The sequence below is a fragment of the Lathamus discolor genome, chromosome 2 (assembly GCF_037157495.1).
Source record: "Lathamus discolor isolate bLatDis1 chromosome 2, bLatDis1.hap1, whole genome shotgun sequence".
In the NCBI taxonomy this organism is placed as follows: Eukaryota; Metazoa; Chordata; class Aves; order Psittaciformes; family Psittacidae; genus Lathamus; species Lathamus discolor.
The window spans coordinates 59,855,311-60,399,504 of NC_088885.1; the positions used below are offsets into that span (position 1 = coordinate 59,855,311).

General features: G+C 47.3%; 13 protein-coding genes, 5 long non-coding RNA genes and 1 pseudogene across 36 annotated transcripts; 5 read left to right on the plus strand and 14 right to left on the minus strand.

Annotated features, from left to right (window-relative positions):
• Window positions 1-557: 557 nt before the first annotated feature.
• Window positions 558-7,891, plus strand: LOC136008206 (uncharacterized). The gene is made up of 3 exons (XR_010610017.1): window positions 558-900; window positions 1,008-1,483; window positions 4,591-7,891. It is a non-coding gene; the product is annotated as an uncharacterized LOC136008206 (long non-coding RNA).
• On the minus strand, window positions 558-64,931 carry SCAP (SREBF chaperone). 3 transcript variants are annotated; one of them, XM_065667022.1, is made up of 24 exons: window positions 64,725-64,931; window positions 58,139-58,284; window positions 45,679-45,895; window positions 36,203-36,332; window positions 34,253-34,410; window positions 28,696-28,916; window positions 27,046-27,151; window positions 24,798-24,970; window positions 23,975-24,101; window positions 18,881-18,993; window positions 17,418-17,512; window positions 11,936-12,034; window positions 10,882-11,100; window positions 9,213-9,646; window positions 8,323-8,517; window positions 7,205-7,406; window positions 6,246-6,361; window positions 5,568-6,138; window positions 4,617-4,702; window positions 3,832-3,914; window positions 2,647-2,813; window positions 2,018-2,098; window positions 1,058-1,264; window positions 558-857 (listed from the first exon to the last, which is right to left on the minus strand). In XM_065667022.1, exons 3-24 carry the CDS (start codon window positions 45,798-45,800, stop codon window positions 612-614), a joined length of 3,951 nt encoding a protein of 1,316 aa, XP_065523094.1. In that variant the 5' UTR covers window positions 45,801-45,895; window positions 58,139-58,284; window positions 64,725-64,931; the 3' UTR covers window positions 558-611. The 3 variants fall into 3 exon arrangements, with proteins under 3 accessions (XP_065523094.1, XP_065523093.1, XP_065523095.1); XM_065667021.1 differs by lacking the exon at window positions 58,139-58,284; XM_065667023.1 differs by lacking the exons at window positions 58,139-58,284; window positions 64,725-64,931 and adding an exon at window positions 45,994-46,078.
• A 2,304-nt stretch (window positions 64,932-67,235) lies between these two features.
• On the minus strand, window positions 67,236-88,180 carry ELP6 (elongator acetyltransferase complex subunit 6). Of its 2 annotated transcripts, XM_065667087.1 has the most exons (7): window positions 88,051-88,180; window positions 82,952-83,030; window positions 80,495-80,565; window positions 72,098-72,228; window positions 70,542-70,734; window positions 69,032-69,178; window positions 67,236-68,343 (listed from the first exon to the last, which is right to left on the minus strand). In XM_065667087.1, exons 1-7 carry the CDS (start codon window positions 88,102-88,104, stop codon window positions 68,215-68,217), a joined length of 804 nt encoding a protein of 267 aa, XP_065523159.1. In that variant the 5' UTR covers window positions 88,105-88,180; the 3' UTR covers window positions 67,236-68,214. The 2 variants fall into 2 exon arrangements, with proteins under 2 accessions (XP_065523159.1, XP_065523161.1); XM_065667089.1 differs by lacking the exons at window positions 80,495-80,565; window positions 82,952-83,030; window positions 88,051-88,180 and adding an exon at window positions 79,888-80,067.
• A 10,894-nt stretch (window positions 88,181-99,074) lies between these two features.
• On the minus strand, window positions 99,075-106,840 carry CSPG5 (chondroitin sulfate proteoglycan 5). Of its 2 annotated transcripts, none has more exons than XM_065667068.1 (5): window positions 106,716-106,840; window positions 103,822-105,070; window positions 102,547-102,735; window positions 101,696-101,768; window positions 99,075-99,623 (listed from the first exon to the last, which is right to left on the minus strand). In XM_065667068.1, exons 1-5 carry the CDS (start codon window positions 106,777-106,779, stop codon window positions 99,456-99,458), a joined length of 1,743 nt encoding a protein of 580 aa, XP_065523140.1. In that variant the 5' UTR covers window positions 106,780-106,840; the 3' UTR covers window positions 99,075-99,455. The 2 variants fall into 2 exon arrangements, with proteins under 2 accessions (XP_065523140.1, XP_065523141.1); XM_065667069.1 differs by lacking the exon at window positions 99,075-99,623 and adding an exon at window positions 99,642-101,152.
• Window positions 106,841-114,560: 7,720 nt separating this feature from the next.
• Window positions 114,561-201,554, minus strand: SMARCC1 (SWI/SNF related, matrix associated, actin dependent regulator of chromatin subfamily c member 1). The gene is made up of 28 exons (XM_065667029.1): window positions 201,220-201,554; window positions 193,364-193,483; window positions 187,929-188,014; window positions 184,230-184,311; window positions 183,124-183,216; window positions 180,027-180,096; window positions 178,725-178,794; window positions 177,114-177,189; window positions 174,981-175,106; window positions 174,169-174,287; window positions 172,815-172,939; window positions 171,955-172,014; window positions 171,230-171,267; window positions 169,997-170,118; window positions 169,194-169,265; window positions 165,024-165,137; window positions 164,120-164,273; window positions 163,682-163,795; window positions 160,976-161,035; window positions 156,537-156,795; window positions 155,699-155,860; window positions 145,371-145,426; window positions 143,457-143,571; window positions 142,424-142,578; window positions 136,761-136,895; window positions 132,150-132,408; window positions 118,208-118,384; window positions 114,561-116,586 (listed from the first exon to the last, which is right to left on the minus strand). Exons 1-28 carry the CDS (start codon window positions 201,481-201,483, stop codon window positions 116,501-116,503), a joined length of 3,369 nt encoding a protein of 1,122 aa, XP_065523101.1. The 5' UTR covers window positions 201,484-201,554; the 3' UTR covers window positions 114,561-116,500.
• Window positions 201,555-202,717: 1,163 nt separating this feature from the next.
• Window positions 202,718-211,230, minus strand: LOC136008203 (uncharacterized). The gene is made up of 4 exons (XR_010610014.1): window positions 211,031-211,230; window positions 207,677-207,818; window positions 205,330-205,524; window positions 202,718-203,421 (listed from the first exon to the last, which is right to left on the minus strand). It is a non-coding gene; the product is annotated as an uncharacterized LOC136008203 (long non-coding RNA).
• Window positions 211,231-217,409: 6,179 nt separating this feature from the next.
• Window positions 217,410-251,984, plus strand: DHX30 (DExH-box helicase 30). 4 transcript variants are annotated; one of them, XM_065667025.1, is made up of 20 exons: window positions 217,410-217,472; window positions 221,848-221,898; window positions 233,040-233,170; window positions 235,459-235,569; window positions 237,732-238,087; window positions 238,873-238,999; window positions 239,705-239,854; window positions 240,598-240,750; window positions 242,313-243,134; window positions 244,303-244,381; window positions 245,782-245,886; window positions 246,968-247,143; window positions 248,062-248,268; window positions 248,650-248,731; window positions 249,231-249,424; window positions 249,507-249,666; window positions 249,970-250,127; window positions 250,604-250,707; window positions 250,809-250,948; window positions 251,658-251,984. In XM_065667025.1, exons 2-20 carry the CDS (start codon window positions 221,868-221,870, stop codon window positions 251,891-251,893), a joined length of 3,522 nt encoding a protein of 1,173 aa, XP_065523097.1. In that variant the 5' UTR covers window positions 217,410-217,472; window positions 221,848-221,867; the 3' UTR covers window positions 251,894-251,984. The 4 variants fall into 4 exon arrangements, with proteins under 4 accessions (XP_065523097.1, XP_065523098.1, XP_065523099.1 ...); XM_065667026.1 differs by having other exon boundaries at window positions 217,424-217,529; XM_065667027.1 differs by lacking the exons at window positions 217,410-217,472; window positions 221,848-221,898 and adding an exon at window positions 225,750-225,979.
• LOC136008205 (uncharacterized) lies at window positions 219,140-225,990 on the minus strand. Its single transcript, XR_010610016.1, has 3 exons — window positions 223,466-225,990; window positions 221,561-221,683; window positions 219,140-220,822 (listed from the first exon to the last, which is right to left on the minus strand). It is a non-coding gene; the product is annotated as an uncharacterized LOC136008205 (long non-coding RNA).
• Window positions 251,985-257,459: 5,475 nt separating the features above from the next.
• Window positions 257,460-421,665, minus strand: MAP4 (microtubule associated protein 4). Of its 7 annotated transcripts, none has more exons than XM_065667016.1 (22): window positions 421,514-421,660; window positions 389,228-389,281; window positions 367,223-367,479; window positions 357,706-357,768; window positions 324,183-324,314; window positions 319,639-319,749; window positions 318,432-318,560; window positions 317,835-317,909; window positions 316,179-316,307; window positions 313,985-314,641; window positions 312,597-312,740; window positions 311,261-311,413; window positions 280,364-280,464; window positions 279,237-279,449; window positions 277,633-277,810; window positions 273,909-273,968; window positions 273,430-273,749; window positions 271,023-271,151; window positions 269,170-269,262; window positions 263,840-263,921; window positions 262,187-262,299; window positions 257,460-259,419 (listed from the first exon to the last, which is right to left on the minus strand). In XM_065667016.1, the coding sequence occupies exons 3-22, from the start codon at window positions 367,458-367,460 to the stop codon at window positions 259,210-259,212; spliced, it is 3,330 nt and encodes a 1,109-aa protein (XP_065523088.1). In that variant the 5' UTR covers window positions 367,461-367,479; window positions 389,228-389,281; window positions 421,514-421,660; the 3' UTR covers window positions 257,460-259,209. The 7 variants fall into 7 exon arrangements, with proteins under 7 accessions (XP_065523088.1, XP_065523086.1, XP_065523089.1 ...); XM_065667014.1 differs by having other exon boundaries at window positions 316,167-316,307; XM_065667017.1 differs by lacking the exon at window positions 319,639-319,749 and having other exon boundaries at window positions 316,167-316,307; window positions 421,514-421,661.
• A 23,119-nt stretch (window positions 421,666-444,784) lies between these two features.
• CDC25A (cell division cycle 25A) lies at window positions 444,785-460,099 on the minus strand. 2 transcript variants are annotated; one of them, XM_065667074.1, is made up of 16 exons: window positions 459,848-460,099; window positions 457,208-457,293; window positions 455,160-455,214; window positions 454,397-454,432; window positions 454,219-454,255; window positions 453,729-453,830; window positions 452,800-452,916; window positions 451,844-451,918; window positions 451,113-451,187; window positions 450,300-450,452; window positions 449,879-449,971; window positions 449,573-449,635; window positions 449,350-449,448; window positions 448,946-449,076; window positions 448,495-448,606; window positions 444,785-447,160 (listed from the first exon to the last, which is right to left on the minus strand). In XM_065667074.1, the coding sequence occupies exons 1-16, from the start codon at window positions 459,997-459,999 to the stop codon at window positions 447,020-447,022; spliced, it is 1,527 nt and encodes a 508-aa protein (XP_065523146.1). In that variant the 5' UTR covers window positions 460,000-460,099; the 3' UTR covers window positions 444,785-447,019. The 2 variants fall into 2 exon arrangements, with proteins under 2 accessions (XP_065523146.1, XP_065523145.1); XM_065667073.1 differs by having other exon boundaries at window positions 444,787-447,160; window positions 451,844-451,978; window positions 459,848-460,098.
• A 1,897-nt stretch (window positions 460,100-461,996) lies between these two features.
• LOC136008193 (zinc finger protein RFP-like) lies at window positions 461,997-466,976 on the minus strand. Of its 2 annotated transcripts, XM_065667076.1 has the most exons (7): window positions 466,553-466,976; window positions 465,251-465,337; window positions 464,681-464,911; window positions 464,330-464,352; window positions 463,898-464,013; window positions 463,573-463,605; window positions 461,997-462,532 (listed from the first exon to the last, which is right to left on the minus strand). In XM_065667076.1, exons 1-7 carry the CDS (start codon window positions 466,955-466,957, stop codon window positions 462,021-462,023), a joined length of 1,407 nt encoding a protein of 468 aa, XP_065523148.1. In that variant the 5' UTR covers window positions 466,958-466,976; the 3' UTR covers window positions 461,997-462,020. The 2 variants fall into 2 exon arrangements, with proteins under 2 accessions (XP_065523148.1, XP_065523149.1); XM_065667077.1 differs by lacking the exon at window positions 464,681-464,911.
• A 3,370-nt stretch (window positions 466,977-470,346) lies between these two features.
• LOC136009031 (uncharacterized) lies at window positions 470,347-492,984 on the minus strand. Its single transcript, XM_065669120.1, has 14 exons — window positions 492,776-492,984; window positions 492,182-492,580; window positions 490,750-490,876; window positions 488,974-489,087; window positions 488,606-488,725; window positions 485,650-486,550; window positions 480,951-481,164; window positions 479,555-480,181; window positions 478,373-478,765; window positions 477,018-477,144; window positions 476,116-476,229; window positions 474,930-475,184; window positions 471,225-472,963; window positions 470,347-471,009 (listed from the first exon to the last, which is right to left on the minus strand). Exons 1-13 carry the CDS (start codon window positions 492,797-492,799, stop codon window positions 471,867-471,869), a joined length of 4,512 nt encoding a protein of 1,503 aa, XP_065525192.1. The 5' UTR covers window positions 492,800-492,984; the 3' UTR covers window positions 470,347-471,009; window positions 471,225-471,866.
• LOC136008202 (uncharacterized) lies at window positions 480,873-482,748 on the plus strand. Of its 2 annotated transcripts, none has more exons than XR_010610013.1 (2): window positions 480,873-481,276; window positions 482,239-482,748. It is a non-coding gene; the product is annotated as an uncharacterized LOC136008202 (long non-coding RNA). The 2 variants fall into 2 exon arrangements; XR_010610012.1 differs by having other exon boundaries at window positions 482,242-482,748.
• A 173-nt stretch (window positions 492,985-493,157) lies between the features above and the next one.
• LOC136008180 (tigger transposable element-derived protein 3-like) lies at window positions 493,158-496,255 on the plus strand. Its single transcript, XM_065667040.1, has 4 exons — window positions 493,158-493,284; window positions 493,453-493,574; window positions 493,826-493,954; window positions 494,075-496,255. Exons 2-4 carry the CDS (start codon window positions 493,541-493,543, stop codon window positions 495,910-495,912), a joined length of 2,001 nt encoding a protein of 666 aa, XP_065523112.1. The 5' UTR covers window positions 493,158-493,284; window positions 493,453-493,540; the 3' UTR covers window positions 495,913-496,255.
• A 1,322-nt stretch (window positions 496,256-497,577) lies between these two features.
• LOC136008188 (uncharacterized) lies at window positions 497,578-503,827 on the plus strand. 2 transcript variants are annotated; one of them, XM_065667066.1, is made up of 4 exons: window positions 497,578-497,774; window positions 499,372-500,006; window positions 501,552-501,755; window positions 502,278-503,827. In XM_065667066.1, exons 2-4 carry the CDS (start codon window positions 499,469-499,471, stop codon window positions 503,303-503,305), a joined length of 1,770 nt encoding a protein of 589 aa, XP_065523138.1. In that variant the 5' UTR covers window positions 497,578-497,774; window positions 499,372-499,468; the 3' UTR covers window positions 503,306-503,827. The 2 variants fall into 2 exon arrangements, with proteins under 2 accessions (XP_065523138.1, XP_065523139.1); XM_065667067.1 differs by having other exon boundaries at window positions 499,608-500,006.
• Window positions 503,828-505,774: 1,947 nt separating this feature from the next.
• On the minus strand, window positions 505,775-510,135 carry LOC136008184 (zinc finger protein 282-like). The gene is made up of 7 exons (XM_065667053.1): window positions 509,876-510,135; window positions 508,502-508,903; window positions 508,285-508,411; window positions 507,894-508,007; window positions 507,224-507,334; window positions 506,969-507,088; window positions 505,775-506,871 (listed from the first exon to the last, which is right to left on the minus strand). Exons 1-7 carry the CDS (start codon window positions 510,101-510,103, stop codon window positions 506,141-506,143), a joined length of 1,833 nt encoding a protein of 610 aa, XP_065523125.1. The 5' UTR covers window positions 510,104-510,135; the 3' UTR covers window positions 505,775-506,140.
• Window positions 510,136-523,891: 13,756 nt separating this feature from the next.
• On the minus strand, window positions 523,892-524,880 carry LOC136008204 (uncharacterized). The gene is made up of 2 exons (XR_010610015.1): window positions 524,491-524,880; window positions 523,892-524,110 (listed from the first exon to the last, which is right to left on the minus strand). It is a non-coding gene; the product is annotated as an uncharacterized LOC136008204 (long non-coding RNA).
• A 622-nt stretch (window positions 524,881-525,502) lies between these two features.
• LOC136008183 (zinc finger protein 282-like) lies at window positions 525,503-533,075 on the minus strand. 2 transcript variants are annotated; one of them, XM_065667052.1, is made up of 6 exons: window positions 532,655-533,075; window positions 532,397-532,504; window positions 531,469-531,564; window positions 530,437-530,547; window positions 530,160-530,270; window positions 525,503-527,644 (listed from the first exon to the last, which is right to left on the minus strand). In XM_065667052.1, exons 1-6 carry the CDS (start codon window positions 533,034-533,036, stop codon window positions 526,599-526,601), a joined length of 1,854 nt encoding a protein of 617 aa, XP_065523124.1. In that variant the 5' UTR covers window positions 533,037-533,075; the 3' UTR covers window positions 525,503-526,598. The 2 variants fall into 2 exon arrangements, with proteins under 2 accessions (XP_065523124.1, XP_065523123.1); XM_065667051.1 differs by having other exon boundaries at window positions 530,437-530,550.
• Window positions 533,076-539,694: 6,619 nt separating this feature from the next.
• Window positions 539,695-543,924, minus strand: LOC136009032 (zinc finger protein 419-like; annotated as a pseudogene).
• Window positions 543,925-544,194: the final 270 nt, after the last annotated feature.

A 544,194-nucleotide genomic window follows, 5' to 3' on the forward strand; every position in this document is an offset into this window, starting at 1 on the left:
GGCACTCTCCTGCCGTAATAAATAAATATGTACAGCGTATAAATAAATAGGGCAGGGGCAGGCTGGGGCCTCTAAGGCACGTGGAGGCCGAGCCAAGTGCCCAGGCGAGGTCAGACCCAGGACCCGCTGCTGCTGGGCTTGGTGCTGGGGCTCACCCCTAGCCCAGGCTGTTCTCTGTGTGGGGCTGGCTGGGAACACTGCCCTGCTCCTGCCCCACTGCATGAAGGGCTGGGAACAGCTGGACCCTGCTGCAATGGACCCAACTCAGCACAGCTGCCACAAGGCAACAGGTACTGAGGCGCCCCAGCACCCACCACTGTTGCTCGGTCTCCCCAACCAGTGGAGCCACCCCACTGCTTCTCATCCCCATTCTGAGCGGGGTGCCAGAGTACGCCCAAACCCCTCTGTGGCCCCAGGACTGTTGCGCATCTGCAGAGCCCACATGGAAGATGCTGGAGCGGGGCAAAGAGGCCCTGCAGGCCATGCGGTGGGTGACAGAGCGGTTTACAAGGTGAGGTGGCAACAGAGGCAGGGGCAGTGCGATGGAGCTCGTGTCCCTGTCCCCTCAGCTGCGCACCTCTCCCCTCCAGCCGGGCTCCGGCCTATCCTCCTCAGTCCAGCTTCTCCAGTACTGAGGGCACATAGACCAGGCTGAGCTCGCTCCCAAAGTTGCAGACGATGGCGGCGTTCTCCAGCACCAGGATCTGCCGCGCCGGCTGCGACTCGTTGCTCTTCCCCAGGTAGACGGTCTGCAGCAGGTCACCATAGCCGATGTCCCAGAAGGAGACGCAGCCCTGGCCACCAGTCACCAGCAGGTTGTCGGAGATGACGCCCAGGCTGGCACCACAGCCCATCTCCTGCACGGAACGAGAGCACATCAGTGCACTGAGCCCACTGCAGGTACCCAACAGGGCAGGAATTCCCCTGCGAGGGCAGGCAGCAGTCTGTGGCCAGCCTATGCCATCGCTGGCAAGAGGCTGTGGAGCCACCAGGGGTTCTGGTTCCAGGGGGTCCATGCAAGTGCAGGAGCACCTTTAACCTTTCCCTGGCCACCAACCTGCTGGATTGAATAGAGCTTGATCCCCGAGCTGCGGTCCCAGATGCTGATGACATCGTCCAAGCCGCTGCTGATGACGCAGGACGTCGTGCAGGTGAGGGACGTGACGTCCCCTCGGTGGGCATACATGTGGCTGACCTTGCTCCCTGTCAGCACGTCCCACAGGCAGATGGCACCGTCCTGGCCCCCACTCGCCAGCACCATGGTCTGCAAGGAGACAGCAGAGCTGGGTCAGGAAGCTCAGAGGAAGACAGTGACCTCTGCAGCGCGGCCCAGGGCGTCACTGTGCCACAGACACAGGAAGGGGCTGAGCACACAGGCCAGTTCTGTATAGAAGCACTTGCTAAGCACCAGCATGGGTACAGCGGAAACAGGGCTTTCCTGCTCCAAAGACAGCAGGGAGGCAAAACCGTGTCCAGGGAACAGGTGAGCTGTGTGGGAATCAATCCCAGAACTGTTTGGTTGGAGAGACCTTAAAGCCCATCCAATTCCAACCCCCTGCCATGGGCAAGGACACCTTCCACTAGACCAGGTTGCTCCAAGCCCCTGTGTCCAACCTGGCCTTGAGCACTGCCAGGGATGGGGCAGCCACAGCTTCTCTGGGCACCCTGTGCCAGGGCCTCACCACCCTCACAGGGAAGAACTTCTGCCTCAGATCCCATCTCAGTCTCCCCTCTGTCAGTTTAAATCCATTCCCCCTTGTCCTGTCCCTACCTGCCCTTGTCAAAAGCCCCTCTCCAGCTTTCTTGTGGCCCTTTAGGCACTGGAATCTACTCTAAGGTCTCTCTGGAGCCTTCTCTTCTCCAGGCTTGTAAGTCACAAGGTGAGCATGCAGTCACAGTGGTCAGCAACGCCTCTGCATCCTTGGAGAAGCACACATCAGCTTCCCCAGATGCAAATCAGGAGAGGGGTTCCTCTGACTGAAGCAGTGGCAGATGTAGAGGCTGTTCTGCACCTTACCTGGTCGATGTACACGGCTGTGATGGCTCCCGAGTGACCCTGCAGTGTGAACAAACAGCACGAGTCCTCCAGCCGAAACACCTGCAGAGTGGAGGAGGCAGAGGTTAAGTGTCCATAGGGCAGCCATGTCCTAGGGCCACACTGCTAATGAAGCAGCTGATCCCACTTTATCCTCCTTACTGCTGTCCCCCTCTCTCAGCAGAGTTGGAGCCTGTCAGCAGTTTGGGACAGTGAGGAAGGGGCAGGGAGCAATGAGGCAATGCCTGTTGGGAAGTGACATGCATGGCTGAAGGGGACAGCTGCTGCTGGAAGGGCTGAGAAGACAGGGGGTACCCCAGAACCCACCCCTAAGGCAAGATAATCTCTTGCTCTGCTTGGGCAGGCAGCTCACACAGGGCTCTGTCCTTCCACCCCCTCCGAGGGTATCCAGGCAGACAAACACCACGGGAGCTTCAGGAATGCATTAGATTAGATTGGGCTCCAACCACCCCACCCCAACTGCTCACCTACCTCTTGCACACACACATCAGCTCCGGCCCCTGCCCACACAGGAGAAGAGCTCATGTCCAGCAGTGGCAATGGGATGGAAAAGCACGCGCACGCCTCCGCTTAACAGGGCAAAGCCTTACCCTCAGAGTGTGGTCCTGGCTCCCAGTGACCAGCCGCCCCGCTGCAGCCTTCAGCGCCGTGATCGGCTTCTGGTGGGCACAGGACACGGTGTGGGTGAGCTGACACAGGATGATGTCGCTGCTGCTGAACACCGGTGAGGACGGGATGCTGCTCCTGCTTGGGGCTCCTGTGGTGAGACACGCAGGAAGTCCTTGCTGCAGCTGGTGCAGCCTTATGCTCCAGGAGTAAGAGCCCCCAGGCTGGACACAGCTTTGAGCAACCTGGTCTAGGGGAAGGTGCCCATGCCCATGGCACAGACTTGGAACCGGCTGAGCTTTGATGTCCCTTCCAACCAAAACTATTCCAGGATTCTCTTCTATGATGACTGGAATTTAAACCTGGTTCTCCGCCAAGAAGCCGCACACTCAGCGCTCTGGCTGGCACCAACAGGAGCTACAGCTGCCCAGTGCTCAGGAAAAACTGAAGTGGGGGTCTCCAACAGGGTCCTCAGCAGCAGAACTCAGCTCTGAAGAGCAGCGGCCCCTACACTATCAGTCTCTCAAGACTGAGGTCCCTGAAGCCCCAGGGCTCTGCAATTCCCTGGTCACAGGCAGAACATAGACTGGACACAAGGCTCTCCACACTCCACAGGCAGTCCTTTCCTGCAGAGCCTGCTCTACTTCCACTTCTACAGCCTGCAGGGCCCAGGACATCCCTCCAGGAATGCAGCCATTCTCCCAGGGTTTCTCTGCCCTCCAGCACCAAAGCAGCCACTACATTGCAAACCAGTTACACCAAGTTTTGTGTGTGGTGCTTTTGTGGGGGGGGCTACATGGTGTACAGGATGTGGGAGGTGAAGGCGACAGGGCAAATACACCTCGCTGAAGGAGAGGTGAGGAATGGGAGAGGAAAGAGGTACAGGTCAGAGCTGACCCTGGAACGCATGTCTCAGCCTCCAGAGCTGTGCACTGGAGCAAACCCACACTTGAGGCACCCTCCCTATATAGGGAAGTCCCAAAGTATCCCCGCAATCTCCACAGCATCTGGCTCATCATCCTGCAGCAGCATAGGGAATTTTGGAGCAGGGCGTTCTTATGAAAGCTGAAGTTGGTGTGAGGTGAGGAAGAGTGAGGTACCAGGAGCAAGGGGAGAGGAAGAGGCTCGGAGAGCTCACACGTGCACAGCACGCTCGGGTGCTCGCTTACCTCGGAACTGCAGGTGGTTCAAGGATGTGTGTGTGTCTAGCGAGAAGAAATCTAAAGAGCCATTCAACCGGGCAGCGACAATCCTGAGGGAGAAACGCAGGCAAGTGAGGAGAGACCCTTCCCTGCTCCGACAGTGAAAGGAGCCTGGAGACCAGACACCGAGGCAGAGCACCAACCTTGCAGACCTCCCCCGTGAGGATTCCCTTCCTGACTGCAAGGAAGAGGGCTTGGAAATGATATTAAGCTCAGACTCCAGAATGGCACCGCCTCTTGATTAACAGCGCACAGAAACAAGTGACCCAAAGGTTCAGCACCCAGCCCTGAATTATTCTGCACATTCAGCTATGACGATGACCGAGTATCTGTATGGAGAAGTGACTGCTGGAACAGAGCTGGACCCAGGAAAGTGTGCTCCACCAGGCCCAGCTAGAAAGGCTGATGCACGGAAAGGAAGGGACTTCTTCCATGAGGGTGGTGAGGCCCTGCACAGGGTGCCCAGAGAAGCTGTGGCTGCCCCATCCCTGGCAGTGTTCAAGGCCAGGTTGGATGGGGCTTGGAGCAACCTGGTCTAGTGGAAGGTGTCCCTGCCTGTGGCACGGGGAGCTGGAACTGGATGAGCTTTAAGGTCCCTTCCAACCCAAACCAGCCTGGGATCCTGACCTCCCAGCTGAGCCTCTGCCAGCTGGAGCTGTTGGACCTCTTGTGCCAGGAGGCTCAGAGCCAGGGTCCTGCCTTACACCATGCGTTCTCCTCTTGCAGGAGAAGACTGAGCACACCACAATTACCTGTTGTTCAGGAAGACGAGTGCTGTGATGCCGGATTGACCTTCATCATTACTGCTGCGGAGGGTGCCCTCGATAGCATCCCAGACCTGGAAGGAGAGGGGGTTACTGCTGCAAGCCTGGCCAGGAGAGCATCGTACACCAAGGAGGTGCAATCCACATAACAGACACACACACCCCCCCAGCTACCTTAACTGTCTGATTTTAATGAAGGAGCCTGCACCCAGCTCCCTCTTGGCACTAGTAATCACAACACGGGGCTCCCACATCAGGAGGGATGTACAATCACACCATCCTCCTCTTCCTTCGGGTGCTACTTCCACTAAATTGTAACTAATACTTCAAAACCTGCACACCTTTCTTACCGGGGTCACCACAAATGCTACTAAACACATGCCCTGGGGCAGCACGGGCTCCGGCTGCATGCCCCATCTCCACAACACCCTTCCCTACTGCTGCTGAATCCCACATCTTCCCTGTTCTGAGCATGAAGCAGTCTTGTGATGTGGGCTAGAGACAAGATTCGGCAGCACAATTCAGTCAGTCTTGAGGGGGCTGCTCGGGAGAAGGCAGCTGAGCTCAAAAGGACAAAGAAACACAATAGAGCGGCCTGTCTGTGTCTTTGGTGGGAAGGACTAGAGCCAGGTTAAAAACCATTGACAGATTTATGTCAAAATGTATTTGTTTAAAACAGCCCAAAACTCGGCATTTATTCTGATGGGAAAATTCTAACCTGGTTTCCAAAAATGAAATGAAGATTGAGCTAATTCTGGAAGTTTCTCATTGGAGGAGATTTGAATTTCTGATCAAAATTTGCTTCAAAACCTGTATCATTCCTACGGAATTCTTATTCATTTTACCTTATATCACGACTGACCAGCCACGTCGCTTACAGACATGGCAAGCTTTAGAGCTCTCTAGAGCACCACCGCTGCAGCAAGCCTTGCTCCTCACCTCCAGCTTCCCGTTACTCCGGCCGGCCACAATCAGATTCCCTTGCAGGTCCAGGCTCCAGACAGAGCTCTCCAAGTCTCCTCCCCAGGAAGGAAGCGGTGAAGCTTTGTCAAATCCCGTAAAAGACTCATCCCCCAGGCTCCTCCTGCGGGCGCTGCAGCCTCCCTCCTCGCTCCCGCAGCCCAGGGAGCGGGCTCTGCTGCTGCCCGGGCAGAATCCAGCCTGTCCGTGCGGGGCTGAGAGGCCCGTGAAGCTCATGGAATTGGAGGAGCCGTGCTCTTCATACGCTTTACCCACCAGGCTGCTGAAGTCGTACCCGGTCTCCTTCTGGCGACTGCCCACCGAGCGGAGCCGTGTCTCGGACTCGGCCACCTTCACCTGCTCGGAGAAGTTGGTGTCGATGAGAGACGTGAGGTCCGGCTGGTCACAGAACAGTGGTGGCTGCGGAGGGCTGAGCACCCTTTTGAGCTGGTGACTGTTCTCAAAAGAGTCGTCCAGACCATTCTTGCCATCGGGACTGTGATCCCAGCTTTCCTGGTAGTCAAAGATGCCGCTGCTGTCTCGTCGCAACCTAAAACACAGTATTACGCATCCAGCCCTCCTGCCTCTGCTGCTGGAGAGGGCTGGTTTCTCACACAGGGGTTTGCATCAGCTGCTGAGCAGCGTGACCCCACTCACCTTGGTTTGGGAATAACAGTGAGGCAGTCACCAGTCTGAGCATCCCACACACGGATCTGGCCCACCAGGCAGCAGCTGACGAGCAGCATCCCGTCACTAGCCAGACATTCAATGTCCTGGGAAGGAAGAGCAAGCACAGGTGAGGCCGTTGCACCACTGAGGCCTCCGGATCCTGCCAACCACCTTCCATGTGGCTGAGGAATTATACAGATGATAAATTATGTCTAAACTCCGTGGCTGGCTGAGAAACTTAAGGATAGGCTGAGAACATGAGTAGATCTTCGCCCCGCGTCTAGATGTGCTCTAGACTGCTGCAAATCAAACAGATTTTGTCTGTCTCCCCTTTCCCTGACAAAGTACAGCCCAAAGAGACAGGAGAATCAGGAAAGGGGTGCAGCTTCTCTGGAAAACACCATACAGCACTTCAAACTCTATCTGACCAGATGTCTGAATTCTTTGTTTCATCTCTGAGTAGAAAAAACCATCTTTCCCCTCAAGAAAACAGAGTGAACTGAGCAGCAGCACACTCCCCTGCAAGCCCATGGACGGATGCTTTTAACAATGGAGACAATATTTAACAGCTCAAACCTACGCACTAACTTCTGGGAGGCAGGAAGAAAGGATCCAATAGACATTAAATATCGGGAAACTAGAGCTAGCCCAGCTGACGAGAGCCAAAAGAAAAGGTAGTAACAGCAATTGCAAAAGGCTCGGGCCAAGCCCCAGGAAGAAATGGAGAAGTGCTGCAGGAAACTTCGTGCTACAATATCCTGAAATACATAGGCAGCATCTGGCTTGGTGTCAGCCTCCCCTGCTGTGCTGCGCTAAGGCTGCAAAGCTGCTGTGTCCTTTGTGGGGTCTGCTGTTTAAATAATAACCCAAGAGAAGAGAAGACGCGTGGCACAAGTCAGTAAAATGCCTTTCTAGTGAGGACCACTCCGGTCCTTACATGGACCTACCATGAGGTGACCCCTGAGCACCAAGGGGACAATCTCTGTCTCGGGCGGGGAGTAGCCGTAATCGTCACAGGGCAGGTCCCCCCTCTTCCTCCGGCTGTGCGAGATCCCGTTCTGCCCGTAGTTCTTGGGGCAGAACACCTTGTACAGGCAGAAGAGCAGGAGCACCAGGATAATGCCCGAGGCCAGACCCAGAGCAGCCACCCTGGCGGGAGAGACAAAGGGACACAAAGAGAAGGTAGAGAAAAGATCCAATTACTGTTCCACAGAGAGACTTTGAAAAATACCATGAAAGTATCACACATGCTCCTGGGTCCATAGTGACTTGTGGAAAATGAAGGAGTTTTTTTAATGGCAAAACAACCATTTCCACAAGATTTCAGATTTCTCAAGAAGAAAAGTACACAGCAATAAGACTTTAAGAAGACGGGGATCAGGGTAATACACAGCCAGATCGCCAATGTGGACAGCATGCTGTGAGTCTGTCCTCCCAGTAGGAAAGGAAGATCCTTGGGCTGGCATGAGGTTCTACAGGGCCAAGTGCAAGGTCCTGCACATGGGTTGGGGCAAGCCCAAGCGAAAACACAGGATGGAGGACTCTATTGAGAGCAGCCCTGAGGAGAAGGACTTAGGGGTGTTGGTCCATGAGAAGCTCCCTATGACCCAGCAGTGTGCGCTTGCAGCCCAGAAACCAGCTGTGTCCTGGGCTGCATCACCAGCAGCGTGACCAGCAAGTCGAGGGAGGGGATTCTCCCCCTCTGCTCTGCTCTGGTGAGACCCCCCTCTGCAGCCCTGCATCCAGCTCTGGGGTAACTACATAAGAGGGGCTTTTGACAAGGGCCTGTAGGAACAGGACAAGGGGGAATGGCTTTAACCTGACAGAGGGGAGACTGAGATGGGATCTGAGGCAGAAGTTCTTCCCTGTGAGGGTGGTGAGGCCCTGGCACAGGGTGCCCAGAGAAGCTGTGGCTGCCCCATCCCTGGCAGCATTCAAGGCCAGGTTGGATGGGGCTTGGAGCAACCTGGTCTAGTGGAAGGTGCCCCTGCCTGTGGCAGGGGGTTGGAACTGGATGAGCTTTAAGGTCCCTTCCAACCCGGGGTTCTAGGATTCTGTGACTTACTTGTAAAGAGTGACATCCTGGTGCCCTTGCAGCTTGGATGAGGCTTGGTCAGGCTGAGCTTGAGCATCCAGCTTTCCACTGCTTGAAGACAAGAAGGGGTGGTAGCGGTTTGCCTCCTGGGGATGCCGCACTTCTAAGGCCTCTTGTGGGTTCAGATACAGCGTGACAGGGATTGCTGGAAGGATGCTGATGTACCTGAAGGAACAGAAAGATGAGAACAGCTTAGGAACAACAAACACAAAACCCCACAAATATCGTAATAGGTAACATAGATCATCCCCTCGGCAGCAGCGAAGGTCTCGGCATGCACTCTCAGAGCAGCGGTTTTAGGTATTCTAAACTGAAGACCTCCTTCAACATCTTTTTCTCTGAAGATATTTCCTAGGTCTTAACTCCATGGGAGAGGTTAAGAGCCACCAGCAGAAATGAACTACTGATGAGATCAAATGTATCACAGAGACTGAAGTAGCGATATAGCCATCTGGTCCAGTTTCCTGTAGGTCAGAAGATCTCACCAGAAGTTTGCTCAGCTCAGACGTCTCTGTTCCTCACATGCATCACCCCCATCTTTCACAGGTGACTACCTATTGTTTCACAAAATTCTAACCGTCACCTCCAGGGTAAAGGAAGACAACAGGCAGGTTGAACCGCTACCACCTCTTCTTATCTTCAGTACACCCGAGGGCACAGAGAGAAACACAACCCTTAGACAGACAGCCCTGGAGAGTTTGGTCCCTCTGCACCACACAGGAGGGCCTTTACACTTCTGGAGTAAGTCACATGGAACACAAATTATCTAACTCGGAAGGATAAAGGACAGATGAAAGAAAAATGCTTGGGATCAAGTCCACAATTCAAAGTGCCGCGGCGCTCGATGCCAGCCCACTTGCCTTTTGGCCAGAGTGATGTTGTAGTAGCTGAAGAGGGATGGCCAGTGTCTGAAGGAAAGCTTCCTCCAAATCTCTTCATCCTCAGCTCCCCAGGTAACCTCTGCTTCAGCTCCAAGCTCCGTCTGTCCATTCCCTTTGCCCTCTGGTCCTTGGGCCCAAGTGTGCTGGTTTGTCTCCAGCCTACTCAGGGACTCCAGCCCTGACTTCTGCTCACGCTGCTGTGTCTGGTTTTCCAACAGCTGTATTGGGTCCGATGGGAAGACTGAGAGATCAATCTTGGGGTCCCCAGCAGGTAGGACCCCTCCAGGAACAGGCATTGGAGGCAGACCTGCCTCACCCAAAGGACTTTGTTCGGTGACCTGTGACGTGAGGTAGGTGCGTAGACCAGCAGGATCCGTGTAAACCAGGATTCCAATCCAGATCACTGTCCCAGCCTACAGACGATGAGCAGAGACAAGCCCATTAGTTCACGGCCCTCACGCTCCACCTCCAGGCACCTCACCAGTTCTCTGAGCTGATCAACAGCTGATTCCAGCCCAGGGTACATCCTGCACTTAAAGAGTCTTACTCTCAGCAGACACTTACCCTCTAAGAGGATTGGTGATTGCACAAGGAGTAACGGGTTTGAGCAGGGGAAGTTCAGGTTAGATATAAGGAAGAAGTTCTTCCCTGTGAGGGTGGTGAGGCACTGGAATGGGTTGCCCAAAGAAGCAGTAAATGCTCCATCCTTAGCAATGGTCAAGGCCAGGTTGGACAGAGCCTTGGGCGACATCATCTAGTGTAAGCTATCCCTGCCTATGGCAGGGGGTTGGAACTGGATGAGCTTTAGGTCCTTTCCAACCCAAACAACTCTGTGATTCTATGACTGGGAGAGGTTGCGCAGCACACACAAAACTGAGCATTACTTTCCCATGAGCCATCCAACTCAACCTGATGGCAGGAACCCCACTTGTCCCACAAAAATGAACAGCAGGGAGGAGACTCCTCACTGGTGCTGGGACCAGCACCTCTGCCACCCTCAAACTGGGCTGGAAAAGCTTAATTCAGGTTCTGGGTCATGAACTCCACCAGACCTACTGCAGCAGCCTTGCTTCACAAACTGATGTGCTAGTTGAACTTAAACTGCCAGCAGTGTTAGCTGACAGTAACAGACTAGACTGGCTTGTGGAGCTGAGGAGTACACAAATTCTTCCACTTCCATTATAGACATTCAGAACAGGGATGGAGGGGGCAAGCAGGGGCAGTAACTGGTGTAACCACTGCAGTTACACCTGCACAAGGAAAAGCCTCGGCCTATCACGTAGCAAAATACCTCCATGTCTTTAGTCCACATTACCTGCAGGAACTAAAACCATGATTTCTGCTCTGTAGAAGTCTTCCCTCTCTGCTCATAAGGTTCTTACAAACCTGCTTATATAAAAGCAGATTTTTGTCTCAAAGCAAGTATCAGAAAATTACCCTCTACCATCATGCAAACAGCAGAGCCCTGGAGCTGATGCGTGCACAGTGATGTGCACCTCTTGAATTGGATTTACCACAGGGCAGCATAAGTCTTGCAGTGGAACAAGGACGCATGAGAATGTTGGTCTTTCTTCCCCCCCCCAAAGCCTATTTGGTTCAGATTAGTGTGCAGAAAGGGACACCAGCTAACGAACCCCACACTGCTTACCATGATGAGCCTCTGGGCCAGTCGGGTCCTGGCGAAGAAGTAAATGACGCGCAGCCTCTTTGGCAGGCGCAGGTTCCTGAAGGAGGAGGGCTGCAGGGTGATGGTGTGGGGGGTGGCAGGCCGCAGCGCCGGCTGCCGCTCGTAGCGCTGAGAGCGGCTGACAGGCTTCGCTGGGGGCAGGCAGGCTTCTGCTGGCAACCGCTTGTTCAGGTCAGCGAGCTGCAGAGAGAAGAGCAAACGTGGGAGAGCCGCAGCAAGGAGATCCCTTATGTGTGCACAAGCCTACGTCTGACACAGGGACCACACTTTCTCCCTCAGGACAATCTGTGCGAGCTTCTCTCCAGCACATAATGTCTTCTTCAAGCAGGCATGGTCATCTGCCACCATGTCTGCTTCCAGACCACTTCACTGAATCACAGAATCCCAGAATGGTTTGGGTTCGAAGGGATCATAAAGCCCGTCCAGTTCCAACTGCAGGGACACCTTCCATTAGACCAGGTTGCTCCAAGCCCTGTCCAACCTGGCCTTGAACACTGCCAGGGATGGGGCAGCCACAGCTTCCCATTTGTCCTATCCCTACCCTCTAAGGTGTCCCTGGAGCCTTCTCTTCTCCAGGCTGAACAAGCCCAGCTCTCTCAGCCTGTCTCCAGAGCAGAGCTGCTCCAGCCCTTTGGGCATTTTTGTGCCCTCCTCTGGACTCACTCCAACAGCTCCAGCTCCTTCTTATGTTGGAGCCCCAGAGCTGGATGTAGGGCTGCAGGGAGGGTCTTACACGAGCAGAGGTGGAGAATCCCCTCCCTCATCTGCTGGTCACACTGCTTGGTTTTTCTACCTCAAATCTGCACTGTTTATTTACCTGAGGGTATCTTGTTCCCTCAGGTGTCTTGCCCCAAATCCCCGTACACATCCAACCAGCAAGTACTGCCCCAGAACTTTTACAGCTTGGTCTTCTCTGTTTAGTGTGAAAAATCACAGGTTGTGCTTCCTTTATCCTTCTCCAACAGCAGAGAAGGAAAACCCAAGGCAACCCCCCATGTTCTTGGCCCTTCCTTACCTCCATACGGCGAATGTCAATGGACAGCACAGTAGTGAAGAAAAACATCTGCAGAAAGAAGTCAGAAACCAGGCCAACCACAGCAAAGAGGCAGAATTCCTGCAGACGGGATGGTGACAACAATAAGTATTCCAAGTTCAGAAAAAGGGAAACTCGGCAAACTCTTGCCCGGAGTGCAGGCCTGGGCGCATTTTACTGACAAATTCTATAATCCATAACTTGTAATAGCTGAGAGTTTCATGCTAGGAAAGTCTGTGTGAAAACTCAAGAGTGTATTTACTCAGATTCACATTTGCTGTTCTTTGTAGCCATAAAACATCACAGCACGATAAGAAAAGCCAGCAGAGGATGTTTTCCCAGTTCACAAACCCATGGCAGGGCTGCAGCCAGAGCTCTCGGCCTCCAGCAGGGAGTTTCCTGCCTTTTACCAATAAACCTCTGCCCTGATTTAAAACTCCTCTGCGAACACAGGCTGCCCAGGAAACCGGATCAATCTCTCTCCAACCATAGACAGACCACGGAAGTCACTGTACACCTGCCTACTTGTTTGTAGCCATTCTCCAGGGCCCCAACTAAAAAAGTTCTGCTTAAATCCCACTTTTGGCTAATGTCTGTTTGATGGGCAAATTTCGCCCCTGGAAAAGAAGTCCCATACCCACCCTCGGAGTTCTCTAAATAACAAATAGACGGGAAAAAGCCGGTCCTTCATAAACCTCCTGTAATGCTCCGCTTTCCCCAGCAGGTGTCACTGCAGAAACAATGACAGACTCCTAGAATCCTGGAATGGTTTGGGTTGGAAGGGACATTCAAAGCTCATCCAGTTCCAACCCCCTGCCATGGGCAGGGACACCTTCCACTAGATCAGGTCGCTCCAAGCCCCTGTGTCCAACCTGGCCTTGAACACTGCCAGGGATGGGGCAGCCACAGCTTCTCTGGGCAACCTGTGCCAGGGCCTCACCACCCTCACAGGGAAGAACTTCTGCCTCAGATCCCATCTCAATCTCCCCTCTGTCAGTTTAAAGCCATTCCCCCTTGTCCTGTCCCTACCTGCCCTTGTCAAAAGCCCCTCTCTAGCTTTCTTGTTGGCCCCTTTAGGCACTGGAAGCTGCTCTGAGGTCTCCCCAGAGCCTTCTCTTCTCCAGGCTGAACAAGCCCAGCTCTCTCAGCCTGTCCCCACAGCAGAGGTGCTCCAGCCCCTGGAGCATCTCTGTGGCCTCCTCTGCATTCACTCCAATAGCTACACATCCCTCTTATGTTCGTGGTCATGGTGAGCTTCTCATGAACCAACACTGCCAAGTCCTTCTCCTCAGGGCTGCTCTCAACCCAGTCTCCCCCAGCCAGTATTTGTGCTTGGAATTGTCCTGATCCAGGTGTAGTACCTTGCACTTGGCCTTGTAGAACTTCATGAGGTTTGCACTGTCCCACCTCCCAAACTAAGGATTAAAAGATGCTGCCCAGCAGCAGAAATGCAGTGAGCTCCCAGGTCCCTCTGTAAAACAAATCCACGCTCTTACCCTAATCCCTGTTAGTGCCAAGGGCCATCCCCCCTCCCCACTACACTCATAACTTCAGAGCAACTTAGAATTAAAGTATTTTGAGAAGCATCTTGTTTCCCTTGAAGGTACAAATTCCTGTCAGGACCCAAAAAAGACCTCATAAAAACGGGGAGGTAAGAGCTGAACATAAGCAGGAGTAAAAATGCTTGGGCTAAACAAAAGACTAAAGAATCTGGCCCCCACTTGCAGGACAGAGCTGGCAGACACCTGCTGCTGTTCACTGCCTGCGCTGGTGCCCCGAGGGTGGCATTCACACTGCCTGCAGACCAAGCCAGGCCACATCCAGCTAAGGGGAAGGAGAGAAGCTGCAGAGATCGATTTCTTCTGTTCTCCTGCTTCATCTGTCCATCCCAGCATCTTCCTGGAGGCCAACATCAGTCCAGTGAAATGAAAAGGGTGGCGTGACAGGCTACCTAAAACCTTCAAACAAACCTTGAAGCCTCCCCATCCTGTCCAAACTGTTCTTGAAACATAAGCAATCAACAGATACATCTGACACAGGGTTTTGAAAGCACAAGGCTGAAAACTCAACCCAGATTTCTCTCTGAGAGAAAACCAGAAGGAAAGCAACATCCATCTGGATTTCACCCAGACCTTGGCAAACACAGGCTCCCCCAGCGGCAGGCTCTGCATGGAGTGAGATTAATTCTGTTAATGCTTCCACTTACTCCACACAGAATTCGGCACCTGAAGCTGCTAGCCCTGTAAATCTACAATCTTCGTACACTTGAATAACGCAAACTCTATGGCAAACCCCAAAGTTATTTCAGCGGGTGCAGAATTGACTGTTGGTGTGTGAACTTCAGAAGAAGGTAGCAAACAAGAGATGGAAAGCACAGGGTGAGGGCCTTCAACAGTGACACAGTGCTAGGAGAAGAGGGGTCTCTGCACATATGCAATGCAGGGCAAGAGCATTTCATTGCTGCTCACAGTTACGAAGGAAGGTGTCCCTTCCCCTGGCAGGGGGTTGGAACTGGATGAGCTTTAAGGTTTCTTCCAACCCAGACCATGCTGTGATTCTATGAATTAAGTGGATGCACAATTCTCACCTGAAGCCAAACTATTTTAGGACAAGGACAGTGATGGCAAACATAGAAAATTCCTTTCTGCTAAATGAGTTGCAATGCAGTAACTGAGGAAAAGAAGACCCATTACAGTCCTTGGGGCAGGCGAGAGCCTTCAGCAGAGAAGTGCCTCCCTCTTTTGTCATTCCCAATACCAGAGAGCACCTGCACGACCCCAGCACCTCATAGCCTGGAGCAAAGGTCCCTGCCAGATTTACGCAGCCTGGCTCTCTTCCTGCCAGATTTCCTTGGACTCTGCAACGTGACTACAACACGTTATCTGTACAGTGTCCTTCACTCTCAAGGACCAAGATAAGGGGCTTGTACCAGCCTTCAGCAGAGCAGCTGTCAGTCTTTTAACAGAGAGCATCCCTGCTGGATTCTTCCTCTGGAGAAAGCAAGCATCCAAGGAAACACAGGATCATGGGGACAGCAGAGACTGGGTGAGCGAAGGGTAGATTTAGATTAGACACTAGGCAGAAGTTCTTCCCTGTGAGGGTGGTGAGGCCCTGGCACAGGGTGCCCAGAGAAGCTGTGGCTGCCCCATCCCTGGCAGTGTTCAAGGCCAGGTTGGATGTGGCTTGGAGCAACCTGGTCTAGTGGGGGTTGGAACTGGATAAGCTTTAAGGTCCCTTCAATCCAAACCCTGTGACTCTATTCTATGTCATCACATGTGTCAAAACACTGTAACAGGCAGGAGTACTTTAACAGAGATAACACAGGGGTGGGGGCACTGTGTCACTGCTTCCCATAGTTCTACTGACCCCATCACTTGACTCTGCCCTGTCCCTTTGATCACAACTCCTCTATCTCCTGTCGCCAGTGCACCGCGCAAGCTCCTCCGCAGCAGAGAGCAACATGAGATGTGACCTGTCCCGGCAGTGTCCCTATGGCAGGGCTGCTGGCACTACACTCGCTCCACAGATACCGTCAGGTTTCACTTTCTGAGGTCAAACAGCACAGCCATGAAACAAGAGGCCAAAAGATGCTGATACAGCACATGAATGAGCCCAATTTAGACCCAAAGGATGGATCGTGTCAGTGTCTGAGCTGAGCAGTCTCTGCAGTCAGCTTCAAATACAAACAAAATCTGGCCACAATAGATGGCCAGCAGTAGCCTGGGGATTTCCACTTAAGCTGCTCTTTTGCTGTCCTCTTGGGATACTGAAAGAGCAGCTCAGGAACTGCCAAGTTCAACTTGGAATGCTCCAGTCCAACCCGAATGTTTAATCCTCTTAGATTATCCTAGGCTTTAATCTGCAGGCTCTACTGGGGAGTCCCTGATGTTAAAGCAAGGATACACACAACTCACCCCACTCATGAAGGCCACCTACAAGGTGGCCAGTGACAACCTAGTGAGGGCCCAGAGTAGCCTCCAGCTTACGCAGACATTGGGTGCTCCTGCCTTTGCTTGCTGACTGCACCTGCTAGGAATTTCCAGAGGGAACAAGCTGACAGCTCCCTGAAGTCTGGATGCAGAGGTGCTACAGCATTAGTGATGAGGATTTGTCTAGGCAGCACTGCTGTTCAGGTGCCTCACCAGGAGCAAGCCCTGTGTGGTCAAGGATCAGAAATTCAATGGCATCAGGCTCCTGCTACAACTCCACAAGCACAGTCCTAAAAAGGGAGCTGTGCAGCAGACAAAGCAACACACTGCGAGGCAGAAGACCCGGATGTTATTTTCAGTGCAACACAGACCCAATGACATGACCCCTGACAGATCATTCTACATTGAGGTTTCAGTTTACCCACCCATGAAACAGAGACGGTGGTATCGGTGATTGCAAAACCCCATAGATCTGTCAGTCTGGCAAAGCAGATATTTTGCAGTAGGGTTTTGGTTTTTCCTTACATCCACTTCCAAGGTGCAGCTCATGTGTCTGGGTCACGAGCAACTGGAGCATATCAGAGTGTTGGCGTGCGATCACTAGTGACTGTTGAGCCAAGCAGCTGTTGAGCAGAGCGAGTGGCTTGGGAGACAGGAATGTGTGTGTTCCTGAGCTACAGAGATGGAGGAGTAGGCAAACAGACGGACAAGGGGCTCCAGGCCAACTGCCAGAGGGACTGTGGGCAACTGAAAGACTCAGTTGTGCACATGTATATGTGCGCACGTGTGTGTGTGTAAGGCAACCATGGAGAGAAGGATCCAGGGCCAGCTACTGGATGAACTGAATGTGTAAGCCCAGCTACTGGAAGGATGCAAGGGCAGCTGCTGGACAAAAGGCTGGCTCCCAAAGAAAGCCAAGGGGAGCCACATTGTATAGATGCATGGATTTCCCACTAACAACCTCTTGATCCAATGAGGCAGAGAGGGAAGCAGAATATTGCACAGTGTGCTCCTGCAGCACCTTCAAGCCTCAGTCACAGAATCACAGAATGGTTTGGGTTAGAAGGGACATTCAAAGCTCATCCAGTTCCAACCCCCTGCCATGCCCTTCCACCAGACCAGGTTGCTCCAAGCCCCTGTGTCCAACCTGGCCTTGAGCACTGCCAGGGATGGGGCAGCCACAGCTTCTCTGGGCACCCTGTGCCAGGGCCTCACCACCCTCACAGGGAAGAACTTCTGCCTCAGATCCTATCTCAGTCTCCCCTCTGCCAGTTTAAATCCATTCCCTCTTGTCCTGTCCCTACCTGCCCTTGTCAAAAGCCCCTCTCCAGTCTCTTGTGGGCCCCTTTAGGCACTGCAGCTGCTTTGAGGTCTCCCCAGAGCCTTCTCCTCTCCAGGCTGAACAAGCCCAGCTCTCTCAGCCTGTCTCCACAGCAGAGGTGCTCCAGCCCTCAGAGCATCTTTGTGGCCTCCTCTGGACTCACTTCAACAGCTCCACAAAACAATGCAAACTGAGACCAATCAACCACTCTCACCTGGATGGCGGGGACAAGGGTGAAATACCCGATCAAGATGATCCCAAGCTCTGTGGCCATGTTCTTCATAATTGACCAGCTCTCATTGCTCAAACCTGGAGAAAGAACACCAAAGACAGGTAAAAGGAGGCTGTTCACCAATTGACAGACACAAGCATAGCAAAAAGGAACCGAATTTCCTTTCTTCAAAATTAGGTATCTACAGACAATAGGCAAAAAGGCACTTTCAGACTAAAACTCCCCTGATCTATTTTGAATATTGAAGTCAAAGAACTGGATTGCAGACTCACAATATCTTTATTATTGGGATTATTTTGTCCCCACTATACAAAACAGATGTGAACAGGCTGGAGAGGGTCCAGAGAAGAGCCACAAAGATGATCCAAGGACTGAGAAGCTATGCTTTTTCAGCATAAAAAAAGGCTGAGAGAGCTGAGTTCAGCCTACAGAAAAGAAGGCTCAGGGGAGACCTTATCACCATGTTCCAGTATTTAAAGGGTGGCCACGAAGAACACGGAGACTCCCTTTTTACAGGGGAGTTCCATGGAAAAGACAAGGGGTGGTGGGCACAAGTTACACCTGGGGAGATTCCAGCTGACACAAGAGGAAACTTTTTCACACTGAGAACAATCAGCCACTGGAATAATCTCCCCAGGGAAGTGGTGACTTCCCAGGGCCGGACACAGCCAAAATTCAGCTAGACAGGCTGCTGGGCCATGCCTTGCCTAGAAAGGTTGGACCAAGGTGATCCCTGAGGTCCCTTCCAACCTGGGATTGTAGGATTCTGTGATTAGCATTAACTAAAGGGAGCTCAGGATGACTCTCAGCTCACAAAACTCTCCTGATTTAAGCAGTTAGAGGGTTCTGCACAGGGCAGTACAGGGATTCAGAAGTATAAAGGACTGAGGTTCTGAGTCCTGTTTTTGGTCTAGGATACAAACCATTTGTGGTTTTAGAACTAGGCAGAGTTTTCTGGGCATCCCTCTAGAATCAATCTTCCCTCATGTTTAGAATCATCTTTTAAGTCTGCAAAGTCTATTCAGCCATGGTTTGAGCACACTCAAATCCCTATGCAGGTACAGAGTGTATACATATTAGGGAAGATAGATTTGTCACAGACTCAGCAGAACTTCTTATGACCTGTGGACTGCCCTTAACAATATTCATGTCACAAGAGGTCAAGGTGCCAAATATCTCTACCAGGAGATACAGCTCTCCCTTATTAATGCTTTTTAAACTTGCTCAGCCAATGCTTCAGTCAACAGTCTTTAAAATCAGTGCCCACAAGGTTTCTATTAGTGCTTGGACTTAACAGTACAAAAGATTAATAAATACAATCGACATTCAACACACACAGTCCTTGTTTCCTTCATAAATGAGAATTAAGACCATTCCCCATCTCCCAGTCCTTGGTTATCCAAATTTTCTCTCTCTTTAACAGTTTTCCAGACCCGGCTGCATACCTTGGGCAATGCGTAGCTTCACTTCCAGGTCAACAGGCGTAGAGACAACCGACTTAGTGAGCACCAACACATTCTCTAGGCCAATCACTACAACCAGGTATGGAAATATCTCTCTAGAGGGAACAGAACCAGAACTGAGAATGAGATCCTGGGTTGAAAAGACAGGAAGAATGCAAGTTAAGCAGCAAACACACATCCCAAAGCCAAGGTCAGGAAACGCTATCCAGTGCTCTTAGCCAAATCCCTTCAGACAAAGTATTACTCTGTGATGAGGTAACAGTTCTGTATTTCATCTGCTTTGGACAGACATTAATGTTTTTGCAAAGATGCATCATTTGGTGGAAAATGGCCATTGTAGACCACCACTAAATTAGTCTTCAATGCTCCCCAGGGTTGGGACAGTGCCCTCGGAAAGTCTCTCCAGCACTGAGTAGGAAGAGGTGCAAATCAAAAAGAAGGGACTTGGAACACCACCGCAACAGGCTCAGTGACAGTTAGTCAGCAGGAGAGCGTGACAATGGGAGGGTAAGGAGCATGGCCCACTGCTGACACTGAAAATCCTCCTAAATCAACAGCTAAGCATTACATTAGATGCCACTTCAGAAGTGAAGAGCTTGGGCAGTGCCTGGTGCAGGTACCCAGCGGGCAAAAGCTTCCATCCCTTGCCGCTGCTCTAAGTAATTGCCTCAGGCAACGAAGGAGACACATGAAGACACACTTCTCTGTTGGGAGGAGAATGTGCATGGAGCTCTGTTCCCCAGTACACCGGGTAGCTCAGAAGCCACAACACTGAGAACAACATGAAACCTGCATATGCTTTGTAAAAAAATAAATCCTGACAGGGATAGTTTCTACCCAAGAGTCAAGAAAGCACACTGAAATGGATTTGCCCTTCATGAATATATGCACATACAAAAGTGACCTTACCCAAGGTCACCACCATGAATTCACTCAACTCTTCTTCTCACCCCTAAACTTTTTTCTCTCTTTTGAACTACTGGCAGTCCGCATCAGTAAGAAGCAGCTGTTCTGTGCCAGAACACGGTAGACAGTAAATCTCTCCACTTCCCTCCAGCTAAACTTAAGCAAAACTAAAGCTTCCATTGTGGAGGGTACTGGATTTGTGCTGTGCTGGTATGTATGGATCCAACAGGAGACTGTGCATGCATGCACTCACACCCCTTGGCACATCGCTAACAGCCAAGACAGGTAAACGATAGGGTTCCAGAAGAACACCTCCTGCTTTGTGGCATTACCCGCTGTAACCCCAAGGGCCACCTTGCCACATGCTGGTTTTGATCGCCTATGGCCATCTGACACGAGCTTCAACAACATTTGCACACATACTGCTGCCAGCAGCCTGTGCCCTACAAGCTCAGCTGGGGAAAAACATCTGTCTGGAACCGCTTCTGCTAACGCAGCTACTTCATGCCAGTTGATTCCTTGAACAAACAGCAAGCTGAAACAGCAAGACTGCCACTGAAAGCAAGATTACAGGGAAAAAAAAACCCAACAAAACAAACAACGCAAAAAACAAAATCCAAAGAAAAGAAAGCTGGAGAGGAGCTTTTGCCAAGGGCCTGTAGGGACAGGACAAGGGGGAATGGCTTTAAACTGACAGAGGGGAGATTTAGATGAGTTGTAAGGAAGAAGCTCCTGGCATGCTCCTTCCTGGAAAGAGAAGTGGTGGAGGGAGGGTGGAGGCACATTTTAATTGATTTAAGCTGCCAGAGGGGAGACTGAGATGGGATCTGAGGCAGAAGTTCTTCCCTGTGAGGGTGGTGAGGCCCTGGCACAGGGTGCCCAGAGAAGCTGTGGCTGCCCCATCCCTGGCAGTGTTCAAGGCCAGGCTGGACGAGGCTTGGAGCAACCTGGTCTGGTGGAAGATGTCCCTGCCTGTGGCACGGGGTTGGAACTGGATGGGCTTTTAAGGTCCCTTCCAACCCAAACTATTCAAGGTTTCTCCAGGTATTATAACCAAATTTTAGCTCTAACAATTGTACAACACATTGGCTCCTTCACCTCCTGTCCAAAGCTGCACAGGCCATGAATTTCCATAGTGAGTGAAAAAAATACAAATCTATATACGCCTCTCATGGGCAACTTCCTGTTAATGCCAAAGAATCCAAAATTCAGCAAGTACGACTCAGTTCTTGCCTTTATCTACAGCATCCTCAGTTCATAACCTGTGTCACTCCTCCAAGCAGTACTGTAAGACAGGAGACAGACTTAAGAAAAGCTCTTTGTAATCCTGAGGGATAGAAATCTCTAAGTAAAAGAGAATACAACACACATGAGGGAGAGCTCTGCTGCCTGTCACAGCACAGCACGTCCTGCAGAACATGTTAACTGCAAGGGTGTGCTCTCATGGAGTCCTTGCACAGTCCTGTCCTTATGCAAGACAGGCAGGGGGAATAACAGCATTCCCAGGTAAGCTGTGGTAGCCTTCAGGAGGCAGAACAAACACAGAAAAGAAAGCTTGGAATTCTCTCATTAATTATGTCCTACTTAATCTGTAGCTTCTACTGCAGAAGATAATTAACTAACAGTCCCAGCTTAGGAGTTTCAATAGTCCTTGAAGAGTCAGCAGCTTTCATGTGAAATGACCAGCAGAGCGAATGGAAGCAATGAGACATGAGCTCTTCTTGAAGAACAATGCAACAGCTCAGGACAAACACGAGCCGTTCACGCCCTGCAACTCCAAAACCTCGTTCGTTCCCACTTGGAGGCAGATGGCAAGAGATCCTCATTATATTTTCTGCCATGCATTGCCAAGCACTGAGAAAGAGCTTACAAGAGGAAGAGCAAGAGCAAGGGCAGATGCCGTATTGTGTCTATCTACAGAAACTTACTGATTTAATGCCAGAAGGTGCTACATCATAGCATGATCCAGCATCCCAGAGAGCCAACAGAAACACTACTGCTGACTTATAAAAAAACAGATTTTCTATGACTCCATATACACTTGTGAACAGAGGCAATCTTTGATTTATCCAAAACGTGGAGAATTTAAGAACTGATCATATCAGCCTCTCATCTAAAATGCAGATTTTCACATTTGAGCAGGTTTATGCCTTTTTTACAGGCAACAAGGAGTAGTTCATCATTTCAGACTGTGACTCCTCTGACCGAGCTGAGATGCCAACTTGTGGGTTAGCAGTTTGTGCTCCAGATTCATTAGAGACTCTCCCAATCCACCAGTGCACAGGAACCCCACTTCCAGTGAACCCCAGGCATTCTCCTCAGCCTTACTGCTTACTCTTCCTTAAACCCTGCACAGATCATGTCACCTATTTCTGCTTTTCTGTAAAATAAGACTAATGCCTACCTCAACCACAATAATTATAAATTCATTATAAAAGTTGATTGACAATGACTAAGGTCCAGTTTATGTATCACATCTGTAGCAAGCAAACTCTGATCTCTAAGAAACAAGCTTTATTTTAACACCTTAGAAAAACCAGCAATGGAAAAAAGCTTATCATAAATACAAATCCCTTGAAAAACAAGCACACCCACACCTGGAAGGCTGTGCTGTAAACAAAACAGATCCAAAATGCCGAAAGCCAGATCAAAGTTGAACCAGGCTCTGTACCCTATGCTGGCCAAACTCCAGCACGCTGTCACAGGAGTGTGACGCACCAGGGACACTCCGTCTTCCATCAAGAATCAGGTTAACTAGAGAGAAAGTGCTCTGCAGGCACTGGGCAATCAGGAAAAGGTCACTCACAAGGGAAAAAGCAAACCATCAGACCCCATCAGCATGGAACCCAAGGGTCTTCTGTGTAAATAAACATGATTTATAAAGTACTGCAAGAATTAAGCAAAGAAATTTTGCTGGAAAATTATTTTTCTTTTTTTTTTTTTAGAAATAAGGACCGAATTAACTCTTGCTATCCTGTAGGATGGATAACTTAGTTTAGCCCTGCTGTATGACAGCAGTAAGGGTGACAGTAAACACAGGTCTAGATCATCACTTTACTCATTCTCTTGGAACAGCTCCCATGTATCTACATCCAAATATCGCCTTTTTTCTTGTATTAAAATTATAAACTCCCAGTGGATCGCCTCTGGTTTATTTGTAGAGCTCACAGAACAACGGAGTCTTGATCCCTAATTAAGGTTCCAAGGCACAACAGCGGTGAAACCAGAAACAACTATGTCATTTTCTGAAGTCAATTATTCATCACACTTTTTAGGCTTCTAGGAGAGGAATTCCTCCATCTAGGACCAGCTTCTGGTAAACTCTTCCCAGCACTCTCTCTGGGGGGAGAGACTCACCCCTCAGCGGTCAGACTTTTCAGTGTTCCTGCACCATACAGCTGCAAGGACAGCGATGGCAAGAAAAATGAGGGATATTTCCTTAACTACTTATGAAAGGGATCTGAAAACCAGAAGATTCCGAATAGAACTTTAATGAGGAATAAACAGTGTAGAACTTGGGTGGGTGAGGTGCCAGTTAGGAGCTTTCTCAAGGGTTTTCAGTTTGACACAAATATAACACATGGGAGTAACCACATCAGAAGTCCCAGATGCCAGCTCTAATATGCACAGGAGCCCATTAAAAGAAGAGCAGACAGCTATCAGTGTTGGATGTGAAGTCACTCAGGCAGCCTCCCAGACACAAATACCACAGGTCAGCTCTGCCATCCTTAAAGATTTGCTGAGTATAACGTAATGAACCTTCCTCACCCAGAAGAAAGATAACAAGCCCTTCTGAATGGCACAGCAAGTCACTACAGGAGGAAGGTATGCGAGAGCCTACTTAGCTGCCAGGAAAACAAGTTATAAATAAAGTGTTGTCCCAACAATTCCTTCTGCTTTAGGCAGAAAAAGCCAACTGGTAGGCAATAAGGCATCCCCAGGGAGACTGGGACCCAGTCAGGTCTATTTGCTGGCCAGCAGAGAAACACATGGTCCTTCAGCCCTGGAAAGCATCTGATAATAATTTTGCATAGGAGTGTGTAAAAGAATATCACATAAGCTTATTTTTAAAATACCAGATTTTAGAGATGAAGCACTTAACAGCTGTTTGCAAATTATTTCACCTCCATCTACCCTTCCTCAGGAAGAGGTCTGGTGCTGGAAACATACCCTCCATTAAGCGTAGGTGTCAAACCAAACAGTGTGCAGAGCCCAACGGACATGAGCAGAGAGCTGAGCACTGTCACCACCGCTGCCAGTGCCAGACCCCACTTCGATTTCACCATGTCAATTTTCCCTGAAATAAAGAACGCAAAGTCTTGGTTACCAAGTAAAAGAAGATAACTTATAAACACAAGAAGGGATCCTCATCCTGACTTATTTCATCAGGTAGCTCGATACCCTGAACCCAGAAATAATAGTAGTTCAGCCTCAATATCTGAAATGCAGCTCCCAGGCCCCCCCAGTATGTAAGAGGTACTGTAACAAGGGAAGGACAGAAGATAATGCACGGCTTGTGGCTCAAATTAGCTCCAGTACAACACTGTTGAGGCATAAAAAAGGCACTAACCACTATATGTGGCTTGTTAAAGTCTAAAACCATCACCTCAAAACACGTATTTGATCTGTCTGACAATGAATTAGTCTCTAAACTGGAAAAATGTCATTCCTACGGGATTTAAAGTTGCCTAAAACAGAAAGCTCCTCAGAAGCCATCACAAGGAATATCACCACACTGCTAAGAGAGACAGATTAGCAGAAATCAGATAAACAGGACTATCAATTCTTTCCATGACAGTTCAGGGTACAATTTCAACACCACCTTTCCTGCTGAAACAGGAGGGAACTGCAGGGCACAGACAGGAGTCTCTCTTATCTGCAGGCAGGGAAAGGGCACCGCACCACTGATGCCACACATAAATTCAGCTGGCAGGTGTGGAGGTGGGCTCATTAGCTCGCTCTGCCCTCAGGTCTCTCCACCCCACAAACCTACGTGTGGAGAAGTAGATGTATGCGAAGAGTATAATGTAGGTGGTGACGAGGGGTATCAGCTCAGCGATGCCAATCTCTTCCTTGAAGTGGACGTGAACGATGTTCTCCTCTCGCAGCGTGCAGTTAGGGCTGGGATGCAGCAGCTTGAGACGAGAGCGGAGGCTGCTGAGGAACCTGAGATGGAAAGCGAGCAGGAGGATGTCAATTACACTGTACCCAACAACCGGCACATCATTCCATGAAGAAACTCAGTGGGTATAGATCAAATAGGAAGAAGCTCCACAGATTCACAGGCTACCAAAGCATGGCTCTCTCTAGGCCTAACTCCTAAAGTCTGTTCCTCTGAGGCACAAACCACATGTGCCACATCTGTACTGTGGCAACCTCACCGACCTTGATTGCTATGAAACAGGTAGCTGAGAAGACTCAGCTGGATTCTGGGAACAACAACAGGGATCACCAGCAGAGGTAAAGATGTCATTGCCCCATTCAGCATTTGTCAGGGCACCCCTGGAATACTGTGTTCAGTTTTGGTCCCCACTATACAAAAAAGATGCGGACAGGTCTCAGGGGAGACCTTGTCACCATGTTCCAGTGTTTAAAGAGTGGCCACAAAGAACATGGAGACTCCTTTTTTACAGGGAGTTAGTCACATACAAAAGATGAGGGCCAACGGGCTCCAGTTACTCCTGTAGAGATTCCAACCGGATGCAAGAGGAAAATTTCTCACACTGAGAACAATCAGCCACTGGAATAATCTCCCCAGGGAAGTGGTGACTCCCCAACACTGGATACTGTTAAAATTTGGCTGGACAAGGTGCTGGGCCATGTAGGGTAAGCCATGCTTTCCCTAGAAGGGTTGGACCAGGTGATCCTTGAGGTCCCTTCCAACCTGGGATTCTAGGATTCGATAAAAACTGTTTAAAGCAAGGGCTCATCATCCAAAATCTTGGCCTTGGGGAACAGAACACACTGTAGTCTCTAGCATCCCCTGAATTTTATGTAATTATAGCTGATGAAAGGTGCTACATGACAGTCCTTGAGGCTGCAGGGCTCTTGCATGGGCAGCAGAAGAGCAAGTTTCAACTACAGTGCTGTCAATTCTATTCTAGGCATCCCTTGGGGAATGCTGTGCAGCACTGAGCAGAGTCCTCGGATGCACTCAATCCAAGCCAGCTTTGCCAGCGTTGCCAAAGGGGTTTCACAGGTGGTACCAGTTCAGTTAGCACTTACTGGAAAGCAAACGACTTGTAGCAGGAACTGGGTCAAAACAGACCTAATGGGCCTTGGCTGCAGCAGTGGCAGCTCTGTATGCAGATGAAGCCACCATGGGAGGAACTCCCACTGGCACCTTTGGGCATTATATAGACTTGTTTTTTAGAAGAGAAACTGAGAATGATAGTATTTCATTTCCCTAAAACACTTCCTGTGTTTTAGGGAAAACACAAGCCCAGAAAGCCAACCATATCCTGGGCTGCATCAAGAGGATCGTGACCAGCAGGTCGAAAGAGGTGATCCTGCCCCTCTACTCTGCTCTCGTGAGACCTCACCTGGAGTATTGTGTGCAGTTCTGGTGTCCTCAACATAAAAAGGACATGGAACTGTTGGAACAAGTCCAGAGGAGGGCCACGAGGATGATCAGGGGACTGGAGCACCTCCCGTATGAAGACAGGCTGAGAAAGTTGGGGCTGTTCAGCCTGGAGAAGAGAAGGCTGCGTGGAGACCTCATAGCAGCCTTCCAGTATCTGAAGGGGGCCTATAGGGATGCTGGGGAGGGACTCTTCAATAGGGACTGTAGCAATAGGACAAGGGATAATGGGTTTAAACGGGGGAAGTTTAGATTGGATATAAGGAAGAAGTTCTTTCCTGTTAGGGTGGTGAGGCACTGGAATGGGTTGCCCAGGGAGGTTGTGAGTGCTCCATCCCTGGCAGTGTTCAAGGCCAGGTTGGACGAAGCCTTGGGTGGGATGGTTTAGTGTGAGGTGTCCCTGCCCATGGCAGGGGGCGTGGAACTAGATGATCTTAAGGTCGTTTCCAACCCTAACTATTCTATGATTCTAAGTTTTCTGCCAAAACCAGTGCCCTGTTTTCCTACAGCAACGTTCAGAAGATCCTAAAATACCCTAACCCACAAAAAACCAGAGATTAAAGGAAAACATATCAATAAACAGAGCTGAGCAAACAGCAAATTAGCCAAGAACTGAACAAGGGATCCCTAACATAGAAATAGCACAGCCAAAGCCCCTTACCTGGAATCATATCGCTGGAGACCCAGGGTGACAGTGTATGATACCACTCTCTTCCTATTGTAGAGGTTCACCCCACTGTACTTCCCAGGGAGTCCAAACAACAGGTCTGCAAACACAGAGTATGAATGGAACATTAGGATAACAGCAAAATTGACAGGCTGAGTGGAAGATGTCCCTGACAAGACAAGAGGCAACAGGCACAAATTAAACCACAGGCATTCCCTTCAAGCACAAGAAAAGTCTTCCTGTGGCAAAGTTGTCTGTCTTCAGCTTCTGCCTGACAGGGCGGTCTGTAGCAGACAAGTTCTGCCCTCTAATCCTGACCCATAAGCTCTCAACTAGCTCATCACTTATTCCTAAGCAAAGCTCCATGTGTTACCGCTGCTCACTCGCAAAAGGACAGTCCTCACCCTCCCAGCCTCTCCTTCCTGAGGAGTCTGTATCCACCCACAGCAGCGCTCCAGTATTGCCCTGGAAGTGCACAAGGCCGGGTTGGACAGGGCTTGGAGCAACTTGGTCTAGTGAAAAGTGTCCTTGCCTGTGGCAGGGGATTGAAACTGGATGAGCTTCAAGGTCCCTTCCAACCCAAACCATTCTGTGATTTTATGACTGTGAGCCACTTCACGCCATCTCTGAGCTGGATGAGCTACATGGACCTCCAGTTCCTCCTGCTTGCTCCTCAAACTCTGTGTGCTACTGGAAAGACATGTCAAGAGACCACCCAATTTGCCTTTCCACAGTGGAGACAGGCATTTCCTTTTAAGATGCAGCCAAAGGAAACCTTGGACACTTGGTTTTGTGCATGTCAGATGTGAACCAAAGGTTCCTGGCAGACCTTGCATTGCAAAAGGCTATTTAATGTCTCTTCTGCTGATCTTGTACACTAAAATGCAGACCTTAAAAAACAGGGATAATGATGAACACTGCCACCGTTCTCAGGAATTCCCAGGATATTGTGGAGCTCTATCTCATTTGCGCATGAGCTCTCAGAGAGGCTCCCTGCGCCTCCAAGCCCCAGCGTGCACACACTCTGCATGCTCAAAATATAACCTTTAAAACAAACCTACTTTAGAGTTACAAACCCCTTTTTCAGACACGTCATATTATAGGCTTCCTGACATCTACAAAGTTCCTTTAGAAGCAAACGAACAGCGTTTCCTCCGGCCTTATGGAAGCACTAAAGTGTATGATCCCAGCCACGGTTTACTTAATTAAGAGAGAAAAATACTTTTATGATACTTGGCCTAAATGCAAACAACTATCAGTGAGCACACAAGAGGCAGCAGGATGAATGTTCCTTTATCTCTAACAATGAGGCAGTCCTGACAGACCATAGTATGAGGGACAAAGGTAGGCTGGAGCACACAGAGTAAGAGGAACAAAAAGACTTGTACAAGTTACCTGCTATTTTTACACCTACAGAAAGGAGTCTGACTGAGACTGTATTGCACAAATATAGGGCTGAGTTCAAACACAGATATAAAATGAGAGATGACATACATTTCATTGCTTCATTTCAGATGCAGTGAGTAACAAAATGCCACCATATTTCGTAATACTGGCAATCAAGATGTTGGAGATACCAAGGACAAAACAGCAATGAAAGCTGTAAACATTTCCCAACAGCTTCTTTGCACTTCAGCATCTCACCTTTGAGAGTAGCTGATGTTTGTAATGTCTTTGGTTCATGCTGGTGGATGGTTTTGATGATATCTGGGTCAGCATTGAATCGCTCACGGTCGTTCTGCCAGAAGTTCCCTGGAGACAGTAATAGACAGCCATGTTCGGGGAGCAGATTCCGTAGCTTCTTGAGGCCAGGCAGAAGGTCTGTTACCTGAAGGCAAACTTCCTCCAAGCTTTTGACACCAGAACTGAAACACAAACAAAAGTCAGACACTGCCGTGTGTGTTGCAACTCTAACAAACAAAAGGCAAATCTGCCAAAGTGAACTCAAGGACCACACAGCTCCAAGGACCCACACCACCACGCTACTGCTCTTGCTCTTCATATCCAAGGATCAAGAGCCTCAGTTCACAGATGAAGATCTCACTGTAACAGGTGTACAGACTCCAAAAACCCATTATCTGGGACCCCCAACATGTGAAGCTGTTGGAGTGAGTCCAGAGGAGGCCACAAAGATGCTCCAAGGGCTGGAGCACCTCTGCTGTGGAGACAGGCTGAGAGAGCTGGGCTTGTTCAGCCTGGAGAGGAGAAGGCTCTGGGGAGACCTCAAAGCAGCTGCAGTGCCTAAAGGGGCCCACAAGAGACTGAAGAGGGGCTTTTGACAAGGGCAGGTAGGGACAGGACAAGGGGGAATGGCTTTAAACTGACAGAGGGGAGGCTGAGATGGGATCTGAGGCAGAAGTTCTTCCCTGTGAGGGTGGTGAGGCCCTGGCACAGGGTGCCCAGAGAAGCTGTGGCTGCCCCATCCCTGGCAGTGTTCAAGGCCAGGTTGGACACAGGGGCTTGGAGCAACCTGGTCTGGTAGAAGGTGTCCCTGCCCGTGGCAGGGGGGTGGAACTGAATGAGCTTTAAGGTCCCTTCCAACCTAAACTATTCTGGGATTCTAAGATTCTGGTATTATCAGTTCTCTGCACACCGTCAGGCCATACAGCTTTCCCACTTCAGCCGTAATAGGTTCCACATTTATGATACCTCCAGTCTACAGAGAAACTATCCCCCTGGAATTCTTCTTCAAAGACCCTTAACTCCTCTGCATGCTTCTTTCCATATATTCAATGGGATATTTTACAGAAATCTTTATTAACCCTGCTCAGGTGGGTTAAGGTGTACAGAGGCCTCTAAAATGTACAAAGGATTCAATATCTGCAACTGTGCAAAATGTGTTCAGAATTTCTCTCTTGTATGGAAAAGAAAATGCCTTACAGGTTCAGAATTTAATAGACGTGTAACTGGTAGGAAATGGAACTTGTGTTTGTTCCCAAGACTCATTTAAGACAATTACTTAATCCTTATCAACTAGTAATTAACACAAGACTCAATTTGGGCTTACAATAGGATCTGACAAAAAGGATCTGGTGACAAAACCTGTCAGCACGCCATTTGGCTAGACAAGGAAGAGCTGCCAGTCCGAAAGGGAACACTTCCCTCAACACGGCACAGGCAGCTGGTGGGATTTGCACAGGAAGTGTGTATTAAACAGAGATGAATTAAAGACACAAGAGACCAGTCTTCCCCAGCTCCAGCCCTGCAGATTACACAGAAGGTGGCTCCTGAAGCAAAGTGATTTATGGTGCTACTGTAAAATGCCTTCTCTAGAGAAGGGTCTTTTTTCTGTAATGACTACAAAAAGCAAACATAGAAACCAGACAGTGATGATTTCTGTTATTCCTTTGTGAAAACTCCCTTCAGAATCTCTATCCTGTCACTGTATGGCAAGATACTTTGAAAAGTCCCAGCTGTCAAAAGAAAATACTAGAATATATGCTCAAAAACACTGTGTTTATAGGAGCAGAAGATTTCTGAAAAATAATTTCAAGGAACTGATGCAGTGATGCCTCCGATAATAGCTCCAGGAAGAGTAAGACATCTATTGTTTTTTATGTCAACTTTAGCAAACTCTGAAACCTAACAGTGATCACAGAATCCCAGAATGGTTTGGGTTGGAAGGGACCTTAAAGCTCATCCAGTTCCAATCCCCTGCCATGGGCAGGGACACCTTCCACTAGACCAGGTCGCTCCAAGCCCCATCCAACCTGGCCTTGAACAGTGCCAGGGATGGGGCAGCCACAGCTTCTCTGGGCAACCTGTGCCAGGGCCTCAGCACCCTCACAGGGAAGAACTTCTGCCTCAGGTCCCATCTCAATCTCCCCTCTGTCAGTTTAAAGCCATTCCCCTTTGTCCTGTCCCTACCTGCCCTTGTCAAAAGCCCCTCTCCAACTTTCTTGTTGGCCCCTTTAGGCACTGGAAGCTGCTTTGAGGTCTCCCTAGAGCCTTTTCTTCTCCAGGCTGAACAAGCCCAGCGCTCTCAGCCTGTCTCCATAGCAGAGGTGCTCCAGCCCTTGGAACATATTTGTAGCCTCCTTTGGACTTACTCCATCAGCTCCACATTCTTCTCATGTTGGGTGCCCCAGAGCTGGATGCAGGACTGCAGGTGGTAACAGTTTATACCACAGATAAGCCTGTTTACACTCGTATTTGTGAAGCTAATGCACACAGCCAGTGTCCCTGCCAGTACACTGCTAATGCAGAGTGATACCAAAGAACATGACCTTGGAGCAAACTACAAATTTCATGTCGCTTTTGACATTCCTTCAAATGATGAGTGCTCCAAGCTTCAGCAAGCTTACAGCTGATGACAATATAATTACCTTGCGTTTCCTATTCTTGTCAATAATCTTCAGCTCCTTCTGTACTTTAGTACAAAAGAATGCCTTTTTAACATTAAGAAAATCAGCTGCACTTAACTCTGATATTGACAAAAGCTCCTGACCACAAGGCACTTGATAGCACTTTTTGAGATGATTTCAGAATTTATATTGAAGTTAGATGTTTCCTGTAATATCTGAGTCCGTCACCAAAATGGGAGCTTTTTCCCAAGGTTTCGGTCTAAGTGCTCAAGTCTCTTTCTTCTGGTGGCCATGGAAGTTTAATTTTGCTTCCATAATGCATCAGCATTTATCAAGGGCAGCACCAAGGAGAGATAACGACAAGACAACACGTGTCCTGGGAGCAAGCTGCTTCTACCTTGACAATTAGTAATTGGCAACTATATACAGATCACTATCTACAGTGACACATGTGATAAAGGAAGAGATGAGGCGGAAAGACAGGAAGAATGTCAGCACCAAGGCTGTGTGAGCTGGTGGGGAAGAGCTCCATGTCTGGCATTGTAAATGACATTCCTAAAAAATGAGCACACAGAGAGCAGGTATGTAGCTTGCAAGGGCAGGTTTAAAGGAAAAAGGACAAATCATCACATAGAGCAGTGAAGTGGCCACTCTGAAAAATAAGCACTGAAGGATGCTGCCAAGGAAGTATGAAGAAGCAGTAAATCTTCCCTACCTGTGTGAGTTTAGGGACAAAGAATGAAGAAAGCTCGGGGCTGAAAAGCTGGAAGATGATCAGACTCTAATCTCCCTATTTGTCACCACACTTGGCCTGTTCTTAGCACCATCACTCTCACTGAATGACTGACAAGTAGGAAAGCCCTTCTGCCTTTAGAATTAAACCCAGACAGACACTTCACCATAGATGAAGGCTTAGAACTCAAAGGAAAACTATTAAACCAACCAAACAAAAAAAAACCAGAGGCAATTTAATGTGTAGAAAATGCTTCTTGGATTATCAAGAGAGAACATGCCAAACTCATCTGAGCTCTTCTAGAAATGCCTCCCTTGTTGCTTGGGGAAAGCACAGCAGCTCTCATCTACCTGAGCCCAAAGAAAGCTTTTGTTGCAGCACCGCACAGAAAATGCTTTATTTTACAAGAAGACACAAAAATTAGCACAAAAATGGTGATGCAGTAAAGAACCAGGCTAACAGGAAACTGGTGATGGAGCTGCTGAAAGGGGAACCAGCAGTACTGAGGAAAACAACATGGAATTTCACACAGGCAGTTCAGAGAACCAGGATTATTACATGTTTTTCTCAATAATCTTGGAAGAAGACACAGGGACATCTGCCAGGAACACAAAATAAAGAAACCCTGTTGATACAGAAAGAGACTAAAATACCTGAAATGGATCATGTAAGGGCTGGAATAAACTTAATCCCATTTCTATTAACAATACAAAGTGCACCTGGGGACTAAAAAGAGCTTCTGCTCTAACCTTCCAGCTCATTAGCTGGAAATGACGAGAGGGACATGGAGATGTTAATCACTTTATAATGTGTAAAAGTGATGTGACCGGCCATGAAAAAAGGACCTGCAGTCTTGTATTTCAGGAAAAGCTTTTCCATGGAAAATAAGACACAAATGAGACTTCTCAGAGAATAGCATGTACAATTCTAACTCCCACAACCAGGAATGGTACGTTAAAAACAGTGCCAAAAGGAGCAACCAGTGTGACACCCTGCATACAGAGACAGCCTACTGGAGTAAGCACAGAGTCTCGTATGTTTAGCTTAACAAATGAGGCTTTGGGGTGGGGGGTATGGGTTCTCTCTGTAAATATCTGAAATAGAGGAAAGCTATTGCTGTACAAAGACTGTGTCAGGACAAAATAAAGCATGTTTAAACTGGTCTTAAATAGAGCCAAAGTGAAAAGTAAGGAGAATGTCCCCGACCATGTGGAAATCTAGAATCCTAGAATGGTTTGGTCATTTTAGGAAGGGACCTTAAAGCTCTTCCAGTTCCATCCCCTCACCATGGGCAGGGGCACCTTCCACCAGACCAGGTTGCTCCAAGCCCCTTTGTCCAACCTGGCCTTGAACACTGCCAGGGATGGGGCAGCCACAGCTTCTCTGGGCACCCTGTGCCAGGGCCTCACCACCCTCACAGGGAAGAACTTCTGCCTCAGATCCCATCTCAGTCTCCCCTCTGTCAGGTTAAAGCCATTCCCCCTTGTCCTGTCCCTACCCACCCTTGTCAAAAGCCCCTCTCCAGGTTTCTTGTTGGCCCCTTTAGGCACTGGAAGCTGCTCTAAGGTCTCCCCAGAGCCTTCTCTTCTCCAGGCTGAACAAGCCCAGCTCTCTCAGCCTGTCTCTATAGCAGAGGTGCTCTAGCTTACGAAGAAGAATTCACAAAATGAGGAAGAGTTTCACAATAGACATAGTAGGGTTAAATGAACTTCCCTTAATAGGAAATTTGCATGCTTACAGAGGGAAAACACGATGCTACTATCTTTTGTAACATGTATAGCCTTGGCAGCCCCCTTCAGACCTCTCTGCCAAAACTCCAACTGGACGGTTCCTGACAATTACCAGTGACTAGAGGACAGGCACGCTCTCCATCACAAAAGCTGAACACAGGACAAGGGAGAATGTCTTTAAGGTGAAAGAGGGGAGATTTAAGGTCCCTTCCAACCCAAACCATTCTAGGATTCTATGACTACGACAAACTGCCCTACATGCAGCATTAATACAATGTCACCTATTTGCAGTGACCTCCCATTTTCTTTTAATTTTGGGAATCTTACAAATGCAAAGCTAATAATCAGAACTACGAGGCAGTAATTGAGAAGGTGGGTGTGTAAGCCAGTGGGTCAGTCTGCCTTCTACACAGCCCATAATGAACAGTAATTACCTGTCTCTCAGGGCATGGTTTCTAATCTCCTCCACTAGCTGGAAGACACGGGAGAGGGGTGAACGAAATACGTCCACAGCAAGGAAGTTCTTCTGCCATGGGGACACGGTAGCTTTCACAAAGATCTGCTGGATGTAGGCCACCGGAGCACCGACATACTGTGGGGAAAACCAGAGGGAGAATGAAAACATACGGTGAGTGGGAAGCTGCTTAGCAGAATTAGACCGCAGCTTGGCAACCTTTCAGGAAGGGGTTTGCCAGACTGTATTTTCCTTTCCCAAATTAGAGGTGAAACATGACAGTAGGAACCTAGCAAGAACAAAAGGAGTCTGTTTCTCAAAAAGGCAAAATGCCACTGGCCATTTTGGCACTGGTCTATTGCGCTTCTTTGTGAGCAGAAGCTCCCAGCTCCTGCTGAATTTGGTACTGGAATGAAAGGCAGGAGCCGGGACTCACTGCCTCTCACAGATGCTTCTCACAACGCTGTGGTTCCCCCAACCTGTGGTGACTCGGCCATGTGCCATTTAAATCCTCCCGGTGTCTGCGCCCAGGCTGCTGACCCAGCTCTGGGGACTGCAGTGCTGACATGCTGTGGCAGACAGAGCTTTTGTGTTCTGTTAGCTGAACTAAGCAACAAAGCAGAATTATAGAACCATAGGGAAGATTTAATCAGCCAGCAGCAGCCTGAGTTAACAGCACAGTGCAAAAAGCTCTCAGAGGTACCAGCAAGTGCAGAAGGCAGCAAATTATTTCAATCACAGTGAGAAGAGCACACATGGAGAGATTCGAGAGCTGAAGGCATCAGAAGCATTAAACCAAAAGTTAACTTCTACTTCAGAGAGACACCAGAATGAGAAATAAAAATGCAGGTTACCAAGGATGATTTCTGAATCATTTCCTGGTTTCCTGGACCAGGTTACCAGCTTTCTTGGAAAGCGTCAGGATTCCAGTTTGCTCATACAAAAGTTAGCTCTTGATCCTTAACATAAGCATGTAAGTCTCACTTACCTGAATGATATGCATCGGTCAATCAGAAACAAAACCAAACCCCACCTTTAGGTTACACTCAGTTCACCAGGTTCTTCAAGCATCCCTACACTCCCTAGACCACAGTGTAGCAGTTAGCTCCACAGACAGAGCCTTTGGCTGCCTAAATTCAATTCAAATGAAAAGCTCTTGACTGGCCTGAAGAAAACAGCCTGTGTCCTGGAGGTGAAGCCTAGGCTACCTACCCTACCAGGAAAAAAAAAGGTGATGGATGCAGTATTTTTAAAGCCAAAGTAGAGGAAACTGCAAGAGCTGAGGAGCTGGACGGTCTGTTTTCCACCTCCAGGCCAGACAGACATTCCCAATCTGACAGATAGGTAGTCAGAGATCTTTGAAGGAGAAGCCGGTTGACAGCCAAAACCCAGATCCCTTCAGAGAGAGCCTGACAACACCAAACCCACCACTGTAATTACTGGTAGCACCTCCACAAACAGTCACAGCAGTAAACGCCGACCAAATCCTACTCTTGCCCTTTGGAGGAGGAGGCTATGGGTGGGGATGGGAAGCGGGGTCAGCAGGAGGTTTGTCCTGCTGCTCTAGGGAAACTGTGTGCCTTTATAAGATGTTAGGAAATTGGCACCTGTTATCCCAAACCCCATTATTAAGCTTATTTAAAACCTAATAATGCTTTTTAAAATGTGCTACTTGCCTCAGATAACGTTATCCTTGAAAAATGGACTCTTAAAGAGCATTTCAGAGCTTTTAACTCTTCAATTTTTCCATTTTTCTGATACAGCACCACTGATACAAAACAAATACAGCCTAAACTGAGCAGTTACACAAAGCAACACATCACCAGAAGTATTTTCCATCGATACAGTAAAGTGCAGTTAACTCAGGAGGGATATTCCATCATTTCATTGACTCCACACACATCCCCAAGCCCCTCAGTGCAGGACTCACCCAGTCGGGACGCTCACTGAGGTCCCCTTGCTGCAGACCTGCGTCTGGAGAGGGCGCAGAGTAATCCTTCACGGGGGTGCTGTACTCCACAGGTCCTGTTCCAGGCAGTGGCAGCTTCAGCAGTGGGTAACTATGGTTAAGATGCAAGCAAGAAACATTGTGGTGTTTGGTTTTGTTTTTTTTTTAATGAGGCTTTTAGACAGAAGAGCTCAAAAAAATGAGCCTACTCCAGCAGAAGCCAACCTCTGCAGGACAGCAGACACAGCTGCAATACAAGAGGGCTTTACAAGAGGAACTCTTTGATGTGTTTCCTCAACACAAGAGAGAATTGATCTTTCGCCACTGGAAAGAGACAACTAAAAGTCTTTGGAGAAAAAGAACTGAAGTTGTTACAGGACCTCATCTGGAAGTTAGCAGTGCCAAGAACATTCAGCACAGCCATGTCTTTACTATTCCATAGCCCACAAGAAAATGAGACTTCCATCGCATTTCATCAGGAAACATGGCTGCTTTCCTGACTCAAACCCTATACTAATAATCAATTTTTCCTCCTTAACATTTAAACTATTTCCAGTATTTGTCATTAGCTTCATTGGTGCACTTTGAATAGTAGCAATGAGACACCAAAGCAACTACAAAGCATTTATCTTCTTGCTCCTTTACTACTACAATCTTCAGGCGATGGTAGCAGCTACCCACAACAAAGACTACAAACTATTTGAAAGTTGAGAAACTGAGGTTTCAGGGAGTGTAGAACAGTGTTTTCAGCTCCAGAGGCTCTCAAAACTATAGGTGGTTAAAACTGTGTTAAGGATTGAACTGGTGGAAAAAGCAAGACTGCTGTTACAGAGATAGAGACCAACAAGCTGGAACTGTCAGCACCAGAATGAAGCAGAGAATGTAACTCCTTTGTGCTGTCTGATGCATGGCAATCTATCCAGCGTTAAATTTCTGACATATCTTCCTGTTTATAGCTGAGCTTTTCTTGCAATATTGCCAGAATAAACATAAAGGCCTTGGAATTGTTTTCATGCAATACTCTGCGCATTTTGTTAGGGATTAGCTTGGATCACCAAAGGCCATGGAAGGTACAAGCTACAGCTGAAACCAAGCCTTCAGACTAAATAACAAATGGCTGGAAAAGAACAATGAAATCGGAAGCAAAGCTTGTTGGGTTTGCTATTTTATTAGTCTGACAAAAATACACCACCTAATTATAACCATTTCATTGTGCAGTGGGAGGGAAGAGAAAAAGGAGCAATAAAATCTGGTCATAATACATCTGAGAAGAAAATGCCCAACAGAAGCCACAACCTGGAGGTTTCTCTCACAGCAGTAGTTTTAGTCCTGCAAACAACACAGAGCATCTGCTTGTCAAAAATGACCTGCTGAAATCAAAAGCCTGGGGGAGGCTCAGCAATCAGCCTGCATCTGACTGAGACTGAGACATAAATTAAAGTAGTAACAGCGAGTGCATGTGACAAACAAACCAAAATGAATGGAAGAGGTGACTGAGGAAGAAGATTTTTTTCCACTAAATGATTTTGATGTTCATGACTGTGTCCATAAATCTAAGGGAAAACCGCAGAACCCCGGAATGGTTTGGGCTGGGAGGAAACGTAAAGCTCATCCAGTTCCAGCCCCTGCCACGGGCAGGGACACCTTCCACTAGACCACGCTGCTCCAAGCCCCAGCCAGCCTGGCCTTGAACACTGCCAGGGATGGGGCAGCCACAGCTTCTCTGGGCAACCTGTGCCAGGGCCTCAATACCTTCAGGCTGCGGGGCGGCAGCTAATGGGAAGGCTAGCCAAGAGTTCAGTATTTGTTTTTTCTGTTGTTAAAAGAGTTTCATTTTCTGTAGAAGGGAAGAAGCTAACTCCCATCCTGCAGCACAAACCACCTCTCGAAATACTGGACACAGCAACTCACAGCTTCTGAATGGCTCTTTCTGAATGACCAAGGGGTTTAATTCTTGTTTTGCTGGGTTTAATTACATTAGGATTTTCAAACTTGTCCAAAAAATCTGGAAGTACATGCAAATGCAGTGGGGGAAGGAGTAAATGGCGTTTCTTGGAAGACTCAAGGGCAATAAAATGAGAGGAAGAACAAAAGGCAAATTTCTGATGGAAAGAAAAACTATAAAATCGAGAGCTGTCAGTGCGTTGCTGAGGACTACATCCTGCTGCAGCCGCTGGCAAACCGGGGCAACCACGACTCCCATATTCCACCATCCTCTTCAGGCACGTGGTCAGGGTACATCTCTTGACAGCTAAATGAACTTCAATGTTTACCTGCAGTTTGATTAAATTGTGACTATGGAACAGGACTTATGCTGTAGTAAAGGATGTGTATTCTCCCTCCAACACATCTTTTTAGTCCATTCCCACAGCAGGCAAAGAAGAGTGTGACACAAACCAGCATCAGATTTTCTCTACTCAGCCTAAAGTTTTCTGCAGGTCACACTGATGGGCTCCTTCAGCTTCCTCTACTCTTCCAGTCTGCTCAGCCAACAAAAGCTATGTTGACAAAGAATATGGAATTATTTCCATTTACCCATAAGTTTAAAAGTCCTAATTCTAATACTCACCTTAGCTAAATACAGTGATAAGAGTTTTCAGTCATGGCTCTACTCTCACAGGTTATTACCTTCAGCAAGAGCAAGAGCTTTTGGTTTTGGTGATAATGTCTTCAAATTTCAAATGAGGGGAGATTGAGATGGGATCTGAGGCAGAAGTTCTTCCCTGTGAGGGTGGTGAGGCCCTGGCACAGGGTGCCCAGAGAAGCTGTGGCTGCCCCATCCCTGGCAGTGTTCAAGGCCAGGCTGGACGGGGCTTGGAGCAACCTGGTCTAGTGGAAGGTGTCCCTGCCCGTGGCAGGGGATTGGAACTGGATGGGCTTTAAGGTCCTTTCCAACCCAAACCATTGTAGGGTTCTATTCTATGAGACTAGAGCAGCTGTGTGGCATTAGAAAACACTGATGTACACCCATCATGAACAGGGCTGCCTAGCAGATTGTCCAGCACAGAAAATAAAGTTACAGCTTTTTTTATAATCCCTATTTCTAGCAACTACTATTACAGAAAAGGCCCCAGATGAAATCCATGTTTCAAAGATCTAAATAAAAGGTTAAAACAGACCCTGTTGTCCTTACACACTTAATGTTTGGCTCCTATATTCCCTATTGCAACACGATCTAGGTAGCGCAGATTGCTCATGGTGTGGTTTTGCAGCAAAGCTCAGGAATGAGACCTACTGTTGGGACTCTTTTCAAAAGCTCCCTCACCTTGAGCCAACTACAACATATATTTATGCCCCCACAAGGGAAGAAGGGACATATATTTACTTATATCACAGCGATATTTGAATATTCATGTTGATGAAAGGTTTTGAGAATGCCTGATGGAAGAACACCCAAAGGACGTGGATTACACTTGTCATTTCAGTAAGATGCTAAAACATTAGTTCTTGATTTTTTTAATCTCATACAGGCATGTGACAACGCCTCATCTTGTCAGTGATACCCGAGACAGACTGACAGCAGGGATAAAAAAAGGACAGAGCGAGAAAGAACCATCCAGTGACAGAGCAAAATTCACCAGACCAACTGCTTCAGCCATCACTGTTAGAGCATTTTTCAGGTAAAGAGATACCGTAAAGCACGAAACCAGAGCTGCTGTGAGCTGTCAGAAGCACCCTGGCTTCCCACAGACACCAAACTCTGCAAGGAATGCGAGATGCAACAAGCCTAGATAGCTTCTATGTGCGCTTCCCACCAAAGGCAAGAACTGCCTTTGAGTTCAGGGAAGTGACTTCTTCAAGGTGCCCTCCAGCCCGAACCAACCTATCATTTCTAGCACTCTGGTTTGGTTCTCTTCTCATCCCTCTTTGTTAGGAGATTTTTTTTGACAGTGAGGAAACGAGATGAACACCAGTATGGAGAGCACAGAGAAAAGAGGGAAGAAAAGCAGGATCTAAAACAGATGACAGGAAAGCTCCAAAGAGGTTTTGGTTTTGAGAAAGGTTCTTTTCAGATGCTCACATAACCACGTACCCTGAAACCCTTCTGCAAATCCAAAATAATGGGAAAACAGACCATCTACAGGTTGGTATTGCTGAATTCAAGCAAGAGTGTCTTTTAGTTACCAAGCATGAGGCAGGTTCAAGCAAAAAATGTTCATCCAACTACTTTACATATTTTCAAGACAGCTTAGAGGGCCAAGATGGAGAACTGCCAGGTCAGCCCGAGGCAGCTGGCAACTCAACAGAGCTGCAAACCCTACAATTGCATATTCCTCCTCCTCAGAATCAAAGCAGAGATCACCGCCATGCCAGAATACTCTTCAGCTGGTGAATATGTTGGAGAGAGCTGCCAGGTCTTAAGTAACAGGGAAGGTGGTGATATATTGCCTTAAAATAGCTACCACCTCCATTTTGCACACTGCAGAACAAGCTTTTAGCCTGTTTCCAGCCTAAACTACGGCAACAACGGAACAACCTGAAAACCCATTGCTCATGAGAGATAGGAAATTTGATAAAGGGTCTAGCCAGAGGGTAGGGAAGGCCAGATATTCAGCAGCAACAGTTCCCTTTCAGCCTTGATAAGTGCATAAGCAAAACCCATTTCTGAATAAATGTTTGCTTTGCCCTGTTTCCAACTAACAGGAGCCTCAAAAACCTGCACTGCAAAAGTAAGGATTCCCCTCGCCCTGTGCTGCCTGCTTCCCTTTTTCTTTGAAGCAGAAGAGAGGTCTCGTTACACAGAACTTGCTTCTAGTTTCATCACACGGTCCCACAGGAAACTCTGTGGATTGGGAACGCGAAGCGTCTGACAGCAACTGGCTCCTCTGGTTATCACACAAGATGGTATGAACCTGTAAGACACTGAAATGTTCTTTTAGAAAGAAGTATGTGTGTGCACACACACAATGTGTGGGCTCTGGCTCCAGTCAGTTCCATGATCCTTTAGGAGCAGAACCTAGTGCTTCAGTCAACTAATGAACACCTGCAAAGGCTCACCCTGCTTCGTTCTCCTAAACCTGCTTCACAGAGCCAACTTAATTTAAAGTCTAACTTCAACTAAAAACTGCTCTTCAGAACTACAGAGGAATCCCAAATTTACCCTGATTACCAGGTTTATAGGTGTCATCTGTTCTTCGCTGAGCTGGGGAGGAGGAACTACTCTTGTGTCAGATTATCTTAAGTGGCACTCTCACTCTACTAGGGAAGAAAAATCCAGATCTTAATGTAGACCCATTTAAGTGGGGTGATGAAAATGAATGTCACTTAACCAAGGGATATATAGTAAAGCAAGAAGTAACATGCCCAGTAATAGGTTGTTCAGCAGAAAACCCTCCCTCTGAAGTGGGGACTGACTTGGATTTTCAGACTTGGAATAAGACTACAGAGTAAGAATGAGTCATAGGAATTTTTGCTTTGAATATTAATTAACAGACATGCAATGTCCTCTCTATAAGTGACATAAAGAACAAAGTCTACACAAAACGCTTCCAAGGTTGAAGAGAGAATGCATTCACACAACCTGTAGCAGACAGCGTGTCGTGAGTGTGCGACCTGATCCTTGACACCTGACCTTTCAGAACAGAAGGAGCACCTGCATGTTGATTGTTGTCACATTGACTGAGAACTAGGACTGATGTTGGACAGATCATGGCCCACGTGGTTTATTTCAACTCTTGAAAAGTTACCTGAACACAGAGACAGACACCTCACACTTTTACTGAGGTGGAGGTGAGGAAAATGAAAACAACTGAGTTTACGTCTTCTGCAGCAGAATTTTACAAGCTCGGCTTGATGCTGGGTGGATGCAGGTGCAGGAGGCAATGACTGTTTTACCTCTCCCTTTGAAGAAGTCAGGATGCAAGATCTATTGCTTACTTGAACAATACAACATCTTTATTAGCCATGCTTAAGGATGAAAAATACAGAATGCTTCCTTTTTGCTCTATTACCTTCTCCTTTTGTCCATTCTCTCCTTCCAGGACAGGGACTAAGCTCCTCAGCAATACTGTGATGTCATTAGCTCCTTCTCTGTTGATCCACTGGATCACTTGTGTATCTTCTTGTTATAAAGACCTGTAGTTCCTACTACTTAATTGTTCCACTCTTGTTTCAGGCTAATCAGCACTATCATGCAAACAGTGCTGAAGGTCTCTAACCAATCCTGTTGGACAGAAGCATTGCCTAAATGAGCTTCGACATTGAAGCAGGGCCTAGATTTTTTTTTTTCCTTCTTCTTTCTTCAAATTTTAGCATGCTTCTCACTCATTTTCGCAGTGAATGGTTGAGATGAATCAGTAAGATCTGTCCTCAGAAACTGGAATGCTTCTGAAGAGCACAAATTAAATCCCAGCAGTAAATCAGTGCCAAACACCATTACTCAGATTCCCCACGATGTGACCGCAGGGACAAATGCAGATGTGACCCTTTGTGGCCATCAGTGAGTTCCTCACTCCAGCCAAGAGAAAGCTTCCCCAGGAGGTGGCTATGCAACAGCTCCCCAAGTTCCTTCTGAGCAAGTCTCCTCATCACATACAGTAAAATTGCACAGGTTTTGTGGGGGCAGGGTGCCAAGGCCAATGGAAAGACAATGATTACTTTTTCAATCAGGAAAAATGGTATGAAATAACAGGAATACAGAAGAAACAAACAGTCATCTTGATGACTGCCGGTTATCTGTGGGGTGGGGCAGGAAACTTCAAAACCATATGAGCAATTACTAGGGAAAACTAATTTGTTGCTAATACATTAACTCTCCCTAGGTTGAAATCCTGAAGCTATGTCACCTGGAGGGCATTTCATAGTATCACAGGATGGTTTGGGTTGGAAGGGACCTTAAAGACCATCCCACTGCTGATGATGCAGCCCAGGACATGGTTGGTTCCTGGGCTGCAAGTGCACACTGGGGCATGGGTTGCTTCTCACGGACCAATACCCCCAAGTCCTTCTCCTCAAGGCTGTTCTCAAACCAGTCTCTCCCAGCCTGTGTTTGTGCTTGGGATTGCCCTGACGCAGGTGCAGCACTTAGCACTTAGCCTTGTAGAACTCCATGAGGTCCGCACTGTCGCACCTCTTCCTGTCCAGGTCGCTCTGGATCCCACCCCTTCCCTTCAGCATGTCAATCACACCACACAGGTCAGTGTTGTCAGCAAACTTGCTGGGGGTGCTCGATCCCACTGTCCATGTCACCCACAAAGATGCTGAACAGCTCCAGTCCCAACACCGACCCCTGAGCAACACCCCTAATCACTGGTCTCTACCAGCATAAGCAGAATCTCACGTTTCAGCTTGTGCCTATTGTCACTGTGTATCCACCCTCTTTACACCCTCTCTTCACGTATTTATACATGGTGATAAGTTTCCCTGCACTTTCTCTTTCTTAGGCTGAACAGAGCTCTCTCAGCCTTTCCTCACAGGAGAGATGCTCCAGCCCCTTCATCACCTTCACGGCCCTCTGCTGGACTTCTCACCTAATACCATGCCCTTTTAACAGGAAGCCCAGCACTGGACCCAGCACTCCAGGTGGGGCCTTACTGGTAGTGTGTGGAAGGGAAGGATCTTGACCTTCTGCAACCTCCCTAATGCAGCCCAGGACACTCTGGACCGCCTCTTCCCCCCATACATACAGCTGGCTTGTGTTCCACTTGGTGTCCACCAGGACTTCTGGGCATGTCCTGCAAAGCTGCTTTCCAGAGCACTGACCTCCAGGCTGCACAGACCTCTTAGATAAGTAAGAGGTTATTCTTCCTTCTACATTTCCTTGCGTAAAGTTTCTTGAGGTTCCTCTCTGCTCCTGCAGGCATCTGGTGTATCAGCCACTGTACCCAGTTTTCCACTTCCTAGTTCATGATATACGAAGTCTGTATCATCTGCAAACTTGATGAGGGTGCAGTCCGCCCCATCACCCCGGTTAACCATGAAGAAGTCAGATCACAAGCTCAAACTAAGAGACTTGAAGACCTCAACCCAAAACTAAACTTCCAGTAAATATCTTGGAGCATCCTGTACACCACTATCCTGTCAGAGTTCAGCTTTATCACACTGAAATGCTCCAGTGTAGAAGGTACTGCACTCTGGAAGTTTTGCCCCAGTTAGTAATGCCACTTCTCAAAGCAGAATTAACACCAGCTCATACAGAGCATCTCAGAACTGGAACTCAAACAGCCCCAAAAATCACTTCTAAAGAGGGAGCACTTTAACCACACTTCATTTTTTTTTCCAGCGGTAGGCTGCTCTCAAAAGGTGCCAGAGAATCACAGAATCATTTGGGTTGGAAAAGACCCTTAAGCTCCCTTAAGAGTCCAACCATTAACCCAGCAGAGCTAAAGCCTCCACTAAATGCTCCTATCTACCACACCTACAGGTCTTTTAAACCCCTCCAGGGACAGTGAGTCCACCACTTCCCTGGGCAGCCTGTTCCAGTGCTTGACAATCTTTTTGGGAAATAAACTGTCACAGTATTTTTGAAACCTGGTCTCTCCTCAGGCCATTATTTGCCTTTCTAATGAGTTACTGAAACTCATTAAAGAAAACGTTAAGAGTAATCACTTTACCCCTGATGGAGTTTTGGACGAATTTCTGCAGCCTAAAGGTAACCAATTACTGAAGAATGCTCAAATACTTCCACAAATACACCATTACCAGCAGGTAATCTGCCAGAAACAACCTGGGTTGAAGCCCCAGGTACTCAGTGGAAATGCCTCAATTCATAGATAATCTTTTAACTGTAAATGTGGATGAAGTCTGTCCTATCCTCAGCAGTGCTCAAAGAAAAATTTACACCTGTATCTGTACAAACACAGAGTGAGCTTTTATAAAAGCAAAGGAGATCACCACATAGGGTTTATTTTGAACAAAGATACTTGGAATTAAAAACCTGAAAACGGAACCTGTATATTCACGTGTCTATCCACAAATCTGAGCACAAGTTTTCTCAACTCCAGCAGCAATATCGCCTCATTGGAGACAATTAGGGGGCCCTTGCAACTTGTATCCAAATTAAGAGTCCATAAGGAGAGCAGTGAGCTTACAAGAAACACACAGCACACACATGCGAAGGCAAGGGCTGAAAAAGAAGAGTACCAGCTGAAGGGAGAACAGAACAGGCAAGTACGGAGAGAAAGATCAACTTTCCTCCTCCCCATTCTCAATTCATGGGTTTGGAGTCCACCACCAGGTGTTTGGGGACTCCTTTTATTTATTGCTTTCCTTCACATATTCTACTAGTTTCTGCTATTTACTTATAAAACCACATGAAGATATTTCATCCCTGTCTTTTCTTTTGTTCCACTGAAAGAAATGACAAAAAATCTATCGTTTAAAAAACAATAGTAAAAACATATGGAAGAGCTCCTGGGACAGCTCACTGGACAGGGAAACCCAAGCACGTTCATGGCATTGCTACGAAAACCCCACAAAGCAGCAGCCCCCTGTGGCAACAAGTCCTTTACATGACTTACCAGCAGGCCAGAATACAGAGACCGGTAAAGAGGATGATGAGGATGGGGTAGGAAGCACACAACAGCCCGTGGTTGTAGAACGCCCGCGATATCCTCTCACGCAGTTTTTCAGTCAGGGTCATCCTCAATTGTCGTCACCTAGCTGCCATCCCGGGATGCATCAGGGGGATGGGCAATTCCAGCATGTGCAACGCTTCAGCCAAGGCACTGCGTCCAGCTGGAAATCGGAAAGAAAGCAAGCTCATGAGAAAAACAGAGAAATAAAAGGGAAATAAACATTAGCGACTGGCTTTAGACAGATTTCCAGCACTATACCTGCTCAGAAGAGGAGGGCGAAACAGACACCACACACCAAGAATGTGTTATGAGCCTACAGGCAATTTGATCAGATGCTTGGGTTTTGCCTAAGGAAAGAAAGGGCCAAAAACGCAAATGGAGAGCGAACGGCAACTGAACAGACGTCAGGCACCGGCCGTGAGCAGCTGCTGGTCAGAGAGGACATGCAGGAATGGAGCTAGGAACCAAACCGTCTGAGAGGAAGGAAGAAAAGGAGCTTAGCAGGAAGAGAATTAAGCAGTACTCCTAGGAGATGCCAAAATGCCAATTAGAAAGGAAGGATTGAGGCTAGCTGTCAGCAACGTGGTCTTAGGGGAAGTCCTTTTGGACACAGGCTGAAGCACTTTCAGAGCTTTATTAGCAACACGCCAGTTACAAGAGACCAGAGCAGGCTTTACAGCTAAGGCAACCCAGAGAGAGTTATTTTTGCACGGGGAATGAGGGAGGGAACTGTAAGTAGCCAAAGAACATTACACAGTAAAATAAACTAATGCAGACGCTCCTTGTCAAGCCAGACTCTGACTTGACTGTAAGATTTATGTCTAGTCATTCACCGCGAGCAAACAGAATCACAGATGTCAGAAGTGGTCAGCTTCAGCTTGCAATTTGATTTATAAAGTAGAAAAATGCAATAGAAAGAGCCCTAAGAAAAGGTTAAGATAATACATTACAATAAACCACCACGCAAATTCCTAGGAAAGATGGAGAAGAAACCTAACCTCCGACCTTTTCCTTCTTTTTTTATCTTTCTAAATCTCAGGCTAAAAGCAAAGTTGGTTCCCAGCAGTGTTCTGAGATGTGAAAGGGTTTAATGCAAGACTGAGTTTTTCATACAGTTCAAAGCTATGATTATCCATGGTTTTTATACTTTTATCTGCAAGGGAATAAAGACATTTTTCCTGGCTTCTCCGGAAAAAGACTGGGACAATAAGAGACCCAAAGCATATCAAATAGTTCATTTTGTCCACAGGAAATCACCATTTATGATTGCATCAGAAAACTGAATACAAGACCTAAACAGAGATGACCTATGAAAAACAGGTGGGCATCTGACATTTAACAACCCACCTTCACCTTCACCATCTTGAATACAGAGAACATTAGAGAGGAAGGTCCAACAGGTTCACACAGACAAGAAACCCATTAAGGGGTTTTATACATATCTGGCTTAGGAATTCTGTAAGCCTGAAATGTTTAGGAGCTGGAGGAGGCATCATAGGTGCTGGTTTGTTTTCTATTCTTTTCTAAGCAGCCACTTTCAGCTATGTGGGAGCATACAATGGACAACAAGCTCTAAGTACAGCCACCATGCTTTAAATTCCAGATTCAATTACGTTTAATACCCACAGACTGCTTTACAATGATGTACCTATCACCCCTTCTCTCCCCCATAATACAACTAGGAATAATCAGGTTACTAGCAACAGAAGCACCAGTCTCTTATCCTAACGACCACGAATGGAAAACCTGGATAAATATTTTGGCTCATACCTTTTAGCAAGGCGCTACATCTTTGCACAACAATCAACATCACTTTCTTAGTCATAGGCAATTTCCGTTTGCCTGCAGTCCAGCACCAGCATGAACATTCCAGGATTTTGGGAGAGGGGAGGGATGAGATGTGCTCCTGCTGTCTGAACACCTTGCAACGCAGGGGGTAAGGCTGCCAAGCTGGACAGAATACTGTACATCGCATTCATGTGGAATAGGCGGGATTTTTCTTATAGTCACACAGAGAACCTAAAACCACAGAACCCTAGAATGGTTTGAGTTGGAAGGGACATTAAAGCTCATCCAGTTCCAACCCCCTGCCACGGGCAGGGACACCTTCCACTGGACCAGGTTGCTCCAAGCCCTGTCCAACCTGGCCTTGAACACTGCCAGGGATGGGGCAGCCACAGCTTCTCTGGGCACCCTGTGCCAGGGCCTCACCACCCTCACAGGGAAGAACTTCTTCCTCTGATCTGATCTAGATCTTCTGTGACATAAACATGTTGTGCCTGGCTCTTTGACAAGCTTTACATTCTAATAGCAATTCTGGTTATTAGCACTGCACTGGGAACCGTTTCTACTAATTGCAATGAGGAAAACTGCATTTTTTCGCTTCACCTGTTGTGAAACATCAGCATTCATTAAGAAGAAAACATTAAGCATTCCAAAGCTAATATTTGCTTATTAGCTTTTTGGGAGTTGCATATTAAATTCCGAAATCTTTATTAGCTTTATGCTACACCAGCGCTCATGAAAGTTAAAAGCAGGAACCATTCCAATTCAAAATAGTTTTTACAAACAAAGATTAGCTAATGCAAAATAAACCCTCTGATTTTAGGAGAAATGTTAAAGAAGAACCCAGTCAGGAGTATTCTTTTCCTTTTGCATGACTGCAAATCCAAGACAAAGTCTGACTGGGAACAAGAGGACATCAGGACTTAACCTTGCAACACAATACCTTGCATTTCAGGTACGAAAGACAGATACTCATTGAAGTTCAGAGACAGATCACAGGAAACAAAAGAAAACAAGGGCTAAAAGAAACAGGTTTGGCTTTTAAAATCTCTTAAATTTCAAACTAAGTCACATATTAAGCAATTGCTCAGGTTCTGTAGTCATTCCTTCCATTCACACAAGCAGAAAACATTATCATTGCCAGGATTACACTAATTCAGTTCCACACGAGTATGAGTTCCGGATTGGGAAGAGCACCCTGCACTGAAGTTATTCCTCCACTTCTCCAGAAACATTTCAGCGCAGCCTTGCAAACATTTCATGTCAGATGCAACACAATGCTAAGGCCACCAACTTGTCCCAAACTGGAAATCTAATGCTGCAGGCAGAAAACATAATTTCGATTATAACAAATTCAAGAAATCTAAGTTCAACAGGAAAAGGGTAAGGTCTTGCACCTGGGTAAACACAATCCGAATGTGCAACACAAGCTAGGATCTGCCTAGGATCTGTCCGGCTGGGGAGCAGCACTGTAGAAAGGGATCCTGAGGGACACAAGCTCAATAGGAGTGAACAGTGGGCAGCTGCGGCAAAGAAAGCCAACAGGATGGTGGGTAACATCAATAAGGGCATCACCAGCAGAGACAAAGATGTCCTTGTCCAGCTCAGCGCTTGTCAGGGCACCCCTGGAATGCTGTGTTCCAGCTTTGGTCCCTGCTATACCAAAAAGATGCGGACAAGCCGAAGACAGTACGGAGAAGAGCCACAAAGATGACCCAAGGACTGGGAAACTGTGAGGAAAGGCTGAGAGAGCTGGGCTTGTTTGGTCAACAGAAAAGAAGGCTCAGGGGAGAGCTTATCATCATGTTCCAGTATTTAAAGGGTAGCCACGAAGAACAGGGAGACTCCCTTTTTACAGAGAGTCACATGGAAAAGACATGGGGTGAAGGGCACAAATTATTCCCAGGGAGATTTCAGTTGGACATAAGAGGAAAATTTTTCACACTGAGAACAATCAGCCACTAGAATAATCCCTATAGGATAGTGGTGACTCCCCCAGTGTTGGACACTGTTAAGACTGGCCCAGCACCCTGTCCAGCCCATCGAGTCTGGTTCATGCTTTGCCTAGAATTGCTGGACCAGGTGATTCTTGAGGTCCTTTCCAACCTGGAATTCTAGGATCCTATGACTAAAACTTGATTATTTTTGCCTGATGCCCCATTACACACCACAGTTCTGTACTTTTTTGGGTGTACTGCACCCTCTGCCATGCCACTTGCAGATGAGTTTCTCAAGTAGGCCAAAACTTCTCTCATACAGAATTCTGCAGCTACAGAACAAGGGCTTTTACCCCCTCACCAAGAGAAAGCACAGTCATTTATTTACCATTCACTCACAACACAAGACAGGCAGAGAGAATATTAAATGCCCACAACAATTCTACAACCCCAAGGCTACAACCCTTGCCCTGATCAGAAAGTGGGTTATGTTATACACCACTGCATATACTCCACGCTGACTGCTGCCATAAGACAAAGCCACTTTTGAAGAGAACTGATGCACCAGCATCAGTATATAACAGCACCCCATCATACCACCTACTCCCTGCCACAACTTCAGCATGTACCAGCACAGCGGCTCTTCATCCAAACCCCTTATAAAAACCATGCCTGGCTCATTGTAACGTCCACCTAGCTGAAAGTAAGTCACGCATTCTATATCCCACCTGTTCAAGAGCTGAGCTTCCTACTCCAAAGCTTTTCTGCAGTGTGGAGCTTGTGGCAGCCAGCTCTGCCCCAGGTAACACAGCTGCACTGAAGCTGAAACCCTGAGAACCTCACAGCTATTGCAGCGCAGCAGAGGTTGGCAGGGACCTCTGGAGATCGTGATGGTGATCCAGGGCAGGCTGACCAGGGCCAGTCAGGTTTCAAGTATCTCCACTGATAGGAGACCACAGCCTCTCTGCAACTGGCTCCAGTGCTTGAGCAGCTGCCAGGGTGTCCCCCACAGGTCAGTCCCCTGGCACACTGCATAAAGCCTCCACACAGGAACACTTGCGCTGCCACTTCCCACACACAGCAGTGTTCATTAAGCACACATCTAATCAGTCTTACCATGACGATTTTGGTAGCCCAGGCTATGGTTTCACAAGCCTCACTAAGGTTTGAGAACGATAGTGGCAAGATCTGTATGTACGTTCAGCAACTCTCTCATCCCCACCCGCAGCAGCACGCGAGATCTGCAGCATCCAGACACAGAAGCAGAACAGGCTCTTACATTTCCTGTACTCGCTGAGTATATGACCAAGACAGTCCAAAACAAGGTCGTATTAAACTGTGCTTCAAATGCAAGAAAGAGAAGGCTATTTCATAGGATTATGGATGCTGTAACCATTATACTTTCTTGGAAAACTCCTCCTGTTGCTGTAGAGTTTGCTGGCTCTACTGCAAATTCCTACAAAAATACCCCAAAAAAAACAAGACCGACCAGCAAAGGAAGAAAAGTAGCATTTCTTCTTGCAGGAAAACCAAACCCAAATTTACAGACGCTGAACAATACTGATTTTCCAAGATAATAGCTTTTATCTTGCTTAACAATAGCTACATGTCCCAAATTCTTTACATTTCTGCCTGAAAGCATTTTACAGCCTTCACAGAAAGGCTCCCTTTACCACTCGAGTGCAGGAAAATGTGGCTAATAGCAGCAGCAGCTCAGAGAACACAAGCCCACTGTAAGCTTAGAGGAAAAATACCAAAGGTATGACAACTTTACTCTTTATAATAAACAATAACCTGGTTTTTAAAGTATATTCAACATCTCGGTTTTCCATAAAACATTCCTGAATCAGGCCTTTGCAGCAGGTGCCATAAAAACACATGACTGAGCTTATGAAGAGTGAAGGGGGAATTATTAGAAGAAAAAAATAATCACTGTTTTGTACTAATTTTTCTTGCACTTCCATATATAATTTGCTCCATCTTGCTGCCTACAGCAAAGTCCTGTAGCCAAACTTTTAACATGGATCTTAACCCAGCATTTTCCATTTAAAAGACCAATCTTGGTTAAGCAGAAACAGACCCAACATGGTCCTTCTGTCCCCGCAAGCCCCTGCCACCAGCCACAGCATCCCCATTGGGATGTGACATTGCAGGGGCACAAACTGCCTGTGATGTACCTGTTCTTCTTGAGGGGACCAGTGCATCACAACACTGTAACAGCCCCAGATCCAGCACAGAATTTCGGAAGCCTTCCTGCCAAATCAGTGTGTCTGGGGAAAGGACAGAGGAGGAATGGAAGGCAAAGAAAGAGCTTATTAAAAATTGGGGTTGATAAGTCCCACCCTGCTGTTGCCAACAGAGCAGATCAATCTGTCTGCTGTTCACACAGCACCTGAGGGCAAGGTGGGCAATAGGGTCCATCAGCAATAATTCACCCTCCCAATGCTGCAGCCGTTTGCCACATATCCATCAAACCAACACAGGCTCCCTGGAGACAGCAGAATAACAACCTTCTGCCCTCAGCTTTCATGCCTATGTGCCATCTCCCCTACATGGCAGCACTTCCACGGCCTTCAGGGGTATATTCACACACACACACGTGGCTACAGGTATTTTACGCATTCCTGGGCTATATCCAGAACGCACAAAGTAGAAAATCAAGAGTGATCACTAATACCGAGTCTACTGTCTGATTTACAGTCTCCACTTGACCTCCAAACATCTCCCTGACCTCTTTCCAGTCCTCACTCCAGTGATTTCATGACAATGCCAGAAGTTCAGCACCACAAACACCCCCCAAAGCCATGCGAAACCGGAGTTTCCCTACAGAAGCAGCAAGCAGCCAGTTGTTGGATCAGTCTTGTGCCAGGAAAAAAAACAGTGAAGATATTTCCTTGCCCTTTATTGGGCTGTAGAGGTGTTCACAGCCTCCAGATGTTAGAAACTATCACCACTGCAAACCCCTCAGTAAAACAATGGGTGTCAGGTGCGGCAGGAGCTCTCTCATCCCAGCATCAGCAAAAGGGAAGGAAAAGGAGTAGGAAAAGAGGAACAGACCCTGGGAACCCAGTTCTCTCACTCTTCAGCAAGGATGGGTTCTCCTCCAATGAGGAGCAGGGATGAAGTGGTGTTCTGAAGACTTCAGAGGTGGGAAAACAAGAAATACGCTCAAGCCACTAACCTCTTCATAGAAATGCCACACAATCAGCTCTAACATCAAGTTCCTATTCTCCAGTTGCATTCCCGTGGGAAGAATAACGTGCTTTGTACTGTGAAAGGACACAGGGGTCACAGGGGAACAGAATACTTCCTATGGGAAAGTCATGACCAGCGCACAAACCTCCTGCAGCCTGGTGTCCAGAAGGGGTTAATCCTAACACTGTTCTTTGGAAAACAAGGCTCCAGAACAGGCTGAATGTTCTCAGTTGAGTATTCTTCATAAAAGGGTGCTTTTCATCTTCAAAAGGTAGAAGCTCTTCAATAAATTAAATTTCAGGCTGCATTCTCTCCATCCCAGCTCTAAGGCCAAAGCAGTATTTAAAGTCTGGACTGAGTTTTTGAGCGAGATTTCAATACACAAAACGCAAATCTAGCCTGGGATACCCAAACAGACACATCCTCAGCTCAAGCCTCACCTTTCTCTGGTCAGAAACAAGCTAGTTTTGATAGAGCCGAACCTCGAAGTTCTCAATAGTATAATCTAATAGTACAACGTCACATTGCCAGGATCAAAGATCCCCAAAATCCCCTTCCCTTCTGTTATCTTCTCAAAGCTCTCTGCACCGGTCTAAGATTTGGACTGTGTGCTCTAAACTTGCCTGGCAACTCAGTTCCCCTCAGTCAACCCCAAAAAACAAACAAACCACCAAACCCAGATAAAATCATGCAGCCAGGAACTCGAGAGGTTTAAATATTAAGGAGTTACACACATCTAGGTTAAAAACCTACACAAATCAACAGGAGCCATTCACTCCATTTTCATCTTTTTGCCAATTTTCCTCTCCCTACTATATCCGTTTATGTTTTGAGAGTTTGAAAACCCAGAAGTTATCTGAAATAGATCCCATTTTACAAGTGGTATTGTTGGCCCCTTTAGGCACTGGAAGCTGCTCTAAGGTGTCCCCAGAGCCTTCTCTTCCCCAGGCTGAACAAGCCCAGCTCTCTCAGCCTGTCTCCATAGCAGAGGTGCTCCAGCTCTCAGAACATCTTTGTGGCCTCCTCTGGACTCACTCCAACAGCTCCATGGTTCTTCTTATCCCAAAGCTGGATGCAGGACTGCAGGTGGGGTCTCACCAGGGCAGAGCAGAGGGGGAGAACCCCCTCCCTCGACCTGCTGGTCATGCTGCTGGTGATGCAGCCCAGGACACGGCTGGTTTCTGGGCTGCAAGCGCACACTGCTGGGTCATGGGGAGCTTCTCATCAACCAACCCCCCCAGGTCCTTCTCCTCAGGGCTGCTCTCAACCCAGTCTCCACCCAACCTTCCACCAGTGCTCGAACCAAGCTACTGCTGTGGACGAAATGACAGAATGTTCCACATGAAGAACCATAAAATACAGAAGTTTGGGATATGTACCCAAAATAGAAAGTATCTAAATTTAGGAAAAAAAAAGCCCACAGCTTCGAAGTTCACTCTTCTTTCTGCCTCCAGCCACAGGAAGCTTACTCACTTATTAAGTATACTGACAGCCTATCAAACACAAGAACACATTTCCCCATCTCTCCTTCCGGACCACAGAGCTCTTGCCCAACCTTGTTCTTGTTAACAACGATGTGTTCTCCACTTACAATTCACTACACAGCAAGAAACATGCTCATACAAGGCAATTTCTCCCTCAAAATACAGGTTTAGACTGTTCCGGCATAATATACACCAATTTCAGAAATATTATTAGTATATAACTCACACAGGGCAAGCATGGAGACACACAATAGAAAGCCTGCAAAATCAGTTAGGATGAGGGTTAATCTAGAGATGGGGGATATGCACCACAGAGAGAATGCCTAAATTAAATTCACAGTGTTGGCATTAAGCTTCCAAGCAGATTCTGAACGAAAGACTTACTCTCTCTAGACTCATTTCTCCCCAGTCTGCAAAAGGAAAGTAAATTATACTGATTCCATTAAAAAATACTGTGAAATATAAAACTAAGAATCACAATTCAAAACCTGCTATTGTAAATATGAGGAAGATACACGTCAAACACCTTCATCACAGTGTCAGTGGAAGGTGCTTTTCTAATGAGCAGCACACCAAGCAGCATGTCAGGTCTCAGCCAGGCCAAGTCTCGAAGCCCCCTCAGAAAGCAGCTGCTTTATGTGCCAGTGGACCAGTCAGAGAACTTCTAGCTAAGGTGGATGTTTTTCCACAATAACAATCTATCCGTTTCAGCTGCAACTTGCTTTTTAAAGTGCAACCACAATGTCATATTTTTGCCAGGCCTTTGGCAACAGAGTACTACTAACCTCCTACTCTAATGAGACAAGGCATGTAAAGAGACAAATCACACTGTAGGGTTTGGCTTTTAATGTAATTCTTGGATTTTTTACTATAGAAAATAGACATTTGTTTAGAGAAACAGTCCACAGTTCTAACACTTTAATTAAAACGACTTAAAGGGTGATCGGGGAACTGGAGCACCTCCCGTATGAAGACAGGCTGAGAAGGTTGGCGCTGTTCAGCCTGGAGAAGACTGCACAGAGACCTCATAGCAGCCTTCCGGCATCTGAAGGGGGCCAATAGGGATGTCAGAGAGGGACTCATCAGGGACTGTAGCGACAGAAAAAGGGGTAGTGGGTGTAAACTTTAACAGGGGAAGTTCAGGTTAGATATAAGGAAGAAGCTCTTTACTGAGGGTGGTGAGGCACTGGAACAGGCTGCCCAAAGAAGAGGTAGATGCTCCATCCCTGGCAGTGTTCAAGACCAGGTCAGACAGAGCCTTGGCGACACAGCCTATTGTGAAGTGTCCTTGCCCGTGGCAGGGGTTTGGAACTAGATGATCATAAGGTCCTTTCCAACCCAAACCACTGCATGATTCTATGATTCTACCAGGAGTTTTGGAAAGGATAACCTCTCCAGGGCCATGCAATACACAAACTTCAAACAACAGTAGTTAGAACGTCTTTTGAGAAACTTTTTTAAATGCCTCATAAACCTTCTCCCCCATTTACTGGCAAAGACTGTGCCAAGCTCTAAAATGTCAATTCCTCCATTTTATTAAAATAAAAAATCAAGTTCAGGACTTGCCATCCATCACATCTTACACTGAACTTCTCCATCAGTAAGATCAACACAAATTCATTATTATTCGGTCAACTAAAAGGTTTTTGAATGTTCTTTTTGTGCTATGGTTAGTTCTGTAGCTTGTACCACTCACCCAAGCTCGAAGCAGGGGTGGTGGCTTTAGTACATTTCTCCATCCTCACAGCAGGGCCAGGATTCGGTGTGATTCCTTACAAGGTTCAACAGGAATAAAAAAGAGCAAAGATTTGAGCTCTCATCCGTTCAGACAGCATTAGGTCCGATTTCCTTCATGCGTGGCACCACCTCAATGGGATCAGACCCAAACAGTACTGGAATTAACTCTGTATTTAGAACTCCCAATGAGTAAAGCACAGAGAAGCAGGTTTGGACGGCGGCTCTGCTTTTACAAGAAAATCTCATTTGACAGCTAAAGTTGTATCTTTCCACAGATAACAGAGCCTCAAATAAAAACCCACTGCTCTGTATAACAGCAAAGGTGAAAAACAAAAAGGAGTGTGGGGGGGAAACCTACATTAAAAAAGCACGTTCAAAAAAACCAGAAGGGGAATAAGAAGAGGGAGACGTCTGAGGTGACAGAGGCCACTGAGAGGAAGCTCAGAACAAATGCCTGTCACCTATCAGAAATAAAAATCAGCAAAGAGCTGAAGACCTGCCCAAATGACGCAAATAAGAGGTTCTTGCACACTGTGCATGAGACCATTGCACAGCAGGTCTAAAAGGAGTCTGAGGAGCTGCTGGGATGGGGCATTAAGAACGAATAAATGGTAACTCAGAACCATGAGCAGCAAGTCCTGCAGAGAGGTTGTAGGGCCAGCAGATGACCAGGACAGATCTGAATAGAGGGAGAACACAAAGAGAACAGAAAACCATCGAAGAAGAGAAGGAAGGTGTCAGCTTCACAAATCTGTTAGCTTGACTTCCCCAGGGGAATAAACAAGCACACAGATCAGATATGATCCAGGAAGTCTGCCTAGACTACTAGAAATGTGCTCCAGAAAACTTCTTACAGGGGACTTCATAACACAAGTGTGAGTCTTTTAATCAGACAGTCCCACAGGGAACGGTGCCGTTTGACATATTCACAACTTCCCTGGAAAAAAGGTGCAATGTTGATAGAAGTAACACTTTCAGTTGCCTCTTTCATAATGGCAAAGATCAGGCGGGCTGAAGAGTTAGCAGAAATAATTCCTCACCAAACGACCAGGTGGCAAAAATGCCAGATTAACTTCAATGCCTATGAATGGTATGAGATGCATATGGGAAAAATAATGTTAGGTACACAGGAATGCATTCTCAACTGGCTCATGAACAAGACCTTGGGGTCCTAATTAATTCTCTGAAAATGTGAACTCAATGCAGTCAGAAAAAGCAAACTGTGTATCACGAATTGTTCAGGATGGAATGGGGAACAAATAGAGATCATTACATTGGTACACAGATCAGTGCTATGCACGGTCTAAGTGCTGTACGCAGTTCTGGTTATTCTTCCTCCTCATTCAAAAAGGACAGGCAAAAGAATTAGAAAAGGCACCGAGAAATTCAACAAGGATGATCAAAGATACAGAGAAGCTTCCACAAAATAAAAAAGCAGGGGAAGACTTTTTGCTCTGGAAGAGATTTCAGCGGCAAATGGATACAACAGATGTCTCTAACAGAGGTGATCGGAGGAAGCTGAACAAGGAAGGGCTGCCTCTTTTAGGCAAGAATAATTCAGCATCAGACAAACCAATAAAGCAGCAGCTCAAAATGAGCACTCAGTTAATCTGAGGAAAGCTCTACCCCAGGTCACTGTCCATGCCACACAGGTTAAAGACGCAACAGACAAACTTTTGGCTTGAGAAGCCCCTCAGCCACAAGCCACTTCTCCTGAACTGGCTGCCAAGATCCAATATACTTGTCTTGTTTGCACACTCTTGCCCTGCGCTGAATACTGTCCACACTCAGAAACCAGATACTGACCTAAAGAGGCCACCAGGCTGACCCACAGCTGTTCTTATGCAGTGCATCTCACGTGATTCCTCTTGGAAGAATGTGCTTCTTTTTGTTTATCCATGTAGCTGCTTTATGACAAACGGCTAGGGAATCGCTTTCTCCTAAGAATACCAAAAGACTGATGCAACACCCACGAACAATTACGTATCGGGGCTTTCCCATCACATCCAGCTACCGCAAATCCACCTTTCACTTCCATGGGCACTGAGGAATTCCATCAACTTTTCACTCCCTAGCTCTTCAGGAAGTTCCTGACTCCAGCATACAAACAGTAACCAGCAAAGAGCATCGCTGACCTTTTTCTAGGATACACCTTGTCTCTGTGGTGGACACCTTAAACCCGTACTGTAAAATTTCCTAAGCATGGAGAAAATCCATGTCCATAACAGCAATACGAACTCCAAGTGTTAATTATAGGTTATTTACCTTCTTGTATGTCTCAAGCGTCATCGCTGTAATATGAAGTAGCTGTGCCTACACCTGTACTTCCTCCTGAATACGATGTCAACTGCCTGGCTCGTTCGGTAACCATCACTGCAGACTACTTATCACTGCAGCAATTCCTGCAAAATCTGCAAGAGGAACACACACACACAGCTCAGGGGGCACAAACCTGCAACATGCTCCTCTTTCTACTATGGCTACTGTTTCTACTAATGTCCTTTTCTACACCTCTCTGCAAGACCGAGTTTCACATCTGGGCCCATGCCTCTGGTCTGTGATACAAAATATGTACAATGCTTGAGGATGATCTACATGGACTTGTGCAAAGCATTTGACACTGTAACACACAATATCCTTGTCTATAAACTCCAGAGGCGTGGATTTGACAGATGGACCACCTGGGGATAAGAAATCGGCTGTCATATAGCATATACGTAGTCATTTCCTGCTTTGGACCATTTACCACTTTATGTCTATTCTACCACTTCAGTCAGGAATGAAAACCTGGAACCCTCACCGTAACCCTTTCAGTCCAGCCTGCTGTTTTAACAAGAGCTCTACTGGTACTTGGAACATGCTCATTGAGCCATGCCTGTATCCATCATGCCGTGGCACCTCCTCAGCTCTTTTGGATTTTTTTTTAAAACTCCCCTTCTTGAGAATCTTACTAGGACAAAAATCAAAACCTCACTGACTTCAAGACACACGGAAGCTTTCGCTTCCCAGACAGGAACAGAGCTGACATCTTCTCCTAGAAAGAAACTTACTTTGCCAAGGAAGTACCTGTGGCAAGCCAGCGCTGGCTGGTACATGTTCCCTATAATCTTGCAGATGCTTATAAATCAGCTGGTTACTTGCTGCAGGATTTTGAGGTGTCCGCTACTCCCCGTTCTCTTCTTCCCACCCTTTCACCTACAGAAACCACTCTTCTCCAGTCTTTCAAAACATCACCTATTTTCCATCTCTAAAGAGACGCCTACTAAAGCTTTTAAGGGGCTTTTTTTAGGCTGTACTTTAAGTACACAGACAAAAATATCTCACTTAAATGATTGCTGCAAACCTGCTCTTCATTTTTTCTAGTCTGTCATTAGCATTTAGTTGCTCAAGAGCTGACTGCGGTCTTCAGTGATGGTCAAAAGGTATTGAACACTTCAGTTTCAGTGACACACAGAATCAGAGAATGGTTTGAGTTGGAAGAGACCTTAAAGCCCACCCAGTTCCAACCCCCTGCCATGGGCAGGGACACCTTCCACTAGACCAGGTTGCTCCAAGCCCCATCCAACCTGGCCTTGAACACTGCCAGGGATGGGGCAGCCACAGCTTCTCTGGGCAACCTGTGCCATGGCCTCACCACCCTCACAGGGAAGAACTTCTGCCACAGATCCCATCTCAGTCTCCCCTCTGTCAGGTTAAAGCCATTCCCCCTTGTCCTGTCCCTACCTGCCCTTGTCAAAAGCCCCTCTCCAGCTTTCCTGTCAGCCCCTTTAGGCACTGGAAGCTGCTCTAAGGTGTCCCCGGAGCCTTTTCTTCTCCAGGCTGAACAAGCCCAGCTCTCTCAGCCTGTCTCCATAGCAGAGGTGGCCCAGCCCTTGGAGCATCTTCGTGGCCTCCTCTGGACTCACTCCTACAGCCCCACATCCTTCTTTCATTGGGTGCTCCAGAGCTGGATGCAGGACTGCAAGTGGGACTCACTCTTTTTTTTCTCCTCAACAGTTCTACAGCTGAAATTACTCATTTACCTCATCAACCAGGTATCTGAACTGAGCACGACTTCTTTTCTGATTCTTTATAGCTAAGGCTCCTTTCCCTGCAAAGGATACATTTCATGATTCGAAACTCTCCTTTGGGCCAGAAATAGGAATTAGTGGTTAATAATCAGTATTTAAAAGAAAAGCCTATTTAATTTAGGCCCATACATCCTGACTGTATGGTTTTCACTTTTATTTCTCAAATAGATGGTCTCATCTGTATATCTGAATAACACCTTCTATGGCACCTATTTTTTAAGAGATTGTGCCACCATAAATGCTTAACATCCACACTTCATGCAACAGGAAAGTTAAAGCAGGCAATAACATTTTCAGATGTGTTTAGAACATGCAAACATACTCTTCAAAAGGACATGTGGCTCATTTATCAGCCACACCACCACTGCTGATGGTCAGGCAGCCACTGCAACCCTGGGTGCGACCATTGTAGCAGGTTTCTAAAACCCTTCCCAGCTAAACTACATCTATGTAAACACTTCTAGCAAGCTCCTGCATTTTCCACGTACTGCTCCACCTCCCCATGCAAAGGCGCAGTTCCTCCACTGTGCAGATACCGGCTGTGGCTCCGATTTCAGCAGAGGAAGGGCAGAAAAACTTTTACAGGTACCCTCCTTCTGTTGAAATCTACATTGCCAGAAGGGGCTTGAACCACCTATGTTCATTGCATCCTTTGCATCACTACTAATTCACCACCATTTTCATTGGTTTGGCCATCGCTGTTGGTGCCACAGTAGTATTTTTGGTTTACCAAGATCACAGCCTACGCTGGGTCAATTTGCCTCCTTGAAGAAAATTTCCCCTTAAAAAGCCTCAGAAATCACTTTGGGGTAAGTGGCTCTGTCACATTAAAAACACTCTGCTGCAACAAAGACTGGAAGGACTTTCCTGACTAACCTGAGTTCGAGCAAACCAAGTTAATGTGTTAAGCCCTATTGTTTTCCTGAAAAATATGTTGTGGAAACATATAAACCAAAAGTCTTCCATTTCTGAAGGACTTTGTTGGTGTGGTACCAGTTGGGTATAGTCTGACAGCTGTCAAGCAAAGGGTTTTGAAACTTCTGGGTTTTGGCAGATAAAGAGAAATCTACCTTTGGCTTTCTGGGAAAACACACTTCCTTTTCCACACAGACCCCCTTCTACAACTCCTAGACATTAAAGCTTCAGTGCTGTTTCTGCTTGGAAACCTTGATGCTGAGAAGTTTTGGCTGTGTTAGTCACCTGCTTAACAGGGATACTCTCACAGGCAGGATGCTCGCAGTGACAGAGATAAGGAGATGACGAACACAGCTCTGACCACCTAGTCCATGAAATAGAAAGCAAAAATTAGAGACGTACATTTCAGCACGTATTTCCATGCACTGCCCCCTCAAAAATAAAAGCACCAAACCTTTAATCAGAAAAGTTTCCATCATAAAAGAGTCTGCGCTTTGAGATCTTTCAGGCTTGTAAAGGCACAAGGGAACACCAGCACCTGTAAGGTGACTCGCTTGCCCGGGATTGATTTTCAGCAGGTTCTAGGTTACAGAAGCAACATTTGGCAAGGCTGAATTAGCAAACTCACAGGACTCCCCATATCCCAGAAGGAAGCTTTTGTCATCTCTAGCATCACACAGAACTAAATATTTTTCTTTCTAATACTCACCAGTTAAAAACTCGGGATCAGCAAATCACTAAGCTCTTTCTTCTCAATGAAACAATCCCAAAACTACCCTGTTAGAAAACGAGTCTGAAAGTCTGACTCGGACATTGTCTTTTGAAAACAAACCAACTATTATCTCCATGGCATCTTTATCACAATGGCCCATACAAGATTAATTCATTTTTTTACCAAAGCAATGCAACCCTTCTCCCCTCCTTGTTCACCACCACGCTCTCACCGAGCTGAAACTCGCTCTTTTACTGGCAGGAGCCTTAGAACTTTATTCACCTCCCAAGGAAACCCAGTTATGCAGAAAAGACCCCAGCTATTCTGAAACACCAGGGCTGTGTCCTCACCTAAGGACACAAAAGATTCACTTGAAGGCAACCACCTTTAAGCCCCCATTCCTCCACCTTCTTCTTGGTACTTTGGTTGTGAACAGTAACAGCTTACAGACATTGAAACAGAAGGCTGCACTGCCACAGAACTGCCCAGCAGAAGTTCCTTCAGACCCTTCCTTCTCACCCTTTAATGCACCATATAAGCTTTGAATGAATCATAACAACTAAGGAATGCTTGTAAAGCTCAGGCTACTTCTACGTCCAATCTCATTTTATACTCAGGACTAAGTTCCTCACACCATGGGCCACTAGCTTCTCCTTGCTCATGCAGCACCACACCACCAGAGAATTGTGCTGCTCATCGCCAGGGCTCCATGCTGCCACAGCACGCTGGAGAAAGCCTTTTGTAATATGTGAGACAGCCGGCTGCAGCTTCCTGGAAAGCCAAAGCCAGGTCTGTCAGTTCCACGAGCACAGCATACAATGTCAGTCACAGTGAGAACAGAAAGGATTCCCAGGTCACAAGATCATAGAATCCTTGAATGGTTTGGGTTGGAAGGGGCCTTAAAGCTCAACTGGTTCCACCCCCCTGCCATGGGCAGGGACACCTTCCACTAGACCAGGTTGCTCCAAGCCCCTGTGTCCAACCTGGCCTTGAACACTGCCAGGGATGGGGCAGCCACAGCTTCTCTGGGCACCCTGTGCCAGGGCCTCACCACCCTCACAAAAGAACTTCCTCACATCTCATCTAAATCTCCCCTCTGCCAGTATAAAACCATTCCCCCTTGTCCTGTCCCTACACGCTCTTATGAAAGATCCAGTGAAACTGCTGTACTGCTTCCCCCTCCACTCGTTACCTATTGCGTTCCACTATACACAGGTAAAACTGTATGTGTGTCAAACCGTACTGACTCTATTTTTTAAGTTCTGCTCATCAGAGAGCAGAAAACAAAACAGAACTTTTCCACACATAATAATATGAACTCTGACAACTGCCAGGCCTAGCAACCCCCTGCATGAAAGGAGCACTGAAGATCTCAACAGCTGAATGCAGGGAACACTTGACAAATTCATACATCTCTGAGATTTTGACACTTAAAAAACTATTTTAGTGCTCCCAAGACGAAACCACATTCCTCTTTGCTCTATACTGGCATCATACTTAGACCAATAAATGGCACTGCAGCGAGTTAAGCTTTGAAACTGGAAATGCCGAGAGGAACTGTTCTGGTGGAAGGACTCGGGGGCCAACAGCACAGCTCTCAGTGTGTCACACGTTCAGTGAAAATCCCAGGGTGGTTTCCTTCCTCCTGAATTCGAGCCAGGTAATCTCCCTTCTGCATTACACAACAGCTCGTGTAATCCTATATTTATCCCACTAGCACATTGTCATAACAGTTCTGGGCTTCACAAAGAGTGAGATCATGCCTCATCTTTGCCCTTTTCATGAAAGGAAGCTTAATTTGCCTTTCAACAACCCCGGGAAAATAAGCGGACGTTGCACTGAGGAAATTTTGGCGCTAGGCAGCAGCTCTTCCCTCGGGATTCTCCCAAACAAACCTGCAGCCGCACCACTTCGGGAGTCAAACAGCTCCCTGCTCAATAGGTCAGAAAATAATCTTGAGATGCTCACTTGGTCTCGTGCAAGGAAGCTGACACCTAAATACCAACCCAGCTCCACAGAGCAGGGTGATGAGCAGAGCGACAGGTACTTGCAGCACCTCGCTGTCACTGCACTGAGAAGTCACCGCAAAACCAAAGCGGCAGAACAGTCCTGGTTCTAAAGAGGTCGGTCACAACCTACCAGTGCTCCACACAAACCTGGCACAGTATTTTCCTCCACGCTTCAGGCATCTCCTTCCCATACTCAAGTCATTTTTCTCCCTTCTTTTCTATGAAGAGCGTTCTCCTGATTCTGCACCAGGTGATTCATTCTTTCCTTCGTTCACCTCCTTCACTGCTCCGGTCCCATCCCACCAGCCCCACCAAAACTTTCTACATCCCTTTCAGCCACACTGCCTCCCACTTTCCCCCCCTTTCCCTGCTCTCCTCCAGCCCACCAGTACCTCAGCCTTCCTACGTAGCAAACACTCTACCTTGACCCCGATTCCTCCGGAAGCCCCCGCCAGGCAGAGCACCCAACCCCAACCTCCCTTCCCTTCCCACCACCCCCACTTGCTTCTTCCCCCCCTCAGGCGCCAAGCGCGGAAGGGAATCACTTCACCTGCGTATCTGGGGACGGCACCTTCACCTTTGCTAACGACAGAAGTCGGTATGTGCTCTTCCTGCCAGCACCCTCACCCATTATGGCTGTTAGAAACACGTTTATAGAACAAAACGCAACCGCAAAGAAGAAATTCACCACCCTCCACAGCCAAATCCAGCCGGCACCTGAAGCACCACGGGAGGGAGGGGGATAGGGACGCAGCGCACCCACCAGCCCCCTCTGCGCACCCCGAATTCCACACACAAAACACCCACGACGGGAGGGGAGCCCCCATTCCCGCCTGAGGGGCCTCCCCTTGGGCTTCCCGCCGGGGAGAGGCCTGAAGGCCGCGGTTACCTAAGGAGAAAGGTGGGGGGGGGGGGATGCGGGCCACCGTTAACGGCCGTTAAAGGGGAGAGAGGGATGGGCAATGGCGGGGATGGGGAAAGACGCGGCGGCGGCGCGCGCGCGCGCTCCCCCCCTCACCCACGCGCGCGCTGCCCGAGGGGAAGGCGCGCGCCCGGGCCCGGCGGGAGCCGAGCGGAGCGCGGCGGGCAGGGGGGGGTATTCCGGTGTCCATCGGGGACCGATGGCGCTCGCCGGTGCCGCTCACCTCATCGGTGGTTCCTCCTCACCTCCGACCTTTGACCTCCTCGCGGTTTGCTCAATCCGTTTTGTTGGTTCTTTGCTTTTTATTTTTCTTTTTTCCCCCTTTTGTTTTCTTTCTAATTTACCCCGGGTTTCGCTTTATTTTAAACCCCTTCTTCCTAACCCTAAACCTTTCGGCTCGGCCGATCGCTCCCGGTCCGGTTCTCCCACCCCCTCCCGCCCTCCCCCCGATGCCGCCGCCGGGCCCTACGCGCGAACGCACGGGCCGAACGCAAGCCACGCCCCCCGCCTCCTCTAGCCACGCCTCCCCCCTAGCCACGCCCCCCGACAGGCAGCCGTCTCCTCTAGCGCTTTGGACACGCCCCCTTCTGACGTCTGGCCGCGCCCCCCGCTGGGCTGGCGCGCCAGCGGCCACGTGGGAGGGCAGAAGCGGAGCGACGGCAGCGGGAGCCCGTGGAGCGGGGATGGAGGGAAGAGGGGACAGACCGGGAGCCGGGGGAACGGCGTCCTGGTGCACAGGGAGGATCGTGGGAGAGGGGCTGACCGGGAACCGGCTGACAAGGAGTAAAGAGGAGAGCGTGGACCCGTACACCGGGCAATGGCGGGGCTGGGCACGGGGGCATGCGTAGGAGCCCTGAGGCACAGGGTGGATCTAGCGACTGAAAGGAAGGATTGGGTACCAGGAGAGCCGGGGCATCGCGGGTAGAGTGGACCTGGAGGGAGGACGTTGTACTGGGAGCCCTGTGGCTCGGTGCAGGGGACGGAGGGGACTCCAGCACCTGGAGCTGTGTGGAACAGGAATGGGCCAGACACTGTGAGCACATGGCTTGGGGTGGGTCAGAGGGCTGCTGCCCTGGAAGGAGAGCAAAAGCAGCAGGATAAGGGAAAGGTGGTACCCAAAGGCCAGATGATCTTTTCTTTTTGCCCTAGGAATGCCCACGCTGCTCCTGCCAGCTCAGCCCTGGCATGGTGTGGATACCACACAGTGCTGCACCAGGTGCCCATAGGGCCAGGGCTTTCCCCGTGGCACCAGAGCAGTCACTGGCTTCTTTTCCCCAGGTGTGGAGGAAGCCATGGGCAGGCCGAGATCTGCAGCAAAGGACCCGGCAGCTCCAGTGCTGGTAAAGCCAGAGAGGGACAGAGGATGGCAGCCAAGCTGCCACTGCCCCACAGCCAGCCAGGCCCATGCCAGTGCTGCCAGCACTGCCATCACCCCTCAGCACAGCTCCTGGCTGCCAAACATCACTTCTGAAATCCTGGGGGAAGTCCTGTGAGGAAAGAGGCGATGCCAGAGAAGAGAGTGGCACTGAGAAGACAGGTTGTAGCTGGAAACCACAGTGAGAAGCAGGAAAGGAGCAGAAATGGAACAGGGGAAAGGCAGCCCCTGCATGTTTGTCTCCAGGGGCTGAGCAAGCACCCTCCACAAACCCAGCTTTTACAAGGCCTGTCTTGCAGCTGTCAGGCTCCAGTGCTTTCCAACAGTCTCTGCTGCTGGCAGCCCTGCCTGGTATCATCGCATCAATCCCCCTCCCAAGGGCCTGCATCCCATGCCACCAGTCCCAGCCTTGGTAGGCCTTTCCCAGCTTTGCTGCCTTGACAAGGCCCTGGCTGCTCCCACCAAGGCTGAGGGAAAGAAGACCAGAGAGCTTGGTCCAAGTCCCACCTGCTCTATCGGTCGGAATGGAGCATTACACAACCTCTGGCTGGCAAACAAAGAGCTGCGGGGAGCGGCGGCCCCAAGCACACAGATGTTGGCTGACCCTGCCAAGGCCACCCTGTTCTGCCATCAATCGCATCTCTTCCCACAGCTTCAGCTTCAGAGCAAGGTCTTGGTTGGGTCATGGCCTCACCGCATGGTTCAGCAAAGCTTGGAGCAGGGATGGTTTGGGATCTCTCCAAGGGGAAGCTAATCATACAGGTATTGCTTCAATTACACACCATTATATGCCCATTACAGGTGCATTTTAAGTAGCTGTAGTGCCTGCAGCTCCCATCCCCGAAGTTGTCCCATCCTTCCTTTGCAGATGGTGACCATGCATTGTCCCCCTGGCTCTGCCACCATGTTGAGCTGGCAACGCCAATGCTGGGCTCTGCTGCTCCCACAGCGGGCAGCCAAGAAACACATTTTATCCAGCAAGGCACAGCAGGCACCAGCTTGAGGGTTGGTGTGACTCGGGAGGAGGCCAAACCACCAGCTTGCTTCTGCCAGGGCAGGGTGTGGGGCTTTGAACCCACTGGCAGCAGTATCGTGGCCAGGCCAGGCACCATCAGCAGGTGGTGGAAAACAGCAGGAACATGCCCCACATACAGAGTTGTTACCCAGGCTCTGCAGCTGCAAAGGACCTGGTAGGTCACCCTCATGGATCACCAGCATGCAGGATATTATCTTCCATTACAACCAGAGCACCTACAAGGAGACCTCCAGGTCTGAGCTCTGCTCCAGGGATCCAAATCTATCTCTCTGCCAAAGGGCCTGTGGGTAGCACTTCCCATACAGAGATCTATGGTTACTTGATGACTGTACCCTTTATCTAAGTGTTTATTAGCCCCCAATAATGCTTCACTACAGGCAGGTCATAGAACTGCTAGTCATGATTTGTGCCATGGAAGCGGTGGCTGAGACAGAGACTCACGTACAAGTGTCCATCCATCACCTAAAGCCATGGATGAGCTTGGGAAGCTGCATGATAAGCTGACACACACAGAATCACAGAATGGTTTGGGCTGGAAGGGACCTTAAAGCTCATCCAGTTCCAACCCCCTGCCACAGGCAGGGACACCTTCCACTAGACCAGGTTGCTCCAAGCTCTGTCGAACCTGGCCTTGAACACTGCCAGGGATGGGACACCATGGCATGGGGGTTTCACGTGAAAAGAGGAAAGTAACTTAACAAAGCAAGGGATCAACCAAGCAAGGTCTGGGTCTCACCGCAGCAAGGTGAGGGGCTGTACACACAGCTATTGATTTTTTCAGTCAATGCTGTGGAAGCTGCGAGTTGAGCAAGTCTCTCTCCTGTGCCAGAGCTCGGAGCAAGGTAAGAATTGCAACACATTCCCAGCCCATCCCTGTCTCCACCCTCTCTGTGTCATCTCATTAAACGCCAGCTGGAGGGTGGGGTGATCCCTCCAAGCAGCGGTGCCTGGCACTGCCATGCCATAACACACCGGAAAAGGTGAGGCACGCCCAGCCCAAGGGGCATCCCTCCTGCTTGTATTTACATGCTGTAAGGGCCATTCTGGCAAGTCTGTGCACTTTTCTTGGCCTACATATGTTGGGAACAGGGTGGGAGGACAAAGGGATTGCAGCAAGCTCTGGGCAGGCTAATCCCCTCGTTGGCATGCAGTTCAACACACGTTTAAGCTTCCCTCCTGGGTCAGTTTGCTGCGCTGCTCCTGGAAGGTGCTGGTGGAGCAGCCGGGCTGGTTTGGTGGCATGCGCTGGCCTCCCCAGCCTTGCTCCGCATTGCTTTTGCAGCACTGTGCTGTATCACAGCATCACAGGACTGCAGCTGACAGCCCTCTAGCAAAAAAGGTGACGTTCTTGTCCTGGATCTTGTACTGGTAGACCTGGACAACATCCTGCTCCCCCGTCAGCTCCAAGGACAGTCTCCTAGTTATTTTAATCTGCAAAGAGAAAGGAATAGGAATATCATCCCTTTGGCTACCCCACTCACAGCATCCTCACCCCTCAATGCCTCTTGCTGGCCTGCAGGGAAGGGAGATCAGAAGGATTACTGATTAAAAACCTGTCACACCTGCCTGTAACCAGTCCCTTTGCTAGCAGCTGACTAGAGACAATGGAGTAACAAGGCCCCTGTGACCCAGCTGCCCTCCCAGCCCAGAAGCAATCACTACAGGCCAGGCTGAGATCCACTGACATGATAGCCTTGTGTCTAGTTGGAACTGGATGAGCTTTAAGGTCCCTTCCAACCCAACCCGTTCTGTGATTCTATGACAGTTTGAGGCAGCTTCCCAGGAAATGGGTATTTTTCTTTGCCATCACCTTGGGGTGGGATACAGCCTGCACTGCAGTTGCCATATAAACTCCTTCCAGCCTCCAGAGATGGGGGCGTCCCCAGGTGGCAGGATGCCCCTGACTATCCCTGTGGAAGCAGTCACAGCCAAAAGAGCCCAGCTGCTCCAGCAGATCCTAGTCACTGCAACAAGGCTGCTTGTTAGTCCTTAACCATGCTGCAGCATGGACTGTCTCCCGTGAGGCAGAAAGAACATGTCTCACCCACCCTTGGGCCTGCAGGCAGTGTTTTATGTGACATTACCATGTGCCACCTCTCCATGCTCTCCAATGCATTACCTGCCCGTGAACATCCTTGCAGAAGCCGGTCACCAGCCCCTCTACCCACAGGATCAGGTCACTGTGATGACACAGGGAGTTCACAACTAGTTCGTTTTCCTCATCTTCGGAATCCTCATTGCTGTGAACCAGCACCACAATGTTGCCCTGGAATGAGAGCACCAGGCAGAGATGAGCCCCTGGCTGATTCCTAATCCCTAATCAGGGTAAGGAAGAGGAGACAGCAACGAGAGCTTGTGAAATGCTGTGTAAAGCTACTTAGACATCCCCAGCACAGCAGCTGGTTCTGAGCTAAGTCCACAGAGAATATAAACAGCAGATACATATATAAAACTCTGAAACAGGTTGCTATCCCTATACTGTGTGTGTATATATAGATAACATACAGCCTAAAAATATATCAAACCTTTGTTACGAGATAGCTGACTAGTCAAACCAGTCCATCAGGCCACACTAATGGCAACTGAATGAATTCAGAACAGCTACACAGAGACATGGCTGAACGGATGCAGCCAGAGCTGTAATGCTCAAAGCTTCACAGCTCTCACAAGAAGCAAAATGCTCCCCCAAAGCACCACCAACTCTATTAAAAATACATCCCAAGAGTCTCTGCCTCAGCCCATGCAGGTCACCAAAGACTTAAAATAACATGAAATTCCCAGTCAATTAAAATGTACTTTGAAGCTTCAGAACTTTCTTAGACAGAAACAGAAATGTGTTAGTGTGATTTATCATCTTTTTTAGCTGTTTTGGAGGTAAATATTCTCAGCAAGCAGAACATCCCTTGTCAGCATTTACAGCACAAACACCCTGGCACCATATGAAGTGCAGGATAACAAAACCTGACACCATCTACTTTATTTCTCACTCAAGCAGAGAGAGAAGTGGCCAGGGTGGGGGATGCTGTAACGTAAATAGCAACGGATGGATGTGACTGTAAAGATTTTTGGCTGCAATGCTCTCTGAAGTTAGCACATAGCTCAGGAGAGCTTTGTAGAAGTGCTGCATTGTCATCTGCCCTTAGAAACCAGCCAGTGCAACACACAGCAACAGCGAAGACTGGTGGAAGCAGATACTCAGGTGCCTTCTGAGTGGACCTTCATTTCTGTCCCTTGGGAGACTCATCAGCCTCTCGCTACCTTTGTAACCCATTTCCTTCCCTGCTCTCCCACATGCGTACAAACACAGATGTGAGCAGAGATCTCTAGAGAGTCAGGAGCTATAAGAAACACTATTTTGCACCTCGAATCCCTGCTCACGTATCAGGCACAGCTCTTCTCTAGGCAGCATCTCCTGGGAAACCAGTTACAAAGGACCCTACACAGGTACTTCAGGGGCTAACAGCTCCCTGCGAGTGGCCCTAGAGCAATAATTGGAATTTCTTGGATGGCCAAAGCCTTTCAAAACCTCATCATGGACAGGTGGAGAAAGAAAAAAAAAGCCAAGCTGTGCTCCAGAGGCTCTTCTGTATGCACAGCATACAGGACACTGCACGCAGAGGGAGCAGTACCTTCAGCTGGGAGCACACCACAACTCTGCAGCAGTGGATAAAGTCCAGCACCGCCACCGGTGTGGCACCCAGGCTGAGCAGGACACTGAGGTCGTCCACCAGCAGCACAGGGCCCTTCCAGGAGTCACTGCTGGCAGGAGTCAGGGACACCTGGATGAAGTCAAACAAGGCTTTGAGGTCGGAAGTGCTCTTGCTGGAAGAGAAGAAGGAGGTTTCAAAGGGTGTGGCCCACACACGCATTGCATGTCCCCCTCAACCACTGGAACCAACATCTTCCCTCACAGGGAAGAACTTCCTAAAACCTCATCTGAATCTCCCCTCTGACAGTTTAAAGCCATTCCCCTTTGTCCTGTCCCTACCCACCCTTGTCAAAAGCCCCTCTCCAGCTTTCTTGTCGGCCCCTTTAGACAATGGAAGCTGCTCTAAGGTCTCCCCTAGAGAGAGGAGCCTTCTCTTCTCCAGGCTGGACAGGCCGAGCTCTCAGCCTGTCTCCACAGCAGAGGTGCTCCAGCCCTTGGAGCATCTTTGTGTCTTCCTCTAGACTTGCTCCAACAGCTCCACGTCCTTATGTCAGGGCCCCAGAGCTGGATGCAGGACTGAAGGGGGGGTCTCCCCAGAGCAGAGCAGAGAGGGAAAATCCCCTCCCTTGACCTGCTGGTCACACTGCTGGCGGTGCAGCCCAGGACATGGTTGGTTTCTGGCCTGCAAGTGCACACTGCCGGGTCATGGGGAGCTTCTCATCAGCCAACACCCCGAAGTCCTCCCCAGGACTACTCCCAGTCCCTTCATCACCCAGCCTCTATTGATATCGGGGGCTGCCCTGACCCATGTGCAGGACCTTGCACTTGGCCTTGTTGAACACTAAGAGGTTCCCATGGGCTCATTTCTCAAGCTTGTCCTGCGCTTGATCCTGCCACACTCCAGCAAGTCTCACTCTCCCAGACCCAAAGGGCTACATGGTCCCACAGTACAGGGGCCTGCAGGGTTTCAGTGCCTGCCCTCACTCTTACTAAAAGATCATCCACCCGAACCCGAGTCTGAGACAGCAGAGAGCCAGAAGCATCCATGGACACATCAAGTACATGGAAGTCCTTGCTCCGAGGCTGCTATTTGCCAGTTTAACAGCCCTCAGTGGATATTTTTCTATCAAATCATCAGGGGCATGGAGAAAGTGAAGTGGGTGGAGAAAGCGAAGTGGAAATAAAAATGAAAGCCAGCATGATTAAAGCAGCACTGTTCTTTTGGATGAGAACGTAACTCAACACAATTTAAAAGGAATAAAGCTTCTTGGAGTTTTATTTGACACAAACCTGTTTAGTGCTGAAATAGATTTTCTTTAGACCTAAAACATGCTCGGCAATGGGGATGGGGATTGAAATCGCTCTAAAATGCTGGAGAAGGGGGACAGAATCCCTCTTTGAGCAGCAGACAGAGGCAAGGCGGGGCAAGCACAGCAATGTGCATGGTGATGGCATTTCCCTTGAGTGTGCAGCTACCAAGTCCTTGGGCCTCAGAGGGAAGCCCAAAGGGAGTCTGGTCCAACTGGTCAGGTTTACCTTATAAACTGAAGAGGACTGGGCTGTCCCGACTGCTCCTCCTGCTCTCCAAACCAGAGGTCAAGGCAGGACTTGAGGCCTTCCAAGAAGACAAGCTGTCCACGTTCTTTGGCAGCTGTCAGACTGACTCCCTCGAGAGAGGAAAACATTATGTTGCAGAGAAAACAGCTTTGAAGAAATGGTGTAAACAGAACCAAGCGATTGACAGCCAATTTTTATCAGACCTTATCTAAATGTGCTAATAAAGTCAATGCTTCAGTGAGTCCTGTGCAGGGGATGACACAGGCAGTGTTGTTACTTACACACACAGTGGTGTACACATTTGTTCTCCTGTATTTCACCAGGAGATTAACAAAACAGCAACACTGAGATTTGGAGTTCAAGCATCCTGGAAGTGCTACAGGCTGCCCCAAGAACCCTGCTATGAGCAATTTCTTTGCCCTCCCTTCTTGGAGGGTGAAAGCCTTCGGTTTTCAGTATCTCCAAACCATTGCTGTGGCAATAACACTCCCTGGCACAACACAAGCACCTGAGCAAGGCACAGCTCGGATCTAGAGAATGCTGTGGGCCAGGCACCCCAACACTTGCACAACACCCAGGAGAAAGCAGCACGGCTGGGGCTCCTACGAGAGGCAGCCTCAGCCCTGACTTCACTTGGGAGAAGGAGGAGAGACTGTGGCAAACTGCCTGGGGCCATGTGGTGGTGTGCTTCTTCCACCCCTACAACCCGATCTTTATTTCCTGTAGCTCTGCTCAAGTGATAACCACCAGTGCTGGTGGTAATGGATGGTGTGATGGTGGCATCTGACTCAAAGTGGATTCAGGGATACAGATAACAGCATGATAGCCAACATGCTGTGCAACGTGCCCCTCTAACCACTGGTCAAGGGCTGACTCGAGCCAAGTTTGCAAAACAACTAACTTCTGTAGCTGGGATGCAAACATGACTATGAGTCAATTATCTTGCTCTGTAACTAGTAGGCAGCCCAGGGCCCATGGAGCTCTCCTACACAGCACCAGGCTGCATGCCACGGTCTCCCCTGGAATAGGTTACTCCTTGAGGTTGAAAGATTCTTTGCCACAACAGATTCTCGGTAAGTGATTAACAACATATTACACATTGAAATCTTACATGATGTAAAAGATTGTGCATATATAATCCTCTAGACATAAACCACTGACCAAGACTGAGATGAAGTCTGAGCACCTAGACTCCTTTCTGAGAAGTTTAGAAAGCAAGAGGGACACTTCTGACCCTCATGACTCAATGGGAGGGTCTCCATGTAGTAAACACTCAAATGTTCCTTGACACTGAATCTTGTGAAATCACTGCTGTATTTCATAGAATCAGAGTGGTTTGGGTTGGAGGGGACCTTAAAATTCATCCAGTTCCAACCCCCTGCCACGGGCAGGGACACCTTCCACTAGACCAGGTTGCTCCAAGCCCCTGTGTCCAACCTGGCCTTGAACACTGCCAGGGATGGGGCAGCCACAGCTTCTCTGGGCAACCTGTGCCAGGGCCTCACCACCCTCACAGGGAAGAACTTCTTCCTAATATCTAAATCTCATTTCTGTCAGCTTAGTATTTATTATTAAACTTTGTCAAATCACTGTTTTATACCAATAAATATATTGATAGTTCTTTCTTATGAGTGAAGCCTGTTGCTCCATCCACAACAGGTGGTGACTCAAACTCAAGCTGAGATTTCCTCCTTTCAGCCCTGCTTGATCATGAGACTGACCTTGAGAGCCACGTGCTGGGCACATCCAGCTCCAATAGAGAAAGCCCTGGCAGAGCTGCAGCAGACACACTGAAGACCCCAACTAGAGACCTAGGTCATGAACTCCTCTCTCACCCTTCTTTCTTTCATCAGCAAAGGCTACTTTTGGCAACTATTGTATAGCTCCTCAGCTTACCAGTAACCCTGTCAGTCCACCTTTCAGGGGAAAATCTAGTACCTATTACTGACAAGATCATACAAAGTTATCTCATGTGCACTATCTTAGAACCTCAGCCAAACTGTGCATTTCCCAGCAGGAAGAAGTGCAAATGTGCTTGGCTTTCTGGTGTGGGTTGCTTCCCACATTTCACAACAGGACTGTTGTTTCTTAAAATGGAACCAAGGAGCATTAATGCCAAGATTCACAGCGTCTCGGCAGCCTGTAAATAGGGCTGTTGCGCAACGCAGCAGGTAGGTGGACAAGATGGCGAGATAGACGGTTTAAAGACAGTTCAGGAAGGTTTAGCTCGATGCAGTATTGCTTGACAGGCAGAACTGGTGAACAGGGAACCAGAAACAAGGATCCTGAGAAAGCAATTCCTATATCCCCTGAGAGAAGATTTCCCTCTGGGATGCTGTGAGGTTCTGAAACCTCTGAAGAGGGTGGCTGAGAGGGACTGGCCAGGAACAGAAGTCCAAGGGCAGGAGTTCTTGCCTTAAGCCAGGACTGGCTTCTGCCTGAATGCTGAAGGAGCACACACCAGCAGGAACTTCTTAAGCACCACAGAAAATACAGATATTTGCTTATTTTCTAAGCAATTGTGCTGGGAGCCTCAGGACATTTAAGCCCAGAGTCTGAGTTGTCCAGCAAGAGGAAGGTTCAAAGCAGCAACTCCCCCATGATGTTAAAGCACTGAACAGAAAGAGCTGTGCTTGGCACTGTCCCAACACCTTCTTTTGAAAAGACCCTGGAAGTTTTCCAAGCATTTCCCAGTCCTCATGACACTCCTGAGAGCCACTGGGCTCTCTTTGCTCCCACACAAGAGGGAAAGGCAGGAAAGCGATGTGTCCACTTCTGCCTACTGCTTTCTACTTCCATATTTCACCTGCTTGATCTTCCCGTTACTCCAACATGAATATGTAAGTGCCAACATTTTAAAACCCTCTTCTTCTCTTTATATATATATATATACACACATATACATATAAAATTATTGTAAAGCCACACTTTAAACATCTGATCAGTGAGACAATCCCTACAAAGGGTGCTCAGCTGCTTTGTCAGGGCATTTCCACATGAGGACCTCCAGAGAGAAGGTCTGGGTGCATAAGGAAGAGAGCCTTTACAGCAAGATTAACCCACAGCTCCTGCAAGGCTTATCAGCTGCCACATGTTCAGCACTCATGAAAGAAAAGAGATTTCCCCTGCTTTCCTTCCCAGCTGAAACTCAAGGGGGAGAGATCCTTTCATCAGAGCTGGTGCCAGAAAACACTGTCTACAGCAATCAGAAAACAATGGATCAGAGGCAACATCTTCCACTGCGGCCAGGGGATACTCTGACAAGCATCCTCAACTAGCAAAGGCTGTCTGACATGTGTCCACCTCAGATACAGTTTTTAAATCAGCCCGGAGCTTGCCCTTCTTTTTCCTGGTCTTCCACACATGCTTCTGGGAGGAAAGTGATCCCACCTGCCATGCAAATTAGGGAAGGAGAGCCTCAGGCATGGCACCAGCCAGCACTTCTGGACATATCCCTTTTGTTTTCAAGCATCTTCTCAATGAACAGCATTAACCAGCAAGTGTTGCAGCAAACCCTTGCCTCATCGAATCCCAATTGTCTCCTCTCTTTTCCTCTTCTCCCAGGCAAGCCAGGAGCAGTAATTCCTAGGAATGAGACTCTGGGGGAGTGGAGGACTCTTCACTCTCTCTGCCATACATCCCACCAGCCCCAAGCCCAGCAGAGGCAGATGTGGGCTGCAGGCAGAGGGATTTAGCTTTTGCAGGTGATATTTGCTCACTAAAAGCATGCCAGGAAGCAGGGCAGGAACGGAGAGCTAAGGGAAGCCTCTTGGGCAACTGCAAGCACACACGATGGAAAAATTTCCAGCTAAGGACAGAAGAATCTTTATGCAGCAGGCCAGGAGCAAGGAACAGCAGGCAAATACCTGACGTGCCATAAGGTAGGGCTGGGCAGCATCACAATCTCACAAACCTCATCCCCTCGTGAATTTTTGGAGTCCACAGCCTTGAAACGCTTTGCAACAGCAGTGACTAAACTCACTATTAATGTCAGTAAGTCAGAAACTGATTTTAACTTTGCTTCAGCCATTTCTTCTGGCACACACAAACTCTCTGTGCTTCCGATCAGCAAGAAAATTGTTGATGACAGAGGGAAGGGCTACAGCATGAGAGGAAGGCAGCCAAGGGCAGCGTGCTCGTACATAAGACCAGGAATTTGATCTCTTCAGTGTCATGTCACGATGTTCCTGAGTGGACTCAGCAAGTACAGTCTCATTTTCCAAGTGGGGAACGAGGTCCCAGAGAGACAGCATCGGATGGAGACCTGGACGCGCCCCACTGTAGTCATCTTCTACAGCAAACTTCTGCTTGTCTCACAGCTAGTAACCTCTGGAAGCAGCACAGGAAGCAGCAGCACAGCTTGAAGACACTGGAAAAAGCACTCAAAATGGCCAACAGCCACCTTCCTGACTGCCATAGACACTACACGCATTCCTGCTGCAGAGCCACCGTGCTGTAGAACATCCAAACAGCATGCATTAAGCAGCCCTGAAAGCTTTCATCATCCCACAGCACCACGCTCCATTATGGCTGGGAGCACACAAACGTTATCTCTGGCAATCTGTCATTTACCCATCAAGCCCAGAAATGCTTCTGAAACAGCAGCTCAGCGTGACTGGAGCTGCGAGCACCATGACGGAGCACAACTGTTCTCATCCATCTGGGATGCTGCCAGCCGGGCAGCACGGTGGCCCTCCAGCCTGCCAGCAGTGACATCCCTTCGAAACAGAACCACTGCTCACCATGGGCCAATTCATTCGGGAAAGCAAAATACCTGGAAGAGAGAACTAGTAATGGGGCATGTGAGGCAGTGGTCATTAGCTCCAACAGCAAACACAGCCGGGGTACAAAGTGTGACCATCTGTGACCAGGCAACTGACCAAGGTCCCTTTGCTAGTACAACTACCTGCAGGGGCAAGCAGAGATGACCAGGTGATGTGTGACCTCAGTGCTAGGGCAGGAGAGAGGGCAACAGGCAAGAGGGAGACCAAATGGGGACAAGTATGTTTTTCTTCAAAACAAAATACTGTACAAATGAGGGTGGGAACACCAACCTGGCAAGCCACCCTCGTGCAATTAGTCTTCCTGCCACTGTGGCCCAGCGTATTCTCTACAAGGACACAGCAAATAACATTAACTGTCCCTCAAAATTAAATGCAGATGCTCATGAAAAGAGCAGGATTTGCAAAAAAGGAAATCTGTGAAGCCAGTATTACAAAGGCAGTGCAGGCACAAAAATCCAGGGAAGCTATTTCCTGCAAGTAAAAATACACCACTGCATTTAGCTAAAACATAAGGAGGTGGTTCTGGACTGGTAAGACCTGGCAACACTGTGGGGAAGAGCATGTAAGGCAAGCATTACTTCAACTGGGTGTAAGTACTTAGTATATTTATATATACACCAGGTACTACAGGACCAGATCTACCAAACATCACTGTAAAGATCACAGAATATGACCCTGGTTCCAGGACCCTTCCTCCCAGGCGTGGGACCATCCAAGTCCCAGCAGAAACAAGAGCATTGCTAAGGTGTGAAACTCTTCCAACTGCAGTCTTTTGGAAGTGCATAATCTCCTGCCAAGAATGATTATGCATGGGAGATTTAACCTAGGAATCATAGAATCACAGCATAGTTTGGTTGTAAGGGACACTCAACGTTCATCCAGTTCCAACCCCCTGCCACAGGCAGGGACACCTTCCACCAGACCAGGTTGCTCCAAGCTCTCTCCAACCTGGCCTTGAACACTGCCAGGGATGGGGCAGCCACAGCTTCTCTGGGCACCCTGTGCCAGGGCCTCACCACCCTCACAGGGAAGAACTTCTGCCTCAGATCTCATCTACATCTCCCCTCTGTCAGTTTAAATCCATTCCCCCTTGTCCTGTCCCTACCTGCCCTTGTCAAAAGCCCATCTCCAGCTTTCTTGTGGGCCCCTTTAGGTACTGGAAGCTGCTCCAAGGTCTCCTCAAAGCTCCCCTTGGGCCAGGTTCTTTGGAGGAACTACAGCCTGGTCTACTGCAACTCTCCAGGCCAACACAGAGAGCCAAGCAACTTGTCTTGAGCTTGTCATGGAGGAAGAAGAAGTGGGAAGACAGCGGATGGTAATTTGATGGGGCATGCAGCTCACCTAACTGCAGCATGACTCAGCTCAGGGTGCTGCCTGGAATGGGGTTTGCTGCAGCCATGTAGATGACATCCCTGCTGGTCTCCAGTAGAGATCTACAGCAGCAAATTCTTAAGCAAGTTTAAAGAGTGACATGATCCTGGTAAAAACCACCTTTACTGAGCCTGATGTGTTCATTTAGGCAAAAAAAGGATTAAAGCAAAGACCTTAGGAAAACTCAGACAGATATAAATAACTGATGTTACGACCTCCAACTCCTCAGAGCTCAGGAAGAATTCACAACAGACCACATGGGCACCTGTGAAGTTCTCATGTAAGACTGACTCAGACTTGAAACCAACAGGACAGGGACATCTCACCACAGTGGCAAATTTAATCACCTCTCTGCACTCCCCTGGGCAATCTGTATTGTTCTTATCACCTCCCTTCATGTCAGTAACCTTTCTGCTGAAGCAGCAGCCAGCAAATAATTTCGATTTGCATTGCACATGTGCTGCAGCTAATCCTCACATTCTCTCTCTTCTCAGACTCTTCCACAAGGGAGATGACAACAGCACCTATTAAAAGCACACACACAAGCTGTGCACCAGGGAATTTCATCACATTAGGAAACACACCAACAAACACGATTCTGCTTTTAGAGCAGGCAAGGATCTCATACTTAACAGCTGAATCTCCTGCCTACACTGGTGGCTTTGTCCCATTTCCTGTCCCTCTTAAGTTCCCCTCAAGATTTTCTCCTCTCTGCAACACAAAGGGCAGAACTATTCAGTGCTCGAAGAGGCTGGTTTGCTCAGCAGTGGGGAATCTGCTCCACTGGGCAATCACATGTTGAGTATCTGCTGTGAGTTAAAGCTCCACGTGGAAATGCTTTGTTTGCTCAGCCTTCCAATATTTAAAGAGCCCACAAGAAAGCTGGAGAGGGGCTTTTGACAAGGGCAGGCAGGGATGGGACAAGGGGGAATGGATTTAACCTGACAGAGGGGAGATTGAGATGGGATCTGAGGACAAAGTTCTTCCCTGTGAGGGTGGTGAGGCCCTGGCACAGGGTGCCCAGAGAAGCTGTGGCTGCCCCATCCCTGGCAGTGTTCAAGGCCAGGCTGGAGAGAGCTTGGAGCAACCTGGTCTAATGGAAGGTGTCCCAGCCCATGGTAGGGGGTTGGAACTGGGTGAGTTTTGAATGTCCCTTCCAACCCAAACCATTCTAGGATTCTATATGATTCTGTTATTTTATTTAACTTAGGTCTGAGCTCTCAGACCACTGATCTTTTACAGGGTAAAAGCTGAGTAGCAGATAAAATGCAATTGCTTAGCAAGCACCAAAACTCAACCCCCATTTACAGTGAGAAATAAACTGTTATTGCAACACCTGGTTCTTCAGCACCTGTAAGTCTTTACAAGCAGCAGCATTGCTGGGATTTCCAGCAGAATGAGAGGGAGGACTAATTCAAGACCCGTCCCTTCAGACATGGAAGGTCACCTGGACTTCCCAACCAGAGTATTTCACATCTGGGCACTACAGAAAAAGCTGAGAACTGCAGTTTAAAGACAGAGCTCAGGTTGACTTGCTGACATTGGGAATAACAGTGCCTACTTCATTTCCCTGTTTCCTCGTTTCATGATACACATAATCCTTGCCTGACTCACCAAGTGAAGGAAATCCATTCGAACACACTCAGCATTTGTGGCTCCTCAGATGGCTCAAACTGATGGCTTGGCCCACAGGCACTAAGAGGCATACAGGTGTTCTTCTGAATCTACAGGGGATTCATCTCAACGCACTTCATCACAATGTAACCACAGGACAGAGAATAAAATCACCTCAGGAGCTCCCATGCCGTACAGCTGGTGCGTCCTGCAGGCACACAGAGAGGCCCATAGGACACAGACACCATGGCATTGTTCTCCCCAGAGCACTAATGAAACTACATCTACTAGTCTGGGCCTGCCTGGAGAATACTGATCTCCAGAAAACATTTCTAAGCACAAAGAAAGCAAGGAGCCGTTCAGCTTTCTGCCCTCTCTGGGGCAGAGGCCAGTGGGGCCCTTGCAGTGACTCTTATAGCTTTTGCCCTATGCCACATCCCTTCTCCAGTGAGAAGTGCTCTCCTACTGCAGGAGCACCACTCCTCACATCCCCATCAAGATCTGGAAACATTTGCTCACATGCAATTCCCATTCCCTGTTCTCATTTATTTCCATCCAACAGAAACTCCCTGGACCTGTAATTATTAACCTACGCAAAGAGACTTACCAGCTTCTGTGCTATGATGTTATAGTGACTGAAGGACTGCAGCAGCGCCACAAAGCAAACCTTACAGCCAGCTGGGAGGGAAGACAAAAAGACACGTTATCATTTCAAATTTGCAAGCTGCCATTATCAACGAACATAATCCACAGCAGCCAAGCTACTGATCTGTCTGGAAAGTCCTTGAAGTGAGAAAGGTCACTTGCTCATGGCTGCGCTTTCAATTTTCACCTTTCTATAGGATTTCCACATTAGGGAAAATGTTCCTTCCTTTTCCTTTTAAACTTAACAAGAAAAAATTACATAGAAAAGTAGGAGGCCCCTTTTCTGTCTCATGCCATCTTGCCCAGGGATCTCCCGGCTCTGTTTGCTGGTATTACTGCAAAAAGGCCAAAGGCCAACCGTGACATGAACTACTGAAACCAGTGATGTGCCAAAAATCCCCATTTTGGCTCTCAGAGAGCAAGTGACCTTGACTGGAAAAACACACAGAACAAGCAAATTTGACACTTAAACATGATTTTGGAAAACCTAGAATGTGACAACCTGATATTATGGTTTGTGTATGAACAAAATCATTAGTTGTTTCCCCTGCCAGAAAGCAGGACATAGATTTCAGGTGGAACAAGCAGCAGAGCAGCAAAGGGATGTGAAGAGACCCTGAGGCAGTGCCTTGGCAGGGCTGTCCCTTTGAGGCATGGATGTGATGGATGTACCACTCAGGGAATAAGGAATTGGCTGGGTGGTTGAGTCAAAGAGTTGCAGTCAACAGCTCAATGCCCAAGTGCAGGCAAGTGACAAGGGGCATTGCTCAGGGGACTGTTGTTTAACATCTTTGTCAGCGACACGAACAGTGGGACTGAGCATCCTCACCAAGCTTCCACTGACACCAAGTTGTGTGGTGCAGTCGACACACTGGGGGGAAGGGATGGTATCTAGAGGGACCTGGACAGGAAGACGTGGGACAGTGTGAACATCATGAAGTTCAACACAGGCAACTGCAAGGTCGTGCACATGGGTCAGGGCAATCCCAAGCACAAATACAAGCTGGGGGAGACTGGATTGAAAACAGCCCTGAGGAGACGGACTTGGGGGTGTTGGGTGACAAGAAGCTCACCATGCCCCAGCAGTGTGCACTCATAGCCCGGAAACCAGCCATGTCCTGGGCTGCATCACCAGCAGCGTGACCAGCAGGTCGAGGGAGGGGATTCTCCACCTCTACTCCACTCTGCTGAAATCCACCCCGCAGCCCTATGTCCAGCTCTGGGGCCCCAGCGTAAGAAGGACATGGAGCTGTTGGAGAGAGTCCAGAGGAGGCCACAGGAACACACCGAGGGCTGGAGCACTTCTGCTATGGAAACAGGCTGAGAGAGCTGGGCTTGTTCAGCCTGGAGAAGAGAAGGCTCTGGGGAGACACCTTAGAGCAGCTTCCAGTGCCTAAAGGGGCCCAACAAGAAAGCTGGAGAGGGGCTTTTGACAAGGGCAGGTAGGGATAGGACAACGTGGAACGGCTTTAACCTGACAGAGGGGAGATTTAGATCGGATGTGAGGCAGAAGTTCTTCCTTGTGAGGGTGGCGAGGCCCTGGCACAGGCTGCCCCGAGAAGCTGTGGCTGCCCCATTCCTGGCAGCGTTCAAGGTCAGGTTGGATGTGGCTTGGAGCAACCTGGTCTAGTGGAAGGTGTCCCTGCCTGTGGCAGGGGGTGGAATTCGAGGAGCTTTAAGGTCCTTTCCAACCCAAACCAATCTAGAATTTGATGATTTTGAACTGTTCACACTATCAGTAACCTGCTCTCCACGGGTCTTCCTGCAGTTCACACTGTTCCATTAAGTAAAACAAATTTTTTTTAATGCAATGAAGCTATAGCTGAGGATGTGGCAGTTACAGGGGGCAGGATGTTCTCTGCGTAGCACTCTGAGCTATGTTTCAAGTCTATAAGTACCAAATTTGCTGGGCTTGCTGCTTTGCCAGAAGAAAGCTGGAAAAGTCCGTGAGTCCAGCACCCACTCTGCAGGGGCTGGTAGGTTACTCACAGGTGAAACTGTTAGCAGAAAAGCAATTAGGCAACTTGCCAGGCTCTTTGTTTCTTTACTCACTACCAGCTTATCTATTTGTTAGTTGTCCCTGATAGCTTTAATTAATTAATAAAACACCCAGCTAGTGAAGCAATTGCCGTCAGCTCCTACTGTCAAATGCCCCTGTGATTTGCAACATTCACTGCACTATTGATCAAACAAGGTACATAGACATGATGGGATGTAACCAAAGACACAGAACAAGTCTCAAGAACAAGTTGGGACTGGGATTCATAAATCCTGATTCCAAAGCTTTGCACTAATCTGAGGATGTCTCATGCTCTGCAGAACCACCCTCTGCTCACATAGAAACACTTCACACTGAAGGAACCTCCAAGGAGATGGCAAAGGCAAACCTTTGCCTTGGAGAGTCCTGCTGCTGACATACCTCTGAGGTAGAAGGAGAGGAAATGGTGCACCAGGAAGCTGCCATCTGTTCTGGTGTCTCGCAGCAGTGTGAATTTACCCTGAAAAAGAAACAGCAAAATAACTTAACAGGAACACCAGGCACAAACTGCTCCTGGTTCCATCTTGGTAGACAAGATGTCTGCTCAGGCATGGGAACACTCTGCAGGTACTAGTCAGAGAAAGAAGAGGACAAGCAGCACTACAGCTACCCAGCCATTTACAAAGGGATGCCAGCGCTTCCTCCAGACACAGCCCACAGGAAAGCATCAGAAGCTGTTGAATTCAATGCTTTCCAAAAGACGTGCCCACGAGCTGAAAGCCCTTGTGCTAGACTGAGACCACTGTGCTCTGTGCCCACCAAGAACCACCTCCTCACATGGAAACACACAGCTGGTGCAGAGTACACCAAGTATTCATGCACCTGGTGCTGGACACCATCATCACGAATGGCTGGGAACCATTTCCACCTCTTTCTGCTCCAAGTGGCATAGATGGCAGTCGGACAACAGCCACCCAGTGTTCCCTGTCCATTCTCCTACTGCCATGGGCAGTATCACCTGAGAGCTTAAAATGGCAGCCCTGCTACAGCTGCAGCTTCTCTTGTCCCCAAACCACCCTCCCTGTCCCCTGTTCCAGGGTTACCTCAAACATGCCACGTTCAGAGCAGAAAGCTGTATCCTCAGAATATGTGTACTGGAGCAGAGCTCTCTGCACAAAGTATATACCTTGTTTTGATCACACAGGAAATTAATTCAGTTCATCAGTGCATGCTTGTTATCAGTACCAGCCTCATCAAGGCATTTGTTTCCATTAAAACCTTAGTCAAGATATTTCTTTAATCAATACAAATCATAGAAGGGCTGCTTTTAATCACAAAGAACTTATCAATGCACTTTTCTTTCCAATCTATTAGAAGAAAAGGAAAAGCCTTTTACAGCAACAAGCAATATACCCATAGGCAATTCACAAGCCATCTATCAGTTAACTCCCCACTGCCCAAAACCAAAAGCAGTGTTAATGGAACAGAAAATATTGAACACGGCTGCAGAGAATGCAAACGAGAAGCCAGGGTAGAGAACTGCTGCTCTGCCTTAGCCAGAGAGCTCTTTCCCACCCAAAGAAAGGGGTTAGGCTCTGTGGCCATTACAGTAACAAGAGGCACCACTCCAGGGAGCAGCAAACTGAGATGTACCTTCCTTGGCTAAGCCTGGAGTTCAAAGCTCTGGTTTCAAACAGCACAAGCTCAAATGTTCAGAGGTTTATCTACTGCACGACTTCATCCTCTTTCAACATCCCTCTTCCCCACAACGGCTCCCTGCAAGAGCAGACCCTGAGTCCCCTCCTTCACCTGCTAACTCTCCAAAGGCTCTCCTCTGCAGAACACAGCAGGATGTTATCATTCAGAGCATACATTATTTTGCTTTACAAACCTTCCAGTTGCAAACCCTTAAATCCTGTCAACGCTCACTTTGCTGTCACACTGCAGGTGCTCAGGTAGCACTCAAACCTCTTCTGCCACTTAAGATGCCTGTTAAACAGGTGAGGAAGTGTCCAAACCAAATATCTCCAAAGGCAGCAGCTGAACCAAAGTACAGCTGGTAGAAGGAAGGAGGGAAGAAAGAAGAGAGGAAGGGAGGCAACAGATCCAGGAAACTCCTGCATCCTGCTTGTGTGATGGCACATCTCCCCCCCACCCACCCCAATCCTCTTGGCTGATCTATGATTTCAGGAATTCCCATAAGCCTCGGCCTTTGTGTAATGAGTTCGGTAGTGAAGCGTCACTTGACCATACCAGGGACTTCTGTTCTCTGGCCAAGATGGGAGCTGACAGCAGGGATAATCATAGAACCCCAGAATACTTTGGGCTGAAAGGGAGCTTAAAGCTTACCCTGTTCCAAACCCCTGCCATGAGCAGGGACACCTTCCACTAGACCAGGTTGCTCCAAGCCTCATCCAACCTGGCCTTGAACACTGCCAGGGATGGGGCAGCCCCTTACTTGTTGGCCCCTTTAGGCACTGGAAGCTGCCCTAAGGTCTCCCCAGAGCCTTCTCTTCTCCAGGCTGAACAAGCCCAGCTCTCTCAGCCTGTCCCCATAGCAGAGGTGCTCCAGCCTTTAGAGCATTTCCATGGCCTCCTCTGGACTCACTCCAACAGCTCCACATCCTTCTCACGGTGGGAGCTGGATGCAGAACTGCAGGGTGGTTCTCACGAGAGTCCCCTGACAGCCTTAGAATACTCCTTCCCTTGATCATAGCCCAAGTGGAACAGTACCACTGTCACCAGAGTTTTGTTTCTAGTAACTACCAACTTGGGTTGCATCCAGGATAGAAATCTGATAACGACTAAAGCCAATTATCTTGTGAACCTATAAAGAGTGATCTTAAATGAGACCCTATGAGCTCTCCCAGCTCACAGTGGGCAGCAACCAGCATCTCCCTCTGAAGAGCATGCCTCTCAGAAGTCACAAAAGCTCAAGTCTGCCATAATCAGAGGCCTGTCAGCAAAAGACAGGATCTGGACTGACATTCCTCCACTCCTTGAGACTCAGCCCTCACCCACTGAGATATGCTGAGACATCAAACGTATTTCACTGACTCTCAAGAGAAATTTTTAACAGCTACTTTTATGTCGTTAGGTATGTGTATACATATTGTTATAGCAATGGCAGTAAATTCTGTTGTCAAACTTTGTAAGATCCACCTCAGAACTGGAAGGTATTGCTAAACGGAAACTGTGTAAGAATTCCCTCTGTGATGAAGCTTGTAAACCTTTAGATGTAAACTGCTGATCAAGTCTAAGACTAAGACTAGATCCAGATGCACTTCTGCGCTTTCAGGAGTTGAGAAAGCAAAGGGGTCTGTTTTAAAACTTGTGACTCAACATGAGGGTCTTCCCTACCTTTTGTGCCTTTGGTGTCTGTATCAGCCATTTTTAGTTGGATTTTGCCTTGATTTTTTTCTTTATACGCTTCATCCATGTAATAAGTAAGAGTGAACCTCACAATCAAATTCTGTTAAGTCCTGCCTTTATAAATCTTATTAAATCTGCTCTTGCTGATACCTTTGACGGCCATTCTTTGAGCAACCCAAACCCACTAATTTCTCCACAGCTTGTGGCCACAGACCTGCTCCAAAGCCTTTAGCAACTCCAGACACAGGCCACAAATACAGGAATCAGGGATCTATCACCCATGTTGACTCAAGGAGGAAGGCATGCAAAGCCAGCAGGAATCTGCGAGGATTTCCAAAGTCCATGCAGCTCTTGCACACATCCCCACAGACCAGGTCGATCAAACTGTTTAGCAGCTGGCTGGAAGCAACCAGATTCATGGGGGTCCAGGTGGTGGGCAGCCTCCCCTGGCTGCAGGGAAAAGGAATGTTGCTGAGGAGCTGGTAAGCCCTGGCCCCACCACCAGGACCTTGGTTGTTGGCAAGGAAAAGACCGACAGCCCCCAATTTTCCACCATGAATGCTCACTGCAATTCTCTTCCCCCTTCCTCGTGTCCTTCTCAAGCCCAGAAAGACACTGCTGAGGATGAAGCACTTGCAAAGGCAAAGCCTTCTTGTAGCCCCTTCATCCACTTGCCCCAGCCCGCTCCCTCTTGCTGTCAGGCTCTTTCCACCTGCAGGCTACACAGCAGAAGCTGCAGCTACTTGTTGGAAACTGCCAAAAGTCCTTGGCAGGGCAGTAGCGGGTGTCACCAGCATGCAGCAGTGACATGTCAGATACACCCACACAGGCGGCAGCTTCATCCACCAGCCAGCCCCGCAGCGAAGGCATTTGTCAGCACTTTGAACATGTCATAAGCCAACTGTGAAGATGCAGAAACCAGGACAGTGGAGATGGGAAGAAGAGATTCACAAAGGGCTGATGTTTTTTAAGCACAGCAGGATGCTGATTCCCAGCACGCCATGGCCAGATCACAGAATTACAGAATCACAGAATGGTTTGGGTTGGAAGGGACCTTAAAGCTCATCCAGTTCCATCGCCCCTACCATGTGCAGGGACACCTTCCACTAGACCAGGTTGCTCCAAGCCCCATCCAACCTGGCCTTGAACACTGCCAGGGATGGGGCAGCCACAGTTTCTCTGGGCAACCTGTGCCAGGGCCTCACCACCCTCACAGGGAAGAACTTCTGCCTCACATCTGATCTAAATCTCCGCTCTGTCACATTAAAGCCATTCCCCCTTGTCCTGTCCCTACCCGCCCTTGTCAAAAGCCCCTCTCCAGCTTTCACATGGACCCTTTTAGGCACTGGAAGCTCCTCTAAGGTCTCCCCGGAGCCTTCTCTTCTCCAGGCTGAACAAGGCCAGCTTTTCCAGCCTGTCTCCATAGAAATGCTCCAGCCCTCTGAGCACCAAAAACACCCCACCAATGTTTTCCAGCTGAGGGGAACACTGCCCTACTCCCACCATAAACCTTATAGGGAAATACAGGGGTAAACTCAGACATAAATTATCATCCCAAACCTGCTTTCACTGTGCTAATACGTATCAGGAAAAAGAGTGATGTACAACACACTTGTATTTTAGTAACTTTTTACCTAAGTGCCTCACAGCTCTCACGCAGGGCAAAGGCATTTAGTTATAGCGTGATTCTATTACCACAAAACCTACATGGGTGAACTGAATTAACGGAGGGGCCTGAAGGCAGAGGAACCTCCAGAGCACACCACAGGGCCCGGAGGAGCGCTGGGTACCAATTTTCATCCCCGCTTCTGCTGTTATCCACCACACGGCAGCGGCCACGCTCAGACACAGCAACGGGCTGCGGGTCCGGGTCCAGGCCCCGGCCCCTCCGCAGCGGCGGATACCGGAGATTCAGCCCTGAGGAGCATCGGGGAAACAAGGCAGAGCGAAGAGGAAGGCCCAGCGCCCGTTAACGACGCCCTGGAAGCCCAGGCAACGACGACCACACCGCACCCCCGCCACAGCCTCACGATGTCCCGCCTCTCCCGGCATGCACCGCGCGGCTCCTGGACTGCAGCTCCCAGCAGTCCCCGCGCGGGCCCGCACGGCCGCCACTGCCGACCCGCTCCTTCCTTCCTCCCTTGCCTCCTCATGCCGCTCCCTCTCACCGTCTCCGGTCGCTGCGGGGAGGCGCCCAGCAGCTCGTTCAGCTCCGCAAACATGGCGGGCGGGCCGCCACGGCGGGGACACGGAGTCTTCCGGCAACGGGGACGAGGGGAGGGCTTGCAGCCCCGCGCATGCGCTGAGCGGAGGCGAACGGCGCCGCCTGCTGGAGGGGCGGGGGCTTCCTCAGCGCGGCTGCTGATCTGAGGCGCCCGGGGGAGTGCTCCCTTGTGCCGCAGGGATCCGGCGGGGCGGCTCCAGCGCCTGCCGCTGCTTTGGGGTCATCCTGCCGCAGGGCTTGGCCTCCCCCGTGGCTGAGCTCCGTGAGCATCCTGTCAGCCTGGCCAGGGTGCCTGGGCTGCAGCAGGACCCTCCATCCCGGCCGCTAATGAAGGTGCTACATGGGGCTGGATCCCAGCACTGACCACCAGTGTCCGGGCTCTAGCTGGACTTGCTGCCTCTCATCCCCGGCCCAGAGGTGTCCCCCTTTGCCCTTCTGCCAGCTGCACACTGGGTTTATATCGTAGAATCCCAGAGTGGTTTGAGTCGGCAGGAACCTTAAAGCTCATCCACTTCCAACCCCCTGCCGTGGGCAGGGACACCTTCCACCAGACCAGGTTGCTCCAAGCCCCTGTGTCCAACCTGGCCTTGAACACTGCCAGGGATGGGGCAGCCACAGCTTCTCTGGGCACCCTGTGCCAGGGCCTCACCACCCTCACAGGGAAGAACTTCTGCCTCAGATCCCATCTCAGTCTTCCCTCTGGCACTTCAAAGCCATTCCCCCTTGTCCTGTCCCTACCTGCCCTTGTCAAAAGCCCCTCTCCAGCTTTCTTGTGGGCCCCTTTAGGCACTGGAAACTGCCCTGAGGTCTCCCTGGAGCCTTCTCCTCTCCAGGCTGAACAAACCCAGCTCTCTCAGCCTGTCTCCACAGCAGAGGTTCAGACATATTATATGGCAGATATAAGATGCCACGGGGCAATGGGATAATTCAGAGGGGTCCATTACTCTCTTAACGTTTCCTATTACATTATTAGCACATTTGAGTGCTACTGGACATTAATTTGGCTCTCTCAAAGAGCAAGCCACAGCAGTTCCCAGCTAGCAGCTGCATTGTAGCAGCAAATTTAACCACAAAAATCCACATTACTTAGCATTGCTTTTTGTCCCTCATAACCACATTTGCATTTTTTGTCACTTCCCATTTCACTGCACCACCTAAGCATTTGTAACCTTTGATTCTCATAATGTAGACAAGTACTGGCAGGCGGAGGGGAAATGTGCTGGTGCGCTGGCTGTCCCAGGGGGCTGGAGGGAGGATGCACCAGCCTGGCACTGTCTTGTCCGCTGCAAGCATTAGGGGGCATCAAACGATGCTAATAAATGGCGAGCACGGAGCAAGAGAGAGGAGTTGCCTGTAGGCTCTTCAGAACCACGAATTATCACTGCTGAAGGTTTAGGTGGGTTTAAGAGGGCGAATCAATTGGGAAAGGTGAGAAGGTCGTGGCAGAGAGATCTCCTGAGGGGAGGAGGAGGAGATAACCTCCTATCAGTAACCACTGACTTGGGAAGTCCCTGAGCTACAAAGTACTGGGACCTTGGAGAAGAACTTTGGGAACAGAACTGCTTCCCTTAGCCTTGTTCTTCCCTCTCACTCTGGTTAGGATAACTGTTGTACAAAAGGCGGTGGGCTGTATGAATATTTCGTTGAGCCATTGCAGCTGTTCTTCCCTCTTTATTTCCAGTGTTTGTATGTGTACGGTCTGTAAAATCTGCTATCCTGTCCTCCATCCTTTCTTCAGATGATTTGGGAATATGCTGTCTCAGCCAGGTCCCAGTGCAGTCCCTGGGATATCCCATCTGTAATTTCTCTTCCTCAAGAAGCCCTTTGCTTCCTGTCTTTTAACCAGTTATTTAGCTGTGAAAGGACTTCCTCTCTTACCCTTTGATGGCTTCATTTCTGTAAAAGCTTTAGCTGGAAGCTTTTTTAAAAGTCCAAATCACTTTGCTTTTGTTTTCCTACCCTTTCACAGAGCTGGGAACCTGGGTCTGGTCTCAGGGAGTCCAGTAACCAGCTGAGTCCCCGCTCTGTGTTGGTGCAGCCAGAGCCTTAATTCCTGTGCCACCCTTTGAAATAGTCTGGCTCCTGGCCTTCTAGTTCCCATGGTTTGTCTGCAGAGCCCCATTCTGCAGCACAGATGCCAGCAAAGGGAGCTCACAGTCAGAGAAGAGCCTGGAGATGTTCCTACCTGTGAACTCCCCATCAGGCTGCATCTGTGTGCTAGCAAATGTGCCATTTTAAGGCCACCTTTTGTCTGCACTGTCACATTTCTCCCTCTATAGCGCTTTTCTTCTAGTTCCTTCAGGAACCGCAGAGCCCTAAACGCCTTGTAAATGAAAAGTGAAATCCTCTCTTTTTCTCTTTGCAGTGGGAAGGGGACCAAAACCACATGCAAAGTACAGCTGCATCTCTCAAAACACCTCTTGTCCTTCTTAATATATTCCTTCTCGCATTTCATGACTTGTTACTGCGCGAAGGCAGTGAGAATTTTGCCCCTAGAACAGTTGCCCCTTCCCTCCCATCTGCTTCATGCTTATTTGCAGTATTTACGATGCAGCAAACCTTGTAAGTATTGCGTAGTGGAGCCATATGGCATCCATAAGTAACAATGCTACTTACAATTAAGCTCCAATGCTATGTCATACCAGTGGATAAAAAGCCATTCATGACCAAGAGTAGGAAAAAAACCCCAGCTGAATCAATCAGAACAATTAATCTTGCAGTATTTGAGGTAATTCCCAAAAGCACCACAGGGAAAGTTAACTAAAAGCACTTGGCTTCTCGATGGGGGTGCATGGAAAATGATTTTTAAGAAGAAGGCACTTTGATTTACCTCCTTTGATTATCCCTTTCTGGTGACAGAGATGCCTGCGTTACTTGTTGCTGAGCTTTCCAGGATATTCCCATCTCTTTGGATTTTAATGCACAAATCAAATTACACCACGGCAAAAGGAGCATACCAAAGCGGGAGGGTTTTCTTGTCTTCCCATAACGCCGTTGTTGCCAATAGAATGCTAACTGCTTTAGTAATGCTTTGAGTCATAAAAGATCATTAGTGCTTTGAGGCCAGAGAAGGTTAATAGGAGAGCAGATGTTGGGCCGAGTCAATGGCTGGGTAAGAAAAGAAACAGGCAAGTTGTCCCTTTAACTCAGCTTGTGTTCGGGGGATAAATTCAGCCCACTCAATGCTGTGGCCTTGACACAGCAAAAAGCAGCTGGAAGGAATAATGGATGAGCTCAACCAGGTGCTGGAGTTCTGTAAAGAAATGCATGAGACAGGCTTTGAAAAGAATTCCTAAGCCACCGGGTCTCTCCCTGTGACAGTCAGTGGGAGAGGGAGCCCAGAGTGCGGCAGAGCTGTTCTCTGGAGATGGCTCCTGCTATTGTCACCGTTACTTGGATGCGTCACCCTGTTACTCGGACATGTCACCCTGCCATAGTGTCACTCCTCACCCCTCTGCCATTAACAGTGCTCTTTTCTAGAGGAAAACTAGGGGGGAAATGGTTTATTTTGGTTGCGCTAGCAATGCAGACATCTGACTTATTTTTGTTTGCCTATGCTTTGCAGATGAGCAGCAAACACCAAAGGGGTTATGGTGAGCTCCTAAATTCAACCATCACTTCTTGTGTTTGTGTTTGGCCCCACTCCTCACACTTTTGGAAGCCATCAGATCTCTCCTGTGCCTGCTGGACTTGGAGGTCAGGTATTATACCGGATGTGGGGTCAGGTATTAAACCAGCCATGGGGGTCAGGTATTATACCAGCCAGCACATCTCACCATCTTCCTTGGGGACCAGCTCAGAAACGCAGAGGCTAAAATAGCCCAGTAGCAACCAGGGAGAGAAAAGTGCTGGCTTCCATGTTCCCGTCTCCTTTAGTCTGGCAGCAGTTGGGGAAAGTGCTGCTGGTGAAACAGAATCCCATAGGTATTTACAAAGCCTCTACTCTGTGATTCCCTGAGGCCGCAGATCATAGAATCATAGAATAGTTTCGCTTGGGCTGTAGGGACAAAGCACCAGGGAGGAGACAGGGAAAATAAATATGAATTTTGATGCCTGAGGACATGGTAAAACAGTTGGGACACCTGAGTTGCCTTTAAAAGACACCTACAGAAGAAAAATGCAGACCAGCATCAGTGCGTTTTGCATTCTCCTTACCCTGGTTGCAGGAAGTCAGATACACTGTTCAGGGTAGAGTTAGTCTCACATCTGGGTATTTGTTGTCCTGCAAGATTTTATGGGGTATTGATACAACTGGGAAGGAAGAAATATAAGCTAAATAGAGAAAATAGATAGAAAGGGCTATGACTTTTATTCTTGCCCTTTTAAAATGCTATATTTTGCCTGTTTGTATCTGTATATACATATATATCCCCTTGTGTGTGTAGCAACTGTTAAAAACATAGAACACTATTACAAATTACCACTCTGTCAGCCCCAGTGAACAGAAGACAAAGCTCATAAACGTGTTCTGCAGAGGCAGAGGCAGCAGCTCTGGCAGAGGGATGGAAGAGCAGGCCTGACATTTCTGATGAGAAAAGGAGCAGAAGCATCGCAGGATCACTGAGCATAAGACTGGAGGGACCTGGAGAGGTCGTGTAGATAGAGCAACACCTGCCGCCAGGCAGAATCAGCTCGACTGAAACCCTTCTTGACAGCTGTTTGTCCAACCTGTTCTTAGAAACCCTCAGCGACAATGACTCTGCATCCTCTCTTGGCATTTCTTTCCGGCACCTCATTACCCCCACTTTATACACTTGCTGCTAATGTCGAACGTAAGCATACTTCGCCGCATTTAACCATGCTTTGTTTGCTGATTGTCTGTGGCTGTGAAGAGTAATTTACTGCATTCAGAAAGCAAGTTAAAAAAAAGAGGAGGATTTTTGATTCAGTTCTCAGGTCACCTTTAAAATTCCCTTTACCGTTTTGAAGCAAAATGCCTGCTGGCTCTCCGTGAGGGGTCTCCAGGCCTTTTCCAGCAGAGACTGAAAAATCCCTGGGAAACATGCTGAAACCGGCAGGGATCTGGCAGCAAAGTCATCTCAGCAGGGAACTGTTGGGATCCTGAGGATGATTGCAAGCAAAATGGGATCAAGGCAGGCAGAAAAAACGCTGTCCTCCTCTCCCAGATGCAAGGTGTTGGGCTCACTAAAGACACCACTATCTGCCAGACCCTCTGCCCTTTCAATCCACCATCACCTCATCCTTCACACTTCTTACTTGTGCCTCATTTTGCCCCGTCCTCTTTTTCTTCTTGCCTCTCTGATAAGCCCTTTGCAATTCTTCCTTTCATCCTTCCAACTCTCACTCAGCGCTCTCCAACAGCTCCTTTTTCCCTGCCCTCTCCTATATCTCACATACAACATCCTTTCAACACCCTGAGGATGATACAGACAGCTTCAGAGATCCACTTCTCCCCACATCTGTATCCTTGGCCTGAGTCACCATGCAGAAGATAGAGCCCTAAAGCTATGCAAGAATTTCCATATCTTCTCCCAAATCCTTCCTGAAATCTCCTCTTTTCCAGCATCTGCAGAAAACCCCGACAAGTTTGGCTCATCTTGTGCTAAGCCCCACTGTCTGCCATGCCAGCCAGTATTGTCTCACTGTTTCTTTGTACTCATCTACCCAACAGATTGTCTCCATCTGCTGTCTCTTGCCTTGCAGTTAAATCCTGAGCACTCTAAAGCAAGAACCGTATTTTCATGCTGCCTTTTTGTAGCACCCAGCAAAGGGCGAGCTTCATTCAGGACCAAGACTCCTAGGTGCTTGTGCAGAACAACTTCTAATCCATTTAATACATGCAAATTGTATACGTAGATCTAAGCAATATTCCTGAATCAATAATATTGAGGCATGACAGAAGCAAAAAGTGGAGTGTAAAGTGTGTGGCAGAGAGAGAAGCCAGACTTGGCCTACCCTTCTGCCCCACCTCTGTCCCTGCAAAGAAGTGGTACACTGGAAGACACAGAATGGCAGAAACCAGAGCTGAGTGGGGTGAAGGGGATCAGCACTCCCAGTGCCTTACCGTGTGGGAATCAGCAGTTCTTGTCAGCCTGAGATGGATCTGATCTGCTCTTGGTGACCTCTGCAAGGAGAGCTGCCCATCCTCCCCTGCAGTTTGTCCTGTGGTTCTTTCTCATCACAGGTAGGGAATACTTCCTGATGTCTCTCCAAACTATCTTTTCTGGCAAATGAAGTTCATCCTTTGATATTCACCCTATTTTGGGGGCGTCTTCTGGCATTCCGCCACAGACCTTGGTTCTTCCCAGGCTTTTTGAAGAAGCCCTTTACACCCTTTGAGACTGTTTTCATGGCTCCCTTAGTCATCAGTTCTCTACACTGCTTACCCCACAGAGGCTGTCTTTTCTGGATCTCTCATCTTCTTGCCTCCCCTGCACCTTCCCCCGTGGGCTGCGTCTTTCCTGAAGTGGCATGCCCCAAACTGGAGCTGGGCTTCTAAAACCTTATCCATCCCTTGTGCTACCTAATAGGCCTGGGGTGGCTTTAACTGGTTTTCTAAGTACCATAGGATGAAGTTCAGAAAACACCTCCCCAGTCTGGGAAGGCTATTTATTGCAGTTAACGCTCTCCCAGTGGAGAGCACAAAATCTTACTCATTGTGGTAGGCAGCTGCTTGCAGTTGATATTTTTAAAGACTGGCTTCAGAAGAAAAATAAACAGTGAAACCCTTGAGTTCTCAGCCTCTGTCAGCAGGCATCCTTCTTCTGCACCAACACTCCCTTGCTCATTCTCCTCCTGTAGTCTTTTCTTCCTCCACTTGAAGAATGATGCTCACTATTTCCATCTCCATTTGTGCTTTGGCCTCTCTGATGTTTCCCCACATGCTTATGCTACTCTTACAACTGTCCTTAGTAATTTGACCTAGTTCCCACTTCCTATAAATGTTATTTTTTTTCTCTCGAGCCTGAGGTCAGTGAGGAGCTTGTGACGGAGCCAAGCTGGTTCCTACTACATTTCCTACTGGGTTGGCTTGTATGTGTGTTGTTTGCACCATTGCTTTGAAGAACCGCCGGTTTCCTCGGCTCCTTTCACCTTTAAACGTGCCTCCCATGAGATCTTACTTACCCATTCCCCAAGTGCCTCAGGGTCCTTTCTTTTTATTTCCCTTTTCTTCCACATCCCTTCATGAGGCTTGTGAGCTCAGTCACCCCACACTCAGTCTTGGCCAATTTGCCTCCTGCCTTTAAGTTTCAATTCAGTCTCCAGTCGATGGCTGTGCCCAACTCTCTTCCTCTCTCAGCAGAACCAGTTAACCCAATGTCTGTGCTGGCCAGCACGGCACAAAGCAGTGACAAACGGGCTGCCATGGCTAAAGCCATCCCCAGCGCTTCTCCAGTGTCAGCAAACACAAGCCCAGCTGTTCTTTCCCACACTGAGCATTTCACAGTTTATGAAGCTAAGAGGATTTTGCTTTTCTCTTCTCTTTAAATCCAACGCAAGGTCAGTTTAATACTGGATTCGCTCCCTGTTACAATGAGAATGAGAATAATGGAGTAATTACTATTTCCCATCACAAAATACTCATGATGCTTTCTAGCTATGCAAACACCAGGTAAAAGCTCCTGCAAGCCAGGAGGCAGCCCAGCTGCTTGGTGTGTGTAAACCCAAGCCAGCAAAGAGATGGTGCTGGAGAGGACACGGGCACAGAGACCCCACCTCACCAGCTCCAGGTATGAGACAACCCCCAGCTCCCGCTCCCAGGGAAAGCTCCCAGCAGCTCAGGGAAGGACAGGCAAACCCACAGGTTTGGGAACGGGAAGGACGGATCCCAAAGCAGCAGCATCCTGCACCAGGGGTGTTGAGACCACTTGGGGGGCGCACAGTCTGCCAGGACCACAGAGCTGCCGTTCCGACCCCTTCTCCCTCCTTCTCTCTGCCGGCCAGGGCTCGACCGGTGAACTGGGACCCCAGCTATTTTGTTCCAGGCAGCCGGAGCTCATCAAGAGGAAGAAAGGCGCCTTGTCTCGGGGTTGTGGCTCTAATCCTGTTATGTGTCTGCAAGAGAAAAGAGGACGACAGAGCAAGGAGGACAGAGCCGGTGCGGCCGCCAATTCCCGTCCCTTTGCACCCCGCGTCCTGTGCCAGCCCTTGCCCAGCCACAAAAGGCCGCCTCCCGTCCCTGCAAACTAACCAAGCATTTAAATTTAATAGCTGTCTGCAGCCCACCGTTTCACAGTGATTAGGCCTTTGATTAAAATACCATGTGTTGCTTTCCTGGCTGGGAAGCAAATTCCTCCACAGGGCCCATGAAATCAGCTCTGGTGACCAGCACATGGCACACAGTGGATGCACTTTGCTGTCCCTTCTGCTGTCCCTGTGTCAGATGACATGCTGACAGGGAACTTGGCCCCTCTGGGAATTACCCCAATGCACCCGCGTGTGCAAACCATGCTCCTCCTTCCCTTAGTGCTCTGGCAAAGCTGGAGCAGGAGGAGAGCCTGAGGGCTGGGAGCATGCTGTCACCCAGGGGGGAAACAGAGGCACAGCGAGGAATGCTGGCCCCAGGGCGAGAAGGGGCTCTGGGGCTCATGGGCAGCTGGAGTGAGATGGGGAACAGAAGCTGTGTCTTCATGCAGGAAGCAGGAGCGCACCGGGTAGGTGAGTAGGCTCCAAAGCAAGGGGAACAGCAAGGAGGGGAATTATGGGGGTCAGACTGCTACCCTGTAGCAGAGGGACAGGGGGAATAAACACCCTCTGCACTTTTAATGTGTGTGTTTTGACCAGGAGCATCCTTAGACCTGCTTAAATCCTTGTGACCGGATTTTGCCCTTGATCCGCATCAGTCCCTGTAGCCTGTATGGGTGAGTAGCTGCAGATGAGAGTGCTGAGGGTAATGCCCCTCTCCTTGATTCCTTGGTTCCACCTGTTCCTGCTCTTAAACAAGGGGTTATCCCTGAGGAGTTACCACGGCAGCTTTGTGGAGAGGCTGTCCCCTACTGCCCACTACACCTCAGCCATGTGCTGGGCTCGTCTGGAAGGATTAAAAATCAGTGTCCAAGGAAAGGAGCCCTCAGTTGCCACTTTGCTTATCTGGGACACTCCCAAGGTGGGCACCTCTGTGCTGAGCCAGGGCAGATCCTGGATGGATGGGCTGTGCTGGGCTGGATGAGCTGTGCCTCACCTCCAAGCAGAAGAAAGAGCATGGCAGGGATGGCTGCTCCATCCCTCCATATCATCCAAAGGGGTGATCCCATCTCCAGGCAGGAGACCTGCCTGCTTCTGGACAGCAAAACAGGGATGAGGTTTCTCTCTCTGATCAAGAGAGCAGCATTATGCTGACTGCTTCTTCCCTGCAAAGAAGATTTTCTTCTCTCCCCAGACAGCATCCTGCTGAACCCACAATCGCCATGAGGAAGGATCCCAGCAAGGAGGAGAGGGTTTCCAGAGCCCAACATGCAGCCACACGTTTGCCGGTTGGTCTCACTCCTTGGCTGCTGTTTCCCTGTATTTGGTTCTACCAACTCCCTCCAAGGGCAGCTGGAGAAGCAAGGGGGCCTCCCCTATCCCCACAGTGCGCCTTCTCTCCTCTTCCCCACAGGTATTCCTCACCCACAACCTGATGTCATTCCCAATGCCCTCCATATCCCCTTCCTTACACATGGCCGTAACCATTTCTTCTTCCCCCATTCTCGATACACAAGCACAGGTCCTCTCCCTCCTGTCACAGCAACCCTCATCCCACTCCAGCTCCCTTCCCATCCCTCCCAGGCCCACAGGAAGCTCAGCCTCTGCCTGTACCAGGACTCCCTGCTTTTCCGTGAGGCTTTCTTGGGCATCAGCATCTCCCCTCCACTCAGCAGAGCTCCTGCTCCCCAGCGCATCACTCTCCGCTCAGGCTTGGCTCCAGCCATCTTTTTGCTGCTGCGTCTGTGCTGCCCAGGTGCTTTATCCATGGATTTACCTGTCATACAGCTCCATGCTGGAAGGAGAATGGCAAAAAGCAAAGCCCCAGCGGTGCTGGTCAGCCACGTGCTCCACTTTGCGTGACCCCCAGGATCATTCGCTGCCTCCCACCCCCACCCCTCAGTGTTGAATGTCCCTGAATGAGCTGAAAATTAATCATTTAGCAGCCCAAAGAAAGCATCTAAACCACGCTGAGCTGCGGCTTTAGCTCCTACCTGCCCCAGGGAGATCCTTGGCTGCATCCCTATGGTGTGGCACGCTTAATATTGTATGTTGATTAATTGCTTCATTTCCTCTCTCCCGAGGAGCTGTGGGTTTTGGCTTGTGGTTGAATCCGTCTCCGGAAGAAATTGGCTCTTGTGGAGGCTGAGACAGAGCCGCAGCCAGAAGGGAGGGCAGTGGGAGTGCTGGGGTGCCCTGGGCAGAGACCCCCCTCCATGCTCAGTCCCAGGGCAGGGTGAAGGCAATGGGGGCAAGGGGCTGCTTCTCATATACACCAGCAGAAGCAAGGCCAACGTTGCCAAAGCTGCTGGGCCAGCAGTGCTGGTTTCTTCTCTGAGCAGATGGAACCAGAAGCCGGGGAGGTGACAACCTTGGGGTGTTTTGGCTGCAGAGCCCAAAATCCCACTGACATCCTGGGCTGCTCCACTGCAAGGAGGCGACTGTGAGGATGGTGCCAGTGACAGCTTCACCCCGTGTGCACCCATCCCATGATTGGGATGGGGATGGAGCAGCCCCTGTGAGCAGGGAGCAGCCCAGGCACCTCTGTCAAACATCCCAGGGGGTCCCCGAGCATGTCTGGGATGGCAGCAACAGCAGGGATCCTGCTCTGGTGGGATGCATTGCACCCCTAGCCCACCAAAGCTGGGAAGGTCAAGGAGGGGGGGACCAGGCACCCGCCATTCCCCCAGGGTGATGCTCAGATGGGAGCCTTGGGAAGCAGGGGGTGAGGAGATGTGGTCTCTGTGGCAGGAGATCATTGGCAAGAGGCTTAACTTTAAAAAAAAAAAAATGGTTTATTTCAAGATCTTCCTTTCCCCCCCCCCTTTTTTTTTCTTTTTTGTCGTTGTTTTTACTTGTATTTCAAAAAAAGTGGGGCAAAGTACAAAAAAAGTCAGTTGCAGGACAGCAAAGGTTTAGAAATCACAGCGCTGAACTAACCCAAGCGAGATACACGGAGCACGAACCAAACACCCCCACGACGCGGCCAAAGGCCATGTGCAGCCTTTGGCTTTGTTATGATTATTATTATTATTATTATTAATTAATTTCTGTTTTCCTCTGTACAAAACACATCAAAGCATGCCACGGAGCGGGAAAATGACACCAGACGGGAGATACCAGACAGGGAGGAGGCAGGAGGCGTGTACAGCAGGGGACGGGAGGGCTGGCTCCCGCTCTCGCCTTCTCCTTCTCCTGCCCTGCTCACGTCAGGTTGTTCTGCAGGCAGTTGAGCTCGCTGCTGTCCTGCTCCCCTTTGCCGCTGCTGCCGTCGTGCTTGGGCGACGTCGAGTTGTGGATGTTAAAGGGCTCCTCGTCCTTCAGGCAGGACTTCAGGGAGTCCTGCAGCTTGTGGGGAGCACTGGGGTCGTCCTGCCAGGAGAGATGGGGGGGGTCAGGAGATCATGACATGGAGGGCACTGCTGCAATGGAGGGTGTCTGGCAATGAGAACTGGATGAAGGCACTGATGTCGCCACTGGCATCCCAGCCGGGGCTTTGTTTCCTTGTAGGCAGCCCCTGGCAGCAGGCAGGGCTGCCCAAAGGTGACTCAAAATGTGCCCCCATGCAATGCGTATCTCAGCACATGGGGAGCATAGAGCTCACAGCATGGGGGGAGAGGGTCGTAGAATGATAGAATCAGACTGGTTTGGGTTGGAAAGGACCTTAAAGCCCATCCAGTTCCAGCCCCCTGCCATGGGCAGGGACACCTTCCACTAGACCAGATTGCTCCAAGCCCCATCCAACCTGGCTTTGAACACCCGTGACTCGCTGCCAATCCCCACCACAGGTTCCCCACCATGGGGTGCCTCCAGCACCCAAAGCCACTCAAGAGCCATGCTGGCCACAAGAGCCATCCTACCCATCACCTTTCCAGCCACCCCCACCACCCAGATTCTCTTCCCATTTCAAGCCTAGCTCATCTCATCATCCCCAGAATCAGTAAGTCCCTGAGCAAGCGGTGCTTGGCAGGAGGCCCAAGGGGTTGGATTTATTGCAGTTAATGTACAGCTGGCCCCACCATGCCACTGGCCAGATCCACCTCTTCCTGATGGACACCTCTTCCCCATGTCCCCGCACAGCTGCCAGAAGCATCTTCCCCCACGGCTGGGCTGTGCCCAGAGTTTGTCCAACATCCATGGGGAGAGCCACACCGCTGGCACCGGGGCCATACTCCAGCTGTGTTGGGTAATGTCTGTTCCTGGACAGTCCTGGCACCACCATCGGTGTCAGTGGGGTGGGATGAGCTATGGCATGGTGGGCTGTGAGGACAGGATGAGCCATGGTGGTGAGGCACCTGCTGGCATTGTAGTGGTTACGGTGCTTCCAGTGCTGCTTTGCACGTGGTGGATGGATGGAGAAACCCAAGGGCCAGTATCATGCAGCCATGGTGTTATGAGGAAGGAAACCTCCACCTTCTATGCAGTGATGCTATGAGAGGTGCTCAGTCAGTCCGAGGCTTGTGCCATTGGCGCCAGGACAAATCCCATGGGATGAGCACTAAGCTCCATTGCCCAGCAGAGGGATTGCACTGCGTGTCCCCAAAAACCTCTTTCCCAGGGGGTTGACCCCGCTGTCCCCTCCACATCCTCAGTATGCTGCATCCCAGGTACATGTGCCACTGCAGGACCAAGCCCTCCACATCCTGGAGGGGACAAGGGATGGGGCAGAGCCCAGTGAGACGTTGTGGAGCGGTACTGAATTCATCCCAAGGTTCATCCTCTCTGCAGCAGGGAGTGAGCCAGCTCCAGGAGCCTCCTGCCAGGATGGCCAGTGGCAGACGCTATGGCTGCTAAAGGCAGTCGAAAGACAGGGAGAACTGGCGGTGGGTGGGCTAAGGCAAAGGCTAGAGGGACCTACGCTCCTCCTCCGGCTCCCGCTCGGCAAAGCCCTTCGCTTCTCTCTGTTCCAATTCGAAAGACAGGAGGTTGGAAGGGCAGCCCCGGGGGATGCCGGCAGCTGCATCCTGACCAAGCCAGCAGCATTCCGGAGCGTTCCATCCTCCAGCATCACCCACCGCTGCTGGCTGTCATCTGCCAGCCCTGCCCCGGCGATGGCACAGCCAGGGAGCATGGTCTGACAGAGCCATATCGCACTGGCTGTCCCCTCCCTGAAAATGCCGGCACAGCCACCCCCCCCCCACAGAGCCAAAGCCACCAGGAACTTGGAGGGAAGGGAATGGGGCAGGGGGACAGTGGGATGACAGCGACCCCCAGCCTGGCTTGGGGCCGGTTTGGGTATTAGGGGCAGGATGTGGCACTGCAGGACCTGAAAGTGAAGGGATGGAGTGGTGGCCATGGCAGGACGGGGACAGGAGGGTGCAGAGGGATCCGGTGGTGATGGCGTCACCCAGGAAGTGCCAGGACCATGGATGGAGGGGGCAGACAAGACATTACTGGACAGATGGACAAGGGTAGGAGGGGACGGTGCCAAAAAGCCTCCTTACGTTTGGGTGGGAGCCCTCGGCGATGGTGGAGAGGGAGAAGTTGTCGTTGTGCAGCTCGGACGGGGTGCGGTATCTGCCGTGGGGAGAGGAGAGCACAATGGTGAGACCGGCGATGCCACTAAGCCCCCCCCACCCCGTGCCCCTGTGCCTCGGGGTGAGCGTGGTGTTGGGGGAGATAAATGCTGCCAGCGCTGGAAGTCTGCGGGCTAAATGTCCCCAGGGATGGAGTTTTGGGCCTAAACGCCCCCCAGCTCTGGGAAGGTGCAGGCAGGTGTAGGCAGGGGAGCAGCGAGGGCAGCCAGGGCAGGCAGGAGCCACGTGGTCCCAGGGCCTGAGCGGGAGACCCATGGGCTGGCAGGGAGCTTTGCTGCTAATTACACTTGGCTCCTCCAAACACTAATCAACGGCTCATTAGGGAGCCAGGCGGGCAGGGCCTTCTCCTCCCCGGCTCCAGCAGGGAGGTGGGTGGGGAATGACCCAAACCTCCCCCCATGCCAGCCCCGTCCCCAGGGACGCAGTGGGGAGCATCTCCAGTGGTCCCCGGGCAGTGTGGTGAGCCCAGCTGGCGGCCCCAGCTCCCAGTGAAGCAGATTAACCGGTGCCAGTCAGGAGCAGCTTTAAAGGATTAACCACGGAGCAGGAGCCACAAGCCATGTCCCCGCAGGGCAGCTTCCAGCCTTCCCACCCACTGTCACCTTGTCTCCGTCAGCACAGGGGGTCCCACAGACACGGGGATGGGACCGCATCCAGGCAGGATGCTGAGCCCATGGAAACCGTTGCAGTTATCGGGGTGCCACCGTCAGTGGTTTGGGACAGTTCTAGGGGGGCCAGGCTGTCCCTATGGCACTCACTTGGTCTTGCGCAGTTTGCTGTTCTCCGTCTTGAGCAGGTAGAGCTTCTTGGCGAAGAAGACGGTGAGCATGAAGAGCAGCAGCACCACGAGGGCGGCCGAGCCCACGGCCACGCACATCACTTGGAAATCGGTGACGATGGCCTCGCAGCGCGTACCCTTGTGCCACGTGTAGTCCTGTGTGTTGCACCTGCAAGGGGAGGCAGTTAGGGGACCCCCACCCCAAAATGTGGGTCCCAAACGGTGGGGCACACCAGCACCTGTAATGGGGGAGATTACGGGCGTCTCATGGGGGGTGAGATTAACAGGTCCCTGAGGAGCGTGACCCCTTGGGGTCTGCGCAGGGCGATGCTCGTGTCCCACACCCGCGTTTCCCAGCCGCACTCAGCCCCGGCAGCTGCCCAATGGGGGCAGTTGGGGACAGCCGTGTCCCCCCATGCAGGCGGGCTCGGTGCCAGGCACACGACACGTGCTGAGCCGCGCGGCACAGCCGGCATCGGCCCTCCCCGGGTGCAATCTGCCGGGGACGATTAGCGCGGCAGCCCCGGAGCCTGCATGGCCCTGACCTAATTCCTGCCCGGCCGCCACTCGGGAGGCAGGGAAAACCCCTCTGTGTCCCAGGGGGGATGGGGCTGCAGGGGCAGAGGGACCCGGATGGGGTGTATAGGAACAGAGCCTGGGAACAGGGTGCAGGGGGATGGAGAGAGTGGGAATGGGTGCATGGAAATGGAGACTTTGGGGATGGGATATATGGGGATGGAGAGGCCAAGCATGGGGTGCTGGGGGATGGAGAGCCTATAGATCAGTTGCATGGGGGATTGAGAGCTCAGGGGTGGGGTATGGGCGGTGCAAAGCCCAGGGATGGGATGTGCGAGGATGGAGAGCAAAGGATGAGGTACAGGGGATGGGGAGCCCGGCGATGGGCTGCACTGGTGAATGGAGAGACTGAGAATGGGGCGCATGGGGGACAGAGAGCACAGGGATGGGATGCTTGGAGCTGGAGAGCCCAGGGATGGGATATACAGGAATGGAGAGCCAAGGATGGGATGCAAATGGATGGAGAACCAAAGATGGGGTGCAGGGGGCTGGAAAGCCAAGGGTAGGATACAGGGAATGGGGAGCCCAGGGGTGGGCTGCACTGGGGGATAGAGAGACTGAGGATGGGGTGCACAGGGGACAGAGAACTCAGGCATGGAGCGCGTGGAGTTGGAGAACCCAGGAATGGGATGTACGGGATGGAGAACGCACACAGACCCCCAGGGTCCCGGTCCCTTACCGGCAGAAGGCCCCGTGGCTCTCCACCAGGTAGCACTGGCCGCCGTTGTGGCAGTAGCTGGGGACGAGGTCGCAAACGGAGCGGCAGGAGCTGTTGTGCCGCACGTAACCGCTCCGGCACTCGGTGCCGTTCTCTGGCTGGCCCCGCTCCCCAGGCCGTGGCCACGCCGTGGGGCTGCCCCCCGCGACACCGGAGGGCTGTGGTGGGGCCATGTCGCGGCGGCCGGTGGGTCGGGGGTCCCGTGGCACCGGCTGGGCCCCGGGCACGGCTGAGGCGGGCGGCCGGTATCCATTCTCGTCCTCCAGCCCCCCATCTTCCTCCTCGTCCTCTTCCTCCTCATCCTCCTCCAGCTCATCCTCCTCGTCCCCGTCGGCATAGAAGGAGGTGGTGGGGTAGAAATCGGCTTCGTCGAAGGGGGTGAAGTCGTCATAGAGCTCATGCAGGGCCCACGGCGTGGCTGCCCCGTCCTGCTCCCGCTGCCGTGCCGAGCCGGCCGCCCCCCGGCCGCCCGCGGGGAAGCCCCCGAGTCCCTCGCCCCCTTCGAACAGGTCGTAGTAGTCGACGTCGATGATCTCCGAGGCCGTCCGGTCGGCGGGCGGCTCGGCCGGGCGCGGGGTGGCGGTGACGGGCTCCGGCAGCCAGGTCAGATCCGTCCGGCCGCGACCCCCCTGCGCCGGGGCCGGGCTGGAGGCGGCCGCCCGGATCTCCGGGGGACGCCCCGAGTCCCCCGTGGCTGCCGGCGCGGGGCTGGGCTCACCGGGCACCGGCGTCCGCGGCGCGGCCGAGCCCGCGGCCACCAGCAGCAGGTCGGACTCGGCCGAGCCGGTGGCGAGCTGCGGGCCGGGGGGGCTCGGCGGGGCGGCCGTGAGACCCCCGAGCCCCGCGGGGCCGCGCAGGGAGGCCTGCGTGGGCCTCTCGCCGCTCCCCGGCTCCTCGGGGCTGCCGAGCGCCACCGCGGCCCCGTCCCCGGGCCAGGTGACGGCGGCCTGGCCGTCCTCCGCCGGGCCGGTCCTGGGGGGCAAGGCGCTGGCGTCACCCTCGGCCGCGCACCCCGCGCACCCCTCCGGCACCGCCGCCGCGTCCGTGGTGGCTGCTGCGCCCAGCCCGGGGGGCTCCAGCTGGGGCCCCGCCGCGGCCCCCCCGGCGCTGGAGCTGTTGCTGGGCCCCCCCAGGGGGGCTCCGCTCATCGGGCCCCACCGCGAGCCTCGCCCCTCGGCCTCGCTGGCGTTCTGGGGGGGCCACTCAGATGCTGCAGGGGGACAAGGAGAGGAAGGGGCATCAGAGGTGCCCCCCACACCCCTGGCGGGGCTCTTGTGGCCCCCCCTGCTCGACCTCAGCCCCCCCAGCACCACCACAAGGCATCTTTTGGGGACGGGGGGGGGTCACCCAAGTCTGCTACAGCCTCTCCTGGGGACCAAAGGGACAAACCCTGCAGAAGCCCCCAGCTCCGCGGGTCCCCCCGTACCCATGGCAGTCCCATTCATCACCCCCAAAGTCTGTGACATCTCCCACCATGACACAGCCCCCCCCCCCCCCCCGCCCCAAGCCAAGCTGCCCCCGGTCCAGACCCCCCAGCTGCCCTGCAAGGGGATCCAGCCCCTCCTCTACTTCCTGCATGTGCACATGCACAGCCCATGCACATCGTGGGATCCAGCCCCCCCACAATGGGATCCTGCCCCCTGCAACAGGATCTTGCTCCCCCTGCAATGCAATCCAGCCCCCTACAAGGGATCCAGCCGTCCTTTGGCTCCTGTAAGTGCACCCCATACATACAAAAGGGAATCCAGGTCCCTGCAATGGGATCCACCCCTCCATCCCCCGATACTCCCAAATAAATCCACCCTTCATCTGGTTCCTGCATAGGCACCCACTACACACAATGGGATCTATCCACCCCTAAACGAGATCCAGCCTCTGCAACAGGATCTAGCCCCCCCCCCCCTCCCCCCCGCAATGGAATCCAGCCCCCTCACAAGGGGTCCAGCCCTCTCTGGTTCCTGCACATGCATCCCACCTATACAGCAAGGTCCAGCTCCCCCCGCTTCCCCTAATGGGATCAAGCCCCTGCAAAGGGATCCAGCCCCTCCTGCAAAGGGAACCATCCCTCCTCTGGTTCCTGCAAGTACATCCCATACCCACAGCCGGATCCAGCCCCTTCAAGGGGATCCGGCCCCTGCAGCAGGATCAATCCAACTGCAAGGGGATCCAGCCTCCCTAGAGAGGGATCCAGCTCCCCCCTATCCCCGCAATGGAATCTAGTCCCCTGAGAAGGGGATCCAGCCCTCTCTGCTTCCTGCAAGTGCACTCCATAAATCACAAGGGGATCCAACCCCTGCAAGGGGAGCCAGTCCCTCCTCTGGCTCCTGCGGATGCACCCCATACATCCAAGGGGATCCAGCCCCTCCAACAGAATCAAGCCCGCCGCTACAAGAGGACCCGGCCCCATTACCGGGAGACCCAGCCCTCCCGAAAGGTACCCAGCCCCCGGCAAGGGGATCCAGCCCTTCCCTGGCTCCTGCAGATGCACCCCATACATCCAAGGGGATTCAGCCCCTCCAGCAGGATCAACCCCCCCCCCCCCCCAGGTGGATCCAGCCCCTTACAACGGGATCCAGCCCCTGCCCAGAGGACAGAGCCCCGGCGAGGGGTCCCCCCCTTCCCTGCACAGGAATGCAGCCCCCGCCCGGGACCGCGGACCCCCCCCGGCCCCTGGGATCCGCCCCCCCGCCCTCCTACAGGTGACAAGCCCCTCGGGGTCAGACCCGACCCCCCCCGGTCCCCGGTGCAGGATCCGGCCCCATCCCGGGGCGCAGCCCCCCCCCCCCGTGCCCCCTCCCATCCCCATCCCCATCCCCATCCCCATCCCCATCCCCATGCCCATGCCCGGTACGTACCGAGGGCGCCGATCGCCAGCAGCAGGGCCAGGGCCCGGGCGGTGCGGGGCCGGGCGGGGGCCATGGCGGCATGGAGGGACCCGCGGCTCCGCCACCGGGGCCGGCACCGGCAGCGGCTCCGCCCGCGCCCCGCGCCCCGCTCCGCGCCTCCCGCCGCTCCGCGCCGAGCAGAGCCGGGGGGGGGCCGGGGGGAGGCGGGAGAGGGCGGGCGGGAGCCGCCGGCTCCGCCCGCGGCACCGGGGACGCCGCCGGCAGCACCGGGACGAGGCAGCGGAACCTTCCCGGCGTGCCGGGGGCAGCAGCCCTGCACCCCCGCAACGGGAGCCCCGACCTGAGCCCCCCCAGAACTGCTCCTGCACGGCGGGGGGCGCATCCCTGCACCGGGACCCCCCTGCACCGGGATCCCTCGCTGACCCCCCCCCAAACTGCCCCTGCATCAGGATCCAGCCCCCCAGCACCAGGATTCCTTCCTGACGTCCCCAGCGCCCAAGTGCTCTCTATGGGGGCGTCCCTCCCCCAGCACTGGGACACCTCCCCAGCATTCCCAGCCAGCCCAGGGCTGCTCCCCCCGTACCCCCACCTGCACCAGGATCCCGTGTTGACCCCCCCCCCCCCCCGATTTGCTGCTGCATGGGGGGAAGTCCTGCACCAGCACCGGGACACCCCCATCAGCACCAGCTCTTCTCACTGAGCTCCCATAACACTGCTCGTGCATGGGGGTACCCCTGCACTGTGCCATCCCCCCGAATTCCCCCTCAGCAACAGGGTCCCCCATTAGCACACACACATTCCACTTCCCAAACGCCTCTCCTTGCTCCCAGCCAGCACTGGGTTCTCTCCCTGCCACCCCCCCCCCCCCAAAACTGCTTCTGTATGGGGGGGGGGCACCCCTGCACCAGCACATCCCCTCCAGCATCCCCAGGTGATGCAAGGGAACCCCCACCTGCAACCCCGACCCCGTCCTCACGCACAGCCCCGGCAGGTTGGGCTCGGGAACCCCAGCAGCAGCAAGGTGAGGGCACAGCACCAAAATCCGGGGTGAAGCTTCACTGCACGGGAGTTGGGTGCAGGGGCAGGGTCCCCTCCCCAGGCAAAGACCCCAAAATGGGGTCAGACCCCCCTTGTCCCCAAGTGGGCACCCCACAGCCGCGGTGCCGCTTCCCAGCACCAAGCTGATCCAGATGCCAGTGGCGCATCCAGCGCCCATGACCCCTCCATGTGGGCACCACGCTGGGCTGAAGGTGCAGGGCGGCGTGAGGGCACGGGGTGCAGGCAGGGGGTACGGGCAGGGCGCTGCTCCCGGCCGCGGCCCGGCGCGGTGCCGGAGGGCTGAGCCCGCACAGCGGCCGGAGGGAGCAGGCAGAGAAGAAGCCGCGCAAACGTGACCAGCCTAAAAATGGGGCCCGGGAGAGCCCAGAGGGGCGTCGGGCAGGCAGCGGGCAGAGCAGGGTGGACAAGCACACAGTGGAGAGCCAGGCATGGGCACGGCTGGGGCTGCACCCGTGGGACCTCCCGGACCCCCCACTCATGGGGGGCACCCTGAGCTGCACGGGGTGGGGGGGTCGGCCTGGACCCGTGCCCTGGAGAGTGGCTGCGCCACTGCTGTCCCCTGCACCGTTCGCCCCGTCCGCACCTCATCCCCACGGGGCAGGGGGGAGCTCCCGGTGGGAAGAGGCTTTCCAAGGTCACACGCGTCCTCCTCCACCCGCAGCACAGGAATGTGCCAGCCATGGCTGCTCCTGCATCCCGCGGCACAGAAGGATGCTCGAGGCAGGGCCGGGCCTTTGGGGAGCAGGGGGTGCTCCTGGGGGACCCCATTTCAGTACTTCCCAGCCTCTGTGTGAGACCCACATCAGATCAGCTGTGACCCCCTCCGCCCCCCATCCACTGTGCACCCCAGCCCACACAGAGGGGCAGCCATAGACGGGGTGCTGCAAGGGCTGGGGGTGCTGAGCTGTGGGGGGCCGGGGTCCCCTCTCCCCCAGCATCAGCAGCCGCGCCTGGCCAAGCTCCCTGTGCTGGGAACAAGTGCTGCTCTGTCCCCTCTCAAAGGGGGATTGAAGGGGCTGCACCTGCTTAATATTCCCCGTGCTTCCGCCCCTGGATGCGTTTCCAAGGGGACCGGCCGAGGGGCCGCCGGGATGGATGGGGGGCCACAGCCGTGACAGCCGGCAAAAAGGGTCAGGAAGAGGCATCGGGGTCCCATGCACTGCCCAGGGATGGGGGTCTTCCCACTGTGTCTGATCCATCACAGCAAGAGGCCAAGGGTGCGATCCTGGGAATGGGATGGTGCTGAGGAAGCCACATGGGGCAGGGAGATGGAGCCCGGGCAGGGCAGCAGCGCCCGTCCTGCACCCAAACCCTTCCCCATGAAGGGTGCCAGCACGCAGCAGCGATGGCTCAAGGTGTTTATGCTCAAGTGCTTCTCAAGCCCATGGAAGCTTCCAGTGCCCACGGTAATTCCTGTGGGCAGGAAGCTTGTGGGGCTGGCAGAAGCCCTGAGACCATCTGGGCCAAGCCCAGCTCAAGCCTGGAGCAGGTTGCCCAGGACCACGTCTGTTTGGGTCTTGGACATCTCCATAACTGGAGGCTCCACCAGCCCGCGGGGCAGCCCATGCTGGTGTCCCATCATCCCAGTGTGCTGAGCGCCGCAGGGAGGAGGGACCTTGCCCTGGATCCCATGGGTGGTAAGGGGGTGTTGGCACCCCCAGCCTCTGTTGGAGGCTGTTTCCCCCCAGCTCTGGAGGATGGAGCCCAGCACATTTCCATGCAGACCGCATTCACATGAGAAGAGCCTCCCGCTGGTGCAGGCTCCGCACCCATCCGTGGCTCTGGATTAAGCCCCATCAGTAAACCAAGGTGGGCAAGGGGGGACCAGGGGTCTTGCCACCCTCTGTGGGCAGAGCTCGGCTGCAGCAGCAGAGAGGGGAGGACCAGGGTGGATGCCGTGCTCCAGGCAGGGACGTGCAGGATGACACCATCCATCCAGCCGGTATCGTCCAGCTGGGGGGCGAATTTTGGAGCCTCCTGCACGCCCAGGACATGCAGTGGGTGGTGTGGCAGAGCCTTAATGCATCAGGCTCCATCACTGTGCTTAAAGTCAGGAGCAGACAAGGCAGCAGAGCGCAGCACGGGATCCAGAGCCATCTCGTGATCCTGCTTTCACCATGTTTCCTACAAACCTGCCTCGGATTTGTCTTTGGCAGAGGCAGGAACAGCACCAGAGGCTTGGGTGAGGGGCTGCGGGACAGAGACAGCAGCGACCGTGCTCGCTTCAGTCTTACACGGGAAACTGAGCAGCAGCTCCCTCCTCACGGGCTGCTGCCGCCAAGCGCGTACTTTCCTGGGGGAGGCACTGAAAACATTGAAGGAGAATTAAGAGATTATGAAACGCAGCCGCACGGACGGTCTGACTGGGGCACTGCAGCCTGAGCCCTGTCCCTCTGTCTGTCCTGGCAGCTGGTCTCACTCCAAATCCCTTCTCTGCCCAGCAAAGCGCTGCTCATGGAGTCGTGTGCTACATCGCGGTCCCCAAAAACCCATTGGAGGGGCTTTGCTCCCCCCCCAGCCCGGCTCTGCTTCACGCTGCCCGCACCATGGGGAGCACTCGGCTCAGCCCCGCATCCCAGCGCGTCCTGATGGGCAGCTCCCGGAGTGCACTGGCAGACGTGGGCCAGCCACACACCAGCACATTCCTCTAGTGCAGGGATCTGCTCCGGCACCCAGCTGGGTGCAGGTGACAGGTCTGATTACGGTCAGGGACCCCATGGGGACACAGAGGCAGGCTGGAGGAGGCACAGACTGAGCTCCTTTGCATCGGCTGAGCAGGGGGAATCAGCTTTGTCCCATATGTCAATGTGACCAGAACAATGCAGGACAACAGCGGTCAATGGTGGGGACAGGATAGGCTGGGGCCAGCACTTCTCCATCAGCTTTTCTTTTCCCCCATTATCTCTCCTCAGGCTGACATCCTCCATCCTCATCCAGGTATGGGAGACATTCAAACCACCCTTTTCCCGATTTTCCTGAAAGTAACCAGTATTGGAAAGGCGCGAAGAAATCACAACTTCAGGAAATGTTGAACTGAACAGACAGGACTGAGGTTGGTGGTTTCTGCCGCAGCTCAGGCACTGCTTGCCCTGGACACACGAGCTCTTCCCTCTCCCTAAGCATCCTCCATGGGCCTGAGCCCAAGGTCAATGTCAGCCCAGGCAGGCGGGGTTGTAGTGGGACAGCTTTGCCCTTGCTGGGGGCTGGCACCTCCCAGGACACAGCTCCAAGGTGACAAGCGCTGATGCGACACCGAGAGCTGGAGGAAGCCGCCGGCTGTTGCAGCTGCGAGACTTAAACCCAACCTGCAGCCTCCCCTGCGCTCCTGCAGGCCCCGCTCCCCCGCTGCCTTCAGCCTGAAGCAGGGAACAAACTCACCCACCACACATCAGTCACACCCCAAACTGCTCCCCGCACCGCGCTGATCTGGAAATTGGTCTCATTCAGAGGCCTCAGAAGAGGAGCTATGTTTAGGATTGCACGAGCAGCTTGGGGAAGGATGCTGGCAGCACCAGGTAAAGACACACGTGGATCCACCGCCTCTGCGGGCCCTGCGGTGCTGCAGCTGGTATCATCGACAGATAAACTCCTGGAGCTGCACAGGGAGCTGGTGTGTTTGGTTCGAGGGATTCTGTGTCAAGGAGGCAGAGCCAGATCGGATGAGCAGCCACAGCTGGAAGGGCAGAGCCCCCCGCTCATTCTTTCCCTGCAGCAGGCATTTCCAGGCCACGCTCCTCTACAGCTGCAGAGAGAGAAGGTGGGAGAGCTTTAATGAGGAACGGAAAACCAGAAAGGCTGCTGGGTTTGATGGACGATCTTAAAGCTCACCCAGTTCCAACCCCCTGCCACAAGTAGGGACACCTTCCACCAGACCAGGTTGCTCCAAGCCCCGTCCAACCTGGCCTTGAACACTGCCAGGGATGGGGCAGCCACAGCTTCTCTGGGCAACCTGTGCCAGGGCCTCACCACCCTCACAGGGAAGAACTTCTTCCTAATGTCTCATGTCAATCTCCCCTCTGTCAGTTTAAAGCCATTCCCCCTTGTCCTGTCCCTACTTGCCCTTGTCAAAAGCCCCTCTCCAGCTTTCTTGTTGGCCCCTTTAGGCACTGGAAGCTGCTCTAAGGTGTCCCTGGAGCCTTCTCTTCTCCAGGCTGAACAAGCCCAGCTCTCTCAGCCTGTCTCCATAGCAGAGGTGCTCCAGCCCTTGGAGCATCTCTGTGGCCTCCTCTGCACTTGCTCCAACAGCTCCATGTGCCTTCTATGTTGGGTTTGCAGAAATCAGCTCTGCTGAGCATCCTCCAAGGACAGAGCTGCCTTTCCCCAGGCCCCAGTGCTAGGACAGAGCAAGGCATTTCCACAGACTGGATCCTGCAGGGATATGGTAGCTCTTCCAACATGTACCAGCACTCAGGGAGGAGATGCTCCTCAAGAGTTCCCAGCGGGACCTGGGCTGCCCCTTGTGCTGTGGAAGTTGCTGGTCCAGGTTTTTGCCTGCTGGATGACCTGGCACTGGAGCCCTGCTCTTCCCCATGGCACTCAGTCACCTCAGACCTGGGGGAAGCTACCTTGGTGTTGGTGACCATCAACACTGACAATCCAAACCTGGCGCTAGAAACCTGGGAGGATGCTAGGAAGGCTGCTGGTTTTGATGGAGACTGGGTTGGGGTTATTACACTTTAACTTGGAAGGGCAAAAATGAGGAATTTGGGGGAAAAAAAAAAAATCCGGATAATCACCCCTGGGTTTCCCATTGCAGCCTCCAGGCAACGGCTCCCAGGGATGCTGGGAAGGGTCCCCTAGCAGTGGAGGGCAGGTTCCGATGAAATTCCCACACGGACAGCACATGCGGGCAGGCAGGAGGCAGCGCAAAGAGCAACACTGTTCCGAGAGCCAGGCAGGGCACCAGCTCCAGCACACCCAAGCCGTTGGCAGGTCACCCACTGCCACCGATTGTCTGGGGCACATCGGTTCCTGCCAGGATTTGGGGGGGGGATTAGCCCATGGGATGGGTGGTGTGTCTGGCACTACCCATTGGGGTTACCCACTTGTTGCTATAAAACCTGTGGAGCCTGAAAAGGGGTTTCCAGCCCTGCCAAATCCTCCGTTTTAAAAGTTTCCGGTGAGAAAGGCACAGGAATTGAACTAAATGCGTTGGAGGCCAATGCACACTTGCACACCAAAACTCTTTAGGTGCCCTAAGGTGCATTTTTGGCTTTAAATAAGCTCAGGGGAAAAAAACCCAAACAGCTTATTAGGAACCACACGGTGGAGCTGGTATGGCTGGTCAGGACACAGCCACAACAGGGAGTTTCAGGATATTATCAGGAAGCTGAGCCAAGTGCAGGCAGGGGGTGCGAATGCCTGTTGCCGTTCCTGGTCCACTGCCCTATTGCTTCTTGTGCCAACGAGGCAACAGCGCTAAGAAAAGAAACCTGCATGTCCCATCCCTGTCTCTGGCACTATGGGGTTATTTGGATGAAGATATAACCTCCTCCTAGCAGTGTGTAGTAACAGGAGGCACAGCTAGTATTTTGAGGACAGCAGAAAGGTTTGGCACCGAGATGAGGTTCTATGCACCCCCAAACCATCTTGGCCTCAAAGACACTACCGCAGTGTTGGAGTGGACACTGTGCCAGTTTCAAGAGCTACAGGTTAGGGCCCAGTCCTAAATGTGCCTTCAAGCTTTACTGTGCTCCCATCATAAAGCTGTCAATGGGAATTTGCTCTCTCCAATCCATCACTGCTCCACACCCCAGCAGGTAAGTGACCCCAGCCCATCAGTACTGCTCCCACCCCATCACCAGGACCAGCTGGGGGGATCTAACATCCATACAGCAAGTGTGGGGCCAAACTGCATCCAGACCACCACTCGGTCAAGGTAACAGCCCAGCCTCAGCCATCTTTGGTGACTGCAAAGCTTTAAAGGCCCATCAATAGAAAAAGAAAGCGTTCAGCAACTGATGCTATGATTTACCATTTCTTTGTGCTCCTCAGGAAAAAGGGTACGCAAAAAGGGTTCCCCAGCTGCAGATGGGGCTTTCATTGGGTGTCCTGGACCTGGAGACACATCTCCACCCCTGTGCTTATCCTTCTCCAGCTTCAGGGAATTAGGGACTGTGGGCATTACATGTGGGATGCTTGAGAAGGAGTACCATTAGCACACATCCTCAGAGGAAAAGACTTATGTGAAGTAGCAACAGCATTTAGGATATAATCCTGATTGGATTCCTGGTTTCAGTTTAACCAAAAAGGGCAAACTACCCTGGCAGCTTCTGGACCCCTGCAGGAGAAGACAAAAGATCTGAACAAGCATTTGAATTAAACAATTAACAGCAAAGCTGGTACGGGAATAGAGGAACAGTGGGATCCTGCTCGGTCAGCGTGCCCAGCCCTCCTCTATTAAAATCTGCCTCTTCAGAGCTCTTCTTTCAAGTGTGTGATTCAACTGGGAACAAGAGCCTGAGCGACTGTCCACAGCACAACAGTGGGGAAAGCAGGAATCAAACAGAAGTAATCCCATCAGGCCTCGAATGCCGTTTTACCTCGTCCACATTCATTAAGCTTTTTAAATCTGAAATACCATTTTCCAAAGCGGGGGATCGCCGAGCGCATTGCCTTTGCTTGCCTGCACTGCTTTGGTGTCTCCCACCTCGCAGAGTAACAAGATCAGGCTTTGCATTTACTCCATTGTAGTCAAAATGCAGCCCCCAAAGAAACCCGTATCATATTAACAACTCTCAGCTCATCCACAACACACACAGAGGGAAAGGAGACTCCAGACAAAGTGGCGCAAGCTTTGTACAAAAACCGCGTTGTTTTTTGATTTATTTCACAAAATTGGGAGGCTGTGTTGCAGGAATAAAACCGGCCCTGTACATAGGATCAGATGAAAAAGTCAGCACATGTATTATTTATATAGAAACACAACAGTGTCAAGGATTCAGGTACTCTGTAGGATCATCACTAGTACAGTAAAAAATAGTCTCCATCTGGATCCTTTATATTTGAAGTTGATCACGCTAAAAACAACCTGAGGTTATTCTAAACTGGACTACGGTTTGAACCAGAAAATCCCATGCTAACCCCAAAGACCCTGGAGGGAAAGGTAACGCTGGGGCTGAATTTCCTTTGTGGGAGGTGGAAGGCAGGCAGGCCCTGACTGTTCTCTGCTAGGCACTGTGGATTCTTAAGAGGTTGACAGTGGAAAGCGTCATTCCTATGTGCTGGAAGTAACAAGGCTGCGGATGATCATCTGAGCATGCAGCCCAGAACTGGTTAATCTGCACTCATGCGCTCATAGGACCTGGGAAGTTCAGCCATTAGCACTGATGAGTCGATCACCTGAGTGCTCTTCAAAGGAAATCCTTTTGTTTTTAATGGTATAGGTGGTTCTGCAGGTTTCGGATTTATTTGAGAGCTCTCTCTCCGGTCAATCCTCAGGCCACCACCTTGCACCTGGTTGCTGAAAGCCACCCTTTAAGCAAGCAAGCAGATGCCAGACTTTCTGCAAGGAAACTTGGCAAATGCTCTTATACCAGGAAAAGAGCAGAGAACCCAAACCACAATGGGTGAAAGATTTTCTGCAGTCACTAACGATGAGCAAACAGGCAGCTCTTGGCAGCCTGAAGGTCTCTGTGTGATGGTCTCAATGAGTGCTCCTAGATTTGCCTGCTGAAGCTGTACCCTCACATCTCAACCCCCCCAGACAATGGAAGCTCAGTGAGTGGAAGGTAATGCGTGAGCTGTCCTGGAGACATGACCCACGGTCGCTGACTCTGCCCACCTCGGCTGTCCACAGGAGGTAGTTCTGGCATTTGCATCCCAGCCATCCCAACCCAATCCCAAATGCTAGCACTTCTTCGCTATCTACTTTTTTTTTTTGTTTTGTTCATTTTATAAAGTAAAAAGTATATGCTCCAAAAAGAGGGACTAAAAATCATGGGTTTATTCCTCAGTTGGCTACTGTACCAAACTACTCAAGAGGTTCAACTACCACCTTCAAAGGCAAAAGAAAGGTAAAAACTGGAGCAAGAAAACTCCTACCATTGAGTGGTTTTATTCCAATTGATTCACTCCTGGCTTCATTTGCACTGGATCAATATTTTCTTTAATAAGTTAGCGAGGCAGCCCCAGGACTCAGCTACTGTCTTTAATGTTGAGATATCTGTCATGAACACAGTGGCATTCCTGCAGCTTCTGTGCTACAGCGTGCCCTTATTTTCCTTCTCTGTTCGAAACACTGGTTTGGCATCCAACCTTGATGCTTTGCTCTACCTGGAGAACTCAAAACATTAGATCACAGGTGGAGTGGGCACATGCTACATCCTAAAAGCTCAGCTAACGCCTCCACTGTGCAAGCTTGGGTCTTTTTTACCCTCCCCAGGAGGACCCAAAGTTCAAAACACCAAGATGAAAGAAACCAGAGTCGAGCACACCCTGAAACGCAAGCAGACCAAAGCATAAAGGACTTCCCACCAGCAACATGGAGGCACTACTGGCGTCTTTGATCTAAAGCTTTCCCAAAGCAATGCGGAGTATTGCCAGGTAACGAGTAGTCTTAGTGGTGGGCAGATGCTGTGTATAATGTACTTGTATCTGTGTATGTATATGCACGCATACACAACCGGGGCAGGCCAACAGGAGGTGAAAACCTCCCAGGGGAACAGGAGGTAACTGAGGAATTCATTTTTGGTCACCACTATGTTGCTGTAGAAGTTCCTTCTTCCTTGACTGCTTTAGGGAGCGGCTGAGGCTGGCGGGGCTGCTGCTGGAGGTGGAGTCACTCCTTCTGCTGGTGGAGGTGGCTGTGCTGGAGGGGGATCTGTGGAAAAACAGCAGAGAAACAGTGAGCAGGACACCAAGAAGGGCTGAACATGGAAAAGGAACCCAATGCCAATGTCCAGGTGTCTATGTGCCACAGAAGATGTGGCTGTCGGAGGAAAAAGCAACAACGACTGTCCCCAGAAATGGCCATGACTGCAGCTTCCCAAAGAAGCTTCACTGCAAGTTTTATTGCACTTTTCAACCACTAAGCACTGTGTGGACTCTGTGAAAGAGGGAAAAAAGATTCCCATATTTTACAGAAAAGATGACAGCTCAGTAGCTGGCAAAGTTCACATCAAGCAACCTTCAGCTGGAATTAGCGTTTCTCATCTCCCACCTCTGTGCTAGAACCTTTAGATTATGGCTCTTTTCTTTAAAGATAGATGGAACAATAGACTTTATATAAACAGAGCCTGCACTTAAGCTCTGAGCAGCGTATGTAGGTTAAAGTAGAGGAATCCACAGATGCAGCAAGTAGGAGGAAAGAAATGAAGGATACAAAAGGCCAGCTTTCATGCACAGAGAGGAGATGTTAATGGAACATGACTGACTTGTTCAGTAGGGGAGGGGAAAAAAGAAATTAAGATAAGGGAAGAGAGCAAGCAGGAATGTAACCTGACGTAAGATATTCCCAGCGGTAGAGGCTCAGAAAAAAGGGAGGAAAACTAAGTAAAGCTACAGCACCAAAAGAATAAGGAGCAATGTCTGAACAAAAATAGCATCAGAGGGGAGTATCTCATGCTTATGCTGGTTAACACCAATGAGTCAGTACTCCTCAGCAACTCCCTTCAGCTGAGGCTAAAACGGGATGGCTTTTCCCAATTATTTTTTGGCAGAGGCACTACAAGCCATCACAACTTTTGCCTGTTTGGTGACAGCTGTGTGCTGAGGAACATTTCTGGGGTTAAGGCTGCTGTGCTGAAGCAGACCAGCAGCTTGTCCCAGGCTGCAGCTAATACAGACAAATATATTGACGAATTCATAGCAGAGCATCCTACACTAGCCACACCAGCTTCTCTTCTGCTTGCTGGCTTTGGCCAAATTCTCACACTCATTTAAGTAACACCCACACAGGAGCTACTGCTTTTTTTGGCTGGCGTAAGTCACCTTTGGTTTTGGAGGTGTGGGTATTTATATTGGGAATGTTCCTTACACAATATACCTTTTGCTTCTTCCTAATTAGGACTTCCTCCTTCTAATATCACAATGCCAAGTTTTCAGCAAGGCATTGTTGAACTGAATTGTATTCTCGCCTCCACTACGTAAGGATTTAGATATTGTTAATTCCTGAACCTCTACTGTGCACTCTTCCAGAGCAAGTCAGGAGCAATTTTTGATGATGACCACAGAGCCTTACTGTCATTATAAATAGAATAAGGGATGCTATAAATAAAATAAAGGACAATGAAATATGTTTGAATACCTAGAGGGGAGACAAGCACTTAAAGCTTCAAGCACACCTCTGGCACTAGTCTTTGGCTTCCAACATGCACAGATCCTATTATTCCTGCACCAGATAAAGGGGTTTCAACTGCAGTGAGTTTTCCAGCAACAAGGCGAGGGACAGAAAAAGCCACACCAGGTATATTCAAAATGTTTTCTGCTGGACATCCACTTACACATGCCATTCGGAGCTGCTAGAGGAACACGAGGTCCAATTAGATTTCCTGTCATCGGTGACATGCCAGGTGGGGGGGGACCACCGCCAGCTGGATGGATGTTGGCTGCCACACTTGGCATCATCCGGCCTGGCATGGGTTGTCCGGGTATCATTGAACCGGGCCCTGGAATCTGACCTGCAAGAGCAGTGAAGAGACACAATGTGAGACTCACGGAAGTGACTGGAGGAGAAAAACAGGGTCTAGTTATTCTCTGAGAAGTGAGGAAAAAGTCTTCTGTATGACAGCCAACTCCATACATGCTCCAAACACCTTTTTGTCCTCCCCCAAATCAACACCCTCCCTTTGGGAAGAGCCCCTTCGGGACCTTGTAATCTCAAACATCAAGAAGCAAGTGGGAGGTAACATACCCCAGAATTTTAAGTAAACCCCTGCTAAAAAGGCATTTGATAACAACCTAAAGAGGGAGTGGAAACAAATTACACCAGAATAACGAAGCATCAATTTAAGAGCATGTGATGAAACAGAGCAGCCACAAAGTTTAATAGATTAATTTAATGGGGGAACTGAAATCATACAGTTAGAAGTTTCAGTGTAGAGAAATTTCTGCTGTTAAAAACCCGATTTTAATGCAAGAGAGGGCTCCAGTAAGTCTTTCTTATGTATCAGCTCTGTAAGAGACCTTTTATGTTTCAGCTGCACAAAGCAACTGTTAGCATCATCCAGTTTTAGACACCTCCAACTTGCTTATTAACTGCTTTAAAACCTCACTTTAAGAGATTATTTTGCATAATCCAATTACATTTACTTTTACACACTTACATGAAGGTACAGTACTTTAATTAGAAAAGCAGCTATTAGGCATGGATTGTAAAGACTTCTTTCAGGAGAGCTCATTCCACCCCAAACCTCAGGTGGTTATGTGAAGTAAAATATGGTGACAGAACCCACAACAACAAAAAAAAAAAAAGGCTCTGAACATACATAAAAAGCATAGCAGCCACACCAGTGGTTAAAGCCAAGGAAGTCAGACCTCTGGATTTGTGTCCAAGTCAATACTTCAGCACAAACACTATTTATTAACTCTAAAGCTCAGCTTCGGAACAAGAGCTTTGAATAATATTTTATCAGTATCCGTTACTTCCATTTTATAAGATATGAGGAAACTGCACCAGCTCATAAGCTATTGCCTGGAATGGGTTGGTTAGATATTTTAGCCAGCATCCTCCAGTCAGAGGCAGGACCACACAGGCCCACAAGCAACTTAACACAGCCACAGCAGACAGAAGACAAAGCAAAGTCTTCACTTTGTCTAAGAGGAAATGGTGGGCTATACCTGAATGGTTGGGAATTTGTGATCTAGAAGAGTAATAATCTGCACTTTAACCCCAGTGATCAAAAGCAAACCCTGCTCCTTCAGAGCTGTCACTGTGTAATGCCTGTACAGAAACCTCTGCCCAAGGGCCATGACTCAGGCTCTCACAGAGGTGAGGTTCACCAGCCTTCACAAATCCTTCTCTATCCCCATCAAAAAGCTAGAGGGACCACTGAAGAACAGTCCAACCATGTAGGAATACCTACTGAATGACAGCTCCATGTGCCTTCTTACACTGGTGGCCTTACAGCTGGATGCAGTACTCTGGGTATAAGGCAGTACTTGCTTCTGAAATGAGTGCCACAACACAGTGCAAAAGAATCCAACACACCACAGCCTGCTGGCTTCATACAGTCCTGGCAGTTACTGAAGAATCTTAAATTCACAGGAATTGTGAAGCAGTGAACCATGAAAACAGTATTGGAGCTCCAGGTTATACAAGCAAGAGGTCCGTGTGCCAACCTGATGCTGCCTGATTACAGGAGCAAGACCAGCATACCGGCAAGCAGCAGATACAAAGCTCTAGAGAAACCACTGGATTTCTCAAACATTGACAAAGGAAAGGAAAAGTTAACCCTGGACACATTCCATCACTGACCAGTGGCCTGCAGCACACATCATGGCATTTCCATCACTACATATTAGAGTGGCAGCAGCAGCAGCCACCCAGAAAAGCTGCATACATCTAAGCTTTTAATCCTCTTTTGTCACCACTATCAACAAAGTATTTTCTGCTTTGGTGATGGGGAATAGGTGGTTTTGAAGAAGCTCCTTGGAATCCTTGCACCTCCAGTCAACAGCTGAAAGGTGGGACATACCCTAAAATTATGTGGCATGCCTTTGTCGGTAAGTCAAGGTGACTAAAGACCAGTATTTAAGAGCTCCAGTAACTGGTTTTTCCTTTCCAGACAAGTTGCGCTGGATGTTCCTCAATGTTACCCATTTGCCATACCATCTTCAGCAGCAGCACTCTAAGAAGACTGAAGTGTTATCTCTGTCACTCGTACTACTCCCCCTTCACTGAAAAAGGCTGTCTTCTTGATGATCTCCTCATAGGTATTGTAGGGCTGCTGGTAGGTCCTCTCCACGGGGAAACTGCTCAGACCCTCAGAGCATCTTTAGTGGCCATCTGAACTCGGTCCAGTCTGATCAATGCCTTTCTTGTACTGCAGGACTCAGTCCTCCAGATGCTGTCTAACAACTAGTGAGCAGGGTGAGGGATAATCACATCCCTCAGGCTGTTGCCTGTGCTCCTGTTTGGACAGACTGAAACGCTGCCAGTCTCTGCCAGCTCACACTCTGCTTGCTGCCCGTCAGGATCCACAGGACCTTTTCTGAAGAGCTGCTGCTTGGGGTTAGTCCTCCCAGGTAGACTTCGCTTTTGTCCCTGCTGAATCTCACAAGGCTTCTGTCAGCCCATTCCTCCAGCCTGCCTCAGCCCTCCTGACTGGCAGCCCTGCCCTCAAGCGTATCAACGGATAATATGCAGATAACTGAAGATTTAAGCAGATGCGGCATGAATTTGCTGCTGCTGGCATCTGTGCATCTGTTTTGGTACAGCTCACTGCGAGATGAGGACTGGGCAGAAAGGCCATGGCAGGCAACATGAGAACACTGTCACTGAAAGTAACGGCCAGGCATGGGCTGAGACTTAAAGACATAGCAATCTATTAGTATTAGGAGTGGGTCAAGAGCTACAGGACCAGCACTGTTAAGAAACAAAATGCTGGTGGGTTTTCAAACAGCCCCTAACTGAGTATTTGCAGGCTCTTTGTAATGAGCTCTGTGCTAGTGCTGAGCTTCCAACATAAACATGGCAGGTAGACAAGCAAGCAGCTCTTCTCCATGCCACAAGGCTGCCTGTGTGCTGAAACAAGCCCAGTGGTACATATGGTCTCAGCCTGAAGATCAGCTCTGAAGCACAGCCTGTCAGAGGATGCAGCTGTACAATGGCAGCTGGTAAAGCTCCAGAATTTGGGATTTTCCCCTGATTTACAGGAGACAGCTGGAGGAACGCAGGACATGCCCGATGTTACATGATGACCTGTGGCACTACAGTCACAACATATGAAACAGCAGCTTGAATTTTGGTAGCTGGAAGTTAAGGATGAAATACTAAAACAAACGTGAAAAAACATCCTGTCTCACCAACAATCTCAATCTGCAAAGAAGAAAAGGGGGATGACATGGCCAGGTCGGTAACTGATACCCTGTTCTCTTCCCTTACGAAACATCGTGGCAACAACAACTCAAAGTAGTCACTTTCCAGGAAAAATTTATATTCTGCTCCATGCACCTGAGAAGTCCTCCAAGAGCAGCTTAAACATGCAGAAGCTGCTTTTGCAAATCTAGTCTCTTCTAGTCCACAACAGAACAGGCTGGTTTTGTTTCACAGGCAAGCAGAGAATTTGAGGATCTGCCTCACTGTACTGACATATTCCTGCATATTCCTGGTCAGCCTGAAGTCTTCTAGTGGACTCAAAATATTATTTAACAGAGAAGTGGACTCAGTGTAGGGATGCAGAGACACAACTGATGCCCACCAGGGTACCTGGGAGAAAGTCTGCATAGGGGAAGAGATGACAGCTTATACCTCTAATGATCTTAGACATGCCATGGGAAAAGCAAATGGGAAGCCTTCAGTTTTTTCAAATACAGAATTAAAGGTGACCACCACAATTCCTAATGCTACAGATTTAAAATCCTGCTTTCACTGAATTTAAACTGTGGAACTTGCCAACACAAACTGCAGAGGGTATGTCCATTAGTGGCTCTGAACACAATAGTTAGAATCATAGAATAGTTAGGGTTGGAAAGGACCTTAAGATCATCAAGTTCCAACCTCCCTGCCATGGGCAGGGATACCTCACATGGAACCATGTCACCCAAGGCTCTATCCAACCAGGCCTTGAACACTGCCAGGGATGGGGCAGCCACAGCTTCTCTGGGCAACCTGTGCCAGGGCCTCGCCACCCTCAGAGTAAAGAACTTCTTTATATCCAATCTAACCCATTCCCCCTTGTCCTATCACTACAGTCCCTATTGAAGAGTCCCTCCCCAGCACCCTTGTAGGCCCCCTTCGGATACTGGAAGGCTGCTATGAGGTCTCTGCGCAGCCTTCTCTTCTCCAGGCTGAACAGCCCCAACTTTCTCAGCCTGTCTTCATACGGGAGGTGCTCCAGTCCCCTGATCATCCTTGTGGCCCTCCTCTGGACTTGTTCCAGCAGCTCCCTGTCCTTTTTATGTTGAGGACACCAGAACTGCACACAATGCTCCAAGTGAGGTCTCACAAGAGCAGAGTAGAGGGGAAGGATCACCTCCTTCGACCTGCTGGTCACGCTCCTTTTGATGCAGCCCAGGATACGGTTGGCTTTCTGGGCTGCGAGCGCACACTGCAGCCGGCTCATGTTCATTTTCTCATCGACCAGCACCCCCCCCAAGTCCTTCTCCGCAGGGCCACTCTGAATCTCTTCTCTGCCCAGCCTGCAGCTGTGCCCGGGATTGCTCCAGCCGAGGTGCAGGACCTTGCACTTGTCATGGTTAAACTTCATGAGGTTGGCATCAGCCCACCTCACAAGCGTGTCAAGGTCCCTCTGGCTGGCATCCCTTCCCTCCAGCATATCAACCGAACCACGCAGCTTGGTGTCATCGGCAAACTTGCTGAGGGCGCACTCAATCCCACTGTCCATGTCACCAGCAAAGATGCTGAACAAGACCAGTCCCAACACCGATCCCTGAGGGACACCACTCGTTACTGGTCTCCAGCTGGACATTGAGCCATTGACCACAACTCTTTGTGTGCAGACATCCAGCCAGTTCTCTATCCTCCAAGTGGTCCACCTATCAAACTGATGTCTCTCCAATTTAGAGACAAGGATGTTGTGCTGGGACAGTGTTGAACACTTTGCACAAGTCCAGGTAGACGACATCAACTGCTCTACCCCTGTCCATCAGTTATAAGCAACCCCTAAGCACCAGTGTCAAAATGCTTGAGGAACATGACTGTGGAAGGCTTGATTTGCATTTACCCTGTTTCTTAACAGTTTACAGGAAGCATCTGCAATCTATCTGGTCAAAGGCAGTGATGTGAACCTCTGGGCTGACCCAGGATATGCATACGCTTGAAACCTGCTTGTGAAAAGTCAAGGTTGCTGGAGAACAGAGCAACAGATATGGTGTACCAAGCTTCAGCATTAGAAACTTGTGTCCATATCTAGCTTAGCTCACACAGCAAGATGAGCACTGCTTCCTCATATGTCCTCATCCTCACACTCCTCCTACGTTTTGATTCCAGTATTTACTCTGAAAGGGTACTGCAAAAGAAGAGCAGCCACTTGATACATCAAGACAACATTAGTATGCTCTTAAGAACTCTGCTTTGAGTAGGTCTTTTATTTTTCATTAACTCCTATATTTTTTAACCCCCCAAAAAAGAAATGATCACAGCTACAAGCATGCAGAAGCAAAGGTAGACAAGCAGAAGCAGACACTGGGCAACTCAAACTGCTGGGGGCAGAAAGGTGACAAGGGCTGAATCACACCAAAACAAGAAACTGGACATAAAACACTACCCAAAGACATTGAGGGCTTTGTAGCAAAAAGAGCTGATATTCACAGCTATGAAGGATGTTGTTCACTGGCAAAATTAAGGTTGATTGGGGAATAAAACCGTAAAAACTGGAACAACACAGCTGTGTTTCAGCAGACCAGAAAGCTGGAAACTGTCAAATTCCCAGTCTGGAAGCTGCCGCTTGACAGGAGCCTCAACCTCTCAGTAATTTGGCCATCCTCTAACACCACATGCCTACAAGATTCTCTCTACGCTAATGAAGCAATTCATATTAAAAAAGCTCTTCTGCAACACCCGAAGCTGGATCAGCTTTACTGCACACTGCGTGGCTTCACAGGAGGTCTTAAGAGCTTTAACATTGGGAAGTATTTCTTCAGCGAGAGAGAGGCTGTCAAACCCACAGTAACGTGCAGATCCAATAACCATGTTCCATATTCAAATCAACTACAGCCAAGTTAAAGTCACCATTAAAAAAGAAAACAACTTAAAGATTGTTTCTTCATAAATTCAAAGTGTGTCATGACTCCAAATCTCATAATGATGCTTGTTGTGAAGCATCCTGCTACCCAGACCAAGGAGCCTCTAGAGCTTTTCTTCTCTCTTAAATCTTGGGGGATTTAAAAATAAGCAGCACTGCCATTTTTCTGAAGATGCCCATAAGCTGAGCAGCTCCTCTGTGTTTGAGAGCAGGGTTGGCTGCCCACTTTTTGCCTTCCTGGCATGGTCTGCCACAATTTTATCTACAGATTAGCTTGGAAAGGAACAATCCTATCACAAACCAGAACTCCAAAACGCTGAAGTTGAGCAGTAATCAAGCAATACCCAACTAAATGGATTAACCAAGGGGAAGTACTGCCACCTCTACAGCAAAAATGAAGCCCTATTTCTATAGAGATAGTAGTTTTTCATTTTACAAGAGATACCGCTTCAAGACAGCAGCTCGAGCATAAAATGTGGAAGTGTGACCTACATAAGGGGTGAGCTTAAAAACGGGAGACACAGGAAGAGATAAAGGCAAAAGGTTCAATAGAATGAGATTTAGCAGACTAAAAAAAAAAAAAATCCTTTACACGTTAGATTGTAGACATTCCCTAATGCATGCTCTGAAGCATTCCACTATTAGCAAATGCCAATTGCAGATTCACATTACAGGGAAACAGATGAGGAATGGTTTTTAAAAGATCTCCAAGGTATTTATCTCTATTAAATAAGCCTCTACCTCTATTAAATCAGCTACTTGAGGGGTACTGGAGTGGTAAACAGTTTTAGTGTTTTTGTTTCACTGTAGCAGCCAATGGAGCATGTTGCAGAAAGCTTGGAGCCTATTAAATCTTCCTGCACACCTCTCCTTATTTACCCTTCAAAGAGGAAATCTGCAAACACAGCCAGTGCTGCATGAAGGGAGTCTCTCCTTTGGCCGCCAACATTTTGGAGAGGAGCAAAGACTTCCTCTGATCTCTGTAAGGGACACGTCCCATTGCAATTTTGCTCTCCTACTACTGAATGAATTGTTTCACAGTCCTGATACAGGAACAAGCAGAGAATGACTCCAGGGAATGCCAGCTAGCTTCCTGCAGTGCCGTGGAGCTGCTCTGCAGTGATGTGCTCCTTCCCACTGGGAACGGTTTTCAGACGACCCGGAAATCTGTATTTCTAACCAACCTCCCAGACACATCCCTTCTGTCGGCACGTCCTCTCCACACACACACACTGCAGCAGAGAATCCCATAGCCAAGAACTGTGAATAATTAACCACAATAACTCATTTAGCATTGCATCTCGGGGGAGAGGCAGAATTTCCACTTCACTTGCATATTGCATTTCTGTCACTCCCCTCTGGCGTGATTCACCGACGATGGAGGCATCGGTGTGCTCAAGTCAGATACCTCTGAATGCAGAGGCGCACCGTGCTGGGCTTGCAGGGCCCTGACATCCACAACACCTCCCAGCCAAGGGCTCACTGTTATTTTCCTACGACAAAGCACATATGATGGAAGATACTTTGTCAAGAAGCTGCTCAGTGTGCCACAGCAGCAAGGACATCCGTTCTGCAGGGCAGTACTGGTAGCCTTCAAATATTAACACATCTTCAATAATACATTTTGTAAGGAGTTAAGAGCCGTTCAAACTTACTAGAGGAGCTCTGCAGATGTTAAGACGACCGCACAGTGCAAGTCACTAAAATATTATCCATCATCCTCAGTGGAACTGCTGTACTGTGGTTGACTCTTATTTAGTATTCCAGCCCATGACACCTATTGCCTGGCCAGGTTTTTGTACTGTGAAGAACATGCCAGAGAGCACCCAATGTGACCTTCAAGTTTCTGTATTACCAACCACTGTAACCCCTTAGCAACCCTCACAATTACACACATATTACAGCACTGTGGATGAACACTGCAACCCATTTACTACCCATATGACTTTGTTTTCCTTTTATCTGACTACTCCCTGCATGTCTCCTGCCAGCAAGCTCATTACGTACAATGGATAAACAGCAAGCACTGACAGTCCACGGAAAATATTTGCCAAGAGAAAGTGAACTCAAAATCCTTATCTGTACCAAAAAATCCTGGAATTGCGATCGGTCCAACAGGAAACAGCATCCAGCAGCTCAATTTAAAACCACATTCTTTTGAATATTTCAACCACTGACAGAAAATTTATGCACAATATATTGGGGGAAGAGGTTATTAAAGTTACTCATCCAGCTGTACTGGAAAGTGTATCCTTTCTTCCTTGCACCATTTCTGCTTTGGGTCCAGAATTATTTACTAGCTGAAAATCCCCTCTGAAGGCAAGAGTGAATTAATGACAGCTATTAATACACATCTACCTCTCTTCCTCCAAGAATTTAAAGAAGTTTCTCATATTACCACGAGTATCGTTAGCACAAGGCACTTATTTCAGAGATAACGAGAACAGTGCACACAAGAAATCAATAATGTGCTTCATACGATATAACCAGCAGCAAGACAGGTAACACAGGAAGAAATCACGGATTTTATTTTCTGTTATAATTACAAGGTTTAGCCTTTCACAATGGAACTGGAATCCAATTTTATTTCTCTACTTTGAAAGTCTGCATTCCAGGGGAAACGAGAGAACAAAGTAAGCTCAGTCAAAATGAAGGTGAAATAAAAATTGTGGGAAAGGAGAGATGTGGGAAAATAATGGGACTTACTGAAATCAGTGCCCATGCCTGAGAACTGCAACACACTTCTGGTCATTGAGTTGACCAGAATCTTATCACCCCCAGGTGCCAAAGGATGAGCTTAATGCAGACAGATCACAGGCTTGCACTGGAGAAGCAAGCACTGAGTTGAACTGTATGTCACAGCAAACTGATAACAGAGCCCTGTTTCTAGTTTTCAAATCCCAAACCTTAACCATCATACCACATTGCTTATTATGGCTAGCAAAAAGATAGTAAACCAGAAAGAAAAGCCTTATGAGGAGCAGCAAAAGCTTCCAAGAAGCCCCTCTGGCTGTGTGTTGTACACTGACTGCATAACTTTATTGCTTTATGTGGAATCCACCAACAGCTCTCCTCTCTGGAGGAGCTCTCCTGGCTAGTACTGGTTTCTCTCTCATCAAACCTGGCAACAGGCGCTGGCCTCTGGACTGATTTTGGCTCTTCAGTATGTCCCCGTGAATTCCACGGTCCATTAATGAAAACCGGCTCACTGCAAAGACTGACCCTCAACTGGAGATGTTCTCCAGCTGCATCCAGAGACTGACATCTAAGCTAAAGAACATTTCTCTGGAAAAAGCTTCACTGTTAACTGTAGTTAAGAGATTTAGTTTCACTGCTTCTGCTTCTGAATCCAAAAAAGCGGTAAGCAGTATTTTTTCCCCTTCCATTTATAAGTGCTTTTTCATGTCCTTTCATCGCTTTTGTTTCCTATCATCTCTTCAGTTTTCATTAATCACCTTAAAGACATCCGACATAGCATTTTGTTCACGGCCTACTGAACCAACATTTACACTTTTAGTCACTATTAAAGTCAGAAACCTGTTTGAAAACATCAGTGAGAACCAAGGTAAAGTCTGGAGTTAAAACCATGCAGCTGAACAGGAAATTGTGCAGGGTATTTCCATCTCCAGCTTACCCTTGGGGCTGTGCTTTGGAAGGCTGCCCACTGGCACTTCTCAGTTACTACTAAGCTGTTTGGGGATTTGTCTCAAATGTAACTGAATGGGTCAGTTCTTCCTGCAGAGCTGTTAGACAAACCAGCAGGCAGCAACTTGTCTAAGCCTCCAGTAACATCTTTATACCTGAAAGAAGAGTTATGCCACGGTATTCATAGAATCATTTCAGTCAGAAAAGACCTTTAACATCATCAAGTCCAACTGTAATCTAACACTGCTAAGTCCACCACTAAACCATGCCTCTAAGTGCCATCTCAGTGTACTCTGAATAGGGAAACAGGGTAGGATCAAAATAAGTCTCCAGAATCATTGAGGAATAGTCTCTTCATTATCAAGAGCTCTTGAAATTTGCCACCTTAGGGACAGCAGGTTGTTAGTGGAAAGAAGCTGAGAGATCAGGTAAGGAAACTGCACCTTCTTACAAAAACACATCAACCTGTACACCAATAGTTCTGAAGCTGGAGCTTCATCTATAGGACTAAGAGCAGCAAAAAAAGAGTTTTCAGTTTCCATCTTTAAGTGTACCTCAGCCCTCCCTTGCAGGGTGAAATTCATCTCCTCACACACTCCAAATTCTGGCATCTCCACAAAGACTCCAAGAGACTCAAGGGCAGGCACGCAGTAGGGAAACGTGCAGAAGTTCACCAGTTTGTTTCAAAGGATCCCAAATTAGCAACTGAGCAGCAAAAACTGTACGTAAAAAATGTACGTACACATCTGTCACAAAAGGACTGGACTCCTAACGCTCCAAAACATTGAAGTCCAATAAACACATAACAATTGCTCCAAAAATGTGAAAGTAAGGAAAATACACAGAATACAACAGAAGTTCTGTCGCATTTATCACAGATTCAACATCACGGATGTGGTAAGGGATTATTTTTTAATGTATATAATACAGAGGGTGGTGGGTGCGCATGTGTTTTGTACACAAAATGCAACTGCTGCCTGCTTCAGTATGTCAGTAAGATTTCTGGAGGCTTCAGAATGCAACAGAGGTATTTCCAGCAGAGATTCGCCCTGTGATGATGTACTGATTTGTCAAGGGAAGTCAAACTCTGGGCATCTTAAAGCTACCTAAATGGAAAATCAGGTCAATTTGTGAATCACTAATCTCCGGGGACCAAAGAATCCTGAAGTTACCATTTACACATCCCCCCTCCCCAGGACTGACTCAGAGTTTAAGTGTTGAACTCACTTGAGGAAACAGTAAACCTTTCTGTTTTCTCTCCTTGCCCTCAAGTTATACAAAACCCCACTGTGAAGCTGAAGAACTCTGGCACTTGTGGACTTCCCAAGCATTTCTGACAAACTTTCACTGAAGAGCCTATTTTGCTTTCTAGGCAAGATCAGTTGGAGTATGGTAGAAGCAGCAGAGGAGTATGCATTCAAACTCCAAAAGGCCTTCTGAATTCTCACCTTCATGAAAGTATCAAACCAGCAAACTGCCAGACTAGGTAGAAGGCAAGATCCTAGTCCTGTACCTGCATAGCATGAGAGCATCAGATGCTTCACTGCCACAGAAGCCTAAATGCTGCGCCTCATCCATCAGTCTGATGCCCTCTAACAGGAAGGGTGGTGATGGAAAAGTCAATCTATTGATTGACTTTAATAAAATTTGAAAGCAAGATGTACTGACTAATTACCACAGTACCACACTGCCCACCATACACACTGAAAGGGATCACTGGGGATAGAGGGCCTGAATGATTATGATGGGGCTGAAGTAATAAGGTGTTATGTGAATCAAAGATGTGAATATATTAGAAATTTTTATTAGTCCCCTAGTAAATACAACAATGCATTTAATCTTCTTTCATTCTCAGTCTCAATAGCAGCTTCTAAGTATGAGCTAGTCTAATGATATGCAATGATTCCCCCCTTTAATCTGTTATCAATTTGCCATATCTCCATTTCACAGAACATGCCTTCATTCTACTGTTAAGTGAATAGACCCAAGTTGTCAATACAGCACAGACAGATTGAGCTACAACATTATTTGGAGCTCAAAAAAAAAAAAAAAAAAAAAAGACCATATTTTATCATGCTCCCAATTCAATTTCAGCAAAAACAGCTCCCAAAGCAATGTCAGCATTTTCCGTCCGCAAGTGCACAACAAAGCCAGGAACTTGCTGGTCCCTTGGAAAGATACATTTGATTAAACATCTAGATCCCCAGCCGATTACCTGCCTGTCCAATTTGCATTAGTTGGCATCTGTTGATTGAATAAAGTTTTATTACTGTGGAGATACACATAGTTGGATTAGATACCTCATATTTTCAGGGTCATCTGTAAATCTTGCTAGTTTACTACGCACTTTCACTCTTTTCCAAGCCATACCTTAACACCAGCCTTTTCCCAAAATGAAAACTGAAGTTCCTGAATGCTTTCTGTTTCCTGCTTTTGATTATAATACCCCAAATTTTCAGCTTCTTCAGCAGCAGCCTATGCAAAAATCTTCCAAAATATTTTTGACTCATAACTGATCAGATTTGCCTTTGGAGTAGTTTTTGGTCAAGCAGCTGAAAATTGATAAAAGCTCTTCTCCTTCATTGTGCTCCAGAGGGACACTCAGGTTACAAGCCAGGTGGTGCTATTCTATTTTATACTACCAATTCAACAAGATTTAACAAGTATAGTAAAGCACCAATTCTAACTCCTATAAACACGTTCTGAGCAAAACCACAATATTTGGTGGTCCAACCTCCTTTTAATAGTAAAATGCTTTAAAAGTGAGACTCCAAATACTATTAAGCTACTTGGTTACTTAACAGTAGGGTTGTTGGTTTTGTCATTAAGCACAAACAGTTATTTAAAATAGGTATTTTTTATGCACAGTGGATGGATGCTCCTCATTCTGATGAGAAGCACAGCCGCACTGCCACCTAATTTCTCTATCCTGTGGGATTAGGAATATCTCCATCTTTGGAGATATCTAAGCCTCAAGAGGAAAAGTCCCTTGCAATCTGATTCAGCTGACTTGGCTCTGAGCAGGAGGCAAGACTGAAGACTTTCAAGTGACCCCTCTGACCAACATGGTCCAGTGACTCTCACCTGGCATCAAACAAAAGGGTAGGAAGCAGAAAGCAAAACCTCAGATAGGGCAGAGAAATACACTAGGATCAGGTGTCCTGACAAAGGAAACTGCTAAAGGAGCTTCCTGCTTCCTCCTCTTGTTCTGGCCCTTTCCCCACCACCTATTTTTTTTTTTATTTTTACACAGTTAGGTGTGTCAATGAACTGGAAAATCTGAGGGAATGACTATTTTTGAAGGAGCATCTCTGTTCAGCTCATTTGGCATAAAAAAAGTCTAAGAGGATAGAAACAAGTATTTTTTTATATTCAAAAGCAACGCTTAGGGGCAGCTCCATGTTTTTACTTTAGAGCTTGACTACCTCCAGGGATGGAGACTCCAAAGCCTTGCTGGGGAACATGCTCCAGGGTTTGACAACCCTCAGAGGAAATAATATTTTCCTGTGTCTGTATAGAATTTAATGTGGTTTGTGTCCACTGCTCTCTTGCCCTGTCACTGGGTGCTACTGTGAAGAGCCTGGTGCTTTCTTTCATTCCCTCTTTTTGGGTGTTCATACCCATTGATAAGATACCTCCTCCCCAAGCCCCCTCTGCACATCTATGAGGACAAAAGCTGTAAAATGAAGCTGTGGTACAAAGACTCCTAGTAAACTGTGTTTCTTTTCTGGTTTATAAGCAGTGCCATTATAAAACAGTATGTAACACAGTCCATCTATTACACCTTGTGCAATTTTACCCAGCAGTACCTCTTCCTCTGATTTTACTCTACCATGAATGGTGATCAAAGTAAGGGGGATTTTCTCCTTCTTACCTGGCTGTGGTGGGTGAGGTGGTGGCATTTGGTGGTGCATCATAGGGTATGGTGGGGGCTGCTGATGAGGCAGTAAGCCTGGATGTGCTGGTGCCCCAAGGGGGTTCATCCCAGGCCCACTAGAGTGCTGGTGAGGCTGCTGTGGGTTTTGACTGTGCTGCTGCTCCATTTGCTGACGAGCCCTTAATTCAGCGTATTTCAGCTGTTCCATGTGAAAATTCTGGCGTTCTGTTAGCAACTGTTGTCTCTGCTGCTCTAACTATATCAAAAATAGGAGGAAAAAGGCAAAGCAAAGTTAGGAACTATACATTTAGACTATGTTTCTTCTAATCAAACGCCCATCCTACTGATACCCAACTGTCTGATTTGCAGCAAGTTTTGGTAAAGGGTTCAGGCCATTTTCCCAGCTGGAACAGGTGAACTCACCTTGCTTTGTCCTACAGAATCTCTCAGCAATACAACACACTACTCAGTGAATACTGAGCAGAGCATTCAGCTTTAAAACAATTCTAGAAGAAATTAAACATTTTCTGTCTTCTGCACATGTTGGTACAAGGGTGAACAGGAAACTAAGGAGATTTTCCAGGGCAAGACCAAAGCAGAATATGCGTGCAAAAGCACAAGCTCAGTGGCTATAGGGAGGATCCTACTCCGTGCCTTTACTTTAAATGTAGGACTTGGGCATCGTGATAGCCAGGCAGCAATGATTTGCACTATTGAGTATTATGTAAAAATGCTCATGCAATTCAGGCCAATTAACATAAAACAGGCTAATTTGATTATGAAGCCACATAGACAGTAAGCAAGCCCAAAATGAAAAGACAAAAAAAGCTACAGAAAATATAAATGCCCAATAGCAAGAAATATGTCTGATCACTGTCCTGGTTGAGGAAATGTGTGTCACCTGACTTATTTAAGAAATCATAACGCATCTCTACATCTAGTACTCTTAAGCAAGTGGACACATGGATTTGCGTGACTGGTTTACAAATATTTAATGAGTATTTTAAGGTATACTACAAAATTTATCTCAAAAGCAGGTTGCCAAGGAGACTTCCACCTAGCAGAAGTTCTCCAAAAATCCCAAGGCTCCATCAATACTTTGTGTTAGCAGTCTGACTGCTGACAAAGCACGGATGAAAACAGAATACTACAGAGCACACATTCACCAGGAGAACCAGATGGGGACAGAGCCTAATGAATAATACATGCTCCTTGTTGGGGGCTGGTTTTCTGCATGTGGGAACTACAATGTGATTATTCATGCTGCCGTGACTCTTTTTTTCCTTGACCAATCTGATACGTTAGAGGGAAGAACTTGATAAAACAAAGAGGCACGTACACCAATGGTGTAATCGTTCATGTGTGGAAACAGACTCTGTAGGTGGCAGGCAGTTCAGGGAAAAATTACTGCAAATGACCTGAAACAAGGGCTTAGGCAAGAAGTAGGGCTACACCATGCTTTTTATACCCCTTTTGTACTCCTGCTTTGCTCTCTTCATGGTACCCGACCCTGCTACAGTTGACAAAAAAAAAACTTTACAAAGTATCTCCAAACAGCAGCCAGGGCCTGCAAATACACCTTGTACTTGGGAAAGCCAGTGAAAAGTTCTCTTCCACACATTCCCTCCTCCCAGAATGAGAAAAGACAGCTGGACAGAGGAAAAAGACACAAGTTGTAACACTAGTTGGTCTTAAAAGTGGTGCAGAACCCCAAATACCTGGTTCTGTATCAGATTCTTGCATTTAATAGGGCTCTGGGGACACATCATTGTGGCCTTAAGGCTGCCAACAAGAAAACCGAAGGGCTTTTGACAAGGGCAACTAGGAATACGACAAGGTGAAATGGCTTTAACCTAAGAGAGGAGATTTAGATCAGATGTGAGGCAGAAGTTCTTCCCTGTGAGGGTGGTGAGGCCCTGGCACAGGGTGCCCAGAGAAGCTGTGGCTGCCCCATCCCTGGCAGTGTTCAAGGCCAGGTTGGACGGAGCTTGAAGCAACCTGGTCTAGTGGAAGGTGTCCCTGTCTGTGGCAGGGGTTTGGAACTGGATGAGCTTTAAGGTCCCTTCCAACCCAAAGTATCCCATGATTCTATGATTTGCTGTAGTCATTTCAGAAGCAGGTTTACAGACACAACCTACAGTCATATCCCCAGGTTAGCATTAAGAGAACTGGTAGTAATTTGTGGCAGTAACACATTTTCTTGTGGGCTATGTATCAGTAATTTGCTCTGCTTTTCAACTCTCAAAACTCAAGTTATACCTGTAGCAATGTCAGGCAAGAGTGATGCTAGGCACCTTAACGGAGATCAGCATCTATCAGCTTGCCACACAATCCCCCTACATGATGTGATTCAGGAAATCAGTCAAAATTTTAGGTATGCAAGTCATGAATACTACACTCTTGAACATCCTCAAATTCGCAAGAGCATGTTTCTGCACTGTTGTGGAGTGATTCACAATTAGGAGGACTATTACAAGCATCTGATATATATTTATACAGTAACTATTATTGTACCCCAATTTATTCTTCAGCAAGCAACACCACCACCCCCACCCCCCACCCCCACCAGAAACAATAAAGAAAGCATTCAAGTGCTATTATAAATTCTGGGTCAACAAGGATCTTACCAACAAGATCCCTGGATACACACAGAGTTTGCAGCACTTAAACACTGAAGTAAATGTGTTTTGTGTAAAATCTAACACCCTCCAGTCTGCAGCAGTTCTTTCAACGCTTACAATCGCCTTACCTTCACTATGAATAAAAAAGCCAGTGCAGCAAAATACAGACATACACATAGTGTACAATGGCACCAAGGATATTTTTTGCTTTAATTATTCCACTGAATATTCGCAATGACAGGTGAAAGGACTAAATTTAACTACCCGAAAGGCAAGGGAAAAATTGGTACGCACATTTTTAAAAAGGAAAATGTCATATCCCTCAAAATGGAAAAAGACCCCAACCTGTCACTAATAGAATGTATCCCCCAAAGAAAGAAATCCACAGAGAACCTTTTCAAAATAGTTAGGTTGATTTCTTGAGCTGCCAGTCAGTGTCAGAGGCAAACACCACACTGACACGGTTGAGGATGCTGAGCTGTCTAGAAATTCCTGCTGACATTCTGCTACAACAAAAAACTAGTTTGTCAAACTCCATCAATGTGATTAAGGGGAAGTTCAGGTTAGACATTAGGAAAAAGTTCTTCACTGAGGGTGGTCAGTCACTGGACGAGGCTCCCCAGGCAAGTGGTTACAGTACCAAGCCTTTCAGAGGTCAAGGAGCATCTGGACAACGCTCTTAGTCATACAATTTAGTTTTAGGCAGTCCTGTGAGGAGCAGGGAGGTAGGCTCGATGATGCTAGTGGGTTCCTTCAACCTCAAGATATTTTGTGATTCTATTAATAACTGTGTGAGGGTGTAAACTGCATTAAATTCACATGGTAGGGCAAATGGGAAAATCCCTAGAATTATGAGTCAGTATCTGTAACACATCTAGAGTAATTGCCTATTGACAAAATGAAGAAGCTATACAACAGAAAAAAAGCAAATAATGGCCACTAGCTGATAAAACCTGAAGTTCTGAGTCATCTTCACAGTAGCGGGAGAGAAACTTTCTCTGGAAGCCTGTCACATTATATACAAAAGAACACCTTGTAACTGATGTGCAACCCAGGCACTGATAGGCACAGCCATCATCCCTGACATGTTATACCCTGATTTTAGAGATACCCAAGTCTCTAGCAAAGTGTCATTAATAGTGCTACAATATAAATACAGCCCTGCTTGGGATGCACCATATACATGCTTCTCAGTGTCACCACCTTCTTCAGCTGGCTAGACCTCAACCAAGACTTGCGTCCTGGCTTACAGCCTCACTAGACTGAAGACAAAAACCAACTTTATTGTTTAGCTTGCCCAGCTGCTCCTCCTCAGTTGCACTTTATCATTACATTTGTCAATTCAGTTTTGTTCTGGGGAGACCTTAGAACAGCTTCCAGAACCTAAAGTGTCTGACAAGAAAGCTGAAGAGGGGCTTTTGACAAGTGCAGGTAGGGACAGGACAAGGTGGAATGGCTTTAAACTCATATAAGGGAGATTGAGATGGGACCTGAGGAAGTTCTTCCCTGTGAGGGTGGTGAGGCCCTGGCACAGGGTGCCCAGAGAAGCTGTGGCTGCCCCATCCCTGGCAGTGTTCAAGCCCAGGCTGGATAGAGCTTGAAGCAACCTGGTCTAGCGGAAGCTGTCACTGCCCGTGGCAGAGGGCTGGAACTGGGGAAGCTTTAAGCTCTCTTCCAACCCAAACCACTCTATGGTATCATTCATGTGATAAGGCCTACATAAAGGCTCAGGATGAATTCCACGCTCATGCTTAGATGACAAGAGTAAGAATTATGAAGCAGATCTGGGATACCACCAGTTCCCTGCTTATGGTAAAGAGAAGACATTGGATAAAGGAAAGCCTTCGAATGCTACTGTGTACTAATAATGAATTCTACCTGAATAAGACCTGCATGGAGGTGAGGAACAGCTGAAGTTGCTAGTTTTCCTGCTGTTAGCATACATAAATCTTTGTAGTGACTGAATTATTCTAGAATCCCTGCTTACCGCCTCCTTCTCTCTGTCCATAATAGTTTCCAGCTCCTCAAAATGGCGAAGTTTTATTTCCAGCTTCTTCATCTGTGTTTCCACCAAAAGGGCGACCAGGGACTTGATCTTTCTTTCTTCCACTGCTGCTAGGTGCTGAGGATAAAACACAGGGTTTTTATTTTGTAAACATGTGTAAAGCAAGTGCTTTAAAGTGAACAACTCAGTCAGCTATGCCTACATCTAGCTTTAGCCATTCTTCTCCACTTCTGGACAGAAAATACAACAGATTATCAATCTTATGCTTGGAACCAGAAACCCTTGGAAGACTGTTTAGCCTTTAATCAAATAAACAGATGTCAAGTTTTAATACAAGAGGTACTGTGGATGCTCAGTACTCGTGAGCAACCCAGCTTTGCCTCGAACCCTTCCGAGTGCAGAGCAGTGGAAATGCAAATGAGGGGGCCACAGCCCATTCTACTGAGTCAGCTGCAGGTCATCCAAAAAGCTTTCACCAAAACACACACAAGAGGCTTTTACCTGGAACAACCCACAGCAACAGTGAGATGATTTTTGCATGCCTTTGCCATTCAAATATTCTTTTTGCTCAAGTAAATGAGAAACTGTGTATCCAGTTGAGCATATTCCCATTATATGCAGCACCACATCACTAAACCATAAGCTTTCTCAGCACAGTAGTTCCACCTTGGGTGAGTAAGAGCTTGCAGAGAAATCTCTACACAGATATTAGAAGGAACTGTTTAAAAACACAAAAATAATCTCCAGTTTCCTTTTATAACCAGGTTGCAGAGTATTCCTATCGCAGAGGAAAGCTGAAGGCAAAGCTGTATTTAAACTGCAAAAGCAAACTGCAGAAAAAGGCAAAGAGATTCTTTACAAGGCTTTAGCTTTACCCCACTTACATATACACACTTCTACATAAATGATACAGAATATATAGATGTGTGTATACATGTGATACATGAGACAGCCTACAAGTGTTTCACACTCTCCAAGTGTGAAAGGCGTGTTAAGGACACCTTCTACCAGCTTTTGTTAGAAGCCTGCTGTTCAAAATCAAAATATGCTCAACACACCCATTGTGCATACTGCTTGGGAGTTTCTGTATGAATAATCAGGGGATGTTTCCCAAACAGTGTTCAAGCAAAGCCTTTCTGACACATCCAAAGGGCGAGTGGGAAGGAGGGTTGGCTTTTGAGAAGGGGAAGGTGAGAGCTGAGGGATGGAAGGAAAAAAAGAAAAAGCTGGATCTTACCCAGCTCAGGCTGCAAACAGCAACTTGTATCTAGCAAGCTGTGCCTCAAGCTTTGGCTCAGAACTGGCAGAAAGACTGAGCTGGAGAATAGAAACATTATAAAACTTCCTGGTGTTCCTAATTATAATTTCTTAAAAATGTATGATACTCTTTCCATCATTAGTAAGTTGTGTCATTTGGCAGCATTCTATCATTCTGTGATTCGCCTCTGGTAACCCACCAGCAATAAAATAAGTCTTCAGTAGATCTACATAACACACATTTGACATTCTAAGCTTGATTTTGCCATCAATTAATACCACTCGGTAGATGAAACTCATTTGCAAAAAAAGTTGGACAGAAGTATGTTTGTTGACATACACAACCTTCTGGCAGTCATTCTGCTTTGCTCGAGGCACACAATTTTAATAATGAAATCATATTATCATAAAATCAAGCAAGGCATGTGATTAGGAAAGAGACAGGTCTCAAAATACACATTAGAAATCATCACTGACATTTTCTCTAGAGAGACAAAGATTTCTCTCTTAGCCTGGCATTAACCAGTGCTTTCACATGGACAAAGAACATAAATATTTTTGAGTTAGTCATGACAAGACTAAAGTAACTGCAATTTAAATTGCCTGATAAACACATTGCTGCATCCACCTTAAGTCATAAACAAACAAAAAGGCAGCTGGTATGTGACATTATGCTGCAAGACAGCAATTCTGAATGACCTGAGTATCACTGAGCCAGCCATTGGACCAGCCCCAGCTGAGAGCAGATAATGACACTTTGGTTTACAACTTCAGCACAGGAGCCCTAAACACAAGTGTAGCCATGAGTGGCTCTGTGCCTGGGTTTGTTCCTGTTGCCACAATACTGACTCCAGTTCCACTGCTGGGAAGTTATATTTCTGGGTGAACACTGACCAACTTCAGAGGAATTGCCCCAAGAAGCTGTGGCTGCCCCATCCCTTGCAGTGTTCAAAGACGAGGTTGGATGGGATTTGGAGCAACCTGGTCTAGAGGAAGGTGTCTCCACCTCTGTCTCTGAAGGTCTCATGTAAGTTGGAGCTGGGTGAGCTTTAAGGTCCCTTTCAATCATTATATGACACGGTTCTACAATGACTAGCTACTGACCAAACACACACACACATTAGAGGCACTTTCACAGAACCTAGCCCATTCCCTGATCATCTTAAACCCAGCTTTTGCTGTGAAATTAGCTAATCAAAGCAAGAGTATGAGTGTGACAACTGGTATGGACAACTGTAAAACTGGACCACCTCTGGAAAACTGATAGCATCCATCTAACTGGAATTCTCCACTGAATTCTCATCCACACGCAACAGTTTAGCTGCAACTGCAACAGGCAGAGAGAAAGAATATCACACTTTCTTCATTCCCTTTTCCTATGTTGTGAAAAGAGACTAGCTGCTTCACCGAGCTCTTGTTTTGTGAGGCCAAAAGGGGTAAGACTGTCTTTCACACATGAAATAGAAGAAACAAAGGTGGCAGATAACAAAAACTTTCTAAATTAAGGCACATAATAGGAAAAAATAAGCCGTGTCATGCATACTTCCAAGCATGAGATGAATAAAGTCCTACAGTGAGTTTCCAGAGCAGCAGCAAGAAGGAACCAATTAAAGAGAACTTGATTTGCCTATAAACAGAAGACAGGATGTAGCTGCTTGCAAAAAGAAACACAATTTGAGCAACAGGGTCCCTTCTATACCTTAATCGTACTTTTCTAAATTCCTATAACACATGAAAAAAAGTGGTCGATAACCAAAGGCTTTTCAATTCAGCAGGCAAAGGAAGGTACTTCAGTGGTTGGTGGTTGAAGTGAATCAATCTAGGAATAAAGCTTAACAGCAAAGTTTACCACCCAGGGAAAAAAACTTCTGAACAATCGCAGGAGGTTTTGCATCACTGGCAGTTTTGATATGTGTCTTCTAGAAAAGATGCTTTCAATCACAGCTACCTCAAAACAGGAATTCAGGGAAGTCACGAGGTCAGGTGTTATGCAGGAGGTCAAATTATGACAGATCAAGAGCTCCAGCAGAAGCTCTGTATCTCATTCACAACTGGACAAAAGCTAACAGGAATCTGCAGTAGAGATGACATTTCCTGTAAGGTGCTACCTACATATGGAAAGGAAAAAAATGCCTTACAGTGGTTTAGGAATCTGAGAAGAAAATGAAGAAAGGGGACTTTAATTCTAATATTGCTTGTACAGAAGCCATAACCTACAAAAATAAATTTAAAACTGTCCTTGTATTTTATATGTAGTAACAGAGTCTCACCCTTAAATGTACCACTTCTCAAGCAGCACATCTCTTTGGTGAAACCACTTATCCCAAAGGAAAAAACAACACTTGGAGTGTCTACCTTGAACCCCTGTTTCTTCTGAGAAGCCAACTGCAATATTCCTCCAGTATAAAAATTGTAAGGAAAATAGCTTCGTAAAACAGCTCTTCACATGACCAGGTCTGGAGTTTATGATGAAGAATTAAATTACTTTCTCAGACAAGATACAGCTCACTGAAAGCTTTAATACTGTCTTGGCTTTTTAAGTGGAAAGAGAGATCCCTGTTGAACTTGAATGCTACTCTGAAGTGTGAACATCCTAATTATATTATTTCCTATAAAGCTAAAATTCTTCTAGAATATTATTGCTATAATGAAAACCATCATTAGCCAAGTCACTTCTTTCTCTAGCACTTATTATCAGAAAGGAAGGAAAGTAGATCATCTTCATTTGGAGCAAGTAGCCTTCCATAAAACAGAGATTAAATCTCATGCCTCCTTATATACACATATAACCCGGCATATAACATGCAGAGTTTTTTAGAATTTGGCTGAAAATACCTGTAACAAATCTGAAAAGGGACTTTTGACAAAGGCAGGTAATGACAGGAGAAGAGAGAATGGCTTTAAACTGACAGAAGGCAGATTTAGATGAGATCTGAGGCAGAAGTTCTTCCCTGTGAGGGTGGTGAGGCCCTGGCACAGGCTGCCCAGAGAAGCTGTGGCTGCCCTATCCCTGGCAGTGTTCAAGGCCAGGTTGGATGGGGCTTGGAGCAGCCTGGTCTAGTGGAAGATGTCCCTGCCTATGGCAGAGGGCTGGAACTGGATGAGCTTGAAGGTCCCTTCCAACCAAAACCACTCTGTGATTCTATGATTCCAAGTCTGATGAACTGAAAGCATGTTACTCTCAGTAAGAGAGCTTGGTGCTAGAAGCACTGTAGGTTCAGACACCAACAGGTGAAGTGATGAACAAGGGAGCCAGTTTGGACTCCACACTCCACCAAAATAATGAGCCTGAAATTTACGTGCAAAGCGGGGTTCTACAGAAAGGGTGCCTAGCTCTGACATTATGCAATGCTGAATTTATGTAACTTGAGATTTTAGAACCTGGCTCGTAAGGTAGTAACTAAAAATACCCTCAAATCTCATGATGACAACACCTATCATCACACTATCCTCAATACGTATCATGCAGCTGGGAAAAAAACCCCCAAACTAACATCGTAAGAGTCAAAGATCACACTGGAAAAGTCAGTATGACACATACAACACCTCGTTATGTCCACCATTATGTCCTGGAAATCCATCAGGAAATAACCACCATCAATGCTTTGCTTCTGGTACCTATAAAGTAGGTGCTATGGAACATGGCACTGAATTCAAGAGCAATTAATAAAACCAAACTTCAGCTTGAATAAAAAAAAAAAAAAGAAAGAAAAAAAAAGAAAGAAAAAAGGGAAAATGCAGATTTTGAAAAGGGTATTCAGAAAGAACATGAAAGACAACATGCAATTAGCCATAATACGGTAAAGAAAAGCTATTAGGGCACCAATTCAAACCACATCTTATTACAACACTACAGACAAACAAACAGAAGTTTAGTGACAGAAGGACAAGAACATGCTTTTAACACACAGCTCTTCTGAACAACAACAAAATCATTAAGTTGTCTGTCAAAAAAATTGCAGCAGTAGAATCAATCACATTGCTTTTACAGACAAGGAATCCAAGCACAGAAGGTTTGTGTGAAGCCCACAGAGCAGCAGTGGCACAGCAGAAAAAGTGCAGGTTTTATCACCCAGGACTACACCCTCAACATTACAGCCAGATCTATCAAACAGAGAAAAGTCTTTCAAAATATGACAAATACACCTTGGGGCTATTTCTTAGCTATGTTCATCGATTTCGCAATCATAAAAGTAGCTGCCTGAATTAAACTGTACAGTATTTTACTTTGGAATTCAGGCAGAAGAAACTGAAGAAGGCACTTGTGCTCCTTCAAGGTATTAGAGGTTAGAATGAGAAATCACACAAATCTGGAACAAAGGACCATTTTAAGAAGAGTTCTAGCATGAGCTGGAAGCCAAGCCAATGGATACTTGTATAAAACAAACCTTTGCTTTGGTGGCAGCTGAGGCAAGTGCAGCAGCTGCAGCTGTAGCTACATTTCCTTCCGAGATTTCATGTTCCACTTTCTTCTTCCCAGCCTCGCTTTCTTTGTCTTTGCTTGCATCAACGTTCTCCTTGTTCTCTTCTGCCTCCTTCTCTTCTGAAAGAGATTTCCCAACAAGTCCCTTACGTGCATTCTCCCCTTGTTAACAGTATCGAGTCAGGACAGAAACTGCACTATGTGCACTTTCATGAGTCAAATTAATTATCCACACACTGTCATATTCCTACGTTATAGTACTGCTACTCGCCCAAATGCTGACAGAGGAACAGCTCTAGTCTAAGAGGATCCAATCCAGCAAATAGGAAAAATTAAAATACTTATTATTTCCATTCTGTCAATTCATCTCCTGCCATCAGCTTACTCTCATCAGAGCATTTCAGCTGCATTTCCAACCCAATTCCAGATTCCATCAAATCCAAATGCTTCTTGCTCTACCTGGTGCTAAAATACTGAATGCAAGTTCAAGGAAAAAACAATATATTCATGAGGTACCAAGGAAACAAGTTAAAAATAAGTAAGAATCATCTCTTATGTAGAAAAAAACCCCCAGTACTCAGCCCGTCAAAATAAAGGCTCTGTATCCCTTTACAGGAAAACTGAGCTAACACATTAACATTTAAGCACAGAAATAAGCAGTCCCATTTCTTTGCATCAAAAATGATCAAATGGTATGCAGTAGTCAAAAGAAAGTAATTTATATGACCTACACTCTCTTTGCTACTGCAATTTCTTCACCCAGTCACTACACACAGCGGAAAAAAGCTCATCTGAGGTCTCAAATGAGTTCAGGCAAGAATTTAGTGCCCAAGCTTAAGCAGTGAAATTAAACTAGAATATTTACTACTGAACTATGAAGCAGCCTGATGCGCAAGAGGAAATATTTCAGCCACAGTTGAGTTTATAGTCTATTCCAACTGCTTTAAAGGAAGGCCATTAAAGCTAACACAGCTTCGGGAACAGCTGGGAACCATTACCTGGCTTAGTGTCTGCAGTCACTTCACTATCTTGCTCTTTTTCTGTATTCCTCTCATTTTCTCCTTCTTGTACTTTATCACCTTCCTCAACTTCATTTTCTGCTTTGTTTTCAACCTAAATGGGATGAAAGATTGTTTGAAGAATGAGAGCTATAGAAGACATTCACTGTTAACTTTGTTTATAGCTTTCAAATTTATTTGTTATCATAAAGGAAGAGATTAAATTTTAAAGGTTGTCTGCTACTTCAGCCAATTTTGACAATCGTAACTGAAATAAGAATAAACAAAGTAGCTGCTACACTGGACAAAGTCTATCAGGTTCAGTAACCTCAGCCAGCCTGGGCTCATCTGAAAGTACAAGAAATACTGAACTAAGATGACAGGTAAGAACATGTTCTGCCCCCTGTGCTGCCCCTATTTATTCCAGCAGTTTGTGCACAAGAGCTACATCCTTTCCAGTGTCTGCTCTGTTCATAACTTATACAGTATTAACCTATCCACACTGCTCCAAACTCTGTACAACTCATGGCCACTACAGCCTCCTATGGCAATAAATGCTGCAGCAAAATTACATGTCACAGGAAGGTGCTTCTGCCTAGGAATCAGTGGCAGCAAGCAAGGAGCAGCTTCATGCTTAATACTGCAAGCATCATTTTTCCCTTGGAGATACTCCAGACTGACTTGAACGCTTCTCATTTAGCCTGCTCTACAGAATAATTAATCTTGTTAAGCTGTGACCAAGCCTTATATGCTTACATCTACCTAAGTGTACCTGGCTATTCAGTGGACAGGCAGAAAAAAAACTACCTGAAAACAGAACAAGAAATAACATCCCACCTACACTCAGCAGTTGTTAGGCAAGTTTTATCTCATCTGATGAAGCAGGCAACACAGAAGCATCACCTGTTGCTGCAGACTCAGTAAACACTCACCACCACTTATTTAGCAGGGTGATGTTCTAATTCCAGGGTATTAGCTTAACTCCAGGTCTGAAAAAATCACAGCCAGCGCCATTATTGTACACTAGATGAAAAGAGATAACTGTGCCTGTAGACATGGGGTTATGAAAAAGCCCAAGCAACTGCATTCTCATAGGCATTACCAACAGCTTGGATTTAATTTCTAAGTATGTGGGTTTTATGGGCAGGATGCATCATACCTAACAGCAAGAGTACACAATACACACATGTATAAAGAAGAGCTAGCCCAGACTTCTTGGATTGAGGAGTTTCACTGACAAGCTCAGCAACTGACACCTTTGTGAGACAGATCTCACCCTCCCACATCCACTAAGCTGCACGTGGTCACACAGACAGAGCAGGTATGTAACTTGCACTATCATGGGAAAGGCGAGATGCAGCTGGGGCAATAGTTTCATTAAGTTTCTCTGTTCAGCTCTGTACACTATACTCAGAAATGGCTGCCAAATATTGCAAGTAACCCATGCTCACACATTTCCTGGAAAGCCCTGATCTTGCCAGAATTGAAAGCTGCATTCTTTGGGAATGCAATCTGTCACACAACAAGTTTTCCTAGGGCAAAACTTTGAAGTGACACTTTAGACCATTACAAATCAGAAACCAGTGTCCTCTTGCAGCTTAAGTCTCCAATTCATTTGGTGTCACCCAGTTTTCATTTCCTCCTGATCCAACATTTGCTCCTCAAGACTAGAAAACACCACACCAGTATCTCACTGCTGTCTGCCCAGCAAAAGAAATGTCTCTGTATGGTTTGAAACTAAATGACTCCTAAGAAAATGAAGCACTATGGAGACTAAAATTGTTCCCTGTGGACACATACACCGACCAGCACACTGCTGTCTGCCTTCCTTATCACACATTTCAGAATGTAGTAATTTAGGTTCCTAAGTGTTCAAAGTATCTTTTCAGAACCCGCATACTAAGCCAAGCTTACCTTCTCAGGCTGTTGCCCATCTGTCTCCGTTTCCATCTTTTCTTCTTCAGCTCCATCTGAGAAAACAAACAGTAAAGTATTTAGAATTGCCATAATATTCATTGATCATATTCAACATTTATCTCAGGGTTAACTAAAATTTTGTGTTCTCTACTAACAGTAGTTTAAAGAAAGTTTAAAGAAAGTTTAAAGAAAGGCACAACACTAAGCTCCTGGACGACTAAAAGCTCATTACACTAATTTTAGGTTACAAGTCAAATTTACTTGAAAATTGAACTGTTTTTCCTTTTCAGTCCAACAAGCAGGACAAGACATTAAATTATCTATGCCCTGCTGAAACCCCCAGTTTGCCCATGTAGAGAGAAACAATCAAATATACACATTTTAGCCACACAAAGGACAGTTCAGTGCACAGTTCTGCAGTATACATATCACGCAGCAATTTCCATTGCTAAGTCATAGTATTATAAAGTGTTTTTCCCAATACAGCCAATTTGATTCGGTAGATGGTTGACAGTTACGTGATTAAACTCAATTACAGTGCTGCCAGACTTGTAATTCCTCCTTAGCACAAGATCCCCTGAGCTGCTTTTGATGAAAGGTCTATCTCCAGAGGCATTGTCATGCACTGCAGGTCAACTGATGATTTAAATTCTATTTTGCAGGTGGTGCAAATATAATTCTCTAGTGCAGACTTCAAAATAATTATTCAAGACCAGAGTAACATTAAGCACTAGCAAATTTGTTAAAGCACCAACACTATTCTTAAAACACCAAAGATCTCGTTATTTCTGGCCCCAAACAAGATAGCTGGAAAGGGGCTTTTGACAAGGGCCTGTAGGGATAGAACAAGAGGGAATGGCTTTAAACTGGCAGAAGGGAGATTTAGATTAGAAATTAGGGAGAAATTCTTCCCTGTGAGGGTGGTGAGGCCCTGGCACAGGATGCCCAGAGAAGCTGTGGCTGCCCCATCCCTGGCAGTGTTCAAGGCCAGGTTGGACGAGGCTTGGAGCAACCTGGTCTAGTGGAAGGTGTCCCTGCCCGTGGCAGGGGGTTGGAACTGGATGAGCTTTAAGGTCTCTTCTTAAACTCATTTTGTGTGTTCAAGGAAAGGAACAGTTACTTTCAGCACTGGTTTGAGGTGAAACCCTGCACAATGAAACCTCATTTCACACCCTTCCTACCTGCAGCTCTGCATAAACATGATGACCAGCTGGTTCGCAGTCCTGTATGGCTCTTTGAGCTGTTCCTCCAAACACATTTCTCCCCAGAGCTCCCTGAAATTGTATCCAAGCCCTCAGAAATACACGCAAAGCAAGTATTTTGTGTCTGAACTGAACAGTGAATCTTAAATCAAAGAAACTGGCCCCAAAACGTGTCATGCTACGGTAGATATTCCTGGACAGTGCTCCCACTTGGACCTTGATTGTTCATTCCCTTGCTTCTTTCTCAGCGGTAATGATAATAACTGTGAGGTTTTACTGAATAATGTATCAGTGAAGTGATCAAAGTTAAACCCTAACACTTTCTTCACCCTTTCACTAGAAAAAGCTGTATTGCAGCTCCTCTAGAGCCCAACTGCAACTGCCTAGTTAGGTGCTAAACAAGATATGAATCACATCTGAGCACAAGAGGTAGTTGCTGGTTAGATATAAAGCAATAAAAGCACATAAATTACCAGTTGAAAGCTCTGAATTTCCTCTGTATCCAAAAATACAGCCATCCAAACAAATGAGACACAGACTGAGGCTGAACAAACATCTCCTGACAATGTCATCACAGGATAGCCTGCTCCACTCCCAGCTTTTTTAAAAGGAAAAAAAGAGTGCTGAGCTGCATCCTCCAGTGCTAATGCTGAAGAAGGTAATAGCATTGGTAAGCTCTTACTTCTCCCCAGTGGCTTCAGGTACTGCTGACGGATGTTGTAAGATGTGCAAGGCTTTCCGTAAATCACTGAATCCCAGGTGGGAAGAGACCTCAAGTATCATCTGGTCCAACCCTTTCTAGGCAAAGCATGACCTAGGCTACATGGCCCAGCAGCATGTACAGCTTAGTCTTAAGTGTCCAACATTGCAAAATCCACCGTTTCCCTGGTGAGATTATTCTAATGGCTGACTGGATTGGGATCTCTGTGCAGTAACCAGTTCCTGGACTGCTTCAGGAGATGGAGCCTCTGCTTACACCATCACCTGAATTTTCATAGGGATCACACAAGACAGCCTCTGCCAAGACTGGCTCTAAGCCAAAGCTCCCATACTGGAGCCATGAAGTACTTCCTTGTGAAAAAAAGAGAAATGTGCCAAGCACATGCTCAGGAGCAGACCTTCACTGAGAGCAGGGTCAGCTCACCTACACCACTGCAGCCCCCAGTTCCAAACTGGTCAAAAATCTCCATCTAGACCAAAGCAGTCTTCGGGTTACTCCCCAGAGGTCAAAACAGAAAAGCACACGTCATTTGGGAAATAGTCATAAGAAGCTGCAAGTATGTAATAAGAGCTGTTTGGATGCTTGGCAGGTCCTCTCACTGCCACAGATGTGCGGGTCTGTACAGCCTCTTATGCTTTCATATTTAGAACCCAAACCAATTTTGCCAACGCCCAAATCCTGACCTTGTCCACAGACACCTTTAGAGTGCCCTATGGCCAGACATGAAAAAACCTTAGCTTCAATACACAATTGTGTGCTTCCTGCTATTGCTCATGTTGCTAGTTCTTTTGACTGACTAGACGGAGCTCTTCAAGCTTGTAGCCTCCTATTTACTGTCTGGCATTCAAACAGCTATTACAGAGATATCTGGAGGATTCTGCCAAAACACAGTCAGGTGCCCTTGTGCTACAGATAGCTAGTCAGCTGCTTCTCAAAAAAGCAATCATCCTATCTGACTTCATCTACAATAGACAACCGGATAACAGCTTAACTGGCATACAGGGCAGACCAAAATGAAGACCGAAAAAGTAGTAAAAATTAAAAAAAAAAAAAAAAAAAGAAAGCCACTGGTACCACGTACTGGATGCATGCACCTTGTAAGAGAAGTGAGCATTTTAACAGCAGTTAGCATATTCTTGTGCTTAGGACACGTCTCGTTCTTAGCCCTTGGCTCATGAAGATATTCCTTTATAAAGCATTCATTTAAAGTGTTACTGCTAATGACAGCAGGCCTCTTAAGAGCATGACAATAAGCATACTGATGTAAAATACCATGAAGGTTGCTGAACAACATACTACTACTTCCTGATATTTTACATATGGATTGTCTAAAAGTCCAAGAAATTACAATTTATTTCAGCACCCAGCTGTTCTGCAAGAACAGACAAGAGGGAAGCATCAGCACAATCTTGTACTCCTCAACCAGGATCTCAGTTTCTGTTCTGGGAGAAAATAAATTCTGGTATATTTTAATATATGGGGGCATTAAAGAGGAGCTTATTTAGACCAAGGACTCCAGCACATGCTGCCATGCTCATATAAAACTGCTGGTGAAAAGCCCTGATCCATTTCTAAGCTTCTGAAGACATTAGCTGGTGTTGGGTGCTCATTTCCAGTAATCCTAATTTTCCCAGTAATTTCTATGTGCTACACTGAAGAAAAACAGGTGTAGGAAGTGTTTTGCTTTAATATCAACAGTTCTGTAGAGAAGTTTTTACAGAAGCCCCTTCCATATATAAGAAAACCACACTAACGTGCCTGATTGAAAGACAATGGTTTTCCTCTTGGCTTATTTGAAGATAAACTTACTTATCTGAAATATCTGCCACCATAATTCAATTTATGGAGACTGGGGACATACCTCCTCAGAAGCTTTATCTCAGAGTTAGGATTTAGTGACCTAATAATGTCACAGGGAAAATCCAGATCAGATTTTGTCAGACAGCTATTTCGAGCCTAGAAACAGAGTTCCAAACTGAGCTTCAGTGTCATCCTTCCTAGTAAATGAAAGAATGGTTTACAAAGAAGTTTCTTGCTAAAGGAAAGCATAAAGAAGCTGAGACAAAGTACAGAACATTCCAAGTGTGCTTGGACTGGTAAAGTGGAAGATCATGAGCTCAACTGTGAAAATAGTGCACAAAATATATGTTTTCATTCTGGTGTGGCTTAGCCCAAACACCAAGAACTTCAGGACTTCTAGTATTGGGGTAACAGTGTAATTGAAAGAAAGAAGTCTGTAATTTTGTATAAATACCACAAAACTTAATGACAGGGAGAAGCGGAGCAACTCCAAGTTCTGCTTCATATAAAACTCCGAAACTCCAGTGCAACAGGCCAGAGAAGCTCTAGTCTGCGGACAATTTTAAGTCAAAACAGGGTGGCCTCTGTCTCTTAAAAACTAATGACTTGATAATTTGTTCACCCTTCCAGAAGATGAGAACCTGGAGCTCAAGTTCTCCAGTCTAGAATCAGGCTGAGCAGAGATTCAAGTCTCAGCATCCCATATCAGGCATGAGCACCTTGACCACCAGGCTACTACCTCATCTGCTGAAGGCTCCTAGTCCAAAGGAGCTCCCACAGCAACCTGCAGCTTCCCATTTATCCTCTGAAGGAGAGGGAAAAAAATCCCTAGAAGGTTCTTGCCACACAGTTACACATGATTTGCTCAGGAATGTGAAACTTCACAGGTGACAATACTCCTTGCTAGATTCTGAATCACACTGAGAAAGTTTTAAGTCACACCTACAAATGCCATACAATAAAGTCCTGTAAAGTCCTGTAAGACACACACTCCTCTGTTCTACTCAGACACTCTGTTTGTTCTTGTGTCTTTCAGGTAAGACTGAACTGAACTGCCTTTCTATTCTAAGCTCAGTTTCTAATATGGTGGGTTTTGTTTTCCATTTACAACACATTTCAATGTTACCCATCTTAAAGGTGAAGTTTTTAAGAAAAGCAGCGTCCAGCAACCCTTGAGTTGCTGCCACAGCTGAAGGCATGAGCGCAGGATGGGTTTATGTAGGTTTACAATGCACTACACATCAAGCATTATCATAGATGCCAAGTGTTTGCTATTAATTCTCTGGAAGTATTGGGACAAGTTTTCTTAAATATTCCTTTTTTATTCTGCAGAATCATGGAATGGGTTCGGGTTAGAAGGGACCTTAAAGTTCATTCAGTTCCAATCCCCCTGCCATGAGCAGGGACACCTTCCACTAGACCAGGTTGCTCCAAGCCCTGTGTCCAACCTGGACTTGAACACTGCCAGGGATGAGGCAGCCACAGCTTCTCGAGGCAAATTTGTAGAGCAATTCGTAGACCAATGTAAGAGCTGTTAGGAGGCTACTGCTGCGGAGAAGGTTTCAAGGCAAACAGGACATCACAGAAAGACTGCTTCCCAACCACCCTTTAGAGAAAATTTTCGCAAAGAAAAGAAGCACACAGAGCATCTCACAGTAAGAACTGCCCCTGGACTGCCCCTTGTGTCATAATACATTGACGGACACTCTGCAAAACAAAGTGTTCTTTCATATTACATAGGGACACATTCAGCTACAGAGAGAGTTAGAAGGTATGTATGTGTGACATTAAGACTATTGCAAACATCCTGATTTAACTTAGCTTTTCTAGTCCTGGCTGTAATAATAAATGTTATTTTAAAATTAGGATGACAACTTTAGGCAGGTTGTAGTCAATGGATTTTGAAAACTGTTTGCTTGTATTAGCCACTAAGCCCTTATTTGCAGTGACAGCGCTACAGCTCTGCAGTCCCCACTGGCATTCTGTACTTGCATACATCAAGAGGAATGCAATGAAATGCTACATGTGTAAGGAAGGAAAATTATCAATAATTAGTTTGGGTTAAATAAGTTTACCTGGGTTGAAACAGGTTTTTGCTTCTAAATTAGAGGCTACTGAAAGTACCTCAAAACAATTAAGAGCCCTTTAAAAATTAATCTCAAATTCAGAATACACATGAAAGAAAAAAATACACATGAAAGAAAAAAACCCAAACAAAACATTTCTGACTTTCTGCATGAGATGACAGAAATGACTCCTGCCTTTCAGCTAGGTACAAATACAACTGCACTGATTTTCCTGTATGATCTAATGAGATCAATGAAAACACATAACAGCCAATGCAAAGAAGAATTGATCAGTTGGAGCTTTATGTCCCTGTTACAAAAGGGGAAGACTTCATTTCAATGAGAAAGACTCTTTAATCCCTTTTACATGGCACCAACAATGCTCTTTAACCTTATTCTGCAGGTTTGGTATTGTACCTTGCAGGATGTAGTGAATCAAATTAACAATGCTTCTTAAATCTGCAAGAGGCAGATGGTTGTGAGACACCACAAGACATCTTTCAAGAGAGAGAAACCACTTGCAGACAAAGAAACATTGCCCCTCCATGCCCTTCTTCCAATCTGAAACTGCAAATATTTTCTGTTTCTATGGAAGCTTGTTCTGTTTTGCATCATCTTCAAGAACATGTTTTTCAATACATGAAGAACTTAGAACTGACTTCTGATGAAGCCCAGTGACTTTACAGAGAAGCTAAGCTGACTTTAGGTCAACAAGAAAAAACCATACAATATTTCTATGGTAAGAATTTAGTGCTTTACCAGCAAACAGACACCTGCAGCACAAGCAGATATGTAACCTCCACTCTTGTCAGAGGAACAATAAGCAAAATCCCACATATAAATGCACAGAATTACTAGCACAACCTTCAGCTCAGCAAACAGTTTAAAGATGCCTGCAGGACATCCTAATCACCTTTGTTTTCACGAAGGCAATACACACTACCTGTCAGAAGTCAGACTTGAATATCAATATTTAAGAGGAAATACCATATAGCTACAGAAAAATCCTGGGTCTAAATGATAATTATACTATTATTTAAACTTTATTTTACATTTTCCACATTAAGCCAGGACTCCACAGCCACTGGAGCTTCCTCCATTTCTGCTTTACACAGCTACATACAGTAACCAGGTGGACATACACAGAGATGGCTGGAGAGCTGACAGAAAGCTACCACAGCTTTTGTGCGAGCTGCACGAGTCCGTCACAAGAAGACATTGACAGGCTCAATCCTCCAGTGGCGCAGAACTAGCTCACAGGCACCTGGATATGTGCAAAGTGAATCAGGTACTCCGAGTCAATGCAAGCATTGCTAAAACAAATTATTTCAGAGTTAAAGCACACCCTGGAGACCACAAGAGAAATCACTCTGCCAAAAATGAAAGAAAAGAACTTCTCATGTGTATTTACACTTCTGTGTAGCTTTGTGGTACGTGTATTTGAGAATGCTACAAAACCATCTATAACCTGTTAAATTTAATCATGTCTAAGTCGCTTACAGTTGTACTGGTCCCAGTAAGTCAGACCACCATTCCCTCAGTGTTCACTGTCACAGATGAGCTACACCTTGAAGCACTCACATTTGTGTCAGCCGAGACACTTCCAGTGAAATACTTGTTAGAGTAAATCTAAAATGTGCAAGTTACTGCCTCCAACACAGGCACTTCAGAGATTGCCTTGTGCCTCACTCAGTGCACATATTTGCAATCAGTGTAGTTAATCACCTTTGGAAAACCATTACGAAAGCACACATCCTCAGTGAAGACTTAATTTGAAATGCCTAAGTACCACAGATGTACTGAGTATTTCTTTTCTCTGGAGCTTAATTGCTAGCCCAAGAGCTGGGATCCCTTCTTTGGTCTCTTCCAGCCATTTTTACTAAAACTGATGCAGAGTAGCTTCCTCTATCATACTCCATGATCTACAGTGGGACACTACCTTAGAAAGCAAAAAATAGTGTCTACCATGCTTACCACAGCATCTGAACCACTTGAGTCTTCTGATAACTCTACTGAAGCATTCCTATATTCATTTAAAAGGAAACATCATTAGATATTAGGAAAAAATTCTTCTCTATGAGTGTGGTGAGGCTCTGGCACAGGTTGCCCAGAGAAGCTGAGGCTGCCCCATCCCTGGCAGTGTTCAAAGGCCAGGTTGGAAAAGGCTTGGAGCAACCTGGTCTAATGGAAGGCGTCCCTGCCTGTGGCAGGGGGCTTGGAACTGGATGAGCTTGAAGGTCCCTTCCAACCCAAACCAGCTTGTGATCCTACGATCATCAGCTTTTAGAAAAAACTAACAATGAAGAGTTAAAGTTAAAAAAGAGATTCTTGGATATTAATTTTAAGTTCCTGCAATCTGTTCCAGTCATATTTTCCCCTTTTGCATTCCATATTGCCCATAAACCACCAATTTTAAGAGTTTTTAAATTATTAAGGAGCCTAATAAAACAGTTAATTTGCATGATTTTATTTCTAAAATGTAACAACTGATGAACTTTAATTATAGTATGGAACCCTAAGTCTCCATAGTGACATTTAATGCAAAACCACAGCTCCACTTGAACAGTAGCACCACACAACATTGTACTTCAATGCATTAAGCACACCTCTGCCAGTGCAAGCTATGGGTTCCCCTGTGCCCTCCAGTGCAAAGCTGTTTTGGAGTTGGAAGGCACCACAGATTGTCAAGTGACCCAGTTCACTCTTACTGAGAGGCTCCCCCAGGGAGAACCATCTGCTCTTGTCCTAATTTATTCCATTAGTCACAGCCCAATACAAATCGCATTAGCTATAACAGGACAGTATTACTTATAGAACTCACCATATAGCTCACTCAGAAATAATCATGTTATGGTCATCTGCTCTCCAACTCCCCATATTAAATGGCAACCACTTCAAAATCCCTATTTGCAACTTGGGAGCCAATTCTCCTAGAAGACTCCTACAGACTAGTAATGGTAAACTTCCATGGTTGTGCTGCAGGATTAACAATTAAGACTCCAAGTAGTATTACACATTACAGGAGTCCGTAACATACTAAGGTGATGTCTGTACTTGGAGAATATGGAAAAGGGAATAACACCTAGATTTGTTTTATAGCAGACTTGAAAATAAACCCTTTCAACTGAGCTTTGATGCTTGCTGTCAGTTTTGCACAATGGTGTGTGTTGGGTGCTGTGGAACAGGGAGAAGCAGATATTCCAGGTGCCAGTGTTCCATTTTCAGCCTTTATTTCTCATCTTCCCAAAGCCCCAAGCTGGCTTACATCAAGTCTGTCCCACCAAGTGCAGAAGTGAAAAAGGTGACAGAAGGATTAAGTGGTCTGTTAACTTCTTCTCTATTTAAAAAATACCTTGAGGAGTTACTCAGTACTTTTAAATTTAGAAGTGTAGTTTTACAATGGACACTTAGCACCATAAATGCTCTACCTGCATCTTCACCTGTATGACTAGCAGTTGATAACAGCAAACACACCCAGGTCTTTCACAATCCTACTGCACAATTTGGTGCCTGGCTCATGTCTCTAGAGGGGGTGACAGCAGGTCAACTATGAGAAGCACAAGCACAGCCCAAGTCAAAACTTCCTGTCAGTTTAGTCACCGAATTCACTAAAACGGTGATACACTGAACAAAACAGCAGCCAGCAATGCTAGAAAGAAAACAAAGATCTGCTGACAAGATGGCAGATCTGCACCAAATTGAAGAGATTAAAGTCTCTGGGAAAGTCAGCAGGTACAGAGCAAACTGTCATGTCTACCCATTTTACTGTTAAAGGAGATCCAAAAGAGAGCTATATAGAAAGGGTTTCATTTTATAGGGAGCTGCCACAGAACATGCTTTTACTTTCCATAGTAATGAGTAAATAGTTTGGACCTATCAAGGTTTCAGATAAGAGACTTCATACTAGAATATCTGACAAATACTACAGAATATAGCTCAGCTGAAACCAAGCTCTTAAACAAGACTTTTCTAGTACAGCAGTATAATATACAACTAGAAACAAGAACTATAGCATTATCATATACCAGTTGACCATTAAATAAAAAGCTCCTCTTCTGCTACCATTACCATTAGCAACATACTCAGAGTACAAGACTTGGGTGAAAATCTATTACCAAAAGCATGATATAACATTACAGATTCAGCTGCAGCACAAAGAGCCGATAAAACTCAAGTTTTGTCATAACTGCAGTGATAGAAAGGCAGCACCCTCCAACTACTCTAATACCCATAGAATTAGCATGAAGTGTTCTGCTCCGGCATTTTTGCTCACTCAATTCTGTGCTTCCACAGCAATAGCCTTTCCATGGAGCGAAAGCAAGAAACCAAATCCCTGAAACTAAGGCTAGTCCTGAATTCATTAATTCAGTGTCAAAGAGTTACTAATCCTGCAGCAAGCAGAACCTGTCACACTCTCCTTACCCACGATGATTTCCATCTCCTATTGGAGGTGAACTTGTGGTTTATTACAAGTCAGAAGAAAATCCCTAAGGAACCTCATGTGGAGAAATTTCTGCATTTTGATGGACAGCCTACCGATTTTCTCTGGCTCATCTGGACCTGTTCCGGCAATGCAGCTGCTCTCTAGACCGTATGTTGGATCCACCTTCCCAGAGGCTCTTGCTGCTTCCTGTACTTTCTTTACGTGCGCTTCAACAAGCTCCAGTGGTACCTCCTCTCTGACACGAGAAAATTCCTCTGGTAAGAGAAAAAAAAAAAACCCCAAAAAGAAATAATGTGAGGGTTTTATGGCAAATTATAAGTTATGATTTTCCCTGATCAATGTGCAGGTACATCTCATGACAGAGGGAATTCTCAAATATGTAAGTTCCTTCTTTTCACAACAGGTCATTAATTTACTCTCGCAAATGCCATAGGAAGGGGTTTCTTCCCAATTACATAAAATTGTGTTTTACATGGAAAAATAAGGAAAAAAGTGAAAGGAACTATCTCAACAAGTGTGTTTGAGTACATATAACATATATATACATATATATACATATAACTACGGCAGATAATTTCACACAAATACAAAAGGAAAAAAAAAGTTTAGCTTTGTGCATCTACCCACAGCTAAACTAATGACAGTGGTCACAGTAACACAACTACTTGGTGGTGCTTGCAAACACTATCAAGAGTCAATAAGCACAAAAGCCATCTTTAGACTTTCAGTGGCCTTTAAGAGCTATTCTAGCTGGTCTATAAATTGGCAGTTTCAGTAATAACAGAACACAAAACTGGGTATCAGTAGAGCTCTTTTCTACATATGTGTAAACTCATCCAGAACAAACTCTAGAAGAAGCTGATTTTAAAAGCAGACTGAGAGCAAAGTTGAAGAGAAAAGGTAAAAACAATTGCTGGGGCAAATGCATACCTAATGCAGCCTTTGCTGCAGCCGATGCCACCCGAGGATCCACCACCGATGCCAGAAAAGCAACGGTGCTCATCACTGGATTGCCAGACTGGCTGAAGGGGACGGGCTGGTACGCCAGCGGGCCCAGAGATGCGTCAGAGTTCTCCAAATAAGGGTCTTCAATTGGAAGTCTCAGAAAATGGAGAATGCACTCATCTTGGGTACGGCTCCCCACATGCTCCGAGACTTTGTTCCAGTCATCTTTGTACATCTCCAGAGCCTGCAAAAGACAAAAATCATTGTATATACAGTAACTACTCTGGGGGAAAAACCCTTCTTTCTGCAAAAAAGTATTTCCAATACTAGTTATTTTGGTGATGGAATAATAAATTGGGATCAGACAACTATTAAAAATTATTATTTCTTGTAGCAAAATTATTCTTCATAAGAAGTATGAACATCTGACTGAGACACTGATTACATTTAAGCTGTCGGGATCATCACATGGGTTTCATGCTGTTATTATATCAAAAAGAATAGTCAGAAGATTTGGGATTTACTAATACTTGCATAGTTAGTGCTTCCCCATTTTGCTTCAACACGAAAAGCTTTCAAGAGAAGTAAGTTTGCTTATCCTACTAAATCTCACCAATTCTTTCAATTTCCGTAACTACTCCCCCTGTTCTTGTGTTCTCTCATTTATGCCTTGGCACACTGAGCTCTCTGGGGCAGGAACAGGGTTTATTTCACTCATGTATACTAGCTATGATGGTGAAATCCAGTTTTTAGATCCAACAGATGTTATAAAAGAGCATCAAACCAATATTCCAGGAAAAAAGAGGAAAAGATACTCTATATCATGAAGCCAGAAGAGATCAGTTCTCCAGCAACTGTTAACCAGTCTGATTTTTGTTATGCATTCAGGTTAATGAGTCATTATTATGTAGATAAGGCACGTGATAAAACAAGAACTTCCCAATTAAATCAAGGATTTTGTAATCCAGTATTTCAATCATTTTAGAAGTTACTTAAGATCTTCACAAAATAATTCACTAACAGTGAGCTACTGAAGTCCCTGCACTAGTTTTTGAAAAACTAACCCATTAGTATTGTAAAAAACCAAAGTGGCAGCCTAGAAGAATATTATCCCTTAAGAAGTGTTTTGTTTTTTTTCTCCTGAAAACTGTTTAAGTTATTTAAGCACTTGGATAGCATAAAGTAAGTGTTTAAGTATCCTGAACTGTTAACTTCTACATTACTGAGATGATTCATGGTCCAGTCACCTAGAAAAAGTAAAAAGCCATTTAAGACCTAGGCCAAATGTGTCAAACTTAAAAATGAAAATGGGATCTGCAACTTACAGGCATAACAGAAATCTTCTGAAAATATTTAATACCAGAGGCCTGAGCAAAGGTGGCAAACACCTCTCTGTTTGAGCTGCAGATCCCATTTTCATTTTTAATATATTTTGCTGAGAAGTCATGCTGGTTTTTATTTACCCTGGACTTACCCTACAACAAACAAAGGCAACTGCTTTGCTTCATGGCAAGTGAGCAGGCATTTTAGCAACAACTGGTGGAAGGAGAACAGTCTGAAGTAGATATTATTAGACTGCATGAGGGATCCCTATGGTACACCCTCACTGACTTGCTGGCCATAAGACAGGCCAGGCTGCCTTGGACCTTAAGGCACCTGTCTGCGGGTATAATGTATTTCAGGAGATACAGACATCCTCCTCCTCCTTATCTAACTACTTATGATAACTGAAATTCCCCAACCAATATCCATTTAAGCATGAACATTAAGAACAAATGAAGCTAATGGCTTTTCAATACTTGAAATCTTTCTCACAAGGCTGACAACTACCAGAAATATCAACCTTCATGGTAAAATGCATGACTCTCCACACGCACAACCTTTCATAGCATAAAGGCAGAATCCAGAGCTGGAATGTATTTGTCAGACATCATGCGGAGAGTACATCCCAATTCATCATTTTGGAAATGAACCAAGGACAGATGATATTGGACAGCCTGGTCCACATCACAGTAGTCTCTAACTGCCCGTGAACCATTCTTCTTACCTCTGCCTGATCTTGCCCAAGTGTTTAAAGAAATGAGAAACTGTTTAGTTCACTAGGTCATATTCATGGGGAAATATTTAGTTAGTTCAACTTTCACTTTCCCTAATTTCGGCTCTGTGCTGTAAGCTGTGTGTCACTGCCTATCCATTTTTAATCACACTAGTGAATTAGATCAGCTCTGCTTTTCGTGGCCATGCAGGGCTTTCTGCTCATTCTCCTTCACTGCTTGTTATTTTTCTGCTAGACAACCTAGCTTCCACAATAGTTGTCCTTACTATAAATAGCTGAAAATACACTTAACTATGCAAGAATAGCACTCTGTGGAGAGACAGACAAGCGGTGAGGCAGGAAAGATGAATCTGGGAGGGAAACAGTATTTCCTCCCCCAATTTATTCAGTCAACAGGCAGAAGGACAGTAATTATTTTAGATAAGACTTATTTTTCAGAACATCACTGCATATATAGTTGCCTAAATCTACCCTGAGGATTTAATTGGACTGAGCTGGCTTGTTACAGCTGAATTACTTATGCTTGAACTGATATACTCTTTACTGATTTATTCATAGGTTAAATCTACAAAGAAAGAAGAAAAAAACACCCTTATTAATTCAAGCATATTAAATAAGTTGTAGTCTCAAGACTGTTTTTTTGTTTGGGTTTGGTGGTTTTTTTAAGGTATCTGGATTATTTAATTAGGCTACCATTTGCTATGTATGATCATAAGCTATAAATGAATTTTAAATAATGTTACTAGTAAGCAAAGCAGCCAACCTATCAAAACATTAGTCTTGCTTCTCCATACAAGAATGCCATGAAAGACAATTTAGCTTTTTGTTACAAACAAACTTTTTTCCACATGGGAATAGAAAAGTACGAGCTAAACAGCGCATACCAAGCTAACATAAAAAAACCCACCAAAACTCTATTTAGGCTGTTCGATGAACACACTTCTGTGAGCTGTGAAGGCTGAATCAAAGACTGCTGTGCTGAGGCACTTTGGCTAGCTCAGGGAAGAAGCTACTCAACACAAGTTCAACGCTGTCAAGCACCATCAAGATCCATTGTCCACGCTTTTCCTTATAAAATTAACTTTTCAATAGGTTTACCAACACGTGTAAAGACAAAAAAAGTCAGCACAATCACGCAATTGCAGTCTGCTTTAAGCTCTCTCTTCACATAAAAATAAACCAGCAAAAATAAATGCCAAACTGTAATTCTTAGACCAGAACCCTGAATTACATAAAAGGGTAAAAATCAACCACCCACAGTCTACATCAAGAAAAATGTTTCTTTAGACGAAAGCTAGGTAATAATAATTTTTTTACGGGAAATGGCAGCACATTAATTATTTCAGGCCAGAGATTCTCCTTCTGATGAAGCACTATGAGAAAAAATGCTGCCCTGATGTCAGTGTGGAAGACTGAACAAACTTACGTAGTGCACCTCTGGGACTCCAAGAGACCTGACAATTATCATGTGGCTCAAGAGCATCAGATTAAGGAATCTATGGATGAAAACCTGATCAAGTGTGTTAGCAATTCTCTGAGCTCATTTTTACAGTACCTCATTTAAGTCATCTCATGTGTATTTCTTGTAGACTTCCCAAAAAAGCTGATAGACTACATCAAGTGCAGCTCTGTGGCGAAAAGAATGAGTAGACGCGTGGGACTAAAGAACTACCAAATAAAGAGCTTCCCTTCTTTGTGGCAGAAGACAGAAAACAGCCTCAACTGTTTCTTAACTATTTAAACTTTAAAAATTAGTTCTTTCCCTCCCTTGCGCACTGTGGCATAGCCATGAACCTATAAAGATTATCAGAATTTCAAAGTATTTATCTTAGTGGCAGGTAAACCATTACCTGAGGGGCATTCAAGCTGTTAGTAACTTCTGTTTACTGAAAAGACCTCTCTGCACTGCAAGATCTGTTCCTGAGTTTATGCAAATGTTCTTAAATACTGAATTTCTTCCTTGTAGGTACAAGTTAAAATTTAAACCTTAAAGTATATGAAGCCCCTCTATTACAAAGATGTTACTGCCAACCCTTTTTGGTAACAACATTCTTGTAACTGTGATGGTCAAAGAGATGATTCTGAGGGAGACCTATAACTTTTTACCAGTTTAAAAACATAACCACAATGAGACAGGCAGCACTGCCTTCTACAAACAGATACTCGACCGCTTTGCTCCTCCAGCTACAACAGTTGAGTCCCAAGAGATTGCTTCCTACTATAAACTCGCCAACCCTGTAAAAGCATGCAGCTGTCATCTAACTCCGCCTCAAAAAAATGGTTAATCTATATGTAGGTTTTTAAAGTGTGCAATGATATTCTGCATGTTTTGGTTTCCCAGACTTTGGTTTTGCCCTCATGAACTTACTTCTAATAGCAGCAATGTCTCTTGTTCTGTCCATTCTCTTCCAGCACTTGCACCTTTACTCTATAAAAGACAGGAGGGGGAAAAAAGAAGTGAAATACAGGTCTTTAACGCACAGAACTTTTTTGAAGAAAACATTAAGAGGGAGAATAAACTGTTATTTAATCCAGTCAAACATGTACCTTTCACAGCCTTCCTACTACAGCTAATCATGTTATCTTGTACAGTGGTTCAATTCACATGATGTACTTATGTAGCTACAGCACGCAGGTGAGTACATTTCTGCAGTCTCTGTGGAGGCTGGGGTCCACAGATTCCACCTTCCCAACACATCTAGTAGAACTTGCAACTCCTCTTTTATTCCAAGCTAAAGCAAAGGGATCTGGTATCCTTTTCTCCTGGCTGTCTTTGCTTGCATAAACAGCAAAGAGGATTTTCCTAAATAATAAAGCCCCTTAGAAGTGGTGATGGCATTCTGGTCAGCTTGATTTTTGCCAGTAAAATTAAGCAAAGAACAGAGCAGTTTACACAAAGCATCCTTCAGTTCAAAGGACAGCAGCAGATAGGCACAACAGAGTATCTAACCCCCACCCAAGCTGCCATACAGCTGAAGGATGCTGCTGTCCCATGAGGAGATGTTATTACTTGATTCAGGCACAGCAGGGATTCTACCAGATTAAAGGGCACCTTGCCCAGTGGAATAATGTTTCTGTCAGAGTCACTTTAGCCCACATCAGCTTCCAACACACACATATTTGACTGTGTAAGGTATGTGCTGGTCCCAAAAGTTGTTCATTTATCTAGTAGTTCATCAGTAATTCAGTAAAAGAAAAAAAAACAACCAATAAATCTTTACATGTGAGATGAGCTATGTGAAAAGACAGTAATTACAAGATACTCTGCATATTCAGCAATCACTGGCTCCAAGGGTTGCTGTTTCCAAATCCATACCTTGTGAGATTTCCTAAAAGTTAACAAACTCTTTGTGAAAACTTCCCCTTCTGTGATTCCAGATACCATGATCCATTCCATGTCAAATAAGGACAAAAGCACCTTCTCAGCTACTTATGAAAGACCATTATCTAGATTTGATGTCTCTGTGCAGGACCACAGCAAAAGAAATATTTAGGAGAGGTAAATCTATCCTATCTCAAGATGCATTTCACAAACAAATCACTACCCCAAACAGAACATTAATCAAACTGAGTCATCCAGCAGCTGATCAGTTCTCTTTGAGAATGTATGAAGAGCCAAAAAAGCAACTGCCAGACACAAAGCAAAAAGGGAAATCAACTTCTGCAAACAAGTCTGTTCAAGTTCATTGGTACAGTTGTTCGTAAATAGAACCAGAGTCTAGAACCAGCAGAAGATTTATGAATTTTTACATGAATATTTATACCTTCATAAACTAAGCAAAAAAGTCAATCCATAAACGTAATGATGGAATTAGGGTTTATAAAAAATGCTTATCTCTAGAACTACTGTGTGTTGGTTCCGTTTGGTTTTTTGTGGATTTTTTTTTTTTTTTTTTGTTTTTTTAATAGTTCTCTCTCAGGTGATAAAGTAGAAATAGTATAAACGACAGTGTACAAAGTAATCTTGTGGGTTTCAATAATACTCTCTCGGGAAAATGAACCAATTACACAGAATTAGCCTCCCGGGCTCACACACTCTTAGGTGTGAGCCCAAGAGAAGCACTAATCAGCAGAACTTTACAGACTACCAAATGGAAGGTGACGCTGAAGTAGTAACATGGTATTCCTGCAATACCTCCAAGCACTATCAGGTATCAAACACAGGTATCCGGTAGCAGGAGACAGGCAAGAGGTTATAGAATTACCAAGGTCACTCAATGGTATCTCAAAACTTTATCTAATACAATACATTGCCATGACAGTGCTAAAATACACCCTTTGTAGTGATTTTGTGACACCTTTGGTAATCAAGCAACTGTCTAGTTTGCTCAGTCTGGAAAACCCTTCTCAGACACGGCAAACAGGATAAAAACTCCAATGGAAAAAATCTCTGTTTCTGTACTGAATCAATGGATAGCCTGGAGAAGAGAAGGCTGCGTGGGGACCTAATAGCAGCCTTCCGGTATCTGAAGGGGGCCTATAGGGATGATGGGGAGGGACTCTTCGTCAGGGACTGTAGTGACAGGACAAGGGGTAACGGGTTAAAACTTAAACAGGGGAAGTTTAGATTGGATATAAGGAGGAAGTTCTTTCCTGTTAGGGTGGTGAGACACTGGAATCGGTTGCCCAGGGAGGTTGTGAGTGCTCAATCCCTGGTGGTGTTCAAGGCCAGGTTGGATGAAGCCTTGTGTGGGATGGTTTAGTGTGAGGTGTCCCTGCCCATGGCAGGGGGGTTGGAACTAGATGATCTTGAGGTCCTTTCCAACCCTAACTATTCTATGATTCTATGATAGTTTGAAGCTGAACCATTCAGGTGTAATATGAAGTAACATAACAAGCTCAGCATCTGAAGACTGACAGTATTTACCAGTCTGGGGTAGGTATGTGTCTTTCTTTCTGTAACATCAGATACCAAATACAATCACGTATCTTAGTGTCCTACGCTGAGATGGAAATAAAATCTAAACCAGGAATCTATGAGTAACGTAAGTCATCTCAATGTCATCTAGTAAAGGACACTTGAGGAAGAAATCTTAATAGCAGGAGACAGGGAAAAAAATCCCAACATACTTGCCTTTGCTAAAGTCTTTTTTGAGTATATGTCTGTGCGAAGCCCAAAGTTCTGCAGATCAGTTGGTTTCTCCTTGTTTTTCTCTGGAAAACTCAACATCTGCTGAGCAGCTGGAACCTGTGAACAAACATTAAAACAGAGAGATGAGGGGCAAGAATCAAAAGTTATTCAAGGTTTTCAGACAAGCATTAAATAGAAGATGGACTGAACAAGGCAGTCAAACATAAATCTACAGAGATGATTTTACATAGATAGTATCACTTGCATACAATGCTAGCAGAGCTTAGAGATTCAAACTACCTGAAACTCTTAACCTAGCCGGACAAAAGAAAAAAAAAAGGAACATGTCACCAAATCATGCACAAGTTATTCTGCCAAGATATTAAATGACACTGGCTAGAGCAAAGGTAAACACACATTAGTGCAACCTGCAGGGCTCACCTGTGGAGTGCGGATATGGAGAGGCATGAGTCCAGAGGGTGTATCAGCTAGCACATTGAAGTGAGGAGTAGGAGGAGGGCCCATTGCCATGGGACGGCTTTCTGGATCCACTTGGTAGTTAATGAGACCCCACTGCTCCAGAAAAGCATGTACTCTATGAAACAATGTGACAAATTAAGATCTTAAGAACTGAAGCCTTGGATTTGCTTGACACCATAGAAAGAAGACAGCAAATGGGGGAGTTTAGGTTTCCGGATCAAACACAGATCCAGAATCTTCTACAGTCCTTCACTAATCACAAATAGCAATACAAACCACACAGCATAAGCTTTGTGCAGACTTGACTGCATTTCAGCATGTTGCATAAATCAAACCATGGTATTTTTGGTTACAGATAACAGAAAATTAATTAAGTGTAGACAAAGAAAGCTAGGGCTGCATGCATGGAACCATTTGCAGGCAATGTACAGATTGTATGGGCTGCACAAGCATTGACCCGTTTCCCTTGTTTGTCCTTAACTGTTCGTCACTGAACTGATGTTTAGGAAATTGCAGATTTCTAGGGCTCTGCTGCGCCTCACAGCTTAAAACTGACAAAACTGAGTTGCAAGCATTGAATTTCTGAAAAAAATCCACATATTTACTGGACAGCAGAACCTAACTCATCACAAATTAAGATCAAAAAATCTGCAGGCACATTTTAGCAAGCAGACAATATTATAAATAAAAAGATGAGTATAAAATAGTCATCTGGTTGCCATAAAAGTGGGGAAACTGCTAATCAACAGTATGATGGCTATTGCCCACATTTCTGCTGTCATACTGGAGCACTTTCATTTTTAATGCAGCTCCTACTTCTTTTTATTAAAGCAAAGGCAGTAGCTGAGAGGGCCACGGCTTTTACCTCATGACGGCACACACATCTCCAGTCAGATTCCTTCTGCAGGCAGTGCTGGTCAAGTACTCTTGAGGGTTTAAGCGATAGGTGTCAATCATGAAGTTGCGGTAAGCCAGGTATCTGGAAGACAATTGATAAGTAGTTCATGTACGCTGAAGTCTAGAAGTTTAAGATATATATTTTAGGATTCACCTTCTCCAAACACCTTTCTTACTGACAAGCAAACACCAGTAAGTAATTTTTATTAATGAAATTTAAGAATCAATATCAAAAGCAAAAGCTAAATAGAATTTATTTTTATATACGGAATATGACCCATCTCTTCCAGACTGTTTCATTCTGGATTTTATCAGTGTTTGGACTAGCAGTATGTTGAAGCACGCTTAAATTGCAAATGACACAAATAGCACAGCTGTAGCTCGATCACTAACCAAATACTTGTGCAACAGACCACTGGCTGCAGAAAAAAAACCAATGGGGTCTGATCTTCACATGGAAACAGGCTAAATAATCCTTATCAATCCCCTCCAAGAGCCTGGAAGGAAAAAGAGCTGAACATAAAACCAGAAGTAGTACACCAAATGGAATGCTACTCTTTCTACAAGTGGAGTTTTTAAGCCATAAAAAGATCAGTACGGAAAAGTTACAGAATAGCAAATTGGAGAAGACAAGATCTACGAAAAGCAGGAGGCAAGAATCCAGGAATCATCACTGCACTCCTAACCCACTGAGGTGGAACAGTTGAAGCAGAAATGACCTTCATGACACTCCGGTATTTCAGAACACGGGCAAACATGTATTGGGGTTCAGCACATTGCCTGCACTGCAGACATTGCTTCACAGGCTTTTTCAGTAAATTTCTGGAATTTACCCAAATGCAAGTTGTTCAGAACAAAACAAACTACCATAAAATTGCCAGACCTGTTCTTCCAATGAAACAAAACCAACCTGTCAAATACAAGCAAGTATCCTTTGCAAAGATGTGTTCAAAATGGCCTATTATAAGCAGATTTCTGCCTTTGGAAAATTCAAGATATGGATGTCTCATTATGTGGCGTGCAAAAGCAGCTGGTAACCAAAAAATATAAGGCTTACAGAGATGGACACCAGTGCTTTTCAAAGGCAAGACATGCTGCTGCACGTACACATTCCTGACAAAACTCCACATCTTCATTTTGATAAAATTACATATAAAACTTGATAGAAATAAGCTATGTGACAGGTGCTGGGCTGCTCCACCTTGAATGTCTGGTGGGCAAGAAACAAAAAGAGCTGCTTCCATGGACCAATATGCAGGAACATTTTCCAATGCTTCTGTACAGGACTAGGTTACCACCTGCTGGACCAAGAACAGGTACTTTAAAGTGGTCTTGGCTGCAGAAATTAGTTTAATATTAATTAGTTAAGGTCACATTACTAGGTGAAGAGAAAAGCCTAAGACAGAAACATCCCTGAAGTTTAGCCTGAAGGGAATCTGTTTTCAATAATGACATGACCCATCAGCTAAAACATGTCAAGAGCGAGAAAGATAAGTCAACTAGTATTTAGTTAAAGCCCCTCTTAAGACAGAAACCACCCTCCAGACACTACAGTCAGAAGAATGACCCTGTGTGCACTTTAGAAACAGTATTTTCATTGGCCTGAGAACTAAGCTGGAGGCAAAACATTTCCATTCAGAAGGATACTTCTATTTTACTTGAAAAGAAAACACCAAGCCATAAGCACATGCTACTCCTATAATCCCTAAATGACAAAAATACAAATCTAGGTTAACATCAGGATTGGGAGGAGTCTCTAATTTGCTTCACTCATAGCCAATAACAAGTAGCAGCTTATGGATGACCTATAGGAGACCTGATGTTATGATGTCAGCTGAAAAAAAAGAAGCATGGGATTACATGCGATGACCACATCAGTGGCAAGCATGACAGGAATATAAGGATTCTTTTGGAATTCAATCTGTTTGCAGTCTTAGACACTGAGTCCTAGAACCCCAAAACAAAAATATGATTAGTTAGTGTCAAATAAATTTTGATTCAACCAAATTTTAGAAACATAACTCTGCAAATCAGACTTCCGGAGAAACTGCAAATGACTATGGGCTGAAAATCATTCAGGGTGACAGAGACCCTCAGGAGGCCTCTAAGCCAATCTCCTACTCAAACCATGGTCAGCTCTGCATTTTCATAGAATCAGAGTGGTTTGGGCTGGAATGGACTTAAAGCTCATCCAGTTCCAACCCCCTGCCATGGGCAGGGACACCTTCCACTAGACCAGGTTGCTCCAAGCCCCATCCAACCTGGCCTTGAACACTGCCAGGGACGGGGCAGCCACAGCTTCTCTGGGCAACCTGTGCCAGGGCCTCACCAGCCTCACAGGGAAAAACTTCTTCCTCAGATCACACCTAAATCTCTCCTCTGTCAATGTGAAGCCATTCCCCCTTGTCCTACGCATGAAGGCCCTTGTCCAAAGTTTATATCCAGATCTCTTGTCAGCCTGTTTAGGCACTGGAAGCTGCTCTACAGTGTCCACAGAGCCTTCTCTTCTCCAGTCTGAACAAGCCCAGCTCTCTCAGCCTGTCTCCACAGCAGAGGCGCTCCAGCCCTTGGAGCAACTTTGTGGCCTCTTCTGGACTCATTCCAACAGCTCCACATCCTTCTCAGGTTGCAGGCCCCAGAATATCTTCGTGATCAGGTTGCTTAGAGCTCTGAGACCAACTTTTGACCAGGTTGCTTAGGGGTTTCTTCAGAAAGGCCTGAAAGATGCCAATGAAGAGCACTCCCAACTTCCCAAGGCCCCATCCCAGCGCTTCATCATCTTCAGAGTTAAAAATTTTCCTTACATCTAGATATAACTTGCTGTGTTTCAGTTTCACTTATTTTTATTCTGCCACACACATAATGAGCCTGGCTCCATCCTCTCAGTAACCTCCCTGAGCACTGGGCTGCTACTATAAAAATCTCCCCCAATCTTTCTCTTCTCCAGACTGAAAAAACTTAGTTTTTAATTTCTACCTCAGCATTAGATCAGAATCCTCACAAAATAAGTCATGCCTGAAAAGAGGAGATGCAAGCACAAGAACGCTCTAAGATCTGCCCTGTTCATCTGCTGAAGAGGATGGTTTGCAGGATGGTTTACTACCATTATTAGTTTGAAGTAGAAAGAGAAAAAAAAACCCAAACCATCAGTTTGCAAACTCAGCGGTTCATTTTGTTACACTGCTAAAACCATGTGATGCATGAAAAAACCTGCAATACCTCAAGACAATAATCATCTTCCCTTATTATTTAATTTAAACAGCTTCAGGGAAGTTGTTTAAGCTGTTTAAACAGCTGTGTGTGTATAATTTTTGAATTAAGAACATTTAAGTTCTGCAGTAGATACCAGATCCCACAAGATGGAATAGGTACAAGCTGGACCTAAATTCAATTGAGAGCTCCATCTGCATTTAATAGGAATGTCAAGAATTAAAGTGTCACTAGAGGGTTTGAAACAGCTATATAAGAAAAAAAACATACTACTTCTAGCAATGTACAACTCTAGCTCTCAGATTTAAGTCCGATTACCTAGTATTTGAGAACACAGTTACATCTCAGGCCTGTGAAGATTAGTTTTCCAAACCTCACTTGCGCTTTCAGCATTACCCATCAGTTGCTCAGAGAACCGTGAAATCAATACAGATAACTGTGCAAAATCCATTCCAGTCTGACACAGCATCCTACAACAAACTCTGTGATCAATGCTTACACACAAACCTCCAAGTCTCAAAAATACAGCATGGCGTAAGAAACAGAGAAAAGTACAGATGACTGTTAAGCTTCTGTAGCATCATGAAATTTTTGAGATTTCTTCGGAAGATGATCATGCCTTGTACCACATGAAGTTCATGAATTTGCTCCAGTATTACTTGGGAGAAACTCGTTTTATTTTTCCTGGATAACCACTATTAATTATTACTTTGATATTTAAACTTCAACCTCTTGTAGTCTGATAATGCACATACATTATCAAACTACAAGAAGAAGAGGTGGTACAGGTGCTCTTTCCTTCTTTTATGCTCCTACTAATATAAGCTTAACACATGCACAGCTGAAGTGACTGCAGGACTCCTGGAACTGGAAGCTGCTTTAGCTTGCTACACTCTTACAAACACACATATTCACGTGTTCTACTTACATTTCTGGAGTCTTAGACTTGTTTTTTCCATTGAAGAATTCAGGAAGAGCACGACGTTCAATCACATGAATACTGTAACAGAAATACACAATTCAGAATTGCATGTAATGTATACAAACAATTCGGATTCAAATACAAAATAATCTTTGAGTACTCTGCACACCTTCAAAACACTATTTGAAGAGAGAACACTTATACAAAGGATTATTTTTAATTTTTTTTAAGAAACTCTAGTATTCTAGCATAACCCTTTGAAATTTACCTATTTTATTAAAGAAGCAAAGCTGCATTAAAAAAAGCTTCCAACTACCTTGTCTTGTCCACTGTTGCCACCAGAGAGATGATTTAAGGTTGCCTTCTACAAGAATACATACACCTAATGCAACATGAAGTTTATTCTACTTCTTCAGATGTACTTCAGTAGTCTCTCAGCTGTGTTTCAGACTGATTTAGCTCTTGGGAGCACCATTTGCTACTACAAATGCACAGATCAAAGAGTTTTTAACCAATCATTATTTACCAGTCACTCCCAAAAGGCACTTGCACACACTACAGAAGAGTGATCTCATGACAAAACACCATCCCTGTCATAATTTTCACAGTAGGGATGTTATTACTGTCAATTTTCTCAGTAGGGGTGTACCTTCACTTTATAAGAGAAGGAATTGAAGCACAGAGCCCACATATACCTACCTCACTTTAAAGTAAATCTCAATTAGCTCAAGCTATGCAAAGTTGCCTTTCCTGATCTACACCAGCTCCACAGCTCTAAGTCTTCACCCAGTTCCCAAATACTTTCTTACCAGTTGTAGTCAAACCAAGATGCATAGCTTGGAATAATGATGTGGTTGGTTTGTTCAGTAACATTATCTTCACCTGGATCAATTGACCGACTTTGATCACCTTTGTTAGGATCTTCATCTTCCTGTATCATGGAGAAAATACAATGGTCAGTAGGTTGCCAGAGACATATCTATAAACTCTCAGTCAGAACAAAATTAGCCTGAAACAAGTGCTTTCCAATCCTGTGCAGAATAAACCTCTCCTAGTGCAGTTTCTGGTCAGTGCAGAAAATCTCAGGGACCAAAGAAAGTGTAATCTATGTCATCATAAAAATAATAAATCTTAACAAAATATTACAGAAAGCATAAGGCCAGGATGAAGTTTTTTACAGAGCCAGCTCTCAAATATGAAGAGCATACTTTGCAGTACAGTGAGATCACACTTTGCATCCTGTTTATAAAGTTAAGCATGCTCTATAGGAGAAGACGCTGCATTTCAATAATGTAATATACTGCAATCACATGGAACGCGGGTTGAATACTTTGTAAGCTGCCATCCTGGGTCTTGCTGCCACCTCCAGTTACTGACACTGCACCAATTTTTAATATTCTCTAAGTTGGGCTGTATTTTTGGTCACTTTTTCCCCATTAACTTTCTCACTCCTCAAAAAAGCATTAAAGGAAATCACATTCATTACTTCAAGTTTTACTGGCAGACACTTGTTAGCAATAATAGTTTCACGTCTGAAAAACTGCACCTCATTACACTAAGATATTGCTTGAATAAACTCACTTTGAGCAATCTTAAAGCCAGTCTTGCATATCTCTCCCTTCTGAAGAGGAGATACTAAATTCAACTTGTGACTCTGCATGTCCCTGCATTTGCTTCCACTCACGGAGTGAGAACACTCACAGGTTCGCTCACACAGGGCTTTAAAGACACCAGTGAGCAAGGACAAGGTGGAATGGCTTTGAACTGACACAGGGAAAATTTAGATGAAATCTTAGGAAGAAGTTCTTCCCTGTGAGGGTGGTGAGGCCCTGGCACAGGTTGCCCAGAGAAGCTGTGGCTGCCCCATCCCTGGCAGTGTTTAAGGACAGGTTGGATGTGACTTGGAGCAACCTGGTCTAGTGGAAGGTGTCCTGTGCATGGTAGGGGCAATGGAACTGGATGGTCTTTAAAAGTCTCTTCTAACCCAAGCTGTTCTATGATTTCAGTTTCTATCAAACTCAGTAAGAAACAGCAGCTGTTACCTTTCCTCCAGTTGCCACTGTCTCCTCATCCTGTTCATCTGAAAGGCAGAAGCATTGAGAATTACACTAATAAAAAGAGCTGACTGCTCACAAGCCTTTCTAGCAATGCAGTTGCTTAATTCGAAAGAGTATTTCATTTGGTTTGGAAGGGAAGTGAGGAGGAAAGCAAAGTAGACCATACATCATTAAGGCAATCTCATCCTTATGCAGGCACTCAACTATCCAAGACAAGGGAACAGATAAGAATAAAGAGGAACGATAATTAGAATTTTTCCACAGTTAGGAATCCATACCTAATTACCGCCTTCCCCAGTGACCTAGACATAACCTTGTTTAATAGCATATGGGACACTAGTTCATGCCTCTTCTGTCAAAGGCTTAGCAAAACTCAGGGAACCTGTGATTCACCTCGATTCCCAGTAAGAAAAATTCTGCCAGGAAAGAGCTTATGTGTCATATTAAGAAAGGTGCCTACAAGTGAATAGCCTTGCAAGTGAAAGAATAAATGTTTCAACTTGAAATACATATGAACAGCCTTGCAAGTGAAAGAATAAACATTTCAACTTGAAATACATAGGAAAAACTGAATTAATTCAGTAAAATAGTAGAATTAGAGACTTGTTTAAAATTGAGAGATGTAAAATATTTCCTCTGTTGGTCTGCAAGCAAGACTTTACTATGAAACCTAGGGAATGGGGTGTTGGAGGGTGGTGCGTTTGTTTTACCAAGGTCTGCTACTGTTCCTCCTTTCACAGGCGTGTTTTCACTGTCTTTCTTTGGGTTCACTACAAAAGCAAGATTAAAACTCTGATGAATAACCACACAAGATAAAATTACCAAAGTCTAGCAAGCTTTTACTATCCTATCAATTAACAGTTTTGCTGGTCATGTCTTTGCAGTTCAAAAGAGTTCATCTGTGCAGGTTGAGTACAACAGAGCATTTGTTTGATTTTCTGGAATTTCATATCTGAACACAAAACAGCTTCTATTCACGCATTTAGCGGACCAAGTACTGTACTTTCCCCATTTTGTACAACAATTCTCACATGCAAGTCCAAACCAGTTAAAAAAAACACAGATAGTGTGACACCCAAAACAGTTTGGTGCCAAGGACTTGGTAAAAGGAATTATTTTTCAGATTTATCTTTACTTAAGAGGTATTGCACAGATCAGCACTTTTCTGAAAAGGATTAATAACTGAATGCATTTGGCACATTGCTAGAGTTTCCACTCATTTAATGTGCTGCTTATCTGGAGTGTCTGCCATACAAATATTTTCCTCCAGAAAGTTCCACCCCACAAAACAAACTCTGTAAAAGTGTGTGAAAGCCATCCTAAAATTAGTGAAGCTAACTGTTTAAGCTGATTTTTGTAGATGTATTTCCAAAACCAAAAAGAAGGTGAATCTGCTATCCTTCTCCGATATCACATTCAGTTCCCTGACTACATAAAATTAGATAGGCACAGATCACCTGGCCCTACGGCCACAAGTATTTCAAAGATTTGACAAAACATGCATGTATTTTTCAGTGCAGTTTAAGCAATTGTCTTAACATTCAAAGAATCCAGTGTATGCATATTTTACCATTTTTGGGAAGTACCACTTCTTCTATATTAGGTACTGGTGTGGGATCCTCCATGTCCTTTGTAAGATCTTCTTGCTCATCTTCTTCTTTCTGCCCTCTCCGTTTTCCGTATAAGGCTGCTTGTCTAGAAGAGATCAAACAAATTCTTTTCCAACTACAACTGTCAGATATTCTCACCTTGATATTATTCTTCAGATATCAGGATTAAAGGACTGGGTCAAAACACTTAGGAAACCATGAACACTGTAGGAGTGGTGCTGGCGGAGCTGATGAAAGATACTCTCTGTATATTAACAAAATGAAGTAAGTTTTGGTTTTGGGTTTTTCGTGGGTTTTTTTTTCCAAAAAAAAAAAGAAAAAAGAAAAAAAGGCAAAAAAAAGAACTTATTTTCTATTGTTTCAAGACCAGAGACCACCACTGTATATAAATCTTGATTCCATCCCAGCAATTCACTTACATTTATTCTTTTAAAAGTTGCAATAAGGGCATCTGCTGCACAGAAGAGGTGACAGACCATTTCAAGGTGCACTGCCTTGTTTGATGAAAGAGGCTGGCTTGTAAGATCAAGTCTGTTTACCAAAAAAGCCATTTCGGAACAAAAGCAGAATCACCCAAACCTCTGCTTGCAGAATCTAACTCAGGCTTTACATTTGGAACAAAAAAGTAATTCAGATTATCAAGTCATTTTTTCTCCACATCAAATGATAAATTTCCAGTTTTGTCTTATTAGAGCCTGACAAGTCTGTTAAACAAGACCTGAATACTTAGCTCAAAAGTGCTCCCATCCATAACCACACATAAACCTTCATAAATAAGCTTTTATTTGGATATAATAATGACTGTTTTTTTGGTTAATAGATCAAACTAGCATTGGAAAACACCCTACACTGCAAGACACAAATGCTACTCTGTTAAAGTTGCATTTGAGAAGTGGACTTCAAAATACTTCCTAGGCAGATAAAATTCCTCAATTAAATGCAGTATCTTATGGAGCTGTATTTCAAGAACCACACGTGTAATGCATGATTGCACTAACAGAACTAGTTTGAGTTATTTTAGAAGCAGCTGAGCAACTTTTCATTTTGTAAATTCTGCTCTTGATGCAAAAATGAACCCTGTCAGTGACAGAGATAAAACAACTTGCACTATATTCTCCTCCACCTGCAGGCAATATATTTCTACAGAAGCGTAAAGAAAATACATATACTGCACAAGCAGTATCACTCAAGTCTATTGTAGAAATAATTATTCCACTGTAATCTAAGGAGAGCCAAATGAAAGGGGACAGAGATCCCTGTGTAGCACATTTTATCAAGAAAAATTTCACCAAGTTACAGGACTTGGACACTCACCCTTTCTTCCCTGTCTTTTTTCTCGATTCCACAGGAGTGGGGGGTGGAGAAGGAGAATGCTTTCTCTTCCTTGTACTTGCTGCTGCTTTCCTGTCTCTCCTCTCCGGACTACGGACAGGCTGTTAGAGAAGTGAAGTAGTTAGGTGATCCCAAATACTACAGTTATGGATATGCTGTAGGCTGCACTCTTCCTTAGTATGTGCTATAACAAAGAAGCTAAAAGCAGTAATATCACAACGCATGCTACATTCTGCTCCAGAATACTTCCAATTGTCAACGTGAAAACCCCTTCATTTTCTACAGCCATCCCCCAGAAGATGCAATCAATGGCTTTGTACTTAAGAAGTATGATTTTAAAGCAAAGCAAGATACAAAAGCGTATGCGCAACTTGTTCAATATATTTCACTCAACAGGAGAGATTTCCCAGTGAGTAGCCTGAAGTGAAGGTTGAATGAATATGTTTTCAGAGTCCTAACTAGCTTCCTGCACTGGGAGGGATACAAAAATTAGTTTCAGTAAGTATAGAGAATTTGGAAATCAAATATGAACAGCTGCTGCTTAACACACTCCTGGCTTCGTTTATGAGAAAGCACGGAGCAAGTCCTATCTCTTACCATTCTAAGGAAGGGTGGTGGGGGTTAAAGTGCACACTTAGATTTCTGAATCAAGGAACTACATCAGAAGAAAGTTAAACTAGATTATATTATCACACACAACTTAAACTGTTCAGCTAGCTTAACTTCAGCAACTTCAAGTCCCAAAATTTTGACTTATGCAGAGACAGTTGTCCATTAAGCAGAGAACCACCTACCTCTTCATTTTTCATGGAGATTCTCTGTCGAAAACTCACTGATTTCCTGTTCTCATCTACTTCATAATCCTCTTCATTCATCCATTCATTAAATACATCTGTGTCCAAAATCCACTTGGCATGAACCTAAAGAACAGAACAGAAGAACATATCAGTGTTGTGTTTCTGCCACATGCTCATGTCGAGGCCCAGACAGGAGAGCAAGCTCCTTGAAGTCCACCCCTCAAAGTCCAGGCACGGATGCTGAGCGCCAGCACCATGCTGGTCCAGTGGGAGCAGCCAGAGGAGCCAAATGGACAGATCCGAGGGTACCGTGTTTACTATACCACTGACCCGCATCTGCCTTTGAGCGGAAACACAACAACATATCAATATGCCAATGTGTTTCGAAAAAGTAAGTCCGAGACTGACCTCACTGGATTAATACTTGCAGCCTTGTTATCAAGGTCTGAACAACCAAGCATTTTGCAATGCTTTTACACATAACACATGACCATTTCATGAGGCAATACAAAAAAGAATGAACATGACTGTAACGATGCTGAATGCAATGTCTGCCCCTCAGTCATTTTTAAGCCTTCTGAAGTGTGAGGTCAGTTATTACAGCTACGACAACAGCTCTGCATTAAAAGCATACTTTGCATGTTGAAAATTAACATAAAATCTTCTAAATATACAGATCACCACAGCAGATACAGCACAAAGACCAAAATAATTAGGAAGAGTTGGCAATATCTTGGAAAGAAAAGACTGACAATCTTAACTTAAAAATATCCATCTTCAAATAAAGTTCTAGTTTACATAGCTGAAAATAAACTCTTGAGCTTTGGAATTATAATCCATCATTTATAGAAGCTGTTGTATCTTACCATGTATAGTAAGATTTATACACAAAAACCATGAGTTCCAGTTATTTACAGGTAACAACTTGAAGTCATGTTTGAGCAGACAAATTATTGTCTGACCAAAGCTGCTCTAACTCTGCTGTTCAGATCAACAGCATACATAAAGACCAACATCACGTGAAATGTACACAGGATTAAGTCCAATAATAGACAATAAAGTAGTAGTTACTACTGATTGACTCTAAGTGCTCTTTATTCTTCTCTTGCAATGAAATAAATCAGAAAGGCAAATCATTCCTCTACAATGAAAACTGATTAGAGAACCTAAATAAGGCCTTTGATGCTGGTTTGATTGCTCACATATTCAACAGATTGATAAGCACTGACTTTTTGCAGCATTAAATCAGTTAAGCACAGAGTTCCCATTAAATTGAACCTTTCCATAAAAAAAGGAGAGATATGACCCTCAGGGATTCATAGAATCACAAAGTGGTTTGGGTTGGAAGGGACCTTAAACATCACCCAGTTCCAACCCCCTGCCACGGGCAGGGACACCTTCCACCAGACCAGATTGCTCCAAGCCCCGTCCAGCCTGGCCTTGAACACTGCCAGGGATGGGGCAGCCACAGCTTCTCTGGGCATCCTGGGTCAGGGCCTCACCACCCTCACAGGGAAGAACTTCTGCCTCAGATCTCATCTTAATCTCCCCTCTGTCAGTTTAAAGCCATTCCCCCTTGTCCTGTCCCTACCTGCTCTCGTCAAAAGCCCCTCTCCAGATTTCCTGTTGGCCCCTTCACGCACTGGAAGCTGCTCTGAGGTCTCCCCAGAGCCTTCTCTTCTTCAGGCTGAACAACCCCAGCTCTCTCAGTCTGTCCCCATAGGAGAAGTGTGGTATTCTCCCCACTTCCTCTCCTTAAACATTATATAAGGCCATGATGTTTTCTAACAAGCTGTCAGATTTCATCCCAGAAATGGCAACATTTTGGCAGTAAAGGAAGGACTTTAATGTAAAACACCTCAAGCCAGGCCAAAATGGTAATTTTGGCACTATCAGGGATGCATCAATCTGTCCTTTTCACTCACAATTTTTTTTTTCAGCAGCATTCCTCCCCAAAGAAATGTTTTAGACATTTTCATTTAGGCTCTAGACATATCCTTCTGCTTTTCTATATATATGGAAATACAGCCATTGTTACTCAGCAGTACATTAAAACATCTATCTAGCAGCACCTGAGCATGAGCTGTACCAATACAGTAACTCTGGGAAACTGTTTTACGTGAGACTTACCTTCCATGGCTTTTCAGGAATTGGAGGATCCTCGATTTCAGCATCTATTTCATTGGCATGAACCCAAGTGTCATAGCTAATGAGAGGAGGCAAGTGAAAATAAAATTGGTCCCTTGGGCTGTTCATCCAGAGAGATCACCAGCAGGAATATTTATTCAGCCATTATGGGATGTGCACATTTTTAGCTTTCAGATTTTAAAAGCCATCTCCAGCTTAGAATTGCAAATCTAGATCCAGGGGTATAAATGCAGTTTCTGAGTCACCTGTCAAACCCTGACATTAAGTTAATTAACTTGTTTCTGTTCTTATGAGTTTTAAGCAGGAGCTACTGGATTCCTAGAAGAAATAAGTATGCATCTTCTCCTTCAATCCTACCACTGTAAAAACAATTTATTATTTACATTCACTTTTCCACAGGCTATTCCCTCAAAAACCTCTTTATAAATACTAAGAAACTACACTGAGAAGCAGCAAAAGCCGTAATATTTTATAATCTACACTAGGCATGCACTGAGCAACTGGGATACATCATATGCAAGAAAAGATGTGTATGTAGCATTCCTCATCTTCATAATGAGATTTGCAATTACATATATACCGAGTCAACACAGACTTAACTACTGATATTATACGAACAGAAATATTTAAAGGTTTTTCATGTGTATGAAGAAAGAAGTTTAAGTGTGACTGTTCGCACTCTTCCACCGAAATATGCATACGGCTCCTGAGAATTCTGTGCATGGACAGCAGGGCAGATTTTAGTACCCTGGAAAAGTTATTTAAATAGAAGTCAATGCTGGGTTATCAATCAGATGAGGTTTTCCATAACCCGAACTCAGAAACCAGTTATTACAAATACATTTAAGTTACTAACTGTACATACACTACCTTTTAACATCAACTAGCACCACAAGACAGCTTTCTCAAATACATGCTTTCAACAGTCACTTGTACTGGAGTAAAGGCAACCTAAGGAGTGAAACCTCCCCGTCCAAGAAAGGTTAACTAGGCAAGATTAGTTAACTCTTTTGGCTTTAAGTCTTACTAACTTCAAGGAAAGGCTCACTCTACCCTTTAAAAGTCCGGTTCAATTTGCAACCTTAGCAATGGCTCTGCAGGAAAATACTCTCTTTTCCTAACCTACACCATCTGCCAGTATCACAAATGGGTTTTAAGCCAACAGCTAGTCTTTTCAAGCTTTGGACATTGAAATAAATGGTAGCGAGACTAAATTACTGCATCATTATACTCTATAAGACAACCACTGCTTGTCTCAGAGGTGATGTAGAAGCATTCAGAATCAAAACAAGAGGAATGCAGTACTGTATATTTGTTCAAATTTTTAGATGAGCCAGCCTGAGATGGGTCTGAGCCTGGCATGCTCTGCAGATCAAGGAAAGATCAAAGTTGAAGTCCACACAGCTTGACATTCCCCATGTGGATTCACTACCATTAACCATAGAGCACTGCATTCGGCAGGTAAGGCTCAGTAAGCTAAAGGAGCAGCTTGCTTGAGGACACAGATTTTACTATTTGCAAGTTTTAATCAAGACTTTTCCTTCAACAAAAACTTAAGTAGAATTCAGGGTCTGCCTGCTTCCCCCACTTTACCTGTCTGGAAAAAAGCCCCAGTGTACCAGCACCTGCTTGTCCTTTTTCATCACAGGTCTCAACCATTCATCTGCAAAGGGGAAAGAGATGCAGCATCAGATTCAGATTGTAAAGCACATTACACACTATTTTGCTTTCCCATAGCCAGTAATAATAAAGTTATTGTAATCATTTCTGATAGAAGTCTACTGTAGAACAATTACAACGGCCTGGCCTGAACTAATACACTTGCCTGCATTACCTTTACCATGTCTAAACATGCATGCGCTCTGCATGCATGACAGATGTTGCATTAGTAATTTGGATGCTAACTTTGAGGCGTATGTTACATTAGTAATTTTAATGCTAAGAATTGTTGCAACACATACAGCGATGAGGCAGATACAGTTCCCCCAGGCACCTGTGTCAGGGCCTCACTACCCTCACTTGGAAGAGTTTCCTCCTCATATCTCATCTAAATCTGCCCTCTGTTAGTTAAGCCATTCCCCCTTGTCCTATCCCTACCTGCATTTGTAAAATCTAATCGTTCTTACAGAGAAGTGAACACTTCCATCTAGTGGCCATAAGATGCCAGAAAAAGCGGATTTATGTCGGTGAAGCACAGACTCAACAGCAACGATCCGCTAGAAAATTAAATGTATTTCAGATAGAAAAAATAAAGATCAGTTTGTTATTTGCTGAAAGACACAGCTGTTAACTTGCTTTTGAAGAACCTATGTACGTCATATAGAAGGACACTGCATTATAAAAAAAGCCTACAATCTTCCTTTATCAGGTCTAAGTGTTACTGTATTAATTCTCACTTACTTTAGCATCTACCCTTCTCATACCTAGCTGATTCCTAATCGTGTTCCACTCAATATTCTGACCCACACTTACGCATTGGGGGCTACCATAGAAGCAATAAAATAAGAAATAATAGAAATGTTAAACTCCCTACTTTCACTGTGCTTCCTTTTAATTTTAATCTAAGTTATTTTCTTTTTAAGTTCTTTCAGACCCTTAGCTTTGCTCTCCATCAGCCTGCAAGTTAACATCTCAATTTCCAATGCAATCACTGAAGAGCAGTCAGTGTTACACACCTTAATCTGAAGAAGTTGCATCCATTAAAAATATAACTCTTACAACCAGTAATTAGACATAGGAGAGAGTAATGTTATTTGGAGTTGTTAATCCTAGAAATATCTCCCAAGTGGCTCTAAGGAGCAGGCTAGAAACATACCGTGTGCAAAAGTTCTTGTAACTGCTAACAAAATTTAGTCACAAGGCTAATTCCACTTAAAAATTAGAAAGCAAGTTTACCATCATCCATTGAGGTAGGACTTGGATAAACATGGTGGGTAGCCTTCGATTTCTCTTCGGTTACTGTTCCCTGTGGGAAAGGGGGAAAAGAAGCTGCATTAGAAACTTTAAACAAATTACCTCAAACTTCTTGGCTGCTTCTTTTTACTCACATCCCATGCAGCCCAGAAGTACTCACAGCTAACTTCAATGCAACTACAGAGAATATCACCTCTAAAAAAAATGACAGAAAAAGGCAGTTACTCTGAGACTGCCACCAAACTGCTGTCACCTCTTGCTCTTTCTTAAATCCTTCCTCCCCCTAGCTCCATCTGCCCCAGTTCTCATTGTAAATTGTTTGAATATCAGTTCATACAAACTTACTGGTAAATATTCTGTAAAAAAGCATCTGCAACTTTTTTCCACTAAGTACACATTTTGGTTCAAAACAATTTGTAAATATGACAGTGTACATGAAGTACATGAAAAACTTAACTAGGAACGGCTGCCTTGAATAGAACATCCCTAGGATCTGAGAAAGGCTGTATGTCAAGAGACAGACTAAACACCCGTTCTTTATAAAAAGCCTCCTAAACCATAGAACAAAGAGAATAAATCAGAGATATACTAACATGATACCACTGATTGTCAAATACTCAAACACAAGAATGTTTTTTCTTCTTGCTGTCATTTTCTTGATATATGAGAAGCAACAGAAGTACTTCTCATGAGTATGTTAATGCCACAACAACAGTGTGCATAAAGTAATTTCTCTACATATGGATGCAGGCCATAATTATATTCCCATTGGACCTACATCACCATGCAAAAAAAGATTTCTGCTATACAGTATCTGTTAAATAACTAAACAGTGTGGCCAGTCATGAAAACCTTGACCTTCCCTGACAAGGAGAGCTAAGGATTCTCCTGCATGCTGCAGAGACACCTCCAGACTCTGTACATAAAGAGTCATTCCCAAGGACAGCAGAAATTCACAGTCTGCCAGCTTTCTGCAGAGGAACTACGTTTTGGAACAGTTTATGTGAAAATGTTATTCAAAATTTACATCCCACAAATACTTGACAGATTTATTTAAAGGACTGGAGAGCCCATGGGATAGGTTACAGCCAACAATATGCGAACAATTTATTCAGCAGACATCACATAAGGAGGAAAATAAAAAAAAACCAAAAAAACCCCATGAAGATGCACTGCATTACAGTAGCAGTATTTGGAGACTACCTCAGTATCAGGGGCTAAAGGGCAAGAGTTCCCACACCAACAAAAGTTCATAGAACCAGGTAAAAGGAGAGGAGGTGCTCCGAGCAACAGGAAGAAGGCTATAAAGTAAGAATTTAGAAGTGTTCAAAGGCAAAGGAATGAGTGAAGAACCACCTCCAAAGTGTTTTAGCAACAGTAATGGAAATTCTCCTTTCATCCCCCATGAGCTAAAGATGCTCTAATCTGAGCTTTGTGAATCAGATCAGTAAGTTTCACCTATTTCCTACAGAGCTTTTAAAAACCCAGTACATAATAGATGAAGTCTCTTAGATGCTATCTTGACTGAAAACAAAGGGAGGGATAGCTTTGCACTAAAACAGCTTTCTGAAAGATGTAAGGATAAGATTTATTCCCTGTCTCTGCTAAAGTGAATGTGACTAGAAGCTAAAGACATAACAGGATGTCTTTAGTGACAAAACGCTTTTCTTGAGGCCCACAGATATAAAGGCTATATCTCACTCATTACCTGCTTTCAAGTTCCTAATTTTTTTGCTCTGGCTTTTCTCAAAAGAATCCTTAACACTTAATCAGTAAAAGAAAATCAGAAACAGTAGCAGCACCTTCAGCAGCAGAGAGAACAAATACCTCACTTAGATCTCTTTTTATGAGCCCAGAGATCACACCAGCACTGTGCTGGGACAAGAGATGCAAGTCTCTGCACAGGCTGCAGTCAGAGCAGTGAAGACTTGGAAATAACAGGGAGGGAGCTACAAGTATGAGGCATAGGGTACAAAAAAAGATAACAGCAGGGTAAAAACCCCATAGTAATAATCAAAATACTGAGCAAGCACAGGTAGCAACACAAATATAAGATGAAAATTCAGAAGTAGGGCAAACGAAGAAAGCCCAAAGCCTAAAATTAGGGATAATTTCTGTTTGCAATTCTTCACAACCCTTTAGAGACAAAACCATCTGCTTTAAAAGTTCCTTAAGTAACTTGTGGATACAGTATGCTTTAAGTTCACTATAGAATTTCTTCATGAAAGGAAAACAATCCTTAATTCCTAATTTAAGCAATAGCAAACATCCTGATTCAGCTGAATAATTAACTTGTGAAAAATTATGCAACTGAAATTGAGACGACTGTTCATAATCACAACACAGGAAAAACATTTAATCTGGAAAAGAAAGTTTACTTTGGCTACAGCTGCTAATTGCCATAGCACAAAAGGCTATCGGAGCATCTCAAGTTCACATTCCAGGATATTTCTCTCAAGACAAGTGAAGACTGTTTACATTTTCAGCAAATGAAACTGTTCATCTTATTCAGCTCATCATTTAGTTTAATAAACTACAATGGCAAGATGTTGACACTCTTGGAAATATGCTGACTCCCTAACAAGGAAGAGACTGCTGCTGCTCGTGCTCTTTTCAGCACAAGCAAGGAAAAAAAAGTAAAATAAAGTGAAAAAGGTAGCCATCATGTTAAGATCAAAGCTTCCTTATATTGTCCCCACAGACCCAGAACAGATGTATTGCACACTACCTTCTTTGGCCTCAGGTTTGGACAAACAGCAAGCTTCTGCTTTGTATAAGCAGACACTGAACATTAAATCAGTTCAGGCCTGCAGCCAACTCAGAGATGCTGTAAGTACTTTTCACTTCAATAGCAATTTCAGATTTACTTTAAGACCAGAGTTAGGATTCAGTCTCCTTGTGTGGATAACTACTACTTGGATTTTACAAACTGTGAACTTTTCGTCTTAAGTGATTTGCTGCTGCTGCTCTGTGCTGTCAGACAGATTCCAGATCTAACTGATATGTTGAGGTTAGGCAAACACATTTTGTCTTGCAACTGCCAAAATACGTTCTTTAAGATACATTATTTAACAGTTACCTGGTGACGTTTGACAATATCCTTCAATTTATTAGCCAACTTCAATTCTATATCTGGAATGAGGTAGATGGTTGGTCTGCTCAGACAGTTGTTCTAGTAGAGAGAATAGGAAGTCAAATAAGAAGTTAGTTGGCCACCTGTGACAAGTAAAAAAATTCCTATTAAGATCACCAGAACTTGAAAGAGCTCAAAAGGAACATGGCATACTAACCAGAGCTCCAGAAACCCTTCTGATAGCACTCTTTCCTTTTCCTCCTTGCCAAAGTCCTATCCTGATTTCTTTCCAGTCTCCACAGATCTGCTTTTAGCTCTAACAAAGACATCACTGCAGACAAACGGAATGTGACCCAATATAGCTCTTCTCATGTTCCTGCTTTTATAACATTTTTAATGGAAACGATGTCTTTGATTTCAAATAATTTCTGACAGGCTCTGGCAGACTTCACTTGAGTGGGAATTTAAGTCCCTTGTGTGTCAACTTTCAAATCTGAATCTGCCCTCTATCACCAAAATGCAGATTCATCCATTTCTACAATATCAACAGGTATATGTTCATTTCATTTTGAATTTTAACATGTACTCTATTAGGTATTGAAACCACCATACAATGGCGATAGTTTTGTCATAAGATTGTTTCTTTTTGCTGTCCTTCCTCCCATTTCTATTTCTAATAAGCACCTGCAAATTACATCTTGATATTATACACTAAGCAAGTGACACCATCTAAAATGTACCCTAACCTGAAAAAAGTCACCTGTATAAAGCTGAATCTCAAGAAAGTCAACAACTGAATGGGTATGTACAGAATAGTTACTCAGTCCTATGGGTGCTGCTTTCATAGGAAGCCAGAGACACTCAGGATGCTTTCTCCTACCTTACAAAGAGGTGGTTCTCACCCAGTACACATCTGAAGAACATTAATGAAAACATTCTGAAGTTTTCAAGTGATAACATGGAATTGTGACTAAAATGGGTGGGAGAGGGAGGGAAGAGTATAACATTCCTACAGAAATACAGGGTGAAACTCTTCAGTGGGTCACAACTGAGGCACATAGAAACTATAGAATCCCTTCCCAGGAGAGCAGTTTTATGTATGAGTTTCTTGCCTGCACTAGTGTTTTCTCAATGTTCATAAACATCTCCACGTTTCGATCCATTCGGGATGGATTCTGCAGGTCAAACCTCCTCCTGTTAAGGAAAATTATTCAAAAATATTAAATTCAACTCTTCTCCACTCAGTAGTCAAGAATCTTTCACGTTCCATATAAAAAACGAGTGTATCATGGTAGCTATGTAAGAACACTTAAAGCACAATCACAAATATTTTTGCTTCACTTGGCAGCCCCCACAAGCAAGAAAAATCACAATGAACCAAATCAACAAAATGCAACTGATTTGTGAAATGTATAGGAAAAATGAAGGTTGACATTGTCCAACAAAACCCTGTAGCAGGGTCGTGCATTCCACTACAGTCACAAAGGATAATTAAACAAAGATAATCAAATGCTCACAATGGATTTCAACAACTAGATGAGAAAATTCATGAACAAGCTCTCACGTTTCTCTTCCTTCTAGTTGCACCCATCCACCAGTCCCAGATTCTAATCCAGGAAAAACACAGCAATTTGTCTGCCTGGTATTTTCTAAACTACTTATCTATTTGAAAACAAGCCACCCCACACCCAACACACAGGTAGCTAATAATCCATGTAAACACTTCATCATCTTCTTTATTTGACCCTGGTATTTTAAAGTTTGCTGTTTCATTGACAAAGTAATCAAAATTCTTGAAATAACAATGCAGATTTAAGTGTCTATCAGAAATGGGGGAGATAACACAAGATCTGAGACTTTCTACTGGGAAGAAGCACAAAACCCCCCCCAAAACATTCTGCTGTATGCACCTGAACCATACACATGTTCAGAAATCATGGGATGAACCAACTCAAAACTATTTGGGACAATAACAGCACTAACGCCAGTCCCTTGCCAAGCTCAGCACATGCAGGTGTCTGTCTCAGCACTATCACACAGGCCAGGGCACTGTAGGAGCCTCTGAAACAGATTTGTGCCTGGCCCTTAAGAATTCAGCCTTTTCCAAAGCGTGATATGTTTAAAAAAATCAGATTGTTGACTCTCAGATGTAAAAATTGTCTGGTGCACTTCTGTACCTCTCAAGTTTTGGAAAAAGTTGTTCCTAGAGTCTGAAAATGCTCTTAACTGGAGTGTGGAGCTGGTGTTCAGCAGTGGCAATACCAGCAGAAGGGATTTCAGCATATAGTAAATAGTCAGTACACTTGACAGAGTGAAAAAGCCACGCACATAATTACCATGCAGTGACTGATACGCTTTTAGTTAACACCCCAACTTAAAAATAGAAGAATTTATTCCAGTGCCCATATCTACTGAGTTTCTTTTAAACACATACTTGTTTCCAGTAACACATCAAATCAATTTTTAAAGTTTGAAAATATGCAGTGAAGGTAAACCAAAGCAAGACTAAATTTTTATCGCAAAACCCATTACCACACAAGGATGGCATCACACCGTTGTAACACTTCTCAGTTAAAGACACTTCAGGTGGGACCACCATGTTTTTATTCACTTGAGGGTCTAGCATTTTCACAAAGAAGCTGCCCACACAGGTGGCACTGTGTAAGTATGCTGCCATGTTGGGCGGCACTAGAAATAGTCATTATTAGTGAATAACAGTTTCTATGCCAAAAAACAACATCACAGGCTCTTCCCTTCACACTAAGGACACAACAGACAACTTGAAGATAATACCCTGGTATCTTTAATTTTAAATTAAAGTTATGACCTCTTTAAATAGAGTTGCGCATGCTAAAAAGTTTACATTGACTTCTAGAAGTAGGGCCAGTCATCAAGAAGTCAGGCAGGTCCCCGCACAGCACAATTTAATGTGGTATTTTACACATGTAACAGATCGGATTTTAAGAGCCAAGATCAAGTCACTTTTCCAGAATTCAGCTACTGACAGCTTCATAGTCTGTATTCAAGACATATGCTCATCAAAGGTAATGGTTTCAAGGAAGGAATATAAATGCTCAATAAACACAAACTAACCTAGACACTTAATAAAAACTTCAGTCCCTATGAAACGAAGACACTTAAGGCATGGAAGTCTGACCAAAATTCTTACATTTGGTTGCCTAAAATCTGCATTATGTATTCAGTTAATGCTACATATGTCCCCAAATTCCTGCCTGCTTTTGAGACCCATAATTTAAGAGAAGCACACAAATACACTAAGAAATCTCACTTTTTTTAGTTGCCCATTTAGATAAAATAGTAGCACTAATTCTTCCTATCCTTAGTTTAACTGATACCCTGTGACAGGTTTTAGCAAACAACTACTTGAATTGCGGTGATAGACAAGGTATGTCCAGCTGCACTGGGTAAGTGCATTTTTCAGACATACCTATTATGACGAGGAAAGGTACTTCTCCTATAAGACAGATCATTCACAAACAGGTTAAGCAAGAGCGACAATGCATACCATTAAAAAAAAAAAATCATATTTCAGGCAAAACACCACATATTATTTGGTTGAGTCAGTGAAAGATACATTCCAAGCTCTAAGTCTGATCTTCAGAGTTAAATTCAAGTATCACTTCCCTCTACATCCCACATGCACAAACACAAGACACTACCCACACTAGTTTCAAGGAATTGGCAAGAGAGTGAGAAGAGAGGAGGCAATCATATATGAGTTTTGCTGACAAATTTCAACAACTGAAAACTAAATCTGTTGGAAAGAAAAAAAGTTTAAATATTCATAAAGTAGGAGCCATTTAACTCCTTTATCTTAAGGCAAAGAGGCAGCAAGACATGCCTGAAAGATATGCCACACAGAGCACATGACAAACCTGCATCACGTGTTAAGTGTTTGCAATACTGGAGTAAGAAAAGCCCTGAGAGCAGCTTACTCATACCCGCTTCCTGGTATATCCACCTCAGAACCCATTTAGCTGAGAAGAGTATAAACAGCTCCTAAAAACAACCAACCACTTCATTTTTGCTTTTTAATTTGTTCTTGTAACAGAAACAGAGTCGATTCCAGGAATGCTGTTTACAGGTCTGCACAGCCTCAGATCAGAAACTATTTAAATTTATGTACAAGAACAATCTCCACTTACTTTTATTTATCGACTTTTCATCCTCACAGTTTTTCCAGTGTTCTCAAATACAATAATTTATGCTACTGCTGTCTTGGAAAGAGGATTATAACTTAGAAACACACAGGTCAAAACACTACTGGGATGCCACATGGAATAGTTTTAATGCTGGTGTCAATCACTATGTGGGCAGCGCCTCTAACAACTCATACTCCTCATGTAATGAGGTTGATAAGCAATGGAAAACTTACGATTTATTAGTGTCTATGCAGTGCTTCATGTTTTCCTATTATAACTAAACTCTACATTCAATCCAGAAACAAAGACTTACGTCTTACAGATGGGAAACAGTGATTCTATGATACTGGTTAACTTGGCGAGTCATACAGCAAGTAACCGGCCAAGAAAAAAGCCTGAAGCTTATAATTAACTCCCAACCTACAGGCTCAAGACCTTAAATTTGGACAACTTATCTTTAAATTTAGAAGTGTGTGTGGGTGTCTCAAAAAAACTATCAGCAAAACAAGAAAAACAATTTCCTCTTCCCATCTCCAACTCCCTTGCCTACCCAATTCTCCAGAAAGTATTAAACTTTAAGTAGTTTGCATAGGCATTTCATGGGCTTAATTCATGCAAAAGGTGTATAAATCAAAACTAAAAACTTACCAGCCCTGTTCATTCTTATATTTGTAAGCAGCACCAAGAATGTGGCATAATGTTCCTCCAGCTTTGAAATCCATGAAGCACTTTGCCTAGAATCCAACAGGAAAATGAAAACAGTGACATTGACTTTTAAGTAATTATTTTAAACAAATACATACTTGTTACCCGAGTTTTAGGCATCTAACTTATCAAACACATAGTTTTAATTTTTATATTAATCCCTTCTGGAATTTTACATTCTCCTTTAAGAATGTTTTGAGAAGATTAAATCCATTTGGTTTAAGTAGAATTCTTCATGTTTGCAAGCAGAAGCTGACCTATCCGAAAGCTCCAAGTCCTTCCTTATGCAAGGAGCTTGCACAAAATTCCTTGTATAGCTGTAAAACAGAAATCCAAACTACGCTTTGAACATACATTTCACAGTCAATTAAACCTAAAATCAGAGGTACCAGTTAAGAAGCTCCTCATGTGTATTAAGTAAACCAAACCAAATCATTAGTAATGAACATCTAAAACCCAGTTCCACAGTCACTACGGCTCCTAAAGCTCTCCCTTCCTATCCCTCCTCCTCTACCACAACAAAAAGCTGTTTGTGAAGATCTGAGAAGGTCACCATGCAGATCTGCCCTAAAAGACTAAATCCAACTAACTTCTTCACTACCAATTTTAGCAGAGTACAGCCGAGTCATGTACTCATAAACATGTTCTCTGAATTCAAGAACTGCAATTCAGACAGGAGCACGAGGAGACTGAAAACCTCTACCAAGTCCCACCAAGTCCTTTCTCTAAAAGTTTACTAAAGAAGCAGGACTGTTTCCTACACAGAAAGAAACAGTTCTCTGATAAATTTTAATTTAGAATTATCTCTGCTGTTTTACAATATTTGGTCAGGATGTTTGTATGTGCTCAGGAAAAGTAAGGTGCTGTCAGAGTCATCTTCAAAACTGATGACAACCAGGCAGCTCAGCTGAAGCCAGGACCAGAGAAAGGAAACACCAAGATCTATTTCAATAATTTGCAGAGTACTGACACGTATGAGGTTCATCTTATCAGGCTTGGAACAGGAAGAAAAGTGTGCAACAGCATTGATAAACTAACCATGGATAAAGAAAGCAACACATGATGTGATAACAGAACAAATGAAAACTCAGTTTCTGTCCTCCAGGCCTTCTCTTTACAGTAACAGACTGTTACCCACTATGGCTGGTAAGTCAGTTTGACTAAACCACAAAAAAGTGGTTTCTTTCATTTGTTTTTTAAGTTCGTGCAAGATGCAAAAATTCCTTTACACGCATGCACTTGAGTCAGACTACTCTGGAACCCTTCTTTCTATTGACAACAGCACCAAGCTGCTTTTGGCAATTTTTATATAGGATCAGGAGGACTTTAAATATACCACAAAGATGCTCCAAGAGCTGAGCACCTCTGATATGGAGACAGGCTGAGAGAGCTGGGCTTGTTCAATCTGAGCAGAGAAGGCTCTGGGGAGATCTTAGAGCAGCTTCCAGGGCAGGGGGTTTGGAACTAGATGGGTCCTCAAGATCCCTTCCAACACAGACCATTCTAGGATTCTACGAAGTCTGTACCCCCTGGCATCAACAAGGAAGGACCCACCTACAGAAACATACACATATCCCAGCCCCACCAGAAGCATACAATGGCCATGTCAAGGGGCGCTCTTGGGGCTGAGCTCCTCTGATGTTGCTCCATCCAGGGCAAGATGCCCAACTATTTACTGGAATAGCAAATTAAACCTATCTTTCCATATGCATACTAAGCATACAGACCAAGATTGGTCTACATTGCATTTCTCAGTAAAAATAAACTTGTACAACTCACAAAACAGAACTTGGGGAGGTGTTTAATGACCGTCTGCAGTTACCAGCAGCTTTCTGTAGGCTGCTTTCTTCTGGAACTAGAGAAAGCACAATGTTGGAGACGCTGCACAGGCAAGAGCCTTCCTGTTTCTGATCTTGCTTCTTACTTTTTAGACCAGAACAGGTAATTTTCCTTAAAGAAAGTACTTCATATTACACCTCAGGAGTATTTCCTAACACAGAATAAACATCAAATTACAGTCTTTGCACTGCTGACAAGCATTTTAAACTCGATCTGCAGGCAGGCAGCTAAAATGCTAGCACAGGATCTAAACGAAACATTGCCTTCCTTGGCTAATGGAAAGCAAAGCAGTTCTGTGTGATATCAAATCCACCAGTGTCCAAGAACAACATAAAAAAGATCCTTCATAAGCATTCAACCAGAACAGAACTGCTCCTGGTCCACCATCTGCTTAGAGCCCTGCTGTGCACTGAAAATAATAAAGAGAGCTCAAAGCTGCCATACGAGTACTTGCCAGTTTATGGGCTGCATGCATTTCAGAGCTGTTCTTAGGAAACTGAAGTCCTCTATGGATGGAGAAGTCTCTGATCAGAAGCTTTATCTAAACAAAAACGTTTTAACACGCTGAATGATTTTACTGCCATAAGACTTGGCTCTGACAATACAAGCTTTGGTTTACAAGCACATAAGCAAATGCTAGCTGCTCTAAAAAGAAAACCAAAATCTCAACATGAACCCAGAAGGCCCACTGACAGCACTAGTATGCAAGTCGCTGTTACTTATCTCCAGCTGTCCAGCATACAGGTGGTCATCCAGAACTGACCTTTCCTTTTTTGCTGACATGCCAGACATTTCACACAACTGAATGAAATGACCACAGCAAAGCCCTTCTATATTTTGGCAAACAGCCGCATGTACCCAACATGCCCTACTGCAAAAGTTCAGGGCTTGCTGCTGTAGCATCATCGCCTTTATACAGCTGCCCATCAGCAGCCCACATTAAATCTTTCAGTGACAAGGCCTCACCTCTCTGCATTCCGATGACAATTCTGGCAGGTCCCGCAGCCTGGCACATGGCTCAGTGGTCCCTGGCATCCCTGGCAGCACAAGAAACTGAAGCCACTCTGGCAAGTCAGGATCATATGACCGTACCCAGCAAGTTCAGCCAAAACTTAACCATGAAAACCAAGATACACATCTCTTAGACGTAAGTCACTTTTTCAAAGTGTCAGCAGACACTAGCAAGACCCTCTCATTAAACTGTAGTCGTTGCTACTTGCATAAAAGGAAATTGCTTTTAACAACTAGACAAAAACTGCTTCATGGAAGAGTTGCAGCTGTCAATAAATCAGATTCCCTTCACATTTGTGCCCAAAACTATAGAGCCGAAGAACAATTTTACAATTTGCTGTTGTAAGAGTTAGTACCTTACTATAACCTTTATCTGAAACATGCAAAAACTGCCTTTAAGATTACCCAACTTTTTATTTTTTGAGCCTCATTAAGGTTAGACAATATGTATTTAAATGCAATAATGAGAAGACACGCATGGAAGTTAAGCATGTCTTGATGCAAATGAACAGTCCTTCATTTAATCCATATCTATTAATAAACCCTGTGCTGTATGGACTCCTTGCCAAGAGCAGGAGCTTAAAACACAGAATTAACAACCCTCCCTCAAATGCAAGGTCCATTGCATCCACTCAAGGCACCGAGTAAAATGTTTGAACTTTTGTTCAAGAGGTTATTTAACCTTTTGTAGCTTCATTCAGTTTCTTTTCTGTGGAAGCCTGCAATAGCTTATCAATTACTTTTGCAGGTTAACAATGTCACTTAAAGACATCCCTTCGCCCTACCTCTCTTACCCAGTCAGACAAAATCCTGTACAACTGAAGCATGCAGCATGTCTTCAAAGTGATATGGTGAATAACAGAGCCTCCTTCGCAGCCTGAACCAGCACCCTGAATTACATGTCTAAAAAAATGAACGCTAACCTCGTCTTGAGAGTACATACTGCATGTTCTCCCAAAAACAATACAAAGAAAGACATCCTGATGAGTTGTCTTGTCAGACGTAATTGAGAAGAGTTCCAACTGCTGTAAACTTAAACTGAGCAAATTTAATCAGATTAGACCTTCAAAACAGCAAGAATAGTTAAACACAGGAACAACACATTTACAATGTCACTGAAATCTTTATGACCCATTTTTACGATAAGATAAATTGATTTAACACTTGAGAGCACTCAAATGGTTTATCGACTTGTTGAACACAGGTAGTTTTATGGTCTACATTGCCATATCAAAACAAAGCACCACAATGTTTACCTCTGTCCCTAAACCTTTTCATTACCCCTGAGGTATCCAATAAGCAGAACAGAAGAGATGGTGAGCTACATTTTAACAGCATCCCATGGTGCTTCTGTGAGTGTTCCTAAGCACAGAGTCCTAAGTTTCACCTTAGTGACCTAGGTGACTTTACCCCATTAGTTTGAAAACCCTCTCCTGAAGAACACAAACATGAATTCACACTCCTCACCGTAATCAGATAAGCAAAACATCTGGGGGGAAAAACACAACACAAAAACCACACCATAAAACAATAAAATACACTATTCTGTAAGTGATGGACCAAAGAAGATACAAGTATTTTCAACAGGTTTCAGAACAACTTCTATTTATTATATTGTTATCAGTTATAGGTATTTCCAACTTAGTATGTACATCTAAACAGAACCCTAGATTGCACCTTAGATTCCCAGTAAGCATTCTGTGGCCAAAAACAAGCAAAGACCATCCTGCTCATGTCCACAACGCTTACATGCACATTTATGACAGTTATCTTGGACCACAAAACCCACCCTGAATCAGCCAGCTGGGTGCTTCACACCATGGTGCAGTCCCTGCCCTTCACAACTGAAATCCCTTTGTTACTTTGCCCTTACCATTTGCTGCATCCCTCTTCCCTTTATCAGTTGTTTATGCTTCACGCTCAAGTGGCCAAAATTATTCTGGTGGTTGGCATAGTTCCAAGCACAATGGGACTGATCTTTGACCAGCATCACTGGGGTAGCGCTGCTAATGATGCGCCAAGTTTGAACTTTAAATAAGCAACCTGTACAAATGTTTCTGCATACCAATGTCCTGAGTGACTAGAAAACTGTCCCAGACTAATTAGGTAACAATGTGCTACTAGAGAATACCATAAAGCCATTTCTCTGTGTTTCAGTTTGAAGTTTAGTCAACAGAAATGCCCAACAGAAACTTGTTCGCTTTGGGAAGCACATATTATTCAGTAAGTCTATGATGCATCAGTCCAAACAGATTTTACTTAAAATTTACAAGCTTACATTTAGTACAAATTAAAACATTTCCACAGTATTCAGGAAATCATTTCCAAACGTAAGGAAAATCAGCTAGTTTAAGCTGAAAATCTGTTTTTAAGGAGCATGATATTTCATCCCTTCCGGAGGATGCATCAACCAAAGCCTCAGACAAAGCACCAATCTCCCCATCACCTGGAAGCAAGCAGCAGCCCCAATACAGGAGGAAGAACAAAATATGCTATGGTAACAGCAGTGGGTTAACCCAAATACTCACAGGAAGCTTTGTGAAGGCAGGATTGGTGACATGTTTTCCAAAGGCATCTTCCTGGAATTGCAGCAGCTGCACCACCAGCCCAGCCAGTGTTTTATTGGTAGGAGCATCTGCTTGAACATACTGAAAGACAAAAAATCCCACACTTACTTAGGATAAAGGATAATAAAACATGAAGACTGGTTTACTAATTCTCCAGACTTTAACAGTTGCACAGCACAGTTTGAAGATTTAAGGATCACTGCATGGCTGGGAAGTGGGTGTGCATACACAGAAGGAGTAGCAAACACATTTTTCTAGCTTTAGCCTTAAAATATAGCACATACCTGTAAATCATCATCAGCTCACCACAGCCAGAGCTGTTATACAGGTAGAGATTAACTACTTCAATCTGATTTGTAGTTCCTAATAAAGAAACAGGCTAACTCTGGCCCACACATATACAAAGCTTTCAACAGCAACTTTACAAGCTCTTTCCGTAATCAACTACTACATTAATCCTTAAAGCATCCATTTGGTACTATATAGCATGTCACGTACAAAGAAAAAAACCGCTCTGGATAACTACATTGGCAATGCTTTGTGACAACTTAAGCTCCTCCCAAGGCTGCACTTCTAACAAAACACACACACACACACACATATATGTAATGGGAAATCACAGCATGGAATATAAAAAAAAAAAAATCATTCCATGGCTGCTGAGTTTTCATTACTCTTAATATAACTGTATTCACTTACTGGCTGTAATCTCCTCACCATGCCAGCAGAGTTCCAGGAGCAGAAGAAACATTACTTGTTCACCTAGAATACGGAACAGTATCAGCTACCCCAGTAGTTTACCTCGCTAACACTCTGAGCCACAAAACTTTGGCTTTTCCCTCAAATCAGATTCTTCTAAAGCCCCTTAATTTTTTTCTTTTTTGAGAGGCAGAACCCTCAAAAGTTTAAAGCAGTGGTCTTAAGAAGCAGGCAGATCTAACTAAGCTTTCCAAAGCACCACCTCCACAGCCAAACGTATTAAACTTTTCCATTAGAATCTGATGACATCTGACCATCTCAACATGTAAGTTCCTTCAGCACTTGTTAAAGAGACAAATAGTAGAGAAATTAAATCTCTGCAACTCACAGGATAAGAATACCTTTAAGGCTCTTCAGGTATCCTGCCCTGTGCACAAAACCTAACGCAGAAATATCAGCCTATAAAGAACAAAAGGTTTACTTTCCAAAACTGCATTTTTATTTCAGCACTTTCCCCTCTCCTAGGGAGGAAAAGCAGGCAATTGTGGCAATTTCATCCAATTAATAACTCCTATCAATTCTCACCAGCTACCATAGAGGTGTGAAGGAGCAGTAACAGTCTTTATTCCTATTAGAACTTAGTTAAGACAAAGACTTTTGTTCCTAGGCATTTAAAAACCCTCTAGACCCTCAGACTCCTCCCAGCTAGCATCTACTCTCTCTGTAACTTTTGGACTAGAAGCTCTGGATGCTGCAGCTGAATTCATCAGAGCAGTTTAGGCCATCTTTTGTTGGAATTACCAATTTTAGACAGGATTGGCAAAATGGAGCATGTGACTCGCTCAGATGCTCCCATTAATCCACCAGCTTCCCTAAAAAATCCCTCCCAGCCTCCGCATTAACTCACCAGGTGCTGCAGCTCAGCAGGAAGGTGCCATTCTCTGCCTTTGTTACCAGGGCTAAAATTCTCCACCAGGGAGGCACAGAATCATACTTAAATCCTACTGCTAACTTTGCCAGAACCCTTTTTATCATTGTCCTAAGGGTTGCTAAACTAAGAAGGATGATTACCAATGTGCACATGCTGCTGTGTATTTTTGTATCTGTTAATACAAGATTTCTCATGTTGTTTTTTTGTATAGCTTAAAAGTAAGTGGCTATCACACCCAGGATGTGCACACAAATAGTGAATCTCCCTTCATTTTGCACATTCAACATCTGCATCACCACTACCTTATGCAAGTCTGAATAAAACTTTGAGCTTTTAAGCTCAGTTATGCCAATTAGAATGCACTCAAAACTAAATAAAAAGGAGAAGACAAAACAGTTCTCTGGCAAAATACAGATTTAGGTTTCACACAAATGTGAAAACAAAAGCATAGCAGACCAAGTGGCAGACTTCATATTAAATAATCCTATTTCTATTAACGAGACAGCTTTGGTCTTGAACACATTCACATGCCATACCTATTACACATGCTCCAAAAGCAAAACCACTGGTTCCCACTTAAGCCCAGCTACTTAAGACTGTCTAGTCACCTCACTGTAATGCTTTCTCTAAATACGTATCTGGAAAGGTGTCATGTTTTCCAGTAAAACAGTACACTGCAGCAGTAAACCTTTAGGTTTGCATGGGAGGCACACTCCACAAGATTAAAAAAAATAAATAAAAAAAAAATGAAAATTGCTTTTGCATATCTTCTCTGAAGCTACAGCCTTCATTTCAGCAACAATGAATAGAGGAAAACCCCTCATAATCGTTGTAACTCATCTAATGGAGGAAAAGCTATGTATTGCCACATTTGCCTTTACTTGTACACGTTAAAAGCCTTAAAGCTTTTCCCACTAAATTTGACACAATATCCTAAATTAATAAAGTACCAGAAACATGCATAAAATACAACAACAAGCACTGATGGCTCTCGCTAACAGCAAAACAGAAGTATAAAGCAATTCTGTACTTATGGTCATCATGTAGAACGAAACAAAAACTCCATTACCAATCCAAAACCTTGGAATTTCATTAATCCACCTCTCAGCCCACACAGTGTACTTAAACCCACAGCTTCTTCAGGGCACAGAGAACCCACAGCTTCTTCAGGGCACAGAGAACAGAACTGCTTTCAGCACAACCTTCTAGCTACAGTTCTCTCAGCTCCCAGCTTCAGGATCCAATAAACCATGGCAAGGCAATGCATAACAAAGCTAACCAGAAGGACCCTACTCTTCACACAAAGCCAGCAGAAGCAGAAAATGAAAATCAGTGAGGAAATAGTCAAGGTTTAGGGTTTTCTAGTATGGTTTCTTTGTCACTTGTGAACAAACACCACTTGCCCTAAATACCTGGTGACTTTGAACACCCAGACTGCAACCTCAGTTAAAAGTGAAAGAATTCAGAAGAGGTGCTATTCTTCTATTGACTTAATTTTTGACTTCTTTTCCTCCCAAGTGTTTTCCTCTGGGATAAAACCCCAACCATCTACATGAGAATATACCTTGGAAAGTGTATTCTTAGACTTGAAATTTTTCAAGCACTTATTCCTGTGTCTGCTGACCCTGTTTTAACCTCTTGCAGTAGACACCACCAACTAGGAGCTATCGGAAAGGAAGAAAACATGAGGAACCCCTGATTCTATTTTGCACTGCCACTACCTTGCAAGTTTTTTTTTTTTTACATGAAACTCACCACTTTGCCTGAGCTTCCCCCTAAAGGAAAAAAACACTTTCAAAAGGAAAACACCAAAGACTCCTCTCAATCACTTCTGCACACTAATGAGACATCATACAAATGGATCTTTAAAGCAGCAAAATTGGCGAGATCATTTTATTGACAAGCAGTGGCTATCAGAGGACTGAAGTCACAACATACCCACAAGTATTCAACTAGTCTCCACAGCAGACAAGCAGAGGATGATTCTGCAGCAAATGAAGGTTTTTCAACAGCAAAATCCAAAGGACAGAAAAAATGCCCTGTTCCTAGACACACAGCTTTGGCATTATTTGTTCAAGAGCTGAAACACCAAAGCTCCACTGATACAGCAAAGGTTTTTCTAACATTTCCACATCAATTAGATACACAACACCTCCCACATATCTCTAAGCAGAAAACATGTAGGGCCAGAATTCTTTTGCTGTAACTCAAATCATTCAAGAACAAGGTGTAACACACAGCAGAGGCAATTACTTCCCTTCACCAGCAAGGCTTGTCATCACAGCTGCACTGGAAAGCCTTTGTCACAGACCTGAGGAATGGATTCACATGCCCCGCTTTGGTGTGGTGACTGACCTCAAATAACCACATCACAGCTCTGCATTATACCTCTGATGCACAAAATCCTTTCCTTCCCCCAAAACAAGTAACATTTCAGGTTGGATTGCTAAATAACAGGGAGAAGAAAACCAACATTAAAATTCTTTGATTTAGGTTATAACCCTTGTTCCCTTTTTTAAAGGCAAGAACACAAAAGAGCTGCAGGCACAAAGAAAATCCTCCCTCAGATTAAATCCAAGTCAGTCATTGAAAAAATACTTGATAAGGTTGCTACCAACATGAGAAGTCAGGGGCAGCTGAAAGATAACTACAGATCCTCTCAATTCAGCTCCTGGCTGGCAGCGAACAAGCAGGTGGTCTCCAAACAGACATCTTCGGTTGTAATGACTGCCATTTCATAACAGCTGCCAAGAAGCAGCTCGTCCCTCCTCCCTGTCAGGCTGAGGCTTATTAACAGACAGGCATAAAGGGATCCCACACCACTGCCTGTTGTTATGGCCCTGTGGTAAAACAGACATAGTCCACCAGCATCAGTCCAAAGCCACGCAATAGCACCACGCTCCATTAATTCAGGAAGAAAACTTAATATTTTACATTAGCTACTACTGAAAGCGGGTCCCAGCTACTCAACAAACTACCCAGACCTCCAAGCAATGATACCTCCTCATAGACTGTATGGTTTAGTGTCTAGATGGACAGCCTGTGTTGCTGTCTCCTCAAGAAAACAAACCAAAACACCATCCTCCCTGGTCCCCAGAAGATGAGTTTTCCATCCTCCTTTTTCAGAGGGTACAGCTTTCAGAGCCACTGAGCAGCTGAAGCTCCCACAAGCCAGCATATTGACCAGGACATGATAAATACACTGGGAACAGTCTGTAAGGCATAGAGCTGGACAGAAGGTTAGTTTCTGCATCCTTTATAATACATAAGAAAAACCAAACAACCCCTCAAAAAACAAATGACCCCTCAAACTATCTTAGGAAGCTACTTTAAATACAAGAAATAACTCTGATTTATGACAAGCTATTTTAATACAAGCAATTTATTGCTTAATATCAAGAGAACTACCTAAATAATATGTATTATTAGAGATCACTGAGTATTAATACAATAAAAAGTGAGCCCATCAGTTTACTTTCAAACTCTATATTTCTACTTGTAGTGAACACCTTGATGTCACCAGGTTTAGTCTACCCAAATGCAATGAAAGCCTGTCAAATATAATGGAGACCTTAGAGCAGCCTTTCAGTACCTAAAACAGCTGACAAGAAAGCTGGAGAAGGGTTTTCAACAAGGGCCTGTACAGACAGGAAGAGGGGGAATGGCTTTAAGCTGACAGAGGGGAGATCTAGATGAGATCTGAGGCAGAAGTTCTTCCCTGTGAGGGTGGTGAGGCCCTGGCACAGGGTGCCCAGAGAAGCTGTGGCTGCCCCATCCCTGGCAGTGTTCAAAGCCAGGCTGGATGGGGCTTGGAGCAGCCTGGTCTACTGGAAGGTGACCCTGCCTGTGGCAGGGGGTTGGAACTGGATGAACTTTAAAGTCTATTCCAACCCAAACCATTCTACGATTCTCTGAATCCTCCAGGCCTTGAAAACCACAGCACACACCCATTTCCAACTCTCAGGAAGAAGGGCTCAAACACCCGTACCGCAGCCCGATGCAAAGGAGGAAGTATGGGACCTCCTGTGACCCTCCGTACAGAGAAATAAAACAAACTGACTTCCATACATCACACACACACACAAATGTAGGGAGCACGAAGAAGTTACAAATAAGCTTTTTTTCCCCATCTGTGAGAGTTTTCCAATATCCACTGCAAGTCTCACATGCTACTATTCAAACCTCTTACTTTTTTAGTTATGCTTTTAGAGACATGGAGACCTCTCAGATATTGGAAGACTTGATCTTGAGAAAAGGATAAGATCTGTAGTTGCAAATCTCCAACTCTCTCCTCACCCATTGCAATTTCTGGACCCTCGATCAGGCTTGCCACTACTCTCGGGATTCTCTCTGACTGGTCCCTAATGTCTGCAGAGCTGGACATAACACCTACGGCTGACTGCTTCCTCACTGGCAAGATATGTGTCTTTTTTTAAGAGCACAAACCAGCCAAAGTCAGCTACAATTACCAGGTACCTTTCTGAAAAGTCATGCACCTATAGCAAGATGAATCAGATGCCAGATGAACTAGAGTCCATTTGCCGTACATCAAAAAGAAGCTAACATTTCCATTTGGAGTAGTATCAGCTTGTCTCCCGAAACAAAAAATAATTTTCCTTTTTTAAGCATTTTACACAGCAGTATCTTGAAATTCATCAGCCTAGTAAAGATTTCTCCTTAGCCCAACTGTCATTACCTCCCAGAGTCTCAGAATTAAATAGAACCATTTAATCTTTATAACCAGTAATACAGTGTAAACCAATCATAATAATGGAGTTTTTTCTTTGGTATACAAAATGAAAGTTCCCACCCCTGAACTACAGATAAAAGGCCCTGCCAGGCCAGTAAGGCAAGAACCAGCTTGTCTAGATAGTTTTCATTCGTAACAGCAAGAGACAATAACCGTTAAAGTCTTTAATAAATGACTTGCTCTTCTGCAACACAGTAGTTGCCAGTTCAAACTTATTTCAAAAGTTTATTGAGTTCTTGCTGGTGTTCAGTTACAAAAATGGAATGAAAGAACACGCCTCCTAGGTAGTCTAGAAACAGCAGAGAAGCACAACGAAACCAAAGTCAAATGAAATGTGTATTTTCAGGTTACTATTCCTTTATCAACATAAGTAGCATAAAAGCTGCTCGCTCAAACGACAGCAATACAGCTGTATGTGGCTGCGCTGGAACAAGCAAAGTGGAAGGACCGGTAAAACACATCCCTGAGCCTATTCCGGTTTTTAACCCAGCTCAGGTACCAGTTCTGGAGCACAGCCACACAACTAACCCGATCAACAGCACCCACAGAGCCACGAGCAAGCCTCTCTGCGGATGACTGACACTAGAGCGGCCAAAGAACAGAGGACAGACTGCTAATCTCGGGCAAGTAGAGAGGCTAAGGCGCCTTTAGTTGTCCAGTATCTCCCCCTGACGTGGCTCTGCCCCAGCTAATCCTCATCCTAGAATGGCTACAAAGCTGTCTAGGCAGAGAGATCTTTCTTCTGGAATATTCACCTCGGTATTTTTTCAAGGTTTAGCTCCTGAAACTTAAAAACCCATTACACAGGGAAAACACTTGAAAAGAAAGCGAAGAAACAGAGCGCACAGCCAACCAAATGAAAGAGGAAGAGGACTACATGGGCGATACACAGTCAGTAGTGACACTACCACGAAGTGAACTCGCTGTAAGTATAGCCAACACGCGTGGAGCTCTTAACACCACCAGATGCAGCGAAACGCGGTTCTCAACAGCACGAACGGCTTTTTTTCCTTTATTTCCCCCCCCACTTTGTTAAACCCACCGACACTTCAGGGGTGCGGTTTAAGTGAAATCGTGTAAAATCCTGGCGCGCCAAGCGGGGACTTGCCCGCACAAGAAAGTTACCGTTGCCACTCGCCTCTGCGTAAACACGGACGCAGAGCACTGGCCTCGGCTCGCCTGTGCCCACCACAGGCTGCCCCGGAGCCGCCGCCCGGGCCCGGACACCCCGCACTAGCACGGTCCCGGACCCTCCCGACCGCGCTGCAGGGCAAGGCGCGGCGGCGAGGCCGCGGCTGACAAAGGCCAGCGGCGGTACCGGGCCTCCCCCCACCCAGTCCCGCGGGACGGGACGGCTGAACCGCCGGTTTCCCCCCGCGGGGGGAACCCCCCGCGCTCCCCGACCGGTCAAATCCCCTCCCTTGCCCCGGGCCGCACCTTCTTGTAGTGCTTCCCCAGCCAGACGCGGACCGAGTCGAGCTGGGACACGGTCTCCGGGCTCTCCCAGAACTTCCCCGTGGGGCCTCCGTCCTTCCGCCGCGCCACCGACAGCGCCGCCATCGCGGGGCCTCCGCTCACCGCCACAGCGGCCGCTGCCCCGGGCCCTGTCCCTCCGCCCGCCGCTACCGCCGCTGCCATTGTTACCCTCGCCGAGCGCCGCCACTGCGGCCCTGCACCTCCCACCCGCCTCACGCCGCGCATGCGTTGGGCGCCGTTCGCTCCGCCCCTTCAGGCATGCTCGGGTACCCGCTCCCCCGCCCGCTGCCGACAAGCGGACGCCGCGGGCCGGTGCGGTGCGCTCCGGTTCCCCCGTTCCCTCACGGTACACCCCCCACAACCCGCGGCGGCGCCGGGAATACGCGCCTCGCCACCCTCAGCTCCTGCGCCCCGCCGCCCCTCCCCCACGCGGCACCGCCGCCATCTTGGCGCATGCGCGGCCTGTCGCGCTAAGCCGGGGGGTAAACGCGCTCCCACCTCTTGCGCATGCGCAGGCGCGAGCCTAAGGCGCTCCCTCCGGCGCTGCTCGCTCCTCCTCCTATCGGCTTCGGCGCATGCGCGCTGGATGCTGGGCGTGAGCCCGAGCTCCCGCTAGGGCCCCGAAAACACATGGTCAGCGCCATTGGTACCGGCGGAGGCGGGCTCCCGGTGTGCAGAGAATCCAAAAAAGGGCCGTCAGTGCCCTAGACGGGGACTAGACACCCTCTCACCCTGGCTGCTCACCTTGTGATTTTTCAAATCCTCCACCTTACTGTTTTCACAAGCAGCGCACTGATGAGTGTTCGGGTGCGTGTTACCTCTGCGTCTTCGTCTTCCTCCGTGGTTCAGCCTTCACTACCTGTGTGACAGGACCAGGCTGAGGCAGGCAGGGCACTCATGGTGGTTCTGGGCTGTGGAGACTGCAGGTCTCATAGAATCCCAGGTTGGAAGGGACTTCAAGGGTCATCTGATCCAACTCTTCTAGGCAAAGCATGACACAGACTCGATGGCCCAGCACCCTGTCCAGCCCAGTCTTAACAGTGTCCAATGCTGGGGAGTCACCACTTCCCTGGGGAGATTATTCCCGTGGCTTATGGTTCTCATGGTGAAAATTTCTCTTGTGTCAAAACAAAATCTCCCCAGGAGTAACTTGTGCCAACCACCCCCCATCTTTTCCATGGGACTCCTTGTAAAAAAGGAGTCTCCATCTTCTTTGTAGCTACCCTTTAAATACTAATACAAGATCTGATCTGATCTAGACCTTTTTAATGACACACATTATGCAGGTGGAAAGGAGTTGGATATATAGGGTAGTAAACCAAATTTCTCACATGTGATACTCATGTATCATCAAGGATATTCAGAAGCAGCCCAACCTGTGGCAATGCAGGATGCAGATGATAGGCTAAGAGGAGGCAACAGGGGCACAGATGGAGACAACTCACTGGAATACACAGACTTATATTTTAAAACACTTTATTTTTGAAACTGTAACAATAAAATCTGCACCCAGTCTTCACTGTTGGGTACACTGTAGTTTTCTTCCTTATTTCATAATTCACATATAGGCCAATGGGATGAGTCATTATGAAGCAATTTTTTCCCCAAATTTCCTTTTTTAAAAACATTGAGCTTTGACCGAGTCTCTGCTAATGCTTTATTTGCAAATCCAACCATTCCAAAATGCAAAAATAAAAAAAAGGCAAAAAAAAATCTGCCTGAAACTATTCACTGTCATGTAAGTGACTCAGTCCCACCTACTAGAAATAATCTCAAATTCTGGGTCAATACCGGTTTAGAATGATTTAAGCTATGACAAAGAATAATTTCTCCCACTGCAAATCCTTAGGCAGCCAAAGTCTCAGCAAGCACACAAGATGAACTACCAAGCAGTGGGAAGCTCAACGCAGCTTACATTTGTGACAATATAACCTCACCTCTTTTGCTTCATGAGGCATTTCCAGGGAACATCTGGTACCTCCACTGCCAGAAAGCACCACTGTGGTCCTGTTGTGTTAACAGAGGGACTACAAACCATTGCAAGTCTTGGCTGCACAGGCCAGCAGAAGACTGCATGCACAGGTTGTTAAGGCAGTTAAATCCAGGAATTGAGGATGCTGGTTGAGGCTGCTGGGTCCATCAGCTGTTTGCTTGGTTGAGCACCTAAAGCAAAGTAGTATTTGGAGCAGTCAGTTACATAAAACAAGAAATCCAAATAAAAATAAAATCACTGGACAATGAAAAACTTAAGCTTTATCCGCTTTCTGCAATGGGATAAGATAATGTTGCCCAACTCGTGCTTTAATTAGAGCCCTTTCTCTCCTATCATGTCTTTGAAGATCTTCATGGCTTCTTGGGCAATTACAGTCCATTTCACTCATCCCGAGACTGAAGAGAGCAAGAGTAAAACCTTGCTATAAGAAACAAGACAAAACCAAGACCAAGCTACTAGAGACAAAACTGCTCCAGCTGGAACTACCTGGAGGTATGCCCACATTTCTCCACAGCTGGACTGTGCTGTTATGGCCTTCTTCCAGAAGAAAGGATTATTAATAGCGTGACATGTCAGTCCTTTTCTCCACTCTCCTGATCATTTACTTGTTAAAACAGACAATTTCACCTCTGACAGAGGCAGGGATCTCAAAAATTCAAACCTCTCAAAAACAAGAGCAGACACAGACACAGCCCTGCTGAGGGAGTGGCAGAGAATTCAGCTTTTACCCATGCAAACAGAACACATGCACTGCTTCACACAGAACTGGCACTGGGTAGAAAGGTACAGGAGGCACAGCAAATGAACTGAAAACAGTCTCTGTAGCAATATGTTCTATCAAATTTACTAAGCCAGAGTAAAAATGTTTGTAAAGACTATCAAGTACTACAGTTAACAAAGCTCTCAACAGAAGAGCCTGAGCTTACTATGAACCTATTTTTTAACAGGACTCTGACATGCTGTGCTACTATTCTCCTGAACCCAGACGATTGTGCCACCCTGTTGGTGATGCAGCCCAGGATAGTGTTGGCTTGATTCAAACTGTTTGGTGAGCAATCCACCACCAGCAGCTTTTGGCCTTTTTGACCAGTATTGTCTTAGGTTTCCCTTTTTCTCACTTGCCTGTTCTAAGTGCAAGCTGCAACCACAATAGCCCACATGTCTTTATTCAAAGATTTTTCTCTGCACTGTTGCTGGGAGACCCAGTGCCTCTTCCCCGATAAATCAGGTTCTATACTATCAGTCAGACTAGAAGAGGGAGCATTAATAATGCTTTTACCTACAGCCTCAGCAGACTTAAATCATACAGGCTTTGCACTCTGGTGAAAGAAAAGATCAGTCTGGGAAATGTAACACCACTTTAATCTTTTTGTTTTAAAACTGCAGCTTGTTAAATTACCTGCTACTTGGAAATCAGTATTTGAGGAAAAGGCTCCAAATAACCAAGATACAAGCAGGGTAACTACCATATGTTAACTGATGGATGTTACCACACGTGTTCTTTGTCAAAATTGATATATTAAACCTCTTTTAATCACCAAGTGGCTGACAGCTAAGTACTCCAAGGAGCACCGATCTCATCAGGCTTGGCAGCTCAGCTTTCAAATAACCACAACCCTGCTGCACTGAATCCCACACCAGCTTGGCAGGTCTTAACCCCCAAGAAGTTACGTACTATTGTGGGTTGGGATTACTTTTTTTGTGGAGGGGAGGAAGTGGGTTATTTTCCCTGGAAAATTCCAAGAAAATCAACCCCAAAAGGTAAGTGACAGAAGGTTGTGCACGCTGAAGTCTGAGTTACACAGTGGTTTTGTGAGGTACACACTCAAAAACCTCCCAGTTGCCTGTTTTTTAAGAATGGAAATCTAGAATCCTTTTCTAAACCACAGTTAAGTAGAGAACTCACGACTTTTGTGACACATCTGGGAATATCTTGTAAAATTCTACATGAACTTTAGAAAGTGCTCAGAAAGCACTGTACTAAAAGCCAAGTCCAACATTACCCTAAAAATAAGCCCACACATTCTAAATAAAAACACAGCCTAGTTCAGGAACCACATGGCAAAGCTTTCACTTACCTTCCTGCTGATACGAGACACAGAGGTAGCTTGGACATGCTTGCACTTCTTGCACCTGCAAACTGTGGATTCTCGCAGCAATGCAGGTTCTGTCCCACACAGCAACACGGTCGCCCAATGGGTTTATGTTTGCCAAATCCCTCTTCAACATTCACATGGATCAGAGAACTTCTGCTGAAGGAGCCTGTATTCAAACTACAACCAAACAAAAAACAACTCTCAGAGCAAAAATAGCAAGTTGTGATTCTGAGTTTAGGGTGGCTGCAAAACCCAAAGACTCCTTTAAAGTTTATGCCAGCAGCTAGCTCTCACCAGATTTGTCCTCATAGTGTTTTAAGTCTTTGCTACATCCTCGCGCAAGGAGCATGTAGGTTTCTCAGTATTTAATTCTCCACAGAAATGGACACTGAAGGGTCTTAACAGCTACATTTTTGTCAATTAAGACGAGAAAGCCTGGAAGCCAATGTGCATGTTGTAGCCACTAATAACACATGTTCTTTCTCCAACAAAGAGTTCAATTTATCATCTGATAATAACTAAGTCATTTAATTCCCATAAAAAAAGATAGTTGTTAAAACTGAAAAACATCAGCAGACATTCTTTCACTGAATCACCGAATCACAGAATGGTTTGGGTTAGAAGGGACCTTATAGCTCATACAGTTCCAGCCCCTGCCACAGGCAGGGGCACCTTCCACTGGACCAGGTTGCTCCAAGCCCTGTCCAACCTGGCCTTGAACACTGCCAGGGATGGGGCAGCCACAACTTCTCTGGGCAACCTGCTCCAGTGTGTCACCACCATCACAGGGAAGAACTTTGTCCTAATATCTCATCTAAATCTACCCTCTTTCAGCTTATATCCATTTTGATAGCGGGGACAGAGAGCCAGCCACTGCAGCTCAGTTTCTGCTGCTCAAGGCCACAAATCCTCTTCATCCTTACCAGCATATGCCTCATGGCACACAGAGCATGCTGCACAGCCTGTTTCTCTTGACAATCTCTATACTCCTAATAGTATGGCCTAATAGTTTCTCACAATGTCTCTTCAGTAAAAGAGATTGGTAGAAAGGAGCTGTAAAGTTCGCATTCCTTACAGGAAAATCCAATGTTATTCACTGTGTGAATAACATCATTAATTCGCTGTATGAATAACATCATGAATAACATATATATGAATAACTACATATGAATGACTATATATAGTCTGTGCTATATAGCACCTGTGGTATAATTATGCACATACTTGTGAATGGAAGAAAATTGTATGCAGAACAATTAACTTATTTCATGCATTTGCATTCATGTCTGTATAAACATCATAACTGCTTGAGTACCGTAATAGTGAATTAAAGATAATTATAAGCTAATTTGGTTAAACAAATACGGAAATACAGCTAAGACAAATTCCAGTTACTTAGAAAAGATTCAAAGCATCTGAAAAGTTAGCATTCTCCTTCACCTTGTTATGCTACATGAGAGACTACTGTTAGGAAAGCCTTAGGCCCTTCAAAACTATTACAGTAGAATCAAAGAGCAATTTAGACTGGAAAGTAAACCTGGAGGACACCTAGTCTAAGCCCCCTCCCCCAAAGCAGGTTTGATTGACCCTCTCACTGCCAATCATAGATGATAAATTAAGGCTTTCCTCACCTGAGCTCCTGCAGGAGCACCTACAAAGGTGTACAAGGAGTAAAGCTATATAGGCGCTGCTCTTTGTCAGAAACATATTACACTTCAGATGAATAATAAGTTTTAAATTTATCCAAAAAGTCATCCAACTTATTTGATTTATAAAAACCGATGCAAAAGACAAATGCCATTATCCAGACAGAATAGACACACGTGCAGTAAGGACGATAAGTAAAACAGTTTTCCTTCCAGAGGAAGGGCAGGAGGAAGGATGACACTCAAGCTGAAGAAAACTCCTTACCTTCTGCTTTTTTTCCCCCTGAAGTCCAGGGGAAAAAGTTTTGCAGTTTACACTGAAAGCCCAACCAGTTAAAATTATTTCGAATTGGAACATGAGAGTTGTTTCAAACATTCATAAACACTTTGAAAGTATTAACTCCAGTGTTTCCAGGGAATTCTGCAGTGAAGTGAGAGACTTTTACAAGAAGAAACCCCAAAACACATTTCACATTTTGGACATGGAAAGCTTTTACTTTTTTACAGGAAATCTAGTAATGTAGAAATAAACATCATTCTAATAAATAAGTTTTCATTTGACCCATTTTCCACGATAACCCTTTTTCTACAGAGAAAGTACCATTCCCCTAAAGAAGAAAACCCCAAACAGTTAATAGCTTGCGAAGAACCTCCCAAGACAGAAAACAGATGGCTAAAATTACCTTGGCAGCACAATGCTTCTTGTAGATATCCATCTGCTGTCTTATTTGATATTCCAAATCAGAGATTTGAGCCTGCAAACACGTCCAACAGCAAATGATGGCTACTCTCTCCATCACCGACTGGCACTCTGCATGATGACATCTGGAAAGCAAGAGTTTGCTTGTGCTTATTGTTTAACACTAAAAACAATCTGTCAGAGATTTGGGAACAATTTCACTATTCAAAAGTGATTAAGAGTTTGTGGTGGATACAGGACAAATGAGTTGTTTCCCCTTGCAAAATCTACAGATATCGAGCCTTAATTTGCAACTCTGTGCCTAGGAGAGAGTGGTCAATCCAATTCTTGAACTATGTAACACAATATATTGAAAGGGATCAGGTATCATTTTGACTATCACAAATGCAGGAGCCCAGATCTTTCTAGATAAGCACAGAAAGAACTTCTCTCCTCTGCAAATCCAGGGGGTGAATAATAACACCACCAAAAGAACAACGTCACCATAAAAACTACTTAAAGGAACAGACTCCTAGCTTGGGCTGCTGACCACAGAGCAGGACTAGTCTGTATTTGTGAAACTCCTCACAACTACTTGGCTAACAAGTTCTTAAAAACCTCTACTGACAGAACTCCCATCTGCCCTTCAGGAACAACATCCTCATCTCTAAACTACAGGGACATGGATTTGATGGCTGAACCACTTGGTGGATAAGGAATTGGCTGGAGAGTAGCACTCAGAGTTCCAGTCAACAGGTCAATGTCCCAGTGCAGACCAGTGAGCGGTGTCTCTCAGGTGTCAAGTGTTGGGACCAGTGTTGTTCAACATCTTTGTGGTCAATAAAGGATTGAGCAGTGCAACAAACTCAGTACACAAATGAAATCTTTATATATACCTTACTGAACCTCTCAAATCCAGGCAAGTCCCCAGAACACCCAAACAAATACAGTATGACATAATTAGAGTTTTAAACCCCAGATTTCCTCACTGTCAGTGCTTTTCAGATTCTAGTTGTACAGAAAAATAAGAAAATTTGGAATACAAAGGGTTTATGAGTAACAACAGCAGATTATTAGTAACAAATTCTCTTGGGAAGAGTCATAAAACAAATTAGATCAGATACCAAGCATTCTGAAAGAAATTCAAAACAACCTGTGGGAGCATTCATATGACTAATTAGCTAAATTCATAACACATTTACTATTATCATTATGCAGTTGTCACAAACAAGCATATTAGTATCTTTAAAATGTCACAGCTTTCCACAGCCTGGATAATAATTGCTATACTTTAGCATCAAAACCATTACAGTTTGGGTAACTGTCAAACACATTTTTCTTTCTTTCCCTAGAGAAAAAGTAGCAACCACAGAGGTATTAAAAGAACTCACATGGAAATTCAGTTTGATTCAACCAACATAGGAAGGAAGTGACATAGTACAGAGCTGCTATTTAACACGAGAATCAATTTTCCAGTGCATTAACAGACAGCAAATTTCTAGGGTACTACATGAGAAGAAAAAAATAACACCCTGACAAATACATAAATAAAGTTGCTTAGTTATCTCATACTTTTAAATTAAGGTAGCAAGTTTCTTCATTTTATGCACATACAGTTCTGGAGAGCGTTTGAAGAGCAGCCATAGAATCATAGAATAGTTAGGGTTGGAAAGGACCTCAAGATCATCTAGTTCCAACCCCCCTGCCATGGGCAGGGGCACCTCACACTAAACCATCCCACACAAGGCTTCATCCAACCTGGCCTTGAACACTGCCAAGGATGGAGCACTCACAACCTCCCTGGGCAACTGATTCCAGTGTCTCACCACCCTAACAGGAAAGAATTTCCTCCTTATATCCAATCTAAACTTCCCCTGTTTAAGTTTTAACCCGTTACCCCTTGTCCTGTCACTACAGTCCCTGATGAAGAGTCCCTCCCCAGCATCCCCGTAGGCCCCCTTCAGATACTGGAAGGCTGCTATGAGGTCCCCACGCAGCCTTCTCTTCTCCAGGCTGAACAGCCCCAACTTTCTCAGCCTGTCTTCATACAGGAGGTGCTCCAGTCCCCTGAGCATCCTCGTGGCCCTCCTCTGGACTTGTTCCAGCAGTTCCATGTCCTTTTATGGAAAACATAATGAAGCAGTAGCCCTTTGGAGAGTAATTCCTGTAAGGATTCCATTCTAGGACAACTAGCACCAAGTTGGTTATCTCCTTTCTATAAACATTACCTCAAACCAGCCCTATTCTGCCTTTATTTTTCAAACTGGGGCCAAACTTTATCCTCTCCCTCCCAGTTACATTGAACAGTCTAACAAATAAAATTGTTTCTTCCTTCAAACCTAACCTCCCTCATATCTTTAAACCAAACTGAATACAACAGCAGCATGCATTACAAGATAAACTGTGAACATCTGATAAATATTTCAAAATATTTAGCCTAAAATGGTTTGGGTTGGAAGGGACCTTAAACACAGGCAGTGACACCTTCCACTAGATCAGGATGCTCCAAGCCCCATCCAACCTGGCCTTGAACACTGCCAGGGATGGGGCAGCCACAGCTTCTCTGGGCAAGCTGTGCCAGGGCCTCACCACCCTCACAGGGAAGAACTTCTTCCTCACATCCCATCTCAATCTCCCCTCTGTCAGGTTAAAGCCATTCCCCCTTGTCCTGTCCCTACCTGCCCTTGTCAAAAGCCCCTCTCCAGCTTTCTTGTCAGTCCCTTTATGCACTGGAAGCTGCTCCAAGTATTTTTTATTTCTGACTTAATGCAGGCAAAACCAACACTAAAGAGGAGGCACCACTGAAACACCTAAAGTAAAGAATATTTGGTGTACAAGTTTTTAAAGGGGGGGGTGCGTGTGAAGAAAAGTAAAAGCTCGTGAGGAAGACAACAAAATGAACGCAAGATGAAATCTCCCATCCCTGCTGCCTTCGGACCGACCCTACCGCTCTGCCCCACTCTCCAGCCGCCTCCCCACCGCCCCGCTCTCCTCCGGGAGAAAACCGGAGATACGAGGCTGCAGCCACGGTTGATTCGCAGCCGCTGCTACCCCGGCTTCTCCCACCTCCCCCGATCCCTTCCTCTAGAGAAGGATGCTACGGCTCCGTTCCCTCTCGGAGACACAGGGGGCACTTTCGGGTTTAAGGAACGAAGGAGGAAACCCCAGAAAAAGGTTTTCTCACTGTTTTACCACAAAAAAAAAAGCCGATACTCATAGGCACTTAGAAAAGCAATGCTTTAGACTTGCATAACCCTAAAGCGCATGTTTGAATAGCCAGACTTCTCCATCAACCCCACAAACGCCACAGTTAAACACCCAAGAGGCGCTGGGAAGCGCCGCGGCAGGCTGTACTCACTGTGAGGCCGCTCCCCTCCGCCGCCCGCCCTGCTCTCCACGCCGGAACTGCCAGCACTACTGCTGCCGGGCCTCCTGCAGCGGCCTCCGCCGATTCCACAGCGCGACCTGGCGGGCCTCATAGCTGCCGCCGCGCAGGAAAACAAAGCTGCGCCCCAGGCCGGGTACAGAAGCCTCCAGCAACCGACCGGCACGCCGCACCTCAGCCGGACGCCAGGGCGGAGGAGAACATCACCCCCTAAATCCCCTCCTCCCGCCGCCCATTGGCTGCTGGAGCCCGCCCTCTCTGCGCCAACCAACCAGAAATGGTAAACAGTGCCGGCACGTGCTGGAGGAGGAGGAACAGGCTGGGGAGCCAATCATAACTGTCAGCCCTCCCACCGCCTTCCCTGCCGCGTCTATATAAGGCCTCGGAGGTGGCCCTACCTCAACGCTGAGGGATGCGGCGGGACGTGGTCGGTAGTTTGTCTCGAAGCGGTACGGTTGCCGCTGCACCGGTCGCGTCCCTTGAATGCTGTAAGCATCAGTTTGCCAGAAGTGATTCCTCGGCCCGGGCAGGGTGAAACAAAGAACACATCCATCCAGTCTAATGGCCTGCCTCCTCTGCAGAATCCTCGCTCCACCCTCGACCCATTTTAAATGGTAATCCAATTATAAAAGCGTCTTGGTGATTGATTCAGGCCAAGTAATGAAAAGTCAACATTCAGCCAGCTTCCTGAGGGCTTTCTATCCTGTCTGGACATGAAGGAAGAAGGCGTCCATGCCTGCAGCAGTGGGAGGAACCAGCTCTCCACAGCAGGTAGTTTGCAAGCGTCTCCTGAGCAGAATTCTCAGTTTTGGTCATTCAGAATAGTGGGCAAAATTGGGAAATAACTCAATAATAGTAAAAAGCTATAACTATAATCCCTGATCACAGCGGGCCTCTGGCCATTGAGTCAGGGAAAGCCTCCTTTGGCAGAGGCTATGTGACAACCAGCCACAACCAAAGTCAACACCTCGGATACATCGTGGTTTACTGTATCTAGTCTCTTTTAGCCAACATCTTCCTGTGTCATCTTTTTCTAGTTTTCTATAGAATAACACTGTGAGGTAGGATACTTAGCTAAGCAGGGTTAGCATGACAGTACCAGGAGAGGAGTATTGTATAGGCAATAACACCTGAAAACCACACAGAGAAGTTGCCGGGAGCTCCCAAAGCACACAGACCACTAGCAGAAACATTAAGGCTGAAGAAACAATGCTTCTGAACATGCTCGTCAAAAAGTGGGATGTTTAAAGAAGCTTTTGAAATTTAAGAAGTTATTTGAAGTTTTATTGAAAATAGCCATTGTACCCTATAATGTTATATTGGGGGATTCTGTTAGCGTGATATGTAGCAGATTGAGAACATAGTTTCTAAAAATGTTAATACCAGATTTAATATTTCTGCCCAAGTGGCAAGCTAAAAGCAACACTTCTGAATTTAATGTTGATAACTGTTTCATTTGGCCACACAAAACCTCTTCCCAAAGGTTTACGGTACAAGTGCAGTCAGACAGATAGTGGTGTTGTTGGTTGTATTTTCAGGCCAGTGTAATCCTGAAGAAAACCGTATCCTTTATAACAATTAAGACCACAAAAAGGTGCCTGAGACAAGGCAAAACATGGAAAAAGAAGAAAAAGAGCATTTAAGAAGGTAAAGAGGGAGGGTTTTTTTTCCCCAAAATCTTTAATGAGCCAGTCCTCTTCCAATGAATTAAGATTTTTATAATATTAGTGTTTAATTGGGAAGAGATTATAAAGTTACTTCATACAGCGAGACATCACTGGGTGTTTTATAACTATTTCATAGTGGGGGCTAGGAGGAAATACACACATTTTCTTGACCAGCACAGAACTTGGCACATGTAACTTGTTTTACTATTCCAAAATTATCTCCATCCTGTCATCTCTCATCATGAGAGCCATAAGGAGATACCAGAAATGAAAACTTGGCGTTTCATATAAAAAAATTAAAACATGATGTATTATCTGCTGACAATTCAGTCTGACAACTACCTTTAGAGGCATTTTTATATTTTTTTAGCAGCTTGACTGCACAATTTTCTTTCACAATTCTTGGACTTAATTCAAAAAGCAATTTATCAGTTTGCTCCAATATCTCTTTTTGTGACATTTAATATGTTATCAAGATTATCAGCAGCTTTAAAAGGTATAGCAGAAAATTTTAACATCATCCTTCACAACAGAGAGGATCAGGAGATGATCTTTCTTGGTAGTTCTGTTGATTACAATTAGTGTATGAGGCCAGACAGATGTTCCTTTCTTGGGTTTGTGATTCTTCTATTTTCCTTTTCTTTTCAACCAGTTTCCTGTTTCTCGTGTCTTTAATGTTTCATTGTTGTTCTTTTTAACAATGTCAGTGATTGGCTCATCAAATTCCATCTCAGAAATTAAATTTTTCTTATACATTGCTGTTGGTCTTTGTTTAGTGGTTTCAGTAGAATCTAACTTTTCCTGAGTTATTAAATATAATTGTCTGAGTCAAAGGAGCTCTTGAGGTAGGCTGTTTAACTAGATCAATTTTCTTGCTTCTCTGACTGTTTTTTTGGTAGTTATGCCCACTTTCTCAACAATGTGGTTTCTGTAAGTCATAGAATCATAGAATCCTGGAATGGTTTGGATTGGAAAGGACCTTAAAGACCATCCTAAGAAAGCTTCAAATAAAATGGGAATACTTTTTCTCAGTGCTACACTGTTTTTCAGTATCTTCCAGGTACTGGGACAGAAAGAGCAGCAATCAGCCTGAGCACTTCTGACAATGAGCTTCTAAAAAAGAGACATTAACATAATATTAGGCTCTTTGTCTTTCAGACTACAAGTATGACTACAGGCAGAACAGTCTGAGCAAGCCTGCAAGGAAGTCTAACATAGTGGGATCATAAAGGTATTAGATCTTAAAAGGTCTAAAAAGAATATCAGCCACTCAATTAATTGAATTAATATAATAAATGGGTTGTAATAAAAGACAGTAAATGAAAATCAAATCAAAAAGGATATTCTGTCAGCATTATAAGGCTTCATTGCTTGTACTAGTTGAAAAATGAAACAGTTTTCAGCCTCAAAAACCAGAATATTTTGTGTGTGTGTGTACTTGCATGTGTCTGTTTTCATATAGAATTTCTGTGATTTGTTAGGAACATCATTTAGGAAAGAGATCCAACCAGACATGTCTCTATTGTCATTTAAGCACAGGGATGTCTTTTTCCTAAAGCAGCACTGTCCCCTACGTGGTGCTGACCCTTTGGCACCTCTTCTGAGAACTTTTAAAGCTCCTGCATAGCTTCAAATATATATATATATATATATATATTAATGCAGAGATACTGAGTTCTCCTGTGGAAACAAAGAGTAAAATCAGCCCTTTCCCACATGCACTGGTATAGGCTCAAGCTGCCCAAACAAGCTTATCCAGCAGGTTTCCTGGTTTTTGCACTCCTTGCTGTCAGTCGTACAGCTGATGGCGAAAGGATATGGGCAGAAGAGAGGTTAATGCAGGAGTGACACTTTAGGGGATAAAGGCAGGCAAAACACATGGATTTTTAGGTGTCCAGATGAACTACGCCGAGTGGTGAATGGGGTAGGAATGCAGTGAAGAGCTGTACTGGTTGTACAGCAATTTGGTTACTAGAGGGCAACGCACAGGAGACTCTTTCCTGTTAGTTTTGCTGGACGGGGTACTTTAAGTTGTGGGGTTTGGGTTGGTTTCTTTTTTCAGAACAGAAATAGATTAATAGATAAAGCTTGGGAACATAAAAAGAAAATTCAAACTGCTGCTCATAGTTTTTATCTTAAGTTTACAGTTACAAGGAGGTTAAAAATATAGTTAAAACCTGTAAAAATACCATTGAAATAACTGTAAAATCTGTAAATACTGTAAACAAATGTAAATACCGTAAACAACTGTAAATACCATAAAACCCCCGTTAAATACAGTTACAACTGTATTTAGATCTAAACGCAGCCTTTGTGGCATCTCTTGGGTTACTTGGAAAAGAGAGCACAAAATAATACCACTAAAGATATTATCATCAGTAGGAAGCAAATAAGGAACTATAATTAAATGATCTTGGTTTAGATGGCTTGGCATATTCTCTACAAAGTCATTGTATTAAAGCAATTTTCCATTCTAAACCCCCAGAGATTAATTGTTTTGCTCATTACTTAACAGAAAGATGCCCTTGGAATAATTCCGAAGGCTTTTTAAGCTAAGCTGGTAATAATGGCAGAAGTTACCCCCTTAACAATTTCTTTTATTATCCTTGTTCTTATCTGTACACACTGCAGAGGGCGGAAGATCATCCACTAACATTTCAGCCTTCATAGTCCACAGAAATAACTTGACTTCAAATTTCATCTTCTGACTAAAGATGCAGTAGCTGGAAACCCCAAAGCATCAGCTAGAGACATGAATTTCTTTGATTCTTCGCTACTTTGTCCTGTCCCATATGCATTCTGTCTTACTTTGGCTTTTTCTTCTGCAAGCAGGCAGACAAATTAGGGAGAAATTCCAGTTTGACGCACTCTTGCCCTGAGCTGACTTCTTTTCCATCACGTTTTGGCTTGTGTCCTTTGTACCATCTGACATGAAGACAGCTGTGGCCTGCAGCCCACAGTGAGAAATGGTGAAATTCAGTAAGGTTAAATCATCCCAGGCATCTCAGCACTTCCCTGGGAAACAAGAAACTGTGGCTGCCTCATCCCTGGCAGTGTTCAAGGCCAGGTTGGATGGAGCTTGGAGCAACTTGGTCTAGTGGAAGGTGCCCCTGCCTGTGGCAGGGGCTGGAACTGGATGAGCTTTAAGGTCCCTTCCAATCCAAATCATTCTGGGATTCTATGGAAAAAAGCTTTTATGTAGCAAGAATGTTTTCAAAAATAATTTTAATCTCACCAAGTCAGAGCTTTTATTGGGATTAGTACTTGGGAAAGTTTATTTTATAAATACATGGATGATTAAAAAACTCACAGTGACTAGAAAGGGACAGAAAACACAAGTGAAGAACTTTGTGTGCAAATCAGCTGTTGGGTGGTAGTTGCTAAAACTTGCATCAAAACCACATTGAGTTTAGCGTTCAGTTGCCACACAGAACTTAAGACATTAACATTTTTAGCCTATCTTTTCCCCCATTTGCCTTGCTGTCTGTGTTCACATTGATGGTGAATCCATACTATGATGGCAAATCAGCACACCCAGACCATAGCTATTTTTCCCTCATAAATTAAGCTCCCACATTGCTGACCATTAACTATGCTCACAACTGCACCCACGCAACTTCAGCACTTTGCAGAAAGCAATGACACCTTTTACTCATGGCTGTGGGGAACCCAAGTGGAGGAACCAGGCCTTGCACACTCCTCCCGTTTCAGCTTCTGATGGCAGGGAAAAGCTGAGGAAATCCTGTAAGACTTCCATGCTGTTTTATGGGTCGCCACTTATATCTTTGGGCACTGTCTGGCGTGTTTAATTAGGTGATTATTACAACCTGGGGCTTAATAGCACAGGGCACAAAGGCTGCTTCTCTCTGCTTACACTAGGTTTACTCCAGCGAGCAGCAGTGATGAGCCTTGTCCTGCTCTGGAGAAAGAACTAGCCCAGTCCAGTTTCAGCCCATAGTAAGCCTGCTTTAGGACAACGAGCTCCTGCACCTGGGGCATTCAGCAGATCTAACTAACCAGTGAGTGTTTAAGAATCAGGAGTAAGTTTCTACCTATAGATACATACAGTGAGTCAATTCCGTATTTACATGGTCGTTAAAGTTGGTGGCTGCTTAATATGTCGATGTATTAATGATGCACGTGGCTTCACCATTAAGCTCGATGGCTCACTGGTGCCAGCAGCTCCTGCTGCGGAGCTCACTCCACCTCTGACAGTGCCCCAGCGCCGCTCCCGCCCGCTCTCCCTCCGGGGAGGGCCAGACTCACGCGAGGGGCCCGGTCCTGCTGCCCCACGGACACCCTCGTCTCCCCGAAAGCCTCCAGCTCCGGGAAGTCAAGTGGGGGCCGGCACCGGCCGTCCCTCCCGTCGCGGCCGCGGACCGCCAGTGTCGCGCTGAAGCAGAGGAGGCGCCACGAACGGCCGCGGCCAGAGGCGGTGAGGCTGGAGGGAGCGCAGAGGCGACGGCAGCGACCGGGAGCCGCCGAGGGGGCCGGGCCGGGCCGGGCCGGGGGTTACGGCAGCCACAGAGACCTAGAAGGCCGCACCGCCCATTGGCGGCAGCCGTTGCCCTGGGGACGGGAGAGGCCCCGCCCCGCGTCCGCCTCGCACGAGTTGGAGGGGGGTTTCACATCCGGGGAGGAAAAGCCGGCGGTGGGAGCGGGCGGCGCCCCGGAAGCGGATCGCGGGGCTCTTGGGAGTTGTAGTCCGAGTGCCGGCCGACCGGCGCCAGAGAGTTGGTTGTGAGGAGGTCGGTATCGGGGAGCGGGACCGGCGCTCCTCCGCCCGGGGGGACTCGGGTCGCTCGGTGCGTGGCGGAATCGCGGCTCGGAACGCGCGGTCGAGGCCCGGGAGGGACCGCGGCCTGAGGAAGGGCGGCGGGAGGAAGGGGAAGAAGGGGGAGGATGGCTCTGAGTCGGAGCCCGGGCGGGAGGCGGCGGCGAGGGAACCGGCAGGGCTGAGGCGATGGGCCGGGGGACAGCAGCGGGGCCCAGCGGCGCGGAGCCACGGGGCGCGGTGGGGGGGGCGGCGGCCGAGCCCGGGCGCGGTGCCCGCCCAGGAGGATGGGAGCCTCGGCCTGAGGGGAGCCCCGGCCCGCTGGAAGGGGCCGGGCGGGGGCCTGGGCCTGCGCGGCCGGGAGGCGCGGCGCTTGGCCGGGCGGGGCGGCCGGGGATGCTCCGCCGGTGCGGCACCGGACGTGTGCGGGGCGGGGGTGCAGGCTGTTGCCTGGTGCCGCCGCGGGGAGCCGCGGAGCGCATCCGACCGGCCGAGCTCTCGGGCGCCTCTCCTCTCGGGGCTTGGGCGAGCGGCCGGCGGGGACAGCTCCGGCTGGAGGGGAAGCGGAGCCCCTCTTCGGGAAACGGCCTGGGGAGCTCGGCTCATAGGCTTTCCCCTGATTTCTTCGTGAGCGCCACGGAGGAGTCTTCACACCACTTACAGAGCTGTTCTTCGGCATGACTCGCAGCCCTTTTCTCTCCCCTTACCGTCCTGTAACATGCTTTTTTGTCACTAGTGGCACCATTTTTCCCCCTGTGGTCATTTAAACCATCACTCTGGGTCACCTGTTTAGACCACAGCACTTGGTCTTGGGAGTAGTGGGTGCCTAAGAGCATCTAAATGCCCAGTCCTACCTCTAGCACTTAATTATTCCTTCTTCCAATTCGTTAGTAATGAAAGTCTTACAGAACCTAGATAGGTAACGAGAGGTTTCTTGCATTGCTTCTTCAGTCCAAAAAGCTGAAAGTCAAGCTTTCGCCTTGTATGACCCCCAGGATAGGTGATCCTTGGGGTGAAGGATATGTAAGAAAGACAACACAGTTTCTCCTTTGTTCTCATGACAGAGTACTCAGAGCTATGCTTTTTTTGTACATTGCTGGAATAACCACAGTAGGCAATGACCAAAAATTCTGTGATACTGCATCTTGATGTATTTTTCTTGGGGGTGTGTTTTCTCTTCATACACACTTGTAGCTGTTTTCAGATGGATCAAGGAAATCCAGCAAAGACCTAGTTCCCAGGCCTCTGAGATTTTATCTAATAGTTTCCAGGGCTCTATTCACTGGGTTCAACTCTTTGCCTTTGCAGTATGAGCATTAAATCTAATGCTAACAAACTTTTTGTGTCTCTTTTGCCATCTGGGATCCTAGTATGGTGCCAAGTGCAAGGCAAGAAGGGCTCTGCAGTTTGATGGCATCATCTTACATGGTTGATTCTTTTTCCAGATGAACTGTTGCCTTGTCTGTAAGAATTATCATGGTCTACTTCTTCATAAATCCCATATCCCATGAGGTCCCACATCTCTCTCCTGTCATCAGAGCCTGACAAAATAGGTTTTCAGTCTTCCAGTGTGTCCCCTGTACAATGATGCTCATGCATCCTCTTCGTTTCTATGAATGGTGAAACCACGACAAGCTGCCATAGTTGGACACCTTTTATTTTTTGGTATCAGGATCTTGAGCAACAAAACCCCTGGGATTTCCACCAGGCTTCTGGCTGTGCTAAAAACTGGTTCTCAGTTTGGGATCCTCTGTGTTCAGATCCATGGGATCTGGGCCTGAGTAATCTGTTGATGGTAGAGCAGGGGCTGATCTCTTAATGACCTGTATCTTAAACTGAAGCTTGTCTGTCCAAACTCTTCTCTCTGTGCTTTGAACATGTTCTTACTGGATGCTCCAGCTTGAAGTACTCAAATTCCTCCCTGTGATCTATAAGGGATCCCTCACCAGTGGGATTCATGGGCCTACCATGAATCGTATCATCTCTTTGTGCCTCTGTTCTCTTCCCTGTGCTGTCCCTGTTCACCCCCACACCTGAATCTTTTAGCTCAGGACTGCTACTGGTTGCATGGTGAGGGTCCTGTCTGCACAGGGCATCTACAGGCACAATTATGAATAACAGTTTTGTTGGTGTCTTGCTGGTCATTGGGGGTCTTGGCTGTTAATCTTGTACACTCATCCGTGAAGGGTTTTCAATTATTTTTTTCTTGGTCTTGAGCCGAAAAGACCGTTTTCTTCAACTTCACCTTGCAGTTATTTTTGGAAGTGCCCTTCTGTCCATCCCAGTGCAGGTGAGATCTTCTTTGTGCTTTCCCACTGATTCACACTCTGTAGGTGAGGTGTGCAGTTTATCTGCCTGAAGGGTATGTTGCCCCTGGAAGCTGTTGTAAACTTCCCTGCATTCTCTGCAATACACTGAGTCTGGCTGCAAGCAGCTTCCCCATTTTTTGTCATTCTTAAAAATCTGGGAGGAAGATGTGGCCGATACTTCCATGACTTAGATTTAAGAATCTGTTGCAACTTTCACAGAATCCCAGAGTGGTTTGGGTTGAAAGGGAACTTAAAGCTGATCCATTTCTAACCCCCTGCCACAGGCAGGGACACCTTCCACTAGACCAGATTGCTTTAAGCCCTATCCAACCTGGCCTTGAGCACTGCCAGGGATGGGGCAGCCACAGCTTCTCTGGGCAACCTGTGCCAGGGCCTCACAACTCTCACAGGGAAGAATCTTCGTAAGATCTTCCTAACATGTCATCTAAGTCTCCCTTCTCTCAGCTTAAAGTCATTCCCCCTTGTCCTAACTTCAGAGTGCTCAAGAATTTACTGTTTTGTGTTGTGGTAATATTGGACTTATATAATTTGTCCGAAATACTGTTGGCTTTAAGATGGTTTGTACCTAGACTATGATGATGAAGGGAGCACCACACTGCTATGTGATCTGCTCCCTGTGCTTTCAATTTGCATTCCTCTCATGACTTTGCTGCATGGTTGAATGCTTCAGCCTTAAGAATCTTGCTTGACTACCACAAAAGAGTATTCTAACTTTGTTCAGTGCAGTGAGTTAGTTATATGAAGGATGTTTGTCTACTATGGCATGTATGGTTTATAATTTTTAAACAAGCCAAATAACTGTGGTTTTGGTTATTCAGTCATTGGAAAATACAAAGTGTAGATTTGTCAGCCACAGCAGGTTTGTTTTCATGGGCCTGTGGGGAGGTGACTTGCTGAACAAGGTGTCATGTCCAGAGTTCTCTTCTGAGAGTGCTGTTATTTTAGGCCTTGTTTGCCGTTGTTGAAGTAAACAGTAATCTTGCCCTTGATTTCACTGAAAGTGAATGATTTGAAAGCATAATTGCAGGATATTAATTGTGTGCACAGGAATAGCCATTATGGATAGTTAGTGCTAACTTTGTGTAAATGAGGACCCTCACCTGTCTGATCCAAGTTGCTTAGAAAATCCTTCTTACTCTCTTACAAGAATGCCTAAAATGGATTTAATATTTGGCATGACAGATGAAAGACCCCAAATCAGAATTGATTTTTTTTTTGAGTGAAAGCTATCTAAAAAAGAAATTAAAATAGGAAGTTTGACATAATTTCAGCAAAGAACATTATTAAAAGTACATATCTCCTCCTCCTGTTTTTATTTAAAAAGGGGCAGTAATCATAGAATCACAGACTGGTTTGGGTTGGAAGGGACCTTAAAGATCATCCAGTTCCAAGCCCCTGCCATGGGCAAGGACACCTTCCACTAGATCGGGTTGCTCCAAGCCCCATCCAACCTGGCCTTGAACACTGCCAGGGATGGGGCAGCCACAGCTTTTCTGGGCATCCTGTGCCAGGTCCTCACCACACTCACAGGGAAGAACTTCTTCCTCAGATCTCATCTCTGTCTCCTCTCTGTCAATTTAAAGCTGTTCCCCCTTGTCCTGTCCCTACCTGCCCTTGTCAAAAGCCCCTCTCCAGCTTTCTTGTCAGCCCCTTTAGGTATTGGAAGGCTGCTATAATGGCAGTGGACTACCTACTTCTGTCATTTTGACTTGGGAAGGTTTTAAAAACTTACCTCCAAATCAGTACCGCTACAGATGGAAAGCACTTCCAAAACCAAGATACCAGTAGCTGAGAAGATCCTTCCTCCCTCTGGGTGCAGAGCAGCCACTTCCAACGGGATAGCAAAGTATGTACCCTGTCAGGTGAAACAGGATATAAACACTAAGGTGAAACCTGTTGAGGGCAGTCAGCTTTGTGCTAAAGACAGGTACTTTCAAGAAGCACTATGCACCTGAAACATCTGAAAAGAAATACAAATTCTAATTCCCTATTTCTTCTTGCTACCTCTTGCTTCTCTAGGAATCACCCTTTTCACTGTGATGGAGATGTTCTCGCTGAATTCCCTGAAAGGTAAGGACCAGAGACAACCTTCAATTCAACTCTTGTTTATTTTTTCTTTGTTTGGAGCTTTAATACTATAGCAGATTGCTGAAAAGAATTCATTTGTAAGAATTACACTGGATAAATGAGAGGTTTGTCCTACAAATGGCTTTGTCAGACTTCCAACTCAAGGCATTAGAACCAAACAGGGAAGTTAAGGTGACAGTACTTAAAACTAGCGATAGCTGTGATGCCTAGGATGTTGATTGTTATGTCTAAGTCACTTTGTTTCTGAGGGGAGACTGACAGTGTAAAACCAGGGTGGTGGTTGTCACTGACATAACCACAATTTTGCCTTGGTTAATGTAGCACTGGAGTTAAGTGTGGCAGGAGTTAAGTGTTGCAGATGAGCTCTGTTACTGAGTACCAGAGTATTTTAGGACAGAATTGGGGGGGGGGGAGGAGAACTGTTGTGTTACCTAGTGGCTGACAATGTAGACTTGTTTGCTATTTAGCTTAAAGTAAAGGCTTTTTTCTTCCCCTTTCAATTTTACCCTCCTAAAGACACCTGCATCTCTTTGTACCAGTTCAATAAGTGCTTTCTCTTTGATGTCTGCATACTTAAAATATCTGTCAACTGTTATGCCCTTTTTTCCCATGTCATTGCTTTGCCAACCTCTTTCTTTCCATCCTATGTCGCCTTAAGAAACCCCTCCAGTCACTGCCTGGTTTTCTTTTATCATTCTTTCCCAAACTCTGTTACTTGGCCTTAAAATAAGGGACATAGAATGGAATAAAATATCCCAGCTATGGCTGAACTGGTGGTAGATCACTGCTTCCCGTTGCAGGGAAGTAATGCTTTTGCGTTAGCCTTTGGGAACACAACAGTGTATCAGCCACTCTTGTAACGCTGCCATGGCAGTGAGTCACCCGTATTGTGGGTTCCGTATTTAAAAGACAAATTCCCAGAAAGCTTTGTATGTCCAGGGTGTTAATTATGTACAAAGTAATTTTAGATGGGGAATGAATAAAACCCCTCTCATCTTGTCAAATAGTGACCTGGGTTGGAGTGTGAAGGAGAGAAAAGGAAAACTCTCTGTGCGGGCTAGTGGTTTGTCATGGCCAGACTGGGGCTGGGACTCTCGGTGCTCTAACACTTGTACTCTGGGGGAAAAGGAAGTCTGGAATGTACTGTGGCTTGTTAACAGGCTTCTGTGTACTGCTGCTACTTCTGTAGAGGCTTGGCTAGAGAAGATGAATTAACCCCAGCTCATCAAGTGAGCCTGAGCTGGCAAAGCTGGGGAAGGTGGCTTGAAGAGATTATTTATATGCTGTTTCACGCTCATTTATGCAAAATAAAGATATTTGGATTATGTGGAGTCTGCGACTTCTGGATTTTTTTAATAAATTGAGTCAGCTATTTTTTCTGTGCCTGTAAGATAATTTTTATATTTTTAACAGTGACAAACCACTAGCCCTGCTCACAACTTGCTTTCTGTGTCCCAGCACACTGGATGCCTTTCAGCATCCTCTCCCAGATTTCTCATTCCCACTGACTGTGCTTCCAAGATTTTCCCCAGACATGTACTTCTCTTACCTGTTTCCTTTTGTTTTGGTTTTAATCATCGTGGTCTCCAACCATAGTTTTCATCTCCTTAGGGCTCTTGTTACCTTTTGTGTTTCTTCTCTGATGTTCACAACTTGAACCAGCTTAGTAGCTGTGATTATTATCTTTCTTCTTCACTGCTGGATAGCGTCTTGCCTCATCTAGATCTTGGGAAAACACTAAATAAACCAGCAGCTCTGACAAGTTAAGTTGTTTCGTGGTAGATATATCTACCCAGAAGGATGTATTAATGTTCACTAATACTATTTCCAGCCACCCTTTCCTTCTAGTCCTTCTTGAAGCTTTTGTTTCCAAACCAACTGAAGTTTATTTCTGAAAGTAAGAGTTGGTGCTGTGTGCTATCAAAAGATTTGCGTATAATTCATTTCTTCAAATTGGGTGGCTTGTCTAACAAGATTGGTTTCCTTTTTAGAACTAGTGCTCTTAAAATTTGTAATCTTTATAACTGTAGTGCCAGAATAACTTTCATGTCTTTTAAAAAAGATGTGTCTTCTGGTGCTGCTTCAAGATCTGGGGTTTTGTTTGCTTGTGGTTAAATTTAGCTAAAAATAATTACACAGATAATCCCTACCTAATTCACAGGGGCTCTCGAGTGTATTGGAAAAATGTGGATTTGGTGTTGTAAGATTGTTTTATTTTGAGTGTTCATGTGTGCTCCTTCAAAGTTGCTTTTTATACAGGGTTTTATTTGATAACTTGCCACTTCTTGAACCTCTTCTTGTGGAATACAGGGTTTGTAGAACTCAGCCGGTAAATTGCTATTTAATCCCTTTGTGGCGTCTTGAAGATTTTTCTTTCTGACTGAAAAACAGTCAAATACCCCTCCAAACAACACAAAAATCCCCTTTTTTCATCACAGCGCTTAAACATCCATTCAGTTTTGGTTTACACACAGAATATTCACCAAGTAACAAGGTATTTGACATAAAGCTGATATCTTGGTTTAAAGACACATGCAGCTGGTAGGCCCAGGTGTATTTTGCAGCAAGAGGTAATAAAATTTGTACCTAAATCACTTAGAAAAGTAATTTAGACTTTAAAAGTTAATAATAATAAAAAATCCTGTAGTGTCTAAGTTTCATCCAGCGCTACAGCCTGGAGAATTTCATGCCTGGGATACAAAGTAATTTGGATAGAACCAAGTAGCAGAGCAGTTGGCTTCAAGTAGGGAGAAATGTGAGAAGGGACAGTGCTGCCTGCTGCCTGATTGACTTTTTAGTGTTAATCTGACACATTATTAAACAATGGGTTGCAGCAATCTTTAGCAACATACACTTGAACACGAACTACCTTGTCTGCCCACGTGTGCATTAGGGTGCAGGTGGGGTGCATGTAGAGCTTAAGATATGAAAAGATGTCTTAACCCGAAACAACCTGCAAGTTCCAGAACAATTCCTGAATTTCCTTTTCTTGCATCCACTTGTATAAAAACGATCAGAAAGATCACTTGACCTGTAAATGAGTAAGGATTGCAATAAACATGGGCAGGAGTGGAGCCGAGGGCAACCAAACACTGTTGAGAGTATAGCAAAAATTGCATGTGTGGGTTTTTTCCCCTTCTAATTAGAGAAGGTTAGTAAAGATTCCAAAATAAAATCCGGGTTTGGAGGACTGGGCAAGTGGATTGTGTTTGCGGCATCTTCACAGGTTGCTCAGCTCTTGGAGCAAACGACTTGTCTTCTTGTGGCAATGTTTCTCTGAGCGTTTGTGAAGACATCCTATTTCCGGGGAGGGGAAGGGGAGGGTTTGTGATCCCTGCGAAACATCCACAAAAACCCTTTCAGGCGACTCGCATAGCATTTGATGGATCCTTCATGTGTGAGCACACGTTTTGACTTGCTGTGTTGTTTCCACCTGACGAGCACATGTCAGGAGGACGGACAGCTCAAGGCAGGGCTAGTGGAGCTCAATAGTGCAAGTGCAGTTGAGTTTTTAGAAGTGGAAGAAGACGTCTTTTTGCCGGTTTCAAGCCTCAGCACGCAGTGCAGCACTCCACCCGTAACTCCTGCTGCTCTTGGCCTCCGTGTGTTCCGCAGGAACACGAAAGAGGGCTCTTTTTCTCGTCCTTTTCCGTTCCTCGGCTTTGTGGAGGCAGCTCCCGGGTGGCGCGAGGGTACGCTGCCCGGGGACCCTCCACCCGAGGGCTTATCACCCTCCGCGTACAATTCACGGGGTGCAGGAAGCTCGCCGGCGCGAGGTCCTCCCCGCCGCCGGGGGTCGCTGCGGGGCGGCTGCACCTCCCCGCCGGGGCGCCCTGCCTGAGGCCTACGCCGGACACCCTCAAGATGGCGGCGCTGGGGTTGCTGCTGCAGGCGGCGGCAGCCTGCGGCTCGGCGGGGCCGCTGCGCCTCTGCCACTGCTACCGGGCTGCGCCGGGGGCGCGCGGGCTCCGCACGCGGCTGCCGGCGCCCGAGAGTTCCAGGGAGGTCAAGCAGGAGGAAGAGGCGGGCGCCGAGGAGGAGGTGGACGCCGCCATGGTGAAGGGTGAGCCGGGGGCGAGGCGGGGCTGGGGGGGGGGGGGAGAGAGGGAGGAACAGGCGGCGCCCCCGGTGTGCGCGGCCCGGCGCTCGGGGAAGCCAAGTCGCGCCGGCCCCGCACGCAGCGGAAGGGAGGAGCGAGCCCCGCTGCCCCGGTGCTGGGAGGAGGGAGCGTGAACGCGCCGTACGTCCCTCCCCCGCTCCCGCGCCTGCAGCCGGGCCGCGCCGCCCGCCGGCCTCCTCCCGCTCCGGGCGGCTGGGCCGGGCCGCATCGGGCCGCCGGCACACACCACACCCCCTTCGCTGCTGCCTGGGAGGGGCAACCGGGGCCGCGTCGCGGGCGGGCGGCCATCGCGGGAGAGCGGCGCGGCCTTGAGCGACCCTGCCCCGGGGAAAGGGCTCCTCGCCGGGATGCGCGGCAAGGGAGAGGAGCCGGCGAGTTGCGGCGGTGTCTGCACGCACGGCTGCGCTGCTGCCGCCGCAGGTAACGGCCCGGCCGCGGGCGGGGGGGGCACCCCTGCGGGGGCAGCGCGGGGAGCTTCGTCGGGCAGCGAGGGCCGCGGCCTTTGTGGCAGCTGCGCGGGTCCGCGGCGCTCTTTGTTGGTAGGAGAGTTGGGTTTCTCCAAAGAAAAGAAAAGGGGTGCGGAGCCCTTCGGCTCAAGGTCGCCGGTTTGAAGCCGGGCCGAGTCAGCCTTGGCCTAACGTCGTCGCTGCTTCTGATCGCCCGCTGTGGCTTGACGCGAGGGAAAAATCAGAAATGGTTCTTTGGCTTGAAATCCTGATGGTTTGAGCACGCCCATCGAGCATCCGCCAGGAAAACTGCTCTGCCATCTCTGTGCAGCAAGTTCCGTTAGGTCAGAGCTGGAGCACGCTGCGGGTGGCTCGGAGCGTTGCTTTTATCTGCGTTGCGTGTACAAAGGGCTTCGGTCTGGCCTTCCACCAGGTAGGCTTGTCGCCTAAGTGGAATGAAACGCTGATCGAGATACGGACAGCTCTTGCGAGCACCGGTCCTGGTATTTGCAGCATCCATAAACCCGGCCACCGATGATGTCTCTGTGTAAAGCTTGGAAGATTTATTTTCTCTTTTGAATGTCAGTCCTTCAGCCTACAGCAGAGCTGGGTGTGAGAGGGCATGGGCTTCAGGTGTTTGAAGGGTAAACATTTTCCTGCACTTCAGAAGGAATTGTTACATTTTTTTTAAAGAGTATTTGAAAATATGTTTTGCTGTTGTTTGACAGTTGTAAAAAAACAAGATTACAAAGGGTGAAGAATGCTTCTAGTTTAGACAGACGTGTAGTTTTGTGCTGGAGGTTACTGCATCCAGGCTGTGACTTGAACTACTACATTTTCCCTTTTAAAGTCACTGTTTTGGTTTGAGTTTTATTTCTTAGACTGTGATCTTGCATTTTGGAAATTTGGTTTCTTACGTAAAGACTTCGCCCCATCCTTCTGTGTTCTCTGCTTCTTTTCCACCATCCAGCATGTTTTTTTCGGTTAAAATATTTTCTGTCTGTAGGTTCTGAACTCTTTGGGTCTCAGTTCCATTTTCCTTTCAGAAGCTCTGTTGAGTTTTATCTTGTAGTTTGGAGACAGATAGTCTTTAATTCTTGCATTCAAGCTGTTCAACAGAGCAAGTTAACTGACTTATGAAGTAAAAGCTAAACCACCCCAAATTATTGTGTAATGAGCTGGTTCAGGTGTTCTCTGAGAAAAGCAGTAAACCGATTTATTTATTTGTTTTTTTTCTTCCTGCTTTTGTACTTCATTGCACAATGCTTTTTCTAACATGTTTTTTCAGGGAGTACTTAGGTGCTTTTATCTTTGGGCTTTGGTTCTCTCATTATTCCAGTCTATGTGGTGGTTTGACCATGGGAGGCTCTTCTGGTGAGAGGTTGGTGATATTAGAAGATTCGTTTCAGATGAGCAAATGAAAAGTCCTGACATAATCTGCCCTGCATATAGCTGCTACTTGAACACATACAGATCGTTAAAGTTACTTTAAAAATCTACTTCTGAGGGCACGCTCTTAGCCTTCAGCTCGTAAGTTGATGTCTTGTTAGCTCTCCTCATTTGACTGCTTTTGTTATTAGCCTTGGAGGCAAACACAGAAAAATCGACTCAGAACTGAGGCCAACTTAAAAATGCTGGGGTTATGTTTGGATTAGTGTCTAAGGCTTTGCTATGTTGTCCTTGATGGTAGGGTTTTGGAGCAGGCTCTGTGATGCAGAGAGCTTGTCTGCCAGCTCAGCCAGGTCTGTGGCACTTCTTGCTTGTTACTGAGACTTATGTGATCTTGACCTCTGTTTTGCTCTAGGAAAGATTAATTCAGTTTGCTGTCTCAGTTGCAGAAGCACTGAGGTTGGACTGGAGCTCTGGGTGCTGTATGGTCTGATTCGTGTCTTGGAGAGAGTTGATCAGGGCTGAGTCCTCAGTGAATGGAGGTTGGCCATTGGTCTAACCATGGATGGAGGTTGGCCATCAGTCATTCTCGTTCTCTGATGAGCTCACTTGCTTTTGAAGGAGCCTTGTCAATTTTACTAAGTTAGAAGTTTGTTCTTGTTTAGGCAACAACTGCATGCAGATTTTATTGCTGTGTAGCTTGAAAAGAGCCTCGGTCAGGATCCTAGATGATGGTTTAAAAGAGCGCCCCCCCCCCCCCCCCCCCCGAGAAGCAATAGTATTTTGGTGTACTCCAAGCTAAACTGCCAGGTGGAGCCTTCTCTCTCCCTTCTAAGACATGTCTAGGCTAATTCCTTATGAAGTGGATATTATGGGCCCACAGGGCTTTCTTATTCCCTGTGAATTTTTGATGTGTTAGGAGCATTCTTCACTGACTTGAATTTATTACTGCGGGGGCTTGTATCTCAATGACTGGTGTGTTTAATAGTTTGTCCTTGCTGCTTGTTTGTTGTTTCTCCAGGGAAGACAGTTTGAGGGAAGACAGAAACTGTTTAAATCCATCTAGTGCTCCTCTGGTTTCATTGAGCAAGACTCTAGGCCATTTTATGTGCTGTTGTTGCACCTAGCAAGTGTCTTTACTGTTTGTTGGATCTTAACTTTACTTTTTGTCAGCTCTGTTGGGGTTAATAGCTACAGTTGGGAGTTTCTGTCAGTGGTGCTTGGAATTACCCCGAACTTTCACAACCAAGTTAAGCCAAAGTTAAGCTTTGAGGAACTTCAACGAGTTAATTGTCTTCTTTGATAACCCCATTCTGAGTTGTCTGCTATCCAAGACAGGCTTTTAATATTCCTTCATGATGTTGGAGCTGTGGTTTGGACATCATATGTGGTTCTGGCTTGATAGGAATTGGGTATAAAAATCAACTCTGTTTTGTTTTGGGAGTATTAGGTTCTCCTCCTCGACTCTGCAGGGCTGTGACTACCACTAAAATGATTTCTACCCAAATACCCATTCTCAACAGTGAGAGAACTAAGACACTCTTTGGGGGAAGATGCCAAGAAATCCAATCTGGCAGGGAGGGAAACATTCTGCAAATCCAGTTCTGCAATTTCAGATTGCTCTTTAAAAACTATGAGTGAGGCATGGCTTCATGCAAGATAAAATCCTTTTAGCTCTCAAATTGGGGATAAGAATGGGCTGAGAGTAATCCATCAAGCCTTGAGTCGCTGTTGATACGTCAGATGGTACTGCTGAATATGGCATTGTCAGCTGTGAAGACATTGTGTCTCTGCTGGTAATTCAGAGTCTGCTCTGCAAGCCAGAACTAGGCTTTGTTTCTTAGAGATCCTATTCCTTGCTCTAGAATGGATTAAATATTTAGTCTTCACTGAGGAGTCATCTCAGAATGTGAGAAATTGGCTCTGTTGTTAGGTAATTGCATTTTGGGTTTTGGAGGGAGTTTAAAAACAATGTGCTTATACCTCTGCCTGTTACTTATCATAGAATTTCTCAGGTTATTGTTTTTGAAAGAGGAAGCAGCCAGAGGCCAAATAATACTGGCTGGTGTCAGAGGGCTTTGTGTGTTGCTTTTTTTTATTTTTAATTTCTCATTTATGAAGTGAATTTAATAGTGCATTTGGGAATTGTGTTACTACTCCTCCCTCCATGCATCCCAGCAATGTGGAAAGGAATAGAACTGCAGACTGCCAAAGCCTTAGTCACTTTTCCAGTTCTCCTGAGCAGGTCAAAGTCTGAATATAGTGGTGCTTGCTGTGTGAGTAGGTAGGAATACTACATTTGCTGTGTAATTACAGAAAATTGGCTTGTAGTTCTTCGTTAGGCTGAGACCATTTTCATGCTCTCCTGGCTGATACATAGAAGGTAATTCATGGACAAATAGCATTCAGAAATCAGACTACTTCCTGCCTATTCCCCTGTAATTGTCCAAGGATTTTGCCCACCTATGTGTGACAAACAGCAGCCAGTGGGTTGTTTGTATTATTCTTTGTAATGGGAGATACCATGGCTGAGCATCATGCAGAGGAGAGTGGCAGAAAGCCCATTGTGTGTCGCAGAGTCTTTTCAATATCAATACAGTTGAAGGAGATTGAGCAGGCAGCAGGTTTAATCTGTTCATTTTGATGCTGCCCCCTAAATACCAGCTTGTCCTCTATGTACTGGGTTGAAAAGTAATGCCAGCTTGAGGCGGTTCCAGCTGGGAGTGAGAATTAGCCAATTGTCAAATTACAATGCGACCTGTCTTCAAATGATACCCAGCTCCTGACAATGTTATCGCACGCCAAGGAGGTTGTATTTCAGCATCTCCCTGTATATGTTAAGGAACCCAAACTCCAGTATCTGGTCCATTTGGCTTCTGAAAGTGGTTTCTCTGAGATTCAGGTAATTTGGAGGAAGAAGCTTCAAAACTGGGTGTCACCAGTAATTACTTTTTTCCTGAGCTCTGGATCAGCATGCTGGGTTGGGTTTTTTTGGGGTTTGTTTTTGTTTGTTTTTTTGGTGTGGTTTTTTTTTTTTCTTGAGAGGATGATATGATCAGCAGTGTGCTTTTTTTTTTTTTTTTTCCTTTCCGTTACCCAGCACAGTCAGGCAAGGTTTGGGCCTGCAGCGGTACAGCATAACTCCTCTGCTTTCCCTGAAACACCTGTGATTTCTCATTTGGTCAGCTTTTGGGTGAGCCCTCATAATACGTACTTGTAACTGCAGTTTGCCTTCGCTGAGCAGCCTCTTGGTGTCTGTTCCACATGCGTGTGTTACTGAGACCCTCTTTAAGTTCTTGCTTTCTTCTCCAGAGCTGGTTATTGTGTATCTTCATTACAGCAACTCCACAGTCAGAGTTTTTGGCAAAACAGGATGGCAGATCTTGGTGATGCTCTCATGAGTGTGACTCTTGGGTCATTATTCCTTGGAGTTTGTATCTTAATCTGAAATTCCAGATTACGGTGGTACCAGTGATAATATGTTGTTGATTTATGATTTAGCTTCCCATAGAGAATTAGAAGCTTGTGAAAAGTAGTGCTCAAACCCATTGGTGGTCTGCAAGATCAGTGAAGTTCTACCTGCCTGGGGAGCATGCATTTTGCATGCATGAACATAGGATGAGAGGGGCTTGGCTGTGGTTGCTGCTGCTGGAATGGAGATCCCATTCCTCTTCCCTGTTCTCTTGCACTGCTTTTGGGTACCTGCAGGACTGTGCAGTTGGCTGATTTACTTGTGAGCCCGGTAAAGACCTGAGTAATTATTTTTTCTGGTTTAGCTTTCTGTCAGATCAGGGCTGCAAATGATCTCCCAGTATGATGGGGTTTGTGCCAGAGCTGGAGCAGTGGTAGTGCCAGAGCCTGGGAGAAGCAGTATCTACCCCTCACAGCAGCAGCGAGCTGTTGGACCTGCCCGTTTGTGTAGCGTAACTACCTCTGGAATTGTTATCACATTAAACTTAATCTGATCTTGCTTGGGCTGCTGCTCAAATAAAGGCTCTTCCCTATGGTGCTGAGTGCAACAGGAATGCATGTGAGGGCTGTGTTAGAGCAGCTTCCTCACCAGCTAAAGCTGCTGGTGTTGGCACCAGGGAAGAGGCTGGAACATGAGGTGGGCGAGACATTGCTCTGTCTGGGGGCAGTCTGATTATTATTGTTACTGTTGTTTTCAAATGGGTGATTTGAACTGATCCACTAATATCTGCTTCCTGCAAGTGCCATAGTCTCATCCATCAGGGCAGGGGACCTGCGCTGGCCAGTCCTACCTGCCATCGATACCTGCTGCCTCTGGCGCTGCTCCTCAGCTTCTTCTTTGGGCTAGTTTATCTCCAAAGACCATTGGCAAACTTCTTTCAGGGGTTCTCTGAGCCGTGAGTGCAAAATCGCATTCCCAGCCTCTAACCAAGCCATCCCAGTCAGTTCAGGGAGAAGCCTCCAAGCGTTACACTTTCATGTTACACTCTAGATCCAGTCACTAGTAGAGCTTGTGTGTTATCACGACCCTTGATTTAACCCTGAGGTGATACACGTGGTTCAGGAGGGGGATGCACTTACCAAGTCTGATCAAAATAGTTATTGCTCAGTTTGTTTTCAGTACCAAAGAACAGACACAGAGCTGCTTTTGCCTCCATAAGTGAGGAGACTGCACCAACTCTATGCTTTAATCTGGGCTTTGAATTCTGTGCTAGGATATTTGTATTCAGATTCAATATATAGTCTGTTGGTTTTTTCCTGTTGATACTATGTTCTTTCTTGCAGAAAAAGTCTTTCCAGACTGTTAGGTGATTGTTAGTGCTGCTGAATTGTGGAGTGAGTCTGTCAGTGCTGCAGTTCTAAGTAGAGGATATCAATACTTTTGAAAGAGAATGGGGAGAAACAGCCTTGCATTTAGAGAAAAGAATGGCACGTATGGTATTGCTGCCCATTTTGGATTTGCAGTGTCTGTCATCTTCCATTTGGAGCTCAGGAAACTTTGCACTCCTGTGTGCTGTTTTGCTGATGCCTGGAGATGTACGTGAACCACTTAATACCTCTGCTTACTTTTCTGTCTGTAACCTCAGAGACATGAATGCTCACAGAGCTGCAGAGAAGCAGGTGTCAGAACATGTCTTTGAACAGGACTGCACAAGAATTCTAAGACATTTAGTTCCTCTGTTGTTTTTTTCTTTTAGATTCCAGAGACTTATTAAAAGAATTTCCACAGCCTAAAAACTTGCTCAACAGCGTGATTGGACGAGCCCTGGGCATTTCTCATGCAAGGGACAAGCTGGTGTACATCCACACCAATGGGCCAAGAAAAAAGGTAATCCTGTTGTGCTGGGATGGGCGGTGGGTAGGTGTGTGGCACATGGGGTGGGAAGTGAGCCAAGAAAGCTGCTAGTCCAAGAAGTAACTGTAGTAGAGAAAATTACAGAAGTGTTTTAATTCCAGTTACGTGATCTTTCAAATAAGAGATGTTCTCATGTCTTCCTGTTTCTCTTTATTTTCACATACTTTAACAGGTATATAAATGTAGGTGCTGTCCTCCTTTTGTGTATGTAAAGATGGATTTTTTTCCTTTTAAATAGCTTGCTAGAACCAGCTTTTCTCAGCAGAGGTACGTATTCTGCACTCAGATGTGTATCCGACTACCTTAGAAAATAAAAATTTAAGTGCTATACTTTAGCCCTTAGTAGGCCTGGATTTTATTGTAGACTCTAATAAAAAAATGCCTAAGCCTACAATATTAAGTTGCAATCAGCAAAGAAGAATTTGTTTGCAGTGAAGGGAGGCTTCTAATCCTACTTAAGGGCAAAATGAAATACAGACTCCTTTTTCTTTTTTGTGAAATGAAGCAGAGGAGTTCCAAGCAGTTCGCCAAGTGGTTTGAGCTCTTACTGGGATGTGAGAGGCCCAGATCCAAAACTGCTATAAACTTCTGCTATAAACGGAGCAGAAGTTCTTAACCGATGGGTGCTCTCTATTCAAGGCCTTGCCTTCTTTTATCATACCAGCTCTCCTTCTATTGCTGAGAGCACTTTCCAGATGAAGTTTAACTGTAACATACATTCCAGGAAAAGATTCAGTTCTGATGGATAAACATTTTCCAATAGCATTCTGTCTGAAATTTCCCAGACAGTTTTTATTACCACATCCTTTTTAAGCATCCGTGCATTTTATGCAATACGTAAGTAATAATTACTTTAGAGTTCCTTTTTTATTTGTGGGTTGTTTTTTCTTGCTTCTTCCTTGAGCAGTAATGCAGTTTCCTAACTTAAACTTTAGAATAACATAACCAATGCTTCATCATTTTAGTTTGTGTAATCAGTTCACGTTCTTGTTAGTGCTTAATAGATTAACGTTGAGGATAACTTCAGATTAAAAACAAAAACAACAACTAAAAAAGGAGCTCTTATGAAAAATGAGGATCACAAAAAAACCTCCAAACATAACCAAAACCCAACAACCCAGAAAGTGTCTGGGAATGGAAGGATGGGTGAGACAACCTGGAAAAGTCTCAGTTGGAAGCGAACAAGGTTTTTTTCATGAGCACCAAGTAACTTGGCCTTCATGAGACAATTTTTTTTCTCATCAGAGCTGTGCCTTTTCATGCCTAGCCCCTAGGCAAAGGTACGCAGCAATTTCCTACAGCAAGATGAGATTCAGATGGCTGGCAGGCAGCCAGCCAGCTGTAGACTGTTGAAAAGTCAGGAGCCTTTTTGCTAGCCTTATAGGTGGGGTTTTCCCAGCAGACTGAAATGCCACCTTTCATCTTCGCTGTAGAAACAGGAGAGAATTCCTTAGGCATTTCCCTCCTTTGAGCCTTGCAGAAACTCAGCTACAGCATCTGCAGGGCCAGGAGCAGAACGAGTTCCTGATCTGGAGTGTTGTTTTTTTTTTTTTTTTTTTTAAAGGACAGGGTTCAACTCTCAGCATTCTTTGCCTCTGCAGGTTTTTCAGCTGCTCTCATCCACCTGCACTGGTGTAAGAGGAGCTCTGGTGGTACTGTTAGTTCTCTTAATAGCTTGTGTTGGGCAGCATGTACTGAAGGCTGGGTTCCCATGTGCCCAATGAGTATGGTAGCCTGTGTAGCTGTGGTACAGTGTGCTGCTGGTTAAAATTAGAATAAGGAAGCAGTTAGGAAGATTTGCTTGCCAGTACAATTGGAAATGTGTTGGAGGGTGAATGGTGCTTCTCAGGCATGGTCTGGTATGCTGCACTATACATAAGAACAGTTAACTGAATCTGAATTGTTCTTGTAATGAGCTGTTGGCATTTGATTCCTCTGAGCTGCCACATTGCAGCCTGTGAAACTCCGGCCTGGAGTGTGTGGCACTGTGCTGGCAGTCAGCCTGGCTTCTGGGTCTGGCCCAGCCCTGTAGCTTCTGTGTGACTGTGAGCAACTCCTGTCCCTTTTTCAGGCTTTTCTTTCTACAAGACTGGAATGGAGCTTCCCATAAAAGTGACCAAACAAGTGGTTTGTTTGAGATTTTTCATTTGTAGTTCTCTTATTTGCCCAGAGTTCAGAGATGCTTGAAGTAGGTATGCTCCTGATGGAGGAGAGGAATTATTCTCTACTGTCTCACTTTGCTGCTTATATTTGCTTTTCAGAAAGTCACTCTGCATATAAAGTGGCCTAAGAATGTGGAAGTGGAAGGCTATGGGACCAAGAAGATCGATGCTGAGAGGCAGGCAGCAGCTGCAGCATGTCAGCTCTTCAAGGTGAGCTTATGCTCCTCTTTGTCTTGAGCAAACAGGCCTTTGAGTGTGCAGGCCTCGTCCATTTTGGCAATGTAATTTCTGACTTTTCTCTCTTTTTACCTGTTCCCTTTCTTAATTGGCATGTCTGTTAATCAGGGGTAGAGGGTGAAGTCTAGAGCTCTCTGAATCCATTTGAGCTTAAAAGCCCACTTGCTTCAGCCAGGTATGAACTCACTAAATTGAGTTCTGACCTTTGTTCGTTATGTCCTAGACCATAATCAGCTTTTATCTTAGTCTCAGCATCTGTGGCTGGTAGAGCTTCCCTCAGGTATATTTGCTGTTACTGTTCACTAACTTACACTTGTGTCAAGCTATCAGTATGTGTTTGCAAGTGCAGTACTTGGAGGCTGTTGTTTCTTCTTTATGTAAGCCATAGTGTGGTGATCACATTCTGTTTTACGATTACTCTTTTAAAGTTATAATAATCTGCTGCTGTTTTATGGCTGGAAACAGTCGATATTTGTGCACTGCCAGTATCAGGCAATTACAGTAGTTATAAATGTCACGTTGAAGATAGTGTTACATAGCTGAGAATAAGATGCAGTTTTGTCTTCAGCTCTGCCACTGACTGTTGTCTCTAACCTCAAGAAAGTTGGCTTTGGAGTTTCCCATTCATGTATGTAGTAAGAACAGTGATATTTTCCCACTAAGGAGCTTAGAAAAGATGCTACAGATGCTCTAACAATACAAGAGCTTTTTGATTTGCTTGTAAATCAAGAAAGCTACAATAAGAAATAACTAGCCTTCAGAAGTTAAGAATTGCAGCATGAAACTTTCTTCAGTTGGCCCCTGTTTCTAGGCTGGTTTCTTTAATTCTGTGATTAGCAAAAGCTGTTTCACTGACTGACTTCATTCCACCTGAAGCATGGTTGATGCTCATTCACTGGAAATATATTCTTGTTTCAGCCTCACTAGTCAGTGCACAACAAAAACATTGTTCCCTAATTTCTTTGAGAGCCTGCAGGTTTTCAAGGGAAAAAAATTCTTACCTACGCTTACACTACGTTTTTCCCCAGATTTTGAAAATGGGTAAACCATACTTCAGTGTAGAAGTTTAAAACCTCAGCACTCTGAAGCCACAGATCCAGCATACAGAGCTTTAACTTTGGTGCTTTGCCAGCTAAACCTGTAACCTAACAGAAGATGCTCATGATGGGAAGCTACAGAAATAGCTACAAATGCTTTAAATAAATAGTCATCAGTTCAAGATAAGTGGTAGTATCTAACTGGTGCAGAGAGTGTCTGAATGTAGTGGCTTAGAGTACAGCAGCTGGCAAAGTGAATTCTTGCTGTCTGAGGCACTCCTACAGCATGAAATAAGGCAGTCTTCTGCGATACATGGGCATTGAAAGGCCTAAAGATGTAACTTCTAATTTATTGCAGTGGTCTGGTAAAACATGGCACATGTTGCACTTTAGGTATGCTTGGAGCTTCATGTAAGGTTCAGTCCTAAATGCAGGTGGTAGGCCAGCAGTGATTAGGAACTATTCTGTTTCAAAAGCCACTAGGTTAGGGAGGTTGTACTACTGCTTATACAAATAACTGTTCCTGTGAAATGAAAGGAGATGAACCATTCCCTGAATTCCCATCTTGTGTTATTCCAGGTTATGCTTGTTTAGACTAGGCTTTCCAAAGAGATATGCATTTAATCCTCCAAGGTAGGTTTCAAAACTTCAGTATGCTAAATATAGTTGATAGTAAAATATTGATAAATCTTGGCCCACCCTTTCTAACAAGCCATGAGATGCTAAGCAGTTATGCCCTGGGAAGTGAAGTTAGTGAACAGATTCCCTTTCTTAAGAAATAATGGTACAAGAAAAGCTTTAAGTTTCTGGAAGTCCTTTTTCTTTCTCTCTTTTTCTTTCTCTCTTTTTCTGTGGGATATTAAGAAGTTGCTTCTGCATTTCTCTCCTTTACCAGATGTGTTTTGGTTTCCTGCAGTTCATAGAATCACATAGTAGTTTGGGTTGGAGTGGACTTTAAAGACGATCCAGTTCCAACTGCCCTGCCACAGGCAGGGACATCATCCGCTAGAGCAGCCTGCTCCAAGCGCCGTGCAGACTGGCCTTGAACACTTCTATCTCTTTACTGCAACTAACAATGAATGCATTTCTCTGTTGCAGGGCTGGGGTTTGCTGGGGCCCAGAAATGAGCTCTTTGATGCTGCAAAATACCGTCTCCTTGCTGACCAGCTTGGCTGTCCGGATGAGAGGTGGTGCTCAGAGGGAAAGTGGCGCTCCAAGTCTGGACCATCTCTTGCTGACTTGTCAACCTGCTGGCGACGGATGGAGCCAGATGATGCCATCCAGCCCATGGAACAGGGCAGGATGCCTAAAGCAATGAGAAGAGAGGAGCTGGAGGAAGGGGAGCTAGAGGAAGGGGAACTGGAGGAAGGAGAGCTGGAAGAAGAAGCAATTGATGTTTCTGATTATCTGCCTATGGCGCATCCGGATGCTCGAACCCCAGGCAGAGATGCAAGGTATGTCTGCACTGGTAGCTACAAAACCAAGGCAGTAAATGGGAGACTTTGGTGGCTTGTACACCTGTGCAGTTCAACATAGTTGAGCTGCGGCTTCCCACGTTGCTGGTGAGCCCTGTAGAGGGGCTGAACACTGGCTACTGCACCATTCCTATGGGAGCAGTAGCCAGGCAGCCTGGTTTCATGCCTGACTGTCCTCATGAGGGGATGCGTAGGCTTCTTCTCTGGGGTCTTTCCCTCTGGATAGATTGCTGCCTACTTATTACCTACCTGCCTGACACTTTTGGGTCTAAAATGATTTCTGTTCTTAGAAATTTTGCACTTAGACCTTTTTTGACCACCCTGGTTTTGAGGGCAATATTGAACCTGCTCCTTTTCATCACCATAGTTGCTTGCTTGACTTCATATTTATGAGCACAAATCTTGGATTTTTAATAGTCAACGGGAGTAAAATCTCTAAGGACCTGATGGTAGAGGTTGGTTTTAGGGATGCTCTTTGTATTCAGAGTTATTAATTAAATCTGTTAAAAGCTGTTGGTGTTGTGAGGTTTGAAGTGTTAGTCTAAAGGTTTAATTGCTTTTTGGTAGGTGGCATTGCTGATCTGGGTGATTGTTACATGACTGACAGATTTCAGTAGCAAGATACAGCTTGACTTTCCAGATGATCAAGAATTATCTGTGCCTTTAACTACTTAGTTTCAGGACCTCAGTAGGAGACATAAAGTGAGGTAGGTCTGAGCACGGAGCAGATATTTGTATATCAACTATTCCCATGTTCCATCTAGCCGAGGAGGCAGTTCCATTGAAATGACAGATGACAACACTGCCATCCGTGCCCTGACGCAGTTCCCACTTCCCAAAAATCTCCTGGCCCAAGTGATTCAGATTGCAACCTCTTCTTCCACAGTCAAGGTAAGGTGCTGTTTGACTCGTGCCAGGGATGAAGCTCGAAGACTCCAACTGGAGTCACTTTGGATGCTTTGGGGGGGCAGTTGGGAACTAGGGTGAGAATGGAAATTAAGAATAGGTTTAGAAAAATCAGCCTGAAGAGCAAGGAAAAGACTTAGCGGTGAGAATTGAGGGAATATTTTAATAGAAACATGAGGAATGTTGTTACTTGAGGCCAGGGCAATAGAGGAGCAGCTGTCTGAATTAAGGGGAATATTTTTGAAGGCAGTAGGTTTGCATTTCCTTATATATCTGCAACAAACACAAGTTCGGTTACTTGGAGCAATGTGTAATTTCTGTGCTGGTGGAATCTTTCCATAACTCAATTCTTGCCAGTATCCAGTGATCCTCCTCCTTGGTATGTGTCACCCACCTCCTTTCCAGACCTTATGTGCTTAGCAAACAGTAGCTGTGCTCCACCCCACAGGCTTTCAGTGATGTTCTCCACACAGCTGCCTGCTCTCACTTTTGTGTAGCCAGTGCCTTCTGAGCTGAGGGGGTTCATCTGGGTAGTAAACCTGTTCTACTGAACTGTTTAAAAGAAAATCGAAGCAAACAAACAAAAAACCCCAGCAAATTAAGCTCTGCCCAAAAGCATTGAGGTGTATTTGGAAATGCCTGCCTAGTTATGTACCTCCCCACGTCCGTTGTTTTTGATGTGTCTCTTAGGAATACATGCAGTTCCGTACAGTAGGCACCAAGACCAAGATCTGCAAGCTCACGCTCCGCTGGCCCTGTCCCATGACTTTTGCTGCCAAAGGCCGTCGCAAGGTGGAGGCAGAAAACAAAGCAGCAGCACTGGCCTGCCAGAAGCTGAAGGTAAGTGCATATAGCTCCTACATTCTGTATCAACTGGTCTGAGTAGAGGCTCCTTGCACCTGACTTCCATTTTTGAGCAGAGTGATGCCTGAAACTTTCTAATCCTTGACTTCTTGTTTAATAAACATGGATTTCCAAATCTTAGGATTCAGGGCGTGCTGCTGTGGTACCCATTCAGTGTCTGACCTCTGAAGGCTGTTACGCTTGTTTTGAGCCCTCAGCAAATACTGATACGTAGGGATCACCTGGAAGCGTTAGCTTGTTCTCTTTGCTACCTTGCTGCTGTTTACTGAGTCAGATGTATCTTCTCATTCTTGTAGGTGAACTAATCCAAACATTTTGCAGCAGACCCTAGAGTCAGCAGAAGGGACATCCAAGAATGGTGTAGGACTTACTGTTGACTTGGTACAACGTATCAGTACCATAGCAAGAGAGCTACCAGCCCTTGCAAGAGGGTTTTGTCAGATAGAGTTGTGACTCCTGTTTCTTTGGTGGGTCTGTTTAAGACCTTTGTTTGAGCATTGTGTTGGGAGCAGGTTGGCTCCAGTGTGTCTTTTTCACTGGTGAGTTAGGGTGAGATCATGTTTTGTTTCTTGCTATGGCTAAAGCAGGAAGAGATGGATTTGGGATATAGGGTAAGGAGTGAGTTTAATCAAACATGTAGGACCCACATGCTCTATATACCAACACTTTATATGCAGCAGTCTTGTACCTGACAGCATTGTTTGCCTCCTCCTCTGCAGAGCCTTGGCTTGGTGGACAAGAACAACAACCCCCTCAGCCATGCTATGTACAACATGACTTCACTGCGGGAGCTTGGTGAGAACCAGCGGAAACCCTGCCACATCAAAGTCCCTGAGGCAACCCTGCGTAAGATTGAGAACTATCTGAATCATGTAAGGCCTGCTCAGCTGTCTGAGAATTACCTTTGGCTTATCCTGTTTAACTTCAGGAATTACATGTGATTGAAAGCTTCGTGTTAGAATGTTGAGGGAATTCATGGCTTGATAGATTGCCACAAACCCTGATCAGTCTTTGCTGACCTTTGGGGAAGGAAGGCCCATTCTGGACAGTGGGCCTTCTCTATATGCATCTGTGGTGTTTGTGTGCATTATTTTGCTTTTGGGTTGTTACAGAGTGCACTTCTGGTCTCCTTTGTAAGCTTATGAATGCTGCCTTGTGCAGGCATTGGTTCCATTAAACTCTTTTGTTGTTGTGCCCTGTAGCTTTACAAGGACCGGGTATTAGTACTAGGACATTCCCCTTAGCAGCGTCTCTCACAATGTTGTATGTTAGTGGTGGGTGCAGGTCCCCAGGCAGCTGGTGGAGCTTCCACCCAGGAGATCCCTCTTCCTGGTGGACAGGTGATGCACAGACACCCATGGGAGCTGAAGCAGTGCCAAGAAAATGTTCCTAGGTAGCATTCACTGTCAAAGCAGGAGTTAGCACTAAGGTAAGATGATGTTGATCATAGCTCAGTGCAAACGTGTGGAGCTTATTGAAGTTGTGGAAAATAATGCCTGCACTTGGAAGTTGGCAAGTCACTGATGTGGTACGCTTGGGCTTGAACAGTAAAGATCTCGGGTGATCTTTACAATATCTTTAGAGAGGCCATAAAGCAAACAAGCAGTAGTGAATATCCTTTGTAGGCCATTCACTAAAGGCCATTCACTAAAAGCCAGGACTGAGGAAGACAGCAGCTGCTTCTGAATAACCTGCTGTAAGTGACTGAACTAAGGGTGAAAAATGTTGGAAAACCAGCAGCATCTTGAAGGAACTTGGTCTGCCTACCATGCTTTCATGAACGTGAGCTGTCACACTGTGCGTGAAAGGGAGGGCTCTGTGACTCTGAATGAGGCTGAATCCAGAAGTACTGATTTGTAGCTGAACTTTTAATTCTGCAAACATCTGGGCCAATGCTTTGATTTGTGTTCTTGACAATTTGTGACCTGTTGTTGGTTCTTTTAGTTCTTCCTGTGGGATGTGGGACTTCTGTTTTTTCTTCTGCCAAGATAGAATATTTCTGGCTTAGCTGAATGCTTATGTTTTGTGCGAGTTACATGTCTGGGCTTCCTGAGGGGGGGAAGGGTGGTGGTGTAACTTGATAGTTTCCAAAGGCTGTCTTTGAGGGGCCATTGAGTCACTTGTGTGCAGTGTAGCCACTGCCTTAGAAAGCTTAAGTTACTGTTTTGTGCTTGTCAGCATTAATACCCCTCTTAAAATAGGGGATGCAATGAGGAAAATGCAGAGAGCTGCCCAAGATAATTCTCATTTTAAATAACCTCAGTTCAGAATGTAAGTGGTTGAGTCACCTAAAATCTGACAAAACTTTGGCAAAACTTCATGGTGACTGCAAAGCCAGTCAGGCTGAATCTGTTCCAGGCACTTCTTCCTTCCGGTCCTTCTTGGGACCAGTACTAATCTTTTTGTCCCTGACAACTTTCTCTGTCTCTCCCAGTATCCAGTGGACATCAGGGAATCTAGGCCCCGGATTGCAGATGACATGATGAATCTGAGCAAGGAATCTGGTGCCATAAGTGATGCAATCACAGGGAAGACATATATACCTATGTTGGAAGCAGAAGAAGTACGCCTTAGCCAGAATCTCCTGGCTCTCTGGAAAAGGAGAGGATCCTCGTGGCAGGAGAGCCACCCACTGCCAGTAGATCCTCACAAGGACACCATCCTATCAGCCATTGAGCAGAACCCTGTCGTGGTAATAGCAGGAGATACAGGCTGTGGTAAAACCACCAGGATCCCTCAGCTCCTGCTGGAACACTACATCCTGGAGGGACGTGGTGCCCGCTGCAACGTAGTGATCACCCAGCCAAGGAGGATCAGCGCCATATCAGTTGCCCAGCGTGTGGCACAAGAGTTGGGTCCCAACATGAGGAAGAACGTGGGCTACCAGGTGCGACTGGAGAGCAAGCCACCTGCCAGGGGAGGAGCCCTCCTCTTCTGCACCGTGGGCATCCTGCTGCGGAAGCTGCAGGGGAACCCCAGCCTGGAGGGTGTCAGCCACGTTGTGGTCGATGAGGTCCACGAGCGAGATGTCAACACTGATTTCCTGCTCATCTTGCTCAAGGGCATCCAGAAGCTTAACCCTGACTTGCGCCTGGTCTTAATGAGTGCCACAGGAGACAATCAACGTTTCTCACATTATTTTGGGGATTGCCCTGTGGTCAAGGTGCCGGGTTTCATGTACCCAGTGAAGGAATACTATCTGGAGGAGATCTTGGCCAAGCTGGGCCGGCACCGACACCGGCACTATGAGATCAAGGTGGGTGAGTGGGTTAAGCTGTTTCCCTTGGGTGAGGCACTGACTTCTGGCATGTCATCAGGGGAGGGTTTGGGCTTGGAACTGCTCCCTCTTCCCTGCAGTTGTTGGACAGTGTTTGTTGAGCTTTAATTCCACCTCAACGCTCATGAGGTAAAGTCAGCTTAGTAGAATCCCAGAGTATTTTGATTAAATTATGGATAAAGATGACTTCAGATTTGGGCCTAAGTTACTTTTGTCCCTCTTTAATGAGAAGGTTGTTTATATTTGAGTAAGCTAACAGCTCATTGTACTTCCCTATGTATATACATAGATGCAGATTTGAATGTTTGCATACTCTGTGCAAGCCTGGTCCAAGACTTCCCAGCAGTCTGTTACCTAAGTGCTCACCGACCTGTGTGACCGAATTCCCTGACTGCAGCTAATCTTATTGTGCCTCTGGAAAATGCCCTCCAGACACATACTCTTTGCTGTGGGTAATTTCACTTCAGTTGTGGGTTGTGGAGTTACAGAATCATTGAGGTTGTCAGTGCCCTCTAGACATTAGCTGGTCCAGCCTGCTGGACTAGAAGCTTGTCAGCCCATTTCTGCAGCCTGTAGCAGTCCCTCCCTGTGGCTGAGCAGCCATCTGGTAGATCAGCCACTTCTCCCAGTTTTGTCTCAGCAGCAAACTTGCCCAGGGTGTCCCGGTGCCTTCAGGGCAATCTTTCTGTTGCGGATGGGTTTTTTTACCTGTGCTCTTTAAGCTGGCCTAATAGGTGTGTTCCAAATTACTGAGGGATTTAAAAACTGCTACTCTGTGCCCGGTGGCTTTGAAGTCCCAGGTGCATATGGCACAGTTCTGTCCCCCAGAATTTCATGTTAATTTTTGTTACTTGTTAGGTATTGTTCAGTAGAGGTACACAAATCTTGGTTAGCTTCCAAGTCTGGAGAAGGAAAAGACTGTATATTCTCACTGCGCAGCAGAGGAAACTGGCAGCAGTTGTGACCAGAGCAGGTTCCAGATGGAGCCAAAACAAGGCTCCTGAGGTTCCTGGCTCCTAGTCTTGGGCAAACTGTCCAAGTACAGGCATTTGTTCTCTCCAGAAGATGCTCTGGGAAGCTGTGTGCCTTTCTGCTCTCTGCTAGATTGCTGCTTATTTATCTGCATGTGTCATCCTGTTCTATCCAGCAATCGGATGATGAATGTGTCCTTGATCTTGATCTCATCACTGACCTCGTACTCCAGATTGATGCCCATGGAGAGCCAGGTAGGTTCTGTCTTGCCTGTGTGCCCTTTCCTTTTGCAGTGGCGGAGAGTACCTTGCAGAGCTCAGACTGTTCACAGAGAGAACGTGATGCTGAGCTGACTTCTGCAAGGCCACCTGGAATTCCTGTTTAACTGAGTAGTCTCAAGCAGTGTGTCATGAGCTGGTTCTGAATCTGGCTAAGACATTATATGAGTCTTCAGTGCTGCAGTGTTAGGGTCCCAGGATGCAGCTGTTCTGGCAGGATGGGGGAAGAAGGGCAAGACTTGTCTGTGCTCCAGCATTTGCAACCTTGTGCTGTGCAATTTAGTTATTTTTCTGTATTGGAGGCCCATCCCTGTTAAATACTTCGCCTGGGAGGTTTTTGTGAAGAAGGCAGGACTCTCAGATGACTTCTAAGAGTTTTAAGTATTTCAAAGGCAGTAGGTATTGCCTCTCAAACTGCCTGTGGCTTTGATTTTTTTCTGCCTACAAAACCTTGTCCTAATGAGCTCACAGAAGTAGATACTGCATAGCAAGTCTGAAGTCTAGACAAATGTTTCCCTGGGTCTCATTTTGTATAATGTCTGAATCTGTCATCACATAATCAACTAGGTTGGAAAAGATCTTTTAAGGTTATAAAGTCCAACCGTTACCCCAGGACTGCCAAGTCCCCCACTAAACCACGTCACTGAGGGCTTCATCTGCATGCTTTTTGAGCATTTCCAGAGGCAGTGATTCGAGCACTGCCCTGGGCAGCTTGTTCCAGTGCCTGATTACCCTTTTGGTCAAGAAATTTTTTCCCAATATCCAGTCTAAACCTCCCCTGGTGCAGCTTGAGGCCATTACCTTTTGTCCTGTCAGTTCTTACTTGAGGGAAGAGACCAACCCTCACTTCGCTACAACCTCAGGTAGTTATAGAGAGCAGTGAGGTCCCCCTTGAGCCTTCTCTTCTCCAGGCTAAACAACCCCAGTTTCCTCAGCCTTTCCTCATAAGCCTTGTGCTCCAGACCCTTCACTGGCTTCATTGCTCTTCTCTGGATCTGCTCCAGCACCTCAGTGTCTCTGTTGTCGTGAGGGGCACAGAACTAAGCACAGTATTCAAGGTGTGGCCTCACCAGTGCTGAGTACAAGGGGACTGTTACTTCTCTAGTCCTGCTGGCCATACTACTTCTGATACAGGTCAGGATGCTGTCATTCGTTCATGCTGCGGATAATGCAGGTTTCCTTAGAGATCTGCTGGTAAGGGGGCATTACAGACCAAGGCCTTTCTTTTCTTTGCGTTTCTTGGGCTAAAGGTTGCTGTGGACTTGGGCAAATAGTGGGTGTCTCTTTCGTGCAGCAGAAGCTGTTTCTGTGTCTGCAGCTGGGGAAGAGCACTTGGATTTCTAGGTCGCTTTTCCTTAACTCTTGCTCTGTTTCAGGTGGGATCCTCTGCTTCCTCCCTGGCTGGCAGGAAATCAAAGGAGTGCAGCAGCGCCTGCTTGAGATGCTTGGGTCTCAGAACAGCCGGTACCTTGTCTTGCCAGGTGAGATTGCAGGGCCAGACCTTTCCTCCCCAGCATTCAGGAGAATGGATAGGCCAGTTGACTTGATGAGCCCCTTCAGATGTTGAACTCTGTTGCAGAGCGATCTTGTATGCTCTGATGTATGTACCTGTTGTGTAATTGTGCATGCCAAGCACAAGTAACTGCTCCTAGCAGAGGCCATCCAAACCTGTATGTGATCAAAGAAACCAGATTCCTGTTTGCCTCCAGCAATTCAGAATAAGGCAAGGAGGAAACTGCCAAATTCTGTCTTGCTGTAGCTGCATGCTGAGCCTACAAAGATCATCAAGACCTGTTCTGTGGGATGGAGATGTACTCTGTAGGTTAGTGAATTCATTATCTTGGGAGGAAAATTTTAAACCAAAAGGCAACATTACTCTGCAAGGCTATAAGAATTTGCGGGTTGGTTTCTTTGGGTTTTGTGTTTCCTCTTCAATGTCAAATGAAGCCAGCCAGGAGCACAACTTTGAGCAGCTCAGTTGCCAGTAAATGCAGGTGTTCTTTAGTGAAAACTCGTGTGTTCTTGTGTTTCCTCGCTGTTCCCTGTGGCTGCTAGGAATTTCTCCTCATCACTGATCTCTAATAGGGCAAATGTGTGATGTAGAATAGTTACAGGCCCTTGCTGCTAACCATTCTTGACCAAGTGAAACCAAATGGTTATAGGACACCCCACTCCCTTGCCCTTGGGTCTTTTGAAAAGGGGTAGCTGCAGGAGGGGAGTGTGGGAGGGAGTGGTCCTTCTGCTTGGGGCCCAGGGATGTTCAGGTGGTGCTCTTGGCGTCTCTTGGATGGGAGGTGACTGGGGCTCCTGCTGATGTTGAGCCATAGTTTGAAGCAGCTGAAATGGAGCTTTTCCAAATGACGTGTGCCAGGTTTTTCCTGGGGTCTGGCTGGCAGGAAACTGCTGACAATGAGCATTTACAAGTGGTGTCCCCATTTCTATCCCACATTTCTAGAAGTGGGAGGTAGTGGTACAAGAAGGCAGAGATTCTCAGCCCTTGTACCTTGGCCTTGTACTGCAAAGCAGCACAGCAGAGCAAGACTGACTAGTTTTATTTCCTAGTGCACTCCAACATCCCCATGATGGACCAGCAAAACATCTTCCAGAGGCCTCCGCCTGGTGTCAGGAAGATTGTCTTGGCTACCAACATCGCCGAGACCTCCATCACCATCAATGACATTGTCCATGTGGTGGACAGTGGCACACACAAGGAGGAACGCTATGATCTAAAGACCAAGGTACCACTGCTTTCTTGCTTCTGGAATGTACTGGAGCTAGTGGCTGTTTTCAGAGCAACATTTGAGATGCCATTAATGGGATGATAGAGCCACTTCCCATTAGGAACCTGAAGCACTGGTGGTGTGTCCCTGTTTGGGGACAGAGTGTTTGACTCATCGCTCAGAGAACATTTTGCCTTTACTAAGCTCCCTGCCAGGCTCCCCATTGACTTCTGCTGAGCAGGCAAAAGTCTGTTGTCTTCAAAGAAATCGAAGGCAAATCCTGCAGCCATCCAGTCTCTCTGTTTCACTGTAGCTTTTCCATTTGCTTTCTGCCTTTTTCTATGATTTCATTATAAACCTCTCTAGCCAAAGCAGGGCAGCTCTGACCTATTCAGGCACTGCTCTTGTTTGAAGCTGTCTTGACATGCCTTAGCTTGTTAGTCAGTGTTAAGAGGGGGGAGTATGCTGCTCTCAGGCCGTGTTTCTGGTGGTGCTGGGTCCTGCATTCTGGCTCTACACTGCTGCCCTTCCCCTCCCCATGCTAGAATGTGTTGTGACATAGCTGGGTGGCAGTTCACACCTTCAACACCAGTTCTAGTTTAAACCCAACCCTCTTATATTTGCCCACTTTTGATCCAGTTCATTGCAGCCCCTGCAGTGCCTGTGCTGCGGGCAGCAGGACTGGTGTGCAGTGACCATGCTTTGCAGGGTATGTCTCAGTTTGAGGAACCCCTGGTGAGTTCTGTGGTGTGATGTGGAGCCAAGGCAGGTGTCCAGTAGATGGCATCAGGGTCTCGTCCATGCACTGCGCAGTTAAGGCCTTCACATTGCTGCCTGCTAGAGGGTCTGCTAGAGGCCTGCAGGCTGGATGGAAAGCTGCATTTAAAGAAGACAGAGAGCTATGAGAGCATTCATGCCTAATGCCTCTTCCCCTAGGTGTCCTGCCTGGAAACAGTGTGGGTGTCCAAGTCAAATGTGGTGCAGAGGCGAGGGCGTGCTGGTCGCTGTCAGTCAGGATTTGCCTATCACCTCTTCCCACGCAGCCGCCTGGACAAGATGCCAACTTACCAGGTTCCAGAGATCCTGCGCACCCCACTGGAGAACCTGGTGGTTCAGGCCAAGATCCACATGCCAGAGAAAACAGTAAGCACAGTACCTGCCTGCAGGACTGCAGCCGAGTGAACCAGCAGTCTGCCTGGTGCCAGTTTGAGACATGATTTGACCACAGACATGAGCAGGAAAACCCCGCGATGCTGATGACTTTAGTTCTTGCTTTCCTAAATGCTCTCAGTGGTGTCTAGGGAAGTTACAACCAGGAAATGTAGAGACGACTTAGATTACAGAGTATGTCTAAAAGACTGCAAGAAATGAGGGCTGAGCTCATATCCCTGTAGGCACACAAAGAGGGAACCGTTGCAGTCTGGGGCCCTGGGGCAGGCCAGTGGGCTCCTGAGGGCTCTCCCATGCTCCTGTGTGGGAAACAAGCCCTTTTTTTTCTTTTCCCTTCCCCCTGCTGTGTTGCAGGCCGTTGAATTTCTCTCCAAAGCTCTGGACAGCCCTGACATCAAAGCTGTGGATGAAGCAGTGATCTTGCTGCAGGAGATCGGTGAGCTAAGGCTGTGTCCTGGTGTGGGTGTGATGAAAACGTGTTTGCTGTCTAAATATGGGAAGTGGGAGCTGGCACAGGATCCTGTGGGACAGACTGGGCAGGACTGTCCCTATCTAGGGATGGCAGCTGATAGAGACTTCCCAAACCACACATGTTGTGGTGCTATCTTATTTCCCACGCTGCTCTGCTCCAGAAGTGGTGAGAACTTCCCAAGGTTTAAAAATAGAAAAGAGGGGAATGACAGGGAAGGAAGGAAGGTTGTGATCCAGAGTTCATAGCTTGGCTCTTGTTGATTGTCATCTGGCCTCAGGTCAGTTAGACCTGGGAGGTTCTGGGTGCTTACTGCTGTCGCTTATGCCGTATCCCTCTCCTGGAGGTTATGACAGATCTTCCAAGCCCACTAGATGGGTTCTCCTGGCTCCCCCAGGCCACTGAGCAGCACTTTTGTCCCCACTTGGAGCTGAGGGATAAGCCGTCATGGATGGCTCTATTGCAGGAGTGCTGGACCAGCGAGAAGCCCTCACCACCTTGGGCAAGCGCCTTGCCCAGATCTCCACAGATCCTCGGCTGGCAAAGGCCATTGTCTTGGCATCCATCTACCGTTGCCTCCACCCCCTGCTCGTCATCGTTTCCTGCCTCACCCGGGACCCCTTCAGCAGCAGCCTGCAAAACCGCGCAGAGGTGGACAAGGTGAGGAGCTCCTCCTAGAGGAAGGTGGGAAGTGGGCAGGGAAGGGGCTGCTGCTTGGCTGACGCACATTTCTGTCTCCCAGGCCAAGGCTGTTCTGAGCCGGGAGAGTGGCAGTGATCACCTCGCGTTTGTCAGGGCCGTGGCGGGCTGGGAGGAGGTGCTGAGGCGTAGAGACAGTCGTGCCAGGGATAACTACCTCCAGGACTACTACCTGTATGGCCCCAGCCTTCGCTTCATCAATGGTGAGTCTCGGAGGCCTGCATCTCCCTTCTGTCCCCTGTAAAGGCTGAAGCATTGGTGAAGAACATGATGCAGAAATGGGGTAGACAGGGCGGGAGGCTGCTGGAACGGGTGCAGGTTCTGACTTTGGCACATGGGAGCGCAGATGTGACCCTGTGTGCCAGCGCGGCCACGGGCAGGACATGTCTCCTGTCTGAGGCTGAGCTTCTGAGGCCAGAGCTGGTGCTGCCCTGCTGAGGTTCTTTCATTCAGTGGGGTGAAAGACAGGGTGAGTCTCATTCCTTGGGGCTGTCTCCTCCCTGTAGGCCTTGTCAAGCAGTTCTCTGAGAACCTCTATGAAGCCTTCCTGGTGTCGTCCCCATCTGATTGTACCATGCCATCCTCTGTATGTAACCAGTACAGTGAAGAGGAAGAACTTGTCAAGGGAGTCCTCATGGCTGGGCTCTACCCCAACCTCATCCAGGTACTACCTCCCCACTCTGCTCTCACTCTCCTGTGCTTACTGGTCACTGCAGGCAGCATGGGGAAGCATGAGGATGCCAGAGGTTCTTGCGGTCTCTTGGAAACATATCCCAGGCACACTGCCTGCTTGTGCTTCTGCTGCTGCTCCAGTGCTGTCCCTGGACCACTCCTCATGAGGAGTGGCTACCCTAGTTTGCACAGACCTGGGCTTGGCCTCCTGCAGCTTGTCCTGGGAGCTGTTGAGATGGCATCTTCCTCCTCCTGTTTGCTGCCCCCCTTGCCTGGCATTTGGTCATTGCCAGTTCTGGTCACCCCCATATGTATACTTTGCTAACACAGCAGAGCTTCTGAAAGTAGAGGAACATACTTGCCCATACACACATGCTTGGAGACACAGTAGTGTGGGAAGCCAGTCTGGCCGCTGATGCGTGGTGCCTGCTGGTTCTGCAGGTAACGGAGATGCTCTTCTCATTCCAGGTGAGACAAGGCAAAGTGACTCGTCAGGGGAAATTCAAACCCAACAGTTACGCCTACCGGACAAAGGCTGGCACCGTTCTGCTCCACAAGTCAACAATCAACAGGTGGGTGATTGGGCTGTGCCTGTGACCATGGAGAGCCACTCCACCCAGCATCTGTGCCAGAACCAGAGTCCCACACCTGACGAAGCTGTTCCCCTGTGCAGGGAGGCATCCAAGCTGTACAGCCGCTGGCTAACGTACTTCATGGCGGTGAAGTCCAACGGTGGGGTGTTTGTGCGGGACTCCTCCCAGGTCCATCCGCTGGCCGTGCTGCTCATGACTGACACAGATATCCATGTCCGAGGTGAGTGCTGGGGCAGCCACGGGGCTGGTGCATCCACCTGCACGTCTTGCACCACTGCATGGTCCTCATGCCGTGCCTGACCCCCAGGCACCCCACTCCTGCAGCTGTGCCACAGCCGAAGGGGATGCAAGGTGGCCACCCCTCAGCTACTTCCCTTGGCCAACCATCTTCCCCTGCTTTCTAAGTCTCTTGCTTTGTACGAGGTATTGTGTAGTGGGGCCACAGAGGTGACAATTTGCAAGCTGTTCTCAGCTGTAGCTCCCCAGGGTGCCAAGGAAACCAAACCGTAGGCAGGCTGAACAAGCAGGCTTGTGCCTGAAGGTTCATCCGTGGGGAATGAGGAGTGGAGCTGGCCTGCAGCCATAGCTGGTGTGTGGGGAGGAGTAAGCCCTTCTCCCCGTGGATGTGTAGCTTTAGCCTGTGGGGTTTTGGCAGTGCTGCAGTGGGTCTGTGGCCCTCAGGCTCAGATGGGCTGTGCAGTCAGTTGCCTCCTGAAGCAGTGGGAGGATCCCAGTCTGAGGGTGTAGCGTGCTGCTTGGCTCTTGTGTGACCTGGTTGGCCCGGTTGAGTCCCCGGACTCTGGGATGAAGCCAATGGGGGAGGACCTGCACTGCTCTGGTCATGGTGGTGGAGAGGGCCAAGCATCCAGCACAAGCTGAACATGTCCACGCCATTCATGCTTCTGACCTGCTGTCTTCTTCCCACTAAGATGATGGCTGGCGAGCAACAGTCTCCCTGACAGACAGTGATCTCCTGGTGCTGGAGGGAGACTCCTACACCATCCGCCTGCTGCGTGATTTCCGTGTGTCGCTCTCCAAGATGGTGGAGACGTGTCTGTGCTATGAGATGGCAGCCATCCCTGGGGACCTGCACCACCAGCACAGCCAGCTGCTCGACATCCTGGTGGATCTGCTCAAAGGCCCTCCCGGCAGCTTTGGTGCTTAGGCAGATCTGGAGGATTGTGTGGGGACTTGTAATTTGTATAAAGATGTTCACAAATGTTTATTTAAATAAAGTTCTATTTATCCCTTGTGAAGTCATCTCTCTCCATCCTAGAAGATTAATGTTGTCTGAATCTCCTGCTGTCGGCTCTGTGCATGGTCAACGCATAGGAAGAGCCAGCGCCGTACCGTCTGGAATGGACTGGGAGCGCCAGCGGACCCTGACGCGAGCTGCACGGACACCCACCTCCTCCACCCTGCACTGCGTCAGTCCCTGACCTGGGAAGCGAAGACACAGCAGCTGCGGCCATCCTCTGCCCCATCCCCACGGGGCCGGGCCGCGGTGGCTCCGGTGCCACAGCTGCTTCCGCCTCAGGAGACAGTGTCTTGGCTGGCAGCTGTGCCTGGGACTAGCACCAGAGCCAGGCAGAGCGTGGACCCAGCAGCTACGGTGCAGCGTGGAGATTGCCATCGTTTTCACTGTCCCCAGGGGACGTCGGAGGAGAGGATGCCCTGATGGCACGGGACGGACGTGACATTCCACGTGGTACCTCGGAGCCTTGCAGCAGGGCCCTGCCACCCCACAGCAGTCGTGGCGTTACGAGTGTGAGATGTGACCTGTCGTTCCTGACCTGCCTGTACTCTCTGTCCTCTTGCGTTGTTTTTATGTTCTTTATTTTAATTTCTTGTTCTCCCTATGTCCAGGAGGCCGGATCCCTGTAACTTGTGCGACACAGGACGCCATGGTAGATGCCTGTGAGCGCTCTCTCCTGCAGGAAGCCAGGAGCAAAGGCACAAAATCCTTTTGTTTTCTGTGAACAGGGACCATACTTCCATGGAAGGAGGACTGTGACAGGCGCAGCATTAAGTAAGAAAGGTGGAGTTTAATCCCAGTTTGCCTTGGATTCCCTGTCAGCTGAAGACGGTGACCTACCTCACAGGGCTGTTGTGAGGCTTCGTGCTTGTTCGTAACGCATGTGGCAGAGGGACGTGTACTTCACACTCGCAGGGCCGGTGCTGTGGTGTAGCGAGGGGGAAGCGGGGCAGGGGATGGCTGTGGCTCTCCCCAGCAGCTGAGCACAAAGGCCTGAGGTCATTTGTTTTTATTCCCCATTTCTTACGCTCTTTGTATTGGAAATAAAGGCCACCAAGGGCAGCGCTCTGCTGGGAAAGGGAAGCGGCAGGAATCCCGCCGCAGAGTGCGGGTGCGAAGCTGTTTCTACGCATGGGAAGGGCGGGGAAGGGCCTCCAGCCTGGCAGCTGCTTCCCTTTGGGGATCTACATTGGGTTCTCCCAGTTGTTCTCTATTAGGATTTAATTTACTTGTCATGGGTTTCAGCCCTTGGAGTAGTGACTGGTGCAGGACCCCGTGGCTCTGGGGTGAAGAGCAGCAGGGGTCCTGCAGCCTGAGTTTGTGCAGAACTTCTCATCTTCATTTCACTTGCTTGAGGTTGTCACTATTATTTGACCAGTGTTTGTTTCTTTTGGCCTGTGTAATGGGCGCTATGGGTTTCCCTTCCAGCAGGTTTAAAAATAAAAAGACAAAAAAAGACACAAAAAAAAAAAAGGGAAAAAAAAAAAAAAAGAAGACCAAGCTATTGTCTAAATGGTTCAGAACTAGTGTGATATTGGGATACTTCAGTGGCTGTTATGTGATACTGGATCTTTTTACAACATAGATTAAAGACAATAAAAAGGGATAGAGTAGTAACCGCCTCTGTCCTCTTCTTTCTTCCTGTTGAGGTCTCGGCTCTGCTGCTGGGGGATGTCCTGGTGCTGCCGGGGAAAGCCCCTCAGGAGCCTGAGGTGGAGGAGCCCAGAGGGGCCTAGGCTGTTCCTGAGCCTGTCCTGGTGCTGCTGGTGCCCCGGGATCCACAGCAGCCGCAGCCGGCAGGGCTGCGGAGCTTGCAGCTCAGAGCTGGGGCGGTGCTGGGTGCAGGGACATTGAAGCCTCGTGGGCAGCGAGGGCCCTTGGGGCAAACCCCTGTTCAAGCCAGCGCTGTTTGCACAGGCCCTCAGCCTGGCTAGAAAACCCTCATTTAAAAGAGGGCACGGAGGCTCTGGCTGAGAGAGGACAGTGGCCCCTGGGCCCCTCTCCTTTCATCGGCTGTGCCCATGCCCTTGTGCTTGCCCTGGAGCTGGGCTTGGCCACCGCTCAAAGAGGAACCAGGTGGGACGGGGAGAAGGAAGAAACCCCCGGGTCCTGCCGATGAGAACGGGGTGCACCTCCGAGCGCCGGCTGGAGGAGCAAAGCGGAGCCGGGGGGAATCTCCCAGTGGCTGAAAGCATCAGCGCCAACCCCCTTCCTTCACCCCTTGCTCTATGGCTTCCTGTGCCAGAAGGCAGCCCCTGACTGTGCCCCCAGCCCCTGCCCGGCCTTCCCAACCCGCACACAAAGTCACGCCCGAGCTGAGAGGGAACATCTAGAAGCTTTATTTCAACCCTTTACAATAGTAAGAATCACAACATCAAGTCAGGAAATGTTGCTAAGGAGACGACAGCCATACTGCCCCTCGCGGGAGGGTGAAAGAGAAAGGCAGAAGCAAACCAGTCTGAATTAACCCCATGGCAGGAGGGGCTCTGCCCCGGCCCCCTCCCCAGCTCCCAGAGCTGTTGGCTCCGGCCTCACACCACGCACGGGCCTCCCCTCAGCACAAGGGTGCACTCACCGCCCCGAGGAGATGGCGCCGCTGCAGAATCATCCTGACACAGAACAGTTCAGAACACATCACATTTAGGGCACACTTTACACACCGCTCACCCCTCACTACAGCCCGGTGAGGTAAAAGGAGTATCAATCATCCCCGCCTTGCCCAGGGGGAAACTGAGGCAGACACCTTCCCAAGACCCCAGAGGGAGCCAGGAGCCAGGATCAGTCCCAAACCCTTGTCTCCAGCCCTACTGTCCTCTCAGTCCACCCAGCCCTCCCCACAATCATTGCCCCCCCTCTACTACATCGTTACTCGTTATGGGGTAATCAAAGCTGCAGGCAATGCTCAGTGCTGGCGTGGGACGCGTACAGCGGGTGCAAGACCAGAGTCTAGTGCCTGATCTCCAGGCACCGGCTGGTGGCCAGCAAGACTCGGGAGGGAGGGCCGGAAGGCAAACGCGTTCTGGAGCTGCATTTCAGGGGCAGAGGAGGAAGGAGAGCTGGAGCACACCGCTGCTCCTGCTGCCACTGCTGCTGCCTCGCATCGCGGCTTTCCGCCCGCTCGCAGCCTGCCCTGGCCCAGGAGGGCTTTTGGTGCCATTTCCCCCATCCCCGCCTCGGCCTTTTGCAGAGCCAGCACTGAACAGCTTAGGGTGGACTCAGCCATTCCCCCCATCCACAACACGCGGGGAGGACACAGGAGCCCCAAGGCTGTCACCGACATCACGCTCCTGCCACGCTCCAAGAGAACTGGAGCTTCTGCCTGAACACAAACAGAAGAGGGGCCTAGAGCCCCGCTCACACCCCGACGCTACGCGGGCGCCAGTGGCGAGGCTCAGCACAGAGAACTACATTCAGTCTGCGGTCAGGGTGCTGACCCAGGGGGGCTCCTGCTCCTGTGGCCTCAAGCACACGAACTTGGCTACCTGAATGTACTTTAACAGTGTAAAAAGCCCCAGAGTAACCGTGGAGACACTGGGCACCTGCAACCAGGATGGCCACGGTGATGGCTCCTGCCTGCCCAAGCTGGAGAGAAGCTCATACCCAGCCCTTCCTGCTGCCTTCTCTTCACTTCAGCAGCTCAGCCGCTACCAAGCCAACGCTCTCCCTGACCCTAAGCTTAGCAAAGGGCTCAAGCGCCGCCCGCAGTGCCCCAACCAGCAGGGCCCTGACCCAGCTCACCAAAGCCCCCAGGCTGCGGGGCCATGCCAGCGCCACCCCTCTCTCCTCCTCCTGCCTCTCCCCCAGAGCATCAGGCCAAGTGCAGCTGCAGGGAAAGCAGGAGCCGCAGAGGCAGCTCAGGACAGCAACGTGTACATCCAAGTTGATCTAATTCAGACCACAGCTCCTTTTATCCACGAGAATTTCCTCCCTCTATCCCTAGATTAAGCCAACATCAAATTCCGCTCCTTCCCTGGCTCTGCCCAGCCAGCAGCTTCCCTGCAATCCTCAGTTAAAGTCTCAGCACAAACCAGCTCACTGCCACCTCTCCCACATCAGGCAACTAAAGCTGTTTTCCCCACACGTGGATCTCTTCCCGGCCTAGCAGTATGTACAGCCGTTTCCTTAAAATGCAAGAACCCCCCCAATAAACCGGTGCGAAACCTGAAGACGCTCTCCTAGAAAAACCACAGCCAAGGAGTGGATCTGGATTTGTTCGTCAGCTACACACAGGCACAACAAGTGTTAGAGAAAGTGGCACAGAAGCACAGGGCAGCCGCTTGGTGCTCGGCTGAACCGTGTCAGAGTCTGGGAAGGGTTGTGCATGTCCAGAGACGGGCCTGAAGGCATTGTCCGGGACTGAGGAGCAGGCAAGACAGCAGCTAAAAGCGATGCAGGGGAGAAGGTGGCGCGGCTGTCCCTCTGCAGCGGGCTCGGGGTTTGCCTTTTTTGCTTTTGCCATCTCGGAAGATAACGGGTAACATCGCCACTTGCCTTCCTCCTGCCACCCCTGAGCTCCGACCAGGACCTGGCTGCCTCCCTGCGCCCGGGCATCCCCACAAGAGGAACGCGACATCTCGGCTTCGACCTCCTGGAACCACCACTGCTGCCAGACTGCGCCATCCCTGCCTCAAGCCACTCAAGCGGTCCCTGGCCACTGCCACCTCCTCTGCCCAGCCGGTGAGCCTGGCGTCAGCTTCACCTGCTGCCAGCCTGCGTTTGCTGCCCGCAAGCAGGGAAGCGTGGCTCCAGGCACACTTTTGCCAGCACCGGACCCTCTCGACAGGCACCAGGACCCTCTGGCCGGCGCCTGCCCTAGCCCCGATGGATCGGCATTATTGCTTGGGGAAGCACAGCCCCTGCCGAGGGAGGGGATTGGTCTTCGCCTCAGTCCCTCTCCTCCAAACTTCCCCTCAATTCAAGTGTTGGAAAAAACCAATACAAAACCAAACCCAAGACTGACAAGATCAAGCTGGTGTTTAGAATTTAGCAGTAAGAAGGAAGCATCAGCAAAGGGCAGTGATATATAACCGGAGGGCAGCATGCAGGTGAACGGGTGGGCGGAGGCAGCAGCACCTCCATGGGGCTGGCTGGAGGGTTTCAAAGCGTCCCGACACAGCTCTGCTCTCTTGAGGAATGAGGTTTCCAGCCTCAGCCCCTGCCCCAGCTCCAGCCCTTCTCACTGAAGAGCCGGGCCTGCAACAGGGGCCAGGTTAGTGCTGGCCGAGGCCACACGCCACAACACGCCACAACACAAGGGCAGGGAGAGAGCAGCTCGGCAGCTTTCCCCGGTTTGGGATTAAAGGGATGTGGGATGGAGGGGAGGAGTGCAGTGGGGAGGAAGAGGAGGAGGAAGAGGAAGGGAAGCACTGGGAGTTTTCCAGGGTATATATAACCGCCCCTTTGAGGTGCAAATCTGCATCGCTTATTTAAATTTGTATTCAGAGGAAAAAAAGCACTTACGAAACTAGCAGACGACTTTGATGCAAACTAGTACATTTTAATGCCATTTTATTAGAAATCATGCAAACTTTAATATAAAAAATACAAGTGCAATAAGAATCTTTGTGTGTAAATACAGATTCCGGGTTATCGTGTCGTTGTCGGCTTCCCACAGAAATATTCCCCCAAGCACGAGAAGCTGCCGGCTTCCCTCTGTCTCCTCCTTGGACAGCCCCCCCCTTAGCACACGCCTGGTTCAGTTCACTTTGATCCCAGTGTTTTGTTATTCCGCCTTTTTTTCTGGTTGCTGCTTTTTCTTTTTTTTTTGCTTTAAATTAATTTGTCCACCCAAGAACGCTCCTTTTTTTTTTTTCTTTTTTTTTCTCTTTTTTTTTCTTCTTGGGTTTAATTTATTTACATTTCTTTAGTGTCATTTGCAACATGAAACGAGGAGCTCACACCTCCACGAGTAGGTCAATCTCCTTAGTCCTAGTCAGAGCTGCAACTCCCTGGCACTAAAACCTGCCTCCCCTGCCCCAGCGAGGGGCTCTGCTCCCTCCCAGCCCCCTTGCACACCCCGGGGTGCATCATCCCAGGGGAAAGGGGGCCTTTCCCTTCTTCCCCACCTCGGCCTCGCCCCGGACAGCCGGACAACACGGTCACCCACCCATCGGCCTCTGCTACCACACCACACGTGCACACCACAGACCTGCTTCGGCCTCGGAACCCCGGGCCTGCGTTAACCTGCAACGCCACCGCGAAAGCAGCCTCCTGCCTCTCCTCTGACCTTAGGCCCTAGCCAAAAAAAGCTCAGTCCCAGGGCTGTGGCTGAGAACGTGAATAAATAAACCGTCTTCACGCTGCTAACACGTCCTGGGCCTAACAAGAGGTTTTACCAGCATCAAGCCAACACGTCTCGTTGCAGTCAACACAGGCTGCATCTGATCTGTTACAGCAAATTCTCTGTTAACACGTTCTCAAGCCTTTCAGTTCAGACATGGCTTAATCCCATGAGTTTGCTCCATCGTTTTAAAATATTAAAAGAAAAAAAAAAAAACCCAAAAAACAAAAAAACAAACCCAAAACAACCAACAACAAAATTGTTACAATTGCTGGATATGTCAATAAGAAGCCAGCACTGCAGCAGCGGTTAATGTCTCTACTCTCCTACGGTTAGGAAAACAAGGAAAGAGAAAAGGAAACTTAGCAGGGTTTTGTAGCACAATAAATCATCAACACTTCGTCACAAAGAATAAAAGGTTAAAGTCAACAGTTAAAACAGCCTAAACGCGTGTGTATCATATATATCATCATCATCAAACAGGATCAGCAGAAACTGAAGCGGCAGGGAGGGAAAGGTGGGTTCTTGTCTTGTTTAAAAATAAAGACAGAAAGAAAGGTCACAGCTTATCCCTGTTAACTCTGGCCTAGCTTCAGCCACCAGCAGCACAGGCACGCTCCTACCCAGCCACCAAGACACAGCCTGGAGGTCAACCAGATGCCCGTTCCTGCCACACAACACTAACACTCGCTCCAGCATCCCCCTAAAAGCAAAAGGGACGAGGCATAGAGAGGGGAGGAAGCCCCTTCCAGCCAAGAAAGGACCACTGGAGCCCGACATGCTTGGGCAGGGGCAAGCCTCCAGGATGCTTAGAAGAGTCATTGTGGCTGAAAGGGACGCTAGCCCTGCTAAACGCTGTCCCCTTCCCACCTAAAGCCAGGGGCAGGGTTAAGAGAGCCAAGCTGTGTTACTCTGGGGAGAGGGCAGGGGACGGGGCTGGGAGGGGTCACAAGCCTTGCTGAGAAAGCACTGCAAGGGGAGCTGGCTGTTGCAGCGGTGACAAGGAGGCGACTGAGCCCAGGCTCTCGCTGACGGATGTGCTACGCCAGGGGGAAGTGCTGCTGGAAAGGTTGGGGGGTTTGGAGACGACGATTTCCGCTCCGTGGTCTGTTCGAGCCTTGGCCTTCTCACGGAACGTCAGCTTGTGAGATTCAATCTGCAGTGACACAAGGGCAGGTGAGAAGGGGAAGGGCAAGGAGAAGGAAAGAGGAGGAAAGAGGGGGACAGGAGGGGAATGGAAGACGATACCATAATGTCATCATTAGATGCCTGGAAAATAAAAGGCAATTTTCTGAATTAAAAAAAAGGCAGATCAACCCTACAGACATCGATACAAACAGTTCAAGGTTCAGCTTTACAGCGGTGTGACCAGTGCCCGGCGGGGGCGGCTGCTCTGCCCTGCTGCAGTGCTCTCCCCATCCCACCCGGCAGCGTGTGTAGAGAGAAGGCGCAGGCACTTACTTGTTTCTTGTATCTGAGTCTCGAAGCTCTGAATTTCCCTTTGGTCACCACCACTGAGGGCAGTGGGCACTGCCGGCCCTACGCCATTCTCCCGCATCTCACTGCCTGCCTGGGCCGCTGTCACCTCTCCGTTCTGAGGGGCTGGCGGGAGCTGCTCTGGCTCCACGCTCCCCTCAGCCTACAATGAAACAACGGGGTGGGGAGGACGACAGGGACGAGTCAATAGAAGATGGGGGTGTGGGAAGCGGGGGAGATGTGCGGGTTCCCGGAGCCCCCTCCACCCTCCCCAGTTGCCAAGGCACACGCAGGGATGGAGGGGGAGTGGGGGTTTGTTTGGAAGCGGGAAGCAGCCCCTCCGCTCCCCGGGAAGCCACCATCCTGACCAGCTTTGCAGCTCCTCACAGCATTTTGCTCCTTGCCAGCTCATCCAAGCATGGCCACCGTGTCCCTGACCACAGGGGCCAGAGCAAGGCACCCTTCTCCCCAAACACACGCCTGTAATGCCCTGGTGACAGAGCACAACCATGGCAAATGCAGACCAAGGCACACTGACAGGACTAAAGCAGAATGCTACAGGGTCAAAAGCAAGCAGGTGGTTTGGGCGCACTGCAGTGGAGCAGCCTCCATTATTTGGGGACATATTGGGCGACCCAAGAATACATAGTGTATCCCAAAACTGGAAGACCAAAGTGTTTGCACAAAGGACATCATCTTCACTCGATGCTGGACTATGAACTGGGAGCAGAGTCTTTAGAGAAGATCCTGTCCTGCTCTGTTCTCCCAGAGCTGGTCATCCCATCCGGAGTCACCAACTTCTAAGCCTTGGAAAAGAGCTAAATCCTACTGCCATTAGAGAAGAGACTACTACGTTGGTGGGAGCCTCCTGAGAGTAATGCAGACTTGCTTGGAAAGACACCACCAACACTGCAGGGCATGGCAAGCAGAGAATATATTATGTTGGCCCAGCCCCATTCCAGGAAGGAGCAACCCACCCAGACAGGGCATCCCCTCGCTGCCATGATCAGTACAGAGAAGTACAGGAGGAGGTGGCACCCTCCAGCCCAAAGGAGCTCTGCTCCGATCCCATGCTCTTGTCCCATAAAGCCTTATTCACAGGGAATAAGGCTGCTGCACTCTCCTTAGACTAAATCAGGCCCTCTCCCTGCATACCAGATAGTAATGCCATGGACTGATTCTGGGCCTGCTTTACTCAACAAGCAGCAAAACCATCCCACCCTCCTTCTGAGGTTCCTTCTGATTCTGTGTGGATTGGACACTTCAGTGAACTGGAACAGGCATTGTGACAGAAAGCTCCCTATCTCTGTCAACAAAGCAGCAGCTTCTCTAGTCCCTTTCAGCTTTTCACTGAGCCCCATTTGCCAGGTTGAAGTTTACATAAAGGACTGGAGATAGGAGAGTCCTGATGCGCCCTCAGCAAATGTTCTGGCAGTCACCTCTTGCCTTGTTTTAACGGAGATGATTAAACGCGTCCTAAATAGACTTGCGAATTCTGCTGCATGATCTGCTCTTTAGGACAGGGATTATTTCTTTCAAATTCACACAGCATTTAACACAATAGCTCAAGATGGCTGAACTCTGAACCCTTCCACAACACAAATGTGCTCAAACGAAACAATGCTGGGGCAACAGAGGGAACTCAGTGCTTAGGAGGGCATCCTTCTCCTCCCTCTGCCTATCCTGCTGGGAGCAAAGACTAAGCCAAATTTTAACAGTTCTGGTGCTGTTCACCAGACTGTTTTCTCCACTTCCAGAGCTGCCAGCCAATTCAGAAGCAGCAGTGCTTCATATAAACCCCCCAGCGTTAGTGACTACCTAAAGAGAATCCCCAGCATTGCTCTGATCATCATGTGGTGTGATAGGCCAAGCCCACACATCCATCAGTCGGTCAGCCAAGCGGGGTAATTTCCCTCCCCTAAGCACAGATGTTGCGTTACTGTAATGAGACCTACAATTTGTGCAGCCAAGGCTGGGGGCAGTGGATGTTCTCCTGGGGAGAAGCACTGAATCACAGCAACGAAAGCACAACAATCCTTTCGTATCCTTGCGCAAAAGGTCTTTGGGCTGAAAACTGCCCCCAAAGCTGCAAGCTGCTGTCTCCTCAGCTTTACTGGGGGTAAAAAAACAGGGAAAGCATCACAAGCAGCTTCTCTGATGGGCTTACAGCTTACAGAGTGATCCCTGCTTTCAGATTCTCAGGAGAAGGATGCAGATGGGCGGTAAGAAGCTCTCTGAGTAACACCCTGCAGGGAGCCCACTCAGGTAGGCCACTGAGGTGGTTCATAGCTCTCTCCTTTTCAGCTCATACTTACTCCTCGGGTTCCCAACAGAGGCCACAGAAATAAGTGGATGGTTATAAAAGGCTGGGGGTAGAGAAGCTACAGGACAAGAACCACCACCAAATTTAAACCCTACCCTGACATGCGAGAGCTCACTGCACCCACCTTCACAGTTCCTCCTGCTGGCAAGTGTCCTACGTTGTCCAAAGAACCCACTTTGGCTTGGGCCTTCTCCTTGAAGTTCAGCTTCTGGTTCTCAATTTTGACATCTCCTCCCCCTAGAACAAGATTGTGCAGGAGTGAGTTTGTTAATGCCTCTAGAGAAGTCCCACCTGAGATCCGTCCCCTTCCCAGCGCCCCACCAAGGAACGGCTGGGTGGTTCCATGTACTTTGGAGAGCCCTGAAGTTGCCCTCAGGTAAGGAACACCACACATCCAGACAGGCTGGGAGACAGCCTCAGGTCAACTGTCTCACTAGATCTGACTGCCCCAGCAGGGGTGTGAAATGCCACTTCCACTGGATCCCACACTGGGGATTCCAACAACTAATACCCGCTGCCCACTCCTATCTGTCCCCCTTGCCAAGGTCCCTTCCAGCCCAAACCAGTCTGTGATTCTGTGGATGGACACTTCAGGTTCATCAGAACATGAAGGTCAGGAAAACACCTGCAGATTTCCAGCAAGATTTTTCTAGATTTAGAATACTGCAGTTCCCACGAACAAATCAGACTGTAAGAGCAGTCAGCATTGCAGCAGGTTTCCCAAAAACCACGAAGTATTGCTAAGCACAGATTTGCTTCCCAGTAACATCATCAAATACTCAGTCCTCAGCACTTTGGAAGCTTGGCACGGCCAATGATAGAAGCCAACTGATTCGGTCTAACAAAATCAGTTAAAATATCTGACAGCAGATGGGTGGATTAGTCTGCTTTAATCAGCCCTGGACAAGAGCAGTTATTGTTGTGCAGAGCCTGTTATTACAAAGCCTTGAATAAACAGAGGTCATGTTTGTGGCACCATGTTCTCAAAGCCTTAGCACGTTTGAAGGCAGTGAACCGTGGTGCTCAATGTGTAAGGCTGAACTGCTTTCAACCTAACAGGCTGGCAGAAGGGGTGCAGGAAACTCCTAGGAGCAGACAAGCACAAGCTTGTAGCATTTGTTTCCAGCGCTGCTCAGTGCACGTTGTCCCTCGTGAATGGACATTTGACTGCCAGGAGTTCTCCTGTGCAGGTAACTGTCCTCAGACACAGACAAATGAGCAAAAATCAGTGAACTGACCATACTTTAGGATGCTACAAAGCTACAGTTCCAACAATCTGCCTATAGGCACAGTACCTTGATCTTGAGACTTGCCTGTGCTCCAGCTGAGTGGTGGGCTGGTCATCGTGGGGTTAGGAAACCCGAGATTCACGGGAATTCACACAGAGTAACTGCTGTGTTCCCAGCGGGGAAGAAGTAATTCCTGCACATTCATCCCATAATACATCATGAAAGAGCCCAAAGTGTTTCATGTAAGGCTGGAGCTGCTACTGAACTGAAGGCTAAAAAGACCCTACTATCTGCTTTGAAGAACTGGAGGGGAGTTACTTTATCCTTCCATAGCACACCTATGTTCAGAGAGCCCCAAAGCCCTCTGTAAACAGATGAAGGTTTTGGGCATTCTCCACTGATGAAACCACTAGGAATTACTAAAGCCTTCTAAAAGTACTCCTGAGAGCAACAACCCCTTCAACTGTTTCAGTCACAGTCCAGGACTATATTGAAGTGACATGTGATATCTACAGACAAATAGTGAAGAAATGGTAAATTTTTTTTACCTGGCTTATGCTTGATATTTGCTTTAGAGCCACACTTTGAGGACACTTTGGAAAGGTCAACTTTCTTGTTCTGGATCTGCACCTAAAGGGAAAACAAAAAGAAACAACTCAACACAGAGAAGCATTTCCCAGGAATCTGGAAGCCAAAGGGCCACCTCAAACACCAGGTCACGCTTAGGGAACCTGCACCCCTTTTCTACTGCATCATTGACTTCTCAGCCCCTGTGTGCCAAACACTACAGTCAGCTTTAGCATTATTTAAAGGCCTGCACCAGCCAGAAGTGCTTAATGTGAGCTAACAAAAATTAAGACCAGAAAAAACTCACAGATGGACAGTAACTAGAAACGGGAGCCTTGAGTTCATGGCACATTCATGGAATATAAAAGCACTTGGGCCGAAAAAGCCGATCCCATTGCCATGTCCCCCAGACTGTTTCTCCCCAGCACTGGCTCTGCTCCTGAAGACACAGGCCATTGCCAGGGTTCAGCCACCAGGACAGATGTCATCTTCCAGTTCACTCAGCCATGCTCTTCCTGTAGGGCCAGAGACATGCCACCAATTCCAACTTTCACTCTCTACCATCTTTAACATGCAGATGACCCATGTCTCATTGTCAGGCTGTCTGCAGCCTCCTCACAGCAGTCTTTCCTCCCTGCTGAGAACAGGACCCAGGAAGGAGCATCATGCCCAGATGGAACACAAGCCACTCAAAGAAGCTCTCTTTCTCAAAGCCAAAACACCAGGAGCGGGGAAAGCTATTCCCCAGTATTATTACCTTTAACCTCACTCTACCGGTGACTCGATACTGGCACGCAAAGCCTTCAATGAGAAAAACCCAAACAATGTACGGTGATGCAGAAATCATGGGTCTCATGAAATCGTGAGACAGGACTCAGTAAATGACCTTCTGCCAAGTCAATGAGCCAAATATTCTAGTGTGGTGTTTGTGGACATCAGTTTGAACTTCGGGAGAGGTGTACTCTCTGTGGCAAGACAAAGGTGGAGTCAAAATGTCACAGGTTTGATGTCTTTTTTGCCCCCCCCCCCCCCCCCAATTCATCTCTGACACCTGGACCACATGCATTGTACAGAGCCACACTTCTGACATCTTTAACATTCCTCCTGCAGCTCCAGATGGATGAAAACCTCCTCTATTCCACAGTGAACTTCTTGCCTGACTACCTGGAGAGCTTTCATTTCATACAAACATAGGATAATTACACCTGAAGGAACTTCTGGTCATCAGGTCTGCCTAGCTGACACTGTAACCCCTAGCTGGAGGGGTTTGGTAGTAATGTTAAGAGGTTCACCTCTCCCAGTGGTGTCAGCAACCACTAGCTGGCATCTCTGCACACAGAAAGTTCTGCTATAGATCATCTTGCAGAGAAAATGGAAACCTTTCTTTCTGAATGTGACAAGAATTCATTCACTTACCTGCTACTCTAAAAGCTCATTGAGAATTACCATGATAATTTGCAATACATCTTTCACAGGAAGCATGAATCCTCTGAGTACTTATGAAGAGGGATGAGTCAAAACCCTGATGTCTTGTTTGCTCAGAATCGGTAGAACAGCATAGTTCAGCCTCCTGCTGTTCCATGTTCGTGTACCCTGACTCAGTGACACCAGACACTCCAAAAGGTGAGATCACAGCTACAAAACTTGATTTTCCTGGGGCTGCTAGTAAAGTTACTACAGCTTTTATAATAAGTACTTGGAACTGCAATAAAACTATATTTATTTCACAGAATGCATTTTAATATAACAACGTTTGCTATCAGCTAGGGTAGCCATACCCACTTATGACTCCTCAGGATTTCACCTGGAGATCCAAACAATTATACCTACATGCAAATGTATTTCTTGTAAGACTGCTAACAGTAGTTGTTCTGGGTTTAAAAGCTTGGGCTTGCATTTGTAGAGCTAAATACTCAGACTCTGGTGCCAGAAATAAACTTTAGGTCTGAAAGCCTCATACAGAGGTTCAGATGGGAAGTGTGATCCTCATCTCCCTCTAGATTTTCTGTCTCTGACCATTTCCCAACCCATTTAAGCAGGTCAAGCAAAAGGGCAGAGAAACATACATATGTTCCAAACCACCTTTTTATATCTTCTACAACATATGTTACCTGTGCTTTGTAAAATCTACCTCTTTACTGTTGCTCTCTTTAAAAAGAGGTGGGGAAATACTAAAGCAAAAAGCTTTTACCCAGGAAACCTAACAATATGTCAAGATATTTCTGGCAAATATAATGTGAGTAGGAACAGTATCTACTGCTTCTGAACAAGTCCTTTTGGGTATCTTGAAGGGGAGAAGAAATTACCTCTGTGGATATTAGGCAAAATGGGTACCCAAACAGAGTGTACCACCTAGGAAACCACTTCACTGCAGTAGGATGTCCATCACTTCTATCAGAACAACCCTGAAGCTGAATCATAATTTGCTACTAACCACAGCTCTTGTCCACAGGATTCCTAAAATCTTTAACTGAAGCCACAGACTAGGACAATGGATTTTCCAGACACCCCATCAGCAGTGTGTTTCAGGAATTAAACACTGGGAAGTATTCCATCAGAAGTGATCACTGTAATTATTTGAACAAGAAAACATCTTGAAAGAAGACACTAATATTATGGTGCCTCAAAAGGAGCAAGCAGATATAAAAATGAAGCAAGTGCTTTTATAGGAAGCCAGACTGGTCACTGTGTCTTGTCTACTCACACTGGTGCTGCCTGTTTTGGGCTTGGGGATGTTGGAAGGCTGAGAACTGTCTGAAGCTGTTTTGGGGGCATTTGGAACTAGGAAATAATAAGCACTTTATTCCCAAAGCATAAAGGTTAAGTAGTTGAGCAAAGAGAAAAACTACAGTGGTAAAAGGAGAGTGTGGAAGAAGAGAAAATGAAAGCAGGCACACTTGTCCCCTAGAGTTGGCAATGTCCCCAGAGCAGGACAGTAAAGAGGAAAGGATGGGTTTGGTGATTCACTGGAAGGAAGAATAGTTCACATGTGTAGTTCATCAAGCAAGAAAAACATCCCCACATTGAAATCATATCTTTGTTGGACTAAAAAAAAAAAAAGGAAAAATATGTGTGAGTTGTGTCCACTAAAAGGCTATAAAAGGTAAGAGTGGCAAAATTAAAGCAGCTTGTAAAATACAGCTCTTTTGAGTGCACGAGCAGTGAGGTTACAACAGCTCTTTAACAGTAGAGCCAAAAGGACTTCTGCCACAAACCACATATTATGTACGAACAGTCTGTGTTCAAAACCTGGGTGACAAACCCAGATGAAATCTGCAGTAGGAACAGAAAGATACATAGCTAAAAAAGTATTATGAGGGCACCTGATTGATGTGATGGCCTCAACATCAGTTTATCTTTCTATGGCACAGAGAATTCTCCTGCATGAGCATTTGTATGGGAAGGTCTATACACACATGTATGCATTCCTGTAAGTGTTGGGTAAGTCCTGGAAACACCAAATAAGAATGGCAAATCCCACCACTGTAAGAATCCACAAACTGGAAGGGAAAGAGGGCATCAGGGATACATGCTCAGCAACTCTCAGGGGGAAGTTATGATTAGTTAAATAAACACTTCATGTGCGACTTCAACATCTGCCTTTTACCACCTTGGAAACCAGCCAGCAGGGAACGAGTTTGGCAAGAACCCAGATTTGGTTGCCTCTTGCAAAGATTTATGGAAGATTCGGTCATGTAAAGGTTCAGTCAGCTAGACAAATACACGGGTATTTCATAGGGCAAGTGGCCATTTGCAGCACAGGCAGGTTCTATGTAGCTTTTATATCTGTTGAACCAGACATCAAACAGAACACGCTAAGTCACAACAGTGTCTGGCCCCAGAAATTGAGTATTTGCAGGCAGTTTCATTGATGCTGGCTCTCAGTCACTGGGCACAGAGAAAGCCACACAGGTAATACTGAGTTCTGTTTTGGTCCCCGCTATACAACAAAGATGCGGACAGACTGGAGAGGGTCCAGAGAAGAGCCACAAAGATCCAAGGACTAGAAAACTATGAGAGCAAATGCTGAGAGAACTGGGCTTGTTCAACTTACAGAAAAGGCAGGTAAGGGGAGACCTTATCACTATGCCCCAGTATTTAAAGGGTAGATACAAAGATGACAGAGACTCACTCCCTTTTTACAAGGAGTTACATGGAAAAGAGGAGCGATGGGCACAAGTTACTCACACGGAAACTCCTAGAAGACACTAGAGGAAAATGTTTCACAATGAGAACAATCAGCTGGAATAATCTGCCCAGGGAAGTGGTGGATTCCTCAGTGTTGGAAACTGTTAAGATTTGGCTGGACAGGGTGTTGGGCCATTTAGTCTGGGTCATGCTTTGCCTAGAAAGACTGCACCAGATGATCTTTTGAGGTCCTTCCAACCTGTATTTTCATGATTCTATGAGATGCGATAGCTGAACCTCACTCCACAGGAACTTGGCATATTTAAACATCAATGGAAGAAGCTTCCTTGGGCTTAAGTACTTCATTGTCTTTTTGAAACCATCCAATCTTTGTACTTCTGCAGACTACCCCCAGTACAAACAGCCTAGCATAGATTTGTTAAGGTAGTACAGATTTGCTCACAAGGAAACAAGTCTGCCAAACTATGTCGTATTTTCAAAAGCTATAATATCTACATATTTCACCTGGTTAGTTTTGCTAGACACTTTCAAAATATAATACCCTTGACCAAGTACAGAGACATTACACCATTGGCCTTCTATTTTAAGAAGCACAACCCTGCTGCCAGAGATACGGTAGCCTTTAGGTTTAGCAGTTAACTGTAGCTCAAAGATTAAATCCTTGAGTCTTCTCTTCCTTTTTTTCCCCAAAGTGTCCCTTCTTGTAAAACACAAAGTGAAATCAATCTGACTCAGGCCCCATTAGCCAGTGAAGAGTAACAGGCACTTCTAGGCCACAGTGGATTTCATCTGAAAAACCAGACATCTGAAACAGGTCAGAGGACTGATGAGGTGCCTCCGTCAACTGCAGAGGGAACCCACAGCAAGCTAACTCCGGGGGTCAATGGTGTGTAGTCCTACATTTGGTGATGAATAACACATAAAACATGAGATATAGGTCAGGTATATGTGTAGTACTAAGAAACAAAACACACACATTCACCCTAGCATCCCACCGGGAAAAAATAATAAAGAATTCTCCAGCCTACATTATTTCCAGAAGCCCTGAAACTCTGCTACGCCTTTCTGAGTGAAACAAGAGCGCTCTTAAGACTGACATAAAAAAACATAGTACAAGAGAAGGAGTTAGTAGAAAGACAACTTGCCCAGAGCCCATACTTACATTCCCACCTCCAGGGACATGCTTAATATTGTCCTTGGAACCACACTTGGACTGAACATGGCTGTAGTTCGCTTTTTTGGAGACTATCTGGACCTGGAATGTTACAGAATGGAAAACAACACAAGGGAAGAGGACTGGTTAGAGTTGTCATATGGCAGGCTGGAGTGGATGCCCTAACATGGTGGATAAACAAAGAATTGTGTTAAACTCAATCCAGCTTTAGTATTAGGTGTGAAAGCAACTGAGAAGGAGAGTGAGGAAAACAAGTGAACGAAACAAGAGGCTGCACAGACAGTGTTAGTGCGAGAGCTTAAGCGCTACTGTGAAGATCACTTCTCCATATGCCCTATGGGTTAGCATCTCCAGGTAGAAGCCTGCCTGCCTGCCAGAAGGGCTGGGTTTGTCTCTGCCTTCCTTGAAGCTTCCCAGGAGCCTTCTGGTGAGAGCTCTCTCAGAGGACGGAGAGCCAGCTCAGCTACTTCCTTCCTCCATGGCTCCACCTCCAACACCACTAGGAACTGCTCTGAGTCTGCACTTTACTTTCACTGGGCTGGACTGTCTCCAGTCCTGGGTAATGTCTTTCAAACCCTCTGGGCGGTAGATGAGAAACTATTCTTCTGACGAAGGTTGTCAAACCTTCACTTAAATTTTATCAGATGAGTCTTATGTTAATTGCTTCTCCTTTAAATCAAAATTATTCTGACTGTTTCAAAGTACAAAAGCAGAATGCTAAGTGAGCTTTTACTCACAAAGGTACTAACTGAGTTAGAGTAAGAGGCCCATGTTTACAAAGGTTAGTTACAACACGTGTTTAGTCTGGGCGTTATTTAACACAGCACAGAACGTGGCAGAAGCTGTATCCTGCTTCTAAGAAGAGGTGATAAATTTGAAGCACAAAAGGAATCACCAGAACATTCTCACTTCAGGAGGTTTCAAAAAGCTCCTTAGCCAGTTCAGAAAGACTGGATTCAGTGCAACAGCAGCTCTGAAAACGTACTCATGCCGTGGAAGTAGATAGTGGTTTCCTGACTTCTCTAGAGGTACAAGTCCCATCCATTCATCAACAGGCTCTGACTGATAATATCTGAATTAAACAAGCACTGCAGGCACTCCCCTCTCATTCCTCATTCTCTCATGCTGAAAGACCATGTCACACCAGCTTCAGAGTAACCCATCAGATGGTGGCCACCTAATGCATGGAGTTAAGGTGTCTTGATACAACTGGGTTGGGAATATTGCAGGAAAAATACTAAGCCCTTGTATGTCTGCAATCTTAGAACAGGCAGTGTTGAACTAAAGCTCGCTCTTCCTAGTTACAAACTAGTGCTGTGTACGAAGAACTGGTCTTAAAGGAAACCTCCGACTCAAAATTCTTCCCTGTGAGGGTGGTGAGGCCCTGGCACAGGGTGCCCAGAAAAGCTGTGGCTGCCCCATCCCTGGCAGTGTTCAGGGCCAGGTTGGAAGGGTCTTGCAGCAACCTGGTCTAGTGGAAGGTGGCCCTGACAAGGCAGGGGGTTGGAACTGGATGGGCTTTAAGGCCCCTTCCAACCCAAACCACTCTGATTCTATGATTCTATGAAAGTTAAGCCTATCTGCCTAAAAGTGAGAACAGAGGACACTGCTCTGAAAACATTTACAAACAGCAGGCATGGAAAAGATACCTCTGACAGTGATCTCTAAATGTGTTTAACTGAGAACATTGTAGAGTTTACAAGAAAAAACTGGAAGAGTGCCTGTGCAAGGAACAGTGACACTGACAGAAGAAAGCAGAAGAGTTGAAGAGAAGGGAAAGTGACTCAAAATGGAAATGTTGTCCTTCATCTCCCACAGAGAAAAGTCTGAAATAAACTCACTTTCCCATTGGGCTGTTTTGGGGCACCCTCTTTTGATACGGTTGTTTTAGTAGTAGCCATTTTAGAGACCACATTGGGTTCAAACTTTCGTGCAGCAGCGGCTGATTCTGGCCTTTTCTCTATTTTCCCCTAGATGGAGACAAATGGATGATTTCAACCAGCAAAAGCAAAACTGTGGGCAGGAGAGTACAGGAACACAAGCTATCCATATAAACTCAGTGGAGCAGATGACCCAGGAGAACTTCTTACATGCTGTGATTCTCAGGCAAAGTATAATCCTGTGCCCAAGAACAATAAACTAAGGGGGTGGAAGGGAGGCAACATCACTCAGACACAGAATGAAACAGGCACCATGGGGTCACAAAGCAATAATTAAGCTCTCCATTTCTCAAAAAGCTTGTAGATGCCCTTCCTTGGCATCTCATTTCCCCAGTGGTCACACTGGCAGGTCTTCAAGTGACCCCAGTCCATTATATTCTGCCAAAAAATTACAACAAATCCTTTAGTAACTCAACAGCAGTGCAGGACAGCTCCTTCATAAGGGAGGATGTTGTACAGATCTGAGAGGCAAACACACACCACTGGCTGATGTTCTTTGCCTTCGAGGTCTGAGAGCTCAGCTGGGTACAGATACACTGTGCTTCCTTTTCTGATTTCGCACCCCCACACTGATTTGACTCGGGTGTTGAGATCAATTTCTGATACAGTTTTTAACTAATCAAATGCCAGTGGACCTACTAATCCAGCTAAGCAGAAAACTGAATGAAACCATCCAGGGTTTAGAAAAATTCAACAACTACCTGAGAATATCCATTCTTCTACTCATCTAGATCCACATAAGTGCAGCAGAACCTGCATTTCTTTGGGGGGGGGGGGGGGCAGTATAAATTCTGTATTTCACTAGTCTACCAACAAAAGAACAGGAAACAAAACACCCTAGCACTTCTATGACATTTTCAGCTTCTAAAACCATCTCAGCATAAATAAGACTACAAAAAGGACCATTTTCTTAAAAGTACAATTGTTAGGATTTAACAATTCCATTAAAACACTTAGAAAATAAAGTGTAGCACAATTGAATGTAAAAATAAATTCCCTTGAACTGCCACAATAACCCTGTAAGCTAAGAAGCTCTGCAATCCTCAGAGCCACTAGCACAGTTGAAAATAACAAAATGATCTTCTCTATTCTTTTTGAGCAGATGGCAGTAGGCTTTCTTAACTTCTGTTTGCTTTCAAGCTACACTATACAGTACAGGAAAGGGTCTCCCTCCTGCCTTTCAGCAGGGTTTTTTTTGTCATTTATAGAAACTCCATTTTGAAGAGTGGAAGTTTCTGTCCTCTAAATGCCTAGGCTCTGAGGACTGTACTATGATACTCTTTAACTCCAAAGAATAAATCCATGCTATATTGATGCTGTCTGTGACATATACCACCACAGCCCAAGGATGCCCTTGACTTTAATGTGCCTGAGAGGAGATTAAGGCTCCCAGCATGAGCCATGCTCTCTTGGCATCAGACTGAAGTTATTCATTATCACAGACCTGCAGCAGAGATAAGTGGGCAAATCTGTTCCACTCTGTGGAAATTAAAGCCCTCTGACTACAGGCAAGCTGCTAACATATTTGGTCAGGCAAAAATGACTGTATCTGTCATACAATATCCAATAAAGGTTTTATGATTATGCATATCCACAAAATAATTTAAACCCTCAGAAGGGAGATACTGGTATATCCCTAAACCTTTACCATTTACATGGTAGATGTTCACAGTGAAAGTGTAATGTAAGACCCTTACTGACTGAGAGCCTCAAGTACAATGTACATGCTTCTCCCTATAGATCATTCAACACCCCCCTCTTCTTTTCCTGCAGCCACCAGAGGTTATCCAAAAAGCCACATAGAGAGACCCATTTCATTCCAGCTTCAGGCCTGACAAGTTGAACAGCTCCCCTGCTCCTAGACCTGGAAAAGGTGCTGTGGAACTTGCTCCTGAATCCAGATTTCCTGCATTGTAGTGCATTAATCCACCTTGTGTACCATTCAGCAGATTCAAATCTTCTGTTCAGGCAAGGTTTTGGAAGATAGACAAGATTTTGAGCTGTCAATACCAGCTAGTTCCTATGTCAGGAAGTACAACAGAAAAACAGAACCACAGAATTTTGAATTCCTGTACGTATGCCAGTAAACACCATGAAGGCTCTTAATTAAAGCGGATTCCTTCTGTACGCTACTATCACTGCTTTGTTAATGCCTTGTGCATAAACCAAGAACCCAAAGAGGAGCTCTGCAGAGCATAAATGAGAAGAGCAGTGAGGATACAGCCACCAAAATTAGCAAAGAGCACCCCTAATGCTAAAGAGCTACTGTTCCAATGCACATGTTGTTACCAACTTTGAAGAAACTCACCTTTCCTCCACCAGGCTGATGCTTTATGTTATCTGTTGATCCAATTTTGGAACGCACATTTTTCAGATCTGGAGCAGAAGCACTGCTGGTCGGGCGAGGTGGCTTGGAAATGCTGCTGGGTTTAGCTGGAACCTTAGCAGTTGGTTTTTTAGCATCTGCTGTTGTGGTAGAGGTTGTGGTGGGTTTGGTTGCAGCAGGCTTAGGTTTGGGACGACTGGTGGCTACTCCTGGTAAAGCAGGTGCACTGGAGGAGGTGGTAGAAGTGGTGGTGCTGCTTTTTACTGCATTTCCAGTAGCACTCTTAGGGCGGCTCAAGTCTGCTGCAATGATCACAGCCATAGTTGGAGGGAAGGGGGAAAACAATAGGTCAGAGGCCATTTATATAAACTTCCTCAGAGTCCTAAAGATGTACAGTGGCCTGCTTAACCAACACAGCCCCTAACAGGAGGATTTGATTTAGATGGAAACTGAATAGTTACCTGATGGCGACTTTGCAGTGGTCTTCTTGGCATCTGCAGGCTTTGCATCAGTCTTGATGGCTGCCCAACACAGAACACACTCGTCAGTATTTCAGGGGGGAAGCCATTTTGCACAGATGAGACACCTGGGGTCACACAGCTTCCCCTGAGGTTAGGGTCTCTCTGCATCTCCTCACAGACCAATGGTCCTCTCTACTCACAGGCCCCATTTCAAACATAATGCTTGGAAGAAAGAATTAACTGCTTTCTTCAAACATCTGGCTGAGGTCCTCCTTTTAACAGCAAATCCCACTCACGCTTTCCAGTAAAAAGATCTATTTATCTAAAGAATCATCACTCAATGATGCCACACACCTGGGGTATGGCTTGCACTTCACAGAATCCTAGGATCCCAGGTTGGAAGGGACCTCAAGGATGATCTAGTCCAACCTTTCTTGGCAAAACATGGCCCAAGACTAGATGGCCCAACACCCTGCCCAGCCAAACAATAAAAGGGGATTTTGCTAATAATAATTTTTTTAAAATATTTTTTTAGAATAACTTGCTGAAGCAGACAGCAGTAAGACTATTTTAATCTCACTGCACTTCCATTTCTTTAAAAAACCAACCAAACAAGAAACCAACCCCCAAAACACAGCTCCTTTGTTTACCAAAAAGCAAAAGCAGAACCCCAGTTGTCCTTCTATAACCTTGGTCTCATTGCTAGATCAGTTCTAACCCATGCCAATTTTTCTTGCACAGAAGTTACTGCACATATTTTGGTCCCTATTATAATTGTGTAAGACCAAAAATCAATCACTAAACTAAACTACGCCTTTGGGCAAACTGCAGTGATCATGACCTGATTACATTTCACATAGGTAGAGGACAGTGGAAACCAGGAACACATCTGTATTTCTCAGAGCAGAAGAAAACTATACACAGAATTGATCAAGACAAAAAACGCACACTGAAAAACATAACTAGAACCTTATTTTAAGGAGATCTTTGATAATTAAGTTGTAGCTTTTTACTATTAGTAATGAACAACTCTGGCTAAGATCTGTTTCATTTCAATAGCCAAGGAAACGCAACGTTAAAAGCAAACGATAAATGGAAAAATCTGAGTTACAAATTATGAAACCCTCTGTCTTCTAATATTTAATTTTCATTAACAGTCTTAGATTTTTAGATAAATCCAAGTAGCTGTCAGGATACTTTACGGAATACCAATATAGAATAGAGCAAGCAAAAGAGGCAGATAACTACAGGCCAAGTTAGTGTGGATGACTCCATTCTGACTTTGCTAAAAGCATTCAATTAAACACCACAGATAAGATACTAGCTAATGAGATGAAACACATTTGGATAATTTAATAAGGCCTGGAGGATAGATACATAATTAATACCAAACACTTCAAAAAAGGTCCTGTCAAACCAACCTAATCTCATTCCTTGAGACCGCAGTTTTAATTGGGAAAACTGTACGGCTGGAACAGACTTTGTTTCATGTAAAGGCAAGAGGACAAGTATATTACTTTAATATAGAGATGTCATTGCTACTCGTGTCAGTGGGGAGCCAAATACTGGAACATTTTTGTCTGTGTTATTAGCATGTGAGGTTGAAAACCTGGAGAATGATAAAGCTACTGGGAAAATGGTTAAAGACTTTGATCTTCTGATCTGAAAGACAGAGAGTTGGTCCTGTACAAACATAAAAGTAATTTTCACAAGGAGAGGAGGAAACTAAAAATAAATAAATATTTTTACTTTAACAATAATAAATAAAAAAAAAAAATCAAGCCTTACATAGTCCACGACACTCATTCATTAGAGAGTGACTGACATTTAATACCTAAAAAAGTGAAACCATATTATTTCAAAACAATCACTACACATGTATTTGTAAATAGTGCGAATGACTAAACATTTGAGCACACCATGACAAAGCGAGTATCTTTTGACACGTGAAAAGCAAGAGCAGATGGCCTTCTGAGGTCCCATCTTTAGCCAGAAACATAAAATCTGGCTTAATGCAATGTCATGAGAAACTGAACTGTGCTCTGAAGAGATCCAGGTCTCCATCACTTCCATCTACACATCTAGCTGAAGCTGTGTATGCTCCACCTAAACTGAACCGTGTTGCGATTCCCCTTTAGGCACCCCAACACTGTTCACCCTCTGTCACACCACTGCTTTCTCCTCATCCAAAATAAGGCTCCCTTCTTTCACCATTCATGACTCCTCTGTGTTTCCAGATTCAGACAAAGCAGCTTTAGCTCCTGACAGAGTTTCTCCAGCTGACCTCATCTCTCCCTCGCCCACCCAGTTCTCACTGTACTTTGGCAACATCCCACCACCCTCGCTGGTGCAGAAGCTTCTTCATCTGTACATCTTGCCACTTGGAACACCCTTCCTGCCTCTCTGCATCATTGACTCCATCTCTTTTCAAATGTCATCAGAAAATGCTTCTTTGTTTGCGCCTCAATTTTGGAAGGAAAATTAACCAAACTCATTAAAACATATTAAGCATTCTGGGCTACAGTTTGCCTAAAAGACCACACAATGTATTTTACAAGGATGTCCACAGGATCAGTGAAGATCCATGGCTTTTGGAAGGTACCACACTTCCTCTACACTTGATTAATTATATCTTCCCTTAGAGCACAATGTATGGAATGTACATCTAGCCTGATATATTCCAACATAGTTAAAACATTACTATTCTTTTGGGAAAGATGGATTATGAATTCATGCTTTGGGACTCATAGAACAAAACAGCAATACATATTACTAGTTTTACATGTTTATTAGCAGATTTTGCCAATGAGGTCTAGTCATTAGAAAAGATTTGAGACGATTTACTATATTTTAATCTGACATTAAATCTGTCAAGCTTCAGTGAAAACTACATTTTCAAAATGCTTATATGCTGCTGATGTTTCACATTGACTGTATTAAACTCATGGGAAGTTCCCTCTTTTGGGGTGGGATACAGTTTTCTGATAAAGCTGATTGCGATTTCAGCCCCAAATTCTTTGTGTACTAGTAAAAAACCTCCACTTCTGTTTAACCTTATTTGTTCTTCAGATGCACTAGCTTGAGCACTTCAAGTTCTCTTCTGGAGATTTGCTTTCCCCGTTTTAAATTGGTTTTAGTGCTTATTCTAACTGTTACTATAACAAAATTTAGAGGTAATAGCATCCTTTTTCTTTAATCAATCCCATTCAGTAATTGTATTAACCCTGAATCACACAGAGCTGGTCCAAGTTGTCCTTGAAGGTCATTCAGATTTGTTTTTGGAGGAGGCCATGAAGAGGAAAAAAATATCTGACCTATGGTCTCTGTGCCTTGGCACAGGATCTTGTTTTGTGTTGTATTAAAAGGATTGATGTTTCAGCTATCACTGAGTTTCAGGTCAACTCCTGACCGACAGGTAGGCCAGGCTACACACCTCAGAAGCACCGGTTAACAGAAGCTATGGCTTCTGATAAATAGCTACATGTCAAGGTTGGGTTTTTTTCCTTTTTCCTCCTTTTGAACCTGAAGATCACAAGCTTATTTACTAGAGGACTAATTTTAATAAACTGATGAGGCCATGGAATGGCCTAACAGGAAAAAGCAGTCATCACCCTGGAATACGCGAGAAAGACATCATAGAGGGAACTAACAGTGCTACTCAAACAGAAAACTGCAGCTGGTTAGAAAGAAAGATCCCTTGAAGAAAAACCAAGACCATACTTACATGTTGGCCTCTTCGGTGGAGAAGTAGCATTATTTTTCACAGCAGCAGTTGCAGCAACTGGTGATGCTGCCGTTGTCTTAGGAGCAACAGGGCTGCTCCTAACAGTAGTTTTCGAAGTGGCAGTTGTCGAAGGCTTTGAAAGTGAGGTCCGCTTATCTGTGGTCTTCGCATCTGCAACCTGAAAACAAACAGGCTACATTAAAGGCAGTATTTCACTGACAGTCTCTTCAAAGTGTTTGCTAACAAAAAGCCTGAAATAAATTGAAATTGTTTAAATTCTTCAATGCATAAGCTAGACGCCACTGGAACAGTAAAATGCAGATTAAAAAATATAATTCAGGCATGCAGAAGTGACTATACTCAGTGCAGGTCACAGAGCACAAACCCTGCTGAGTGTCAGTATTCCCATAATTTCAGAATTAATGTCTGGAGGCCATTTACAGATGTGAGCAAGGTTCTGTTTTCTGAACAAAATGGAAAAGATCAGTCCACTAGCGATACTTTTGAGAGAGATTTCTTTCTTTCGTGAGTAGAAATGCTTCCTAAGCGAAGGAGGCATTCACTAAAACACTGTGAATGTACAAATTAAGTGTCTGTGGTTCATTCCTCAGTTGGAAAACTCTTTCATGTCTGTCCCTGGAAAGTCACCTGTTTGTAAACTGACTGATCTTTAATAAAATACTGAGTTAATGTACAAAACCAAATGAGATGAGATTTTGACTTCATCAAAAAGGGATTCAAAATCCTGCAAAAACTTAAACAAAATTAAAGACACTGATTCACAGAAAAAGTGCCTATTTATGCCTGTGCTTTCATACTCTTTTTGTTATTTTCACCTATTTAGTTTTAAAAGACACTCAAACGCAGTTATTTAAGCTTCAATGTCTAGCAGAAATGCTAGAGCATGTAAACATCAACTGAAAACTTCTGAAACATTTTAACATTCCCTTTCAAATGGAATTCTTTTTCTTTACAATATCACGCATTAATGTGGGGAATATTCAAGGGACATTTCCTGCTCTGAACATTACATGTTAAAGAGTAAGCTTCATTAGCTTTAAGATGCAACACTAAGAACTGTCCACAAATCCGCTCTTATTGGAGAATTACAAATCTCCTATATTTCCTAAGCACGTAAGTGTATTATCAGTTATCTTTGTACAGTTTTTATAATGACCAGACATCATAAAGAGACAGTAAGTGGGAAATACTGAAATGCTCAAACTGATTTTTTTTCCCTTCAATAATAATACCGAAGCTCTCCATTCAGTTTTCCCATGCTCTCGTCTGGATTTAAGAGTTATCCTATCTTTGTAGTGCATCTGTATTTAAAAAACCCTCCTCCTTTAGTAACGGGTAGAAATCACAAAATCAGAGTAGATTGGGTTGGAAGGGATCTTAAAGCTCAATTAAATGCTTGGGACCCTATGCCATAAGTGAGTTAATGGAAGCTGATACTAGTAACAGTGAGGCTTTCATAACACCATGAATCACATTCCTGATCTTATCCTCCAATTATGTTTTGACTCTTTGGTAAGATAGCTGGTAATTTAACATGTAAATAAGTTCTCGGAGCTCCCACACAAAAGCAAGTAGTTTCTTACCTTTGGTTTAGTCTCTTTTGGAGCTAGGGTGGAGGGACGTGTAGTGCTGGTGGCTGGGCGTTTAGTAGTAGTGGCTGAAGTAGGACCTGCAGTAGGGCTCGTGGGTTTTTTGTTTAGGCCAGGCGCGGCAGAGGGTGGCCGCTTGGGGCTGGTAGCAGACAGGGGCCTGGCTTTCGTTGCTGCAGGCTTTGTAGATGACGTGGATATGGCAGGCTTTATGTTTTATCAAAAAAGCAAAATCCAGTATAAAGACAAACAAAAAATACAACAAAAAAATAGCGCATTGTAAACCAAAACACTGAGCTGCAAGAACATAAAAAAGAAATTTTAAATGAAACAACAACAACAAAAAGTTTAGCTTTCTGTTTTCTGAGCGTAACAAAGACCAAATGAAGCAGCAGAAGAGGCTGCCTTCAGGGACCGGGGACGCTTTGCCATTCAATTCAAAGCGAACAGGATTTATTTCAGCAACATCTAAAGCAACAGAAGGAATCACTGGTAAAGCTGGGATTAGTAATCGGTTGTTCTGGCATCTAGTCCTACGTGCAATACACAGGACACTGCTTTCCAATTACATGCACACAGGGATTGCAAGCTCTAAATCCTCATCTGATCAACTCTAGTGGTCAAACATCCGTTGCCTTTGAGGGGACCCAGAACCCTTTCCCCCTACCAGCCCTCTAAGAATTTGGAATTAGATTTTGCTGAATGCTGCAAGCAAGTGTTACTCATGTTTCGTAAACAGCCCTAAAATAAGAGAACATCAGATCCTGAGCAGCATCTCTGCATGCTAATTGTAATGCAAATAAACGTGTTGTAAACAACTAGGAGAGTACCAGTGTAGCAGAAGTGTTGCCATACGTGTTCACTACTTCTACACCGCCGATACCAACCAAAGCATTAATTTAAACAAATCTTACCACACATTTACTAAATCCCCTCTCAGTCACATTTACTACAGGCTGAGTTGTTTGCAACTTCGTAACTGGATGTCTTTGTTCCAGGAAAACAGTTCGCAAATGGCAGCTCAGAAAACAGAACTCGTGTTGCCAGAGTTTAAGAAGCAGAAAAGCCAGCAAAAATAAAAGCCATGGAAACAAAGATGTTGAATGTGAAACAACACCTACCTTTGTCTTCTTCTCAGGGCTGGGAGGAAGCTCTTTGTTGGGAGGTGCTGTGATGTCGTTCCCTGTCACAGCTTCAACTGGTTTGCTCTCTTCTAGTTTTGCTGGGGATGGGGAAAAGCAAAGGAAGGGAGACTTTGTAAGTTTGAGCCTTTTTCTTTTTTTTACCATGTGTTGGTTTTTTTTTTTTTAGTTTACTGTTATTCAAGACAGTAGCAGGAGGAGACAGACCTGAGACAGGCACACGTTGGCTGTTTCTGGAAAATTTTCCCCAAACCAGAATACCTACAGGAAGAAAGATTTTCCCTATAACAGGTTAGGTTCATCCACATACCATTAGCATCCAATTTCTCATATTCCAGTGAGAAAAGACAGCAGATGAAGCAAAACTCTGGATTCATTAAAATAGCAAATTTTCCCAGCTTTCAAGTTATTAAAATAAATTGTTGGAAAATTAATGGTGAAGTTCTGAACTCCTCCAGGTTTTACACTATGTCTTATTCTGATGTAGGGCACTGTTTTCAAGCTCTCCCTACTGTTACGACCTTTTCTTCTTGTCCTTTCTTCTGTCCCTGTGTTGCAGCTCTCCATGAGCAGAGGGAATTACCCAGCAGCCAGAGGGAGTCTGACTGCTAACAGGAAAGGTCACACAGGAAAGGACCACAAGTGTGGATCATACTGACCCTTGTTAGTGTGGAAACCATTGTGTTATGCTGCTGTATGCGGTGTTTCAGAGAGCAAAGCTGAGATTCAGGCACAAGGTTTGTCAGGTTTTCACAGTGATTGCTCGTTTTTGTCACTGCCACCAGAGGTTGTCATGCTGAATGGGGACAGGGAACATACACACTGGATTGGGAGCAGCCCTGAGGAGAAGGACTTGGGGGTGCTGGTCCAGAAGAAGCTCCCCATAACCCAGCAGTGTGCGCTTGCAGCCCAGAAACCAACCATGTCCTGGGCTGCACCACCAGTGGCATGACCAGCAGGTTGAGGGAGGGCATTCTCCCTTTCTACTCTGCTCTTATGAAACCGCCCCTGCAACCCCAACATAAGTACATGGAGCTGTTGGAACGAGGCCAGAGGAGGCCATCAAGATGTGATTCTCCTAACAGTAGCAGAGTAGCCACAAAGGCTTCCTCAGCTCCTTTTATAAAAACATTGTCCAGCCACAAGCAGAAGGATAACTACTGCCTTCCAAAGCAATCATACAACAAAACATTAATTCAGTAGCAGCTTCTCCAAGTTTTCTCCTTAAGTCTTATAAACCCTGCAGTAGAACTGCCACACTGCTTTGTGCCATGATGGGCAAGAGACAATTTCCCTATAAACAGCTTTTAAAACACTAATTCTCAGCGGTGTTGCTGTACACAGCTGCACTGCTACGAGTTGCCTCCTGCAGCAATTCCAGTGGCATCTGAATTTTATGATGGATATGGCGCAAATAATCCATCACAAATCTATCCCTTGTCATCTTGGGATTAAAATAAAGCGTTATCTGTGTCGGTTGTTTCTTTTTATAACAACACAACAGATTATAATGCCGCGGTGCACAGTAAGGGCCCATGAGACAATAGTGTAACAATTCCAACAGTAAAAAGGTTGTTCTCCACGTCTTTTGAAAATTACTATTTATATTCCACATTTTCTTGCTTGTCAGCCTTGAAGGGAGCATCTCGGAGGGCAGTTCAATTCTGGTACAAATGCCCAATTGAAACAAGCAGAATAAAATAAAATCATGCCCTCTGCCTGTCCCAGCAATGATCAACAGCAGGATGGTTTTCTTCTTGTTATTTCTTTTTCTGACTCCAGGACAAGTTTAGAATCCTTTTTTCCCATTGCAATAACCTCTTCCTAACGATTTAGCTTCCAAGTCACATTAAGTGTTTGGCAACATAGGGTTTAATAACCTGTGCATACAAAAAAAAGACTGTCCAGACACTGGTTTTAGTGCAAAATTCTGAAGAATCAGTCATATTCACCTAGAAAGCCCATTTTTCTGCAGCTAATCTATATTTGGTCCCCTGTACCAGTTTTCTCCACTGCATTTCAACAAACCTTTATATTCTCCCTCATTTAACTTGCTCAATTTATCTACAGCAATACCAGAAAGAGCAATTGCTGCTGATGGTTCCTGTTTCTGAAGAACCGTCTGTTCATTCACTGTTCTCTGCTCCTGGGACTGGCTTTATTTTGAATCCAAGCAGGCTGAAATCTCTCAGACATCAAGGTGACTTTCCATTCATTGGAAGCTACCCTTCCTGTCCTGCCTGTTGTTTTTTCAGCTAATTCAGCAGCAACATTAAACCTTTCGCTTGATGCCGGTATCACACAGCATCCATGCAGCAATGTAAATTTGTCTGCTCAGGAAGCCTGAGGTGGCCCCCCCCGAAAGAACTCCGCTTCCAAAATTTCAGGATTTAAACTCCAGCAGCTTCCATGCTTATGAACTAATGACAACAAGAATTTAATGTCATTTCACCACCAAGCTGTGTGGTGTGGCTGACATGCTGGAGGGAAGGAATGCCATCCAGAGGGACCTGGACAGGCTGGAGAGGTGGGACAGTGCGAACCTCATGAAGTTCAACAAGGCCACGTGCAAGATCCTGCATCTGGGTCAGAGTACTCCCACTGCTATGGAGGCAGGCAGAGAGAGCTGGGCTTGTTCAGCCTGGAGAAGAGAAGGCTCTGGGGACACCTTAGAGCAGCTTCCAGTGCCTAAAGGGGCCAACAAGAAAGCTGGAGAGGGGCTTTGGACAAGGGCAGGTAGGGACAGGACAAGGGGGAATGGCTTTAAACTGAGAGAGGGGAGATTGAGATGGGATCTGAGGACAAAGTTCTTCCCTGTGAGGGTGGTGAGGCCCTGGCACAGGGTGCCCAGAGAAGCTGTGGCTGCCCCATCCCTGGCAGTGTTCAAGGCCAGGTTGGACACAGGGGCTTGGAGCAACCTGGTCTAGTGGAAGGTGTCCCTGCCCGTGGCAGGGGGTTGGTGCTGGATGAGCTTTAAGATCTCTTCCAACCCAAACCATTCCAGAGCTCTATGATTCATGTTACTTACTTAAACACTGGCTACTATAGAAGAATTTGAAGTGAGTAACTTCAACACCCAAAATTATCTGAGTATATAAAGGTTCTACAAAACGATTTTAGGTTTTTTTAAATGTAAACCAGAAATGTAGAATGAGCAAGCTGATGGAGCTACGCTGCAGGAGAGCACACATACAGGTTAAGCAATCTGTATCTGTAAATAATAATAATGATCAACCCAAGGGAGCTGGGTGGGAACTTTCCTACTCCAGGGGCCACAGGACCGTAATTCAGGTTCCACCTCTCATGGCCTCTGATACACCCAGGGTACACAACCTTGAGCACAACCCAAAGGGATTGCAGAAGAATAATTTCGTTTTGTGCCGCCGCAATGTGAATAACAACCCAATGTGCTCATCAGTACATGTGCTTTCATTCATCGTTTAATTATGAGGGCACTGTCTCCCATACAGAGCAGAGACCTGCCTGGGAAGATTTCCGAGTTACAGGGAATATTAGGAACAGCCGCCAAATCTTCATCAAATTTGTTCATTAGTCTGCAAGAATTATTTAAGAGACTTTCCAGTTTGCTTGTTTCTCCAAGCATGCTGACAAACCTATGAAAGAGATTTCAAAGATGTTTTGTTGGGAGCTCTAGCAGGGCTTGCTGCTCTGCCTGGAACAGGGCTCCTCCTCCAGCTGCCCTGCTCCTGCTCCTCATGGTGTTCGCTGATGGAGAAAATTCAGCTCAGCTGAGTCAGCACTTGGAATTGAATGACTCCCAGGGGAAAGGGGCTTGAAGGAGAGAGGAAGGACATTCCAATCTGGCATTTTCCATAGATAAACTCAAAGACCTGTGATCAGGTTCTTTCTCCCTGCTGCACTGTGTTGCCTGGTACACCCATCCTCATCCGCAGCTTACCATTCATTACCCATCAAGTATGTTCTTAATAGTGGAAATCAAACTTTTTTTGTACGTGTCAGCTCACAATGTTGTGAGGCATTACTGCTTCATGACTTCGAAGAGGACTGGAAGAAATTACTCATATCTTAAGCACACCAAACAAATGACTCCCCAACAATACTAAATCCACAAACCACAAACTCCAGAATTTTGTCTGAGGTTTTACAGACATCATTTGTGAAAGAGAAACGTGATAGGTAGTGATTATGTCTCCTTTAACAGCAATACCAAGCGTCTTTCAGACCCACTCCAGCCAGCAAATGATGTTCAGGATTCCGGATGTGCTGTGAGGAGGAAGGACTCCCTTAGGCAGCCCAGCACTTCTCACATGGACAGTGAGCTTCCGTTACTCCACATTTATAAAACCTATCTGCCTCTAGATGATTTTAGACAAAACAGGCTAGTTCTGAGAAAAACACTAATGGCAACTACCCTGTATATCAAAGATAATGGCAGTGTTTTCCTTGACCAAGTTCTCATCTGTCAGAGGAGTCTGACACTGCTGGGTGCAGGCTTGCTGTCAGACAAGCGCCTTCTCATATAAAGATATGCTCCAGTTCAGTGAAATTCACTGAAAAACCCCACTCCACAGCATAAGCCCTCTTGCTGGCTGAAGCCTGAGGTGACTCCCCACCCTGCCCACGCTCAGTGGCCATCTCCCAGTACTGCCCAGGCTGCATCAATACCATCCCCAGCATCAGCTGGCTTCAAGCCACCTCCTCCAGGTTCCTGCGCGGGTGGAGCTGAACAAACCAAGACCTACACAAGTTGTAGGTGGCGGAAACCAGCCTTTGTTACTTAACATTTAGTTGCTTGGTCCTCTTCTGACTCCACACAGCTGTGCCCGAGCACTCACCACTGTGGTGCTAGGTCAGCCAACCAAGCCCTCCTCAATGGCAGTTGTCAAGTTGTAGTAACACACAGCCAAGATCACTCGCAGAAGCCACAGCACTGAAACTACATTTGGTAAAGGCACACAAGAGCCAACAAGTCAAAAAGCATGTTTTTAAAGTAAATTTGTCAGCAGAAACTAGGTATTTACCATTGCTGGAGGAAGGACCTAACAGACAAGTCCACATGGTGCTCAGATAAAACTGATGTCCAAAGGAACAAGAGTCCTAACAAATAAGCAGTGGTGATTTTTCAAGATGAATAGCAAAAATGAGATTATCTGTGACAAAGTTGACACTCAAAAAAATAAGCTTCAGCTTCTTGTGATAAAAGGAATTACATTCTTCCTATACATCTTAAAAGTTATGGAAAATGTAACTCTTACATTTGCCTTGCACAAGCAGAGTGAGACAAAAAAGAAGAACATTAATGAGAAAATTTATAATTCTGCCCCCAACAGCCAAGTTTAAACACCGTGATGCAAATAAAGCATGTGGGGCCATTCCCGCAGCCATGGAGTAGGCATGCTCTCCTGAAAGGCAATTCATCCTGATTTGTAGGTATTAGCAGCCACTCATAACAAGTTATTTACACAAGAACCCTGGTGTCTGAGGAGGCTCTTAACATATTTTAACCTTAACCTCTTACTTCTATACATGCTGCCACTCTTTCAGTGGTTACTAGCAGCAGGCGAGTTACCATTAAAAGAAACATAATGATGTGATAGAAAGCAACCATAGCAAATGATGCAATGGTTTTAAGAATACCTCTTGCCTCAAAGGAACAGACTGTAGAATAACTACCTTATCAACCATATAAAAGATCAAAATTAATGTTTAAATGACTATTATTTCTTAAAAAAACCAAAAAACCCTCCGCTTCCGTATTTGAAGAGTGAGTCTCTCTCCAAAGCTTCCCATGTAGCACCAACACAGCTCAAAAGAACAACTTTATAAGGAACCTTCAAGCCCAACTTACAACTAACTCCTTCAGACCCAACCCATTCCATCACATCCACAGAAACCTTTCATCCACTAAACCAAAAGCTTTGATGTCAAAGCTTTTCCTCTGGTCATCCTTCCTCTAGGGAGACTTTTGTTCATTAGAAGGCGAGTAAGGGAGCATTTCCTTTTCATATCGCAAGGATGTCCTGAATCTCCTTCCAAATGAATAAAAATGAGGACAGAGAGTTTTGTTGATTTTAAGCTCTGCTGTCTGAAAACTGCAGATGTCTTTTGAAAAAGACCAAGGAATGAGAACAAAACTCAAGTGTTTTGATGGAGTTTTGCTGATGCTAAGTGGGGCTCTTCCTCGAAAGTGGAGAAAAAGCTGCTGAAGTCTGAAAACTGAACAGCTGGGCAACAGGAAACAACAAAAGCTCTGGTGAGGCTCTCCTGTAGTCCTGCATCGAGCTCTGGGGCCCCTCAACGTAAGAAGGACATGGAGCTGTTGGAGCAAGTTCAGAAGAGGCTATGAAAACACTCCAAAGGCTGAACCACCTCTAACTAACATAAAAAAGAAGACAGCAAACCCTGTAAATATTGAAAACTAAGACAATGTTTAATGCTTTTACCAGTGGACACATTACTCAAAATGCAATTATACCTATTGTGCAGGGTTATTGTGAGAATTCAGCAACCTGTCTGCATGGATATACCAAAGTGGTCAAGTGACATGGGATCACAGAGCAATGAAGGGCTCGAGGGGACCTTGGAGGTCACCAACCCGACCTGCCACTCAAAGCACGTCCCAGCAGATCAGGCTGCCTAAAGCCATGGCCAGCGTAATTTCCAAATGTTAGGAAAACCTTCCTCAGCGTGAGAGAGGTTAAACATGGGAAGAGTCCCAGAGAGACTGAGGGATCTCCATCCACGGAGACATTCAGACCTGGAAGGCACACACATGGCCCAAGAGCAACCTGATTCACTTACACATGGTTTTGAATTGGGGGTTAAACCAGAGCCCTCCAGAGCTCTGCTCCAGTCTGTGTGACTGTATTACAGCTACACAGTGGAGGATGCCCACATTGTACACCATTAATCATATGGCTTCTTGAAGCCAAGTCCTGATTACGAATAACTACATATAGTTTTCCTAACCATAAGGAGAGAAAAACCCACCCCACTCTCCTCTCAAAACCATTCTCTCACCATCTTGTGACTTGCAGCCTAGGGACCACCTGCTCATTTGTCTGACAGCTTTTTAGCCCATGTAATCACTTAACATTAGAACAGCAGAACAATGTAGGTTGAAGGGCTGTCTGGAGGTCATTTAACCCAATCCCCAACTTTAATTATATCAGATTGTTTGGGGGGTTTTCAACCGTATTCTGAGTATCTCCAAGGATGAAAATTCCATATACTGGGGCTTCTCCTACAATATTTGATTAGTCTCCTGAGGAGGGGAGGAGGAAGGGATGGAGGAGGAATCACAATTCACAAATTCCTGGCACAACATGTTTTACAGCTTCACTGTAAATTGCTCACAGGTCACCCAGCATCGTTTGCTTTCATCTGCTGCTGCTATTTTTGTTTGATGACCCATATTCCAATACTGGAAAAACCGAATAGTATTCTCTCGCACAACTTTAATGTCATTGACAACTTTACAGACAGTAATCACAACCAACTCCAAGTCCTCTCTCTTCAAAGCTAAAGAGTCTTGGTTCATTTGGCCATTTCCCAGATTAACTTCTCTCATATGATGCCTTTATTTATCATACTTTTAATTCAATTACAACCTTTTTGAGGCAGAGGACAACATGCAGATTTACCCACTGTATTAAGAAGACATGTGCATCATGGATTTATAAATGGATATATTTTTTCCTAGTTTGTTCTCCCTTTCTGAACTCCAAGAATTCCATTTGCTGAAGTAAAGCCACACAAAAGCATCCTTATGACATTCGCATCCTATAACATCCTTGCAACAATGGCATTATTGCTCCTCATCCAAAAAGAGAGAAACAAACCCATCAGGGTTACAGCTCGTGTGAGGTGTCGCTGAGCTGGAACCCGAGAAGAGAGCAAACACAGACCTTCAGTCTTTCAGATGCCTTTGCTATTCGTTTTGCTGGAACAGCTCTCATGAAAGCTGTTACTGTGTGTGAAAAAACAGGCACTAAATCTGAAAAGCTTTACTGTTCGCCATTCCTTCCCTGAAGTAGTAAAATTAGGAAAAAGCACTTACAGAAACATACCTGTGAGCACCTTTTTAAACTTAAATCACATTATTGTGTTGTTTTATAAATCAGGGAACACAGAATAAAAGCTTATGTACATGTGCTTCTCAAATATCATCCAGTACCATATGCAAGAATAAGCATTTAAAAAAATTCATTCTTCATGTCAAAAGGAGCAGGTGAAGACCCCACAATAACATATCTTAGGCTCATCTCAAAAGGCCAAAAGCATACAAGTATCTCTGTTTTCTGGTGCGGTAGTAAGTGAAAGCTAAAGTGAAGATAAAGGACAGCAGTAACTACATACTGCACATCAGGAAGTGTTTTAATAATGTTACATCTTGTTTTCCTTTCTCCCCTTTATTGACTAGCTAAATGAATATTTCACTGGGTACTGAGACTGTATCATAGACTCATGTATCATAGAATGGTCTGGGTTAGAAGGGACCTTAAAGCTCACTCAGTTCCACCCCCCTGCCACGGGCAGGGGCACCTTCCACTAGACCAGGTTGCTCCAAGCCCCTGTGTCCAGCCTGGCCTTAAACACTGCCAGGGATGGGGCAGCCACAGCTTCTCTGGGCAACCTGTGCCAGGGCCTCACCACCCTCACAGGGAAGAACTTCTGCCTCAGATCCCATCTCAATCTCCCCTCTCTCAGTTTAAAGCCATTCCCCCTTGTCCTGTCCCTACCTGCCCTTGTCAAAAGCCCCTCTCCAGCTTTCTTACTGACCCCTTTAGGCCCTGGAAGCTGCTCCTTAAGGCCTCCCTGGAGCCTTCCCTTCTCCAGGCTGAACAAGCCCAGCTCTCTCAGCCTGTCTCCATAGCAGAGCTGCTCCAGTGCTTGGAACATCTTGGTGGCCTCCTCTGGACTTGTTCCAACAGCTCCACATCCTTCTTGTATCACTTCAGTCCTCTCATCTCCTCCCTGTCCTGATTAGCAAGGTATTAGTTCCCACTGCATGGGGTCTGTATTTCACCTGCGCTGACCCTAGTCACTGATCCAGGCTCATTTACATGTTTGAAAATGGAAGGAGACTGGCAGCTGCATCCAAACGTGCATGTGAATGAGGTCAGGCGCTCATCTTCCATATCCCTAGCAAGGGATATTTATCAGGCTAAGCTGAACTAAAACATTATTCAATGGAACAGCTCCGTAATTCTCATAGGGATTACAGTCATCAACTGAAAATCCATTAAGAGAAATAGATTAAGCAATGAGGCAATGACCATCTTTACTCTCCCTCTTTAAACACAAACAACCTTAGAAACAAAACCAGACGGTGTTAAATGCCTCTTTTGCCAGAAATGCTGCAGAGAGGCATAAACTCGCTCTCGTTTATCCATCATTACCCAGAAGGAACAACTTCTTCACAAAAATCACCAAAGATGCCTTTTTGTTTAAGGCTCTTTTAAGACAAAGTATTCACAAATACAATAAATCTCAGTTTAAGCAGAAATACAGCCCTTACGTGCTTTCCCCTCTTCAGAAAAGGCTAAATGAAATGTCTCCTGCTTGACCCAAATACTGAATAGCTAAGGGGATTTTTTATGCCCCAAACGCAACTCAATCAATGTGTACATTTTGACTTGTTATCAAGAACTGAAAAAAACATCGTATGCCCTCTTTGCCCCCATCTTGTAAACCTAGGCTGATTTGTTCAGACTCTATTTGTCATCCAGGAAGGAAACCCTGAATCAGAACTTATTCTTCTAGAACGACCCAAACTACTTGCCATGTTTACCTAACATGGCATGAACTGAAATCAAACAGCTATTTAGAGTAATTAACATACTCCATTTGGCTGTAATACTGTGCTAAAAATTTGATGCTGGATATAAAAAGAGCTAGCAAACTCATGAGCTTTTCCTTTTTCACTGACAAAAGTAGAAGCACATTCATAAAAACAACAAAAAGCTCTATTTCCCATCAGTGCCTCTGACAAAGCAAGACACACAAGCACACCTCCCAGTCAAACCAAAACCAGGAGCAAACCCACAGCATTAACTGAAGCCGTCTTAGAATGGCTATTGAGTGGGGGTGCAGTGAAGAAACACTGCCTGAAGTCCTATTTAAGTCTGTTCCTAAGGCTGGTCTGAACACTGATGAAGCTTCAGAGCATTTTCAGGTGGCTGGACAAGCTTGAATACTGCTTGAGCCAGGTGACACCCAGGGTATTTTCAATATCTGAAGGGGTAAAACTGCTATACCGTACTGTTCAAAATGCAAAATAATTACAATCACAATCCTGCCTCTGAACACTTAAGCATTAAGATATTACCAATGATCCAACTAATCCACCGTCAAATTCTTGCCTATCATCTGATACCAACAATTAGCCACACAGAAGCTGGTCTGAGCAGTCTTTCTAACCGTTCTATCAGCTCATGTATCAATGGGCTTGGACATGAAGCACGACATTTTATACACATTCAGACTATTCAGCATACCTTGAAGATCCACCAGTAGAAATTCCTGTTAAGTCCTTCCACCCTTGACACCTCAAGCTTGCAACATGAGTTTCCAGGGATGAGAAGCACATGGCCATAAACAACATCCCTGCACAAGATCAGCATGCACTGCCCTCCACCTGTCTTCTGTTCCTAACACGTCTCCTTGCTCTTCTCATCTCCCTCCCCAGAGAAAGGGGGAGAGGCAAGCTCCGGTGTTTGCTGTGAACCGTTGTTTTGAAGGCCATGTCCCTTGGACAGTCAGTTTTTGCAAAAGCTCAGTGGGTGTTACAGAACAGGGAACCCACCTATTTATGCAATGATTACAACACTTTCAACATCAATTTTAAACACTCAGTAGAAGCCCGATTTCATTTGGCGAGGAACCTTGTTAGCAGGTCACCATCCACACCACTAACATTACCTGAACGAGTATTACCAGCTCATTATGAGGTAGCTGGGCTGGTATTTCCTAATCCCATAATTAACTTCAATCTGTGTAAACCTGAGGCCATAGGTTATCATAGTCTAACATAATCATGTTACAAGTCTTGGATTCTGTATTTACCTGAACCACAAAGTATTCTGCTGAAAAAAACCAAAACCCTGCAGGAGATTCAGAAGTTACAGCAGATTGCACACCTTGCTTATGGACTTATAAAGAAATAAGAGTCAGAAAACCAAGACAATTTTCATGATGCATACACTGAAGTGCTGAGGGTCAGGGAGGTGATGGTCCCAGCTGAGCACTGTCCAGCAGAGCCTGGATTTCCTCATGTTTCAGAGCAGAAAATGTTTCAAGTTGGATGAAATTCATAAAATGAGAAAAGGCAGAAGGTGAAGGCAGTGGTGAATGACATCGCTTATCTAAGGGATACCACTGGAGGGGACATATTAGGTACGTGGAATAAATCACACAACAGCTTATGCACAACAGGAACATGAATCAAATCTATTGTTCAGTGCAAGAAACAACGTGATCGCTTGTTTTGGCAAGGATCTGCAGCAATTGCTGATAAAATAAGGGACCAGAATAAGTTCTGCAGCTCCGCTCTGATCAGGATTAATATTCAGCCAGGATCTCCTCACTTACAGTACCTGTCGTATGAGAAAGAACTGAACAGGTGTGCCTTTTGGACAATTTTCAGAATAAAATTAAACCAAACGTGCCACCATACTAACACCCAATTATCTGCAAGGAAGAAATATTTTATATACGATTGTAGGTTACCTTCAAATAAAAAATCTCCCAGAGTAGCAGGTGTTCAGCAAAAACACCCACCACCCTGGGCAGACAGGACCAAGAAAACCTACTTCTGGCAGAAATTGAGAGAGATGCCATTCAAATGATTAGAATCAGGCTGGCCAATTCTTTCACGAGTTTTTAGGATGAAAAAAGGGTTCAAGAGGCAAAAGTTCCCCCAAACATAACTGCTAAGCTCAGAATGAGCAGACAGAATAGGCAGAAAAACAGAGGAATTAACAAAGAGAAGCAAAAACCCATTTTGGACACATCGCCCTGTGCTTGGAGACCTGCACAGAGAACGCCATGACTGAAGCAGGGGAAGTTGATAAGGATATGCATGGGTAATTTATACCGTGACTAAAATGCAAAGGACAGATTTAGAATCAGTTCCATACTTACAGCCAAAGCTGCTTGTGTGCCTGAGTTACTTTTAGTACAACCGCCTCTTCTGCTTATTAACAGGGGAGAGGAAGCAAAAGCTCGTCACAGAGTTTGAAAGCATCCTACACCTGAGGAATTTTTGTCTGTTTTCCATTCCAAAAATTCTTTCTACCCTACATATATATCAAGCAAAGAGCACATTTAATAGTCTACTGCTATTTCTTCCAAGAGAGAATAAAACCAGAGCTTGTTTCTTACCAACACAGTATCACAAAACCACCCTGACCCAATCAGCTGGCAATTTTGAAGAGAGTAAAAAAGCAGTTACAACTATATTCTTGTCCCAGTTATTACCATATCAGTTCACACCCAGACCTATGGACCTGATCTTAAAGGTCTTTTCCAACCTAGCTGATTCTATGCTTGTACGGTTCTAAGGAAGATAAACCAGCTTTTAAAATAAAGATTGTGAGAGAGCAAAATTTTAGACTTAGATGCTGATAAAAAAGCATTTGGCAATACGAATTAGCCATCTGCAGAAACCAACCCAGCCAGATGACTGCAAGCATTCCTATCTTTCAGTGACCTTTACATCCCTGATGCTCAGCCCCTCTGGGAAAAACATGTCAATCCACTTTAGATTATGTTTTAAATGTCTTTTTTTGTGATTTAAAGACTCTAGGTATCTGTGTTTTAAAATGGCTGCATCTCAAGCTTGACCAAATTTGCTGGCCTAGCCAAACCTGATTTCCTAGTTGTCCAAATATTAACCTCTTTCCTAGTTCACCTTGTTACAAATAAATGTCAGTTGCAGAGCACATGTCTGCAAGCCCCACCACCACAGAAATTCTGATACGAGAGGTGTGCACAAACCATAGAATAATAGAATCCTACAATGGTTTGGGTTGGAAGGCACCTGAAAGACCATGCAATTTCAACCCACCTGCCGTGGTCAAGGACACCTTCCACTAGACCAGGTTGCTCAAAACCCCATCCAAACTGGTCTTACAGCCAAATACAGTACCTTTTCTTTCCCTGTTAGTACAGGTAATCATAGATCTGCATGGGTCCTACTTGCACCCAAGCAAACACACCTTCAGGCATTCCCTCCACTGCACTTGCAGCCAGGAGCTCACTGGACCGCTTCAGTGACTATCAACAGGACAGCTGATGGCTCCTGCCTGCACAAAAGGATTTGACATCTCTGTTCAGGCTCTAAAGGCCCAATGTCTGCCACCAAAACTAACACTACTTCATCTCAAAATTGCCAGAGTTCTTTAAAATCTGTATGCCAAGCAGACCATGAGGAACAAGGTAACACCAAGATAAGAGAAAGGGAAGAAGGCAAGACATATCAGCACTTAGGAGAGGGGAGGTTTGCATTGCCAAAACCTTGTTCCGTGGATCTCTGACCATGAGTCTTGGAAATAGAAGCATTTTAGAGGAATTATTAGAAAAGTAAGGCTCTAATTAGACACAGAACATGATTCTGTTGCAAGTCATCACTGACAGCTGGAAGGATGGGTGATGAGAGCCCTGCATGAGCTGCGATAAGACCCGACGCACTGACCATTGGGTGTCACTAACACACTGCAAAAACAGTGTTATCGCAGCACACCACCTTGGTTAGAGACTGCCTTTCCCTGCTCATTCCTTTGGAGAGCTCAGCTTCTCAACCCAAACACAGCCTCTTTTGGAGCTCTACCTGAAGGATGCATCCCTCTACACACCTGTCTGTCACTACCTCCTTTCACACTGGGGTGTTACAATTTCAAGTTTTATATTAGTTCACTAAAGGTTCAGCAAAGCAGCTGGATAGAAAACAACTCCTCAGATGCAAAAATTCCCACACAAGTCTTTTGTCTTTATTCCCTGACACATTTTCTTTCCTCTTCCCATTCAAAGCTTTCATTAAAGCAGGCTACAAACAAAGCACACAGACCATCCTCGCACTCGAAATCCAGGGGAAAAGAGGCACATTTATTGCTGACTGGAACTGGCAAGAGGGACAGAGATGTCGTTCCAGGCTGGAGAACAAAGATTAACAACTCTTCTCACAGATTTTAAATCCGGGAAGCCTGACCTCATACATCACAACACTACCGAAACAACAGAACACTACAAAATAAAACAAGCTGCTATTGACACTTAGCAATGGGAACGGCTCCGCTGTAACTGAGGTTTTGGGAGAGAGGGGACCAAAAGTAATAGGGAAATTTCACTTTGAATTTCTGCACTGGAACAATTAGGAAGAGCTTAACTACATGAATTGCTCCACCCATTTACTCTTGCTAGCCCCTTCAAACACAAATTCTAAAAGGTGCTGAAAGCTTAATGGAAAAGCCCAATTCACAGATCTTTTTGATGCAGACTGAAAGGTTTTAACTCGTGTTAACGCCCTTGATCTAGCCATACAGCCTGCAAATCAGAAGGGTACCTTTGCTCGCAAGAGGGAGTGGCAAGAAGGACCTATGTGGACCACTGTGGATGCTACAGATTTTAAAATGTGTTAGGTTTAGGATCCCAGCAAGCAATTAATAGCCAGTGCTGCAACAGAATCAGCCAGGCAATTATTTTTTTTACATTTCCCCTCCATTTTCATCCTTCCCAAAATACATCCTTTGTTCTAACTATCAGAACACGAATAATGTTGGTCTTTTCAGGTGTGCCGAGCCACCCACCCTCTGCCTGCAGCCTGTAAAGTCATTTAGGTGCTTCCTAGCTACTGTCTGCTCACTCTCCGGGGAGGTAAAAATTAGCAACATACCATCACGTGGTAAATCTCCTTGCTTGGGAGATGGAGAGCTCTGCACATTGCTGACCTCAATTTCTTTTCTTTCCAGTGGAGCAGTTTTGCTGGATTCCATCTCATTGCATTTGCTTTTCGGAGACTCAAGCCCAGCAGCTCCATCAGCGGCATTTCTCTTCTCCTTCTTCACCGCCACCTCCTCCTCCCTCTCTTTGTCCTGGCTGCTGATTTCAGGGATTTGCTCCAGCTTGCTGTGATACAAGCTCGGGCTGCCCAGCTCTTTCTTTACTGAGTTGTTGCTGCTGTTCCACTCCTCTCGCTTCTTGGCAGCCGGCTCCTCTGCCGGGAGGGCCTGATGCTCCTTCACCACCAGGCTGGGCAGCCCTGCACAACTCTGCTCGGCACCCAAGCTGCAGACAGATGTTTGCTCTTCTGACACGGTCATTGACCTTTTCATTGGAGCGGCCGGCTTTCTGGCTGTGGGGCTCGAGCACTGGGTCAGGCTGCTATTAGGAGAGAGCAGACCAGTAGCGACGTCTTCTCTAAGCACCGGCTCAGGGTATTTATCGGCCAGGTTAAGGGTTAGGGGCACGGACAAGTGAGAGGACTCTGACATTGCACGCCTCATTGCCTTCCTTTGGTGGGCAGCCCTGTTCAGAAAATTGCCATCGTCTGCACAGCTCAGCTTGTCTTCCATCTCTTCCTCCATTTCAGTGGTATTATTAAAGTAACTACTTTTGGAGTCATCTTGTGCAAGCTCTACAGTGGTAGTTGGAGGTTCTGGCTTAGATACTGTTGAGGAAGAAGAAAATCCACTCTGCACATAGTTGTCATTAACCACCCCAATTACACAATAGCTGGGGGCTCCATCTTTCTTCACGGTTGCTTCTTTAGACCCGGAATCGTTAGGCAGGATAGGATGGAAATTTGGATTCCAGACGCTGATTTCCTGCTCCTTCATGTATTTGCTGGGATCACTCTCCGACACTGACACACTGGGCAGGTTTGGGTCTGGCTGGCATTTGCTCTCCATTCCAGCCTTACTGACAGCTTTCTCCTGATCGGTGATGGCTTCATTTTTACCCAGCCCAGGACCAGGTTTTTCAGCTCCTGCCTGTCCCACATGAAAATCTGTAGTTTTAGGGTTTGCGAAGTTGCCTTCAGCAGAAGGAAACGTTTCCGAAATCAAAGACCAGCTCTCAAGGTGACCTGCAGCTGCCTGATATTTTTTGCCTTGCACATCAATTTCTCTTTTGTCTTTCTGAGCTATTTTTAGCTCTTTGTCTAGTTTTCCTTCAAAGAAGCAGAGCTTGTCCTCATCGGTGAAACCGGCGTTCTTAACGAGCCCATCCTTAATCGGTCCTGAGTTCACATTCAAGCCAATCTCATTCAGCTTCCCCTCAGTCCTCTGCCATTCGAATTCAGTTTTGCCGAAGTCTTTCGGGGACTCCATGCAGTGGAAGGCTTCCGAGAAGCTTTCCGTGTTCTTGCCTTTACACAGCTGGCTGTATTCGGAGAGTGATGTGGGCTGCTTGTTGGAGAGAGACATTTCCGAGTGCTTTGCTTCCTCCCGCGGCTGTAACACCAGCTCGGAGTGAGCCGAGCTCGCAGGCTGCTGGCGCCGGTGACGACACACCATGCCCCCTGTATTCATGACAAACCTCCTTCCTCCCCACCCCCTGCCTGCTGCACGCCTTCATTTAGTGGATTCAGCCACTACTTCAAATGGAAATGTCAGGTTTTATCCTTTTGTAAAAAATGAAGAGGAATAAATACACTCCTGTAACAGAAATTCCCATCTCTGGCTCCTCTCAGGGAAGTGACATTTCTGTGAGCAGCATCTCTTAGGTTGTTACACATTTTGGGAAATATTGGCATCTCCTTTTTCTGTCAAACTGTATTATGATCAGTACATTTATAACTACTAATTCCCGCTGATCAACCTCCCTCTGAAGAAGACTTAGGACCCGAGGTCAGCAATTTTCCTCCCCTTAAGAAAAAACAAAGCACAAACCCCCAAAACAAACCCAGCCTCAAACAGCACAGAGCAGAATGACCTCTTTCAGAACACGGGCTTTGTTTTCGGTGAATTTTAATATATTCTTTTGGAGTCAACAGTGATCACAAGCATTGCTGTAATGAGGATTTCACAATTCAGAAACCGTATATAAGCCAGTGGACAAAGCTGAAAAGGATGAAATGGGATGGATGGATCAGGAGGGGGTCTGTAGTCTTAAATATTGTAGATCTTATTTTTAATTACATTTTTTAAAATGTGAACATATCTTACTGTATTTTTGAGCTGCATTTTTTTCTGTTGCACTTAATTTACACCTAGCATTTCACATCTTGCATTGATCTATTCAAAACGAGTCTCAACATATATACAGTGCACTATCAGCCATCCTGTGAAACCTCCATATCCAACAGCTTTGACAAAGCTTTTCTAACAGTGATCTTGAGCTGGACACCGTTTCCCTGGTTAAACTACCAGAGAGGGCTGAAGATTGCTTTAGCCACTCAGCCACCAGTCTGTGCATTGCTACCACTGCACTAGCACCAAACTGCAGAGTCATCTATTTTTAACTTAAGTGCCTGGTATCGATTAATCCTTGACTAAGCCAAATTTTCTTCTCTGAACCAGGGTTACAATACTTTACAGCCATCGACCATTACAGACATCAATAGACCCCAGTCTGGGAAAAAATTTTGTCCTTAAGGCTGATGCAGTGAAAGGACACCCTGTTACAGTTTAACAGAGCATAAATGTATTTTTACACCCAGAGACTGCAAGCTACACTACGCCCCCTGAATTTAACCTGCTGCTGAGAAATGTTACAATCCACACATTTATCTACTTGTATTTAAGCTCTGGATTTAAGACACTGCTATATTTAAAAACAATGACTAAGGAACTGTAAGTTTCATGAATCTTTCATGACACCCTCTAATTAACCAGAATAGTTCCACCCACAAGCTTCACTTCTCAAAAGGCCTCAACAATTTTTCTGTACTTTAAAATATTCATAGGTGTCTTGCTAGTGAAAAATGGGACCCTAGCTCAAGGCTTTCATTTTCTCCTACAATGATGTAGGACTAATGTTTGCAAGCACTTGTTCACTCTAGAAGTATTTAGTCTTCTCCTCAAAATGGCAGACCTTGAAGTCATCTAATTCCGTGTAATTACTGCTATTCTTTTATTGCTCGGTCAATTCCAAAGCAAGATTTTTGCTGTAAATCCATTACAGATCACTTAATGCACTTCCCCAGGAGCCAGGTTAAGTTTGTAAAGCTACTTGAAACTACCTAGTAGGGTTTTATTTGATTTTTTTTTTTTTTTTTAAGCAAGCAGCTACCATTTATAACAGAAGAGAGAACACTCATTGATTTAGGGCTGGTACTTCAGAGCCCAGTATCACAGAGGAGATTTGCATCACTGGGAAGAAAAGTCTGACTCATTATGTCAATATACAGCCAGTAACAACCAACACTGCTCCTTTATTTAATAATCTTTTTTTAATGTAGGAAATGAACCATATTCAATACCTGGGATACTCAGAGGCAGGAGAATGTTTAGCTATGAAAAATCTCTAAAATCATCTAATATTTAATCTCTCAGGACATTAACGGAGGTAATGCAGAGTTCATGTTCCGAGAGCTTTTCGACAGCTTCATCCTGCCCACAACATGTTGTTTAAAGATACTCATTCTCAGTTCCAGTGCCCTCGCCTCTACCTTCTACCAAACACATTTTTTAATTTAAATTTACTAATATTCTGCTTCTGCAGCTATGCCACAGTGGTTGTACCAATTATCAGCAAGACCAGAAATCACCACTCGAGACATGACCAGCAGTCCTCACACTGGAGCTTTGGTCCCAGTTTTTCCTTTAGATTCTTAGAAACCTTGCATTTTCTGAAGAATTCTAAGAGAAACTAGTCAATGAAGATAAGCTGAAAAGGGTGGGAGGATGCTCAGAAAACAAAGAGTTGGACAGATTTTGAAAAACAGCTCAAATAAGGAAGGGCAAATGCTACAGAGGAGCTGGGATCCTGAAAGGAAGCCCATTCACTGCTTTTACCCTTGGTTCAACCTTAAGGAAGATTTCATACTCTTCAAATATCAAACCTGGGGTTTCACAATCCTTTTGGCTCTCCATCATCCTTTTTCCTTTTTTGTTTTGTTTTGTTTGAGAATGGGTCAGACAATGGCAGTGAAATAGCTGCAAGCTCTTGCAAGTCAGACCCTGGTCCAGCTTCTGGATGCAGAGATTCACCCGCTACCTGGAGGTTCTCAGAACCTTCCAGTGGTGAGATAGCAGCCTGTTTCACAAGGAGGAAGGTTCTATTTTGCCTGTTAATATCCTCTTACCATCTTTAAATCCTCTCTTTTTTTTCAGGTACAGTTGGCACAAATAAGCCTGTCAGGGAAGAGGAGCACATACAGCACGTATTTCATTACCAATATTAAACACATCTGTAATAATTTATCTGAGCTGCTTAGATATATTTTGATGCTTATACTGTTTCTCTGAACACGAGCATTTTCCAAGGGGAAGAATCCCTGCCTGCTTCACTGGGCTTCACCAGGTAACACACGGCTGCCCAGGCTGAGACAGTGCCAATACCCAGAGCAGGCGAAGATCACTACATCAACACGTCACGACTTAATACCCAATCTGCAAGCTTCCAGCCTCAGCAGATGAATCAGCCTACTGCTTCTATTTTTGCTTCATTCCCGAAGCTATTACTTATCCCTTCTAATGCCTTTGCTTCTTTTTTTTTTTTTTTTTAATCTAACACAATCGTTTCTGTGCAGTCCTTTGCACTGGTTTCTAAGGCAACATCACTTTCCAGGATGATGAGCTACTCCTTGCCAGCAACGCCAACTAACGGGATCTTTCATTAGAATCTTATCACCAACCACCGTCAGTGATCAGACTGACCAGAACAATCAAGGACACAGTCTATAAAAACCAAAAACATAAAACTGCAATTTACACTCTCATTCGCCTGTATGCTCACACACACACACATACATGTTGTGCTATTTGGTCAAACACTCACTGCATGTAAAACAAGCAGCAATACATGAAGCCTGAAGTATGACCCTACCCATTGAACCTGTACGCTGCTTTTCTATTCACAGCCTGGAAGAAGCCAGGTGAAAGGATAAAAAGGTGAACTGGAATATTTAGTGTTCTGGTCATTGTAACTTTGCACTACAAGCTTAACATTTGAAAGGTGTGAAGCTGTACAATACATAAACACAGCTTCATGTTTTATAGGACAGGACGTTTGCAGATCAAATCCTGTGTACTTTAAAAATCCTACTGATCATAGAATCACACAACTATAGACTGGTTTGGGTTAGAAGGGATCTTAAAGCTCATCTGGTTCCAACTCCCCTGCCATGGGGAGGGACACCTTCCACTAGACCAGGTTGCTCAAGGTCCCATCCAGCCTGGCCTTGAGCACTGCCAGAGATTGGAAAATCAATCAAAACCAGAATCAGAACTCACTCAAGAGTGTTTCCAACTCAGAATATTACCAGTATTTGGTTATCGCAGGTGTATTTGATAGCGGAAACAGAAAAAAGTGAGGTCAACTGATACAGAAGCAACGAACTAGCAATATCAGCCAGGAAAGATGAGCCTTGAAAGTTAAACAGCACTAAGGAAATATGTTCACCATTCTGAACCTGGCAGAATTTACAAACAGGAGTATATTTATTTTTCTCCCAGCTTTTCTTCAAAATAGGAGTGTCAGCAATAGGCAGGAGTATAAAATAAAGGAAGGAAACAAAACTTAGGATGTCATGGCCAAAAACTGTGGGTGCCAGCTTCAAGTGAGAGCTGCTGCATGTGACAGTCCAGCTTGAGATAAAGTCAGTATCAGTGTAACACCCAGTGAAAAACCAACCCAACAAATGTAAAAAGGGCATATGCAGGAAGTTACAGCTGTTTTGAGCAACCCTGAAGAGAACACATTTAGGGCTACACCCTGGTCCAACAGAAGACAAATGGGCCTCTAAACACCCCGTATCTGCAAAAGCATCCTCTAAGCTCATCCCACTCTTAAATGACGGGTAGAACTGATACCTCAACAAAACCTTCTGTTAAAGCAGCAAATACAAAAACACAAGTGCTAAAAAATAGGGGGAAAGCAGATAATAGCAAAGTTCTATTGCTGCTTGATAAATATGTTTAATTCCGACATGAGAACTGGCTAGCAACATTGTTTGGTTTTCACTTCTCTCATAAACCTAACTGGGATAATTAACAGGTCTTAACTAATGAACAAGCTGCTATATGATATTATTCTGACCACTTCACAATTGCTACTAAAGAAGCACTGGTATTATGAGGTACAACTGCCTTTGTGCTGTAATTTCAGGTAAGATGGATGCTGTTAATGACACATCCATATCCTACCCCATTGTGTTCAAATGGCTGATCAGCTCCTAGCAGAGAAACCCAATTACAGTTTGGGGTCCCACAGGAGAATGAAAGACATTGTATGAATGAAAGGTTACCAGGGAAATGCTAAACCAACTTCACATGACGATGACACCAGTATAATGGAAACCAGTCAGGAAAAGAAAATATTTAGAGAAAGGGCTTCATTGTGGCTGCAGAAGAAAAGCAAATACTGTAATTCAGCAGGGATGGTGTTTCTTGCTTTTTGATGTATCTTATTTACACACAAGGGATTTAGGGCTGTCATACTCAGAAATATGTACTGTATTACAGGCAGCAGTGCTGTGCCAACAGGCTGCAATGACAGCTTGTCATCAGGGCAGCTGAAAGGGTGGGTGCTGGAGGGATGCCCACAGCAGGCAACAACAGAGATTGTACTGGAAGCTCTTGACGGAAGAGGGGAAACTAAGCATCAGACAACCACTTCAGCAGGCCCCTCCATTCCATATTTGGGAAAATGATGCAGAAGCAAAACCATATAGACCACAGTGTGGTCATGCAATAAGAGCTTCACTCTGCCAGCACCAAAGCTACAGCAGCATTAAGTACCAGAACATCACTGTAACAGACATATGTGAAGATGGCCCCTTCCTGAACAGCAATGCAGATCAGAACCAGAAGTTACAGAACCCCAAAAACTGAAACTTTTTTTTTTTTTAACAGGATCATCATTAATGACAGATTGGAGAAAGAAAATAATATTTTGAAAGCCTCATTGTTGAAACTGCTGTTACTTTTTTTACAAGGGCCTTTAGGGATAGGACAAAGGGGAATGGCTTTGAACTGACAGAAGGGAAACTGAGATGAGATCTGAGGCAGAAGTTCTTCCATGTGAGGGTGGTGAGGCTCTGGCACAGGGTGCCCAGAGAAGCTGTGGCTGCCCCATCCCTGGCAGTGTTCAAGGCCAGGTTGGACGGGGCTTGGAGCAACCTGGTCTGGTGGAAGGTGTCCCTGCCTGTGGCAGGGGATTGGAACTGGATGAGCTTTAAGGTCCCTTCCAACCCAGACAATTCAAGGATTCTATGAAATACAACTTGAGGAGTAATAGGAAGAGGGATGCTAGCAATAAATCCAAATCAAATGGCTCAATATGGATGACAGAAAACCTTCTAGCATTTCCTCTGTTAACCATTTCTCATCATCAGATCCCCAGCCCCACATCAGCCATGGGCACCTGCTTGGAAGCACAACTTTTAGTACCCTTCTTTTTAGACAGAATTCCCAATTTTAGTTTTAATTCCACACAAGAGGTAGCATAAAGGCTCAGTTGCATTTTAAAGGCTGATAATGTCTCATGTGGTTTGGTTATCATCTCAGCTGCTTCCTGACATTAAAAGGCATAAAATAATTTTCCAGAAGAATCTGGGGCAGTTCTTACAATGGCAACAACAAAAATGAGAAGCTGAAATAAATCCGAAGGATGGATAAAGGATTAAATTCAAATTTCATGAACAGCCCTTACATCCAGCATTTCTTAACTTTAAGCTGCAAAGTCAAAATTAGAAAAAAAAAATTACAGAAGTTTGCAGGCCTAATTTCCAAGAGATACATACAACTTCTGTCAGCGAGACAAATCTGCAGCATCACAGTTGCCATGACTCCCAAGGGGGCTGTATCACAAAGCTCGTACCTATTTTAGCAGAACGCACAGGAGCCGATGCATTTAGGAAAGCCATCCTCTTATTCTAGAATACACAGTGTGAGACATGGGAGCCTGGCTAAAGAGATTTTATTCCCTAAACTTCAGCAGAAGATCCTTCAAAATATCTACATGCATTATTCTGACAGTAGATCACCAGGGGAAAAGTAAATAACGCATATATGGGCGGATAGTAAGTGTTGTAAAGCATGAGCTTCACAGTCCTACCTGACCAATACAGATGCAGTGGTGGCCAAGTTCTGGTGACAGGTAAAAACATAAAACCTTTGAGCAGTCAAACGTTACCTTTACAGAAGGATGAACAGGCACGCAAGGCCTGTACAGTCTATGGCTCCATCAGCTTAGTGAAAATCTGAATTATAATAGTGATCTCCTGGATCCCTTCAGCTCCTTCTCTGTGCAGTAAACAAGCACGTTCATGGTCTGGAATCTCAACACCTTTCCCTTCATCAGCTTCTGGTTTTGACTTGCGTTCAGCTGATGCATGAATTCACTGTTTCATCCTCAGATCCAGCCTCAGGCACTTCCACACCAGTTGTGCCAACTTAGGGATTCAGTTTTGCAACTCACTGAACAGCTGCTTTGTTATGAGTTGGGCCGTGAATGGAAAGAGAGACAAGCCTTGGTAACATATCTGGATGGCAGAGCTAATCTGTTGCCCTGCTTCTCCACACCAACTTTGTCGCTCAGCCCAGATGTTGTGCAGTCACCATCAAGCTGCCCAAGGCAATGCCAGGGGCCAGCTCTGTGGCTAGCACTCCTCAGCAGCATTTGGATTTAAATTGCCAGAGGAACATGTCAACCAACATTTCCAGAACAAGCTCAGTCATTCAAAGCTTCAACATAGATCCAACATTTGTTGAGCCTATGAAGTGCTGAAAGGATGAAATCAACAGACTATCATCAAAGTCCTGTGCAAACTTACAGATGCGAAGTATGAACCAACTTAGATGCTGAAGTACTACTCTGAACCAGGAATCCTTCAACTCCATACATAAGTTACCTGTGCAAAACATTCAGGAGGAACTTTTCCTTTTTTGCATGGATCTGCTACTAAAATTCTGCTCCCTTGAATACAGCAGTTACTGAAGGAAAATGAAGACTTCTGGCAGACAATGGAAAGGCTTTAAAGAAATGTTCGGGGTCTTTTTTAAAGATGCTGCCTTTAGCTTTCCCTTTATTTTGTAGCGTCATGCACCAAAGAGCATCACTTCTGCAGGCACAAGTTCATGCAGAGAACACCACTTCCACTAAAATAGAACTACTTCAGGTTACGCAACACTCATTAAAATTACAAAACCTCTCAAAAACCTGACCAGCATGTTAAGGCGCACTTGAGCTCTACGTTTGTTAAGTTAGTGGCTGCATCATGCAAACTGGCAGCAAGGAACTCCACAGAAACAGAACAGCAACAAACTTGCATGCCTGATGACAAGGCAAAAAACTAAGAGCACCTAAGGGCACGGATAAACTTCCCCAGGCCATCTCAGCAGACTGGAATTCACAGAGAAGATGCCAGTTCTTTCTGAGGAAGGTTTAGAATGAGAAGTACAAGAATATTTCTTATTTCATCTCTATTCATACTAGAGTTTCCCATTTCAAAATTCCTATAAACTTCATTAAATTCTATGAAATTAATTCCATCTCATTTCCTATTAGTACAAGAATCTCATTCCCTGGAAAACAGCCAAGGTAAATGGTCCAAAACACTTACCAGCCCATTTGTAACCTCAACAGAGAGATAAAGTCTTAAAATCTATATTAGTCCTGCTATTGTTCTGTTACAACTTCACTTTAGTAGAAATTGTTATTCTAGAAGGAAGCACATTTGTAGATGTAGTAGTTGAAGATAGCTTGAGATACAGTCCTTAACCAATGGCAAGAGGAAAAGTAGATGGTTGTAGTTAGCCTGAGGTAGGATTAAAACCAAACCCTTCAACACGACAGAGATAGAGAACATTTCCTACCACCAAGATACTCGGTTCCCTGCTTGCCAGTGACATACAGTGCTGTTCAGTGATCACAAGTGATTCACTGCTGCACCACAGATGGTCACCTTCACTCTCAGATGACAAGAAGCTAATGCAACATAACATTAAAAAGTGCAAGTTTACTTAAATATTTGACAATATATATGTAAAATTAAATCTGAATGATAAAAAAAATAATCAAGAGTTCTGGTACTTAGATTAAACTGTCAATCCTTTGAATTTTGGGAATTAGCACTGTGAGACAGGCAAGCAGAACCAACAGCCTTTTAAGATCAGCCAAAACCCCAGTCATGCCACACTTGCTTGTGCCACATAGGATTAACGGTTATGTATTCATGCCAACGCACTGACAAACAGCAAGGTCTTGCAGGCAAGCCGTCTGGATTACTGCTGCTAGCTCAAACGGCAAACACACACCTTTTTCTTGCTTCTGCCGGCCCATACCAGTGGGTTTCAGCTGCTTTTGTTTCTCTCTGTCTGGCGCAGCAGACCTGGCTGGCAGAGCTGGCACCCCTCTTGACTTTGTGGGTCTCATGTAGCTTTTTATCTGTTCTGCTGCTTTAACTCTCTCTTTCTTTGCCTCCTTCACAACCTTTTGTTCACACTCTCCTTCCTTTTCTTTAGTTGTGTCTTGAGGTGTATCTACTTCAGACTTCAATGCCAGGGCATCCTTTAGGTGGGCTTCCCCATCCTGAGAAGCATCCACTTCTGCAAGCTGAGAATGCCCTTTATCATTACCTTCAGGACTTAGTTTGGTTGTTTGGGCAGCTGCCAGATTTAAACCAGCAGCTTCTGTTTCCATCACTTTACTGTCCAAAATGCTCGAGTACTTTGGTGAGCTCTGCTCACTCTTCTTGCCTCCATCCAACTTAGGCTCTTCAGGTTTACTCTCCACTGGTGCTTCTCCCACAACCTGCAACACAGCTGCTTCTGCTCTGCCCTCCGGTACCACTACAAGTTCTGAATCCTTCCCTTTAGAAGAGGCAGTTACCTCTAGTTTCTCTGTCCCCTTGGCACTTACAGGAGCTGGTCTACTTTCTGAATCTGCCACCTGCTGAGGAAGGTCTGAGGAAGTGTTGTGCTTTTTATCAGTGGTTGTTATTTCTTTATCATCCACTTTTGCCATAGGAGAAAGGGGAACTTCGTCCTTCTTTGACTTACTGTCCTGTTTAATTGACTGATCCAAAGAAAGGGGTTTACCTGCCTCACTGCCATCCTGGGGACCAACCTCCTTGGTTTCACCATCTTTCTTTGAAACCTCTTTTCCAGGCTCTTTGTGTCCCAGATTGATGGGCTGCTCACAAGATTTCTGTATCTCTTCCTTATCATCAGGTCCAGGCTCTTTGCTGCTTTTCTCTGCTATTGCTTCTGGAGGAGGAAGCCCCTTACTTCTTGCACCCTCATCAGTCTGCTTTGGGAAGCCAGAAGAAACACTGACAGTGTTATCAGAGGCAGTCCCTGCAGTCTGAGCAAAGGATTCCAAGTCATTGCCTTTATTATTCCAAAACATCTGAGGGCCAATGGGGAAGTTTTTAATATTTCTATTTTCATCTACAAAATCCATGGCTTCCATTCCATATGCCATCTCAGATCCCACAGGAGGCTGTACTTCACTCCTGATTGGTTTTGTCTCTAGAAGAACAGGCTGTTCAGAGGCATTTTTAGCCTTTTTACTACTTCCATCATGACCCCTCTTTTTAGATCTATCAGTAACTGCAGTCACAGTGTGATCTGCCACTGTTGGGTGCTCTAGGACAGGCAGCTCCCCACCACTGCTGCAAGGAGAGGGACTTCCTGCTTCAAATTTGTTGGTTATCTCCACATCATGAGGAGGAAACATCTCTGCACCTGCTTTATGCTCCAGAAGGAATGGCTGCTGAAGGTTAGCCTCTGTCTTTTTGCATTTCTCTTTACTACTTGTTTGTGATTTTTCTGGCTCCAGAGGTACAGCAGGAGCTTGTACTTCAGTAGTATCAGTCAAGTCACCTAGCAGACTGGCTAAGGTACTGGAATTAGTCTCTTTGCCTTTATCAAAAGGCTGAGTTTGTTTAATGTTTCCCAACTCTTCACCTACCACAGGGATGTTACCTGGACTCAGTACAGAGTGCTCAAGACTATTTCCATCCTTTTTGCCTTTCACATCTCTACTTTTTTTCTTAGGCTTGTCCATCACCAGTCCCCTGGTCAGACTGTGCGCCGCAGCTGCATCTGACCTGTGCTCTGGCTGAGGCTCAGCTGTATCTACCTCCTTACCTTTATTCACGGGCCAAGTTTCTTTAGTGGTGACTATTTCTGGCTCTGATGCCTCTATTTTATTACCTGAAAGAATTGGCTGATTTGAGAAACTTTTTCTATCACCACCCTGTATTTCAGGCTTTGCCTGCACCTCTTTGGTTATACCTGACAGATTATCCAGCTCAAGTTCTCTTTTAAAACCAGACACCTTATCTTTGTCAAAGGTAATTTCTTTTGTGCCCCCAGCCACCTTCTCTTTGCTTGGAAAACTGCTTGTTTCCACCCCAGCATCCCGGAGAGCTGCCTGCCTCAAAGGACTTTTTTCAGGTTTTTTCCTTTTCCCCTCACTGCTCCTCTTTCTTGGTTTGTCTGCCACCAGCAGTGCATCAGAATTCCTCACCACTGATTCAGAAGTTATTCCAGCCTCCTTGCCTTTGTTAATCAAATCTACCTCTTCTGTTTTGCTGATCATGTCAGCCATAACGAGATGGTCCGCTTCCACTCTCTTACTCTCCAGCGGGAATGGCTGGTCTAAAGCACTCAAATTGGCTATTTCTTTATTCCCAGCATTTTTAGGCTCCTCTGTTCCCAGTTCAGTTGGCCTTTGCATTTTACTTATATCTGATATGCTCTCCTGAAAACACTCAGCAGTAACCCAGACCCTCTCTCTGCCTTTATCACTAACACTAACCTCCTCAGTTTTATCAGTTATGTCAGGAAAGCTACTTGGGTCCATCTTACTCTCAAGAAAAGGCTGCTGGAAAAAACCTCTTTCACCTTTTTTGCTTCTTCCATCACTACCTCTTTTTTTGGGCTTGTCTGGAGGATAAGCATGTGCAATGCTTACTGACGGATGTCCTCTAGCAGCAAAACCTCTACCTTTATCAGGGTAAGTTGTATCTTTTCTAGTCTCATCTATCCTCACTCCATCGTTTAGTCTGCTTGCATCCTCTGAAAACATCACCTGCTCGGAGAAGCTTTTGATCTTTTTTACTTTCCCTTCACCACGCTTTTTTTTAGGTCTGTCCATCCCATGTGCAGTATCGGGATCTCTTCCAGCCTGCTGCTCTAACGCAATAAATCCTTTCCCTTTGTTTTTATCAGGGGAACCTGCTCCCATCATTCCTTCCACTGCTTCAGTGGAGGTGGGATGTTTGGTTGCATCAGACTTCGCTGACGGAAGAAATGTCTGCTCTGAAAAACTATCAGCCTTTCTGTTTTGCAAAGCAGTAACTTCCTTGGGGTTCGGTACAATTAATGGTGCAGCAAGAATTTCTGTAGTATCTGTTGGGAGCTTCAAACCTCCCTCTGAAGTACAAAAGTCAACAGCCATGCACTTACTGGGGGACACTGTTTTAGTTTCATCAGCTGCCTTTGGCTCAACAGAAAGCTTGTCCGACAGGCCTGCAGCCTCTGGAAGGGTGGGCTGTTTGAAGGGTTCATTTTCAACCCCCTTGCTTTTTTCACAAGTACCTCTTTTCTTTGCTGCTGCTTCCAGTGACTTGCTGGAGGTCTGAACCTCACAATGGACAGGGTCACTGAATGCCTCACTCCTGGGGGATGTGGATTTAGCCTCCTTATTTCTGTCAGAAAGAAGCAATTCTGAAGGTTTGGTCTCTAAAGGAGTTTCTACTTTGCTTAGACTTATTGCTTCTGAAGGAGATGCTGTCAGGCCAGCACATTTTGACTCCCTATACTCCTTCCCATTTTTATCAAGAAAATCTCTTTCCATGGCCTTGGTTGGCCCCTTTGCTGTAATAGATTCCCTCACTTTAGTCTCCCCTAGCTGCTCCAAGGGAACCTCTCTTCTTTTGCCTTTAGATTGCAACAAACTGTCATCTCTCATTTCTTCTGTTTTCATGACCTCTCTATTTTTTGCATCCAACACTGATTCTAATGGCACATTGGGTTTTGGGGCCTGCTGTCCTGGTGCTGGCACCGAAAAGGCATTTTGCTCATCCAGGATATGACTTCCAGTTATTTTTTTAGCATCCTTTGGCATATCCGAAGCTCTGTGTCCTGAGGCAACTGACTGCTCCGTGCAAGCTGCAGCAGGCATTACAGGACAGACATCTGGCTTTTGCAGTTCAACAGCAAATGGAGAATTTCTAGGAGCTTTTGACACTGTTCCATTTTCATCCCAGAACTCCATTGTTCTTGGCAGCTGGTTTCTCTTTTGTTTTGGTTTCTTTTTCTTTTTCTTCACAATGGCGAGAGAGCCTTCCAAATCCCAACTCTCCCTTGGTAGATCTCTGCAGCTTTCCACAAACTCTGAGAGAACACTGGATGGCTGCTCAGTTGCCTTTTTATGTGAAACCCTAGTGCGAGGGGATGTTCCAGCCACACATCCAGTTTCCACTACAGAATAGGGGTCTACTTTTGGGTCAGTGCTCTTCTGTTGTGGGAGACCTATTAGGCGTTCCTCTGGTACATCAGTAATAGGCACTGGTGCAGGTTTTGCTCTGCCAAACCTGCGTTCACTCGATTTGTTAGCTTGCCTTATTTGTGCAGTAGGTAGACCTGGAACACAGGAAGCCTGCTCAAACATCAAAGAGACTATTTGCTTTATAAAAAAATTAAATACACTAAATATGTGATTTTAGCCAGCTAAAACACTCCATACAGTCATATATGCAGAATTTTCCAGCACTGATACCACACTAATTCTAAAGCCACCTCAGTAGGGCTGGGATAGACATTTACACGCAAAACCTATTTAAACCGCTACCGATAAATACGTCAATGCAATTTAAAAATACATAATTCCCAATACATGCTCTTACACCACCAAAAAGCAGCAGTTCTTGTAAGGACATGCTATTGCTTTTTAAAGATGCATTAAGGACCCATTTTGTCTTAGCAAGACAAGATAACAGATATACTTTTTATATCTCTAGCTGGCATCCTTCCATAATATGAAAATAGAAGTTTAGTGGAAAGATGAGACTAGGGAAGAGAGAACAGTCATAATGGGGAAGGGGGAGTGAAAGTGCCAAGTCTCCCAAAGTACCCAGGGTGGAAGCAGTGGAGGGCAGAACCTCTGTAACAGAAGTCATTTGCTGTACACCATTGTAGGCAACACTAGGTTTCCTTAGCTACAGGCCACTGATTTTAAAGAGAGCATCAGTTATTTGTCAGTTAGCCCTGGCCCACAAATCAGCCTCCAGTCACAAGTGTAAGCAGTAACAGCTAGGAAAGGCTGCATTAATGGGCCAGGAAAAAAAAATTACATTTCCTTTGATAATTACAAAACTCAATTTGGAAGGAGGTCTTCACTGGGAATACTGTAATAAGAATTAATGGTCCTTTTTAATACCAACATAAAAAGCTAGTGGTAATGGCAATATGATGGTGAGCTTTTAAATTCTACAGCAGAATAGAAATAAGCCAGTCTCAGTGATAAAGTACCAGCAGCAGACATATTTGGGCTATTAGTCTGGTGAACGTGGAGGGGAAAAGTGCATTTAAGAGGGCAGGGATAAGAGGCAAAGTGCAAACAGAATCCCCAGTGAATGCACAGAACCACACAGCTGCTTCGTGAAAAAGAGATTTCTGCTTGCTCAGGTGGCAATGCAGTCAGTAGGAAAAGGTGAAAAGGTGAACAGTTCACAGAGAATATTTCCATTCTAAAATGGAATTATTATTTATATTCTACCTGTGGGCTCCTGCAGGGTTTTTTCTGGCTGAGATTCTGCATGTTGGACATGGTTGTGTTCTGCCTCCTCCTTTTGTTTCTCTGTAACAGCAGTAACAGATTTTTCTGGAAGGAGGTCTTTATTTTCTAGTGCAACAGCTTCTTTTGCCTCTACTGGAATGGAAATACAAAAAATAAGAACAGAATGCTTCAGTTCTTAGGAATAGCAGCAACCTGCAGTTTAAAAGCAAGCCCTGGGAAAGGGTACAGGTTTTACTCTATTTTTCATAAGAATTAAGTTTATAAGATATCGTAGTCTACTACATATTATCTCCTCACAATGCCATTTCAAGCAGCAATTTCATATTTTGCAAACATACCAAGGTGGAAGTAAAACATGAAGCAAAGACCGTCTTACAGCTTAAGCACAGGGTGAGGGTTGGTTGGTAAGGCTTCTCACCCCCCCTTCTTGTAATCAATCAAATTCAGACGACACCAGCTTCCCACTGGAGCTGAATTCCAGAATATATTCTGTTATCACTCTGGAGTCCCATTCTAATGCTAATCATCTAGCATTCCTATATACCTTAGCATATAATCATGCAGACACTACCAAATTACTAGATACATGTAATTAGAACGAATTTTAATTTGTAAAACATAATTACATTGATGTAATTAATTTTATTTAGATTTTAAACAGAAATAAAAACTATGACAGACATTGGCACAACTACAGATGAGGAAGAAAAGGACAAGTTATACGATGGTAATTTCAAATGCTAATTGCCCATGTCAGCATGCACTAATAACCTTTGTGACATTAAAGCTTTGTTGCTTTTTACTTGACAAAGACAGGAGAACAGTGTCTGTGAGAAAGAATCAGAATCCTAGAATGGTTTGGGTTGGGAGGGACCTTAAGGACCATCCAGTTCCAACCGCCTGCCATAGACAGGGACACCTTCCACTAGACCAGGTGGCTCCAGCCCCTGTCCAACCTGGCCTTGAACACTTCCAGGGATGGGGCAGCCACAGCTTCTCTGGGCACCCTGTGCCAGGGCCCCTCCACCCTCACAGGGAAGAACTTCTTCCTCAGATCCCATCTAAATCTCCCCTCTGGCAGGTTAAAGCCACTCCCCCTTGTCCTATTCCTAAAGACCCTTGCCAAAAGCCCTTTAGCTTTCTTGTCATCCCCTTTAGGCACTTCCCTTTATGCACTGGAAGCTGCTCTAAGTTCTCCCTGGAGCCTTCTCTTCTCCAAGCTGAACAAGCCCAGCTCTCTCATCCTGTCTTCACATGAGAGGCAATGGGGCAGAATTAGTTGATAGTGTTTCATGCTGCGGTTTGCATTTCTCACCTGCTGATTCTGAAAGATGGTTTGTCTGCTCCAGAAGACGCTCTTCCTGGTTGCTGGGAGGCGGCTTGCCAACATTAGCTTGCTCTAAAAGATCAACACAGCCTTCTGGGGCTTTCAATTCTTGTTCCACATTTGCAGTTGCTTCTGGAAACAAATGTTTAAGAATAAAAAGTCATCTTATTTTTAATTTAGATCAGATTAAGCAAGACAAAAATCACTTAATTCTTCCAAGAAACAAAAGGTTTTCCTCACTTTCAAAACAGTGGAAATGTGCTGTTCAGGATCAATTTCTACCAGAGCTCCTCTCCTGAAAGCCTAAGTGCTCAATTAAAGCATATCCTTCCTGTATTGTCTGGTGTTTACTCTTTCATTCACCCACCTATGCCTCCCAGTTACTACATTCCAGTAAGGTTTTTTTTTTCCTAAAACATCCCACTTTTGACAGTTATCATTAAACCAAAGTATATTAAAAAGTAAGAAAGAAAATATCTCACTCCAACACAACCTGCAACCAGTCCACATATACTGCCTCTGTCCAGTAGTATTTGCTATATGTTGACAGTCATTTTCTCTCTGAAATGATGGTGCACTTTGAGAAATCCAAGTAGCACAGCAAATCTATTGTCCACCACATGGAAAAAATGAAAATGCCTGCCTTGCCACTTCAATGCCTATAGTCATCCCAAGTAAATGTCACGAAATTACCCAAAAAGCCTATCAGTCTATTCAGAAACTGGTGTTGAGATCAGAACCTTTGTTGGAAAACAATGCAGGATCTGTGGAGATTTCTGTATCGGCCAAGGATGACAGTGATACAAAAACAAGTACTGACAGGGATGAACTAAAATGTCACTATGGCGGTCTTGAAAACCAGACATCATTGCTAAAAATGCCAAGCCTAAAAAAAAATTAAAGTAGTCATCAAGACTAATTTTATATTTTATGAGGGGAAAAGTCCTCAGTAAGTACTTTCTCTGTATCCTGACAGCCAAACTGAGCTCTGCTTACCATGTTTTGTGCAAGTCATATCGTAGTATCACTGGCACAGGTTGCCCAGAGAAGTTGCAGCTGCCCCATCCCTGGCTGTGTTCAAGGCCAGGTTGGATGTGGCTTTGAGCAACCTGGTCTGGTGGAAGGTGTCCCTGCCTATGGCAGGGGGTTGGAATTAGGGATCTTTTAAGGTTCCTTCTAACCCAAACTATCCTAGGATTTTATGATAATCTGAACTGTTAAAAAAAATACAAGTTTTATTTGACAGTCTTATGACAATTGTGCAACTGTATAGCCATCACTACCTGCTATCGGGAGTGTTGCTGCTAGTGCTACACCAAGTTACAGTGCCCTCTCACACCACTTGCCATGCTACTTCAAGGCCAAATAAAACTCACCTGCAGGAGGCTTGCTGAAGGGTGACTTGTCTTGCTCAAGAGAAGACTCAGAAGTCATCAGCTCTTCAGAAGCAGCAATCATGGTGTCAGTTGCAGTGGCAGACTTAGCTTCTGCAGAAGCAAACCCAGAATCCACGGCAAGAAGAGGCTTGGTGTCTGCTACAGGAACAAACCCAGAATCCATAGCATGATGATGGTTGATTTCTGCTTCAGGGGCAAACTCTGCATGTGCTCCTGGGGCAAATTCAGAATCCATAGCATGATTAGATTTAGTATCTGCTGCTGGGGCAAATGCCAAATCCACAGCATGGTTAGATTCCACATCTGTTGCTGGGGAAAATGCCATATCCATAGCATGGTGAGATTCCACATCTGCTGCTGGGGCAAATGCCAAATCCACAGCATGGTGAGATTCCACATCTGCTGCTGGGGCAAACCCTGCATCTTCTGCTGGGGCAAATTCCAAATCCATAGTGTAATGGGACATAGCATCTGCTGGGGCGAAGCTGGTGTCTGCCACTGGAGTAGATGCATTGACAGCATTAGGGGGCTCGACTTCCGGTGCAGGAGCAAACCCAACATCCATAGCCTGAAAAGGGTTGGCTTCCACTGCGGGTGCAAATCCAGCATCCAGAGCTTGAGGAGGCTTGGCGTCTCCTGCAAAAACACACCCAGCCTTTTCAGTGAAAACAAACATGACATCTGAGGGAGGAACACACATCAGAAATCAGTGCAAAAATACAGAATGTAAAGACCTAACAGTGGGGGTTTATGACTAGAGAAGATGGAGATTTTGCTCCCTGTCTCTCGTCTTTCACCATCACTTACTCCCTCCCTTAAACCAGTGTACTCAAGTTGTAGTGGTCTTTATGACACCCAAGTGTTTTTCCTACTAGAGCCTCACATGCTTTGTTTTGTATCCCTGACTACAGTGGTAGACATCCGTCTGCTCCTAACATGTATCAACCAACAGAAGTACTGTTTTCATTTAAAAACTACCTGGTGATATATAGCTGCAAGAGACTGGCACTGCCGGATCCACTGGGAGCAGCATATTCCAACAGAATATGGCCTTGTTAATTTTTTACATACTATCTACTGACCACTGAGCTATGAGTTTCAGAATAACATTTGTCAGTTCACAATGCAAGCCTCTGCACTGAAGTCAGCATTTTCATAAAATCCCCTTAAAGGAGTTTTTTCAGACTATTTTACTTGAACATTTTAGCTGTCTAGAGGCAAGTTTTCATAAATTATCAGAAGCACTAGATTTCTCTTCTGCATCTATTCATTTCAATAGCTCCAAGCTCAACCCATACTCTGTATAATGCAGCATGGTGACCTGAACAGCTCGGATATTATGCTGAGTAGATGTTTAAAAAAACTAAAACCTTTAAATATTTCTACTAATTGATTCAGTCACATCTAAAAATATCCTCTCCAAACAATGGAAAAGATATTAAACCTTAAATTAGATACTTAAACTGAAAAAGGAAGAAATAAGAAAAATGGAAAAAGTGCTTTTTAAATTAGCACTTCAGGTCCATTTAGATAAAACCAGAAAGATCCATTATGCACTAGCCCCCATTTGGGTTCGTTTGTTTTTTAAAGTGATATCGCGATCCTTTCCAAAATAAAATGTAAAGATTGTGATTTCACAGAAGCAAAAGACAGTAAAGAAATAGATATTAAAAGTAGTATGGATTTTCCCTGGTGAATCATGGGAAGGACTGGAATAAAGCATAAAAAAAACTGGACAAAGACTGATGCAAAATGTACCACTAGTCTGATGCTGTACTTAAAAACTGTCCGTTTTAAAGACTCTCCTTAAAACATTTTTTAAGGTATTTATACACAGCATCAGACTCATGGTATAACCACATTCTTGACACACTTAAACATTTCTCTGGAGCTGAAATTTTGAGAAAGAATCATTAAAACAGTTACTGGTGCAGAAGACTTGAGCTGAAAAGCTGAGTAGACTTGCTATTTCTCACCAACACACTTCAGGTATTATTGGTGACGAAAATTAAACATTCAGTCCCAACAGGATTTGTTAATACCTTGCTGTGTTTCCTTCAGGTGGGGCAATCCCAACTGTGGTCAAAATGTCTTTAACCACTATAGGTTGCTCACGAAGGGCCTAAACCCAGCACCAATCTTTAAACTGGAGCAGCGTTACCTGATTCCACACCTTTTGGTCTATCAGTAGCTTTGGCCTCTCCTGGGGATGTTGTTACCGCAGTAGGAAGGAAACCAGCAGTCACTACTGCAGGGCCTTCTGGCAAATTCTGGTTCATTGCTTCTGTCACAGTGGGGGGCACTGGGCATAGAAAATGAAGTTTAATTAAGCACTTGGAAAGATCTTAGCAAGCAGCTTTCTCTTCTGGGGCACCTCTCAGGGTGCTGCCACGTCTGTGCTGCCTGTAGCAGCAGCCCTAATGATTAAGTTCCCCCACCTCAGCATCCCAGCTGTACTGGACGAAAACAGTACCAGTTTTTATTCTCAATTTTCAGATAATTAACTTGTGCAATACCTAGGAAAACACTTGTATCCTGAGAGAAGAAACTGCTATAACAAGGTTCAGGAACATTCAGTTGCAAAGCATCCCAGTTCTACCCTGAGCCCAAGGTAGAGCCACTAGCTCCAGAAACAATTTCCACCTAGAAGCAATGTCAAACTACTCTCTTCTTCACTTGTTCACCAAAATCAACAATAAAGATCCCATTATGGATCAAATATCATAACATACATGCAACCGCAGTGGAATTATGACCCAGGGGAACTTCAAAGATTTAACTATAACCAGAAGCATAGAATCATGGAATGGTTTGGGCTGGAAGGCACCTTAAGGATCATTCGTTTCTAATCCCACTCCCACAGGCAGCGACACCTTCCAGTAGACCAGCTTGCTCCAAGCCCCGTCCAACCTGGCCTTGAACACTGTCAGGGATTGGGCAGCCACAGCTTCTCTGGGCAACCTGTGCCAGTGCCTCAGGTTATAGTCACAGGGAATAACTTCTTCCTAGTAGTTCATCTAAATTTACCCTCAATATAATTGGACCTAATATACAGGTTTTCAATTAGGATTTAGTTTAAAAGTCTGTTGATTATGCATGAGACAAAATTGTGTTTGTTGGTGTCCTCAGCTGCACTGACTCTTGGAAGAAGTGAACACAAGTGCTCTGACTTATCACTCAGGTCAGCAGATTTGACTCTCAGTCTGTACAAAAATTAGAATCCTTGACAGAAGTGAAGTTCCATTTTCAAAGTTTCTTTTCAAGAGCAAATTTTATTCATCCTATTTATTATTTTATTGTCAAATAATGCTTGAACACACATCCCACCTGGAAATTAAAGTAATGGAGACACGCAAAATGGAGACACAGTCCGAAATCCACAGAGCTTTCTGCTGAATGTATTGCTTTTCACACTTCTACATCTGCTAACTTAACTCCCCAAAACCAATGAAAAGGGCAGGCTTTCAGCAGGTTAAAGCCCTGCTACACGATACGCCCTGTGAAAGGGCATGCCACTAGTATCTACCCACAATTGGGCTTGCAACTGCATATATTAAATTTGTTATTCTAAATGAGAAGTAAACAACCTATAAAATGAAGAGTTCTCCTATCCCTCACAGCACTAAACCAGAAAATGTTTTTAAGTAACATCTCTCCAAAACATGCATTTCTATTCTATATTGATTTAAGATCCAGAAACAAGGTCCTGCTTCACTCCACTAGAACCTGGTGTTTCTTGAAAAGGCAGACAAGGAGAGAAGCTCTGCTTCTGCTGTTCAGAAACTCTCTATAGACAGTTCCTGCAGACCAAGTCATTTTTTATTTTTACCTGGTGGCTCAACAAAGAAAGAGGCATCTGGTCCCTTCACATCATGCTGAACTCCCATCCAGTGTTCTTCAGGCACTGTGGATAACAAACACATTTAGTCCTGCCACTGACACTGCTTTATTTTTTCAGTTGAAGGTATTGACTTTGCTGTTTTGTGAGTTCATTCCCAGGTAACTTTCCAGTTCCCTTTAAGAACGGTAACAGAACATCATGCTCTTCTGTGACTATTGCTGGTGAAAGCTTGCATCAGAGAAGAGTCAGAACCACCAATGGCCCAGGACCCAACAGAGCAGGTTTTTTCCTTAGTTGTTCTGGACAACTCGTTCTAAGTGGCCTCGCCTGAGGTGAGGTCAGACAAGATGACCTTCAGAGGCCTCATTTCAACTTCAACCAGTCTGTGATCTCCCGGTATTCAGAACATTCCCGAACAACCAAGAACCATCATGACCAATACGAGAGTGTCTAATCTTGACTCATTTTATGTATCAACTCCCCCACTAAGATTCTTTTGGACTAGTAAACGAAGATTTTCCAGCTGCATGCCCTTCAAACCCAGCTAGCTAGATACACAGTAAGAGCAAAACATCTGTTTCTTACCTGTTTTGTCTTGCAGAAATTCTGCTGTTGAATCCAAGTCAATGAAGGCTGACTGGTCTAGAGCCTCTGCAGGCGAATACAGGGCCCCCAAGAAAGGTTGTTCAGGTACCGTCATAGATTCATGTGGTGCTAATGAAATAAAAGGACAGCTGTTAATCATCACACCAGCCCTAATGACGCCCCTCTAAAATTTAAAGTCTGTACAACACTTGGAAAATAAACTATTCTGTTCTGCTCACAAGCAGCTCAGATAAAGTTTGTAAACTCTCTCAGCTCACCTTTAGAAACCATGTTGTAAATTATGTCTGTATATATAACTTTGTAACAAGGCATAAGACAGTAAGCACAGGCAAACTACTGCACTTTTGCTTTCTGCTTCTGCTCCCATGAATACTTGCTAATAACCACTTGAACCCCAATAGTCAAAAAAATGAGGACCACTCAGTAGAAAAATATCCAATGTATTTAATTTCTAGATGTGAAGACAAAAGGTATCAGTAAACTCAAATTCAACAATGAAAACACATCGAGCACTGGAGCACCTCTGCTATAGAGACAGGCTGAGAGAACTGGGCTTGTTCACCCTGGAGAAGAGAAGGCTTCAGGGGGACCTTAGAGCAGCTTCCAGTGCCTAAAGGGGCCACAAGAAAGCTGGAGAGGGGCTTTTGACAAGGGCAGGTAGGGACAAGACAAGGAGGAATGGCTTTAAACTGACAGATGGGAGATTTAGATGAGATCTGAGGCAGAAGTTCCTCCCTGTGAGGGTGGTGAGGCCCTGGTACAGGTTGCCCAGAGAAGCTGTGGCTGCCCCATCCCTGGCAGTGTTCAAGGCCAGGTTGGATGGGGCTTGGAGCAACCTGGTCTAGTGGAAGGTATCCCTGCCCATGGCAGGGGGTTGGAACTGGATGAGCTTTAAGGTTCCTTCCAACCCAAACCATTCTGTGATTTTATGTTTCCAACTTCTCTAGTTGTCCTATTTCCTTCTGCCTAAATAAACTGAACTCCCCCACCCCCGAAAAAAAAAAAACAAAATAAAACCCCAAAATAACCACTTTCTGGAAGGAGCTATTGAATGACTTTAGGCACACACAAACCCCTCATTATATGGTCTGTGAACTTATCAGCTTATTAATTTTCATTACACAAAAATCAACAGAGAAAGCACCAAAAGCTATCTATCTGGGACAAAAGCAGAGGAGGAACTCACCATGGATGCCTCTGGAAGTGTCAACATGGTCAGTGAACAGTGGCACATTCTTCATGTCAGTAGGAAATGATAAGTCAGGCAGATTGTCCCCTCTGTGCATGCTGAAGGAATCTGGCAGGAGACAAGTATGAGGGCAGGGTCACCGCACAGGGGGAAGACATGGTGCAGAGTAAGATTATTTAAGAAACAAGATTAAGATGCATCTGACACCACCACTGAGCTTCCAAGGGAAAGCTGCTTTCAAGACTATTTGCCAGGGGCAACCACCTTCATAATTAGAATTTCTGCCCAACAGCAAAACTGGGTTGCTCAGACTGCTCCAGAAAAACTGAACTCAAAGTTTAGATTACAACTGTTGCATGGAGAACCTGTCTCCGCCTCTCAAGAAGGACACATCTGTTTCTGACCTGAGGGACACATACAGTTAACCTGAGGTGTTAAGAATAGCTGAGCTCCAGATCAGTTAATTCGGCAGCAGACCCAGGAAAACTTGTGTAAGCTCCCCAAGAAGAGTACACCAGCATAAACTGACGGATGAGCCAGTGTTTTAACCAAGTTACAAGCCAGAGAGGAAAAGAACCCATTTCCCAGTGTCCCAGGCAGATGAGCAGCTTTCGCCCCTAGTTCCAGACTGGACACACAGGCTGCCACAATCTTCAGTCTACATTTGCAAGTCAGCTGGTGTCAACTTCGGTTAGTCTAATGTGTGTTAGCTTTGTTCTCCTCTTGGTCTGTATTTTAAGTAGATATATCAAATGATATATCCCCTGCAGAAGATGGTATTCCAGCAGCTGAGGATTCAGCAAGAGAAAATTCCTTCTCTGCAAGTTTTATTTTTTGTGTGCACACATCTCCTTTCCCCTCAAGCAATCAGCATGGGCATTCAAATCAGACACAACAGACAGAATCACCATGGTGGGTTTTATGAGATGGATTACTAAACGGAAATGCCATGAGGCAGGGAGTAGACAGACAGCCTCACTGACAGAATAAAACAGAGGAGACACGACCCTTCCACGAGTTAGTCACCTTACCATAATACAGTCAAGGGCAAGACACTGCAAGGGGAAAGAAATGTGGCATTCCTCTCTCAAAACAAATTATTCTGTAGTTGTAGTTTACAACCCCCTAGACGTGTTTTATGATCACTGGTTTCTAACACATCTTGCTTTGTGCCAGATGTACACTGCACTTCAGACAGGCCCAGCCGAGCAATGAGAGGTTTCAACTCAAGAGGCCTCTTGCAGATGAGCGATGCTTCCCATGACTCCCTCACAGATTGCATTACACAGGAGCTGAAGAACTCTCTGTTCCTGAAATGGCTGTCACACACCGGTTCTCAGACACTGCATAGATTTCTTCCAGTTAAGCACAATTAAAAGGGATGCAGTTCAAGGCTGCTTTTCATTTTTACATCAGGCATGCTATCTGAGGGATTGACAGCCAAACTTCAACTCTTCACATGCCCATGGTGCTCCAAGATGTCACCATCAGGGAAGCTGCATGAATTCTTTTGTAAATCTATCAGACTGTTTGAGATGCCAAGACAATGTCCTGCTTCAGAGTAAACTCTGGAAATTTTTCATTTCAAACTGTTGAAAACAGTACTACCGAGACTAAATAACTGCCTTTTTTCCTACTGAAAACAAAACACCACAAAAGCCAACACAAAAACCGACCAAACAAAACCCCCCCCGCAAAAACAAACAAAAATTCCAACAAACAATCCCCCCCCAAAACAAGCAAGCAAACAAAACCCCAAACCACACACAGAAAAAAAACCCACCAAACCCACAAAAAGTATCAGGACTGAAAGCAATTTAAAAAACAAAAGAGATGCTGATGATCTCTTTGTCCAGGAGTTAGATGATGTGGCAAAAGTGGGCAACCCAGCTCAAACCCTGTCTCTGCTCCAGAGGGAGAAGGAGTTAAGGCCAAACTTTTGTTTTCAATCTCCAAAGATCCTCCACAGACTCAAAGTGGGCCCATGCTCCATTCAAGTTTTAGCATTTTTGTGACTTGTGATACTGCTCTGCTGATTACAGAATCCGAGAATCCCAGGTTAGAAAGGAGACCAAGGATCATCTGGACCAACTCTTCTAGATAAAGCATGACCTAAACTAGATGGCCCAGCGCCGTATCCAGCTGAATCTTAACATTGTCCAACACTGGGGAGTCACCACTTCCATGCGGAGATTATTCCAGTGGCCGTTTCTTCTCACTCTGAAACATTTGCCTCTTGGGTCCAACCAGAATCTCCCTGGGAGTAACTTATGCCCATCACCCTTCATCTTTTCCATGGGACTCCTTGTAAATAGGGAGTCTCTCTCTTCTTTGTAGCCAGCCTTTAAATACTGATGACAAGGTAATGTTCCCAGCAAACACATTGCAGATGAAAATCGAAAGGTGGGTGGGTAAGAATGAACTGCCTGGATGGGCTATGGCAAGATCAGGCAATTCTCTGCACTTGCATTAAACAAGCCCTGAAAATAATGCTCTATTTGCCCAAAATTTGCAGCTTGTTTAGAATATTATGAAGCCAGACAAATGTGAAGAATCTGAGAATATTGTTTCTAGACAGCTGGAGGTAAGATGAACACAAAAATTATGAAACTTTCTTTTCAGCTCACTTCCATAGACACTCATGTCCTTCCCTGTCAGAGACACAGCTCCTATTTGCCGATGACTATGTACTAATATAAGTGTGTCATTGTAGCTCATTTAAATAGGAACTCTTCATGTTTAGATATTTAGGTGTAGTTACAGTAATAAGTCATGATCCACTTGCGATTAGGGGCTTTGCAGCACTTTCAAAGCTTGCAAGTAACTAGATAATGTCAGTTTTATTAATGGTACATTACCGTAACACTTTTAAAACAAGATTTACTATAGGTAGTGTGTAAAACATATATGTACAGTTTTGCTGTTACTTCATAGTGTTAAGTCTCACTGCCAGATCCCAACACAGCATTTGCAACATAGAAGAGCAAAGTCGACAGCAGACACAAATGCACTTGCAGATGCTCACAGAAGCAACAGTGCTGGCATTTCCCAGGTTTCTCACCAAGGAATGAGAAATTACAGCAATGCTGGTCAGGAGGCCAGTTAAACCATTGACCAAAGAATTCTCTCCTTGGGAGGGAAATCACAGAATCATAGAATGTTTTGGGTTGGAAAGGACCTTAAGATCATCCAGTTCCAATCCCCTGCCACAGGCAGGGGCACCTTCCACTAGACCAGGTTCCTCCAAGCCCCGTCCAACCTGGCCTTGAACACTGCCAGGGATGGGGCAGCCACAGCTTCTCTGGGCAACCTGTGCCAGGGCCTCACCACACTCACAGGTAAGAGCTTCTTCTTGGTATTTCATCAAACATCCTTTAAGTAGAACCTCTTGTTCATACAGCACCAGGAAGAACAGAATGGAGGAATCCTTTCACACTGAAGTATACCTGGTATACTTCTTGGTGAGCAAGATACTTCAAAGCCATGAAAACTAAGGAAATGTGGTTTCATGCAGTAGATAACCCACAGATTCACATTATTCAGGCCAAAAGAATCTTGGGCGATGGGCTAGGTATATAAATTGCTCCTAACCAACGACTGTGTCATCTGGCTATTGAGCCATCTTCCTTCCAACACAGCAACATGAGGGAAAAGCCCACTAACTGTGTTTTAGAAACTAGTGGCTCTTTTGTTCCAGTTGTTCCATGAATCATTTCTTACCCTTGTAACAGTATATAATTTCCCCACTCAATCTTTTAGCAAATATGAGATTCAAATAGCAAGAAAATAATTTAGTAAGCAGTTCTACATTGCTCAAAAATATGTATTGAGAAAGTTTCATCCAGTTTCAGGGAGTAGCTTTCCCAGGATTGTTGCCTGTTAGTATGTGGGCAGCACATGCTTTTCTCGTACCCTCCAAGAGCTAGGAAGGAATTTTTCATAATCTTGTTCAAAATTGAGGGAAGACTGTGTGAAAGCTGTTGGGTGAAAAGGTATCTTTTTGCAGGGGTAAGTTACACAAGGTTCATTTAATTTTCAAGAGAGTCAGCAGCTACACGGGCTGCCTCTGGATCAGACCGACCTGCATTGCAGGCACAGGTACGTGACAACTGCAACCAGCATTGCTGAGAGCCATGGAAGACCAGCTTTTGGCTGTCAACAATTCCAGTGAGGTTTGCACTGAAAGCCACAGTACTCCAGAGTGGTTAAACAGTGGGAGTCAACCAAAACCAGCTTTTTCTGTGTGAGCCAACACAGGTGAAACTTGCTCACCCACACTATGTGCTCCAACATGCTGGACTAGCAACTCCATTTTTAACCAGCTAGACTACACTCTAGGGCAAGTTAGGGGCTTGATGTGCGAAGTTCACCCTGGTGTTAAGATGTTAAGTATGTTAGGAAAACTGAGCAATGCATCTTAAAGAACACAAGCATTAGTACAAGGCAAGAGAACAAAACCACCCTTAGGGATGGAGACTAGGACTCTATCATGTCACACAACTCGAAGTAACCAATGCTACAGAGTTAAGACTAAGTCATACCAGCCATCTCCATGGGTTTGAATACTGGCTGTGATTCAAAGCACAGGTCTCTGTCGTCCATTGTCCAGGACTCATTGCGATCAAGAAATTCTTTGTAAGACAGCTTTTCATCCATGTTCTCTCCTGGGAATACTGAAATCAGAGAAGAAAATGACACAGTGAAAAATTAAACTAAAACATTTAAAATGGGTTACTGCACGATACGACATTCAGAGGCCAAAAGACAACATGAACACGTTAACCAAACTGGAGACCATGAATGTTCATTTTTTACTGCTTTGATCCAACTCTTCAAATATAAGAAAGAAAATAATGGGAATTTCTGCATCTTGATACACACGTAAGATCAAGAATGGACTCACATGTCAGAGTGTTGGCCTGTCTTCAGATGTTGGACTATTCATGCTAGTTCCTCACATTCATCTTTAGGGAGATTTTTAATTAATGAAAGAGCTACAACAACACCGAGTGACTGAACTTGCGAGGGTGAGCAAAGCTTTCAGGTCTGTCAGTACAAAAACACTAATGGCGACTTGCTCATCGGGTCACAGTGGGAAGGAGGGAAACTAAAGCCTCCTCCTCTCCTCCCCACGCATTAACTTGTCCCTACCAAATCTGACCATAGTTACAGAAGTATTAGTACCACCACACAGACACACAGTACACACAGGATGGTGTTCTCTCTATTTTACTAGGAAGACAAATCATTTAAGTGAGTCATTTTTCTCTAAATACTTTAGAGACCTTTATTTTTATATCTTTGTATTTCACACTTGAGCCTAATCTTCCCCCAGTTTACACTAAAGACAGTTCTCTAAACACATCAAAACATCAAAGCCTGATGGTTTATATCTGACCAAGGAAAACTTTCATCTTTTTTTGCTCTCCCATTTTAAAAACAACTGCACTGAGAATAACAGCCTTCAGCAATTTGAGATGCTGATGATTTGAGTCAAGTATTTTATTACCACAGCCTTGGTAGGCACCATGCACAGCTTACAAATGTCCCACAGAAAAATGCATGGAAATAAAGAAGAAATTAGTCTACCTAAAAGTATTTAAATAAGGTTTATCACAAAAAACATCCAAAATATGCAGATCACATACATTTTCTGTTTCCCGAAGTCCTTACAAGCCATTTGAAGATGTTTTGAAAATCAAAGCAAAGAAAGCTCAGTTGTCAGCAGAAACAATCTCCAGGACCAACACTAAGGCACACCATGGGCTCTCCTCTTCCTCACCTTCTGTGGCTGGTTTTGAATCTTTTTTTTTTTTTTGGTTGGAACTTGATGGGCTTTAAAGTTCTTTCCAATACAAACCATTCTACAATTCTATTTTAAAGACTTCAGTTTTTTCTCTTGTTGAAACAACCACTTGTTGAAACAAAAGTAGCAGCTAATGATAATGGTCAGGATGGGAAAAAACACTAAGGAATAAATCCAGTTCTTGTAAATAAGAGCTGTATCAGTACATACAGCATATGAAAGCTAAGCTACAACTGAGCTAGTGCTTGTGATTTACACCTCAAATTAACACTCAAGAAATTCCTGAACTTCAGCTGGGTCAATAGTGCCCACCCTATCGTAATTCCCTCATAGTCTCAGCTGTTACTGTAAAAAACTTGGTCCTTTCAGCTTTCAAAGACATTTCCAGACCCTGCAGTTGTACAAAAGAAACAAAAACAGAAAAAGAGTCATGGAATGGTTTGGGTCGGAAGGGACCTTAAGGACCATCCTGTTCCAAACCCCTGCCATTGGCAGGGATGCCTTCTGGTAGACGAGGTTGCTGAAAGCCACATCAGCCTGGCCTTGAACACTGCCAGGGACGGGGCAACCACAGCTTCTTGGGGCAAGCTAAGTCCTAAAGTTTTTAAATACAACAAACACAGTGGAAAGGCTCAAAACAAATACCCAGACTAATTACTTTTCACATTAATTTTCATTTTAAGGAGACAGAAGAGTTGACAAATTCAGGTCTCCAACTGACAACACTGTACATTCAAACTCATTTCTAGTTCCTTCTGGAAAGAAACACAGAAAAAACAAAAAAAAAATTACACCATCTCCTTCTCTCACCCCCTAACACAATACGCTACACTCTCTTGTCAATACATCTCTATGTTTTCAATATTTTTACCTTCACTCAGGCTAACAATACTACTCACAAGACTGGAGCTCAGAAAAGGAAACTGATGGTATGCCTCAGAAGATATCCCTGAGGAAGACCCTTGATTCAGTGCAATACTGCAGTTAATAAATGCAAAATCAGTGCTAATGCACAGAAGGAACAGAATGCTGGTATTTAAAGGCAACAACCACTGCCTCTTCCAGGAGGCTGACATACCAGCTAGTCGCAAACAGAGAATTCACAGTAAGGTGGAACGGAGATTCAGAGAGACTGTAAGAATTCTAATAATGAAGTGATTGAGAAAGAAGAGAGATGTGTTTTCTGGGGTGGTGGCTTTTTTTGTTTGTTTTACATCACAAAATAATGAAACGATACTAGAACAAATCAATTGGTGATTACAGCAACCTGATCAGAGATTCTGTTCTTAGAAGATTAGAAAGGGATTCAATGTAGTTAGAAACACATGAAAACCTCCAATTATTACTTAAATACTATTTGTCATAATTAATGCCTGGAGCTCAATGCTATACAGTGTCCCTGGGGTCTAAAACTTGACAAAGTCAGGGGCATGTGACAGTCTGAATACTCCTATTTTGAGTCATCACCAGCAGTACACTTTAGCAGGGACTTCACAGATAATCCCCAGGAAAGGCAGAAGAATTAATGAGCTTTAACTCCTGTGGAGGCATTACATGAACAGCAGCATAGCAGGAGGGATAGGGGGCACCCTTTAAATACCGGGTCAGTATTTAAAAGGTGGCTACAAAGATGACAGAGACTCTCTTTTTACAAAGAGTGCCATGGAAAAGATGTGCCCATCACCCCACAAGTTACTCCCAGGGAGATTCTGGTTGGACCCAAGAGGAAAGGTTTTCACAATAAGAACAACCAGCCACTGGCATAATCTCCCTGTGAAAGTGATGGACTCCCCAACGTTGGACTTGGAACCTATAGGTAGGTTCCACATTAATTTTCATTTCAAGGAGACAGAAGAGTTGACAAATTCAGGTCTCCAACTGACAACACTGTACATTCAAACTCATTTCTAGTTCCTAGTTCCTTGGACCTATACGCAATCTGATTTCCAATTCTCTCACCCTCAAGAGGATTATTCTAGTAAAATAATATCTTCTACTACTTTGCTTCTGTGTAAACACCACAGAGAAAGCACTGAAGAACTGCTTCTGAACAAATCCCATTTTTGACCAGAGGAGTTATTCCTACCTCTCGTGCTACAGTCCTGCAGATGCTACAAGCATCCTAAAGCGGTGCTGATTTGGCAAGCAGATGCCGCTTTTCTGCCAGTGGCTTTTAGCCATTACTCTGCTAAATGCCTACATTTGATATGGTTGACTTCAGCAGAGAGGATACAGAAGCTTCCCAGGCCAAGCTTTACAACAGCGCTGCTATCTTTTCAAAGAAGGAGTAAAAGGGTGTACAGGAAGCAAGCAGGAAAGGTGACATGCAATAACTCCCTTGCATTCAGAAGGACAACCAACCTAGGCAATGCTGGCTGATCCTGGAGTCTGAGGGTAGCTTAAAGGCAGGAAATACTTTGATAAGACAGAGAATGATCATTTAGATTTGCAAAGTACTTTAAAAGACAAAGTGTCACTACATGTGTCGAGACATTATTATTTAGGTAATATGAAATGTTGTTCAGCTGGCAGAAGAGAAGGCTCTGGGGAGACCTTAGAGCAGCTTCAAGTGCCTAAAGGGGCCCACAGGAAATGTGGAGAGGGGCTTTTGACAAAGGCAGGTAGGGGTAGGACAAGGGGGAATGGCTTTAAACTAACAGAAGGAAGATTTAGATGGGATCTGAGGCAGAAGTTCTTCCCTGTGAGGGTGGTGAGGCCCTGGCACAGGTTGCCCAGACAAGCTGTTTGATGAAATCAAACTCCTGATGGGTTTTGGTATTTGCAAACCCTTAGTTCTAGCGAAAGCCCCCAAAGCCAGATGAAAGACTACTCAAAAGCAGTTGCAAATTGCCTGTCAAATCATTAGAAATAGAAACTAAAGACTTGCATGTTTTTCATACAATATTTTCATAACAAATGCTAATTAAAAAACCAAGCCCAAACCACCACTGCTTTCCAGCAGAAAAAGGGATGTCAGGAGGACTCCAGTTGGGTGCTGGAGGCAGCCAAGAGCCCAGCGGCTAGGTCAGGAGCAGGCACGAGGCTTCTGAGCCCAGGGCAGCCTGCGACATGCTGAGGCTGAGCTTCGCTATCCAAGTGCCAGTGACAATGCAAGCAGAGAGCAAAGACTGCTGCATCAACAAACATGTTAGCACTAACTCCCCTGCTATTCCTGGTCAAAGCACTTTTCAACATGACTTGCCATACACCTATAAGGTGGATGCTTCCAGCTTATTTGTCGTTCCCCACCCCATCCCAATATTCAGTTCCTCCTCATCCCAGCAAGCCTGGTGGAACACAAGAAACAATCTCAGACCCAGGGTCCCAAGGACTGCAGAAGATTTTTCTGTCCCAAACCCAGTTCTGCAGACTCCTAAAATATACTGTGTGCATGTGATCTACAAATAAAAGACATAAAAACAAACAAAAATGAGCACCCAAACTTTTAGGATGATCAGTCTGGAAAGTGCCTATTAATATATATGCACCAGATTATACACTCAACAACACGAAATGTAAATCTGACAGATCCCACAAACCTGTAAAGTCATTTTAGCAGATACTAAAGCCTCATGATAATTTAAAGTCCATTTATGACTTGGTAACAACTAATAAACTTTATTATAGCTATATAAGGACTATAGCTTCTAAAATCTTGCTTAAAGCAAAAAAAAAAAATAAATAAAATACAGTTAACAACATACTTACACAGCAAACTTGCTTCTGAAAGTAAAAATACGGATCCCATGCAAGTAGCACCTTCTCTGAACTGATCCCACAGAAAGTTCCAGAGAAAGAGTGCAAAACATTTAGTAGGGCTGCTGACAGCGTTGATTTGTTTGGTTTATCATCAGCTCTGCAAAGATCAGCGCAGTCACATAAGCTAATCCATCCAAACCAGCACTTCTTGCCACCTTCAACACAGACACTCCCCACATGGGCTGCCTACTGTGCTCAGACCTCCAGAAGAAAAAGAAATCTGGACCCACCAACATGCAGGACATCATACAGTCCAGCCAGGAGCACTCTTAGCAGAGGATTACTACAATAAAGCTTTTCGCTGCAGGAGATGCTAATCTTGATAGGTCACCGACCAGATCTCTAGCTAGAGGTTAAGTATCTTCAAAACTAATGAGTCTGCAGCCATGAGATGTCCCTGCCAGCACCAAGCCAAGCAAACAGAAAAAGAGAAGCTTAAGAGCTTCATTCCTGAGGCTGATCTTAAAGCTAATTTGCCCAGATTGCTGCATTGGTTCAGTATTTGAAGTGGCTGCCAAGTTTCTCTTGCTGAAATCACCACCTCGGACTGACAGTGTTACCAGCCATGCCCTACAATAAATTCTCTGCAATCTCAAAGGAGACACCACCTCTGCAAGGTATGGTCCAGTCCCTGCCTTTAAAGAGAATGTTAAGAAACACTGTTAGCAGGCTGGGGTTCAGTAACATGCCATGTTTTACATTCTGTGTGAGACTTTGAGCTGGTTTGGTATCACCTGGTGCTTGTGTGAGGGTCTGCTCTGCACAGCTGCACTCAGCAGGCAGTTTCTAACACAAGCAACCTCCGATTCCCACTATACAGGTTCATGAGGGATTTCCCTGCACATCCTCTCTGACAGATGTTAGGAAGAAGTTCTTCCCTGTGAGGGAGTGAGGCCCTGGCACAGGTTTCTCCAAGAAGCTCAAGGGGCAGGCTGGATGGGGCTTGGACCAACCTGGTCAAGTGGAAGGTGTCCCTGCCCATGGCTGGGGATTGGAACTGAATGAGCTTAAAGGTCTCTTCCAACCCAAACCATTCTGTGACTCTGCAATTTTTTAATTTGCACACCCAGAGAGGTACTACCTTCAATACACTAACCCAGCAGTGTTAGACAGGATGGGATGATGTGCGCAGTATCAGGTGAAAAACCTGACCAGCAGCCAAGACATTCTGGGTTCTTATCGTTTCCTGGCTTAGGACTTTGATGCACTACTTGGGGAAAGGGATACAAAAACCTTACACAGAACCTCTCCAAAGATGCTCAGCATTCAAACTGCATGCATGCTGATCAGTGTCAACTAAAAGTACCTTGCAGAACTAGCTCCTTAATATTTTACTACCAACTTCATTATTTCATAGAATATTGTCTAATTCAGTTCAGAGTGAAAGGTCTTAAAATTACCGTAAATAAGTTCTTTGGACACGCTCCACTAATACCCAAAATCTAAGAGGCATACATGACTACACGGAAAAAGGATGTGACCAACCCACTGAAGTTCATACACTTTTATCCAGAAGAAGAGCTCAAGATTAAGTGAAGTTTTTGCATTTAATAAGTATATAAAGCACAAAGTGGCAGCCTTGATAAAGAATTTATCCAGACCAGAGCTGTCAATCTGGTTACATTCTGCCCAGTGACTTTCCTCTTGTCAAACTGAAATACACACAACTCCAATTAAACTTTCTTTTTTTACATAATAAAAATCTGAGGGAAGTTGAACACTGGACAAATTACCCAGAGAGATTGTACAGTCTCCATCCTTGGAGATAACTCAAAAGACTACTGGACGGAGCCTGAGATGCTGCCTCTGGTTTCCCTGCTTTGAGCAAGGGTGTTGGGATTCAAGGCATTGGAGGTCCCTTCCAGCCTCCTAAGCCTCTGCAGGCACTTCAGATATTGCTTCTGGAGAAAAATATTTCTGTCCCTGCAGAAGACAAATGCTTAGCTCCCAGGAACTAGTGCTGAAATCAAATCTGGCTGAGGTTACTCAAAATACTGTAATTTGCTGCAATACAAAGCAATTTGAAATCCACCACTGAGTTGGATGGAAAGAAGAAAATTAGGAATTTGTTACAGGTCCTCAAGAAACCACAGGGCATTTTGGATGGTGCTGACAATTCACGAAGCACTTTATTACTTCCCTGCTAAAATTCCATGCTGTTATATAATCCAGAATGCTAAAAAAGCTCCGCGTGTACAACTGTCAGAACCAGTATCTCCCAATTTAAAGGATGTAAAGTCAGTGACTTTAAAGTTCAACACAAGTTCACATTTTGCCTTAAAAAAAAAAAAAAAAAAATCAAAAAAGAACACCAACAAAAAAATAAAACTGCAAGAAGAAATAGTTTATTGTATGGTTTTTTTGCCTTATTTATTCCTCCTAAAGAGACATTTCTTTAGCAGTGAATCCTTCATGATAAATTGGAAGAACCAGAGAGATGCATGGGAAGCACGCCTCCCACCCTCAGCTCTAATTGCTCTACAAGCAACATTTGCCCTTATGCTCCAGCTTCCCACTGGGAATGTCAGATGCTCGGAAGTGAGTAATCTCACTCCTGATGTTAGCACATCTCAGAGGTTATTAGAGAAGTCTCACAGATAGCTGACAATGCTCCAGACTGCTGTGCAGGACATCTTCCACCAGATATGCTTCAGATTCATCCATCTTGACATTTTTTAACAACAAAGGCACTTGACATCCTATTTTTAAACAAAAAACTCTCTAAAGACTTATTTCCAGTGTTGCCATAGGCACATATAAACAAAATAGCTCTACCCAGGAGAGCTTCTTTTACCTGCTCAATGTTTTATGGGCGACTGTTCAGGGAATTAATAAATTTTCTGCAGGAAGATGAGGAATGCTGCCTGTGTTTCCAGGCATTTTAAAAACAAGCACTTGAAGCATGGTTGAGTACTTTTACTTTTTGCTATTCTTAGGGTTTTTGTTTGTGTTCTCCTGAGATTTTTGAGAGACAAGAAATACAACTAAGACAGTTCTATTGTTTCACTCAGGGTTCCTTCCTAAAGCTGAAGGCCTTCTGCTGAAGCTGAAGGCCTGTCCTTGATAGAGAATATTTCAATCCAAAGCCATGCAAAAAATCCCACAAACCTATTTAACGGGTCCAACACAAGATGCAGACAACATAAAAGAATACCTCTATGTATAGAAACCCTAAAGGAATAACACCAAGATTGACTCAACTAAATCACACCCTCAATTCCATGAGGAATGGCCATGGATCCAGCCTCTCAAAGAATGTACAAGAAGGTAGCCGAATGCCTTGACCAGGCAGCCTTTCCTAAAATCGAAGTTGGAACAGCCAAATTCTGAGGCAAAAGACTCACAGTGTGGCAACTGCCAGTTCCTTATGGTGGGCATACAAGGCCCGTCCAAAACCCAGTCTGCTGGGACTGGAGGAGAGCCCAGGATATGCAAGGACCAGGGGTGCAGTCTCACTCTCCATGCTGCCAGCCCAGCCAGAGCTCCTGAGCACAGAAATCTCATGCTCCTGAATACACAGGTCTGTGAGTGATCGCAGAATCATGAAATGGTTTGGGGTGGAAGGGACCTTAAAGCTCATCCAGTTCAACCCCCTGCCACAGGCAGGGACACCTTCCACTAGACCAGGTTGCTCCACGCCCCACCCAACCTGGCCTTGAACACTGCCAGGGATGGGGCAGCCACAGCTTCTCTGGGCAACCTGTGCCAGGGCCTCACCACCCTCACAGGGAAAAACTTCTGCCACAGATCCCATCTCAGTCTCCCCTCTGGCACTTCAAAGCCATTCCCCCCTTGTCCTGTCCCTACCTGCCCTTGTCAAAAGCCCCACTCCAGATTTCCAGTGCCCCTTTAGGCACTGGGAGGATGAAAGGGAAGGTGATGAGAGTGATTGCAAGTAAAATATGTTTTGTTTAAAATAAGTATCACCTGCCTTTCCAGAAAGTCTCACACCAAGTTATGTTGCTTCAATGTCCTACAAAAGCCTCCTGACTTCTAGAGCAATCTGGAAGCCGCCAGCACAGCACTGTGCTGCAATGCTGTACAAGGAAGCCCTGGAGAGGTTTTGTGGCAGACTACAGCTCTGAACAGGAAGAGTGTGTCCCTCATGCTGTCACCACAAGCCAGTGACACTGCAGTTTTGAGCTGTGACCCAGAGCACTGTCATCCCTCATTCTGAACAGGGAAAAGCTATTTCCCCTGAAAGGGCTGTTACCAAATTTAAACAGTTATGTACTGTTTCAGGGTATGCCCCAGTTCAAGTGCACATTATAACTTTTTACAGCAGGGGGAGAGGCTGGAGCAGCATCTCAGACGTGATGGTTGCACATGTCAAGAAGACTGACCGTGCTTCAGATTAACCCAGGGTCAAAATAAGTGCACCATACTTCTGAAACTTAAGAGCTAAAGCAGCAGCAAGGAACCAGCATAAGGATTCATTTAGCAAAGGTCAGTACTGACCTTAAAGCTCAAGCCTCTTAAACATGGATATATGGAGGCACAAATCGCCACTCTGAGGGGGAATGAAGGCTTTGGTTTTAAAGGAAGACAGGTTTGGGAGTCCTTCGCCTCCAGGATAATTGAAGTAGTCTCCTGGAAAGGGACACAGGTCTCCCCTAAACCTCTGGAGATGTGGGCAGAAGAATGAGAAGACATTACCAAAGACGTACCAGATTCCAGATACACAACCCAGAAGTTCTGAAGAGGAGCAGGATTACAGATGCTGTGCATGAACAGCTGGTAACATGCAAGTCCTAAACTCAAGCCATGTGCTGCAAGGTACATCTTGGGTGTATGGTGACTCCACGGTGGAGCAAGAGGCCCAAGAATAACCTGCAGCCCAGCTGAGATGATGGGCCAGTTCCTGGGACACGTTATAGGGGACCCCAAGCTACAGCCTGGATTGAGGCAAAAAGCCACAGGAAGTTCAGGACACCATAAACACAGAAGAGCAGCTAATGACCGGCAGCTTCTGTCAATCTGCAGGTAGGACTAAGACTTTCAAAGCACCGTGTCCCTTGCCCCTAAGGACATCCAAGAGCCAGAGAGTGGATTTAAAAATTTTATATACCTGAGGTATAAAAAGAGTGAAATTCTTCAAAAAAATATTCCCTACATACCATCTGATGATGATTTGGTAACTGGTTTGGAGAAACTCCAGCCTCCTCTAAGCTTTATCCTTCTGCACTGCGACCATTTACTCAAACTAGCATGAAAAATAAGCCCCCAAATTTCTCTTCAGGTAGACACCAAGTGCTTCTTTCAGACCATAAGAAAGCATTGCATAAGATTTATTCTTATCCCATACCTATACCAGACGGACTAATTACTCTTCATGAAAAGTGTTTTATATTGAGAAGTCTTTTCATGGGTCGATTAAACACCACACATTCCCCATGTCCCCAGACTGTCTTCCATTTGCCTGCTTGACAGACACTGGGCAGAGCTACCCAGCCACGTCGCCACCAAAAGCAACTGGAGCAGAATAACTGCCTCTACCTCCTCACACACAACACTCCTGCGAGGACAGGGCCACTGCTTTCCTGCACTGAGCTGCAATTTCAGTTGCGATCTGTTCCAGTCCCCAAGTTCTCTCCCGACAACCTTCAAGTGCTGAGTTCTTTCTTCAAATGTAATCAGGTCCAGAGAGGAAAACAAAAATAAATAAAAGCACTTACTATTAAATGATCACAATCACCAAGTCTATTCTTTAGAAAGTCAGTATTTACAAACAAGAAACACCTACAAGAACAAGGTTGATACACTAACATATATGAAATTTCCAGCCAACAATGTGAAAGTGATCCACTAGTAAGTATTTCTGAAGACCTATTTCTCCAGCTAAGGGCACAAAACTGGCTGTCTCAGAATTCTGAGCAAGCAAATTATGTTAAGGAACCATCCTCACTCTCTGTGCCCCATCTTACCTACACCTCATCTGCTACCTCATCAAACAAATGTAGCTTGAAAGGCTGTTTCCAGAGCACAGCGCATCCTCTTTATTACTCTGCTATTCTCTAGCTGCTTCTAGACTGTTTCATCACTTCATCATCATGATAGAATGGTTTGGGTTGGAGAGGACCTTAATGCTCATCCAGTTCCAACCTCCTGCCATGCGCAGGCACACCTACCACTAGACCAGGGTGCTCAAAGCCACATTCAACCTGGCCTTGAACACTGCCAGGGATGAGGCAGCCACAGCTTCTCTGGGCAACCTGTTCAGTGCCTCGCCACCCTCACAGGGAAGAGCTTCTGCCTCAGATCCCATCTACATCTCTCCCCTATGTCACTTTAAATCCATCCCCCCTTGCCCTGTCCCTACGTACCCTTGTAAAAAGCCCATCTCCAGATTTCTTGTGCGCCCCTTTAGGCAACGGAAGCTGCTCTAACATCTCCTCTGAAGCCGCCTCTTCTCCAGGCTGAACAAGCCCTGCTCTCTCAGCCTGTCTCCGTAGCAGAGGTGCTCCAGCTCTCTGGTAGTGAAAAACTGAATGAAAGGAGACAAGGGTCTGAATGCTGCAGCTTTTTCTCATTTTGTCCTCCATCTCTATTTAATAGTTTTCTTTATATCTAATGAACTAGAAAGCCCCTTTTTTTGACTCATGTACTTCACCGATGTAAATCACTATGTACCATAATCTGTGTATTTTTACATCTCGCAAGCTGTAAGTCCTAGCTGTCATTTTTATTAGTTTGCTTCTTTTCCCCAGACTCTTTGAAAAACTCCTGACAAGAGCCCAGTTGGTAACAGTCTGACCATCATTCCTATCCATACAGACCATTTGCCTTCATTAGTTTTTTAGTATTTCATCTTCCCAACAGATTTAACTAAGGAGATCCCAGACTGAAACAAGGAATTAAAATTCACTACCCTTTTCTCCCTGCTGCTCATACCTTTACTTGCTGGAAAATAGTCAATTTATCATATTTATTTGCTTTTCACCTTATCTATCTCCACTCAGCTCTCATAAGTTAAAACATGCAACAGAGACAGCACCACCTCCCTCATTATGCCTTCTCCTAGTTATAAAAATCCAAACTATTTCTTCCAGATATTTCTAGATCATAAGCCAACACTTATCCCCAAAACCAGACGCCCAGAGCTGTTAGCGAGGAAGCCACTCAGGGGACTAAGAGTGTATGATAAATATGCATGGAGTCTGGGAGCTCTGAAAAAATTTCATGTAATACTGCTCCACGTTCAGCCACACTGTATTAGAAACCCCATCCCCAGACCTGTTAGCGTTTGGTGCTTTGATTCAAAATGCTTCATTTCTTTTGACCTACATACTTTGGCACTTTCCCTGCTTGCTTTCCATGAGATGCAGAGAAACCATTCAGAAGTGACAATATATATTGTCACCCTTTAAACATATAAATACATATATATGTACGTATATGTACACACACACACAAACACGTATATATTTATCTTTTCTACTGCTTCCCAAATCCCATCTGTGGGTGCATCTACACATAAGTCCCCATATGTTTGTTCTGCAGAATGGGATAGTGATAATGGAAATAAGCGCTTAAAAATAGAAAATTTCCCTTCAGCATTACAGTCATGTTTGTTTAATGCTGAGATTATAGCCTGTTTCTCAGCCTATGTTCACACACGTTGCAGTGACCTACTTTCCGCTTTTAAAATCCCACAGCAAAAGCAGCAAGCTCATACGAGGAATCAGAAGCAGTCAAGAGAAGTCTGCCTGCCATATTTGTAATATAGTTTTATGGCCATTAATTCCAGCTAGTGTCAGACTAATGACACAAGGGACATCAAAGCACGAAGCCATTTACATAATACTAGAAATATCTACAATTCTATTACTATTTATTAAGGAAGGCTCTGCTGAAAGAATGAGAAAAATGACATGCTGTCTCTGCTCTTTTGAAATCATTCTAATTTACAGCGTTGTAAAGGGCCAGACAGTTTTCTAGGAATTTTTTAATTCCTCACTACTGAGGAGTTTTGGGTAGTTTGCAGTGCTAAATAAACCTTGCCAATACTATTTTCTCTCTGTAGAACTAACTGATAAGGTACCTTTCTTCATGTTGACAGGTTATTCGAGATTGAACATGGCCACCTGAGGGAAGCAGCTCACCTGAAAGGAAAGGCTGCTCCTGCTGGTATTTGCATGGGAGCTCCCACCTACGACCCCCAGACCCAAGACATAAAGGAAAATAAACTATTACTCAGATCTCTGGTCTAATACTGAACTGTCTCACCTAGATGCATTTGACAGAGTCGGATCTCAAGCCCAGAGCTAAAGCAGACAGGCTGACACTCCTGCAATTTGACAATAAGTAGACCGGACGTTTCCAGGGTTATCAGAAGACTTTCAATGGCCTGCGAAGCTCCAGCCACAGTGAGAACTGCAGCAAATGCACTGCAGGGCATTTCTGCAGTCAGGGCAGACGAGTCTTCTGCTTTGCTTTCATTATAGGAAAAAATACAACGGCGCACAGAAAGTCTGACCTTCAAACACAGCTGGGTGAGTGCATCTAGAGGAGTTCGCATGTGCAAGAGGGATGCGGAGGTGCAGTCGGTGTCTGCTGCACATCAACAACCCACATGCTTGGAGCATCAACCAAAAGCACATTTGAAGGGTGAAAAAGTGTTGTACATAGCTAGGTGGTAGGTTACTCCCCACGAGTATCAACAAGGAAAAAAAAACCCTCAAATCTTTTTGGGGGTATGGCTATAAATGCAAAATTTGAATTAACCACCAAGTACAAAGATGTACTTTGAGATATCTTTGCTCTGGTTAAGTGTTCTGCGAAATTTAGTGCTGCAGCATTTTTATGAAGTAACCTTAGCAGGACTGTAGGTACTACTGAGATGGAAAAGCAGCCCAAGTCTCAGCAATAATGGCATCCACAGAGCTCTGTTGACTTTCAACTGACCATAATCCTGAAGAGCAAATAGCACTTTAAACAGTCCTGCAGTTACTCCTTCAATAAGCAGAACTGTTTTCCAGGCTAACTTAGACGTAAAGTGCTTTAATGAACAGCATAAAGAACAAGTAGTAAAAAAGTTGATATGACCCCTATGACCAGGTAGTCTATAATCAACACAAATCCCTCAACTGGTAGTTAAAACTGACAATCAGCTTATAAATATGTTTATTTTTAATTGAATGTCTGGCCATGAAAATCTTGTCTTCTTCAACTCTCAGCTACTAAACCAGGTAACTCTACTATGGATTTTTTCTACTATGGCTTTAGCAGGATACGTCACATTAAATTATCTGAAGCTTCACATCATATACATACAAAAGTAGATTTTTCTCTATTGGTTGTTTTGTTTTCTTTTTTTTTTTTTTTAAGCAGCATCAGTCATTTTGGTTGTAAGACTGAGACACTGATGAGCTCCTAAAACCTTGCAAAACTGTTTCCATGTGAGTGACAGTTTGAAAGATAAGCCGTTCGCATCACTGCAAACCAGGACAGTGTTAACTTAAGAGATGTAACAAAACAGAATTTCTAGACAAAGCATGGAAGACTTGACTTAGTGGAAAGCAAAGTATTTTTATCTGTAGCCAGGGGAAATGTTAGGGAAAACAGAGACACAAGGAAATAGCATAAAGGTAAATAAAGAATTGGCTAAGTGACAAGTGATCATGCAATGTCAAAAGGGGGAATTATCTTCCTGAGAGGAACACAACTAGTTATTAGAATTGGAAGATCAAGAATTCGGGATAATTCAGGCTTCACATCTTCATTTTTAATTATAGAAATTAGAAAGCTGTAGAAAGCTTCTGATGAAATGAAGTTAAGTGATAAAGTCAGCAAACAGTGCTAGCATGCCATTCATGAAATGTTCAGTGATCTTGAATATCAGAATGGTCAGCATGAGACAAAGTTTGACATTATTGTTATTATTATTACTTACTATGAAGGTGATGAGACACTGGCACAGGCTGCCCAGAGAAGCTGTGGCTGCCCCATCCCTGGCAGTGTTCAAGGCCAGGTTGGACGGGGCTTGGAGCAACCCGGTCTAGTGGAAGGTGTCCCTGCCCGTGGCAGGGGGTTGGAACTGGATGAGCTTTAAGGTCCCTTCCAACCCAAACCATTCTAGGATTCTAAGATTATGAAATTCAAAGTCATGCAAGGGATCAAAACAACAAACTAAGAGGATTCATGCCATAAACATGGAGTGCAAAAAGAAACACAGGCTGAGCTTACTAATCAAACATGGACAGACTGACATATGTGATGAAGAGAAGGCAGGAGTCCGACAGGCAAGGGATGTCTGTCAGAGAGCAGAGTGCACAAGCACCCTGTGAGACCACAGCAACATTTCTTCAGCAAAACACAACATGCAGCTCTAATCAGCATCCCAACATAAAGAATACAGAATGACAACTTAGGACTGGCAGATGGACAACAGTATTAAAACTTCCTTGAATATCATGAAGAAAAGACTAAGAGTTCAAGTGATTTAGCTCAGAAGGAGAGGGAACAGATTCTTCAAAATAAGTTTACTGGGGCAACTGTTAGGGAGGTGGAAGTGTTTCCTCAAACTTCTCCACTTTTAGGCCCCTTCCAATCCAAACCATTGCAGAATTCTATGAAAGTAAGTCAGATGCTTGCCTGTGTGTTAACCGCATCCATGTGACACTCTCTAAAATATGCATCTGGAGGGACTGTATTTTTCTGTGGGGTTCAACCAGTAAATGGAGATAAGTCTTTCAGTTCTTCACCATTACACTTCAGACTTGTCTACTCAATGGGTCTGAACACCTCGCCCCTCCACCTCCCCGCCCCCCCCCCCCCAAGCTTTACATTTAAACAAAACCTATGCTTTGTAAAATACCTACATATTCAGACCAGAAAAGTCTCAACATGTGATCAATTCTAACATACTGACTAGGGCTCATTTGAAGGTACTAACCTGAATAGGGAAGAGTGCCAAGGTGGTCTCCAGAAGCCAGTCCTACAGCTGGTAACCAGTACCTGTGTCTGTCACATGGGGCTGGGCTTCAAAGACTCTCTCACCTTCATCTAAGAACGTTTAATCCCATCAACAATGTTCCAGTCAATCTTTTCAACAATTAATTCTAGTCTCCCATGTCTGGCACTCTCACCCTTCAAGAATATTTACCAAAAAATGTAATTTGAGATTACTTGGGTTTGTATGTGGTTTGTCTCTATGCTGTAAGCCATAACTGCAGCTAGAGTCACAGATGATGTTATGGAAGTGGTGCAGCTGAACTGAGAAAGGTGACAGTGTGACACTGATATTGCAATACAAGAATCCTATTTTATAGCCACACTTTAATATTAAAGAATTTAATGTCAGCATGTATTAGAGCTAGAGATTAGATGCTTGTTCTCTGCTGTCAGAAATACTCTTGGACTTTCTACCCTGGTGATGAATTTCATTCTTCAGCAGCACATCTTAAACTGGCACCAAGAGGAGAGATCTTAAAGTACAAAAAGCTGTGTACCAATTAAAGCAGAATACGTGGCATCATATCAAGAATGCAGACACCTCTAACCCTTCTCCTCTGCCAAATCCCATTAACATGGAACAGTTCATAGAGCCATTACAAACTGATGAGGAGACCCACAACAGCTTTCTGCTGGCAAATGCTATCACATCTCAGGTCCTGATGCTCTGCCTGCCAGTTTCTGGGTGGGAAACAACAATTTTAATGGTTGGCTCATGAAACCAAAGTTCTCCTCCCAACATTCTCACTAAATCACCATGTGGCATCATCATGAACTACCAGTGCATTTTCCTCTTGATTCTGGTAAAGAGCCAATTAAATTTATAAGCTTTAATCTGCACAGGAAAGAGGACTCGAGAAGAACAAAATGCCCTACAGTCATCTCTGAAGAAACTACCAACCCTCTTAAACACAAGTAACTGCTAAATCCCCAGCAGTTCAGAAAGAGCAGAGAAAGACAGCATGTTTAGCCAGACACTCTGGTTTTTCAGGAAGCCAGACTAACCTGAGGGCATGGAAAAATCTAACTTGTCACAGACAACTACAGAAAATGCTCTTTCAGAATGGGTAGGTTAAATACAGTGTGCTTTAGTCAAGAGGAAGAAGGTTAAATCACATAAGTTACATGAAAAAATAAAATCAAGCATCCCTTCCAGATAATTTCTTTTCTGGGATGAATCATGTTTTGTTCACTTCCTAGAGTCTCATGTCACTTCAGTGCCTCACTAAGTCATTTCTAATTTCATAGCTGCCTACAGCACCAATTGTCTACAGAAATATCTATAGCCCTGAAGCTGTATGATCCCTCCTAAGGGAGCTGTTAATCTTGCACAGTTTAAGAGGCATTGATTAAATGCAAACAGCCAGATGCCTGCTAAGAAATATCAATTCCTACCCAGTCATCTCCAGGAAGCAGCTTATTTTGCCATTCAGTGCTGCTAAAATGAGCTGCCAGATTATGGGAACAGCCTCCTCTTCAGAGACCACATCATCTCCCCATTACAGAAACCATGATCCTACCCCCATCCATTACTGCAGGAAAGAGCAGCTTCAAGTATGAAGGGACCAACCCTGACACATAGAGGTGAGCTTTTATCACATTGGATGAAGGAAGGGAGATGTCACACAGTATTCATCAACGTAAATGGAAAAAGAAGGAGCACGTACTTAAAAAAAACCTGATCAAACACTGCATTTGGCACAATTTCCAAGAACAGGGTAAGCCTCATTTACAGCATTACCTCCAGGAGAAGAAATCCCTTCCGAGAGGACCAGGCAAAGCACCCAGGGCAGTAGAGGACAGCAGGATCCTGAGCATACCTCTTGTCTTGTTGTGGAGTTTTTTAACTCCAGAAAGTTGCAAAGCAAATCATTCGGCAATAATTCAGGTAATGTTTATGCTATACTGGACAAAAGCCTGAGTATTTTAGAATACACAAACTCTAGTGAAGGTGTATTTGGTATTTTATGAGTTGGAGCTGGCAATTAGTTGCACAAATTGCACCAAAACAGCAGCAAAAAGGGGGATTACTGATGAGCATGGTTATTTCTTTATTTTTCGGCGAATTACTCATGCAAGACTGAGTTGAATTTGCTCAAGAATATTTCTGTAGAGAAGTTTTATGGGTTTTAATGAGGGAACACTAGCAGCCAGCTTCTTAAGCATCTAAGCTGAATTTCCACTTGCTTCACCATTTAAAAGACACACTTGCTCTGAGGTGCAGATTTACTCTCAAGCGACCAAAGCTCTCCTCTTGCTCAGCCTCACCATATCTAGATATGTTTCTTAACTACAAGATTTTTCCAGAAAAAGATCAGATTAATCCAAGATTACCCCTGGTACTAGTCAACACCACTGAAATGAGAACGCTCTGATAACAACAGATGCAGCACAGCTATAAATGATAAAATGCACAACATAATCAGACTTACCCTATTTTCAGTGATGGGACTGAAATGGAATAAGATTAAAGAGCTAAGGCCCCCGAGTGAGCTACAACTAGAGCCAGGATTAGGGAAGTTTCCTAACCACCAGGTTCATATTTATGAGAGGTCGCATGCCCCTCTCAAAGCCATTCTGACATCCTAGCACACAGCTCTTTCTGAATTTACATGTAAGCAGGATAAACCCCTATTAAATCAGTTTTTATAAACAGAACCCCCGTGCTCAGAAGAGGAAGAAGGGATGAAAAAAGGAAAAGAGTCTGTGTACTGGGAAAAGGAGACAGAATGTTGGAGCAGTGTGGAATCTTTTACACAACAAACCTTCTGGCAGACCCTGCTGTACAGAGGTTTAGCTGGAGCTCCCGATGGGTATCAGAGCCAGCAGCTGCCAGCCACCTTGCTGTTCATGCCTCCATATGGGCAATGACATAAGTAGGACATGGAGCTGTTGAAGCAAGTCCAGAGGAGACCACAAAAATGCTCAGAGGGCTGGAGCACCTCTGCTATGGAGACAGGCTGAGAGAGCTGGGTTTGTTCAGCCTGGAGAGAAGAAGGGTCCTGGGGAGACCTCAGAGCAGCTTCCAGTGCATAAACGGGCCCACAAGAAAGCTGGAGAGGGGCTTTCGACAAGGGCAGGTAGGGACAGGACAAGGGGGAATGGCTTTAAACTGACAGAGGGGAGACTGAGATGAGATCTGAGGCAGAAGTTCTTCCCTGTGAGGGTGGTGAGGCCCTGGCACAGGTTGCCCAGAGAAGCTGTGGCTGCCCCATCCCTGGCAGTGTTCAAGGCCAGGTTGGACGGGGCTTGGAGCAACGTGGTCTAGTGAAAGGTGTCCCTGCCTGTGGCAGGGGATTGGAACTGGGTGAGCTTTAAGGTTCCTTCCAACCCTGACCATTCTGATTCTATGACTACATCACTGCAGAGTTGCACTCCCATTTGCTTTTTGCTGTTAGCTCAGTAGCTTATCCCTGGGGTTTGGCCACATTACTAGCTCAAAGGCAAATATCTAGCTAATGGATCTGGCGTGAAATATAAATACCTATTGTTAAGCTAAATAATTAACGCAATCTAACAGAAAAATTATAATAAAATGTTTAGACTAAATTTTGATGTGTCTTACAGTACTATTTGTTTTATTTTCCTTACAAGATTATACGCACAAAAATATTCGGGGTACACAGAAAGGGAGTTCTGAGAAACAGCAATCAAGCTGATTTTATGTAAAAGCTAATGAACTTGAAGGATGGCCAGAGAGAAAAAGGGTTCACATGGCCTATTAGAAATGAGTCTGCACACTTCTTTAAGCACACTCCCCCAAATCACTTGGTTTACATGCATTAATAAGAGGTTAAATTCAAGATATAAGCTCATAGCTTGAATATTTTAAGTAACAGCTCCATGCTTGGGAAATTCAAGCTTAATAAATAACACATTAATTCATCGAGCTGTCAGGTCATGACTAGAATGACTCTTAAACACACTGCAAAACTTAAAGGTTTTGTATTACCATTTCTGATATCTCACTAAGCCTCACCATAAAGCTTTTAATATACCTCTCAACATATGTACTACTTCATTATAAGCTGTTTTTATTTTCCATTCAACAAGTCAAGTCAGGACACATTCCACCTTTGAAACAAAGTTTAGAAGCAAAAAGTGAAAAGCTGAAGTCGCAGGTTGCTAAGAAAATACCATTTGAGAGAGACACAGCCATGGCAACAGTTTGGGGGGGGGGGTTGGTTGGTTGGTTGGGTTTTTATTAAAAAAAAAAAAAAAAAAATAAAAAATAAGGCTCTCCTTTTCCTTGTAGCCACAAGTGGAGCTCTTTTAAGAACCCAGAAAGATATTTGGTACAAAACCCTGCTGGTTTTCTGAAAAACCTATACCCTTGCTAATTCATAGAATTACAAGCTGGTTTGGGTTGGAAGGGACCTTAAAGCTCATCCAGTTCCAGCCCCTGCCATGGGCAGGGACACCTTCCACCAGACCAGGTTGCTCAAAGCCCTGTCCAACCTGGCCTTGAGCACTGCCAGGGATGGGGCAGCCACAGCTTCTCTGGGCAACCTGTGCCAATGCCTCACCCCCTTCTCTTCCTTCCCTTAGCTCAAAGCTTTGTTTCCCCACACCACAGCACCACCACAGCCCAGAAACAGCGATGTCTTCAGTGACATACTCGGTGTCTTGAGCCTCATGGGGAGTTGCCCAGGTGCAGGTCCCTCTTTGGCCCTAGAGAAGGGGAGCACTTAATAAAGCAGATCCTGCCATGCTCTGCTTTCCTCCAAATAACAGAGCTCGTTACACAACTACTTAAGCTGATTTGCTACAAGCAGCAAACAAGACTAGGCCTGGGAAGAAAAGCTTCTTGAGCACGTCAATTAATAGATCTAAAAAAGTGGACTGATTTCTGTCAGGATCTGATCAGAATTTCGAGACAGCCAGTCTAAGGGTTAGCTTGTCAACACTCCCATTCCTTGTGTATTAGCAACTATGTACAACCAGGAGCCAACTCAGAACTTGCTACTAAACACAGCATCTACACTAAAAAACATCCCCACGCAGGAAAGTACTGCAAATTGCATGCATGCCTGATTTTACAATTACACCATGCAACCATATAAATGCTATATGGTGCATAGTCACATGGGTTTCCTTTTTTTGTTGGTTTTTTTTGGTTGGTTGGGGTTTTTTGGGTTTTTTTTTTTGTTTGTGGGTTTGGTTGTTGGTTTTTTTTTTTTTGGGGGGGGGGGGCTTGTTTGTTTGTTTGTAGGTTTCTGCTTAGGGCTTTTGGAGACTTTTTTGTTTTCATAGAATCATAGAATAGCTTGGGTTGAAAGGGATCTTCAAGCTCACCCAGTTCTAACCCCCTGCCACAGGCAGGGACACCTTCCACTAGACCAGGTTGCTCCAAGCCCCATCCAGCCTGGCCTTGAACACTGCCAGCGATGGGGCAGCCACAGCTTCTCTGGGCACCCTGTGCCAGGGCCTCACCACCCTCACAGGGAAGAACTTCTGCCTCAGATCCTATCTCAGTTTCCCCTCTGTCAGTTTAAAGCCATTCCCCCTTGTCCTGTCCCTACCTGCCCTTGTCAAAAGCCCATCTCCAGCTTTCTTGTGGGCCCCTTTACGCACTGGAAGCTGCTCTAAGGTGTCCCCGGAGCCTTCTCTTCTCCAGGCTGAACAAGCCTAGCTCTCTCAGCCTGTCTCCATAGGAGAGATGCTTCAGCCCTCTTAGCTTGTCAACACTCCCCTTTCTTCACATATTAGTGAGCATGTACCATCAGAAGCCAACTCAGATTGGGCCCTCCTGCCCCTCCAGCAGTGTCAAGATACAAAATCTCTAGCAAGAATAACTTACTATTATAGAATTTAATTTCTTTTCCCAATAGAGTTCATTAAATTCATCAAACCCACAACTTTTGTCACTGTGCCAAGACTATGAATTACATGTGCATTAGATTGAGGGAGTTTCAGAGAAACATGCCCTCCTACAAGTAGGAAGTACTCGGGTTTGCAAACAGCCAGCAGCCACACTTACAAGAATAGATGCACTATGTACATTTATTTTGGCATAGGAACTGAAATTTCAAAGTCCGTTTAGACTCATAATTATTAAGTCATTTCACTTCGAAAAGTTATTTCTATTTAATACGTAGACAAGCAAGTTAGAGGTCAGAAATCTACATCTGCCCAAAGCAAGCATAGGAGAAATAGATGTATGTTGTGAAAATGGACAAAAGATGTGTGAAGTACTACTGATTCACTGCATGAAGCAAAGGCACAAGCATCAGTTAGGTTCATAAAACATGTGGTGTATTTCACATAAACCCCTTTAGAGTTTGTCTCCACAATGCAAGGATCCCTCTGCAGATGCCAGCAGCCATTCGGTTCAGATGCTGGCTCAGGAACTGTGCTTTTCCTAAACCTAAAGAGCAGAAAGTAATTGCTACCACAAAGGGTACTTCTCACCTGAATTTTTTTGCTCCTCTGAACAAAATCCTCCAGGACAAAAGGTGTGGTGCTTGCATCCCTCCCCAGATGGACTCAGTACTCCTAGATTAAGTAGGACTCTGAAAAGGCAGCGGCTTCTGCAGGAGATGACCTGCACTGTTCTGCTTTCCTATGATTTCATAAGGAAGTGGAATACAAAAGTTGTCATTCCAAAGGCTTTCATCAGTTTGTATGTGTGTATTTAGCACCATACAGGAGAGAGTCTCCTCTGCTTGGATGATCAAAGAAAACATTAATATACCAGACATGAGACTGATGAGCAAGCTGCACATCCAGAATCTTCAAAGGAGGCTGATGAAATTCCTTGGAAGCAGCCTGATTTTTGTTACAAACAGGTACACACAGGGGCGCACATGACGATGCGCTTCCAGACCATGTGGTTCAGAAATTACCCTGGAACCAAAGTAATCTGCCTATCAGTGCCCAATAAAGGTACCATGAACAGACTGACTTACAGTCAACAACATTCAGAATCCCTTTAAAGAAAGAAGAGATGAGTCGATCAGTGTACAGCTACCTATGTGGAGCTGAGGATCTTAAAGGTCTTTTGCAACCTAGCTGATTCTATGATTCTATACTGGAAGTAAATTCCTCAAAGTTTTGCTTGCTTCAAGTGCACTGAATTTAAAATAGAAATAAGGAAGTGTTTATGTTGTTTTGTTGGTTTTTGTTTGGGTTTTTTTTGGGGGGAGGGGTTGTTCTGTTTTCTTTGAGGGTGTAGTCGTTTGTTTGGTTTTTATTAGAAAGAACATTTCTGGCAGAAACTACACAGAACTTACCCCAAGAAAACAGATTATTTAGAACGCTTCAATGATGAAGGAAATCAAAACCATTATTTAGAGCAAAAAATGTTATCTGTCTGGCATGGAACTTGCTCACTGCATCGCAGCGTTACAAATCATAGAACCATACAATCCCAGGTTGGAAGGCATGTCAACAATCATCTGGTCCAATCTTTCTAGGCAAAGTATGACGTAGACTAGATTGCACAGCACCATGCCCAGCCCAATCTTAACTGTGTCCAATGCTGGGGAAAAACACCGAAAGCCTTAGAGGTACACTACAACACTTGAGCTTCTTTGCACAAAAAATTCATCTGTGAAAAAAGTTTTTGTTAGTAGCAGCTTGCTCCTCCTCCACACAGAGACATAAATTTCCCCTATTTTATCTTCCACAGTCACAGTTCTTCAAATAAGTTATTCTCAGGATATCAGAGACTCAAAGGGTCATCTCAAGGTTCACATGAAACCAGCATTCTAAACTGAATATTCACAAAAACATCCGAAGTCTTAACAGAAAGAAGGAGTTAGAAAATTGTAGCATTAATTACTTCTTTCAGGACACCCTCCTCCATGGTGATCAGTAAACATCTACATCGCTTCCACTCCAAAAGGAACTATTCAACTCACTGAGCTATAGAATAGCAAGTTAAAGACTGAAAGCTCTTAACTGAACTACTTTTAGCACAGACATGTAGTATTTTAATGCCAAGCTGCTGCAAGACCTTATGTACACTTAAAGAACCATTGTTAAGCAGCTCTTAATGCACCTTTTCAGTTTGTAAGAACTCTAATATCCATCAAGTACGTTGAACTAGAACACAGTCAAACAATACAGAAAAGTTGTATTAATGAAATACACATTGAAGTGACAGATCTGTGCCCCTGTGATCTCGTGAGTCATCTTCACTGTGATGCGAGTGCTCAGTGACTTCTCTCCCCTGCACGACGCTCCACCAAACACTCCAGCCATGTGAGAATTACAGACCTTGATCTAATCCAGGGCATGGAAAGGGCTCTTCAGAGCCATCCAGTTTTCTAAGCAAAGTTGTGTTCTAAGAAAAGACTTACCCTGATTTCTCTCACATTCCCAGTGATTATGAGTTTTTCAACATCTGGAAAGTTTCTTTAAGTTTTCTGAACTGTTTGGGGGTAGCTCATGAGGTGTTATTAGGCTAACCTCTACTCAGCTCTTCCACTAGCTGTAGAAAGCCACAAAGGTTCTTCTTTGAAAGACTCCTAGCTCCTTCAGAGCTACACAATGGGCACACAGCAAAGCAGGAGCCTTCATCCTGCACATTCACCCCCAGGAATGAGAAAGATGCCGCACATCCCCCAGCAGCACCTCTGACTCCTACCCAGGATCCTCATCAGAAGTCAGGAAGCACAGAGATATAAGACCCCCAAGTTCTGCTCCCTGGGTCTCAGACCCCTCCAGCTAGATGCCCACCTTCCCCTACCCCATCCTGTATCTCAGGCCTAAAAACAATCATAAAAATCACAGAATGGTTTGGGTTGGAAGGGACCTTAAAGCTCATCCAGTTCCAATCCCCTATCACGGGCAGGGACACCTCCCAGCAAACCAGGTTGCACCAAGCCCCGTCCAACCTGACCCTGAACACAGCCAGGGATGGGGCAGCCACAGCTTCTCTGGGCACCCTGTGCCAGGGCCTCACCACCCTCACAGGGAAGAACTTCTTCCCAAGTTCTCTTCTAAACCTCCCCTCTTTCAGCTTGAAGCCATTACAGGCTTAATTACCCCCAAAAGATCAGACACACAGAAAACCTTAGTCATGCCCATCTGCAGAACTAAACAATCTTCTCAATTATTCAGTTTGCTGCTGTTTTTAGACTGAAGCACAGAAAACCTGAACTCTCTTTTAGTGAATACGTCTGGATGCAGACCCATTCTGAAAAGCCTGAAGAGCTCTCTCTTCAGCCCAGAAAGTATAAAAGCCTTTATAAATAAACAACTGCACCAAGCGGGAAACATGCAGGCAGGTAAAAGGGGAAAAACAGCTTTAATTAGAAAGTACACCATTAAGTATTTCCTATTTAGAAAGTGTTAAACATAAGGAATGACTTTTCCAGGGATTTTGTGGGATTTGTTGGGTTGTTTGGGGTTTTGGGGGAGTAGGGTGAGGGTTTTAGGTGGATTTTTTTGGTTGGTTTGTTCTTTAACTTCATGCACTAGCAACTTACTCAACAGCACAAGTGGGTTAGATAACAAACACCAAAGACTGAACTTCAGCTGGAGTGGCAGTTAAATCCTCCCATTGTATACACCATATCCTCAGAAATATTGTCAAGTGTGTATTACCAACCCCCCCCCAGACACATAATTTCTCTGTGAATCCTCCCACAAATCAAGCATTTTAAGACAGAAGTGGTGCACTGCCACCAATCCTAGGCATTATTTTCTCTCTACTTCATACATGCAGATATTTGGGTACCTGATAAGTCCAGCATGGAAACGAGTATCCATCTCATCCATCCCCAGCTCAATTTTACTCCTTGAGCATTGCAGGAAGAAGTTCTCCTTTCTGTTGCTGCATAACCACACACACCCCCAGCAACAACAACAAAATCATGTGGCTCACAGAAATAATTTCCATTTTAATGTATTAACCATATCAATTCTTTGACAGGTTTCTTTCCCAACGTGGCCAGCTGCAAAATCTTCCAGTTTAAGCCATTTACATCTTTCAGCAATAATGCCAGCACGGTTAATCAGTCACGTACAGCTACCTGCAGATATTAACCACAAACAAGCAGCAGAATCCAAGACGACTCTCACCACAGTACAACTATTGAGAGGTTAGTTTGAGATGTTTATTAGGGCGATTTATTCAACACTGATGTACAACTTCACATCATACAAAGCATTGGAATCATTAAGAAAAACCAGAAGCGATAACAGACAAGCTTGTAAGCACAAGAAAGTTAAGAGTATATTCTGCAAAGATATAGTATCATCTCCAAATACTGGAAGTATGAATAACATGAAGTTTAAACAAAGAAGCACATTTGGTAGCTACCTGGCTTTCTGAAAATAAAACCTGAAAAATGAAACATACATCCCTGCATATTCATTTACTACATTGAGTTTTCAGCAAGATACATGTGCATTTTCTGGGAGTGACAAAAAGGTGAGCCATATCACATTCACCCTCCTACACGCCCTTACGCCCACCCCCAAACACACAGAAAGAACCAGCTCTTCCTCCACCTACAGGTCACATTCAGATTTGTAAACCTAATGACATTTAAAATAAACAGCATAAAAATATGGTGGGAGAAAAGAAAAAAAGTGGTAGTGTAATGGAATGAATTATTCGTGTTAGCAGCTGCAAGAGTGCCTAATCCCTGGGGGTGCCCCTGCCTGCATTCACAGTCTCTGCTTTGGGCTGCTCAGGGCTCTGCTGTCCTGCTTAGCTCATGCTCATCCCACCTGAGTCCACTGAGCTGGGGGCTCCTGCAGCAGGCAGATCACTCCACAGCTCAACCAACCACTACAAGTGCTAGAAACTCCCCTCCAGCCAACATGTTGAAGCATTATTGCATTTCAGTAAAATAAAGCAACTGTGGGAGAGGGAGAATGTCTGATATTCAGTTAATCTGAAACCTCCTATTATTCAATCAGAGAAATTCTCTCTGTAATTCATGATTTATTCTCTATTTCTAGGGCACAAATCTTTAAGCCCACTTAAGGCAAAAGGTGAGAAAGAATGGCTTGGGGAACCAAGTTAAACACCTCCAAACCAGCCACGATGCTGCCTTGCTCCAAAATCAAAAAAATAGCTACAAAGAGGTCTTTAAAAATAAGGCCAAGAACGCAACAATCTCCTTATATGGCAACAAGTACCAAAGAACACCCCAAGAGGAAAGCACTTCATGACAACAAGGACCAAACACCTCTCCTTGCATCACACGCCACTGCTCACCCCTCACCTTTCAGTGTGACTGAGCAGATGACGTGACATGTGAAGTTCAACTGGAGAAATGGTCCAGCAGCCTGCAGACCAGCATGAGTCGGGCCTCCCACCCACTGAAAGGGCACTCATGACGCTTTGCAGACTTGTCTAACGTGAAGGCTGTTGGCTACGTGCTACCCTGTGGCATTATTTCCTGTGACAGCCATGCTCGCCCATGTATGCTGTGTCCCAACTACCATTACAGCTCTAGTCCACGGGGAAATGCTTATTTTTGTAGCTCAGCCAGGATTTGGTTGCAAAGGCTGCTGGCTTTAAGTGTGGTGGCTCTGTATATTGGACTGGCAAGGGAAGAGCCCGGCTTTGGCAGCTGAGTGCCTATAGGCAATGAGGTTTCTTAGAAGTGACAGCTATCTACCTCGGAGGAGAAGCCAACAGTGTTGCTTGTTCAGAAACTGGCACCATGAGGATCTCAGCTACTAACGAGGCTTGGAATGGTGGGAAAAGTAATGAATTGCTACGAAATTAGAGAATGAAAGCCTCAAGTTCTGAGGCACATCATTAAACTGGCAGATTACACACAGTTCATTGCAGCAACTCTGGACACTGCCACCCTGGGTGGGGAGCAGGTGAGGTCTCAGATTATAATAATAAATAAATAATCAAGACTCCAAGGGTCCCTATTTGAGGGGGATCTTCAAAGAAAACCTTTCATTGAATAGTAGTATTCATTCAAGGTGCAATACAGTAAGTCATTAGTAGACAACATCAGAATGTAGTCACAAGTACTGGCAGGGTACTAAGAATGCTCAGGTACAAGCTACTTTCTTCACAACAAGAAAATACCATTTTTTTAGGCAAGTGAAGGTGATAGAATGCTATCCTTAGGTAATTTGGAGCATCACGTCCTACCTTAAAACTAGATTTGGGTTCGAATAAATCCTGTACTTTTATCAGGTGTTGCAGGCAAGGTCCCTTTAGCTACATAACAAACTCGAACAAAATGTTCACTCATCTACAAAAACCCTTAGCCTCATGTAAAATATTAAGTAGTCTCTCAAAATTCCAAAGAAGGAAATAATTTAGTTTTCTCTGTTGAATGGCAGTAACTAATACTTTAGTGTTTGGAAACCTTTGCACCTTTTATAGAGACAGCAGGAATTGCAATGGATTTGCTGAGCTCTTGCAGTTTGTTTTAGGTTCAAACTGTCCCATTCCTTTTGGTGGTGCTGGAAACAGTCATAAATATTTCAGCACAGATTTAACAATTTAGTCTTAGATCTTTTCTTTCTCTCAGATGTAGAAAGGACAGACTATTTTTCATGCCAAGTAAAATTCCATCCAAAGTTGTCATTATCAAACCAAAGCTAGAGGTATGAAGTTAGAGAAAGGCAATTTTCTTTCTTACTTCCAAGGCTTCAGAAAGCAATATGGCAGCAAAACAACTTCCTGAGGCAGGAATTTAGGGCTGATCATTTTCCTTCATACCCCCAGTTGATGGCAAGCACTGGAACCCCACAACTGACCCCACACAAGCCAGAGACAACCTGCTTGTGTCTCAGTAAACATGGACTTTTCCTAATCTGTTTCTCAAGTCTGTATAGTAACTGCTATGATGTGAAAACCCATGTTTCAAAGAAGACAACATTATTAAAGATTAAAACCTCCTAAGAGAAGGTTTCAAAGCAGCAAGGATAAAGGCAGGTAACAGCATTATTCTACAAGGCTGCGGGGAGAAGGAAAAGGGGCTGCAGTCATGGTGGACCCATCCGCTATGAAAGCACAACTTTAACATCAAACCTTCTGTTATTAAGTATCCATGAAAAAGTATATAAATTAAAATGGTTGAACTGAAAATGGAGCTGTAGTGGCGATTTAAAACCAGTGGGAGTGCTGAAATAGTGCAGTCCAAAATCATCACGCATATTTGTGCTTACACAAAGAAAGGAAGGTTTCAACAAGCACTGCAGAGCAGAGAGGGAGGAGGAGCAGGGCTGATCGGCCAACAGCACAGCTACCCTTTGGTTTCTTCTACACGTAAAGTCCAAGGATGTAAAGCAAGAGCTCTGTAAAATGCTGAAGATTTTAGAAGTGTAATGGCGGGTAGAAAAGTACACTGGTCTTGTATCAGTGGCAGCCCCAGTGTTAGGAGACAGTCTAGGCTTCTAGGAGGAGAAAATAGAAGAGAGGAAAAGAAGTAGGAGAGGGAAACGGGATGGGGAAAGGGGCAAAAAAGCGCAAGTTATTAGTAAACATGAACATTCAGGTAGCACACTGCACAACAAGCAATATTTCATTTAGTGCAGCCAGGAGATTTGCCAAAAGCCAGATACGAGACATGTGGAATTTTACTTTTAGAAGTGTCTGAAAATATATCACTAGTCATGCTATGGCTTGACATTGTGCCACATGCAAAAATCAGCTGTGATAAATCAAGATTAGTGACAGTTATCAAGAGAGCAGCAGCTCAGGATGCTGCTTAAAAGCACAATTTGCTCTGAAAACAGTGACTCAGTATTTCTGTGACCTGATCTCGGATGACAGAACAACAAGCAGGCTGGCTGGGGAGAAAGTCCAGCTAGGGAAAGTATGAACACTGACAGCAATACTTCCCCAGGTTACTTCTCACCTTCCAGCAAGATAATGATCAGGATCTTGGAGAAACAGATATCCAGATTAAACCATATGCTCATCCCTGATGGATTTCTTTGCAGAAATTTGTTTTGGTTGGGTTTTACATATATATATATATAATTCCTTTGAACTCTAGGCAAATATCCTGCAATAAGGAGTTCCAAACATTGCACAGTTCAAAATTAGACTTTTTGTTTGTTTGTTTAAACCTGCTGTTAAGAGTTAGCAGTTAGCTCCCTAACTCAATACCTGCAGCCATCAGTGAACATACAGAGTAGTTTGGGTTGGAAGGGACCTTGAAGACCATCCTGTTCCAAGCCCCTGCCATGAGCAGGGACACCTTCCACTAGACCAGGTTGCTCCAAGCCCCGTCCAACCTGGCCTTGAACGCTGCCAGGGATGGGGCAGCCACAGCTCCTCTGGGCATCCTGTGCCAGGGCCTCACCACCCTCACAAGGCTTAAAGACATTCCCCCCTTGTCCTGTCCCTGTCGACCCTTGTCAAAAGCCCCTCTCCAGCTTTCTTGTCAACCCCTTTATGCACTGGAAGCTGCTCCAAGGTGTCCCCGGAGCCTTCTCCAGGCTGAACAAGCTCATCTCTCTCAGCCTGTCTCCATAGCAGAGGTGCTCGAGCCCTCAAAGCATCTTCACAGCCTCCTCTGGACTTGCTCCAGCAGGTCCATGTCCTTCTTATGTTGGACGGCTTATAATCTTTAATATAATTTATAATTATATTTTATATATATAATATTACTTGCAATTTATAAGTTATATTAACTTCTAACCTTATAATTTCTATGTGATTATAAGCCATTAACAATTTCCACACACTGATTCATTCGCTTGAGTTGCACCAGACATTCACAGCTTCCCTCCAAACACTGCACCAGCCGCTCTTCTATTCATCCTTATAAGGAAGAACAGAATTAATAGAGGTTCAGTCTATGTGCTGAGCACCCGAGCCAGAGCTTCAGGTCTGCAGCTCTCTAATTCTCAAAAATAAGAAAACAAAAACCCCACAAGCTAAATAAGCGATCATCACGTAAGGCTCAGCACTGCCAAGAACTGAACCCTTCAGAGAAGCAGCTGGCCTCTCCCCTCCAGGGAAAGCAAATGGGTGCAGAGGGTTCTTCTCTACCTCACGGACACAGGTTTGTACCCTCAAGTGAACAGCTAATATAAAGTTAACTGGTCATGTTTTTTCTTTATGCTCTGAAATACTGAGCTATATGCATCCCTGCATCAGTGGTTTAAATGCATCCCTGTTATAATAAAGATAATTGAACAGTTAATGTAGGGGTTTGCCCCTAAGTTACATTAGCTTTGGATTTATGCCATCTAGTACATTAACAGTATTTTGGAGTGGGGCATCCGGTCAGGAGGCAGCACAGGCTGCCAAACCAGCACTAAAACTTCAGTCCTGACTAATTCTAACCCCTGCGTATGCATACACCAGATGTCTGTAGATAATGTTGCAGGTAATAAACCAGTAACAAGTAATCACCCTGTTTTATGTGATAGGTGATAATAAATAAAGAAATGTGCAGCAGTGCTTCCTGTGATCTAGATGGAGAGACAGCAGACATCTGGATTCTCAAATAGCTTAACCACCTCTTTCCCCAGTATTTTCCTTGAAGTTTGTTTCAGAACTTAACTCAAACACAGCTCTGCTTTTAAAAGCTCACTCTATAGCTCTTAACACTACTTTTTGTAGCAAAAAGCTGGTTACCTTGAGCATCTCCTTCCTTACTCGTCTCTCAGCTACTTGTTTCCCACCTCTGCACTGAGCCCACACTGCACATCCTTAAGAATAATTTCAGCTTGAGAGGCAGATTAGGGAAGAGATCCAGCTGAAAACAAGTAAGCCAGCCAAAACTTGAAGGTGGCTTAGGGCCAGGGACTAAGAGCTTTAGGCAGCATCACCTATTTAAAATGGAACCAGGCACTGCTGAAGTCCATCACCTGGTGTGGAAGAACTCACCTGTATTTCTGCAGAGCATCAACTGCTCTTCAACTCTGAAAAGAGCCCCCGTTGTATGATTGTAAGTCAGTGTTTCTCTCTCACTCCCCAACACATAAGCATAGCTATTTCAAGTATTCCACAGAGAAGGGGTAGGGAGAAAGAGCCTGTGAAGCAGCTGTGTTGCATAAACCTTCTGTTATTCTGTTAGACCTAATTAACTTGATGCCCACAACTCTTCATCCTTTGACATGCTGTTCCTACCACTTTGATGTCACTTTTAGACAGTCTTTAACAAGAAAAAAAACTTAAATCCAACTCCACAAAGATAGAACACATTAATAAATTAAAAAGCTCCCAACACATGAAAGTATCTTTGATCAAAGTTGTTTGCATTCAGTGTGTGAAGAGTTAATCCTTCAGAAAGCTAGTATTAAATAAACAAGATACTTTTAAAACACAATTGAGATGTCCAATAAAAATATTCCAATGCATTTAATTAATTATACCTGGAGTATCATAAATTCGATTTTATTTCTGTCTCCATTTAGTTATATATATATATATACACATATATATATATACTTAAAAGAGAGAAGAGTATAAGATTCAGAAGTGTTCTTAATTTCAGTTTGATACTAAATTCTAAAAGATGCACAGCTTCTTTCTGACCAGATTTACAATGGCAAATTGAGTACAAAGACCAATTTTAATTTCCCACCCTCAAGAAGAAGATGAAGCTTGCTCACCTCTAAAGAGAATTACAGCAAAGAAGCATTTTAACTCAGCCCCATCTCAGGGCCACACCAATGAACTAGAAAGGATGCCAATACTGGGCACACCCAAACCACCTCAGCAACGATCTGTGCTGCTAAAGCTGAGCTGGAGATCATGACAAGGGAGACCAAATAAATAGCTCTTACCAACGACAGGATGACAATTGACTTCTGAATATTTCACCCTTGAGAAAACAGAGGTGCTACAGAATAGCCTGTCAAAGCTCAAACCCTCCTCACCATAAAACAAAACAACCAGCTGGCTCCTGCACAGGCTGCAGAGCTGGTACTGCTCATCCTGATTATGTTCAGATAGAATTTGGTAGGAAACTCAATTCACAGTAAGAAAGTCTTATAAAAGGGACTCTTTTTTTATCCTTAACTGTAACTGCTAAAACATGACTAACCTTAGCATGTCAGGCTGACTAGAAAGATCATTTTCCAGATACCTCACAAGTCTGAAATAGTGGTCTACCTAATGTTGCATAAAAAAAAAAAAAAAGGTTCAGATGACCTCCACTTCATATATTTGACATTGCTAAAGCAAGTATTAGGAGATACTGACAGCAGGGTAGTTTGGAGTGGAAGAAGCTCCTGAATAAACAGAGCAGTGTAATTTCAGGAGCAGCTAAGTAGTGAATAAAAAAATTGCATCAAAAGATGGTGTACTCAGAAGAGGCATCACTGTTGGTCTCATGGAGAACATGAAAAGTCACACTCACAGGTCAGGGTAAAGTTCAGCTATAAGCCATTTAGGAACCACTACCCTAGAAGTTGCCTTCTCAACACTGACCATGGATGAAGCATACAGTATCTTCAGAACAAGGCTTTATGCAAATAAAAAAATTCAAACCCAAAAGAGAAATTCTATTTTGTTTAAAATTAATTGAAAAGAGCATTAAAAATAAAATCAACTCCCTGTGAAGAAGACTCAAAAAGAAGATACATTTGGTCACACCTGCATTTAACAAAGAAAGAAATCAACGTGTTTCCTTCAAGCATTAAGCACATACCTGTGCGGTGATCTATTCCATGGTCACCATTTTCTACAACTGTTGGCCCAGAAGCTGAAGTATCTGCAAGAAAACAAAGGGAATGTTAGCACTGGATGAAGTTAATCTTAATCCAAATTTTAAAAACAACATTGTAAGGACTGTAATGTTACAAAATTACTGTAATGTTATCAAAAAATCAAAAATCAGATAAGGGTGGGAATTTTTTGCCCAAAACTTGTTTTTTAAATTTGAAGGCACCCACATGGCACCAAGTCAGCCCAACTTAAAACCCAAAGGAAAAAGCTTTTCAATCACAAACTCTAGTCCCATGAAGGAGACTCAAGGCACAACTAGAAGCTTCTTTATCTATGCATACCGAACTAAGTTTTCCTAAGGGGCAGCACTAGACTCTGGATTTCCTTCAAGCAAATGATGTTTAGCCAAGCTGATGAACTTCACTGGCTTGGTGAATGTGAGGCAAGAGCAGCTGCTGCTGTTGACCTGAACTTTAATAAGGCTTTTAACACCATCTCACATAACATCCACACAGACAAACTGACAAAGCATGTCAGACAACTGCAGTGAGGTGGACAGGAAACTGGCTGAACAGTCAGGCTCAGAGGGTGGTGGTCATGAGCACGAGGTTCAGCTGAAGGCCGATCACTAGAAGCGTCCCCCAGTGGGGCCAATAACATCTTCATTAACCTGAACAATAGAACAGAGCACAGTCTCAGCAAAACTGGGAGGACTGGCTGATACACCAGAGGCTAGTGATGCCATCCAGAGGGACCTGAGTGAGGCTGGAGAAATGAGCAGAGAAGAATCTCATGAAGTTCGACAAGGGAAAATACGAAGTCCTGCACCAAGGGAGGAAGAAGCCCAGGCACCAGGACACACTGGGGGCAACTCATTGGAAATCAGACCCTGCAGGAAAAGCCCTTGAGGTCCTGCAAGAAGAGCCCTGGGACCTGGTGGCCACCAAGTTGAACATGAACCAGCAACATGCCCTTGCAGAAAAAATATCAACTGAATCCTGGGCAAAGAACTGCTAGAAGGCTGAATGGGTGATTCTTTCCCTCTCTTCAGCAAGGTTGAGACACATCTGGAGTCCTGGGTACAGCACTGGACTTTCCATTACATGACTGATGAGCTACTGGAAAGAGGCCTGTGAAGGGTCCCAAAGATAATTAAGGGACTGGAGCATCTCTTATATGAAGAAAGGCTGAGAGAGCCAGGGCAGCTCATCCTAAAACACAGCTTGAGGGGATGCGTACCAGCACCTGAAGGAGGAGGCTGTAAAGAAGCCTGAGGCGCGCTCTTGCAGCGGAATCCAGTGACAGAACTAGAGCCAACAGCACAAACTAATTCCCCAGGATTTTTAAATATTGGTCTACTTCAGTCATGACAAGTTTCCTGCAGAAAAAGCTATCCTAATACTATTAGAAAAAAGGATCAGGATACCTCAGTTTCAGCTTTGACAGCACCCTGTCAGCACTGACAGCAGATATCAAGGAAAGATTTAGACATGGGTAGTTCAGGGTGGAAGACCACCAGTACCAAAAAATAGCATATAAGATACTTACCACGAAGAGATTTACTCTATCTTGTTCTGACTTTGCCAGATAAAATTTTAACAGGCACCAGGATTTTCACACTGAGCTTAGAAAAGATGGCAGCAATACAAGACCTAGTGACAGCTGAGGCAACTGGGAACCAAAGAATGAAGCCCTAAACTTGGGTTTGCAGTCTTCTCAGTGGGCAGCCTTTGGAAAGCCACCCTGCTAACAGGGAGCTATCTCCAAGTGTGTGTTATTGTTGAAAATGCTGCTTAGAAACCAACTTTGGGAATAATTAAGGAATTTAATTAATACAATACTTTTTTTCTTTTTTTTTTTTTTAAGCACACTTGTTCTAGTACTCACACAGTTCTTTCTAATTATCAAAATACACTAGTGAAATTCTGTATTCACCCCATAATCTCTACACTGGGCTGCTGAGGGTCAATACAATCACTTAGGCAAACTGCTTGAGAAACTTCATATATTTCAAATTATTACTTTTGAGATCAGACTCTGGGCATTACAAAAGTAGGTGGGTTGTGCTGGTACTGCAGGTTGTCAGCAGCACAGTGTTGCTGCAGGTGACAACCACCATAACAGGTTGAATATTACAAGATCATTACCTTCATTGAAATCATTATCCCTGTACCAAGTTTTAAAATACATATTCTAGTACCTTCTTCCACGAACTCCACTTAATTTCTAAGCATTTACCCAATTTTCCAGTTGTGAAACAGTGAAGACAAATCATTGCAAGAACAAAACTAGGTAGTTAAGTATAACAAGCAGTGTAAGCTCTAAGAGCAGTTCAGCTCCTCAGGCCATCAGTTCTACTTAATGTGAAGAAACACTCAGGGCAATGGCTTGAAATAAATCCTCTAAGTAAAGCAAAATCAATCCCAAAGAGAGACACATTCAGTTACCTGGGGAGTCCCTTCCCTGAGCAAAAGCAATATACCTCAGACACAGCACTTCAGGGTTAATCCAACCCTCAGTAAAGCAAAAGGAAAGTCTTTGCAGTTACTTTCAGAGGCTCATCCTGGTGTTCTACAAAAATTCAACATGAACTTGCCAGACAGCTTATAGAAAAACATACACCTACATCTTCTTCAAGTAGCTGAAAATACTACAGGAATCCCTGGACCTGTTTCTTAGCAGTTAAACACACCAGCTCCTCCTGCTGTCAGTCTTTACAAGGTCTGGTATTTACTCTAACAGTAGAACTGTCTTAAGTAGTAACTGGGAGAACTACTGCCAGTCACTGAATATACCCATCAGGCAAGGAGAAACTGCAGTCATGGGATGGTTTATAGAACACAATTTCACAGTTACCAAAAGGTACACTGGGCATCCCATGGAGTAACAAGGTCTTATAATGAGATCTCCAGGACACCAAGAAATCCCAATTAAAGAGCTATGCAGGTCCTGCTGAACCCTCCAGTTAACAGCAGAGAAGCTTAGTCCAACTGCAAGAGCAATAAGTTCTCTTAAGTCCTGCTCAAATGGGTGTCATGACGCAGGTTTAATGTAAGTTGCTGACAACGGCACTTTAACAGAGGCTTCACAAGTCTTCCCTAGTCTTCACTCAGGCAAAATGTGTCAGAAAGTCTTTTGCTGATGGGGAAAATAAACAGCAACCCCCACAGCCCCATTACCATGACCCATAATATTACTCCCATTTCTTCAGTATTTAAACTGTAATTGAAAACTTGAGTGCAAGCTGGTTTAAATTGGACAAAATGATCACATACCACTTTCAGTTTCATTGGAACCTGATCATTTCACCTGGCACAGACAACAGAGGTGTTGAAACATTTCTCAGTGGTTTGGGTTGGAAAGGACCTTAAAGACCATCCAGTTCCAATGCCCCTCCCACAGATAGGGATACCTTCCACTAGACCACTTTGCTCAGAATTTTATATATCCTTGTCTGAAGCCCCTCTCCATATCTCCTGTCAGCCCCTTTAGGCACTAAAAGCTTCTCTAAGGTCTCCTTAGAGCCTTCTCTTCTTCCAGGCTGTGCTAGAGAAAGCTTACTAGAGACGTCAGGGCAGTCTCATGGTCTGGGGCCTGATGCCACTACCGAATATCCATGCATTAAAAACAGGACTTAACTTGATCACAAATACAGCCTAACACAACAAATTACACATTTGGTCTGCAAGTCTGTCTGCATACTTTAAGCACTTGCTTCAGTTGCAAAAATATACTCATCTGTAAGATCGGCCTGCTAGGTAGCGCTTGGAACAAGGAGTTTGTGCACACTTCAGGTCAGCTCAGCACTGCAAACAGGCCACTCTGTGGTGCTTCTGGCAACCCAGTGCATTTCAGCTATTCAGAAAATAAACACTTCATCTGTAGAAGTTTCATTCTGAGACTGCTCTCCCAGGCAGCAAGTGATTTAAGCCAATTGTGTTCTATCAAAGAAAAAAGCCAGGACACCCCATCCTCCCCTACCAAGGACTCCGCAAACTTAAAATGAAACAAACCAGAAAAATCCTACCAAAACATCAGTAAAGCCTATCAAACACTATGGTAGCTGAACACAAGAACAGCTCAAAGCCAGCTGTGTTTCCAGCTTAACATTCCACCGAGCTGACAGGGCTCTCACATCTATGCAGCTTCCAGAATACAAGCACAAATCATTCCTTCAGCAAAGTTTCACCTTATTCAGTCCCATATATTCTCTCATTTGAAAAAAATGAAATAAAATGTTAAGACATATATATTAAAAAATCCTCCATTTGCTTCAACAGCACAGGAATTCGGGCAAAATAATAGGTAAAAGCGGTTGCAGGGCTCCTCTCCCTCTCAGCACACTGACTAGTAACCATAGTGGCTGCGTGCACTCTGCTAGCTGCAGCAGGCTCCTTCTATGCCATCAGAGCCACATCAGGGGAAGCAGTTGACAAAGCTCCTGCCACCAGAACAGCAGAGGAACCTGGCAGGTCTGATACAGGCAATAGCTTTCACCTTACTACAAAAGCTCTGCAAGCAGGCAGGGATAAGTTTGTCTTCCAGAAAATCAGGTCAAGTCAAACAACTCCACCCAGCACCAGTAGTTTTCCTTATTATGTCTCTGAAGGTCAGCTCCTTTGGAGCAAATCAAATTCATTTTAGTTAGCTAGAGTGCAAGTGTGAAAGTACCCAGCGATCTTCCCAGGGCCAGCGCTCCTCCCCTCATCTTCTAAATTGCATAAAAACATGTCAAGATGTTGTAACTACATAATCCTCATCAGAATCACAAGATAGTATTTGCATCTGGCTAGTGGATCAAAGGATTGTTTTTATATAAACAAATTTAAGTCAGCATTCGCTAAACCGATAATCTCAAGCAAATGGACAGTGCCAATATAAAAAAAACCTTAATCTCCAGCAGTGACTTGGCGTAGCGCACGTGCAAGTATAACCACAGCTGAGCACATTTCACTGACAGATCTGCAGCCTGCTCCATACTAGGCTTGGGATACCACAGGGCAAAAACCAAAGTGGGCTCTCGGCAGGCCAGCATAGATGGACAGGTTATGGATGCGAGTTGTTTTGCGTGTTTCATCATCTTATCACACATTTGTGGGCATGGGCTTAGTGGAACACAACTTTGAGAGAGCTTAGACAAAAATAGCTGTAACGGAGAACAAAACCACTGACAAAGAGAGTGTCCTGCAGTCAAAACTAGATGATAACTCTTAAACAAACAGCTTAAGCTATTTCAGTTAATGAATTCAAGTATTCTGTCTCAAAATGGCTTTTAAGCAGCTGTCACCATAAAAAGGCTTAAGAGTTTTGTTTGCCCTTTGGCATTCCAATACGACAAATACTTGTTTTGAGTTCTCAAACCTCACTCCCTAATCATGAAAATCAAAATAGAATTTGAATTTAAATAGAAGCCAAGGCTTTCTTTGTTTTGTGCATTGGGATGCCAAAACTTTCAGAAGCACCAATGTACTGTCAAACAGGATGAAGAGCAGCACAGCTGCACCAGCAGGTCTGGCATCCAACGACACGGAATCCCTGATGTCAGAGAACTCCAAGTGAAGTTCACTAGTTGAGCACAAATATTACCTGAGTGATGCTAAATCAGTGTAAAGCAACTGAGCTAGAAAAAAAAAAATACTTTTGCTTTATGAACTATAACAAATAGATTAATGCCTCTACTTGCGTTCATAAAACATGGGAAAAAAAAGAAAATTTTGGTTTATTGAGACAATACTTAAGGCACTCCTTCCTCCTTAAGAAAAGGGGCATATTACATAGTTAAGCAACTCAATCCAACATCTAGGCAGCTTTGCAATACAATCTGCACCAAAACCATCCTCACACTGAGATATACTCCTGACAGATGACTGGTAAAAGGTCCTGTTCTGAAAGGAACCTGCAGTTTCTGCAGCTGGGCCATGATGTCCTGGGAAAGCAGCTGGAATCTGGGCTGGAGTATACAAACCATACACAGCTTCAGAGTGTACCTTCAGGATCACCTGGGCCTCCTGAACTATATTTGTTTCACAAGCGCCTGACAGATCTGAGTGCACACTCAGATCACACTCAATATTTGTTTTTGTACAAAAATAAATACAGGGCTTTATAGCAGGAGAAGCTTTAACAGCTTTGGGGCAGGAACAGGGATGGACAGACTTTGAGAGGGAGAAGGTGTTTAATGCATCATGAGAGATAAAAATACAAGTATCTTGACATCATTGTTGACTTGTTTTAATACCTCTGAAACTTTGCGGTATATGAAACATTTTCCATCTTTGGTTTCACATGTGATGAAGTGTCTAAACCTTCTTTTGCAAAAGCATGGCGTGTTGCTGCCTTCTGCAAGAAAGGCACTTACTCCTAGTGCAGAAAGGGAGGTAAAAGGACAGGGAAACATTGCGGTTTGCCTGCTTCCAGGCTGCACAGCTGTTTTGTTTCCGTCCCAGGGGAGGATGTCTGGCTCTGGAGCAGTGCCTGTCCAGCAGCATCTCCCAGCACAAGCAGAGCCATCTTGTGGTGATGTGTGCTTGAAATAAACCCCAAAGCCACTGCCCAGAGCAAATTAAACTAACTTCATCCCTTACATCACGCTCAGGACTGGTTTCCCTATGGAAAAACTGTATATGAAGCTAAGACTCATAGCCAAGTTTGTGAGCAGCGAGTGCAAGAATGCAGAACATGCACTTACTGTGTACAAGGCCACAGGCAGTTACGCCTCAGACTTGGCTTTGCACACAATTCCTCAACACCACCACAGTCAAACGTTTCAGAAACGATACTGGTCCTCACTTGAGCTGAAACGTTCCACAGGAGCAATGCTGCCAGATGTTAAAGCACAGCATTTTCCTTTCAGATCTCTGTCTTTGCATTTTAGGATGCACATCCGTTACTTCACACGAGTACCCTAACAAAAACTGCCACTACAGCCTCCATCACATCAACTGGAGGCTCCACAGTATCCTCTGAACTGCTTAGAGCCTTGGAACCCATATGGAAAGCTAGTTCCAAACAGTGTAGCACACACCCAAAGCGATCCTCCAGTGTTACATAAAGCCCACAATGTCATAAGAGGATTACCCCAGAATTTGCCAAATTGTGATGTCCAGCCAGGTGCTAGAAGGAGTAAAACCCTTTCTCCTTAAGCCTTGCTGTTCCAACGCCATTTTAAAAGTTAACTGTTACTACAGCCTTCTTCTAGGTCAAATTTGTAGGTTACCATACAACTGCTCACTCCATCTCCCTCCCTTTCTCCATCTCTCTGCACTCACACAGTTCACCCAGGCCCATAATGGGAGCCTATCTGATCGTTAAACTTGGCTCCTAGGTTTATTCAAAAAGTGAAAGAAAAACCTGGAGTAGAGATGGAATAGCCAGAGCATGACAGGACATATGATTAAACCTCTTCTGACTGGGGAAAGGCAATCTCAGCGGCAGAGACAGTGCTGTCTGAACACATCCATTCCTTCTAACATAAATAAATTAACAAGCGGAGACTGAAAAGCCTGATCCATGAAAGCTACTTTCTCCCTCAGGAAAACAAAGCTATCTGCAGTCCTATTTGGAGCCAGGGACATAGAACTCCTGCTGCCTTTCACATAGCAGTCATCTTTCCCCCAAAACTTCACTACACTAGAGCAACACTTAAACCCCCCAATTAAAGGCCTTTTAACATACCTTCCCAGGCTCATTTGTTCTATGGCCTCAATAAAGGCAAGTACATTCAGCTTTACCTTTTTCTTTTTTTTTTTTTAACAATTTTAAACATCGACTAAATCTCATGGAAGAAATAGGCACCCTTATCACTTCAGGGAAAAACATACACCAATCAAGACATAAACAGGACCAAATCCTAGAACTGGCTTGTAGTAAATTGACACTGCAGCGCTTGAGAGTCCTTCCCCTCCTAGTACAAGGTGGAAAGCTGAAAAACATTATCTTAGCCACTCAAGGCCGGCAAGCTGTCCAATTTCTTCAGTTAGGGTCTTGTTTTCATCTTGCCAAGGATTCAGATAATGCTCATAGCTGTTCTCCAGCTATCCCAAAAAAGGGAAAAATAAATCTCCAAACCAAGAACAAGAAATTGCATCCCCCCCTCCCCCTTACCATGTAGGAGGGGAACTAGTTCTGCTCACAGCCAACCAACCAGTTGTACAGCCAGGGAAGGCACCGTGAAAGGGAAGGGAAGTTTGGAGAGACAAGAACTGCAGATAAGCAGCCTAGCCCAAAGGGAACCTGCATTAGCGCCCCTATATCTCTGCCCACAGAAAGCAGTAGTTTCTCACAAGGCAGTTCAGCAAGTTTTAATTACCAAGCAAAAACAATCAGCCTCAGTATACCTGCTTCAAGAACCTGAACTCATTCGAAATAGTGAGTTATGATGGTAACATTCAAGGGACACCCATCTGGAAGGACAGAACTTAAGGAATTTATATTTTAAAACAATATTATATAATCACTTAAATGTCAAGAAATTCTGGTACTGAGATAGCTCAGAATCCAAAACTTTGATAACAAAGCATTATTTTAAGCCATCCTTAAACTATCAGCAAAGTGTTAACAAGTCTTCATGTTTCTCTGTTACTGCCACTTCTGCAATGCTGAAATATAAAATCCCTACCATTAGAGGTACCATAGCTGAGTACAATACACATCAGAATTGACCCAAGCTCAAAGTTCTATGACCTCTTTGCCCACCTTCATTCTTCCTACTCATTTGTTACCGTGTAATGAACTACGTTACCGTGAAAAATTCAAACCTGCATTTTCTGTATTACAAGGCACATGATACACTTCTAAACAACGCAAATAAGTGCCTTATTAATAAGACTAGGAGGACTGTGGTATCGCTCCCCATTCTGTAGGCCTGGAGCTTCTGTTTATTCTGATAGGTGATCATTACAGTTCTGCACGTTCTACTTTCATCAACACTGATGAGCAGCAAGATTAAGACAAAAATTACTTCTGAAACAAACCCAGAATGGTTTGGGTTGGAAGGGACCTTAAAGAAAATCCAGTTCCAATCCCCTGCCATGCGCAGAGACACCTACTAGACCAGGTTGCTCAAGGCCCCATCCAACCTGGCCTTGAACACTTCAAATGCTAATCTGCAAACCTTACCAGCATTTGCCATCACTCAGAGTGGCAGCATCTTGCACAATTCTAGTATTTTGAGATGCAAAGTGCTGTATACACATGCATAGCAGTCACACTTCAGCGTTTTCTCTGAGAAGCCCAAGACAGCCCATGAAGTATTAACAAAAATAATAATAGCATCTCCTGCAGACTAGCTATAATAGCTTATTTTACAGGCTGAAGAACTGAACTGAACGTAGAGTAGAAAAGCAAGAAACAGGATTTAATCTCAATCTTTGCTTTTAAAATTAATTGCTCAGCCAAAACCCAGCAACCTATAGAAGTCCTGTTTTAGCAGGCTCAGCAATATTACAAGTGTTCTCTGATGCTTAAATGATGCAGCTTTCTGATGTGCTTTAGACACTTACTTTCCACCTGAATACCATCTGCATGGGGTTTGCTCTTTGGTTCCTGGCTCCCAGGTTTTGCATCATCATCGTCCAGCAGAGGAACGTAGTCCGTTTTATCTACTGTTTCTCCAACCACGTCATCAAATTTCTCTGCCTCCAGTGTGGCAATGAAGTCCCTTTTCACCTCTTCCTCAATCTCAGGAGGTGGCTCTGTCAGAGCATCCGCAAGACTGAGATTGTGATCCAAGTCAGCCATGCTTTAGCACCTTTGCAACCTGAAACATGATGGGGAGGAGAAGGAAGAGAAACAAAAGGTCTCTTATTAAAACATTTAAGTTTCCTCAGTTTGATGTTGACAACTGTGTGCCTCCCGTGCCCTGACACTTTAGGAAATACTTGCTTTAGTGCTCAGTAATTCCCAGATGTTTACAACCCCTCGAGTACAACAACAAACAGGTACATCATCTAAATCAGGTTGTACTGCATGAACATTCCACTTCATGTGATATTTTATCAGAACCTTAAGGAAAAACTGAAAAAAAGGTAGGGATGGACAGGCCCCCAGTACCTGACCAGCATAAACAGAACCATACATTGATTTCTGCCTTGCCCCAGATCTCTAGGTTAATTACATATTCCCAGCAGCAGAAAGATATATGACGCACGGGAATTTAGTTCTTGGGATCTCTCCCTATGGAGATTAGGATTTTACATAATCTCCGATGTATACTTTGGTGATGGTCCCGCAGCATGTTTATGTCCTCAGCAAACCTCACTAATACCAACAAACCCTCTCTAGCCCTAGGATTTGTGGTGGAAGGTGGAGTTTTTATAATGCTTACATGAAAAAATACACTAAAAGTACACATGCAAACATTACATATAAAGTTATGAAATTGAAATGAAGTAGAAAGAATCAACATTAATTTTTTCCTTCCTGATTTGTATCTCGGCATTCAATTTAACTTCATGTCATTAAATAGAAAACATACCTGAAAGGATGCATGTGTTTGGCAGCAAAAGCTTTCAGACTAGCATAACATAACAAATACACACCTAAATTATTTGTTTTTTTCACATTTCATCCCTTTGAAGTTATTATTAGGAACAGCTGCCAACACACACAGAAGTGAATTATAGCAAGCTGTCTAGAGGAACAAAATCCACCACTTCCAAGTGACAAAAGGGTCATTTCTGAAGCTTTCCTTCAGAGCGGTGTTAGCCAGCATTCTGTATACATAATGCTATCAGAACAGCAAAGGCATCAAAAGCTCTAGTCATACATTTTAGAATTTGCAGAAGCTGTCTGGTACAACCTGTAAAAACCAAAGCCATAAATTATGGAATCAGGGAGCGGTTTGGGTTGGAAGGGACCTTACAGCTCACCCAGTTCCAACCCCCTGCCACAGGCAGCGACACCTTCCACTGACCAGGTTGCTCCAAGCCCTGTTCAGCCTGGCCTTGAACACTGCCAGGGATGGGGCAGACACAGTTCCGGGCAACCTGTGCCAGGGCCTCACCACCCCCACAGGGAAGTCAAGTTTAGAGTTCTAACAACAAATTCATCCAAAGAAACAGATATAAAGGAGCTTAGGTAAAGTGATCATAATTTTACAACCAACTCTCACTATACATGACAAGAACCACAAAGCCACATTAGGAAAAAGAGAGCTGAAGATGCTGAACTGCATATGTAAAGAGGCACCAACACACTCCCAAGAAAACACAACGGGTATTTGTACATTGGTTAATGAAGGGCTGACCCAAGTGGCCACTGTGCAGCAGCCCAGGGTCACTGACTTACAGGGTGATGGCAGAACACAGATCCTCTTGTTCTGAAAGAATAAAGGCTCCTACTCCTTGAACTGCAGGAAATTCTTTGTCAGCAGTATACGACCACCGACACATACCTACAGGCTTGAGCCTGCATCCAACAATATTTTGCATTCTTTATACACAATGGTATCACACTGATATTGTTGTTTATGTAATTGCATGCAAGTATATTATGGAAACTAATTCAGTTAAAGCTGTTCTTTTTTCTCTTTAACAATAAAAGGTCAAACTTCAAGCCAGATCAGACTTCAAGCAGCAACTGCAGATTTTGTTCATTCTGATAAAGGCCCTGAAGAGTTGTCACTTAATGGAAATCTGGAGGTGAAAGGTTTGGAGCTCTCAACCCTCTGTGCAGAGTCACAGTTGAATGAATTACAGTTCTTACAAAAAGCCATCTTTATACTGAAGTGAGTATTATTTTAAAAGTTTCTTTCAGAAAGAGATCTGCACTATTTTGAAGACATGCCAGCATGCAGAACTGACCATGTTACCCTTTTCTGAGTTTCAGCCAAGCAAGACAGACACATCTAGAAGTTTTATCTTTGCACTAGCCAGTCTCTTCAAAGGAAGAAATGGGGCCCTTAAATAGTTATCTTTTCAACCCTGTCCTCCTTTGTTTTCAACTTGGAAGTCAAATCACAGAATGGTTTGGGTTGGAAGCCAAAGGGTTGGGAACCCTTTAAGGTTAAGGGTTAAAGCTTAACCCTTTAAAAAGGGTTAAACTTTTAACCCTTAAAGCTTAAAAGCTCATCCAGTTACAACCCCCTGCCATGGGCAGGGACACCTTCCACTAGACCAGGTTGCTCCAAGCCCCATCCAACCTGGCCTTGAGCACTGCCAGGGATGGGGCAGCCACAGCTTCTCTGGGCACCCTGTGCCAGGGCCTCACCACCCTCACAGGGAAGAACTTCTGCCTCAGATCTCATCTAAATCTCTTGTCAGTTTAAAGCCATTCCCCCTTGTCCTATCCCCACCTGCCCTTGTAAAAGGCCTATCTCCAGCCCCTTTTGGCACTGGAAGCTGCTCTAAGGGTTCCCCAGAGCCTTCTCTTCTCCAGGCTGAACAAGCCCAGCTCTCTCAGCCTGTCTCCAGAGGAGAGGTGCTCCAGCCCTAAATGATGTTGTTCAGGAAGAGAAAAGGAAAGAAAGAAAAACCAACACCAAAATGAAACAAACCAGAGGGAGCTACAAATATTTCATCCTTTTTATTTAACATAAAGAAAAAACGTTTAGAATTTTTGACAAGCTGCTTCACAATGCTACTAGCAAATACAAGAATCAGGACTATGGTCCAAAAATAGCTGCAGAACACCCAATAACTTAGGAAACAAGCAAGCAAAGGCTGGAGTGAACACACCAGACTCCAACAGAAAAAACAGACTCCCATTCCTTACAGCAGGCATGCCAGGCTGGGCAGAACCCAACTCTGCAGATGTCAGAAGTCCTCATGTTCATAGCACCAGCTTTGGCTCCACACCAATGCCAGCACATCAACATTACCCAGCAAGAACCCAAAGCTTTATTTAAAAAGCATTTAGGAAAACCTTCCTTTTTAGCCTTGCTCCAAAAGCTCATGAGCAGTAGATTACAGTCTGTAAACTGAACTATCAGCTCACAATTTTCACACGTTCACTTCAGATTAAACACTGCTATTTTAGTTTCAGGAACATGAGTGGCCTTTTAGGAGCATTTCCTCTTGACAGCTTAATTTAGGGTATGTATGTCCAAACAGCAAGTCATTGCTGTCCTCCCACTCTAATGGAAACTATTACCCAGCATCTTTATAGAGGTCCTTTAACATCCAGCATCCTTTCCTCTGCATGACTCAAACCTATCAATAGCCAAACTATCAATAGCCAGCCTATCAATAGCCAAAACCATAGACCTGTACAGCCCTCATCATCGATTTATACGCAGAGCAAGCTTGTAAGCAATATTTAGATGGCCCAGAAATTACACAGTCCTTGTTCCACTGAGATATTCAGTCACCTTTCCTCTAGAGCTAACCAACTGCACCTCAATTAATGGAGCAAATGTCTCTGGAGCTGCCGCATGAGTGAGGTTAGGGAAGCAGTCTGGAATTCTGAAACCCAAATCAAGGTTAATTCCACACAGACCATCCTCCAACATATGAATGTTCTACCACAAGCAACTGATGGCTTCACATCATGCTTTTTTCAGTCCACATTAATGCGGTAGGGGTTTATGAAATAGCTGCCATAAAACAGCATTGGCAATGCCTCTATTTCAGACCTGTGCCTGAACTAGGACCCTAAAGCAATTTAGTTTCTGGGGAAAAATAATAATGAGGTTACACAGACTTATTGGCAGTACATTTCCTTGTCTGTATTTAACAGGGAATGCAGAAACTAGGTATTAAAAATAAATAAATCAGCTTCACTAATAAAAGTAATCTTATATTTTTGTAGCAAACACAGACGTGGTACCTCAGGAACGTGAAGCACATCTCTGGGAACTGGACTAGAAGCTACTTCACCACTCCCCATTTCTGGTGCTACGGCAGCCAAACCACACTAGATCCCAAACACCCAGTTTGAACTAGGGCTTATGGAGTTAATGACAAAAGGAAAGTAAGTATACTGCACAGATTCTGCCTGGGGGTAGAAGGCAAATACTGAAGCATATTCATGTGCTGACCAGCTTAGCAAGTCAGATGCTTCTTGTACTATTTCCATCCATATGGAATGAAGTTAGCTTCGCACAGGAAGCATTCCAGAATGTTAATCAAGATGGACCTTAATACAGTGTGTTACGTAGCCATGCATATCAGATATTAACAGAGTACAAGTATGAATTCTGACATTAATTTTTAAGACCACAGAACCCTCGGATGGTTTGGTTTAGAAAGGACCTTAATGATCATCTTATTCCAACCCCCCTTCCATGGGCAGGGACACCTTCCATGCACAGTGACACCTTTCAGGTTGCTCCAAACCCTGTCCAACCTGGCCTTGAACACTGCCAGGAATGGGGCAGCCACAGCTTCCCTAGGCAAGAAGAAAGGGCAAAAGTGAGGAACAACAGAGGTTTCAAAAGGCAGCAGTTTAAAAATGCATTAAATTCCTCAGCTGTGAAACAGCTGCTGAGGTCCTCCTGTTTGGTAAATAGCAGAGGGAGTAACAGCAATGATAGGGTAACACCAACCTGCCCAACTCAAGATTTTGATCTCTGAATAAGCCTCAACTGACAGTGAAGTCCTCCCTGAAGAACGCCAAGTAAGTACATTGCTCAGAGGAAAGGCGTGGAAAGGAAGAGACCATGGCATTATCAGTCCTGCAGTGACAGCTGTACTACAGACACAGAAAAAAAGAGTTTTCCTGTAGCTAGACATTCCTCAATCCATTCCAGGACATCTTCAAATTATTCCACTGCAAATAAATCATAAGCCCTCAATTCACACTTTTATTTTTTAAAGAATTGTTTAGCCCTCTTCATGTTCCAGCAACAGCTGATCTGTTACATACAGTATTTGCCCCCTCTGTTCTTTTCCATGCTCAGAATCTTTGTGCGCCCAGTAACCTGTTCATTTTGATAAATAAAATCAATTTTGTTAGCTAATCTGAAACGATACCTAAGAGTTATTTTAATCTCACCAATCTCACAAACACACCCACACACACCCATCTTGGTGTCTTGTTCCAAGGAGCTCCTACTATTTACTCCATTCAATTAGTCTCTCCCTTCCAAAAACAAGCTTCTTGCTGGTGTTCCCACCACCTTATCTGATGTTTGACCACATCCACAAGGGTGAAGTTTGCTCATGTACACAGAACTTGGACTCTGTGAGCCAGTTTGGAGATCCTGGAGATCCTAAAGGAGTTAGACTGGCACTTCCTTGCAGGAATTTTACTTCAAGTGACCCAGTGTAAGAACTTTCAAGAACCATCACCTTACTCAGCCACCCTCTGAAAGCAGAGGCAATACAAACATTTGCATAAGCCGCTGCCTCTAACTAGGGAAGAGTGGAATTTATTTCCTGAACTTTACATTTCCATTTTGTAGCTTAACGGCACTGCTGTGTACATGCCTCTGGGCACGCACAGCCTGTGAATCTCAAGTTATGATCAGTCTGACCCAGATTTTGTGCATCTTGTCTGAAGACAGAGAAAGAGGAGAGTGGGCAAGTAGGGGCAGAGGATGCTGCCCACAAAAAGATAAATACTTGAAAACTTCTAAAATGTTTAAACAGAATCATACTTGGCACCAGATGTTGATTAACCTCCCTCGTTCTGGCAAAGGGAATAGATGATTTTTCCCAGAGAAGCATGAACACGACAGGTACCACCCTCTGCCAGTTATACAGGGCAGAGTATTCACTGCCTGCCAGTCCCACAGTGACACAGCACTTCAGCCAACTCCAGAGCCCTGCTCATCTCCTACAATGGATACACACCTCTGCCCCGTACAGAGTAAGTTATACTCAGTCTCCATCTTCCCCTTCACACTGGTTTTGATAGATGGTAGCTGTATCCCTACCAATATTAACTATATATTCTCCTCTGCCTAACTACAGTTCGAGCAAGCTTCATGCCAAAGAGGGAAGAGACATCTATTCACAAGAGTAGCACATCTAAAAGGAATAAGAAACAAAGCAATGTTTACTCACTTCTGCTTGTTGAAAGGAGACTGATACACAGACTTACGTGAAAACTCTGATACATAGATTTACGAAAAGCATGTATATTATTACACCAGATCCACTTGCTCCTTTAAAATTAGCTCCTAACTACATACAGAACAAAATCCCCAAATGGAAGAAGCAGGGACAGCTCAATCATAACTCCCATTTCTCCTGCTGTAAGTCAGCCTGCTTTTCTTAGAGGAGGCTCCCATGACTACTTCACAGTGACTACTGAAGCATAAGAAAACTGGATAGCAAGGAACAGATATATGCTAAGTCATCTTCCTTCACAGTATCCTGAAGGGAGCCTTCCATGAAAAGTATGTCTGCATCGATCTTCCAAGAGAAGCGCATACATTAATGAAGCTAGTTGCTGATGTTTCTTACATTCCATGGCTGAGCACACCAAATCTATGACCTAATTTAATGTTTCATGGGTTTTTTTTGGCACAGTCTGGACCAGTGGCATTAATTTATTATTTTAAAGTTAGATACAGTAAGATGCCTGCTTTATTTTTCATAGAATGGTTTTGGTTAGAAGGGACCTTAAAGCTCATCCAGTTCCAACCCCCCTGCCACAGGCAGGGCCACCTTCCACTAGACCAGGTTGCTCCAAGCCCCATCCAACCTGGCCTTGAACACTCCCAGGGATGGGGCAGCCACAGCTTCTCTGGGCACCCTGTGCCAGGGCCTCATCACCCTCACAGGGAAGAACTTCTTCCTCACAACTTACCTAAATCTCCCCCTCTGGCAGTTTAAAGCCATTCCCCCTTATCCTATCCTTTGACCTGCCCTTGTCAAAAGTCCCTCTCCAGGTTTCTTGTTGGCCCCTTTAGGCACTGGAAATTGCTCTAAGGTGTCCCCAGAGCCTTCTCTTCTCCAGGCTGAACAAGCCCAGCTCTCTCAGCCTCAGAGCATCTCTGTGGCCTCCTCTGGACTCACTCCAACAGCTCCACATCCTTCTTAAGTTGGGGGCCCCAGAGTTGGATGCTCTCCATCCAGTCTCCTCCAGCCTGCATCTGTGCTTGGGATCACTGGTTAAGAATAAGACTATGGATAGTTCTATAGCTAAAATCAAACACCAATTTTGAACTTTGAGCAGTCGTTTAAATTAGAGCACTGTCGGCAGCTCTCTCATAGCTCCTGTGAGCTGAAGCAAAGAGCAGAGAGCAGTTTCCAGCTCCCGCCTTCCACACTGCGTGTGCTGCCAACCTCCGTGCCATGCTAACGGGGCTGCTTACGTAATGCCCCACATAAAAATATCTTATTACTAATTTCAAATGCATGTTTGGACTTTTAGCAACATCAAGTTTTCACTAAGAGTCATGTCATCCAAAACCACATTCTCCTTCAGATAATACATAAATACAGCTAGAGAGTTTCCAACTATTATTTATACAGCTTAAGTAATTGTCTCCTCCTTTATGAAGGACAAAGGAAGCGGCAAGTACGGAGAAGGCAGATTTAAGGCATTTGATGGTTTTAAGCCTGGACTGCTACAACAGGTAGAGTAGCTACAGAGTTGTTTCGCTTCTCGGCACAAGTTCTCCAACAGCCTTCTGGCTAATTTTAAGAATACAGCATATATTCACTACGTCCCAGAACCTCCAAGCTCCTACAGGTAACGGGTCAAGAAGGGCACAACTAAAATAAAGAGGAGGAAGTCCCTATTATTGCCTCCATGGAAAAAAAAAACAAGGACAATGTAAGCATTTCCACTCAAGACTACCAAGCTGCAGTCCATGCTTGTGATCTTGCAGATAGAACAGGAACCAGTGATGGCTGCGAGGGTAACACAGAGGACTTTGGGACATATTGCTGTGTTCATGGAAGTCTGAGCTTTTATACAGAAGTCACTGCCACTGAACCACATACCAACAGCCATAAAAATAGCTCCAAAGGCTTGATGCAAATCTCAGCTCACTTCCACAATCCGTTTACAGCCACACATGACATAATAAACGTGACGGTTTAACTTCTGACTTTATATGGGTTTAATGAAGTTGAGATTCATCTCGTCAACAGAATTTCAAAGCAAAGGCAGAGCTTCAGCCATTACTGCTTCCCCATAACAGTCTGCGCAGAGTCATTTACTGTTCCATGTCTGATATCTCACTACTTCTACTTATCAGGTCACCAATAACCCTTCCTTCAGCTTTGATTCAGACTGTTATTCTCACTTAAGCTTTTCTTTCTACAGCAAAAAGCCTACACAACAAAATAGGTTAAACGAGCTCCAAGTGACACTACACACACACACACACATATTGAAACACTGCTGGAGAGTCTCGAGCTGCCTGTAGACTATTCAGTTGTGGGTAACCAAACTTGCACATTAGGCACACAAGGAGGCAAGACAGATCCAAGCAGAAAATTGATTCAGTCCTCTAAGCACTGCTGGTCTTTCACTCGGGAAAAGAAAGCTACATTAAACCTGTGAGCAAGCACAACCATGAGCAAACACACTAGAGTCAGGTAAAGCCTTGGGTGGAACACATGTATACATATACTTTGGATAAGGAAAAAAAGCCTAAAGCAAAATAGAAAACAAGTTTAAAGAAGTGTAAGGGGAGGAAAATGAACAGCAGAGTCACAAGAGGACTGAGCAGAAGCTTGACTGTGGTGCACTGGTTAGTAAGCTTCCCTCTTAGTGATACAGCTCTAAGATGTGAAAGCTGCACACTGACCGATGCACAAACATGAGGGAAGATTGCACAGTTATCTTCTGGTGGGGTTAGGAACTTTTCCAGGCTGTGGCCACAAGGATAAGCTGGGAAGCAGTTATGATCTCAGCTGTACTAGAGAATTAGGAAACTTGGATGGACCTGAAGTGACTCTGCAGAAGATGCTTAGGCCGCTGCAGGCAGGGGGCTACAAGCACCGCAGGTGGTGAACAGGGGCTTCATGCCAACTGCACTTCCTTAATGCCATTAGTCACTCACTTCCATGGGCATGTTAATATTTTGAATAAACAAAGAGCAACTGTCAGGGCAGAACGGGAACCGCCACAGCAAGGGCAATAGACTACGACAGGGAAAGTCATTTGAACAAAACGAACTCTGGCTGACAAAGGCTATTTCTTTCTTAACACCATACCTTCTACTTCTTATAAATTTCAACTTCAGAATGTCACAGTTGATGGCTTATAAAAGTGCAGTTATTTCAATTTCACAATGCCCTGTAAGACCCTACATAGTTCTGGGGGGTATTTAGTATTTCCAAAGAGTAACCACCATCTTGGAGGGTTTCATTAACAGTGGAGAAATGCCTTGTGTCCTAAGTAGAGTATTATTTGTGCTGTTAATTGTTACTACAAATATACCCAACTTCTATAACTAGGCTGCATACAATAATAAAGGCAATGAGGCATGTTTTCACCATATTCAATTATTCAGATAGCATGTGAATTAGCAAAGTAAGGCAGCAGAGAGTCTCCCAGTACTTGTGCCTCTTCAGCAATGCTAAAAAGATTCAGTTTTCTGGAGATTTGAAACAACTTCTATTTTATTCCTGCCCTCCAGACATTCATAGCTTGGAGAGCTTCCACTTCATGAAATGACAGCCCATAGAGATAACTAGGCAGAAATCCTGAACTAGCCAGAGGAAAGCTGTAAAATAACCTCCTCTCTCCACATGTGGTTCTCCTATTCGCTGTCAGTATAAGAGCCATAATTAAAGTCAGCCTCCAAGCTGACAGTCCAACATTTTTCAGGTTTACTAAAGCTACATTTCAGTTTATAGCTGCTCTTTTTAGATGCAGACATTCAATTACGTTAAAGTTATCTGTACTTGATTTAACAAAAAGAAAGCAAGTTAAAAGGGCTTCAAAAGAAGCTGCAGGGACCAGAAGAAAGCTATCCAGGAGAGGTTAACAGCAACAAGGACAACTCAAGTCTACTTGAGCTGTCAAAGTATAGCTAGACAAATTGTAACTTGGGGAAAAACACTTTGATTTGTCTTTCTGATGAGGACTGTGTCCAGTCTGACAGACACAATGATCAGACATCAGCTTTGCTGCTCTGTAAGGGCCGTTACCTCCCAAATACCAGGCAGATCTGCAAAGTCCATTTGAGTTACGTAATCCACACGCCACCAGGTAATGAAAAGTGACCAAATGCAAATAAAAAATTCCTTGGAGTTCTCCTCCTTCATTGGAGGGAGACTAGTCTAACAGCTACTAAATACTGAAAGACCTTGTGACAGGATTATACACTTACAGCTGTAGCAAACACAAGATGACATGGCTGCTCCACCCTCTCCAGGGCAGAAGCCTTGTCAACCACGATGATGGTCTCAAGAAACTTGAGCCTTATGCTAACACATGGATCAATGCACCACTCAAACTTTTCCATCTCCATCTACAATAGACTCTTCAAAGAGGAATTCAATGTTCATTTAAAACACAAGCTCTGCACCAGCCAAAAGAACTCATTTTTATAGTGATCTTGGTCCAGAAGGAAGTTGGGTCATTCCAACATTCAGCTTGGCTCTGTTGTTTTAGGAAGTGCCATTTTCAGCCTCCCAGCCTGGTGTTTAATGCATTTCACTAAGCATTTGCTTCTGAAAACAAAGAGACAAGCCACCCATGCAGTCAGACTCCTGGCAAGAGATCACCTGCAAGGCTAGAAATTCTCCTGCCATGTACAAATTAACATTCACCTCTCCCACAAAAGACAGTGGATTCTGCCTGAGCAAAGTGTCCTGGAGAGGACCAACTGCACTATTCCCTGTTATTACAGAAGCCTTCCACACAAGCTGATCACCTGTAGCCAGAAACGTCATTAGAGAAGGAAAGGAAATAAATAAATACTAGTACTTTAAGACTACACATTATGTTATGACAATAAAAAAGTCAAAGAAATCAATTAATCATCTTCCATATAACCAACACTACTGGTACAGATACTTTGGACTAAGAGCTCAAGAGCAACAGGGCTACTCAGAGAGGTGGTAGATTCTCCATTCTTGAAGATGTTCAAAACCCAACTGTACCAAGTTTTGGGCAACATGCTTCACGTGACTCTGCTTTAAGATTTGAAGGTTAGACTAGATTATCTCCAGTGTCCCTGCCACCTTCAACCATTCCATGATTCTGACATGTTTCGAAGGCTATTGCTCATCTTTTTTAAACCAATGATCAAAAGCCTATGAACAGAACAAAAATGTCCTAAAGCACTTCCATTTTGCATCTTGAAGGACAAGACTTCAAACCAAACCAAAACTAGCCTCCAACCTCCCCGGGCACCCCCACAGCTTTGGAAAGGATGCATTGCTGTCCCAGCTGAGAGGATAAAGGAGTGTGGAGAGCACACAGTAGTACAGTCCTGCTGTAGAGACAGAATTTCATTCATGCAATGGCTTTTGATAACAATGGAAATGAGACAAGGCTATGTAAAAAAAAAAGAGGAATAATTCCAGAATTTGCATCTCTGATACACAATGGCCAATCTTGTTCATTCAAATTTTCAGGTAACTCTCCGGCTGTTAATTCAAGAGCTAAAATTACTTTGAATGCTATGATGCTACCTCAAGGAGTCCTAACGAGTCCTGCAACAGAAAGGCAGCCACCGATCCTGCTTACTAATATACAAAGGTCTTCCTCCTGATGCTTCAAAAGATCCACAAGCTATTACTTGTCTGCAGTTGCTTTAGTTTGTCTATGCTGCGAGGCCAAAAGTCAGTACAGTAGGAAGTGCTTGACTTGCAAAACTATGAAGACAACCAGAATGCATCTGGGAGGTCAGCTCCAAAAGCAAGAATTTCATGTATACACACAAGAAAGATCAGTTTCTCGCTATGACCCACCTTCTTCCTGCATGGAAAAGTATATGAAAATGCAGCTTAAGGTAAAAACAAGTATTATCTACGCATGTTATCATTACTCATATGAATATCTGGGCTTTTGTTAGCATACTGCCACGAGCTGTTACAACCAACTCATGAGGTTGAAAGAACAGCAGCCCCTTGGTGAGTTGCTCATCCTGGTTGTGAGCACCCTGTCCAAAGCACCACACTTCCCATCCTGCACAGCAACATGCGGCCACAGGCTGGAACACAGCAAGTGAACTTCTGCCTCATGAAACAGAAGGAAGAAGAGCACCATCTGAAGATGAAGCATTGAAGTTCATGAATTCATGCATTTCCCTTTAGAGAATTTGTTCCTAAAGCACTGCTTTCAGGAAAACATGAGGTCATAAAATAGGCCCAGTTCTTAATCTGAAAGTGTTGAGAGTTGTCAATGAACCTGAGAAGGCTGAACTTACCTTACTCAAGAATGATCACATTCAGAAGCATTACTTCTCTGGAACACAGCATTTACATGGCACAGATTAGCCCTCGCCTGTTCCAAAGATCTCAGTGTGAAGTTCAGTGTGCATGGCAGTTGTACCGGGCAGTGAGACTGTGGTTGCCACCTCAGATTTCAGAGTCTCAGTTGCAGGTTTTCCACTGGTTACATTCTCTTCTGACCTTATTTCAAGTTCATCTCTGCTCAAGTTGAGGAGATACTTTTTACAGAATGTGTATTCTCTAAGCAGGTAAGTAACGACAGACAACGACTCCAGGATATGCATGGAAACGCCAAGCATGAAGTATATGCCTATTTTATAGGCGTGTACTTAGCAGAAAAGCTAAGACAGCAACTTCTTTTGCTATCTGGCCTTAAAAAGAGCCAAATTCTGGTCACAGAACCCAGAGATGGAAAACTCCAGACACCCAAGAGAGTAACAATACCACATCCCTGAAATTGCTCTCTGTTTGTCAGAAAGCCTGAAATGAATTTTGTAATTTCCCCATAGTATATACCACTGCAGAGGCAGCACATTTGACAGCAAGAGCCTCTAAGCTGCCTAAGAAACCACTTCCACCAACAGAAGATTTAACACAAAGAGAGCTGACCAGCACTGCCAAAACTGTCAAGAGTGAACAAACATGAACTGAGGTAAAATTGTTCTGATTTCCCTTCTGCCCAAATCACAAAAGAAGCCTAGAAGGGCAACAAATGAAAGGAAGCTTACCTGAACTAGTCCTTAGTATTTGAAGAAGTTCCCTTAGACAGAATCAACTGAGCTGGAAAAGACATTTAAGATCATCAAATCCAACCATTACCCTAGGACTACCGCCGCCAAACCATGTCACTGAGGGCCTCATCCACATAGGTTTTGAACACTTGGAACCAAATAGAAGTCTTTGAGCAAGTCAGGGCTGTGTGAAGGTGGAAGGCTCCCACAGGAAGAGGGCCTTACATCAGCCTAGCCACAACTGGACAAAAAACAGAGCCAAGAGGCTTTAGGAGTGTCAGGCTAAGAAAAGGAAGAGTGATACAACTGCAAAGAATCGCCCCAGCAGAGCACTTCCAGCCCTGATTTCACTTCATTTGCACCCATTCCCAAAAAAATACGTGGCATGTATTCATGCCTGCAAAGAGCATTTTCCTATTGTTAATTCTACTTAAGCACAGCAAGATGAGATAAGAGAACACCAACCTCCCAAATTATTCCCTCCCTTTGGGCAATTTTACTACTATTAACCACTCAACAAGATGGGGTAAGACCGTCCAAGTTAGCTTGCTCCATTATGAGTTGTACCATTTCCAAGCTGATAAAAAGTCACAGTAATAAACTTGCCTTAAGTTACAGCAGCATAGATGCTCTGCCAGAGCAGCTCTGCTGTAAGTACAAGAATAACTTTCCTATAAGTCCCAGAAGGGATTAGGGACTCTAGAAGGTGGGGATTAATGGACACGGCTGGCCTTCAAAAAAGCTGCATGGAAGATGAGTTCATAGATAAAAACTGTGAGGGACTTTCAAGTCCCCTGCTCTGCAAAGGCCTATAAGCATTGCAATAAGAGACCTAAAAAAAAACCTGCTATGTCGTCTCCAAAAATCAGAAATGCCTATCTACGGAAAATAAAGGAGTCTGCCCACCTTCTGCACAGACTTGTAAGTTTTAGCTCTAAAATGACTTACTCCTTAACAACTTAAAAAGGCAGCTCCCCAGAACCATCCTTGTCTGCTTTTTTTTGGGCTGCCTCACAGAAGACAAGATTTTCTGTGCTGCTCACCAGGAGAGGCAACACCAAATAAGGAGAGTTTCATTAATCATGAGGGGAAGAGTCTCCTGTTTTCACTTGGCAGAGGACAGAGGGAAAGACGCTCAAGAGTGGGGGCAGGGTATAAAAACTGCTGTTAGCAAAGCACTTTCTTTCTGTGTTGCATATTGACTGCTAAGCCACAAACCAAACAGGCAAGGCAAGCAGCTGTTCCTGTCAGCTGCTTTCCTTTAATAGCACATGCATCAGAAAGAAAAGCAGCTTCCACCTCCCCAAGAGCAAAACCCAGAAAATAATGGCTTTCTGGCTTTTGCTGAAGAGTCCCCTCTCTTGGGAAGAAGAGCAGGGTGGCACATTCCTAGTATCTGCCAGTAACTCTCATTTTCATTAGGAATTTTGTACCTCCTCATTCTTCTCCCCACAAGAGCATCTCACTGCTACGGCCGGGAAAAGACAACTAACGAGTGCACTTAAAAAGGAAGAAGTTTCACTACAGAAGTTCACTTCATTCACTTAGTCCTCCTGTCAGCTCCTCTAAATCCATCCTACTTCACATTTGCCTTGTGTATGAGGCTCCCAGAATAATGGATCTTGTGCTTATGTGAGAATTTTGGCTTTACTTTCTAAGATGATTTTTTCTGTTACTGTTATTGTACAGTATGAACACTGGAACTACAAACCAGGAGATGAAGAGCTCAAGTCATGCTGTGAGGAAAGTTTTTCCAGAGATTTAAGTCCAGTTGAATTATGGTTGCAATACCACTGTACAGGCCACCAATGCCTTCATGGTATCACAATGTTTTCCCTTATACACCTCTGAAAGGATATGAAGGAAAGACCACAAAGGACAGATTCTGAAAATAACTTAGTCAAAAGAAGCTGTCATTGAGGAGTAAAATAAGCAGCCATTAAATAGGATTTAACATGTTACATCCATATTGTATCTCATGCATACAAGAAGAAGTTTGTTGTAGCTAGCCCAGAAAATTCCAGGTTAAATTTTTGTATAGCAGCAGGAACAATTGTGGAAATGGGTTGGCAGAAAGGGGCAAGACCTCCTTCAGCAACTCCGCCCCCTCATTTCACAAGGATTATCAAGAAGGATAAATAAAGTCATAAATGGCACAGGAAAGACTTTTGCAAGTAGACCTCCTAAAGGGCAGCTTTGTGGCTTCTCCTACTCAGACACATGATCTGATGCCCACAAGAAAGCCTGGAAACTTCCGTCATCAGCTGCAAGCAAACAGACTCTCTAGAGAAGTACCCCGAGACCAACGTGCTAGCCAGCATTAACCAGAAAGCAAGATAAAATTTGAGCAAGGAGCATAAAACATCATTGCAGAGGGCAGATCCTGCAGATACAACCATGCTGCTCCTCTTGCTGCAGCCAGGTAGGCACATCACTGCTTACAGGAACTCAGTTTACATATAAACTTTACTCCTTTACCTAAAGAAACAATCCTAGTTGTGTTAGTGAGTATATTAGAGTAGCTACTTTACTTTAAATTAAAATAAGCACCTCTCTTGACAACATAATTATACAGCATGAGAACCTGCTGATCAGGACACAGAACTAGTAGCTTCAAAATGAGAAAGTTGACTAGCAAACTATTTTCGTCAATGACAACTCATCACCACCTTGATGTTTCAGCACCAGATGAGTGGAACAACAAACCTGTCAATGCTTTTCCAAGTAGATTTCCAAAGAGCAAACAATACTTTAAAGCTTTCCACTAGTGGAAGGTCAAAAAACTTTCAAAGAAAGAAACAACCACACTTACATACTAAGAAATGAGTTTTAGCTACATGCAAATTTTGCAAGATCTTAGCTATAAGCAAGTAAATTGGTTTATGGAGTCAGCAGTTGCCTTGGATAATCATGCCCTCCCCTCAGGATTTCAAGAGCTGACAAACATGCCTCAAAAGGAACCTGGACATAGAACAGACACACTTGAACTGGTTGAGAAGTGGGGGTTTGCAATTTCGAAAACCTCAAAGCATTATGGAAGCAGACATTTAGAAAAGGAGAAGCAAACGCTCTGTTAGTGCCCAACCAAGGTTTCAGAGCATCTGCCAGAGCAGAACTCTGCAACCATGCAGGCAAACTAGTTTGGAGTGAATGGGTCCATTTACCAAGCATAAGCAGCTGTCCTGGTTTCAACTGTAACAGTTACTTTTCTCCTTCCCAGTAGCTGGTACAGTGCCGTGTTTTGGCTTTAGCCTTGAGAACAATACTGATAACACAGCATGTTTGTTGTTGCCAAGTAGTGCTTACTCTAAAGTCAAGGACTTTTCAGTCTCTCATGTTCTGCCAGTGAGGAGGGCCACAAGAAGCCAGGAAGAAGCAGACAGGACACCTGACCCGAACTCGCCAAAGGGGTATTCCATACCACAGCATGTCATTGTTGATATAAGTAGAGATATTTGTGCCTACACAAAAGTAATTAAAAAGTTTAGAAAAAAAATAATCAGAAGTCCTTTAAAATCAAGGTAGAAGCATACAACTTTAAAACTGCTGAACACACTTAGGCACCTCTTCAAGCAGAACTGAGGCCTTTGGCTACAATAGCTCATGAAAGGATTTGCTAGAAGCCAGGAAGTAAATATTGCCTGCCTGTGATCCAAGAGAAAGAGGCATTCCTATGTGGTAATATAACAGCTTCAAAACAAAGGTAGAAGGATAATTTAGCTTCATAATCACATGCAAAAAGGAGAAAGGCCCAGTGAGTCACCACAAGCCTTCCAGAGGGCACACCACACTTTTCCGAGGGACCACTGAATACAAGGCACATTCCTGTGCTCCAGTACCAGTGCTAATGCACCACAGGCCAGCAGAGCAGAGACCTTCTCCCTCAGCAAGGGGATTACTTGCAAGATACCATTTATCTCAGCATCCATTCCTGCTGTGCCAAAGCACAAGCCACATACAGGCCCACTGGAGGCAATGTTACCAGGCGCCTACAAAACTCCCAGTACCTCCCATGCTGCCATGCATAAAAGGAAAAAAAAATACAGTGAAGTGCTCAGAAATTTCTTCAATAGCACGTTAAAAGGTATTTAAGCTCTAGGCCAAGGCCCAATAGGGAACACTGCTAGACCAGAAGGTAAGCAAGTATGTTCACGTCTCCTTCATAAGGGTATTTATCAGATTCTTGAATTATAAGAACAGTACATTCTGAAAGCACTATGTCATCCCAGACTGACAAACTCAACAGCAAGGAAAGCTAAAGGTTACATGCCAGACCCTTCTGCTTCCTCTAGACTTGTAGCTTATCCCTTTTAGCCAGAGAAGAACGCCAGCTCAGCCCTTAAGCTGCTGCTGTCATTTCTTACCAGCACACCATTTTAATTCTCTCAAAGCAGGGAAACACTGCTGCTCTCACGTGATGTTTATTCTTAGAGAGGATACCAGGGATTTCTATTTAGCCAACTTCAGTCATGCAGTTGGCCAAGTGCCATAAGAGCATCACAGAACTCCTCAGTTCTGAAAAGGGAGCGGCATTAAGTGCAGTATAGACAGATTAATAGCATTAAAAGTGTCAGGTTAGGCAAGGTAGACATGAGTAATTAGAGATAACTAACTATCCCCAGAATGTTGTTATTGCCAAAGTTCATGGCAGACTTTGTAAAAAACCACATGGCAGCCCTAGTCTGAGATCCATTTAACCACTTACACCCTTCATACAGCTGAACCCAGCTCTTCCCGAGCTACTCAAAAGAACAAACTACCCCTTCCATCTTCCCATTACCTTGAGCTGGTTTCAGTGACAAAATTCCTGCCTGCCTAAGAAAGCAACCAGCACTAGCTACTAGTGACCCAGCTAGAGCAAGCAGAATCACATTTAGAAAACAACTCTCAAAAATAACTTCAAACCTAAGTCTGGGTAAAACACACTCAAGCCAGTGAAGGCACTGCTCCTATTTTTTAGTTTCTCTTGTTAGAAACATGCTCCAACGCTGCCAGCAGATGAATGCAGACTTAGTTCAGCTAGAATGGTGCCTGTGTGGCTTCTCTGGTTAGGTGGAGGAAAACAAGACGCCCTATTAGACAGTTCTTACATCAGGTTGGAGCACAGGAAAATGCCAAGAGCAGCTTCAGCAAGAGGCCTCATGTTACTTCTCAGTCTCTAGGAAGGTATGTGAGAGCAACTGCTTCTCTTTGCTCATACCCTTTGGGTTAAAAATTTGATGGGGTGGCAACAGGGGGAAGAATGCTCATATCTGAAATGAATTAATGCAGAGGAATAGCTTCCACCTTCCAAAATGTATGCAGGAAGCCAGCAGAGGAGGAAGGGAGTAGCTACTGCAGTTCAACCACTATTGTATTTACGTTTCCGTGCTCTTGATAACAAATACATTCAATGATGGCTGAAAAACAAGGCATTGGTTAGAAAACAAAAGCCAAGCTTTCACGAAAGAAAGAGCAATAAAAAAAATCTCAGGTCTCCCTGCAATGTTATCAGCTACAGTCTATGAGTTTCTTTAGAGAATGATTCACTTCCTTACTGCAGGTACAGCCGCAACATCCAGTATCACAGTATTGTGCCCTCTGACACACGCAGTTTCCCTTCCAAGGGGAGAAGCATAAGGGACCAAGTAAAACATTGTGTAGCGTAACACCAAAAAAAAAAAAACAAACACCTTTTTAAATTTAATTAGAGGATCTGCTCACATCACTTTAAGGCAGTAAAACCATAAGTAGTGAAGTGACATGGTAGCATTGCCTTCTTCCCACAGGTGTTCTCTTACTTCAAGGACTGCATCTCAGCAGCATGGCATTCTCACCCTCGAAGGTCAGCCCATACTTTCTCAGCTCCCTTTTAGAAGGGTGGGTGATAATGCACCAGCCCCTCCTCCAGCAAACAGCAAAATCCTCTCAAGGACAAGCAATCACTCTTGGGTAGCTAAAGCACAGAGGCAGAGAAAGCTCTCTTATCTGCACGCTTTGTCTGAGCAGAATTTTCTGTAGGCAGAACACTGCTGCAGGAGGGGAGCAGGGAGTCACCCAGCAAGTAGTAGATGCTTGCTGCTACCACAATTATAACAGCAGCAGCCCTAATCTAATTCACTTTTGATCAATAAAAGGATCCTAAAGATGCGGGTTTGTGCATGCTTCTTCCCAGTTAGAGCAGTTATACAAAAAATATAAATTAATACAGCAGGTAGTGTTTTTAGAAGTACCTTCTCCCCACCTATACACATGTACCCAATACAATAACCAAATGAAGTTCTCAGTGGCACAAGTCATAGTCGGTATTTGTTGTTTCAGAAAGCAGGTATGACCAAACATGCAACTGTGCTTGGTTGAAAGAGCTCATAACAAAATAAGCAGGAAGAACCCACTTATTTCAGACTGACAAGCCAAGATGAACAGGTTTTGTAAAGAGCCCAAGATACTCCTCAACCAGGTCATCCAACAAGAACTAACTAGCTAGCACCAGATTCACACAAACACTTCCTCCTTCCTGCCTGCTCTCCCAGGCTGCTCCAAAGGATGTTGGGGAGGAAGTTTCTTCATTCATCTAAGCAGTCAATGACCGTGGATTAAATGTTCCCAGATAAATTACTTCAGGAAGCATTTTTAGCTGCTGAATACAGTCTGTGGGAAACACCTGTTTGCTTCCATGTCCTAAAACCATGGAACAACAAATGTTGAGAAGTACAACTATATGTAACCCTGGGACTCCAGGAGGCGGCTAACACTGTAACTCTCATTTTTGTACAATGGGGAAAAGAAAGCAGGGAAATTATAGCATACCAAACTCACCCCCTTAGACAACTTGGGGGTTAACGACATGACAAGTAAATTGAAGCCTGAGATTAATTCCAGACATCAAAAGGAGTCCGGCAGACATTAAGATCACACTGGTCAAAGCTAAGTGAAGTGGAAAGAGAAAGAAGTTCAAGACTGGACCATGCAGGAAGGGCAATCTAGCGCTCCTACGCTTCTGTGGCATCTTCTCTGTTCAGCTGCACATAGCACTCACTGCCTGCATTGAGTCCACCTCCCATGACCTCTTTAGCTCCATCCAGGCCATGGTGAAAAGCACCCAAGGCATTCTGGGCACCTCCCCTCCCTCCATCCAGCCCAGAGGGAGATAAGCCATCTTATCTGGCTTTTGTTCAAACAGCTTTTAGAGAAGGCCTTAAGATGCATTGGCAGGCAGCCACAGGATGCAGTAACAACCAACCAGTGGTGCAGCTGCCCCTGGTTCCAGTCACACCCCGAATGGACTCACACAGCATCAGCCTGACTGAAAAGCCAGGCCTTTGCACTTACCAGTGCTATCTCTGCTCCAGCCAGTTAAGGAGACTAAGAAAATGACATTTTAGAAACAACTTTAGCCCGTATCCAGAACAAAGTTTTAAGAGACACACAAGGCTACTGACACTTTAAGATATTTTTAATAAACCACAGTGGACGCAGGTGACGATGTTAAAACAAGCTGTCATTCAACTGCATCCACTTGACTCTTCTGCATTCTTTACAGACAGGTATCACTGGATGGTACTGGCAGCCTGACATTAACAGCTTAGACATTTTTGCACAAGTTCGTGCTCTGCGTTTCATTGGTTTACATTCTAGACTACCTTAAGGTTAAGGCAGCACAAAATATTAATTAGTAAACAGGCTAGTAGTGCTTCTAGGACTTGAAGAAATAGGCAGCACTTGAGAACAATCAATCACTGCCAAGATGATCAAACTGTAATGTAGAAGACACCTGGATCCTTCAATCCATACCAAACACCATGAAGAAATTTAATTCCTTCATTAAAATATGTTATGTGAGCACCTGCACCTCAAATATCCTCTGACTGCAGACTTGATGATAGACTCCAGTGAAAGTGTAGCTTTAGGGTGCCTTCAACAAAGGATAGCTAGGACAAGAAACTTGGATGACCTGCTGCTCCAAATTCCTAACAAATCAACTCAGGCTTGTTTTTTTCTTAGCTTAGTGTGCCCATTTTAATCTTCTGTAGTCCTCTTACACTGACAAAAAGATCTGAACGCCCAAGTTAAAGAAGATATCTGCCCTTAGATGCAGAAAAAGCAAGAAAAGAAGGTCCAGCTGGCCAGAAAGGGAATCCCTTGAGTCACACACCAGCCCTGCTTGCTTGAACAGAGGTGGGGAATGTTAGAAACTTTAAATACATACCCAAAAAGGAATGATGCAAAAGAATAGAAAACAGAGTGTTTAACGTAAGATCTTAACATAAAAGAATGGAAAGGTAGTCACAGAACTCCCTGCACAATGCCTTTTAAACACACGCAGACTCTCCCAGCATCCATTTAACACCCCAGTTGTCACAGCCAGGCATGCCTGCTCTGCCGAGCCTTGCTACCAAACTTCTGTCAGAGATTCTGGCATTTCAGAACTCTAGGTGGGACCTGTATTTTCCAGAACAGAAGTGGTTTTAGTGTGTGAAGACAGCTGCATCAAACCTTTGCTTTAATTAAAGATTTAGTGTTGTGTCATTAGAAAAACAGTTCATACCTCAAGAGCAGGTGTTCCCTTTCTCAGGTCCTTTGCTCCTCAAAAACTGCTTATCTGCAAAATACAAGGCATGCACAATTAAGAGGAAGCCATACGATTGTGGAGTACTTGGATGTAAGCTAATGGGGAATGGCTAGGACATGATTTGTGTTACTCAAAATTAACTAAAACTTGAGAAGTTTTGCTGCAGTTGCACTACAGTCACCTAAGCAGCTTTCTTTAATGTTCCCTCCTCAACAGGAATACTATTTAGCTATTTCACATCAACACTTGCTCAAGCTATTAAGAATATACTATGAAAATTGTAAGCAACTTTTCTCTCATTATATATCTTAATAGGTTTTTACAAACACACCACTAAAGCTGAAGTAATCCAGGATAATCAGCACATCCCTCCACTAAGCAGTAGCTCAGGTGCTCATACAATGTCCTTAAAACACTCCAATCACAGCTGGGCCACCTGCGACAGCCACGTTGGACTCAACATGCTGATTTTTATCTGCCTGGAGATGAACAAAGCTAAAGAGGCACCAGGAACATCTGCAGCCCAATCATCAGTTATTACTGTGTAGAGCCACTGCACAACACTCTGAAGGCTTTGACATGGCAGAACTGTCATGTTTTAGCCTGAGACAAGCAAGAAAGCCAAGATGAAGCTTTTTTTTTCCTTTGAGGTTGTACCAACTCCACACAATTTTCTGTACTTCCAAATGTCAGACTAGACTCTTTTGCAAAGTTTTTAACACATTCACAAGGCAAAAAAAGATACTCAACTAGAAAAGCATACGCTGTATTCTCTTATGGATTAATGATATTTGGATTAATAATATTTTAAGCAGATCCAGATATTGGAAAAAGAAAGAATTCAGGAGCTGTATGTCAGTTGCCAACATCAGACTATTTTCTGCACATCTGCCATGATTTCAGTGAAGGTATATACACCAGCTTTACCAGAGAACTATCTCCTCATCTACTGGGTGTGGTGCCCCAAACTTTTCTAAACAATATTTTACACTTTGTTCACAATGTTTCTTTATTGTGAAACAAGCACATCTAAAAAACACAGAAATCTATCAAAATAATACTCCTACTCTCCATGCAGCTCTCCGCAGAAAAGAATATACACTAAGCCACACAGTCTGTTAAGTATTTCAACCTCCATGGAGAAACATCCATGGTTGAACTTGTTCTTCATCTCAGCAAGTAATCAAGCCAATCTCACAAGAAAATATCACCTCCATACCTGCTCATTATTTCAGAATCATATAGAGACACTAATGCTTGTTCCTCTCCCTACAGATGCACATTTCATGTTACACAGAAGTAAAATGCCAGACCTTTCACTTAAATGAGAAGGCAGCCCAACGAAAATAGAATTATTTCAGCTTTAAGAAGTGGTAAATCACTCACAAGTGAAACCTTCTGAAAGAGTCCTGATCCTTTCAGAAGGGGTGGAGAGTTATTGCTGTGCTGTTTTATGAGGATGGCTTTAAACTGACAGAGGGGATATTTAGATTGGACCCAGGCAAGAAGTTCTTCCCTGTGAGGCTGGTGAGGCCCTGGCACAGGGCGCCCAGAGAAGCTGTGGCTGCCCCATCCCTGGCAGTGTTCAAGGCCAGGTTGGACGGGGCTTGGAGCAACGTGGTCTTAGTGGAAGGTGTCCCTGTCTGTGGCCGGGAGTTGGAACTGGATGAGCCCTAAGGCCCCTTTCAACCCAAACTGTTCCAGGATTCTATGATTACTAAGTTAATTATGGAATGGAGAAATATCTTGTGTATGATTCAGATACACAAGCATTAAGGATGAGCTCTTGCTTGTGTGGTAACACTAATGCTCCCCTTTCCCCTTTCTATAATAGCAGGAAGAAACTGCTATTACACATCATAAACCCACGTTTTCTTTCACCACATCATTATCTGCAGTTTAGCCATCCTGTGATAAACTGGGGCATCAGGGTCCCTCTCCCCACCTACTTCCAACTGATGAACACCCAGATCACATCCAGAGGCATTAAGCCCTAAATGCACAGCCCAACGGTCTGCTCCATTTAAGTTCATCCCACATATGTTGCTGTGATCCACCCACTTATTTATGGCAAAACATTCAAGAAACTGAAAAGCATTAGCTCTTTTTAATGCTGGGCAGTGCTACTCCTTCACAACATGGGTAGCACTGTATCAACCATGGTTCTAACAGCAGTGAAATAAAATCTACTGCAGTTTCTCGGTCTGGGCAGAAACATTTCATTCTTTGGTAAACCTGCATCTCTAGTTGCCTTTTAAATAAACCTTGAAAGAAAGACTTCCAATACTACCAAGGTGGTCTTAACTACCCGCAGTTGTAAAGACTGCTTTTTAATGTAAGTATGGGGTGTTCTTGACTGACAAGCAGAAACACTAAATAATCTTACTTACCCCAAACTGACAGATTTGCTAAGATTGCAGGTGTGGCTGCAAAGGTTTTTTATATGCTAGGTCTTACAGGAGACTGGGATAGATTTCAGCTTGTTCTCTCACATAATAATTTGAGGAAGACTCCGACCTCTTATAGAAGCATTGGTGGACAGCTGGAAAAGGGGTCATCTATCACCTGGCCAGCAAATACTGACTCATGTGTTCCATTATTAGCCATAATTGTTTTCCAGTTTGGAGAAATATTCCTGAGAACTATCCTAACGTTAAGAGAGTCTGTTTATACACTGCAATCCCAATTCCAAGTTCACAACTTCATTTCCCCCCAACACAATCTGTATGCGAGTGATGCTGAAAAGCAGCACAGAGAAGCAGCAGTCTGATTTCATTTACATCCCCATACCACACCCACTCGGCATTATCTTGCCTGAGCTATCAGAAAACAGGTAGTGCCTGGTATGCATACTGTCCCATCGTGTTTGCTATCCTTTTAACATCCAGTTCCACATCCTGCACCAGTAGTTCTTGTTCCTCAGCTCTTCTGGTTCCCAAGCTCCTTGTACTTTTAGCAATAAGCATTTCAACAGCTCCACTAACTCCATCCAGTTTCCTACACAGATTTCCTCCCCTGAATTACCTGTATCCAATGAATACACTAAACTACTTTCTGCTTACAACCCAGTCTCTTACCTTCTGTTTCTTTCTCACCAGAGAATTCACCAAGTGCACCCCACATCTATAATAAAACAGTTATTCTGAGGAGCCCCACAAGCATATACATATTTCAGGGCAAACATTAACAATTTATTTCTGCTTTTTATAATTTTGAAGTTTCTCACTACTTTAAGCATCAACTACTTGTCTCACTGTCAAAAGGGCTCCTGCTGGAAACAATGTAGTGAAGTACCACCTCTCCTTGGTCAATGAGAAAGGCATGCAACTTACCTTGGGAAAGCACCCAGAAAGGATGCATAACAGAAGCAAGGAAGTGATTCTTTATACCCCCCACACACACACAAAATCATTCCATTAGACAATCTCTAGTTCCAATAATTTAGTACTTTCTGTATAAATAGTGCTTGTCTCAATCCAGTTTACATTGCTGCCAAAGACAGTGGTGGCAGAGCAAACCTCCAGTTACATTCTATATTATCCCCCTTACCCAGCTCAATCAAATGGACTTCAGTGCAATTAAGTTTACAACAAAGAATGTGACATTCCTCATACCAGATGCCATTATAGGCTCCCTCAGTTTCTCTAAACAAGTGACACGTTCTGTTTTCTTATACCCAAATTCAGACTGTTTCCCATATCCTGCAAGAGAAAGCTAAAAGCTTCCTGTTGTCTCTCACCCTTCACACTTTGCTTCCCAATCTCTAAACAGCTTCCTTTAAATAGCTCCCCATCTTAAATATGCATGGTACATGAAGATCACTTGATATGAAAAGCTAAGAAGGGTGGCATAGATTGCAGCTACAGCATTCCTCATGTAAAGCAGCGTCACGTTGTCGAATACCACAGGTTCAAATGAAGTCTTATAAACCCTGAGCTATATACTCAGTGGCTGTGAAACCCGGACATGAAGACATCTCAGATTTTCATCCCAGTCCTCTCCTAGAGGAATAATGCTAGCAGCAACTTAATTGCAACTGCCCAATACAAGGAAAACTCTCTTTACAGATGAAAGCTCCTATGCTGTCTCCTTGACCATACCTGAATTCACCAATTTATCCAAGAATATAGGATGGACTTTCTTCCTTCATAGGTACCATTGCCAAGTTGTCAATAAATTTTTGTTCAGCACCACATTCCTGTTCACACACTTGAATGCAGCATCTCAGATAAAGCTGACTGTATTTGAAAGAGTCTACTTTTCGATTTGGTTTGAGGCTTTTAAGTAGCTCTTCTCCTAAGACGAGTTGAAAGTGCTAAGGTTAGGCTAATAAATTGAAGAGTCTTCAAAACACAAGTAGTTTCACTGAACTCTAAGAGTGAATAATCTTCTACAGAAACATCCATGAACAGCAAGTTAGACTTTAATGGTAGTCATGCAACTCACACTAGCAGAGCATACTTCCCAACTGCAGGTAGCACATGAAGAATAAAGGTCTTAAATTTTAAAGCAAGCAGATATTCTACAGTAATATCCACATTTAATACTTATTAAAGGGGACAGGCTTTAAAAAAAAGTCTTCTGCAGCAATTCAAGTTGACAAAGTTAAAAACTCATGAGGTTCATACAATCAGACAGTAAATAAGCAGCTGCCCGAGCGTAGCTGTTTTTACAGCACCACAGATTTTCATATGTCAAGAGTGATTTGACTAAAGAAACAACATGCAATGATTCTAGAAAGTTGGAAGAGTGACTCATAGATTGCCAAATCACCAGTGTCAAGGACCAACCAAGGACCTTCCATAACGATCCTGAAAGGCTGGACAGGGCAGGAAATGCTCATTAAGAGGTGAGCTCCAGCAGCCAGCAGTCTTTGATTAGTCAGCGCACAACCGGGGAGGGTGGAAGAGAGCATTCAACTTCACTACAAAACAGAATACACAGGACAAGAGGCTGAAAACACCTAGAGAAGGCTGAGATTAAATATTTTGACAAAAGTGATCTCTGAATCATTTTACAGATCTTTCAAATGTGTCGAAATGGAAAAAAACAACCTTAACACTCAAACATCCACAAAAAGAAAAGCACCACCAAAAACCAAGGCAGAGAAAGCCCTTGGTAAGAAACAACAAAGCACATTCCTTTTCAGTACAAGCTCAATAAAATTGATTTAAGCAAGACCAGTTGAAGAGCTCTTCTGCTAACATTACTAAAATTACCTCTCACCGTTGCAGTCCCAACAGCACCTCTAGCTTCCTGTGTGGATGAGTGGGCTTGGTGAAAGCAGTTCTCTTTTGCATTCAGAGCATGCAAATTTAAGGAGAATGGTGGTTTCTGACCAGTTCCTTCCATAAACACTGATGCATAAGAGAAAAAACTGTCTCGCACATTCAAGTTTAATCCTTTTCTGAAATATTTATTTTTGGAGCATTTCATTGAACAGTAAATCTTCAGCGAAATTACATTTAAAAATAAAGTTATTAAGAATTCAGGAATTCTTCCTACTGTTATACCTAATCAGTACAGATCCACAGTGACTTCTGTCATATGCTTTATTTGTCAAAGCACATGCCCACACCTACAATGGACAGTGTTATTCAACAACCTGCCATATTTTTGGGAAGCACAGACCAGAGATATACATATTTAATGATTTGAGATGTTACTGAGATTGATAACGTACAGATTCAGTTGCGTGCACATGAGAAAAAGGAGCAGTAAGAACCTGAGTCAAGTCTTGAGCTATAACTGGAGCATGTTCTTATTTCAGTCCAACTCTATGCAACTGAAGCTCCTCCGGTGGCCATTTTGCCTTAGCTGGGGCTGAACACTAATGATCACTTGATGAGGACAAAGACAAAAAGAAGCTTTCATTATTCGAGTTTCACTTGTCCTCTAATGAAAGGTTGCTAAACTGATTATGCTTCCTGCAGTCAGCAGCACAAAGGCTACCTCCCTACTAGGAAGCTCAATGGCACAGTTAAATATGCCCAGGAAAGGGCCGCATTCCCACTTAAAAGTCTGAGTTTTTAAACCAGGGTGGCTACACGCAAATGGCTTGAGAACAGTCCTGGTCCATGCCAGCTCTTGAATAGCATTCACCAGTCTCCAGAAGAGTACTTCTGCCCTAGGCCAAAGACTGCAACAGGAAATACTCTGCAAACAAAAAGCCCAGACGCTGTATTACAGCACTACCAGATGTCACTAAGCATCATGTAATTCACTAGCACAGGTAGAGCTGGAGACGCCAGACTATGAGGTTTTACTTAGTAAGTTGTTTTGATATTCACGTCACCCCAGTTTCCTGGAAACTCCAGTAGTCCAGCTCACCCTTATCTACCACTGCAAATGAGCATACCACCAAGAAAGTCTCCCCAGCCCATGACTGTAAGAAACAGGGCTGTTTGCAAAGCCTTTTTAAAAAGAATACTATTTTTGCTAGTCTTTAATAAGTCTTTTATAAAGTCTCTCTGCTCTAGATTGTTCTTTTTATGCAAACTGAGTATCCGGCACATCTGGTTTTGACAGGTTATCATTAGCAGGTTAGCAAAGACAACCAGCAACTCTCCACATGTTCTCCTCAGTGGTTTTTCCTCTATCCCTTCACAGCATAAGCCATCCATCCATGACAACTTCAGTTAAAAGACAGGGCTGTTTCCAACCCAGCTCCCTTTTCATTGATACTGATGAAATTCTTATATTTTAAGAAGTTGTTTAACAAACAGCTGGCAGTGTGCTCTTCACCAGTGATAGATGGTTCCCTCATTTTTTATACAGCAGTAGATGTTGTTTCATTAGCAGTATTTCTCAGCTGTGGAAACTCTTGCTGTCACTTTGCAAAGGAACCTCTGAGCTCTGTCCTATTCAAGCCATAGTTAATGCTTCATTTTTGTCCCATGGAGGCAGCTAGCTACTATTTCCAGATGCAGCTGAATGAAGGTAAGGAAGAAACATATGACTTCAGCCTGCAAGTTATAAAAAGCACTGAGGTCCCGTGCCCAGCAGACAAGGCTGAAATGGGTTTATCAGTACCCAAGCTGTTCAACATGTCTTTCTCTTTACCGATTGCACCCACACTAGACTCTTTTAGAGTAGCAGTAGAGAACTCCACTGTTTTCCCACACTGAATCTGTCAAGTTGTGATGTGGTTCAAAAACACAGTCATTTGTTTCCCTTCCACTTCCACAGATGACAGACTCTCACTATGCAGGTCAGAGAGTCAACGGAGTGGTCAGTGATGCTATGCACACTTAGAAGTACAATGTGAATATCTATCAAATATACTCAGCTGTCAGTGCACCCCTGAACGGAGAACACCATAATCTCAATTGGACTACAAAATATTTTCTTTCCTTGACTTTGGAAAAGAAAAGCCAAGAAGGAAGTTACAGGTGCCAACAGCAACTTCACTAAATTAGACCAGAGTAAAGAATGTCATCTGCAGTGTCAGCTGATGTACTAGCATGGGCAAACAAGGGAGAGTTTTGACTTCCCATGTCTTTGGGACCTTGAAGGCTTCCTCAGCGATGACACACCCCCATGACAACAGCCTTAAAGCAAAACACCACTGGAAAATTCTGAACTTTCTCCAACATTTTACTATTGTAAGAAAGCATGAAAATTTGTGACACTTATGTTTCAAGGTCAACACCTGCCAACTTCCATAAGTGCCAGACTTGCCCATTACTATCTCCTCACCAACACACAAATTTCCTACAGAGGTCTTCACCTTCCTCGTGTATTGCCACTCCTCCAGGAACAAGCGCAGTACAGAGAGGATTATCCTGTTAGTACATATGGGCAGAAGCAACAAGGACATGGAGAGCGCAGCACAGCCGCGGGTAATTTTTCAGGGATACTGGTAATTCACTTCACTGAGCACTTAAGCATTTGGCACATCTTTAAAACCACCTATTAAGCCACTATAATTTTTCTATTAAAAGGATTCACACAGAGAACAGCAGGTGCTCTTTAAATTGAGGTTTACTCAGTGCTTGTGAATGGATTGTTTTACAGGGACTTGAGGACTCAAGTGTGGCAGTACTACTGACCCGCGCTGCTTCACCCGAGCTCATGGAACTGCCCCAATCTTGAGCTAGAAGTACCTTTAAGACAGAGATTTCCTACTTATTCAGTATTTGGATTTTCAGTTTGTAAACTTAAAATCATAGAATCCTAGACTGGTTTAGACTGGAAGGGACCTTAAAGCTCACCCAGTTCCAACCCCCTGCCACCTTCCACTCAACCAGGTTGCTGCAAGTCCTGTCCAACCTGGACACCCCTTGAACACTGCCAGGCAGCCACAGCTTCTTGGGGCAACCTGTGCCAGGGCCTCACCACCCTCACGGGAAAGAACTTCTTCCTCAGACCCCATCTCAATCTCCCCTCTGTCAGTTTAAAGCCGTTCTCCCTTGTCCTACCCCCACCTGCCCTTGTCAAAAGCCCCTCTCCAGCTTTCTTGTCAGCCCCTTCAGGCACTGGAAGCTGCTCTGAGGTCTTCCAGAGCCTTCTCTTCTCCGGATTGAAGAAGTCTGGCTCTCTCAGCCTGTCTCCAGAGGGGAGGTGCTCCGGCCCCCAGAGCATCTGCTTGGCCTCCTCTGGACTCACTCCAACAGCTCCACATCCTTCTTATGTTGGGGCTCCAGAGCTGGATGCAGAACTGCACAGAGAGGTCTCACCAGCACAGAGGGAAGAATTCTGTCCTTGACTTGCTATGAATGTGAATGACCGAATGCCACAGAACAGCAGAAAGGAGCAGAAGTGAAGCAGGGGAACCAGAGGAATAAACAAAACAGACAAGTACACAACATTGCTACTTAAGTGCTAGAAATAAGCATGCCTTCCTGCTTGCTTTTTGTGGAATCCACTCTTGAACACAGATGCTGCTTTACAGGAAATTCTATCTTCCTTCACCTGGTATCTATTCCCTTTGCACACATGAGCTTCACAGATACATTTCCAGTGTCTCGTGTCTCTTACCGAAATTGGAGACAGGGTTGAGCAGAATGGCTCTAAAGGGTATGAACAACAGGACTGGTGTCAGAACAGCCAGATAAGACCTAATTAGAAATACCTAACACTCCTCATTAGTCACAGGTGAACAAAAGCATTCCAAGGGTAAGTCAGAGGCATGCTATTTCTTAAAACAGATGAAAAAAAGAAAACATTTCTTCTATGTGCAAGAGTACCTATAATTCAAAAGGGTAGATGTTAATGATAATTCCCCTTGTCTCCAACACTTATGCTTAGCCCATGCCAAAATGCGATAGATTATAAACATGACAACATTATTTTGCTTTTACATTTTCCATAACAATTTCAGGATTGCTGTTTAGTCAATGATAGAATCACAGACTGGTTTGGGTTGGAAGGGACCTTAAAGACCATCCAGTTCCAACCCCCTGCTACAGGCAGGGACACCTTCCACTAGACCAGGTTGTTCCAAGGTCCATCCAACCTGGCCTTGAACACTCCCAGGGATGGGGCAGCCACAGCTTCTCTGGCAACCTGTGCCAGGGCCTCACCACCCTCATATGGAAGAACTTCTTCCTAATATGCATTGAAGATGCCATTATCAGCTCTGATTAGACAGAGGGAATGCAACTTTTTAAATTTTTTTTACTCATGCCAGACAGCAATGCAACTAACACACCAAGGAACACATTTAAAATAAATAAAATCAGCCTTTTTTATTTTCCACTGCATAAAGCTAGCAGGTTTAGAGTCTCTGCTTCACCAACAGATTTTCCCCTGCATTTTCAAGAACAAAAATATTAACATGGATCAGAAAGAGGAAGGCAAAATAAGCACTGAAACCCAGTGCACAGATGCATGGTCATTGCTACTGAAGTATGAGGAATCAGGGAGCTTTCCTGGTTGCTTTTCTGGAATCCACTACTACTAAACCAGCTGCTGCCTTGCACATCTGTAGGACAATCTTCACCCATTCCTGCAGTGGAGAGGACCAGCTGAGAGGAAGCAATGCGCATTCTGTGACATCACAACTGCAGAGACAGATGACCTTTCTGAGTACAAGGTTAAAACTGTTCAGGGCTTAAGTGACCCACTACATTTGCCAGCTGAATATTTCCAATCTTGCTATTTTAAAGTCTGAATTGCACAATGAAGAATTACAGATCCTCACTGTAGTTCTATAGCATGTGAAAACATATGACACTCACCTTTAAGGAGAGCAGTAAAACAACCCTTGCAGGGGTTTTTGTTCTTGGGTCAGGGTATATTTCCCCTCTTCTTAAAACCCAAAAGCCTTTCCAGGAGTTACAGCTATTCAATAGCACAGAGACAATGTATTTTACCTAGTATAAAAATATTTGGAGAGACATAAATTTGATATATGGACCACTTGGTGCATAAAGAACTGGCTGGATGGCCACATGCAAAGAGTTGTGATCAATGGCTGAATGTCCAGCTGGAAAACAGTAACGAGTGGTGTCCCTCAGGGATCGGTGTTGGGACCGGTCTTGTTCAACATCTTCATCGCTGACATGGACAGTGGGATTGAGTGCGCCCTCAGCAAGTTTGCCGATGACACCAAGCTGTGTGGTTCGGTTGATACGCTGGAGGGAAGGGATGCCATCCAGAGGGACCTCAACACACTTGTGAGGTGGGCTGATGCCAACCTTATGAAGTTTAACCATGCCAAGTGCAAGGTCCTACACCTGGGTCAGAGCAATCCCAGGCACGGCTACAGGTTGGGCAGAGAAGAGATTCAGAGCAGCCCTGCAGAGAAGGACCTAGGGGTGTTGCTTGGTGAGAAAATGAACAGGAGCTGGCTGCAGTGTGCACTTCCAGCCCAGAAAGCCAACCGTATCCTGGGCTGCATCGAAAGGAGCATGACCAGCAGGTCAAAGGAGGGGATTCTCTACCTCTACTCTGCTCTCGTGAGACCTCACCTGGAGTATTGTGTGCAGTTCTGGTGTCCTCAACATAAAAAGGACATGGAACTGTTGGAACAAGTCCAGAGGAGGGCCACGAGGATGATCAGGGGACTGGAGCACCTCCCGTATGAAGACAGGCTGAGAAAGTTGGGGCTGTTCAGCCTGGAGAAGAGAAGGCTGCATGGAGACCTCATAGAAGCCTTCCAGTATCTGAAGGGGGGCTATTGGGATGCTGGGGAGGGACTCTTCAAAAGGGACTGTAGTGATAGGACAAGGGGTAACGGGTTAAAACTTAAACAGGGGAAGTTTAGATTAGATATGAGGAAGTTCTTTACTGTAAGGGTGGTGAGGCACTGGAACGGGTTGTCCAAGGGAGCTGTGAATGCTCCATCCCTGGTAGTGTTCGAGGCTGGGTTGGACAGAGCCTTGGGAGACATGGTTTAGTGCAAAGTGTCCCTGCCCAAGGCAGGGGGGTTGGACCTAGATGATTTTAAGGTCCTTTCCAATCCTAACTATTCTATGATTCTATTTACTTCTAGACCTGAGGGCATCCTCCATCAGAAAAATCAGTGATACTCAAAATCATTACAGACATAATGCAAAGTGTTATAATCAATTAAAAGCAAGAGCATTCAGAACATGAGCAACCTCTCCACCACTCACAGAAGCAAGCACTCAGGCATTAAGAGGGTATAGGGGAAGAAAAACCTTCTCCTATTATTTATCAAACAGCACCATTATTGAAGACTTCCAGTTAAAATCAGAACAACTAAGAGTGGATTTGTTCTGTAAGGTGTGTGAAAGTTATACCCATCCCTGATGAAAGGGAAGAAGGGGAGATAAAGGCCAGAACAGTGTATCCAGATAGGGTTAAGGTCATTAACATTTAGTTATTTCCCTTTTAGCTTGTGGATCACATATCCAAAGTATCAAGCAACCCATCTTACCCAAGCTTTGGGGGTTTTCCGTAACTCTTAACACTTCGAGGTGATGTGGAAAACAAATAAAAATGAAGTCCTGCCACAAACGAAATACTGGGCTCTCCAAGAGCAGTCCTTGGGACTCAGACAGGGAAATACACCTTTTCCAGATCGGCCTTTTTTGGTTAGTTGATTTTCCATTTTTACAGATGGGTTGAAAAAAACAAGCAGTCAGAAGACGACTCAATGCCCGTTTGTGAATAGATTAAACATTTGGTTTGAGCTGGAACATGTTCACATAATCTCCATCAAAACTATGACTTCTACGGTTTTTAAACAGCGGTACTCCTTAGCAAAACCAAGACAAAAGTGACTGGCCTGGAAATTACCGGATAAATCCTTCAGATGCTTATTTAAAATTTCAGAAGAGTAATTAAGGTTTCTAAAGACAAAAAAGAAAAAAAAAAACTGTAACAAAACACTCATTCCCCATTATGCAACAACCTCCAAAACCAGATCTGTTCAACTCAGCATGAAAAAACAGGACGGAGTGTTAGGACCCAACAACAGATGATGACAGGTTACAACAAGGTGCAGACAGCTGTGTTAAAGCAGAACAGATGAACAAATTGTTTCAAGATCTGAAACATGATACACATAACGGTGTTTTTGACACAGATAGGCTCAAAAATAACACCCTGCAGAAGATGGCTGCAGAGCAGACCACCATGGTGCAAGATCAGTAATCCAACATTCACTCTGCCCCGCACTAAGACACTACAATGCATTGTTAATAAGAACTTAAATTTACTAAGAAGAAAAAAATAATCAGTAGTTATGGTCATACCAAACCCAGCCAGAAGTGTGGAGCATGAAAGACTCATGATCTTTTATTTGCAATTGCTATTCAATCACAGTAAATAGTGAGATGGGGGGAAAACTGAGAAACTCAGCATCTTAGATTCCTTCCCCTATTTTATTTTAGTTAAGGCAGAGGAGCAGTATTAGTTTGTGCTATCACAACAGAGATACCCTAAACAAAGGGAGCCTGGTGGAACTGTTTGCTCATTACTCAGATTCTGTGCTTATCAAAGGAAGCGGTACCTGCTCTGAACATGTAGTAATATCAGCTTGGGTTGGAAGGGACCTTAAAGCTTATCTCATTCCAATCCTCCTTCCACTAGAGCAGGCTGCTCCAAACCCTATCCAACCTGGCCTTGAACACTGCCAGGGATGGGGCAGCCACAGCTTCTATGAGCAACCAATGCCAGGGCCTCACCACCCTCACAGAGAACTTCTTCCTCAGATCTCAATTAAATTTCTCCTCTGTCAATTTAAAGCTATTCCCCCTTGTCCTGTCCCTACCTGCCCTTGTCAAAAGCCCCTCTCCAGCTTTCTTGTGGCCCCTTTAGGCAATGGAAGCTGCTTTAAGGTCTTCACAGAGTTTTCACCAGGCTGAACAAACCCAGCTCTCTCAGCCTGTCTCCATAGCAGAGTGCTCCAGCCCTCCTCTGGACTCACTCCAACAGCTCCACATTCTTATTATGTAGGGGCCCCAGAGCTGGACACAGGGCTGCAGAGCGGGTCTCACCAAAGCAGAGCAGAGAGGAAGAATCCCCTCCCTAAACTTGCTGTCATGCTGCTATGATGCAGCCTATGATACTGTTGGCTTTCTGGGCTGAAAATAATTATCCCATCCTGCTTTCAGTCCGCATTTAAAACTTATGAACTCAGACTCATTGGGGGGGGGGGGCAGGTAAAAAAAAAAAAATCCATTGATATGACCAGCCACAGGTTCACTTGTTTCCTGGCTGAGCCACAAAGTAGGGAATTCTGCTATGGGCCACTACCAGGAGCACACCAACCAGTCTGCCCATCAGCGGTCACTCTACTTACCAGCTCCTGCTTAAACACACAAGCCTGGCTTCTGTAGGAGTTACTTATGAACTGGGCTTGTTTGCATTTCAGAGTTTGTTGGGTTTTCTGATGAATTTTAAGCTCACTGGCAAGATCCAACAAATCTGTTTCATTGTCTGCAGGTGTGTGAACTGCAACTCTGCACGTACAGGCTCTACTCCCAAATACCATGTTCACCACTAATGAAGTGTAACCAAGAGGTGGGAATATGGTGAAACTGGCCTGTGCAAAACATCTGACAGCTACTCACGAAACATGGAACTGTATGAAGAGCTCTGCTCCTCTGCCACCAAAGGTCTGGGGATTCCTAAATCAACATCTAGGTGAAATGCAGTCAATTCTGGTCCTGTAAATTCTCCCCTCTGAATCCTGCATTTGGATTTACATGCTATTATGACTAAAATTACTAAATTTTCCATATTTTTTAAGACAAATTCCAAACAAAGGAAGACAAGTATAACACACTGTTTCACATGCAATTCCATTTCTTCAGTTCTCAGCATTTCATTAATTGAGGAAAATAGGATATCTGTATTTGAGTTCCAGTAGACTCCAAACATTCTGGGTCCCCCTACACACAGATACTGCATTTTAAACTGGAACCAGCATGTGAGTCTCAATGCATCCAAGGACAACAAATCACCATATCAGTGTGAGAAACTGAAAGAACAAAACCAACAAGTGTTATAACTTTAAAGGTTTAAAGCTGACTTAGAATGCCTCAAACTCACTTCGTCTCTGGCACATCACTGAATTCTAACTCAGCAAGTAAGACAGATAGAACTGTCAGCTCCCACAAGAATCACAGAAGCTGAATAGCTGGGGTTTGTTCTTACTGCAGGAAGTTTTTCCAATCAACTGCTTATTTTAAAGCAATAGTTTTACAATTTTTAGATTAGAAATGTGTAGAAAGCACATGACATTTCACTATGAACAACTTCTGGCAGATTGCACTATTAAACAAAATCCCATTGTTTCCAGAATTTTTACTGAAAGTCAGTGATCTCGTACCCAAACTCTTTTCATGCACACAGCAACATGATGTGGGGAGAGGGGACAAGGTCCTCCTCTCAACAGTTTCATTGCCAAAGGCCAGAGAACTTTGTCCATGGCAGCACAAATACGCTGACGGCCAATACTTAGCAGTGAATGCACCAGGGTTTGCTCTGAGCTACAGAGCGGCTACAGGAGTCACTCAGTGTCCTTGCTGTGTACATCTGCGACAAAGTTCATCTAAAGGGAACATCAGATAAAGGCTCTAACCCAGTGAAGAGATGCTTTCATTTCTTACTCAGGCCAGACATTAATGCACTGCAAAATACAGCTGGGTGAATTTAATACAGAAGGCATACTGATTCACTGCACTAAGCTTTAAAAAAATAACTTAAAGCTATGAAGCTGGGCATCACTGTTCCAGCATTTTTAATTTAAATCTTTCATATAGATCTTAAAGTCACAGAATGGTCTGGGTTGGAAGAAAACTTAAAACTCATTCAGTTCCAACCCCCTGCTATGGGTAGGGACACCTTCCACTAGACCAGGCTGCTCCAAGCCCCATCCAATCCTGGCCTTGAACACTGCCAGGGATGGGGCAGCCACAGCTTCTCTCGGCAACCTGTGCCAGGGCCTCACCACCCTCACAGGGAAGAGCTTCTGCCTCAGATCTCACCTCTGCCAGCTTAAAGCCATTCCCCCTTGTCCTATCATTACTACATGCCAAATAAATGGGATTGACAGAAAAATAACTACAGCAGATTCCCCAGAAGCTTAACACACCTTGAAGATTAGCTCTTCTTTGTAAACTGAAGTGCAAAGCTCTACAGACAGCATCTCCTACCTGCTGTGCACCACGGCTGCAGCCAAGCGCACCCTCAGCTCCCCCCAGCACGACCAAACAGATTACTCGGTGGTCAGGCGATGCAGCATTTTTTTGTTTCAGCAAATAGTTACAGCATTGCACAGTGACCAGTCGGTCACTAGGATGAGATCATTCCCAACAGCAAACTTTATCAAAAAAGCTTTTTGTTACATGCTGTTGTATTTCAGAAAGTTAGCTTCACTTTAAGATTCATTAGTAAAGATGGTTTATAGAAGGGTTCACTTTATTACTCAGAAAATATTCACTACCCCTTTTTTCTTCCTCCTTCATTTCTACCTCTTTAGATTTAGAATGCTTGCAAGACTTTTTTTTACCCAAATTATTAGAACCCTAAGGGGATGACTTTGACAAGTATCAGAGAAGTTCAGGAGAGGGACTTTTTAGGGTTTTTTTTATCTTAATCTTTGAAAGAAGAAATACTTTTTGATTCTACAACATCACTTCAGTCAGGCTTTGCATCTCTGCATTTATTCCTAAAGCAATTATACAATATTCTGAACCGCCCACACCTTGTCTCGGGTTGAGGGGGAAAAAAAAAAAGGAATACACCAGTGTGTAAGGAGAAGGTGCTACTGCACAAAGCACCCTTGTGGGAGACCGAGCAGGGGAGACTAAAAATAGTGGCCATTGTACCATTCCCCTCCCATAAAATCCAAGTACCGTTCTTGGGCTCCTGAAGTTCAGCTCAGCAGACTTGAGACACACACTTTCAACATGTCAGTTCAACAAAGATTATGTAGCCTGCTCCAGCGCCCAATAGGCTGCAGACAGCCAAGTCCTCCACAGAAAGCTTCATTCAGCATTTGAAGTTCTGATTTGTCCCTGTGCAAGGGCACCAGCAACTGATTCAGCCTAATACCCAGTGTATTCTAAATCCGGAAGTTCAGCATCTTCACATGGGCCTTCAAAGAAGCTGATCCCAACCATCTGATGTGTCCCCATTTTAAGTGAAGTAGGCTCCACACCTAGGGGGCTGGAGAGCCTGGTTCTACCTCCCCCTCAGCCTCAAGGCATTCAAAACCAACTACCCCTCTCTTGGAAAACACACTATCAACCAAACATGTGTCACAGGTATTCCATGCACAGGGCACAACTTCTGCATGTTAAGGTAACCCCAAATGTGGGAGTTACAAACCCCAGAGGCCAGCAAGACCGTGTCTGTCTATCCCTCTCCTAACCAGGCATTCTAGGTTTTGACTTCGGTTTCAGGAACTGCTTCTGCATTTCATACAAGATAAAAACAGAAATAATCCTAACGATATAAGCCAGAACACCCAGCTCCTGACAACCAGAGCATCCCATTCTCTCTGCTGTTACTGAGCATGCCATTTTTTGAACCTCCTTCCAGATCTATCCCATTATTTTATTCCAGTCACGCAAGAATTCTCATCTTGGCCACAAAAAAACAAAAGAAAACTGGATGCAGAATTAACATTTGCCATTGTAAAGCACACAGCTGAAACAAATAAAAATGCAGTGACATTTACTAATGGCTAGATCATAGAAATTAAGAACATAAGACTAGAAGTCACATTGGGTTTAGGAATCAAAAGGACCTTTCCTTACGTTTTATGAAACAATCGATTCTGCAGATCCCTAGTGAGGCACAAGCTGCCTATTCTCACCTCACTTTTCAGGAGGGAACACAGATGCTTCAGAAAGTTTCACCCTGTGGATGGTTTGTTTCTTCTTTCATCCAAGCATCTGCTGCCTGCAATTCATTTGCCTCCTCTGCGGCCTTTCAGCTTTAGCTACACAGAATGAATGAGTCAATTAATTAACTTAGAGCTTACATGAAGCAAACGTGAAAGCGAGAGACTGCATTTAATCAGATCAGTCAGTGAGCATCAACACACTTGATTTTTCTTTCTTTAAATGAGCTAGTACACTAACATAAGTAAAAACTAGCAAAGAAAGTATGATTCACAGGCAATCCTCAAACTAAAGAAACATAAGATTTGAGTCAGTCCCATAAAATGTAACTTACATCCATGTTTAGTGGATGAAAATGGTCTCCTCAGTACACAACACCCTTTCTATATTATGCTTCTGCAAAGAGTAGTACAAAACATTTCATCTCGAATTTGTGTTCCCTGTACTTAGATCGAAAGAGAAACTCTCAGAAGAGATAAGCAGGGACATGGAAGCAATTAGTGTGACCTGCAAGCTACAACTATGAAGACAAAGGTAACAGAGGTGACCAAAAATTACCTTTTTTTCTTTGGAGATATTGAGACTTTTGAGCCAGGTTATTTCCTCAACACCACCAGCACTTCCCTGTTTACAGATTATTTACCTTCTATGAAGGACAGGCATCTTTTGTTGCAGTAGGTCAGCTCTGGTAGCGCAGCTGAAGAGGCTCTGAAACATCTGAGCACCCCACAGGATCACACGTGCTTCACACATACACAGGCTGCAGCACAAACGCTACTGCTCAGCACCAAAGGGTCCAGCACATGTAGTTAAAAGCAGACAAGCCACACTCAACCCTCACCTGAGCATGGAAGGTGAGAGAGGAATACAGGATAAAGCGGAAAACATGCTGCTGAACAAATCCAAAGAGGTAAACCTTTTGCCCGAGCCACTGTAGTTCTCACATTTGGTTTTGGTTTCACATGCTGCTAAAGTGGAGTGAATAATTTTGTCTTGCTGAGTTACAAAAATATATCAAACTAATTAATAGTGACTTACTTCAATCCACTCCTCTGCTGTTCATGTGAAATTATTTGCTTCCATTTCCTATCCAATAGATTCAAATTTATTCCGCTAATCTAGCATCTTCCCCTACCCCGAGTCACAACAAAACCAACTTCAGGCTTGAATTTAAAGCATTAACAGGACTGCTGAAAGAATAAAACTTTTAAAAAAAGTCCAATACCAGTAAATTGGAAGTGTAGCTGTTGGAGGGGGGCTTTTTACAAGGGCAGGTGGGAATAGGACACAGGGAATAATGGCTATAAACTGACAGAGGGAAGATTTAGATGGGATCTGAGGCAGAAGTTCTTCCTGAGAGGAAGTGGTGGTGAGGCCCTGGCACAGGCTGCCCAGAGAAGCTGTGGCTGCCCCATCCCTGGCAGTGTTCAAGGCCAGGCTGGATGGGGCTTGGAGCAACCTGGTCTAGTGGAAGGTGTCCCTGCACATGGAAAGGGGTTGGAATGAAATCAGCTTTAAGGTCCCTTTCAACCCAAACTATGCTGTGATTCAATGATATACAGCTTACCTCTGCAATTTGACTTCTCTTAATAAAGCAGTAATATCTTTCACCTTAACCTAAACCACAAATAATTAGATCCAACGATCTTCACTTTGAAAATTAAAATAATCTGAGGGCAAAATGTAGGTACTCCAAGTCACTTACAGAGTTACTGTTCTTTAAAGATATGTATTAAAAATTCAGTATAGAGAACAATACCGCTTAAGGTGATCTGTTTTTCAACAGATATTATTCACCAGCAGAGAATACCTCTAGTTCACTTTCTCTTTCAGAGGACTGTTTATAAATCTGTGTTTATACTTTATTCCTCCATTTATAAATTGTGAGGTTTCTTTTATGTCATGCTACGACTATTCAGAAAAATGTGCCAGTTTACAGTTCTACAATTAGGTGCTCTGATGCATGCCAACTTAGATCAGCTATTTTTATGTACTCATTGTGTTACCCCCTCACATTTGAAAAATCAGTTCAGCACAATGTTTAATTATTATAACAGAATTGAAAAACTCCCACTGAAATTCTGATGAGATGTTAAGAACATGTAACCATCGATCTTGATTCCCTGCCCCCTCCTCAGGCATTCAATAAATTGACTTCTCTTTAATTAAAAGAAAATGAGCAAAAGTGAAATTACTGAATACCACAAATACCTAGTGCAAATAAATATCTAAAAAGAACAAATACATTTTCATTCTGCACAAATTTTGAGAGCAGGTTTTGCACTATATAATTTCCTGTTCAGCTCACGTTCAACCATTCGATTACATCAGCACCTCAAAGTTACATTAGGAGTGAGGCTTGCCAGAGAATTTCATTTGGGAAACATAACAGGCACAGTCAGCATATTTGGCTGCTGAAAAATAAGGCTACAGATAAATTACATACTAGAGAAAATAAACATACCCCAGACTCGAAGGAAGAAAAATTTTTATCAGTCTTGGGCATATCCAATGATTCTACAGGCATATTGCAGACAAAAAGCAACTGGGGGTCCTTCCAGAAACAAACCTGCAGCCACTACCACGCCATTATCTTGTTCTACAGGATCTTGCCTTGTCTGTGGGATCCCAGGCAAACACAGGAATCTGGACTTAGTATTATACAATGATGATCAACACGCATTTAGGTCCCATCAGCACAGGACAGAGAGCATTGTTTTCATTAAGATAGGCCAACAGCTCCACCAGGAACATCTCTCAGACAACCTGTGTTCCTTCCACTCCCACATGCAATTTCTTTAATAGAAAGCTGACAAAGAAAAGGGGTTTATAAAACAGAGGGATGATCTTATCTGGTAAATCCAGAATGGCAGAATCTACAAGTTCAGACTTTAAAAACTGTGATTTCCAAAGTGGATTCCACACATGAACTTACTACACCTACAGAAATTCGTATCTCCTTTTACCCTTCTCTGCAGGAAGAAAACTAACCGGTGCCAGAAGTATACATCCACTCCAGAGTACCCCACATCCTGGATCTTATCAGCATACTTCAGGTCTGCCAGTAATCTAGATATACTGACCGCAGAACATACCCACAAGAGCTACAAATGTGTTACCTAGAGTACAACATTGCTTTTTCATAGATAAAATGCCAATGAAGCTGTGAGCCAAGAGAACTAGATTCCCGTTTATTTTACTGAAGATGATGCTTTAAAAGTATCAGCACTATCTCAAAGCTCAACAATTTAGCACAGGTTACTGAGGAAGCAGGAGAGAAGCAAACGGAGCTAAGGACTAAGTCAATGTTAGTCTCTTTTCCACCCTCCCACCTGTGTTCCTCCACTAAGGAAAAGACAGACACAAACTGGTACAAAACATGAGAATAGCGTAAGAGGGGGGAAAAAAAAAAGAAAAAATATCAAAACCACAATGAGCAAGGAGATAGAAAATTACTTCATTACACAACAAAATGTGAATATCTGGAGTTAATATCTTAAATTGGTTTTGAAGAGCCTTATACAAAAGAAACACAACCAATATTCCAGTTTAAATCCAAAAAAATACAAACAATACTTTGTTTTAAATCCAAACATACATCAGACATGCAAGCATGGCCACTCTCAGCATGGAGTGTATTTTGTATGCAGCCCTGAATTTGAATTCCTCCAAGAGCAGACCATGAAGGCTCAGCAAGTTTAGCAATCCCCTGCCAGAATCCAGCTGGCTTCCTAGTGAGTTTGTATCGCTGCCTCTTAACAATGCCTGCTGAGTAAAAGCAATCTGCTTTAGAAGTGTCAATACTGCCCTCCCAGTAGCATTAAAAGCCACGTTTGACTACCAACTACTATGTATTTCTTTGCAAGACTGCCCCAGTGGTATGGGGGAACAGAAACTAGGTGGGGGAAAAGAGTTCCCTGGTCTGGCACTGGAGGAACACAAAACCTCACACAAGTTAAAAACAAATCTATATTTACATCTTCAAACCGAAAAAAAGCAAAAGCCAGCACAGCTCTTACAGGTTCAATCTTCCAGACACACTGTGCTTAAGAACAACACAGCAGCTTATTGAGGAGATCAGAAATAGTTTGGAAAGAGTTAAATCTTTTAAGAGGAATCATATATGTGCACTGTACAACTCAGTCCTTAACATAACCTCCCTTCTGCTGCTCTGAGCAGGTCAGTCCCCAACTTAATTCCTTAAATGTATTCCTATCACGTTCCAAAGAGAATTCAAGTTACGAGTATGCTCCTGAGCATACTTCCTATTCTCCTGTCTAACAGTCAGTTACCAAAATAACTTTTCTATTCTCCCCATGTCACTTCTAAACCATTTCCTACTCTCATTATGTAACCATGGACCTCTTCTTTAAAAGAGAATCTCATTTTATCACAGGAAGTCAGTTCCCCAAGGGAAAAACATCACATCTCCAGTATGTTTAAATAAGACATGGCATCAGCTGATGCCAGCCAGCATTAGGATTTTTAGGAGCACTGTATTAAATTACATCTCCAGTCAACCCTCAAGCAGCCTTTCTTAAAGGTCTTTGGAGCCCTCCCCCCCCAAAAAAAACACCCTACCTTCAATACATTCAGATGGTCTACACAGGATTTGGTAGGCAAGAAACACAAATATGGGAGGAAAACAGCAGCATAGGTCAGATGCAAGTTTTGCCAATACAGATGCAGATAATAGAGAAATGGAGAGGAGCACAGCAGTAGTACGGTCTCAGAGTAGAACCTGTAGCACAAACACAGCCCATGGTAATAAATAAAAGAAAAAAAAAAATCAGTACTTTAGAACTGAAGATGTTTGTCAAAGGTATAAGGAGATTTAAGGTACAACCGGGCTATCTGCTGTGAACTGACAAATTCAGCTTGTTTGGTGAATCATGACCATTTACTAACTCACAATTATCTGAACATGATTCTAGGAGATTCAGCCAGCATAGAGGAGCACACATGAACTGCACACTAGATTAAAATGGGAAAATTCTACTGAACTTACAGATTTAGATGAGATATTAGGAACAAGTTCTTCACTACTTGGGTGGTGAGGCCCTGGCACAGGTTGCCCAGAGAAGCTGTGGCTGCCTCTTTGGCAGTGTTCAAGGCCAGGCTGGACAGGGCTTGGTGCAACCCGGTCTAGTGGAGGGTGTTCCCACCCATAGCAGGGGGTTGGAACTGGATGAGCTTTCAAGATCCCTTCTAACCCAAACCATTCTGTGATTCTATGATGCAGTACTAGATGCAGAGGAACCAGCAAGAGTTGCCTTTAGAGACAAGTGCAGAAGGATGTGGCCATAGGGTAAGTCTGTCAGCAAGCCCAGCAATTACCGGTAATTTGGCAAGTTAAAAATCTTAGCTGGAGAAAAATGAAGCTTGAAATTGCAGGGAGTTTCTTTACATTCCCAAACTCTCTAAAAATCATATTTATTCATTCTAGGAAAGGGAACTCTCATAAAAGCTGCCAGCAAAGGGACACAACGCATCAAATTAACATACAAAGCCATGAGTTACAGAGTTGCTGTAGTTTTAAGAACAGGACAACTGCTATTGATGCAACAAAAGAATAGCTGATCAATATTTTCTTTTTTAACACCATTAACATGAATAGGTCTCAAAGAAATACGGAGCTTATTGGATAAATTTGGTTTCTGGCAACCAGCCAATGCCACGCAACACTTCTACACTCACATGTAGAATTATCATTCCTAGTAAAACCATCATTTCTTTTAAGGGAAATAGAAGTCTAAAAACACTAGTTTGAGGCAAATTATAGGATCTCTTCCTTAAAAGTGAACCCCCAAGCTGAAGATAGTTTGGACCAAGAGCAGGTAAGCTAGAGTTACATCAAACCAGTACTAATGCATCTATATACATCCCTGCAAATCCAGTCAGTCATTCACCAATTCCACCAATGCAAGCTACTAAGAGGGTCACTCCAGGATAAATATGTAATCCTCAGTGTGACACTTGATCCTATTGCCCTACGTGCTCTGCCCAAGTCCTAATTAAAAAAAAAAAAAAAAAGTACATTTTACCTAAAAGACAAGTAAGACAAGTTAGTGGGGAAAAAAAAAAAAATCCACTCCTCAGAACACAAGATGGATCCATCCTTTAATTCTCATGTTGTAAATGCTTAAATAAGGTAAAACACAGTCCAAGAAAAAAAATATATATGCTTTAAGCATAAAGAGATCCTGAAAAAAAACAACATCACAGATTACACACATTTGAGCTTCCTCTGTAAATGCAAATTTGTTACATCAAACATAGCTTGGGCCACCCCCAGCATCCTACAGAGCTCCTGCATCGTGGTGTCACAATAGTAGCACCCGATATACATACTAGGTTACAAGCATTACAGCACGTCATCCCAAAAGCAGTCTGTGCAAGATTTAAACCCCAACAATGATTGCTAGTTTTAGAGACATCACAATGACAATGTCCCACCATTCTGTCCAACTCCGCTGGTGTAGGTGGCACCAACTTACACGCCAAGAGCTGCCTTCTGTGAGCCTCAGCCGGAACGCAGCCACTGAAAGCACAGGTATCACTTGCTGCCGTGACCAAACATTTCCTCCAGAATCTCGAGATCGTTTTAAAGGTTTCCTTTTACATCCCACATTTCTTTCCAGCAGTTTCCCTCCAACTTTTCAGGGAGAGAAGGAAACATTAGCATATATGATGTTATAATCAAAAGAATACTATGGGTCATAACATAAGTTACTACTGTATAACTAAATCACTTTAAAATCCACAGTTCCTACTATTTAAGGATTCTAAATCATTTAGCTATTAACATCTAGAACCCTTTTTCTAATTGCTTTGATTCATGACCAAAAAGAGAAATTTGCTGTCATCAGAAAGAAAGTCAAAAGGAAGGAAGAGCTAGTGACTCAGTTCTTTGCCTCATTCTTTGCCTCCCATGTCTGCAGAGCCTAATTCAAAGCCTCTGCTGGAGCTGGCTTGTGGATTTTTGTCTTTGCTTTTCCAGAGTTGTAAAGTTTCAGTTACTTGAACTATTTCTAATTAGGTAACTATGGACAGCAGAAAAACTGTTCTGAGATTCTTAAAGACCAATGCAGGTAAGCACAGGAGCATCTTTAAAAAGAGCATTACATTTAATAAACTGCAATTGAGAAACAGCCTTTAGAGAGTCAGAAGACAGAGAAGTTGAATACTCAAGGTTAAATGCAAAAAGCAAGAAGAGACCATGAGAGGGGTAACAGGAAAATACCCAGTCAGCAACAACAAAAAGAAAAGTTCAGTGTTCCTGTATTTGGTGTGAGCATCATTTCAGTTCAACAGAAAGAAACTTTAGTGTGGACAGTGATCAGGCTACAGGCAGAAATTAAGCCCTTCAAACCACTATGAACAGTGGTAACAATTACACTTTAGAATGCTTTCTGTAAGCTGCTGTTTGCAATAGGGCTTTCCTCAATATTTCCAACAGCATTTCAAACCTAACATCATTAATAATTTCACAGGACTACTCAAGTGTAGCTCAAGCCATACTTACCCACATGGGAACAGAGCACGTGAGAACTTCCTAAGCAGACATCAGAGAGACTTCTCAACCAAAGGCACCTTTAGTCTAACCCACAAGCAACAACCTTTTGCCACACAGCACACCTCTTCCTCTTACTGTGCCTGAAACCTGGTCAAATTTAAAATACTAATAGCTAGTCACTTATAAGACGCATGGTCCTTTCCACAGGGGTTAAAGGAAAACTGTCCGTAAAGCACAATTTCCATATTCCCGTTAATGTCCTGGCATGCCAGTCAGTTTAAGCCTTTCCAATCAACAGTAAGTATGGGCTGGGGTTGGATTTTCCACCTCCAAGCCTTAATGCTTCACACTGCTCTTACTCTGTTGTGCCCTGACAGTGTTTTTCCACGTTTTTCCCAACAGAAAGCCAGTTTGATATATGCTGGGCATCCCTTTCTCCAACTAGCTGTTTCTACTTCCCTTTTACTAGGACTGATGCAGCTTGTAAAAACAGTTCTAGAAATCCCACCAGATCACCGACCCATTTTACAGCACAGAGTGTTACACTGGTGTAACAAGAAAAAGTATAACATGGAAGAAGGCTGGAACAACAAGCCAGTTTTGTTTTAGGAAAGACAAATTGCCAGAGTATCTACAGCAAAGAGCTAGATCAGACATACCAGAGTGCAAGAAACAAGTGACAATTTGGGGGGGGGGGGGGAGGGGATAAGACCAAGTGAAAACATGTGCATGTTTTTCTGCTCCTTTCAAAGGGTTTTAAGGATTTCACAAACATCGTATTTACCACAATCCTCAGTTTGTAAGCTGAGGGCTCAAAACTTGGTGGGGGGATGAAACCAGGCATACTCAGAAAGCAGCACTCCCGGGAGCAGAGGGCCTTCACTGACAAGTAGGGATTGATCCCATATTCTAGCATTTCAGGAGTCATAACTCAAGAGTATGCAAATATACTTTGAAATTCATCTGAAAAATGCTCTCATAGCTTTACTTTGTTTAAAGCAAGTGTCAACACCCTAAATTCAGCTGAAAAACAGCTTTTCAGGATGATGTAGCTCTAATGCAGTTTTACAAAAGGAACAATGACTCACTCCCAGGCGGGAATCTGTTGGAAGTGTATGACCTAATACTCAGAGAGAAGCTTGCTTTTCCAAAAAGGTCTAGCTTTAATATGTACAGTATCTCTTCAACAAGTAAAGATTTAAAAATGGAGAGTTTCTGCACAAAGGAAGTTACAAAATTACCTCCTTTTTTTTTTTTTCTCACTTATCGTCAAAATCAAACAGCCTATCTGCAAGCAGTTCCCTTAGCCTTAATTCCAGCCTAAACCTGATCATCTTCCCATGGAATTCCATCCATAGCTGACTTCCTCACCAACCCATTTTAGCCCCAGACATTTGATGCAAGGACAGCACCAATCCGCCAACCAACATGAAGAGATTATCATCAAATGGGGATGGAGGTATTAAAATTAAAACATTAGCACATACTACATAGGAAACATTAGCAAGCTATAAGCACTTGACTGACAAGCAAGACAAGCCTCCTTCATGTTCAGCTGGATTCCTGACAATCTTGCTGAGGATCCTCTAGCTGTGAAGCACTGATTTTTAAGGTTTTTATGTTCAGACAGCAGCTGTACAGCTTACTGAAGAACCTGCTCACTATAGCAATAAAGGGCAGAATTATTTGATCCATTTAGAAACCCAGTGACCATCCCTTGGGTTTGAGCCTGCATTGTTCTCAGTCTGTCTTATGCTCATACTTGCAAATACTCTGGATAAAAGGGGTGAAGTGTAGGTGGAAAATGGGAGTGAGTGACACAGGCTAATCAGGATTTTAATCATGCTAATGGATGTGATTAACTGCATACTTCTCCTAGAAGCTTCCTGCAGCTACACATGAGTAGCTTGATAGCCAGAATGCAGCAGGAGTGAACTCATCCCATTTTAATCTCCAGCTACACCATGTGTGTCACGTCATCCAACAAGCAAGGATATACCTAATATTTAACCTTATTTTCCACCCACATATCAAATTGTCCACCATGCCAACACAATCATTTTGGGCAGGGTACAGAGACTTCAGATCTGTGTTTGTCTGTGCTAAAGTCTCTTTACAAAAAGAGTTACCGCTCCCAAAGAGTGGAAATCCAACCTTTGCAAAGGAAAGCTAATACAGGGCCTATTGCATTACACAAACCTGCCTGAATAATTCAACTACAATGATTTCCCACCTTCTTCCCTCCTCTTGTTTTGTCCAAATCACAGGGACATTGGTAGCTTTATCTCAAAGTTAGTATCTCGCTAATCCTTAGGGGAACTATTAATTCACCAGTTGCTGCTCTCTCAGAGGAAAACTGATAAGAGGCTAAGCAATGATTAAAAGAGAACCAAGAAACAGACTTTTCTAATAACAGGAATGTTGGGTGGGCAAGGGAAAAAAAATAATAATAAAAATCAGACTCTTCCCTCACTATTTTTAGAGGAGGTCAAGTGCACAGCAGCAGAATAAATAACCAACCATCCTTCCGCCTTCCAGCAGGTACTTCAAGGGAAGAACACATACTATGGAGTTTGAATAGACTATCGTTTACACAGACATCCATTTTTCATCTAGGTAGTAGACTTCGACTTCCCATTAACACAGCATCTCCCCTGTTTTCTAGAGCAACAACTACAAACATTCTGCTATCCAGCACACCAACATTTACAAAGTATGGGCTTGTATGACAGCACACATAATTTAACAACTTATTCAGGGGAGTCCAGACTAATCTTGTTCAGGAACAGATTTCCCCTTCCAGCCCTACCAAACCCTTAGCACTCTCCTGATACATTTTTAAAGAGTGCCAGAGCTTAAATACTCTGTACAAATATAAATGTAAGCACCAGGCTAATGTGTGTCCATAATCCTCTGGGATTGGAATTTCCAGTAATTTTAAATAACTTTAATCTTTTATTAAATCATAGAATGATTTGGGTTGGAAGGGACCTTAAAGCTCACCCAGTTTCAACCCCCTGCCATGGGCAGGGACACCTTACACCAGACCAGAAGTCTCCCCAAGAGTAAGACAGGGCACTTGTACGAGCCAGAACTCTCTCATTCTTATTGTCACCAAGCTCAAACCTGTATAACATCTACAGCAACTGCTTTCAGTGACCTTTTCTTCCCACAAGAAATTCTTTTACATGTGCAAAATACTAAGTCATGAAATTGGCTTCCGAGCTGTAGGAGGCTGGCAAAATTCACCACAAGGGAAACATGGGTTTGCCGCTGTGCAAGCCTCCCTGTACTTGTTATTCATATAGGCTGTACTTTGTTCAACACACCAGCTTTTACGCCACCTCCTCAAGAATTGGATCCAAAGTACATCTACTCTTTCTTCTGAGAGGTGAACTCTCTGCAGCCGATGCTGGCAGTGATGATGGCTGAGGCTGAAGACTTGAGCTGTTCTGCCATCTACTTTAACCACAGACCCCTGCATTTCTCTGATCTATGGCCGAGTATAATTTCATTTGCCTTCAAGAAAAAAAGGGCACAAAGAAAAATTACTTCAATTGCTCTGTTAAGACACAAGGAAGCCATATACACAGACATCTGACTAATCAAAAGATTGATCTATTTTAGCTGGGACAGGAAGTGTAAATAAGAAGCTACGAGAAATAACTATCTGCTTTTCAGAGCAGTATTAGCTTCTACAGGTTTGCCTTTGAAACTCCAGAAGCACATTCACAAAATATAATTTTGCCATCTATAATCAGACTGGCAACAACATGATGAGTAACATGCCTTGAACTCTTCATTCTCAGAGAAGGAGACTGGAATTTTATCTTCCAATCTATGTCTGGACTAGCCAAATAAATTATTTGTCATTTTTCTGGACCAAACCAAGGTATACTTATACACTATTTGGCTTTTAAGTAACTATCACTTTCATTTGAATTGCAAGTAGCTCAAATTCATCTTGACAGACTTATACCCAGTCTGACCAGTGGTTTCCCTTAGTCATAAGTTTGACATACATCAGAATTTGGAAGTCTGCACATCAGCACTATGTACATAGAGACAAATGTACTTTAAGTAGGGAGTTATTAGCTGGAGGTATCAATGGTTTGGTAAACAGGAGGTAAGTTTAACAACAGCATGCAAAAGAAAAAAACAGTACTAGCAGTGAGGGGTCTAAACTAGACCTGAACTCTTCAAGAATTCAAATCTAATTTAATGGCTCAGATTCATTTATTTCCAGGGAAGACGGGCAACCACTAAAATACTACAGAGGTTGGGACCTCAAATATAATTATAGCTCCATTCACTAAAATTAAGGCTGTGTCAGCCCTTTTACAAACACCAGGAAGAATATGTAATTCATTTGTTTAAACCAAGTATTCAGACTCCACAAAACAAGCTTAAGACTGGAAACCAAGTCATGGCCCACCCTCCAAACAGCCTTACCTATTGACCCTTCAAAAACCCAATGTTTCTGTTTGTCTTATGCTTATATTGTTGGAGTAGATGAACACGATAAAAAGCTAGATGATAGAAAGAACACGATAAAAAGAACAGTTTAAGCAATAACTTGGTATTTAAAACCTAGACTTAAATGCTTAGTGTCTCTGAAAAGGAAACAAATGAGGCACTAAACACTAAAGCCAAATATGAATAAACCTCTGAACTCTAAACCCAAGTACATCAGAATTAGTACTGTCATCTTTAAATGGCACTTACCGGTACCGTAAGGCACGGCACACACAGACACCAGAGTAAGTCCAAGATGGTTTCAGCAGTTTATGGGAGCCTGTTGTGTGATTATTCACCTCACAGTCTCTTCACTCTACTCTCTACACTGGCCACATCCAACTCATACTAAGCAGTGGGCAACGGCTAAAGCCAAGCATTTACCCACACTACCACGCTACTCATAACCTTCAAAGTTTCCCACGGACAAATTAGGCAACTTGTTAAAACAGATCTCCAGATATCCTGCAAGAGTGAGGTTGGGAGTTCCCAGAGCAGAGCCGTGGTGTTCAACACTCCTAGGAAATGTCCTGAGGATCACTGGCCAGCAACACATAAACTGACTGACAGATTCATTACCTTTTAAGAAACAATCTGATAAAGTCAGATATTAAAAGCTTCAACAAGTATCTACTGGCATAAGTATACTACTAACAGGCTTCCCATTTGCTCTTTAAGGACAAAAGTAACATAATCCTCTCCTAATATCATCTGAGGACTCAGGGGGAATGAGGGGTGACCCACAAACTGTACCCATGGCAACACTGTGCTCTAGCTGAACTGCAGGGCTGTGGTCTTCACACCACTAACACTTATTTGTATTATCTGGTATTTCCCTGATGCCATTTCTGCAGAGACATATAATACAGATTTAGTAATATTCACGTCCTTCAGTTTTACTCAACAATCGCATTCACAAACAGATCAACTATTCTGCCTTCAAGCTTATTATTTGTCAGCAACGTGTAATTATTACCAAGGAAAACAAAAGACACAGGATATTGCTGCTGTTGCAATAGCAAGTCAGTTGAGCTCTTTTTAAAACTGAAAAAGAGCTCATCTCTCCTGATGAGAGAAAGGCAAAAGAGATAAAAATCAAAAATAAAAAAAAAAGAGTCCATGAATCCTCCACAACATACCCAAGAGGACAATAAGAAATTTCACCACTTCTCATACAGAAAAATAAACCAACACACAGAACTTACAGCAATTTTTACAGAGGTCTGTCCAGCCAGTATCACTTTTATCGTAATTGTCTTGCTACAGTGAATATTTTTGAGTTCCAATTTATTTGTCTTTCTCAAGTAGAGAAAAAGTTCATCAAGCTGCAACACCACCTCATATATATAATACCAGTAAAACATCCATTAATAGGTGGGATAATGAAGCCTTAGCAAAGCGGAAAAAAGCTTCACAGTTGCAAAACTCCATCACAGTCCTGTCAGTTCACAAAATGAAGCTACAGCCAAGATGCATATAGAGCCCTGTGTAAAGAAGGTACAGGAGGTAGTGCGCAAGGTTTGCTACTCTACCGGCTGGAACACTGAGAGTGCACAAACATGGCTATTAGATTAGTCAAGAAGGCTTTCAGATGCTCTGCTGAAATTGTAAGCTGGGAAGATCATGGTTCATTGAAAGCAGGGTGCCAGGTTTGTTTTTAGTTTGGTTTCTGTCGGCGTTTAAAAAAACAAGTTTGTTATATCCATGCTGGAATTAGGAGAAAAAAATAAGAGGAAGAAACAAGTTATCAAGAAACACCTAAAAAACCCACAGAATAAAAACCAAACCCCAGCATCTAAATGCAGGTTCAGTATGCTCACAGGTCATGCATTTAACACGCCCCTCTAAGAGGGGCAGAGCTTGAGACGAAGCCTACCACCTACAGCAAGATATCCTTAGAAAGAGCTTTCAGCAGTAGTGGAGCATCTTCCGAACCAAAAAGTTCATTTGAGTTTAAACTTACTAGGAACAGTCTTAAACTGGTGCTTGGTACCAGTTTAATACTTATAACTGCTCTTTCTAAAAGAAGTCTGCTCATCTTGAAACCGGGCCCGCTCTATATAAATAGCTCCCTGTTTGACTCTGCCGGTGACGGGCAACGCGGCCGCGCAGGCCTCGCGGCCGCCGCATCTACTGCGCTCGCCACACCCATCGCACCAAGCGGCGGGCGAGCAGGAGCTCCGCAAAGACTTATATCCCTTCTGTGCTTCCGAGCTATGGCACAAATATCCCTGATGCAACGCCACAGCCATCCTTATAAAGCAGGGAAGGAAAGCGGCCAACCAGGAGAATAGCGGGGAAACAGGGGGAAAACACATTGTAAGTTTCCAGAGGTCCCAACGAGATGTGCGTGTTCAAAGCGTTGCCCTCGACCAAAAAAACGCATTTCTGACTTTTCGGATGGGGAGGGGGGTGGGGGACGACTCAGCTCCACAGGAGCTCGCTCAGTCCAAAGCAAAGCTGTGCGAGCAGCAGCCCTCCCATGATCACCTCAGCCTCTTCCCGCACTGCAACAAAGACACTCCCCGGGAGCTCCCGCTTCCTCCGGGATGACCCATGCGCAAACTTCGCCAGGCAGATGCTCTCCGGATGCTCCGGGACCCTCCTCCCGCCCGCTCCGCTGCTCCCCTGTCACCCACCGCGCCAGGCCCTACCGAGCCCGCTCCAGCGCCGCCGGCTACTAATCGCTCAACCCGGCTCCCCGTGGCCCGGCTCCCCCCGGCGCCCCTCACGAAGGGCTGCGGAGTGCCACCGCCTCCCCCCCCCAGCAGCCCGTTCGGCCCCCTCGAGCCCCTCCCTGCCCCGCAGGCCGCCCGCGACCCCCACAAGGGCGAGGCCGGAGCCCCCGGGCCGGGCGGCTCCTCCATCCCCTCAGAGGGCGCCCGGCTCGGAGCGGGGTGTCCCCTCTCCCCGTCACCCCCCGCAGCCGGAGCCCCGCAGCCGCAGCCCCCCGGCGGCCCTTACCAGAGGCGCAGGGGTACGCGGTGGGCTGCCGCCGGGACGGAGCCGCCTGCTGAGTGTCACTCTCCCCCGCGGGCCCAGGGGAGGAGGAGAACGAGGGAACAGAGCGGCCGCTGGCCTCACGCCGAACGCACTAGCCTGCTAGCGCTGTGGGCGGGCTCTCGGCCGCTCCACCAATAGCGTCGCGCCGCGCCCGCCGCCTGCCAATCCCGCTGAGCGCGGGCGGCGCAGGGCCGGGCGGGCGGCAGGCGGGGATGAGGCGGTGCTGCAGTGACAGGGCAGCGGGGTAGGGTGCGGCGTGCAGCGGAGGGGCCATGGCGCTGGGTGGGGTGGGGCGGGTCGGGGCCGCTGCCGCTGCCGGGATGGTGGGAGTGGGCTGAGGGGCTGAGGAGGTATGGGGGTGTGGGGAGTGGAGGGGGGGAAAGGTCGTGGCTGGGGGGGGATGGGGGTGAGGGGAAGAGCTTGAGGGGGAGCAGAGAGGGAACGTGGTCGTGGGAAAGAGGTGTGGGGAGGAGTTCGGGCTGGGAGAGGTAGGGGTTGAGGGGACATGGGGCTGTCAGGCACTGACGAGGCCTGCGCGCTGGGAGGGTGTCTTTGCAGCAGTGCTTTGGAGTCCGTGCAGTCCCTGGGCGGTTGTAAGAGCAGGTCCCTTCCCCAGGCGGTGGGGAGCAACCCCAGCACTAGCATTTGTACAGCACTGACACACATTGATGCGCAGCAAGCAGCACATTTCGGTTCCTGGCAGCAAAAGTTTGTCCTCTCACCTTTGGGGACCAAGATGGTTCTCAGAGACAGAGAAGTTTGAGCATGGATGAGGGCAGATGGGATGAAGTTGGGATGAGGTGGGGAGGGTGAGATGGGGTGGGGAAGGACTGTGTTTGATGGGTGAGAGCATGTCCTGGGCTCGTGTGCATGTACATTGTTACAGAATCATAGAATCAAAGAACCATTTGGGTTGGATGGGACCTAGATCTCTGTCAAAGATCAAGGCAAAAGCAATACTCAAATAAAAGAGCACCAGTAAGAATTCTTGTTTGCATGTGTCTATATATATATGCCTGTACACATGTCACGTATCATATTATATCATATCATATCATATATAATGGTTTGGGTTGAAGGGACCTTAAAGCTCATCCTTCCCTCCCACATGTCAACTACACGCCACAGCTCAGTGTCATCAGCAAACTTGATGAGGGTGCTCGATCCCACTGTCCATGTTGCTGACAAAGATGTTGAACAGCACCAGTTCCAATACTGACCCCTGAGGAATGCGATTCATGCACTTGGACACTGGGCCATTAACCACAGCTTTCCAAGTGTGATCATCCAGCCAATTCCCTGACCCCTGAGTGGTCCATCTGTCAAATCCATGTTCATCCAGTTTAGAGACAAGGATGTCATGTGGGTCAGTGTCAAAGGCTTTGCACAAGTCCAGGTAGATAATGTCAGTCATTCTTCTGTTATTCGCCTGTCACAGAAGGCCACCAAATTTGTCAGGCACAGTTTGCCCTGAGTGAAGCCATGTAGTGCACATGGCTGAAACTCTTTCAGAAATGAGGTAGGTGAGATCATCCAGTATTGGTCCAGTGACAACATCCACTCACGAGGAATATTCAGCGTTGTTCTTCATGGTTTGAACCATTACAACTTTTCGTGTAAATTAATCCATGAGGGAGGAAGATCATCCCCTGTCTGTTGAAGAGCAAGGTCCTCCAAGTGCCCAAGGGGTGTATCTGTCACTCCTCTGACCGGAGGGAGCTACAGAGCTACAAAACCTCATGAAAATATGTGGCAGGTTGGCCAGCTAGATAAGAAAATCCAAGTGTGGTGACTAAATTAAAACAAAAATAGGTGTGTCTCTTATGTCTGGTCACTTTAGGGAGGAAACACCCTTTGTATCAGGCTGTGGAAGGGGGCACACCCCATCCATGTGGATTTAAGGTTGCAGCTTCTGCCTGGCCCCATTCTCCCAAACTTGAGAGTATAGGTACGTTTCCAGGGCCAGAGCTTGTAAGGGGAAAGCAGCGGGGAAATCCCGTGTCCTGGTGAAAGGCATATATATAACAACTGTTTGTACCATGTGCTATTTTTAAGCTCTAAGATAAAATAGCATCCTAATGGCTTTCTTTGGGAGGATCAGGCGACGGTTTGAATTTCAGGGTTGTCTCAGCCTACTCTGGGCTTCAGGCAGGATCACAGGCTTAGAGATCCTTCTGTGTCCTTAGTAAGTCCAACTCTCTTCTCCTCTGGAGCCTTTCTGCTAAGTGCTGTCCGAAACAGGGTAGACCCTGGTTATATTGCAGGACAGTGATTCCTATGTCTGTGAAGCAGACATAGTAATTCAAAAAGGAGTGGGTTATACCAGCACTGTGTTAGGGAGTAGGTCTGACCACCAGGCTGACCTGCTTTTGGCTTCAAAATGAACTTCTGGTTGTTCACCAAAATGCCCAAAAGAGAAACATGGGAGTCCTAAGTCTAGCCTTTAATGCATACTGGTCGCACAGGAGCAAACTGTTGGTGTTTTAAGGAGACAGAAGTGTCCTCCAGACTTAATTCTGTCAAATGATAACTTCGATAACTCACCCTCATCCCAGCAAGGCATGCCTATCATAAATCAGAGCAGGGAGCAGCCCTTTAATGCGATAGGTATGCCCATTAGAAACTATATGTTGCAGCAGGCAACTCTCCACCATAATCCAAACATCCATATTTCATTGCACACGAGGCTTCCTACTTTACAAAACCTGCATGTCAAAACCCTGGAAGGTGGGCTACCATTAGCCCAAAAGCTATGGGTTTTCCTTCCACTGAAAATAACGTAAATCTGTTCCTACAGCATATAGGGTCACAGTCCAGGCAGCTGGCTCCCATTGCTGCTCTTCCACACACGATGCCAGCTGAGAACCCATTCTCCTGGTTGTCTTATCCCCATCTACAGCTTCTTCTTTGTAATATGTGCCATGCTCCTTGTACATCCTAAGTGGTTATGGTTTTTTACTCCATGATGTGTAGCTTCGCAGTACACCGAGAACTGGGTTTCCTGATTTTTTTAGGTCCCATCTTGTTTCAGCTGAAGCTAGTTGAATTTTTGTCATTGCCATTAGAAAGAACAGGATGGAAGAGAGTGTTTTGCAGTTTGACTTACATCTGAAGAACAGAATTACTTGTTCCTGACTAGAAGGAAGGAAGGAAACGCAGTATATGGGAGCTGCAGCTCTATCCTCCACACAGGTGAATTCCTGTAACTCATCAGAAATCATCAGTGTAAAGGCAGGATGAATTCCCAGCTGTGCTCATTCCTAGGTGAACAACTTTTCCTAGTTGCTAGTGTGCTTACAAGCCTAGCTTGCCCAGAAAAGAATGCTGACTACTTTATTATTCTTACCTGACATAAGCATGGCTTTTGTGAGGCACTGTTTAATGTGAAAATTCTTGGTTTAGTTTAAAATCTGAAGTCTGCTCTTTGCTTTATTGGAGCAACTTTAGGTCAGACTCCATTTGTTGCCTCCCTGCTTATTTCCCCTATGCAAAAATTCAAAGCATCTCATTTATCTTTGTTTATCCCTCAAAGGAGTATAACCTACTTCTCCACTTGCTTTCCCAGCTGCCTTTCCAGACTCCCCGAGTCCTCTCACAGCTACATTTGGCCTGAAAGAGAGGGCAGCATGAAACATTCGGTCTGATAATAGACAAAATCTGAGACGCTACAGGTGTGTCAGTCCTTGTAATAGCAATGGGGGGCTATTCTTGGGGTTTTGTGGGAGAGGTGGAGGGAAGAAAGCATGTAGACAATGGCTCTTCCCTTTCATCAAGCCAGACAATGAAAGTAGATGGGGGAAAGGGAAGGGGACCTTCTCATCTCCCTAACAAGTCACTCCTGGCCAGGCCCATTAGCCTAGCAGGGCAGGTAAAGCAGGCCAGCAGTTAGGCTGCCCTGTGTGAAGGCCTGACTTATTTCATGTGAGTCACTAGTGAGTACTGAGGGAGCTGGAAAGGGAGGGCTCATTTGTAGTGAATGCTCATTTATCACCACTTTGATGGGAGCCAGTGCAAATTAAGGACACTTGGTAATGTGGCAGGCCTTGGATCTGCTGATCCAGGTCACTGACAGCAAAAGTCTTAGAGAGGAACAGTAGTGAATGATGCATCTTTCTTGCCCATTTTTCAAGTTTGTCACTCTCTCAACATGAGAAGTGCTTGCGAGGCAGGGCTGCTGGCGTTTGTCCTGCCTCCACAGGCATGCTGCCTGATGAGCTGATTGTTGCTGAGGGATTTGCTGTCATTCCTCTCATCTCTCATGTCAGACACGCAGCAGAGCCCATGGAAGGGGTCATTTCCAAAAATGAGTGCTCTTTATGGCAGTTAGTAAGTAATGAACCTGAACCCTCTATAAGGAAGAAAGGAGGAGAGGAGTGAAGAGGAGAGAAACCAGATCTATAAAGTGTTTCAGTGGAGCAGAGAATTGCCTCAACACTTACAGCAGCACCAAGCAGGCTCTCATTTTCAGGAAATGTAGTTTTCTGCATACTTTTAAAAGTGAATGCCTGTAAGCATCTTTGAGAATCTGAATACTCTTACAAAACTAGCCTGCAACATTCACTCTCATGCTGCAGTCTCCATTTCACATCCACTTCCCTGTCACGAGTCAGGCATGCAAGTAGAAACTAACTAGCCAGAGTGGGGCAGGACACTGCTGCGGCAACAACAAAACCATTGTGGGCCACTGGCAGATATGCGCCAGCCAGCCAGGGCTGTTATGCTCATCAAAGCTGACTCCAGCACAATGGAAGGTATGGAATTTTGGCCAGGGACCCTGCCATCCCAGAGACCTGTCAAGTCTCCCTGACTGGTCATGGGATTTGCCTTGCAGCTGGCACACCCCGTGATCTCCTGTTCTGGGATCTGTCCGTCAGCTGTAACCTGCTTTGCAGGGCCGCAGAGGAGGAGCATGGCTGAGATGCTGCACTGAGGCTGTGGGAGTACCAGTGCAAAGGGCTCTGCAGTGCCAGGAGCACTGGCAGAATCACAGGATCCCAGAATGGTTTGGGTAGGAAGGAACCTTAAAGCTCATCCAGTTCCAACCCCCTGCCATGGGCAGGGACACCTTCCACTCGACCAGGTTGCGGTAAGCCCTGTCCAACCTGGACATCCCTTGAACACTGCCAGGGATGGGGCAGCCACAGCTTCTCCGGGCAACCTGTGCCAGGGCCTCACCACCCTCACAGTAAAAAACTTCTTCCTTATATCCAGCCTAAATCTCCCCAGTTAAATTTGAACCCGTTACCCCTTGTCCTATCACTACAGTCCTTGAATAGTCCTTCCCCAGCATCCTTGTAGGCCCCCTTCAGTTACTGAAGTCTACACATCTCTAGTTGCTCTCCTGCATCATAGATCCTACTGTGGGTGACCCAGGGCTCAGGACACTTCCCACACACAGCAAATGAACCAGAGCATGGGTTTTTGCATGTGAGAAGAGAAGAACCTGCAGAGGCTGGTCATGATAGAGTAGCTGATATTTGCATTGTTCTTTATCTAAGCAGATCCTTGTCCTGGGAAGCGCAGGGCAGCCTGGCCTTCTAGAGGGCTTAATTCTGCTCCTCTGCACTGCAGAGTGCTTTTAGCATCAGGTTGGCAGAGCTGATCTCTTCTCTAGACTGGGCCTTCATAAACCAAGCCCAATTATTCTGTGGCAGAAAAATTGGGTCTGTGCTGTAATGAGAGAATGAAATGCCCTCAGGAATTAGTGTGTAGCCTCGAGTTACCTTTTATAAATAGGTTAACAGCTGGAGGGCCTGTGTTTGTTTAAAGGGAAAAGACATACAGTACATGCCCTATATGATATGCTCTGTCCTAAGCAATTCTGCCATTCTGTTGATTTATATCTGGAGATTAAAGGATTTGCCTTTCAATCAAATTATTCTCCTCAAACTACCAAGTGGGGGAGAGATTTTGATCACATTCTCCACTCTGTGCAGCTATCCCCAGTGAAGCCCCAGACGTTTCCTCCCTTGCTGTGCCAAACACGCAGCTCACAAATTACTCCTGATCACTTTGATGATGATTTGCTATTTCTGTCCTGCTTCTGGTGCACAGGACACTCGAGGGACAAGAACGGGTGAGAGGTCTTTGGGCCCGGAGGAGCTTCCAGCCTGAACTAGATGGAGCATGTAACCAGGACTGACAAAAGCTGTGTGATGAGACAGAAGACGACTGTTCTGGGGAAAAGCAATCTGCAAAGAGCCCAGCTCCATTAGGCCTTGAAGGTCTGCAAGAAGTTTTGTGCAAGTCATGTCCTTTACCAAAAGGAGAGCGTCTCAGGGATCAGGACCTAGTTTTAAGCTTACTATTCTCTTCCTTGCTCGAATGATCAGGTACAAAATGAGGTGCAGAGAGCAGCAGAGGAGAAAGTTTGAATCATTCATCTAGAGGCTGGGAGGAACAGATTTGAGGGTGATGAGAAGGACTCAAGTATCTGGAGGATTGCCATGCGTCTGTTATGAGACATGCGGTCTTTGCTATAACAAAATGAGAGAATTATGAAAGGCAACCAAGCCTCATGTGTTTTTGGTGTAGTACCTTGTGTCTGATGGTAGCTGGTGCCAGGTGTGCTGTAACAGGCATGGTCAAATCGCCAGGCCAGAATGGAGGCGATCTCATGTTGAATCTCTCATCCTGGACTCTGACTGCTGGACGGAGTGAAGCTCTGGGACAGGAGGTTTAATACACTTTCCATGCGACTCATGAGCACTGTTCTAGGCATTCCTGGGACCCAATGGTCCACTCCGTTTCTGAGCCCTAATAAGCCAGTGGCAACACTTTCTTGTGGCAACAAGTTACACAGGGTAATGGTACATGTGCAAATTTGTGGTTTGGAATTTGTGGCTTTCTAATTCCTTTGCTTTTGTGTTACAACAGAAAAAAAGAAATTGAAAGTTCCTGCTGTACCTCCTCTTGCCCATTCAGTGTTTTCCCTGCTCCTGTCACACCGTTTCTGACTTACCTTTTTTCCCGAGGTGGCTGGTCTCTCGGTGTCTCATTATGTGCTCTTCTCTCTTCCATGGCTGCTCTCCCTGCTTGTGGTGAACTCTCCTGAATTCTCCAACTTCCTTGCTGTGGTGGGATGAGACAGTATTGTGGGTATTGTCTTCAGAAAGACTGTACCCTTTAAAGACATCTCCTACATCACTCATGTGTGTTCCAGTACTTTCATTATTCTTCATCTTCTTTCTCTTAAATCTCTAACATCTTATTGTTCCTTTTGATCATAGACCGGGCAGAAGCAGGGCAGTGCTATGTGCTGTAACGCCCGAGTTCCATTTCTGAAATGACACAGCCACTTTAGAAACCTGACTCCTGTGAAATTCCCCTTGGTTCATCAAAATGGCTGAGAGCACTTTGGCTGTCTGAAGAATTCCCAAGGTATTTTTGCTGTTTGTTTTCAGTTTGGGCAGCTAGTCCATTTGCATGAACCCTGTGAAGGACACGTGGGATGGGAAGACTGTGTGCGTGATGCTCATCCACAGCTGTGCAGCCACTGCTAGTCCTATTTTGCACACTCATCAGTTCAAGCATGCAAACAAAGGGTGTGTAGCTTTCGTGTTTATGCTTTAGCTTTAAAAAAGAGCCACACATGAAAATTGCATGAAAAACATCTTTTCAGGCTAGAAGCAAGCCCTCTGTGTGGATTAAAGGCAGTGTCACATTAGCAGCAAGGACAGAGCTCAGCCATTCTTGATCAAAAGGCTTCTTCTGTCTTTGGGTTCAGCTTTGCCTATGGCCACACCACCCTGAGAACGCCCAGTCTTGTCTGATCTTGGAAGCTAAGCAGAGGGCTTGGTTAGTACTTGGATGGAAGGCTGACTGGGAATCCCGGGTGCTGTAGGCTTTTTTCTTTATACCACAGCACATCATGCCCAGTATATAAATTGGGGGGAGTTACCCAGAAGGGACGATGGCTGCTAGGGTTGGGCTGGGTATCAGTCGGTGGGTGGTGAGCAATTGCATTGTGCATCCCTGCTGTTTATTGGGTTTTTTTTTTCTTTCTCCTTTTAGTTTTGTATTCTCTTCCCATTTCCCTTATCATTATTATCATTGGTGGCAGCAGCAGTGATTTGTGTTATCCCTTAGTTACTGGACTGTTCTTATCTCAACCCCTGGGAGTTACATTCTTTTGATTCTCCACCCTATCCCTCCCGGGGCCAGGGAGAGGGGGGAATTGGGGAAGCAGGAGGGGGGTGAGTGAGCAGCTGCATGGTTCTGAGTTACCGGCTGGGCTTAAACCATGACAGCTTCTTTCCCCTGCAGCTTGAACCAATGCAGGCAGCAGTATAGTCCCTGTGCCAAACACAAGGTATTCAGATACAGTACAGCAGCAAGCAGAGAGTTCGTAGAATCGTAGAATCTGAGAGTGGTTTGGGTTGGAAGGGACCTTAAAGCTCATCCAATACCCCTTCCACTCAAGCTCAAAGCCTCCTCCAGCCTAGCCTTGAACACTGCCAGGGATGGGGCAGCTACAGCTTCTCTGGGCACCCTGTGCCAGGGCCTCAGCACCTTCACAGGGAAGAACTTCTTCCTCAGATCTCATCTCAATCTACCCTCTTCTATATATATAACATCCAGCTCACTGTGTCTCATCTGATAGATAGCATCATAAGAAGCCTTTCGACAAGTCAGAGAAGGTCAGATGGTCCCTGCAAGCTGCTCAGCACCAGCCAGTCATGCTGGGCTGAACCCTGTGCAGGCAGCACAGTCGCTTGCCTTTACCAGCTAATGAACCCACCCAGCTTAGCAGACACGGAACAACAGGCTGTGGAAGATGGAACTTCCAAAACGTTCAAATGTCTTTCCTCGCTGAGATGAGGTTTTTGGGTGTGCAATTGGAAAGGTTTTTTGAATCTTCTCCCAAACCCTTGCTGCCAAAACAGAGTTGAATATACGAACCAAAGAAAATCATCTAACCCCTGAGGCTGGGGTTAGAGAGGTGATCTCCAAGGAGTTACCTCATCCAAAACTGTAGTAGGAAAAAAGGGATAAGGGCGTAACTACTAGAAGCTGGCCCAAAGGAGAAAAGCGAAAGCGCATCACTGTCCTACATGACATGGCTGCAGCAAACGGCTACTTGAATTATATATAAAACAGAGGGCGGATGACATTAGAATTAAAAGTTGCCTGAAAATGCTGAAGGATGAAACTCAATCTGTCATATAAAAATTTAATCACCATGCTGTTAAACCAGAGCTTACTGGAAGTCAAAGTAAACACAGTTTCTAGAAGACTATTTCTTCCCTTGGGGCTCCATGGCAGACCTGGAGACCTGATTGCGAAATGTCATCGTTGCCAGGAGAAGAAAAGAAATGAATGCAGACAATACCCAAAGCTTAGGCTCAAAGGCCACAAACTGCAATATTTTTTCTACATATCTTTCTGCTGTCTCTTTAAAAAGAGATGAAAGCTGGGGGAAATGACAGCAGCTCTCATTACTACGGGTGAGAATCCCCGTTTAAATTCTTATTCATCTTGTGAAAAATAGAGCCTTTAAGGAAGGGGGGGGAGGGGGGAGGGAATGCACTCAGTTGCTTGGAATAGAAATACGACTCGTTCATCCGAAGCATGGAAAATAATGATAATCCAAAGAAAAAAATATCTTGGCAGACTATGAAATTCAGAAAAGGAAGGAGGGGAGAGAAAAGGCAGAAGGCTGTAGACAGTCCCAACAATTGCAGACGTTGAACTCAGCAAGGAGGCCAAGGGACAGCTCCCCCCCCCACCCCACCCCAGCAGTATTTCATGCGAGTCACTGGGTAAAACACGCTTTGGAGAGAGCAAGCAGCTATTTAGGGCCCAGCAAAGGAGGGCTGTTGGAGACCGATTTTAGGTATTATTTCAGGGTTTAATTTTTGCAGTGGAGAGGAATTATTGCAAGAACATGGTATGGCAGCAGACAGGCAGAAATTAAGGGAAGTTCAGGCACACCTCTGTGAATCAAATGTAATTGGAAGCATACACCAGACCAGGATCCAGGCAACCAAATAGCCCAGCTCTGCTATTTTCAAGTTTTTGATAAGATGAGTGAATCACTATTAGCAGCACTTAACTGTGAAATGGTATCTGTATTAAAGACTGCCTTTTAAAGGGAAGAGGACAAACTCTGAAAGGATCAAAGCCCCCTCATCTAAACTACTCCCAGATTATTTGATTTGAAGGTTTACAGCAGCTGGGAAAATGATGGACATGAAATGCCACAAAATAAGTGATAAATAAGTGATAAAGACCTCTATAAATAGATGTCTTCAATGGCGGCACCAGTCAATAAACAGAGGATTGTACAGATAGAGCAAGCTTGGGAAAATTAGTACTAGAGAAGGAGTGAAAAAGATTACGAGAGTCATGAAGACAGAAGACTAGAAAGCTGTGTCGCAATTAACTCATTTAAGAGTACGGTTGAATATGCTGGTGACAGACGCTGGCAAGCAAACCTTTAGAAACATAAAGATGTCATATGAAAGAGAAGAAGATATTGGTTTGGAAGCCTGAAATGACTCAAGAATTCTTTCCTAGATTAAAAACAATCCCCAAAGGTCATTATACATCATAATGAAATACATGCTGCTGTTGACACTTAATATAAAACCCTCTAGCTCTCAAACAGCCCAAGTGCTGGGGTTACTCAAGTAGATCTGCGAGCAGCAGATACATGGGCTTGATCAAACCTGAAATTTTAGGTAACCTGGGAAAATTCAGAGGCAAGAGGGAGTCTGAAAGCTGTAGGGTCAGATAATATCTAGACAAATGTCATCAGGTATTGAAGGTGTTGTTAGCACATCCCTGAGGGGTGACATTCAGGCCATTCCTTTCAAGAGGAATGCCCTTTGTCCATGAAAGAAACTATTACAGTTTTTCTCCTGGTGAGAGCAGCCATTGCTTTGTGCAGTTCTTAGAGGACCATATCATTGCTGAATTGCTGTTCAAAGCTTTTAGCAAAAATGCTAGCTAGTGAACTGCAGCCTGTGCTTGTGGTTTGTATAAACCCCAACTGAAACTGGATGAAACAAGGACAATGTTCATATCCTGCTAACAGAGCACTTGGAAGCCTTCGTAGAGCTTGCTTTTAGCCAGCAGAGAACCTTTCCATTTGAGCTGTATGAATCTCTTGTTGTAGAGAGAGTTTTGGAAAGGGAGCTCTCATTGAAGTTGTGTCCCATGTGGACATCCCTCCCATATATTGCTAATGGACAGCTTCTGTCAGTGTCAGCCCCCAGGCAGTTTTAAAGTCAATGGATTAATTCTTTTCTGTCTGAGAACAGGCTCCAATGCCCATTGTCTCCTCTACTTGGAAGAGAGAATAAGAGATAATCAGTTTGTCACAATTGTCAGGAACGCACTGCAGAGAGCTTTGCATGCTGGTTGTAACCAGCCCAAACATTTCCCTAAAATTAGTATTTAAATAAATCCATTACTTTGGGAAAGCATCTGCTTTTGAATTAAATTATTCCAGATCTGAATATTAGCAATATTTTTGCTAAACTTGAGCTGTCACCCTACGAGAGCATGGTTAGATGTTAGTCTGCAACAGATTCCTCAAGAAACATAAGAAGTAACATGTGAAACCACTAAGAAGAGCCAAACGACTTAAATGTCAAATTGCTGCTTCAGCAAATGGAAGCAGATTTGGAGCACTGGGGGAATATGCAATTTCTTGGTTGAGAAGATGAGCCACAGCCATAATGAATGTTTTGCCAAGCCTATATCTGGTTTCAAAATCTTCCCACAGTCATCCCATGCAATGGGAATGCAATGTTGTTAGGAAGGGGGTAGAATAAGAGCTGCCTGAGCACTAATGAATGAATGTAGGTTTGTAGCAGAGGCTGGTAAAATTAGGGGAAGTAGCTCAAAGGTTTTAAAACAGAGTCATGTCTCTTGCTGAAGTGGGAATGGGGAAAGCAGACTGTATGCTGGGTCTGAACTCAGTGGGTCCCCCCTGGAGCTGGAAAAGCAGAGCCCTGCAGCCTCACACCAGTGCTGCTCGCAACCTCTCATGCGCCTGATGTGCTCACTGAGCACACAGCGGTACCAGGATGCCCTTCCACACGGCTCCACATGTCCTGAAGCCCTCGGAGGAAAGCTGCATCCCTTTCCACATGTGTGTGGCCTGCTCTGTCTGAACTATGTGTGTGTGTGTCCCTGTGTGCATGGGACACACCTGTGTGTCCTGTGTGTCCCTGGGGCTCCCAACCAGCTGACTGATCCCTGTTGTGATACTGGACTTGTGCCACTGCCTCCAGAAGAGTCACAAGCTACAGCAGCCACAGTGAGGTGGAAGCCCTTAGGGACAGCTCTGACTCCTCCAGATCAGCAGCACAGAGACAGGAGAGGAAATGAAAATGCACACATGGTAGTGAAGTGGGGTGGGAGTTCAGAGGAAGGCACGGAGATGCTCCAAGGACTGGGGCACCTCTGCTGTGGAGACAGGCTGAGAGGGCTGGGCTTTTTCCAGCCTGGAGAACAGAAGGGTCCCCAGAGATCTTGGAGCAGCTTCCAGCGCCTGAAGGGGCCCACAAGAAAGCCGGTAGAGACAGTTTCTGTCCTATCCCAACCTGCTCTTTTGACAAGGGCAGGTAGGGACAGGACAAGGGGAATGGCTTTAAACTGACTGAGGGGAGATTGAGATGGGATCTGAGGAAGAAGTTCTTCCCTGTGAGGGTGGTGAGGCCCTGGCACAGGTTGCCCAGAGAAGCTGTGGCTGCCCCATCCCTGGCAGTGTTCAAGGACAGGTTGGATGGGGCTTGGAGCAACCTGGTCTGGTGGAAGGTGTCCGTGCCCATGGCAGGGGGTTGGAACTGGATGAGCTTTAAGGTCCCTTCCAACCCAAATCATTCTGGGATTCTATGATGATTCTATGATATGGCACAGACAAAGAACAGAAAAGGGCCTGTTTGGATTGCTGCTAGACAAGCTCTTCAGGTACTGTGGGATTGGATCAGGGCCATAGCCTCAAAGGGAAAGTGGACAGAAGGGCTGTACTGCACCTGATTTCCCTTCCTTACTGGGGAAAAGGCTGTGAACATATTATTGCTGCCCTATATTAGTTAAAGAAAAGAATCACTGCCTCCAAAAATGCACTTTTTTTTTGTTGTTGTTGTCTGGGACAGAAGCACCCAGGCATTGCTCTTTCCCACCAGTTTTAAACCTTAGTCATGAAACAAGAGATTTAAGCACTGGGAAAGAAAGAAATACTTAAAATTGGCCAGCTGGTCACTAAAGAAACTTTCCTGACTTATTCAGAAATGGAAATAAACTCTGCTAGTTTTCTGGTTAAGCCTGTCAGGCCATATTCAGGCAGTAAACACAACCCAGGTCCCTGTGCTGTATGTTACCAGCGGCTGTGGGGGAGAAAGGTCTGGAGCTGGGGAGATCAGAGGAATCGGGGCCACCCGAGTCCCCAGAGGTTCCAAATCCTGTCCTTCCCTTGCAGTGATGGTGCCTGCCCAGTGAGGAAACTTGCAAGTGAAAAAAGTCGTTCTTATCTTTGCTGATGGCTTTGCTGACAAGGCTGTGTCCCAAACTCCCCGTGTGTGCAGCCACAGCGTCAGGCTTTAGTCTGGGAGGAGAGAACAGACAACTTCATTTGGCAGTATGATGAAAGAACACCGATGTAAGTGTTGTTTCTAGGGTTCCTCATAGGGTTAGGTTAAAAGATAGGCAGGAAGAAATCTTGGAGGGATTGTGATGAAAGAGAAAGTCTGTGTTTGTATGGTAAACATGCCCAGTTATTAAAGAGCATTATGATGAGATTTGTAACCAAATATTACAAATATAGCTATTTATTACCAAGTGATCCTGTGGTAATCCCTTGGGGCTTCCCAGCCAGAATACTCAGGCATGAAGAACGGAGAGATAATCTCTCTTCGCGCAGTTGACAACAGACAGCCTCTTGTTCAGAGAGGAAAATCAGGCCAAAACTGCAAGAACAATTCAGAAAAAAGGAAGTCTATTGTGAAGGGAAGGCTGGGGTGTCAGCGACCCACTGCACGAAACCAAGAAGTGCACAAATGGAGCGCTTCGCTGTTTTGCTGCATTTATTTATTACTGAAAATACACTTAGCTGAAAACAATCAGCATATATTTAACCACTAATATTTGTTAAAAAAAATGAGTACAGATCTTCTATCCTGCCAGGACAGCTGAGGGGAGCTGCATTAAATATCAGAAATGACATCCTGATGTTGTGCAGAGGCTCACTCCAGAGCAGAGCTCTTTCAGCGGAGTCTTGCAGTGATTGTGTCTGGTTCTAATATTTATGGGCCATTAATTTTAAAGTGTTTAAAGCTGCTAAACAAAGAGACAGCATAAAATAGCTATTTTATGCATATACATATGTATAATGATGTGCAGTACAGGATTGCTACTATTACTTCCTCATAAGGCGTTCTCGAAAACGAGTAGATGACGTTGCTCTCTGTCATCTATAAAGACCAGCCTGCGGCAGGTCGCTGCTCACCACTGAGCAATGGGAGAAGGGTAGGTAGAGGAATGACAAGGGCAGCAGAGAGAAAGGATTTGGGATGCTGCCAAACACCACATTTCTAAAAAGGCCAGGGCTTTCATGCCTGCAGCTATTTTCTTCACCTTGAACATCCCACGTCTGTGGAAGCAAGGCTTGGGGTTTGCTGAAAAGCACCTCTTGTCCAGTCTGTCCAGCCAGGCATGTAGAAACCATTAAGGATCATGAGGACAAGGGGGAATGGCTTTAAACTGACAGAGGGGAGATCTGGATGAGATCTGAGGCAGAAGTTCTTCCCTGTGAGGGTGCTGAGGCCCTGGCACAGGGTGCCCAGAGAAGCTGTGGCTGCCCCATCCCTGGCAGTGTTCAAGGCCAGGCTGGACACAGGGGCTTGGAGCAACCTGGTCCAGTGGAAGGTGTCCCTGCCCATGGGAAGGTGGGTGGGACTAAGTGGTCTTTAAGGTCCCTTCCAACCCAAACCAGTCTGGGATTCTGGGATTCTATGATTACTACCATTTGTACAAATATTTTAGTAGTACCACTTGTACAGATCTTGGCTGCTGTTACTTGAATATTGAAACACATCTCGGTGGAAGTCTGGTGAAACACAGAAGTGCCCTGGGGCACTGGTTATGGTGGGGAGAGAATATGGCAAATCTCAGTGTCTCCTGGACTCCTTGAAATGCTACATACTGAAAGCCCCTGTATACGCAGATGAGCCATGAAGGTCTGAGGTAATTTGTTCTTTTCAACTGGAACAGTTTCTCCTCCTAGGCTGATTAAAATGTCTTGTAATGGATGCTTCGAGCAACCTGATACCGTGACTCAACTGAAATCCAGCCCTGGATGAGCTGGCTGCCCAGAGATCTGCTGCAGAGGCAGTTCTTGATAGGCCTGGTCTGCTGGAGCGCAGAGCAATGCTCACCGCAGCACAGAGGCAGCCTGATTGCACGGGGGACTGCAGGAAACTATGGCAAAGACCAGCTCTGTTTGGAAACAACTGAGTTATTTATGAGTGGGTTGGTATCTGCATACTTCTGTCAATAGCAACATCATTCTAGAGAAAGAAAAGTCTAGTCCAGCTGTCCTGTGGAGCGGGAGGAGGGAAAGCCCAGCTCACTGCGCAGGGATCTCCTCATCTTTTCCAGGAGGAAGAAAAATAAGCTGAACCCTAATTTTGCCACCAAAGTATTCAGCAAGGCACCAGATCTCCTGCTCCGTTTTAGCCAAAAGCAGAGTGTGAACGCTTAGCAGCAGAAATGGGAGAGGAAGCTACTTCAAGGCCTGTTAAAACTGTTTTGTTTTTCTCAGACTTTCTTATTGCATCCCAGCTAACACACAGGCGGGTGTGAATGCGTGTAGCAGCCAGCGTTTCCTGCCACCCGCCAGCTGCCTGTGTCTGTGAATGTTCCCTCTGCAGCCGAGCAGCCCTGGGTCAGAGCCCAGGCTCCAGTCCAGACTCGCTGCTCTTGACTTCCCACAAACATGCTTCTGACAAAAAGGGCTCGTGCATCCATCTGGGGAAGAGAAGAGGCAGCACAAGAGCATCTGGCTCCAAGTCCAGCTCCTGCTTCATGGGTATGAAATGTCCAGCTTGCTGCAAATTCCCAGTGGTATTCAGCCATGCTCAGCACATCTCTGGGTCTGTGCTGCTCCACTCGGCTCTGCTGCACCAGCCCACTGCAGCAGGGGCAGGGCTCATGGAAAGATGCTCCATCAGGTAGAAGCAACATTATCTCAACGAAGTGGAGTATGCGCTAAAGGGTGAGTAACACCCTGAGCCTCAGTGACTCACCTAAGCACCAATGTGCATCCAGACACGGGATACCCAGGGCAGCCAGAGCTACTCAGGAGCCCATGTGTGGTCTCAGCCCATTGTAGCCTGAGGTCTGGAGCACTCTGCAGGGTGAGGGTCTGCGTGCTTCTGGGGGCTCAGGGCAGCCCACCCTCCTTCACAAAGGCTGATAGATTAAGCGAAGGGCAGACCTGAGCATCCCACAGTTCCCAGCCAGGATCCCAGGCACAACATGGAGGCTTTGAGTTTGCACAGCAGCTCAGCGGGTAGCCAGCAATGAAGACAGGCAGCGTGGCAAATATGGCCTTCAGGTTACATGTGGCAGCTCTTCATCTCACAGGGCCTGAGCATCGGCACAGCCTGGGGTCAGCAGGTCTGCGGCATCCAGGAAAGCCCACGCGGAAATTCCGGGAGCGTTTTCCTATGAGGCATGGCTGGTTGTTTCTCTTCCAATCCCAGCACCCGTGAGCCAAACCCCGTGCTTCTCCCTCGGCCACAATCCCACTGGAACCTGCCTCTCCCAGCAGCTGCAGGGCTGCTCTCCCTGTTCTGGTTCTCACTGCCAGCACAGGCACTGCCAGCCAGTCTCCATGCTTGGGATCAGGGAGCTTCCTGGTGTTGTGAGGGGCACTGGGGAATTGTTTTCCACGAACTCCAGCTGCTGTTTAGCAGCACTCAACCAACAGCAGTGCAAGCGCCCTCCAGGACCCGACAGCTCAGGCGCAGCCTCCGTGCACGACAGCCACCCGCCTCTTTGAACCCTGTCCACGCTGCGGCAGTGACAATTGTGCCTTTGTCTCCTGGGCCTGAATGTCTTTATTTCAACTGCTGGCTCTCCAGGCAAGAGCCGGTCTCCTAGGCCACGGACACACGTTCGTTTTGCAAACAGCTGCCGCAGCTCAAGATAGTGCCCTGCTCCTGCTGGCCCCTTTCCGAGCTGTTGTTGCAGTTTCTGATGCCTGGAGGAGCTGGCACTGAGAGCGATCCCTTCTCTGCCCCAAACCCCACAGAGGGGCTTCTTGTCACAGCCCAAAGTGCGGGTTGAAGGGGCAGATCAGGTCCTGCCTAATGTGAGTTGGGGGTGAAATCCCCTAGGAACAGGCCCTGGCTGCAGAGCGAGGTCAGACCAGGCAAGGAACAGGGCATTGGTGAGTGGAGAGAGCCCCAGGACCCCGCAGCACAGCCACTGGTGCAGAGGTTTGCTGCTATTGTGGCTCTTAACAAAACCCAGATTGTGAATGATTCCTACGGCCCCACCAGTGCAGCAGCCAGCTCAAGGGTCAGCTGTGAGCAGCTGGGAATAGCAGCACGTTAAACCCCCTCAGAAGGATCCAAAAGACATCTGTGCACAGCTGTAGTGCGTGTCTATGTGTGCCTGTGTGCATGTACAGCCCGTAGCACAACACCACTGTGATCTCAAGCAATGCTGCTGCTCACCAGAGAGAGACTTTGGGCAATCATTTAAGCAGGTGGTGCTGTAAATGATGGCTCTGCCCTGGTAATCTTCCCGAGCCGAGGGAGGAGCGGGTCCTGCTGGTTTCTGGCTGGAGAAGCTGGAGGTAAGGAAAGAGCCTCCAAAGGCAGGAGGTGAAGGTGCAGAAGGGCTCCCTGCATGCCCTCTCTGCAGCCATCCCCCAGCTGGCTGTGGCTAAGCCTGGTGAGACCCAAGGAGGGGGACAAATGCCACCCCAGCCCCTGTGTGAGGCCATCACGGCTCTTAACCCTGTAGTGGTGTAGCCAGGGGGGAACAAGGGGAGATGCCAGCTAGACATGAGCTCCCTGCTGTCTCCCAAGACTCCTAAAATGATCCTGCAACACAGGGTAAGTCCCTGTGGGCCACTGCCCCTCTGCTGGCTGTGGATGTTTGTGCAGCTGGAGACACGGGGACGGCACAATGAGAGTCCTCCCTCAGAAAGGGTGGTCAGCTTTTCATTGGGAATATCTTGGCCTGACCACTGTCCACAGTGGCCTTCAGAGGTGGTCTGGAAGCCAACCAGAAAGCTGAGGAGGGCTGCAGTGGGCTGGGAGTGAGCCTGGTGCTGGGAAACAGGGATTTCTGAATGTGCTAGAGCTGGCAGGAGTGGGAAGGAAGGGAGATCCTCCACCCATCATCCATGGAGAGCACAGGCAGCTCTGCATTCCAGGACCTGCACAACACTAATGCCGGATGCACAGAGACTCAGCACAGGGCCTCGGTCTCTCGCCCCCTCTGAGCATCTCTGGGGTTTAACCAGTGTGGTGCTGTGCTTTAGGGATGGTGGGCAGTAGTTGGTGGCGTGTGTGCTGCTGAAGGGCTCCCTGCATTGCGGCTCCCATTGGAATGGAGGTGGTACATGGTCCTTCCTTCCGAGTCCTGCCTTGGTTTTTGGCCAGGTTTCCCAGGGAAACAAGGCTGAGCAGTGCTGCGTTTGTGGATCTGCCTCGCACAACAACGGCCCAACTTCTTACCCAGTTCCAACCACGACTGATGGAGGGGAGAGGCGCGGGGAGGGGAACTCAGATCCATGGGACCGGCAGAGATGTGACCAGTTGTTCCCAGTGTGGAGTATGGGGCACCGCTCCTCCTGCAGCGACAGGATAACAGCCAGGACCAAACTCAGCCCCTCCTCATGCAAAGCACCAACTGCACCCAGGAAAGCCCCAAATGCACTTGAGGGTGCTCTGCAGAGACAGATCCCACCTCTCCTGGGACTGAGGTGATGCCTGGAGAGCTCCCGTGAGCACAGGGATCCCGCGTGGACCTTGCTGCACACCAAACTGGTTAACCCGGTGGTGGGATAGGTTTGAATCCATCCTAGCGCTGCCTCCCAAAGCATGCCTCTGCTCTTTAACCTGTGTGAGAAGCGCTGCAGTGGGTGGCGGCTGGGGTCAAAGACCTGTGTGGGCCCAGCTCCCGCTGATGGGACTTCTGCCCCGGGCAGGAGGATGGCGGGAGGCGGAAGCAGAGGTGCAGCAGGGATGAGCCGCAGCAGCCCTGGCACCTTCTAATTACAGTGTAGCTCAGTGTCACGCAGAGCCAGGACTGCAGCGCAGCCGCGGCGCTGCTGGATCATCCCTCATTAGCGCACAGCCCAGGGGCGCACCCCAGAGCCCCACACTCCCACCGCAGCACTGCCCTCTCCCAGGGGCAGGCCATGGCCGCCTCCTGGCGCGAGGAGCCGGTGCCCACAGACGGGCTTCAGCTCCTCGGGGTGCCTCCATGCAGCATCAAGCTGCAGCAGATGATCCGTGCTGGATGGCACGCAGGCCTGATGGCACACGGGTTGGCCTTCAGGGCAGCTGCCAGCATCCCCCAGGTTCCAGCCACGCTTCCGAACCCACCACCAGGACCGGGGTTTGATTGCGCAGGGTTTGCTGAGCCACAGCACGTGGGGAGGGCACTGCCTAGTGCAGGAAGCCTGGTTACGATGCATCGAGGGGGTTGTACCTTCGCGTGGCAGCCGCACTTGTTTGAAGAGGTTTATGCAACGGCCGGCGGTGTTGTCCGCGCATGCTAATCCCGTCACCGCAGAGTAGGCTCTGTCTCCTTCCACACCCTGCTTAATTCCTTCTGTGGAGACACCCCGGATCCAGCCACAGGGCTCCTCTGCCGCCACCACCCATCCACCCCTCTGGGAGCCAACCTTCCTGTCCCATCCCCAGACGCAGTGGTAGAAGTCACCTGCGCAGCCGTCCACTGACGTGGAGTGAAAGCTGCCGCGCGGTTTCACCCTGACTCCAGACGGGAGCTCCTGCCCTGGGCCCCTCTCCTCGGGCTGACCCACACCCCGAGCCCCCAGTCTGCCATCGCGACCCTCCTGTCTCATGGCAGAGCTGCTCAGGGTCAGGGCCGTGTCTCGCCCGGCGCAGGGATGAGACGCAGCCCACGGTCTGCGGGATTTCCCGCTCCGAGCGAAAGAGAAAGAAGGAAAGGGCACTTGGATGCGTTCCTCTTGGCCTCCTTCCACTTTCCTCTTTTGATGTTATTCTCCCTTTTTATGGCTCCTTGCTTGAGCCTTAAGCCCCATCAAACATCGCTGGAGAGTTCATCCAACAGAAACAAACGGGACATGTCTTCTGTGGCTGGAAAGCAGAAACTCCCCACCCAGGGGCCAGCACACCCTGTCTGCAGCCACTTTGCTCCCCAAAGGCACACCGAGTTCCCAGGGGCAGACCTGCCCTGGCCCGAGCGCCCGAGCTGTGGGTGACTCGGTGACATCCCTTCCCCAAAGGTGCCCAAGGCTCTGCGCCAGCGTGAAACACTTGGGAGCACGGCCCTGTTACAGGAGGGGAAGCCAAGGAGCGAAGCCCGGATGGGATATGGAGATGCCTTGGGGCTGCCTCCCCCATGCACACCTGCCCTTCCTCTCCAGTTTAAAGCCATCCCCCTTGTCCTGTCCCTACCTGCCCTTGTCAAAAACCCCTCTCCAACTTTCTCGTCAGCCCCTTCAGGCGCTGGAAGCTGCTCTGAGGTCTCCCTGGTGCCTTCTGTTCTCAGCTTTGTGCACCTAAAACAAGACACGGGGCAGAGCTGGGGCTGCCGCCTGACAGTGAAACAGCAGGAGCTGCACAGAGGCTGACAGCAGCCCTGGTCCCAGCACGGAAGAGCAGAGGGCACTGCTGGGGAAACCCGTTTACCCTTGACATGGAACAGACGCTCTGTGCCCCCCCCCGGGACCCCCGGCATGCCGCTGCCGGCTGAGCACCGCTGCGCAGGTTGGCAGCCGATCCATCAGCCCAGAGCAGCCTTAAAAGGCAGCAGCTGCCCAGGCCCCTCCGCTCCAGCGTGGGCCCACAGGGAGCATGGGAGGACCCAGTGACAGCCGGCACGGACACCGCAGCGCTGTGCCTGTGCCCAGTCCCAGCAGGCAGATGCAGGGGTGCAGCTGGTGAGAGCCCCGGTGCAGGAGCATTGTGGTGGCTGTGCCTGGTGCCCCATTCCCTGGGGCCACAGTGCTGAGCCAGCCCGGCCTCCAGTGTGCCTTCCCTGTGCAGCCACGCTGCAGCCGCTGCCAGGCCCAGGGCTGGCACCAGCACCCGCAGTTTTCTCCAGCACTCCTGAAGCTTGGCTCGACAGCAGGAGATTAGCTTCGTTTCCAGCTTTGCCTGGATTTGGTGACCTCTAACAAGGACCTTCCACCCAGGCTGGCAGCCTCCATTCCTTGCTCCCACTGAAGGGAGGGCAATGGGCCCCACTCCCAGGGGCAGAGCCACACTGAAATAGAGGAACTGGTGCAGGGTCAGGAGCTGGGAGCATCCACTGACCCTCCCCTGCTCCAGCCCTGGAGATGGGATGTAACTGTGCCCAGTGCAGAGCAGGGACCACAGAGCTTCTGATAAGGGACAACGCAATGGCAGGATGTCCCTGTGGGGCCCCAGTAGACCAAAGGGAAGGCAGGTGGGATGTGACACAACAGGGTCAACTCATGCAGGAGAGGGCTTACAGGGCAGTGGGTTGTGCCACAGCAGCAGGAACAACCCCATGGGAGCAGCCGCTGACCAGCTCCAGTTCAAAGGAATCCCAAATGACAGTCTGGCCAGATCCTGGTACTAATGTTGGCAGGAATTATGCGGCACTGCCACCCACAGACCAGCCCACCAGGGGACAGCTTAGTCACGCTTGTCGCTAAAAGCCAATGGCAAGATGAGAAGCCAATGGTTTTCATAACAAAGCAGCGTCTGCCCAGAAAAGCCACATGTAGAACTGGGGTAATGGTTGGACTTGATCTTAATGGCCTTTTCCAACCTAGTTGATTCTATGAATCATCTTCAAAAAGCATTGCCTGCACCAAGGTAAAGGCAAGATTTTCATCAGACTTGACTGCAATTCTGAGTGCATCCATCCAGCCAATTCCTTACCCCCCAACTGGTCCACCCATCAGATCTGTGTCTCTCCAGTTTAAAGACAGGCAGGTCACGCAGGCCAGTGTCCAAATGCTTTGCACAGTTGTAGCTGATCATTTGAACCCCTCTGCCTCAATGCAAGCCAGTAGCACTTGGGCCCTCACAGAGCACCCTACTTTGCCCTTTCACGATGCTGGATGCCAGGCAGAGTTAACACACTCTGTGCTCCTGTGCCAGGCTAATTCCTCCTGGCCTGGCAGAGCCTCAGGTGGGGGCAGCTTCACTTAACAAATAACTACAGACAATGGTTGGGTTTCACAGCGGCCAGGCTGCTGCATGTGGGGAAGGGAGGGCAGCTGCCTGCCAGGAATCCTGCCAGAGCTGGCAAGAGCACAGGATGCAGGAAGAGGCTCCAAGAGGCCGGGAACTGCCATCGCACAGCCCTCCATTGGGGGTTGGAACTGGATGAGCCTGAAGGTCCCTTCCAACCCAAATCACTCTGCGATAATCCTGTTCTATATCACAAGCATCCTTTTAGGCCACAAAAGGTAAAGGAATATAAAAGAAAACGTGAAGCGTTGCAGCATGCAGGAGCCCATGGTAAAAGCTGATGCAACCTTAAGCTGCTTTCAACATCAGTTTTAAGGATGACAGATGGAGGCAAGGAAAATAAAACCTACCCAGTTCTCCGCTTTAGCCTCCAGTGGATTTGAAGCCACATTGCTTATTTTAAGTGAGGCTTTTAATGCTGACCCAACTGTTGGCCACCTGCTCTTCATCCCCATGCCTTCTGCAGAAGCCATTAACATCCTTAACGAAACAGCCCTCTCAGGTGCTCCACTGGGAAAGCATCCAGCACAAACAAGGATGCTCATCCAAAAATGAGCTGCAACTCTCCACAGCGTAGATGGGATGCTGGAAACACGCTACTTTGAAATGCAGATGGCTGCAGCCCTACTATGCCCAGGTCAGTTGGGTGATTAAAGACTCAGCCTGGACTGGGGCTGAACTGGGCCTTCTCAGCTCCATCCAGCCCTGCCAGGATCCTGGGCCCCTGCACAAGGCTGTGAGGGTTTCTCACCCAGCTACAGGTACACAAATACCCCAAAAAAGGCCATCACCAATGAAGGGTTTCTTTTCAAGCCATGGTGAAGCTGAGCAGCTCACCAGCACACCTTCTGCTGCGAGACTAGCCGAGTTAGAGAAACCATCTGGATTTAAAGCCTTTATTCTCTTAGACCCCTGACGTGTATTACAGTTGTGGGGCAATATGGTACAGATCCTGTTTGGAAGCACCTTGCAGCCTTTTCCTTCGCCCTGACTAATAAAACAGTACACAGAATTAGTGGGGTGCAGAAAGATGGGTCTTGTGTCCATCTCTACAGGGTTAACAGGCCTGGCTGAGCCCTCAAAGCACGCGCTGTGGCTCTTGGCCCCCAGTACCACTGGGGGCTTCCCATCCACTCTCAATTTCCTAAATATCATTAAGTTTGGGATGATGAACTGAGGCAGGGGCATTCACAGGAAGCACAAGTGTAAAGCCAGAGATTGCCAAAACGTTTTTATCCACCTGAGTTATCTCAGAGAAGAGCACCAAGCCTCCCTCTGCTTGTCTCAAACCCATGCATTAAGCTTTCACGTGGAGCAACAACTCATGTACAAAGTCACACCCAGCCATCAGTTTGCTAAACTGATTATTTACCACCGAGGCTTGGCGCAGCTTGGGTGCCATCAGCAGCCAGCCTCCCCCCACCACATAGGCCCTTGGCACCTCCCAGCTTCCTCCAGGAGTTCACTTTCCAGGTGAGATGTGGCCATCACCCTTATAACTCTGCACTGCATCTCCTCCCTCTTCCAGGTCATCAGTTTTGAGGGAAGGCAGCAAAATCCAGTTTATTTTTTTTTAAATGAGAAAGTTCACGGTTCATCCATGCGGGCCTCAGAGTTAACAGCAGGGTTTTTAAAAGGAGTTTTAAAAAAATCAAGTTAAAATTCCACATAAGTCACCTCCCTTTCAGTATTTTTTTGACACAGGTACAACATGCAGGACTAACGAGTAGGGAGCAAGTCAAGCTGTGCAAAGCATGGATCTCTGTTCAGAAACCATGAGCTTCCAGGATGCGTGGCTGCTCCTAGGCTGCGTGCCAGGCCTCAGGAGCAGCACTTCTACCAAGAAGTTCATGTGTGAGGAAGATAAGCTATAGTAATCATCACAGCGTTGCTGCAGCAAGCAGCTGGCCTTACCCTGAAACCACTCCTTCAACACCAAAAGCAGCAGCAAAGCTGTTCAGGCACTGTTGTGCCATAGAAGCATGTGTTCTGCTTCTGTTTGTAGGGCTCAGCTACGGGGTACGACACACTGTTCCATCAGGAATCAATTCTATTTCCTGCCTTTCCCAGCAGAAGGTTCTTCTGCTACTGGAGAAGCAGCTGAAGTCAAAGCAGAGTGGTTTCAGAGCAGCCTCCCGGAGCAGGATCGTTAGTGTGGCTCCTCACAGCTGAGCTCTCTTCTGGGCCCAGTTCATGATGATAATACACAGCCTCGGTGGGAGCAGCCACAGTAAATTGCTGCCGCCAGGAATCCTGGGAACAGCTTTGGGTCCTGCCCCTCCTAGGATCACCCGAGACACCTCAGCTCCCAGAATGTCTTCCTACTTTGAAACACCAGCACTAGAACTAAAGGAGCAGCCCATTCAACTTGCTATGAAACAAAGCAATCTAAGAAAGGGAGGTGAACATATTGAAGTACAATAAGAAATTTTCCCTTAGACCATCTTTATGAGGCTTCCAGAGCAGAACACAGGAGTTCAGTGACCTGTAATGAACCATTTCCCACTTTTTCTTCACCACGACACATTACACTAGAAAAGCACGGAATCAAAGCTGCAGCTGAGAAAAATAATTAACACCCCCCACCAGCAGGCCGCCCGTTAGCAGAAACACAGCGTAAGTACAATTCATAGGATTCAACTGCAGCAGCATTAGCTTCATTCGACTGTATTTAAATAAAGCATTAAAACAAAAAAAATAAATCCCAACAGGCACTAAAATACCTTCCCTGCTTATAGCACGTACCCCACGTGCATGGCACTTAGCAGCCTCCCCCCCCTCCCTGGGCAGGATGTTGAGCTTTGTGGATGCTGCAGAACACAAGAAGCCATGTCCAAAATGGAGCGTAATCAGAATAGTCAGCAGAATCAGCTCCCAGACAGCATCCAGGTTGCTGGGTTCAAGCCTGCAGCCCCAAGTTCCAGGGTGTTCTCAGCAAGATGACAGATGAGGAGAGAGCCAGTGCCTGATCACTGCAAGCCAGGAACAGACTTCTCCCTCCTGCTGCAGCTTCCCCCCCCCAGGACAGGCAGTCTTTGCTCTGAGTTCAGTTCAGCCTTTAGAGCTTCTTCAGGCGACTGTACAGTTCCCTTTTGCTCTTCTCACCAGCCCAGGTTCGGCTTTTGGTGCGGAACCTTTTCAAGTCTTCTTTAAAGTCCTCATGGTGCATGGGGCGATAGCTCTGGGGCTCGCAGAAACTCTGGGGGAAGAGAAGCTGGTTTCATTGTGGTTGTCTCACAGGAGCAATGGGCTTGTTGAGACCCCCTGACAGAGCCTGCCAGCAACTGTTCCAACAGCTACCACCAGAACAAACAGAAAGAGACCACCCTCCCCCAGCTCTATACAGGAGCTTCATACCAGACACTCATGAACAAAGCCAAGTGATATTCAGACTACAGCTACTTCTGGGGGGATAACAGCTGTTAAATGAAGGACTTCCAGCCCTGTGTACAGAGCTCTCACCCAGATTTTCTGATAGACATCAGTACATAAACTAAGGCTATCTAACATTCACCTTGGAATAGCAAAGATTTGAAGAACTCTTGTACCAGAAACCAACCAGCCCCTGGTGCACACAGGAGCTGCCATCAGCTGTTTCATGCTGCCACCTTGAGGCCCTTGGTCCTTCCACCTGGGAAGAGGGCACCTACAGGCCCCAAAACCAAACCCAGGTGCACCCACTGCCATGGGGAAACCAGCAGGTCACAGGGAGAGCCAAAAAACAGGAGAAGCGCTCCCTAACATGAACCGCAGCATCCCAAAGGCTGGAAAAGCCAGCATGCCACTGGGAAAGAACACCCTGCATCTCCCTGAAAACACAGCAGATCACAGAACATGAAGGTAATCTGAGAGCTACTCTACAGTGCAGGGCTCCAAAAAGAACTAAAGCAACTGTCAGTTACACTCAGTTACACGCAACTTTGTTACACTCAGAAGCACAGCAAGGACTAGCTGGAGAAGGACAGTACAGCCACTGAAATGCCAAGGCAGCAGAAGCCAAGGGATACAGGAAGCACCATCCCCACAATGCTGGTGCAAGAGCTGCTGGGCATTTTGTAGTTTCATTTTCTGAATTAGATGCTGAAAACACAAAGCTCAAATTTTCCACTTTGCTATTTCAGTGTGAGACTTCAGGACTGTTATCAGCAATTACTGTCAAGGCTGCCTTCTCTTCCAGTCCTTGCAGGCTGAGTAGTCCAAAATTCCTTCTCCAAACAACATTTTGAACTCCTGGTTGCTGACAGGGGTAGAAACCAGTTTTACACTATGTCTTGTCTTGAGACAAGTGGGAAAACCTTTCAGCTATGGGAGCAAGACAGCTCTGGAGCATGGAACAGGCTTCAAGTGCCTCACTACCAAATTCTAGTTATTCTCAGTATGGGAGACCACAGTGAAACAGAGGAGGAAAAGCACCCCTGGCAAAAAATGTTCTACTCCAAAAGAAGCCTTATTGAGTATGAATACATCAGTATTATCTACCCATTGTTTCTTCTCCGAGTGTGAAAGATATGAATTTAAGTGAACGTTACTTACACGGCATCTTAAGAAGAAGTCCCTGTAACCCCCTTTCAGGATGTACAGTTCTGGGTAGTGGAGGTTGGGGTATTCGTTATCCAGTCTGTCCTGCTCTCTCACAAACCGGCACCTGCAGCAGGGAAAAAATCCTCCGTTAAATCTTACTTTCAACAAGCACCACATGAAAACAGCTCTCACCCAGAACTTCCCATTCCTGGGGTTACAGAAGTAAGCCACTGCTGCAGCTCACCTGTTTTTTCGTTTCCACCTCTTGTGCCAGCACAACTCCAATATGCCCTTTCCCACCATGGGCTGTGCTACCTCCCAACCAGAGCTGACAACCAACAGCTACTCACAATAAGCTGCTTATTAAGTGGCACACCAGCATAGTAACTGGTGCCACCCAAAAGCTTTGCTCCCAGCTAGCACAGCAAGAAGTTCCCATATAGAGGAGTGTGAGATAACTCACATTCGAGGACCCCGCTCCGAAGAAAACTCGCAGTGAAAGACTATTATCACTCGTTTGTTATCCGATGGCTTGATTGGCTTCTTAAGCAAATAGTTTTCTACATCCTCTTCCATATGTAGGTTTATAGCACCCTGTAATGCACAAGAACATGGAGTGAGTGGATGATTGTAATGAGCCCATCCCACTTCCTTGCAAGCAGTTTATCTTAGTTTCCCAGAGGAGCTGTGGCAGCCCTCTCTAGCATTGGGAAGACAGCATCAAACCCAAGCAGAACATTACAGATGGTCTGTAACACACCCACATGGCCTTGGATGCTCCTGAATGAAGAGCAGCCCCCATGGTGCCAAGTGACTCCAGTCTGCAACTTCAGACAACTCTACATTGCTCTTACAGGGCCAGCATACCTTGATGTGTCCTCCTTCATATTCGTATGGGTATCTGCAATCAATGATCACACATTCCTTGATGAAGTTTGCAAACTTCCCAGTCAGCACAGACACAATCTGGAAAAAGAAAAAAAAAGAAAAAAGATAGAACTCCACAAAACCCCCGAGTTCAGGTGTTTCAAGATGTTTTTGCCTTGTCCCCCCAGTAAAGATTTTTTCTTACTGTCCCTGGAGCACTTACCATTTCTGAGTCGATATATTTCAAGTCTTGATGTTTCCCATCGACAGTGTGGAATAAATAACTCTGTAAGACAGACAGCATTCAAATGAGAAAATTCCAAAGGTAGGCCATAGCACAGTGCCCAGCAACTGTGTATTTTGTAACACAGATACATTGCAGACAAGAGCCCTTCTAGCCAACATACTTTCCCAATAACTGGAATATGCACTGTCGCAGGGACTTGCTTTATTTGGGCTGCTTTAAGACATCTCCAGTAACAGAGGCCATTAAAATCCTTGAATTAACACTTGACCATTAAATCCTTACCTTTGAGAAGTCACCAATAAGGTCTGTCTGGTCACCATCCAAAATGTTTTCAATCTCTGCTGTGGAGCATTGTGTTTTCACAATTTCCATATTCTAGAGGAAAATGGGTTAGAGATCAATGCTGAGCACTGACAGCAGGGAGATCCTTTTCCCACAATATAACGTAAAACTCAGAGTTTACTCCGAAGCCCTGAACTACGACTCCCCCAGCATCCCCTTTGGATTAAGGTGAAACTCAGACTCAGGAGCATGCAATTGCTGCACCAGCTCCCCAAAATCACCTCACTATGAAGAGAGAATGCAGTTTTGCTAGGTAAGCAATTAACCTGAAAAAGCTCTCATTAACCTTCACCAGCTAGACACTTATATTAGATCCTCTCCTAATCAATTCTGTTACAAAACTGGGTGCCAAGCCACTAACCGTTGAGTCCTCAGAAGGTGTTCCAGTCAGGCTTTTCCTCCTCTTGTTTTTCCCTGGAGTATTCTCTTCCTGGGATCTCTCCATCCTTTTCTGGATGGTTCTTCCTACACCCCTAGGCAGAGATGAGGAGCCAAACAGCCGGCATCGTTTGGCCTATGAGGAAGGAGAAGAGCTGTCTAGCAAAAAATGAGCTTGGAAACTAAGCAAGCCTCAGACTTTCAGACCATTACAAATTTTGCCTTATTGAAGACACTGCCACTGCACAGCAACAATGGGATATTAACAGGGTCATCTAAATTCAGGACCTACATTTCCAGTAACACTCCTTTCTTGCCCTGCAGGCTGGGTGAGCGCAGAGCACCAGAAGCAATATCAAGTGGTAGCAGAGTGTTTATACCAATTAGCAGACAATTTATCAGCAGATTAAGGAACTTTTTGCTGGAATCTAGCCTCCCTTCACAGTCTCTTGTCAGAATATCTGGCTACAGGGATTTGCAGGATGCATTCAAGATGAGTCAATAAGTATCTGATAAGGGAAGTCAAGATTATCTTGCATTTATGAAGTGGCTTTGGAAAAAGAAAGTTAATGCATGTGTATGCACACAATGAGCATTGTTCCACACTGACAAAAGTCTTTCAGCTAAATAGTCTTTAGAGATAACAGAACACTGAAGAGGGGTTATGCCATATCATATTTTGCTGTTTTTAGGGACACAGGACCAGAGCCAATGTGATCACTTTTCCCAGCAGTGAAAACAGCTGCAAGAACAAAGTCCCTGTCTCTGTTATGTTATGCTCCCACAGAACACTCACCCGATTGTCTGTTCTCCTCATGACTAGTGGTGCAGTCCAGAGGCTTGCCACATCAGATGGCATCTCCTCATCGTTCTGAGTTAAAAAAGGAAGATCATTCTCATCTATTCCACCGTGGGCAGAGACTAAATAGTTTATGCACAGCTTGGGCCAGCGTTCCAGTTGAATTTGTGTTAGTGATGTTTTAGGAATTTAACTCTATCACTAGTCCAATACTCAATGAAATAATGGAACCAAGTAGAGATGTGTTGGAGAAGGTAAGTTACATCCATTCACTGATTGATTAACAATGATGTTCCTCCAAAGCTTTAAGCATTTCAAATTCAATTAGAAAGACTTCTGCTTAAGTAGCTCAGAAGCAAATCTTACCTCTAGCTCTTTTACCAAGTTTCCAAAGAAAACTGCTGACTGTTCCACTAATTCCCTCTAGTAGTGCAATTCCCACCAGCCAATATGAACAGGAGTAATTCTTAAACTAGCTGCTGTTCACACCCCAAGTAAATCTCACTGTCTGCACTAGGAAAGAGCATGTATAAGATAGGGACACTGAAACTGAATTGAAAAAAGGTGGTAACTCACCTGCTATGATTCCCTAGTACCTAGCTTTTCGCAGTCTGACTTTCCACACTGACTTCTGCTAGAACATATGTTCACCACAGACACATGTTGTAGCTGACTACTAACACTAGACAAAGCAAGTTTCAAAATGTCCATATTTCCTTTGTACATACCTTCAAATCTTGGTCGTCTAACAACTCCAGGAATCCATCATCATCTTCACTTTCAGAGGAAGTCAGAGAAGACTTCTGCAGGAAAACTGGGCTGTAGTGTTCCTTTTCACCCTTGGGTGTTTCACCCATGGGAAACTGAGACAAGATAGATAGTTTTAACAACACTCCTCCCCTTTACTGCAGAGAGCTATAACCACAGAGACAGTGTCTTGCCTCTTACTACATTACAGAAAACATGGACACTGACTTGAGCAAGCCCCAAACTGAGTTCCAATACTTCTATTTGATCCCTACAATAGCAAAGTGCTTCATTAGACTCATTAAGCAATAACCCTCCTCTGAGAAAGACACCATCCAGGGAAGGTGCAATAGAGAGAAACGGTTGGTGTCAGTGGGAACAGGAGGTAATATAAACTCTGCGGCTGCTAAACACAAGATCAAGAGTACTAAGCAGGACTAAGGACCTGATTCAAGGAGCAGAGGGAAGACTTAGTCCCCCAGCATTGTTTCTGTGCAATGACCCATCATGGCTTTTCAGTTGCTTCCTGGATATCATATCTGGACATAAGATCCAGTCACATCTACACGGCTGCTCTAAATGCATCTGCCTGAATTTAGTTATTTACTTCATTGACAGTGAAAACAATTATAAACTAAATTCCTCTATTCCACATCAACATCCACTCCTTTAACTTACTGCAGCATACACCCAGCTCTGCACTGACTAATCTTTCAGACTATAGAACAATCCATGATCATTTTACAAGCCAAATGTGAGAAGTTCTCTTATCTGCAAGACAATTTTTTTCTATTTGACACATTAGTGGTGACTAACAGTGCTGCCTTAGAACATGATGCAATTTTTCTTCTTCCCAGTTTTAATTCCCTTTCTGCATACCTGGAGGTATGCAGAAGATTAGGTGAGAATTAGTTGTAAAGAACACTGTAGTACTTACTATCTGAGCTGGAGATGAATTCTGCCTTGGTCCAGGAACACCATTTCCAGCAGGGGAATGCACATGCACAGAAGAACGAGAAGCTGGTTTGGTTGGCTTCTTAAACTCAAATGGTTTCTGCGTTAAAAAGGAGCAAAGTGATCATTTTACCAAAATCAAAAACTGTAAAGCTCTAGGGTCATCTTATCTTTTTAGGGTTTTTTTTAAAGCTACCTGATGTTGTGCTTTTAAGTTCCCTATTGCCAACAGGAGTAGTCTGAAGGCAAATGTTTTCAAATTAAAGATGTTAGAATAGCAATTCATTTAACATAATTAAGCTTTTATCCTTTTGATATCACCCATAGGGTTAAGGCTTTTCTATTTCTTTTGTCAGCCAACTTCTCTGCAAAAGGAATCATTTTTCAATTCTGCTGAAACCCGCTCTTCTGTCGAGACCTATTAGAGTCCCACCAATGGGATTTCCAGCAGCAAAGCCTTCCAGACCAAGTAGCCAAAAGGACATTGGGGTTGTGAGGAATCAAGGCTTCCCATGCCAGTAGTGGAAAGAGATGGGGTGATCTATCAAAAACAGCTTTCTAGAGGTACCCCTCATAGCTATCTAAAGCGAGTGGCATGAATACATTTTCCCCTGCCACAGCCTAAAAGGAGTCAGGCTCAGCAGCACAAAAGCAGAGCTGGGCAACCAAAGTCTTCCAGATTTTTTGTGAATGTATAATCAGCTTGCAGTCACTATGATCCGTGCTGTTGCACTTCATTGCAAGCTCCCCTGAGATAAGCTATGCAAAACTTTGTTATGTCTGAACTGCTGCCTGGAGAGGGGAAAAGAAGCCTTTTTCACCACATCCACTGTTAAAGGGGTGTGCTAATCCAGCACTCTCTCGGTACCACCTCTTATGCCTATCATCACAGCAATGGAAAGCAATGCTTACATTCTCCTTGTCTTCATCTTGTTCCAACAGTTGAAAAGCATCGCCATCCAGGGAATCAGAATGGTTTCTCTTCAGAGCAGGACTGGATCCCAGGAGGCTTTGCTACAATATTCATACAGAAGTGCCAGTTCAGTATTGTGCAATATATGTCTTTGCACAACTGCATGTAAAACAAGAGTGGTTAATAAAGACTGTAAAGACTCCAACTACAACTGCGGACTATGTGCAGGAGTCTATGCTGATATCTTGGTTCAGGTACCAAAACACATCAGTTGCAGCAGTGATGGAGCCACAGCACTGATATTTCATACTACATAACTTAAATGAGATACTGAGTTTACAACTTGTAATTCTGACAGTTTTCATTAACTGCCACACTAGCTGTTCTTGCAGCCAGAAAATTAACAAGTTATAGAATGTATCCAATTAAAAGCACTTAATATGCTAAATCCTTTAATATTTATAGAATACCAGTACCAATCTCACTTACCGGCAGCGAATGGATTCTTCTGAAAGGCATCCGAATGCTACAAAAAAAAAAAAAAAAATATTCATTTCAACGTGTTTTAAAAGACACTAACGAGTGGAACTCGCTTCTCCTACCCCTGTAAAACTCCACAAGCTACCACAGTCACTGACAAAGGAGTTGGAAGTAGAAATACACTTACTTCAGTCTGCTGGATTCAAGAATTGCTTTCTCAAACCTAAAAGCAAGCGAGATGCCCCACAGTTAGCACCAAAGCACAGTATACTAAAAATCAATTTTCATTTTCACTCAAGAGGTGTTATGCGAAGCAGAAGCCAAGATACCGCTTGATGACACTGTCTTTCTCAAAAGCTATTTATAGCCAGCTGATCCCATCCTAGTTCTTAGAACATAAGCTAGACTCCTTTCTCCCCTTCCTTTCCTTAAGCTCTTTTCAGCAGCATTTAGACAAGATGCTAGGCTGAAGGAAGAAAAGCCCAGTACATGAGTGACCACGAGCATTTGCCCCATCCCTGGTGACAGAAGGTTAAGGGAAAAATTTACTCTAATTGAGAGCAGCAAATGCAAAGCTCAGAGCAACTGCTTGGTATCAGTAGGAACATATGGAAGCATAAATTATAGTTTAAGTGTTGAGTGAAAACTGCAGCTTACAAGCAATTTGGTGCAGCCTCAGCCTCCTGGTAAGGTGCCCATGTCATGCTCAAACAGTCTGGTTGGTACAATAAATTAACCCAGACTCAAGACTTGTCTGCATCCCAGAGTACATAACAAGACAGAAACCTTAGCAGCTCAAGCTACAGAGCACTGCAGAAGTTTTTCAGAGACAAGAGCCCACTGCACATGTGCCAGCAAAGGAAAAGCTGCATCAAGCCTCTTATTAGCCTCCATTTGCTAATGGTGCAATGTGAAATGCCACAAGTCAGACTTAGCATACAGTTACATACGTTTCCTCCATGTTATCATTCGAGGATGCAGGAACAGGCGAATCCAAAGCACAACCTGCAAGAGGAAAGATAATAGAATGTTTTCTATTGAGTATTAGCTAGGAAATACAAAGTATTGGACACTGTTACAGATTTCCTCAGAGAGACCATGAGCTTAGACTGGAAACTAATGCAGAAAGTCCCACCTGCAGCCTCACCTCAAGTGTAGAAGTAAATAACAGTTATGGATACTCCATAGCACTGGCTTTTGCCATAATCAAGGGTTAGTGCTTCGGATAAAACAGGAGTAATTAAAAAAAAACACACCCCATGCCCTGCCTAGAACATCATATAGACCAGAGTGCTAACACATAACATGGAACACTCTTGGCTTATTCTCCCTCACACACATCTTTAACAACTTAGTCCTTTAGTGTTTTTTAAGCCATGCTTTTAGTTAAACCTCTTCATAGGAAGAAATTTTTGGCTCATTCCAAAACAAGTAGTCAAAATGCCCTTCTTAATGCCTGTTAGTGTACTGGAAACAATAGCAAGCACTTTGTAAGCACAAACCAAGCAAAACATTCCAGCTACATAGCATCTAAGTACAGCCAAGTGTGAAGCTTACTTAAACACAGATTCCCCAAGGAGTTTTTGTATCATATTCACAAGACCTAGTGATAGGCCAGCAGTGTACTGGGTACTCTCTATGCCATCATGACAAGACTTGTTGCTATTTCAGTGACTGTGTTCTAAACAAACAACTACAAAGAATTAACTTGACTAACATTGACAGGAAGTGGTCTCAGCACAGCAGAAACTTTAATCACAAGTGTTTTGTAAGCACTTAAGACCTGTTTTGGAGACAGAAACAAAAAAGCCAAGAAGAAAGTGAAGATTTAGCAAGCTTGGTTATTTTATCCTGCTCTGTGGTTTGTGAGCTATACTTGTGTTTTAGCGGTTCATAAAGCTCCTTTGAAGGCTGAAAATACCGTGCACAGTCAGACTGGTATATAAATTCAGTTGCAGACACTGATTCCCATCACTGGGCTGGACCAGTGAAGTATCAGAAGCTTCCCTGACTCTACGAGTTATGGGGTAATGGCTTATCTCATTTTCACTGATGAAGCATCTCATCTGAAGAAAAGGATGAACACACACTTCTAGGCAAGTATCAGTATTTCAGGTTTCACACAAACAATCAGCTCATGCTAACTGCCACCAAAAAACCCCAAACCACAAGACAAACCCTGCTCAATGGCCTCGATTCGAGCATGCAGAGCAGGTTAGCACAGTTTGGGCTTAAAGAGAGAAAACACACAGTGATGGCTGTATTTTGAAGTTATCATCATCCAGAAACTCAAGTCAGTCCCATTCACAGACGAAAACAGATATGTGATGGATCCTAAGAATGAAGGGTGAAACACTATCTCCCCATTTTTTAGACCACAGCCCCAACATGCAACTCTAAACACCCCCAAGCCAGTATCTCAAGCCACCACAGACTAGAGAATGGTGGGATTCCAATTCCCAGTGAAGGCTATCTTGGGCTATCTTCAGCAGGCTTCATCTTCAGCTGTCTCTGCTGCAAGGGAGGCCGATACACTCATGATAAGGTGTTTACCTACTACCATGTACTGAGCAGAACATCAAAGCAATCAGAAAGCGGTAGTGATAAACATCATGATGCAGTACAAAGCATGACAAGTCAGCAACCACATCTCAACAGCCATCTTAAGAAAAAAGGGAAAAGCCCTTCTGCCAGAGTCCCCCAGTGAGGGGGCTGAACCAGTTTTTCCTCCATATAGCTCTACTACTAACATACTCCAAGACAACTTAAGCAAAAAAAAAACACAAACCCATCCACAACCCAAACTGCACGAACTGCAGAAGCTTGCTGAGTAATGGCCTGCCTGCCTCCCTCCTTTTAAGCATAAGAAGTGGTTGCAGGGATTGCAGGCAGCAAAAATTCGCTATCCACAATCTCAAAGCTGCTTGTAGTGGAAGCTGTGTAAAGACAGGACACTTTTCCTTTCTTATTTGTTATTTATTAATTGAGAAAGCCATACCTGAGTCTGCCGATTCTGATGACACACTTCTTTGTAAACTACTAGTATTCTTGTTTCCCAGATCTTGCTCAGCTTTTTCATGTTGACTGTAAAAGAAAATAGGTATTTGTTTTAAATGCTCATTGCAGCAATAGATACCATATAGGAGTGCTTGTCTGTAAACATACGGCACAGGTAATCATACCTCAAAACCATTATCATTGGCCAAATGGAAGGATTCCAGCTTGGCAGTCCTACAGACTGCAGTCTCCTGTGCTCTGTGTGTTCTCAGGTACAAGGACAATGCCACCACCAGATCACCAGGCTTACAAACACACTGATCTAACCGCTACAGGGACTAACACTTCAGGTTTTGGGTTTTTTAACCTGCACATGCACTGTGGATAATAGCAGAAGTTAGGCTTCCAAAGCAGAGACAGAAGAGTGTCATTTAAGACAGTAACTATCCTGGTTACTTTTCTGATCACGTCGCGCCAAGCTTTTCTCCACCAGGTGCTATGAGGGGTGTTTTGAACATTTTAGAGCCTGCCCTGAGCTGGTGCCTTCACAATGAAGGTTCTAATACAACAAAGTGACAGACTTTGCAATAAAACTTTAGGACTAAAACCAGCTTAAGTATGCCATAGGTTACTGGTGCCTGGAATCACATTTGCACCTCCACCAGTCTCCAGAGTCCCATTATCCTTCTCAGTACCGCAGCCCTCTCTTCGGCAGTCACTCATTTAATTAATGTCTGCACAGAAAAATTAACAAGCTTCTAACTCAAACTCATTTTTATTAGTTAGCTCTCAAATTTTGTTTTATCAACTATGCAAGTTCTTCTCAGCTCACATAACCATCAGACCAGTCTAAATAATTCTGTAGGTGAAGAGGCTTGAGGCATCTCCTGCCTGACTGAGCCACATCAAATACACACATTTCATACATGGGCAGGGGTCACAGCAGCTTCAATACATACACCTCTGTATCACATGTAGCCTTATTCAAATTACCTTAAAGAAGGGAAAAGCTACCCTAGTGTTGCTCCTCCATCACATGGGTTAATGAAAAAAATGCACCAGGGCATAAGCCAGGGCTACAAACTCAGAGGACACAAGAATGAAATGGAGGGGACTTGTGCAAATTGTTTGCAGGAATTTCAGGAATCTGAAGGAGGGAAGGATCATAAAGAAAGCAGGTGATTACAGAAACAAGAATGATAGAAAATAAAGGACAAATACTAGGAGAACAAACAAGACCAGAGTAGGCCGGGGCAAAGCAGAAACTATACAAGAGGCAAACTGCAGGGGATACTGCAGGAATAATGAGATTAAACAAGTTACAACTAGTAACAGCAAGATGGTATTGAGCAACTGCATGGCTGGAGTTCTGTGGAGAGGAGCTGCAGAGCTCAGAGACTGCAGCACTTCCCATATGTGAAATGGCAAAGAGAGGAGTGGGTGCACAGGAGCCAGGCAAAGGGGAGCAAGAACAGAGCTGAGATACAGCAGCTAATGTGGTACAGAAGGCAGGAAGCACAGGCACAAAGGTACCAGCAGTAATTTGTGGGAGAAGGGAAAGCATCCAACATGAGGCTCAGAAGTGAGGCAGACACCCAGAGCAGAACCAGGGGAAGATGGTGGCACGTGGTGGGACACTCAGGGAGAAGATGGCCCACAGCACCGGGACCACAGCCACATGTGGGCAGGAGCTCCCGCGGGAATGACTGGGGGGGTGGCAGCCTCCGTGCTACTTAAGGACAGAGGGGGCTATTTGGTGGAAGGAGGAGGAGTGGAGCTCAGCAGGGGTGAAGGCATCAGAAAAGGTGGGGGTTAAGGGAGTAACGGAAACCCTGGGTTTGCAAGGATAGCATGGGGGTACATAGGAAGAACTCCTCGAGGCCTAATTGGGGGGGTGTGGGGGAGGGGGGGGTGGTGGGGGTGTGGGTGTAAAGACACGGAGAAACAGCTCCTCAACACTTCTTTTGGGGGGAGAGGGGAAAAAGTCCTCCAGATTTCAGCGTGAAGGATGGGGGGTGCTTGGAATGAGAGAATAAGGGATGAGGTCCTTGAGACCTCACGTCTGAAGGGAGAAGGAAATTAAGAGAAGAAATCCTCAAGGCCTCTTAATAGAGGAAGAGGAGATGCACGAGGCCTCACTTTTTTAGGGGGTGAGGATAGATGAGGTCCCCGACGCCTTGCTTGGGGCGGAAAAAGGAAGAGATATGTTTCTCGAGGCCTTAAATTTGGGGGTGGGTAGAAGAAAAGATCCACAAGATCTTAGTGCGGTGGAGGCAGTTATGGGCGGGAGGGGGGGTGGGGGTGCGTATGGAGCGGACGAACAACAGCGGGAGTCCTTGCTTTGAAATGGGGGAAAAGGAAGAGCTCTCATGGGCCTTGCTTTTGGCGTGGGATAGAGGAGAAGGAACCCTTGAGGCCCAGTATGGCGGGCGGGGGGGGGGGGGGGGGGATAAAGGGGTTGCTCCCTTAGGCTTTGCTTCGGGTCAGGGAGGGAAGACGGGGGAGAAAGAGGCCCTCAAGGGCCCGCTTGGGGGTTTTGTTAGGGGGGAGCGCGGCAGAGCCCCTCAGCCAGAAAAAGAAAGAAAAGAGGGGGCAGAGGGGGATCCCAGGGACAGCAGAAAGGGCCTGGGCTCTGACTGACCCGCGTCCCAGCTGCTCCATGGTGAGGCGGAGGTTGGAGACCGGCGAGAGGTCGTCAGGAAAGAGAGCCTTGACCACGGCGGGTGAAGCGGAGGAAACCGGGGAGAGAAGCAGGAGGCGGCGGCGGTAGGAACCGCGCGGTGCGGGATCCATGGAACCGAACCAGCCGAGCCGTCCTCCTGTCAGCGCGACCAACGCTGCTTTGACTGCAGCCGCTACCCGTCGCCCGCTCCGAAGCTGGCGCCAAACCTCCCCTCCACCAATCAAAACCGGCCCCTAACTGACGTTTGAAGTGGGCGGATAATTCCGCTCATATCCTCCCGCCCACAGCTCTCCTTCTGGCCAATAAAAACAGCGGCGCGAGCACCACTCCCCGCCTCCAGCTGTTGATTGATGTCACTTCGGACCAATAGAGAAGCCAGCCAATAGGGTGCCGCGGGGCAGCACGCTGCCGAGGCGGAGACTGCATTTCCCAGCATGCAGCACCGTTCCCCTCCTCGGCGGTGCATGGTGGGAAATGTAGTCCCCGCCGTATGCAGCCCTCGGCTTTGCCGCTACATCTCTGACCCTCTCCCCTCCGTGCCTCCAGCCCCCCCCCGGGCCGGAGGGGAAGCGGGTACAGCTGGGAACGATGAGGGAAAACGGGCACACTCCGCCCGCGACAGACGTTGCTCTCATCCACTGCCTTCAAGAGACTCTGGCACTTACCCAGGCACTGCTATTTGCCTTGAAAATGGAAAGAAGCCCAGCTTCCCAAGAGGGCTTATTGCCTGCGTTGCCCAATCCCTTCTCTGTCCCCTGCCCACCGTTACTGAGCAGGATGGAGGCGGCAGTGGTTGAGCTGTGGGGAAGGGAGTCTTTGCATGGGTCGTCCCTCAGGCCGCAGGCTGTGGACGCTGCGGGTGCAGGGGGAGCAGTGCCAGCTCCGGAAACACAGTCCCACAAGTATAGAAACACAGTGAAGTAATGGGTTGGAACTAGATGATCTTAAGGTCCTTTCCAACCCTAACCAGGGTTGAGAAAAGAACAGTCCAATAGCTGAAGTATAACATTAATAATAATAATGGAAATAACAAGTGAAGAGAATATAAAACTGAAAGGGTAAAGGGGGAAAAAACCCAACAATAAACAGCAGTGATGCACAATGCAATTGCTCACCACCCACTGACCGACACTCAGCCCGACCCGAGCAGTGACTGGTCCCTTCCAGGTAACTCTCCCCAGTTTAAACACTGGCCATGACGCGCTGTGGTACGGAATACCCCTTTGGTTAGTTTGGGTCAGGTGTCCTGTCTCTGCTCCCTCCCGGCTTCTCATGCCCCTCCTCACTGGCAGAGCGTGACAGACTGAAAAGTCCTTGGTCAGGCTGAGTGCTACTGATCAACAACTAGAACACTGGTGTGCTATCAGCATTGCTCTCAGACTGAAGCCAGAACATAGCACTGCACCAGCTACTAGGAAGGAGAAAAATAACTTGTCAGGGGCTCCCACACCTCCAGGACACAACCCATGCCCCTCTGCCCAGGCCCTGCCATCCACCACATCCACACAATGCTCCTGGTTTCTGCTATGTGCTTCCCGTCTGACCATCCAGGATCCCAGAGATCCCCATCACACCCCCACTGCCCTGTCCCTCTAGCCTGGAGAGGCTTGGGCTGTGCCCTCTCTCCAATGCTCCACTCAACCCTGTCCCCTCCCTCAACATTTTCCTTTTAAGCAGCTTTTTACAGTTTTCCATCAGCAGTTACCACCACCATTAGCACCTCCATGGCTCCAACCTGTTCCTGCCTGCAAAGTAATTGCACCCCCATGCTGACTACAACACAGCACACCATACCGAACCAAGCAAGCCATGCAGTGCTGCCAAAGACCACCACGGGCAATCAGAACATCTTCCCTGCCTCCCTCCTGCTTATCTCTGTGTCCTCAGTGATTACAGGGACAGGTGGATCACTGTGACTTTGAGATCTGACCAGGATACCAGCATGCAGACACCCCCAGGCAGGACAACACTGCTTTAATGTTCCAAAGTACTTGGCAGGGGGAGGTGCAGCAACACACAGAAGAGATCCAACTGCAGGGAGTCTGCAAAACAACGGTGCATCATTTCCATACCTCTTGCCTGCTCAGCTAGGCAAGGGCACAGGCAAGGGACCGGGAGGCATCTGACCCCATCAGCCACACAGCTGGATGTAGGTTTCTTGTGACCACAGCCAAAAGTATGGGAAGACCTTCTCAGTGAAGGTGGCCTTGAACTGCAAGATCTGCATCATGTTCTCCGCATTATAAAAGGTCACTTGGCCCTCTTCGTAGTCCAGGTGGACCCTGATTTTCCGGAGCTCTTGGTTCAGTTCCAGTGGGGTGGGGGGCATGTGGAGTGCCGTGTACTGGCGATTCCAGTCCAGCCGCAGGGCCCAGATCTTCCCCAGGGCCCTGCTGAGCGAGTCCTTCCTCTGAACAGATTCCAGGGCCACACCAACGGCCCAGCTGTCCCCGTGCCCTACCTCTAGCTCCCAGTAATGCCTCCCGGCCGTGAAGCCCTCGGAGCCCAGGACGCTGGGGCTGCCTGTGAATCTCTTAGGGTTGTCATGGAGTTCTTGCTCTCCACTTGCCAGCCACACGGTCTTGCAGTCCTTTGAGAGGCTCAGGTAGGGGCTCGCCGACTCAGGGTCCAGCCATACCTTCACTAATGCACGACAGAGAGAACCATCAGTCCATTGCCTGCTGAGGAGTGAACCAGCACCTCTCACTCCTCTGCCCTGGGGCTGGGGCACGTCCCGTGAGCACACTGGGCACACATGCCCCATGAGTACACACATACAGCACCCGCAGCCCCCTTGGGTGGCATGGGACACAGGACCCTCGATGCCCTCCCCAGTGGGACCCATCAGAGAAGCAATGCTTTCTGAAGCAGGACTGAGCCAGGCAGTGTCCCCACACGCAGGGGACAGACATGATGGGCCTTGATAAACCCGCTTCCAGGATACTGCTGGCCCCGAGTTTGTGGGGCTGCAGTAAGGCTGAGTGTGGGGGAGTGATACACCTCCACGGCTGTAAGGAAGCACTGCCTGCAAGGCAGCAGCGGTGCCATGGCAGTCCCTGCTCCAGTGACTCAACAGCTTCTAACCCTGCTCCACCGAGTAACCCGGCAGTCTCACTGCAGAGCTGGAAATGCCCGTTCATGTGGGATGTTCTGCTGCCATCCCGCGGCCATCCCACAAGGCCACAGAGGTGTCACCGCACAGTGCCAGCCCAGGACTTCTGCCAAACCCACTCCTCTGTAGCTTCAGATTTTGAGGCAGGCTGCACTGTGCAGTGCGTCAGGTCTGCCATCCTAAAACCTGAGAAGGCACAGACTGAGCTCTGCAATGCTGCCAGGACCACGTGGACCCAAAGCACCTGCAAAAACATTTCAAATCTGTGCCTAAAAGCCAGCTCAAAATGCACAGGGCTCCTCTGCTTAACTATTCACAGTCTTACACATCACAGAAGAACAATAAAGTCTCCAGCAACAGGGAAGCTGAGGGACTCATACTATCCTGGCTCTTGGCTAGTGTCTGGGTGTTGCTTGGCGTAGGGACAGACCTGTATTTTTATAGTCAAAATGAAAGGACCTGGTTTTAGACAGACCCTGGAGTTAAATGGTGTGGTGTACCAAGGACACAAGAAAACTCATTCTGAAAAGCTTTTCTCCCTCGTTTATGCCCATCAGTTTCAGAAACTCACCCCTTTCTCTGTCAGTCTTACTCAGCAGGCTCACTAGAGGAGGGAAAGGAAGATGCATGAGACTCTCGCAGCAGTTCTGCTCCCCATTAGGACAGCAAGCCAGAGATGGGGAGCTGGCTCCCCAGCTCCCACAGCCCCAGGCTCCAGCAAAGCCCATCTAGGAGGGTCCCGTGTGGAGCAGTCGTGTTCTGCTCCCAAACCATGGTGGTGAGGATCAACATCTGCAGCTGGGCCCAGGGAAGCACAGCAGAGACAGCAGCACACGCACCTGGCGCCTGGACACCAGCTACACAGCAAGGCATTGCTCGCTGCTGCTTTGCTTTACCTTTGAATTCGGCCATCGCAGCTATGAGCATCTGGGTACTCTGAAAGAGTCTCTCAAGGGTCCTCTCCAGCCCCGGGGAAACCGGCTCGGGGATCGGGGTCTTTGCTGCCTCACACCTGAGAGGGAAAAAACATGGAGAGGAGCTCTGACCCCAGCAGTCAGCCAGCACGTGGGCTAAGAGAGAAAACAGGGGAAAATCCCCTACAGCCCTTCAGTCCAGGGAGCTGTGTCCCAGCTACTGGCATGGGCACCCTGTCTTCAACAGGGGTGCCATGGTCTCCGGTTCCATATAACATCCTATTAAATCCCAAATGCCCAGCAGGGCAAAGCTACCTCCCTCCTGGCTGCTGCTGCTCAGCTGGCTGCATCGTCCCCAAACCTCTGCCCCAAAGAGCCACGTGGGAAGAGAGTGATACGGAGCCCATTTCATACCTGTCCAGGATTTTGCCAACATCCTGGAAGAGAAGAAACACCAGGTCAGCTCTGGCACTGCCAGGAAGGACCATGGTCCCTGCAGCAGTGTGTTACAGCAGCTCCCCTGCTGCATGAAGCAGAGTGATGGGATTGGGGGGATCACACCAATCTCCTGGGCACTCTCCAGCGAGTCACTTGCCCAAATCCTCAGCTCATGCTGCAGGCCCAACCTCACACCACACACACTGCGGTGTTACAGCCCAGCCAGCACCGTGCTGCTCTTCACTCCCGGGCTGCATGGGCACCGGGATGCAGATCCCAGCCTCACCAGGGATGGTTGCAGCACCCAGGTGGGTAATGCAGCCTCACCGTAAGGAACTCAGCCATCGGCTGGTCACATTTCCTCTCTATCTCCACCATCAGCGTGTCCAGCAGCGTTTCCCTCTCTGAAATGCTGGAGATGTATCTGCAGCGCTCCTGGTTGAGCTCCTCATGCACCTGGTCAAGCTGGGCTAGCAGGGCATCCTCCTGCTCCTGCAGGAACTCCTGCAGCTGCGTGAAAGCATCTCGCAGGCTCTGCTGCTCTGAGGCCACCTTCCCCTGCAAGGCACCCATGCAGAAGCCCCTGAGCCATCCCACCCTCCAGCTGCCACACCACAGCATGGGAAGGGGGCTGCAGAGAACGGGGCAGGATCATGGGGAAAAGAAGTTTTGGAGAGGAAAAGCTGGTAGAGGGGGGAAAGGGAGGCAAAGATGGATGCTGGTGGCCCCAAAAGGACAGCAGAATCTGAGAGAGCAGGAGGGACAAATAATATATGGGATGAGCAGAGAGGGAAAGAGAAAGTGGTGCGGTTATGGAAAAGGAGGTAAATATTTATGGCAACAGGGAAGACAGGATGTGGCTGCGAAGACACTGTGTACATGGAGAGAAATACCTACCAGCAGGCTATCATTTTTATTTTGTCCCACGGGCCTAAATTCTTCTTTCTCTTTCTGTAGAAGAACCAGGTTGTTCTGGAGTGTCTCCTGGGTTAAAAACACCAAAAAAAAAAAAAGGAAAATAGGGATATTTGGGGGTTACATATGCAGTAGTGAGATGATGTTGTCAAACAGCCCCTGTGGGGCTCCAAGCTCAGCTGCACTCAGAGCCAGCACCCACCTCTCTCCCAACATGTGTTATGTCAGGCTAGGGAGCTATCCCCATGCACAGCTGTTCCAGAAGCATTTCTGGAATAACTTCACGTGGAAAGCCTGAAGTTTGTGGGTTTGTTGGGGTGTTTTGGTTTCGGTTTTGGTTTGTTGGGGTTTTTTTCTTTAATTAGGAAAAGCAACTTCTGGTGTTGGAAGTGGGATTTGTGGGAAGAGGTCTGCAGTGACGGCAGCCCTGTGTGTGAGGCACGCTCTATAAATTCAACAGTGTTAAATATATCCCCTTGTGCTCCTCCAAGCCATGCCCTGCAGCAGAACAGGGTGCTGGCCTGGGGCACCCCAGCTGATGTGCTAGGGGCAGAGTCCCTATCCCCTTTAGCCCCAGCCCCATCCCTGGCTGGGGACATATGGGGCACTTGCGACCTTGTGGGGCCACAGAGCGGGGAGCAGTGAGACCTGCACCCATGGGTGGTCTGGGGGAGGCAATGGGCAGTGGAAGGACCAGCAGCCCAAGCAGGGTAGTAGAGATACAAGGACGCCAGCCTGCCACCAGACAGGGACCCCAAACCCATACTGAAAAGGGGACCCCAGCCAACAGCTGGATGAGGACCCAAGGCTGTAGTTGGACAGGGACCCTAACCCGTGCCCAGAGAGGAACCCAGCCCATGTGCAAAAGGGACACAGATCTATGCTTAGAGGGAATCTCAACCTGTGCTTGGGAGGAGATTCCAGCCTGTACCCTGAGGTGACTCTAAGCTGTGCTTTGACCCATCCCAGCCCAAGCATGGGGGGCCCCAGACCCATGCCTAAAGGGGATCCCAGCTCGTGCTCAGAGGGACCCCAGCCCATGCCCCAACGGGACCCTGACCTGGGCTCAGAGAGGACCCCAGCCCGCACACGGGGAGTACCAGAGCCATGCCTAGTGTGTCCTACCCGTGCCTGGTGGGTACCCCAGCCTGTGCCTGGAGGGACCCCAGTCTGTACCCGAAAGGACACCTCGCCGTGCCACGGAAGCGGCCCAGCCGGCTCCCTAGGCGAACCCAGCCCGGCCTGGAACCCCAACACACCTTCCCCCCCCCCGCCCTCCCGTACCCGGAGCTGCCGGGCGGCCTCCTCGGCGAGGCGGGCGGGGTGGTCGCGGTGCCGGGGCTCGCCTCGGCACAGCGGGCAGAGCAGGCAGCGGCACGTCTCGCAGAAGAGGCCGAGCAGCTCGCCGTGCTCCGGGCAGTGGGCCCGCCGCGCCTTGTCCAGAGCCTCCGTCAGCTGCGCCATGGAGCGCAGCGAGCGGTTGGGCCGCAGCGAGGCCGGTGCCACGGCGGCGCGGCACTGCGGGCAGTCGATGGGGCGCGGCGGGACCCCCATGAGCGCCGCCAGGCAGGGCCCGCAGTAGCTGTGCCCGCACTCGGTGATGACGGGCTCCTGGAAGAGGTCCAGGCACAGCGGGCAGGTCGCCTCCTCCACCAGGCTCTCGCCCAGCGCCAGCACGGCCCGCGCCATGCTGCGGCCTCCGGGAAGGACGCGCCGGAGGCGGGGGAGGGAAGGGAGCGGGCGGGGCGCGGGCGGGGCCGAAAGCTAACGGGGCACCGGGAGGGGACGGGAGCGGCGGCGGCTTGTGCGTGTTCACGGGCGGATCGGTGCCTGGACGTGCGTGTGCATACGTGTGTGTGTCTGCATGTGTCTGTGCGCGTACGTGTGTATGTGTGTATGTGTGTATGTGTGTATGTGTGTATGTGTGTATGTGTGTATGTGTGTATGTGTGTACGTGTGTACGTGTGTACGTGTGTACGTGTGTATGTGTGTACGGGTTGGGCACCTCACCGCAAGAAAGACTTAGAGGTGCTGGAGCAGGTGCAGAGAGAGGCAGCGAAGCTGGTGAAGGGTCTGGAGCACAAGTCTTGTGAAGAGCGGCTGACGGACTTGGGGGTGTTTAGGAGAGGAGAAGGCTCAGGGGAGACCTTACCGCTCTCTGCAACTGCATGAAAGGAGGTTGTGGTGAGATGGAAGTTAAGTCTCTTCTCCCAGGTAACAAGCAATAGGGCAAGAGGAAGCGGCCTCAAGCTGCTCCAAGGGAGGTTCAGGTTGGATATTGGGAAAAATTTGTTCACCGAGAGGGTCATCAGGCGTTGGAACAGGCTGCCACGGGAAGTGGTGGAATCGCCATCCCTGGAAGAGTTCACAAACCGTGTAGATGAGGCCCTCAGTGACATGGGTTAGTGGTGGTCTTGGCAGTCCTGGGGTAACGGTTGGATCCAATGATCTTAAAAGGCATTTCCAACCTAGTTGATTCTGTGTGTATAGCTCTGCATGCGCGTGTGTGTACATGCATGTGTGTGAGTGCGTGTGTGCCTGCCTTTGTGCCTGCACATGTGTGTGTCTGTGCATACGTGTGTGTCTGTGTATATGCATGTGCATAAATCAGTTAAAAACCACTCACTGCAGTTCCCGGGAGCAGTTGGAGCCCTTCTGGGCACGCAGGGCTGCAAGCCGGCACGGTCGGCACTGTGCTGCCGGCCAGCACGGCTGCTCTGGCTGTGTGCATAAATGTGGTCATCTACAAGCACCGATTGGAGGATCGGAGGTGCTAAGCAAGGGTCCTTCCCGAGGAGGCCTCATGCTTGCAGGAGCTGCTTCCTACCCACCAGGGTTGGGGGTTTAATGCACTCGAAGGGATTGTGGCAGCGCAGCAGCTGTGACATGAGGGAGCCGAGTGTAATCCAGCCCATGAGCCACGTCCCTGCACTGGCTGCCTCGCTGTGTGCTGCAGGCGTGAAATCCCACCACACTGAGCTGCTGCCCTGGGGCGGAGGGGCATTCACGCTCCAGCTTCCATCCCTGCACACTATGGCCACCACCAGCACTCCTAATGGCTCTACTCTCACCCCAAAACATCTGGAACAGGTGCTTAGGGAAGAGAAGAGGGCCCCTGAAAGCCCCTTGAGCCCCTTCACCACGTGTCCCTGATGTGCTGATGGCAGCTGGCAATGAAGCAGTGGAGCAGCCCCCTCCTCACACGTCTCCTGCCCTGACAAAAGCCTGTTTGTCACCCAGCTGCCTGCTTCCCCACCACAGCAGGTCCCACACTCTATTCTGGCAGCTGTGCTGGGCTCCGCATGGTGCTTTCATCCCTCTGTTCACCATCTATCCTCACAGCATCCCAGGGTGACAGCCTTTGGGCTGTGGTGTGCTGGGTGCATCCTGCTTGTCCCCTGTCCCCAGGGCTGCAGCCTTCTCAGTACAGCAGCATCCAGCACCCCCAGCACCCTGTGTCAGGAGGGGCTAGGCAACCATGACCAGGCCCAACCTATGGGGACACGAGTCCTCAAATAGTTGGTCCTGCTGCAGAATGGTGCCATTAACCCCCACAGTAGAGCGGTGGTTTAGCAGAGGACTGTGCAGCATCCAGCACTGCCCGGATTAACCCAGCTGCAATTACGTGGAGGGTGCCAGTAACCTGCAGATGGCTCTGACTGATCAGCCTATGAAGGTGTTCCAAGGGCTAGAGCACCTCTGCTATGGAGACAGGCTGAGAGAGCTGGACTTGTTCAGCCCAGTGAAGAGAAGGCCCCAGGGGAGAACTTAGAGCAGCTTCCAGTGCCTAAAGGGGCCAACAAGAAACCTGGAGAGGGGCTTTTGTCAAGGGTACATAGGGATAGGACAAAGGGGAATGGCTTTAAACTGACAGAGGGGAGATTGAGATGGGACCTGAGGCAGAAGTTCTTCCCTGTGAGGGTGGTGAGGCCCTGGCACAGGGTGCCCAGAGAAGCTGTGGCTGCCCCATCCCTGCCAGTGTTCAAGGCCAGGTTGGACACAGGGGCTTGGAGCAACCTGGTCTGGTGGAAGGTGTCCCTGTCTATAACAAGGGGTTGGAACTGGAAGAGCTTTAAGGTCCCTTCCACCCTAAACCAATCCTTAGTTCTATGATTCTACAAAGACTTGTGTAGTGGTGAGGCTGCCTGTGGCTCATGCCACCCCCAGGTTTGTGCCCTGCAGCACTGTCACCTCTGTTTTTCCAGTGCTGCCGCCACCCCAAGGGCTTGTGATGGGTGTGCTGTCCCCCCCAGCATGGGAGCTGTGCCTGCAAATGGGCTGTTGACATTTGAGCTGCTGAAGGTCACCTGGATGCTGTTAAATCCTGGCAATGTCCAGCATCCAATGCTGTTCCATGTGAGTGTGGCAGGCAAGGAGCAGCACCAGGGGGAGGGCAGTTGCTGCATGAAGAACCAGTGACACCGAGCAGGGCACAGGCACTGCTGGCCCAGCCATATCCGGGCAAGGAGGGGGCTACCCATGCCCAAGGCTGCCCAGGCTGGCTGTAACACCCACGCACCTGCTTTGCCAGAAAGAGCTGAATCCATCCATTTTTAGGAAGAAAAAAGGACACGGCTGGGTCTGTGGCACTGCCAGCGGGATGAACATGAGCTGCTGAGGAACAGAGTCAGTTCTGCTTTTAATTTCTCTGTTCCCTCTAATTGCATTTAGTCCTGATGAGGGGGATGCGCGCAGCTGCTGAGGGGCCAGGAGCTGCAGCCAGGCTCTCGTCCTGCACCAGCACCTCCTTCTGGGACATCCAGCCTCACTGCAGCACACATTTAACCCATGTCAAACCACACACTGTGAACTGAAACTCCAAACTGCTCCCAGGGAGTCTCAGGCACAACTTTGGCAAAGGGAATGCAGACACTTCAGCTGGATCCCACCCTGACAGCCCCAAAATGCTGCTTTCCACAGCGTTGACCAGTCGGTGCTCTCTGTGTGGCTGCACTGCCCTCAGGCGCTTCCCAGCATGGAAGAGGCTGTAAATTACACATTTAGGAGGGGTTCATAGGCACAGAAAGTCCTGGAGTGAGGACTGTGATTCTACAAAGGCATTAACAGGTCCCGACAACTTATCCCATCATCGCTCTGTTTATTGATGCCACTGTCCAACATGAGATCCGACACTGCCCTCCCCACAGCACCCATTGGCCAAGAACCCAGTGTGCACCAGGGAGCTGGTGTCACTGCCCCAACCATGGCCCTGCCCTTGGGGTGCATCTCATCCAGCTACAGGAGCTGTGATGAGGATAAACCAGGGCCATGGAGAACTGAGCAGCTGGAGACGGGCACTCAAACCAACAGCCAGGAGGCTGACCCATGTCCCTGCCACTGTGACTACAGCCACAGTTGCCTGGCAGGGGACCCTGGCAGCAAGTGCTTGGGTGCTGGGAGGTCTCCCACTGGCAGCCCCAAGCTGGCCATGGCTTTTCTTGAAGCCAGCATTGGACTTGCTCCTCTGCCTGGGGCAAGAGTCCCACTGCTCCTGCCACTGAGGAGTGTGTGGACGATGCCACTGGCACGGGCAAGGATCAGCCTGCTTGCCACAGCGTATGTCAAAGAGAGCAGAAGAGAGGTTAAACATGTCAAGGTCTCGTGCCCAGGTACATCGTGACCCCACAGCACCCCACGGCAAGACCCACAGCTCCAGCATCTCGATGCCTTCGGTGCAGCTCCCACGGCAGCAGGAGGACGGGGCACCTGGATCACCGCTCACCAGAGAGAGGCATCTGCCACTGTGGAAGGATTAAGTGCTAGAAATGAGTGTTTGAAGGAGCCTGGCTTGATGGGGTCCTACCAGAAAAAGGTTCTTTTACTGCAACTAGTATTTTATTCTACTGTATAGCTCAGGAGTGCATCACAGCCTCAAGAGCCGGGCAGGCACCAAGCAGTGCTTCCAATCTAGACACACGGAGAACTTCCTCATCATCTGGATCTATTTATTACTCACCTTCCCCTGGCTGGGAGCTCCTTGTCTCCACGCGCTGCTGAGCGGCTGTCGCGTCCAGCCTGGAAAGCTGGGACGAGGCAGCGTCTCTGCAGATCTCCAGGACAAAAAGTGACTGTGCCAGAATTATCCTACAGAGCACTGAAAAAAAAAAAAAAAAAAAAAGGAAAAAAAAAAATCCTCTTGGCCATCCTAAATTTGCTTACCAAAAAAACCCCCAGTTCCTCCACATTTATTAGAAAACCAAACAGTAGATTTAAAAAGCAGTTAAAGAGTCCTACTCTGGCAAAACACCCTGTACAGGTTTCTTTTCGTTGGTGGTTTGCTTGCCTTTGTGTTTTTTTCTGATGGTGAGGATTCCCCCTAAACCAGCTGCTTCTGTTAATTGTATACATACATTTAATCTCTTCACTTTGCCGCACATCACTTGCTTTCATTAATTAATTTATTTCCAATCAGCCTAGCCGTCTCCACCAGAGCAGCGGCGCTACCACACAAAGCTTCCTTGCTGTCCATGCCCTGAGCTGGGGGAAGGGAGATGGAGGGAAGGAGGGAGAGATGAGTGGAGAAGGAAAGGGAAGGCTGGAGGGAGGGAAGTAGGCAGGGAGGGAAGAAAGGGAGGGAGAGGAAGCCGTCAGCAGCCCCTCACTCTCCCATGTGCGTCCTCAGGTGGTATTTGAGAGACTGCTTATAGCGGAAGCACTTGGTGCACTCAGTGCAGGGGTAGGGCCGCTCGCCAGTGTGCGCCCGCTGGTGCTCCAGGAGGTGATGCTTCTGGGTGAAGTTCTTGCCACACTCGGTGCAGTGGTAGGGCCGCTCGCCCGTGTGGATGCGTTGGTGCTCCAGGAGGTGGTGCTTGCGGATGAAGCCCTTCCCGCAGACGGCGCAGGCGTGCGGGCGCTCCCGGGTGTGGATGCGGTAATGGTTGGTGAGCTTGGACTTCTCGCTGAAGGTCTTCTCACACTGGCTACACTGGTAGGGCCGCTCGCCGGTGTGAGTCCGCTGGTGCCGCAGGAGGTGGGAGGGCCGGGTGAAATTCTTCCCGCACTGGGGACAGAGGAAGGCCATCTCGTTCTTGCCGGCGTGGATCCTCTGGTGCATGATGAGGCTGATCTGCAAGCGGAAGCTCCGCCGGCACTCGCCGCAGGTGAAAGGCCGCTCCCCGACGTGTGTGATCTGGTGTTTGCTGAGGCTCGACTTGTGGCTGAAGCTGCTCTCGCACTCGGAGCACTTGTAGGGCTTCCCCGGAGGTGGGGCCCGTGGCTGGGGCTTGAGACCGTGCTCAGGGCGCCGGGGGACCTCCACACCCCGGCGCGTGTGGCTGCGCTGGTGCAGCAGGAACTGCTGTTTGTTGCGGAAGCTGAGGTCGCACTCGTGGCACTCATAGGGCCCTTCCTTGAGGTGGTTGCGCTGGTGGATCATGAAGTTGATCTTGAGCATGAAGCTCTTCCCGCACTCGGGGCAGATGTAGGGTCTCTCCCTCGTCCGGTTCCGCTGCTGGGCGACGGCGGGCTTCATGTCTCCAGAGTCCCTCTCGCACGCTGCCGGTTTCCTCACGCGGGTGGCCACCAGGCTCCTGGGCTGTGTTTTGGAGCTGCACTGTGCCTCACAGCCCAGCCCGGCCTCGTGGCTGGGGAACGCCGGCGGCTCGCTCCTGCCTGAGAACATGTCACACGGCTCCAGAGTGTCGGGGTCCTCCTCCTCCTCCTCTTCTTCCTCCGTCTTGATCACGATCCCGTCCTCTGAGGGGGAAAACCAGAACAGTGTTAGGGTCATTGGGTGGGATGGGTGGCCTTTTATGCACCTGGGGGCTACTACAGAAACATCTGCATGGGCTCCTTTGTGGCCCATCAAACATCTTTTTCAAACATCTGCAGCTGTTTGGGCCTGCCTGTCCACTTTGCCCAACCACCGGGACATGAAAAGGCTCCAGGTTTGGGACAGGCCATGTCCTCCTGCAGTAGCAAGGCAAGTCTGCACACCCCGCAATGGGGAAGACAGTAAAACCACCTCCCAGACAGGCTCCTTCAGAGGGTGCGGTGAGCCCTGTCTGCCAAAAGGTTTTGCAATTTCATGATGCTACAAGACAGAGGGGGTAAAAGCACCATTGGTTTGCAAGGAATCAGGTGGCCAAGTGGTTTTGGAGCAGCTCCATCTGCTACCATTTTGCTGGGCTACACCACCACGCCTGCACGGCACTGCTCCACAGATCCACCACACAAGGCTGCTGGCCTCCAGCTCCACTCCTGAATCCATGAACGCAGCCCAGGACTGTCAACCTCTTTCAGCTTCACCGGGACAGGGCACTGGGAAAGACCCCCTCCTTCCCCAAGACAACCAGTGGTGCAATGGATGGCTACAGCTCAGGCTCCCGCCTTGTGTCACCAATGCCAGAGGTGACCCGGTTGTTTCTGTTTGGTGAGACTGGCTGTGGGGACGCACACCGCAGGACACACAGCCAGCATGTCCCGAGGAAAGGCCCATGGTGGATCCCTCGCACGTCACCCTGCGCTGGACTTTGAGCCAGGCCTATGTACTTTTCTAGGAAGAGCAGCCATGCTTTCCCAAGAAGAGGCAGCTGATGGGAGCAGAGTGTATCAAAGCTCTCCCCTCCAACAGAGGGGTCTGTGGGGAAAACCCACGTTCCCGGATCCTCCTCTTCTCCTCCTCGCAGCAAGGAGCCTCCCCTGTGTGGACCCAGGGGCTGCTACTGCTCGAGCTGGCACCTGCAGCACGGTCAGAGCATTGCTGCAGCTCCCGCTCAACCCCACCAGTGGGGGCCCCAAGCACTGGCAGAGGTGCTGGCTCTTGGATGAGGATCAGCTTCAGCTGCACTGGTGGCTTGGCTGGTTTCCTTTAGAAAACCATGAGGAGACCACAGGATCCACGAGACAGAGTGGAGGAGGACCTCAAGAGCCCAACTTTATCTTTCTTGGTTTGTGTTACACCATTGCAAAGCCATCAGAAGGCAGGGAACCTGCTGTTCCCAACAGCCCATCTCTCTGCCTTCCCATCTCCACCCACAAAACATGTCTGTAGGATCTGGCCCATACCAGACTTCTACACACGAAGCACCTGCTGCTATCCTCTCATATCCCCAGTAAATAACCTCAGCCTTCCCCTTCTCTTCCGGCAGCTCCCACACCACAGACCGCTGGCCACTCTCCTCTCTGTCTTCCAGACCTCTCCTAAGCAACCACCACACTGGTCAACATGCTGGACCTCATACGTTTCTCCAGCAGTTTCTGGTGTGTAAGCATCTGAGTGGCTTACACCATTCCCCTGTGCAACTAACACCAGGGCAGGAGTCCTCAACTGACGTCCTGCCCTCTGCAACAGTAGGATTTTGGCGGCGGGAGCTCACTGGGGCTCATAAAATACTTCCTGAGACATGTCTTCCCTTGGTCTCTGTGTGTAACAAGGGCTTTTCCCACCTTCAGAGGTGCTTGCTCTGCTTTGGAGTGGGTCAGGTGCCCTTAGAGACAATGCTCTGATGTCCACCATGTGTGTGCTGCCTCCTCCTCCTAGCCTGAGTTATGACCACAGCTGCTCTTGAGGTTCCTGCAGCCAGAAACTTCCCTTCTCTTGCTGGTTCTGGGGGGATTTAGCCCTTCTTTCATCTCACCCATTCCTCACTTTCCCCTAACACACTACAGACCCTCCTGTCCCCCTGCCATGCCGTGCAGAGCCATGGGCCGAGCATCTCACCTGCGCAGCTCCCATGGTGAACGATGACTCTCTGGATCTCATTGAAGTCAGATACGTATTCAGACGAGTCACCCAGGCTGGTTCCCGGGAGGTCCCTCGGAGGTGAGACAGAGCCGTAGGGACTCTCACAGGCTGCCTCCTCATCCGGACTCTGGAAGCTCCCCTCCGACTGCCCCGACATCCCATGCAGCTCAGGGTTTTCAGGGCTGTCTTCAGGAAGGAGCTCCTCCGTTTTGATCACAACCCTTATGCCAGCTGCAGCGAAGACAGATTTCCACCCACCATCATTCCAGGGAGCCAGGACAAAGAAACTACTTGCAACAATCCCCACCAGCTCTGGCTGCTGATCCCGCAGAGGGGTTTCAGCTGCTCTCCCTTCAACCACCCCTGCCATGCTCCTGCCTCTCACCTGGGATCTTCTGCAGGCAGAGGGAACTGGCTCTGCCTGGCCTGGGGACTCAACACCTGCAGCTCAGCACCCCTCCACCACCCTACATCCCTGGCTGCCAAGCTGGCTAGCAGCTCCCTGGTTTTTCTTTTCCTGTTGGCCTTGATCTAACTTAAAGATCGTTGTGACCAAGATCACAGCAGGGGGTCAGAGCAACCCCATGTTCACAGCCTGGGGCAAGCGGAGCTGACACCATCTCTTTTTATCTCCTTATCACCCCCCCCCCCCCCCCTTATCTCAAAGGAGGAGTCACTGCAGGACTCAGGGTCCCTGGTTCCCTGCTCTCAGCCCAGCCCTGCCCTCAGAGAAACCCCTCAGCACCCCCCTCCCCATGCACAGGATGGAGCAGGCTTCCCTGCCTGGGGGGTGCTCCCAGGATAAACCCAAGCACCATCCACACAGTCAGAGAGGGCATAGAGGCTTTTTCTGGTGGATGGGTTTACCCAACAGGACCCAATTCTCTGTTCTGCCAAACACACCGGCTCCCTGTGGACCTGGTCTGGATACAGATGCTTCCCTTGCTGATGGCTCTTAATGTCCAACTGTCTGGGCTCCACCTCCCCTGGTTTATATGTCGAGCTGTACCCGGACATCCAACCACCCATTAGCCAAATCTCTCCCACCCCTAAGCAAGGCTCCTCCTAAGCAGGCACAGCTCTCAGCAACACTTGCTTTTAGCCTCGGGGTGAGCACCCCCTCTGAACTTATGGCTCCCTTTGTGCTAAGCTGCTGCCTCACCTGCAGTGGCATCAGTAATGATCTCACTCTCCTCCAAGTCTGGCTCATTCCTGACCCGCGTTTCCTCTCCTTGCTCAATCTGAGACAAGACACCAGGTTTGGAAATTGCATAGTCTGTTGAGAAAGGGATGAAGAGAGGGATTACTGCACAGGGAAATCCTAATATTGGCTTCCACCTTTCCTCAGTGCCTGGGGGGACAGAGGAAGACACTCAGAAACATCCACAGAGGGTCTGCAGACAGGAGAGCCTGGTGCTGTGGGCAGGCCAGGCTCCCCAGTGGGCAGAAGGGAGTCACGGAGGCAGAAGCTGAGGAGCCACACACAGAGGAACTCCCTTCAAGAAGAAACTCAACCTCTGTGTTTTTCTAGTGGGCTTTTAGACCTCAGGTAAATTCCTGGCTCTCCTGAAGCCAAAAGCATTTCATTCTGGCTGCAGCAGAGCCAGGATTTCTCCTGCAGCTTCAGCAGGAAACACCTCAGTGGAGCGCAGCTAAGACCACCTCAGACAATTTTTCCCTCTGGAAAAGTTCTCTCTGTTGGGGTGCATGGGCTGGTACCCACTGCAGACCCAAAAGACAAAGGGAATCCCTTACAACAGCCATGGGGAAGGTGCTGGGTTTTCACCAAGTAACGCTGCCTGGAAGGAGCCTTGGAAGGTCTCCAGTCCACCTCGTTTTGTAGGCACCCCCTCCCACCAAGCTGGGACAACACTGTACTCCGAGCTGGGAGTGAACATTGCCAGAGGGATGCCCTTACCCAGACCAGAAACCTCCTCCTGTAATTATAGGTCTCCTTTTAACAGGATATGTGGGTCTCGAGGGGATCCAAAGGGATCTCCAAGGAGGACTCAGAAGGTGCTCAAGCCTGCAGGCAGCCAGAAGCCCTGGAGAACCCATATTTACCCAGGGAGATCAGCGACTCATAGTTCCCTTTCATCACATTCTTGTATAGCTCCTTCTGCCACTCCTCCAGCTTCTCCCATTCCTTGTCGTTGAAATAGACAGACACGTCGTCAAACGTCACCGGCACCTGCAATCACAGCAGCACAGGTTCAAGCAGCCACCTCGCTCCCCGGGAGCCCCACACCTTATCTCCAGCCTGTGGCAGCAGCAGCTCATTCCCACTTGGACATGGCCAGGATTCAGCTACCTCATGGCCATCAACGAATTGGGTTTTATATTTAAAATAGCTCCTGGAGAGATTTTTCTATGAGATCAAAGGTCTCAGTCGAATGGCCAGACCCAGTCATGAACCCAGATCACGATTTCCAACACCAACATCTTCCTCTTGGTCCCCGCACCAGCAGGGATGACCTGCAGAGGTGATAGGGCTTGTGCCCACCTGAAGGAACAGTCGAGGAGATAAAAACTGGGTGCTAGAGCTGGGCCTCATCTCCATTGATGAGCTGATGTAAAACCCCAGAACTCAAGGGAAAGCTCTACCTGGGCCTGAAGGGCTCCGGTTATCATGAGTTAGCGTGTGCACATGGGCTAGGAGCAGACTGCAGCTTTCAAGTCTGTGTGCCAAAAAATAATTTCTAAGGATAAATTTGGGATGTGCAAGCTGCACCATGTCTGAATGGAGCTCTTCAGAAGGAGACGCAGCACTCAGCTTTAACTCCCTGACTGCACTAGTGGAGTGTTTGGGGCTGAACCCCCCTTTTCCGTAGCCCCTCCACTCTCTCCAGTGATGTCCCCTTTGCAATGTCTGACATGGTCCCACCTGCAAAGTTGCTTTTACTGAGATGACCATGAAATGCAGGGAACTGAATACTGATGGTGGGCTCCTTCTGAAGCTCAGCTAAGCCCAACCGCGAGTGCAGAAAGCTCACTTGCCTTCCCCTGAATCCCAGAGGTGCCCCCTTCCCTGCAGCAGCAGCTCCTGCTTGCTCCATTCCTGACCCGGGAGGCCCGCAGCGCAGCACCAAGGTGGTAAAAGAGCCACCAAATCTGCAGGGTTTCTCTCAAATGTTGGTAAAAAAAGGAAAGGGGGAAATAAAACAGTGGGGCTGCGCAGCGTGGTGAAGAACTGAAACCTCCAGCTTGAGTACAGGGGATCTGCCTTCAGGTCCATCTCCTACCGCAGGCAGGTCCCATGGGAGAGATGCCAGGAAGCCGAGAGCAGCAGCTCCGCTGCGAGTGACTCACCTGTGCCAGGGCTGTCCCTGCTAACCCACCACCTCTTCCCCCTGTCCCGCCCTCCATGAGGGTTTTGGGAGCATTTTGGGTGCAGACCCTGCACCCCAGAACACCGTTACCTTGGGGACTTCCCCCTTTCTGCCTGGGGGCAGCCGCAGGATCCAGAAATTCCTGTTCTTCAGGAGGTTCTCCATGTTCTCCAGGCGCCGCTGGAGCAGCCCGTACTCCTGGATGAGGGTGCCCAGTGCCGCACACTTGCTCTCCAGCTGGTTCCCCAGTTCTGCCGCCGTCTTCTCACAGTCAATCAGTTTCTTCTCCGCCATCCCCGTCCGACCCTCCAGGTCGAGCAGGCGGGTGGAATGGGAGTCCACCTTCCTCTCCACCGCCTGCACCGCCGCCACCACCATCAAGGACACCTCAGCTGTCTGCGTCTCCTGCTCCGAAGTGCGTTCATGCCCAGCCACCGGCCGGAAGGGTGAGGAATAGCACGGCTGCTGCACCGGCTCCGGCGCCTGCAGGAAGAGGTGTGCAGGTGTCACGGTGCGGGGTGCACCCCCAGGGTGACAGGGACCCCCGGGCAGGAGCATTACAAAGCCTAGGGCGGTGGGGAAGTGCCCGTGTCCCCGCAGGGTGCTGACCCTGATAAGCTGCTTATGTCGGTCCCACAGGACGGGCAGCACCAGCCACGGGGGGAGAAGGAGGGAGCGCCCCGACACTGCACGGCCGGGTGGTGACACTGGGGGAAGGGGATGACAGGAGACAGCTGAGCCCCGTTGCCATGGGCACGGTGAAGGGACACCCCGGGGGGGCTGTCAGGCGCTGTCGGGGCAAGGGCACCCCATCACCATGGGGACCGAGAGGTGACACGGGCTGGGGGGGGGGAAGGAGGAGGCAGCCTATCACCGGGGGGCGCCGGGTCTGTCACAGGGAGGCTGCTCCGGACCCGCAGGGCCCGGCAGCGGGGGTTGGGGAGGGCAGCGGAACGCGCAGGCCCGGCCCCCGACGGCAGCTCGGGCGCCGCCGGCCGCGGAGGCCCGGCCCGGCCCGGCCCGGTTGCACCGCCCCGCCGGGGCTGCCCGCGCTGCCGCAGCCGCCGCTGGCCCTGCCCGCCCCGTCCCCCCGGGGGGGCGGCCGTGGTGCCGCCCGCTAACAGCCCCCGCCGCCCGTCCGCCCTGCCGCCCGCCCCGCCGCCTCCCGCCGCGGCCCCGACGGCGCGGCCCTCCCCGACGTGCGGCCCGCGGGCGCCGGGCCGGGCCGCGACCCGCTCTGGGCAGACGGCGGGGAGCGGCGGGAGCCCTTACCTGAGCGGGAGCCCCCTCGGCCATGGCCCTTTGTTCCCTGCCCGGGGCCCCGGGGGCCGCGGCCGGGAGGTTCCAGCACCCGCTCGCTCCTTCACCTCCGCCCGCCGCCGGGCATCGGGCTGGGCCCGGGGCGGCGCGGCGCGGTGGGGCGGTGGCGGGGTGGGGGCGCGGCGGGGCGGTGCGGCGGGGGCGGGGCGCGGCCCGACCCGACCCGACCGGGGAAGGCGGGGGCGAAGGTCGGGGTGGGGGGGGGGGCGAAGGGGCGGCGACGTGAGACCGAGCAGCGGCTCCGCGTCCCGGCTCCGCCGCTCCGCGCTGGGCGCTCCGGCCCCGCCGCTGCCCCGCCGAGCCGGCAGGGGGCGGGCAGGCCGCCGCCGTCGCGCGCGGGCCGCGCCGGGGGCCGCGCCTGGCGGGGCGGAGCGGGGCGCCCGCCGCCACCGCAGCGCCCCCTGTCGCATCGACGGCATCACCGCGCGGGGGCCGCCGCGCACCGTCGAGGCCCCCCCCCCGCCTGCACTGGCCCGGCCGGCCCGGCCCAGCCATCGGCACCGCGACGCGGGGAAGGGGCCAGGGGGACGTGGGGGGTGCCCCGGGATCGGGTCTGTGGGTTCTCCGCCCGGGCCGCGGCTGCGGGGGGAAGCGGCGGGGACTGGGAGAACGGCGGTGACCCAGGGAAGGCTGCGCGGCGGCGGGGGATGGGGGCGAGACTGGGGAGGACTGGAGAGGGACTGGGGTGACTGGGGGGGCTGGGAGAAGTGGGGAAGTATGGGAGGCGACTGGGGAGGAGCTGCGGGTGTGACTGGAGAGGGACTGGGGTTAACTGGAGGTGCTGGAAGGACTGGGGCAAGACTGGGGGGGAGCCGGGGGGGACTGGGTGACTGGAGGTGCTCAGAGAACCAGGGAATGACAGGAGTGAACTGGGGGGGACTGGAGGGGAAATGGTGTGACTGGAGGTGCCGGGGGACCTGGAGAAGGTCGGGGAGAGGACTGGGGAGGGCCTTGGGGTGACTGGGAAGGGACTGAGGAGAATTGGGGAGGGACTGGTGGCAACTGGAAGCACTGGGGTTAACGGGAGCCCCACGAACAGCTGTGCTGACAGGGCTGGGGGCACAGGGGCTGTCCCTGGAATAACCGGGCTGAGGGGGAGAACTGGCGGAGATCTGGAACTCCCCCAGTGTGGGAACTGGGAAGGATTGAGGAGGAGCTGGGGAAACTGGGGGCTGGGGGGTGTGAGGGGTAACTGGGAAGGAATATGGGGGGGGGGGGTCCCAGGGGCCTGATCTGACTGCGGGGTGGGGGGTGAGAAGGGAAGGGGAGAGGCCGTGGGGAGCGGGGGGCAGATCGGTGTGACGGGGCCGCCAGCGGAGCCGAGGGCCCTAGCGTCCCCCCTGGGCACCGGGGGGAGGACTGCGGCCACTGCGGGCGGGTCACTGCGGATGCCGCGGGGACCGGGGGAGGACACCGCGCACGGAGCGGGGCGCAGGGGGGAGGGCCCGGCCCGCACCGTCGGGCGCCGCCATGGCCGGAGCTGGTGCGGGCGCCCCCTGGCGGCCCGTTCTCCCCTCGGCACGGCCCCGCCCCCTCGCCCTGCGGCCTCGCGCCCCGCGGGCCTGTGAAATGGCGGCCGGAGGGCGGTGTCGCCATGGAAACCGGCCGGCCGCTAACAGCCTCGCCCCCCCGCAGCGCCCCTCCGCCGCGGGCCTGGGCGGTCTGTTCGCTCCGGTACCATCCCCATCCCCATCCCCATCCCCATCCCTAGCCTGTCCCATCCCATCCTAACCCCAGCCTGTCCTGTCCCATCGCGTTGCTTTCCACCCTGTTGTGTCCGGTCCAGGCTTGCTGTATCCCATCCTGTTTCACCTTATCCATCCGACTGCATCCTGGCCCATCTGTGCCATATCTCATCCAGTTCCATCATGTCCCATTGCATCCCCATCCCTGTCCTGTCCTCATCCTGTCCCATCCCCATCCCATTTCCTTCGACTCTGTTGTATCCTGTCCAGTCTTGCCATGTCCCATCCTGTTCCACCTTATCACACAACATCCTGTCCCATTCTATCCCATCTGTCTCATCCAGTTCCACCATGTCCTATCCCATTCCATCCTCATCCTGTCCCCATCCCCTCCCCCTCTCATCCTCATCCCATCACATCCCCATCTCATCCTGTCACATCCCCATCCTATCTCATCCTCATCCCGTTATATCCCCGTCCCATCTCATCCTCATCCCTTTATATCCCCGTCCCATCTCATCCTCATCCCTTTATATCCCCATCCCATCTCATCCTCATCCCTTTATATCCCCATCCCATCGCATCCCATCCTCATCCCATCCCCATCTCATCCTGTCACATCCCCATCCTATCTCATCCTCATCCCGTTATATCCCCGTCCCATCTCATCCTCATCCCGTTATATCCCCGTCCCATCTCATCCTCATCCCTTTATATCCCCATCCCATCTCATCTTCATCCCTTTATATCCCCATCCTATCGCATCCCATCCTCATCCCATCACCATCTCATCCTGTCACATCCCCATCACCTCTCATCTTCACGCCATTATATCCCCATCCCATTGCATCCTATCCCATCTCATTTCCATCCTCATCCCATCCCCTGTTGCCCCACCCAGTCCCATCCCCTCCCGCCCTGGTGTATCCGTGTGCCCGCACACTGCCCCAGCAGGACCTGGTGTGCAGCCCCTGGCACATGGCCTCGCTCCCTCTCCTGACCTTGGGGATCCCTGGCACAGGGTGACAATGACTGCAGTCGGTGACACCAATCCCAGGCAAGGGCAGGAAACCCCTTGGTTTGCAGGAAAAGGGAGCAAGGGGATGAAGCTGCATCCCATCACCACTGCAGTGCTGGGGCCAGGAGCATGGGCTTTGGGGTACGACACCCACTCCACCCACCCCAGGGAGAACAAGGCAGGGACCCGGATTGGGGCACCCCTGTCTGACCCCCTCTAGGCTGTCCCAGGAAGCCTCTAGGCGATCCCATTGGGAGTGATGGAAACCGGGAGCAGCTCTTCACCGTGACCAGCCAGAGGGACCAGGAAGCAGCCACTGTTGCTGTGTTCATGTGAGTGCAGCGTGCCCATGGTCCAAGCTGCCAGCCATGTATGTGTGTGTGTATTCACACACACATGCCAACAGCATGTGGATACACCATAAAAGTACATGTGTGCGCTTACGGTGTTTCCGTGTGCTCTTACGTGTTCAGTCTCATCACTGCCAGCGCCCTGTGCCTGGGCTGCCAGATCTGCATGGTGCGTTTTCACCTCTTATGAGCCTTTTCTCTCCTCCTCCGCCCTCTCCCCACCACATCCAGAATCCCTGCACCCTCCCTACATGGGACAGCCCTATCTTACCTGGGTGCTCCAGAGTGAACCAGGGATTTGGCTGGGGTCACCCATCCTGGCTCCGCAGGCACCGGGCTTGGTTGGGGCAGGTGGAAGATCCCTGGCACCCTCTGGTGTCAGCTGCTGGGAACCTGTGGGATGTGAGTGCCAGGTCCTTGCGCTGGCTCTGACCCACGGACAGGCCACCCTGCCCGCACTCCACGTTTGGCCCCAAGCCAGACCAACCCCTTGGGCCCTTATCTAAGCTCTGGGGAGGCTCTGGTGGCTGCCCCCACATGGAGGCTGGGGCTAGGAGAGGGACCAGCCCCCTTTGCTGGGCTCTGTAAGGGAAGAACCTGGGGGATGCTGGGTTGGGGGGAAGCTCCTGGAGGGGCAGTATGTCCCCCCCTAGCATCCCACAGGGACATCCAAAGTCTGGGTGATGGCAGCCAGCAGCAGCCCAGGATGCTGGCACCAGGGCTGGGGGGGTCTGAGGCTGCACCAGTCTCCCCTCCGCAGACACCTAAAGAGAGGGGATGCGCCTGGCACCCACACTCCCCCCTCAGTGGGACGAGGGGATGAAGATGCAGTGCAGCACTAGGGGATATGCTGCAGAGCTGGACCCTCCTGGAACACCATGGGGCACCGCCCAGCCCCACACCCCCAAGGCCATGCAGCTCCGCACCGTGGTCCGCAGGATGCACCAGGCCCCGGCGCAGTGAGACAAAACGGCGTGCAGCCCCGTGGGGCCAGGCCTGGCAGGAACAGTTTATTGGCAGCCCCTGTACAAAGAGCTTGGGTATATGCGAGCGAGGAAGCAGCAATACAAACCCAGCATGGCCCGGCTCGGTGGCTGCCCTCCCCGCATGCTAAGGTCCCACCAGTTCCGCTGGGACACCACACAGCACGGCGGGGCCAGGCTGCCATGTCTGGTGAGAGATGAACCCGCAGTGATGGCAGCCAGGTGCTCAGCAGCGTGCTCCTGGGCTGTTCTTGCCTCAGTGCCAGAGGGTCAGTCCACCACATCCCAGCTCTGAGGCGCAGGGCAGTGCTGCAGCCGTGTACACTGGCGCTTCTCCCGGCATGGGACTGTCCCGGCTCTACCCGTCAGCAGAGCCTGGCTGCATCCGGCGACTCCTCAGCCAGTGCTGCAGCCCTGTCTGTGCGTGGCACAGGCCGGCTTCTCACATAAAACCAAAGTCTGCTTCCAGCCATAGCGGCAGCAGAGAAAAAGCTTAAAAACACAAAGCCCAAACGCCAGACACCGACCGCAGCAGCTCCAGAGCTGCACCAAGCAGCCTCATCTGCTGGCGCTGGCTCCCCAGCTCGGCTTGTGTGGTTTATCAGTTCTGCAAGTTACCTGGAAAAAGCTGACAGATAACAGCCAGGGGCTAGGCACGGGTGCTGCAGTGTGGCGAGCAAGGACGAAACGCAGGCGGTGAGGGGACCAGGGCTGCCAGCACTCACCCAACACGAGCTTCAGAATGGAAACACTGTATTGACGGACTTTACAAAAGTTATTACAAAACACAACCACGAACCAGCAACTGACAGTACACAGCGGAAGAGACACCACTTAGAGCCACCTCAGAACAACACCAATTAGCTCCGAGAAGTCAACCAATATTTACACAGACATCTGAAAAAACTCTGTTATCCCATACATTTAAATGTTTTAGATCGACTGTGAAATATAGTGCCACGTTTCCTTGTAGTATAATAATAATAATAATTAATAACAATAATAATATAATAATATATCATATAATAATAATATTCTACGTCTAGCGTAACTAAAAACCAAACAGCTCTTTACAGGGGTTAGGAGAAGTTGCGTTCACTCATCTGACTTACCTGAATGTGAGACCAAACTCAGTAAAAAATAAGACTAAAATCGCCTTCATTGACAGGAGTCCGTGTGACGGACCAGTGGCTCTGTTCCCTCGGGCCACAGGGAATCAACAGCCCGCCTGGTGCCGGTAACATCCTTCGAAAGAACAGAGATGTGTCCTCCTTGGGTGAGTCACTTGACTGTGCTTCCACATGCTGCCCTTCCCGACTCCTCCTGCTCCGATGTTCACAGCCCCTTCTCCTGCCTGTCCTTTCCTCCAGCACTTACTCATTCTCACCTCGCTCTTTGCCTCTCTCTCCCCTCCACTTTTCTGCCTTCAACAAATCCTGCGTTGTGCCCCTCACCGTGTCTCTGCTTTGCCTCTCTTCCCTTCATCCCAGCCCTGGCCTTGCAGCACGGGGCTGCCGTTCCAGCACAGCAATGCAACGGGAGCAGGCGGCCAGTTGCCTGGGAATGGCACCTTCCCTCCCTTCTTCCTTCCCTCCCTCCCTCGTGCTTCCAGCCTTGCAGTGAAAAGAGTGGAAAAAAGAAAGTGAAAGCTTGTCACTCCTGAATATGCACAAAGATAGGTGGGGGAACACCTGCTAAATACAGACCCCGGAGAACCGCTCGGGATTATTCTCCACAGGCAAAATCCAAACTGACGTAGAGGACAACTAGTACAAGGCCTGTGGAAGTCCCCCATCACCTCGCAGGGTCGCAGAAGTGCCTGGGCCATCTGACAAGAGTTTGTTTTGTTAAGAGGAATTCCTTTGATGCTTCAACGAAGTGGGCTCTGTAGCATGACCACATGGATTAGCTGCGACACAAGTTCGCCTCCCATCATGCTGCACGTCCACCTGCGAGGCCATTCACAATAACCGTGAGCCCTTCCGCCCTGGCCACCCTGTGCCAGCGCTACTGCTTAGTTTCTTTTTTCACGCACAAGAGGCTGGTCTGAGTGCCCGACTCCAGCCTGAGCTGCGAATCCTCCATGGGCCGGGGGTTGCGAGAGTGGATTTTCTGGTGGCAATTCAGAGACTCTTTGTAGCGGAAGTGCTTCCCGCAGACGGGGCACTGGTAGGGGGTCTCCCCGGTGTGCACCCGCCAGTGCTTGAGCAGGTGGTCCCGCCGGATGAAGCTCTTCCCGCACTCGGTGCACTGGTATGGCCTCTCCCCTGTGTGGATGCGCTGGTGGCGGATGGCTTTGGAGAGGTCGCGGAAGTCCTTCCCACAGTAGGTGCATGTCAGCGGCCCATCGCCCTTCCCCGTATGGAGCTTCTGGTGCAAGATCAGGCTCACTTCCAGGCTGAAGCTCTCCTTGCACTGGGAGCAGGTGTAGGGTCTCTCCACCATGTTGTTCACCTGGTGCCTGACAAAGCCATACTTGAAACCAGAGCTCTTCTCCCCATCGGAGCGTTTGGACTGTTTGGAGCGGGAAGATCCCTGGCCTTTTGTTTTGGATTTCTGCCTCAAGCCTTCTCCGTGCTCCAGGGAAGTGCAGGCTTCCTCGCTGGCGTGTGCTTTCTGATGGGTGGCAAACAGCTGCTTGTCCAGGAAGCTCTCCCCACACTCACAGCAGATGTATGGCCCCTCTACTGCAGCCACATCCTCAGGAGCATCCTTCTTGGCCAAGTCTCTCCCACGGCGAGAGGAGCGCCTCAGCCCGTTGCCTGTTCTCTGCTGCGAGGTTGATCCACTCCGGCTCTTGCTGCTTGGCTTTATCTCCTCCTCTGGGCTTGAGAAAACCTCTTCCCACTTGCCTGCCAAGGAGCTAGGAAGCTCAAGGATTTCGGAACCTTCCTCATCACACTGCTGTTCATCTGCCAGAGCAGAGATAGTCATGTCATTTCTTTGAGATAGGAACTGTCCCATTATTTAGACCCCAGTTCTCTCAGGCCAAAGGTGGTCTCTGCTTTGCACACTCAGGACAGCACCTGGCACTACAGCGTTACAAGTCCCACCTGGGAGCTACCTCAGCAGTATGGGAGTATGAACAAAGCCAAAGTATTCTGACTTAGAATCACAGAATCGTTTTGGTTGGAAAAGACCCTTAAGATCATCAGGTGCAACCGTTAACCTGGCACTGCCAAGTCCAACACTAAACCATGTCCCTCAGCACCACATCTACATGTCTTTTTAATCCTTCAAGGAATGGCGACTCCACCACTGCCCTGAGGCAGCCTGTTCCAAGTGCTTGACACTTCCATTGAACAATTTTCCCTAACATCCAACCTAAACCTCCCCTGGCACAACACGAGGCCGTTTCCTCTTGTCCTACCGCTTGTTACTTGGGAGAAGAGACTGACCCCCACCTCACTACAACCTCCTTTCAGGTAGCTGTACAGAGCGAGATCATCTCCCCTGATCTTAATTTTCTTCAGGCTAAACCACCTCTCCTCAGCCACCCCTTACAGAACTTGTGCTCCTGGCCCTTCACCAGCTTTGTTGCCCTTCTCTGGACCCACTCCAGTACCTCAACATCTCTCTTGTAGTGAGGGGCCCGGAACTGAACACAGGATTTGAGGCACAGTGTCACCAGTGCCCAGCACAGGGGGATAATCATTGCCCTGGCCCTGCTGGCTACGCTATTGCTGATACAGGCCAAGATGCCACTGGCCTTCTTGGCTGCCTGGGCACAAGCTGCTCTTGTTCAACTGTCGACCAACACCCCAGGTCCATTTCCACTGAGCAGCTTTCCAGCCACTCTTCCCCAAGCCTGGAGCATTGCACGGGGTTGTTGTGACCAAGTACAGGACCTGGCACTTTGCCTTGTTGAACCTCACACCATTGTCCACAGCCCATTGATTCAGCCTGTCCAGACACTTCCTACCCTCCAGCAGATCAACACTCCCAGCCAACTTGCTATCACATCTGCAAACAGACTAAGGGGGCATTTGATCCCCTTGTCCAGATCATTGATAAAGACTTCCTGGAAAAGCTGAGACAGCACAGTGATGAGATCTCTACATGTAACTAGACAAAGGGAAGCAGAAGTGGATTCCTCAGCAGGAGGTGAAGCAGAACAGGTCTTTAAGAACCTGCGGTTTAGGGTAAAGGCAAAAAAAAAAAAAATAATTAAGGGAAGCAGAATAAAACCTCTTTTCCTTCAGAGCTTGCACAATGCCTGGGGCCGAAGGATCTCCTGTAGTACGAATGGGAACTAAAAGCAGCCGCTAAGGACCCTGGCAAAAGGAGGATGAAAAGGACCCAGAGATTCTGGGGATGTGGGGAGGACAGCTGGAAACCCAGAGGTTTCTGCAGGGTGCGAGAAGGCAAAGCTGTACTGAGCATTTGCATGCCCAGGGAAGACCTCAGCACTCCCAGTCACAGGCTCTTCATCTGCTTGTCACTTACGACATCGAAACGTGGGCTTGAAAACAGGCCGCCTTCTCTGCCTCAGGCTGATGCCCTGGAAAAGCACCAGCCAGAACCACAGAGCTGCTTCTGAGGAAAAGGCTGGGAAGCCAAACGCACATCCTAGCACGGCATGCTTCCCAACGCAGCTCACGCATCCCTGTGCTTCAGAGCTAACACCATCAAAAGCTTGCTGTGCTACACTTATCTCCACTTCAAGGCTGACCAAATACACACTCTCACCAAGTGATGAGACACTGTACAGGTGGTCTGCATGCCCTAGCCAGCCCACAGCTGCTTTTAGAGTCTGCTGTTCATGTACCACAGCTTCTGCACGTGTGCTATCCATCTGCCTCTGCTGCTGTCCAGCTCCCACAGTGACTCTTGAGGCGAGCCTGGCAGAGCCTGCGGTGAAGGCAGGATTTCACCCCAGGCAATCCCCAGCATGTGCCAAGAGCCTGAGCCCGCTTCTGTCTCCCTCTTTATGCAGTGCTCGGTGAAGCTCTGCACTTCTAACTCACATGTACAGGGGACTTCCATGCCTTCTTCTTCTTCTTCTTCTTCAGAGCCATCGTGGCTTTCAGCCAGAGCCTCTTCGTATTTACTCCACGAGCAATCATCAGGACCAGGAAAGGAAAACTCTGCGCACAAGAACAACAGGAGTTTAGGCTGAAGCCTCCCAGCTGCTTTACAGAGGATTTCAGGAGATGGTCGTGTCTGGTAGGAGCCGGCAAGGAAAACTAAGCCACCGCTGCACCCAAGGGCAGAGCTGGCCAAACTCAACAGCAGAGGCAAGCGAAAGAGTGCAGGCAGGTGCTCTTCCACTTCTGTTTCTTCCACACACCTGCCTTCCACCTCCCCACTGTGTCCTAGGAATCTTATGGCTCACCAGTGCTGGGGTCTGTAGGGGTTTCTCCTCCCTCAGAGTCATCCGGATCCTCCGCGTTGGGATCCTCTCCTTGCTCGATCCGTGACAGAAGGTCTGGCTTCGAAATGGCCGCATCTGCACATGAAAAGAGGATCAAAACATTTCCTTTGCCCTCACGGGAGCGAGACTCTCAAACCTTTGCCCACCAACCTTCCTTCGCTGCTGGGGGTGACGGGTAATGGAAAGAGAGGCTTATGATGCTCTCACACATCTGCACCGCTCACCTTGTCTGGGCCCTGGGAACATGAGCGGACTGCAGGAGCACACTCTGCTCAGGTGAGGAGCACCTCCCAGCCTGCAGCGCGAGGAGGAGAATAAGAAAATGCATCTGTGCTTACCTCCAGGCTTCCTTTCTTCTCCTCTCTGCTAAGGTCCGCGGATCCATTACAATGGGGACTTCAGCTCGGGGACAGCACCAGAGCTGTCAGCCAGCAGCAGCAGGGGAAATGCCCTCCCCATGCGGTTCCCTCCATCCTACTCGTCCGAGTCACAGGCTGCTTGCGGATTTTGGTGGGGGAAAGGGGACAATCACAATCTCTCCTAGGGTGGAGAGCCGAAAACTTCATTCCCAAACTAGCGTGAGTCTCTGGGCATTAATTTCCACCGCTGCTCTGGTGGATCCATTTGCCTTATGCGAGGGCCAAACCCCTGAACCTCATTCTCAAAGGAAACCTTCAGACGAAGCACAGATACATTTTTGTAAGCTCCAGGCTCAGATCCACAGATCCTCCTCAGCAGGACTGTTATGTTCCTGCACCTCTATAGTGGGACACAGGGCTGGATTTTAACATAATGGGGGCAGTATTTACCCTTCACCTTTCTCCCTTGCTCACAGAAGACCTCTGTCCAAAAAAAGTAAAGAAAGAAAGGGGGGGGGGGGAAATGATGAAAGGCCTGGCTGGGCCAGTGCTGAACAGCAGGGTGGTGGGGGAGCCTGCACACTAGCGGCCTCAAGCACAGGGAAGAGATGCCGGTCTACCAGGGACTATGTCTGCGCTGCCACGCACTGCACACGGACGTCCATCCAAGGCAAGGTCACTTTTGAGAACACACGTAGGTGCTCGTGAAGGCACCACATCCCCCAGAGGGAATTCCCGCAGCCAGGACTGGAAGGAGTGAACAGAGCACTGAGTTCATTTCACTGTGAACACGCAGCCCTACCGCAGCAGAAACCACAACAGCTTGAGCAAGAAGCGTTCCCTGCGATGAGGCTGGGGTCAGAGAAGGCACCAAAGCAGGCAACAGACAAACCTCACTCTCCTCCCTTAGGGAAGCTGAAAGACTATCACCAGGGAAAGGGCTGGAAGGAACCTCAGAGGCAGGGCACCCCTCTGCTGCCCTAAGCGGCGAGCGGGCTGACATACCCAGCGCAGTGGATCTGTGGACCTTTGCGTGACAAAGAAAGTCCCCTCTCCCCCACCTTTCCGTGGCTGGAGGGTCCTCTCGCTTCCCCTCCTCCTCACGACCCAGCAGCTCACTCGGCTCCTACTGGCCAAAGAGACCATCAGGGAGACGCAGTCACCGCAGCGATGCTCGTGACGTCCGTCCACCGTTAAACTGAACTGGTGAGGACTGAACTACCTGCCAGGGCTGCTGGTGAAAGCCGGCACGTGTTCCCAGAGCAGTACACTGCCCACCCTCCCCAGCCCTGCCAGGTACAGCGGCGCTTCCATCCACCAGGCCCTGGGAAAACCTGGTGCAGCAGAAGGCTCAGGGCAAACCCCAGCCCATCTTTACCCATTGAGATGATGGCCTCGTAGTTGCCTTTCATGATATGCCTGTAAAGCTCCTTCTGCCACTCATTCAAGCTCTTCCACTCCTCCTCAGAAAAGTTAAAGGAAGCATCGTTGAATGACACAGGGACCTGTAATGAGATGCACTGTATGTTTGGATGTTGTGTCTCTTGCTGAAGTGTCATGGTTTAGACCCAGCTGCTACCTCAGCATCATGCAGCTGTTCACTCACCACCCCACTTCCCCACTCCAGGTGGGATGGGGAGGAGAATCGAGAGAATGTAAATCCTACAGGTTGCGATAAGAACAGTCTAACAACTAAAGTATAATATAAAATAATATAAATAATAATAAATTAATATAATAATAATATAAAACTACTAATAAAAAGGGAAATAACAAGGAGGGAGAATATAAAACCAAAAGAAAAAAAAAGAACAACAACAACAAAAAAAACACCTCCAAACTGAACAGCAGTGATGCACAACTCAACTGCTCACCATCCACCAACCGATAACCAGCCCAACCCAAGCAGCGATTGGTCCCTTCTGGCTAATTGCCCCCAGTTTCAATACTGGACATGACTTCCTGTGGTACAGAATACCCCTTTGGCTAGTTCGGGTCAGGTGTCCTGTCTCTGCTTCCTCCTGTCATCTTGTGCCCTTCCTCACTGGCAGAGCACAAGAAACTGGAAAGTCTTTGCTCAGGGTAAGTGCTACCAAGCAAGAACTAAAACATCAGTGTGTTATCAGCATTGTTGTAAAGCCCAAGCACAGCACTGCATCAGCTACTAGGAAGAAAAATAACTGTTACAGCTGAACCCAGGACATGAAGAAAACACCCACGGATGTTTCTTCATTCAAATTCTTCAAGCACGGTGCAGGACAGCCCCATGCAGCAACGTCTGCTCCTTCCCAAACACCTCACTCAGCCCCCATGCCAAGCTCAGGCAGCTTCGCCCCTGCCCACAAGGGACACGATGGGGTTTTCCCTCATCACCTGCCTGCACCTTGCCTCCTTGCTCAGCCTTCTCCTGCGGGCCCTGCTGTGGGCACAGCACCTGACACAGGCTCTTTCCCCGCTTAATTTTTGATGCGGTTCTGAACAGGCACTGGGGATGTTACAAACCTGACAGGTACACAGGGCTCAACCACACAGTTCTGCACAACTCAAAGGCGGCTCCAATGATGCTAAGGAGTTTGTGATCCCATACAGAGCAGAATGTGTGTTTTGGCAAGGCTCGTATGTACATAACAAGTGGTGCATAATTAACAGATATGGACCTGTGCTGGTGCTTCCGGCTGAGCACTAAAGACAGGACATCACTACATGGAAGCTGAGTCCCACTCAGCACTGCAGTCACCGTGAAACAGGGCTGCGAGCGCAGACTACGTGCCAAACAACCCAGTTCCAAACACGGAGCAGAGGACCGTTACCTTGGGGACCTCCCCCTTCGCCCCCGGGGGCAGCCGCAGGATCCAGAAGTTCCTGTTCTTCAGCAGGTTCTCCATATTCTCTAGCCTCTTCTGCAGCTGCCCATACTCCTGGATGAGGGTGCCCAAGGCTGTCCACTTGCTCTCCAGCTGGTTCCCAAACTCCACCGCCGTCTTCTCGCAACCAATCAGCTTGGTTTCTGCCATCCTCATCCTCCCCTCCAGGTTCATTAGCTGGGCTGCCTGGGCATCCACCTTCCTGTCCACGGCCTGGATCTCAGCGACCAGCGTTAAGGAGATCTCAGCGGCCGGCAGCTCGGTCTCGGCAGCAGGGCCCTGCTCCGGAACGGGCAGTGGCTGCTCCAGGGCCAGCTCCTGGGACTCCATGTCCCACTCCAAGTCCTGCAGGAACACAGACACGGCCGTGGGCTCCGCTGCCACTGCGAAGCGGCACCGCGGCTGACCTCCGGGCGATCGCGCGGCGAACGGAGCTGCGCTGGGCCCGCACCGGCGCCGACAGCCCTCGGGCGCGGCCGCCGACGGGGGACGAGGGGCGGCGGCTAGCAGCGAGGGTGGGGGACCGGCAGCAGCGCTTACCTGAGCGGGGGCCCAGTCGGCCATGGCCCTGCGGAGGGCGGCGAAGGGCGGCGGGCGGCAGCGGCGGAACGGGGCGGAGCGGGCCGGGGCTGGGCGGAGCGGAGCGGGCGGCTGCGCGGGCCCGGCGCCTCCTCAACAGCGACGGAACCCAACGGCCATGCCGAGAGCGCACTGAACGCTGGGAGCGGCGGCGGCGCCGGCGGCAGGTGGCGCCGCAGCGACACCTAGCGGCGGGCGGACAGCGCCACCCCACAGACGGGAGAGACCGGGCACCGGAACGCCCAACGCCGCATCCCTGACCCCGCGCTGATTGATTGGGCTGCTGCGCGGCCAATCCGAGAGGCGCCCGCGGGCGGCGGGCCAATGGCAGGGTAGAGCGGAGCGGGGAGGCGGGGCCTCGGGCGTGCCGGGGAGCGCGCTCCCGCCGTTGGCAGCGGGACCGCGCGGGGCGGGAGCGGCGTGTTCGGGGCTGCACCGGGACGCACTGGGCGGGACGCGGCCTGGCGCAGGTACGGCAGCGGCGGTGGTGCCGCGGCCCACGGGGCTCGCTGGCCTCGCTCCCATCCCCTCCCTGGTCGGCCCTGCGGGCACCGCCGACTCCCCGTGCCCACGCCGGCCGCCCCTGCGCCGTCATCCCGGTGCAGCGAATCTTTCAATCGCTGTTGTCCCGCCCGCAGGTGAGGCCTTGCCAGGAGCAGCACCGGGAGCAGCACCGGGAGCAGCTGCCGTGTCTCCGCAGGGACCGACCGGGACGGTGCCGGTGCCATGAAGGAGGACCCCGAGCGCCCCGTCGCCTTGGGTGAGGCTCGCGGGTCCTGCCCGCCACCAGCCCTGGCGCTGCAGGTCGTGGACCGGCCGGGAGCGGGGCCCACGGCGCGGTGCTGGCAGACGGCGGCCGTGGGGCGGTGCCGGGGTCACCGCTGGACCGCGTCTGTTACCGCGGGATTTCTGTGGCGCGGGGACGCCAGCGCAGGGCAGTTGTGACCGGGCGCCGTGCAGCGGCATCACCGGTAGCACCACCGTCCGGCCCTCCTCTTGTTTCCGTAACAGGTTACACCGTCACCAAACCCGACATCCTGGCTGAGGTGGAGCGAGGGGAGGAGGCGGCCGCAGCAGCGGGGCACTACAGAGAGCACCGGAGCCCTGGGCCACGCATGGCACCCGCTGGCCCCTCCCAGGGTGAGTGGGACAAAGGAGCTGGGGCTCGGGTGGTTGGCCAGATCCTGCTGAACGGGAGGGCTTGGTCCCACGGGATTCCCAGTGAGGGGATCACCCCCAAACAGGTTTCTGTCTCTGCAGGGGACTGGCTGGGGAAGGAGGTGAAGAGCGAGGAAGGGGTGTCCCTACCACCTGGCTCCCCCCCATCCCACCGCACTGCCTCCAGCGACTTCCCCGTCCCGCTGCAGGAACGGGGCTGCAGCTATTGCGGCGTCTCTGAGCCAGAGCTAAATCCCAGTGTCGGTAATGGGGGGTTCATCACCTCGCCCCCTGCCTTCGAGAGCCGCCGGTGCCGGCCAGGGGAGCTGCTGCTCGAGTGTGCTGAGTGTGGCCGAGGCTTTGGGCAAAAGCCAGACCTGGTGCGGCACCGGCTCGTGCACAGTGGAGAACGTGCCTATGCTTGTGGCCGCTGTGGAAGAGGGTTCACCGAGGTGGTGGGGCTGGGGGCCACAGGCGGCCCCTGCCACCCAGCGCCCTGTGCCAGCCGCTCCTCAGGGACGGCAGAGGGGACAACGGCAGCACCGCGGAAGGAGCGGAAGGAGCTGTCACTGACGGAGAAGGTACGGGTGCTGGAGATGCTGGAGGGCCCCAAGGTGTCACAGAATGAGCTGGCCAAGCGCTTTGGGGTGTCACAGCCCCAGATCTGCCGCATCATCAAGAACAAGGAACGGATCCTGAGTGAGTGGCACCGCAATGGCGACCCTGAGCGCAAACGCAAGCGGGAAGGGAAGGACGTAGCCCTGGAGACTGCTCTGCTGCGCTGGGTGAAGGGTGCCTGCGCCACTGACCTGCCTGTCGGTCGCCCGCTCCTCCATCTCAAGGCCAAACACCTTGCTGAGACACTGGGCCAGCCTGACCCGGAGCCCAGCAGTGGCAGGCTGGCTCGCTTTGCGACGCGCCAAAACCTCACCTTCAAAAAGCCACTGGTGGAGAAAGGAGACTCGGAGCAGCCCACAGCTGAGCACTGGGCCAGCGCGGTGCTTCCTGGCCTCCTCCGCAGCTACACACCTTCTGAGATCTACGCCTGCGGGGAGACGGCCGTCCTCAACCCAGCCAGCTCCCCCGGTGAGAGCACTGGTGACCGGCTGACACTCCTGCTCTGCACCAATGCCAGCGGCTCGGAGAAGGCCCCACTGAGGGCAGTGGGGGAGAGCGCCCAGCCCCGCTGCCTGCGGGGTGTCAACCTGGGGCAGATGCCCTGGGGCTACCGTGCCAGCAGCCTCGCCAGCATGACAGCCCCTCTCTTCACTGAGTGGCTGCGGGAGTTCAATGAGGGGATGCGGCGGCAGGGGAAGAACATCCTTCTCCTCCTCAGCAAGCACGAGGCTCACCCCTACCTCCAGCTTTCTAATGTCAGGATGGTCTTTGTCCCACCAGCCACCAGCCTGGTCCAGCCCCTGGACCGTGGCATCACCAGTGACCTCAAGGGCCACTACCGGCGCCGGTTGCTGAGGTGGTTGCCGGCAGAGCGTGGTGTGGGGCAGCCGACCCTCCTGGATGTTCTGCACATGCTGGCGCAGGCGTGGGGTGACGTGCACCCCGGGCTCATTGCCAGCTGCTTCCGTGCTGCTGGCTTCTTCCCCGACACCAGTACCGAGGCCCCAGCGCGTGGCTTGCTCAGCCAGGAGCAGCTGGAGCGCCGCACGCTGACGGACAAGGAGCTGGAGCGTGATGGAGAGCTGGTAGACGGGGACGAGGGGACGGCGGATGGCGAAGACGGTGGAGAGCTGGCAGCCGTGCAGCCGTGCCCCTCGGAGCGGGAGGTGTGGCGGAGCCTGGCCACGCTGCGGCGGTACCTGGAGTGCCAGGCCACCTCACCAGACCTCTTCCAGGCCTTCTACGAGCTGGAGGATGCCGTGCACATGCTGTCGGCTGGTACCGGTCAAGCCCTCACTGGGGACAACCCTCCCAGATTGTGAGCGCCAGACCCGCTCGTGCCTGTGATGGGAACTGGTGTTCACTGGGGCCATCACCAGCTTGGCCTGGCCACCGTGTCCTGCAGCAGTGCCAGCTGAGTTGTGCTGTGGGGTTTGCTGTGGGTCCATGTGGCTCAGGGACACAGGGGGTGCCCGGTGGGGTGCATGGAGGTTGTGAAACTGCCATGCTCAGGGACTGGCTGTGGCAGCACTGGGGGCATGAACCTGCTGTCAGAACCTCCCGGAGGGTGGTTTCTGCAGCAACAGGAGCTGTCATGGAGCTGCCCCTGGGGAGGATTTGCCCTGAGTGGGGTGGTTGTGTTTACTGGGGGGGGGGGGGGGAAATGGGGTGGTGCTGGGGTATCCCTCATGCTGGGGGCTCCTTCCCACTTCCCGTGGGGGTTTTGGGGTGACCGGGTGCCACCAGCTGCTGTCACCACTTGGTGCCCGGGGGTTTGCAACAGGCATTAAAAAGGCAGAACTCAGCAAAGCACAGCACAGGTGGTGATTGTAATATTTTAACCAGGACAGAGACCCCGCTGTCCCCGGGGGCCACCCTAAACCTCCCCTTCACCTGCCTCACCTTGGCCAAGACCCTGGGGAGGGTGGGTGAGGGGCATGTGGGAGGGTTTGGGCAGGAGGTGCCTGTTGGGACGCACCTGCGCAGGACACACAAGAGGTGCCCATCGGGGTATCTGTGGCGGGAGGCCCATTGGGATGCAGTGACTCTGGGTACTGAGCAGCATCAGGGTGCACAGGACAGAGGGTGCAGGGGGTATTGAAATGTGTCCATCTGGGTGCATGGGGTGCAGGGGACACCTGGATGCCTGCCAGAGTGAGCGGGACAGGGGGTGCATTGGGTGCTCCTGGGGTACACAGGGCAGGGTGCACTGAGCGATGCCCACTGGGATGCACGGGAGTACAGCAGCCCCCCTCGGGTGCAGGGGATGGGATGCACCGGGAAGTGCCCACGGGGATGTACAACTATGGAGATTCAAGAAGCACATGGGAGGGTTCAGGCGCTGGCTGCGTGTGAGGTTGCCTGTGGGAATGCACAACACATGCACCGCGTGTGCAAGGGATACGCAGGGGTGCAAAGGAAGAGTGCATGTAGGGATATGCCTAGGGGGATGCATGGTCACGGAGGTGCAAACAGCAGCTGGGGGTGCAGGCACAGGTTGCATGAGGAGTGCCCATGGGGTACAGAGTCACCGGGTACAAGGTGGGAGGGTGTCCCACGGGCGAGAGCATCGGGATGCAAGGGATGCACAGGGAAGTAACTACAAGGATGCGCAGCCGCAGGGCAACACACCCGGGGTGGGGGGGTGCTGTGTGCAGGGACGGGGTGCACCGTGGCAGGGCAGGAGGTGCCCGTTGGGTCACACCTGGCCGTGCCACGGGGGTGCACAATCACGGGGGGGCGGAGGGCACGCAGCACTCGAGGCGGGGTGCAGGGATGGGATGCAAGGGGGGAGCCCCACGGGGATGCACAGTCACGGGGGGGGGGGGGAGCCGCACCGGGGTGCGACACCGGCGGGGGCGCGTGTGGACGCGCGGCTGTTCGTGCGTGCTGCTCCCGCCTTCCCCCCCCCCCCCAGCCCCGCGTAACTCGCCGGCGCTCCGCTTCGCGCCGCGGGGCCGCCAGGCGGCGCCCAAGGGCGGTGGCGCGCAGGGCCCGCGCCGCGCCGCGCCGCGCCGCTCGGAGGCGGAGGAAATGAAGGCGAGTTCCGCCGAGGCGGGAGCCATTACCCGCCGCCGCCGCCGCCGCCGGAGCTGAGCCCCCCGCCGAGCCCGGCCCCGCCGCCGCCGGCTCCCCTCCCCGCTCCCCCCCCCTTCCCCCCCTTCGCACGCCCGTCCCGGCACAGGTAGGCGCAGCCGTCCTGCCCCGCGGGGTGCTGAGGGAGGGGGGTGGGAGGCCTGTGGCCAGGGCCGGTGCCTGCCCCCCGGCTCCCCCCACCTCTTCCCCGGAGGGCAGGCCCCGGCCCCTTTGTCCCCGGTGCCCGGCGGAAGCGCGAACAAAAGCCACCCGCCGAAGGGCCCGGCCCTGCCCCGGGGGTGCAGCCGGTACCGGTTGCCCCCCCCCACACACCCCGGGCATCCCGCGTCTGAGTGGGGAGAGGCCGCTGCTCTGAGGGGAGGGTGAATGCGGTTCTGAGGTATTCCTCCAGGGCCCCGAGGTGGCTGATGGAGGGCTGTCCGTGCGGCCTGGAGATGCTGAGTGTGGTTGAGGAGTTTGCCATGGTGCTGGGGGATGAGGGGAGCAGTGGGGCCAGGCCTGCGGTGAGCCGTGGTCAGGAGCCTTGTGACATGGTGTCCAGGTGGTCACCACTGCTGGGGGCTTTGCTGTGAGCCCAGTACATGCACTGTGGTCAGCACGGCCTTTGCCAGCATCTCGAAGCTCTTGCAGCTTGAGGTGTTCACAATGCCCAAGGTCTTTGCCGTAGCCTTGGAGGTCTTTGCTGTGGCCTTGGGCTTTGCTATGGTCCCAAAGTCCTTGTGAGAGCTTGAGTTGTTTGCCATGGCCCAGGGTTTCACCATGGCCTTGAAACACTTGCTGTAGTCACGGGTTTTTTCCATGGCACAAAGAGCCTCAATGGAAGCTTGAGGTGTTCACCATGACCAAGGCTTTCTGTAATGTCTTTGCCATGGCCTTGAGGTGCTCACCATGGCCAGCAAGTTCACCATGACTCCAAGATCCTCACCAGGAACCTGAGGTTTTCAGTGGGGTCTCGAGATTCTCACCATGGCCAAGACCCTTGCCGAGGCCTGCATCATGGCCAAAGTCTTGATCGTGCCCTTGAGATGCTCACCATAGCGAAGGCTTTTGCCATGGCCCTTAGACCTATCCTGTTGCCAAGGTCTGTGCCGTGGTCCCAAAGCCGTAGCTGGAAACCCAAAGTGCTCATCATGGCCAAAGCTTTCACCATTGCCCTGAGGTCTCATGCTGCAGCCCTAGTGCTTCCACCATAGCTATAGCCCTTGCCATGGTGCTGAGGCGCTTGCTGTAGCCCTGAGGTGCTGACCACGACCAAGGCTCACTGCAGCCCAGAGGCGATAGCCGTGGCCCTGAAGTTGTTGCTGTGGCTCCTGCCGTGGCCCTGGGGTGTTCACCCTGTCCTGGAGACACTCACCATGCAACCAGAGGCGCTCCCCATCGCTGTCAGCATGGCCACATGCCCGTCACTGTGGCCTCGAGGCACTCCCCATCACCCTAAGCCTGGCCATGAGGTGCTCCTCAGCACCCTCTCTGAGCCACCCTGAGCCACCTGCCATGGCCCCACAGCCCATGCTGTGGCTGAGGTGCTTGCCATGGCCTGTGCCATGATTATGACCCTCTCTGCGGCTCCCGTGGTAGCTGGCTGGGGGCCCCCGGGTGCCTCTGGTTGGAGAGGGCTGGGGGCCCTCGCCATCACCCCACGCTGCCACCACCCACCGCTGCCCTTTCCTTTTCTCCCCTCCCAGGTGCTCTCGAGCCGGGGCAAGGGGATGAGGTGCCCCTCTGCCGCGTGGTGTGTCGAAGCGGCTCTTTAGATCCTCCCCGGCCCAAGCCTCCCCTGCCATGGATGCCTCAGGGGCTCTTGCTTCGGCTCCCTCCTCCGCGGCTCCCTCGGGCTCCCGCAGCCCCATGTTCCCCCCAGGAGCTGACAGAGAGGAGTGGGGACCGAGGTTCAATTGTGCCCCTTCCACCTCTGCCGCAGCCTCGCAGGCGATGCCAGCGTCTGGCCGGAAGAGGAAGGCCAACTTCTCCAATGACGAGACTGAGACGCTGGTCTGGAATGTGGTCCGGCATTTCAGCGCCCTGTATGGGTCTGAAGCCCTGCGGGCTCACCCGGTGCGGCGGAAGCAGCTCTGGACCCAAATCCAAAGCCGCGTCAACTTCCTGGGCTACACCGAGCGCTCCATTGACGACCTCAAGCACAAGTGGCGCGACCTGCGGCTGGACGTCAAGAAGAAGATCACCTCCAAGAAGCACCTGCCCATGAACCGCGCTGGTGGGCCGCTCCACAAGCCGCGCCTCACGCCCCTGGAGAAGATGGTGGCTTCCACCTTCTTGCAGGCCAGCCACGACTCGGAGCCTGAAATCATCTTGGACCCAGGTCAGTCGGGGTGGTCCTCTGGGGAGAGGAGAGTTGGAGTAGGAGAGTCCTGTGCTGCGTCCCTCTGAGCAACATCTGGTCTGGTGATGTCACCAGGGCACAGTCCCCCCCAGCTCTGGGGTCTGCTGGCCGTTTGTGTTCTGTGCTCCTTCTGTGGGAGGAGTCTTTTGGGTTTTGCTCTCCTATGTGGTTTGTGTTGTGATCACAGCATCTGCAGGGCTGTGGTCCTGTCATGTCTGAGTAACAAACTACCAAGGCTAAAAACTGTGTGTGCTGGAATTCAAAATCCACCGTGGAAATAACCTGGGACCAACGGGAACACCTCAAACTTTGTGGGAGTGGGTCTTTTTTGGTTGTCTTTTTTTCTTTCTTTGATGCAGTGCCTGGCCTTGCTGGACACCATCTAAAGGCACCTGGTAAAAGATGGGATGGGATTTTACTTCCAGTTTTCCTGTCAGGCTCGGTGTCCCCCATCGGTAGCTGAGGTCAGAGGGAGTGGGAGCATCTGCTTCAGTGCAGAGTCCCACTGTCCTCCCACAGCATCTTGCACCCAGATGCCATGCGTGGCTCAGGGAGTGGTGGGTCCCTGGGAGGGCTGTGCCTTCCTGCTGGGGCCGTGCCCTTGACTCCTCTGTCACTGGCAGAGCAAAGGTCTCAGCCTAGCACAGAGCCTTCTTGCTGGTCCTGCTCTTGGGTAATGCCTGTTAAGCTCAAAATGCCTGAGAGGTATTTGGGGGGGAAAATGTTTATGCAAGACGCAACGCTGGTCTTGCAGTAGTGCTGAGCTGGGCCCATGGTTACACCCCAGCTGGGCTTTGTTACTGGCCAGGAGGCCGAACGCACTCGTGCCCTTTCATTTCCACAGAGGGGACGTGTCTGACTTCTTTGTGTCCCCAGAGGACACCAGGATTAGCTGTCATAGAATCATAGAAATAGAGTGGTTTGTGTTGGAAGGGACCGTAAAGCTCATCCAGTTCCAGCCCCCTGCCATTGACAGGGACACCTTCCACTAGACCAGTTTTTTCCAAGCCCTGTCCAACCTGGCCTTGGACACAGCAGAGGTGGGGCAGCCACAGCTTTTTGAAGCAACTGATTCCAGTGTCTCACCCGCCTGCTTCTTCCTCTGCTCTTTGATTTCATCTTGGCCTAACAGGTTTCAGTGGGGGCAGAGTGGGCAGTGTGGGTCTTGTTCCACTTGGTTCAGGCTCAGACTGTGTCTGAACCAGATGCCTGTTTTGCTGCAGAGCAGAAGGGCTCTGGGCTGGAGGCAGAAGTCCTACAGGACATTAGGGGATGCCAGCACCCTCAGAGCTGGGCGAGTTTAGGACAGTCTTGAGAGAGGTGAGAGTGAGTGATAGGGTGGGCCGGCCTCACAGGAGGAGCGTCTGTGCCTCAGTGCGACCGTGTCCCCCACGCAGCATCATTCCCATGCAGATTCCCATGGGACCCTTCTCCTGGGGAGCCCGACCTGCCTTTCTGTGGGGGCACGTGAACCGGCAGTGCTGTTGGCGCAGCAGCTGAGGCTGGATTCTGTCTGTCCCATAGATCTGTTCTTCCCCGGCGCGACCAAGCAGTCCTTCATGCACCTGCAGCCCGGCATCAGCCATCCCAGCATCTACATCGACACCAACGGGCAGCCCTCATCCCTGCCAGACGTGGAGGGCTCTGCTGTGCCCCGGCTGGCGGTGCAGAGCCCCGACCCCTCCGTCATCTGCGAGTACAGCCGAGGGGAGGGACAGAGCAGTTCGGGTAAGGCTGCAGTGGAGACGGGCTGCCGCGGTGGAGGGAGGGCACCGGGTCTGTCTGTCTGGGAGGGAGAAGGCTGTGGTGGTGGTTTGCTGGGCCCTGGTGCGGCAGAGCCCTGCTCATGGGGCTGGATGCAGCCCTCATCATGGCACTGGGGGTGTCGTAGTGGGGGACACTCCGATTGGAGATGCTTCCCTGTGCCTGCCCAGCCTGCGTGGTTGGTCTGTAAGTCCTGAAGGGCTGTGGATGCATAACGGGGAACCTGAAGCACAGTTTTGTAACTGCCCGTGGTTTTTCAGTGGCAAATCCCAGGGAAGGCAAAGGCGGTGGCCATCCCTATGTCACACAGGGACCTGGGGGAGCTCAGGACAGGGGTGAGCAAAGCTGGCGGGTGAGGGCTGTGCAGATGGGGCACATTGGCCTGCTGTGTCCGTCAGGGATGGCCGTGAGGAGGGGGTCCGTGTGTTAGGGAGGGGCAGGGGGCCGGGACAGCAGCTGGGGCTCACCATAAGGCTTCTCTTCCAGCCGAGTCGGGACCAGAGCTGCGGACTCCAGACGTGTCAGCCATTTCCCCGTCCCTGCGAAACGAGTCCCTTGTCTCCTACGCCTCCATGTCAGAGGAGGAGGAACGGGAAGGCCGGGAGGTGGAGAGAGGCCACGGCGGGGCCGTGGGGATGCAGTCCGGGCCTGAGGCCCCCATGCCTGCAGAGGAAGACATGAAACTGTCCCGCCAGGCCATGCTGATCCGCAGGTGCAGCTCCCAGGGCTCTGTCACCTCCCTGCCCGAGGACCCTCTCAACCCCGTAGATGCTCACTCGGACTGGGGCCACGAGGGGGTGTCCGACCTGCCCCCCATGGGCCGCGGGCTCGACTCCTCACACCCCGAGGAGCAGGCGGGGGGCCCGGGGCCGGAGATGGGCGCTTTGCCCAGGGTACTGATGGGGCCTACCTGGGAGAAGGCGGCGGCAGAGGAGGAGCCCCCGGCCCGCTCCCCGCTGCACGGTGCCCTGACCGAGGAGTCGCTGCCCTCCTCCGCCTCCCCCCCAGGGGATGCTCCTGCTGCCCCTGGCCCACCCCGCGGCCTGGGCTGCTCCCGCCTGCGGGAGGACCGCCGGGAGAGCTGGAGGACTAACATCCATCACCTGCTGGACCTGGAGGAGCAGTGGGACCAGCTGTACCACCAGGAGCTGGCCATGTGGCAGGAGGAGCGGGCCACCCAGCGCGAGGAGAGGGCCCGCGACCGCGAGCTCCAGTTCCGCCTGCTGGGCGTCCTCACGGACATCCGCGACGAGCTGCGCTACCTGCGCCAGGAGAGGGCCAGCGCCCGGCAGAGCCAGGTGCCGCCGCCCGAGCCCCGTCCGGACCCCAGCCCACTCCTCGAGCAGCCCAAAGCTGAGCCCAGCTTCCCTGAGCCGCAGGCCGGGAGCACCAGCTGGGGAGAGACCACCGTGCCCAGCAGAAGCCCTTTTGGGAACCGGGGCCGGGGCCGGCGTCGGGGCCGGCCGCGCGGCTCTGCCTCCAGACACAGACGGCTCTTCCTCACCAACAGCTAGGGACAGGCGGAGACGCCGTTCTGCCAAGGACATGGTTGTGCCTGCGGGGCTCCGGCCGCGCAGCGGGTGCCCAGCCACGAACAGTGGGGCATGCGCATGGGGAGCGGTGTGCGAGGGACCTGCCTGGCTCACGGGAGGTGTGCAGGACGCCTGGGTCCCCCCTGTGAGCGTGCGGGAGGTACAAGGGGGCATGGGCGGCCGGCGCCCGGGGAGGGAAGTGTGGATACCCCCGTGCGTGGTAAAGGGGTGTGTGTGTGCCCGGCCTGTGCCTGCGACCATGGCTCTGCCTGCGTGAGCAGCCCAGAGCAGGGCCGCTGAGCACAGGGCACGTGTGAGCGAGCAGGGAGACCCACACGGGGGTCAGCGGGGCCACGCGTGTGACTGCGCTAGTCGAGTAGGATTACTACCTTCGGGGGGTGGGGAGTTAGGAACACTTAGTCGCTGATGTGCGAACATTTTATGCAAATCATTTAATGACCTAATTTGCATATAACCATAAACTTCTGTTAAAAAAAAAAAAGCCCCAAAAAAACCGAAAAGCCGTCTCTGTGTGTGAGCTCAGGGCCGGGGCGGTGTGGTGAGGAGGGCCCTGGTGAGCAGGACCTGCTGCCCCCCTCCACGAGCCTTCGTGCTCCCCTCTCAGCCCAGGAGCTGTGCTGGGTGCTGAGCTGCAGTGATGGACACCTGAGGATTAAGCCTGCCTTTGTGAAGGCAGCCCCCCGCAGGGGTGAGGGGCCACGTGCTCCCCCTGTCCTCCACCCCAGCCCACGCTGATCCCTGTGGGAGCAGCTGCTGCTGCCCATGGGGGCACCCCTACCTGCCCTCCCCACAGCACCCAGTGTAGGTCCTGTCCCATCCTGGCTCCCTGTGTGGCTTCCGGAGCCTCCTCCATTACCCTGGTCACTGCTCCGTTGTGCCGGTGCCACTCAGCTGCTGTGTCATGCTGCTAATTCACTGCCTGCCTGAGGTTTCTCCCTGCTCCAGTCCCTGGTGCTGCCGGCACTCTGCTGCCTTGGCTGCCCTGGCTGGGGAGCTGGCCACAGTGCAGTGATACGGAATGGTTTGCTCCATCACCCTACCCTGCACAGCCAGCACTGGGACGTACAGTGGGACAAACAACTCTGGGCTCAGTGGCACCTTCAGGGGACGCCAGCACCCCAGATGAGGGCTGAGAACGGGACCTGGGCTCGGACCTGGCAACCTCAGCTGCCTGCGTGGCTCTGGCGTGGGGTGGCAGCGTGTATGGCTCAGGGGCGGCATGCAAGGTCCCCTGCAACGTGCAGGGTATGAAGCAGTGCGCAGGGTCCCCAGGGAATGTGCATGATTGCAGGGAGTGTGCATGGTCCCCAGGGAGTTTGCAGTGTCCCTGGCATCATGCATGGCCCTTTTGGTAGCTGTCCCCAGGGAGCGAGCAGTGTCCCCTAGGAGCATGGAGAGTCCCACAGGAGCTCCAGCCCCTCACGCCCTCCCTCCTGGCCTGGCCGCAGCCCATAGCAGAGTGTCAGCACAGCTAAAAAGCTACCCTGGGCCAATGCTCCCACCTATCTACAGTATGTGGGGACCCACAGCCACATCCCTGCTCGGTGGCAGCTCCTTTGCCACCCAAGTAGGACAGAGCAGGGGGTGCAGCCACCCAGGGAGGGTGGCAGTGCGGGTACTGGCCAAAGCCGTAGCCATAGCGCTTGCTGGGTCACCAGGCTCTGGCTGTGACCTCCCAGGGTGACCCAAATCATAGACAGGAAGGACCTGGGAGCAGTTTAGGGATGGTGGGCAGGAGCCCAGGGCTGGGATTCAGCTGGTTAAAGTGAAGGCAGGGGTGCTGCCTGTGCTGCAGTTGGCATGAATGAGCAGGACACTGCTACCTGGATGTTTTACTAGCTGCTGAAACGATTTGCAGCAGGGTGTGGAGGCACAGGGAGGAGATGCTGGGTCCTGGGCCACAGGCCCATAGACTTCACAGAGAGGAAGGAAAAATGAGAAATACTGGGACTGGACATGCTGGGAAGGGTCTGACGGGGCGGAGGGGGCAGGGGTTTGGGGCTGCAGCCACCCGGGGAGACCCAGGACCCACCACCCCAGGGAGCATGGCTGCATCCAGCAGCCCTTGCACAGCCGTGGCTGGTGTGTGCAGACACACACACAGGCACCCTGCAGCGCGGTTGCCTGTCCTTCCCTCTCCCTGCAGGTTCACCCATGGGTGCAGGCACTTCCCGCTCTGCCAGCACCAGGCCACGGTGGCTGGAGACAACAGGAGCAGCAGGCAGCCGCCATGCCCCTTGGCTCTGTGCTGCTGCCATTCCCACTGCCCTATGCCCCATGCTGAGCCATGATTTCCCCCCATTCCCCATCACCAAGCTTGCAGGCACTGCCACTGCCTCCCCAGGATGCAGGACCACGGGGATGTGGCAGCAGTGTGACCGCAAGGCCTGAGGGCCATGGGGAACCCTGCGGGGCCAGGGGCCAAGGCGCTGCAGCCCAGCATGACTTTATTCCATAGCGCGTTGTCCATACAAAACTACACCCCAAGCACTGTACAGAGCAGGATGGCACGGGGCGGGGGGCAGTAAAAATAAGCAGCGGGGGCCGGGGGAGCAGAGCAGCAGGCGGGGGGCTGGCAGCGGGGGGGCACGGCAGGGGGGCTGCTCCCCATCCTGTGCAGCAGGATTGTCCGGTGCAGGGAGCAGTGGGGGCCAAAGAGCATCCGTCCATAGCAGGGGCTGGCCCCGGGGATCCCCATGTGCCCCCGCTCCGGCCGGGCACCTCTATTTGGTAGGAAGCTGCGTGGCCGGCGCCTGCCCCCATGCCGGGGGGTGTCAGTCCATGGCGGAGCAGCCCCTAGTCCCCAGGGGGCATGATGCCAGAGGGCGGCAGCGGGGGGGCCCCCGCCTCAGCCCCGTGGACCCGCTGGTGATCCTTGAGGGATTCCTTGTAGCGGAAGCTGCGTCCGCAGGCCGGGCACTGGTAGGGCCGTTCTCCGGTGTGGATGCGCTGGTGCTTGAGCAGGTTCTGCTTGCGGATGAAGCTCTTGCCACAGGCGGCGCAGGCAAAGGGCCGCTCGCCCGTGTGCAGGCGCTGGTGGTTCTGCAGGTGCTCCTTGCGGCTGTAGCACTTGCCGCACTCGGTGCACTTGTAGGGCCGCTCGCCGCGGTGGATCATCTGGTGCCGCACCAGCCCCGAGTGGCAGTTGAAGCTCTTGCCGCACTCGGCGCAGGGGTAGGGGCGCTCGGCCGCGTGGCTCCGCTGGTGGATCCGCAGGCTCTTCTTCCCGCTGAAGCTCTTCCCGCACTCAGTGCAGCCGTGCGGCCGCTCCTCGGCAGGCCCCGGTGTCGCAGTGGGACCCGCTGCCTCGGCTCCCGGCCCCGGCTCTGAGCCCGGAGCTTTGCCCAGTCTGTGCTGTGCTGGTAGAGCCACCGCTGGAGCCGGTGTCACCGCTGCCTGTCCCTCAGCGTTCCCAAAGCCCGTGCTGGGGAAGAGCAGTTCCCCAGAGCTGCCTGGCAAACCCACCTCATCGGGGGGCTCGGCGTGGGGGCACCGCTCCTCTGTCTTCACCAGCAGCCCATCGCCTGCTGCAGGGGGGAAGACCCTAGTCAGCGGCTGCTGGGGACACCAGGGACGTCCCCAGCCCCAGCCCAGCCCCATGGGGCTGGCCTCAGCATCACTCACCAGGACCAGGGCCTGTCAGCATCTCCCTCTCCGGCAGCTCCCAGGGCTCGCGGACACAGGGCTCTTCCTCCTGCTTGATCCATGACAAGAAGTCATGGGCAGTGATCAGGGCGTCTGCGCCTGCAGGGAAGTACGGGGACAGGGACTCAGACACATCCTGCACCGGGCAGGCTGGGAGAGGCAGCGGCTCTAAAAAGCAGTGGCTGCTGCTGGCATTGGGCAGCCGGTGGGTGCGCGGCACAACCCCGGCCTCACCTGCGCAGGGGTCTGCCGGCATCGCCCGCTCCTCCGTGAACTGCTGCTCCCCAACGAAGGCCACCTCCTGTTTGATCCGGGACAGGATGTCGGAGGTGGAGATCAGTGACTCTGTTCACAAGGAGAGACTTGGCCAGTGCCAAGATGCAGCCACCCAGCGTGACCCATGACCAATACACCATAGATGTGGGACCCTGGTCTCTGACCACGTCGGATATCCCCATCCCGCAGCAGTTATTTGGCACCAAGTACCCCTGGGGGATTTGTGGCAATGGGTGACCTCAGGACAGCCCATAGGGATGGGTGATGATGGCACAGCAGAAGGGGATGGGCGACTGTGGGACAGCCCTTGGGGATGGGTGACTACAGCACAGCCAACAGGGACAGGTGACTGTGATGCAGCCCATGGGCTCTGGCATGACGTGGTGGCGGTGGGGAACACACGGATCTCCCAGTGACGGATGCCCAAGATCCCTGGCACATCAGTCACAGGGGATTTTCCAGAGTCACTCGTGATGGTCCCTGGTCACACAGCAGGGAGCGGAGTCTGGCCACAGCTTGGAAACTGGGCCTGGAGGTCTGGGACCACCAGGAAAACGGGAAGGATGCAAGCAGTGGGAAGAGGGAAACATAAGCTGGGAGGCAGCGAGGCCAGGGGCCGGTGTCTCACCCGCGCAGGCATCCGTCGGCAGCTCCCTCTGCTCCAGGTCCCTCTGCTCAGGGACACAAGGTCCCTCTGGGCGCTCGCTGCGGGGCTGTGCCTCGCTTCTAGAGAGGGCACCGTCTGCACAGGGAGAGAGCACGGATGGCACCAGCAGAAGGGCCCAGCCCACCCTCCCCATGCTGACGGGCAGAGAACCTGCCCGAATTCAGCAGGACCTCCGTGCTGGAGGCCTGGGTCGCATTGATTCTGGGGGGAAGAGAACCCACTGCAGCACCTTTGGGACAGGCAGCACATGGCGGCCCCGGCACAGCACAGCACATCATCCCATCCCTGTGCACCCGCATCCAGGACCCTTTGTGTTGATGCAGCTGGGAAAGGGGTGAGAAGGGATGTTTACCCAGGGAGATCAAAGACTCATAGTTCTCCTTCACCAGGTTATTGTACAGCTCTTTCTGCCACTCCTCCAAATTCTTCCACTCCTCCGCGGAGAAGTAGACAGCAATGTCAACAAACGTCACCGGTACCTGCAGGGATAAGCCCCCGGCAGCTCAGCAGCACCCACTCCCCTGGGGCTCTGAGTGTACCCATCCCATAGCCCCCCCAAGAGCCATTACCTTGGGGACCTCGCCCCGGGGGCCAGGGGGCAGGCGCAGCACCCAGAAGTTCCTATTCTTGAGGAGGTTCTCCACGTTCTCCAGGCGCCGCTGGAGCAGCCCGTACTCCTGGATGAGGGTGCCCAGCACAGCCCACTTGCTCTCCAGCTGGTTCCCAAACTCCATGGCCGTCTTCTCGCAGTCCAGGAGCTTCTTCTCGGCCGTGCCGGACCGACCCTCCAGGCTGAGCAGGCGGGTGGCAAGGAGGTCGATCTTCCTCTCCATCGCCTGCACCGTGGCCACCACGGTCCAGAGGGAGGCCTCGGCAGAGTGGAGCTGGGCCTCTCGCACGTGTGCCCGCTCCGGCAGCAGCGGTGGCTGCAGTGGCATCAGGTGAGGGGCCTCCACATTCCATTCCTGCACCTGGGATGTGGGGAGGGCGCAGGTGGGAGGGGGCCCACGGTCAGCCCCCCACTGGGTTGTGCCTGATTTTGGGCTGATTTGGGCCACCCACTGCCCAAAGGCGGCAGCACTACCCTCACCCTGCCCTCTTTGGCTGCAGGAAGGGTTCCCCCCATCTCCCCCAGCCCTGGGCACCTGGGGACCTGCCCTGCAGGCACCGCTGTGTATCCCAAATCAGCGATTTGACTGAGCAGGATTCGACCCCTGCAGTGGTTGGTTGGTCCTGCCCAGAAAAGGAAGGAGCTGCTGGGACCCCGTCTATGCACCAGAAGGAGACAGGGCAGATGGACGGAGCAGGACTGAGGGGATGGTGAGGGGCAGACAAGGCTGGGCTCTGCTCGACCAGTAGGTGAGGGAGGGATTGCAGAGTGACCACGGGGTCAGCACCGGTCACTGTCCCCGTGGGACACTGGCCAGCACCATCACCATGCTATGAGGGCAGAGGCCCCCACCCCAGTAACCCCCAGCCCCCACCCCTTGCTGACCCCCATCAGGCAGGATCCCCTCGGGATGGGGCCGGGGGCACGGGGCAGCCTGGACCGCGGATGCCCGGGGACATCCCGGGGACACACGGGGACATCCCGGGTCAGGGGTGCCGAGGGCATCCCGGGGCTGGAGAGCCTGCGGGAAGCATCCCGGGGGCACCGGGGCATCCCGCGGGCACGGGGACATCCCGGGTCGGAGGCGCCCAGCCACATGGTGGGGCCGGTCCCGGGGGTATCGCGGCGGCACCGGAGCACCCCGGGACAGGTCTCCGCGAGCGGCCCGGGGCTGGAGGGCGTGCGGGGTGGCCGGGGCTCCGCGGGCCGGGAGTGCCGGGGGGTCCCGGCCGGTCAGGCCCATGGCGGCGGCGGGGAGCGGCGCGGGGGCAGCGGCTCCGCCTCCGGTGCCGGTGCCGATGCCCCGGGCCGGGCCGGGCCGGGCGGCGCTTACCTGGGCGGGCGCCCACTCGGCCATGGCCCCGCGGTGCTGGGCCGGGCCCCGGCGGCTGGGCCCGGGCCGCGGCGGGGAGAGCGCGGAGCGGAGCGGGGCCGCGCTGCCGCCCGCCTCCGCGGCGGGGCCGGTAGCGGGGCCGGGACTGGAGCCGCTGTCGGTGCCTGCGCGCTGCGGGCCGGGCCCCGCCGCCCCGCCGAGGAGCCAGGGGCAGCCGGGGAATTGCATCCGCCTCCGCCGGGCTTCGCGGCAGCGGGCGGGGGAGCGGCGCCGAGCGCGGAGCACTGCCGCCTACCGGCACCGACACCCGGCAGCCCCGACACCGCTACTGCCACCGGCGCTACGGGCACCCCGGCACCGGCACTGCCACAGGCACCGAGGGCAGCGCTGGCACCGGCAGCAGCATCGGCACTAGCACGGGCACGCATCGGCACCGTCACTGCCACCGCCACCAGCACCAGCATCAGTATTGACACTAGCACGGATTCAGCATTGGCACCTGTGGCAGCATCAGCACTGGTATCGGCAGTGGCATGGGCATCAGCATTGGCACCACCACAGCCACTGCCCCACCACTGCCACTACCACTGGCATCAGTATCGGCACTAGCATGGGGAAGGCATTGGCACCGGCGTTGGCACAGGCATCAGTTGGCAGCAGCATCGGCATGAGCACCAGCACTGATACCAAGCCCCAGCAGCAGTATCAGCATCAGCACCAGTGTCAGCACTGTTGCCAGCATTGGCACCAAGACCTGGCACTGGCAGTGGTGCCAAATGTTGGTGCTGCTGCTGGCATCAACATCAGCACCAAGCCCCAGCCCAGGTACTGCCACCAAGCCTCTACCCTGACACCAGAACCAGCTGCGGCTCCGGTATCAGCACCGGCACGGTGGCCTGGTGGGTGCCCTGAGCCCAAAGTCCCCGGGCTACCCTGCTCTGGCTGCAGCTGGGCACTGCATCCCTGCCAGCACCGCAGGGTGACAGCCCGCAGGTGGCCGGTTGGGCAAGGGGGTGTCCCTCCAACCCCTGGGGACACTGTGCTGCTGGGACCCCTTCTCCCTCCAGCAAACACCCAGTGACACATGGAGGGCTGCAGGTTGAGGGCCTGGTGTGGGCAGAGGAACACACAGCCACTGCCAGCAGGACCCCTGCCCCGGCCAGAGGTGGATGTGAGACCCACGTGTGGGGATGTTCTGGTTTTGGGGACCCCCCCCCCCCCCAGCTCACCACAACCCTGGGACTTTTCAGTCTAAGTTCGAGGGGCTGGTGTCAGATCAGGGAAAAGCGTTAGGGTCCTGCCTTCGTGGAAACCTCCCGGGGAAAGCTCATGCTCCAGGGGCATAGGGGTTGGCACAGAGGGGGCTCCCCTCCACAGGACACGGAGAGGCTCGTCCCGGCCTCTGAGCAGAGAGGGCGGTGGGCCGAGAAGGGTTAACGGGCTGAGCAGGCATCACGGGAGCCCGCGCAGCCATTTCGCTTGGAGATGGGATGGCTCCTGCGTCTCTCCCAGTGCTGCGTCCCCCAGCTCGGGCACCTGAAGGGCCCTAAAACGCCTGTGCCTCTTTTCCATGGCCCAGCACCATCCTGGCTCCTGGGGCTGAGCCAGAGCCGCTGGCACCCACCAGAGCCTGGAGCAGGAGAAGCACTGAGGGTGGCGAGTGTGTCTCTGGGAGCGAGGGTACAAGCTGCTGGTGCCCCACAGGAATGATGTGGGACCCCAAAGGACATGGCTAAAAGCAGCATTCAGGGAGCTCAGTATCTCAGTGCAATTAAAGGTAGGGAGTAAGAAACGATGGTCTTTGGTAAAACAGAACACCAAAGAGCACGTGGAGGTGCTGCTGTCCTGCACTGCCCTCTCCACCCTGGTCCCAAGCGTGCCAGGATTTGGCTGCACCCCCTCACCAGGACTTCGGCACACAGCACCCCTGGCCCAGCAGGGACCAGGAGGGCTGCAGGGGACAGTGTTTGGTGATGGGGACCAGCAGACAGGCACAGCACAGTCATGGAAGCCTTGCTCCTTTGAGAAACTAGCAAATAAAGGCAGTTTACTGAGTTTTTTCACACCGCACCTGGCAACCAGTAGATCTGGATGGGAAGGAGCCAGCTCTTTCTGTCCCTACTGTGGAGGGATGGGGACCAGCTGCTCTCCCACCTTCCCTCTGGCTCTGGGTAGCAGGTTCTTGCTTATGGGGAGCAGGTGCATCCCAGGGACAGCTCTCCTGCTCGGGAACGTAAAGTCAGGGCTCCATGTTCATTGGTACCAGCTTTAGATGCTGTCAAGCCAGAGGGAATCCTAGAATGGTTTGGGTTGGAAGGGACCTCAAAGCTCACCCAGTTCCAACCCCCCGCCACGGGCAGGGTCGCCTTCCACTAGACCAGGTTGCTCCAAGCCCTGTCCAACCTGGCCTTGAACACTGCCAGGGATGGGGCAGCCACAGCTTCTCTGGGCAGCCTGTGCCAGGGCCTCACCACCCTCACAGGGATGATTTTTTCCCTAATGAATACTTCCTATCACTTTTTGTTTTTCCTTCTGGGAATTTATCCAGCCAATTCTGAACCAGTGTAAAGTCCCTGCACCTGCAGCATCTTCCTGCATGGGTGGCTCCAGCATAAGGAACCGCCGCACTAGGAACCCTGTCCTCCCTTCACTTGGAACCCGCTGCTCGCCAGATTTGCTCGGTGTCTCCCAGGCACCTGCTACACACCCGGTTCCAGTTCTGCTCCAAACTGGGGCAATGGGAAGTGCCTGGGGTACGGAATGTGTGGGCAGGGCCTGGATCTGCTTGGGAAGGGATGTAATAGGGTAGAGTGGAAATTACGCACAATAAACATGATAAAGCCAAACCTCCCCAACAACAGATGGAGCTTTCTGGGAAAGGGCTCTTTTTTTTTGGTTGCTTTGACTAAAAACCCACACAAAGAAAGGAAGATGATCCCTTCCCAAAAAGTGCTCATATCAGGCCTCTCTTTCTGTAGTTTCGTGTTTATTTGGGTGATGGCAGCACCCACAGCCCAGGAGGCACCAAGTGAACACACAGGATGAGACCCTTCATCTGCATCCAGCCGAGAGAGGGAGAAGCTCAGAGAAACTTTGAGGAGAAATAATCTTTTATCGGCATTAATCACAAAATGCCAGAGCTCTCAGTCTGCAAACCGGAGAAGGGAATCATAGAATCATAGAATCATAGAATCATAGAAGAGTTAGGGTTGGAAAGGACCTCGAGATCATCTAGTTCCAACCCCCCTGCCATGGGCAGGGACACCTCACACTAAACCATCCAACCAAAGGCAGAGGACGCTTCAGACAGCAATCCATCCTAGTTAAACCAGGAAGGGCAGAAAGGCCTCATGTGTGACTTCCTCACCTTGTTTGTACCACTCAGTGCTCTTCAACCTCAAACTGCTCTATTCTCAGGTGTGCTCCTGTCACTGCTACGCCTGGCGAGGCGCTACACAGCAGGGTGAGCTTTACACATTCGTTAATGCGTGGTTTAGTGTTAATTTGCACATTAAACATCACCTAAAGCTTGTTAAAAACAAATGGTGCTGGAAGCGCTCTCTGAGGAAATCCTCTCTTGCCAAAGATCTGGCATTTTTTTCCCCACTGCACAAACGGAAGAGTCTACAGTCTCTTGTACTTCCCTATGCGTGAATGTTATTTCTCAAGGCAAGCACACAGAGGCTCACCTTAGGCATCTTACTAAATAACAAAGACTACGGAAAACTCTTCCTGCTATAAGAGAATTCAGACAGTTTCCCAATGAGGAATTCAGAGAATCTCGTGATTTCCAGAAGTGCTCCTGGGAAAAGGCTCGGGTACGGAAGGGCAAGTTTCTGCAGCCCTTCCAACCTCAACTTCCCAAGGACCTCAGCAGGCACCACACTGAAGGACTACCCAATTGCTACCACTGGGGTCTTCTTGAAAACACGCTGCCTTGCTTTAGTGGTATTTTTGCACGAGGACTGGAAATGCAGTGTTTAAATACAGCTTCAGAAAGAACGGGTTTTGAAGTCCGTAACAGCATCTTGTGAAGGGAACTCTTGCACATGAACTCTCTGTTTAATCATTCTGAGCTATACAAAGGCTGAAGAAGGGCAAGATTCCCACTGGCAGCAGTGGAATGGGAAGGAGGGCTCTATATGAGAAACAAACCCAAAAGGACTTATCTTTTTTTAAGCTGGGTATCTGCATGGAATAGGCTTCCCAGGGAAGTGGTGGAATCGCCATCCCTGGCCGTCGCACCAGAGCCCTTTGCTTAAGGTGAGAGAAAACTGGTGCTACTGTTTCCAAATCATAGACAACGCATCTCTCCCCAGTTCTTCCACTGCTCCTTTCTCGGTACACAACTCATGTTAGGATGGTTTGACTCCAGATTTCCCCAGCGCAACTGAATATTTACCAGTTAAATGAGCATCAAACATGCTCTACACAAGCACAGCTCCTGTAGCTGTTCCCCACTGCCATGTCCACAGCTAACACAAGGAGCCAGCCTCTCCATGCTTCCCACAGGGGAGACACCTCACTTTACTGCTGAATCTTTTTGACATTTTTTGCTTCCTTTTGTGGTTTAAGATTTGCTCTGTACTTTATGCAAGTAAAACTCTACACACTGCCATCATGTTGGCTAGCACACTGCCTTTGTGGCTTTCCATCTCCATTTAATCTCAGTTTCCACTTAAACCTCTAAACAAGGTGATCATTTCTTTCCAGTGAGGTCTTAGGGAGTTCTTCCCTGTGAGGGTGGTGAGGGCCTGGCACAGGTTGCCCAGAGAGTTCCCTGGCAGTGTTCAAGGCCAGGTTGGATGGGGCTGTAAGTGGAAGGTGTCCCTGCCCATGGCAAGGTGTTAGAACTGGATGAGCTTTAAGGTTCCTTCCAACCCAAACCAGTCTGTGATACTATGAAGAATAAAAGAAAAGCTGTCCCAAGGGCAGTTAAGAGAAAGAAATAGTGAGAAGCCAACAATAAAGGGTTTTCTGGACATTTCTTCTGTAATGGAGGAGTCAGGGATCCCCTGGGGCCAAGTGTATTCCCTCCATCGCCTTCAGAACGTATTGAACCCCACCACAGAACCGGCTGTTTCTTGCTCTGCTGCTCCTCAAGTGAAGTTGAGGACATTGACTTTGCTCCTGGACTCAAAGTGGCTGCTAAGCCACTTTTTCACTCTTTGCCCTCAACTGCAGTAAGGGAAAATGTGGAATAGCAGCAGCCTGGGGGCAGACGACACATAGTCTTTAAACAAACACCATCTGCCAATCTTCCCCCTGGAGCTGAAGCCACCACTTTCTTTGGTTTACAACATGACATTGCCTACACATTGCACACACGTTAAGAATACACCCATGGTCTGTTCCAGAACCTCAGTAATTAAACTGGCACCTCTCTCCCTAGTAAAGAGATGTTTGAAGCAACTGATTCTGGTCACGATTTCCATGTGAGAGCACTCTAACTGCTGCTCTCCTGCAACTCCAGCTGCTGAGCTTTTTTCCTTTAGTTGCTATTTTTACATCAACCATGACCACTCTTCTTAACCTCAGCTCTCAGAGGCTCCACTTCCTGCTCACAGCTCTGCAATCCCGTTCTGACCATGCCATTTTCCTCAGCCTTCTCGTACCTGAAGAACTTCCAGCATTCCTTTGCATTAATATGGACATTCTCCAGCATGTGCTGGTTGGTACATCAGATGTATTTAGCAATGCTTTTGGTACAGTCCAGACTGCTCTACATGCTCCTTTCAGGTATGAATCATCTAGCTGCTAATTAAAAACAGCTCCTAATCAATGAATGCCAGGCTGGCACCAACCAGACACCTTTCATGCTTGAACTTGATGCGGTTTAGTAAAACTGTTTTATCCTAAAGCTTCCCCTATAATCACTATACAACTATAAAACACCATCCCAACAGGCTGAGAGAGCTGGGCTTGTTCCACCTGGGGAAAAGAGAAGGCTCCAGGGACACCTTAGAGCAGCTTCCAGTGCCTGAAGGGGCCAACAAGAAAGCTGGAGAGGGGCTTTTGACAAGGGCAGGTAGGGACAGGACAAGGGGGAATGGCTTTAAACTGGCAGAGGGGAGACTGAGATGAAACATAAGGAAGAAGTTCTTGCCTGTGAGGGTGGTGAGGCCCTGGCACAGGGTACCCAGAGAAGCTGTGGCAGTGTTCAAGGCTAGGCTGGACGGGACTTGGAGCAACCTGGTCTAGCAGAAGGTGTTCCTGCCCATGGCAGGGGTTTGGAACTGGATGATCTTCAAGTTCATTCCAACCCAAACCATTCTGTGGTTCTATAATCTTGGCACAGAGAGGGTTTTTTTGATAACTGGATGGAATAACCCATCCCAGCAAGATTTGGCACACTGACTACATGGGTACATGATGCGTTTGCAAACGATTAGTGAGTCTCGGTTTTCCCCCAAAACTTTTCACATTCCATACACTTTCATGTCCTCTCTCCTGTGTGAGTTCTCTGGTGTCACATCAGGTCTATGTGGCGACCAAAGCTTTTACTGCAGTTTGTGCACATGTACGAGGACACTCAAGCCCTTTTGGTGTGAATTTGCTTATGTTTTTGAAGCCCAATTTTCAATTTACGGGTCTTATGACATTCCATGCACAGATACAGGCGTTCTCCTGCATGGGTTTGCCGATAACAAAGGATCTCCTTGAATTCACTGGGATCTCCTTCCTCAAGAGAGCTGTCACCTCTTCAGTTTCCTGTTGGATTTGCCTGACTCGTGCTGAATTCTGATGACTCTCAGATGTTAGCCCCTTGAATGAAATTGGGCAGCTCAGGTCCTGGGATCCTCCCAGGAATGACACACGCAGTTCTGTACTTCCCACACTCTGCATGACTCTGCAGCTTGGATCTGATCACAGCAAAGCCTGGAACAACAAGATTCCAAACGTTCCCTTTACCTGATGTGTTGTAACATAAATCTCCAAAGAACAATTCCTGCTATGTCCATGGCTATGTCCATACAAAGAAAACAAGTTTGGGATAAAAAAGCAGGCATGAGCCACAGTCCCTCTTCCTCTAATGCTACCAGCCTGTACGATTTCAATGTGTTTTCTGTTTAATTTCTGATGGGTCTCACCCACACCTGCACTAAAACTTGCAGGGATTTCCCTTTCCCCCAGATCTCATTGATCCTTGATGTGCAGCACCTTGTGTGCCTGGATGCTGCTTTTGGAAGGAGGATGGTCTGTACAAGAAATAGAACATGGAAAACATAGAATAGACTCCATGACTAGAATCATAGAATCGTAGCATGGTTTGGGTTGGAAGGGACCTTAAAGCTCATCCAGTTCCAACCTCAAATGATGGTGATTATTCTCCTCTGTTTTTTTTCCCTATTATTACAAAGATATTTCCTAACCTACTTCATTGTACGGATGTAGTCAAAGGGTACGTTGTGCAACAAGCAGCCCTGAAGAGAGCTTTTTGTCAGCCTGTTCCCTTCAAGTCTCTGTGCCCTGTACTTTTGCCCTTGCTTTGTAACATGAGCCATTTTTATTCGTTTACATGAAAAATACTGCCTTTTCCTTTCTCAAGGGACAACATTTTCCTGCTTGTTCCTAGAACTGTACCAAAAGACTCCGTGATGCTGTTTTCCAGCACACACCTGAATATCCCACTGTCTAACAGCACATCTCTTACACTGGGGAAAGGTCCAACAAAAGGACATGTGCAGCTGCTCTGGCATCTAAGAGGGTGGCTGGGAAGCAACGGAGAAGCGTTCGTCTTCCATTTTAGAATCATAGAATAGTTAGGGTTGGAAACGACCTTAAGATCATCAAGTTCCAATCCCCCTGCCATAGGCAGGGACACCTCACACTAAACCATCTCACCCAAGGCTTCGTCCAACCTGGCCTTGAACACTGCCAGGGATGGAGCACTCACAACCTCCCTGGGCAACCCATTCCAGTGCCTCACCACCCTAACAGGAAAGAACTTCTTCCTTGTATCCAAACTAAGCTTTCCCTGTTTAAGTTTTAACCCGTTACCCCTTGTCCTGTCACTACAGTCCCTAATGAAGAGTCCCTCCCCAGCATCCCTATAGGCCCCCTTCAGATACTGGAAGGCTGCTATGAGGTCTCCACGCAGCCTTCTCTTCTCCAGGCTGAACAGCCCCAACTTCCTCAGCCTGTCTTCATACGGGAGGTGCTCCAGTCCCCTGATCATCCTCGTGGCCCTCCTCTGGACTTGTTCCAGCAGTTCCATGTCCTTTTTATGTTGAGGACACCAGAACTGCACACAATGCTCCAGGTGAGGTCTCACAAGAGCAGAGTAGAGGGGCAGGATCACCTCCTTCGACCTGCTGGTCACGCTCCTTTTGATGCAGCCCAGGATACGGTTGGCTTTCTGGGCTGCGAGCGCACACTGAAGCCAGCTCATGTTCATTTTCTCATCGACCAGCACCCCCAAGTCCTTCTCTGCAGGGCTGCTCTGAATCTCTTCTTTACCCAATCTGTAGCTGTGCCTGGGATTGCTTCAACCCAGGTGTAGGACCTTGCACTTGGCATGGTTAAACTTCATGAGGTTGGCATCAGCCCACCTTACAAGCGTGTCGAGGTCCCTCTGGATGGCATCCTTTCCCTCCAGCGTATCAACCGAACCACACAGCTTGGTGTCATCGGCAAACTTGCTGAGGGCGCACTCAATCCCACTGTCCATGTCAGCGACAAAGATGTTAAACAAGACCGGTCCCAACACCGATCCCTGAGGGACACCACTCGTTACTGGTGTCCAGCCGGACATCGAGCCATTGACCACAACTCTTTGTGTGCGGCCATCCAGCCAGTTCTTTATCCACCGAGTGGTCCATCCATCAAACTGATGTCTCTCCAATTTAGAGAGAAGGATGTTGTGTGGGACAGTGTCGAACGCTTTGCACAAGTCCAGGTAGATGACATCAACTGCTCTACCCCTGTCCATCAGTTCTGTAGCCCCATCACAGAAGGCCACCAGATTGGTCAGGCAGGATTTCCCCTTAGTGAAGCCATGCTGGCTGTCACCAAGCACCTTGTTGTTTTTCATGTGCCTTAGCATGCCTTCCAGGAGAATGTGCTCCAAGATTTTGCCAGGCACAGAGGCGAGACTGACTGGTCTGTAATTCCCCGGGTCTTCCATTTTCCCCTTCTTGAAAATGGGGGTTATATTTCCCTTTTTCCAGTCGGCGGGAATTTCACCTGACTGCCATGATTTTTCAAATACGATGGCCAGTGGCTTAGCAACTTCATTCACCAGCTCCTTCAGGACCCGCGGATGGATTCCATCAGGTCCCACGGACTTGTGCACGTTCAGGCTCTTAACATGGTCTTGAACCAGATCCTCTCCTACAGCGGGCCCAAGGTCTTCATTCTCACAGTCCCTGCGTCTACCTTCTAAGAACTGGGTGGTGCAGTCAGAGCCTTTGCCAGTGAAGACCGAGGCAAGGAAGTCATTCAGAACCTCAGCCTTCTCCAAATCCTGTGTAGCCAGTTCTCCCGAAAGCTTCCTCAGGGGGCTTATTTTGTCCCTAGTCTGTTTTTTGTTTGCTACGTACCTGTGGAATCCCTTCCTGTTATCCTTAACATCCCTGGCTAGGATGTTAACTAACTGGGCCTTAGCCTTCCTAACCTGGTCCCTAGCTTCCCGGACAACATCCCTGTACTCTACCCAGGCCGCCTGTCCTTGCTTTCATTCTTTATAAGCCTCTTTTTTCCTCTGAAGTTTCCTCAGCAGCTCCTTATCCATCCAAGGAGGTCTCCTGGCCCTCCTGCTGCACTTCCTTCTAGTTGGGATGCAGCACTCCTGAGCTTGTAGCAGGTGATCCTTGAATATCAACCAACAGTATTGGGCCCCCCCTGCCCTCCAGGGCTATATCCCATGGAACCTTACTAAGCAGGCTCCTGAAGAGGCCAAAGTCTGCTCTTTTGAAGTCCAGGGCAGTGAGCTTGCTGCCCGCTCTTCTCACTCTCCTGGGGATCTCGAATTCGACCATCCCATGGTCGCTGCATCCAAGGCTGCCCTGGAGTACCACATTCTCAACAAGCCCTTCCCTGTTGGTGAGCACAAGGTCAAGCATGGCACCTCTCCTTGTCGGCTCCTCTATTACTTGCAGAAGGAAGTTGTCTTCCACACAATCGAGGAACCTCCTGGATTGCTTGTGCCATGTAGTGCCATCATTCCAACAGATGTCAGCGTGGTTGAAATCCCCAATGAGAACAAGGGCCTGCGAGCGTGAGGCTTTTCCTATCTGTCTGTAGAGTGCTCCATCCACAGGTTCTCCTTGATCAAGCGGCCTGTAACAGATCCCCACAGTAATGTCTCCCACAGCTGTTCTCCCTTTAACCCTGACCCACAAACTCTCTGTAAACTGCTCACCTGCCCCTAGACAGATTTCCATACTCTCCAGCCTATCCCTAACATAAAGGGCAACTCCCCCTCCCCGCCTGCCAGGCCCCTCTTTTCTAAAGAGCCTGTAACCTTCCATCCCAACACTCCAGCCATAGGAGCCATCCCACCATGTTTCTGTGATGCCTATTATATCATACCCCCGTAGACGTGCACACATCTCTAATTGCTCTTGTGAAGGATTTTCTTTAGATTTTCTTTAGATATTCCAGAAGTCCAAAAGATTGGAAAGTGGAAGTTCAAAGGTGGAAGGTCTCAGATTGATTCCAGCCTCAAAACCCAATTCAGCTCCCCAGTGCTGTATGTTCTGATTCGTTCTAGCTGTCTTTCTGATATATGAACTTATCTTCCACCAGCTAATTCCTCCTCCTGCGATGCACAGCACATATTATTTTAGCAGAGCAGAACTGTAGAAAAAACAGAGGCAGCTGTCTGCAGCCTCTAGCTTTTCTACTGTAAAAACCCCAGAGGGTATGTAAAGAATTGGAAGAGAAATGGGTTAAATTGTCTCTTTATTCCATGTCATTTCAAATTTGGAAGTGCAGATATAGCACACAGATATAGCAGGGGTAGCTCTATCAGCAATTCTTAAACCCTACTGAAGAGCATCACAAAGCAGAAACTGGAGTATGTGATAACACAGGCTCCTGGGGTTCACAGCACTTCTGTTCCTCCGGTACAGAAGACACATAAAAGCACTTTTAGCCCTTAATTACAGCAGGTTCTTCTATTTACCAAGGAATTACCTGAATGCTGAGGACCCAGTGGGGGCTCACACCTTTAAATTTAAGGAAAAAATCATGACTTCAAACAAATGTATAGCTGGGCACTCAAAACTGACTGGTAAGACTTCTTCATTTTCTAGGGCATCATCATCACAGAAGCACAAACCCCCCTGCAGCCCTGCATCCAGCTCTGGGGACCCCAGCACAGGAAGGATGTGGAGTTGTTGGAGCAAGTCCAGAGGAGGCCACAAAGATGCTCCAAGGGCTGGAGCACCTCTGCTATGGAGACAGGCTGAGAGAGCTGGGCTTGTTCAGCCTCCAGAAGAGAAGGCTCCGGGGAGACCTTAGAGCAGCTTCCAGTGCCTAAAGGGGCCAGCAAGAAAGCTGGAGAGGGGCTTTTGACAAGGGCAGGTAGGGACAGGACAAGGGGGAATGGATTTAAACTGACAGAGGGGAGACTGAGATGAAACATAAGCAAGAAGTTCTTGCCTGTGAGGGTGGTGAGGCCCTGGCACAGGGTGCCCAGAGAAGCTGTGGCTGCCCCATCCCTGGCAGTGTTCAAGGCCAGGTTGGACACAGGGGCTTGGAGCAACCTGGTCTAGTGGAAGGTGTCCCTGCCTGTGGCAGGGGGTTGGAACTGGATGAGCTTTAAGGCCCCTTCCAACCCAAACCATGATGATCCTGTGATACACCCAGGCGGTGGTCTTGGAGCAGTCAGGAAAGTGAGTGTCCTTCAGTCTTTAAAGACTGTGGAGCTTATCTTCTCTCACAAAGATTCAGAAGTATCTAAAGCTTAATTCACAAGAAATCAACAGATTTGAGGAATGACTATTAGACAGGAGCCAGGTCAGGAACAGCATGCCTTCAGGCCTTCAGCGAGAAATGGAAAGCTAACCTTTGTTGTTTAACCCAGTGTGGTTAAAGACTTGTAATTCTCCTTTATCACCTTCTGGTAAAGCTCTTTCTGCCAATCTTCCCATCAAACATCCCAGGGACCTAAACCAAAGCAATCAGTAACTACGGCCACCATCCTCAAAAGCCCTTTTCTTCAAACAGCAGTAAGGAAGCAGTCCGCAGCCAACTGCTTCTAGCCCTGTTGTACTGTTAGGTACCACACTGCGTACGACCAGCAGACTAATTAAGGACTTTATATAATTAAGGCCTTCATATATGAATCTCCTACTGTTACTTCTGCACATAGCTCAGAATGAGTAAAATGACTTTAGAATAATGTGACTCAGCTGAAGCAACGGCTTTCTGTAATGGCTGGGTCAAAAATGAGTCTTAAACCAATAAATACCTGTGGTTGCCACTGATACTCAGTGCCGTCAGGGAATGTAGCTCTTCCTTTCACTGCAAACCAGAAAATACTCCAGAGGGTATTTTAAACGAGCCCTGAGGCAGTGCCACAGGCTGTCAGGGTTCTTCCCTAATAATAAATGTTAACACAAGTGACAAATTAAGCTCTATGAATACTGAGAGATTAATACTGGGGGGTTTTCTGTGGGGATGAATTTGCTGCGATGTCTTACATGCGGTATACATATGTTGAAGCTGCACTTTATAGCCAAGTACGGTGTTTGTGCGTGCTTGCCTTTGAGCCTGTTTTAATTTGCCTTCCAATCTAACGCCCATCTTGCTGGCTGAGACATTTTGCAGCTCACGTCATGTATAAACTCAATTGTACGCATCTGCTGCCAAGGGAAATAATTAAGTTCCATCGATTTGTCGCTAGATGGGATCACAGCCCCAGTTAAATACACAGGGGAGAAGGCTGAGCGGAAGTTCAGCCCTCGGCTCAGCCCCAGCCACCCACACTGTGGGCACCAACAGGTCACCTCGGTGACTCCAAAGGAAGTTTTTCCAAGCATGAGGAGTGTCATGTACAAATACAGGTCTGTGGGGACTGAGCTCTTTCCGCAGTGTGACGCGGGACTACATTTCCAGCAAACAGCAGATTTGCTCCCGAGGATGCTGGAGAAGGACTCTTCATCAGGGACCATAGTGATAGGACAAGGGGTAATGGGTTCAAACTTAAACAGGGGAAGTTCAGGTTAGATGTAAGGAAGAAGTTCTTTACTGTGAGGGTGGGGAGGCACTGGAATGGGCTGCCCAAGGAAGGTGTGAATGCTCCATCGCTGGTGGTGCTCAAGGCCAGGCTGGACAGAGCCATGGGCAGTATGGTCTAGTGTGAGGTGTCCCAGCCCATGGCACAGGGGTTGGAACTGGGGTCCTTAGGTCTTAGGTCCTTGGTCTTAGGGTCCTTTCCAACCCAAACCATTCTGTGGTGCTATGATTTAGGCATAACAGTGGAATTTGACTGCAAAGAGCACCAAGATGCCTTTTAATTCCCAGTGCCACCTCTGCGTTCTGCATTCTAACCATAACCCTAACCTGTACCCCATACTGCTGCTCCCCTGAAGGGCTCCACGTGCAAATCTTCTTTTTATTTAAGGGAAATAAAGACAACAGCAAACATTTCAATTACCCTTAAAGGCTCAGGATTCTGGATTTGTTTCCGAGATTTATTACTTATCCCACCACAGAAACTCCGCGGCGTGCTGACGAGCCAGTTCCCATCTTCCCCCCAAAGGAATTTTTTGGGAATGGCTTCTTTCAGCTGCCGTCAGTTTTTTCTCATTTTTAAGGGCTCAGTTTCAAAAGCACTGTCCTCAAAGTGCTTCAGACATAACCGCTGGTGCTTGGGTGGCGTTCCCACATCCCAGCCCATGTTGGAATCCACTGCTTCGGGAGAGGCTTATTTTGTAGAGGAAAACCATAGGAAGTCACGGCGCTGTTCTTGTACGTGGTGGCATTCTGACAGTTCAGCACCGAGCAATAAACCATTGTAAAATGGGAAACAGGCACAAATCCCTAAATAACAAGCCAGGAAGAGGGTTTAAAGAGTTTCAAATGAACTTTGGTATTAAATGGGATAAAACTTCTCAAGAAAACATATGGGTTTAAAAGACACAAAGAGTTGAGGTCATTGAGATGTGAAACACGGCGCTGAACTTCATTGCTGGAGACATGGAGCCAATGCCTGCGGCAGACGGAGAGCAGGAGCCAGGTCTCCTTTCACACACTGCTTCCCTCCTTCAAAGCCACGTGTAGAATCTGAAAGGCAAAAACCTTTAAAATCAGCATAACAGACTATTAGGATGCAGATTTACATTTAAAGCAACTTCTGCTATGAAGACACATATGGATATGCTTCCTTAATCTGCATATCCATGAGGAATACTCCCACGTGCCACAACAAAGCTCGTTGTGGTTATTCAGAATGCAACAACAGAAGGGCAACAGCCCAGTAACATCGAGGCTTGGATTTATAGGTGGGGTCTGAAACAGGATTTTCCCTTTGCATGGGCTGCAGGAGGCAACCTTGGGATGTCGGTCGGAGAGGAGATCCTTGGAGAGGCACGTTGAAAAGAGGAGAAAACCGCACAGGGGCACTGCTAGGAAAGGGAGAGAACAGAAATCATCAGAGCATGCACCTGCAAGAAGAACCAGGAAGACAACGGGGCTCTAGGCAGAGCGCACGGGGGAGTGTTTCTGGAACACGGATGGGATGCTCCACGACACATTCTGGTATCGGATATAGAAGGAAATCATTCACCCCTGTGCCAGGGCACTGGGACAAACAGGAGCCCTGCCGCGGACCCCACTCACCACCCATTCCTGAGCACCAGCGCCCAGCGGGTCAGGAGATCTTTGCTCCCCGAGGGCCGACATCTGAGCTCCGTTAAACTGACGCTGGAGGAAACCACGGCTCCCTCCCTTGTGCAGCAGCCGCTGCTGCCTTCCCCTGCGTGCCCCGGCAGTGTCCGTGCCCCCCCAATGCAGCTCAGCCCGGCCCCGCAGCCCGACCAGCGGCACGGCCGCAAGCCCCTCCGCGGCGCCACGCCACGCCCCTCGCCCTGGCTGCAGCCAATCGGGCGCGGCGCCGGCCTCCACGAGCAGAAAGCCCTGGGCTGGGCCAGCGCAGCCCACTTTTCCTCGCCATTGGCCTGTCACTCCTCGCCTCCGCCCTCCCATTGGCGAACCGGCGTCACGACAACCAATCACCGCGGGCACGTGCGGCGCGGCCTCCACGAGGGAGGTGGGGCAGATAGATTCATTCCCATTGGCCAGCGAACGAAGAAGCGGGACGCCGATTGGAGGATGGCAAGCGCGTCCTCACAGGACGGGGATGACGAGCCCGCGCTTACTTGTTGTCATAGCAACGCGGACCTGCGGCGGCTCGGCCGGGACCGGAGCGGCGCCGGGAGCCCGAGGGGGATGCGGTGCCCCGGGGAACGGGCCTGGCTCTGCCTGCTCCCGGCCCGGCGTGGGGCCGGAACAGCCGGGGAGGCCTCACTCAGCAACGGACGGGGGACCGGCTGCTCCCCCTCGTCCCGGGTTGGTCACTGCAGCAAAGCTGTGCTGTGAGACGGCAGCCCCGGAGCTTCTCCTCCGGCTCCAGGCTTGCGCATCCTCCCTCCTTCCCTTGTGGAACAAGCAGTAAAATTTCTCTAACAATTTTAATTTAAAACCCTGTGGCATTTCCAGCAGACGCGAACCCATCCTCACAGAACTGAAGCAGAAACATGCACACAAAAAAGGCTGTTTAACAGAGTCTGTCTGGCGACAACGGAGCCCTCAACCAAAACAGGCTCTTCCCAACCCAGCCGGTGCTGCCGCTTCTGCGTTTTCCTTCCGACGCCATCGACACGGTGACACTGGGTACATCCAGGCTTGGATCATGGAAAAGAATAAATCATGTCCTTGCAGTGCCATGGCACGTCAGAGCCTCACAGCCCTGTTAAAGAGGCATCAAAGACAAGCAAAAATACATTTTTCTGTAGGAGAATGTTTAACAAGCATCTAAGGGGTCTGCGTTCACAGGACTTGGCAAACTGAACACACACAAGGAGGGAAAGTAACTGCCACACAACCTTAAGGCTATGCAAAATCAAAACCCTATTCCAGGTGAGGATCTCAGCCTTCAGGAATTCACAGTCGGGGTTCAGCAGCACAGAGCCCCATGAACCCCATGATTTAACTGCAGGAACAAGGTGCTTCTCGCGCTCTGCGCCCCTCTGTCCCAGTTGCCACTCTTGAAGAGGCTTCTTTCAAAGACCCACAGGTTCAGCGCTTCCTTCCTCACAGCATTTCAGAAAAGTGGGTCTTTCCTGACACTGTTCCACTTGGAAAATTAGTGTTAGCAACTTCACTTCCAGCCCAGTCCCTGGACTCTTCGGACTCTTTCCAGCCCGAAGTGTTACAGAATGTTCTGTGTGTCAATGAGCTCTCTCTCCAGTGTGGATTCACAGCTAGCAGTAACTCCGAGCACTGCAGACTTCCAGCACAGCTCCAGCATGTGCCCAGCAGCAACAGGCCCTGGTGAAGGCGGTGAAGCGGCTCCACACACCATTTCAGCGCCATCTGTGGAAAATAACTCCCCAACCTTCTCCCTTTGCCTGGGAGCAGGCTCAAGATGGCTGTTCCACAGCTGCCTCCTCCTGCCGTGGCCCAGCACAGAGCAGGGGGATCTTGCCATGGCCCTGCCCAGCAAAGGTGACAGCTGAGGGTGATGCCAACCCCCTCAGCTGGGTGGGATTTTCTATATGGAGTGCATTACAGCCCCCCTGATCTCTGTGCAGGGCCAACTGGCCAAGGCCAGGTGTGTTTCTTGCAAGTGACTTTCCTGATGCTTCATGAAACTCCTCCTGAGCACAAATCTCTTCCTGCAGAGGGAGCACTGGAAGAGCCCCTCTCCCGAGTGCCGGCGCAGGTGGTTTAGAAGGTAATCCTTTCTCCGGTAGCTTTTGTCACACTCGGAGCACTTGTATGGCCTCTCTCCTGTGTGAGTCATCTGGTGCCTGACGAGCCACGAATGGCACACGAAGCCTTTCCCACAGTCACTGCAAATGTAGGACTTGCCCCTGCCTTGGCTCTGCTGCTGTCCCGCGGGGCTGCCCCGTGGTGCCAAGTGCTGCTGGCACCGGCTGCAGGCCTCTGCCTTGTCCTGCGGGTGATCCCAGCAGGGGCTGGCCAAAGGATTTTCGGCAGGGAAGTTCTCCTCGCTTTCTGCTGGCGGCTGCTCCCCTCCACCCAGGCCATGGTGCTCATGAAGCCCAGGTTCACCCGCAGGGTTCTGTCCGCAGTCGGGATGTGTGGCAAGCTGTGGCCCCATGGGTAGCCCCTCATAGGAGGCAGAAGCAGGCCCCTGCCCGGCTCTTTTCTCACCCGCAGCACATGGCTGTGAGTGCAGCACACGGAATGCCCTTTCGTTGAGACTCCTCTCACATGTGAGGTCTGGAGACACATCCCCTTCTCGGGCTCCCAGGGCAGCCTGGAGATGTTCCTGCTGGGTGGAATTTCTCTCCCGTTTGTTGTATGTGCACAGTCTCTTTCCGACGCTGTTTTCCTGAGTGCTGAAGAAATCCAAGTGTTCACCAAATCCTTGGGTGTGCTGAGCGTCATCCCCAAGACTGTTCCCAGCGGTGTTTGTTTCCATCATTTCTGAATTCCACTGACTGTCCCACGTCACTCCAGGGCTAGGATCCTTGGAAAACTGCTCTCCAGGTCTTCCTGGCACCTCTGAGTCATGTGCTGTGCTTTCAAAGCAATCTGCTGGAGGGTCCCTCTTCGTGTTTCCATCATGCACTGAAACAGATACATTTCAGAGTCTTTAGCTAAAATAGGGGACGTTCAGGTTAGATGTAAGGAAGAAGTTCTTCCCTGTGAGGGTGGTGAGGCCCTGGCACAGGTTGCCCAGAGAAGTGGTAAATGCTCCATCCCTGGCAGTGTTCAAGGCCAGACTGGACAGAGCCTTGAGCAACCTGGTCTAGTGGAAGGTGTCCCTGCCCATGGCAGGGGGTTGGAAATGGATGATCATAAGGTCCCTTCCAACCCAAACCATTCTATGAGTCTATGATTCTAATTAAGGAAGCCTCTTCAGAGTCCCTCCAAGCCTACAGCCACACTAAGGGACAAAGTAAATAAGGTGGGAGGTTTCAGCACCGATGGGGGAGCAAGTACCAGTGTTCCACTGAGAGAAAATTTTCAGGAAAACAGAAGATTTTTTTTTCCAATTATTTTTTCTTTTAAATCTACACAACAAATCACTAATGCAATGTCTTATCTTCCCCCACTCACATAGATATCTGAAATGTGAGGTCTAAGCCCCTTGCCAGAGTGGACATGGCCACCCGTTGGTGCTCTCTGCTGCTCTCCAGACACTCCAGCAAGCATCTAGAGCAGGAAGGGCCCAAGCCAAGGCACCACTGACAGCTCAGTGTGTCCCTGGGGCTGGATCCCTTTCTGGGATCCCAGGCTGGGCTTCCACAGGGAGATGTTCTCTGGCTGGGTCTTTCTCCTTGGAGAAAGCTTGAGCAGCTGAGTGGAGGAAGCACTTGTATGTTACAAGTGATCCCCAGACAGGCACACACCTCTGGACTGATGCAGAGGCATGCCCTGACGGAGAGCTGCCTCTCACCTAGATGCCTCTCCGGCTTTTCTCAGAAAACATTTATGACTCCTGACAATCCAGCCCAAAAAGGCACCTGGCACAGCTCTCGCTCTGCCACCGGACAAAACTGTCCTGCTGACCTAAAAATTCCCCCTGTCCGTGATTGTTTCCAGTGTTTCATTTTCCAGCTTATTTCCAAACAACACTCTTCAGCCCAGCTTTCTAATGCTCCATAATTTTCCTATCCCCTAAGACCTGTGACTCTTCCAACATCTGACAGTTACTACAGAAAGACTCCACTGAGCATCATGAAGGACCACAAGCCTTTCTCAGCAGCATCACCCAGTTGAATCCAAAGTTACCTGCACTGCAAAAACATCTCCAGCCCTTATTTCTCCAGTGGTGTACCGGGACAGCAGCACAAACATGTTACCACAGGCTGAGCCAAAGCGTGAATGCAGAAGGCACAGGCTGCTCTACAGTAGTTGCCTAAGCATGTCCTCCTACCCCAGTAACTCCAGGTTATGCGTTCACACAGGCTGGAAGGTCTGGCACAGGCAGAGTGGGCTGGGAAGCCCACCCTGTGAGCTCTTGGAGCAGCTGTAACAGGCTTCCCGGGGGAAGGGGTGAGGTGGAGCAGATCCAGCCTTACACCAGGGTGATATTCTGCATGACTTCTTCTGGCAGGGCAAAATCATGCACACTGGCAGTTTCAAAGCAGTTACCAGCATACCAAGAGTTTACTCCTTGATTTACTCTACAGTGACTTCACCACGTGCTATGAATGTTTAACTAACTTGGGTGAAGGAATCAGGCACGATCCATACTCCGAGTGTGCTCTGCACAACAACTCCAAATGAACAAACGTCAGCATGCACATCTCCAAACAGCACATCCCAAAATTGTTTTGCATTAAAGTCACCTTATCTTTAGCTGCAGGACAGCTCTCCTGCTTGGGAATGCAAACTCAGGACTCCTTGTTCATTGGTACTACCCTTAGAAGCTTCTAAGCCAGAGGGAACCCTTGAATAGTTTGCGTAGGAAAGGACCTTAAAGCTCATCCAGTTCCAACCCCCTGCCACGGGCAGGGACACCTTCCACTAGACCAGGTTGCTCCAAGCCCCATCCAACCTGGCCTTGAACACTGCCAGGGATGGGGCAGCCACAGCTTCTCTGGGCACCCTGTGCCAGGGCCTCACCACCCTCACAGGGAAGAACTTCTGCCTCAGATCCCATCTCAATCTCCCCTCTGTCAGTTTAAAGCCATTCCCCCTTGTCCTGTCCCTACCTGCCCTTGTCAAAAGCCCCTCTCCAGCTTGCTTGCTGGCCCCTTTAGGCACTAGAAGCTGCTCCAAGGTCTCCCGGAGCCTTCTCCTCACTGAACAAACCCAACTCTCAGCCTGTCTCCACAGGGGAGGTGCTCCAGCCCTTGGGATCATCTTTGTGTCCTCCCCTGGACTCTCACCAACAGCTCCTTTGCATGTTGGGGATCCCAGAGCTGGATGCATGACTGCAGGGAGGGGTCTCACCAGAGCCTCTTCAGCTGACCGAACCTCCAGTTTTTGAGAACAAATACTAACTAGCAGACAGAGGTTTGCTCTAGTTCTTTCTTACCTTAAATTACTAGTTCATGACATCAAATACAGTATAAACAAATAAAGTAAATTAGATTTAATGTCCCAGAAATCTCAGCTTAAGTCCACTACTAACCTGTGCTTGGATCTGCAGAGACTTCTTTCTCCAGGTCTTGCTGTTCAGGGCAGCGTGGCTCCTCTTCTTGTTTAATCCACGATAAAACATCACTTGCGTAAGTCTGAAATCCTGCTCATGAGGGAGAATGTACACAGTTGAGAAACACCGAACAAAGATGCAAAGCACAAAATATTTGGGAATGCACAAAGACAAGGAAAGTTCTGACAAAGCCTCAGGGAAGACTTGGCAGGAGGGGCAATTCCCTCAGTGGGAGTTTTTGCCAGGGGATCCTCACCATCAGGCTCTCCTGGGAGGTCCTCACCCTCCACGCCCGGCGGCTCCCTGGCATGCACCTCTTTGCCTTTCTTGGGCTGATTTGAAGACTCAGGCTCGTAAAACGCTTGCTCTGCTAAAGGAGAAAATTGAAGACAGGTACATCGTAACTGCGTAAGCTCAGGATTTCACAAGGGTGGAACCTGCTCTGCTCTTGATTTTCATTTTCACATAAGCCAAGCCCCCAGAATCCCCGTTTCTTAAAGGTCTAAAAATCCCAGTTTGCCACATATTGGAGGCTAAGGACAATGATGATGGAGCCAGCAGGTAGAGCTGCTGCCCTTTGTCAAGGGTAAGGACAGCCAAGCTCCAAAGCAGAATAGTTCATCTGCAATACAAAGAGGTACCACCAAGTGAGAAGGCAAGAAACAGGTCCCTGGCCTGTTCAGGCTCCCTGTACAGCACCAGCACCCCGAGGAGCTCGTGCACTCACTTGTGTATGCAGAAAAAGCACAAGAGAAGAGGGAAAAGGCAACCTGAAGCCTCTGGATGTGCAGGAGGAGAGGCACCACAGCCCTTCGAGAGAAAGCTGCAGGGGCTGGGGAGCTGCAGAGCTGCCACAGCTACTCTGACCCCCGCAGACACCCATGCAGTGGATGGCACCAACCCCACACCTCATTCTGGCACTGAGTTTTGCCTCTTCCAAGTTAACCTATCGGCCCCAAAAAGTGACCAACTGTGATGATATATTTAACCAGAGCTGTCAATGTGAGGTAAGAAAAGTGAAGAAATTAAGGGAGAACAAAATTTCCTATTCCTCACTGCGCTGCTTGGATGGGAACCAGACACGTGCTTTGCAAACTCCAAAGCAGCTGTGAGAAGGGCAAGGCAGAATACCAGCTCTTACCCGCCAGGACCGGTGGCAAGTCTGTTCAAAACCTGTGAGCTTTTCATAAAACATCTGGAATACACGAGAAGAGGTGGAAAAAAACCCCCAAACCTTGGAATTTAATCCTTGTGTTTCATTTTCCCTCCAAGGTATGCAGTTACTCACCCGGGCAGGGCTCTTCAGGAGCCTTTCCAGCCTCCCCTTCCTGCCGATCTGCAGAGGCCAACTCTTCCTCTTGCTTAATATGGATTATGCTGTCTTCTGTTAATAGGAAACAATGTTATTTTAATTCCATACACACAATTAATTCCAATTCTCACCCCAGCAGCTCTGTCCTAGCTCACAATCTAGGCAAAACCCTCACATCAGTTCTTGCTGACAAAGGTCTCTCAAACAGACCTGCAAACCCCTCAGCAGACATTCTGAGCCTCAGAAACGCACAAAAATTTCACGCAGGTGAAATGTCCGTTTTGTGGCGGTGCCCATCAGCAGCCGAAAACCCGACCTACGGCACCCTGGGAAAGGGAAGTGCCGCCTGAATTCTTGTTCTCGAGGTTTACTTCTCTATTGGCTCTGCTAGAGTCATGTCAGTCTCTTTGCAGTCACTCTCAGTAAAACACACTGCTTCCAGCCCCTCAAAAAAGCTCTAGTGAGAATTATGAATTTCACGTGTCCAAAAAATGCTATGAAATAAGGAAAAGCAGATGGGCTACCGCTTTACACGTTACCTCCATAACACAATGAACTGGAAGAACACTTCGTGCATCTGTAAAACCAACTACATCTGGCATGCCTGTGCACACAGACTGGAAAGGCCTCTTGACGTCCAGTGGTCAGACAGTGCTCAAGAACTAACCTTCACCCTGCTCTGGCAATGCAGACATGGTAGTACAGCAACCAGGAAAGGGCAAAGAAGTGTTCCAATGTAGCCTCCTGGTAAGGCTGGTAGGGATGAGGTGCCCAACAGCTATGTTTGTAACAGGACACTCAACACAGCCAGTGCCTTGGAGAGGCTGGTGTCCCAGGACTGGCCCAGGTGGGGAGGTTCTGGCACTCCATGTCCCACCAGCCCATTCACCCCAAAGCCACTCACCACTCTCCGCAGGATCATCTCTCCCATCCCCATCCATGCAGCTCTGAACAAACGGCTGGATCCCATCTTCCGACCGGGCCTGGGTATCCCGTCTGGGAGCGTCCGGTTCTGCAGGAGGGGTGAACTGAGGAGCAGCCCCAGGTCCTGCTTGCACAGGGCTAGCGGAGACACGGCAGGGACCCTCTTCCTGCCCACCTTCCCCTCCGACCCTCACCACACACACCCGGCTCGAGGGGGAGGTCGAGGTCAGGCCCTTACCGAGGGAGAGCAGCATGTGGTAGTTGCTCCGCATAACGGCCCGGTGCAGGGCCTGCTGCCAGCCACGCAGCGCCCGCCACTCCCGCTCGCTGAACTGCAGCCACACGTCCTCCAGGCTCACCGGGCCCTGCGCTGCCCGGGGCCGGGCTGCCCGCCGGCCGCCGCCGGCCGCCCAGCGCCTCGCTGACATTCGAGGGGCCCCGCCGCAGCCGCCGCTGCAACCGCCGCCGGTGTCCAGCCGCCGCTCCAGCGCCTGGAGGCGGCCGCGCAGAGCCAGCGCGGCCCTCAGCTGCCGCTCCGCCCGCGCCAGGCGGGCCTCCAGGCGGAGCAGCCTCGCCGCCACCGCCTGCGCCTCCGCTCGCTCGGCCTCCGGACCGGCCATGGCCGCCCCGCCGGCACCGCCGACACCGGCCGCTGCCGCTTCCGCGGCCGGCACCGCAGCGCCCCCTGCCGCCGCCCCGCCACGAGCACTGCGGCGCCCCCCGGCGGGAGGGCTCGGTGCGGCGCGGGGCACCGCCGGGACGAGGGTCCGGGGTCCTTCAAGACCCAGCAGGGATCGGGACCCCGACAGAGCCGAGAGGGACCCAGGTTTCCCCGTGACCTGCGAGGGATCAGGGATCCTCAGTGAGCTGAAAGGGACTGGGGTCCCTCCAGAGCCAAAAGGGATCGGGGATCCTCTGTGAGCCATGAAGGACTGGGGATCCCCTCAGAACTGGGGGGGATCGGGGTCCTCTCAGAGGCATGAGGGTTCAGGATCTCCTCAGAGCTATGAGGGGTAAGTTTCCCTCAGGGCCGCGAGAGCGCAGGATCCTCCGGGCCATGAGGGATCTGTGTCCTGTCAGAGCTGCGGTGGAACAGAGTCCGGTTGGAGCCATGAGGGAACAGGATCCTCTCAGTGCAGCATGCCCTCAGAGCAGGGGGTGCTCAGGGTCCCCTCAAAGCCATGAGGGGTCAGAGCCATGAGCATGCAGGGTCCCCTCCGAGCTGTGGCGGCTTGGGGCTCCCCTCCGAGTCAAGAGGGAACAGGGTCCCCTCAGAGCCATGAAGGACCAGAGGGGTCAGAGCTGTAATGATTCAAGATCCTCTAAGAGCCATGAATGTGCAGGGTTCCCTCAGAGCTGTGAGGGCTCGGGGTCCCATTCAGAGTCATGGGGGTACAGGATCCCCTCAGAGCCCGGAATCCTAGGGGACCCCTCAGACTTATGGGGGCTCAGACTCCCCTCAGAGCCATGAAGGACTGGGGTGCCCTCAGAGCTGTGGATGGTGCCGTGTCCTCTCATAGCTGTGAGGGATCGGTTCCAGGCCCATCCCACAAAGGGGAACCGGGGGACAGTGTTGGTGATATCGATGGTGGAATGGTTCTGCTGCCTTTGGTGAGGAACAGACCTGCGGTGAAAGCCCGGCTGCCTGAGGGTGGCAGTGCTTCTCCGTACTTTGGTGTATTCTTATTGCCTTGCACTTCATCATCATGTAAGGAGCGGGATGCAGGAGACCCCGGGCACCTCTCTGAAACACACAGCGAGGCTTTTATAAACAAAAAATTGGAGTCGTAAAGCACCAAAAAAACCCAAAACACAAAAATCATAGAATAGTTATGGTTGGAAAGGACCTTAAGATGGTAGAGTTCCAGCCCCCCTGCCATGGGCAGGGACCCCTCACACTAAACCATCTCACCCAAGGCTCTGTCCAACTGGGCTTTGAACACTGCCAGGGATGGAGCATTCACAGCTTCCTTAGGCAACCCATTCCAGTGCCTCACCACCCTAACAGGAAAGAACTTCTTCCTTATATCCAATTTAAACTTCCCCTGTTTAAGTTTGAACCCGTTACCCCTTGTCCTATCACTACAGTCCCTATTGAAGAGTCCCTCCCCAGCATCCCTATAGGCCCCCTTCAGATACTGGACGGCTGCTATGAGGTCTCCACGCAGCCTTCTCTTCTCCAGGATGAACAGCCCCAACTTTCTCAGCCTGTCTTCATACGGGAGGTGCTCCAGTCCCCTGAGCATCCTTGTGGCCCTCCTCTGGACTTGTTCCAGCAGTTCCATGTCCTTTTCATGTTGAGGACACCAGAACTGCACACAATGCTCCAGGTGAGGTCTCATGAGAGCAGAGTACAGGGGCAGGATCACCTCCTCCAACCTGCTGGTCACGCTGCTCTTGATGCAGCCCAGGATACGGTTGGCTTTCTGGGCTGCGAGCGCACACTGAAGCCGGCTCATGTTCATTTTCTCATCGACCAGCACCCCCAAGTCCTTCTCTGCAGGGCTGCTCTGAATCTCTTCTCTGCCCAATCTGTAGCTGTGCCTGGGATTGCTCCAGCCCAGGTGCAGGACCTTGCACTTGTCATGGTTGAACTTCATAAGGTTGGCATCAGCCCACCTCACAAGCGTGTCAAGGTCCCTCTGGATGGCATCCCTTCCCTCCAGCATATCAACCCAACCACACAGCTTGGTGTCATCGGCAAACTTGCTGAGGGTGCACTCAATCCCACTGTCCATGTCAGCGATGAAGATGTTAAACAAGACCGGTTCCAACACCGATCCCTGAGGGACACCACTCGTTACCGGTCTCCAGCCGGACATTGAGCCATTGACCACAACTCTTTGTGTGCGGACATCCAGCCAGTTCTCTATCCACCAAGTGGTCCATCCTTCAAATTGATGTTAATTGAGAAAATTTAGAGATAAGGATGTAATGTGGGACAGTGTCGAACGCTTTGCACAAGTCCAGGTAGATGACATCAACTGCTTTACCCCTGTTCATCAGTTTTATAGCCTCGTTAGGAGTTGCTCTAACAACAGCAAGTACTTGCAAAATGAACGAACAAAAGCTTGAACTTCTCTTAAGCAAAATAGTTTGCATTTGCCAGAACTTGAGAATCTGCTAAGATGTGTCTGTCCTGGGTCAGCTTATTTCCCTCGCTCTTGTTTTTCTGTGCATGACTTTGCCTTCTTTTGTGAAGAACATCTCAACCTAGATACCTGGCTTTGCAGCCGAGGCTGCTGCCCTACACCAGCCCAAGCTATAGCTGCCCAAGTAATGGAAAGTCATGGAAAACTTGCATGCTGAGAACTGCTCCCCAGGGATGATAAAAGCTCAGCTCTTGTTCATGGAAGACGTGGAGACTCCACAATGCATCTCGGAGTGGGTGCAGGAGACCACATGCTCCCAAAGAACTCCCTCCCTCCCCATCACCACTGTCCTTCCCCTCTAGCTTCTGCTCTTTCCCGTAAGTGTTACTCTACCTGCACACAAGGGAAGATTTAGCCTTTTCCTCTTGCTCTTGGAAAAGCAGCACATCTCTATGGCACTTGACATTTCTTCTTGGATTCAGGGTCGATTTTTTTTTGCAATTTAAGCAGCATGGATCTCAAGATAGTTCTGAGGTTTGTTATAAATACACATATTTGTCTCTGAAATACAGGGGAGCTGGGCTGGAACAGGGAAACTATGACTCACCTTGCAAAATGCTGCTTCATCTGTATTATCGAAGGCAAATCAAGAAAGTGTTGAAACACAACGCACATCAAGGGCTTCTGATGCTCAGGCAGCAGCTAATCTGTGAAATATCTCAGTCAAAATGAGGAGACTATCATTAAGGGATCAGGGATCCTCTCAGAGCCGCTAAAAATCAAGGATACTCTCAGAGCTATGGGAGCCCAGGGTCCCCTCCAGCTCGCATGGCCATCCAAAAACCAGTTCTTTTATAGTTGCACCTATAACATCTCTCAGATGTGAACACGAGAACATTAGATGTCAGCAGCATTTTTTCTTTAACTAATGTTTAAAGCTTAAATATCTAATAATAATGAAGTGATAGGTCAGCACCAGAACATGCACAGCAATAGTGCAACAGGGGAGACAGCACCATGGAAGGACTTGGGTGCTTCTTGTTATTGCCCTTTTGTAAGCCACAGAAACAGCCCAGAAAAGGCACCTGTGGCCGTTTGTGTGCTGTCAAAGTGATCCTAACCAAGACTTAGGATGTTCTGGCCACCAGGGAATTGGTGACAAGCACCCCTCCACTGCTTTATGTGGCAGCATCTTTGTGTCTTTATCCCAGAACCCATCTTGCTTTTCAACTGATAACAAACTGCATCGCTGGAGTTGCTGGAAACTTTTTGCTGGCAGCAGGATCAATGTGAGAATTGTACAGTGAGCTTATTTAAGTCCTATTTTTAGCTACCCTTGCCATTCAGACCCTGTCTGGATCTCGGATATACATGTGGAAAAGAATTCTCCTATTGAATATTAAATTGCAATATTAAAAAATGAAAACACAATAAATCCCCCTCCTTCCTTTTTTCTGGTTCAAGGGAGACTGTTGTCTCTCCATCAGTAAGGTACGATACTATAAACTGCCATTTACCAGGTCAGATAAAATAACAAAGAACCCAAACAAACAAAAGAACCCCATAAATCAAAAGAGCAGCATTTTGAACTTCACAGCTTTAATCTGATCAAGTTTATTGTTATTAAAAATCAATGGCTACAAATTTAACTGGCATTTTACAAAATGATAAAAACAAGTTCCCTGCCTTGATGGCTCACATTCTAGGTAACAAAAGTGTAAAACATGAAGAAGCAGTTTAACTGGAGACAGCAGGAAACCACTGGAGAAGCAATTAGTTCACATGCTTATTGGACAAAACCCAAATCGCTTCCCTGGGTATCAGATGCCCTGTACTGCAAACTGCCAAGAGATTCTCCCTTAAGCACATCAAACAGCAGAGAAAAAACTGTTCATGTTCACAGCTTCATGGTAGCAAGCAGTCCCCGAACACTGGGAAGTGGCAAACACAAACCCCTCTGTCCTCACAGATTTCTCATTTGGAGTAAAATATAGGGCTATGTGCACAGAGAGGGGCTCGCCACAGAGCTCCTGACTCAGACACGTCAGGAGCTGAGAAATCAAAGACCTCAGCAGCACTAGGGATGAGAAAAGGTGCAGACAGCTGGTCACCAGGCAAACACCTGCAGTGGCTGAAGACACCCTGGCAGGCACAGCTCCGTGCCAGCTGCCACAGTGCAGGCTCAGAGAGGTTCATGCAGGCTCACCCTGATATGCTCTGGGCAACAATCAAATCAGCTTGAACGGCCCAGACCTCTGAGCTGCTGAGCCACAGTGGGCACAGGAGTTCTTGTCTCACACTCTGCTGGCAGGGCAAGCAGCAATGAACCTGGAAAAAGACTTCACTTCTCTTGGCCAAAGTAGTTTCCAGACTAGAACACCTGCCACAGCAGCCAATTGGAGCTGGAAGAACACCTCCGCCTGAGGCGATGTGCCAGCCACCAGTACCCTCCCTCTTCGCAGACACTTTGGGACCAGAAGCGACAGAAAGGTTTCTAAAGCTCAATTCATGTCAAGAAAAAGAGCAGCAGGTTTAAAACAAGTCAAGCAGCAACACCACCCCTGAAGCTGCACTACATATTTGGGCAACTTGCTAAACACATCAGATACTGGGAGGCTGAGGTTCTGAATGAGTTCTTTGCCTTGGTCTTCACTGGCAAAGGCTCTGACTGCAGCACCCAAGTCTTAGAAGGCAGACGCAGGGACTGTGAGAATGAAGACCTTGGGCCCACTGTAGGAGAGGATCTGGTTCGAGACAGTCTTAAAAATCTGAACATGCACAAGTCCATGGGACCCAATGAAATCCATCCGCGGGTCCTGAAGGAGCTGGTGAATGAAGTTGCTAAGCCAGTGGCCATCGTATTTGAAAAATCATGGCAGTCAGGTGAAGTGCCCGCCGACTGGAAAAAGGGAAATATAACCCCCATTTTCAAGAAGGGGAAAATGGAAGACCCGGGGAATTACAGACCAGTCAGTCTCGCCTCTGTGCCTGGCAAAATCTTGGAGCACATTCTCCTGGAAGGCATGCTAAGGCACATGAAAAACAACAAGGTGCTTGGTGACAGCCAGCATGGCTTCACTAAGGGGAAATCCTGCCTGACCAATTTGGTGGCCTTCTATGATGGGGCTACAGAACTGATGGACAGGGGTAGAGCAGTTGATGTCATCTACCTGGACTTGTGCAAAGCGTTCGACACTGTCCCACACAACATCCTTGTCTCTAAATTGGAGAGATATCAATTTGATGGATGGACCACTTGGATGATAAAGAACTAGCTGGATGGCCGCACACAAAGAGTTGTGGTCAACGGCTCGATATCTGGCTGGAGACCAGTAACGAGTGGTGTCTCTCAGGGATCGGTGTTGGGACCGGTCTTGTTTAACATCTTTGTCGCTGACATGGACAGCGGGATTGAGTGCGCCCTCAGCAAGTTTGCCGATGACACCAAGCTGTGTGGTCCGGTTGATACACTGGAGGGAAGGGATGCCATCCAGAGGGACCTTGACACGCTTGTGAGGTGGGCTGATGCCAACCTTATGAAGTTTAACCATGACAAGTGCAAGGTCCTACACCTGGGTTGAAGCAATCCCAGGCACAGCTACAGATTGGGTAAAGAAGAGATTCAGAGCAGCCCTGCAGAGAAGGACTTGGGGGTGCTGGTCGATGAGAAAATGAACATGAGCCAGCTGCAGTGTGCGCTCGCAGCCCAGAAAGCCAACCGTATCCTGGGCTGCATCAAAACGAGCGTGACCAGCAGGTTGGAGGAGGTGATCCTGCCCCTCTACTCTGCTCTCGTGAGACCTCACCTGGAGCATTGTGTGCAGTTCTGGTGTCCTCAACATGAAAAGGACATGGAACTGCTGGAACAAGTCCAGAGGAGGGCCACGAGGACAAGTTCAGGTGAAGAACTTAAAAACACTCAACTTTGCTGGAACAAGCTCAAACAACTGATTCAAATTCAGAGAGGCCCAAACCACTTTCATTCTTGAGTTTTGGGCAGATTATGAGGTACTGTGGCATACCACCACCACTGTGAAGGAAAGGGCACTGGTACTACAGCAGATCCTAATTCTACTTTGCTTGGATCTTTGGGATAAATTATCAGAGAGCCTTTAGCACTGAGCAGCAGAGATCCTCTCCTCCCCTCCAAGGGCTGCAAGGCTGTGTGAGCCTGCACAGCCTAGAATCAGTGTAGCTGTTTCTTCCCCATGCCAGGCACAAAGTCCCTCTTGTGCAGGATGATCCTCTCATGCTGGAGGAGGTGCTCCTCCTCAGTGAAGCATTTTGGGCACTCGTTGCATGCACATGGCCTCTCACCTGTGTGGATCTTCTGATGCCGGACCACACTGGAGGAGCGGGTGAACCTCTTCCCACAGTACAAGCACCTAAGGAGCTTTCTTCTCTGACGTGAGTGCATACGCTTGTGGCTGCCGAGGGTTTTCTTCTGGGAGAGCCATGCCTCGCACTGATTGCACTTGTAGGGCCTTCCTTTTGGGTGGGCACTCAGATTTGACTTGCAGATAACATTGGCATCATCGCTTTTCAGGCACCTGGGACTGCTGGACACCTTGTCCATGGCTGGGACACTGGTGCGGGCTTTGGCATTCTGGTTCTGCTTGAACCTCTCTGTGGCCACATGGGTCCTGTCTTCTTCCACATGGGTCTGGTGGCACAGCTGATAGAGGAAGCCGTCCTCGTCTCCAGTGTGCTCACTGCTATCCTCTCACTGCTATCCTCTGTGCTGTGACTCTCCTGGTGAGATGTCAGCATCTTCTTCAGACAGAAGCCCTTTCCACACGCTGTACATGAGTGAGGTCTCTTTCTGGGACAGTTTTGCCCATGGAAGTTGACAGCGTTGCTTTCACTGAGACCCTCTCCCTCTGGGGTGGATGGCACCAGGCTGCATGGGCAGCCTGCAGCTGCATGAGCTCTGGTTTCCCTGCTCTACAGGAGAGCTGTACTGACTATCACCTTGCTGGGACCCTGGGAAAGCAGCTCCTCTGGCTTCTCAGTTAAAGTCACAGGAGGTTTGGAGCTTTGGGAGCATTCTTCGAGTCCGGCTGCTCTACTTTGAACGTCATTGCCTCATCTGCTGGAACTGACAAGAACAATAAAATGGACATTCACTGGTGTGAGACACAAGAGGCTTCCAAAATCTCCCATGCTCCTTCTCCCACCACCCAGGAAGCAAACAGGCCCATCTCACACAAGAAGCGCAAAGGCAGCTGTGCTCACACAAGAGCAGCCAGCTGAAAGACCGATACAGGTGAAAAGCACAAGGAACACTTCTGTTTCAGCTGGCTGAGCTGCATGAGAAGCCTCAGCCATGAGGGAGGAGGCAGAAGTGCTGCCTTCCAGGACAGCACAGTTCAGCAGCTTCCAAAATCGCTTCCAAATGCCTTCCTCTCCTCAGCACCAAGAACTCCTGGATCTGGGACAGCCCTTTGCTTTCGTCATCAGCCCATCTGCCTCCCTCCCCACTCTTTACTCTGCTCCCTCTCACTCTTTCAAGCACCACTCTTCCAAGATCCACCTTCCCTCCACACCCAGAACATGGTGACTTGCCTGCGCACCACTCTTCTTGAAAGCGGACACACAAACACTGGTTTTGACTTGAGACACGCCTGCTACTGCTCAGGATGAGAGGAAGCCTCCTCTGCAGACCTTACTGAGGCAGTACAAATACGTTTTCTCTGAAAGTTCATTGCTTTTCTTTGCCAAAGTAGGTGCCTGGGGTTTTCTATTCACGCTAAACATGTCTCAGACTTTTGCCTGACTCTCATTCCTACATAAACATTTCATCCGAGTTGACCTGGATGTGAATATAACCCATTGGTGGAAACCCAGTCAAAGGCAGGGACAGAAGCAGCCAACACACAGCCATTTCAAATGCTGTCGACACTGTGAGGTCAAAATCTAAGCAGGGCTCAGCCTCCTGCCTGGAGAACATCACTCCCCAGGTTAACTCGTGCTGTGCAGCACCTGACAGCAGAAGGGTGACAGCATGGCACAAGGGTGACGAGAAAAAGCATCTATGAGTTAGTCACAGCAGGGCAAATACCATCAAAAACCGAGCAAGTCCCACTGACACTTCTGATGTGGCACAAGGAGGATAAACAGAGACCAGGACTGAGCGTGAGGAAATGGCTGGTGATCTGGGTTGGTCTATTAATCAAGTAAATATCAAGTCATTATTATTTGGAATAGCAGAAACATCCCAGCTTGCCAGTGACTTCCCTCCATGTAGCCATCAAAGCATCACTCTGGAGCACAGCTCCCTCCTCTGAGGATGCAGCCACCAAACACAAGAAATTCCAGGAGAAGAGGCACAGATATGCTCTGGAGGACAGGAGACAGGACCCACAGGACAGAAGGGTGCTGAGAAGCTGGGGGACTGCAGGGAAGAGCTGAGCTCTGCACCAGTCACGACCTCAACAAAAGCCGACGTCAGCCTCCCTGCAGCTGGAGGGGAGCTGGAGGTGATGTTCCATCCAGGCATTTGCCAGGCCCCTTCCAAGCTGGCTTTGCTTCCAGCCTTTGCTGTGCCTTGTGGCAGCATGCCCTACAGCTTGCACACATAGGCTTGCTCTGCAAGCGCCCACTCCCTGGATCTCTGACAGTAAGGAAGCACAAAGGTTTGTTCCTTTGGCTCCTGCAGCACACTGCTCACCCAGGCATGGACTCCCATTGTATCTCACTCCCTGCCACACCTTCCTTGGTCTAAGGAATCCCACTGTGTTCCATCTCTCCTCATATGGAAGCTTTCCGCCCAGCTTCTCTGCTCTGGACAGCATCCCTGACTACTGCATTCCTTTCAAGAGAGAATGAGCAGAACTTAGCTCAGTTCCCTGTGTATTTTGGCATAACACTGTCTTTGGAGAAGATCTTGAAAACTGTTCTCAGCTTCATTCCTAGCGTCTCTCTTGTATTCTGACTGGAGGAGGCTCAGGGGGGACCTTGTCACTCTCTACAACTAAGGAAGTTGAAAGGAAGTTGCAGAGAGGAGGTGGCTGGTCTCTTCTCCCAAGTAAGAAGTGATAGCACAAGAGGTAATGGCCTCAGGCTGCTCCTAGGGGAGGTTTAGACTGGATATTAGGAAACATTTCTTCACCAAAAGGACAATCAGGTATTGGAACAGGCTGCCCAGGAAAGTGGTGGAGTCATCGTCCCTGGAAGTGTTCAGAAACCATGTAGGTGAGGCCCTCAGTGACATGGTTTAGTGCTGGACTTGGCAGTCCTGGGGTAACAGTTGGACTTGATCTTGAAGGTCTTTTCCAACCCAGCTGATTCTATGATTTATTTCACGGATGCCCATCTCCTCACATCCAGCACCTTGGCTACCCAGCACTTCAATATTCCTACCAGTAAAACTGCCTGTACCCTTTCTGCCCACGTTCCTAACCTCAGTGTGGCTCTTGCTCCTTTCCCCACTGCCCCACCAGCCTCTCCTCAGTCCCCGTGTCTTGGCATATGCTGTCCCACAGCAGGAATGCCAGGGACTCACAGCATCTCAGCTACATAATGCACTTTGGGATTGCTTGGAACTCACCCACACTGAGCTTGCTAAACTCCACACACACAGAATCACACAGAATCCCAAGGGTTGGAAGGGACCTAAAAAGATCATCTAGTCCAACCCCCCTGCAAGAGCAGGGTAACCTACAGTACATCACACAGGAACTTGTCCAGGCGGGCCTTGAATATCTCCAGTGTAGGAGACTCCACAACCCCCCTGGGCAACCTGTTCCAGTGCTCTGTCACTCTTACAGTAAAGAAGTTCTTCCTGATGTTAACGTGGAACTTCCTATGTTCCAGTTTACACCCATTGCCCCTTGTCCTATCACTGGATATCACTGAAAAAAGCCTAGCTCCATCATCCTGACACCTACCCTTTACATATTTGTAAACATTGATGAGGTCACCCCTCAGTCTCCTCTTTTGCAAGCTAAAGAGACCCAGCTCCCTCAGCCTCTCCTCATAAGGGAGATGTTCCACTCCCTTAATCATCTTTGTGGCTCTGCGCTGGACTCCTTCAAGCAATTCCCTGTCCTTCATCCTTCATGGTTCCCTGCTCCTCCATACACGTCTCTTCTTCCTGCTTCACAACAGCCACAAAGCTCAGCTCTGGAATACTACAGTCTGCTGCAGTAAAGAGGAAACTTCTTCAGTGGTTGTTGCAGCACTGCTTGGCTCTTCCCTCGCTGTGCCCCAGGGCTTTGCTCCTGGCTACCCTGCTTTTTCATGTAAAACCTCGCTCCAGCATCCCCCATCCCTACTTCTGGAAGCTTTTTCCCCAGAGGGAGTGTCCTCCCTGCCCCAGAGTCCAAGCTCGCCCTTACAGAGCAACACTCACGAGGTCCAGGCTCAGCCAGCACTGCTCTTCCCTCCAGGCCTTCCTGCGCTCCTGCACTGCCATCCTGGCTGTTTACATCAAGTTTAAACAGCAAAGCCTCTGCTAACAAGAAAGATCAAAGCCGTTACCCAAACTCTCTGCACGTGGCAGGAGGTTGGAACTAGATGATCTTTGAGGTCCCTTCCAACGCAAACCATTCTATGATTCTGGTTTTTCCTAACACTGTTACTACCCCTGAACCCGTTCCTCCTGAGATCTAAGAAGTTCCCTCTGCAGCAAATTGGGGCTATCACCTTGCAACATCCTCTAGTGACACCACCATGGAAACATTAC

Coding starts and splice junctions, on each gene's coding strand:
- SCAP (XM_065667021.1), bottom strand. CDS start 45,800: ATGACCCTGACTGAAAAACTGCGTGAGAGGATATCGCGGGCGTTCTAC. Junction 8,518..9,212: donor AACATCACTCTGGCCAAAAG/GCAAGTGGGCTG, acceptor CTGTTCCTTCAG/GTACATCAGCATCCTTCCAG. Junction 7,407..8,322: donor CAGGATGTCACTCTTTACAA/GTAAGTCACAGA, acceptor CTCTCCCGCCAG/GGTGGCTGCTCTGGGTCTGG.
- ELP6 (XM_065667087.1), bottom strand. CDS start 88,104: ATGTTTGCGGAGCTGAACGAGCTGCTGGGCGCCTCCCCGCAGCGACCG. Junction 70,735..72,097: donor AGTCCTCTTCAGTTTATAAG/GTAAACCTGACC, acceptor CTTCTCTTCCAG/CAAGAGCACTTCCGACCTCA. Junction 68,344..69,031: donor GCAAGGATGTTCACGGGCAG/GTAATGCATTGG, acceptor TTCTCTTTGCAG/ATTAAAATAACTAGGAGACT.
- CSPG5 (XM_065667068.1), bottom strand. CDS start 106,779: ATGGCCCCCGCCCGGCCCCGCACCGCCCGGGCCCTGGCCCTGCTGCTG. Junction 105,071..106,715: donor GCTGGCGATCGGCGCCCTCG/GTACGTACCGGG, acceptor GTCCCCCTGCAG/CATCTGAGTGGCCCCCCCAG. Junction 102,736..103,821: donor AGCCACGGGGCCTTCTGCCG/GTAAGGGACCGG, acceptor CTCCCCTTGCAG/GTGCAACACACAGGACTACA.
- SMARCC1 (XM_065667029.1), bottom strand. CDS start 201,483: ATGCGCGGCGTGAGGCGGGTGGGAGGTGCAGGGCCGCAGTGGCGGCGC. Junction 178,795..180,026: donor TCCTACCTCAATGGATGATG/GTAAACTTGCTT, acceptor TCCCCTTTGCAG/ATGAATGGTTGAGACCTGTG. Junction 172,940..174,168: donor AAAAAGACAGGGAAGAAAGG/GTGAGTGTCCAA, acceptor GATCTCTTCTAG/ACAAGCAGCCTTATACGGAA.
- DHX30 (XM_065667027.1), top strand. CDS start 225,781: ATGGCGGCGCTGGGGTTGCTGCTGCAGGCGGCGGCAGCCTGCGGCTCG. Junction 239,000..239,704: donor CCTCTTCTTCCACAGTCAAG/GTAAGGTGCTGT, acceptor TGTGTCTCTTAG/GAATACATGCAGTTCCGTAC. Junction 243,135..244,302: donor ACCGGCACTATGAGATCAAG/GTGGGTGAGTGG, acceptor TGTTCTATCCAG/CAATCGGATGATGAATGTGT.
- MAP4 (XM_065667010.1), bottom strand. CDS start 309,757: ATGGAGTTCTGGGATGAAAATGGAACAGTGTCAAAAGCTCCTAGAAAT. Junction 280,465..305,787: donor CCGGCAGAAGCAAGAAAAAG/GTGTGTGTTTGC, acceptor CCCCATCCCCAG/CAAAACTAGAAGAGAGCAAA. Junction 277,811..279,236: donor CAAAAGAGACTAAACCAAAG/GTAAGAAACTAC, acceptor GTTTGTTTTCAG/GTTGCAGATGCGAAGACCAC.
- CDC25A (XM_065667073.1), bottom strand. CDS start 459,999: ATGGATCCCGCACCGCGCGGTTCCTACCGCCGCCGCCTCCTGCTTCTC. Junction 453,831..454,218: donor GAAGAATCCATTCGCTGCCG/GTAAGTGAGATT, acceptor TGAATATTGTAG/CAAAGCCTCCTGGGATCCAG. Junction 448,607..448,945: donor TCGGAGCGGGGTCCTCGAAT/GTGAGTTATCTC, acceptor TCCCTGCTGCAG/GTGCCGGTTTGTGAGAGAGC.
- LOC136008193 (XM_065667076.1), bottom strand. CDS start 466,957: ATGGCGCGGGCCGTGCTGGCGCTGGGCGAGAGCCTGGTGGAGGAGGCG. Junction 465,338..466,552: donor AGGCCGCCCGGCAGCTCCGG/GTACGGGAGGGC, acceptor TTTTTAACCCAG/GAGACACTCCAGAACAACCT. Junction 464,912..465,250: donor ATAAAAATGATAGCCTGCTG/GTAGGTATTTCT, acceptor GGTGCCTTGCAG/GGGAAGGTGGCCTCAGAGCA.
- LOC136009031 (XM_065669120.1), bottom strand. CDS start 492,799: ATGGCCGACTGGGCCCCCGCTCAG. Junction 480,182..480,950: donor TGGCCGCAGTCCTCCCCCCG/GTGCCCAGGGGG, acceptor TTCCCCCCGCAG/CCGCGGCCCGGGCGGAGAAC. Junction 477,145..478,372: donor GAAAGGGGGAAGTCCCCAAG/GTAACGGTGTTC, acceptor CTGTGATTGCAG/GTGCCGGTGACGTTTGACGA.
- LOC136008180 (XM_065667040.1), top strand. CDS start 493,541: ATGAAGGAGGACCCCGAGCGCCCCGTCGCCTTGG. Junction 493,575..493,825: donor CGAGCGCCCCGTCGCCTTGG/GTGAGGCTCGCG, acceptor TTTCCGTAACAG/GTTACACCGTCACCAAACCC. Junction 493,955..494,074: donor ACCCGCTGGCCCCTCCCAGG/GTGAGTGGGACA, acceptor CTGTCTCTGCAG/GGGACTGGCTGGGGAAGGAG.
- LOC136008188 (XM_065667066.1), top strand. CDS start 499,469: ATGGATGCCTCAGGGGCTCTTGCTTCGGCTCCCTCCTCCGCGGCTCCC. Junction 500,007..501,551: donor TGAAATCATCTTGGACCCAG/GTCAGTCGGGGT, acceptor TCTGTCCCATAG/ATCTGTTCTTCCCCGGCGCG. Junction 501,756..502,277: donor GGAGGGACAGAGCAGTTCGG/GTAAGGCTGCAG, acceptor CTTCTCTTCCAG/CCGAGTCGGGACCAGAGCTG.
- LOC136008184 (XM_065667053.1), bottom strand. CDS start 510,103: ATGCAATTCCCCGGCTGCCCCTGGCTCCTCGGCGGGGCGGCGGGGCCC. Junction 508,904..509,875: donor CCGAGTGGGCGCCCGCCCAG/GTAAGCGCCGCC, acceptor CCCACATCCCAG/GTGCAGGAATGGAATGTGGA. Junction 508,008..508,284: donor TGAGTCTTTGATCTCCCTGG/GTAAACATCCCT, acceptor CTCCCTGTGCAG/ACGGTGCCCTCTCTAGAAGC.
- LOC136008183 (XM_065667051.1), bottom strand. CDS start 533,036: ATGGCCGGTCCGGAGGCCGAGCGAGCGGAGGCGCAGGCGGTGGCGGCG. Junction 530,271..530,436: donor CCTCCCAGGAGAGCCTGATG/GTGAGGATCCCC, acceptor CCTCATGAGCAG/GATTTCAGACTTACGCAAGT. Junction 527,645..530,159: donor CTCTGCAGATCCAAGCACAG/GTTAGTAGTGGA, acceptor TATCTGTTTCAG/TGCATGATGGAAACACGAAG.